At 46.7% G+C, this 576716-nt stretch overlaps 1 non-coding gene across 1 annotated transcript; it reads right to left on the reverse strand.

Annotated features, from left to right (window-relative positions):
• Positions 1 to 527034: 527034 nt before the first annotated feature.
• On the reverse strand, positions 527035 to 527195 carry LOC138498958 (U1 spliceosomal RNA). Its single transcript, XR_011279046.1, has one exon. It is a non-coding gene; the product is annotated as a U1 spliceosomal RNA (small nuclear RNA).
• Positions 527196 to 576716: the final 49521 nt, after the last annotated feature.

Genomic DNA, 576716 nt, shown 5'->3' on the forward strand with positions numbered 1-576716 from the left:
CATTTGCCACGCACCCACCGCGCCTGACTTACTGCATTGACTGTGTATGACCCATCACAGGGGTGATGTTATATATGGGTACGAAGCATCGAGCACTGATTGTCTGTTTGTAGAGTAGTTTGTTGCTATGGGGCATGTTTTGTGTTATGTTTTCGTGTAATTGGCACATATAGGTTGTTGACTGTGTCTCTCTTTGCAGCATTGCAGTGCTCCTGTAACCGGCCCTGAGAGTGCGCAGGCAGGAGGCCAGCACTCAAAACCAGAGCTAAGTGTCTTGTTGTTTTCCTTACAAACTGCCCTGCATAGGCTTGCTGGGGAGTGTACTGATGCATGGATGTATGTGTGGTCCTATTTGGTATGTTTTTTTCCCTAATCACCCGTGATCCTATGCAATTATGAAACCTGTACCCTCTACCCGGTGTTCCTGCTTCCCGTGCCTATCCAAGCAACGTTCCCTGACCCTCTTTCCCCACTGGGGTTGCGGATGCCTGTGTAAGCCCCGAACTTGCAGGCGCCAAAACCCTAGAGGGGGTGGTTGGTTCGTACCACTCCTGAGCCTGGACTACAGAAGGCCATGACAATGATGTCCAAGTTTGTTTGGATTGTGTATGTGTTCATGCAGGTTGTACATTTTCGTGCATTCCCTAGTTTCATGTGTCATTCCTCCTCCCCTCACCTGCCACTCATTCCAGTCATCCAGTGTGTCTACACCTGTCCCGACTGCATATCCCTGAACCTCATTCCCCACCATGATCTCAGGGGCCTGTGTGAGTTTGACCTTGCAGGCACCCGGGACATGGTGTGGGTGGTTGTTTCATGAGACTCCCACGCCTGTACAGGGGACCTGTGACAGTACACATCCATTCATGGTGCATCATCCTATGTCATGTAGCACACATGTCTCACATCCTGTCGTGACATTGTTCTGCTGTGCTACCTTGGTTGTTGCATCATTGTGGTAGTACTTGGCGTTTGTGAGGTACTGCTACGTCAAGTCATCTACTGGAGGGTGTTTGGGTTCGTTTTCATGCCTTGGATTTTGTGATTTTGGAAATGAGTGTGGATTCTGAGGGTTCAGGCATCTTTTTACACACAAGGTGGGAGATGGACACGAAGGGTAAAGGTGATCCTGTGGCCAGGTGGAAATGAGGGTTGGAGGCTCCATGACCCAGGTGCAGTTGTTCAGTGGGTCATGGTCATTTGCGCGGGAGGGGGGGGTTGTTGTTGATAGTTGCATTGCCCTGCAGTGTGATGGGAACTCTGACATTGTAATGTTGTTGTCCTATGTACATGTTGTGTTCTGCTGATCAATGCCTGTTCATGTGTTGTTTTTTCCTTTCAGGTGCGAGGGGATAGTTGTGGTTTGACATGCTGGGGTGTACACATGGTGGATGTTCACATGTGATGTGTAGGGAACACTGATGGTCACTTGAGTGCATATGCATATGTGGAGTGCATGTCCCTGCAGAACCACACACTTGCACTCCATGTACTCCCACCCTTGCATATCCACGTGTACACTGTTTGCCTTCTGGTGCCCACTGTGTCCTGGCAGCACATGTTCTGTGACCGATTATGGTTCCAGTACATGCCTAATTTGATGTTTGATGTAGTCTGTCACTTAGATGTGATGCTCAGGGTGTGCATCACACGCAATGGCTGTTCACTGTGCTGTGCGCTGAGCAGTGTGATGCAGGAGTGGGACACTGCACACATGAGCTGCAGTGTTGATTTTGCAATGCATAATGTGCATATAGACAGGCATTCATTGTGATGTTACGTCTACGACTGTTGCAATGCATTTGGAAACGACTTATTTTGTGTGGGACATTTTGTTGGTCTGTCATTTCATCTGATTCCTGGTCAGGCATCATTGTCCGATGCCACTGTACATTTAGGACATGGCAATGTGTACCTTATTGTTACTGCGTCAGTGTATGGGTATTGCTTGCCATGTCATGTTGATGTTTGGGAGGGTTTGACTGACATGACAGTGATGGCCATGGCCTGTTTTGCAGGTGTGAGTGATGCACACCTTGCATGTCCAGGTCATCCGCTTCTCAGAGCAACTAGCTGGGGGTAGGTTTCTCTCCGCAGCAGGGCCCTCCCCCTGGAACAGACTTCCTGCCTGACTTGAACTTGAGGGGAACCATCTCCAGTTCTGGAAGCACCTCAAGACCTTCCTCTTTGCTTCTGCTTACTCTCTGCCTCTCCCTTGCAGAATTCTTCACTGGAACTGCACAGGAGCTGCTACTGGGACACTCTCACCAACCTCGGTCCCTGGCCCAGCCACTGTCCACTTGCACTGCCACCCTGGCAACCCCTGCACTGCAGTACTGTCTCTCTATCCCTACAGCCCTCCCTTCCCAGCACTTGTCTGCACTTACCTTTGCAGTTGCCACCAGGCGACCTATGTATTATTTTTTTGGCCTACTTCCCCTGTACTGGACTCCCCCCCACCCTTCCCCTTGCACTTTTCCCTTCCCCCTACCCCTGCACTTGCACAATCTCAATGACACCTGGCCTAGTAGTACCGTTCTCTGTGTTCCCTTGCTCCCCTCCCTGCCTCATTGCGCCTTGGAATACTTGTGTATGGCCCATGTCATGTCACATGTCATATGTGTGCATTTTGGTTGCACAGGATTGCTTGTGTTTAAGTAGCTAGGGATGCAGACGATGTGGCACTTCCATGGCAACTATCTCAGGGTGGTAGGGTTGTGACAGTTGACTGTCACTTTGTCATCATCGATTGTCACCTGGTATGTGCCAGGCCTGTGTGCACTCTGCAGGGGTGGGAGTTTAGGTGAAAAATGTGGCCACAAGCTGGGTCCGGGCTTCCTCGCCACGTGCCCTGTCCCCTCCCATGGGCAGCGCCTGTGCCTGTGGTTGGGGATGTGAGGGCACCACCATGTCCACCGGGACGCCCTGCCGTGTTGCAACATTGTGCAGGACACATGCTGCCACAATGATCCTGCACACTACTGGTGGTGCATAGAGTAGTTGCCCACCAGAGTGGTCAAGGGAGCGGAAACGTGACTTGAGCACTCCGAATGTGCGCTCCACTATGCCCCTGGTTGCAATATGGCCGGCGTTGTATCTTACCTGGGGTGGTGTGGTGGGGTTCCGGATTGGCATCATCATGTGGTTGCTCAGAGGGTAGGCACTGTCCCCTGGGGAGGTGATAATAATTGAGATTATTAGGGTTGGGATATTTGTCTGTGTGTGACTTGCATGCATGTGCAAGGGCATTTGTACTGACCTAGGAGCCATGTGTCGCCATGCTGCCCAGCTTCCAGGGCCCGGCTCAGGGCGGACATTCTGTATATGAAACTGTCATGGGTGGAGCCAGGGTAGTTTGCATAGACAGAGGTGATGATTCCCTTTGCATCGCATACCACCTGTACATTGATGGAATGCCAGTGCTTGCGGTTTCGGTAGATGTGCTCAGTGGCCCTAGGTGGACGTAGGGCCACATGGGTGCAATCTATGGCACCGAGCACTTTGGGGAAGTGTGCCACCCTGAAAAAATCCAGGACAACGGCCTGCCTTTCTGCGGGTGTTCTGGGCATGTATATGTGCCTGCGGACTGAGGGGCGCGCTGTCATGATTGCCAGTACCTGGTGTAGGCAGCGTGACTGCGTGGCCTGTGAGACCCCCCCCACTATGGCAGTGGTCCGCTGAAACGACCCAGTGGCCAAAAAATGCAAGACATTGAGCAGCTTCTCCAAGGGGCTCAATGCTTGGGAGCAAAGGGTGGGGGATGTGAGGTCATCTTCCCACTCCCTGACCAGGTCTAGGATGATATGGGGTGGAAACCTATACCTGCCGTAGACCTGGTCGTCAGGCATCCCAAAAAGGCTTGTCCGTGGTGCAAAAATGCGTGCCCTGGCTATTCTCATCCTCCTGCGGTGTCCCACGATCAGTGCAGCAACAAATGGGGCATTCATCGTCGCTGTATATACGCGTTTGTTGTTTGCACGCACTTTTATGCTGTCCACGGGACGCCTCCGTGTGGGCGGACTCGTTGACGCATGTGCACGTCTTTTGCCGTGCACGTGTTTCCCGTATTCGGGTGTCATCGCGTGTGATCGGAGGGGAGCGAGCGTAAACGCGATTGGCCTGGGTACGTGTGTTTCCGGGTGCGCGGGTAGTTCAACACGCGATTAGCCTGGGTACGTGTGTTTCCGGGTGCGCGGGTAGTTCCACACGCGATTAGCCTGGGTACGTGTGTTTCCGGGTGCGCGGGTAGTTCCACACGCGATTAGCCTGGGTACGTGTTTTTCGTGGTGTGCGGGTAGTTCCACACGCGATTAGCCTGGGTACGTGTGTTTCCGGGTGCGCAGGTAGTTCCACACGCGATTAGCCTGGGTACGTGTGTTCCGGGGTGCCGTGAACTTTCACACGCGATTGGTTGAAATCCACGTGTGTTCTGTCATCACGTGCAATGAGGGATACACCCTCGCACGACACGTCACAGACGCGCTCACGCGCTGAGGGCCTTTGGTCCAATGAAAATGCGTATGCGTGCAGACGCGCTTACGCGCTACGGGCCTTTCCTCGAATTACACGCTGACGTGCAGATTTTTCACGTGCCAAATCACTCCGTATCAAGCTGGCCACGCGAATACACACGGAAGACCACGCTCCTGCCCAGAAGGCCGAATCACTGCCCCCCAGTGCCCCGAGCAGCCTCCCACGTGCCATCTGCTGCTGCCTGCCTGCCTGCCTGCTGCCACCGTGCCCTGCCATTTGGTGCCTGCACATCAGCCATCTGCAGGGGTCCAGTTGCTGTGTCCACCCCTGCTGGAACAGTAGACTCCTGACTGGGATACCATCGCTCCACAGCCCAGCCCCAGGACCCAGTTGCCCACCCACGCCTGCCTCGGGGGTCGCCATGTCGGGGCAAGCACCATCTGAGACCAGTGGCGACCCCCAGCCAGAGAGGCAGAGGGCCACCAGCTTCAGTGAGAAGGAAGTTGGTGTCCTGGTGGAGCATGTCCTGGGGCATTATGATGCCCTCTTCGGAAGACCACGCGCCAACAAGGAAGGACGGGAGAGGATCTGGGACGATGTAGTGGTTGCCATCAACGCGGAGGGGGTGGCAACCCGCGACATCAAGCACATCAAGAAGCGCTGGGAGGACTTGAGGTCCAGGACCCTCAATAAGGCCCGGCGCCTCGCGGAGGGGGGCCGGGCACGCCTGTGTGACATCCAGATGAGGGTCCTGGAACGCGTAGACCCAGCGCTCCACGCCCAGATCCTTCGGAGGCAGACCCATCTGGAGTTGGCCGGTAAGTGGCCAAGCATTACTGTGTGAGACAGGGCATGTTGCAGTGTGCTGGTTGTCTGATACCTGCCTGTATGTGTGACATAGGCCATGTACGTATGTGTGTGTGCAGGGACATCATGGTCAGGCATGTGAGTACAGTGATGTGTGAACCACATGGTTGGTGCATGTGTTCTATTGCAACATGGGGGGCTCTGTGCGGAATGGACACATGGAAGCATGGCAGTCTCTGTTCCTGGACATGGGTGGGGGTGAGGGATGGGTGCTGGTCCCATGTACACGTATGGTGTCCATGTGTGTGTGTCTGACCTGCGTGTCTGTGACTTGTAACTGCCATGGATGCATGACACATGTCTGTGACAATGTTCAGATTCACTGATGCCGCCTAGTCATCCTTGTATCCACTGCGTCTGTGGTGTACGAGGCCAGATGGATGGAACTACGGTGAGGTGTGTGCATGTGATGGCAAGACCCATGATGCATGTGAGTTTAAAACCAACATTGTATGAATCATGAGTCCCTTGGTCATGTATGCCAATGTCCATGGCATGCGCCATGCCTGTTACTGTATGTGTTTTGCCTGCACTGACCCATGTGTTGTGGAGGGACATGATGGAAGTGATGTATGACAGTGCCACTCATCTGCTGTTGCTTCCTGTCTAGGGGACCATTGTACAGTACCCTGATGCTTGTGTTCTATGTCTCCCTCTACACAGTGGCAAGTGAAGAAGAGGGCGGAGAAGGCGCTGTGGAGCAGAGCGGCGGGGATGCCACCACGGCTGCAGCGGAAGGGGTGGGTGAGCCCCCACAGGGGCTTGGACCGGCGGAAGACGGCGTGGAGACATCCAGGTTGGTGGTTTCCACAGAGGGGGAGGAGGCCGCTACTGAGCCACACATGGGGCCTGGTGGGGGCATCCCCGCTGGTGCAAGTGGTGCAGTCCAGGGCCAGGGGCAGGAGGCAGCACAGGTCGCCGTGGAGGTGCCTGTGCATGTCACTGTCCCTGACACTGTGACTGCACCACCATGCACCAGCAGGGATGCCCCATCCCAGGCCCGTCCGCAGGTAGGGGAGATGTCCATGTCATCTGACACTCCTCTACCTGCGGACGAGGGGACCCCTGGCCGTGTGGAGAGGGTCCTGATTGGTGTCGCATTGCGCACGGCTGGCATTCGTGATGAGGTGCATGCTTCCCGGGAGGAGCATGCACATCATCACGAAGAGCACCGTGCGTACGTGAACCATTTGGGAGCCGCCATGGTCGGGGGTTTCCTACATGTGTGTGGCCTTCTGGCGACCCTCTCCTCCTCTGTGGAGGCTATGCGCCAGTCGTGCTCCATGCCGTCTTCCGGCCCAGATGCCACCAGGGCCCCCTGTGGACCTGCCCCGACCAACGCAGCCAGCTCGGTGGGGACCCCATCCCTGCCACAGTCGGGAGTCGAAGGTCCAGCAGGGGTGGACACACCAGCAACTGTCCCCCTGCAGATGGAGGATGTGCCGGCATCATCTGGCAGGGCATGTGCACGCCGGCATCGGTGGATTCCATCAGCCTGGATGCCGTCGTGCTGGCAGAGGCAGTGGCGTCGGAGGCAGCAGCAGGCTCGACGTGGGAGGCATCATGGCTCGAGGCCATCAAGATCAAAGGGGCAGGCATCGGCCGGAGGGCAGGAGAACCCTGGGATGGCAGTGTCTTCCGTGTGGGAGCAGTTGGTCCAGCGGATAGGTGCGGAGCGGCAGCGGGCGGAAGAGGAGCGGCTCACCATGGTCAGGGCGGAGTTCTCCATGCGTCGGGCGTTGAGGCGGGCTGAGTGCCTCGAGGAAGCTCGCAGGGAGTTTGAGGTGGACACGGGGTTGTCCCTGCGAGACCTCGGGGCCAGGACAGAGTCCCGCCTCCGGGACATCGACATGGAGTTCGATGATGCCCTGGCCGGCAACATCACAGAGTGAGCCGCAGGACTTGCCCGCTGCCATTGTATATAGTTCTTTAGTTAGTTAGTGTTAGGTTTCCTTTATTTTTTAAGTTTTTTTTGGACCGCTCGGACAATGGCCACTTTTCTGTATATATTTTTATTATTAGTTAGTAGTAGTAGGTTTAATTTATGGTGTTGGGCTCATGGACCCTGGGATATTCTTGTACATAGTTTGATGTTTGGAAAACATTTGTTGGATTTATATTTGTGTTCACCATGAGGCAATGGTTTTTCCTTATTTTTTCCCCCATTATTTTGCTTTGGACTACATTAGTTTTTGGATTCCTTTGTTTTTTGATTTTTTCTATTAGTTCTCGGACATGGACCATTTGTTTTGTCATCCCCATTGTTGTGTGTTTTATTTCTTTACTTCATTTTCATCTTTAATACATATATTTATTACTTACATTTGTGGTATTTTCTCATTGGTTTCATGCATGTCATGATATGGGTTTTGACATTCACTTGCACCCATTGTGTATGTGTGTGTGACGGACATGTGTTCATTTACATACTTGCCATTGGGGTTGTATCATGTAATTGCATCTACTATGTGGGTGGATGCAATCCTTGGCTGGGTGTTTGTGCTGGGTATGCTGCCCATTACTGCCATGATTGCGTTTCGTCAGGACCTGGAGGCAGGGGGACATGGGTGGGGGCCTGCAGGGGAGTGGGGGTGCAAGGGGACATGAGTGGGGGCCTGCTGGGGGGTGGGGGTGCAAGGGGACATGAGTGGGACATGGTTGGGGGCCTGCTGGCAGGTGCCCCACAGTGCTGGGGGGTGGGGGTGCAGGGGGACATGAGTGGGGGCCTGCTGGGGGGTGGGGGTGCAAGGGGACATGGTTGGGGGCCTGCTGGCAGGTGCCCCACAGTGCTGGGGGGTGGGGGTGCAGGGGGACATGAGTGGGGGCCTGCTGGGGGGTGGGGGTGCAAGGGGACATGGTTGGGGGCCTGCTGGCAGGTGCCCCACAGTGCTGGGGGTGGGGGTGCAAGGGGCCATGAGTGGGGGCCTGCTGGGGGGTGGGGGTGCAAGGGGACATGAGTGGGACATGGTTGGGGGCCTGCTGGCAGGTGCCCCACAGTGCTGGGGGGTGGGGGTGCAGGGGGAAATGAGTGGGGGCCTGCTGGGGGGTGGGGGTGCAAGGGGACATCAGTGGGGGCCTGCTGGGGGGTGGGGGTGCAAGGGGACATGGTTGGGGGCCTGCTGGCAGGTGCCCCACAGTGCTGGGGGGTGGGGGTGCAAGGGGACATGAGTGGGGGCCTGGTGGGGGTGCAAGGGGACATGAGTGGGACATGGGTGGGGGCCTGCTGGCAGGTGCCTCACAGTGCTGGGGGGTGGGGGTGCAGGGGGACATGAGTGGGGGCCTGCTGGGGGGTGGGGGCTCAAGGGGACATGGTTGGGGGCCTGCTGGCAGGTGCCCCACAGTGCTGGGGGGTGGGGGTGCAAGGGGACATGAGTGGGACATGGTTGGGGGCCTGCTGGCAGGTGCCCCACAGTGCTGGGGGGTGGGGGTGGTGGGAGACATGGGTGGGGGCCTTGTGGAGGCTGCCCCTGGTGACTGGGGGGTGGGGGTGGTGGGAGACATGGGTGGGGGCCTTGTGGAGGCTGCCCCTGGTGACTGGGGGGTGGGGGTGGTGGGAGACATGGTTGGGGGCCTGGTGGAGGCTGCCCCTGGTGACTGGAGGGGTGGGGGTGGTGGGAGACATGGGTGGGGGCCTTGTGGAGGCTGCCCCTGGTGACTGGGGGGTGGGGGTGGTGGGAGACATGGGTGGGGGCCTTGTGGAGGCTACCCCTGGTGACTGGGGAGTGGAGGTGGTGGGAGACATGGGTGGGGGCCTTGTGGAGGCTGCCCCTGGTGACTGGGGGAGTGGGGGTGGTGGGAGACATGGGTGGGGGCCTTGTGGAGGCTGCCCCTGGTGACTGGAGGAGTGGGGGTGGTGGGAGACATGGGTGGGGGCCTGGTGGAGGCTGCCCCTGGTGACTGGAGGGGTGGGGGTGCTGGGAGACATGGTTGGGGGCCTTGTGGAGGCTGCCCCTGGTGACTGGGGGGTGGGGGTGGTGGGAGACATGGGTGGGGGCCTTGTGGAGGCTGCCCCTGGTGACTGGGGGGTGGGGGTGGTGGGAGACATGGGTGGGGGCCTTGTGGAGGCTGCCCCTGGTGACTGGGGGGTGGGGGTGGTGGGAGACATGGGTGGGGGCCTTGTGGAGGCTGCCCCTGGTGACTGGGGGGTGGGGGTGGTGGGAGACATGGTTGGGGGCCTGGTGGAGGCTTCCCCTGGTGACTGGAGGGGTGGGGGTGGTGGGAGACATGGGTGGGGGCCTTGTGGAGGCTGCCCCTGGTGACTGGGGGGTGGGGGTGGTGGGAGACATGGGTGGGGGCCTTGTGGAGGCTGCCCCTGGTGACTGGGGGGTGGGGGTGGTGGGAGACATGGGTGGGGGCCTTGTGGAGGCTGCCCCTGGTGACTGGGGGGTGGGGGTGGTGGGAGACATGGGTGGGGGCCTTGTGGAGGCTGCCCCTGGTGACTGGAGGGGTGGGGGTGGTGGGAGACATGGGTGGGGGCCTGGTGGAGGCTGCCCCTGGTGACTGGGGGCTGGGGGTGGTGTGAGACATTGGTGGGGGCCTGGTGGAGGCTGCCCCTGGTGACTGGGGGGTGGGGGTGGTGGGAGACATGGGTGGGGGCCTTGTGGAGGCTGCCCCTGGTGACTGGGGGGTGGGGGTGGTGGGAGACATGGGTGGGGGCCTTGTGGAGGCTGCCCCTGGTGACTGGGGGGTGGGGGTGGTGGGAGACATGGGTGGGGGCCTTGTGGAGGCTGCCCCTGGTGACTGGAGGAGTGGGGGTGGTGGGAGACATGGGTGGGGGCCTGGTGGAGGCTGCCCCTGGTGACTGGGGGTGGGGGTGCTGGGAGACATGGTTGGGGGCCTGCTGGCAGGTGCCCCACAGTGCTGGGGGGTGGGGGTGGTGGGAGTCATGGGTGGGGGCCTTGTGGAGGCTGCCCCTGGTGACTGGAGGGGTGGGGGTGGTGGGAGACATGGGTGGGGGCCTGGTGGAGGCTGCCCCTGGTGACTGGAGGGGTGGGGGTGCAAGGGGACATGAGTGGGACATGGTTGGGGGCCTGCTGGCAGGTGCCCCACAGTGCTGGGGGGTGGGGGTGCAAGGGGACATGAGTGGGGGCCTGCTGGGGGGTGGGGGTGCAAGGGGACATGAGTGGGACATGGTTGGGGGCCTGCTGGCAGGTGCCCCACGGTGCTGGGGGGTGGGGGTGCAAGGGGACATGTGGCTTGGCTGGGGGGCATGCCCATGGTGGATGGGCTGCCTGCGGGACATGACCAGGGGAGCAGGGGACCTGCAGAGGTCGTGGAGGGGGTAGAGGGGAGACCTGGGAGGACCCACACTGGCAATTCACCTCTTCAACTTCCCGCACACCTACGTAATACACTGCCCCACTCGCACAGGCCCAATCGCGTGTAGGATTTCTCGCGCACCCCTGTAATACACGTACCCAGGCCAATCGCGTGTAGATTTTCTCGCGCACCCCTGAAATCCACGTACCCAGGCCAATCGCGTGTAGAATTTCTCGCGCACCCCTGAAATCCACGTACCCAGCCCAATCGGGTGTAGATTTTCTGCGCAGCCCTGAAATCCACGTACCCAGGCCAATCGCTTGTAGAATTTCTCTCGCACCCCTGAAATCCACGTACCCAGGCCAATCGCGTGTAGAATTTCTCGCGCACCCCTGAAATCCACGTACCCAGCCCAATCGCGTGTAGATTTTCTCGCGCATCCCTGAAATCCACGTACCCAGGCCAATCGCGTGTAGAATTTCTCGCGCACCCCTGAAATCCACGTACCCAGCCCAATCGCGTGTAGATTTTCTCGCGCACCCCTGTAATACACGTACCCAGGCCAATCGCGTGTAGAATTTCTCGCGCACCCCTGAAATCCACGTACCCAGGCCAATCGCGTGTCTCGCGCACCCCTGTAATACACGTACCCAGGCCAATCGCGTGTAGAATTTCTCGCGCACCCCTGTAATCCACGTACCCAGGCCAATCGCGTGTAGAATTTCTCGCGCACCCCTGAAATCCACGTACCCAGGCCAATCGCGTGTAGATTTTCTCGCGCACCCCTGTAATACACGTACCCAGGCCTATCGCGTGTGGGGACACCCGCACACCCCTGAAATACACGCTCCCCGCTCTGCGTTTGCTGCTGCCCTTTGCGCTGGATTGGGGATTTTGATGGCTTTTCCCTGCGCAAGGGGCGTTCTTGGGGGCGTAACTGACGCTGCTGCAGGGTCGCTGCGCCACTCTGCGCCACGGCTGGTTGTGGATGTTGGAATCCATGAATACGCTGTGCGCCTGAATGTGTTTCGGCGCACGCGGCTGGCGCAGACTACCGGACGCGCACACTGTGCGCCAGCCGCGTGCGCCACTTGTGCGCCGAATTCTATGAATTGGCCCCTAAGTGTCTAAAAAAGTATAAAAGCAAGATGTGAATATTGAGATTAGCGCAGGGTTCCAAAAAGTAGAAGAACCGTCTATTGCGGAAGCAGAGAATAACTCCTGCTATGTTAGATGTTCTCAGTTGGCATCTGATTTGAAAAACAAGATTTACTATCTCATATATTAACAATCCCCCTATTTGTTTTGTAGGAGGTGGAGGTGGTATTAAGAGTAAAAAGACTGCACCAAGAGGTTTTTGGTCCTCTAAGGTGGTCTATATGTTTAGTGGCTTTTCTGTGGGTCTCCCTTAGTTATGAGACCCACATGTCCTACAGTCAGCACTGAATATACATTCTAATAAAATCAGTACACGTAAATAAAATACAACATGACCCAACAAGGCCTAATCCGATTTAACCTGGTATAGCATAGCTAAGCCTAAGCACAACATCTCATAAAACACAAATCTACATAACAGATTATCAACTAGCATAAAATAGCAAACTATAACCTTGATTGGAATCATGTAGCCGAAAACACCATAGCATAGCACAGAATAGCAAAATGTAATGTATCATTACATAACCTAAAGTAACATAACATTTACACTGCATGGAAATGATGGTTATACAAATTTGGCTAACAGGATGCAAACCTCTGCAAAAAATATGTTTACAAAGGTTTGCATCCGTTTGAAATGTGTGTGTGTAAACCTTTGGATTACATTGTGTTTACAAATAGTTGACATTTGTAGTTCTGCAAGTCCATGTGGACTTTATGTTCCAGACATTTGTAAACCCTACGTTTTCCATGGTTTACAAAACAGGAATACTTTGCTAAGCGATTGTTCACTTAATGTATCATGCACACTTGAACATCTCATTTACAAACAGAACTGTTATTTGTAAACTTTTTAAAACCTAGTGTACACCTCAGATATGTCAATGTTAGTAAATAATTGGTTTCAGGCATAAACTATTATTTGTAAACTTTTGCAAACCTAGTGTGCACCTCAAATTTATCAATATTAGTAAACATTTGGTTTACAGCATTTACAATGTGTGTAAACATTTGCAAATTGTAACCAGTTCAGTCTTTTCAGTTCAATTTTACTTTATTATATCCAGAAAGTATCCAACATGATTTCATATCATACGATTGGAGTAGGGAAATCTGACTAAAATGCAAGCAACTTACAAGGCACATGCGTTCAAAACAGAGCAATGGCAATTACAATGTGTGCAACTGTGATCCAGTAGTTGTACACAGTGAGCCTTCCAAGTATTGGTGCATGTTGAATATGGTCCATAGAAATATAGAAACATACCTCTCGGCAGCTAGACGCATTTCCGTACTGCATCCGTAAATGCAGCTACCTGAGCATCTGACAAATTTACCTGATTAAAGAAGTTTTTCCTTCCTTAAAAGTAGATCACAGGCATAATGTGGAGTCCGAATAATGATACTGTAGCAGACAACGAACGAGCCCAGCGACATATGAGGAATCACCTGACATGCAACTATGTTTCATTTTTTTCCAAAAACTCATCCTCATTCTAGCAGTTGTCTAGGTCTCTTACCGAGCAGCTATAATCGCATAGAAGTAACTCTTGGAACATAGACTGGTAATCTTCTACCTGTTAGTACAAGCAATGAGTTTATGAGATTGTGAGTGGGGAGATGTTCCAACTAATTAAAATAAAGATTTGATGAGCAGGAGCATCTACGAGCAGCTACAAGTTATCTGGCATTACCTAGTATACAGGAACAGTATCTGGAGAACAACCAGCTGGTGTATGGCATGTCACAAATGTAACTTTCATTTGATATCCAAAGTATTGTCCATTATATATGCCTCATTCTAATTTTCTTTTTATAATGGTGTGATTGTTTTGTGGAAAGTTTATTTTAAGCTACACACAATGTTTTATTATTAACCTGCAAAAACTACCCATATTCTAAACGTGTTCTGTGGACAGACATGACAACACTCTCATCAATTGTTGAAAATCAGTGAACCTGTAGGTCGCTGCTCCAATTAGCTTATCACTTTACCTCGCACTCTGAAGTTTACTGCACTGAGAATGGGTGTGTGTGGCTGGTTGATATACCCCGGAGCATGCGTTGGGGGCATACGAGAGATGGTGTGCAGCTGCACGCTAGGATCTACTGTGCTCTCCCCCACCTGTTGCCTCACCCTGGCATGGTGCAGTTCATTCCAGTGCAGCTGTCCCAGAAACTGAGCATTCTGCCGGTTGAGGACCGGTCCTTCTATGACTAAATCAATGTTTTGCCGATTTTAGGCAGCGGTCTCATGTGTGAAGGTGCTGAAATCCAGGGAAAGAGGTGGGGTGTCCAAATGCCATGTAGCCAGTAATGTCCGAAGGGTCCTAACAGGTAACCATGCAAAATGTGGTGCAGATTGGTTAAACGGTGTGATATTGTATAAGGGACAACGCTTTGTCAAGCCACAGACCCACAAACTAATTTGGACGGTGCTGAAATCTGGGCAACGGGTTGGAGGTGTCCAAATGTCATGTAGCCAGTTTCCGGAGGGTCCTAACAGGTAAATATGCAACATTTGGTGCTGATTGGCAAAATAGTGTGTAATTGTATAAGGAACAATGCTTTGCCACAAAAACATTTTGACTTTTGCTGAAATCCGGGGGAAAGGGGTGGTGTGTCCAAACGTGATGTAGTCAGTAATGTCCCGAGGGCCCCAACAGGCAACTATGCGAAATGTGGCGCAGGTTGGTGAAACAGTGTCGAATTGTATAAGGAACTACGCTTAGCTACAAATCCTGCCACATTTCTTTGACTTTTATTTATATAGATATGCTACATTATCCTTTTAAATGTCTTATATGTGTCACAATGCTCTTTTATACAAGTTCCCAAAGCAGGTTAATTTCACATAGGTATATTTATATGGAGCCAGTTTGGCAAGGGAGTCAAATGTAGCTTCTGGTAGTCCTTGGTTTCAAGCTAACTGGGCTCTTTGAATTTACAAGCACAAGATAAATAGCTCCCTGTAATTGTACTTCCTGAATTCCATTTCGGGGGACCAAAGAGAACAAAATAATAGGTCTTGCACATGGTGCCAGCATTTTTCATACGGCCCAAAAAAAGCTTTTACACAATGCAAAATACAAATTCTGCTGCTAACACTGGATTATCTGGTGCACATTCCATCCTCTACTGGTATCGGAGACTATTATCCCCACCAATAATATCGCCATATATATGGTCGTGGGTTAAGGCCATAGGCGATATTATTAGTGGGGATAATTTATGGGGTTATTGTCCCCTGCTTCGCAAGTTCCATGGCTTAATATCGGCGTAAAAATCTGGTGATATGTTTGTATGGTGATATTGTTGCGGGGATATTAACACATGGAACCCCCCTACTCTTGTTACATTACATACAACTCGTGCGCATATTCAAATCTTCGCCAGTTGGCAAGATAAACTCTGTGCAACGCTCAAGCCACACATTTTGCAATTGTACTCACACTGCTTTGTTCCTGGTGCCACACCAAACTGCAGCTTCATTGGCACAGACTGATACAAATACCAAGCAAGCAACATTATTTCCAATAATGGCAGGCAAAAATAATCATTTGAATGCGGTAATAGAGAAGTATACACATAGCCTGATCTCTAAAAATACAGATAATACATACGTGCATGCATGACCAAATAATGGCATACTCATGAACAAATAACGTACACACATCACACATGTACATTCAGACACAAAAACAGCCCCATGGAACCAATCTACTTCTCCTGCCCCAGCGTGAGTGAATGTGCGGAGGAGTGTCTGTGTTTATCAGTGCACAGAACAGTGGTAGAATGACATAGAGTTGTATGGCTGGAAGACAGATTCACGCATGTTTATGAACAGGTCAGTCTGTGATAAGGGATGCTAAGTTTAGTACCTAAATCCAAGTTTAATTGCAATGCCCACGGTATTGGCACAGGGGAAAGATACATTATTTTAAACATACCAAATATGTGAGGGTCAACAAGCGTGTCCTTTGTTGGGTGGTCTTCTGTTTAACCTAAAGGAAACACATATAAAGAAAAGCTTTTCACTGTTTGGCTGCATGAGACATTCAGAAGTAGTAATTTAAGTGAGGAAAAGTGTTCCAAGGAAATGTTACTTATCTGACAGGAGCTTGAATTTGCACCACTGCCATCTCTTTGATAGTGAATAAATGCATGGGATATGGAACCCGTGGAGGCAAAAATAATAGATTATTTTGTATATTATAATATAATTAAAATACGTACATCTTCTAACAGTAGATCAAAAGACAATGGAACTGCCATCCTGTATTGGCTTGGCTGTGGGGTTCATCATGGCAGTCGACAGAGGTTGGTGTCTACAGTTACAGTTTGTGGGCCATAGGGACTACTGAAGAGGAGCTAATAGGATGCAGGAGGTGTCACTGTACCAGAACATCTATGGAGGCTCAGACCTCCATTGCCATGCGCTGAAGGTTCAAACTGAGCACTGCCAAGGGAGGCGCATGTACCAACTGCATAAGTAGTGGGATGACACAAGCAGTGTCGTCGGTTTGGACAACCAGGAATGGGGGTCTCATTGTTCACAGCACCATATAGCATACACTCAGGTGCAGAGCGAGAAGTCCAAAGGAGTGCACAATGGGAGAAGGGGGGCTGATTACAAGGGTGAGGGGCTATCAAGGACTTGTGGTATAGGACAGGGGTAGACAGTAGAAGGGGTGCTTTAGCAATATGTGAACACGACAGAAGCCATATTTAGTGTAGGCCCAAGGTAAGTAAAGCTTTCTAGCAGAAAGCTCAGAGGTGCAGGTCCAATACCTAGTGACATGAATTTCTTGAACTTTGAGTAGAAAACAGTGTGCTGACTTGTTGCAAAGCTGGCGGTTTCCAGGTGAACGCAGCTTTTTTCAAACTACTTTTGCTAACTGGGTATGAGAAGAGGGCTGAAGGCAATAGAGTGCACAATGGGAAATCAATCAACGGAGAGGCCTTGGTGTCCCTAAGATGCAACAGTGTTCAGTGTCCTTGCTGATGTCCGTGAGGCATGCGACTGGTCGGATGCGGTGTGAATGTCTTGCCTCTTGCCAACTCAAGTTATTTTGTGTAGTACCAACCAATGACAGAAGAGCAAATGTTTCAACTGGTCAGCACAATCACATGATGTACAATCACGTAATTGCAGGGTGGTGTGTGATGTCACAATGGGTGGTAATGTAATGGGGTCCGAACATATCTTATCCAAGAAGGACAATGCAACATATGTTCGGATACAGTGGATTGATGGGCCTGCACCAATCCACTCTTGGGATCTGCCTACACAATGTAACTAACTTGCATTATGTTCATGTTCATTCTATGGTATAATAGGTTTGCCCGCAGTGGGCATTGTTTACTGTGCATTTCATTCACTTCAGTTCCACGGGACTGTCTGAACTGTTTCCCAGCTGTATGTTGGGCCTAATAAATTGAGTTACTTCTTGCCGGGTGCATGCTCCTTTTTGGATTACTTTTTGATCCTGTCATTACTTTTCACGGAGTGCCCTTTATACAGCCATTAGACATGTGTGCTGTACTTTAGCTCCCACCCCTGTATGCAGTGGTCTCTGCTGCCACACGGCTCTAGACAACCTCTAAAATATCTCCTGCTATCTTAACCAAATATTGAGGCTCGATCTCAAGCTGGCATAACAGCAAAGCAGGCATACATATTGCAATCAGCACTGTGCTGGGAGACAATTACACCATTCGGTGTCATTCGTACTTGACTCGGCTGTGCAATTACTATTTTGCTACTCACATCTCTGTATCACTCGTCCACCTTGCACTTTCCCCACTTTTTCTGTGCCTCGCCCTCTCCCTAATATCCTGTACAATTCACATATCTTTCTATGACATCCCATCCCTCTGGTTACTTTACACTGCATCCTTCCCTCTACATTTTCCTAAACTCTGTTCTCAGTCCCCAGTGTACACTCAGGCTCTTCCCTACATTGGAGTCCCTCTGTAATCTTTTTTCCCACTTTTTCCAAGTTCTGCCGTGCCTACGTGAATAAAGAGGAAGTGTGGGGGATAAGGGGTGTCATATCCGCAACCATCGCCAGTCAAGAATCAATAGAAGCAAACAAATCCACATGTATACACCCGACAATGTGTTTTTTCACAGCATCACCAACCCCATTTTTTAACGAGACTGTTTTAAGCCAATGTTCACTCATAATTGGTAAATCCGGTCAACAACATGACCCTCAGGGCCACCACCTAAATTCAGATCGCATAGCTTGCAAAGCTGTTTTATTCAAGGGCCATCATAGATAAAAACAGGATGTTACGGGACAAAGGCAGGGTTTCATATCTTGCGGGATAGCGAGGATGTGGGACATTTTTCTTGGCTGCACCTAAGGAGCTGTAAATGTCTCCCATAATAAGAAACGTAACCAGGAGGAGGTAAAGTAGATTGTACTGAATTATCGCCAATTGAATTCATAATTGCAAAAAACTGCACATATGAAAAGTGTTCAGTGATTCATAGATCAAATAAACAGTTAACAACAGGACCATTTCAACCCAAATGAGGATGTTCTCTATTCATCACAGTGCACTTTAAAGTGCAATCATGAATCTGTCTAGAATTACACTGGTGCACATTCAATATCCATTGGACTCCTTACACAAACTCTAAATGACAATCAGGATGTTGTGAATAATATACAGGGCCTGGCTATTACGTGCTTACACTGTTATAACACCTGCATGGGAATAAACAATGCTTGCTGTGTATGGTGAGGTAACGTGTATTGGTGCTTTCATGCTTCACTTAAATAGGCTGCACTTTGAGTCTTCACGAAGGACAAAGGGCAGGTCTCCCCTGTTCATAGGGAGTGGACTGGCCCTATATGTGAAGAGCAGAGGGAGCACTGGAAAAAGCATTAATGCATTCGAAAAAATAAAAACTAATGAAATGAAACAAAGAGAGAAGCTGATGGATATGGTTTCCTGGGAAGCCGTGGCATAGAGTAGCCTCACATGGCATGGCAGCGGTGTGAACAAAGCGTGAGAGACAAGCCCAGTGTACTGGACACATGGGCCAGATCAGCAGTGCGGTTTGATAAAGGTTCTGAGATGGCCCAGTAGAACAAGCGTGCCAGAAATAGGCAGGGATAACGGTCAGAAATCCGGAGTGGCTTGCATGAAGGAGGTCTTCACCCACCCGGATGAGCCAGAGAGCGAGCAGGAGCTGGAAGGAGCATTAACAGGTCAGTTCATGTCAGCACTACCACAGGGAGAGAAGACTTAAAGATGATAGTCCGGTAGGGCGTCAGTCCTCAGAAGCCCAGGCCATGGGAGCATCCTGGGGAAGAGAGGTGACTCTCAGTGGAGGAGCACGATATGGCATGCAATTCTAGCATCAGAACTAAAGAAGCATGGTCTTGCCCACCCAGGCACTGTGTCAATGGACACATGGGCACCACCCACTGAAGTAAAGCCATGACACCACTGTGAGGCTGGTAAGCACATCCTCAGTGGTGCGAGACATTGTGTGAGCAGTCCATGAATGGGTGCTACTCCGGTACACCTTCTAGGGAATCACCCATATGTCTTCCTGAAGGAAGGGCTAGGCAGAGCAGGACTTGCAGGTGTGATTAGAGCAAGATAGCCCTTAGCTACATGCAGAATATATGCCCACATGCACAGTTCTAACAATCCAGTACTATACGTCATCAATTCTTGTTTTGCACTGCTTTAGCCATCGTTTTAGTAAATTATATGACACCTGTGACATTGCAGCAGAGAGCAGAATTATTCTGCGACAATTTGCACTCTGGCTGCTACCAACACTTACCACTACATCCTCTGCCATCAATTCTTACTGCCATCAACATTACCAACATACACTTGTTTTCTCTTATCCAACCGCCTACTTACACCATCAACAATAAAATAACAGTTGGCTCTGTCACCATGCCCCATTCCGTCAAGAGCCATTGCCAGCATCTGCCACCTGTAACTCAGATCATAAAATGTCCTTGTTTCAGCCAATGTTCCCTTCATCTCCTGCCATATCACACCTTTCTATACCAAGCAAATGGAGGAACCTGACTCATGCCACTGTGCTCCGCTCCACCACCAGTCAGTACACACTCCGATCACACCCACACAATTAGGTCTATCTGCATTACACCATCAGGAACACCAGTCAATAGCTACAGCCACACCACTGCACCATACCCCACTAAATGGCTTACACCAGTCCTGGTCTTCTGCCACTGAGCCCCAACAGCACCTTCTCCTGACCCCCACCAAGCCCATGCCCCACAACTACCTCAACACAAATATATGTGCCTCTTTCTCATCACCGCCACTCACTTCCTACTCACTGCAGTACCTCTGTTTCGCTTCCCCACCAAAAGACATCAGCACCTAGCCTCAGCTGTCATCCATCCTCCCAAACTCCTGAAAACCCCATCCCTTTGCTCAAGCACACAACAGAAAACCTACCAGCCCTTGTCTTTCACCAGAAGGGGAGTATCTCATTTCAGCATCCTTGCACCACACACGAGAAACAAGACTCCTCTGTACACCACACACTGAAAGGTAGTTTCAGTGCAATTGCACCATATAACACCATCTACCCCCACCCCAAAGGTGGAGACCAGCCATTTGAAATAAAGCCAGTTTGCACAGACATGACCCCTACACACACCCTGTCTATCCTTGGCAATCTTACTTGGGTTGTTCCGATTCGTTCTCAGCGTACATTTAAGTGGTTCAGTTCTATAGATCATTGGGGGTCATTACGAGTTGGGCGGTAAGGGTTAACGGTTACCGGTAAGGAGACCGGTGCCGTTAAACCCCTAAAGTCCTATTCCGAGGTCCCTTAGCGGGTCCCACCAGGTTACGGCTGGTCTAACCAGCCGTTGTTTACGGGACCCGTTAAGGAACCTTGGAGCTAATAATGGGCCCGCAATTTGCAGGCCCGTTATTAGCGCCTTTCCCCATTCCCATTGACCCTTGCATAGACATTTGTCAGGCACTGGCATAACATGGCGAGCTACTAACAGCCTTTGCTAGTCATTGCCATCTTAAAACCCTGCAGTACCATTATGGTAGTCCCTGGAAAATACAGATCTGAGGTCTACACACCATCTAAATGTTTGATTTGTCAACACTTGTTTGACTAGGTCATGCATTTGCAGTTCTAACGTCCAAAATCCATTATGAATCATTATTTTAGAGTTTTTGACCAATATAGAAATGTGTGCATAGTCTTACATTTCCTTTAGCCAGGGATTTGTACTATGGGCTTCATTATGATTATGGTGGTGTGCAAAAAATGGTGTTAATGTAGTGCTAATGAAGTTACCACTGCATTACTGCCGCATTACCGCACCGCCAAACTATGGGTTTGGAGGTAAGTGGAGGAAAAACCTCCAACAAAAAGCTGGAGGTAATTCTATCACCTTACTGCCAAAATACGGTAATTCTGTGATAATTCTGCCAAAATCCCCCTGGAGTACTAGGGACTCCATTAATGGGGACTGACACCGCCACTTGTAATCCTGTCGGAGCAGGTGGTGGTGACAGCAACAGTACATTATTTTGGTGGTATCTCTGTGGATTTTCCCCTGCAATGAGGTGCTATGTGTATGTCATCTGACTAATTGTATGTGAGGGTATGCTTGCTGATACACTTTAGTAGAGGAGGCATTTGGATGTGGAAACAAGTGGAGATGGGCGTGATCGATGTGATACTTCTCAAGTAATGTGTGGGGTTAACCCAAGAGGGGGATGTGGGAAGTTGAGTGGTTTTAGTTCCCTGTTTGTTCCCGGCCATTTCTGCTTTAGCTTAGGGAGGAGTGAAGCATGTGCTATATGTTGTCCTACATGTAAGCCTGATTCTGAGGTGAGTGCACTGAAGTCCATCGGCCTCTCCTTTCGTAGCAAATCACCCACCGTCATCGCCTCCAATGGTTCCCAATACGTCCTCAAATTTAGTATGATGTGTGGCTCCTCTCCCTTTAATGTCATTAAGGGGATCTGAGGAGAGTAGGGTGATTCCTTATCTAAAAAGAGACATGCCCTGTTCCACATTGTCCTGCCCAGAGTGAGACTCAGCAGGGGTTTCCAGTCTTGAGGCGCAACTATCCATATCACCTCTTTCAAACAGAATTGGGCACATGCCGCCTGTAGCAACCAGGTGTCCTAGATCTGTTCATTTGACAGCCAGTTTGTGACAAATCGGAGTTGGCTCACGACAAAATATGCTTTAGAATCAGGCACTTTTATAACCCCCTGGTCGTACGGACTCTGCAATTTCATTACTGCCACTGTGCACCTAGAATTATACCATATAAAGCTACAACATACAATATTGAGTTTCTTAAAAAAGTCTTTAGGTATGGCATGCGGGACATAGATGAAAAAATGAAGGAGCCTCGGGAGCACCACCAGCAACGCTGCTCTGCCCATCAGTGAGAACAGTAATCTAGCACAAAAGGTCATGGATGTCTCTATTTTATCCACCACTTTTTGTGTAATCTGTATGTGTTTTGACTCAGCACTGGCAATGTGTTCAGTGGTTTTCCTCTATATTCTGCTACGGGAAACAAGCATGATTTTCGCGCGCTGACCGTGATACCAGATAAGTATGCCTAGCTTTCAAACACATTCAGGACATATTGTAAGTTCATCTCTGGGTATTGTAGGCATAAAAAAATGTCAGCCGCATATAGGGATATCAAGTTCCTGTTGCCTTGTATAACTACAGCCGCATCTTGATATTCCTTCCGGACATACACAGCCAAGGGTTCTAAGGCCAATGTAAATAACATAGGGGACCAAGTGCAACCCTGCTTTGTGCCTTTACCTAGCAGCCACTGGTCCGAGATGTGTGTGTGCATGTCTTGACTCTTGCTAGTGGACTGGTATATAGCAGCCATTCCCATTTAATGTATGTGGTCCCCATGCTAAAACTCTGCGGCACTGCGAGCAACCATGGCCATATAACTGAGTCAAATGCCTTGACTACATCTAGCGAGGCAACCGCATAGGTATGCGTACTATCGTGTCTATAATCAATGATGTGGTGCAACCTCCTCAGGTTACATGTGACATTCCTATTGGGGACATAATCCGACTTGTCCGGGTGTATGAGCTTAGATATTACTGGCTTGAGCCTGTTGTCCAATAAGGCTGTGAGTATTTTCCCATCCTAATTAAGCAATGATAAGGGCCCATAAGATCCGCAGTCAGTATGAAGCTTGTTGGGCTTCCATAGTGGGACGATAATTGACTCTCTCAGTGACATTGGTAAGGTGCCTGTGTGTAACACTTCGTTCAGCATTGCTACAGCGGAGGCTTAACATCTGCCATGAATTTCTTATAGAATTCGCTGAGCAATCCATCTGCACCTGGGGCTTTACCAGTAGGCAACCCTCTTATGGTGACTTCTAGTTCTAATGGGAGCCTCCAGCCTGTCCACTGCCTGTGCATCGAGTTTCGGCAGATCTATCTGCGCTAGGGTCTCCTCTATCACTGATGTCTCTGCATAGAACTCCTTGTAATAATCATGAAAGCGTTCGTTAATGCCTTCTTGCGTCAAGCAAGCCTCCCCATTTTCCTTTGCAATCGCCCGTATCTTATCCCATTTAGATTCGCTTTTGTATAACCAGGCCAGCAAATGTCCCGGCTTGAGCCTAATCTATCCTTAGGCAGCCGTTACGGTCGATAAAGGTATTTCCTGGTGGTTGGTCACTGGAAAACCAGCCGTTACAACATCTCAGCCCCACATTATACATTCTCCTAACGGTCTCCAAAGAGGCTTGATGAAGTCTTACAGGCATATCTGCAATTATTTCTGGGACACCCCAGGCCTCATCCTGATCGTCCCAGCTGCCTTACAGCAGTTTAGGCGGTTCCAGTTGAGTGTTAAAGTTCCCCAATACAATAACACAGTTCTTCCCACCATCAGCAGGCACTTGCTGCTCTAAAATGTCACTAAGTGCCAACACTGCATTGGTCTTGATCTTGATGTTGGATCTATTATAGACATTAAATAAAAACAAACGACAACAACCGCAGATTGTAACTTCCAAGCTTCCAAGGAGAGCAGATCCAAAAACCATGTGGTTATCTGCTTTACTACCCAGTAACACACTGTCTTTACACCTCCGAGAAGCCCCACCCCAACGTCCCCACTGAGGCCCTTTTTAGATTTGATCTCAAAAAGGATATCGTAAGGATCCTGTGACCCCACCCATTCGCTCTCATCAGATGTTTGGAGAGACCTACTATGTTCCAGGACAACATCTTTAATAATAATAATAATGATAATGATAATAATAATAATAATAATAATAATAATAATAATAATAATAATAATAATAATAATAAAAAGAGGGATGAGCAAAATGTGTATCTTCCTGTACACACTTACAGCCTCGCCTACATATCGTAAGAGAGTAATTGATATCATGGAGCAATTTTGTAGAAGAACAGAATCTCTTATTCTTCATAGAGTGTGCATTACACATTTTAAAAAAACAATACATTGGAAAATGAGTAAATGTGTAAATGTGAGAAGTCTACAGAACCACCATTTTCTAAAAATCATTATGGTTGATTTTATACCAGAGTGAACCCCCCTATATATTTCAATGATTTTTTTCAGTAAAAAATACTCTTAAAAAAACCTATCGAAATTACGTACTTTCATCCACGGTCGTAATTTCGATAGGTTTTTTTAAGAGTATTTTTTACTGAAAAAAATCATTGAAATATATAGGGGGGTTGGAAAGTGTATATAAGGGCTGGGGGGTTGCGAATAGTTAAAAACAATAGGGGAAGCAGGAGTTTGGGGGGAACCACCAAAAATAAAACAAACAATTTTGATGAGATGTTTTGGTAAAAAATACTTCTTAAAAAAAAACATTGAAATTACGAGCACCAATGAAATGACATAGAACCGTATATAAAACACATCAATTTTCCGAAATGTGTTCTTCTCTGCTCAGAGGTCCATGATCACACAACAAATGCACATTCTATCTTTTCATGAAGCTTCTGAACCCCATAATGGTGTCAACCTACTATTCTAATCATATTCCTTGCTCCGAGGTACAGAACTGTACGTTAATGCATAGAATGTGTTTGCATGGTAGTCCCCAGACTGTAAATATCCTCACGTTAATATTTGCTGCCTTCCCCCTTTTGCATGGACCCACTTTCCTTTGAACACCTGGTTGACACCCATCACCCAGGTGCACGCTGCAAAGGCACGTTTTTTAGCCCATTGCCCATTTCCCCAACACCATTGCAGCATTGGATTGCACACATGTGGCATTGATGCCCCCCAGGCATACCAGAAACAGTACCATTCAATGACATGTGAAACGGACCTCACTATCAGGCACTTCTGTGCCAGATACCCTGGGACCATACACAATGCCATGAAACTTACCAACAGCGCCCTACCAGCATACATGGACACACAAAGAGGACCATGTACCCGGCTTGTGGGTAAGTAGTAGTCAATCCTAAATAGACATATCACTGTGATGCACATGGGGAATGCAATGAGGAGTAATGCAAGCACAACTACAATTCCCATGATGCATCGACAAAAAACACAAACAGGTGACAAACCATGACTGACCCACCCCAATACACCCCACCTCAATACACAGAAGGTACTTATGTAACTATACAGGACATCCTGGCATGCAAGGCAGCTGAACCTAATCAGGACACCCATCAAACCCATCCCCTGACAAACCATGGTCATTGACCGTACATGGCCTACAGCCACTTCAATAGTTACAACTGCATTGTTGATGACATTGCATAGACAAATGTATGATGAATGACGTATATTACACTGTGAATAACTGCAAGTGTACCATGTAGTCCTATTACCATCCACTGCAATGTATCCAAGGTGCACCATCCTCATGCACATTGGTGGGCACATTGGTTAACATCACATTTGGACTATATACACATTTCACGGCCCACACTCTGCCATGTCTCACACAGTCCATTCATGTTTTGCAGGTGACGCAGGCTACCGGCAGCTACCATGCCTGATGACACATGTGAGGGACCCTGGTACACCGCAGGAGACAGCCTGTGATGAAGCCCAGAGGAGGACGAGGTCATGCATTGAGCGAGCTTTCAGATTGGTTAACGCCTGATTCAGGTGCCTCCACCACACCGGTGATGCCCTCATGTACAGACCTGAGAAAGTTGCCAAAATAGTCATCATATGTGCAAAGTTGCACAACTTGTGCATATGAAGCAACTATGAAATGCCTCCAGAAGAGAACCATTCCTCCCACAGATTCCGATGAGGAAGACATTTCGGGTGAATACAGCGCACCTCAGGACATACGTGGGGAAGCGATGGAAGGACGAAAGCTCCTCCAGAACCTCATGGACAATTTCTTCTGACTTGGCACACATGCACCCTATACGTCACTGTACACATACTGAAAGCCATGTATCAACACCATGGAATAAATACTGTACACGTATACATGATTCAACTGTGTTTAATTATCAGATCAACTGACACTCAGCCCAAAATCCATCACCCACCACACATCCTCAACACCATCCCCCACCCCACACCCTGAGCCGCAAAACAATTTCCCACCTCACACCCTCAGCCCCAACACCATCACCCACCCCACGCCCTCAGCCACAACACTGTTGGCAACCCCATACTATGAGAATGTCCCATGAGCAGTACACTACCACTTCCTTTTGTCCCCTTTGTCCACAGGCAGGGTAGTACGGGACATGGGTCACTGTGAGCGCCTGGGTGGAGTGCTGGCCAACACACCATCGTAGGGGTAGCAGACAATGAACTGCCTTGTGCACTGTCCCGGAGATGTTCCATAGTAGGATTTATGCCCCTGGCCATGGTCTCATGTTAGGCCGATATCTGCTTGCCAGTTCCCTCACCCTCTGGCTGATGAGGATGTTGCTGGTGTTTCTGTGAACAGTGCTCCTGCACAGATGATTGATTAATCGTGACACCTGCCTTGCTGCCCCCTGGATTGCATTTCATATAACCTGGGAATGTCTCAATTGCTCCTGGGATATCGTGCGCTTTTTGGCCTGTCATTGTTCCATCTTATCAAGAGGTTGCCAGATCGGCTGCAACGTGGGGCCCGGCACTGGCTGTGGGGTTTGTCGACGTCCAAGACCCATTTTTGTGGGATGCATGTCGAAGTGGCTCGGCTTTGTCATCATTAGAGGATGAGTCATGCGGATATTGCAGTGCACAGCGGGATGACAGGTGTGAGGTTGAGGAATGCAATGGTGAGAGGCTTCTCAGGGTGAGGATTCAGGCGAGTATTGCCTCACGCATGAGAGACATTGACTGGAGGTGGGTGTAGATGACATGACAGGCTGTCGTCCCCCTCTGGCCAGTGAGTGTCTATGCAGTTTCCCCACCATTGGCGGTGGGTGCCCTTGTAGCTGGTGGTGTGCTGCTGGCTAAATAATGTCTGGTGTAGGCCTTGTGGTTGTGTCCTTGGAGCCAGTGGGCATGGCAGTTGATGACACTGTTGCCTAAGGCATTTTCTTGGGTAGCGCGCTCCTGCTGCTAGACCTGTCTTGGCCTGTGGCCTTTGTGATGCATGGTGGTCCTGGTGCTGTGGAGGTTATCGGCACCATCAATGGTTCCTGGGTGTCTTGTGTGCCTGTTGGGAGACATGATTATGTTTGTTAAGGTATTGCTAGTCATGTGCTGGTGAGTCAACATGCTGTGTCACATTGTGTTGGGCTTCGAGGGGAACACGCCTCATGTGACTGGCAGAATCAAAGCTGTCTGCATTGATTCAGGGTGACCATATGGTCAGTGTGGGGAACCTGGTTTGCTTGGGGTGTCCAGTCCTGTGCATCAATGTCCTACAGCGTCACCTGTGCACATCTACATCAGGACGGTTTTTACTTGGTTTTCATGTGGTGCCGTTGGTGGATGGGTGACCAGCTAGTTGTGTAAGAGTCATTTTGACATGATGCTGGACATCATTGTGTCTATGTGGGACTTTTGGCTACTTTTAATTTGCTGTGGTTATTGGTTGGACACATACGTCCACTGATGTTCTTTGTTGGACATGTGTTATGTGTTTCATTCAATGCTTGCTGTGTTGACGGTACATGGGTAAGCGGTGTGCAGACAAGAGTTGGTTGTGATGTGCGCCCCAGATGTCCATTGGTCCTTCTAACTTTCAGTACAGTGTTGTGACTTGGCTAAGTCATGACCTCCCCATCCTGCCTGGTTGTCATGCAAGGGGTATCATGGCTTCAATGACTCATGTTGTTATGGCCTGCAGTCTCACGTGGATGGATCCTGCATTATTGGGGTTGATGTTGCATGCATGCATAGCAGAATGTCCAATCTCAGCCGAGCCCACACCCTCTATGCTCACTATGTGGAGGATGCCATTAACCATTTCCTCCCATGGAGTCAGCTGGAGTAGTTTGACAGTTCCTCACCAATGGCAGCCATCTCCCTGTGATGGTTAGCAATCATGCTACGGACTCTGGACTTCAAATAATTCATGTTTTTTCATATCCTTTGCATTGTGTTGGACATGTCCTATGGCCACCACCTTGCCCCAGATTTCTGTCCAGTTTGCATTTTTACGCTGCTGGCTTGTTTTTCTGTGTTGGGTCCCATATAATTTTTCTGAGTGGGCCACCACTTGATCAGTCAGTACGGTGAGCTCCTGCTCTGTACATTTTGGCTTTCTCATCCTCACATCTGGCGCCCTGATTTTTCCTTCCCTGCTGACATGTTTGCAGTTGGCTGTGGGTCCGGATGGCACTCCTGCGGCCTGACTTTTAACAGATTCCATTTTTCAAAATGGCCACCACAGTGCTTCTTTCCACGCTGTGATGAGTTTCTGCTGTCAGATTTTGACTGATGGAAATTCCTCTGATCTACCCAGCTGTAACAGTAATTTTGCTGATCATTGGCGGAATTATCAAAGTTAGCTCCTTTTTTGCCGGACATTCCGCTGGGCACATTTACCGTTATTGCCAATGGTGGGTGCGCACGCCTGCCATGTTGTGATACTGCGTTAATTCTTCTACACTCAACGGCGGTAACAGTAATTCTGTATTGGTGGCCCAGACTCGTAATGAGGCCTAAAGTCATAGACTACCCACTGCCATGCCTGTACAGGAGAGTCTGGGTTCCAGATACACAATAAGGTAATTCTTCTACACTCCACGGTGGTAACGGTAATTCTGTACTGCTGGCCCAGACTCGTAATGAGGGCCGAAGTCATAGACTATCCACTGCCAGGCTCGTACAGGAAAGTCTTGGGGTTCCAGATACAAGATACTCCAAAAAAGTGTTATTTATGGCTGATCATGCAAATGTAGTGTTTTTTTCCCAAAAGAAATGTCACATTTTCTGTGTCAATAATAGATACTCCCTTCATTTATTGCCTACATGTTTGTGTTGCTTAACACAGAAATCTTCATCACTCAAGTCATTCATTGCGGAAATTATTTTGCAGTGATTGTTTACCATGTCCTTCTTAAAAGGCCATGGTCCTAGTTTATAGAAAAAGCACTAACAGCACACAAAAGTGATAAAGTGAATGCAAACATTGTGCAAAGCAAATGTATAGCACTGTGAGCCGATTCACAGAATGAAATACATGCAGAAACCTGCAGCGCAAAGAGAAAATACTAGTGTCCAGCACACCCATGACATGTCCCATTTCCTAAAGAACAGAGTGCCAAAGAAGTACTTTGCACCACAATATAACCAGTGACATTGGCCAGGCAAATGTGAAAGAAGTATTCTAGGATTACTTATCAGCAATCACCATTACTCCCCATTACTCCCACTGCTACACATCTGAACCCCGATTTCTAGATTTAGCCAACACCTACACCTCGCCCCAGTACCCTGACTAATCCGCGCCCCCATTTCTATATTGAACCTGCACACACACCTCGGCCCACTACCCCAACCGATCGCCACCTCTGCACCTCCTATTTCTACATTGAGTCTGTTCCCACAACTTGTCCCAGTACCCTGGCCAGTCTGCACCCCACAATTCTACATTGAGCCTGCACCCACAACTCGTCCTAGTACCCTGTTCGATCTCGATCTGCGCCCCCAGTTCTACATTGAGCCTGCATCCACAACTCGCCCCAGTACGCCAACTGCTCTGCATCCCGCAATCCTAAATTGAGCCTGCACCCACTCTCATCACACCATGCCCACTGTACTTCCTCACAGTATTTGCCCTAACAAGGTGGCAGCACACATACATGCAACCCAAATACACATTACCCTAACATCCAAACATATGCAGCACAGCACTGTCACCAGCTGTTTGATGAAACGTGTAATGTCAGAGTGAAACCCTTTGTAATTCGCCTGCTGCAGAGATCAATGATGAAGCTCCACCCACCTTAATAAGCCATCTCCACTCCCATGTCATTTTGCTGCAACCCTCTCTGGACAATGAGCTACTGTATGCTCCTTACTTAACCCTTGCACTTAGGACCACAACACGTGGACTCCCACTGCTGTACCAAACTTCTTGGCTGGAGAACACACAGAACTGCATGCTGACCCATACTCAGGATCACTTGTGAAAAGAGTACAGTCGCATGCCAAACAGTAATATATCCCTACACCCACTCACAGACCCTAGAAAGTGCACAACAGCTTGGAGGTCTTGCTCAGCAAGATGGAGGCCTAAGCCTCACAATGTATGTAAGCGCAAGGACACTTGCCAGCTATGCACCTTCTTCATCGATGGCCCAGTTCAGTGTTGAGCACTTACCTTCCTCAACTCTTCTGGCCTGCGTCTTCCATGAACGACATCTTGCAGATTTCATCATCCATTATCATCATGTGGAAGCACTTCTGGTGTTTCTAGGACAATCAGCTCTTCCATGCCATGCCCTTGAATCACACTCTGCTGCACAACAACTGCCATCCACACGGTTTGTGCTGCTAAACTGTGGCCATTTACCCTTCAGGTGATAAAGTCCTAATGTGAGTTGGAGAAGCCAATGAATCAAAGGGATCCAACATCTATTTTCATCATCTGCAAAGGGCCTCATCACGACTTTGGCAGTAACGCTGGCGCTATTAGCGCTGGCGGTATCTGCACTACCGCCGAACCCCCCAGCGCTAATAGCGCTGGATCACAATTTTGGCAGTAATGGTATTCCCCATTCCCCATTGAGCCCATTCGGGAATGGAATGCCCCATTCCCCATTGGGCTCAATGGGGAAATTTCACGCTCATACCGCCGGCGGATTTCCCGCCGGCGGTATGAGTGTGAATTTTTGGCGGATTTCCCCCCAGCTCAGAGCTGTATAGATTACCATTGGCATGTTTAGAGTCATTGGCAGAGATTATTAAAAATGTGGAGTTGCGGGGAATCATCAGGCCCATTCATAGCACACCCAAACACATATTTTAGGTGTGTTAAAGCCAAATGGTCAATGGCGGCTATGTGCAGATTTGAGGGAGTTAAATAAAAGAGTGCTAGTATCCAGATGGCCACTGCCGTTCATTGATCAGGGCCTAGCTCAGGTACATGGTTCAAATGTGTTTACCACGTTAGATCTCCCCTCTGGATATTGGTGCGTGCCATTGGCAGAGGAGATTCAGAATTTATTTTCATTTTCATTTGATAAGACGCAATACGCGTGGGTTAGAGTTCCATTTGGGTATGTCAATAGTGGGAGTGAATTTGGAATATTTTTGAGAAAGGCCATGCCTGATGCAGCGGAAAGAGGTACCATAGTTTATGTGGATGATGTACTGATAAAAAGTGAAAGCTTGAAAAACCATTTTGATGAAATAAGACATGTTCTTGGCCGTTTGCAGAAAGCAGGCGCCAAAGTATCTTTACAAAAGGCACAATGGTGCAAGAAAAAGGTGACTTTTCTAGGCCATGAAGTGACTGAACATGGATTAAACCCACAAAAGAAGAAAGTGGAGGCTATACAAAAACTAAAAGACCCTAAAAATGTGAAATGGGTAAAATGTTTATTAGGAATGACGGGCTATAACAGGAAGTTCATTTAAAATGATGCTGAAATCACTCAACCATTAACTAAGCTGTTAAAGCTGAATACACCCTGGAAATGGGAAAAAGAGCAGTCTGAGGCAGTGGTTAAATTAAAGGAATGTCTTGTAAAGGCACCATGTTTGGCATACCCCATAAAGGATAGGGATTTCTTTATAGAAATAGGTTTCTCTGAACAGTGAATGTCAGCAGTGCTATAACAAAAACATGATTTGAATCACAAAACCATTGCCTATGCAAGTAAGGCGTTTTCCCAAGTTGAAATTAAATTCAGTGATTGTGAAAAGGCCCCTTTGACCACTGTGTGAGCGCTTCAGCATTTCCGCCCCATTTTTCAGGGAGAAAAGGTAATTATTGAGACCAATCATCAACCATTGCAGTGTTTAGAGAGTAAAAGAATCAGGTCAGGTAACCTAGCACAGTCCAGAATCACTTCATGGAAGCTAGCATTACAAGGTTTTCCTGTAGAAGTGAGATATGGGCAAAATAAAAAAAGTCCAGTTGCTCAAGGTTTAGCAGATCTACATGACTGTGCAGCTGAACATGTATCAAACGAAGTAGAAGTGGAATCTAATTTACAGGATTTTGGGCAATCACCACACAAAGCTTTTGATGAAAAGACATGCGAGGATTTGCCAACTGTATATGTTGATGGTTGTGCTTTTCAGATTGAAAATGACAGTAATAAACAATTAGTGTCAGGAATAGGAAATGTCTGGTTGAAATGTGAAGGCGTCCCCAGTATAGGGATGAGAATTAGAGCTAGGAGCAGTCAAGTAGCGGAATTGGCAGCCATTTATAAAGCAATTGCAACTTCAGTTGATAATAAATTTAGTGAAATTGTCCTGGTGACTGATTCTGACTATGCACGAAATAGTTTTGTGGAATATTTACTTGGCTGGAAAGCGAGAGGCATGATTACATACCACAAAAAGCCACTTAAACATGGAAAGATGATACAAGCCGTAGACAAATTGGTGTCAGGGAATGATTTAACAATATACTGGAGGAAAATTTGTGGGCATTTAAAAACTCCAGGAGAGGATAAGGAGGGAAATGATAAGGCAGATCAGCTGGCTAAAATTGGGGCTGTGATGGGAGCATTGCTACCTATTGACCATCTACTTGGTGAAATACAAATTGATGCAGTCACACGTTCTAAAGCACCAAAGGAGATAGATCAGCCAGTGGTACAATGGAGTTATGATACACCAGATCAAGATCTAATTGAGGCACAAAAGGATGATCGAATTCTGGGAATCTATTATAATAATTTGATAGATCCTGAACAAAACCCTTTAACAGAAAAAGATTGTATGGGAAAAGAAGAGTTGAGGGTGCTATTAAAGAATAAAAAACGAATTAGACTACAGGATGGACTCATGATTAGAGAGTCCATAACAGGACAGATACAGTGGGTGGTACCCCTTTCATTCAGAGGGTTAATGCTACACCATGCACATGATGCAATAACTGCAGGCCACAGAGGTTCACAAAAACATTGCAAATACTAAAAGATTATGCTTACTGGCCACATATGTCCCAAGATGTAGAATTATATACTAGATGATGTCTAGTATGTGCCCAATTTAAACCTGCTTCACCAATGCATAGAGCACCATTAATGAAAAGAGGCTTAACTCTTCCATGGAGAGATTTGCAAATAGACTATGTAGGGCCCGTAAAGAGATCGAGCAGGGGGGACCGTCATATTTTGCGTGTGGTGTGTTTGATGTTGAAATGGATTGAGTGTATTCCTGCACCAGATTGTAGTGCACAAACAGCAGCTACATTACTGGTGAATCATGGGTTTTCAAGGTTTGGATTACCACAAATAATAGAATCAGACAGAGGAAGTCATTTCACAACTGCTCTAATGAGTAAGGTATGGCAAATAATGGGTGTGAAAAGGAAACTACATATTGCATATCGAGCTGCTTCTTCTGGGGGAGTTGAACGCTGTAATAGGTCTGTTGTGGACATATTAAAGAAATTTGTAGCAGAAGCAGGTCACAGCTGGGATTTACATTTACCTTTGGTTCTAATGGCAATCAGATCAACTCCTGCCAAAGCAACAGGTGTTAGCCCACATGAGGTTTTGACAGGCAGGAAAATGGTATTACCACAACACCTGCTATACAGAACACATGAGCAGACACTTGTGAGCGCATCAACAGTTCATGAATACATTGATGAACTGAGGAAGCATTTACAACATACATTTGCTTTTATACAGCGAGATCTAGAAAGAGCTGCTGACAGTGCAAAGTCATATTATGATAAAAAGACATCAGTGAAAGAGTATTATGTGGGCAATCAGGTGTATAAATGTCATTTGGAAAAGGTAAACAGAAAAATTCCAAATTTCCAGCTGCCTGGCAGGGGCCATTTCGAATTATAGATAAGGTCTCTCCTGTGGTTTATCAAATTTTGAAAACTGAAGGTGAAACAGCAACGGAACAGTTTGTTCATGCAAATCAAATTAAACCCTGGCACCCCAGACACGAAATTAAAAGGCTTGAACGTGTAGAAACAGATAAAGTCCCTTGAATACATAAAAGAATTTAAGGTAAATGGGTTTAGTCAAAGGGCAACAGCAGAGGAATAAAATAGAGGATTGATTATTGCATATGTATATATGTAAAAAAAAAAAAATGGAAGCTGAAATTAATGGAGTTGGTTGCCAAAATGAAAATGTATTAAATGTTGAATGATATTTTATGTATGTTTGTTTTATCTTTAACACGTGCTTAATTTCAGAAAGCGAGAGGAAGAGGGCAAAGTGATTTATGGAGTGTATGGATATATATAATTTTATTTTTGGCAAAAGGGTGAAGTTAGTATTGTGCTATGTACTTAATTTGTTTCTTTTCTATTTAATTTAGACTATTGATTAACACATTTTGGCTTGGAGGTCACGGGATCGGAGAACACGGGAGACGATGGAGTCCTGGAGTCCACGCGGATGGATTCCGGAGAAGCCCCGGAAGGGGGTGAAGACCAAGGCTACAAAGCAATCAGCATTGATGATAACGCCAACAATATGGATAATTATGATGACATTCGGAGGGAACTTCAAAACTTCAGAAGCACAGGTTGTCATTGAGCCTGGACCAGCATCTGGTATTGCGGTAGAAGAGGCACCAGGATTCATCATGAGTGATAGAAGGATGGTTTTCCAGAACATTTACATACATACCATTGAATCCTGATCCTCTGATGGAAAATCATTTTAATAAAACTGGAATTAAAGCTGAGCAGACTAAAGAGTGGCTGGAACTAAGGAAAGAAGACGCTAAGCAGTCAATAAGAGATATGTTAATGCAATTGAAGAAAACATTTGTGAATTCAGCAGAAATTAAGAAGAGGAGAGGAAAAAGAGGAGCAGTAATGCTTGCAGTCTCATTGGTAATGTCTATAATTGGAGCCATAATAGGTACCACAATGTCAACAGCCAATGCCATTTCAGTAGGGACGATGAGTATTAAAGCACATCAATTGAGTGTTGACCTAGAAATGATACAAAAAACTTTAGATGGAATTAGAGGGGGTTTAGATGAACAAGTAAGGTTCATAAATGAAACTGCGATCATATTGAATGAACAAGCGGATGTAATTCAACGAGCAACTAAATTGATTATTAAGCATGACAGAACATTGAGTGAGATTTTGAATATAATGAGTCCTGTTGATAGACTGTTAACGAATTATATGAGAGAAGTTCAAACTGCAGTTTTACGATTGATTCAGGGACATATACCATTGTACTTCGTTTCACAGGATATTATTCATCAAATGATAGAAAGGTTGACCAGGAGGGAGATTGATGTGGTATGTAGGGTATTTTGTGGAGATTTGGGGCCTGACGGTATTTTATTACCGCCGAAAAATAACTTAGCAATAATCACTCTTTGTATTCAGATTTGGCCATGTGCAACAATAATACAATGGACATGCATTATTTCAGCACCCAGACCTGCTTATTTGGTATACGTGGTTGGTGGTATTTTGGTGAGCATAATTCCCTTGTTTTATTTGTGGCCCCAATGTCCAGAATCCCTTATCTTCGCTTAGATTTTTCGTGTGATCACTAGAGAGACCTCAGACCTGCATTCTAGAGATACCACATTTTCCAGTGATAGTGTTGGTGCGCCACCATGGGCAAACTCACTGACTTATTTACGACAGAGAGCTATATGTGGTAGTCTTGTGGTAATTTCCACTACCTTATATACGGTAGGGAGCTATGTTCAGAGAGTCTCTCTTCCTGTTGGCTCATGTACCTCCAACAAGTTATACTACAGTCACTCACAATTATTCATACTGATTCTGACATACACACATCTGTCTTAAAATGACCATTGCACTGTTTAAAAATCTCCCCACATCATTGGCATTGTAATGGTAAATAGAAAATAAACCACCCGTCTGTTTTCAAATATTTTCTGTATTATAAAAGTTGCACTTAGACATGATCTCATTCTTTACAGCAATAAAATGGAACAATCAAAGCATTTTCTATGACACACTGCAATTATAGTGGCGGAGAACAGAACTTAAATTGCAACATTAGCACTTGATTAAGACACGCACGGGACTTTAATTTTTCCACACTGACTGCATATTTCCGTGCACACACACAGCTCCCCCAGTTAGGTAATTACCTTATCTGTTCAGAGGCTTCTCTCTGTGAATGTGGCTCTCTTGGATTAACTCCAGCAAAAAGGAACGCTTGCCTTCTCAAGCCGGGGTCATTGCCTGGAATTCTCAGCTTTTTCAGATAGGAATGCCTCAGCCAGTGGAAAGGTTTTTCTTTCAGCTTTCCCCAGTCTCGACTGCAGCAGGACACCGGAATTTGCATTCAGTCAGGACCCCACAGCCAGGTCTTCTCCCCAGTAGTGCAGAAAGATGTCTGCCTGTCTTTTTCCCTGCTACTGCCCACTAAAACTTTCCTCTCAGCCCTCTTTATGACGTGTCCCAATGAAATCCATCATCTCTCATCCTCCTACTCTTCAACAATAGCTTCGCTTATACATTTGCAATTGTTGCAAATCTGACTTCCTCCTTCCTGCAGTTACTGTGCACAACAACACGGATAATCAGGCAGAGAAGAGAAGAGAAAAATCTGCACACTCATTTAAATGGTTTTCAGAGTATGCCTAATTCTGCAGTAGAGAACACATTTTATTAGTGGGTTATATTAAAATAAGGTTTCATTAGTCAGGTTAATGGTTAATAGGTTAGCTGTTAATTTTCAAATGTGTCTCTAGCAATATAGGCATTTCAGGTGAAAAATAGTGTGCATTTTTAACTGAACACGTGTGCTTTTAACTGTAAAAATAGCTTTGCATCTTATATGTTAAAATCGTTTTTGACTGAATAGCCTGTCTTTCCTTGTTAATCTGCTAACCCATATAGCAATGCACCGCACCCTTGTGGTGGTGGTGCTGCAAAAAAATTGTGCTACTTGTGCAGTATTGCTGTACTGTGTACTGTAACACGCCAAATATCCTTACATATACCCTCCTTTTGTTTTTAGAACTTGGCTATAATCCAAGCCAATTCCTAAAAACAACTTGTTCTATTTTTTTCACAATATAGCAATCCAACAAAATGAATATTCATGTGCATCAATGAAAATTTGCAATCAACATTTCATCTGAGTCCATCAGTTCATAAAATGTTCCACATTTGCCTTCTCAGTGGAAGTGGCATTACTTTAAGTTTAAATGTTCCAAGTCAATTAAAAAACAATGAAATAAAACAACTAACTAAAACAAATAAGTAATATAACAAGTTAAAATAAATAATTAAAATAATAAATACGTGGAACTTCATATGCCGGAACTTTTGCTTTGTCTCTTTTGGTATGTCCCGACCAGCGACGTTATTCGGTTCATTCGAGTACTCTTTCATCTTGGCAATCTTGAATCCACAGTAGTCATCTCTTTTGGCATTCCGGTTATTTTGTCTTCACCTCCACCTGGAGGCAGGCATCTTTTGGTCTTCATCCAGGGGACTCCAGGACTCCATCGTCTCCCGTGGCCTCTGATCCTGGAACCTCCGACCAAATAATGTTAATTGTCTAAATCAAAATAGAAAATAAACAGATTAAGTACATAGCACAATACTAATTTCCACCTTTTGCCAAAAATAAAACATGCTCGGTAAAAATACTTCGTTTTTTTTTTCTTTTTTCTGAAATTAAACACAAGTTAAAAGAAAACAAACACATATAAAACAGCATTCAATATTTAATACACTTTCTCTCTGCACACCAACCACGAGCTTCCGTTATATGTGCATTTATTTATTTATTTATTTATTTATTTATTTATTTATTTTTTTATATTATATATTTTCACATATATTACAGTGTTTATGTGCCATCATAACAATCAACTTTTTTTAACTTCTTTGTCACTGCCTCCTGATCACACCCATTTATTTTCTCAAGGGACTCTATCCGTTTCCACATGCTCAAGCTGCCTGATCTCATGTCTGGGATGGCATGGTTTGATTTGATTTACATGGACAAACTGCTCTATTGCTGTTTCACCTTCATTTTTCAAAATTTTATACACTACAGGAGAGACTTTATCTATAATTCGAAATGGCCCCTGCCAGGCTGCCAGAAATTTAGAATTTTTCTGTTTACTTTTTCCAAAATGAAACTTGTACACCTGATCCCCTACATTGTATTCCTTTACTGATGTCTTTTTGTCATAATATGACTTAGCACTGTCAGCAGCTCTTTCCAGATTTCTCTGCACAAAAGCAAATGCATGTTGCAAATGCCTCCTCAGTTCATCAATATATTCATGAACTGTGGATGCACTCACTAGAGTTTGCTCATGTGTTCTGTATAGTAGGTGTTGTGGTAACACCATTTTCCTACCTGTTAAGACCTCATGGGGGCTAACACCTGTTGCTTTGGCAGGAGTCGACCTGATTGCCATCAAAACCAATGGTAAACGCAAATCCCAGCTGGAACCTGCTTCTGCCACAAATTTCTTTAAAATGTCCACAACAGACCTATTGCTTCTTTCAACTGTACCTGAAGACGCCGCCCGATATGCGATATGTAGTTTCCTTTTCACACCTAGTATTTGCCATACCTTACTCATTAGAGTACTTGTGAAATGACTTCCTCTGTCTGACTCAATTCTTTGTGGCAACCCAAACCTTGAGAACACATGGTTCACCAGCAATGTGGCTGCTGTTTGCGCACTACAATCTGGTGCGGGAATGCACTCAATCCACTTTGACATCAAACATACCACACTCAAAATATAGCGGTGTCCCCTGCTCGACCTTTTTAAAGGACCTACATAGTCTATTTGCAAATCTGACCATGGGAGAGTTAGGCCTCTTTTCATCAATGGTGCTCTATGCATTGGTGAAGCAGGTTTAAATTGGGCGCATACTAGACATCCTCTAGTATATAATTCCACATCTTGGGACATATGTGGCCAGTAAGCATAATCTTTTAGTATTTCTAATGTCTTTTGTGAACCTCTATGGCCTGCAGTTATGGCATCATGTGCATGGTGTAGCATTAGTCCTCTGAATGAAAGGGGTACTACCCACTGTATTTGCCCTGTTATGGACTCTCTAATCATGAGCCCATCCTGTAATCTAATTTGTGTTTTGTTCTTTAATAACACCCTCAACTCTTCTTTTCCCATACAATCATTTTCTGTTAAAGGATTTTGTTCAGGATCTATCAAATGATTATAATAGATTCCCAAAATTTGATCATTCTTTTGTGCCTCAATCAAATCTTGGTCTGGCGTGTCATGACTCCACTGCACCACCGGTTGATCTATCTCCTTTGGTGCTTTAGAACGTGTGACTGCATCAATTTGTATTTCACCCATTAAATAATCAATAGGTAGCAATTCTCCCATCACAGCCCCAATCTTAGCCAGATGGTCTGCCTTATCATTTCCCTCCTTATCCTCTCCTGGTGTTTTTAAATGCCCACGAATTTTTCTCCAGTATATTGTTAAATTATTTTCTGACACCAATTTGTCTATGGCTTGTATCATTTTTCCATGTTTAAGTGGCTTTTTGTTGTATGTAACCATGCCTCTTGCTTTCCAACCAGGCAAATACTCCACAAAGCTATTCCGTGCATAGTCAGAATCAGTCACCAGGACAATTTCACTGAACTTTTTATCAACTGCAGTAGCAATTGCTTTATAGATGGCTGCCAATTCCGCCACCTGACTGCTCCTATCTCCAATCCTCATCCCTATACTAGGAACGCCTTCACATTTCAACCAGACATTTCCTATTCCTGCCACTAATTGTTTATTACTGTCATTTTCAATGTGAAAAGCACAACCATCCACATATACAGTTGGCAAATCCTTGCATGTTTTTTCATCAAAAGCTTTGTGTGGTGATTGTTCAAATTCCTGTAAACTAGCTTCCACATCCATTTCATTTGTTATTTGTTCAGCTGCACAGTCATGTAAGTCAGCTAACCCTTGAGCAATTGGGCTCTTTTTATTTTGTCCATATCTTACTTCTACGGGAAAACCTTGTAATGCCAGCGTCCATGAAGTGATTCTGGATTGCGCTAGATTGCCTGATCTAATTCTTTTACTCTCTAAAAATTGCAAAGGTTGATGATTTGTTTCAATAATCACCTTTTCTCCCTGAACAATGGGGCGGAAATGTTGTAGCGCCCACACAGTGGTTAATAGGGCCTTTTCGCATTCATTAAATTTCATTTCAACTTGGGAAAATGCCTTACTTGCATATGCAATGGTTTTGTGATTCAAATCGTGTTTTTGTGATAACACTGCTGACATACAATGTTCAGAAAAGCCTATTTCTATAAAGAAATCCCTGTCCTTTATGGGGTATGCTAAACATGGTGCCTTTACAAGACATTCCTTCAATCTAGCCACTGCATCAGACTGCTCTCTTTCCCATCTCCAGGGAGTATTTAGTTTAAGCAGTTTAGTCAATGGTTGAGTGATTTCTGCATAATTCTCAATGAACTTTCTGTTATAGCCTGTCATCCCTAATAAACTTTTTACTCCTTTCACATTTTTAGGGTCTTTTAATCTTTGTATGGCCTCTATTTTCTTCCTTTGTGGATTTAGCCCATGTTCAGTCACTTCATGCCCTAGAAAGTTCACGTTTTTCTTGCACCATTGTGCTTTTTGCAAAGATACTTTGGCGCCTGCTTTCTGCAATTGGCCAAGCACATGTCTTATTTCATCAAAATGGCTTTTAAGGTTTTCATTTCTTATCAAGACATCATCCACATAAACTATTGTTCCTCTTTCCGCTGCATCTGGCATGGCCTTTCTCAAAAATATGCCAAATTCACTCCCACTATTGATGTACCCGAACGGAGCTCTAAGCCAGGCATATTGAGTCCTGTCAAATGTAAAGGAAAATAGGTGTTGTATCTCCTCTGCCAATGGCACACACCAATATCCAGATGTGAGATCTAACGTGGTAAATACATTTGAACCATGTATCTGAGCTAGGCCCTGATCAATGAATGGTAGTGGCCATCTAGATACTGGTACTCTTTTATTTAACTCTCTTAAGTCTGCACACAGCCGCCATTGACCATTTGGCTTTAACACACCTAAAATAGGCGTATTGGATGTGCTATGAATGGGCCTGATTATTCCCCGTGATTCCAAATTTTTAATAATCTCTGCCAATGATTCTAAACATGCCAGCGGTAGTCTATACTGGCGTACAAACACTGGATTTCTGCTACAACCTTCTGGTAGTGTGGCCACATGTAAATCAGTTAAACCACAATCATAAGCATCTTTTGCAAATACATCCTTAAACTCCATAAATATTTCCCTCAGATTGCGTCGATCCTCATCGCTGTCACATGCATCCGCTAAGGAGATCTGCTCTTCTACCATTCTGGAAAATTCTGGAAACTCTTCTGGTAAAGGAATCTCAGCGCTTTCCTCTAACTGTGTGGCTGTGTCTTTTTGTAGAGCTGCCACTTTCAAATATTTTGGCAGATCAGCTTCCACTTCAATGGGCTGATTTCCTGTTTCATTTTCATTTAAATTAAATATTATGCAATCCTCTTGATGGCAGCACACTGTCTCATTTGAATCATAAGGATACACAGAATGAATTTTAAATATTCCTTTGGGCTGAGAGTCCAGGTGTTCTGGCAACTCGCCCTTGGCATCTACATATTTTTCAGGAATATTCCCAATCACCATGTTATTTAAATCTGCCGTATAATGTGATCTTTGTATGGCCATTCCTAATGGGGAGTTTTCCTCTAAATGAATGTCCTGACAACCTTTATTATTTACCATGATTTTTACTGTTCCTTCACCAATGTCTACCAATGGAATGCATTCATAATCCAGGCCTTGCTGTTTTATGGATTCATTCAGGCATACAAATGCATCAGAGCCTTTCATCTGCTGTCCATTTTTGCATTTCAGTGTTATTGCAAACTGTTTTGTAAATGCAGGAACAATAGTATTTTTCCTCATCTGTAATTCGACTGCATAAGGAACTAGTTGTGCACAATGATAAGCCCTTCTTTTGTCTTCAAATTCAGGCGCCGGCCCACCTAGGCGTGACCATATTTTTTGATTAAGGAAATCTAACACCATACACATTCTGTGCATGATGTCATTGCCCATGTAAAATTCATTTTGTGCTCCACTCACTATCCATACATTATGGTAAATTGTTTTCTGCCCACTGCTAATTTTAAGCATGCATCTGCCTGTAATTCGGTTTTCAAAGTCTGGACTGTCCAACCCAGAAACATATTGGTTTTTAATCCTAAATTTCGGGATTTCTTCCCTCTCCATAATTTTTTGCAACAATTTCTCATTAATGAAACTCCTTTCATGTTCAAGCGCTAAAGTGGCTTTTATTGTTTTAAGATAATCATTTATACCAACGTGAACCCATGGTTGCTCATCTTCTATGTGTATCTCTGCCAGAGTGGTAATGTGTTTCTCTGAATCTGTTTTAGGAACAATATTCTGTTTGCATGTATTCTCTTTTAAGTAAAAACGTAATGTGTGCTCATCTATAGCAGTCTGCCAATCTTTCCTTGGGTCCAAGTAGATTTGTACAGGTAGTTTTTCATTGTCGCTCTGATCTTTGTCTTGACACATTAATATAACAGTGACACTAGGTATGCAGCTATTCTGGAGATATACCTCCACAGCATCATTTGTATTGGCAACGGTGTGACATTCTTTTATATTGCTGTTTTGTGATTTTAGTTTCTTAGGCCTCAATGGTTTTTTGGTTAAGGACCACAGCACTCCATTCACCCCATCTATGAGAGGAGACAATCTTTTCAGGCAATCTGTCCCCATCAGAAATGGAATTTCACAAATAGATGTGACCAATACCTCTTGTTTCATTCTGTGCTTTCCTATTTTTATGTCAACCTCAGTTACACCTATGATGGGCACCTCCTCCCCATTAAAGTTATGCACTGGGCCTTGATTTGCCTTCACTGTGATCTGACTCTGTGGAGGCCTCCCTTCATTGATACTCTTTACCAGCTCCTTGGACATAATTGTGGCCTGTGCGCCAGTGTCAATCATAGCAAAGGTGTGGCATTTTTCTTCTACAGTGATGGGTGCATAATATCTGTCCTCAACTTCCTCTAATACACATAAGAAATGTGAATTCTTACTGATTTCAGGGCTCACCTTTCTCAGGTCTTTTTCACTTTTGGTTAAGCACATTGGTAAATGAAAAGACATTTTTCCCTCCTTTTTACCCATTTCTGTGCGAGATATTTTATTCATTTCTCCATGTTCAGAGGTTTTTTGGAGTGTGGCCACTGTTCGCCCATCCATCTGGGTAACATCAGAGACCACATTACAACCTCCCAACTGAACATGTGTAACAACATCATTCAGCAATTTGTCATTTTTTAATTCTGTGCATTTGTGATCATTTAGTGTAATACCAGCCCTTTCAGCCTCTTCAAAAATATGTGGCTCAAAGAATTTTTCAGGTGATTGACTTGTACCCTCCTTGTGAGTATTTCCTTTTTCTGTCTGTGTTTGGTCATTGTTTTGCTTGCCCAGGGAAGGAGCTATGGCATCCCCACTTACTCCCTGTTCACTGGTATTCCCCATGCATGAGTCATTTTTCTTAAATCTGTCCCTTTGTTCTTTTGGAATTCCTAATGTTTCTTTTTCATTTGTGCAAATCTTTACTGTTTTATTTAGCTCTAAGTTAAACCGTACCTCTTTTTTAGAAGTATTTACACTTTCCATCACAATTTCATTTACTGGTACTTTCATTTTTAATCCATTAGTCATCTCAGAGTCGTTATGCAAAGTTATATCAGAGCAATCTGTCATTTTGGCACTGCAGTTATCATGAGTACTTAGTCACTTTTCGGAAGCCCCCCGGTCATTGCTATGGCCATCAGCCCCCTCTTTGGAAGGTTGTTTTTGCGCTGTATAGAGCTTTCCTATTTGCTCAGCTAACATTTTCACTTGGGCCTCAAGGCATTGGAACCTTTCCACCTCTCTAGGATCCTCTTTCTGTGGCCTAGGTCGATATTGGTTGTTTTCCCCCTGATTGGATCTATTCTGATACCTCTCAGGTGATTGATACCGGTTGGGATGGTTTCTGAACTCTTGATTCATTTGTGGAGGGGAGCGGGTTGCACCCATCCTTTGATTATAGTCCCCTGGTGGGGAATCATTGTACTGGCGTGGACTGTAGTTCACGTTTTGCCTCATGTCCTGTCTCTCAGATTGTGGGTACTGGCCCCTATATTGATTTCCATTATCAGTAAATCGATCCACATATCGGGGCCTATCCTGATTACCATATATCATGGTGCTGGGATCAAATCTGCTCTGTGTCCCCAATGACTGGTAGGGACCATCATTTCTTTGATCTTGATTTTGTCTCTGGTTATTGTTCATACCTGCCATATCAGACCGGTATCTTACCCGGGGTCTATCTCCTAAATATCTAGGGCTGATGTAGCTCTCTCTATTTATTACTAGGATCATGTGATTGGAACATTGGTACAGGAAATGGCGATCTTTGTTGATTACCCCTTTGTTCAGGTGTCACATTATTTTTACCTTGGCTTTGAGCAGACTCAAGGGACATTTTGGCTGACCTGATTTCCATTACTGTGGCTGAGGGTTCTTTAGATTTAGGCCTAGTATCTTTCATTTTATCACTTTCTCTACCCTGACAATAGAGTACCTCATATAGCTTGGTGCTTTGATGTACAATCCATTCAAGGGACTTGTCACGGTCAAATTCACGGACCAATTGGGATATGATGTCTTTCTGTAGCCCATAGAAGTATGCGGTTTTAAACTCATTGGAATTTGAGTCAAAAGATACATCAAAGCGAGAGAATGCTCTTTTTAAGTCTTGTAAAAATTGGCGAGGTGATGTATTAGGTCCAGCAGTAATAGTGTACGCGACTTTCTTTGCCTCCTGCAATGACTGAAAAGGAGAAAAATGACCCCTAATTTCTTTTTCAAACTCCAGCCATGTCATATTCTGCTGTTCATTTAATCCCCTTATGATGCTGGCCGTCGGGGCATCTAAAGTTAAATGAAAATATTGTCTGTACTGTTCCTTAGGTATCTGGAGTGCTTTAAAAATGTCATGCACCGCTTCTAAGTGATCCTCAATGCAGCATTCACCTCCCTTTTTAAATGGTTTGATCAGGGCTTTAATGGATTTCATTATTTTTATGGGGCTACTTGTTGCAATGCATGGAATTGCACTATTTTGTGAGTCAATCCTGTTTTCAGGTGTATGAGATTGGTGACTGCCCCCAATGGGAGTATCAAATCCCCCAAGGGCGCTGCAACCAAGTTCAGTCACCGGCCCTGTCACTGGGGCACTAGCTCTTTGGGCAGAGCTAGAATTCACCTCCACTCCATTGAATGTGGTACCCTGCCGCCTCTCCTGGGACCTGGGAATGCACATTTGCTGTTCTAAGTCCTTACACTTTTTAAGGAGTCTGGTTGCTTCATTCTGTAAATAATTATTTTCATCGCTCATTTTATTAATCGCCTCCTGCATGTCACACATTTGCATTTGGCATTCATTGAACTCTTTATTTCTTTTGTCTCTTTCTTGAATCATTTTAATCATTTCTTGTTCTACACCCTGGAGATCACCTTCTTTTTCGCAATGTTCTTTTTGTAAAATCTGCATTTCTGAAACAATCTCATCTTTATCCTGCCTAATGTGATCCACTAAGGCTTTTAAGTGTGTCAATTCTTGCTCACTATCTTCAAATTGTTTCTTGCTTTTGGATAACTGAGTATCAAAGTCTCTGCATTTTAATTGCATGTCTTTTTGGCATACATCCAATTCTGCTCTCAACATTTCCTGATTTTTACTTGCCCCATCTAATTCAGTCTTTAACCTGTTAATTAGCTGAGTATCATTCTCTTGCATTCGCAGTGACTTGTTTAAAATAAACCATATTTTGCCGCATAGCCGTATTAAACAGTCTTTCTCTGCACTTTTATCGGCTGCATTCAATAATCTTGTAAGGCAGACCTGAATTATGCTGCCTTCTGCAAAAATATTGTCTAGTTTTTCTTTCTGCACCTCACCCTGAATGCGGTTACTCCATTCTAAGGTACTGTTCGAAGACCAATTCCCATGTGCAAATAACTTTGCCTCTAAATATTGCACTAGATCTGAGATTGTGGTTTCCCTTTGTGACATTCTGAAATTCGTTTTTAGTGGCACACTGCTATTATAAAATGGGTTCCCTTTAATGTGCAAATGGCAGTGTGAGACACGCTTGCCACGCCCAGTAGGTATTCTGTGATCACTTTCCCGGCCTGCAACGCACCATAAATATGTAGGGTATTTTGTGGAGATTTGGGGCCTGACGGTATTTTATTACCGCCGAAAAATAACTTAGCAATAATCACTCTTTGTATTCAGATTTGGCCATGTGCAACAATAATACAATGGACATGCATTATTTCAGCACCCAGACCTGCTTATTTGGTATACGTGGTTGGTGGTATTTTGGTGAGCATAATTCCCTTGTTTTATTTGTGGCCCCAATGTCCAGAATCCCTTATCTTCGCTTAGATTTTTCGTGTGATCACTAGAGAGACCTCAGACCTGCATTCTAGAGATACCACATTTTCCAGTGATAGTGTTGGTGCGCCACCATGGGCAAACTCACTGACTTATTTACGACAGAGAGCTATATGTGGTAGTCTTGTGGTAATTTCCACTACCTTATATACGGTAGGGAGCTATGTTCAGAGAGTCTCTCTTCCTGTTGGCTCATGTACCTCCAACAAGTTATACTACAGTCACTCACAATTATTCATACTGATTCTGACATACACACATCTGTCTTAAAATGACCATTGCACTGTTTAAAAATCTCCCCACATCATTGGCATTGTAATGGTAAATAGAAAATAAACCACCCGTCTGTTTTCAAATATTTTCTGTATTATAAAAGTTGCACTTAGACATGATCTCATTCTTTACAGCAATAAAATGGAACAATCAAAGCATTTTCTATGACACACTGCAATTATAGTGGCGGAGAACAGAACTTAAATTGCAACATTAGCACTTGATTAAGACACGCACGGGACTTTCATTTTTCTACACTGACTGCATATTTCCGTGCACACACACAGCTCCCCCAGTTAGGTAATTACCTTATCTGTTCAGAGGCTTCTCTCTGTGAATGTGGCTCTCTTGGATTAACTCCAGCAAAAAGGAACGCTTGCCTTCTCAAGCCGGGGTCATTGCCTGGAATTCTCAGCTTTTTCAGATAGGAATGCCTCAGCCAGTGGAAAGGTTTTTCTTTCAGCTTTCCCCAGTCTCGACTGCAGCAGGACACCGGAATTTGCATTCAGTCAGGACCCCACAGCCAGGTCTTCTCCCCAGTAGTGCAGAAAGATGTCTGCCTGTCTTTTTCCCTGCTACTGCCCACTAAAACTTTCCTCTCAGCCCTCTTTATGACGTGTCCCAATGAAATCCATCATCTCTCATCCTCCTACTCTTCAACAATAGCTTCGCTTATACATTTGCAATTGTTGCAAATCTGACTTCCTCCTTCCTGCAGTTACTGTGCACAACAACACGGATAATCAGGCAGAGAAGAGAAGAGAAAAATCTGCACACTCATTTAAATGGTTTTCAGAGTATGCCTAATTCTGCAGTAGAGAACACATTTTATTAGTGGGTTATATTAAAATAAGGTTTTATTAGTCAGGTTAATGGTTAATAGGTTAGCTGTTAATTTTCAAATGTGTCTCTAGCAATATAGGCATTTCAGGTGAAAAATAGTGTGCATTTTTAACTGAACACGTGTGCTTTTAACTGTAAAAATAGCTTTGCATCTTATATGTTAAAATCGTTTTTGACTGAATAGCCTGTCTTTCCTTGTTAATCTGCTAACCCATATAGCAATGCACCGCACCCTTGTGGTGGTGGTGCTGCAAAAAAATTGTGCTACTTGTGCAGTATTGCTGTACTGTGTACTGTAACACGCCAAATATCCTTACAGGTACATGTAAAAATTGCATTTGAAATGGGTAATGCAATGCCCTTATATGTGGACTTGGAAAGGTTGGAAATAGGGTTTTTACTATGCATCCCATATATAGCCCCTGAACTCATTTATCAAACTAAGTGGGTACACAATGTGGGATTTTGGCAAGAAAACAAATGTATTAAGATTAAGACTCCAGAAGTGGTGGCATTTCAGTCATGAGAGCCCGAGGTTTACTTGATACCAAATTTGGAAACTTGTGTGAAATTTAAGGAACAAAATTATATGTGCCCAGGTAAACCATTTATTCCTGATGCTACAGACGCTATTTGTGGTTTGAAATCTGACCCAAGTATATCAGAAGGATGTGAAGTAATTATTAGCAATATGGGAGGTGAAGAATTGGCACAGGCTAAGATGGTCAAAGGTAAATGGTTGGTCAGCACCTGTATGAAGAATTTTACAGTAGTACACTTGAATCATGGAACATTTGTGGTCAAACAAGTGAAATATAATGAATTTTACTTACAGGTTCCGAAGGACACAATTGTTTTGATTGGGGGTTTAACATTATTTCATGTTACGAATGACATTTGGGAAAGCCAAGTAGAAAATATTGAATTTTTTCAAAGGGATGCATTTCCAATAGACCCGGATGTGGAGTTCTTATTGAATCATGTGGTGAAAATTAATCTAAGAAAGAGCAATATTACAGTTAGTAACTTGGGTATAATAGAAGTGGAAAGGTTTAATTTGGGGAACCTGGGGGGAACGCTCTATAGTGGGCTTAGCTGTCCTGGTGCTAATAATGGGAGGATGGTTGATTGTTTTGTCAGTGAAGATGAAGATGTTGCTCATGTTAGTAGATACAACGGGGAGAGAAAGATATCCCAATACGCATACATTTTAAAAGAAGAAAGAGAGCAAGTTGGGTTTCTTCCAATTGTGGCTTGGACCATGGCCAAATTCTCAGAAAAAGGAGGGGATATTTAGTATAATTTAGCGTGTTTTGGAGTGCAGCGCCACTGCATGAGATCACATTATTACTGTGCTGTGGTACAGCAAGCCATGTGTTGCCAGGGTAACATATGGACATGTATATGAAGACAGGATATCTATTTTAAAATCACTATATGAAGACAGGCTATTTATTTTTAAAAGCACACCATTTTTTTTCTCATTTTTTCTCAATGCCTATTTCAAAACACACCATTTTTTTTCTTCACTTGAAATGCCTCACTTGCAGGAGACACATAAGATACTTGATTAATTAACTTAACTAACAAATACTAACACGATTCTAACTATTTAACATTATAATGTGTTTTCCATGTGCAAAATGAGGCAGGCTGAGATTCATTTTTAAACGGGAAATTTTCCTTTGCCCTTTTCACTGTCTTTGCAGGAAGCAAAATTCGAATGCCAGAAAATCAGTTAGATACAGTTGCTTTCTGTAAAAGTGAGCTATTGTTGAGGAAGGAGGAGGCAATAATCTACGTAGACTTAGGGGAGGTAACAGAGGTTTTTTGGAGTGTCTCGGACAGAATTACAGGGAGAAGACATTTTGCAGAGTTGCAGTGAGGTCGCCTTCGTTCTGCTGCTGTGAGGAGCTGGACCACTGACCTTCAGAGACTGGGGTTTCCTAGTCACTAGGCACCGGCTTGAGAACTGCAAATTGCAGATTGAACTGCATGTTCTCGCTGGGTGCTTTAAAGAAAGAAAAAAAAAGAGAGCCCTGGGTCACTGCTCAAAACCGACAAGCCAGGAGATTTTGCATGCTGAAAAGCTACAAATAGCTGGTAAATATACAAATGGAGTGAGATTGCTGTGACTGCCGGACGAATGATCTACTATTAGACAGGCAGTGTATCGATAGGGAATTCTCCTGTGTTTAACTGCCACGTTATAATGTTGCAAGACACATGATATAATCTCTCTTTTGCTTGTTGCAAACATGAAATGAAATTTGTGGTATTATTACATTTGTTTCTCTTATGTTTATTTCAGAAAGAATTGTCTCACCAGAATGGTAATGTATCATTTTGAAATGAAATTGTGATAACACAGTCTGCCTGAGAGTATTCTTGCCTCTGGTCTTCATTTGGTGCCTATAAAAAGAAAAAGAAAACACTCTGTAGGGGAGTTAATGATGTTTAATGTGCCAAGTTTCTTATAGAGATGAAGCAATGTCATGAGCCTTTATAAATAGTCGTGCGCGTGATTCCACTCAGGGTTTGTGTGTATGGCTTCTGAGTGGAATATAATGCAATAGTCTGCAGAGCGTATATGAATCAGCAGAGAGAGGCCTATGGAAACATAGTCTCACTAATGTAAATAAATTAGTGATAATACCACATGTTATTGTGAATACTCCATGGAAACATAGTCTCACTAATGTAAATAAATTAGTGATAACAGCCATAGGTGGCATTCCATATGAAAATGTAGAAGTCTGAGGCCTCTAGAGATCACAAGAACAGTCTAAACAAAAGAAAGGGGTTTTGTATGTTGGGGCCACAAATAAAACAAAGACATTATGCTCACCAAAATACCACCAACAAAATGTATTCCACTATAAAGCCAAACCCAATCTGAATGTAAGGAATAGTCACTGTCAAATTACCATTGTTTTTGGCGGTAAGAAAATACTGCCAAGCCCCAAGTTTATACAAAATACCCTACAAATAGAAGCTGAAGAATTTAATGGGCAGAGGTGACTGAGCAGTCTCCAGAATCCCCATATAACCCAGGGCTGGAGAGCATATCGCCAAAACACCGAAACAGGTGTGTACCCATCCCCAAAATGAAACAGACAACATATCCATGAAAATATCCCCTTTTGCAAAATGTCTACTCACATGGCGCCCCAGCAATGTTCCCTGTAAGGTGCATGGATGTGCTCCCGCACAAATGCATTTCTGAGGCCACAAATGAAGTTTCTATCAATGAACACAGTATGTGCTGTCCCAGCATATCTTCACCAATGTTATATATTTGTAGAAAATCAGGAGCTGTACAAATCATGTTTTCAAACTGATTGACTGTAGCAGAAGTGCTTGACTGCAATGCAACAGCCAATGAAATACAACTCCATGTGTGCTGGGCTTGTGACCATCTCTGCTGCTTTTCCCCCTCTACCGGTGCCTGGCTGTAACTTTCAGGCCCGGAATCTTCCAGTTTACAAGCACTGCAAGAGACTATTTCTTAGAATGGGAAATTGGATGTTCCGACGAAAGGGACAGTCTCGTTATCTTGTGTTCAGTAAGTAGGCATATCTTGAAGTGAACTAAGGGCAATGGATTGTCGCATGTTTCCAAACATCAATGCAAATGCAGGGCAGGCTGCTTCGGAATGACACATTTCATTGTATGACACTTGGCCTCTGTGTGTTTAAATCACTGTTTCATTGTATTAATTATTTTACTTTTCAACACCTTATATTCCCCTTTTAGACACCCGGTTAATACCCGGGCCGTGGCGCGTGACTGGGCGCTACTCATTTACGATCATGCTACATCATAGCATTTTTATTTCATTATTTTCATTTACTGTTAATTATTTCATGTTAGTTTTATTCATTTGGTTTCCGTTCCTTGTATGCCAGGTAGTTCTGGCTTAGGGTGCCTGCCCGCCGAGTCAACTGAGGCCCGTGATAGGTCAATGCCAGTGTTTTCTTTTATTTTCTGACATGCATTCATTTGCTGTCGGAAGTCTGTTGTCACTGCCTATCGACTGTGAGACCGGATTGGCTTACGATACTATAGTGGGTATATTTAACTTAACTACAATAGACCGCGCAGTGGTCATGTGCAGTGGGAGTGTGCCGGTCGCACCAAAGTTGTGCCAAATGTAAGCCTGTCTGGGCCCGTCCAGGTCATGGACCAGTCAGGATGGCCTGAATACACAGTCAGACAGAGCTTCATGCTGAAAGCCATATTGGATCTTTCTCCGCCAGGTACAGTGTTAACTTTAAACTTCATCACTGCTCAGTGATTTTTGTGTACCTGATGGGAAATGCATACTTGGAATGCAATGTAATGAAATTGTTTATTTTTTACAGTGATTATACACAAGTAAAGTGCTTCAAAGCACTTGAAGCTGGGAAGGGTGCAAGGGAAAAAACAGTGGTCATTCTTAGGCCTTGAAATTTCCGAATGATCTAACAAAAGTAACTAGCTACTAGGCCTGACAGCATTTCACCTAGTGCAAGTGCATGATGTGCAACAGGCACAGCCAGATTAGTGGGAAGAGACAAAAGAGGGACAAGACAGAACTTACTCAGCCTAATACATTCATGTCATGCAAGTTTACAGACGGAGGTGCAAGAGTGGGGAGGGGGAAACAAGCGTGCCCAGTCCAGCAGGGCCCTGGGTTAAGTTCAGAGATGTTACCTCTCTCATGGAACACATGGTGAAGTGCAGTAGGGGTTACCCCTCTAATAGAACGAAAGCTGAAACTGCAGTAGTGCTGGGCATAGTGCAGAGGCCCAGAGGGAACTGCAATAACTGGCGGGGGAGCCTGGGACCTGTGAGGCTCTGGAGGTGAGCCAGGCGGCCAGTCAGCAAAAGCTCAACAGAGTTAGGGGAGAGATGGAGGAGTGAGGCTGGAGTGAAAGAGAGGGGACATTTGCAAGGGAGAGGGAGAGAGAAAGAGGAAGAGAAAAGGAAGGTCTTAAGGAGTTTCCAGAATTTTAGGAGTTCTGGCTCAAAGCGGAGAGAGGCAGGAAGGCTGTTCTAGAGTGAGGCATCTACCCCCAAATCTCTGCTTGGGAAAACATCTTGCACGCTTAGAGTTGGAGGAGAATGAGTGGAGGTCTCTAGAAGGAGAGTATTTAGGAAGAGTGCATTGTAGATAGTGTGGGCCCCGGCCCCAGAAAGCATTGTGGAGTATGCAGAGGTTCTTGAACTTGATTTTAGCAGCCACGGGGAGCCAGTGGAGGGACTTCAGTGCTGGAGAGATGCGGTCCCGGTGCTTGAGGCCTAAAATAAGTCTTGTGGTTCTGTTCTGGTTGAGTTGTAGCAGGCGGAGAGTAGAAGTAGGCAGATTGAGAAAGAGGATGTTGCAGTAGTCCAGCCTAGAGTACCAGGGCTCTGGAGATGGTGAGCCTTTGGGGGAAGGTGAGGAAAGGTAGAGTACCTCTGAGGAGGTGCAGCTGACAGTGGAACTTTTTAGAGATGTCCGAGATGTGAGATGTGAGAAGAGAAGGAGAGAGTGGAGTCAAAAATGACCCCAAAGATATTTGCCTCACTAGTAAGTGAGGGCGCAGGGCCAAGGGAGGCAGGCCATTGGGAAATTGGGAAAGCGGGGGCAGGGGTCCCAATGAGCACAATCTCTGTTTTACTGGCATGGAGGCAGAGATTGTTAGCACCACACCAAGACTGAATTGGGGACAGAGAGTCAGGAATGAGTGAGGAGGAGGAAGAGGCTGAGGGTAGCCTGAACAAGAGCTGTATGTCATCTGCATAACACTAAAAGTCAGAGGTGAAGGTAGAGATCAAGTGCGCCAGAGGGGCCATGTAGACATTGAAGAACCACAGGGATAGGTTAGATCTCTGGGGGATACCACAAGTGGAGAGAGTGATAGAGGAGAGAAAGGACCCAAGATCCACCTACGAAGGACGGTCAGTGAGAAGGGAGGTAAGGCACCCCAGGGTCCGTTTTTTTTTTTTAGCAGAGGGTGCACAAGAGAGTGCTTGAGAGAAGTGGGGAAAACCCCAGTGGCGAACGAGAGGTTGCAGAGGTCGACCAAGGCTGGAGCAGGAGAATCAATGTTGTCCTTGATGATTTTAGGAGGGCAAGGGTCAACCTGTTTGGAGGAGGCTTTCATGGACCAGACTTGTCTAGAGGGCGCAGACGTGACATGGGAGCGGGAGGAGAGAAGAGGGGGGTGGCGGCTGAGGGGGTCCCAGGAGAAGTGGGTGCAGGTGAAGGTTATGTGGGGGAGAGAGAGGACAGGTTTCTTTTTTAATTAATGCTTTTTTAATTAATGCCCACTCATTTGTGGCTCATGCTGCATTTATCTTTTAGTTTCTGGCTGAACATTTCACCTGGTGTTGTCTGTATGACAGAGACATGGCTTACAGATGCTTCTGCACCCACTCTGTCACAGGCACTCCTGATGACTACAGCATTATCCACCCAGATCGGGTATCTCTCCACCCTGTTGGGGGAGTAGATATCATTTTTAAAACTGCTCACCAATTTTCTATGATTCCTATACCTCATAACTTAAAGATGAAAGCTCTTTTAGTCCTGTATACAGTATCTGCGTCAATTTCTTGGCATTTCTTAAGTCTACATTTCCCTCTTTGCGCGTTTTATATGTTCCTAAACCCGTTCCTCGACTTTGTGGCATCCTTCTGAATAATGTTCACCAGCCTGGTGGTGCTGGGGAACTTTAACATAAGGTATAACTCCCCACAGGCTCCTGTGTTTTTTTATTTTTTGCTGGATCGTGGTCTCTATTAGTCTGTACGTGAGTCAACTCATGTGCATGGTTGTATTTTGGAGCTTATCTATTAATTTGCTTCAACTATCAGTGTTTCCCCAGTAAGGCAGGTTTTGTGGTCGGACCACTATCTCCACTTCCACAACATGCTGCTTGGAGTTCATTTGACATGTTTTTGGTGAGGGGTGATGCAGTAACTTATTTTTTGTGTGGAATTACATTTACACTCCTGTCATGACAGCTTTTTTTGTCATCTCCTGACTTATGTCATGCCAAGTAGCCACTCCATTATGCATGAGCATGCAACACACCTAACTCTAACAATGCATGTAAAAGGATGATCCACATGACAAGTATGGTTGTACATGATGAGTGAAGTATGCTCGGCATGGTGGGTCCCGGGGGGCATGTTGTGCATTTTGTCACCCAGGGATGTATGGCCACTGCTCTGGGGTTAGGGACTGCAGGAAGGGGCGTGGTCGAGCAGCCCAGGAACATGTCAGCTGGGAGGACAAGGATTTAGGAACAGTTGAGCCTGGCTGCATAACCTGTTGATCATAGCTTTGCCAGCACACGCTTGACATAATGCCATGTGGCTGGGCATATGGAACTGCAGTACTCAGCTTTGCTGAGAGGAGCTTGAGAAACCTGCTACAGTGCAGGAACAGCCATGACAAGAGGGGCAGCCAAAGGAGGCAAGCATTGCCCGTTCTGTGAGTTAGCGGGTGGAGGGGGTCGCAGGCCTCCATGTTTCCCTTTTCCAGGGAGCAAGGCAAAGGTTCACACCATTAATCTGTGTTTGGCAGGGAGAGCAGGGTGTTTACTGGAGGTAGGGGGGGGACAAGGGCAAGTGTCATATAATGGTAAACATCTTAGGGTGAAAAGGTTGTGTTTGTTCCTGAGATTTAGCAATGGGGCCTTTGCCTCCACGGACAGGGACTGGGCCAGTGGCCATGGGTGTATAGCAATGGAAGGGGGGCATTGGCTCTGTTGCGGGCATTGCTAGGGTGCTAGGCTGCTTGTAGTGGGTGTGGGCCCTGTCATTATGAAGAATGGGAACATGTGGGCAGGAGGACAAACAGGGAGCAGTAGGGGTTGAGGTTGCCATACGTGCTGCAGGGTTGGGGATTTATGAGTGACATGGAAAGGGGTTGTAGGCATATGGACCACAAGTGTTTATGTAAAGGAGAAAAGGGTGTGCTCTGGGGAGCAGGAGGATGTAACGCTCACCTGACTCCCACGGAGGCGCTGGCCTGGTTCGCGCTGCTGTGACCTCTTCAAAGGAGATGCGCAGGGTTCGGAAGACAGACTGGACCGGGCCCCCAAATCTGGCTTGTCTGGCTCGCAGAAGTATCCTTCTTAGGGTAAAATAGAGGATTAACTGTTTGCGGGGTAATGCAATCGGCCTCCCACTTTCCCCTCTCACCCTCCTCGAAACCCTTCTGTGATTCCCCGTAGCGTCTCACCTTAGGGTCTGGAAGGACAAGCTCTCCATCCTGCTTCTGATGCAGGGGCGCGTTGGTATCCAGTTACTTCACTGGATTTTCGGATTGGTGAGAACCAAACTTGCTTGGCTTCCAGGTAAGTTTTTTGATAAGAGGTTCCCCTTGTGTCCATGCATTAATGTACTAATGCTAGTGTCTTTTTCCCCATAGGGGCCGGGGTACGGAATGCCGGGGAACAGGCACCGACCCGAGATGAGAGGTGAAATCCTTGTAGAAATCAGGTAAGTCTTTAATGAGTGTTTTTTGGTAATGTCTTTTCATTCGCTCATTAATGCTGATGTCTTTTTTTCCCCTTAGGGGCCGGGGTCCAGAAATGCCAGGATGCGGCGCGGACCCGAAATGAAGAGGGAATGAATCAACAGGTAAGTCTTAACATGGAGATTTAACTTTCCTTATTCCCTTCTCTCTCTCACCTTTTGTTCTTGCCTTTTTCACCCTAGGCGCTGGGGCGTGACTGCGAATCCGGATGATTGCTGCTGAACATGGAGGCGCCCTGTAAAGGTGAGTGGAATGCGGCGCTGCAGCGATCGACGCGATGAGCTTTTAAATAAAAGTCTTCCTTTTCAGGATTGTCGGCGAGATGTCTCCGGGATGCGGATTTAGCAGGTAAGGACTTTTCCTTCTTCTGTCCTCTTCTTCTCTTCCTTTGCAGGTGATCCAGGATGCTGGAAGGTGTGGCAGAAGTCATGTAAAACCCCCTCTGGGGGTTTTGGTTTGTCTGGGAAGAGTCGTTGGAATTTCCTGACTAATCGAGGTGCATGCACATGGCCGCTGGGTTCCCACGACCTCTCCTGAGGTCCGTACCCCTTCCAATCAATTAAGTAGAACAGTTTTGACCTAAACATTTTTGAGTCTAAAATGTTCTTCACTTCGAATTCGGGCTCCCCATCTATTAGAATAGGTTCTGGAGGTTTGAGTAGTCGGGTTCCGGGTACCACTGGTTTCAGAAGTGACACATGAAAAACAGGGTGAATTCGCATACTAGCTGGTAAATCAAGTTTAACAGCCACTGGGTTAATTATTGCCGTAATAGAATAAGGTCCCAGATATTTTGGGTTAAAAGTTCGAGGCCCTTTGAGTGGTAAATGTCTGGTAGCTAACCACACTTGATCCCCAATCTGATACTGAGGTGCTTCACTCCGATGTAGATCAGCATTCTCCTTGTATTTTCTCTTGGCTTGTTGTAAATGCGTAGTTGCCTCTTTGAAGGCTTGGGTAATTGTAGAATGCAGATGTTCTACTGCAGGCGTTCCGAGGTTCTGAGGTGAGTCAAGGTTTGAGGTTCGAGGGTGATGCCCAAACAAAGTATTAAAAGGACTGTGGCCAGTTCCAGAGTGTACCGAATTATTATATGCGTATTCGGCTATCCAAAGAATGTCTTTCCAGTTGCTTTCAGATTGCTGTAACATACACCGTAAGTACTGCTCAAGGGTCTGATTTGTCCTCTCGGTCTGACCATCGGTCTGAGGGTGGTGACCGGTCGATAATCTTACGTCGATCTGCGCCATTTGACAACATTTGCGCCAGAAGTGGGAAATGAATTGGCTTCCCCGGTCATAGATTAGTATAGATGGGAATCCATATAGCCGAACAATATTTTCGAGGAATTCTTTGGCTAGGACAGAAGCTGAAGGTAAACCTTTCAAAGGAATAAAGTGGGCCATTTTGGAAAACAAATCCACAATTACCTGAATAGTATTGTACCCCGAACAAGGAGGCGGGTCCGTAATAAAATCCATTGATAGGGTGTGCCAGGGTGCTGGCGGTATGTCTAGAGGTTGAAGGAGACCGGCTGGTCTTTTCTTTTGACTTTTATTTTGGGCGCAAACACCACAGGACATCACAAAAGATTTAACATCTTTTCGCCAAGAGGGCCACCAAAATCATCGTTTCCTTTTCCTATGTCTTGGCAATACCGGGGTGTCCCTCTATTAATGTATCATGATAACCAGAAATAACTAGTTCGTGTAATTCCTTATGTGGCAGGAATAAGCGTCCTCGGAAATAAGGTAAACCATTATCTATGGTAAAGTCTGATCCCTTTTGTATCAAATCCTGTAAGGTTGTAGGGTCCAGTAGTTGTTTCACTCAGGCTTGAATGTCTTCTAGCGTCTGTAACAAAGTCATGCCTAGAATCCTTTGTTCGGGAATTATTGGTACTGGTTCTGAGTTTGTATCAGATTCTCCCATTCCAATTCGAGATAAGGCGTCTGCTTTGCCATTCTTGCAGCCAGGTCGATAGGTAATCACAAAATCAAATTCAGCGAAAAACAAAGCCCATCGGAGCTGCCGTGATGACTGAGCCTTGGCGGTTTTCAAATACTGTAAATTCCAGTGATCAGTGATCACTGTGAAGGTATGTCAAGCCCCAAGCAGATAATGCCGCCAGGCTTTAAAAGCGGACTTAATGGCTAACAGTTCTTTGTCAGTGATTGCATAATTAACCTCGGGTGCCGAGAATTTTCTGGACCAAAATGCTACGGGATGCAGTTGGTTGGTTTCGGGATCTCTTTGGGACAGGACAACTCCCATGGCTAGGCTGGATGCGTCAGTCTCGACGACATAAGGGAGATCTGGACGCGGGTGTTTCAATATAGGTGCGAAGGTAAACTTAGCTTTTAAATCCTGAAAGGCCTGCTCGGCTTCTTCAGACCATTCAAAACGTTTATTTTTCCTCAAGAGTGCAGTAATTGGTTGTACCACGCGTGAAAATTCCGGGATAAACCTGCGATAGAAATTGGCAAAGCCGAGCATACTTTGAACCCCTTTTACAGAGCTAGGTGATGGCCATTTGAGGATGGCATCCACTTTTCTTGAGTCCATTCGGACTCCTTTGGGTGTCAGGATGAAACTTAGAAACTCGACTTCTGTGGTATGGAAAACACATTTCTCCAATTTAGCAAATAGTTTGTGTTGGCGCAGTTTTTCAAGTACTGCCCTGACGTGTTTTCTGTGATCAGATTCTGAAGAGGAGTACACCAGAATGTCATCGATATATATGACAACACAAACATCGATGAGCTCCCGAAGGACATCATTCATGAAGTATTGGAAGGCAGCAGGCGAGATACACAATCCGAAAGGCATCACCTGGTACTCGAATAATCCGTATTTAGTACGGAAGGCAGTTTTCCATTCGTCGCCTTCTTTAACTCGTACCAGATGATAAGCCCCCCGGAGATCTAACTTGGTGTATATGCAAGCGTCCTTCACCTGGTCAAGGAGTTCAGGGATCAGAGGCAGAGGATAACGGTTTTTAACCGTTATCTGGTTCAATGAGCGGTAATCGATACAAGTTCTAAGGTCGCCTTCTTTTTTGGGCACGAAGAACAAAGCCAAGGATGCCGGGGACTTTGACGGGCGAATAAAACCATTAGCTAGGTATTGATCAAAATATTGTCTCAAATGCAGGTTCTCAGGTTCGGTAAGGGCATAAATCCTGCTACAAGGGGGTTGTGCACCGGGCACCAGATCGATTTGGCAATCGTACGATCTGTGAGGAGGTAACGTGTTGGCCTGTTCCTTTTGGAAGACGTTCTGAAAGTCTCGGTATTCCGGAGGTAGTTGCATGGAGGCAGAGGTTACAGATGCTAGATTAATCTTCAGGTTTTCTGGGTAGCAGGTTTGTGTACAATCCGGGAAGGTTATTCTCTTAGCTCGCCAATCAATTTGAGGATTATGTGTCTCTAACCAAGGGATTCCAAGAATAACCTGAAACTGTGGAGCCTTGATTACATCAAACACAACACCCTCCCGATGGCCGTCAGGACCAATAAGAGTCACCTCAGTAGTGGAATGTGTTACCGGTCCTGAGGCAATTTCAGTTCCATCGACTGTGGTGATGACATCTTTGCTGGTTTTAGGACGGAGAGGGAGGTTAATCCTAGAGACCAATTCACGATCCACATAGTTTCCAATAGCCCCACTATCGATGTATGCCTTTATTGCATGCAACCGCTTAGGCTGTTCTGGATCTACGAGAACCATTGGCACAATGAAATGCGAGGTCTGAGAGTTAGTTTTCAAGCTCGGCAAGCGGACCCCTACGCTCGTCGAGCGGAGTCGTTTCCCGAAACAGAGTCTTCATGGTTTTTATCAGCGGCTCCTACCGCCTTTCGGGCGGTTTTGCCAGGCAATCTCGTAGAAAGTGTCCAGAATTCCCACAATAAAGACATCATTTTAACTGCCGCCTCCTTTCATGTTCCTTTTGAGTTAAGGGTCCTTTAACCCCTCCAATTTGCATAGGCTCAGAGACATCAACTCCCTTGGTGTTAGCATGGGTCTTGACCAACACCCGGGTCTCAAACCTGGACCGATCTGCTTTTCTGTTTTGAAGTCTGTGATCCAATTGGACCACTATGTCTATATACTCTGTGCATTCTTGGGGCGGATTTACAACTTGGGCCAAGACATCTTTAAGTTCTCCGCGTAGGCCTCGATAAAACAACGTGACTCTTTTATCCTCTGGCCATCCCGTTTCCACAATTAGTCTATTAAAGGTTGCAATATAGGATAGGAGGTCCTGATTGCCCTGTCGCAGGGATAGAAGTTTGTCATCCAGAGCCTGCCCCTCAGAGTGTCGAGCAAATAACCTTTCCATGCTTGCTTGAAACCCTTGAAAATCACGGAGAATCGGGTCATCTTGAGTAACCAGTGGAACTGACCAATCGGCAGCGCAGCCGCTGAGATATGACAATACAAAGGCTACCTTGGTCTGATCATTAGGGAAGGCCCCAGGTCTGCATAGGAAGTGCAAATGACACTGATTCATGAATACGGCGAATCGTTTGGGGTCCCCAGTAAAGCGTTCGGGTGGGGCCAGCGGCATGTTTCCAGGTAGATTAATCTGCACAGGGTTACTGGAAACCACAGGAGCGGGGTTCCCTCCGGAACCGGGTAGAGGCGTTTGCCCAGCTTGACCTTGCAAAAGCTGTCTGGCCAGGTCATCAGTTCTTTCCTTTGATATTATTAATTCCCTCCTGAGGGCATTAGTCTCTTGACGAGCGGCATGTACTTCGGCCCGTAATTCCCCCAGTAATTGGGCCAACTGATCAGTCTCAGAACTTTCCATAGCGCCTGGGTGGGAATTTGTAGGAAGGCTTTGCGTTCTGTAACGCTCACCTGACTCCCACGGAGGCGCTGGCCTGGTTCGCGCTGCTGTGACCTCTTCTAAGGAGATGCGCAGGGTTCGGAAGACGGACTGGACCGGGCCCCCAAATATGGCTTGTCTGGCTCGCAGAAGTATCCTTCTTAGGCGAAAATAGGGGATTAACTGTCTGCGGGGTAATGCAATCGGCCTCCCACTTTCCCCTCTCACCCTCCTCGAAACCCTTCTGTGATTCCCCGTAGCGTCTCACCTTAGGGTCTGGAAGGACGAGCTCTCCATCCTGCTTCTGATGCAGGGGCACGTTGGTATCCAGTTACTTCACTGGATTTTCGGATTGGTGAGAACCAAACTTGCTTGGCTTCCAGGTAAGTTTTTTGATAAGAGGTTCCCCTTGTGTCCATGCATTAATGTACTAATGCTAGTGTCTTTTTCCCCATAGGGGCCGGGGTACGGAATGCAGGGGAACAGGCACCAACCCGAGATGAGAGGTGAAATCCTTGTAGAAATCAGGTAAGTCTTTAATGAGCGATTTTTGGTAATGTCTTTTCATTCGCTCATTAACGCTGATGTCTTTTTTCCCCTTAGGGGCCGGGGTCCGGAAATGCCAGGATGCGGCGCGGACCCGAAATGAAGAGGGAATGAATCAACAGGTAAGTCTTAACATGGAGATTTTGCTTTCCTTATTCCCTTCTCTCTCTCACCTTTTGTTCTTGCCTTTTTCTCCCTAGGCGCTGGGGCGTGACTGCGAATCGGATGATCGCTGCTGAATATGGAGGCGCCCTGTAAAGGTGAGTGGAATGCGGCGCTGCAGCGATCGACGCAATGAGCTTTTAAATAAAAGTCTTCCTTTTCAGGATTGTCGGCGAGATGTCTCCGGGATGCGGTTTTAGCAGGTAAGGACTTTTCCTTCTTCTGTCCTTTTCTTCTCTTCCTTTGCAGGTGATCCAGGATGCTGGCAGGCATGGCAGAAGTCAGTATGCAGGAGCAGACACGGTGAGCGTCCAGCTGCTAGATGCAGAACAACACGAAGCACGTGTGGATGTTCGGGTGGGGTTTAAATAGCCTTGGAAGAAGTTCCAGGTATGTATCCTTCCTCCAATCAGATATGTATCCTTCCCTGACCACGCCCGGATGGTAAATTAGTCCCACAGGTAAAGTAGTTCCTTTCAGGTCTCAAGGAGGATGGGATCCTGCAGCATGGTCTGCATCAGGTAAGTGCACCCAAGCACTCCCATAATGAGCCTGGCGCCTATGGCGCCAGGTCTGATGTCTTTTATGAGCCTGGCGCCATAGGCGCCAGGACACTGTCCAAAGGGCCCCTATATGGGGTTGCTGGGTCTTTCCTTGGGGACTGGATGTCCGCTTTCGGGGACGCAGGGCTTGAACCGGCTCCCCGGGAGCGGGCATCATGACAGAGGAAGAGTGAGTGTATGGGCAGGGTTCCATCAACAAACATGGCAACAGATGACTGGGAAACCGGTCCCGCCCTGCCTGGGATCGCGGCAGGGCAACAGAGGAGGGGTGAGGCTTCACCGTGGTTGGGGACAGAGGTGGGGGATACAGGTGATATGCCCACACACGTCTTGAGCAGTAGGGTAGGGGGTAGGCCAGTCCCCACCCAGGTCAGAGCAGAGATGTGTAGGGGTTCCCTGGTAAGATGTGGAGGATGCAGTCGCTTGGGGTATGGGGTGTCAAGTGGTACAGGGTGCTATAGGAGCCACAAGGGGGCATTGAGGCTTTTTGAGGAAGGGCATGATGATGACTGAGGGGAGGTAGAGAGCACTGAAGAGGGTTACATAGTAGAGATGTTTTAAGTAGATATAAATGGCAAAGGCCCCCCTTGCTAAATCTCAGGAACAAACACAACCTTTTCATCATAAGGTGTTAACCATTCTATGACACTTGCAGGAGCACCCACATGGTGGAGGTGTAGGGAGGTGAGCAGGACCAGCAGCAATGGTGCTGAGAGACCCAGCATCAAGGTGGCACTCAGGTGAGCATGAAAGTGAGTTGTTAATGGCATGGCAGATGGGGTGGAGTTGGGTGCAACAAGGATGTGTGAAGGAAGTTATTGCAAAAGGGGCGTGAGTGGGCACCACTAACAGTAATTAATGCTGTTCAAGCCTGAAATAGATGATGGGAAAATGTGAGTGTGGTTCAAATCCTCAAGAAGTGCCTCCGCAGAAAACACCAAAGTAACAAGCAAAAAGGTGGTGAGGGCTGCACACTCTGATGTCAATTAATCAGTATAACAATTTAACGATAAAGAGGATGTGATCATTTTAATAAATTATAGTGTTAAGCAGATGCCAAAGATGCCAATGCATTTCAGACCACATGCAGTCCTTCATCAGGGAGAACATTGATAGCAATCAACAGTTCATAGAGCAAAACATAGATAGATGGATGTCACAGACCAAGAGTTATATAGGGGATGAAAACCAAGTGGCACAACAGATCATTGATCACAAATACCATAAGACGATTAATTGAAAACTAGGTGAATCCAAACATGACATGTAAAAACATAAATGAAAAAACAAAAGAAAAAAACATGTTAATTGACCAAAGCATGAGTATCAACATGACATAAAACATTCCAAGTTGCTGGCTTTTAAGAACAGGAACTGACCTGGCAGATAGATTGTTAATCATAGAACAGGTGACCCCCCAAAGTGGAACTACAGTGGCGGATAGATTGTCAAAGCAGGACAGAGTATATACAGAAATGTATTGACAACAGCAAATAAAGAAATAATCTGCCACTGTAACAGAGTGAAATACACGGCACATTGAACGATGGAGGCTAGTCCTAAGTGATATAAAAGTGTGCTAGAAAACATCTACGATGTAGAAAAACAATGTTAAAGTTCCCCTGTTAACAATCAAGAGTGAAAAATAAGTTCCTCAATTGTAAGAGGAACATAACCCCCCCTAATGTATGTATGTGATGCCTGCCTCTGTCCCTCGCCTCTACCAGAAATGTCATCAGGACTAGTACGAAAGTTGGTTGTCTGTCTCATCTCCTACTCCCTCCCTCCTTATTTTTGTCATAGCTCTGACTGTATCTGAATTGTGATCTGACCTAGTATGATAGTAGCTTGTTTAATTTCCTCCCCATCCCTCCTTGTTTGTTTCTTCTCCCTCCCCTTCCAGCACTACCTGAAATGTCGACAGGCCTAGTACGATAGTCGCTTGTTTTGTTCTTCACCTCTTCCCTCTCCTCCCCGCACCTCTTGTCAACTCTCCTGCTCTATCAAAAATGTCATCAAGCCTAGTACGATAGTTGCTTGTCTGTCTCATCTCATACCCCACCACCCCTCCTTATCTTTGTCATAGCTCTTACACTATCTGAAATGTCGCCAGGCCAGTACGATAGTAATTTTCACATTCTGAAAGTCTCAAGGCCTTGTAAGAATGTCATTGTTAGGGATAATTCTCAGAAATGTGCTGCTTCCCTTCTACCTTACAGACCCCAGCTCTTTTTTCTGGACTTTAGGACTTTTCATTTCTAACATGGAGAGCATGAGACCTTTTTCCCTCTCTCTCGTGGATTTTTCAGTGATTTGGTCTGTGTTTCTTTTGACTTTGGAGTCTTACAAACTCCATAGGTATCATATTTACATTGTGACACACAGCACATTCAGTGCATTGGCACAGGGAAGTCTCTTAGATTTCCCAAAGGTTTAAATACCTTCTCTTGGTGAAACTACTGTTTCCAAGAGCAGTGAAGTGAAATTGACTTTACTTACAATTTGTAACTTTCTAGACCCAGCACACACTATTTTACCCTAGGGTGCTGGAGGGGTTACTTAGTATCCCCTTTGTCTAGTTTCTCATGTAACATTTTTATGTTACCCTTTATACAATTAATGGCTGGTGGCAGTGGTTTAACTTTTCCTACCATTGTGTGTTTTCACTGCGGGCTGCAAATGCAGCTGCAGTAAGACACCCATTGGTGCCCATTTTGTCAAAATGGCATAGCCTTCTGTTTTTGCCATTTCATGTTGGAAAAGTCCGTCTTGAGATCTGGTCCCTTTGTTCATTTTGACTTTGGCAGGATTTTTGCAGTAAGACACCCATTGGTGCCCATTTTGTCAAAATTGCCCGGCCTTCTTTTTTTGCCATTTCTTGTTGGAAAGGTCCGTCTTGAGATTTGGTCCCTTTGTTCATTTTGACTTTGGCAGGATTTTTGAGTGAAGCCCGTCTTTGGCTCCAGCATGTCTAGCAGGGCAGGAAGTGGGGAAGGTGCCCAAAACTCCCTGTGCTTAGTTTCCTTGGTTACAGGAATGCACCCAAGAGTGATTGGCTTGAGGGCTGTCCTCGGAGGACAGCCACCCTGCTGTGTGAGTGACAGCTAGGCTGCACATGAATGCGAGAAGCCTGCATAAAAGGCAAGACTTTTTGCTTGGAAGGCAGAGTCGACCACTGGATGAAGGAATCCGAAGAAGAACTTGGACGCCTGTTGCAACTCCTGGACCGTTGGTTTGCCCGGTGAAGCCCTGCTGCAGTGCTGAAGCTCCGAATTCGCCTTGACTAGAGAAGACCTGCAAAGGACGACTTCTCCCCTTCGGTTGGTGGGACCAATCAACCTCAAGACGAGTTCATCTGGAAATCCTCTCGGAGCTGGCTGTACTTCCATTGCTGCTGCAGGAACCGAAGTGCCAGGGAGAGGAATACCAGAATCGAGTGATTATCTTTAAGTCGGACCCGAGCTCCAGGAAGATCCTCCAGACTCCCAGGAAGCAGGACTGACCATGCCTGAGCAACCTCAACAGAGTGCTGGACCCTAGATGCGAGGAAAGTCCAAAGTGGTATCCCAGAACCACGATGTTGCTATTTGCTGGCCCTCTAGGGAACTTTGTGGAAGACCTCTCCAACCTCCTCACTAACAATATCAAAGACTCCACCCAGCTCCTACTACTAGGTGACTTTAACCTGGGATTCCATGATGTTGAGGACAAACAGGCCCAATCCATCCAATCAAGCCTAGTCGAACATGGCCTCACACAAAAAGTCCTAGATCCCACACACATAAAAGGACGTACTCTAGATTGGATAGTCAACCTGAATTGTACTACTACTATTGATAACATCATACCTCAAACCTGGACAGACCACCATCTTATCTGCTTTTCATCTATCATAGAAACTGTTCAAACAGTTACTTGTGAAATTGCACCACCTCTGCCTACCAGAAGCAAAAAAGATATTACTGTTGAAAAACTACTCCCTCTCCTCCTACCAGCCCTTACTGCTAGCGCCAATAACCCTGACCATTAGTTGATACATTTAACATCTCTATGGCCAAAGCTTTGGACACCATTGCCCCTATCAAACTACGTAAAAGCAAACAAGAATCACACCTCAATTCCTGATTCACCCCCCTTCTCAAAGAACTACGAATCCAGAAACGCAAATTCCAAGCAATCTGGAGACACTCACCTTCAGCTGAGAATAAAACCCTACTTGCCAACCGTGCAAATAAGTACAAGAAAGAAATAATCCAAACCAAAAAAAAAATACATTCAATGAGAGAATCAGCAAAGCTAACTCCAACTCTAAAGAACTCTTCTCCATCCTCATGGAAATGGAAAACCCTATCGCTCCCACAGACAATGTCCCTAAGGACAAACAATGGTGCACGAGCATCCAAAACGCATTAGCAAATAAGATAATAACGCTACAGTCCAAAATTGCAAAGAAGAAAGCCTCCTTGAGTTCCACAGGAACTCATACCACCCGCCTGACGGATACAGATGGACTAGTTAGTTGTAAACCATTTAGGTTCACTAACATCTCCATACTGGAAACTGAAAAGGTTATCTCATCCTTGCAACCATCGAATTGCCAGGGTGACAGTTGCCCTGCACAAGTAATTAAGGATGCTGTGAGAGACTGAGCACCCTTCATTTCGAAGTTAATCAATGCCTCCTTTAGATCCAGTACTGTGCCCACTAGCCTTAAAGAATTTTGGGTACTGCCTCTCCTCAAAAAACAGACCCTTGACCCAGCTATCCCTACCATTTACCGGCCCATCACCACGGTCCCGTTCCTCCTTAAAATCATTGACAGAGTAGCCTACCTCCAGATCCAAAAATACCTGGAGACGAACCAACTACTAGGATCACGCCAATCTGGATTCAGACCACAACACGGCACTGAAACAGCCTTAATTGATCTTAAGACACAAATCGACGAGGTGAAGGATAAAGGTAAAACAGCTATGCTCCTCCTCCTTGACTTATCGGCGGCCTTCGACCTGGTTGACCATGCAGTGTTATGCAAGCATCTAGCGTCTGCCGCCCATTTCTCAAGTGAAGCTATAGCCTGGGTACAATCCTTCCTAGCCAACCGTACAATGAGAGTCTTCTCCTCCTTAGCCTCAGCGGATCCAATACAAATCACCTGTTGTGTCCCACAAGGTTCATGTGTCTCTCCTACAATGTACAATATATTCACTAAGCCACTCTTCGACAAACTTGACAGACTGGGGTTAACCTATACTAATTACCCGGACGACACGCAGATCCTCATAACACTCTCTGCTAACTTTGTCGCAGATACAGCCTTAGTAAACAAGATTTACCTCATCATTCAGGCATGGATGGCCTCTCACGGCCTCTGTCTGAATGACGACAAAACTGAGATACTGATCTTGGTTTCTGACGCTAACCTCAAAAAAATTGCCCCCAGCTACGCAGCCTTTAATATAGATGGTAATATAATCAAGGTGGTAACCTAGGTAAAAACACTAGGCTTCTACCTTGATTCTACACTATCTCTCAAAAAACAAGTCAACTCCCTGGCCTCATCTACAGCCTACACCTGCAAATTAATCAGGGCCTGCAGACCCTACCTCTCCAAAATTAACTGCATCACATTAGCCAATGCCTTAATAATGTCTAAATTAGACTACTGTAACGCCCTATATGCAGGTGCCAATAAAACTATCATAAACAAAATGCAAATACTGCAGAACAACGTTCTTAGAGCAGCCTTGGACATACCCCGCAGAGAGCATATCACCAAAATCAGGAAAGACCACCACTGGTTAAAAATTAGTAATAGAATTCTCCTCAAGACGCTATCTATCACTTACAAAGGTCTCAATAATACAGCGCCACCTTATATATCGGCAAGACTGACCAGTCACCACACCAGAGCCTCTAACCATCTTCTGTTAGAAACCCCTAGATTCAGGCTCACAAAATCGGGCGGCGCAAGCTTCCCCATCAGAGCTACCCAGGCCTGGAACGCACTTCCGTCTGCACTAAGAGATGATCAACCATACTCTAGATTCAGATGTAAAGTGAAAAATTGGCTCCAGGCTAATGACACCCACTAAACCGGTCCCCGGCTCTCGACTTTGGATTCTTGCATGTAAATACTCTAAAACCCGTATTTTGCTGAAATCTGTATCTTAGACTTTCCCCTCCCCCCTGTGTAACATGATGTATATTTGCACTGTAACTATTGTTATAACATGTATGCATTTACTGTATGTAGCCAAGCTTAAGCATTCTTTTACTGCGGCGCCCGGCTACCCCTGGGTTTGGTGCGCATTATCAAATAATAAACTAAACTAAACTAAACGTGAGGAGCTGAAACCGCAAAGCGCTGATGACTTCTTTTGAAATTTACCCATTGCTGCCGCTGGCCTTCAATTTGTAGTGCAGAAGTCCACAGACGTCCTCCCTCTTTTCCCCATGACTGAGGCCCAGGAACATCAGGATCTGCAGACCTACATAGGAACAGAAGCCAGCTGGAACCAATTTCTTCTAACATTCTTCTAACAAAAGGTACTGTAGAACTAACGGGACTTACCTCTTGTTGTGTAGCCTTGCTTGTTCTCAGTTGAGACTTGTCTTGGTTGTTTTTGCAGAGTTGCTTGCAGCTTGGCCCCTCACAAGCCTCTCAGCTTGTGGCCATACAGTGATTCTATTTGTTCTACAAAGACTTCTGAAAACATTGTGCAAGCCTTTTACTTACATGCAAGAAGTGCTTCAGCTCACCTAGACTTTTGCTCAAATTAACATTGGCTGACCTGGCTCCCTGAAAAACTCTTCTTACCTCTGACTTTGTGCTTTAACTCCAGGAAAGGGTTAATTTACTTTGCATTGGGGGGTTAAAAAATTACTTTCCTGCTTCAGAATATTTGTTTAATCTTTGTTTTTTTCCCAAACCCTTTTCTTTGACACCAACTCAGTATTGCTCTAAATGTACCCGTGATATATTAATGTCTACAATGTCCTAGTTATTTAAGTCATTTTAGGGTGTAGGAGCCATCTGTGTGCCATCCCAAAATGGGTACTTGCTGATTTAGAGAAACTCACAGTGTGTATTTTGAAGTGTAGTTTTGTGTTACTTATATACTGTTCCTTTCTGAAGAAGGCTTATTGAACTGACTGTTAAATAAATTATTAATTGTTTAATCAAGAATCCTTGAGTGTAAGCGTTTATTTGAATACTTGTCACTGTGAATCTCTGTGTAAAAACCCTACTGCTCACATTGACCCCTCTTGAGATAAGCCTGGCTGCTCGGCCACACTACCAACCTGTGTAGTACAGACTTAAACCAAAGGTTGGGTTCCTATTGCCAGGAGGTCAAGGTTGCTGTAGTCTCCCATAGGGTACTGCACACAATCTTGCCTAAGGGCCTCATTACGACTCAGGCGGTGAGGGGTTTACGGCGGCGTAAACAGCGCCGACCCTTACCGCCTGATTCCGAGGTCCCTTAGCGCCATGGAGGTTTTAACACCTGCTTTTAGCAGGTGTTAAAATCCATGGCGCTAAGGGACCTTGATGTTTATTACGCCACCGTAATTTACGGTGGCGTAATTAACGCCTTCCCCACTCCCATTATGCCCTATGGGGCAAAAATGGGAATGGGGAAGGGTAAATGGGGATTGGGGATTTACCGCCCCGCCAACCTCGGAATGGGGCGGTAAGTCCGCCAACCACCATGGCTTAAACGTAGTTTACGCCATGGTGGTAAAGGTACGACCCAGGCGGTAACTTACCGCCTGGGTCGTAATGAGGCCCTAACAGTCATTGTAATTGCCCTTGCTTCATCCCTTGCCTTGAAGCGCTTTGAAACACATTGTGTATAGGCGCTATACAAATAAACTATCAATCAATCAACAGAAATGATAAAAACCAACGCTGGCCTGCTGTGATTCCAAATTATCTCTTGTTTTGAAACCTATCCTTGACTTCATGAAACTTCTCTGCTGTTCGGACATTGGACTCTTGAAAGATATCCATTTGCACAGTGATTAATTAAACAGAAACTTAATTCACTGTCTTGCTTTTGTGGGACCCTGAAGAAGGCAGAGTTGAATGTTGTTGGCTTGAGTCTCTATTTATCCATCTTCAATCTGATAGCATAGTGTGCTATTATGGGGGTGCAAAGTCCTAAACGTAAGAGGAAGTATAATCTAAGAGAATGTTATTAATCTCAGTTTTATGCCAATTATTATTGAATTAGGCCTTGTTTCTGCATCACTCTAGGGAGTCATGGACTGCCAAATATGTGGCAGATTGGACTGCAGCACAAACATTAACCACTGCATTAAGAGGTAGGCCTCTGACTGTTCAGCCATTTTGTTTTAGTGTCACTTCCGTGTTGAAAGCAGGTTTAGGTTCTTCCGCATGCAAGAGAGCCAGGCTGCCGTGTTCATGACTGGGTGATCAGGGAGCACAAATATTAGCTAGTACTCTAAGAGTTAGGCCTCTGTTTCATGAAATAATTCCCAAGGGAGTCAAACACACTTTGAAATAATGATTTTTGACCTTTGCATAGCCAGACAAGTATGCGCTAGTAATGAAGACAGGCTTTCACGAGGGAGAGCTGCAGGTGCTGGGAGTACCACGGGATGCCAATTTATCTAGTCTCACGTAAGAGAATGGCCTTGTACTTAGTTTATTGCTGGGGAGGGCAGATTTCGCTCTTCTCACCGACTGCACATAATTAGGTCATCTGTGGGGGGTGCACATCCAAGTGTGACCTGTCATTATACTAACCAATGAGAATAGGGAAACGTACTAACCAATTACAATAGGGCAATTTCTGTTGACTTAGGCTTTATATAGGCAGGAGCCAATATGATGCTTATAATGTAGTTACAAGTCATGTTTATATTATATGCAATTTTATTCTAATTTTGTGGTTTTTGTCCTTAAATATTACTATCTGGTGTGGGCAAAGTGAGTTCTCAGCTTTTCGGTCTTGTGAGACTGACTGGCTCTCCTTGCCATTACCATTCTGTATTAAACCTGTGTTTGTTTTGCAACTTGATGTGTCTCATCTTTATTTACTGGAAATCATTAAGGGTCTTCCCTTTCAAGTGTCGTGGGTTCCTCCTTCAGAAAGTACCACCTCGGGACCTAGTTGTAAAGGTAAGAGCTTTATTCCATTGTCCATGTAAGTCCTCTAGAACAGTACTTATATAGCCCTCTTAGGAAATAGGCACACATGAACAGGAGAAACCACTGGACTTCCAGCTCCCCAGCCATCTAACTTCCAACTTTCATTCAGCAGAACACTCACTCAGGGCTTCTCACACATTCCACACCAACATTCCATGCATGCATTCCATCCATGCTCCCACAGATTCTCATAAGCAGAAAACAAAGCATAAACCTATCCCTCTTGATGAAATGCCTTTTTATGAAGCCAGACCTATTGGCTTTGCCAATGTGTGTCTATGTAGCTAACTTTAAAAAAGTAGTCATTGGGGCCCCTCTGCGAGAACGAACACGGCTACATTACCTGTTTATTCTGAAGGTACGCACTTGAGAGTCCGCAGCAACTCTTTAGCTCGCGGTACCTTACACAGAAGTAACATTTCCATTTGCATATCAGTCTTTGTCCCACCCACATGGGCAGTCCAGCACCAAAATTCTATGGACATTTTCTTCTGAACAAGAGTGCCAACAGCAACCACAGACCAATATTTCAGCCTTGTTAGGCCTCATCAGTGAGGCAGAGCTGTGCCTCTCTGAGCACAGTGAGCAAGGGGTCCACCTCTAGATGACCCTGGGAAATTTAGGATGACAATTCTTAAGTCCCTTAAACAATCAAAAATGTGTCATGGGCGCCCCTCTGTGAGAATGAACATGGCAAAATGGCCTGTCCTGTGCGATGGTCCCCACTTTAGAGTCCGCAACCACATTTTAGCTCACTGTACTTTTCCCAGATGGGAAATATCCATTTGCATACCAGCCTTTGTCCTGCTCACATGGGCAGTCCAGCACCGAAATTCTATGGCAATTCCCTTCTGAACAAGAGTACCAACAGAAACCCCATTCACATATTTCAGCCTTGTTGGGCCTCATCAGTGAGGCAGAGCTGTGCCTCTCTGAGCACAGTAAGCAAGGGGTCCATATCTGGATGACCCTAGGAATCTTAGAGTGTCTAAACCGAAGTTCCTTAAACAATCAAAAAATATTCATAGGCACCCCTCTGTGAGGACGCACATAGCTAAATTACCTGTTCTTTGGGAAGGTACCCACTCGAGAGTCCGCAGCCACACTACTTTCACTCACTGTACCTTTCACAGAAAGAAAATACCCATTTGCATATCAATCTTTGTCCGACCCACATGGGCAGTCCGGCACTGAAATGCTAGTCAATTCTCTTCTGAACAAGAGTACCAACCGCAAGCCCAGACACTTGTTTCAGCCTTATTGGGCCTCATCAGTGAGGTGGAGCTGTGCCTCTCTGTGCACACTGAGCAAGGTGTCTAGGTTTTGCCAGTACCCGCCTTTTCATTTCCACATGCATGCTTTCATGCTGGGGCATTACCAGAAATATTCAAGTCACACACATCATGCATAGAAGTAAAGCCATCTCCACATACCTATACAGAGAATTAATTGAATGCAGTGTGTTAGAGAGCGACTCTGGCAATGTTTGCAGACTTCTGCAATATTGTGTCCTTCCATATTTCAGCAGCTGATGTTCTGGTTTCCATAGACATTTTGGCCTTTGGTTATTTTCTTAATTTGTCCGAAAATGTTATTATATAGGCCCATGCATGTCACTATCGGCCTAAGTAGATGAATTATGCTCATAATTATTCATTTCGGCCTCTATAGTTGGGCCTTGAAGTAAGAGGAACACACTGGATGCAAAGAACAAAATCTAGAGAAATGAACTTTAAAATGGTGTTATTGCTGAATAACTTCCTATTTTCATACATAAAGTAGGGATTTAACTAAGATGTCAGCTGCATAACAAATAAATAAATACATTCAAAATATATCAATTATTCAAAAGAATGGAATGAAAGAACATAAATATTTAAAGTGCCCATGCTTATATTTAGGCACAAACCAAAGTTGTTTTAAGAGGCCTGCATTATTCCAACTAACAAAAAATAAATTCAAATGAACGCCAAAAATATTTGAAAGAAATAAACTGAACAAACAATGCTAGAGTAATGGAGCATCCTAGGAAACAAAGGATATTTATTATTATTATTATTATTATTATTATTATTATTATTATTATTATTATTATTATTATTATTATTATTATTATTATTATTATTATTTTTATTTCTAGAATCAAATGAAATTGAAATACAGTATATTGAAATATACTATTTCAAAAGCAACCAAACTAACAGTGCGATGGTTTGAAAAGAAAGTATAATCTCAGCTATTTTACTGATAAAAATGTCCCTCTTACTGAGCTACACTCTCCCATCAAGAGTTACAATGGACGAATCATGCACTGTTTTCTGATTCGTAGTAATATTGTATAAATAAAAGTCAAGTGTGTGAGACAGTAGCTGCCTGCCAGTAAAGGCAACTTTCGCAGGAAGAGGCACTGATTTCGGTTTTCAATCTTCCTAAATCATATTGAGCCAAAATGAAACTAGTTACTGCAGTCAAAACGATCCACTCCACATATAAAGTTCACTTTTGTGACTGGGTGTTAAGAGGAAATAATGAGCGGCTGGGGATGAAAACCTCCAGGTGTAGAAGTCTCCCCCTGCCCTCTGTGGAATGCAAGTGATCAGGGCTGGGAATGAGGGTCCTGTTTCCTTAAAGAGCCATGGTTCTAGGATTTAGAAATATCACAGAGATTTTCTAATCGATTCGAGCCAACATGGAGTCAGGGCGAGCCATGTTACATTAGTATCTATTCCAGCTCTTCAAACCCGGGCTTGTATCTTTTGAGACATTTTATGCTTTAAATCTAAATGGTTCAAATTATGTTTCAAACGCCACTGTTTGGAAGACGCGTGGCCAAGCAGTGATAGGATGGTTGCATGAATTAGTGGGGCTGTCTGACAGAGAGATACTTTTTACAATTATGGACCATTAATAGCACTAGTTCTTTCACTTTCGCAGCAAGCATCGTCTGATACATTTCTCAATCTTCTATTTGTGTCCTCAGGCGAACGCCTTCGTCGAGAGTCCTCTTTTCTGTCCTGCTGTTGCCGGGTTCTGTGTTAGGATTCTCTCCTTTGGCTTGTTGACCATTGACTTCTGCTGGTGGGAGATCTTGTCTGTCTAGAGTGGAAACTGTCTCGCTTCCTATTTTGTTCGCTGCCGTTTTTTGCAGACCTTAGGACGTATTTGATGTTCGTGCATACCGACTGAAAATGATTCCCCCCCCCCCCCCCCCCCGACTCCTGGGCAGGGCCACATGAGGGAAATTATAGCCACCCCATTAGCACTTCTTTTGGTCTTTGATATGTTCCCCCTCGCACGCTCAGACCTGGCATAAAGGCACGGTAGATGATGTCTGCGTAATTTTGATGTTTCCCAGGAATTCAGTCTGCATTGAGAGGGCCATGTCTGCCCTGGCTAGTTGTAATATTTCTTCTAAGGATCTAGCATTTCCCCTTTCTCTTACGTGGACGTATGAAAGAAGTGCCGTTCATAATCTACATTTTGTAGTGGCGCAAAATAGTTATTCAGAGAGTCGATGATGCCCTGAAAAGTGGTGGTGTTATTTTCTGGCATTTAAAAGACAATGTCACGCACTATCAGACCTAGCGAGGGCATTAGGATTCCTCTGAGGCGGAGTACCTGCCTCACTCCAGTTGCGTCAATATATATGTGAACTTCTTCAAGCCATCTATTCCATTGTGGCGCTAAGCTGCTGGTGTCCATGATGTCGAAAGGCGGGACCGCATGTAGTTGCAGGGATTCATGGCTCCTTTCTGACCCGTCATGTAGTGCAGGGACGGGGGGGCGATGCTTGAGTGGACAAGCTACTGACAGCCTCATCCTCAGACATGGTGATGGCTCACCGAATGAAATATAGGTTCACGATGAGGCACCTGCCCTCCTGCTGCGCCATCTGGGTAGTGGCAGAGTGTAGTCATCTGATGCAGTGCACGTTGTAGATATAGCGTGGCACGCGCAGCAAAGAATGGGTTCCCAAACGTAGCAGGCCACAGCGCTGATTGCAACTGCGCGGTCGGGTATTACTTGATGTGGTGTGCTTCACAGTTTGTGGGTGCAGGAAAAGTGCTGCCGATGAAAACACTGGAGCACACGTGTTCTCCACAGGACGTCAGTCATGGGCCACTCGCCCCTCGCACCACAAGCAGGCTGTTGGCTATGCAGGAGTGCCGGTGGGCACTCTGTAGCGGGGGCATCAGAAGGATCACGGGAAGCAGGGCGATGGATTCTACTGCCTCGTCGCCATTGTTATGATCTTGCTAGTATGGAAAGTGGTGCAGCATAATAATAACACAGAGGCGGGCAGCGTAGGTCTTTCCCTCTTTAATCAAGCAGGTTAACTGAAACTTTCAGCGGTAACCCCGCCTACCAACGTGAGCTTCAGCGCTCGGCATAAACAGAGGACAGGTTCATTCCGTGTAACCAATAAACATAAACATGGGACACTACATTGCCCGTTTTTGTTTGTGCTAATCACCGTTTATTTTCCTGGCTGTTGGGGGCTCAGCGGTGCCACTCGCGGGTGACAGGGGTCCGAGCTTGAACGATGCAGCACAGGGTCTATGGATTTTGGGCCTGCCTGCTTACAAAATGTTTGGTGAGACAGCTGTAGTTCCTTTGACCAACTGGCAGCTGGGGTCCTTCTTTGCCGGGGGTATATCTGCCTTCTTCCTCGGCTACGGAGCACATCACCCTCCTCTTCTCCTAGCCAGCTTCAATTTCCTGTCAGGCACCGGAGTCCTCGCAGAGCAGAAGCGGGTTCTGCCTCAATGGGCTCTTGCTGACTCATTTTATCCGTTGCTGGTAAGGTCTTTGCCATATGCTTCAACGGAGAAATGCAGCACACTCCCCTTCTCCTCACCATCATTTAACCTCCTGTTATACGCTACAGGCTTCCCTGTACTGTAAAAAACACTTGTCACCTTAGGCATCGCGTTTCACCTCACTTGCGCCTTTCATCATGACTGTTTTGTGGCCAGATAGGCTAGGTGCCCACAGTTGTTGGCCCCCTTTCACGCATAGAGTGATTTTCTCTCCCCTTTGCTGCCGATATCTGCAAATGACAGTTGGGTGACAGCTCAGGCTACTCTGTGGCTTCCTTAGTCTCCAGTTAGGCCTGCTCACTATTGACATCAAGTGTCCATAAGCAATATTGCAGTATACATCCTAATTTCTACCTCCCATTTAATTTCTTCATTTATCAATATACGTATTAGTTATATAATGGGCACCAATGTGGACCAACCAAATCTTTAAGATGAGTAGCAATTACCCTAGAGATGGATAGGGATGCAGATAGTATTCATACATCAATAATCGAAACGACTCAGGTAGTTAGCAAAAGGAAGACTGTTTTAATATCAATTTTCTAAAATAGGGAGCATAACAAACATCAACGAACTTGCTCGATCTTCTTACTCAATTAATTTTAGCAAAAACTAAGGCTTTATACAAAATATACGTCATCATTGACGTTTAACCTACATGCTACCAACGTCATCCTACGTGGCAAACTACAAAAACCCATACGAGTGGATGATTGGCTCTAAATGAATATCTAAATGTACGATCCATATTAGTCTACAGAAGTGTGAATATGTGATTGGTTACTTTACATCAGGTGAGGCAATTAAGCCCTCCCCTAAAAATGACCACTACGAACATCACTAAATATACAACGTCCCATTGGTTACACAACTATAGGATCCCTAATTACGTGGTCCTCTACAATTGGTTGGCACTCTAACCTCCGTCAATACTTTTCCACCTACATTAGCAGCAAGCAGGCTGAACATCCAGGTGCGGTGAGGTCGCCTTAACTTTAGCTTCCCACCAATTAGTATATCAATCCATCATCACCTCAGTGGTCTATTGGCAATTAGGCTTTGAAGCTCGGCCTTGAGAGTGTTCTTAGCTCTGGGAAATTTAGGGAGTGAGAAGCACATTCTGCTTTCATGCGAAGGTGTGACCATTTCGTTTGTCCAACTTCATCCTTCCATGTGACTGGAGACCATGAAATCAAGCTTTTCTAATAGACCTCCGATGCCGTCCTTGTTTTGCTCATGTCCTCTGAACAGGAGTTTTGTTCTTTCACACGTTTTGTATCCAATACCAGCCTATCCAGTCTGAGAAGACCTTGGCTTCTTTGGCTCGTCCAGCCTCGTTGGCTGAGATTCAATTATATCCATATATTGGCGCTTGTCGCAATCTATTAACTATAAAGCTTAAGGCTAGCTTCACAATTACCTTGTTTATTTATTTATTTATTTATTGCATTTGTTACTCGCCCAAACCCTTAGGTACCACGGCGATGTTACAGACAGCTTAGTTAAAACATTTCTTGGAAATTGCCAGTCGGGCGCAGTGCATATGAATACAAAATAATCATACATGAAAACTTTAAATGCAGGGCTTAAATACAGTGATATTTCCTGAAGCATGGAAGAGGCTTTTAGTCTTGGTTAAATAGCCACGTTTTCAGAGATTTCTTGAAGCCTGCGAACGTTTGCTCATTTTTGATGGGGAGGGGAAGAGTGTTCCAATATGTGGGTGCGAGATATTGGAAACTACTGCCTCCTGCCTTGGTAGTCTTGTATCGGGGGATGGCTAGGAGTAGTTGACTGTTAGATCTGAGGGTTCTCTTTGATACTTTTTTGGTGATGGCGTGGTTGAGGTAGATGGGGACACATGAGTGGATGCATTTGTATGTGACGCACAGGGCTTTGAATGTGACCCTGGCTTTGATGGGGAGCCAGTGATGGTTTCTTCTAATATTTGAGATATGATCTGACTTCCTTATTCCAAGGGCCGCCCGAAGGGCTTTATTCTGAATAAGCTGTAGTTTGTTTAGATTGGCTTTTGAGGTGCCCAGGTAGAGTACGTTGCAGTAGTCGAGTCTGGATAAGATTAAAGCTCTTGCCAGCGTGATACAGTTAGTGGGTGTCAAGAATTGGCGACTGAGAGCAATAAGTTTAGCGGTGTAGGAAGTAGAGGAGGAAAGGGCGTTAATGTGCTTGGTCATGGTGAGGTTGGCATCAAGGTAGACACCTAGTGTTTTGACTTGTTTGAGTACTGATATGTTTGTGCCATCAATGTTGATGGATGAGTAATCAGGGTGTAAGGCTTCTATTTTGGATTGGGAGCCCACAATGAGAACCTCAGTCTTCTCATCATTGAGGCAGAGGCTGTTTAGTGCCATCCAATTTTGGATTATGGCATATATTTTATTGATAGTGTCGGTGTCTTCAGTGTAATCTCCCGATAAAGGGATGAGGATCTGGGTGTCATCTGCAAAGTTGGTGTAGATGACACCATGCTTACTTGCTTACTTGAATTACCTTTGCATCTGTACACATGTAAAATAACTTGATATCTTCATCAATTCCGTGGCATAAGCTTCTTCTCCTTGATCCCATTATGTCACTTATCCTTGATATTTTCTCAATGCCTTATAGAATATCTGCATTCTCTGGACTGAGATGCAGAGCCCAGTCATTTCAGCTCTGTGTGACGTATACTGGCGAAGGGTGGTGACTTTACCATTAATCTTTGCCACTTATTGGCTCTGCATCTTCTGGTATTTCATTGAAGCAACCATCATATTGTTTAGTATGCAGGTATGGTTTTCTCAAAGGGAACCTTGCCTCCAGGAGTCTCTTTGCTGTCGGTACTTTCACTGGGACTGCACAGAGTCCATACTCTGCCCTTTGTCGATTCAACTGCTCCGTGTGTGTGACGTACTCTGGCTATCAATCTATAGGTAATATGGGCGGGAAGGTTGAGGTGGGGGTACTTGGCTCCTCCTCTACACTCCCCCCTCTGGGCGATTCATCCACCCCTCTCACATCATCCATCACATCCAGACATTCTGGTCTGAATATAGACTTCTTTGTAATCCACATCTTTGTAACTCCCTTCAGTCATCCTGCTGTTTTCACATGCTCATCTTTATTCCATGTCATAAACTGGCACTGTCCACTTGGACTACAATAGATCCATCTTCCTGCATATTTCTTATGATTCTTTGGATACAGGAACTTCGTCCCTTTGGGTGCATGCATACTGTCTTTCACAAAGTCTCTGATTTCTTCATCTGTCAAGTCTTTGGGCTTCCATCCTGATTCAACATCGATCATGATATTCATTCCTATGGTTTTCTTTTCTGTCTTTTTGCATTGTGAAATTATTCTCTTGATTACACAAAATCCAAGCAATATCATTACTATCAGGGCTCTAAGTGTCAATAATGCAGTGCACGTTTCCAATTCTGTTGGTACATCATCAGGAAATAAGGTCTCTCATTCCCAGAATACTCGCTTACACACAAAATGTTTCTCCATTCCTGATAAACCCAGACGGCTCACATCACATTTTAAACACCAAGTTATACGGTTCCCAAGGACAGCTGTAAGTAAATATTGCATCTCCTTTAAGAAATGTTGGCAGTTGCCTTGGAGACTAGGAAGCTCCCATTAATGTAGTTACGTAGACACACACTGCCCATCTTGTGAATGGCATCTTAAGCCCCTCCTTACTAAATATCGGTGCTTCTGATTTGTGAAGTATGCGCTCTCCTTGTTATTTCCTGTTTTCTGGTTTTCTGAATATCTTGCTACGTTTCCTGGATTGCTTATTTCTTGTGTCCTTGTCTGCTGTGTTGCCCACGATCCCTTGGCTTACCTGAACTGTAACGACCGCAGATTGCTTCACGGATTCCTCACGCCGCCTCCCTGGATACTTTTATGCCTAAACTGTTTTTCGACCTTGGATTGCTTCATGGATTCCTCACGCCACCTCCCTGGATACTCATGTGCAAGAACTGTTGCCGACTCGGACTCCAACCTTACATGCCCTCGCCTGCTCCTTCTGGTTTACGGAAACACCTGCATTGGAAACAAAACCCGGAACTTGGATGATCTGCACGACCGTATCGATTTCAACTGGAGAGATCCACACATTAGCCTCAAGGTACTCCTCCACCTCCAATACCGGTCCGGACTAGAGACTGCCTTGGTGCTCGGCTGGGGAGTGCGGAGCATCCTTGTTTCGTTGGGTTTTTGACAAGTTTGGACTTCCTGGCCATAGATGTTCGCGTTTTGTCAGGAATAGTCCTTTTCCATAAAACCCTTTTGTCTGATTGTGTAATTGATTTCGATCCATTCATCAATGAGAAAAGAGCTGAACTTTTTGCATGGTAAGATCCTCTCTATACTACATTTCTGTCTTTATCAGTATATGTATTTCTGCCTTCTAAACTGAACAGATTCTATTCTATTACTCGTTAGGTTCACATGTTCTGTGCTTCATTCTAAAAACCCCATCAGGTTAGTGTTAAGGATATCATTGTTTGTACTCCAGTCTTATTCTTGTTATTGTCCCTTAATCTGGACCTTTCCTTTTTAGGTAGTAGAAAGGGCACATTCCAGTCCAGTCTATATTGGGCCCTGCAGTCCTGTCCGGTTTCCTGTCTTCCTGCAGTCCGGTCCGGGTCCATTCTCCCAAAGAATAAACTCCTTTGAATTTGGTTATATCAATACACAGGGGTATATTGCTAGGCAGAATTCTTCGCCTACACTACGTGGTCAACAATATCAAGAAGGATTCTGACACCAAGGAACTTGAAAATGTCTGCCATCCATTGTGGGATCCAAGAAAAAAGTGATCCAAACCAACTGTCATCAGCAATGTCTTAAACTTCGTCTATCATCTGACCATGGAGCTTCGTCAGCATATCTATGGCCTCTGTCAATGTTCCATTCTCGTCATCATGCGAAGGTATAAATGTGCAACATGATTCTCCAATTTTTGCACAATCACCTCCATCCATAGCTGTGATCATTTCCAAGACATATATTTATTCTGGAGAGTCATCAGTCTTATGGCTCTCATCTCTTCTCTGATTGCATTGAATCCTTTTATAGTTGTGTTGATCATTTGTAATAATTCCCATCTGGATATTCTGTAGCCACTTGGTGTTTGCTCCAACCTGGATACTCGGATACTCGGCATAAAGATCAACGTGAACACAGAAGAAGTCTGGCTGAACAGTCTATGCTCATATGGAATAGCATTAAAAGCTTCTATAGATTTTGCTGAGAAATAGTTCTCTCTCTTCAATCTTCTTATCAACTCCACAAATCTCCTCTTCCTTAGGTCAGCATCTGCTTTTGGAAAACTGTCAAGGTGTAAATCACTTTTTGGAATCACCAATGCTGGAACATGAACATTTACTATGGAGCAAATGTCTCCCCAGTCTGCAGGCAATCTGATATAAACTCTGGCTCCACATGCCCAATAATAATAAATGATCACTGCAGTACCAATGTTCATCGTTGGTGCATTAAAGATTCTGTCACAATTGTGATTCTCTCTGACTTTTCTAGTGTCATTATTTCTGAAGCACAACTTTGCTTTTTCTAACTGAATTATTTGCAAGGGTCCTCCTCTGTCTTCAACCCATGTCAGTAATTGGGCAATGCTCTTCCATCTACAAATTTCTTCTGCAGATTTTCCTGGACTCTCCAGTTTCTTGTTTACTTCCCATCTGATGGAGGAAGGTAAGTAAGTGGGTACCACTTGTTTAAATTCACTTTCAAACAGATCAAAAAAGGTTGAGGTTATAAATCATCTTTCAAAAAATTCACAGGAGCTGGCTACAATGAGTCTGGAGACACCCTGACTCGTGGAACACAAAAATATACAGAAGACCAGGTAACAAACCTGGCCACACAGCTGCTCTCTGTATAAGCCCTACCAAGGGCAGTGCAATTTGCAAAATTAGAGTCAACTAGTAAATGTTCACTGTATTTACAGAATGTAACTCATCCAAATAAATCTCTTAGTCGGATCCAAAAGTAATATGCGTTTATCAAAAAGAAAATTCCAAGTTGGTCACTAATAAAATCTTAGTGAGGCCGCGGCTAACTCATCCCATAATTGTTATAGACATAAAGTGCCAATGCATTTCGGAGCATACAGCTCCTTCATCAGGGCAGGTCTAATTTACACAAACTGTGGAACAATTATACCAAAAGCATCAAGTTTTGAAAAACATAAACAAAATCGTGATTGTGTTACAAAATATAACCATGCGTGAAAACAATATAAAAATAACATACCAATTTTCGATGAGTTGCAAGGTAAATGGAAAAGGTGAATTAAGCCACACAGTAGGGAAAAGAAAAGATGCCAAAATAAATAATGTGTAAATGAAATAACACAGTTAATTTGAACATGATCAGAAAACCAAGGAAAGTTACCTCAAGGGATCGAGGTAGCCCGTGGAAAAAATGTGCGGGGAGTTGACAACAACTTCACGCAAGATCAAAGGTCTGGAAACCAGAGCAAATCAATTCTTCAATCTGTAGGTGCAACAACATGTGTTTTAGTGGGTTGTCTCAGAATTTGTCATAGACACTAGTTGTAGAGGTCTGCAGGCTTACCTGTACTCGTAAAGCTACGAGTGTACTGAGGCTGGGATTGCGGTCAAGCAGGGGACGCCATTCCGCATTGCCAGGGAACAGCGTTCCCAAGGTTACTCATACTAATATAAAATTTTCCTTACAGTCAATTGTTGAGAGTTAAAAAGATCGTGAGCGATCCTGAAGACTACTTAGCACAGCAATTGAACATGAGAGAGAAATTTGAAGCACGTGGATACAGAAAGGATGAATTGGATTTGGCAGTCCAGAGGGTTAATTCCCTTGATCGTGACAGCCTATTTATTATGGCATCTTTTCTTTTCCCTACTGTGTGGCTTAATTCACCTTTTCCATTTACCTTGCAACTCATCGAAAATTGGTATGTTATTTTTATATTGTTTTCACGCATGGTTATATTTTGTAACACAATCACGATTTTGTTTATGTTTTTCAAAACTTGATGCTTTTGGTATAAATGTTCCACAGTTTGTGTAAATTAGACCTGCCCTGATGAAGGAGCTGTATGCTCCGAAATGCATTGGCACTTTATGTCTATAACAATTATGGGATGAGTTAGCCGCGGCCTCACTAAGATTTTATTAGTGACCAACTTGGAATTTTCTTTTTGATAAACGCATATTACTTTTGGATCCGACTAAGAGATTTATTTGGATGAGTTACATTCTGTAAATACAGTGAACATTTACTAGTTGACTCTAATTTTGCAAATTGCACTGCCCTTGGTAGGGCTTATACAGAGAGCGGCTGTGTGGCCAGGTTTGCTACCTGGTCTTCTGTATATTTTTGTACTTCCCATCTGATTCCAGCTCCTTTCACGCCAGGCTACTCATATCCGATCACCTGATTCTTGGTGTGTTCTTTATCTCTTGTCTTTGTATCTTGCACATAGTCATCTTCATCTGGATCTGTTAATTCAGTTGCCCATTCTAGGTAAGCATCTCATCCCATGAACTGGCCTCTTGTCTTGCAAAGTGCTATGTGCGAAAGACAATGTGCTGTCTGGATATCTATTTCAATAGCTATGAAGATCTTGGATTTTCCCATACTGTAAGGCAGGAGTGCACACTCAAAGCATTCCTCTGTCTAAGTTCGTCTTCCTACTTCCTTGATATGTTGATACCAAATGTTATTTCCCAAGTGAGCCGTACTGTCCAAGTAATCATTTAGCTCAGAATCATCCTCACTGGCATTTCTTTTAGGTCTCATTCTTCTCATATGACTTTCTATAATCATTTCATGAAGTGTGTTAGCATAACTTCTTCTAGCTGAATCAATTATAGGCACATCTATCAGTGTTCCTTGAGTTAGAGAAAGTTCAGAATGCCTTATCTGCACAGCAGACTATTTAGGCATGAAAATGTCTTGCAAAATCTCTATGTGTGTCTTTCTTTTAGGAATCATCTTTGGGTTACTTGCATGTAACGTGTGCACAAATTCATTTTTTATCACCTCTTTCTCCTGTTTATCTTGCAAAGCCTGTGTCATATGTCCAGAAAGTCTTAATGACACTCCTTGCATGTGACTGATTGCTAAGAATGTGTATATCTGATTTAGGCAAGGTATCATCTTTCTTTGGAACAGGAATAACTAAATAGGGTCTGGGCTGCCTAGTAGTTGCCACGATTGTACCTTCCTTCTACTCAGGAAGATTCACTGGAGTCTTAGCCCCATGTACATCTATGAAGTATGATGTGTGTACTGTGAGTTAAAGTAACACTATGATGAACAGAATGCAAGCATATATCATACACAAGTAGGATATCTTGCAGCATTGATTCTGTGGACAACGTGGGCGTCTCTTTGCATCTGGAATTATAATATTGCTGTTTATTCCACCCATTTTATTTCTTAAGGAAGGGAAAAGTAAATTCTAATACATCGCTATTATATATTGTTTCTGGAAGCTTGTTGATTGGGCTCAGCAATTCCGTCCTAGCTGATTGAAGACAAAAGTTCTCAGAGATCTCCTTAGATCAGCTTTTATCAGGTAAAATGCAGGTAGCTGATCACTTCCTTCTGACTGTGCCTCTGTCCCCTTGTGCCCCCTGCCGTTTCTGCTCCATCCAGCTCCTAGCTCCCCTGCACTGGAACTCCCTACCTCTCTCTATTCGTTCTATTCCTACTTTCTCCTCATTTCATACCTCCCTTAAATCTCTCCTTCTCCACCTCCCGCCTTGAAACTCCCTCCCCTTCTTGCTCCCCCTCCTTTCTTTCTCCTTCACTTGATTCCCTCCCTCCACTACCTACTAGCCCACTCTCACCCTTTCCCCTCTCTCCTCATTATCCTCCCCCCCTCTCCTCTCCCTCACATTCCCACTGCTTTTCTCTCCCTGTTTCCCTCCAGTTTAATTTCTCTTCTTACTGGTTTGTTGATTGATTTATTCATAATGTAATTTGCTTCTACCATTATATTGTTTATGTTTTGTGTACCAAGTTGTTCAATTGTGCAGCGCTTTGGCGTAAAGCGCTATATAAACAAATAAATACAAATACAAATACTTCTCCAGCAATGAAGAAAAGCAATTTCAGTAGATCTAGATAAGTTCAATGATGTATACTATCTCCCAGTCAATGCCTCAAATCTGCTTTTAACCAGACGACATGATCAATTCTTTCATTATGAGACAAATGTTCTGTCTTACCAGCAACCTCTCGATCTGTCCATCGAGGGAAAGTTTCACACTGACCTATGGGTTAGCTCGTAACATATGTTCACTTGGATTATAATGCCTTCCAAAATTACATTAAAATGTGCAGTATTTCTAGGATCCCTTAGAAATGTGAGCACATCTGTGTGTCTTCCAACAAGATGCGGGTACTCTTCAATTAGACGAAAGAAAACTCTACTGACAAGTCTGTGTGTAGCATCAGTTGATAGGGGCATTTGTGCTCTCCCCACTGTGCGAGTAGTCTCCTTACAATGGGACCATTCTTAGGATCTTGCAGGAACATAAATATACAAGTAGTTCTCCCAATGATATTCGGATAAGAGCGCAAAACAAAGAGAAAAACTTCAAATACGATCCTCGAGACGTTGTCATTGGACAATAGCATATGTGCTCCCAAACAGGAACTCAGTGTGGAACAAATCGGGGTACTGCACCCTGTTCCAGTTGTCAAAAATGAACTCTGAGTTTGGCAAATCTTTCTTCTTATCAAGGCTTAAAGCATGCCTCAGTCCAAAGTAAATGACTCTTGTGGCTTTAGAACAAAAGATCTTCTTTTCACCCTGAAGTGACTGCACAGAGTATTTCGAATCAGCTTCCCTTTCACTCCTTTACAAATGACTAAAAGAGTGTCCCAAACCAAGCCACAATTCACCAAAATCTTTGTCTTTATTTTTCAGCTTCTGTGTCCTTCTTCCTCGTCATAGATCTGGTCTGCACGTCTCCAGCATAGATTTTGACGTCTTCTAGGAAAGTCCAAGCATGCCTGCCCTGCACGTTGACTGCAGATGGCGTGACGTCCTCCACAATAAAAGGATTGTTAAAGCGGGGTTTGTCCCACTCCTTCCTTGTGTGATTCAGGATTAGAACCACATCCCCGGGGAACAGTTGGGGAATACGTAGTTCTTGAGATTCATCTGTTGAAGCATCTCCTTCTGTGTTCCATACTGCCCCACATCCTTATCGCTGCAGCTGGCCTGAAATGACAGAAATACTTTGAGTCATACAAGTAAGATACGCACCTAGCTCCATTCCTAACATTTCAGAGGTAGGCTGAGCATCACTTCTAATGCTAGATGGAGGCGTGAGGGGTGTCCTCATGCGTCTCCCTGTCACAATATCGTGGGGGGGGAGATGGTGGTCCGAACCTGGTTGGTTCCTCAATGCATATAATGCCAATGGTAGGTAATGCAGCCACCCTTTCTTCAAGGTAAGCTTCAACTTGGCAATCCTTTCTTTAAGCAAGCCATTGAGCCATTCGCATATCCCATTTCCTTGGGGATGATAGGCCGAAGAAAACTTGTGTTTTTTTACCAAGCAACAAGCTGATCTGCTCAAATGTGTGATTCACAAAATGGGGGCCATTGTCTGACCTCATTACTTCACATACTCCCCATCTAGGAAAGACTTCTTACACCAATTGTTTTTCTGCACAGGTAGAGTCTGGTTGCGTACATAGACCAGCCTCAATCCTTCTTGAAAATGGACAAACTACAATAATCATGTACCTGTATCCATTACATACTTGCAGCATGTCGACATAGTCGATTTGAAAATGCTGAAAGGGGCCAGTGGGCACTCGGGATAACTCCCCTAGCTGTGCACAGTGTATGCCCAGCCATATGTTTTTGGCACTCACTGCAATGTATTACATAAAATGCAACATGCTCTAACAAATTTGGAACAAACCAATCCTCTGTAATAGTTGCAGCAAGGTTCTCTCTAGCTGTGTGTGCAGGTTAGTGTAGCTGTTCCAGTGCCACCCTTAATAAGGCTACAGGCATCACCGGTTTACCAGTGCTGTCTTGTCACCACAATATTTCAGAGGGGTTTAAAGAACACCCTCTTCACATCCACAAACCCTTCTCATCTATAGGTGCCTCCCCCTGGATCTCTATTATCTGTGTCTTAGGCAGATCACTATATTTCTCAGACACATTAATCATCACCACTATTTTTTCTTTTACATCAGTTGTATCAAAGGTCATCAAATTTTCTGAACATGCAGCGAGTTTGCCCTCATCGTCTGCTGCTTGGTTTCCACGTGAGATAAAGTCTGCCCTTTTAGTGTGAGCTGTGCACTTAATGTCTGCGATGGCCACTGGGAGTTGTAGTGCCTTAATAAGCCTGTCCAATAAGACTGCATGCTGCACTGGCGTGCCATCCACTCTGAGGTAGCCCCTCCTTTTCTGACGTGCTAATCCTGCGTGAATCGTTGATGTCACATAGATTGAGTCACTGTACACTGTTACTTCCTGGTCTGCATGATTCTCAATTGCAACTATTCTGCAGCCTGTGCTGCATAGTGAGACAGTAATCATTCACTCACCAAGGTCTGAAACTCTCCATGTGCCGTGTGCTTTATCACAGCGACTCCTGTATATCTCTGTCCATTGTCTTGATCGATCCATGAAAAACCATCAATAAAAACAATTTCTCCACTTGTCAAAGCATTTTCTTTCACTCTCGGGATTTCATCATAGAACTCTTCACAGTTCGAACAGTCGTGCGCATGCTCATCCTCTGCCAGTGGTTCAGCTACAAACATGGCAGGATTCACTACTCTGCATCGAATTATTTTGATCGCTGGATTCAATATAACTACTTCATAAGCATAAGCCCTATGAGAAGTCAGTGTTCCTTTTGTTTTTTTTAAAATGGCAAATAATGCATGCTCTCCAAATAACGTCAAGGAGCATCCCATCACTATACTTGCAGCTTTCTTTATGGCGACCGCAGCGGGAGCCAAAGACTGTTTGCACGGAAAATGACCTCTCATTACTGGATCTTAAGTCACACTGTAATATACAAAGGGCTTGTACCCCAATGTGGTTCTCTGTGTTAGGACTGCTGTCATAACAGTGCCATCTGTGTGCGAAAACAACAAGAATTCCTCAGCATAATAGGAATCCTTAAAACTGGAGCTGTGCAAATTGCTTTTTTCAACTCCTCAAACCCTGTTTCCATTTCCTCAGTCCACACAATTTTTTCTAGCGTTGCCTGTGTTTTCTTTAAAGCCTGCAATAAAGGCCTTATATACGAACTGTAGCGCCACGATGCCCTCAGGCTGATGTGCGCTTTAAAAATATGAATAAATAAATAAAAATATATAGTCAAAGACCCAAGCTCTGACATAATTACACAGACCCAAAAATCTCTGCAAGTGCTTTATCGTATGTGGTTTTGCTGTTTTTAAAATGGCCTCAGCCCTCTCAGGAGTAACCTTCTTTTCTTCATGTGAAATCAATTGGCCAATGAACAACACCTCCTGTTGACAATATTCTCTTTGTCAACCTTATATCCTTTGTCAGCAAGTATAATCATTAGATGAACAGAATTGTGTCTGCACTCTTCCTCTGAAGTGCGGCAGACAAAAATATCATCCACATATTGCAGGACAACGCTTTTCAAATCAATATTGCTCAAATCCATCTGGAGGACTATTGAAAATCGATGGACACTCACAATACTTTTGTGGCAAACAAGTACTTTTTAGCTTGGTTTGTCTGAACGTAAATGATGTCGGATCCTGCGAGTCTTGTGCAATGGGAAATATTTGAGAAAAATGCATTTTTCAAATCAATCAGAGTGAAATATCGTGCTCCAACAGGTATATTAAATAAGATTATAGCCGGATTAGAAACTAGAGGAAACTCAGCCTCTACAATCTGGTTTATCAGGCGTAAATCTTGAATTAGTCTTAAGACCACCCCCCCTTAGATTTTTTGATAGGATACACAGCAGTATTGCATGGTGACTCTGACGTTACTAAGATGCCCTGATCCATCATGGCGGAAATTGTCTTGAAAATATCTTCATCTGCCTCTTGAGACATAGGATACTGTCATGCTCGAGGTAAAATTGCTTCTGGTTTTAGTTTAATCTTTACTTCTCCAACTCCCTTCAACAGGCCTACATCGTAGGGGCCTGTGGTCCATAATGAAGCTGGCACTTTAGCCATGTCTTCATCAAAATACTCAGGACGTTTTTGTGCAAACATCATTTTCTGTGGCACTTCTCATTTGATTGCTTTCACCCAATAAGTAATACTAATCTCAAATATGACTTTGTCATCAGATGGATGATCTCCAAATATATCCTCATCAGTGACATCAGTTAACCTGTAACCTTGCCCGATGGCAATTGCTGCACACCATCGTCTGCCTTTGACATCATTCCCATCAAGCAGGGCCATTTCTCCTCGCACAATGGCTGCTTGTAGTTCTAAGGGAAAAACTTGTCCCTCTTCTTCAAGCATAGGTTTCTTTGGTCTAAATAATAGCTGAGAGGCCCCTCCTCTACAAATGTCAAAAATGCATTTTCACCTGATGTCTCCTCACTTAATTCAGGCATGCAAACAGTTCTGGATGAACTTGCTAGTATTCGCCCCTTAATGTCTTTGTTCGATACACGCTCTTCAAGCATTCAGCAAGATTTAAAATTCTTTAAAAAATCAATGAAATTAGTAACAGGAAGATTGGGTGAGGCTGAAGATAGAATTCCTGTCCTACAAGACTGGGTGGAAGGCCTAGAGAGCATGCAGCAAAGACGTTTACATTTGGAAGCAGACATCACTGATCTAGAAGTCATTCCGGAAAAAATAGAAACTGATGACCATATAAACTTCCTTATAAATTGGATCCCCAAAGTTCTGTAAATCACTTTCTCTCCACCATTTGAATTACAACGAGCACACAGAATAGAGCTTTGTTTTTCCTCTAATAATTCTACTCTCAGACCCCTTATAGCTTGCTTCCTAAGGCATCAACAAGTATGGCAAATATTACTTGCAGCTAAAAAGCAATCTGCCTTTATGTGTTTCTCCGGACTTCTATACAAATACTCAGCCAAAGAGGAAAAAATTTGCTTGACATGCAACCCTCATTTGAAAAGGATGGGAATCAGATACGGACTATTAGAACCCGCCAGAATGCTCATAACGATTCCGGATGGTCCTAACAAGGAATTTAATGACCCCAATTACCTCTTTAAATTCATTGAATCTCTCCAAGCAACACCCATAGAAACCACTTCTTCACTATATTCCTCCTCTCCTTCCATTCAAACACAGTCTCTTCTGCAACAACCCATCTTTAAAAGAAGTAAGAATTAACAAGGAAAATATAACGTCACTGCAATACATCTGAATAAGCAACCCCTGCAGATCCCCTTAACAGCCCTGATAGGTCGAGTGACAAGTCTAGGTCTCCTACTGAAGTTGCTGAGCCGGATCTTTGTGATTGGTTTGCAACGCAATTGCCCGCAAGTGAACTGCCCACAGCATTATTGCTCGGGCCCTTTTTTTGTTTATTTATTTATTTTGTCGTCTCCCCCACCCCTGGCAATGCTATGGAGGCGGGGGACACCCCCACTCCTCTGAAACCCCCAATTAACCGAACCTGGGGAGCAGGGGACACCCCAGCAACCCCCGCTGCTCATGTTTGGTTAATTGGTAACACTCAATTCGATCAAAACGTCCATACGGAAAATTTATGTTGATCAAATTGGGTGTTATGATATGATATGATATGGCATTTATAGCACGCATATACACAATTGTTTAAAGGCGCGATGAGGCAAGGGAGGGGGAACAGAGGGAAGACAAAGACAACAATCTTACTAGGCCAGGTGACATTCAGATCGCGCAAGTGCTGGAGTATTACCGCAAAGCCTTCGCTTGCCTCTTTGCAATGCTAAATTGTTCAATTTTGTAGCAGTATCACTTCTTTGCTAATCTGTAATGTATTATTTTCCTTATTACCTTCATATTCCAATATTACTACCATGCTTCACTTTCCTCTATGAATGGATGGGTGGAGGTTGGCAGAGGTATACCTGAAGGAAGCACTTGCAGCTGAATAGATGGATGAAGGAATGATGGATGGTTCAAAGTTGAAAGATGGATGAAGGTACAAAAAGACTCATTAGATGAAGGAGAAATGAATGATGGGTAAACAAAGAATGGATGGAGTATGGATGGATGAACAATGAAGCAATGTTGGATGGATGGACAATTAAAGGATGAAGGCTGGTGGATAGATGAAGAATACATGGATCGGTGGATGGATGAGAGATGATGAGTGGGTGGAGTGGATAATAGATGGATGATGGAAGGATGAATAGGTGAGGAATACAGCGAGGGTGAGGGATTAAGGAGGGTTGGCGTAAGGCAGCTGAGATAAAGGCGAGAAGAAGCAAGGAATGGGAGGACGGTTTAAGCACAGAAGGAAACGAGGCAGGGAGGAGGTGCAAGGGAAATGTGGTGTGGTGGTTGTGTTGTGGGTTGCGGTGTGCCATTTCACTTTGTTAATGCCTATTTAAGTTTTGCAAAGAGAGCAGGGGTTGGTAAGAGGTACTGAACTGCTTGGGCCTATTCCCAGGCAGCCCGGCACACTCTGGGGTGCCATTCCTGGATGCTGGGATCCTAAGCTCTTGATTGGGCTCAGTGCCACTTGGATGTGCGCTGTGCTCCTTCTGGTGGACTGCCAGGGCAATTACATGTTTCTGGGACCTTTCAAATGGCTGATGACCTTTTTATAGAAGTGACTGAAATTGGACGTTTCTCCATAGGCCGGCCTTATGGCAGGGACACCCGGGCGACCGCCTGATGCGCCATTAGTACCCCAATACGCCAGCTCGGGGTGGGGGGGCGTCTTTCAAGGACTTCCCCCGAGCTGGTGTGGTGGGTGAAGGCATGGCAGGCACCCTATTGAAATTAAATGCGCCCCACTCGGGGCGCAAATAATAACAATAGAGCGCTGATGCTTGAAAAATGTTCCACCCCCTGCATGACCTGAGGCGCATGGAGGAGGGAGGTGTGCCACATTTTTATTTTTCTGCCAGGTTCTGCCACCTCTAAGGCCGGCCCTGTTTCTCCAAACACATGGGTATACTTCGCAACACCGTATTCTCTGAGGGCACCCCACCACCCCGCGCTCCCTTAAGCCTCCGCTTGTTGATTGAAAATGGCCTTGAAACCTCCCCTTCAACACACAGCACTGCATGGGTAGGGGCCGGTGTTTGCAAAATGTTAATAGGGGCTGAGGAGGCCTTGTAAGACCGAACTTTTACAACTGAGGGGTAAACACTGAAACTCATTAGTGTCCCGGGCCGCTAGTGTGATAAAAGTGAGGTTTTTTTAAACAGCCTTTGTGCATCAAAGCTTTGCAAAATTAATAGTGTTTTGGGCGAAATTGCGACACTACCGTAAAGAAAAGAACATGTTTTCACTTCTTAAACTCCTGCCCAGTATGGTCTTCGAGGTGAAAAGCAAACACGGTGCAAATAAATGCACCCCAGGGCAGGCGGCCAGCGTTGCTCGACAGGTCCGCTTCAGCGCTCAGCATGGGGACATCTCAGCTCGCTCTGCTGCTGGCTGCCGCCCTCTTTACAAGCTTGGGTAAGGGGTCCCAAAGACCGCCAGGGTAATGCAACGTGCATTTTCTAGCTGAGCCTTTCTTCCATGTCCTGGTTATCTTCTATATCAGTAATCTGTTGTAAGCGAAGTCCAGGTGTGTTTTTTATAAAGCGGGTGGTAAAAAGCTTAATAGACCCAGTGTGTATGAACAGTCATGTGTGCAGGGCTACTCCACGACTTCCAATACTTTTCTCACAGAGCCATATATAAAGGCATATGTGCATTTAGGAAGTATCGTGTATCACTTATTACATTTCTCACTGAAATCGAGCATAATCAGCAGGCGCACCTGGGTCCTTTTGAAAACACTTTGGACTATGGCCATTTTCTTCGGGAGGATAGCTCAGGGGCAACGCGCTCACCTTGGAAGCAACGGAGGTTCGATCCAGGGGTCCGTGCTTAGAAACCTCTGGGTATTAAGTGCGATATAAATAAACAATCACAGGAAAGGAAACTCGGTGGAACAACGCATGCATATGTGGCCCACGTGTTTGGCATTATTTTACCACATGTATGTTTTTTCTATTGCCCTCAATATCATCATGGACCAGGATTGCCCCACTGTATGTGAGTGTTTCCTTAGGCAGATAGGAGCAGTGCATGTGTGTGGTGCCTAATCTCAGTGCTGCATGCATGTGTGTGTGTGGTGCATGATGCCAATGTTGCATGAGCACACGTGCACATGGCCACGATCACTTTGGGTGCAATGAGGCCCCCTGAGGCAAGCCGCAAGCTCCTGATTCTCCGTGATACGTTGATAAGGGCACCCGTTTACATGCAGGAGGTGATGGGGTTCCTGCATCCATGCATCGTGTCGCGCAGTGGCACGCATGCAACACGCCATACCCACCCAGGCCCCCATCACTTACCCGTGCTATCACGATACAGCACCTACGCTTATGCTTCTTGCATAGTGTACTCTCATGCCATAGAACAGGTCATGTGCGGACCTAAAATGTGGGCACTGCTCGGTATATGTGTCTACTGGACACATTCTGTGCATTAAATCACTGCATGCCCTTTGAGGAGACTACCTGTACACCAGACCAGGGGAGCCGACTTATGATTTTCCCGGAGGGGGCCCAAATACAGGAAGTGACATCACTGGTAGTTATAGAACCGCAAATTTGCATGTAGTCGCCAACTTGGTTCGACGGCGCGTGGGGGGTGGAGGCGCGTGCAGCGCAGAACAGTGCAAACATCGGCTAGCATGTACTGCATATACTAAAGTCAAGTAAGAATGATATAGTGTTGCAGTCCTGCAGAGAAATTACAATTCTGAGCATGTGAGCAGTAGGCTGGATCAGTGCTGCCCCATAAAAGGTGTAGAAGCCTCTGTGAGAAGTGGCAGTACTGTCCCAACGGTAAGAAGTGTAGGATTTTCACATTAACTATGCCTTAGTACTTTGGGTTTTTGAATAGTGCTGCTACATTCTGAGTAATTCCATCCCTTTAAATATATGAGCTCTTGTATAACCACTGCAGTGTTGAGTTATTCTGATGATGACATACTTGCTCAATAGTTCTGGTTCTGTTTCATTAAATGTACTTCAGATCTTTAGAGTATCGGAAGGATAGCTCAGGGGCAACGTGCTCGCCTTGGAAGCAAGACGACACAGAGCAACACAGGTTCAATCCCTCGGTCCGCGCATCACAGGTTCACTCCCTCGGACCGCGCTTAGAAACCTCTGGGTAGTACACGCATTATAAATAACCAATTAAAATAAAAAGAAATACATCTGTTGAGAAGTGCTGGGGGCTTGTCAATAAGAGTGTAGCAGCTCAACTGAGAGGTGCTGATGTTGTCCCATCAAAAGTATAGCAGCCCCACTAAGATGAACTAGCATTGCCTCAACAAAAGCATAGTATTATCGCTGAGAAGATTCATCAATTATAGAAGCCCTGTTACAGCAGTACTATCCCATCAAGAGTATAGTGAGCTAACTGAGGAGTAACAGCATTGCCCCATTTCAAATATGGCAGCTCTACTAGAAAGCGCTGGCTCATACGCCTCCGCTCCCCGCCCATAGCATTCACCCTCACCATGTGCACACTCAGAGACATGCAAACAGTCTCATTTGCCCTCTACCTGCCCCTGCTCCCTGCCCCCTCCCTCGCTTTGCATCTGTACCTCCATTTCTAAAAATCCTTCTGGGTTGGGTGTACGTCTACATCTGTTCACCCCTCTTGCCAAGAGGGGTTCACAGATGTACAAATACATCCAACCAAAAACGATTTTTACAAATTGAGGGACAGACTTGCTTTGCATCTGTGCCTCCATTTCTAAAAATCGTTTTGGGTTGGGAGTACCTCTACATCTGTGCACGCCGGTGCACAGATGTCGAAGTATGCCCAACCCAAAACGATTTTTAAAAATTGAGGGTCAGATGCAAAGCAGGAGCCTCTTGCTTTGCATCTGTCCCACAATTTCTAAGCATCGTTTTTCCCTGGCTTTTACCCTGGCCGCCAGAGAGAGAAGACACAGTATGGATGGAGCAAAGGGCCATCCATACTGCGTCTCTTCTCTCCGGCGGGGGGGGGGGGGGCTCAGCCCTGACTTCATTCTGCGGGGGGGGGCAGGCACCGCAGTCCCCCCGTACTCGGCGCCCCTGCACCAGACTAAGGAAAATATCCTGGTTGCCAGGCAGGTTGGCACAGATAAACATAGTGCACACGCGTTCGACCATTTGCATAAACATTCTGCCCATTCCGAAGTGCCCAAGGAACAACCCATTCCCTAACAAGCCCTGGCAAGTGCTACATTTCAGCCCAGCACCTCTGATTCATAATATGTTATGACGCTAGACCCCTCCCCCACCTTCTATCCCAAACCAGATTTGCTCCATTGAAAATAACCCAGGTTCTGGTCTTTGTTCTTTATTCATTCTTATTAATTGAGCACTTGTGAACTATAGTGATCTTTCACTGCTTAGATCTTTCAGTGCCTGTTTTTTTTTAAAATGTATTTTGTATTGATCCGCTCATATCCACTACATAAATAAATAAAACATGAATTAAAAAAAGAATGCTTGACCTATGGGGCTTTTGCATAGGTAGCAAGTGGGCTCTTCACACACCTGCAGCCTAACATATAACATTCAACTGGTGTGTCTGATTTTGTTAAGTTCACACCCTAATATGAAAGCATTTATGTTTAGTTTTCATATTATAATTTATACCAAAGTGGTATATCCTGTTGGACTGCCTTATTTTGCTCTACTTTCCATTGTTGTAATACGAACATTCCAATGCATGTGAATAGTGTATAGATCAGGGTAAGGTTTCGTATCCAGACCACGGGACCCTTTTGATGATGCCCAGGGTCTGCATGTGTGTGGGGGGTGAGTGCGGCAAAAGTTCAAAGGCGGGTTCCAGACATTACCGGAATAGCCATTAGGCCAAGTAGGCACCGGCCTATGGACCCCACTCCTCTTAAGGACCCCGTGACAACGGATCAAAATAAAGCAGTGCAAAAAATGTAAACTGTATTAGGAGATCGTTTGCGTGGGAGTCGGCAGGCGACCTTTCGACTGCCTAGTGGCCTCCACAGGGGGCCTCCACGGGGTTTAATCCGGCATTGGCGGGTTTGGTCGATTCTATGAAGACACCAGTGCCATAATTGCATATCCATCAAGGTACAGATGAAGAAGTTACACTACCGGTGTCCCTCACATGCTTTTAGGCACAACTCACGATTACTCATTAGTAGCGCCTTTTGACGGGAACATTTTTGACATAGGTTACCTATAATGTATGCCATATACAGTTCATCGACTGGACATATATCAAATATACATTTCTGCCACACACAAGAAATATGTGAACTCTGACTGACCAGGGTTTGTGTGACAGAAAAGCAGGGCTTTTGAAAGTGAAGTCTGGCATGAAAATACAGAACAGTGTCGTTTTCATACTGACTAGCGCCCCTCGCGGTTAGTCCGATACACAGCAATCTCTCAGTGTGACAGGCGTATGGAAACCTGCAAACCCCCAAACAACTAATTAAAATATAACTGATGGTTTGCACCACCCAACCATAGGTCTGCGGCGCCCTGGAGGCTGGCGCCTTATAGACAAACTAAAATAAATGGCCCGCGTCAATTGAGCTTATCTGCACCCACCCCACAGGGCGCTGTGCCTGGTGTGGCTCGCTTTTACTCTTCAAGGGCACTCTCCTCGCTCCAGTCCTCGGCTCTGTTGGCCTGGCAGGCCAGGGTACTGTGTGCCCTGTGAGCCGCGTTGCGTGCAGGTCCTGCCCTGGTTCTGTGCTGCACGCTTAACCGCCACCCCCGCCTGCTGTGTTTGGCCGGTGGCTGTCTGCCCATGAGCTACACTGGTGAGACGTGCGGTGTGCTGTGTTATCCCGGGAACTCTGGGGAGTGGGTGCGAGATGCTGCTCTGTGCATATGGGCTATAGCTTGCCATAGACATCCACAAACCTTTATAAATGGATAGGATAGGATAGGAGCAGATTGGATAGCATGGGACAGGATGGGCAGTTAATGTGGCGCAGCACTTGGGTGATACAAATCAGGGCTTGCAAAAGCTGTGGTGGTGCAGTGGATTGTTTAATGGTGCAGGCAGCCTGCACTTTTCACCCTGCTGAGGTTGCTACCACGAAGATTATTCAGTTGGCTAATAATTTAACCTACGGCTTAGTATTGTATTCAGTTATTTATATAGCGCTCTTTCCCCATTTGTATGGCCTCAAGGCGCCTAGTGTGCACTGTATGAATATTCGGTATGAATACGAGTCAGCAGCATGTCTGGGCTTGGTTTATTTTGCAGTGCTCCCAAATCAGCATAAAGCCACATAGCCAAAAAAATTACATAGAAGGACAACTAGCAGGGAGATGACATGTGAGGCGGGACGAAGAGTGTGTGGCTATTGTTCCGTTATTTACTGACCCATTTTCTCTCTATGGCTATGCTAATCCCTGGAGTATTCCCCCATGCCCTCACTACTAGCACCTCCTGCCCAAACACGGCTTCCCAGGATCTCTTGGAGCTAGCTATATCAAGCAGTAAAATCAAGCTATGTCTTGCCAGTGTTATTCCTAAACTGTCTGCTGTGAGTTGATGGCTTCATTTCCGGTGTAAATGTGCTAGCTGTATAATTAAAATGCCTTAAACATGAGTGTTTCGAGACAGTTTATTTACATCTCTTCCTTGCGCGTAAACCCTGTTAAATAAAACAAGCATTGACAAAGGAAACAATTTTGGCTGGAGTACAGATTTTAGCTAGGGATATGCCAGGCACTCTTAAAATATCCCCAGATAATCACACTATGTCCCAGCTGCTGCCCTCATATGGCTAGGTTGCACCATTATGGCAGTTACTGCTAAATGCCTAAGCCATGCCTACATGAAAGCCAAAACATTTGATGTTGCCAACGATTGTCAGATGCTTTTTGGAAGGCACCTCCAATACAATACAGCCTAGTTTCTTTTGATTTCACCGATTATTCACGCTATGCTATAAAATAAAGTACTTCAAACTGTTTTATGCACTGAAGTAAAAACTGTGATTTTTTGATTTCCTCATTTATTTATGTTAAGACCATTTGGAATTGGTTAATGTAAACTGTCCACAAATGTGTTCTTTTGTCTATGTTTGAATGTTTTCTATTTCAATACAAACCATGTTTATTTACAACCTTTATTGTATGTGATTTTTCTTTATCAATTCTCTTTTTCTTTCTGGACAAATTTATGGGTCAGTAATTTAGCGACTTTACCCATTAGTACCAATAATACCAGGATTCCCAATCCTTAAGGTAGAGTTGCTTCATTCATTGACAATTAGTGGGAATAGACCTGGTCAGTAGCAGTACCAACTCTCCTGGTTTTTATAGCCGAAGCTTGTCAGGTCAAGCGAGAGGGTTTGCTTGTTGCCAGACTATTACAGTTACGTGTTTGGAGGAAGACTAGCAACTTGATCAAGCTTTACCTGCAAAAGTTCAGTTTCAAAATCTTTAAAAATAATCAGATCACCACGGTAAGACGGAATGCCCACTGGCTGCCCGTGCACGATCGAATCCTATTCAAAACCCTCTCTCTGACTCACACATGCCTATCCAACTCAGTTCTGAAGTGTTTTTCAAACAAATTCTCCAAAAACCAATCCAATATACCTACACGCTCAGCCAACACGCATCTACTTACCATACCCAGATACGATCTACAGAAAGCTGGTGGTAGTAGCTTCCCAGTGGTAGCTGCCAAACACTGGAACACTCTACCTCCGTCACTAAGATCTGAATCCTCCTTCTGGACCTTCTGTAAAAGCCTGAAAACGTGGCTTTTCACACAAGAGCGGTGAAATTAACTCTCTCGCACAATCCCACACAAATTCTACCAGCACTGTCTAACTGTATGCTTTAGTCGGTACAGAACTGTTAACCTATACCTTTCACGCCTGTTACTTTTCTACTCTACATCTTTAAAAAAAAAACAGTGCCTAGATGCCTTAGGGCTAGGTGTGCTTTACAAATGTCAAAAAATAAATAAAATAAAATAAAATAAACAGAGGCCATTGTGTAAGAGCCAACAGATCTCCTTCTGCATTGAAGATCTTTGTTAAGTTGCTGCTTGGTAATTGTAATTGTAATAGTAGTCATCATTTGTATTGCGCCTTTTACCATCACAATAGTCTCAACGCGTTTGTGGAGGGAACGAGCTTTGGGACCGCAGTCCAGAGTATGGGAAATTCTCATAAAGGTTTAGAATGCGTATGTGCAATTTGGACAAGGTAAGGAATCAGGTGGGCTGGCAAGCAAACCCAGGGATCAGGTAAGTGGGCAGGTGCTGAGGGAGGTCAGGAGAATGTGTGAGTGCAAGAGACTCTTCATGTGTCCAGCTGGACCGAATGTTGTTGTAGGTTGTTACTGTATTTTAATGGCAGAAGTGTTGAGGCTTTGTGTGGTGTAAGTCATTAAATTTATCATTGGTCGTTGCTGCATTCTGGTACAGGAGTGTGGGTGGCCATGCCTGTGGCCGATGTTCACCAAAGTGGTGCATTTATACGTACCTTCAGGCTCGGATGGAGCTTTTGTGTTGGTGCTGTGGTCTGTGAGGAGGAGTCCTCTAGGCCCACTAGCCACATTGCCCTAATAAGTCTTCCAAGCATCATGGACGATCAATCCTATTGCATCTTCTAGGCAGGATTGATTGATTATCCTATTATCTACTAGATGCGATATCGATGCTCCCTGCTTCTCTTTATTTGTCAATTTCTGGCAGTGGTCATACCTAGAGGTGCATTATATGGGCTAAATTCAAGGTCTTGTAGGTGTTTTGAGAGAGATGAGTCCGTAGGATAAGGTATCCTAATACTGGCATTGAGTAATGGGAGGAACACTTAAGACGGGGTTTGTGTGGTAGTTTATAGAATGAACTAATGATATGCGCTGCGTATTTAGAGGTTTGCTGGTGTCGCTGTAAGAGAGGAGTGCAGAAATTACAGCCGGCCTAGGCCCAGAGGAGCATGGCCATGTTCCTCATTGGGCATTGAATTAGCAACATTAGCAACAGCCTTGCATGTCCGTAGTCAGTGGAAGACTTGAGTTGTGTGGAAAGTGGTCTGTGGTAGCCAGTTTGCGAGGCCGGCCGCGATAATGGGCGGTGCCACCTGGGGTATCAGATCATGTCCCTGGGTTGAGTTTTGCACTGTTGTTGCTAGCTGGATGGAGATGGCCTGGCTGATCCGTGTTATGCTACACCTTGCAGAGTGACTGGTTTGGATAGGAACGCGGCTGTGGCTGGAAGAGTGATGGTGTTGTGATGGGGATGGGGTAGGTAATCCATTCCACTACACTTTTCAGGACGATACTGGAAATAGCCACAATTTTAGGTCCTTTCTGAAGGAGATTTAATGTCCATTGCAGCGGACGTGTGGTTGAAGGGAGTTCCAGATGGAGGTAGCTCGGATAGGGAAGGCAGATCCTCCCATTCGGGTGGAGTTGTGGGGGGAATTACGAGACGGAGTGCCAAGCCTAAGCGAAGAGGTCTGGTTGGATGGTATCGAGTGATCTTAATGAGACATTAATGCATTTCCAAAAGTACACTTTGCACCATGCTAAAAATTCCATGAATCAGGCCCTATGCAGTTTCTCACTCCCGTTTCTGGCACTACCCTTCCACTTCTCCATCTCCATCACTCTCTGTCTCTCCCTCCATCTCCCCCATCGCCTCCCCTTTTGCCATCTCTAATGCACCATTTCTTCCACGCTTCCCAACACTTTCTTCCTCTCACTTTATTAACCCCTCTATTCCTTCTCCTCCACTCTCTCTTTTTTCTCTGACTTTCACTCTCTCTTGTCCCCCCTCCCGCATTTCTCCATTTGCTCCTCTCTCAGTTTTTGCTTTCCGATTTTGTGTATCTAGCGTTTATTCGCTTCCACATTTCCCGCCTTTGATTTTCTTTCATCTTTTTGTTCATCCTGTTCCTATCCCTCTCACTCTTTTAGCCTTTCCCTCTCAATGTCCATCCCCCCTCTATTTTTCTCTCACACCTCTACCTTTCACTTGCTCTAGCCCTTTCTCCCTCGCTCTCTCTTTTTCTCTCACGTTCTCTTTGTCGCTTGTCTGTTATCCTCTCTCTCACCCTCTCTAATTTTCTCCACAGTGGTCCTCCCCGGCACTCCCCTCTCTCTTTTGCCATCTCTGTCTTTCTTTCTCTCTTGCTCATTTTCTCTCTCTCTCTCACAGTCTTTTTTACCTTTTAGACTCCCTTTCTCTCTCCACTCTTCTCGTTCTCTCACTTTTCTCCATCTGTCACTATCATCGTCCTTATAGTTTATTCGAAATGTAATCTCCATCGAACTACAAATACATATATCATCAATACAAACGTTAAAACAATAAAATCCTTATGAAAAATACTGCACTGTAGAATTAACATGAGTCTTCCAAGCCATTCATAAACTCACAATAGAAGTGAATTGTCCATTATCCCTTCTTGCGGATAGCGGCATCAGATAAAGATGTCTGGCAGTGTATACAATCATCCAGTCTTGTAACAGTGTATCGTTTATTGTCAATCAATGGATTGCAATAGCATATCAACGAGCTAGCTCCACAAAGTTGCTGCTTAGTCTCCATGCCCAAATAAGAGGTCGTCACTCGCTAGGATAGCATCACACTGGCTATATATAGACCATGCATTGACGTTTCTCAAAAGAGGTGTCAGCCAGTACCTTGTTGCTCTTTGGTATAGTCAAAAAACAACAAAAAGGGTGGTTTCCTTTTTACGTCGGGTATTATAACGTCTGCCTTTCTAACGAGTACATAATAACGAAAAGAGTCATCGAATTTTTTTTCAGGGGATGGGAAAGGGCAGATAAGGGGTTGGGGGTCGGGAATAGTAAAAAATAGGTGGGTGAGGGGGGGTTGAGGGTAAACCCCCCAAAAAAAGAACAAAATTAGATGACCCTTTTCGTTATTATGTACTTGTTAGGAAGGCTGACGTTATAACACCCGGCGATGAAAGAACGTAGAACCCTTTTTTACAGCCCAGGCAATACGGAAAGCATTCTCTGTGCCTCTTATCCCGGGCACCGTAAAATCTGCAGTTTGTAAAGTGCACCACCTGCATAGAATCACAGAAAAACCTAGCGAATGGGGGCTCAATGGGGTCCTACATATGTTTGTATGAATGGGGTCCTACATATGTTTCAGAATCAGCTGTCTCTTTAACCTCCAAAAACCCAGTTAAATGTCCACCAGGTCTACATTTCGTGAGCAGATCCATCATAAACACTGCTTTAAAACAGGTACTGACTGGCTCCCTATTGGCCCTGGACGACCATTCCTCTAAATCTAGCACTCCCAAAGGTTCCATAACACATATAACCCATGAGAGAGAGAGCTCGCACCACTGGGGCCAGATTGTCAAAGCTTTGCACTGGTACAAAAAAGTGAAGCAAATGAATTTAGCACGGATTTCTCTGCTTAGATCATTGGAATTGCAGCAAACAGATTTAGCCCCAGTTTGTATTATCGAAACATGCTTTCACAAGGGCAAAAAGGAAACAGACTGTTTTATATACTTTGTTTCATGAGTACCATGAAAAGAAATGTAGAACACTGATTTCTTTTTATTTTATGAGGCAAACATAGTACAAAAAAAGTATGATTTATTTTTGCCCCGTTGAAAATGATTTCAGATAATACGGATCGGACAAAACCTGTCTGCTCCATTCTATATTATCAAAGCATTTGCTCACTTTTTGGAACGCATACAAATGTTTGGTAATCTGGCCAATTGCCCTTAGCATATCTTGAAGGGCTCTCCTGCAAGCATATATATATTGAGAGAACTCCACAGTCTTATCAAATAGAGCAGGCTATATAGCTTAGTATAATGGAATGCCCTACATATCCCAATTCCAGAAAGACAGGGTGATATTAGGGAAGAAAAAGATTCTCTTAAAGAACTTGCACTTCTGTCTTTTCATCTTGCTGGAATCTACAATACCCCAGATCTCTGATGCTTAAAGGGCTGACTGCAGCGCCTGGGCCCTAAAGATCTCTTGAGCTGGGCCTATTCTTTTGCCCCCGAATCATTTAGCGAAAGAGGCAATTGCTTCATCCTTCCTCGCTAGAACCCAAGTGATTTTGGTCAGTTGTTCATCACAGTTCTTATTGCGTCGATCACCCAGATTGTTGTAGTTGTTACAACAATGGATCTTCTCCCCAGACAGGAACAGGTTAAGCGTCAATGACCCTCCAACATGACAATGCAACATTTTTGCTTCTGTAAATTGATCACCAGACCTTTAGGTCAACAGATACCATGAAAAAAACCTTTGGTCTCATTACGGTCTGGCGGTAAACCTGCCAGTGATACCGGCGGCTTGCCTCTAGACATGACAATACCCCGGTGTTACTGGTTTAGAGGTGCAGCCAAGTACCCCTACTCCAAATGCCCCGCCTACATTACATGAATCATATGAACCAAAGTTTGTGATGTATGCTGAACAGGTAAACCAACAAAGAGAAGAGTGCAGACTTTGTGCAGTACCCATAAGAATACCTATTCCTAAGAGAATATGGGAGGTAAAGTACCCATTGATGAAACCATACCTGCATACAAGACAATATGATGGCCATTTAAATGAGATTCCTGAAGAAGCAGAGAATTTAAATGGCAAAGATGAATGGTGACGTCATACAACGCGAATCGACACCCATATAGAAAGATAAACCAGACCAAAGAGGCAGCCGATTTATGAAAACAAAGAAGCACCAAGGATAAGTGACATCTTGGGATCAAGATGAAGAGACTTGTGCCACAAACCAGATGAAGATACTTAGGTAGTTTAAACGCGTACAGACACAATGAAACACAAGCAGCAAACCAATCATGAAGCTAGCCACATGCCTTTGAATAGTTAGAGTGTGGCAAGTGCCAAAATATATACACACATATATACCTCATAGATACATATGGACTAAGAAAGGATGGATGTTTCCACTACGTATATAAGCAGAACTGAATAAAGCAAGAAGGCCTCATTTCAGTGTTGCAGTCAAGAAAAGCAATTGAATTAAACAGAATAAAAGCTCAGCTAAGGAGTTGACTGAGCCAAGAAAGCCAAGGTCCTATCACACTGGAATTGGCTAACATTGGATACAGTTAACGTGAAAGAAGAGAAGCTCCTGTTCAGAGAGGTCAAGAAAAAAAAATATGTCAGAGGACTATTGAAAATAAAATCAAATACACGAAGAGGCTCAATTTCATGGTGTCCAGTCACGTGATAGAAGGAAGTTGGACCACGAGATGGTCACACCTACGCACAGAAGAAGGCTAGTGCCCATACTCCTTAAAAATTCTCAGAGAACAATACAAACTCAAGGCCAATTTCAAAGCACTAATTGACACTGGATATTGAGGTGATGATGGATGATATTTTAATTGGTGGGAAGGTGGTGTTAAGACGAGCTCACCCGCACCTCGTTGTTCAGTCTGCGTGCTTCTAACGTAGGTTGAAAAGTACTGAGTTAGAAGCCAACCAATTGTAGGGGATCATGTAGTTCGGGGTCCTATAGTTTGTGTAGCCAATGGAACGTCATAGATTTAGTGACGTTCATAGTGGCCATTTTTAGGGAGGGCTTAGTTGCCTCACCTGATGTTAACTATCCAATTATTTCTCTCTGTTACTCTATGCAGATATGGAACCTATGCTTAGTTATTCACTTAGAACCAATCCCACCTCCCGTTAGGCTTGTGTAGTTTGCCCCATAGGATGACGTTGGAAACACGTAGGTTATACGTCAGTGATGACACATTTTATCTATAAAAATGTTGTTTTTTCTTAAACGAGTTAGAGTCAAAGTATTGAGTGATTGCTGATGTTCGTTGTACACCCTGTTTTAGATACATGACACTAAAACAGAAGAACCTTGCATTGATGTATGAATCAAACTGCATCCCCCTCCATCTCCAGGATATTGCCACTCATGTTAAGGGGCTGTTTGGGAACACCCAGCTCACTGGGAAGTCAGGCGCCCGTAATAATGTTAGTCCCCATTCCCATGGATACGACTCCATGGGAACGGGGACATGGGATTACCAGCGCCGGTGCTCCCTTGAGCACTCTGTATGTGGGTGCCATCCCATCCGGCAGGTCTGACCTTGGTGGGCGGGGCGGCACCCGACCGGAAAGGTTGTACTGTGCCGGCCCAGAAATAACGGTGCGGGTAGGCTTACCGGCACCTTTGTTTCCGGACTGGAACAGTTGTAATGAGGCACATTGATTTCATACTGCAACAGCATGGGTGATTCAGATATTAGCACTGTATCATCTGCAAAGAGGTGGATCCCAGCCCTTTCACCAGCCAAAATTGGTGCACAAACCTCTAAGTTAGAAAAACTAGCTGCAATTTCATTGATATACAAGGAAAATACTAAGGGTCTCAATACAGACCCTCTCCTGATCCGTTTGTTTTGGGCAGGGGGGTAGTTACTCTTCCAGAGTCCCAATGAACAACCGCACAGTTGTCTGTAGGAGGATAGATAATCCAAGCAATGTTTTCCACCTTTGGGGACCATGACATGTTGTCAAAGGCTGCCCTCACATCTAAATCGGTTAGGTACAGAGGCTGGTTTCCTAGAATAACCTATTTCTTAAAGTGCAGGATTATGCGATACACCTGGTTGACAGTAGACATCCTCCCCTTAGTGTACGAAGACCATGATTGATGTTTGACAACGCACCTAGAAGTGAAATGTGTCACTAGTTGGAAGGTTTGTTTGCATCCACCTGTAAAGTATTTTGTTTCAGCCGGCCAGCTGCTGGGGAAGGCAAGGGGGTCATTCATGCCTCTAAACATTGTTGCTAGAATTGGTGCCTTACGGGTGGATCTGGCTTAATGCGTTCTAATGCCATGTGGCCCATGCCCAGAACCTTAACGACTTTTTGGGCCTCAGGTGCCAACGACGCGCCTTGTGATGTGACCACCAGTTGTTCTGCATCCTGTGTCTGCTGAAAACATGTGTGTGTGATTCCACGAACGCAGTATAGATCGTCGAAAATCTGCCACATTGGAATATAGAGAACCGAGCCTGGTAGAGGACCTGTGCTCAGTGATGTGGAACATAGATTACCCTAAATCGGTAACATGTCCTTTTTGTGCCACTTGCCATATAACATTCCGGTTTTTAGGTACCACATCCCAATTTCTCTCTCATTTTTCCATCTGATTGTAGTTTTCCCTTGCTTGCTAATCTGCCAGGCTATTATGCAAGTCTATGCAAAAAGGACGAGCATACTCACCCTTGGCACTTAAGGGGTTAAGATTGTTACACACTACATTTGAGGAACTGTGTACAGGAAGTAACCTGTTTCGCACTTTCTTTTGATCCCTTGCCCTTTCCTTCTCTCTTCCTCTATCCCTTGTTCTCCCCCTCCCTTCCTCGAGTTGTTCCCTACAAGTCCTCTCTCTCTCTCTCTCTCTTCATCTTTCAATGTGACCATGTGACAAAATGACTACTGCTCTGCCGGAGTGCAAAGATGAGTAGTGGCTAAACCACCTACTCAGCCGTCGCACTACTATACACCAAGAATGATCCCAATCATAAAGGTGAAACAGGTGCAGTCAAGAGCTCCACCTCCTTTTCAGTTTTGGGTAAGGTGAGCTGCGGGCAGGCAATACCCTGAAGAGGTGTGTGAATGTGATCAAATGAATAATTAAAACAGCAATAGCACAAAGGCTCCAAAATCAAATAATGTGCATTGTAGATTCTATCAATATATACACATACTTTAAATAATCAAACTAATCTGCAATTAACTGTGTGAATAGACACTAACAGCCCCATTCCCTCTGTTAAAAGAAAGAAGAACATTTCTGTGAAAAGGGGAGACATTGCAACAATGTCACTTTTGCTGAAAGGAAATGCCTTTGAAGAATGTGAAAAAGGGTGGCTCATCACACTATAGCCCCGAAAATGGCCCATGGGATCTGGGCCTCTCAACAGCAGCTAATATATTATTGAGTGGTTCAACAGTGTTGAACTAGGCATCTCTGTCCCTTCATTGAAGGTCGAACTGGTGGGGCCAGTTGCGTTAGTCCAGTTAGTGGGTCAGTGTTGAATCAGGTTCAAAGCAGAGCTCTTTGTGGTGCTATTTATCGGCAGAACAGTGAGTGCAGTTGGAAGAGTCCACCAGGTTAGGTTTGACAGTTGAGCTGGATCAAGATGATGGGTACCACTGGGTAGAGTTGGCAAGTGAGACAATTGTTCTAGTGGTTCGAGTCAAGGTCCAGGTCGGATCAGTCTGAAAATTCTGGCAGTTCGCAGTGCTGTTCGAAGCCACAATGAACCGACGACTTCTGCAGCAATGTGCTGCTATTCAAGCCGAAACAGTGATGAGCATGGCTGGCGTAATGCGGCATCAAACTGTTTGACGGATGCAAACAGCAGTTCAAGATTGGTTGTGCGTGCAAAAGGCAGCACAGCATGTCCATTGTGGTTTGAGGGCTACGAACCCTGTCAGGTTTGATTTGAGGATAGTTAGAAGTATAGCATGCAGGTGTTTGGCATCTTTGGGCTTCTTGGGATGCCCTGAGTCCCATTCTAGGGGCTCTGAGACAAGGTGAGTCTGTTTTATCATCACCTACAGGCCAAGGAGCTTAGCTGGCCCTTGCAGAGGTCCATTGAGGAGCATTTATTTCAAGTACCGCTGGCATAGTGCATGTCTAGGACCAACATCAAGTTATCCCCAATGTGTTTTAGGGTTAGCTAGGGGACAGAGCTCGCCTCTGCCTCGCATTTACTCTATCATTACCTCCGCAGGACCTATGAATGACTTTTTTTATGTACATCTAAAATGTGCAAAGAAAGAGTAGGAGACCCCTTCTTTATAAAGGTATAAGGGCACAGGATATTGGATAACTGCAAACCTGCTGTAGGTGCCCAATCTCTATGTAACAAGGGACCTTGCATCAGACCCAGAGTATTTTAGTTCTACAGGAAGTGGAGTGACTGGGGAGGAAAGAGAACCCCTCAGAAAAAGAAGATGGAAAAACTCTCCTCAGATTCCCCCTGCCCATTCTGCTACCCTAACCAGCCCCCTTCCCAGGCATGCAGCTTCAATGGCCCTTTGGTAAGCAACACCCGGTGTGAAGCTGGCCTTTGTTATAGCAGTGTCTCTTTGAAGTATGGTTCCCAGGAGACCTCAAGTGGCTTCAGGCATGCGTTACCCATCTTCCCAGAGAGTCAAAGGAGAACAACATTGCGTATTTCTTTTTACTTGCTGGAGACAGGCAGGCTATCCATTGAATCCACATAGCCATTCCATAGCTTTTCTGAGCTCACAGGGTGATCATTGGTATGATACCAATTTGATGTGGCTTTGATAATTATGTGGACTATCAATCACTATAAATACAGGTATGGCTTATTCTTAGTGATTACCCTGCCACCAGATAAATAGGGCCATCTTTATTATGTTTCTGGATCAGAGGTGTAGGCATTTGATGCAGCCTCTGTCTGCAGTGTTTTTGGTGGCAAGAAGGCACATGTGACACCTTTGAACCTGCTCTGTGCTAGCGAAGAGCAGGTGCTGCAGATCAGAAGACTGGTGCAGTAGAACACATGTGTGAACTATGGTTTTGGCATGAAGCTTCATGAAAGGGTGTCTGATTAGCAGACCCCTTTTCTGTGCTGGATTACATTTATCAAAAGTCAAAAAAGCTTGGGCTATCTCACCCTCACCAGATAGCAATCTTTCACATCTCTCTCTGTCACTCTTTCTGGCCATATCTTCCCATGTTACTGTTTCTGTCACCTAAATTGCTCTCTCACAGTAATTTTCTCTCTCTCTCTCCCATTTTCCAACTCACCTGCATAGTTATCTTGCCTTTCTTTTTCTCTCTCTGACTTGTTTCCATTTTTGTACTTTATTGAGATTTTTATAGCGATTTTACCAAAGCAATGTACAATCAATGTACATAATTCGGTACATTAAAATCAGTAAACGGTTATAGTGAGAGAGGGGAAGAGAGAAGATGAGCTTTCAGCCCAGAGCGCAGGATGTGTAGAGAAGAGGAAGAGCGTATATCAAGGGGCAGGGAGTTCCACAGTTTGGCGGCAGGGAGAGCAAATGAACTGAAACGAGAGAGGGCACAAGGAGGAGAAAGGGAGGTTAGAAGATGAAGAAGTTGTTACCAAAGAGGACGGGCGAGATTGTAGGCCCCGGTAAGAGCAGAAAGGTAGGGAGGGTCTAGGCCATAATAGCACTTGACAACAATTGAAAGAAAATGGATACAAAGACAGTAGTCAAAAGGAAGGAGGGAGATGCTCACAAGAGATGAGGTAATAGACGAATGAGGGGGTAAAGAGAAAATAAGATTAATGGCTGCATTATAAACACAGTGGAGGGGGGTGGAATACAGAGAAGGAAGACCCATGTGAAGAGCAGAACAGTAGTCGAGACGGGGGAAAAGACTTAATCTGTAACAATAATAGTTTGTAGCATGGAAGGACAGAAAAGGATGAATACGCTGAATGTTATGTAAATGAAAGTGACAAGTACGAGCCGTGGAATAGATATGGGAGGAGATGGAAAGCAAAGGGTCAAACGTTACACCAACGTTTTGAGCTGAAGATTAAAATGAAAGGAGGGAAGAAGAACAGTATGGTCCTGGGGGAGGAGAAGAAGAGGAAGAGGAAGAAGGGAAGTACAGAACTTCCATTTTAGAAGAGTCAAGACATGAGAAGCGTGAGGAAATCCAGGATTTTGCAGCAAACAGGAAGAAGAGATAGTAGAGTGGAGTGATTCAGAGAAGAAAGAGAAGACAATCTGTGTGCCATCCACATAGAAATGTGCTGATAGATGGCAAGACTCGATGAGTGAAAAAAGTTGGATTTTGTAAATAGAGACAATCAAAGGGCCAAGCAGTGAACCTTAAGGAACACTATAAAGAAGAGAATAAGGGGGATACATTTGGCCAGCCTAAGAAACAGAGTGGGGATGTCAAAGGCAGCAGAACGATCAAGTAGAGTAAGTATGAATGAAGATGTATTGTGCTGAGTGGAGAGGAGGGTGTTTGTGACATTGTGACATGAAGAAAAGCAGTTTCCGTGGAGTGGTCTGGCGGGAAACCAGACTGGGTTAAAGGCAATTAAGAATGAAGATCCTGTGGCTCCAAGGATCAACTACAAGACCCTCTGAATCATCCAAAAGGCTTTCTGGGGCCTAGGACTGCTCTACCTTCAACTTTCTCTTCCTAAACACCTTCCTTCTGAAGCTCTCTGCTCATCCACTTCCAAATCTCTGAGGGTCAGACGCTTCTCCAAGCAGAGAGTTGGGGGCAGATCTTTCTCCTCGGCTGGGGCCTCCCTCTGCAACAGTCTCCCTGCCTCACTCAAACTTGAGCAGAACCACCTCTGGTTCCGGAAGCAACTCAAGACCTTCCTTTTCGCTTCTGCTTTCTCGCTTCCTCTTCACTGCTGATGCACCTGATGGCTCTGCGCACTGGTCACCTGGTCAGCCTCTGAACTCAGGCCCAGGCTCCTGCATGTCCAGTTGCTCTCGCACTGCCTCCGGGCTCCCCAGCACTTAAGAGTCTATATCTGCAAACCTACAGTCCCCTCTCTCTGCATTTATGAGCCACACGCTGGCTGCACTTGTGAGCTAACTGCACTTCCCCCTTCCCCTCCCCCATGGAACTTCTGCCCTCCCTCTCCCCCCCACCTGCATGATTTCAATGACACAAGGCATAGTAAGATCGGTATTTTGTCCTCCCTTTGTATCCTCCTCCTTGTCGTGTCACGCCTAGAAACACCTGTGTACAGGTGTGTTATGAATGCCACATCATATCATATCATATCAAGCAAGGAGGACATTTGGGAGTACACTGCTCTTTCTAGTTTAGAGTGAAAAGGAGGTAAAGAAATAGATTGTATTTTCAATGGTAGTGAGTGGTCGAGGGAGATTTATTTTGAGAATTGGGATGACTACAGCATGTTTAAATAAAGACAGAAAGGAGGCAGTAGACAGAGAGAGATTGACAAGTGTGGTCAAATAAAGATAAGAGCTCTCTTCATACTCCACTCACCCTTCGCCCTCTCTCTTGAAATCCACTACTCTCTTTAGCCACAAGGCTGGGGAGTGCAACATCTTTTGCCTTCGTGACGTCAAGTGAAAAGTTGAACCCCCTTGGTATTTGCTTTCACATGTAGACTAATATAAAAAAAGAAACACACTCAGCATATATGTTGAAGAAAATAAAGTTCATCAGATAGAAACCGCACCTTTAGACTTCTCTGCCCTATAACGTATTATTTACTGACAGCATTTGTATATTGCCACTGTGAAATTATCACAAAAACAAAAAAAAATCTTCATTTCTTATATTGTCCCAAAGTGGAAAACAGGTAAATATAATTTGCTTAAACATGACACAATACATGTTCCTTCTCTTAGGGGAGATTTCAGTTCAGTTTGTGGTTTGAGGATTGGACTCACACCTCTGCAGCCCCACAGTATGTCAACATTCCTCAATGTAAACAAAGTAGAGAGCTGAATTTCAGCAAATCCCCTGATTCAAGGGCATGCATTAGTAACCTTCACTTACCACTTGCGCTGTTCTCCTTCCCTCCAATTACAGTATTGATCTAGCCTGGGCAGGAAGGGAACCACATGTTTGCAATTGATTTAATACATGGTCTAAACATTAGCTCACAATGACCTGCCCTGGGGTTCACAAGAACCCTTCTTGTGAATATGCTCAGTTTGCAGCCACATGGTACAACCATTCAAAATCTGCACTAGAATGACTACACTGTGGTGTGACAACCAAATTAGTTCACTCCATTCCTTCAGTTACTTTTCAGCCATATGTGGCCTCCTACCTCTCCGGCTGTAACAGCTTATTGAGAGACTTGCCTTAACACAGGGAGTTCCTTCCCTCCCCACTCAAGGTGTCACACAACAAACTATTTAACAGATTATTTTCTTCAGCCCTACTTCAGACACATATCATGCCCCTTCGATCCCTCCCTGTGAGCTAACAATGAACCAAGAACCAGGCAGTGTACCGGAAATATATTTGTATTTTTTTATATAAAAGTAGTAGAAATTAGCACGAAAATGTCAAACACCACTTTATCCATGGCACAACACAATCAACTTCTCTCAGCATAAATAAATCACAAAAGTGAGCTAAGAGGAACACAATCAGAATTCTGCACTTTTCTGGAAATTTCACTTCAAGAAATAATTACACTGATCAATATCAAAAGCAATTATCATGCAGTGATGTGCAATTTTGATTTTCCTGCGGGCTTAAAAGGCTAGCAGTATGATTTCAAGATTGGTACAAATACATATGGCAATTATAATTGCACCCACCCTTTTGGTTTAAAATCAACACAGGGTGATTTAGCGGCTTGTTTTTCAGATCTCCCCTACTCTGTGTTGGGGAAGTTAGACAGAGAAATTGGAATGATTTGGTGAATTTTGGCTTTCAGACCGCCCTCCACTGATAGGCCTGTGTTGGGGAAGCTGGATAAAATGGTTTGACTGATTTAAGAACAAAGACACCCCACTTCCTTAAAGAAGTCAAGGTCAGCAGGACAACAGTGAATACCCAATTAATGTATAGGCTATAGTTTTAAGCAAACACAGGGATGTAAGCTTTGTTAATTTTGAATTTTAACAGAATTCACTGGGTAGTGTTCTGCCAAACAGGGAATGAGTTAAAGTAATATTTTTAGTTAAATAGGGTGAGGATCTACACAGCTTTGCCCCCCCTCCCACTATAAAGGGAAAAGATTCAAGGCAAGCAGACTCCCCGACCTTTTGGTTTCTCAGGGCTAATTTCTACTTACATAGAGAGCCTCTGTTTGAAGTTCAGGAAAGCCAGCTGCTTCTCAGGACACTCTGCAAAGATAGGGCAGGGGTCTGCTCACTCCACTCTCAAAGATGGCCTCCCGCTCTCCACCATAGGTCCCAGTCAGCTTTGAGGCCTTCCTCGAAAAAGACAGCTCGGACCACATGCACTCTCAGCAATCTCCTCTGGTGTTGCCTTACAGCTGTCATATGGTACCTTTCACCAGTCTCTGTTTCTCTGTCTCCTTCCGTCTGTCTCTGTCTGTCTGTCCCTCCTCCTAGTGCTGCCCTCTTCCTATAGCAGTGATCACACCACCAATTTACAATCTTGGGGAAGTATCATGCAATAATTCCTGCAACTAGGATTGGACTGTTACCCTTCTCTCTCCTCCCAAACCCAGCCTCCAAGTCAGGAGTGGTTTAGGGATCTGGAGCAACATAGGGCAATTCCCATGTGTAATCACCATTCGTTCTCCTTTCAAATTTTTGCAAAAACTAGTTATGTATCACAACTTCATATTTTATTAGCAATTGCCATAATATACATATTTTCTGATTCAGCTAATCATGGGTAAATAGATAAATCGACCACCAGGTCCATACCATGTAGCACAGCCATGTGGCACATTTCTGCTGTTTCCATAAAAAGCATAACAGTTATGAATATGTAATTTATTACCCATATTCCTAATTTTATTTTCCACCTGCTCACCAACTCTCACATTTGGAACATGTTCAGAACAGCCAGAAAAACATCTTAGATAGCCATTACATTTCCATGAGTCACAGGTGGATGAATTGTATATCTCCAAAATTGCCTGGAAATTACCTAACAAATGGTACATACATGAAATCAATCTGTCTTATGATTACTGTGAGAAAGGCCTAAATGATAATAGTCATTTTACATTCATTGTGAATCTTTGTATGGGACAAATGGCCCTCCTCCTGCCTTCCGGTCATTTGTTTTCATTGGGCCAGCCTGTACCCAATGTTTTTTTTGTATCAATCTCTTTGTGCTGGAAACTTGCTCTCCTGAAGTTGTTGCCCCCATTTTCACACATATTAGTCATCCTCTAGCCAAGGAAGGGGAGCTTCCTCTGCAGTCAATGCCTTCATAGCCATCAGGACTGGAGAACACTGAATTTTTACACCTTTAGTAGAACACTTTATTTCAGTGAGTAATTAGATAGGAGATGTGACCTCCAGACTGGGAGTGGGAGATTTCCTTGTGAAGTTTCCCAGAGCCAGCAAAAGGGTTAGTCTTGGGCTGACATTTTTTCATGAACATAAAGTGGCTTTTCAAATATCACTGGAGTTTTGTATGTGAACATAATATACATTGTTTTTTGTCAGCCCGCACATCATGTCTTTTCCCTGACATTTTTTTGTGAGTAGTGATACATCTTACATTTTAACTGCTTTTATTTACACACACACCTGTGCAAGCTTTTTTTGTCACTGTTTAAAAATCCTGCTTTCCATGGGAAAGTGATCTTTGATTTTTACTTTTTGCAAATTAAAATGCTGCTTTTACTTTGGTAATGACAGGTAGGCCCCCTTTGCACAGGGCTCTTGAATTTTACTTGAAAAAAAGGCCAAGCCGTTTTTTTGTTTCAGGGTTTAGAATCTTGCAGTTAGTGTGAAAGGGACTTCATTTTGGGACCGTTGAGTGCACCCCACACCGCAAAGAGTGATGGAGAGTAGTGTGGTACAGCACTGCCCACCTGACCTTATCCTAGAGCTCCACAAAGCTCAATACATCTTAACAGATAACACCCATTGCCCGGCTGATATGTGAAGAGAACTGGGGTGAGGAAAGGGAACTGTAGACGGCTGAGTATCAAGAGGAGTATGGGTGGATGCTGGACCACCAGCTCACCCATCTTCTTCATATTCACCTTGGTAGATAGAGACCTGACTGCGAACATGGGCTCTCAGGTATTGTTACATCACTTCAAGCCAAAATAAACATTTCTCTGTGGAATCTGTAAATGTCAGCAGGGTCACCTGCCAAGTCATTGAACAGGATGTTGTCTTACATGCAGGTATAGGAACATAAAGGCTGGGATGTGTTATGCATATGTGGCATGTGAGGGTGTTGTGGAAGCAGTAGCGAAGGATACTGTTCGGCTGGTGGTGGAGAAACCATAATGTAATATCCGTCACAATAGATCCTTTTTAAGAAGTTAGAAAGTAAGCCAGATGCATAGGGAGGAGAGGGAGTGGGAGTCTTAAAGAGCCAGCTCTGCCTGGCTCAAATAATGAGCACTGGATTGGAAGGACATGATAAAAGGGGACCTTGAGGAGCACAGTCTCTCAGTTGCAGTGATTTAGAATTGGGATTACATATGAAGGTTTGAGCTATGCTACCAAGGGGCCGAAGGTGGCCTCAAAGAGCATGGGGTAAACCAGCGGAGGGCTGAGACATGAAGTATTCCACTAGATTAGCAGGCAGGACAGTTAAAATAATGGTTCAAACTAGTTCAAACCAGCTGACCTCCTTTCAGGAGGGGATCCTGCTCCAAGCATTTGGATACCTGATTCACCTGAATTCAGATTTCAATCAGATTCTAAGCAGAAAAGTTCTAATATCAGGATAACATTAGTTGATATTAAATGAAATCAAAATTAAAACTAATTAAAATCAAAATAAATGAGAACAGATAAATATCAAAGACACCTGTGCCAGTCAAGCCAACAAGTACTCTTTTCGCCTAGATTAAATCATATTTGCAATCATGTGACTCATTTAGAATTTCGTCTTCAAATGGTTTGAATAATTCAAATTGGTTTCCACCCCTATTTTTCTAAAATAGGTCCATACTAGATTTGAACCGATCTGCCTCTTAAAAGAGGGGTCATGGTAGGGTTAACAAGAAAAAACATCCCAGCCAATCCCAAAGCAGTTGAAGCCTGGTAGTTGGTTTAAGGTGTGCAATTTCACTGTAAGTGTTTTCACATATTGAATGTATTTGCCCCAGAAAAGATGAACAGGATACAAATGGTAAACTCTTGGATACTATTTAGGGAGAGGAACATGAGGACATATTTGACTATCACGAAATATTTAGCGGCAACTAATGAAAAAATATGGTGCATTTTGAGACATGTTTTATGGAACAATAGAGACACATTGCTGGTATTCCAGGGCCAAACTGGGACATAATAAAATGTTTGGGGTAATATAAGGTTTTGTGAATGGTTTTTACGATTCGGTGCCTATGAAGGGAAGATAATTGGGAAGAGTTACAGGTAATGAGTTGTCTGGGGTTGGGTACGTTTGGGGATCTGAGAGGAGGATGAGGGGATATTTCCGTTGTTGGTTATTTAGTGGGCCTGGGAGTGGATGTTCTAACATTTGCACTGGTGGAAAAAATTGAGCAACTCCTTAGATAGCACAGAAGGGGGAAAACAGAACATATTCCCAAGCCTTAGTGTCAGAAAACATTGTCACCAGGACAAAAAATGAGGAAAACTGTTTGTTATACAATGTTTGCTCTGTAATATAAAAGTAACTGTTTTTTTTATGTTCTGCATCAAAAAAAGTAAAACATTACATTCTGCTTTATTTTTCATCAAGAAAAAACGTGTTTAGATAGTACAGATTGGGTTATAACCTCTTAGCTCCATTTCCAATTATACAAGCATCAAAATTGTTGCTAAATTCATGTCCTCCTTTGTTTTCCCAAGGGCAACGTTTTGTAAATCTTGCCCCCGGTCTCTTCTGTATCAAAACTGCTAATACAAATATTTAAATGTAAAAAAGCAATTACCCAGCTAAAGCTATGTGTACAAGCTAAAGCTATGTGTACAAGATGGCGGGTCTGGAGTTTTTTCACCTTTCATGAGTCTATGTTGGGTATATATGTCATAACATGGATTAAATATACGTAATTGTATGTGGATCATTCATCATTCTTTACATTACTTGAAACATCAACTTGTAAACCATGAATGGGAAGAGATCATTGAGGAGGTCTTTGTTTTGCCCGTTCCACAGGTCACTCTGTTGTGCGAGAGGAGAAGCAGGATGATTTTGCTACCACAAATACCTGGGAAACCATGGACACCTTACCGGCCGTGGAAGGACGCGAAGCAACCGCAACTGCGCAGACTTCAAGAACGACAAGCACCAAGGGGAATGCCAACTTTTGGAAAAAGAATATAAAAGGTTTTCTATTAGATGGCAGTGCTGAAGTTGACAAGCTCCAATCTTCATATACATAAGTTTTGCTAGTCTAAGTGATTTATGGAGCCCACTCTACAAATTAAAAATCCAGTAGGTTTATGGAGATGAGAACGTATCAGGATCTTACGCTTAGATGGATGTTGTAACGCAGTTGAGGAGCTTAAACTGAAACACTTCTGTTTCCCTAGCAACCTAGCCAGCATGAATTTGGTAGTTTGGAATTCATAATGGTCTCTTACGGCTTTGCAATGTAATTCCTATAGGAGACAAGCTCCCCCTTCTTATCCTGGTTGCAACCCCAATTTAGACGCATAGCATCAAAGCCCCTTTGGTTTGCAACAACCTGCTCTGAGGCTAGTGTCTTTGTTTTCGGGTGTCCCTTTTGATTCCTGTTTCCCCTGGGCAGCTCTTTTCAATCTCCTGTCTGCTCGCTGAACAATACACACAACCCTTCCACGGCTGACCCAGGCTCATAGTGCTGACATGGAAATGATACAAATCAGATGTGTCTCTTTAAAATGATACGCAGGGCCATCACGAGGGGGGGCAGGAAGGGAGGCCCTTGTGCTTGAGGGGGGCTACGCTCATCCCACCCCCTGGGTAGAAGGCAGCACAGTCCACCCGTGTCCTTGATTCACACAGGGGACTGTGCTGTCTGCTCTCTGTTCCTGCAATGATTTTTCTGTTTGTTGCAATAAATAATGGGAGAAAGCAGGGCTCTGAAGTGAGCTCTGCTACCTCCCGCTATTCAGCTAACAAAGTAGACACGCTGAATCACAGGAGGGGACTCCTCTCCTGTCAATCAGTGTGTTCACGGCGTGAAAATGCTGACAGGAGAGAAGTTCTCTCCTGTCAGGCAGCATGTCTTCATGTCAGAGAGAGAAGGGAGGGCCATCCGGTCCTCCAGTGGCTGCGCGGGTGATTTCTAAGGTTAAATGTTTTTTTTAATTTTAAATTAAATGTGTATGTATGTGTATTTAAATTAAATGTGTATTTATATGTGTATGAATATGTGCGTGTATGTTGGTGTTTATGTGTGCGTGCATGCAAGGAGTTGTGACTGGTGGATGAATACTTGGGTGATAGTGTTTTATGTCAGTGGGTGTGCCAGGGGCGCCGAGTACATGGGTGCTCTGGGGCTGGTGCACCCCCGGGAAAGGCCATTTGCGTAAAAGTCCCTATACTTTAAATGGGACTTTGTTTTTTTGCGTGCCACCACTCCCCCTGGAAAACCCGAAGTCTGTGCCCCTGGTGTGTGCCATCCCAAACTCCTAAATTTAATAACCCAGCGGGCCACTAAATGTAGGGGTGGGGGCATGGCTTCATGGGTGCAAAATAACACTTCAAACTTTGGGTGACTGTGGGGGAGGGGCTAACTTACTTATGTGGGGGTATGTAACTTTTTTCCGCATTCAAATGAGACTATTCTGGTGATGATTCAATGTTACAAGCAGTTAGCTCTCTCCTTCATTTCTGAAAAGTCACACTTAAGGACTGCTGGGAGAATGAGCTGTCTCATGTCCCCACTTCCCTTCTACCCACAACACTGGCATGCAAGTGCTAACCCCACATCACGATTTCAATTTTCTAAAAATGTATGCATATGAATGCAGGTGCTTTGTTAACAGCGAAGCCCAGGTACCGTTTAACGTCTGTGTCCTGTTCTGTCCAGCCACGGCTCTGTAGGTCAGACAGACTACGGTGGAGCCAGCCTCAACATTTTGGGGGGCTGGGTGACAGTTTTGAGAGAGGCTAGTGAGTTACCAATCTTGGGCCAAAAAACTCATTGTACTGTCAGTCTCCCCACAGAGGGATAGCGTCTGGACCTTTCCGATTTTACAGTTGAAAATGGCCCCCAAGCAGCTACCGCCATGTTGGCAGTCTTATGACAGAGAAACATAACGATATTCTGCAGATTTTAACCACCCTGCTGCATTCTTTTGACTTCATTATTTATTTAAGCACTCCACAGGTGCCTTGGTCTATTTTTATGTATTTATTTATTTACATTTATAAAGCGCACAGAGCTGCCCTGAGGCATCGTGGCGCTGTTACAGAAGGCTTGAGCTTAACATAGCAAAGCATTAACATAGCATAGGTAGGTTGCAACATTTGGTAGCAGTCGTGCAGTGACAGGTGTTAGGAGAAGGTTATGCGTTGCTGTGGTTACAGTGCAGGCATAACTGTGCATGTTGGTTTGAAAACATTAACGGAATAGAAAGGTTTTTAGGTTTTTGCGGAAGGTGGTGTAAGATTCTTGGTTCCTTAGTGTGGTTGGCAGGGCATTCCAGTTTTTGGGTGCGAGGTGTTGGAAACTAGACCCTCCAGCTCTGGTTCTTTTGAACGTGGGGACATAAATCTGGTTGGCGCGGTGTGCTCTGGTGGGTGGCTGAACTGTAAGTAAGGGGTGCCCCCCAAACATCAACACACAATGTGCCCCACCAGCCCCCACCAGCCCTGACACATCTTCAGCCAGCCCTGCTCCCACTTGCCTCCCAATTCCCTGAGCCCAGCTAGGAAGCTGAATAGATATTTCACGTTCCCTTTGGCATTAGTTGTACCACCCCAATTCAGAGTCTTTTTACTTTCATAATACTATGCTAATCACCGGAGTAGTGGGCAATCTAAAAGCTGAGTCCAATAGTTAAGACTTTGGCTTCTTCAAAGTGATTCTGTTGATATCACATGGGCAGGCTTTTCTCCTCTGCAAGTTTGATGCTGCTGCCGATCGTTAATGAGTGCTTAAACATAACTTGATGTCACTGTAGGAGCTATGGACTGGCGAAAAATCGAAAGATGCTTTCTGCATCAAAGTGGGAGTGCTTCAGCCTTCTTTAGCCAGGGGCTGGTGCTGCCCAGGCAGCCAGGTCGAGTCTACAAAGCCCAACATTTCGGGAGGGGGCTAGAGCCCAATCTGCTCAATGGTGTTGCACCACTGCATGCATTTTCTTTAGTCTTGGCAATTAGGTGGCACTAAAGCGGCACCAATAAACCAAAACTATTGCTTCAGAGAACAGACACTGGAGGATATTGACTTTTTTATACTGGAGCATCCCACCAAGCACTGGAAAAAGTGATGGCTATAGGGAGGGGAGGATTGGGAGGCAGTAGGGGAGGTATTTTATTGACCCCGATAAATATTTTCCTCTTCCCCTCAGAAGGTTTATCATTTCAGCAAAGTACACAATCTGCACCCCTTTTAAGCCTAACAAATTGGCATCAATAGTTCCAGGACAGTGCAACATTGACAATAGATTTCACAGGGCAGCTGCTCAGACCCTCAAGGGGTCCTGTCGGGAAGTGTCTCACTGCTGAACCTAGCAACCACGGTTCAATTCGCTCACCAACATAGTTTAAAGCACAAACGCCCCACAGCATTCTAAAATGAACGTATAGTGCACATAGATTTCCCAGGATTCAGGAGCTGGATCTAAGATCCAGGGAGACGTTTTTTTTTGCTGGGAAGATCCGTCCCAGTGACAGCACTGAGTACAGATAGGGAGAACTGGCATATGAGAAGGGACACAAAGCTTGTAGGTGTTGTTTGATTATTTGCCCACCCATTGACTGCCCATGGCCATGCTAATCTCTATGGTAATTTCCTCCCGATTCCTGTCCCTCAGCTCAAAACACATCCTCATTGGAACTCTTGAGCTAACTTTAATCAAGCCTTAGCATTAAACCTTACCCTAAGAGTTCCTGCCAGTGTTTTCTCAAACAAGTCTTTGGAATGTTAATGATTTAATTGGAGCAGTAAGTGCGCTGCTGGTGTAATATAAATGTCTTGACCAGGTCTGCCTTCAGACACTCGAATTCAAAGCATGATGCTGGATCTCATATTTGCTCCTGCTACTGAGTTAGCAGTATATTTCCTGCCCTCCCACTCACTTGCTCTGGCCATGTTATTATCCCATTTTCTTGGCATTCAATGCCTGGCAAAGCTTCATCCCTACCTCAGTCTGCTCCTAGCTGGGGCTGGCGCACAGTGTCTAAAGACAAGATCACTGTGCAGATCAAAGGCCGCCACACTGATTCTAATCCCTTGGATCGAGGTTCATATCTTCAACCTTAGTTTTGGTGTATGATTTGCTGGCTCCCCTTAAAAATTCGAAACCATGACCTTGTCCTTCTGAACCCTGGTACTTGGATGACTTACGTACCCTGTGGCCTTTTGCGCAGAGAAGCCGAGCACAAATGCTTTTTAGCACTTACCCGGTTGTCAAACTGGCTTTTCAGTGATCCGCTGCTGCTTCTCATGAAGCTATTTCTGCTGCTAAATAACCTTACTTTTGATCGCACACAGAGACTGATATTGATTGTTCGAAATTAACTCTTTAAGTTTGTGCGCACGCTGTCCTCTGCTCCCTCTGAATCCATTCCCTCTTCCCAGGAACTTTGTAACTCTCTGTCTCTCTACTTTGTGGAGAAGATTGGCAACATTTGTCCTGACATTTCCTCATCTGGATTTAGGACGTTACTTTCTTCTGTCACCGTTACAACGTTATCTCCCTCTATGTCATGAGCGGTTATTCCTGTTCTCACAGTGCAGGAAATCACTATGGCTGTTTCTAAATTGAAATCTGCTTCTCCCAGCGACCCTATCCCTCTTTGTATTCTTAATGACATACTACAGCATATTGCCCCTTTGTTCATGGTGGAAGTTCATGATTCTTTTCAATCTGAACAGATCCCTGCGCCTCCTCAACATGCCATAGTGATTGCTTTACTCAAGAAGCCATCTCTGGACCCTCTAATTCCTGCCATTTTTGGCCTATAGCTCTCTTGCCTCTCTTAATGAAGCTTCTTGAATCGTTGGTCTGTTTGCTTCTTAGTTCCTTTCTTTACGAATCTGTGTCCTTTCACCATTCACAATCTGGTTTACGCCCAGGCCGCGGGACCGAGAGTGTACTGGTCTCCATCATGAACAATATGGCCCAGATGCATGATCAAGGCGGTGGCAGCGTTTTGTTGTTCCTTGACCTTTCCGCCGCCTTTGACACCATTGATAATGCATTCCTGCTGAATCGTCTGACAGGGCCGGCCTCTCTGGCACCATATTTGCCTGGTTCTCTTCCTCTCTCTCAGATCACTATCAAACCCTTTCTCCTCCCCTTCTCTGCTTTCAGCCTACAACTCTCACATGTGGTGTTCTTCCAAGGTTCGCAATAGCACTAGTGTTTTTCAACATGTACATTCAACCCATGACCACACTTCCTTTCCTCCCAAGGCTTACTCCGCTATTTTTACATACATGACGCCCAGATCCAGATTCTCCTTGACCTTTCTCATCCTGAGACGACAGCCTGGTTCGGGTCTTGTATGGAAGCCGTGGTGGAATGGATGCGTAACAACTGGATCGGGTTGAACAGTAAGAAACCTGAAGTGTTGGTGGTGGACCCTCTTTCTGCTTCTTCACTTTGGACCTCTGCTTTCTAGCCATCTTCTTTAGGCCCTCTTCCTGTCCCCATCCCTGTGCTTAAGGACTTAGGAGTAAAAGTATTTGCCTCTCTAGCTATGGAGCCACAAGTAAGTGCAGTATGCCAGCAGGCCTACTTTCAATTAAAACCGCTGCGCTGGGTCCTCCCTTTCATCTAGACACAACTCTGAGCTCCTGTGGTGTCTTCCCTTGTTACATCCTCGTTCGATTATTGCAACTCTTTATTTCTGGCTCACCCTGTAAATCTACTGAGACGCCTCCAGATTCTTCAGAATTTGTCAGCTTGTTTGGCCCCTTCCACTCCACACTGTGCCCATATTTCACGTGTGTTACAGCACCTTCATTGGCTCCCTGTCGCCCAGCGCATTTAATTTGAAGTTTTATGTTTGGTGCACCGTGGCTTCTATGGTCACGGTGCCGAATACCTTCAGGTGAAATGCCGCCCATATCTACCTGATCGTGCATTGCGGTCTGCGTATGCCTGTCTTGTCCCCGTCCCTAGGTTTAAGTTTAGTCAGATCAGCGGCAGCTCCTTCTCTGTTACTGCCTTATCTTTATGGAGTTCTCAGCCCCGTGCTCTTCGGGGCACAGTGAACCACTTCTCCTTTTGCCAGGCATTGAAAACCTACCCTTTTTATTTATTTCCTGCTGTCCTGCTGAGTAGCAGCAAGAAGCCTCTGTGGCAAACATTGCGCTCTACATATAAATTTAACATACCATAGCATAACATAACATGTGTGTGTTGCACTGATGTCCTGTTAAAAACAAGCGCTGCAAAGACAAGTTTTTGGCTTGTGCATAAGTATTACGCTTTTGCTAGGCACTGCTATTAGATGATCAGGTAGTCCAACCATTTTCCACCTGCAACCATCAGCAACCAGTTAATACCAATACCGCTATGCCTTTCAAATGCCTACATGAACGCCCAAACTGTTAGCATTGCCAATGCTTGTTTTGCTTTACTCTTGATGCACCGGACCATGCATCAAGGGTTAAACAAACATATGTGTTGCCACGTGGCTAAGTAACAGAAGAGGGGTAGTGAGTATAGGGTAGTGCGCCATCCTTGTGTCTGAAAAAAGGTATGTTTTTTCAATACTGTTGCCTGGCTGCTGACCTAGCAATGAAAGAAAAGTGGGTTTGCATTGTACGGGTATGTTAGGTTTGTTCCTGTGCCTTCGGCTTCCGAAGGTCCAAGGGATTAATTAATTAGAGTTTTGAACATTTTTGATTATTTGGTTTAATACCAGTTTAGTTTCTTTTAATATATAAATGCCAACATTCTCTATTTGAAGGCATGTGCAATTGTTTGCCCTTACTCTGGCTTTCTCAAGGAACACAGCGACATTCAAGTTATCCAACTTTAAGCATAGTCGCTCTAATACATGTTGGATCAGGGGGTTCTATCATATACATTGATTGTGCATCACATTTCATTAGTGTTAATTCTAAATAATGCTTTTCCTGATATACTGGTCCTCTCAAGTCTGGACTACTGCAATAGCCTCTTTCTAAATCTGCCTGCCTCTACTCTCCGCCCTCTGCAACTCATCCAAAACAGGACTGAGAGACTTGTCCTTGGCCTCAAGCCCAGGGACCACATCTCTCCAGGAATGAAATCTGTGCACTGGCTCCCAGTGGTGGCGAGGATTAAGTTCAAAACCCTCTGCATTGTCCACAAGGCCTTCTGGGGCCTGGGACCCCAATACCTTCAATTCTCTCTCCCTAAATATCTTCCTTCTCAAGCACTTTGCTCATCCGCCTCCAACTCTCTTAGGGTTAGTCGCTTCTCCAAGCAGCGAGTTGGTGGTAGATCTCTTTCCTCTGCTGAGGCCTCCCTCTGGAACAGCCTCCCTGCCTCTTTGAAACTTGAGGAGAACCATCTCAGGTTCCGGAAGCACCTCAAGACCTTCCTCTTTGCTTCTGCTTTCTCTCCCCCTCTCCCTTGCTGATCTCCTGGCCGAATCTGATCTGCACTGGTTTACCAGGCTACCCTCTGATCTCGGGCCCAGCCCCCCCGCCAGTTGCACACCTGCACTGCCCCACTGGCAACTCTTGCACTCGGGGACTGTTTCTGTATCGCTACAGCCCCTACTAGCACTTGACACCTGATGTCTGCACTTACTCTTGCTCTTGCCACCAGCGGACTGCACTTCTTATCCTGTTTATCCTCATTAATTCACTGTTCATTCCATGCTCTGGTCTGTCCCCCCCCTTGCACTTGTCCCCTTCCCCCCCTCCACCGCACTTGCGCGATCTGAATGTCACCTGGCCAAGTAGGATCGCTGTCTCTGTCTTCACTCTGTTTCCCCTCCCTTGCCTCATCGCACCTTGAAACACCTGTATAAAGGTGCATTATAGATGCCATATCATATCATATCAGTCACATTCATCTCTGTTGCATCACAGTAAAGATTTACAGTCATATCATACAGACCTCTGTATTCTTTAAACTATTGTTATTGTATAACCAATACTCATTTCCAGTGTGATTTAATTTGTTTTCCAATAGTCTTCTCTCTAGTTAAAGTCCATGTTGTAGTTAAGTAAGTTAGGTCAGTTCCTGAATAATCATCTGTGCAGCTGTTTTCATACGGATGTCGTTATAGTTGAGGTGTCCCTCATTAAGCTGTAATTATTGTTTGATTAAATCAATTACTTCCACCTTGTTAGGTTGCTTGGCTGGATTCCTTTTTGTGCATTCGGCATAGTGGATTAGATCTTTAGCCCATAACACCGGACAGGGGAGAGGGGGTTGCGGGCGTGGCCCATTCCCCCCAGTTTTGTATTATGGGCTGCAGGGTTTGCAGGGTTCTCCCCTGCATACATTAGGCAGTGCAGGGGACAAACCGGTGAAATCCCAAGAGATCAAATTGCAAAATACAGGCAAGTGGGCTCCGTGATTCTGTAATTCGATCTTTTGGGAAACATTTTTTACATACATCCGTCAATAAATACCCACATTAATTCACATATAAATACATTTAAATATTCCCTTTGCCCCGCACCCTGGTTTCCCAAGGTTTTTGTTGAAATAAACATCCCGAATGACTAAATAGGTGAACCTAGTTGGTAAAAAATGTGTTGCCCCACGGGCAGCTTTTGTGCTCATCGAGTGCTCCGGAAGAGAAGCTGCCATTCTTCATAGCGCACCCCAATTTCGCAAAGGGATGCACAATGATGTGTGGCGTTAGCTCTTGGCACTGCCTATGTTAAGGGAAAGCACAGAGCCTACAAGGACCCTCTCAGTCCCATTGCTGCACTTCTAATCTCAGATGAGGCGTACAGATAAAAAAACCTAGTGTGGCGCCATTATGGCAGAGCCAGATGACAGAAACTTTGCACTGGCCCGAGTGCAAAGTTGCACGGTATTAGCACTAGGGCAAACTTTGACTTGGTGCAAAAATACATCGGAAATTTACCTTTTTTGCAGTAGGGCAATATTCCCACCAGTGCTTATAACATGTCAAACTGCACTTGTCATGGTACAAGGCTTTTCAAATACTTACTATCGTTTTCACAAATAGGGCAAACTATGCCCTAGTGCTAATACCATGCAACATTGCACGTCCACTGGTGCAGCAGTGGTGCAAAGTTTCTGTAATATCGCCCCTGTTAGGTATTCATGTCTACTACAGGAAACATATTCTGAAAAGCAAATGCACCCATCTTTAGCATTGAAATGTTGGGGTACGCTGGAGTGGCTTTATGAGCACACAATATTAAGGTGATCTTTTTTCTCTCTTTCGCAGCCACTACCCTGCGGTGCTACACGTGCGACCAAGAACCCAGCCATGACAAGTGCCAGACCATCAGCAACTGCTCCATTTCAAACACGTTCTGCCAAACCACATTGGCAACGTCCTCTGCTGGTAAGGGTTGGCATCAAACCAGTGGCACTCATGTGTGCCCACTGCATGATAGACAAGCCAAACATCTGTTTCATGCATATCAGGTCAGCATCTAATTAAGCGGCTAACACTGGCAGCATTTGGCTTTAGCCGGTAAAACAGCTCGACAGATTGAGAAATCTCATTTGCAATCTTTCTGCCCCATTATAAGTTTGGTGGCATCTCTGAAGTAAATTTGCTGGGGTACTACCAAACTGTATTAACATTACTGCCACTTGGTCTGCGACCCCCTTTTTCTTTGTTTTCTTTGGCATTCTTTTGCTGCACTATCCCCAGCTCCCACCCCTGCTCCCTTCCTTTTGTTCATTCCTCCCTCCTCCCGCAGCAGCCCGAGCCTCTGATTGGGCCAGAGCCCTCTTTGAACATCTTAGCGTGGATACATTCCTCGGTGCATACACTGCTTTAAGGCATTTTTCCATTATGCCTGAAGGTGGGGACTTGTTCCTGGGGCCTGCAACCCCCTTTTTCTTTGTTTTCTCTGGCATTCTTTTGCGACGCTCTCCCCTGCTCCCACCCCCACCCGCTTCCTTGTGTCCCTTCCTCCTGCACCGCTCCCCAAGCCTCCGATTGGGCCTTGAGCCCTATTTCCTTCCATCCTCCCAGGGCAGCCCCACTGCCCGTGCACCTCCATGTGGCTAAGGGCCATGAGGCAAAGGACAGCTCCTAAAGAAGTAGCTTCAGAGTGTGTTTGCCTGTGATCGCCTGTGGAGCATGCAGCAAAGCCATCAACCATCAGCGACTGACAAGGTAAGAAAGGTGCAGGCAGGTAGAACATCCATTACAGCTCCCTATTAAATTGTCCAACCTCTTGTATTGCATTTTAGAGTTTATGCTTTCAAGCTCCATGTTAAAGCCTAAGGTTTTTCCCCCTTTCCAGGAAGCTCCCATCTAGGTGTTTTGCTTTTTCTGCTGTATGTTGAAACCTAGGCTTTTCCCACTTCCCAGGAAACTCGCTTCTAGTTTTTTTCTTTTTTTTCTGCTTTATGTTTTCCCCCTTTCCAGGGAATGTGCAACTAGGTGTTTTGCTTTCTCTGATGTATGTTGAAACCTAGGTATTTCCCTTTATCCTCAACACTTGATTATAGATAGTTGCATTGCTGTTGTGTTGAAGTTGCCTCATGCTTCTCCATCACCCGCGCTCAGGCCTCCCTTGGCCCCCCCTCTTGGCTTCCCTCCTACACTTCTCTCTCCCACATCACCTGGTGAGGTCTCTGGATGGCCCACTCTGTGAGAGTCTCATCCAACAGTTGTTCCCCTTCTCCTCCTGAACTTCTAGGACAACATTGCCTCCATTATCCAGCCTTGGTAGTCTCTGCAATCACTCCTTGCCATTGTGCTCTTTCCCACTTCTCCTCAAGCACCCCCTTTTGCACCCTCTCCTCAAAGTGCAAGTGAACGTGTTCACTTGCACTTCATGTCCCCTTCTCCTCCCTGCCGCCTGAGAACTACCCTTCTTCCCCATCCTGCACTTCTCCTCCTCCCCCTCATTTCTGTTACCGCACTTGCATGCTCCGAATTGTCTCACGACCTAGTAGGAACGTTATTGGTTGTGTTGTTTTCTGTTCATCCCATCCTATTCTTGCCCTCATCCCCCCTCTCCCGTATGTTCTGTTACTGTACTTGCATGCTCCAAATTGTCTCCCGACCTAGACGGAACTTTATTGTTTGTCTTGTTTTCTGTTCACCCCATCCTATTAGTAACCTCATCCTCCATCTGCCCTATTTTATGTTACTGCACTTGCATGCTCCGAATTGTCTCATGACCTAATAGGAATGTTATTGTTAACTTTGTCCTTGTTCATCCCCAACCTACACTTCCCCTACTTCCCCTCTCCCATCTTTCTGTTGCCACACTTGCATGCTCGGAATTGTCTCACGACCGAGTAGGAAGATTATCGTTTGTCTTGTTTTCTGTTCATCCCATCCTATTGTTCCCCTCATCCCCCCTCTCCACCTCTTTTCTGTTACTGCACTTATACACTCCAAATTGTCTAACGACTTAGTAGGAACATTATTATTTGTCTTCTTCCCTGTTCACCCCCCACCTGCACTTTCCATCCTCACTCTCTCCCCTCTTTTTCTGTTATTCCACTTGCATGCTCTGAATTACCTCGTAGGGCCTCCTTATGAGTGTGGCGGAAAGGCAAAAACGACGCCGGTAGTGCTACCAGCGCCGTTGTTACCTCTCCACCACACTATGAGTTCTTCTCGCCGGTGTCGTACTGCAAGCCTGGTCTGACTAGGTGTGCATACCGGCACCCGCAAGCAGAACTCATGATTGCACCAGCACCGTTATAAACGGTGCTGGTGCAACCATGCTCCCGACCCCCATTCTGCCCTATTGGGCAGAATGGGGATTGGGAGGCCAGCCATAATGGCACCCGCGAATGGGCAATTACCGGGTCCGCCAAACTCGGCATGACCCGGTTACTGCCCATTCGCGGGTGCCGGAAAAAAAACAAATCCGGCGGCAGCCATGCCCTTAACAAGGTCACGGCTACTACCAGAGTTATAGTGAGGGCCATAACCTAGTAGGAACGTTATTGTTTGTCTTCTTTCCCTTCCCCCTCTTACCTTCACCTACCCTCCTCGCCTCCCATCCCCGGCATTCTTGTTATGGCACATGCACATTCCGAATTGTCTCATAACCTAGTAGGAACGTTATTGGTGTTTTCGTCCCTGTACATCCCTAACTACACTTTCCCTGCTCCCCCTTAATACCCCAAAACTGAATTACCGTTGCCTCAGTGGCAATGGCTATTCACTGTCTGGTTATGGGTTTTAGTTACTCCCCATTCTGAAATCCCATAGGATTTGATTGTGCAAATACCGCCTCCACCGTTCCCTCCATCGTGAGTAGAGGTATTATGTCCACTTATAAGGTGGCCCTTTTGGGCCAATGGGTTTCAAAATGCATAATCTGGAGGACGGGCAAAGCAGGCTGGATTTGGAAATACTGCTTACTTTACTTTTGCTTCCACACTAGTAAGGAGGTCCCAAAGGGTCCAATTAGGACAGATTTTGTGGCTGGCACAGGAAAGTGAATATGTTCTTGTAGCGAGAAAGGTTTTTACCACGCCACAGATGGATGCTTACTATTCTATCCTTGTAATGCACATGGCCTAATGCAGTCAGTTATGTAACACCATTGGGCTAATTGGGGTTAAAACCCCACATCCTCCAAAGTTCTGCGCTGGCGCTCAAGCACTGGCATCATCTACAGAGATATCTCACGGGCTAGGGTGACGTTTTATAAAGAGTGCGTGGTGGGGCACCTGGCCCCGAGCATCTTCACACAGGTAAGGCAAATCAGTCTTTAGCATTTCTCTTTGTTATCAGCATCATATTTTGTTAGCAGCACTTTTATAATGAGAAGCGCTTTATTTATAGTAGATGGAAGCAGGCCAAAAGGTGGGTGGGCATTTGATCATTGGAGCGGACCAACGCTGCCTATGAGGGCGCCTAGCGCTTGTGTCTCTAGAGGACTGGAAGTATGATGGGCACTTTGCCATCTCAAAAGCACACAGGTAACTTCAGGTGTTTACCAAGTCTATGGGCCTCATTACCAGTTTGGAGGTAGCCATGCCCTTAACAAGGGCATGGCTACCCCCAAAACCGGGTCCGGGTCCTGTTTCCCTGAATGGGGAAATACCGGGCCATTACGACCTTGGAGGGCCCGGTATTTCCCCATTCAGGGATCCCGGACCCGGTCCATCCCCATTCCCATTTCAGCCCTCATTGGGCTCAATGCGAATGGAGAGCATGCTAACAATGGGCTCGTTAATGACGGGCCGGTTGTTAGCATCCTGGGCCGCTCGCGGGACCTGCTCAGGATGCCTGGTAAAACCAGGCGTCCTGAGCGAGTCGCTCGCGGACCTCGTAATGGGGTGGTAAGGGTTTAATGGCTCCAGCACCTTTACCGGCGCCATTAATCTTTTACCGCCCTCCTGGTAATGCCCTCTTCCAAGGCACTTAAAATGAGTCACAAAATGAAACTGTTTTTTAAACTAGGCAAGGTTTGTCATTGATGTCTGTTAGTTTGATACACCAAAGAAGGGTGTCCTTTTTTGTGGAAGTTCCAATGTTCTTACCTGCATGTGCTACAACATGCTCCAACTCTGCACCAAAGGATGGGCTTCATTGCAGGTGTTGTGCTCATTCCAAATGAATTGGATTGGAAGAGCAAGTGCCTGGCACCTCGCATAATAAGTGCATTGGGCGCGACCCCTAATAGCTCTGCTCCTGTGGCCATATGTGTGTACTGTATTATGCAGGCAACACCCAGTCTCTGGCCATGACTCACTATTATCCAGAGTTGGGTGCAGGCTCTGCTCTCAGGCTAGCAGCGCCATCTATTGGAGCAGATTGGTCGGGTCTATGAATTAGAGTCTGACTTGGAGGAGGGTGTCTACTCCTTCCAGAAAACCACCTGCCATTCAAAGGACTAGGTTCTCAATGGTGCTTTTGGTCAGTGCTGGACTAATCTAAGGGAGCCCTAGAGATTTCCTGGTGGGCCTCTGCTCCATGGGCCTTTTTGTGAGGGTACTCTTGTTTTCTGCTCCTCTTGGAGGGGTTGGACTTGTTCCCCTGCTTCAATATCTTTCCACTTGAAAAACATTTCCAGGGCCACTTTTGGTTCCCAGTCCAACCCCGATGTTAATGCCTGCATCAGGCAACTGCTGCAGCAGGTAAGAATGTCCTTAAAGAGTGATTAACTATTTTCTGCATCTACCCACTGCATCCCTGCTCAGCCTCTTCACCATTTCCTGATGTTTTTTTCAGTCTGTAAACCATTTTAGAACCTCAACATTAACAGCACTCACTGCCCCCTTCTCTTTCGTTGTATGTTCATTGGACTCTTAAGTGATAAGCCATATGTATTCTGCCTCCATAACCTTCTGAGCATTTGACTCTGCATAGCAAGCCTTGGACCAGCCTAGCTGATCAAAAGGTGGTCCCTTAAAGGAGCAACGTGCAACATGTTTTTCATGCTTTTTGACAGTTAATTGAGTTGAAATACATTTCAGTTTAGCTGTAACTGATATCCGTGGTAAAGTGGAGAAGTGTGCTTCAACTTCAGAAAGAACAGTTCCGGAATGGTGAAAATGGTTACAATAATGAGTGGAGCTGTTAACAATAAAAACTAAAAATAGTGGAACACCACTCCTGACCGTTCCCGCTCACTTCGACCACTGCTCTTTCCCTTAAACACGTTTGTCTTGCTGTCTATCTTACAAAAGGGCACATTCTTTTTAAAGGCAAAAGCGACTGACCTTAGGAATGTTTACTGGTAACACTGCCTAACTCTGCCCCATACAGCTTGTTTTGTCAGGAGGACAGATGTTCTCCTAGAAAGTTAGGGTCCCAGATGTTCTAGTGCAGCATACTGACTCCTGTGGCATAATCCTTCATCTCCTCCTCGTCTGCCACATTTGCATGGAAAGGTAGAGCCCAATCCCAGTCGAGTTTAGCACAACAAGATTGTGTGCTTTCATTCTGCACTCCATCTCATTGTAGTGCCTTTCCAAGGTATGGGAGGGCAGCAAAGCAGAGTGTGCCTGTCCTCTCTGATTTCCTTCTCTGTCTTGAAGGAGCACCCAGTTTACACCTGCACGGACATTTTCATGCATGTTTAAAAACAAAGGATTCTCATGGAATACACATCGCCTTTACACTAAACAGCAGGCCTATTCTACAGGAATCAGTGGTCAATGTGGGTGGGAGCGGTTCTCCTCTGCTTTTTTTAATTACCTTTTTCTGTTCCTATACTATTATTTTAAAACGAAACCGTTCTGGAATGGTTTCTTTTCAAAATGAAAGTGTAGGAAGAAGTTGAAACTTGCACTTTCGGTGCACTGCGCTGAACATTCCCTTAAACAGCAGAAGCATGTGTTTGGAGGTCTGTCTTGTGTGTGAAGGGGGCGTGGCGATGGGGTTTGTGGTGAGCGGGGGCATGCCAGTAGGGAACATAGTTCCACTACTTCTTTCCATATACTTCGACCACGGACAGGAATTCATTTTAAAACATTGTTTGCTAAACACGTTTCTCCCAAAGTGAAGAGTGAAGGCAATTTCGCCTTCATTTAGTTTTCACAATTACGCTCTGCTTTGTGAGTGTTGAAAAGTGAGTGCAGGGGACCAGCAACACCTTAGTGCACACGCTGGTTTTCCCATGCATGCCATTAGCATTTATCGCAAAAGGACTGTGACAAATCAACTTCCGGGGGGCACCAGTGGTCCTTGGATGAATATCGGTTTCTAAACCATCAATCAACCCCACACCTCTAGTACACGAGAAGGTATCCGAACAGATTGGAATACAAGTAAATAATGAGAATTCCTTGTCCAATTTTGGTAATGTGGACGGAACAGCAGGCTTAAATCTGCAAGGTCGTGGATCACTGTTTAGTTGCAACACAGCGAAAATACAATTATTACCCAATGATAAAAGGTTGTATAAAAATCTCTGCTTTGTTATTACTACACCAGACAGTTCTAGCACACTACAATTACAACCCACACTGTAGAGGAACACAGAGACGGACGGTTTCACAAAGGAAAGGGATGCACTCTGAATACTGACAGGAGGGTCGAGTCTCAAGAAAGAGTACTTACTGCTCAGCAGGGCCGAGTCCCAAGAAAGAGTACTTAATGCTCAGCAGGGCTGAGTCCCAAGAAAGATTACTTACTGCTCAGCAAGGCCAAGTCCCAAGAAAGAGTACTTGATGCTCAGCAAGACCGAGTCCCAAGAAAGAGTACTTACTGCTGAGCAGTACCGAGTCCCAAGAAACAGTACTTACTGCTGAGCAGTGCCAAGTCCCAAGAAAGAGTACTTAATGCTCAGCAGGACCGGGTCCCAAGAAAGAGTACTTACTGCTCAGCAGGGCCGAGTCCCAAGAAAGAGTACTTACTGCTGAGCAGGGCCGAGTCCCAAGATAGAGTACTTACTGCTCAGCAGGGCCACGTCCCAAGAAAGAGTACTTACTGCTGAGCAGTACCGAGTCCCAAGAAACAGTACTTACTGCTGAGCAGTGCCAAGTCCCAAGAAAGAGTACTTAATGCTCAGCAGGACCTAGTCCCAAGAAAGAGTACTTACTGCTCAGCAGGGCCGAATCCCAAGAAAGAGTACTTACTGCTGAGCAGGGCCAAGTCCCAAGAAAGAGTACTTACTGCTCAGCAGGGCATAGTCCCAAGAAAGAGTACTTACTGCTCAGCAGGGTAGAGTCCCAAGAAAGAGTACTTACTGCTGAACAGTGCCGAGTCCCAAGAAACAGTACTTACTACTCAGCAGGGCCGAGTCCCAAGAAAGAGTACTTACTGCTCAGCAGGGCCGAGTCCCAAGATAGAGTACTTACTGCTCAGCAGGGCCGAGTCCCAAGATAGAGTACTTACTTCTCAGCAGGGCTGAGTCCCAAGAAAGAGTACTTACTGCTCAGCAGGGCCGAGTCCCAAGATAGAGTACTTACTGCTCAGCAGGGCCGCGTCCCAAGATAGAGTACTTACTGCTCAGCAGGGACACCTGCCAAGAAAACAACTTTGATCTAGCTGAGAATGTGGCTTGTACAACCAACACCCTTCCACGGCCTTCTCTTCTCCATGCTGACCTCTCATAACCCTCGTCACCGATGGTGCCCACAAGAAGTCTGTTTACATTGTGTACATACTAAATTATAATACATTCATTAATAAACTGTACTTACCAATAAAAAGCAAAACCACTGAAGATGGATGCACCACTTTCCTGCTGTGATTCACACATAGCACTTGCCAGAGCAATGGCAATCTCAGAGGAATTTCATATTCAAATAGGGCCATGTACTTACACAGTAAAGTTATTGGGGCTCATGAGCGGTTTGCTGGTTTACAGGCAGTAAATTCCGTAAGGGGACACGGCAAACTGAATTACCGATACTGGCACTCGGTCCGTCGGCAATACCACTGGATTACGAGTGCCATTATGCAGCATTAGTCCCCATTCGATGGCACTTTGCCAATATTATAGCCGCCGGTGTTACCAGTGACTGTAATATGGGCGATTTTTGTTGGTTAGGTGGTAATTCCTCCACCCCACTGGCAAATTCGTAATTGGCCGCTGCGGTAAAATGCCGGTATACTAATTGCCGGCATGTTATTAGGCAACCGCCAACTTGTAATTAAGCCCATTAACCTGATCATTGGTAAATGACAAGAGGTTACGTGGCAGGGAAGGGGAGGGGATGGTCAGCCAGAGGTGGCTAATAGACCGTGAGCATTTTGTGAGAAACATCCCTCAGCCCGGTGCTGGTAACTCTCACTTCCTTGATATACATTATAGCTTTCTATGCACTGGTTGAACTTGTGTAGACGAAAAAGGGAAAGAACATTTGTATGAGCTTTGTTTTCTTCTTTCTTTCTCCTGTTATTTAACTGTCAATATTGTAAAGGTTTACTTTTTAACCATGAGCAACAAAAAAGAAAAAAAATGATCGCTTTATAAACAAAAATGCGATTATAAAAGTAAGTCAAGTTTTTTGTTTTGTTTATTTTTTTGCGATGTTTAATATGTTTTTAACGTGTTGGCTGATCCTATATGTGAAACGTTCTTGGTGAACTAAAGCACATTCATAAAAAATAAAAAAAAATAATGACACTGATGTTCCAAGCTGTGGTACCGCTCCCCTGCTGCAGGCACATTTCAGAGTCGTGTGGTGTGCAAAGTGTCTCTACTCTCTGCAGAGAAGCCCACTTCATTAGAACGATCATCTGTCATTGACATGATTTCCTCATCCACCTATATTTGCTGAAATAATCACTGCGCGACACAGGTGTATTACACGGAAAGTGCATAGGCCTCTGACGGAGGTCAAACGGAGTTGGTGTCCTGATGAGATCAATTTGTGGGTCACACAGACAACAACTGGGGGTACAGCAGAACGTAACCATATGCCTTTCAGTATAGAGTAGCGTACCAAGTGTGATTCTAGATTATGATTGGCTGATATAATGAGGCGATATGCCCCGATGCAGCACCAAAGTTAAGGGCCCGAGCGTCAGCAACATTGAAAACGGACTTCGGGGACAGCCATGCAGCAAAGGTCCGTTTTTTTAAAAAGACATTTTTAAAAAGTACCATTGGCACCCATGTACGGAACTACACAGTTGAAAAAAGGTGAGAGGGGTGTGGGAAGGGAAGAGGGAGCTGGCTGCCCAGGCTGCTCAGAACGCAGGCTAGTACCATGCAATCCAGCCTGCGTTCCCAACATTCTGATTCGCTAGCGCCCCCTTCCACGGTTTTAAGGCTTGATATTTACCTCAAAGGTGCACAGGGTCTGTTGAGTTTACTCTGCATTCAATGAGAAGTATTTAAGGGTTCAAGCAAGGCTTATCTTCCTCCGATCAACATATAGTGGCCTGCTTTTGCAATATTTGCACACCTAGTGGGTGCTACTACTTCACACCCATGTGTCATGTAAAATGGTACAGAAAGCAATGCGAACAAGGACAGACTTTGAGTTACAAATGATAGGATTGGTTAATTATAACGCGCTTAATATCCTGAGGTTTCTAAGCGCAGACCCAGGGATCGAACCTGTTTTGCTCTATGGCGAGAACGTTGCCCCTGAGCTATCCTCACGAGACAGCTCATTGCCAATGCAAAAGGCTGGTGCCATGTGGGGCCTGAGTGCAAGAAAGGTTTATTAATGCCAATATCAGGAAAAAAAAGATGTAGTTCCCACTGTAAAGAAGACCATTATATTAAAGCACTGGAGACAAAACAACGAACAGATTTGAATTTTCTTTAGGCAGCCATTATCCACATGCCCATTTCTTTAGCATTACAACTGTTAAATATGACACATTTTTGTAATTGGTTATTTATTAATTTATTTTTCCCAACAATTCAGTCTCACAATATGTATAACATTCATCTGCCTTTTCTTTTGGAAATGAAATAATGTGTTACCACAAGTAGTTGCCTTTTCCAGCACAAAACAACACATATGAATGTAACCACCTTCTCTATACAGTTATACTAGATAACCTATCTTACAGGCAAAGTCCTACATTCTTGCAGTATGTGTTGCTATTTACAGTTCTATAAGTCAGAATCAGCAGCATAAGTTGCTGTCAGGTAATCTGAATTTTTAGAAAGAAATACAATATTTCTAATTGAATCAGTGTGCTCAAAATGTAATCTAAGCATAGCTAGGTCAGTGCATTAGAGCCTAATTGGAGGCATATGTATTGGAACACAATTTCTTGATGTATAAGCACCTTACAAATGCACAGTAAATAAATAAATAAATAGTTAACCCCTCAACTGCTGAGGATATGCATGTCACATTCTTTGCTTTAAGTAGGCAGTGGTAAGAAAGTGGCATACTCGATCTGTCTGCCTTAAATGTAAATTGTGTTGGACGATCTGCACACATGCTTCCAGCATTTGATGGGTTAATAGGCGTGGCAGAACCCATTCCAGTAACTCCTGGACCACAAGCGGAGTACTTTAATCTATGGATGTGTGCAGGAATGCTTTATTGCTTATACACCATTGAAGGAACGGTACACCTGGTCAAGAAATCTACAGGACACCTGGAACAGTTTCATAGCTGCAATTAAACCATTATTGTTCAGAAAGTTGCATTTGCAGGCAGAAACATCTGCTCAAGATCTTGAGAAGGATTTACATAACGGACAAGATGTGCACTGGTAATTCTCCTTTCAGATATATCCCTTCTCAAATTCCTGAAAAGTATTGCAAGGCAGACTAAACATGATGTGTGTCTCAAATGGGTGAGCAATGCTATGAGGGCTCAAGTGGAGGGTACACGCGGGGGGACGGAGTCCACCCACTTTATTCAGGGGGTGGACTCAGTCCCCCCCAGCTAATATGAGAAACCTTGAACGTCCTCCTTGAGTTTATGAATTTAAGCCGACCTCGTGGATCAAACCGCAGTCGTCAGGTTTGTAGGCCAGACACTTCACATATACCTGATGAAAAATAACTAAAGGTGAAATATTTAATTTCAGTACAGTAAGGTGTGTGTTGATTTTATGCAAGGCACATGCCATTCGTCCTGTTCAATTTGGGTGGTTATGCAAAGCCAATTTAATGACATGTGCATAATTCACCTTGATATGCTAATTTCTGGCGACTTCACCTCCTAGTGCATTTGTTGATGAGCCCCCCCACTTTAATTTTTAGGAATTGACCCCTGAATAAGATATTTTGTTAAGTAGGTGTTTTCCTATAACGGATTAGGACAGTGTGGATTGCTACAACAACTACCTTACCTGGTGCTCCCTCTACCTCTACCAGCTAGCTACCGCTGCACTCTTGCGTGTAACCCCCTTGCGCTCTGTTGCTTCTTTGCTCGGTTCCCACTTTAGGATTCCCATTCAGATATTACTATGCACCAGCAGCTGTCACTTCAAGTCACATGAATGTAAATGTATGTAGCCATGGTATGCTCAACAGGGCACACTATATGTTTCAAATGTCGGATATCTGTTGCATGTTGTGAAGGAAAGCACTGCATTAGAACTATGACAATGTCTGTGAGGAATTCATGTCTTTGAACATTCTCTCTTTCCTTAGGCTCCACCATCAGCAAAAACTGTGCTCCGATATGTGTGCCCAGCAATAATGAGATCAACGGAATAGCTATTTCCATTTCCTGTTGCAACACTGATTTGTGTAACACCAACCGAGCCAGTCCCATGAAGGACCGCAGTTTCCTAAGCCTATGGATTGCAGCATGTTTCGTCATAGCCTCCTTCATCAGTGCTCTGTAATGCATGAGGCAAAGGAAGGATATGATTCCAGATCCATCTCCCCCATACAATATTCCAACTCTGACATATATTCACATGGTAAATTACTGAGACCAGGCCATTATCAAAGGGATATGAGCTAGAGAGGCCGAGGGGAGGTTAGGGTCCCCTCCTGCACTGACATATCTCTGTTGAGGTCTTTCCCACTTTTATGTCACTTTGCGGCCCACGGCAAACTCTCATCAAGGAAAGAATGGAATGCAAGACATGCAGCTGGACCATACTATTCAAGGGGTTGATATCATTCAACAGGCCAGAGGTCCTGAGGCTCAGCTCATCTCTCCATCAGATGTCAAGGCTTTAAACCATACCTCATCGTATAGTTCTGTCCTCACACTACACGGATCCAGAAAATCTGATTCTTATGGACAACATGCATACAAGTCTTCACTGTTGTCGCTCTGGGGGGCATAGGGGGGCCTTTGAGGTCAGTTTGGGACCTGGCCTTTACTGTTAAAATACACTAAAGAATATCAAATGATGGTTGTTGATATGTAGCCTTGTTTGTCTGGTGAACCTGTCTCTATGAGGTTACTGTTATCGGGGAACAAATGAGTCTGTGGTTAATTCATGCCATGTTTAACTATTTGAGTATATAGGTCTATATATACGGCGTGACACGGAATTTAACTAGTTGTGTTATTCATTATGGCTCTAAACAATCCATCCATCCATCCATCCATCCATCCATCCATCCATCCATCCATCCATCCATCCATCCATCCATCCATCCATCCATCCATCCATCCATCCATCCATCCATCCATCCATCCAGTTCAGAGAGCCTCTAACATTAAGGTGTTCAATGTTCCATCAGCATACCTCTGCATTGTCAGCACTTTGGCCGTGTGCCAAGTGGGATAACAATACCAGATCAGGCTGGCTAATGCTGTGCAGTTGTTTACTAAGCAGATGTGGATTTTGTTTAGGCGTTTACAGGCACTGACATTTTATACTTTCATACTCACAGCATTTGCCATGTATTCTCTTGAAAAGCTCAGGTTCTCATATCATGTTGTATATCACATGGAAATGAGTGCTATCATACAACATACATTGCAATGCTATGCCCAGGTACTGGCATGATTGACAGGTGCTGCTATTGAAATGGCACACGGATCGTTCAGGTGTATACTAATGTGTGTTTGGCGCTCTAGAACGCCAATGTAACCCTTGTATTCATGGTTGCTCCTAAATGCCTCATTGAGACGTTCCTGCCACTGCCAGAAAAGTTACATCTGCAGAAGAGTCCAAACGAAGGGTTCGCCAGGTTAGAATAGGAGACGGGGATTTCTTGATTGCAGCAGTAGTAGCAATCTCGCAAACCTGCTCCCATAAATGAGGATCTACTCTTATCATATAGGCTCTGTCCCTGAAAACCGACCAGGGAGCTGAGAACTAACTTGATCTAATAAACCGCCTATGCACGTAGCTTATCTATGGAATTGAGGACCGGTATTCTCGAGGTTGCGAAATGTGCCCGTGGCTGGAAAACACATCATTCTGAAACTTGCCTGGTGTGTGATTCAGGTTCAGAGACAACTATGCACGTCTGGATGTTCTGTGAGAGATATAAGGATCTGAGAAGACTGAACTTGCTACCACTGTGCAAGAGGGCCGGTGCCACTTGTGCTGTGGAAGCTTTAATATTATGTCAATCGACCGAAACTGACAATGATATGTATTTATATATCGCGCCTGGTCTGGTAGGAACTGTCTGATTGGGCAACTGAACAAAGTCTGACCTATGGATTCAAATTCCTCTGATTTACTATCAAATCTATTTCATGGTCTATGAATATTTTTTTAGATTTGAATGTATAAAATAGGTATCCTTGATGTAAAATATATGAATTGAACGATGATGTATTTGAATTATGTATGCTAAAGGCAAATTTGTCGAATAAAGCACACAAACGACTTATATTAAACGGATCCATGTGTTAAAATCGGAGCAAAAATTCCCGTTTACACAAATATCGTGGCAAAAGGCTATGGTTTTGCCGCCACAATCCATGTAATGGATGCAGGGGATACCTCCGCAAATCCTGGACCCATTATACTACTTAACCGGAATGGGGGTCACCCCCGCAAACCCAGCTCCAATTAAATGGTATAATGGGTACACCTTTACTGGTTTTTGCCACGATTATTTTTACAGATGACTTCTTGCCACAATTTTATTGCCGCCCACCTAATAGACACCATACGATGTGGACTTTCCAACAGAAAACAGCTGCCTGAATACTTTAATGAGACGACTACATATCATATGCCCAGGCGCCCTTCAAAGTTGATTTTTAGAATCAACACAATCTCTTGTAACCCCTGCTTCCCCCACCATAAGCATTGAGGAAAGTGCCAAGAGAACACCACATTCAGGGACTTCCAGCACTGTATAAACATAAAAATGGTCATGAAGCAAGGACCCTTTTATTATGTTTTTTTTAATACACAGCTCAGGACCCTCTGCAGGGGAGAGCACTATATCAGTGCACATGTCCGCATTGCAGATATACCTGTACCCCATAGCACAGGAAGTTAATCAGGGATGTGTGATTGCTCTGCTTCTTTTGAACTTGTACTTGGTTGGAGCAAGTGTCATCTAGTCATGACGTAACCTAAAGCAGCTGGGAGATGTATATTCTGTCTAGCATAAGCCCATGGCATTGTCGTAATGGGACGTGCTCCTTGCTCGGGTAGACACAGTGTATGGATTATACATTCAATTCCATCTTCGGATCTGATCTAGCGCTATTTAAAAGAAATACTCTAGGCACCTGTTCCATTTACAGAAATTACTCATGGCAAGAATGTCGTTGTAGGTAACTTTTCAAACACATGTATGAGGAGCGTTCTGGAGGGAGGGAAATGGAAGGAATGGGGTTGTGTAGTGGATTGGAAGGGCAGCATGGGGGAATATGAAGTAACCTACAATGATGTAACTTACCACTAAGTGATTATTGCCAAACAGCCCTATAGGCAGGGGAGTATCAGCCACCAAGAAACCATCATCTCGTTATCTGTGAAGTTGTATTTGGCCCCAGGTTGTCTATGGTTTAATATATGGCAAAATGAGAGGGCTATTTTTAAATCCTTAGATCCTAAAAAATGTCCTCACAATGGTGAAAGCTAGGTCCTTTAAGTGGATTACTGCAAAAAATGTGTCTCAAACATTGTCGCACAAATGTATTTAACAAATGTCCTGTGATTTTGTCAAAATGATTCTATGATTCTATGAGAATCTTCATTCCATATTGTCACTTAAAGGCAGAAGTATCTGTTACTTGCATCATAGCCCTTTGCAAGAAGGAACATCACTTTGGTGTGTTTTAATCAATTACCCTTAGCATCAAACACTGTATGTTGGTTTGCAAATGATGGCAAGAGTTGTCATTGTAGCACCAGGATCAAGGGTGATACAGTACATTGGGTATGCAGTGATAAAATCACGGCAAAAAATGTCGCCTGTACAAAGAATCACAGCAAAAATGCTGTGGTTTGACCCGTTTAAGGTGTTTCCCACTACAAAATTTTAAGGGGAGCGGGGTTTGCGGGGGTGTCCCCCGCAATCCTTACATCATGGATTGCGGCAGCAAAACCACTGCCTTTTTGCAGTAATATTTTGGGGTCGATTCATGGAACAAACGTGCGCCGAAAATCCCAGCCAAGCAGGCGCAAGGAGGCGCAAGCGTGAGAAATCAAGCGCACGCGCATGCGTGCGATACAAGGAAGGCACTGCGCTAGTTTCCCGCTGGTCGTGCGCCAAATCCATGCATGTCGCACACGGGCACACACGTCATCAAACGGCGTGCGCTACACGCACAGCAAAAGCGCACATTGCGCGGCGCACACAACAAAAGTGGGCGGAACAGTGGGCGTAACACACGGAATGGGGAACAACGCGTGAAAAAGAAGGCGTAACTGGGGAAGTACTGCAGGGAACTACACAGAACGCCCATTCGCACGCGAACAACCCGTATTCATGGATTTGAATACGGGAAACCCGCGCACGGCAAAAGACGCGCACATGCGTCAACGCGTCCGCCACACGAAGGCAGGCGGAAGCGTCCCCGTGCACAGTATAAAAGTGTGCGCAAACAACAAACACGTATATACAGCTACGATGAATGCCCCATTTGTAACAGCACTGATCGTGGGATACCGCAGGAGGAGGAGAATAGCCAGGGCACGCATTTTCTTACCACAGACAAGCCTTTTTGGGATGCCTGACGACCAGTTCTACGGCAGGTATAGGTTTCCACCCCACATCATCCTAGACCTGATCAGGGAGTGGGAAGATGACCTTACATCCCCTACCCTTTGCTCCCAAGCATTGAGCCCCTTGGAGAAGGTGCTCAATGTCCTGCATTTTTTGGCCACTGGGTCATTTCAGCGGACCACTGCCATAGTGGGGAGGGTCTCACAGGCCACGCAGTCATGCTGCCTACACCAGGTCTTGGCAATCATGACAGCGCGCCCCTCAGTCCGCAGGCACATATACATGCACAGAACACCCGCAGAAAGGCAGGCCGTGGTCCTGGATTTTTACAGGGTGGCACACTTCCCCAAAGTGCTCGGTGCCATAGATTGCACCCATGTGGCCCTACGTACACCTAGGGCCACTGAGCACATCTACCGAAACCGCAAGCACTGGCATTCCATCAACGTACAGGTGGTATGCGATGCAAAGGGAATCATCACCTCTGTCTATGTAAACTACCCTGGCTCCACCCATGACAGTTTCATATACAGAATGTTCATCCTGAGCCGGGCCCTGGAAGCTGGGCAGCATGGTGACACATGGCTCCTAGGTGAGTACAAATGCCTGTGCACATGCATGCAAGTCACACACAGACAAATACCCAAACCCTCATAATCTCAATTATTATCACCTCTGCCAGGGGACAGTGCCTACCCTCTGAGCAACCACATGATGACGCCAATCCGGAACCCCACCACACCACCCCAGGTAAGATACAACGCGGCCCATATTGCAACCAGGGCCATAGTGGAGCGCACATTCGGAGTGCTCAAGTCACGCTTCCGCTCCCTTGACCGCTCTGGCGGGCAGCTACTCTATGCACCCCCAGTAGTGTGCAGGATCATTGTGGCAGCATGTGTCCTGCACAATGTTGCAACACGGCAGGGCGTACCGGTGGACATGGTGGAGCCCCCACATCTCCAACCACAGGCACAGGTGCTGCCCATGGGAGGGGATAGGGCACGTGGCGAGGAAGCCCGGACCCAGCTTGTGGCCACATATTTTCACCTAAACTCCCACCCCTGCGGAGTGCACACAGGCCTGGCACATACCAGGTGACAATCGATGATGACAAAGAGACAGTCAACTGTCACAACCTTACCACCCTGAGATTGTTGCCATGGAAGTGCCACATTGTGTGCATCCCTAGCCACTTAAACACAAGCTATCATGTGTCACCAAAAGGCACACATGATATATGATATGATATGATATGGCATTTGTAACGCGCCTATACACAAGTGTTGCAAGGCGCAACGAGGCAGGGAGGGGGGAACAAGGGAAGACAGACAACGATCCTACTAGGCCAGGTGTCATTTAGATCGCGTAAGTGCAGGAGTAGGTGGAAGGGAAAAGTGCAAGGGGAAGGGGAGGGGGGGGGAGTGCAGTACAGGGTAAGTAGAATAAAAAATAAATAAATAGGCCAGCTGGTGGCAAGTGCAAAGATAAGTGCAGACAAGTGCTGGGAAGGGGGGGCTGTAGGGATACAGAGACAGTCCCGCAGTGCAGGGGTTGCCAGGGAGGCAGTGCAAGTGGAGAGTGGCTGGGCCAGGGACCGAGGTCGGTGAGAGTGGTCCAGTTGCAGATTCAGTGCAGTTTCAGTGAAGAAATTAGCAAGGGAGAGGGAGAGAGAAAGCAGAAGCAAAGAGGAAGGTGTTGAGGTGCTTCCTGAAGTGGAGATGGTTCTCCTCAAGTTACAGGGAGGCAGGAAAGCCGTTCCAGAGGGAGGCCCCTGCCGCGGAGAGAGATCTACCCCCAGCTTGTTGCTTCGAGAAGCGGCTGATCCTGACATGCAAGGTGTGAATCACACACACCTGCAAAACAGGCCATGACCATCACTGTTATGCCACTCAAACCCTCCAAAACCACAACATGACATGGCAAGCAATAGCCATACACCAACACAGTACCAATAAGGTACGCATTGCCATGTGAAAAATGTAAATTGGCATGAGACAATGATGCCTGACATGGAATCAGATGAAATGACTGACCAACAACCTCCCACCCAAAATAAGTCATTCCCAAATGCATCACAAAAGTAGTAGCTGCAACATAACAAAGAATGCCTGTCTACATGCACATTGTGCATTGCAAAATCAACGCTGCAGCTTCTGTGTGCTGTGTCCAACTCCTGCAACACACTGCTCAGCGCACAGCACAGTGAACAGCCATTGTGTGTGATGCACACCCTGAGCATCACATCTAAGCGACAAAACACATCAAAAAGCAAAATAGGCATGTACAGGATCCATAATTGGTCACAGAACATGTGCTGCAGGGACACAGTGGGCAGCAGAAGGCAAACAGAGTGTACATGTGGATATCGAAGGGTGGTTGTACATGTAGTGCATCATAGTGCGAGTGTGCGGGTCAGCAAGGACATGCACTCAACATATGCATGTGCAATCAATTGACCATCAGTGTCCTCTGCACATCACATGTGAACATTCACCATGTGTACACCCCAGCATGTCAAACCACAACTATCCCCTCACACCTGAAAGGTAAATACAACACATGAACATGCATTGATCAGCAGAACACATCATGTACATAGGATACCACAATTACAATGTCAGGGTTCCCATCACACTGCAGGGCAAGGCAACTATCAACAACAAAACACCCCCCCTCCCTCACAAATGACCATGACCCACTGAACAACTGCACCTGGGTCATGGAGCCTTCAACCCTCAATTTCACCTGGCCACAGGATCACCATTCCCCTTCGTCACCATCTCCCACTTGTGTGTCAAAAGTTGCCTGCACCCTCAGAGTCCACCTTCATTTGCAAAGACACAAAAACCAAGGCAGAAAAACGAACCAGAACAGCCTCCAGTAGATGACTCGAAGTAGCAGTACCTCACAAAGTCCAAGTACTACCACAATGATGTAACAACCAAGGTAGCACAGTAAAACAATGTCACAACAGGATGTGAACCATGTGTGGTACATAACATAGAATGATGCACCATGAACGGATGTGTACTGTCACAGCTCCCGTGTACAGGCGCAGGAGTGGCACGAAACAACCAACCCCACTGTGGCCTTGGTGCCTGCAAGGTCAAACTCACACAGACCTCTGAGACCCTGGTGGGGAAGGAGGGTCAGGGATATGCAGTTGGGACAGTCGTTGGCATACTGGATAACTGGAATGAGGGGCAGGAGAGGGGAGTATGAATGACACGTGAAAGTAGGGAATGCACTAAAATGGAGTACTTGCATTAACACATACACAATCATAACAAACTTGTACATCATTGTCAGGGCCTTCTGGAGTCCAGGCGCAGGAGTGGCACGAACCAACCACCCCCTCTAGGGTTTTGGCGCCTGCAAGCTTGGGGCTTACACAGGCATCCGCAACCCCAGCGGGGAAAGAGGGTTAGGGAACGTTGGTTGGATAGGTACGGGAAGCAGGAACACCGGGTAGAGGGTACAGGGTTTAGAATTGGATAGGACGCGGGTGATTATGAAAAAAAAAAACATACCAAATTGAATTACACATTCATCCGTGCAACAGTGCACCCCCCAGCAAGCCTATGTAGAGCAGTTTCAAAGAAAAGCAACAAGACACTCAGCTCTGGTTTTGAGTGCTGGCCTCCTGCCTGCGCACTCTCAGGTCCGGTTACAGGAGCACTTCAATGCTGCAAAGAGAGCCACAGTTAATAATCTGTGTGTGCCCATAACACACAAACACACCACCAAATATGCCCCATAGCAACAAACTACTCTACAAACAGGCAATCTGGTGTGGATGCTTCGTACCCATACGTAACATTCCCCCTGTGATGGTTCATACACAGTCAATGCAGTAAGTCAGGCGCCGGTGGGTGCGTGGCAAATGGAACACCAATGTGTCACGATTCACACAACATGCAAGGTTCCCTGGGTAAGCAGACAGATGCATATAGCAAGGTATGATTTCAGAAAAAGTCGTGTCCCACCATGACCGTAAAAAAATAGGCAGTGCATGTTTCAAAATGTACATGGAAATGAAATGCACTGCACCCGAGTCTGTCCCTTGCTGTATGTCCCTGTGAGCTGCTCCTTTCCATGTCTTGGAAGGCAGCATGGGTGATCCAAGTGCCTCAATGGCCCATGGTGGACCGGAGGGTCTGTGCCACTGCCCCTGAAGGTGCCCCAGACAAGCTCACCCTCAGTGCTGCTACTAAGCCTGCATTTGCAACTGGCCTGGTGGAAGCTTTGCTGTGTTGTGGCCCCCCTGTGCTGCTCACCTTGCCTGGAGTGCCTTGGAAAACGTCAGCAGTTCTAGGATGTATGTCTGCAATCCCTGTGCCTTTGCTTGCGCACACATGTGCATGTGGGCACCAACAAACGTGTCCAGAATCCAGACGTCCAATGGGCCATGTTGGCTGGCAAAGGTGGTCTGGAGGCTCATCCCCCTGCAGAAAGGGCATGAAACACATGATTAATGCTTTAGAGTCATCTGTGTGTGTCTCTTCAGGCATCTCATTACTGGACCATGTCAGAGATGTACATCAGAAATCACACCATCAGTCCGTCTTTCACATCCAAAGTGTGGAACACACTATCTATGGCATGAATTGCAACAAGCAGGTGTACAGTAAAGATAAGAAACATACTACACAATGCATAGCAATGAATGTACACATTAATCATGAAACACCCCATCTAGCAAAAGCAGAACAGTGGTCAATAACACCGCAATCATCCCCACTAGGGGTGTTAACACAAGTTACACAGCACCAGGCATGCCACAGATATGACAGTCCAAAGCCCTTGTGTAATAGGCTGTTACACCGAACCATCCTTGCGAGCCCATGGATAAGGGAGGCAGGAGTGGCATATGTAAGTCAAGGACCCCAAGCAGCAAGCACATACACAAGACAAGCCTGAAGGGCCCAGCTGTAACAGACAGTGGATGCTTTCAAAAGCCACAAAGCACTGCACGTCACATGAAAGCACAATAGACAAGCATTTTTAAACTATATTAACTAATTACACTAACTATGAAAAACCTACATTACCTAATTAAACTAACTATCAAACAGAAACTTAACTAACTAAACTAAAAGAAAAATCAAAAATGGCCACATACGACCCGGGGGGGGGGGGAGGCACCCAGGAGGGGGGAGGTACAGGGTGCTGCTCAACACCCACATGCGATGATGCTGAGCCAAAAAAAAAACCTCCATGGGCTCAACGCCTGCACAGCCCGACCTATTTGGGAGATAGATGGTCGTCCGAGTCTGGCTCATCCTGGAAAGGAGGACGTGGCACAGTAGCCTGGCACGCCTAGCCGCAGCTTGCCCCTTGACGGCAGCAAGTCTGCCAGACGGGTGAGCCTGGTTCTGTGTGACGATGTGACGTGGGTCTGCATGCAGCACCTCACGTGATACACGTGCTTCCTCTTGCAAGGTAGCACGTTTAACACAGAGTTCCTCCTGCAAGGCCTGGCTGGACAACCGCTGCACCTCCCGGCAAGCCTGTAGCTCAGCCGAGATGGTACGCTCAAGCTGTGCAAACCTCTCCTCTACCCGCTGCCTCTGGCACATCATAAGGACACCCAGAGTGGATTTGAGGGAAGCATACTCCTCCCTCAGGGCATCCATGTGCGCCTCTGCGTGAGCAGCAATTGCTTGACGCAGAGACAACATTTCAGCCTGGCTTGCCCTGTCTGAGGACCGTGCCGCCTGCTGCTGGAGAAGCACCTGCCTAGCAGGGGGGAGCACAGATCGGGCCACACGCTCCATGCTCTCAGAGATGTTCTCCATTGCTGCCCCCTGCCATTCTAAATTGGCAGTCATGTCTTGCTCCCACTCAGTATACTGCGGTTGCGCGCGGCGACCGCGTTGCTGGGCTTGACCCCTGCGGGACCCAAGGACCGGGTGTCCTCGCTGTGTTGGCACCGCCCGCGGCTGCACGACTACATGCCCCCGTCGACGTGATGTCCCAGGCACATCAGTGACTGGTGTGGAGGGTGACCCTGCGTCCCGATCCACCACGGGCGGAGGAACCATGACTGTCTGACCCCTCAGTGCAGGTGTCACGGACAGAGGAGTGTCCACATCAGAATTACTCACCCCTGACACATGGACTTGATGCTCATCCAACTCGACATGGACGTCAGAGTCGTCATCAGGGCTGGACTCATAGGCAGCCAGAGACAAGATGGACTGTAGCACGTGGGGGTTTTCGTGGCCTACCACCCCACGACCCCCACTTGTGCCGGGTTGATGTAGTGGTAACAACCCCGTGTCTGGCATGACAACACCATCCTCCGCCTCCATTGCGTCATCACCTGAAAAATAGAGAGAAAAAATGTCACTACACATGTCAGAAGCACACAACACACACACACACCGACAACTAACACATCAGGCAGACATGTGACACACAAAATAGAACCTGGCATGCATGCTGGGTCAACTTTGAATTGCTTCTGTGATCAGACCTGTTGAGATGTTGCAGTTTGCATAGAAGTGGGTCTATGCAGTGCAGCAAATGTGTATGTCACTCACTACCTACATGTACAAGGACTCCATGGTGTGTGTCAGGAAATGTGAAGGCAGTGCAAGGTCAAATTCAGGCATCACATGCACTGTGCATTCAATTGGTAGCATCTACAAGCAAAGCACACCTCCACCCAAGTACAAAAGCAGGGATGCCTAGCATGGTATCAAAAAGCTGACCATAGACCTGTGTATTGACAGGCAGTGTTGACTGGCATCAACAGCTTAATGTGATTCAAGTGACAACACTGCAAATGATGATGGGACAGTAAGCAGGACACATGATGAAAACTCTGGAGGCCGCCCACGTGTGAAGAAGACACTACAACAGTCGGACAGAATCATTGGCCATTAAACAGGCTGAGGCCTGTGACCCACACAGATTGTCAGACCCTAAACATGTGTGAAACGCAGTACTGAGCCACAGTTGACATGGGAAGGCTGATGAGATGCCATGCAATGTATGTCACCCAGGACTTGTATTACAGTGATCATCCAGTCAAGGACACATAGGGGCATGCGTGCAATGCACATGGAGCATGAATGGGCACTCATGTCCCTGCAGGGCATCTGACCTATGCACAGTACAAGTGAGATACCCTGCATCAAGTACTAAGGCTGTACCACACAGCATATGTCTGGCAGATTGTACGCTGGAAGTTAGCATGTACACAGGACGCATGAACAGGAAAGTACACAATGGCAAGATTGAAGCAGACCAGTGCAAAGGTGGAACTGGGGTGCAGAGTGGCGGAGGAGGGGCAAGGGAGCATGCCTATATGGAGTACCCGCATGCAGGCAGAGGACACATGTACGTCAGTCATGCTATGACATTGTGCCTGGGCTGAGAGGAAGGTCACCCCACACCACATGCAGAAGGGCCAGTGAGCTGGAACATGGACCAGAGGGGTATACTGGTAACCAGCATGTGAGTAAGGTGCAATAATGGTGATGCGGACAGTCCCCGTCTGCTCCACATGTCCACCATCCAGCAGAGCAGACATGCATCACGGAAGCATTGCATTACTTGCTCATCAGAACAATGTACACGTCACATGTAGTGGCAATCATGCACAACACATCCCACAAGTAAAACGCACACGTCCTCAACAAACACGCATCAACACTCACTGGACTGGGCATCAAAGTCCAGCATCTCTCCCACTCCTTCGACCGATTCAGGTGGTATGAACTCTGCAACGAGTGACTCATGCGGAGTGAGCTCTTCCTCCTCTGGTGCAGGCCCACCGCCAGTCACCAGAGTCAAGTTGTAATTTGAGGCACGCTTAGCCTTAGCGCTGCGTTTGAGGTCATTCCAAAGCTTTTTGCACTCTTGCGCCGTGCGCACCTCATGGCCGAATGAACTGACATGTTCCGCAACATGCTTCCAGTGGGTGTCACGGTGGGCAGCCGTAGTCTGACTATTGGCACCCACTACCATGTCACGGCTGTGGCCCCGTACGTAGTCCACGAGGAAGTCCAGTTCCTGCTTGTAGAAAGGCTTCTTCCTCGATGTGCAAGAGGCCGTGGCTGTGTGTGGGGTCCCAGCCTGTGCTGCAGGTGCAACCTTCCTCCTCTTGGACTGTGGCGCAGACCCTGGCTGGCTAATGCCGCCCTGACCAGTATGGCCAGTGGGTTCGGTGGATTGAGCCAAGGGAGTGGCAGGTGGAGGGACGACCAAAGGCCTGACTTGTGTCAGTAGCAGCTGGGTGCCCTCTAATGGACCCTGCTCAGCAACATCTGCTGTGGCAGGGTCATTGACCGCAACGGTCCTGGTTGGCAGACTCACAACCGGGGTGTTGTTGGGTGCATCTGCCCCTGCACTTGCCAACACCCGGCTGTTCAGGGCAGCAGATGACATAACTGCCCCAGGGACACGTGTCTTGGTCAGAGCAGCCCTGCATGCCCCTACGGTTTCCCTCCTGGCCTGTTGTAAATCTTCCAAGGGCTCCACAAGTGCCAACGCAGCCTGCGCTGGCAGACCCTGAGCCTGGGTGGCGGTGTCCACAGCTGCACCTGCAGCTACCACTACCCTTGGGCCCCTGGCAGTCGATGGAACGGACTGCTGTGTCACACGGGTGCCAGTGCCAGATGCAGAAGCTGCATCTCCCGGAACCACAGGGGGTGGTGGCATGACTGCACTGACACATGGCACACACATTGTGCTCAAGTGGCGTACCCCTGCCTCTTCCCCCTCTGTGGCCGCCCTGGACACCCTGGAGTCCCCCTACTCCCTGGTCACCACGGCCATGTGTCCGACCACGAGGAGTACGCCCAGCTGAGGCGCCCCTCACCTTTGCTGGCCTCCCAACCATGGCACAGATGGAGTAGTGCCGGCACAGATGGAGTAGTGCCAATGGGAGGTGTACAGCACAATTGACCTGGGCAATTGGGGTGAAGGGGGTGGGAAGCAAGATGTTAACAGCCCCCCTGCACCTGCAAGGCTGTATGTGACCCCGGTGATGTAGTGACGGGATACGCAACGCTCAGGCACCCCAAAACTGCAGTAAAACCGTGCACACAACCCTGCAGCCTACATGCGTGGAATCAACCTCCCGCAGTACGCGGTGGCACCCAGTAACACGAATAACGCGCATGCGTGGGACACGCAGGCTACTATGACCTCGAAAATGGGTGCGATACACAGGGGCACCCGCAGTGGGAAAAATAGCGTGTGTGACTCACCGTCTGACTAGCGCGATGCAGAAAAACACGCGTAGCCAATACCCCTGCCAAAAGAAGAGATACGTCCTTGATAGCTGTGAAGTTGTGATGGCGCGCGAAACAACAGGAAGCAGCAACACACGTCGGTCTCCACAAAAGGCACGTACAGCAAACTGCTGCCCCCGCTCACCTTTAACCCGTGCTGAGGGAAACGCCCGCGCGCGTCGCGTCACTTACGCTCATGGGCCCTTTCCTCGGATTACACGCATTCACACGCAGATGTGCAGTTTTTTCAAGCGTGCTGAACCACTATGCTAACGTCATGAGGGAAAAGCCCACGCACGCCCGCGCGCTTCACGTCACAGAGGCGCTTACGCTTGAAGGGCCTTTGGTCCAATGAAAGCGCGTACGAGTGCTGACGCGCTTACGCGCTAGGGGCCTTTCCTCGAATCACACGCTGACGTGCACATTTTTCACGTGCCAAATCACTCCGTATCAAGCTGGCCACGCGTTCACACACAGAAGACAACGCTCCTGCCCAAAAGGCCGAATCACTGCCCCCAGAGCCCCGAGCACGCTCCCACCTGCCATCTGCTGCTGCCTGACTGCCTGCTGCCCACGTGCCCTGCTATTTGCTGCCTGCACATCAGCCAGGGGTGCAGTTGCTGTGACCACCCCTGCTAGAACAGAAGACTCCCGACTGGGATACCATCGCTCCACAGCCCAGCCCCAGGACCCAGTTGCCCACCCACTCCTGCCTCTGGGGTTGCCATGTCAGGCACTACACCATCTGGCACCACTGGCAACCCCCAGCCAGAGAGGCAGAGGGCCACCAGCTTCACTGCCACCGAAGTTGGTGTCCTGGTGGAGCAAGTCCTGGGGCAGTATGATGCCCTGTTCGGAAGTTTGCGCGCCGACAAGGACGGACGGACTTGGATCTGGACGGACATCGTGACTGCCATCAACGCGGAGGGGTTGGAAGTCCGCGACTTCCAACATGTCAAGAAGCGCTGGGAGGACTTCAGGTCCAGGACCCTCAACAAGGCCCGGTGCCTCTTGAAGGCAGCGGATGCTATGGGGCGCCGGGGCCACCTGTCGGAAAATCAGATGAAGGTCCTGGAACGCAGATGCCCAGCGCTCCACGTCCAGGTCCTTGAGAGGCAGAACCGTCTGGAGTCGAGCGGTAAGTGTACATGCATACTGATTGGAAGCTGTGCGTGTGGTGGTGTGCCAGTAGTGTGCAGGTTGTACATGTGCTTTTCTAGGGCCATGTATGTATGAGTATGTACAGGGCTGTGAGGCAGACACATGCAAGTCCTTTCATGTGTGAGACACATGGATGGTGTATGTGTGGGTAAGCATGCAAGCCAAATGCAGATGTGTGAGCACACATGTTTGGATTACTGTGTATGTCAGTTGGCATGGTTGTGGTGTCACTCACAGATGTTGGTGCCAGCTGCATGTATGTGCACCGTGCATGTGTGTCTATTTGACAAGGGTGCAACAGTGATGCAACATGGATGCATGTGACACTGATATGTGGAAAACTGATTTGCAGATGTGACATGGATGCCGATCTCAACACTGCGACAGTTGGCAGAGGTGTACACATGCATGTAAGTGTGGTGGCGTGTGTGCATGTGTAGTGCACTCCCTGTGTTTCATGTGATGTCTGGCTCACCTTTGGCTGCTCATGCTGTTGTATGTGTATGGATGGTGATGGCTGTTGTAATATGGCTGTGGAATAGCTCATGTGTGTGAGTCAAAATGACATGTGTGTTCGGGATTGTGATGCCATGTCTGAAGTTTGACAATGCCACTCATGTACAACTGTCATGTGTGTATGAGTCCATTGTACAGTGCTCTGATGCCTGTGTTTTATTTCTCCCTGTCTGCAGCGTCAACTGATGAAGAGGGCGGAGAAGGTGCTGTGGAGCACAGCGGCAGGGATCGCACCGCCAGCCGGAGACGCAAGGCCCGGCTCCCCTCCCAGGTTGTCATCTCGTTGGGGAGTGAGGAGTCCAGTGCCGCGTCCCAGGCCTCAGCTGCCGAGGGGAGGTCCAAGAGGCGGAGGTCGGAGTTGGACTCCTTGGCAGCAGAAGGGGCAGCTGAGACCCCACAGGGCCCAACGGAGGAAGATGGCATGGAGTCATCCAGGTTGGTGGGGGGTTTGGTGGAGGAGGAGGCCGTGCAAGGGACAGAGACGGGGTCTGGAGGTGGGGATTCCACTGGTGCTAGTGGTGCAGTGCAGGACCAGGGACAGGAGGCAGCACAGGCCGCCGCAGAAGTGCCTGTGTGCAATCCTGTCCCTGATCCTGTCACTGCATCATCTTGCACCAGCAGGGATGCCTACGTCCAGACCTGTTCTCAGGGAGGGGATTGGCTTACACCAACTGGCCTTCCTCTCCCTGCGGATGTGGCTATCCGGCACCAGGTTGAGCCTGTCCTGGGTGGGGTGGCGTTGTGTCAACGTGCCATGCGAGGTGACCTGCAATCTTTTCATGAGGAGACTGCACGTCTTCTCGCATGGCTCGTTGACCGCGGTGACCCACTGGGACAGCTCACCAGGGCCGGATTCCTCCGTTTCCTGGACCTTGTTCCGACCACCTCCTCAACTGAACCCCCTATGCCCCAGTCGTCCTCCATGCCATCTTCCCACCCATGTATCACCTGGGTGCCCTGTGGAGCTGCCTCTGACCCTGCGGCCAGGCTGGTGGACAACAGATCCCTGCCACAGTTGGGAGTTGGACGTCCAGCAGGGGTGGCCACCTCCACAACTGCATCCCAGCTGGAGGAGGATGTGCAGGCAGCAGGAGCCAGGGCACAGGCAGCAGCACAGCAGCAGCAGCAACAAGGTGGGAGCCATGATGGCTCGGGGCCTTCATCATCGGAGAGGCAGGCATCGGCCAGAGGGCAGGAGACCCTGGACGGGAAGTGTCTTCCGTGTGGCAGCAGTTGGGCCATGCGATAGATGCGCAGCGGCAGCGGGCGGAAGAGGCACGGCTCACGATGGTCAGGGCGGAGAACTCCATGTGTAGGGCCCGGAGGTGGGCCGAGTGCCTCGAGGCCATTCGCAGGGACCTGGAGTTCCAGATGTTATCGTCCCTGCGAACCCTCAGGGCCATGGAAGAGGACCGCCTCCGGGACATCGAGCTCGATGATTCCCTGGCCCGGGACATCAACATGTGAGCCGTTGGACTTGCCCGCTGCCCTTGTAAATAGTTGGATAGTATTAGGTTTCCTTTGGTTTTTTCTTAATTTGGGACCTTTAGGACAATGGACCACATTTTTGTATATAGTTTTTTTTATTAGGTAGGAGTTTTTGATAGGTTTCATTTCTTCAGTTGGGATCATGGACCCTGGATTGTTCATCTGCATATAGTTCACTGTTGGATTCTACTTTTTCCTTTGGATTTCCCGTTGGAGCAATGGTTTTCGCTTTTGTTTTGCCCTTGGATTTCATTTTTGGAACTGTGACTTTGGACACCTTTCCTTTTGGATTATGATTTGTTGTTTTTCATTATTTTACAGACATGCAGCTTTTCTTTTTTAATTTCCATTGTCGTTTGTTTGATTTTAATTCCATTCATGTTGCTTTTAATACATTTTTTTCTTCCAACTTCGATGTGTGGTATCATCTCATTGTTTTCATGCATGTCATGATATGGGTTTTGACATTCACTTGCACCCATTGTGTGTGTGTGAGGGACATGTCTTCATTTACATACTTGGCATTGGGGTTGTATCATGTAATTGGCATTTCTATGTGGGTGGATGCAATACTTGGGTGGGTGTTTGGCATGTGGAGGCTGCCCATAAGGGCCAGGGATCGAGATTGTGATGACGTGTTGCCTGGGGGACATGTGTCGGGGCCTGTTGGCAGGTGCCCCGCACTGCTGGGGGGTGGAGGTGCAAGGGGACATTAGTGGGACATGAGTGGGTGCCTGCTGGCAGGTGCCCCGCACTGCTGGGGGGTGGGTGTGCAAGGGGACATGAGTGGGGGCCTGCTGGCAGGTGCCCCTCTGTGCTGGGGGGTGGGGGTGCAAGGGGACATGAGTGGGGGCCTGCTGGCATGTGCCCCTCAGTGCTGGGTGTGCAAGGGGACATGAGTGGGGGCCTGCTGGCAGGTGCCCCTCAGTGCTGGGGGGTGGGGGTGCAAGGGAACATGAGTGGGGGCCTGCTGGCAGGTGCCCCTCAGTGCGGGGGGTGCAAAGGGACATGAGTGGGGGCCTGTTGGCAGGTGCCCCACACTGCTGGGGGTGGGTGTGCAAGGGGACATGAGTGGGGGCCTGCTGGCAGGTGCCCTGCACTGCTGGGGGATGGGGGTGCAGGGAGACAAGAGTGGGGGCCTGCTGGCAGGTGCCCCGCACTGCTGGGGGGTGGGTGTGCAAGGGGACATGAGTGGGGGCCTCTGGCAGGTGCCCTGCACTGCTGGGGGGTGGAGGTGCAGGGGGACATGCGTGGGACATGAGTGGGGGCCTGCTGGCAGGTGCCCCACACTGCTGGGGGTGGGGGTGCAAGGGGAGATGAGTGGGGGCCTGCAGGCAGGTGCCCCTGACTGCTGGGGGGTGGGGGTGCTGGGGGACATGAGTGGGGGCCTGCAGGCAGGTGCCCCGCACTGCTGGGGTGTGGGGGTGCAAGGGGGTAATGCGTTGGTGATCACTAGTGCAAGGTGACATGTGGCTTGGCTGGGGGGGCATGCCCATGGTTGTTGGGCTGCCTGCGGGACATGCCCAGGGGTGCAGGGTAGTCCCCTGTGGTGTGGTCTGCCTGCAGGGGCCGTGGAGGGTGTAGAGGAAACACCTGGGAGGACCCACACTGCAATTTCACATGTAGGAATCCCCTGCACCCCCGAAATACATGTACCCCACTTGCACAGGGCCTATCGCGTGTGGAACTTCCCGCGCACCCCAGAAATACACCTACCCTGCTGAAATCGCGTGGTAAACTTGCCCCACCCCAGAAATACACGTTACCCTGATGCAATCGCGTGTGGAACTTCCCACGCACCCCAGAAATACATGTACCCTGCTGAAATCGCATGTTAAACTTCCCGCGCACCACAGAAATACACTACCCTGCTGCAATTGCGTGTGGAACTTCCCGCGCACCCCAGAAATACACGTACCCTGCTGAAATCGTGTGTTAAACATGCCCGCACCCCAGAAATACACGTACCCTGCTGAAATCGCGTGTTAAACTTGCCCGCACCCCAGAAATACACGTACCCTGCTGCAATCGCGTGTGGAACTTCCCACGCACCCCAGAAATACACGTACCCTGCTGAAATCGCGTGTTAGACTTCCCCGCACCCCAGGTATACACGTACCCTGCTGAAATCGCGGGTGAAACTTCCCGCGAACCCCAGGAATACTCGTTCCCCACTTGCTGTGTGCTGTGTGGCGGCCCTGTATACTGGTCCAGGGTTAGCGCAGCCCTTTGCGCTGGACTGGGAATTTTGATGGCTTTTCCTTGCGCGAGGGGTGTTCTTGGGGGCGTTACTGGCGCTGCTGCAGGGTCGCTGCGCCACTCTGCACCGCGGCTGCTTTTGGTGGCTGAAATCCATGAATACGCTGTGCGCCGAAATGGATTTTGGCGCATGCGGCTGGCGCAGACTATCGCACGCGCACACTGTGCCCCAACCGCGTGCGCCACTTGTGCGCTTAATTCTATGAATTACTCCCTTTTTTGTGTCCACGGCCATTTTTTCAGCGATTTTAACACATCGAACCGTACATTGTATATTTTTGTTTTTGCGTCTATGTGGCGCCAAGAAAGAGGCACCTTGCTCTGCTTAATGATGGACTCATCATTTTGTTCAGTGTGGAGTCACCTCGTTTTTGTTATCCCAAGGAAAGGATTAGGTCATATATTGGTCTCTGTAGTAGTACCTGGTGGTGGCTAGGAGCATTACAAGGCAGCTTTTACTTTAATGATCATGTTGATATTTGTTTACATTTTGTATTGCTTTTTTTAATTTTATGATTGCATATACATATTTGATTGATTGATTATGGTTTACTCCCACACTGATATGTGTATGCCTATGTTACTGATATCTTGATTCCTTGTGTTATATATGTGTTTTTGTATGCCTGATATTATTCAAATAAAGCATAATTGACTGACTGCCCAATGGTATATTTGCATATGAAATGAAATGATATTTTATTTATATAGCGCTCATACACAAGTGTTTCAGAGCGCAACACACTATATTTGGGACATCGTGTTTTCATCAGAAGCACTTACATAGGTGCATACAGTAGACCAGGCAGTGCTTGGACCCGATGCCTTATATAGCATTAATGAACAGTGGGCATTAACTACAGGACCAGATGATAGTAGGATGACCTACTGTGTAGTGGGGTGGAAGCATGACATGGAGGGTGGGGGGATTATTTACAGGGAAATATCAACAAATATACAGCAGAAGGGATTACAGTTTTAAGTGGAAGTACTCTTAGGAGAGTGGGAAGATGCATGTTCGAGGTAGAGGAGATTTGACTTCAGAGTGGCTTTGAGTGGGTTGATGCTGTCAATGTCACGGGGTATGGAGTTTCAGTGGTGGGGTTAGGAAGGAGAGAAGTAGAAATAAGTAGGAGCACAGGACCGGCTATGGACAGACAGATTGAGGAATGTGCTCAAAAGAATTTGCATAAGGGAGAATAGTGAGAGGTATCCAAATGTCAGCAGAGTTTGGCCTAAAAAGGTGATGCACGATCCAGCGTAATACAGTTGCAGATCTTCAAACAAAGGTCAGAGGTAAAAGAAAGGAAGGAGAAGAATATTTGAGTGTAATAGGCAAATATTTGATAACAGAACCAAAAGAGGTGATGAGTTTGCAGAGTGTGGAAGTGGCAAGTGTGCAGAGTTAGGGGCCCATTGCAGTTCCTAGGCCAGCGCCTTGTCGCAGTTTATTAGGTGGCCACACCCAACTCAGGGAATTCCTTTCCCACCCAATCAAGGTGGCGCGCTCCCAAAGCACTATTTCAGTTGCTCTTTTGTGAGGCCTCCAACCCGTCTCGCACCCACCCCAATAAATACCCTGTGTCACCAATGGACTAGGAACCAGGCCGGTGAATAGTAAGAATATTAAGTTATTTAAGGTTTGACAAAGAAGTCTAGCAGCCAATATCAGACAACAATGCCGTGGCGACACCTAATATAACAACTCCAAATTACTTTCTGCTAATAAAACAACACAGGTAACATTTTGAAACATGCAGTCACGACTTTCAATTTAACCAATAAAAAACTTTCACAATACAATGTAAAAATCGTTTTGCAGCATGCATTCAAAGGACAGACAGTGCTTTGGGATTCTGGTTTTGGAGGCAATGGAATCAATGGGAAATCTCATTTTTAGGCTTTCATTTGAAAAGCCCGGTTGGGAAAAGGAACTCAAAGGGAAATTATGTTCAACACACATTCAAAGGAGAAGCAGCGCTTGGTAATTTTGTTTTGGGATACATGGAGGGAAATTCTGTTTTGCAACACACATTCAAATGAGATGTAAGGCTTTGTAATTCTGACTTTAGAATCACTGGGAATAAATGGGAAGTTTTGTTATGTACCCACTACATTCACTGGAAAGTTAGCGTTCAGGATTACTCATTTTGTGATTATGGACACCCCTTTTCGGGACAGGAGTCAGGGATTTCAGAACGACAATCACCCAAGTCTTAATACCGGCTCTAAAACATTTGGCATGAACTTTGTTACTTTTGCATTCTAACAACACTCATCCCGTGATTTGCTATATGGGAATTAATTGATTTAACTTCAATTCAATGCGCTAAGGATCTACACTGCTTCCCTCTTCCCCACAATTTAATGGAAAGGATTAAGGCGGGTTGTTCCCAACACAATGCAATTTAAATGGATAGGGTGATTTATTATAGTGGAATTAATTTGATTTGGATTCAATACAATGTGCCAAGGGCCTTCCCAGTACCACCCCTCTACCTGCTATGCGAGATGGAGATTAAGGCTCTCCGTTTTACCCCTGGCACTGTTGATGGCATTTAGGATATCTCTACTTACATGGGAGGATTTGGCCAGGGAAAAACAGCAGGGCTCCTCTGAGGACTGCACAGATCTGATCAAGGATTTTCAGTCCAGGATTTTCTCCTGCACCCAGACTCCTTCTGATTGGGTCGTCCCAGTTAGCTTCTAGATTTCCCTGCATCTGTCTCTAATGCAAGGATTGTGGCCCCTCTGCTAGTTTGTTCCTCGAAAGCATCCATCAGCAGGCTAACTCCCAGGAATAAAGTGAAAAGCCCTTTTTCGATGCATACATGCCCTCTCATAGGGCTGATGACACTCCAACCTTGTCATAATTCCCCCGTTAATAATTGGCAAGCACTCTCTCTTCACGTCCCACCAAGACGCCCACTGGCTGCTGATAGAACCAGAAGTTGGCAGATATGTATTATGTAGTCTGAGGGAGGAGAAATATTTGTCATCCCAAAATGACACCTAGGTTTAACCTTTTTGTGTTCTGAAAATCTCACAACATGGCAACTACACTAATTGTTCAGACAACTACATAAATCTATATATTTTTGGATTCTACACTTTATGGCCAGTCGGAAAATACTAATTTTCTTTCAGCACACACTTTCTGGGCAGAGTCACCATTTTACGTGGTTTGCTACTGCGCTGAAATAGTTACAACTCTGACGCTACATACTTCCAACATAAATTTCACCTTCTATGAGTCTATCAATATTTCTAATTCCCCAGATTTATGAAAATGCCAGAATCATAATTTTGATCATAACTTAAATTATGTACATAACAAAAATGTGTTTTAAATGGTCCGAACTGGCTTTTAATCCCCTTTAAAATTAACCCAGGGTGAGCTCGATGTGACACACAATGCACTTTTTAATCGAGAAAATGTATTCAATGCTTAATCAATGGCACTGCATGCTATTAGAGGTAGTATCATTTCTCTTCCAAGTTTCCATTTCTCCTTAAGCATGTGAGCAGCCACCTGCTCAGGCCAATGTTTATGCTACCCTCTTCTGCTGAGCTTCAATGGGTCTTTGCTCAGAGCTAATAAACATTGTATGTGAAACCTGACTTTAAATGTAATTTCTGTTGGTCATGTTATCTGTAAATCCCATAATTTCAATCTACCTCTTTGTATATCTTAGCATTTAAATTGACAACCAGAACTGTTTCCTTGATGGGCCCTGTTCCAAAGGTCTTGCGGTCAAAGTTTCAGCTCAGAGAGAAAAACAAGTTACAGTTCACAATTCTGAAAGGCTAGCATATTGCATTTACCCACCGTGTACATGTAACTTTCAATATTGCACCGGGGCCGGTTGTTCACAATATAGATATATATATATATAGTATAAATAGAAATAAGTTCACTGTTGGTATTCTATGCAAATATACCACAGTTACATAAGAAAACAGTGTTCATTTATGCAACACAAAAAACAGTCCTTTCCTTACAAATGTTGCAATTTGTTTTTGCTGACATTGAGGGGGTAATTCATGGATTATTTGCGCCAAAAAAAAATGGGATTTGTGCGCCATTCTGCCCGCAAATCCCTGTTTAACAAATGGGATTTGAGGGCAGATTGGTGCACAAATCCCGTTTTTTTTGGCGCAAATAATCCATGAATTACCCCTTGTGTCTCTTTATTCCTGAAAACGTAGTCTGTCATTTGACTTTATTTTCTCAATGTACGGCATCATTCCTCCTTTTTAGCTTCCAGACGCACCGTATTTCAAATGTATTTATTCTTTCCATGTGCACTGTTACAGCTTTGAATCTGTCAAAGAGGGCATTTAAACGAAGTCAGCATCTGCAATGCCACATGCACTTGGAAAACATTGCAGCAGTTAACAATATTCCAAGTCTCACTCTTTTCTGGCTCAATGACTGTACATTGTAACAAAATGGAGCGAGGCCCATTTTTGCTCATTCACTGGGCATCATATTGAAATCACTGTTTTGTACTGGCTTTTATATTTCAATTGGACTCCACAATGAGCCAGCTTCACTCTCACAATGGGGCCTTGCCTGGTGACTCATTTCTGTCTCTATTGGGCTGTCGTTTTACCCTACATCCTACTGGAAGAGGGGTGGCATTGAGTAATACATTGTTACAGTATATGGAGAAGAATTTACTGGTGAGGTCGAAAGCCACAAATGTTAGGGCATTATTTTATTTTATTTGAATTTTAATTTAGTGCTAGCCCTACCCAGAGGTTCTTGGAGTGCCTTACATGGTTCTAATATTGAAAAGGTGGGAGCTGAAAAAAGAAGTTACAAAATGTTTTCAGGAAAGGGATGTGAAGGTTAGGATAGAAAAGTGGTCGCAGTGGAGGAGGGCAGGGTTATGTGTGGGAAACAGGTATGTTTTAAGGCTCTTTCTGAAAGTGGTGTTGGAGGATGCAATGTGAAGAAGAAGCGTGTTCATTTCCCTGTAATTGTCTTGAATTCCAACGTTGCAGAGGATTGATAGGAGAAAAGAGTGGTCAAAAGCGATGACTGAAACCAAGAGACTCAGAACAATAAGGATGGAGTAGAGTTTAGTAAAGGATCCAACGGTTACAAAGTTCAAAATGGGGCAGTGACATTTCAGTGAAATGATGGCTAATGAACCCAGATTTGAGAAGGACCGAAGGCTAAAAGGGAAGAGTTATGGATGATCCTGGAGGAAGTGGAAGGTGGTTAGGGATTCTAGTTGAGAAGTAAAGTGCTAAATCTTAGCAGAGAGTAAAAATGTAGTTTTAAGGAGAGCCAGCATTGTTTGGAGAGTAGAGGAGGATGTGGGGGGCTATGGGTTCCCTGGGTGCCTTCATTTTTTTAAAGTGCCTCAGCATCTCAGCTCTCTTCTCCCTACACTGGCCCTCTTGCCCCCCGGCCAACCCATCATCGACAAATCCCTGATCCACCACTTACCTTCTGGCCTGTGGGTCTCGGATCCAGCTCCCATTCACTGTCCACATCGGGCTGCCATTGAAATAGAAAAGGGACTTTTTATATTAGCTAATGCAGCAGCCATTGTTTAGAGATTGGGCTCGCGCAACCCACGCCAAGCCCATGTCCCAGCCCAAATAAATTAAAACTATTCACTACCGGGATGGGGACCCGGGGCGTGAATAGCTACCACCCCCTTTTTGGGGAGTGTACAGGGACAGTAATGGTGCAGTACTCCCCCAACAGCCCAAGCCGACAGGCCATGGATGCGCCTGGAAGCAGGGGTGATAGTGTAAATTATCAACTTGCTTATCATAATTGACAATTGTTAGAAAGTCCATTATTAATAGAGTGCATATATAAAACATACTGTAATATACTAAAATAAATGTGAATACATTCAGATGCACAAAAACGTTTTTTGTTTAGAAACGTCTAGCACAATGCTACTCCTACTTGTACAGTATAATATTTTCCACTGCCATTTCCACCCTAGCATTCCCTGTTTGTCGACCGTCCTTTCACTTTCACCCTAAAATTATCATTTATCACATTGAACTTAGGTTGAAAGCCCGACCTCACATAAAATGGCATTGCCCAGCAATTGTTAGCATTATGAGCAAATATCGCCTTAATGAGCCTTGAGGGTTCCCCTACCGGTAGAGTGGTTGCAGAGGATGTTTTGGAGTTCCGGTACATGGAAAAAGAGCAACTAGAGAAGTAAAAGGCAATCCAGAAATGGCAAGTGCCCTGGAAGACGAGATGAAACAGTAAAGCGGAAAGATGAAAGATTGACGGAGTTGAGGGCTGCAAATTGATCAAGGAGGATTTGGGTAGGTTGGCGCGGTGGGCAATAGAGAGGATGGTTGAGCCACGTGTAAGAGGTGTTTCTGTGGAGTAGAATAGTGAATAAGAAGAGAGACATGTCTGTATTTAGCAGGGCGTTTGTGCTAACCATACATTCTTTAAGAAGGGATAAGAGGGTGGCCATCTTGTAACAGGTTTGGATGACCCCTGACGCCCAGGAGAGTTTGAGGCGAGTGGTAGTTAAAGGTAAGGGATCAGAGTTCTTAAATTGTCTGGGTTACAAAGAGGTTAAAAGGAGTTGCAGATTATTAGCAGACCTGAGAATGTGTGCTCACTTAGCCAGATTGGTGTGACAAGAACAGAGAAGGGAGGGAGGGAGAGTTGGAGATGGTGAAGAGAAACAGGGTGAGAAAGAATTTGGAGATGGTGAAGTGGGTGAGGAAGGCATGAGGTAGGGTACTGATGGTGACACAGATTTAAGAGATTCTTTATAGAGAAGTAGCGGGCCAAGTCATCAGCAAAGAAAGAGGAAGGAATGAAGATCGATCAAGAGGGACATGTGAGGAATTTCATCTGGCAAGGATGCAACACCCTTGCTTTTTAAAAATGTTTTATTAAAAAATAAAATGATGAGGGTAATTCCATCTAACAAATGGATAATCTGCCAACTAGATTCCCCCTTTTTGTCAACTCCATGGAAAATGCATACTGCACTCATGCCATGCCGCATCAGTAGTCTGATCCGTGGCACCTGCTCTACTCTTGGCACAGAGCCGGTTCAAAGGTCACAAGATGCCCACATGACAGCCGCAGGAACAGATTTTAAAATATGCCCCTGTGTACCCAAAACTATAATTATCATAAGTCACCCATGCCGGTGGCAGAATTAACTCTAAATAAAAGATATGACTATGCCTTGGCATAGTGAATTGTGTTACTTATGATCACAACTGCCACATTACAATTGATATCTCACATGTGTCAGCTCCTGTGAGTCAGATCCACTGAAGGGGATGTGTATTCTAGTCAGCTGGATGTAGCCTGCCAAATGGAAGGATGAGAACCTGGAGGGCTGGGACTCCTCTTTGATCTGTTTATGAGGGCAGGTAATACCCTCCAGCTGAGACAGCTACATAGCAGACTGGTGTCCTGGGGATCAAGAGAGCACACCCATTAAAAAGGTTTAGCCTCAAACCAGAGTACTCCATCTCTAAAGGCCTTTGTTCGGAGTAATAAAGGAAGGGGCGGCATTATGATAGGCAGGAGGGCTCTGGTCAATGGGAGAAGGTGTCCACCATCTTGATTCTCCCTTTCCCTCTCTCTCTTCCCTGTCCCCTCCACTTCCTCTGGAGCAAAGCACTTTAGATGTGACATCACCAGGTGTAAAATTCACTCCATTCCGGAGCACGGATTGGACCACTAAGGCAGGTTTTCCTTTAGTCCAATCACCGGAGGACCTTTGTCCTTAAAAGAAGGGGTATTCCACCCCTCCAGGAGATTTGCAAAGTTCCTCTTTGATTATTTAAGGCTGCATATTTGCTCTGAAGTACTCAGTGGACTTCCTTTGGGAGAGTTGTACTCTCCAAAGCCCCCAACCTAAAGTGAACAAGGAATCATCCAATACAGAAGCAAGATCTGTCCCCTACCGCTGCCAGGACACATTGGGAGTAACCTCTGCTGTGAATCAGGACCTACCACTCTGCACTACGCTGCACCAGAATCTACTGACCTAGAAGAGTAGACCCTGAATCGAACCATCCCATTGTAAAGCCCCCCTGAGTGGGCCTCACAGTGAACAGAGGACCAGCCGAAGCTCCCTGTTCACCACACTGAACCAGTCGCTCTTTGTTCACCACACATGGAACAAGAGGGAAGTCGCTAGAACTGGTTGCTGCTCTCCTCTACCACATCAAACATTGCTGGCACCTTCAACCAGTTCGACACTGCATTGCATCCCAGACAAAGCTTGACACCTGGTAGGCCCGTAGTGACTGCTCAATACCAAAACCTGAATAGAATCATTGGAGAATCACACATCGACTCTAACAAGTGGTTACAACCGCATCTCGGCCCAGCTAGCCCTTGAACTGCTGCCTCATTAATCGCACATCGACGCACCCATGTTCACCACTTCGAGAACCAGCGTGCATTGATTTCAACCGCTGAAGTGTCACTCATCGAGTTCTCCCAACAGCTAAAGCTCTTGCGGGCTTGGTCAACTGCAAAGTGTTCCTGGCACTGCTCCAACCTGCATCACTGAAGAGCTGCCATTCTACTGCACAGGGCACCCGCATTGACCTCTACTCAATGCCTGCTTGCTGTCGGGGCTTCCATAATCCTATGTGCCCGAACTTAGCCTGATCAACTTGCATCTATGTTCGACCCCAGCCCAGCAACTATGGAATCCAGGCACTGTTGACTCTGAGCTGCTCCCTCCGTCCACCAGGATCCTAGAGATTTGTTAAGTCATGATCACACCTATTCTGTACCAAGATATCCCTTTTTGTGATTAGTTATTTACCTACCACCCCTCGAACTACGCCAATAGTTCTTCCTTCTCCAGTCTTTTACATCGTCTCTATTCTTCATTCATGTGGATTTTTGTTTAGTTTTTATTTTCTATTTGTTCTATGTGCAGAAGGTGTGTTTATATCTTTCTAGAACCTTGATTGGGCATCCCCTTTTATTTTGGGGCTCTGATACTTTGTTGTTTGGGTCCCTAGGGGTTCACCTTCCCACCCTCTCGAGATTATAGCCTTCCCTTGGCCAACATTACTACAAAAGGCAAAGGAGGTATATTGCTTAACTGTCCCTGTTTTACCTTTATGATTGCCTTGTGTTTTGGTTTGTAAAGGTGTGAGGGCTGAGTGGGCCGTTTTTATCCCTACTCATTGTTGTACTCCTGTGCAGCAGAATCCAATTCGTCACACTGGTGGGATATGAAACAGACTGTGACTATAGCTCAGCCAGCCAAAATAAAGGTTTGCAGTTAATGTTAGTTTTCACTGCCAAGATATTTTTAAAACCATGGACCTCGACATGAGCATGGTGCTGACCTTGACGACAGCAAGCGTGTAACATGATCTCTGTTGAGAGAGGGGTCTCCCTCATGGTAGTAAGGATAAGAAAGCCAAACTGCTGAAAAGCCTCCAAACTTTCAAGGAAGCTAGGGGGAAGGAGGGTTATCCAAGGACCGACAGCGAGCTGGATCCCTTAGCCCTACTGCCCAAACCAGAAGAGACTGACAGCGATAGCGCTTCTCAGCTTCCCATCCTGGCGGGCACTGTGGTCTCCCTAAGGTGAAAGCTTCCCCAAAGTCGCAGGAATCCTGTGGTTCCCATGCTTCAGCCAAGCACGTAGGGCATCTCGCTATGCTCGACCCTGACAGGCTTTAACTCCAGGAAGAAAGGAGAGTAGCCTTGGAGGAATAGAAGCAGAGGGACCTTGTGATGCTGTGCAAGATGGACCTTGAGGCTCAGAAGGAGGCCACCAAGGGTGGGAAGAAGTATCTCCAGTGGTGGTTCCCAAGGAAAGCCTAGGCGCCCACCCCCCAAGGAATTAGTCCAGCCATAGGAGATGAGGGAATGGTTCAAAAAGCTGGAGTTAGCTTTCCGTCACCAAGAGGTGGAAGAGGAGCTGTGGCATGCTGCCATTACAAGCCGCCTACTGACAGAAGGAACTGATGCAATTATTCAGTGGACTCCTGCAGGGTTCCATGTGTTAAAATTGCAGCAAAAATTGCTGTGGACGCATAATAATTCGACAAAAAGGCTGTGGTTTTGCCACTGCAATACATGTAAAGGATGCGGTAGACACCCCTGCAACACCCGGACCCATTATACCATGTAAGGGAAGCAGGGGACACCACTGCAACGCCCGCTCCCCTTAAATGGTATAATGGGGTACACCTTTACTCGGTCAAACCACAGCATTTTTGCAGCGATTTTTTGCACAGGTGACATTTTTGCTGCGATTTTATCACTGCATCTCCTCCTGAAGAGAGGCTGATCTATTTCAAGATGAAGGATGCTATCCTCAGAAAGTTCAGCAAGACCACAGAACAATACCTCAAGAACTTTAGTGAACTAACCAAAAAGGGGAGTCAATTCTTTGAGGTATTTACACATCAGTCCTTGAAATATCTTAATGGTTGGGTCACAGGTAACACAGTTGACACATTTACGGGCATGTTTCATCTGATTCCATGTAAGAGCATTCATAAACAACGTGGGATGGAGTTACACAAGCATCTATCGGACAAGAGTGTCACAGAGCCTTGTGAGCTTGCCAATGCAGCTGACTGGTTTGTGCCTACTCACGTCTAGCAAAAGACAGTGGCCATTGCATCCAAACCAGATTAACGAGGGGGTTGAGAAAATTAAATTCAAAGAGGGAATGGGCAAATATCCACACCCTCTTGCTGTGAAAGGGCCCCAAAAAGCAGAGGAGAAATTCCAGTCACCTGCATCATTCGGTCTGTCAGAAAGAAGTGAGGGCACCCCTAGCACAGGGGCACCCACATTCAAAGTCTCTCAAGGCTACCTTGTCTGTGGAGATAAGAGGCATAGAAAGGGAGACTCAAGCAGGCTGTAGATAACGCTGTGCTTATTTAGCAGAAGGAAAAAGGAGACATAGTCAATGTAGGTATTTTAGAGGATGAATTGCCACTCAACCTGGAGTTGGCCAAACCCACCCTCACGTCCTTGAGCAGGAAACGTACTGGGTCTCCCACCGAGTCCCCGGTTCCCATTAATAGAGAGATCTATTCGGACTACATGTTCATTAACAGGAGCAGAGCCCCAGAAATGTGTGATGCTGCTGTGAATATCACCACTGTCAGAGGAAGTGGATGTGAGAGGATCAGATCATCTCTGGTCCTCCCAGACTAGTCAGCGGATTTGATGGTGTCACCCAATGCCCATTGGCTATTGTGGAGTACAGTTGCAGGGGGAAACCTCTCAGCTGTGCGTTGCTGGTCAAGATGCCATTCCAGTGGAATGCCTGCTGGGAAACAATAAACCTGATGCTGAAATCATTGCCAAGGTCATACAACCTAGGGCAAAGGAGGCAATATAGGAAGTTGCCATAGCAGCCGGGGCCTCTTCTGGCTGATGATGGCAAGAGATGGACTCTGCCGGTACTAACCAGTCCGGATCCAGAGTCCACTTATCCTTATCCTGCCCGAGACTTTCTAGCAGCCACTGAAGTGACTGCTGCAGTGGCACGCATCTGAGTGACCTCGGAGTGTCCTACAGGCATAGAACCCGAACTTAAGCTGGAGGACACAGTAGCTTTAGACCTCAAGAGTCTCCCTGAGCTAAGTGAGTCAGGCTGAATTTTGTCAGGCACAGCGTGACTGGCCAACTTTGGCAGACCTGCATGAACAGGCATTGAAGCATGCTCAGGGGGAAGACCTAGGGATGTTTATGTATGTGTTTATTGTTTGCTCACTATGTGCTTATACAGGAAGTAAATACTATTTCAAAGCAACTGGGAGGGGACAAGGAGATGTAAAAATGATAAAAATACATAAATATATATATAGAGTGGGAAGGGGCGATTAACCTACTATGCCTTGTGAGTGCAGAAGGGAGGGGAATGGAAATGGTGCTGTGGTGCTCAAGGGTGAGCAACAAATGGAAAGGATCAGCGTGTACTGGGACAATAGTCTCCTGTACAGTAAGCCCAAGGCTTCTGAGGCAGGGCCCTGGCAGCATTTGGTGGTTCCCTAGTGCCACAGAAGGCTTCTTTTGGTCTTGGCTCATGACATTCCGTTGGCAGTTCATCTTCAAATAACAAAGACGTTCAACAGACTGTCTGCCCACTTCTGTTGGCCCCAGGTGGGGTCAAAGATAAAATAATTTGTCCAGTCCTGCATCACTTGCCAAGCAGCCGGAAAGGCTGGAACCGCCACCAAGGTCCCCATAATGCCAATACCTGTGGTTGGGCAGCCTTTCGAGAGGATGTGGTTTCTTTAGATCCAGTAACCTACTCAGAAAACCAGTATTTTTTGGTAGTAGTTGATCATGCCAACTGGTACCTCGATGCTGTCCCTCTGAAAAGCATAAAAGCCCCTGTGGTCACAAAATCCTTTATCAGGATATTCTCCCATGCGGGATTCCCTAAAGGAGCCATTTCTGACAGTGGATCTAACTTCAAATCTGCATATATGAAGGCAATGTGGGATGGATGTGGAGTGACCTACAAATTCTCCACAGCCTTTCACACACAAACCAACAGGCGTATTGAGCGGTTCAACAAGACCCTCAAGGGCTTGATAGGAATCTTGCAAGAGAAGTTGGGATATTTTCATGCCATGCCTCCTATGTCTGGTGCAGGAAGGATGAGAGGGCAATCCCCAAACCCCTTCCCAAAACATAGTGGACAATGTGCTTGCAATCCAAGATGGCTAAGTACACGGAACACAGCACCCAGAACCTGCAGGCAAGCCAGGCGCACATGAAGCACTTGCATGACAAGAAGGCCACCATGACGGAGTAAACTCCATGCCAAATGGTCGGGACATGGACCCCATCAAGCCCAGTGCCTTATATGACCAGTGGACTGGCACCTATCTAGTGCTAGAAAAAGTAAGTGAAATTGATACCTCATTGACATTAATACAATGAGGCAGATGCATTGGGACTTTTAATGTCAACTGCTGAAACCTCATTTCAGCTTGTATGACTTAGTGATGGCCCTGCCCCAGATGACAAGAACAAGGAGGAGAATGATTCCCTGCCCAACTTTTTACTCTCAGAGCCCTCGTTCTCAAGTCTCTTGAGGGAGCTCAAATCTCTCCAGACCTCACCAAACAGCAGCTGCTGGATCAGTTCGCCGGACTGTTCTCGTGACTCCCGGGAAAATTGATTTGCCCATTCGTGATATTGACACTGGAGACAGTAAAGAGGTGAAAAGTAGGATTCACCGAATTTCCAACAAGGTCAAAGATACCCTCAAGGAAGACGTCTCCAAGATGTTGACCGTGGGGGTGATCAAGCCGCCCTGCAGCCCCTGGGCCAGCCCTGTGATACTGGTCCCTAAAGAGTCCAATATGGGGAAAGCTGAGCTCCACTTTTGTTCTAAATATTGTGGGCTCAGCTCTGTCACAAAGACAAATGCACACCCCATCCCTCAGGAAGATGTACTCATTGACCAGTTGGGCACTGCCATGTTCATGAGCACCTTTGACCTCATGGTGGGGTACTTGCAGATCGGCTTGACCAATCATGCAAAAGTGAGGTCCACATTCTCCGCCCCAGACAAGCTCTACCAGTTCATCGTTATGCCGTTTGGGTTAAAGAATGGCCCTATTCATTCTGTGTGCAGATGGTGTATTTAATTAAAGTGTTTATATTTTTATAGAACCTTGATTGTACATCCCCTTTATTTGGGACTGTGAAACTGTGTTGCTTGGGTTAGTACTGGTTCACCTCCACACTCCACTGGAGAGCATATGCTTCCGTCGGCCCACGCTACCAGATTAGGCAAAGGAGGTATATCACTTAAGTGTCCCCGATTTATCTTTATGGTTGCATTGTGTTTTAGTTTGTCAAGGTGTGAGGGGTGAGTGGCTCATTTTTAAACCTACTCATCCTGCAGAGAAGAATCCAATTTGTCACAGGATCAAGCTTAGATTGAACAGTCCTGAATAAATTACTTAGTTGAGAGCAGAGAGAGTAAATAATGTTGGTGTAATAGTAAAACTTTGCAGAGTCAGTGACTGAGTAGAGTGAGTGGGGAGATTGCTTGAACACAGCAACAAATGACAAGAACCCGGATGTACGCCAGTGGCAAAGATGGAGGTGTTTATTTTAAGCTGTCATATGGCCAGGGAGATGCATGGTTGAGGATACAAATTAGAAGGAGTGGAAGGAGCAAGCAAGTATTAGTTCTCAAAGGGTGCTATTGAGTCAGATCAGAATCTGTCCGTTGTCATCATAGAAGAGAGAACAGTACAGAGTGGAGGAAGTCAGATACAGTGAAGTGCAGGAAGGAAAGGTATGGTTGGGAAGGGTCAATAGTCATAGGTGTGGACTGGATAGTGGATTAGAAAATCCAGGACGTTTGGCATGTCTTCCATCCTGGCTGCTAAGCTATGGGACATGCTAGGTGTCCGATCAAAGGTTCGACACCAAAAGGACCGAAAACCAAAGGGTCGAATTTATTTTAAAATATATTATTTTTTTGGGTTTTCATATAGTAAAAAGAAAAGTGTTTTTTGCACGAAAAACAGGGGTTTAGAGGGGGGCCCAAAAAAAATAAAAAAAATTCAAAAATACGACCCTTTGGTTTTCGGTCCTTTTGATTCGACCCTTTGGTCATTCGATCCTTTGTATTCGAACATTTGACCTAGAACCGACATGCTACCAGAGAAGGCCCATAGCATTGAAGATCTGTACTACCACATTTTAGTTACCTTCTCAGTTCACCCATGGCCCCTCATTCCTTTTCTTTAATCTTGTTGGGTCAATCACTTAGTTGCCTTCTGTTTGAAGCCGTCCCCCATGAAAATACACCAAATACCAAACATAATGTGTTCCAATGAGTTGCCACAAATGTGGGTTGACTGGCTGCGGCAGGTAGATAGGTAGTGCCCACGAATAATGGTGGTATTTAGCTATGTTTGTAAAGGTTCAAGAATCCAATGAGGATAACAGGGACTTCACTAAGCATAGATTCAAATGAGAAGTCTTTAAAAGCCTTGGAAAAATGTCCCAACCCATAGAAATGATGGCGTGAGGATCTGGAGTAAGGGGTTGAACAACAAAGTATTTAAAAGAAGAGGGGTGTGGAGAAGGATGGATAAAGTACCTATGCTTATCAGGTGACCCGGACTGTCACCTTTCTTGTAAAAAATGAAAAAGAGAAAAGGGAGTGAGTGTATCTGTGTTTTAGGGCAGAGGTGATCCATGTTTCTCTGATGGCCACAGATGTGAGATGGGGAAGTGAGGGCCAGAGTGGTCAGTTAAGATGGAGGTTTTATTACAATGGGACTGGGCATTCCAGTGTCCAAAGGTGAGCTTGATAGGCAGGTCAGATGTTAGTTCAAAAGGTTGAAGTGCCCACAGCAGTTATAAGGGAGGGATGATGAGAATAGAGTAGGTGTTTGAAGACTGACTTGGGTGTGGTGTGGAAGTGGGGGAGCAATCATAATTGTGAGGGGTTAGAAAGGAGAGGGATGTTATATTTATGGACAAGAGTTCCTGAAGTCCACAGATAGGGGCGGGGGCAGGGCTGGAGTGAGGAAGAGGAGTTGTTCTGTGCGATTCCATCGATCATAGTAAGTTTACCCCGAAGTTAGTTAGTTAGTTGGTTAGTTATCTTCTTGTTCGACTATTGAATCTCTACTTTCCCATCATAACTCCCAGCCTCTAACTTACCCAACCCATGCTATTCCTACAAACACACACAAACACGCACACGCAGACTCATATATAATACACATTTGAAAAAAGTTGACTAGAAGACGTCAACTTCATCAATGGATTCACTGTGAACGAGGAGGAAGATATGCAGGAGGATACAAGTGGTGGGTAGTGTCAGATCTCAGGAGAGAAGGCCAGGGTCAGAGTGGAACTGCAGCAAACAAAATGCAGGTCTGAGTTCAAAAGCTCACGCTGCTCAAGAGTCCTGCTCATGACAGGCAACCCTATGGACTAGAGTGGTATATGGGAGGAGCTGGCCCAGTTGCCCATCTGCTACAGAGGCCATTCCCAAGTAAGGATGACCATGGCACACTGGATCTCAAAGTATTTGCAATGGAGTGGTGGCATTCTTGCTCTGGAGTGCCAAGCCTCCAGGGCACCAGCTTCACATTAGTTGCTGCATGGAAGGGGTACACCGCTCCACCATTGTCCATTTAGCTTGGGCAGCTGAGTATCACATTCTCTTCCAGGAAGGATTGGGCCCACTGCCAGGTGGAGTAATGGCCCATTCTCATGGCAACTCTTCCAGTGCCATGCGAATACAGAGCCTACGTGGAATTTCTGAAAACAAAATGTAAGCAGGAATGTTAATTTGCTCCCAGATTGTAAGGATTTTGCGATTAGGGGAAGGATCCACACACTAGGTGGCAATTTTGAGTCAAAAACATTCTCTGTGAGCCTATCACGAATGAAAAAACTGCATTAAGTTTCTCGTGGCACTGTGCGAAACTAACATGGTTCTGTAAAAATCTGCACAACGTTTCTCATGGATAAAAAAAAGACCTGTGCAAAGTTTCTCGTTGTGCTACACAAAGCTAACATGGGAACGAAACACCGCGCACTGTGCAAAACCGTACAAAACCATGTGAAATTTCAGTGGCGGCAGTACTGTAATGTTGATTTTGTGTAATAGGCAGAAGTGGAATCTATTGTGGATTCTGCACTTTTCGATTCATGGCTGAATATTTTGCTCACTCCTACTCCGGGATGAAGAACCACAATGGTGCATTCTAAACACTGTAGTCTTCCATCGCCAAAACACACGTCAAAGTTAATTGTTGTATCTGGCTTATCTATGTCTGTCTGGGTATGTGAATGATGGGAATGATGTCAGTTGAGTGATGTCACATGCAGAATGTTTATCTCTATAAATACCGGAATTCCCCCCTAGTGTTCTACTGATTGTCAGTTGGAGCTATGTAGCTTAGGTGCTGGTCATCAGTGGGTCTTTCCCTTAACATCTTAAGGACCTATTGGATAAACGTAATACTCAATTTATGAAGACTTACCTGAATTTCTGTAGAGCATTCTTCATAACAAATGGTGACGAGGATGGGAGTTCTTCATAAAACTAATCATGTTGACTGAGTACAGATGTGTGCAATCTGGGAGCTGTTTTTATTAACAAGGTGTGCTTGATTCTCTCTCTACTAGCACTAACCAAGCCCCCACCATTTTCTTTGCTGCTTCCTATTCCAGTGCCATGCGAATGCAGAGCCTATGTGGAATTTCTAAAAACAAAAAGTAAGCAGTAATGTTAATTTCCTCCCAAATTGTTAGGATTTTTGGATTAGGGAAAGGATCCACACATAAGGTAGGCATTTTGGGTCCAAATAAATTCTCACCTTTCACTTCAAGTACCCTGCTTGGATGGGTGTAGCTCAAACTGCACACACTCCTATTGGGTGATATCAGGCCCTGTGCAAACGCTGGCTGTCATCAGAATGTAGTCTGTATACTACTCAAGGCCATGATAGATGGCATTTCAATCTTGTTATGCTCTGGGATTTTGCAGGTATCGTGGCCCTAATCTACTGTACACATCTCCTGGATAGGGCTGGCACAATTGTTAAATTCCAGTCAGCCAGCCACAGAAGGCAGAGTAAATCCCCATTTTATTCAGAGTCCAATGGACTCTATGGGGCTTGTTTGGCAGAATTACAGCCGTCGGAATGACCGTTGCGCCTTTGCTGATTTTTTGGTGGACAGTGGGAGGTGAAGGATTTTTTATATCTCTTGTTACCTTCACCACCTGCAAAAGCATGCATCCACAACATGGGGGATTAGCTTGCTGTGATGTACTTTTTATTAAGGTCTTCTTGGCTACAATCCCAGATTTAGTGCAGTGCTGAACACACAAACCTTTATATTGCGAAAGAAACTCACACATTGGTAGGCCACACGTTTTGTTGAATAGTGCTCTTTGGCTTTTATCTGGATTGGTTCAAAATAGGACACAATCCAAATGCAGTTTACCAAAAGGTAATAGGAAACAGAACGGCATAAAACACTCATGTGCATGGAAATAGACATTGTTAAAATGCAAACGTGGGTGTCTCTGTTCTACCGAGAAGAACATGGCACATTTCACATTTATGCATTTTTAGACAGCTCAGCAAATGTGACCACTCTCTGAATCCCTTTCTTTATCTTCCAAACCTTCTGCAAGAGAACTTGGCAGGCGATGCAGAGCTATATGTGCATCTTTGGAATGTTCTATGGTGATTTCGCAATCCTGCAAGTGACTAAACGTGCACAAGGAACAAGCCTCTATATTCCATTGCATGAGATCACTCATTTTAGTTATATTCCAATGCCGTAACTTATGCTTACCAAGAGCTTTAAAAGTGCTCTGTCTGTGACACTGACAATGTAACTCCTTCTCCAAAGCACACAAGCTCTGTACCCCCGTCAGCCATGGCAGTCCAGTGAAGGCCAGCCGATACCCTCCTTTCTCTAATGCAGACTCTCAGCACACACGGCAGCCTGGCTCGATCTCAGCTCATTACACATGCCTCCTGCAGCAACCACCAAAACTCCCAAATTGTCCTTCTTTCTCAAATCTCCTCTTGATCCCCCTTTCTCTCGGCAAAGGCCCCTCCTTCTCAATCTCTCTCCCTTTTAAAACATTTTCCCTGACGTCCCACTATTCCTATAACTTCATAGAGTAAGTATATTATATCACCACCCCTTGCAGTGAGGTCATCCATTAATCATGCCTCTAGTATGTCCAGCCTTTCAGTAAGTTTCCAGAAGTCTTTTAGATTTTTACTGTTCACCTTTGTACAAAGTTGATCCTCCAGTCCCGGACGAACATGCAACATTTGCATCCTGTGCTTCCTGCTCAAACAATGAGTTGTCTTTGCAAACTTAATTCTTCCAATTCATTGCGCTGTGAGCCTCACGTCCACCACTGTGGATCGGATTGCAATCAATGCATTTTATTTTCTAAGCCACCATCCACAGTCTGCACCTACAGTTTGCACCTAGAGTACAGTTTGCACCATTGGTTTTGGCCTAGGCTAATAACACTCTAAACACTAATTAGATCAATTTGCTTAAAGCTAGTGAAGTAGGTATGTTAGGTAGGTTAATAACATTAATGGTTAGTCCCTGACATACTACACTAAACTGTCATGCTATGCTATGCTAGGCTATGATATGCTATTTTATTCAATCAATTCATGCTAGAATATGCTCATACCTTTCTTTGGTTTGTATGATTCTCATCAGTGTCTCACATTAGTGCTAAGCCACACACACCGGCTGCAACACCATCCTCATTTGTACACTTGCATTCACTTTCTATAGGAATCTGAGGTCCCGCTAAAATTCCTGCCTGGCTAAAATTCAAACTACTTGTTCCTACACGTATTCTCCCTTTGTTTCTGTAAAGTCCTAAAAACAAATGAGGACATCTACAGAAACATGAAACCTGGCTGTACCTCCACCATCCCATGTGATCCTCGGCACATCAGATGATAAGTGTGTGAAAAATACAAACCTTTTCCTTTTTACAATTAGTAACAATTGTCTAAATAATCAACCATCCATTCATTATCATGGCATTAGACCTGTGACTATGCATTCTGTTTATCCCATTTGCAAGTAAGGATTACAAGTGGTGGTGGCGTAGTAAATCCCCATTGGACTCTACGGGGCTTGTTTGCAGGAATTGCCGCCGGGGTAATTACTGTTGCGCCATTGCTGATTTTCTGATGGACAGTGGGAGATTTACCTCAGCATGTTGCTGGGGGAAAATCGCCCACTCCAGGGCCATACTCGTAGTATGCCGGTGCTGGAAACGTGGCTGTAATTCCGTTACCACCAATGTGTTTACCGCACCACCATGCTTGGAATAAATGAATCCAAGTAAAGTAATATAGTTAGGCCTCTATTTAGTCTAGATAGCTATATGTAGGTCTGATTGTTTTGTCTGTAACATCTTTGTCGAACTTCAGTTGCAGGTTCTGGCATGCCTCCAGGCCTTTTTGGCTGTGCTGGAATAAATTAATTAAAGTAAAGTAAAGTAATGAGCCCCATGATCTTTTTGGAATCCTTCTATTTTAATATTAGTCCTAGGGAGAGTGTCTTAGTGCATCCGTCTAACACGTTTCAATCCGAAATGGTGCTTGAGGAACTTCTTCCAGTAGCCCTAAGGCAATAACAGGGAGGTTGAAAGCCCTTATCTCATTGGTCTACAATAGTAGACTTCCTCTACCTGTGCTAGCGATGCACACCCATCTTGTGTACAGCACATTTTTTTGATCAGGTCACATCTCTCTTTGTGAGCACATCTGTATCTCTGAAGAGGAAGCACAACAAGTAGCTAGAAGCTTGTCTTACTCTGTAGAGTACTCCTCCATATTTACAAACATTGGTTTTACTTGTGTGTTTCCTCTAGAAATCCACCATCATAACTTAATTGTGATAGATTAAGGGACAGCTAAGAACTCCAGAGGATTCTCATTTAACCTCTACAACTGAAAGAGAGTCATTCACTGTCTAAGAGTGAAGCTAACACAATGGGAAGTACTATGCACACTTGGCAAGGTAGCAGCAGGAAAAAGACTAGATCATCTGCACAGGATGGATCTGCACTATATTCCTAGCTGGATTTTGAGATCAGGCAGTGCAAACTGAGATATGCAATCCAGTTCAATGATGATGAGATATTGGGGTTAACCAATGAAACCATTGGCCCCTATATCAGAATTGTTGTGAAATCACAACTAAAGAACCTACTCAGCATCTCATTCTTCAAAAGAGCCTTAAGATGCTCCTGATCAAGGAATGTTTATGATGGTATCTGCTGTACCACCCAGAGCCTGCAAGAAGGCAAATTTCTCGTCCATCACCCGTGCACAAGAACCTACCTAACCAGGTCACCAAAGCTTGACTATGTAGATCTCGGAGACGACTTTCAGGCTCCCGATTGGGGGTTACCTTAAAGTTGTGCTCCAAACTGTCTTTTAGATAGTTTGTTGGGACACTACAATATGCAAATGAACAAGGGGGGTCCTGGGAGTCCCTCTGCCAGACATTAGTCCTGGTTACAAGAGACTTACCCAGAGTCTTTAGCTCACTATCTTTCACAGAGAAGAAATATCCCAAACATATCAGTCTTTGTCCTGCCCTGGGACAGTCCAGCACCGAAATGCTAGGCAATTCTCCTCTGAACAAGAATACCAACAGAAACCCCAGACACGTGTTTCGGTTTGGTTGGACCTCATCAGTAGGGTGGATCTGTGCCTCTCTAAGAATAGTGAGCAAGGGGTCCACGTCTGGATTCCCCTAGTAATTTAGGGTGAGACCCAAAGTTACTTAAATATGCAAATGAACAAGGGGGGTCCTGGGAGTCCCTCTGCCAGACATTAGTCCTGGTTACAAGAGACTTACCCAGAGTCTTTAGCTCACTATCTTTCACAGAGAAGAAATATCCCAAACATATCAGTCTTTGTCCTGCCCTGGGACAGTCCAGCACCGAAATGCGAGGCAATTCTCCTCTGAACAAGAGTACCAACAGAAATCCCAGACACGTGTTTCGGTCTGGTTGGACCTCATCAGTAGGGTGGATCTGTGCCTCTCTAAGAATAGTGAGCAAGGGGTCCACTTCTGGATTCCCCTAGTAACTTAGGGTGAGACCCAAAGTTACTTAATATGCAAATGAACAAGGGGGGTCCTGGGAGTCCCTCTGCCAGACATTAGTCCTGGTTACAAGAGACTTACCCAGAGTCTTCAGCTCACTATCTTTCACAGAGAAGAAATATCCCAAACATATCAGTCTTTGTCTTGCCCTGGGGCAGTCCAGCACCGAAATGCTAGGCAATTCTCCTCTGAACAAGAGTACCAACAGAAACCCCAGACACGTGTTTCGGTCTGGTTGGACCTCATCAGTAGGGTGGACTTAGAGACTCCCAGGACCCCCCTTGTCAATTTGCATATTTAAGTAACTTTGGGTCTCACCCTAAGTTACTAGGGGAATCCAGACGTGGACCCTTGCTCACTATTCTTAGAGAGGCACAGCTTCTCCCTACTGATGTGGTCCAACCAGACCGAAACACGTGTCTGGGGATGCTGTTGGTATTCTTGTTCAGAGGAGAATTGCCTAGCATTTCAGTGCTGGACTGCCCCAGGGCAGGACAAAGACTGATATGTTTGGGATATTTCTTCTCTGTGAACGAAAGTGAGCTAAAGACCCTGGGTAAGTCTCTCGTAACCAGGACTAATGTCTGGCAGAGAGACTCCCCGGACCCCCCTTGTCAAGGGACACTACAATAGACATTAGAGTGTCCATTATATTTCAGCATCCCAGCTGTGCTAGCAGGAAGAAACTCACTCAACGCAAATTTCCCCTTAAGACTCTTGGAACGATGTTACCAGATTCAGCAACGAGAGGAACTATTCAATACAAGAAAGGACTTGCATGGTCGCCTAAGTTCATTGTGCACACTATTTTTTTATTGCCATCTTTAAAGCGCTCACACAGCCCGGGGGCATCGAGGCGCTGTTACAGAATTTTGTTGTTGTTGTTGTCTTCGTTGCATATTTATAATGCACTTAAATACCCAGAGATTCTAATCACGGAATCGGGGATCAAACCTGTGTTGCTTCGTGTCGTCTTGCTTCCAAGGCGAGCACGTTGCCACTGAGCTATCCTCCCGGGACTATATCTCAGTCGCTCAAAGATAGAGCCAAACTATGTGATACATAAACCAAGGCAGTATAACGCTTTGACAGCTGTTTCAAAATACACACATAAGAAGGTCAAATGAATGTTAATTTGAGTAAGGCAGACATATTAGTCGTGGTACCAATATGTGTTCAAGCAGCTCCATAGAAATGAAAGCTATGTACACTACAGAAACAGTGTTCATAAACATCATAATTAAACCAGTCCCAGAATAGGCCACTATCATTTCCCTTTTATTGTGAACTGATCATACAGAAGGCACTACACCACCATCGGACATACCCCCTGCACAGAATAGATATTCAGACATTTGCATCCTTGGTCCCTACCTGTTACATTGCTGAAACATCAGGCTACCCAATGGGACCACCAGGAGGATTCTCCAGTCCATGGATATGCAACTGTTGGCTACCAGGTGTCTTGGACTACAGTTCCCATCACTGATAGACAGCATGGTTAATTTCTAGCCCATAATATCAGGAGATCCACAGATTGCAGGCCCCTTCCCTAGTTTCAGGAATGTGTGGACAATGTTTCCCCATGGATGTGGTGAGGAAAAGCAGCACAACAGGCATTGTAAGATTTCCCGTCAATCTCAATAACAAAAAAGCATTGTTGCTTTGTTATCTGTGCATTATCTGCATACAGAGCCGGATAGTTGCTTTTTTATGAATAAAGTTATGTAGACAAGAAAACACTTTTCAAATTAAAAATATATATATATTAAAAATACACTTTAAAATGTGTATATCCATTCTTCATTGCACTTCTAATCTTTGTTCTCTATGGAAGATGTTTGAATAAACCCTGAAAGGAATGCATTATCAGAAAATAGACTGTTCAATAAAAGCACAGTTTCTATTTTTGTGCTTTCATAAGTGTTGCTTGTTAGGCAGGGCCCAAGGAACTAAGACTAGCCCAAAAGGATTGTATGCATGTATGCAATCACTCAGAGGGCAGACTGAGATGTGTCTACTTGTCCTTTCAAAGTTCCTTTTGGACCTGCCATCTTTAGCCTTCTGGCTCCAGCAAGACACTGGAACACAAAAGGAGTGATTACATCAGCTGACCGCTGAAGTGCTACTGAATGCAAACTTTTGGAATGCTGAAGTCATGCTTTCTGCCTGCTCCACTGAGTTGGGATGAGGCATGGGAAAATTGTCTCCTCATTAATGGTATTTTTCTTTGTTTTTCGAGTGGGTATGTTTTCAGTGTTGTGGGGCATGGTAAAAGACTCCAGAAAAATATATATAGGGAATGCTGAGTCTTCCATTGTACACTGATTAGCCTGTAGGGAAGGGGCAGTGCTGATTTTCAGATCTTTCATTGGCATGTGCATGTTTATTTTACTTATTTGTTTCACTTGCACATCCATTTGGTCCAATACTTCTACACTGTCAACTTGTATTTCCCTTGTATTTCATTCTCTTATGTTGGGATGATAATTTCTGCTGCCACAGACTGATGCATTTTGGTTACAAAAAAGAAATCCATGTTCTATAGTAACATCTGGCACTTTTACTCAATTCAATGGCACTCATTTTAACAACACGAGAAAGTTGGAGGGACCTATGTTTCGATATTATAGGCACATCTCTGCCACAGGCACGCTTCCCATTGAGCCATATTACTTGATTTATAACCTTAACCTGCTGGCAGAATACAGTTCATTGCTGTAGACACCCTACCCACTAAGCTATTTTACTCAGAGTTTGTAACTTACTAGGTTCTCTGCAACAACTACATTAACGCACTTAATTGTATTGTTTGAATGGGAACCTGTGACGGTCAAATTGCCCACACAGGTTATCAGTAAATCAATAGGTGCCTACAGAAAATACCATTTTCAATAGCGACTTTGTGAACTACTGTTCCAGCTCAATGGTTTTCAACTGCAAAACCCAAGGGAGATCAGTGATACATTCAAAATATTGAGAGTTTTGCTTCAGCTCGCCCCTCCCTAGCAAACCACCAGATGAAAGTCGTTCTGGCTATGATAAAAAAGGCCAACAACCTTGTTTGCACTTTCACACCTGTACTCAATCAAAAAAAGTGACAACAGTATTTAATGATCTTTTAAAGGATAAACATGACATGCCTGAATGATTTCAGGCATGCAGTAAAAGTAGTTGTTGATGTATTGTGTAGGGGAAAACTATTCAGCTTTGAGGGATAATTAATGACGTATTCAGCCAAATATCTAATTTTCAGGGAATTTAGCCACTTACTCTAAGCCACATTTTGGTGCACCCCTACTCCCTAGTCACCAATGTTTTAATTCTGTTCTTTAGCCAAGTGATGGTTATTGGAAAGCAACGAAGGACATGTTTTTCTGGGTACTTTAATCTGTGCATTACATTAGATGTGTCTGCAATGAAATGGAGACCAAAGCAGTACAACATTTGATTTTACTTACTCTGTGACAAGATGATGTGTCTATTTGATGGTAGTTAGGCATTAATGAAACACACGCTAGGGTTTAACTTCATAAAACATCCACCAAAGAAATCCCTAATGCAAAATATTGAGTATATTGAAGATTTAGATGCGGTGGACTATTGGGTGGGACAAGAATCAATAAAATGATTGCAATGACTAAATCTGTAGCTTTATTCGTATCTGTCTGCCTTACTATTTTCTTTGCCGAGTGGGCACCTTCCCAGAGAACAGGTTATTTGGCTTTGTTCGTTCTCTTTAGATGGGCTCCCAGAATTTTGCATTTTCAGGAACTTGGGGTTTAACCATAAGTTATCCAGGGTAATCAAGACGTGGACCCCTTGCTCACTGTGCCTTAGAGAGGTTCAGCTTCACTTCACTGATGAGGCCCGACTAGGCTGAAACATGTGTCTGGGGTTGCTGTTGGTACTCTTGTTCAGAATAGAATTGACTAGCATTTCGGTGCTGGACTGCCCAATGGGTGGGACCAGACTGACATGCAAATGGATATTTCTCCTCTTTGTATGCTACAGTGACCTAAAACATGGTTGTAGACCATCCCGAGTGGGCACCTTCCACAGAACAGGTTATTTGGCCGAATTTGTTCCCGGTAGAGGGGCTACTAGAACATTTTTTGGTTTCTCAGTCCATACCGAGAGAAGCAGCTTCCCCGCTCCAGCAGGACGAAGTAATTGTAATTCATTATAATAGATTTAATAAAGTTATGTTTATACTGTGAGTTTAGAGAAAAGAGAATGTTTCCTTTCTTCAGACTTCAACATTGATCCAATTACAGTTGTTGTTTTTTGTGTCCAATCTTTTATTGCTTTTCAGCCAGTTTTTTCTTTAATCAGCTTCATCGCTGCAGTGTTCTCCATGTACGTAGAGTCCCAGTTGGAATTTGTCTTTATGACTGCTTGTCTTAGCTCTCTTTTCCGATTCCTGATTAAAACATTGGAGGAATGAGTGTGGGATATCACAAACGGACGCTGATGACAGTCTTTCTTTGAGCCTTTTAAAGACTTTATGGTTTCCATAAAGTGCTCGGCAGAAGTTACTGAGCAACTGATTTAGATCACCTATCGACAAGGAACACCATTTCAATCTGAGTTGTTAACAATCAGGTTTTTGCATGTCAAATTGTACATCCTAGACTTTTTAAAACTAAAAGTGAATTTCAGCACCAACTTTGAATGATCACTTTTAAATGATGTGTCCCCTCTAAAAAACACAGATTTGTCAAATCAATACGTTGAAAAGAAAATGATCAATCATCGTGTGGGAAGAATATCTAAACCACGCCAGTTGGGTGGGCCAATCTCCTTCAACACGCCCATTGGCTTTCAATACATTTTACTTTTCCATAAACTCTGACCTACGGAGGCCTCTCGATTTCCCTGTCTTTTTTTAAAACAGAGATGTAGGTTCAAATAAGTGCCCTCTCTGACTCTAGATAATTCTTGGCAGTGGCATTTAAAATCACCCGCACATGTAACAGAGGGCGTGCCACATTTTGATACCTAGTCTAACAACATATTATCCATTTCAGCTCTATGACAATCTTCACACTCGGTTTTTGGATTACAACACAAATTAATTAATACAATATTTTGAGCACTATCATTTGGGTTATTAACTAAAAACAATTAACTCTTTCCTCTTTTGCCCCCAAAGTCGGTTCCTCCAGCAGTTAGTAGCCCCCCCCAAAGGACGACATCTCGAAACCCTTTGTTGTTTTCGTAAAAGTTACATTTAAACTATATATGGCCTGGGGTTTGACTAACCATGTTTCCAGCCGAAAAATAATGTCAAACCTAGAAACAAAATCCTTCTCTTGATCATTTAAAAAGATTCTAAAAGTTTTTGTATTCCAACTAAGCAGAGATAGTATTTTTCCAATTAGTACCCTGTGAAGGGGTGTGGAACGTGGTCTTTATCGCACATGGAAAGACCCCATTTTGAGCCTCCTCAGAGTGGGAGGCCACCATCTTCTCTCATCAGGAATTAGGTAAGTGCAATCTCCACTCCCCTTTTGCCCTCTTTCCCGCACCCCCACCCCACTTTTCCTCATATTTTAGCCCCCCAACCACTCTCCACTTACCTTGGACTGTGTTGTCCCTCCCTGGCACAGGGAACAGTATTGTTCCTTGCACATCTCCCCCTCTTGAATGGCCACCAACGAAAGGGAGAAGGGAATACATGCATTCCCTTCTCCCCATTCCCCGGTGGCCATTTTCTTTGTTTACTTTTTTTAAACACTCTTTAATGGCTGCCATGGAAAGGGATCAGGGGCTAGATCTAGTCCCTTCACCCCGATCTACAGTGGCCATTTTATTTGCGTTTCTTTTCTCGAGTTGAGAAACGGTTTACATGCCTTTTCTCAACTGGAGAATAATACTATCAGTAACCGGGTACAATGTGCCAGGGTACTAATAGCAATAGAACCCTCATTGGGGAGTACTGATAGCATTAGAAACCTTGTGCCGAGGGAATTATCGGTCTGGTAATGCCCTAGGGCTTACATTAAAGCATTCACTTCACTCAGGCTTGTAACTGACGTCCCGGGGCATTAAAAGACCAGTAATGCCCCTCCCTCCTCAGGTTTTATTGCTTAATTAGCAACCAGTGTAGACGCTGGGTTTGGCAGCCAGGAGTTCAGAGAGCCAGGCTCAGTCTCCTTGATTGTCTGGCCCCTCTGAATCTTTACTAATCAGCCTGCGACCAGATTGATCAATTTTGTATTTCATGATCATGTCTTTAAACTCAAACAGTTTCTTCTCTTGAAATCTGTCTTGTAAAGTTCCTTTGGGATTCCAGTCCATTTCAACAACAGGGACGAAAGAATCAAATCCTCATTGCAGGAGTTCTTCCTGTGCCTCTCTTACCAAATTAAAGGCTAAAAAGGAGTAAAAGTGCACATGCATTTGTTAATCTCTGAATCGTCATGGAATTCAATTAATTTTAATCGAACAGATGTGAGGGCCGACAAAGATGGTATCCCTTTAAAAATTGACAAGAGTCTTGACCAAATCATCGGGGTTAAATATTTGTCCTCTACCATAGCTTCAAACCTCAAGTTAAGATTGTGGCCTGTCTTTTCCATTTTCAGGCTACCAGGTTCAGTTTTAGAGCTGACATCAATCCTTCTCTGAATCCCCAAAGAAACTACCAAGGCCCCCCTATTGCTGAGACCAAAGGGTTGATTTTCTTTACCAAGAATGAGCCTCTATGTCAGAGACAAAAATGGGTTAAAGTATGGAGGGGAATTGTTGCAGCCTCTTGGGCTGTCGTCAACCTCCTCTAATCTCTGGACCCCTGCATTTGTAGCAAAATATCCCGTAATGTCTTTCATCACTTTTGTTTTTTAGACTTCAAGTAACTTTTTAAATTATTTCAAGTTCTTTTTTTCTTCAGTTTACTGACAAACAGGGTAATTTCTAGATCCCCAGTGCCCTTGGCCACACAGGTTGTAAAAGGCGTTCAGGCCTCACTGGGGTCTTACATACTTGGAAGCTATTTGTGTCCATCCTTGTTTTAACATTTGCCTTTTTTCTGGAGGTAAAATGGCATTATCAACATTAACCAAGACTGTGTTGTAAGGGCTTTAGAAGCTCTCAGAATCTTTCTTAAAAAGGTCCACGATCCAGTTTGCATGGACCATTTATTAAATTTCTTCTTTTTTTTGCGATTTGCTAGAGAGTTTTGCGTGACCCTGCAAAAGGATCTTGAAGTAACCTAAGTAGGGTCCTTCCACCACACAGAACACAGGAACCAGGTAATTTACTTGTGGTTTATTGTGCCAGTTGTACAGGGAAGTTCCTCAGTACAATAGAAGTAAAGACACTGGCCCATCCACCCAGCTCACTCTCCAACTCCAAATGACACCCTTGGAACCTGACTCCATACCACACCAACATCCTACCCACAGGAGATTCCATAGCGCCAGGACCTTCTACAGCGCCAGCACATTACGACACATCTTCCCCTATTAGTTAACACTAACACAGGGCAGAACACTGGGCAGAAACAGTGCACCAAACAACACACCTATAAAAAGCACAACCAGAACACAGAACTCTAAATGACCAAGCTGCACACCGGCAGAAAGCAAATAACCAAGCTGCATACCAGCAGAATGTAGACCCAACAGACGCACCACCACAAATAAACCACACCTCCATGAAAACTTCCCAAAACAAAGTGAACACCAATTGACCTCATGCACCCCCTGCCTGACAACTTGCCAAAACAACTTGAACACACCAACTGACCTCATGCACCTCCTGCATGCACCTCAATACCATGCCCCTCACACGGCCCCTACCAAACCGCAACTGCAACCAACAGTTGAGCAATACCAACAGTACCCTGCACCTCCCGTACTTCAGATGACTCTGGATGTAACCATCAGCCCTAACCTGCTGCAACTAACAGCAATCGACCGACTATAACCCAACAATCATGCACCACATATGAATCCAGACTGCAACCAACAACCTCTAACCTGCCGCAACCAACAGCCACCACTGAGCCACTACAACACTGCACACACAACCTACACTCCCCAGAATCCCGCTCACACACCTAATATATATATAATGCCAACAATCGCGACTACAACTGACCAAACCCCAAAAATACCACGGACCTCACATCCCCTAACCTGCTGTAACCAACAGTGCCCCGACCATAACCCACAGTTAACCAGTACCATGCACCTCACACAGCCCTACACCAAATGTCATGCACATCACACGGCCCTATACCAAATGCCATGCACCTCACACCATGCACCTCACACGGCCCTAAACCAAATGCACCGACCATCATACACCTCACACAGCCCTAAACCAAATCCCTAACTGCACCCAACAGTCAACCAGTAGTACCGTGCACCTCACACGGCCCTATACCAAATGTTATGCACCTCACACCATACACTCACACGGCCCTATACCAAATGCCATGCACCTCACACGGCCCTATACCAACCATACCAACACCACCACGCACATCCATGCGCCTGACTGCAACCAAACAGCCCCCACTGAACCAACAACCCAAACACACACAACATACACTACCCCAAACCAACACCGCCATGCACCTGTCTGTGACCAACACTGGACCAACTACACAACACACACATGACATTCACTCACCAGAATCCCGCTCACACACCTAATGTATGCACACTACCAACACAATTGTGATCACAACTGACCAAACCCCAAGAACACCATGCACCTCTCAGCCTCTAACATGCTGTAAGCAACAGCAACCAACCGACTCTACCCAATGGTCATGACCACACATCAATCCAAGCCGCAACCAACAGCCCCTAACCTGCCGCACTCAACTGTCAACCGGCACCATGCACCTCACACGGCCCTAAACTCATGTCATGCACCTCACACGGCCCTTTACCCAAATGCCATGCACCTCACATGACCCTATACCACATGCACCTCAACCTCACACCATGCATCTCACATGGCCCTAAACCAAATGCACTGACCATCATATCCTGGCTGCACCCAACGCCCCCAACCTGCTGTACAGCAACCGACCGACTGTACCAAACAGTCATGCACTTAAACAGTTGTGCACCCCACTTGACTCCAGGCCGCCAACAGCACCTAACTTGCTGCAACAACAGCAATCCCCACCCACTGTAACGGACAGTCATGTCCTGGCTGTTCCCAACAGCCCCTAACCTGCTGTAACCAACAGCAACCAAACGACTGTACCTGACAGTCACCACCCAGGCTGTAACCAACAGCCCCACTGAAGCAACTACATAACCTACACAAGACATACACACACACCTGAACCACCGGCTGCACAGCATGCATGCACCGAAACAATACCATGCATCCAGCATACCCTAACAGTCACACACACACTACACCGCCCTCCATCAGGAGACACACTCACAAACCACACAAACAAACACATACAAATATACATGCAGAAAAACCCTGGGTCATTTGCCATATCCCAACCGCCCCACCCGCATGTCCAAACCTGCCACCTGTAAAAGAAACACTGTTAACATGAAAAGAGAAAACAGCCTTTCTGTCCCCCTGGATACAATACACTTGCCGCACCCACATGTCCAATTAGCACCTACAGGGTAAACCCTGTCACAGACTCAGGTAAACACACTGTGCATCTTGGAACAAACCCAAATGTCCCATCAATAACTCAACACCCTCATGCCCTGATCCCCCTGAAAAGGAATTACATGTTAAAATACACAAAACAATGCATAACATAAATACCCTAAAACCACATAATGAACGCTAATGGGGTACCCAGGCCACCACATGTACACTCACACACAGGTTACCGGCCCTCAAAAACATCAACCTATGTCCACCCCACTATATCTACCCCAATAGAAACACTAACCCCGAGACCACAACACCAAACACTACAACAAAATTACCGGCCTCCACAACACCTACCACTATCAGACTTCAGACAACGCAAGGACCTCTATCCGCATGTAAAAATCACCACAGATCGGGGTCAAGCTCCCTCAAGTTCTCCATAACGCTGCAACACTTGCCACAAAAATCCTCTTGGACCCGCACCCCCATGTGGCAGATGAAACAGACATTATGCTCCATGAGAACTCCAGAGATACAACCTATTATTTTAGCATCCACAGGGCCATAATCCACACCACTACCTTTCGTAGAAACTGCGCACCGTCTCTTAGCTCCCAGTTCTTTAATGCACTTCAGTGAAACAATGCCAAGACCAGTCGTTCCTGCCCTCGGCTCTACCACAGACAACGTGGCCAATGAGCCAGCCATGCTGCCTCTGAAAATGTCCCTTGTGACCCCGCTGCCTCAGAAAATGTCCCTCGTGATGTAGCCACGCCAGACCCAGCCGTTCCTGCCACCGGCCCAGCTGCCATGGCTCCATTGCTGTGCTGCGTAGAACGTACATTACGCTCCCAGGATGGACACACGCTGCGCTCCAAAACACCCTTGCGTTCCAGCTTCTTCTGCTGGAACGCCCTCATCTGTGCCGCCGACGTCATCACTCCTGCCACCGGCTTCCAAGGAGGAACACCACTGCTTGCCTTCCCCCTCCGACCTGTTGTTACTGTGCCACCCAGCCACAGCACGGAGACAACAATGACTGTGATCTCAATGGCACTTCACCTGCGCCGCTCTGACAAAGGCAAATAATCCCACTTGAAAACCGCAGCTACTTAACTCTCCTCAGCGCTGCCACGACCCTGCTCTACTGTCTCCTCATCAACGCCCCAGGCACCTCCCGGCCTGGCTATGTCCTCCACTGACCCCTTTGTCAGCACCCCCAGAACCAGCCCACAGGTTGATATGCCATACCCTCCTAGAAATGGGAATCCAAAACGAAATACTGCTCCGACTCCTGCCGTGCCCACGAACTCAGGACACCCAGCCTGCATCTCCCACGCGGCCGAGGTCTCCACTGAGGCTACCCCTGCTGACACTGACACCGGCAGAGGAACCGGTTGCTGTGCCACACGGCTTGCCGCTGCTCCACCAGGACTACCTGTGGAAACAGAGAAATAATATGAGGCCGGGAAGTCCAAAAAAAAACACACCAACACAGGTTACAAAGAAACATACAAGTGCTTTATTAAAAGCTACAACAGTTACCAAGTCAATTGACAAAAGGATAGCTATTCGGCTCTCAGAATAACATAACGAACTTCAACGAGGGTTCGATGTGTTAGTGAGAGAGACCGTACATTGGAATACCCGGGCTTTTTATACAATTTGTCCAGCCCTTGGTCATCCCTCTTGCGGGTTAACCATTCTACGAAACAGGTCTTTGGGTTCCTTGCCAGGTCAATCCTTTAATATATGCATTTCGATTAGTTTCACTGATATAGTTGTACATTTACATATAGGTCAACGGTAGGACAAGGTCTCTGTTCGCGACCCCGGCAAGTGGCCTGCAGGCATATTAATTATTCAATTGTATGGAGGTCACAACAGCCAGAATCTTACTCAGAATATCATTTGGCTTCCATTTTGATGTTCAGGGTGACTTCTACATAACAAGAGAACCTAAAATGGCGGCTCAATCCAAGATGGCGATTTACATTACTTTCTCTAAGGTCAAGACCTTGCCGTGGAGTTTGTTTGCACATGATGTTTAGACAACTTGGCCTAGGCCAATACACATAAAATTATTACAATAGGAGGCATAATATTGTTTCTATTCCGACATACCTGTGCCAGGACTCCGCGGCCCAGGACTCCTCCGAGGCTACCTCCACCTCCGTGGCCTAAGACTCCTCTGAGGCTACCTCCGCCTCCCTGCATGCTCCGAAGCTACCTCCGCCTCCCTGCTAGCTCCGGCACCACACAGCCACCCACCAGCACTCCACGAACCAGGACTCTACCAAGGCTACCACTGCCTCCCTGCCGACACTGACACCGGCAGAGGAAACGGTTGCTGCGCCACCCGGCCCGCAGCTGCTTCAGCTGTTCTTCGAGCTCAGGACTCACCCAGTGGGGCACACTCAGGACTCACCCTCCGGGCCTTGGGCCACACCACCAGCACTGTTTCAAGCACCGTTGTCACTCCAGCAAAGGACTGCCGTGCCCCTGCACCACCGACACCTTTCACTTGAGCTCTCCTCTGCCCAATTGTCCTCCTGAAAACACCTCCTCACAACGCCCGGCCTGTGAGGTACCCTGAGAAGGGTAGCTGGTGGATGGGAACCTTTGGGGGCAGTGCCTGTCTTCCGGCTGCTGCTCCCCCACAGAAGCTCCGGTTTTGACAAAAGGATGCTCGTCGCCAGTGAAGTAACCTAAGTAGGGTCCTTCCACCACACAGCACACAGGAACCAGGTAAGTTTCTTGTGGTTTATTGTGCCAGTTGTACAGGTATGTTCCTCAGAGCAATAGAAGTATAGACACTTGCCCATCCACTCAGCTCACTCTCCAACTCCAACTGACACCCTTGGAACCTCCTCACACAAGACTCCACACCACACCAACATTCTACCCACAGGAGATTCCACAGCGCCAGGACCTTCTACAGCGCCAGCACATTACGACAGATCTCTTAAATTCTGTGGATCTTTCAATTTAAATGATTCTTCTTGCATCAGGATAGTTAGATTACATGAGCGATCTAGGGTCAAAGAATCCAAGTCCTCCCTCGCAGGTAGTGTGTTAGCTGCTTTTTGAAGATAGAGAATATTTTACTGATTTCAAAGATCTCGATATCTCAACCAGGAAGGCAGAGTGTGGCATTACTTCACCACTGATATTGTCGTAAAGTTGCACTAATGATTACAGAACTAAATCCAGCGCTGATATGAATGGTGCCCCCATAGCAGATGATTCAGGACAATCAGGGAAAGTAGAGCTGTTAAATTCCCCAGAAGGACCATCAGAAATACTTCTGGTAGACTGAGTTGTGGCTACTTCACCTCCTCCGTCGTCTGAAGACTTGACTGAAGGAATAAAAAGGCATGGTGAGGTGCTTAGAGTTGAACCAGGAACATCCAATGCAGAGAACTTGTCTTCTAAGCTTTTATCATTCGGGAGGTCCCTTGAAGAGACTCGTGATAGTCATCTTGATGGACTCCAAGTAAATCATTAGTGTTCCCGTTTGCCGGGACCTCTGTGTTTGTGCCAGCTCCCATCACAACTTGACTATATAATTGAGGGTCCTTGTGTGGGAAGAAATAAGTTATTTTTAACTGGGAGACATCTGCACCAGTTCTTGCCTTTGGTGCCACATCCAGCTGCGACAGTATTACTTCGTGTAAGCGAGTAGCCTTATCCTACCTAAATTGTGGAATCCTTTGTACCCTCTTATACTTAGTTATTTGAGTGAAAATTATTTAGTAATGTACCAAATGGAACAAGAGAAAATAGTTCTGCTTTCTTTTTTTAGTTCTCACGTCGATTGCCCAATAAGCATCACCTGTGTTGGAAAATGGTAGCAGATAGCTGGGGACTTTGCAGGTTTGGCAGCTTAGGGAGACTAACATGGACAATCTACTCATAGTTTGATGTGAAATCTAGTTTCTTTATAATTCCCTGGTTATCTTAAAACGTCCAGAGTCATTGACCAAATACAAAGAATCAACACTTATGGATGCAAGACTTCTCAACACCAACCATGCCTAACTGCAGGCAACTGCATCCTTCATGCACTCATGCCTAACTGCGGGCAACTGCATCCTTCATGCACTCATGCCTAACTGCAGGCAACTGCATCCGTCATGCACTCATGCCTAACTGCAGGCAAATGCATCCGTCATGCACTCATGCCTAACTGCGGGCAACTGCATCCGTCATGCACTCATGCCTAACTGCAGGCAACTGCATCCGTCATGCACTCATGCCTAACTGCGGGCAACTGCATCCGTCATGCACTCATGCCTAACTGCAGGCAACTGCATCCTTCATGCACTCCATGAGCAGTCTGCTCTCTGAAACCTTTTATGAATGACTGCTGCTGTGCCCCATTAAAAGCAGCCCAATGAGAAAATAGGTAAAGTACAAACAGGTTCCAACAGGTACTGCCATCAACTGCAATTGTTGTGCACTCCAAGAGCGCTCTCAAACATCTTATGAATAACGGCTGCTTAGCCCTGTCGAAAGCAGCTGTTGAAAAAACAAGTAAACTACCAACAGCTTCCAAAAGGTAATGCTGTCAATTGCACTCTTCGTGCACTCCGGGAGTGTTCTGCGCTCTGAATCCTGTTATGCATTCAGACTGCTATACACTGTCAAAAGCTGCCTGTTGCACCCCTTGGTGGCCCGGCCCAGCTGTTGGTTTAGAGGTTGGGTGAGACCATCTAGTACTACCCCCTTTAAAATCAATGCCCATCAGTAGGGGTAGGAAATACCTATGTGACTGCCACCTGCCTTAATGCTGAGATGCAGAAGGGGTGGTCAGGGAATACCTCATTTACCATCTTTGGGAGCAGCATCCACTAGCTTCAGTCAGCTTCCAGCCCCATGACCACTCTACTGTCAATCACCAAGGTTACGCAGGGCACTTTGTCACACAACTAAAAGCTGACATGTATTTTCAGGTATGGTATTTATAGCCTGGGTAACTGGTTCAGTGCATAGATTGTCGTTGGAGTGAAAACCAGAGAGGAGGTTGGCAGGACTTGTCACAAGGAAGTCGGGCATTTTTGGAAGATGGAGGTTGGATGGAATTGTAAGGAGGGAGGTGGAGATAACATCCGAGAAGAGGTTGGCATGAGTTATGAGGAGGAATCTGGAAGGAGTTGTGAGGAGGACGTTTGAAGGAATTGCGAAGAGAGAGATTATGATAAAATAAAAAAAGAGGTTGCCAGGAGTTGTGAGGAGGATGTTGGAAGAGTCATCAGATACGCAATCAGAGGCAGAACCAAAAGAGTGCAGGAGGAGAGACAGGCAAGTGGAGAGCAGGTGAGAGGAGAACAGGTGAGAGGAGAGCAGGTGAGTGGAGCAGAAGATGTTGTCCCCAAAGTAGTGTGATCATTGTGAATCACTGGGGAGGAACATCAGGTCTGTGCTTCAGGAAATAGAGCTACAACCCTGGGAGAGGGAGTCATGAAGCAAGGGACAGTGAAGAAAGATAGATCATTAATAGTTCAGTTAAAGCTCTTCACTTTTTCCAATCCTTACCAAGTCCCAGCTTCAGCTCTTTATGAGGCCTAGCATGGAGGTTCACATGGGCCAGGAGATCCCCAAAAGGGGCCCCAGTCACCTGCTTCTGATTCTTGGTACAGCTCGACCTCCCACTGTACCAAAAATGTACTGGATCCAAAGGAACGAGGATACAAGTAAGACATGTCAGAAGCTCTTAAAAACCCCAGGACGGTGAACCAATCCCCCTCTTACAGAAAGGAGCGAGGATTGACCTTTGCAAAACCAAGGACTGCGACCCCAAGGAGAAGTCTGGATGTAGATGTTGAACATTGTTTTAAGTTGTTTATCCTCATTTATTATGACCCAATCCTCTAAATATCTTTAATAAATCCTCCTTGACACATATCTCTGTATCTGCTGATGTTGCCATTCTAGGCTTCATGACAGTATTTTGGTAATGTAATCTCTCCTTTGGAAAATGCATGAATATGGACATTGTTTTACGTTCTTTTTACATGACTGTCCTCCCACATTAGCACCGAGTACAGCCATCAGGGTGGCGTCTACATACAAGCAGAGCAGTATTCGTGCTTGCTTCCTCCATCAATAGGGAGAACAGATTTCTGCATGGCCTACAAACCATGAAACCCACACTGATGCCCTTGGGACATGAAGGCTCCCAGTCTTTTCAAACAACCCACTGCATTACAGGAACAAGATAAAGAAGTTCTTATAGATGGAACAGTGCAATCAATGTGAGGGCCCCACCTGCGCCCATCATCACTTTCAACGACACCCTAGTATGACAAGAGTGAGCCGAACCAACCCGAAGCAAGAGTTCTTTAACCTCACCCACCGCCTGACGCCACATTGAACTGCTGTAACTCTTTGATTTTATAATCTTATGCAAAAAGGTCCTTTAGCTTGATATAACCAACAGTATTTTAATCACTTGTATATAGAAGCTCTCTTCAGTGGCTATTAAAGTACTAAGAGGGTTAAACAGCTCTTAAAAAGCACCAATAGGGTGCAGGGTGCAGCAGAGTGTGCGGAGTGCCTAATGGTCCGTACACTAATCATTTCATTAAACAAGCTAAGAGCACAGACATCAGACTTCGGGACTTGAATGACCATGCAAACTTGGTGGATGGTTTCTGCATACAGATTTACCTTCAGCAAATGTAGTTTGGTAAAATCCAATTCACCCGAATTTCCATAGAATTGGCAGTAACAAACTTTCTCAAACTTCCTTCTTAGATCAGGCAGTCTGGATGGGCCAGGAAGTTTATAGTAGGCATGTGTGGCTGGGCTGTTTACTCAGCCTTACAATCAGAGGCAGAGGCAGGATGTTGTCAGAGTTGTTGAGGGAGCAGTAGAAATTGGAAATAGGATTTAGTTGAGAGAGAGAGACACCTGAAATAGGATAGGTTGGTTATATGTTTGAAAATCCCACATTTGGTTACCATTTAGTGGCTGTAACTGAGTGTGCCCTCTGTTAGTGACTATTGATAAGAACATGAGAATCCAGCTGAAAAACGCATACTTGAAATTTCTTTTAAGTGAGTTAGTGACTCGGGAGGAGAAAATCCTAAAGATTAACATTTAATAGCTGAAACTCAAGTGATATCAATCGGGTGGTATTTCTGAACAGCACAAATTTAGATAAAATCTTTTTGCATGTTCCTTCGACCTTGATCAAGAACATCATTTTAGAGAACGCAGGTTTATTACATCCTATGGTTTTTGATATTTATGAGGTCGAAAAAGCCTCTTACGTAGTTTAGAAACGCAAATTGAAGAAAGCCCCTCATTTGAGTAACAAAATATGCCCACCTTTAAGAGTAATTTGTTCCTCTGGAGTTCTTGATATCCAGAAGGTTTTGTCACATAAAAACCTGATTGGAAGCGATGCATGGACCAGTCTTTGTCCTGGTTGCCATGTGCCTTGGCTAACAGAGGCTCTGGTAATGAACTAAATACAGACGGAGTTGATCGATCTTTTAAATGTGGATCCTAGAATATCCGAGCGCATAACCATTTGTACCAATCAAAAAATAAGACTCTTGCACGATGCGATTTAATAGCCTTGCAGGAGACTTGACTCTTAGAAGCCCCGGTTTCCGATGGTTTCAATATTTTAACAATTCCAGCTGTGGAGAGGGTCAATGGCAGACCAATGGCAGGCCTACTCTTAGCAGCTGAATGTGGCTGTGGTGTTTCATTAAAAAGCTGGAACTCTCCTAATATCTTTACTCAGGCTGTTAAAAGGGCCTGAGTAATAACATTTTTCCGGGTCTAGATTTGTTCATCATACTTAATCTATATTGGAACCCGGCCGCAATGGCACTCAAGGCCTTAATAGATGGGGTAGCCAAGCTCCTGGATGAGAGCTCGACTGACCCCTTAGTAACAGCCATTATCATTTGTGGAGGTTTGAATGTAATTAGTGAAGAACTAGATTTACAGTTAATTGTCCAAAGGGATGTACATGGTAAAGCCGGGTCTCAGGATAGATTATGGACCAATTTAAACCACTCAAGAGGTTTAACAATGTTAAATGGAGCCATTAAAGGAGACATTTCCGGCTAATTCCTACATAGACCAGGTTAAATCAGACATCCATATTGTACTTTGTACTAAAAAGCCTCTGACTCTTTTACTTCGAGTAGAGCAAAATTCAAAATAGTATCTGATCAAAGAAGTGATTGCGATATTCTCTTGGTTAGTTTCAGTGCGTTGAGTGTAAAGTAGTCATCTCTGAGGCCTAATCTGATTTTAGAAGTTACCTGGGGGAGAAATAAAATTAGGTGGACAGAAGACCTTGTAGAAAAATGGAATCGAAAAATATTGGAGAAATTAAATGACCCTGATGTCACTGGTGTTGACTCGTTGGAATTATATGTACAGATGATACTTTTATAAATACCTTTGTAAATAAGAAGGGTTACCAACCAAGGCTGACTTCTATCCATAAACATCAGTTTGATACAATTTTTCAATAAAATAAAGTGACCTAAGGGTTACAGTGCGTACATTTTGTTTTTAAACCTATAGAAAAGGCAGGGAAAGGAAATGACCACTCTTAGGCTGAGGTTTAGAAATTAGATGAGGTCTCATAGAGCGTCTCAATTTCAAAAGGACTCGGAAAGTATGCTGAAAACCTAAGGATCCGCATGATTGTGGAAACTGTTGAAAGATCACAAAATGACTCAGCCTGCCCTGCAAACAAATCCAATAGCAGAAGAATCCGGGGTGGTTTATTTTACGGCCATATGCAAGTACATTACAATACAAGACGTGTGTGATGGGTGTGAACTTCAAACAGAGGAGGTACAATGGTATTTGTAGATAGACAAAGAGGACATTTGAGTCCTTATTTTGAAATGCAGTGAGTCCAGAGTTTCAGGCCTAGATGGGCTATCGAATGACATTCTAAAAAAATACCCAGACACCTGGGCCAATATATTAACATCTATATTTAAAACAATGTTAAAGCAAGAATGATTCCCTCAAAAAGGGCCTCATTACACGGAAGGCGGTGAGCCATGGCCCTATTAGCGCCATGGCTCATGCCGGTAAAATACCGGCACCGCCTTGGCGGAAAGGGGATTTACCGCTCCATTCCAAGGTTGGTGGGGCGGTAAATCCCACTTCCGCCATTGCCCTTCCCCATTCCCATTTCTGCCCCATAGGGCTCTATGGGAATGGGGAAGGCGCTAATTACGGCACCGCAATTTTGCGGTGCCGTAATTAGCTCCGAGGTCCCTTAGCAGGTTGGTTTTTAACGCCTGCAAAAAGCAGGCGTTAAATCACCAACCCGCTAAGGGACCTCGTAGTAAGGCGGTACTGGTTAACGGTCACCGTTACCATTAACGGTGGCCGTTAACCATTACCGCCTTCCGTGTAATGAGGCGTGTTGGTCTGCTATAATTATCCCAGTTTAGAAAAAAGTGAAAAAACACTCCCTTCAATTTACCGTCCTATAGCGCTTTGGCCGCCTCAGGCAAGCTTTTTGCATCCCTCTTACTGAAGGAGCTGAACGTTTGCATAGGTTCGGTCAGGCAGTTTGATAGGAACCAGGCGGGTTTCGTCAAGGGTGTGGGTAAGTCTTTGAATGGGTTCCTACTAAACTTACTAAACCATCTGAAACTATCTCAAAAGGGGGGGGCCTTGACTGAGATGCTCCGAATATATCTTGCTTTCATAGACTTTGCTATCGTCTTTGACAGCATTAATAGGTCACGTCTGTGGGTGAAAATGCAATAATGGGGTGCCCGGAGTGATCACTATAGATGATAATAGACTTATATGCAAACACTTCTCTATATGTAAGGTTCAACGGGCAGGGTAAGCTTTTAAAACAAATCTTAGCACACAGACCATTAACGCAGGGCTGCATTTTGTCCCCTGCTTTATTTAGCCTGTATCTGTCCAATTTTGGGGAGTCTATGGATGTAGTAAGAGCTAAGACCCCCACGAATTGGGGGCCACTGAATACACTGGCTGTTCTATGCTGATGACTAAGTTCTGCTAGATAGAACACCGGGTGGGATTGCACAGATCTTTGAACGCCCTTCAAGTATGCTCTGATGTAAATAACCTGCAGACTAATGCTAGCAAGTCTGATATAATGGTTTTACCTTCTAAACATTACAAACAAAACAGAGGTTTAACGTGTCTCGGAAGGCTTGCTGTCTGAGGTTGATATGCATAAGTATCTAGGTTTCAATTTTAATACTGATCCTAAACACAATAGACATGTTGACCTTCTCAGGGTAAGGGTGGGGTCCCTAGCTTGTCTGGGTTTGCTTATCTTTTGGAAATACAGGAAATTCAAGAACATTAGTTCTAAAATTCTCCATTCTCCCAGTTCTAAAATCCTATAAGGCGAAAGTTGTGCCAGTTACAACCTACAGAGCTGAGGTTTGCATGGCTGACATGAATTGGAATCTTTTGTAAGGCCTATAATGGGAAAAAGTGTTAGGCTTCCCAAGAGTACCCCAATACCATAAATATGCTATGAGTTGGGGTTACTCTCTTTGAAAGTCATGATTAAAGGGAAAAAGTTCCCTTTTTAACAGAAAATGCCTGAAAGCTGAGGACTCCTCCTTTTTAGTGATTTTGGGGCCGGTTTTGTCCACAGATCTTGGTTGGTTTATATTACGGTGGAGAACTGATTGCCTACGGATACTTAAAGATCGATGCTCTGATTGGAAAAGCAGAAGATCTGAAAAAAGCTCTGGAGGAGTGATTGGATAGCCACCCTAGAAAAATGCAAAACATATAGAGCCTTTGTCAATTTTAATGGAGAACATAAAACCTACAATCATTTGGCCCCATATCTGTTAAAGTTTCGTGACCATCCTTTGATGAAAATTATTTTAAAAATAAGTTTTAAACTACTACCTTTTCTAGGTCGCAGAGGGAAGTGGGTCTTGGATCAGAGAGGCTGCCGATTTTGCAAAAATAGCTTGAAACCTGAAATTTTAAAACATACTTTGCTTGATTGTGAATTCTTAGCTGAAAGAAGAGCCTTGCTCTTTGGCAGGTGTTTAAATCAGCATACTACACTTACTCAGGGAGCTTGGTGGGTGCTATTAATTAGTGGGCAATATTGTTATCTCTCCATAGCTCTGGGGATATTTTTACAAAACATTTTTTTTTATCTAAGATAAAGTTGAAGTGATTATATTGATAGACGTTTTCTTTCTTTTTTTGTTTTTTTTTAAAAGGATGCAAAGTTTTGTATCTAAACTGAAATATCTTGTTTTTAAAGTTGACTGTAATTTTATTGACTTCAAATGTTTTTCTTTTGATAATGATACACAGCTAAAAGTTTGCTTTGCTGACTGAAGAGCTAAATAAATAAAAATAAAAATGGCTGAAACTGACTTTTCCATCATTGTATGGCTGCTTAGGAGAGCATACAATCGAAGAGAAAATCAAAGAGTTCGTTAGAAGCAGTTCCTGTAGCTCAGCAAGCCACGCATGTGCCACGTGCATCTTCTTGTGGTTAGAGGCAACAGCGGAGGGAATCCTAGTGGCCACATTGTGGGTCATACATGTTTGACATTTCTTGTCAATAACTAGGAACGAGGCAATGCCAGAGAGTGCCATTCAGCTCCACCGGGAACTAAGCGCTGCATATTTTTAATACTGATTAGTAGATAATACTAGGGATGAGAACATCTCAAAGGTGGTCGAGGCACAAGATTTAATTTAGTGGCAGTAACCTAAATATCTTCCTTCTCAAGCTCTTCGCTCATCCACCTCCAACTCCCTCAGGGTCAGTCGCTTCTCCAAGCAATGAGTTGGTGGTAGATCTCTTTCTTCGGCTGGGGCCTCCCTCTGGAGCAGCCTCCCTGTCTCTTTGAAAATTGAGGAGAACCATCTCCGGTTCCGGAAGCACCTCAAGACCTTCCTCTTTACTTCTGCTTTCTCTCCTCCACTCCCCTTCTGAACTCATGGCTAAAACTACACTGGCCACCTGGCTACCCTCTGTTCTGGGGCCCAGGTCCCCTCCCCGCCAGTTGCACACCTGCACTGCCCCCCGGGCAACCCTTGCACCCTGTGGTTGTTTCTGTATCCCTACAGCACCCCTACCAGCACTTGACACCTGTTGACGGCACTTACCTTGCAGCTGCCCCCAGCTGGCCGCACTTCTTATTCATTGGTCCTATTTTATCACTTCTATTTATTTAGCATTATCCTACGTTCTGCACGTCCCCATCCCCTTCCCTCTCGCACTTTCCCCTTCCCCAGCTCCCCTGCACTTGCGCGATCTCAAAGTCACCTGGCCTAGTAGGATCATTGTCTCTGTCTTCCCTCTGTTACCCTCCCTTGCCCCGTCGCGCCTAGAAACACTTGTGTACATGCGTATTATAAATGCCATATCATATCATATCATATAACCGAGTGGGCAGCACACATGCCATATTCTTTTGGATAGTACTATGGAGGAGGGAATCCAGTGCACACTTGGCATTGCAGATGTGCACATGGCATAAGTTGCAGGCTATTATGCAAGTCTACGCAAAAAGGATAAGCATACTCGTCCTTGGCACTTATGGGGTTAATGTGAGTGAAAGAGGAATAGGCTGTCCCAGGGTTTAATGGAGGCAAGCGCATGATTGCCATTCATCGTCTGCAGCTGAGTGTGTCATCAGTCTATGACTATTACTAATAGGAGAGATCCTCGGGGACCGCATTTCATCACATGCCCATAGGTGAGATTTCTCGTCAGTGAGTGAGTGACTATGGAAGGGACACCCCAGAGACTGACATTTAGTGGCTGTAACTGAGTGTGCTCTCTTTTTGTGACTGCTTAGGAGTGAATCCTAGAGGGAGTGTAAATTAACCAAAATAGTGAGCTGGAGGCAGGACATTGTATCCAGTGGCCATAATTGAGTGTCCAACACACGTGCCATGTCCTTGCTAAATTAAGGTGAAGAAACGATCCTTGAGAGTGCTAAAATATCTGGAGCACCTTCTAGTGCTGGGAGGAAGGAATGCAGCTAGAGCTTGATTGATTGCCCCTTCAGAGCTTCTATGTTGAAAATGCATGATGCAGGGGGCCACTAAGCCTGTTCGTTAGCAGACTGCATCACACAGTGACGCACTTGCTAAAACAGCGTCTTTCCAACATGATCAAGGTTCCTGTTTGAGTGTGTTAGGTGAATGCAACATGGCAAGTTCGGGTCGTATCCTGGACCTTGCAAGAGGATCGACATAAGACCACAATTAGGTTTTTCTTTAAGGCAATCAAGCCATAGCAGCCATTTAACTAGAGTGTGAACAATGTTGTTTCACTGCCTTGGTTTGTTTTTTCTGACATTACACTGACAGTACTCACTGGGGCAGGAGCGGTCGCCTTGGAAACCACAGGCCACTCTTCATGTTTCAGGTCTGCTATTGTGCAAAGTGAACATTGGGCCAAAGACCATGTTAAGCTGACACATGTAATGGGGCGTGGGGCACATTGGGTACCTTGGGGGAACCTGGGGCTTTGCTGAAGGCCATGCCTGGAGCTAGGCTCCCACTGGGAATTGCCACTGACCTGCCCAGTGAGTGCTGCGGACATTATAGTATATGTCATTAAATAAACCCAAGATTCAATTACACACGTAGATTATGATTACGTGAGCCTTTAACAATACGTTTCAGTATGCCCCTTTGAAACATGTTTGTATTAAGGGCCCCAGCGCCCAGATGCCTCAGGGTTAGGTGCACTTTTGGATGGATGGATGGATGGATGGATGGATGGATGGATGGATGGATGGATGGATGGATGGATGGATGGATGGATGGATGGATGGATGGATGGATGGATGGATGGATGGATGGATGGATGGATGGATGGATGGATGGATGGATGGATGGATGGATGGATGGATGGATGGATGGATGGATGGATGGATGGATGGATGGATGGATGGATGGATGGATGGATGGATGGATGGATGGATGGATGGATAGGGTCCACCAGCATGAATAGTTGGCGATTGAAAAATGTTGCCAATCTGATTGGCCCTTGCTAGGTTCACCCACCCTGGGCAGGAGTCCCTTTGGAGAGGGCCCATGATTTTGCAGTCAACTGGCCAATGTGTGGCCAGAAAGTGAAATTTGGGTTTGTGGACTATAAAGGGTGAGCTCAGATGTAAGGTCCTCCCAAAGCCTGGGCACAAATGCATACAGGTCTGGGGGCTGCAGGCGAGAGAACCAATGATTCAATGAAGAATGAACGAAAAAGCATACATCATGGCCGACCCCACAATAACGTTGCCAAAGTTGCACGTAGCCTCCAAAAAGAGTTCAGTCAGAGCAATTTTCTTTTTGAAAAGGTTTATGAAGCGTTGTTGAGTGGCGCCAAAGGCAAACCCCACCCAAAATGTTATCTTCCTATGAGGAGTACAACTCAAGCACAACTAGAGTGTCACTATGGCTGATTGTGTACCGCACACGCTTTCAAAATCCATTGCCCTCAAATTTCAGATTGCTCCGTTTGTTTTCACATTAGTTGCATCGAAAATCCATCCAAGACGTTTCAAACCAAATCTTTCTCAAATTCAGCCACTAGATGGCAATACAGCATAAGTTTATACTTTGAAAGGTTTTTTGGACTATCTTTTCGATAATGTCCGATTTCTTTTAAAAACATTGTGGGGCCTCACCCTGGCAATTGTAAAACAGACTACAGTACATTATGAAAGCTGGTCTATACGAACATCAACTCTCTGTGTGCTTCTACTTGAACATGAGATAAGCCGAAGAATACTTTGCGTCTGTTTTGTGTGTTGGTCAATATTGTCCATTAGCACCCTGGAAGGGGGCGCTGGCCAATCAGAATGCTCGGAATGTGGGATGCATTGTATGCTACAGTTATTGGGTAGCCAACGCCCTATCCCCCCCCCCCCCCACCCTCACCTCTTAGCACCCCTGTAATTTCCAACAAGGTTGTAAAGTGTTTGTATTTTTTCTTTTGAAAAGAAACATACACTTGCTGCGCGGCCCGGTGCCACACAAGTGCTGTCCCTCAAGTCCGTTTTCAATGTTTATGGCGTCAGTATAGATCTCTCATTTATTTATGCCCCGTATGTGTTCACAAATCCTTATTATCAACTTGCATATGGTACTACCCACGCATACTACACCTTGCAGGCACCCTAATATGAGAATCCTGAAATAATTACTAAAGTTATGGCTTTGGCCCTTTCTGTGAAATACGGTGTTGCGGGTTCTGCGCCCATCTATACGTACATTCTGGCCATCTTTGAATACATTAGCTAGAATTTTAGCAGTGGACAATACATTGTAATGCTTGCCCTTACGCGCCTCAGTCTCCAGCGCTTACCACGCTCATCATGTAGTGTATTTTGCTAAATAGCGCATGACGTAAATACTCTATGAGAAGTCGGTGGCACTCCCCCACCCCGAATAAAATGCTCCAGAAAAGCCGTAAGGCACCCACCGTGTGCCAATGGTGTCTATCTCATTGCAGCTGGTGCCATCTGGTTTGCTTTCTCTTATTGGGAATGGCATGGCGCGCTGTGAGGTTCTTTTCTCTGTAATTATCCCTTGCCCTGTGCGCGAGGTGGGCAGAATATTTTCTTATGCTGGCCATTAAAGTGTGCTTTGAAATCAGCAGCAGGTTATACGTGTGATGGTATGTTATGCTAGGGTCAGTTGGCGAGCGCTCGAACACCACTGAGGTGGTTTCTTGGCACTAAGCATCCGAGAGGGGGATTTAGTGAGCTGGGAGAAGTCTGGTTTTGAGATGATCGCGGAAAGAGGGCTGGCAGGAGAGAGAGCAGAGGGGGAGAGCGGGAACTGGGACCAAGCAGAGGCAGTAAGAAACGAGAAAGAGTGTCTGTTTGCCGATTACTTTTTTCCATGTACATTTTTGCAAAAAATGACATCGAAAAAAACACATCAAATGTTTTTATTAGCCATTTGCCCCCACTCTCCCTTTCAAATCCCTCTTCCATTTATTTTAAACCCTTCCCCAAACCCAAACCCTACCGGTAAAAATTCCATTGAAAAAACTAATTTCGGCCAAACAACGGTATATGGGTTAGAAGTCTAAGGGCCTCATTACACGGTAGGCGGTGAGCCATGGCGCTATTAGCGCCATGGCTCATGCCGGTAAAATACCGGCACCGCCTTGGTGGAAAGGGGATTTACCGCCCCATTCCAAGGTTGGAGGGGGGTAAATCCCCCTTCCACCATTGCCCTTCCCCATTCCCATTTCTGCCCCATAGGGCTCTATGGGAATGGGGAAGGCGCGAATTACGGCACCGCTATTTTGACATATATTTTTCTGTCAGCATCTTGAAAGAACTATACAGATGCAATACCCGCATACTGTGTCTGCAAAGACATCTGCGCAATTTGCAATTTTGAAAGGCTGGAATATAGTATGTGGCCAATTGTGGGTATGGCATTACATGCTGCAAGTGTAGAAAGAGGTGCATTGGGAGAGCTCTGAGGGTAGTCTTGGTACTATATCTGTATACAAATACATGTTGTAAGTGTGGATAGACAGATACTGTAATAACTCAAAGGGTGCCTTAATTGCCTATAGGCGTAACATTATGTAAAATAGTAAGGCATGGAAAAAGTCTTGCAAATGCACAGAATCACTGAAAATGGCATCTATGTGATGAAACAAGAAGCCTCCCGAGATCACAATGCTCGCTGAGGGAAAAGTACAGTTTACAATGTGCACCTCAGTATTGCATGATCGACTGTAAATCACAATTCGGGCAGCAACGGGTTACATCATTTGGCTGCCAGCACCAAAAAAGGTTTGCTTCCTCATCTGGTGTATCTGAACATTGGCACTGTAAGCAGACCAGCCATTGCTGAACAGAAATCTCTCCCTGGAACATATTGCAATAAACAGATGCTAAGAAATGCAGGGGCTTGAGAGTGAAATCATTTGTGTACTAAACAGAAGGTTCTAAAATGGATACAGCTTTCTATGATGTCTAAGCTCCAATCATAGGTGAATCCTGGCGGCTGAATTCGGAATAATCTGTAATTTATGGAAGGTATCCTTCCGCAGATAGAGTTAGGCAACATTACCCAAGTCCAGCCTGATAGGGATAAAAGCATTGATCAACGGAACCTTGAGGGATGGACAAATAGTCCAGAAATCCTTTCAAAGTGCAGAGCAGGAAGAACCAAGCCTGGAAGAGACTGCCTTGATCTGGTTATCCATGAATAAGTGCGGGTCCAGCAAAACTCATAGGTTTTTACCTTTCACTTTGCGAGCAGGGCAAGGGCACCGACTAGAGGGCCAGTGAAGTGCAAGCAAGCCTAAGATCTGCAGCTGAGAAATGAGTGGGAGTGTTGAAAAACAGCACTGCTTGGTGTCTAGCTGACAGGTTAGCACAACCAGTTAGCAAGCGCCCACTGGTTATTTTGTTCTAAGCAGTCTTTAAAGCAGGCTGCCTTATTTGTATCCGTATGACTAACACAGAGCATCAGCTAGGAATCATCTGCATAGATGTAAAAGGATGCAGAATAGGGCTGAATCGAGCCAGCCAGCGGTCGCATATACACATTAAACAGCAGCGGGCTACGAGATGGACCCATGAGGGACCCCACACGTTCAAGGTCTCATTGAAGATTCAGGAGGAGGCAGAACTACTGTTTGCAATCTGTCTGAGAGGAATGGGGTGATTTTCTCCGATGGCCAGTTGCTTGAGATGAAATATACGTGTACACATACTTGCTTTAAGTCTAGCAGAGATTCCTTGAGGTGGTCTCAGGTCCACTATAATATGCTGTAATTGTGAGTAGTGATGCACTGTAAGAGACCTGAGGGTGCACAAGTACTTTGTTTGCATTGTCCTTCTGCCCCTGGATGCTACATCATAACGCACGTAGCCTAGGTGCTGTTAGGCTATTTTGGTGGTGACTGGTGCAGTAAGAAAATAAAATATGTGTATATGTGTGTGAACATATGTATGTATCCATATGTGTTTGCGTGTGTATTTATGTATGTATGTGTATACATTGGGCAAGTGGGGAGGTCTTAATCAATTAGAGTTAAATAATATAAAATCAATTTGTCACCAAATGGTGACTTTTCCTAGATGGAAAATAGGTAAAGGAAAACTCTTATACCAATGGTCCCTAAAATTGCTATGGATACATGATCCCCTGCTTGTCATAGGGAGAATTACAGAAAGGATTTTCATGCTATGTTGAGTGCCATTAAATGCTGAGGGACTTGATTGCAGACGATTAAATCACTGATTCATACAAAGATACAAATGTAACCATATAATAGATGACCTGAATGCACCTTAGTCGCTTTCACCACTCAAGTATCACAGAGCGTGTGTCCGCCAGTTTAAGTGAACTTTATAGGTTGTGCCCCGATTTACAAGCGCCGATGTACAGTCACATACTGCCTTAAAGGAACAATAATGCTGACCAGGATTGGGAATCATGGAACTCCTTTAATTCTGCATTATTAAAGGTATTGTCCTTATTGCAATTGTGTATGGAATAATACAACTGCCAACTTTAATTGTTTACAAGTAATATGTTGTGTAATATTGTTTTAGAACACTATAGCCATTATATATCTTAATCTATAGAATACCATGGAGGCACACAGATTAAATGGGAAATAAACGGAATGATTGCTTGTTTACAAAAGGTTTGCATCTCAGAGTAGCTCATTTCTAAGCACTATGATTGTATTATGAATGCTCTGGAATAAACTTCATTTTTGCTACAACCATTACCCACTAGGAGGTAGCCCGATTATGTTAGGAATTCTGAAAGTGTCTGGATATCTCTAATGCATTACAAATCTAATATCTCTAAAATGACTATTACAAACTAACCAGAAAAACAAAATGGCTGATCCTAGCCACACAGATGCCATTTTACTCTGTGTCTAGGAAGGACTTTGAGGTAGGGGACAAGGTGTACCTGTACAATCTTCAGCCGAATCAGACCAAGCAACAGAAATATCTTCCATCTTGGTGTGGTAGCATTGAAATTATAGACAAAATCTCACCTGGTGCCTACAAGATCCGTACCCAAAAAGAACAGGCGCTAGAGAAATGAGTTCATATCAATCAGTTGAAAAGCTGTAATCGCAGACAAGCTTTATGACTGATTGAGGAGCCTAAGAAAGTTAGAGCCGAAGAACCATCTGAGGAATGAAAGGTAAGAATGAAAACTCTGGATGGAAACTAAACTATATGTAACAGATGAGAAATGTAATTAATATTCATCGAAAATGTTAAAAGAAATATGGTCTTGCAATTGCCAAATTGAAAATATGCTAAATGTCTCTTATATGCAATGTTGTCCCATAATTCTATGTAATGCTGTCTCTCAGATTCTATGTAAAGTTTTCCTGGGAAATAAGTTCTGTTCAAAATACCTGACCTCTCTTTTTACTCCTCTTTGTAGAACAATTAATCACCTTCTCTTCCACCCTGGGGAATGGAACAATTGGAGTCCAGGGAGGACCCCAGGGACCCTAGAAGTGAACCAAGGAAAAAGAAAAAGAGGTAGGGGTTCTGTGACCATACAAAAGAATTTGAATTCTGAGGACAACCCCACTCTCCCATGCTATATCCCAGGAGTAATCAAAATAAAGAGACAGAGGGAATATGTGGGGTTTAATGGCATCCCCAGGATCAAATAAACAGAAAGGGCCTAATATCCTGAAATACATTCTTCTCATGGAAATGCACATTGGCAGATTGACTAGTATCCGAACCTTAACATCACCAAGGTTCCCAGTGGTTGCCAGGTTACCAGTGGTTGCCAAGGTTCCCAGTGGTTGCCAGGTACCCAGTGAATCCAAACTGTGTGCATTTCTGCAGTTGAAACAAGGAATATGTGAAAAATAAAACCACAGAGAGAAACTGGAATGGCATATTGTGAATGCTAGAATTAACTGCATCTGCCACATTAAAAAGGTCATTTGCAAATAAAGAGAAGTACACTTATTCAAAAGGGCTTTGAATATCATTGTCTGAACTCGTTAGACCTATTTTCCAACACAGGCAACCTTGCTAACAACAGAAAGATGCCTTGGAAATAAGGGCATTTTACAGTTTGGACGGAAACAAATGATTTTACAGTGAAATTCTCTGGCTGAACCATTAAAATAAAGATCATCAAGTGAAGGGGACATTGATGTCATGATGAGAGATATTAACATTAATGCAACAGATTGAAAATGCAGTATTTTTATTTCTGATGCCACATTAAAAAGGCCTCAAGTGCCCAAGGAAATGTAACTTTCACCCATATAATTATCAATTGCTAGAGGCATGGCTGTTCGTTTCTATTTCTCAGATAAGCAATAAAATGACCATTAGCCTTCGGAGAAGAAAGGCTCATAGTTTCACTCCACACTTATTCAACAAGAAAGCCACAGTGCATGGAGCATACATTTCCAGAGAAGTGAAACCTCAAACAAGGAATGAAACTCAGAATCTTATGTCTGTAAATATGCGGCCATAGGTTTATATCAGGAATGACAATTTTGCCATTAATCTTTGAACCGTGATACTTACAGGATTGGGACAAGTATAATTTTAAAGCTTATTACGAGTTTGTGATGTTCATTTCTGGTGCTGGTGGCTTAAGAGAGGAGATGTCGGCATCGAAGGTTTTGGGTTGGTAACTGTTATAATAGTTGTGTAAAGTGCAAAAAAATTGCCATTTGAACCTGCAACCTCCTGCTGAGACAGGAGTCATCTTAATAAGACTGGCAAGAGTAGAGGAACACTAACATGTATATACATATATATATTGTTAGGTTTCTTGGAAAAACAAACATGTTTCTCATGTAGGACTTTATCAGTGCAAAACTACATGTGTTAAAAAGAAGTCAAATCAAAACTCTGGTGGGTGGGTTCATCCTTCCCATCAGTTCAACTTCATAATTCTGAGGGGCCTTTCCTTAGAGAGGTGCTGGGCCTTGGAGGACGAGAAGGCGATGAGTCTCCAATGAAAATGTGTTGCTAATAAGTTAACTCTTCCTTATTTCAATATTGCAGAGGTGTGGTTTAGAGGGTAAAAAGGCCTCACACTATGGGGTCTGGGAGAGCTGGCTACAAATCTTTAAGGAGGACTTGCCTAAAATCCATCTGAGTGAATCCTGGGACAACTGCCTGAAATTATCTGGGAAACCTGCCCAATACTACCTCTGTTGGAAAGGACTAACGATTGCTTCCGGATTATTTTTACCAGTTTTTTTTTTTTTACCTGGGAGAGAGCAATTGGGAAAATCTATATCTGACTGGGCCCTCTGACCAAAGAGAGCCAAATAAAGGCATCAATGCCAGTGGCTTTCTTTGACTGAAATGCCTGACCAGATCCCTGTGCTTCCACAAGAGAGAGTTCTGAAACACTGATGCCTTTCCTGTGAGCCAAACCCAGAGTTCTCCAATGTAAGTAGCTTGTCCAACAAAACCAAGTGTGGTGGGATTGGTTTGATTTAATACCTTCCCCTTTTTTAATGGGTGGCAGTATGGAAGTAGATCCTCATTATATTTGGGAATAATAATGGAATTATTCCCCTATAGCCAAATACCACGGGGTGATTAGTTTAACCTTCAAAATAAATTAACACATTTCTTTCCAAGTGTACTTTAGAAATTGGAGTCTATAATGTAATTGGGTACAACTATTTTTCTTGTCACCCCCAGACTTCCCCAAAGGAAAGTGGTGTCCTTGCCCAAAAATGCATTTCTTAACTGCCACCATTACTTAGATCTGGCCTTTAAGCAGAGGGGTGCTGAATGTCACAGAAGTTCGGGGTTGGGTGCTGGATAAGCAAAGCGCTTTTGCTAAGTGCAACCAAGTGTAATTTCTAATTGAAATAAGCACACTCTCTCCTGAGAGTGAGTATGTGACTTTGATAAGGGAGAGATGTTGTATTGCTTCAGGGTGAAAAAGGAAGAAGGGTTCTATCAATCCAAAGTTTTATAAGAAGTCTGTTGTGATTTCAAAACTGCTAGCATTTTCCAGTGTGCAGGGAAATTATCAATACAAAGCGCTGCATGTGTGAATTTGTTTTTGAACACAGAAAAATGTTGCAGTTGTATTACATCTAAACCTCATCAAGGAATGCTAATACTCAAGATCTGGTAAAGTTCCAACGTTATTGGTAAATTTTAACATCAAGGGGTTCATGGGACAAGAGTTTGGAACTGTTTATTTGGCCTGTGTTCCCTGTATATGAGACAACAGCAAACTTCAAAGAACAGTCCATTTTTTATGGTTTGTTTAGTGCAACACAGAAGGTGGCATGTGTAATCATTTAGTGCAAATATTCAAGGAACCTCTTATTTAATGAATATATTTTTTAAATAAATAAATAAATCATTTAATTAATTAATTAATATTCTTTCTGTTCCCCGGCCTGATTCTTCACTTATTGTGGAACAGGGGGAGGGATCTATGTGGCTCTATATGAGTCATAGACATGGCTAGCTGGAACAAAATAAAAATAATAGATCTGTTGTGTGGCACCTTATTCGGGAGGCGGGGGGAAGGAACTCCCCATGTTAAGGGTGGTCTCCCAATATATCACTACAATCCTCACATCCAAAATATCAGTCTGAATCCCTGTTTACATAATGCACACTGGACTTGGTGACTCATTTAAGTTTTCACTACACTCTAACATAATGCCTCCATACCGGGTTCATCCAATGAGGACTTACCGGGCAATTAACGGTAAGTCCTCATTGGAAAAACCCATACCCATTCCCATTTGAGACCCCATAGGGCTCAATGGGAATGGGGAGGGAGCTAATAATGGGCCCGTTAATGACAGGCCCATTATAAGCTCCCTGGTCCCCGCTAAGGATGCCGGCGTCCTTACCGGGTCCCGCAAGGGAACCTCGTAATAGGCGTCCGGTAATGAAGGGTGCCGGTCCCGTACATTCACCCTTCATTACGGGAGCGCCATGGCAGTAATGAGGCCCTCAGTGTCACTATCCCACATGTGCCCGGGTTAAAAGAACACCTTCTACACCACACGTCTTCAACCACCGGGAGCTCTTCATAACACCACTCACCGCATCATACAACTATTCATCATACCACAGGACATAAGTCAACATTGGCTTTACTAACACTTCTACATGTCATACAATTTCAATAACTTTGCCAACAAAGAGTACTATTCTTAAACTTCTGAGTTCTCTACTTTGAATAAAAGTCCCACCTGCAAAAGCAAAATCATTAGTGTGGAAAATGTCACAAATTGCGCTTCTGAACTCCATTTATAGTAAAACGTACTAGTCCACACTACCTATTAATCTTCAAAGTCCATCTGTGGGAAAAAAATAAACTTGTTAAACACAACTGTTCCACACTAATTATCACTGTACTAAAATCATCTGCTAAAATGACTACTATGTATTTTCTAACAGAGGCCACAACATCATATTTTCCCATTCAATGCACCAAAATCAGTCTTACATTTTAAATGTTGCATTACATCACAGCTCTACTATAATAACTAATAACCCTAACCAGAACAAATAACAATTTTTTCTTCATTGCTGCTCCTCGTATCAGCACCAACTTAAAACAATAGTACCTCTGGGGACACAGCCCCTCTTCCCACTGATCTCTTGACCAGCTCATCTTCATTAACTCTGTCAGTACTAATGTGGGAATGTCCAGAGTACTGCAGCTGTTCGCCGGCGTCCGCCTCATCTTCATTATTTTACACTCTGCCCAACAACGCCTAGCTCTGCCGCTGACCTCCTTGCCACCGGCCTCCTTCACTCGCAACCCCGTTGGGCAGCGCACCACCCATAGGGACGCGGCACCTCTCATAGTTAGTTCAATAAAAGAAGGCGCAAACACTTCTCACCGAGCCTTCATCACAAATCTGCACCGCAAGTCATTTCCAAGAAAAGGACATCTGATCCCCTGGCTGTAACGCTGTGACGTTGGAACACGTCGTAAGGTTCTTTTATTTGACAGCTCAGCTTCTTCTAAGTTCCAAACCAACGGACCTTTACTGGTGATGTCCTCAGCTCAGGAGCACAATCGCCCTGACCCTGGGTGGAAGGCAGACCTCCTTTAACCAACGGTCGCAGCTTACCACAACGCCCTCCTTCCCTCCAGTTTCACTGTAGAAGGTGCCTGTGCCTCCAATTATGCAGCGCTTCACCAGCCACATGCCGCAGCACCCAAAATCTGCTCACAGCCGCTCCACCAACCTTTTCCTCATTCAGAGCTGCACTATGCCACCTGGCCTCCAGTCTCTTTTTGTGCCTCCTCGCTACAGATACAGCTGCATCCGCCAGCAGGTAAGGCTTATAGCTGCCTTCATCAATGTCTCTCTCTAAGTAAAATCACAAATTAGCTTTTTAGGCGACCCCTTCAAAACACTGTGATGAGCTCCAGTGAAACTTCTTCAAAACTCTGTAGTGGCTCCAAGCCCCTCCAACAGCTGCAATTGTCTCCAAGCCCCTCCAATTTCTGCAGTGGGCTCCAAGCCTTTCAATGCACAGCCATGGGCTCCAAGCCCCTTCAATAGTCTCCATTTGTGGGGATAAAAACTGCATGGGTTGGCGCCCCATCCTCATCGCCAATGTAAAGATGGGTTTTGGCCAACGATGACTCTGACATCTTGGGATGTACTAGTGACTTCTTTAATCAGTTCCATGTACATTACATCAGGTACATAAGGTCAGGTACACATAAGTTAAGGGCAACATGCACCGGCATCCTCTCTCAGGGGTCTACATCTCCAACTGACTCTCACAGAACACATTCATACATCAACATTCTCTCAAGCTGCATTCTCTGTGGCTCACTCCAACTTTCCATGCATTCTACTCAGGGTCCAGGGGAAGCTTGGTCACTACAGCCTAATGAAGAAAATGACCGGCCAGCGCTAAAAAACCTAAGCGAGTACTACAGGGCTCCTTGATCGGAGGTGGGAAGGAACTCACCAGGTTAAGGGTGTTCTTAAGATAACACAACAAAATGGGGGCTCGTGCGCCGGGATCTGGTCTTTTATTGTTGACTTGTGACAAGTGAATAGGTGACAGGCTATTCATTGCGGTGTAACTGCGTTGAGGTAGATATAAGGTTGCCGTGCATTTTTAAAACACCACTGTAACTCTTGACCCCTAAGTTCCAGGGGCATTTATAGGTGTAGAAAAATAAGACTGTGTAGAGTGCTAAGGCAAAAAGGAGATTGAGTAAGAATTGATTTTTGATTTGGCATTGTGTGTAGAAATCAAGCAGGAACAGGGTGATTTTCAGGATACAAAGAGACCACCTGCCTGCATTCCTTGAAAGCCATAGATTCCACCCAGGATGCGCATATTAAAAACCTCCATCCATCCAGGGGCATAGGGGGGATTTCCCCAGTTACCTGAACTGAGGAAAGAAGAGACTGAGTGTAATCCTGGGCCTAAAAGTAACTACTGGGAAAGTGAGCCCGACAGCTCACTGTGGTCCAGGTGAGAGGAGTCCAGATCCTATCCCTCTGGGAGATATTCCCGATCTCAAAGAGATAGGGAGTGAGAACACAAAGTAGCTCTGAGTCAGAAAATTAATGGACTCCGGTGCAGAGAAAGAAAAAGACAGGGAAACAGAACAAGGGTTTTGTGAAAGACCTGACAAGACAAATCAAGGCCATAAAGAGCTTCCTGACCCCATAGAAATTTGACGGGAATGATATTTCCATCAAAGGGACTGCAGATCTGGAAACAGAAAATGTTGCAACATCGACTGAAACATCGGGTGATAGTTGTGACGCCAGAGGGCACACATTGTTTACTGGGGGACAATCTCCTGAGGAGGTTATCACCTCTGATCGACTGTGCAAACAAGGACCTCTGGACCCAGACTAACCGGTTTATAAAATAAAAAATTAGTACCAATTATGTAAGCATGAATGGTACCTGTCATTTAATTTATTCGATGTTCTGAGAAAGTAGAATTCCATTTCAGGAATAACCAAGTCCCAGACATCACTGTCATCGCTGTAGCTGAACAAACTGATGATGGGAACTCTTCTCCATTCTTGAAAATTACCCTTCCTCCCAGTTTTAAGTGGCAATCCACACTGGAAGGGAATTCCCTAAAATGTTATACCAGTCCAAAATCAGAAGAAACATTGAGTCCTATGAAACCAGACAAGGAAGAACCCGCTCAAAGTCTGATGAACATTCAGAAAAAGGGTGAATAGTTGTTTTTCCCCCTTCAGTTAATTGAGGGGTAGGAGCGGTGTTCGCCAGAGTATGCCTGAATAATGGAAGGAGCTTCATCAGTGAAGAATTATTCAAGAAACTCACAAAAGATCAGACCATTCCCACCTTTAAATTAATTGACAAATGGGAAGTAGGTCTGGAAACTCCCAACTACAAACATTGTCTGCCTAGCAGTTCTCTGGTAAAAATGCCCATTGGCAACACAAGCATAGATCATATTTTTTGGGTTGTGAGAGATGTCCCTTCCACCTTGTTCTGGGAAGTCACATTTTCAACTGATTTTCAATCAATTTGTTATAATTAATAACAAAGCCTGGTCCCGACTTGGGGGGTAACCCCATGGGCTTTGACAACACTAATAAAGCATTCTGGTCAGCTCAATTGCTGCCTTATGCGATTTGAAGTTCAAGTGTGAGACGAGATTACCATCCAGGACAGGTGCAACCATTCACTATTCCCATCAAAATTAAGCTAGGACACAACCTCAAACATAAGGACACCTGTATACATTAAATTCTCATCTCCAACAACAAGGTTTGTATTTAGATCTGTCACCTCCAGTAGACCTAGAACATGACTCCATTAGAATATTGATGAATAACAGCAACCCTCAAAGTATCACTTTGGAAGCTGACACATTTATTGGCATGGTGGTTGATGCCCAACATTATTCTATTGATCTAGGTAATGAAATCATGGGACCAATCTGAAACGACTGCTTCGATATCAGCGATGGTATTCCTCCAAAAAAAAAGATTTTTACTAGGCATGGGGGGAATTTCCTGGTGTACTCTTCCTGCCCCTAAGGGGTAGAAGAGGTGATCTGTGATATCAGAAGGCAAGGGGTAGTGTTCAGAGTCAATGGTCACTACTTTGAATACCTAGAACCTAATGTCCAGGTCAACACTATCAAAAGTGATCTCTCCACCCAACTTTAGGATACCGCTGAAATTGCCAAGCCCGAGATCTTTCCAGGTTTCAAGCAGATGGTCGAAGAAAAGATCAATTTTGGGGATGCCTGCGAGACCGAGGAGCAAAGACAAAAGCTGAAACAGGTCTTCCTGGAATTCCAAGATATCTTTTCAGTGGACTCATATGACGGTGGACGCACATCCATTCATTCAACCACCATACCCACGGACCCCGAGATGCTTCTTGTATTTGTGAAACAATAACGTTATTGTACATAGTTCTAGAAAGAACCTTTACAATCAACATTACCAACACAATTAAAAAAAAAGCACATACATTTAGTAATACAAATATACACATCAATCATATTACAAATCAATCAGTCAATCAATCACTCAAACAGTCGGGATCTTCATACAAACTATCCTAGAAACCAAACAAAATTCATTACAATGCCTAAAATTGCACAAATGTTTGTGAAACAATACCGGTTACCTCTCGCATCCATGGAGTCACTCATGGAGATTATTAAGAAATTTTAATCCCATGGGAAAATGTGTCTGATCTACAGAACCTTTAACAATCTGGTACTGGGGATACTCAAACCAAACAGCCAATCAATACTGTGGGCCTCATTACGAGTTTGGAAGTAGCCATGCCCTTAATGAGAGCATGGCTACCCCCAAACCCGGGTCTGGGTCCTGCGAAAAGGGGACTTACCGGGCCATTCGACCTTGGACGGCCCGGTAAATCCCTTTCATGGGACCCGGACCCGGTATGTCCCCATTCCCATTTGAGCCCCCATAGGGCTCAATGGGAATGAGGAGGATGGTAACAACAGCCCCGTTGATAACAGGGCCGTTGCTGCCATCCGGTACTGCTTGTGGGTGCCGCTCTGCACATCTGGTCTGACCAGGCATTCCAGAGCGGCACCCGCGAGCAGACTCAGAATGTTGCGGCGAGGTAACAACGGCGCCAGTAGCACTACCAGCACCGTTGTTGCCTTACCACAACACTCCAAATGAGGCCCTATGTGGCAACCTGAGGAAGTTGAAAAAATGGGTCCATATGTCAAGGTGGCAACCTCCCTACATCGATCAAGGGCTGGCCCAGATCCAAGGATCAAAGTTGTACACAGCAATTGACCTGATCAATGGCTTCTGGAAAGTACCCATGAGCAGGGAAGACCAGTACAAGCTTGCCTTTACCTTCGGGGGACAGCAGTACTCATGGACCCGAACCCCCTTTTGATACATAAACTCTGGCAATTTGAGTTCAACATCTTTCTACATAAGGCAATGCCCGACTTGGGTGAAAGGGGAAACCTTGCCTATGTAGATGATGTTCTGATCAAGATATCATACAGAAATCTGGTATGTTCTAACCCACCTGCCGAAAACCAGAGCAAAGTTATCCTTTCAGAATGCACAGTGTTCTAAGACCCGAGTGAACTTCTTAGGGCAGGAGATCCCCTTTGGACAGGGAAAAAGGTGGAAGCCTTATTGAAATTTAAATACCCTACCACTCTGAGAATTAAGAAGCCTTCTTGGACTCACTAATTAAAGTTTGAAGTTCATTAAAGACTACGCAGAGGTCACTCAACACTTGGTCCATTTATTAAAGGCCAGAGTCAATTTGGAGAGCGGCCCGGCACAAGCCGAGACAGTTAAACAACTGAAAACAAGAGTTGCCCAGGCTCCTTGTTTGGCTTACCCCATAAAGAACAAAGAGTTCTGCTTGGAGATGGGGTTCTCAGATACTTGCCTACCAACAGTGTTGTATCAAAAACATGACAAGGTCAACAAAGTCAACTCGTACGTGAGCAAGACTTTGCCCTCTGTGGAGGTTCGCCTGGCAACAGTCTGGGCATTGCAAAAATAAAAGCCCATTCATCCAGGAGGAGCACATCATTGTCGAGACTCCTCATCAACCATTGCAATATCTCCAAAGTGACAGAATCCGGGAGGGGAATGTTAGTAATTCCAGAATTACTTCCAGGATTCTGTCCAGGAAAGACTTTTCTGTGGAGGTCAGATATGGTGCAAAACAAGAAGAGTCCCCTAGCACAAGGCCTGGCGAGCTTGCATGATTGTGCTCACGAAAACTGTCGCGAGGATGAAAGTCTAATGATCAATACAACATAGAGGCATACTTAACTTCCCCACACAAGGTCCATGAAGAAGACATGTGTCAGGGGAATACCCACAGTTTATGTGGATGGGGGCTCCACCCATGTTGATAACAAAGGGGAAAAATAAATAGTGGCTGGAATTGGGAATGTGTGGGTGAATGATACCCCAGAACCCTGTTGGTTACGAAATAGGACCCCAAAGTAGTCAGGTTTGCAGAGTTGCTGGCCGTTCATCAAGCCAGCCTCACTGCAGTGCATCACCAACTCAATGAACTGGTCATAATCACTGAATCTGATTATGTTAGGAATGGGTTCATGGAGCAGCTGATTAACTGGATGAATCAAGGCATATTTTGTGCCAACGATAAACCCTTAAAGCATGGCAAACTGATCCAGACAATTGATGATCTGGTGACCTCCAATGAGATGACCATCTATTGGAAGAAGCTAAGTGGTCATTCCAAAATAGAGGGGCCAGATAAGTCTGGGAGTGACCTGGCTAACCCACTGGCTAAAACAAGTGCCCTGCAGGGGTATTTCATAGAAACGGAATCCCTGCTGGGGGAAATCCAAGTATCCACTGTCACCAGGTCACAAACTCATGTGAATAGATAACTCTCGACTGCCCAATGGAGTAAAGATACCCACAATGCAGATTTGATTACTGCACAGAAAGAGGACCTGATCATTGGAAAATTCAATCAACACATTGAAGACCTGTGAGTTTTCCTCTAACATAGTTGGATTATACCGGTAAATAGAATGTCAGGGTGTAGATGCAGTTTTCCAAGATGTTCCGGATCCAAGATGGTTTGTTGGTGAGGAGATCTCCATCTGGTTTGTTGGTTCTGAGCAGTGGATGGCACCTACCTCATTCCGAAGTCTGATGTTGACCCACATCTATGACACTGCCTCTCACGAGGGGGTTTCACACAACATTAGAAATCTTGTGCAAGTTTGTATAATGGCCAAACATGGGCCAGGACAGCGACACTTTCCTAAAGGGGTATCTTGTGTGTGCATAATTTCAACCCTGTTAACTCACACACAGAGGTCCCCAACAAAAAGGGGAATGGCACTGCCTTGGTCAGATTTGAAAGTCGATTTCATTGGGCCAGTGATTCGCTCCTCTAGTGGAAAGAAGTACAAGTTGACTGTGACATGCTTGTTCACAAAGTGGGTAGAATATCTTCCAGCCCCAAATTGTAAGGCAGAGACAGCTGATGCGATAATGGTCAACCACATCTTCTCTCGTTTCAGCCTCCCGCAAAGGATTGAGTCGGATCAACGAAGTAATTTTAAAGTGATGGCAAAGATGTGGGAGATTCTAGCAGTAAAAAGACTACTCAATGTTGCCTATTGCCTGGGCTTTCGGGGAAAGGGGGGGGCATTAGAGAGATACAACAAGACAACTGTAAGTATCTTAAAGAAGTTTGTAGCAGACACCGGACCCAGTTGAGACATGTGATTACTGCATGTTCAGATAGCTATTAGGTCTACACCATCTTCTGCAACAAAGTTGCCTCCATTTGAGCTCATGAATGGATGAAAAATTGTGTCACCTCAGCATCTGCTCTACAGATCTCAGGAGCAGACACTGATACATGTGTCCACTAGCAATTAGTAAATTGAAAATGTAAGGAAGCACATCCAGCACACTTTATCTCAGGCTGAGCGCAATTTAGAAAAGTCGGTTGAAGGAACAAAAACCTATTACGATCTAACGTCCACCAAGAAAGAATATTAAGTAGGGGACAAGGTTTACCTGTACAATTTTTAAAGGAATCAGACCAAGGAGCTGAGGTTTCGCCCATTTAGCCGTGGTGCCTTAGAAATTGTAGATAAAATATAAATTGTTGCCTAGAAGATCTGCATCCCAAAGCAGAAAAGACAGAAGAAAAATGGGTTCACATCAATCAGTTGAAAAGCTGTCATCCCAGACCAGCTTTACTACCGATTGAGGAGCCAAATGAACCATCTGAAGAATTAAATGGAAGGATGAAAAATCGGATGGAAAAGAAGATATGTATATATATATATATATCTATATTCAGTGAAAAAAACTTTGTTAAAGGGACGTTATGGTTAAGTTGCACTACTAAAAACCTATGAAATTCAGTGAAAAAACTTTGTTAAAGGGACGTTATGGTTCCAAGTAAACCGAAAAACCCTTGAAATTCACCAGTTATGGTAAGCTAAGCAATCATAACTCGCGCCACCACCGTGCACTGCTAAGACTAACACCCACGACATCAAAGATGACATCACAAATGTCCTTGATGACATCACTGATGACATCACATGTGTATGTACTTTTCATGAAATATGTGTAAAAGGGATTCTTATTATAGTGTTGCGAAAAAAGTGTCAAGGATCATTGCAATAAATATCATACCCTAATAAGTGCATTGAACGATGCATTGATATAAATAGCATTCTATTATGGGGTTCTATCTAGTATACTAAGCTACTCATGCAGAAACATAGCATTGTGTGCAGCGTACAAGATGAAGGTATAATATTCGTAATGTCAATATGTTGAATAATGAAATGATAATTGTTTTCTTAATAGATTTTTGTGTACTGTGAAATATGTAATAAGTAGCCAATAAAACCCATGTATTACATAATTGCATTACTATAGACAAAACTGTAACGCTCACCTGATTCCCACGGAGGCGCAGGTCTGGCTTCGAGTGCTGATGCTTCTTCAATGGTGAAGCGCAGGACTCTGAAGATGGACAGGAAGGGCCCTCTTCTCTTGCTTCTCCGGCTCGCAGGAATATTCCCCTGTGCGTGAAAAGGGAGTATTACCTACTGACTGAGTTATGATCAAGCCTCCCACTCTCTTCCAACCCTCCACGATACCCTGCCACGATTCCCCGTGAAGTCTCACCTTAGGGTCAGGAAGGATGAGCTCTCCATCCTGCTTCTGATGCAGGGGCGCGTTGAAACCCAGTTACTTCACTGGATTGAGGATTGATGGGAGTTCAGGTAAGCTTGACTATTCAGGTAAAGCTCTGTAAAAGTTCTGTTGCAAGTTCAAAAGTCCAAGCTTTCCTTCCGTCATTTGAGGAGTGGGATCAAGAAATGCATAGCCTGTCTAGTACAGAAAAAATGATCTACAGATTGAAATGTAAGTTGTCCACATATGAAAAGATTTGGAACATGTTCAATGATTTTATTTGATCCGTTTTTTCTATATTCCTTGTTGTTCCTCTGTACTTTGGTATTATTTTTGTATATACTTGTAAATAAATAAATAAAAAAAAAATTAAAAAAAAAAACAAAAACAAAAGTCCAAGCTTAATAATAATGTTCATTGTCTTTTTGCAGCAAGCGCTAATGTTTATGTCTTTTTTCCCCTTAGGGGCCAGGGTTCGCAATGCCGGAGATATGGCACCGACCCGAAGTGAAATGTGCAGTTGCAGTTCCAGTAAATGGCAGGTTAGTTCTGGATGAGCACTCGGGAACTGACTTTGCATACGCTCATTCAATGTCTTTGTCTTTTTTCCCCATAGGGGCCGGGGTCCGGAAAATGCCTGGAAGCGGCAAGACCCGAAATGAAATGAGGTAAGTCTTATTCCCTTCCTTCTCTCATCTCTTATTCTTGTCTTTTTCTCTAGGCTCTGGGAAGTGGCTGTGTATCCGGATGATCGCTGCTGAAGATGGAGGAACCCAGGAAAGGTGAGTGAAATGCAGCGCTGCAGTGATCGTAACAAAATGCTTTAAAAAATAATGTCTTCCCTTTCAGGATCGTCGGTGATGTCTCCGTTGTGCAGATTTAGCTGTTAAGGTCTCTTGTCTCCCTTTGCAGGTGACCCAGGATGCTGACAGGCGTGGCTGAAGTCCAGAAGCAGGAGCTGACACGGTGAGCGTCCAGCTGCGAGGAGCAGAACAACGCGAAGCGTGAGTTGCTGATCGGGTGTGGTTTAAATAGCTTTGGAAGAAGTCCCAAGTGTGTATCCTTCCTCCGATCAGGTATGTATCCTTCCCCGACCACACCCGGGTGGAAAGTAGTCCCACAGGTAAAGTAGGGCCTGGATGTGGCAGCATGGTCTGCATCAGGTAAGTGCACATGAAAACACTTGCACACATGTCTAGCTTTATGAGCCTGGCGCCTAAGGCGCCAGGACAGAGGTCCAACATGAGCCTGGCGCCTAAGGCGCCAGGACTGCATCCAAAGGGCCCCAGCTTGGGCCCGCTGGCACTCCCCTGGGGGAAATGATGCCTGCCTCTGGGGTCGCTGGGTCGGACCTGGCTCCTTGGAGGTAGGCATCATGACAGTACCCCCCCTCAAGGCCCCTCCCAAGGTTCTTCCCTCCGGGGGTTTGGGCTTGTTCGGAAATCTCCGGTGAAACCTTTGTACTAATCGAGGTGCGTGGACATGGTTACTAGGCTCCCACGATCTCTCTTGAGGTCCATATCCCTTCCAGTCAACAAGATAGAAGAGTTTTGACTTTACCACCCTGGAGTCTAAAATGTCTTTAACTTCGAATTCTAATTCCCCTTCAATTTGAACTGGATCTGGAGGCTTGGACAATCGGGTTCCTGGTTGTACTGGCTTCAAAAGTGATGCATGAAAAACTGGATGAATACGCATGTTGGACGGTAGATCCAGTTTAAAGGCCACTGGGTTGATTATAGCTTTGATGGGATAAGGTCTTATGAATCTGGGATTGAAGGTTCGCGGGCCCTTGAGGGGTAAATGTTTTGTTGCTAGCCATACCTGGTCTCCTACTTGGTAAGGAGGAGTTCTACTTCGGTGCAAATCAGCGTTTTCTTTATACTTTTTCTTGGCTTGCTGAAAATGAGTTGCAGCTTCTTTGAAGGCTCGGGTTATTGTGGAATGCAGATGATTTACTGCGGGCATTTCCAGGGTCAGAGGTGGATCTAGGTCAGAGGTCCGAGGATGGTGACCATACAAAGTATAAAAGGGGGTTTGTCCGGTTCCAGAATGCACTGAATTGTTGTATGCATATTCTGCGATCCAAAGGATGTCTTTCCAATTTAACTCGGATTGGTGTAACATGCACCGAAGATATTGCTCGAGAGTCTGATTGGTTCTCTCGGTTTGTCCGTCGGTCTAGGGGTGGTGGCTGGTGGATAACCGCACATCTATTTGTGCTAGTTGGCAACACTTCTTCCAAAAATTTGAGATAAATTGACTTCCACGATCCGAGACCAATATGGAAGGGAAACCATGTATGAGAACTATATTCTCCAGGAATTCCTTGGCCAAGGTGGAAGCTGAAGGCAAACCCTTTAAAGGGATAAAGTGGGCCATTTTGGAGAATAGGTCCACAATTACAAGGATTGTGTTGTAACCAGCACAAGGAGGCAGGTCTGTTATAAAGTCCATTGACAGGGTGTGCCATGGCGCCGGTGGAATATCCAAGCGCTGAAGTAGGCCGGCTGGCCTTTTCTTTTGAGCCTTGTTTTGGGCGCAAATTCCACAAGACAGTACAAAACACTTTATGTCTTTTCTCCAAGAAGGCCACCAGAAGTGGCGTTTGATTTTTTCCTCTGTTTTAGCGATACCAGGGTGTCCTTCCATTAAAGATTCATGATGATGGGCAATAACAAGTTCTTGCAATTCTTTACTTGGCAGAAACAACCGCTCCTGGAAGTAGGGTAAGTCATCCTTAACGGTGTAATGAGGACCCTTTTGACTCCATTCCAGTAAGGTTGAAGAGTCAAGAAGTTGTTTTACTTGCGTTTGGATAGCCTCAATAGTTTGCAATGAAGTCAAGCCTAAGATTCTTTGCTCAGGTATGATGGGCACAGGTTCTAAGTTTGAATTAGGTTCTTCCATGCCAATACGGGATAAGGCATCCGCTTTTCCATTCTTGCAGCCAGGGCGATAGGTAATTACAAAATCAAATTCCGCAAAGAATAGAGCCCATCGGAGTTGTCGTGAAGATTGAGCTTTGGCCGTTTTTAAATAGTGTAAGTTTCTGTGGTCCGTAATTACGGTGATGGTGTGTCTTGCCCCGAGAAGGTAGTGACGCCAAGCCTTGAAAGCAGATTTGATGGCCAGTAACTCTTTATCTGTAATTGCGTAGTTGATTTCAGGAGGAGAACATTTTCTGGACCAAAAGGCCACTGGGTGTAGTTGGTTAGTTTTTGGGTCTCTTTGTGACAGGACAGCTCCCATGGCCGAACTGGATGATCGGTTTCCACTATGTACGGGAGATCTGGGTGCGGGTGCTTCAATACAGGTGCAGAGGTGAATTTGGTTTTCAGGTCCTGGAAGGCTTGTTCGGCCTCAAGAGTCCATTTTAAGCGTTTGTTTTTCTTTAGGAGAGCGGTGATGGGTTGGACTGTTCGGGAAAATTCCGGGATGAATCTTCGATAGAAATTGGCAAAGCCGAGCATGCTCTGAACTCCCTTCACAGAGCTTGGAGATGGCCATTTGAGGATGGCGTACACCTTTCGCGAGTCCATTCGGACTCCTTGAGGTGTCAGGATGAATCCCAGAAACTCAACTTCTGTGGTATGAAAAACGCATTTTTCGAGTTTTGCAAATAATCTGTGCTGGCGCAGTTTCTCAAGAACTACCCTAACATGTTTTCTGTGATCAGATTCTGAAGAAGAGTACACCAAGATGTCGTCAATGTAAACAATGACACAGACATCGATAAGTTCCCGAAGAACATCATTCATAAAGTACTGAAAGGCGGCAGGTGCATTGCACAAACCGAAGGGCATCACCTGATATTCGAAGAGCCCAAACTTGGTGCGGAATGCAGTCTTCCATTCGTCGCCTTCTTTTATGCGCACCAGGTGATAAGCTCCTCGGAGATCTAACTTGGTGTACACACAAGCGTCTTTCACCTGGTCGATAAGCTCAGGGATCAAGGGCAGAGGATAACGATTCTTAATCGTTATTTGATTTAGGGCGTGATAGTCAATACACGTTCTAAGGTCGCCTTCTTTTTTCGGCACGACGAACAGAGCTGAAGAGACAGGAGACTTGGACGGGCGAATAAAACCATTGGCTAGGTACTGATCTAAATACTGACGCAAATGCAGGTTCTCAGGTTCCGTAAGAGCATAAATCCTACTACAAGGTAGTTGAGCATTGGGTACTAGATCGATTTGGCAATCATAAGACCGATGGGGAGGTAACGTGTTAGCCTGTTCTTTCTGAAAAACGTCTTGGAATTCTTGGTATTCTGACGGTAGCTGTACAGGGGTGGAAGTTGCTGAGGCTAGACCCATAGCTGGATTTCTTGGATAACAAGTTGGTTCACAATCAGGAAAACTTATCTTCTTTGCTCGCCAGTCAATTCTGGGATTATGTGTTTCTAACCAAGGAATTCCAAGAATTACTTGAAATTGTGGGGCCTTGATAACATCAAACACGATTGCTTCCTGATGTCCATCCTGACCCACCAGTGTCACTTCAACAGTGGAATGCGTTATAGGCCCTGAGGCTATTTCGGTTCCATCTACTGTAGTAATGACATCTTGGGTTACTTTCGGGCGGAGAGGAAGCTTAATCCTGGAAGCCGATTCACGGTCTATGTAATTTCCAATAGCTCCACTGTCGATGTATGCTTTTATAGCATGCAACTGCTGAGGCTGTTTTGGGTCCACGAGCACCATTGGTATGACAAAATGCGAGGTCAAAGAGTTAGTTTTCAAGCTCGGCAAGCGGACCCCTACGCTTGCCGGGCTAGGTCGTTTCCCGAATCAGGTGTCACTAATTCGTTATCAGTAGCTCCAACCACCTTCTTAAGTGGTTTAACTGAACAATTTCGAAGAAAGTGACCGGAAGTCCCGCAATACAGACAAAGTTGCATTTGCCGCCTTCTCTCTCGTTCTTTCTGCGTTAATGATCCTTTAACACCACCGATTTGCATAGGTTCAGATACGTCGATACTCTTGGAGTTAGCGTGGGTTTTGATCGGTGCTCGGTTTTCATACTTGAACCGATCTGCTTTTCTATTTTGAAGTCTGTAATCAAGTTGAACCACCAAGTCAATGTAGTCTGCGCAGACCTGGGTTGGGTTTACTATCTGAGCTAGAACATCCTTAAGCTCTCCACGCAGGCCTCGATGAAACAATGTGATCCTTTTGCTTTCTGGCCATCCAGTTTCCACAACCAGTCTGTTAAAGGTGGCTATGTAGGACAGAAGATCCTGATTAGCTTGTCGTAAAGATAGCAGTCCGTTATCAAGGGCCTGTCCTTGAGAGTGTCGAGCGAACAATCTTTCCATGCTGGCCGGGAAGCCCTGAAAATTCTGGAGAATGGGATCATCCTGATTTACCAATGGAATAGACCAATCAGCAGCACTGCCACTGAGGTAAGATAGTATAAAGGCTACCTTGGTCTGGTCGTTAGGGAAGGCTCTGGGTCTGCATAGAAAGTGTAAACGACATTGGTTCATAAAGACGGCATATTTCTTGGGATCCCCCGCAAAACGTTCAGGCGGGGCCAAAGGCATGTGTCCAGGTAGATTAATTTGTACCGGGTTACTCAAACCCATTGATGTGGAAATGTCTCCGGAATTAGGTAAAGGAGTGTGCCCTGCCTGGGCCTGTAATAACCTTTTGGCTAGGTCATCTGTTCTTTCCTTGGATAAGATCAGTTCTCTTTTGAGAGCGTTAGTCTCCTGGCGGGCTGAGTGCACCTCTGCCCGTAATTCCCCCAAAAGCTGGGCCAGCTGGTCAGTCTCGGAAGTCTCCATAGCGCCCGGGTGGGAAATTGTGGGTAGGCTTCGCGTTCTGTAACGCTCACCTGATTCCCACGGAGGCGCAGGTCTGGCTTCGAGTGCTGATGCTTCTTCAATGGTGAAGCGCAGGACTCTGAAGATGGACAGGAAGGGCCCTCTACTCTTGCTTCTCCGGCTCGCAGGAATATTCCCCTGTGCGTGAAAAGGGAGTATTACCTACTGACTGAGTTATGATCAAGCCTCCCACTCTCTTCCAACCCTCCACAATACCCTGCCCGATTCCCCGTGAAGTCTCACCTTAGGGTCAGGAAAGATGAGCTCTCCATCCTGCTTCTGATGCAGGGGCGCGTTGAAACCCAGTTACTTCACTGGATTGAGGATTGATGGGAGTTCAGGTAAGCTTGACTATTCAGGTAAAGCTCTGTAAAAGTTCTGTTGCAAGTTCAAAAGTCCAAGCTTAATAATAATGTTCATTGGGCCTCATTCCGAGTACGGCGCTAACCAATGGCGCTATTAACGCCTTGGTTGACGCCGTACCCGGACCGGCAGCGCCTTGGTGGATGGCGGAATTACCGCCCCATTCCAGGGTTGGCGGGGCGGTAATTCCCCAATCCCCATTTACCCTTCCCCATTCCCATTCTTGCCCCATAGGGCATAATGGGAGTGGGGAAGGCATTAATTACGCCACCGTAAATTACGGTGGCGTAATTAACATCAAGGTCCCTTAGCGCCATGGTTTTTAACACCTGCTAAAAGCAGGTGTTAAAACCTCCATGGCGCAAAGGGAACTCGGAGTATGGCGGTAAGGGATTACCGCCACCGCTCTCGTTAGCGGTGGCCGCTATCCCTTACCGCCATACTCGGAATGAGGCCCATTGTCTTTTTGCAACAAGCGCTAATGTTTATGTCTTTTTTCCCCTTAGGGGCCAGGGTTCGGAATGCCGGAGATATGGCACCGACCCGAAGTGAAACGTGCAGTTCCAGTTCCAGTAAATGGCAGGTTAGTTCTGGATGAGCACTCGGGAACTGTCTTTGCATACGCTCATTCAATGTCTTTGTCTTTTTTCCCCATAGGGGCCGGGGTCCGGAAAATGCCTGGAAGTGGCAAGACCCGAAATGAAATGAGGTAAGTCTTATTCCCTTCCTTCTCTCACCTCTTATTCTTGTCTTTTTCTCTAGGCTCTGGGAAGTGGCTGTGTATCCGGATGATCGCTGCTGAAGATGGAGGAACCCAGGAAAGGCGAGTGAAATGCAGCGCTGCACTGATCGTAACGAAATGCTTTTAAAAATAATGTCTTCCCTTTCAGGATCGTCGGTGATGTCTCCGTGGTGCAGATTTAGCTGGTAAGGTCTCTTGTCTCCCTTTGCAGGTGACCCAGGATGCTGACAGGCGTGGCTGAAGTCCAGAAGCAGGAGCTGACACGGTGAGCGTCCAGCTGCGAGGAGCAGAACAACGCGAAGCGTGAGTTGCTGATCGGGTGTGGTTTAAATAGCTTTGGAAGAAGTCCCAAGTGTGTATCCTTCCTCTGATCAGGTATGTATCCTTCCCCGACCACACCCGGGTGGAAAGTAGTCCCACAGGTAAAGTAGTTCCATTCAGGCCTCAAGAGGGCCTGGATGTGGCAGCATGGTCTGCATCAGGTAAGTGCACATGAAAACACTTGCACACATGTCTAGCTTTATGAGCCTGGCGCCTAAGGCGCCAGGACAGAGGTCCAACATGAGCCTGGCGCCTAAGGCGCCAGGACTGCGTCCAAAGGGCCCCAGCTTGGGCCCGCTGGCACTCCCCTGGGGGAAATGATGCCTGCCTCTGGGGTCGCTGGGTCGGACCTGGCTCCTTGGAGGTAGGCATCATGACAAAAACACAAAGAGACAAGAACACATACCAATATGGGTATATACAGGGAAAGCGAAGTTAGCAAAAAAGCACAAGTAGTAGCAGAAACAATTCATAACCTAACTGATTATTTTCATGCAAATAAATGATTGCTGTTTCAAAGCTGCTATTTACCCTATGTATATGTATCACTTGATGTGATTGGACCCTAAGGAAAGTAGTGTGAGTACAATGTATACAAATATGACCATATACAGGGAAAGTACAGCCATAAAAAAACAGCAGAACTATCAGAAAGTGCTGATAAGTCTATTGATTTTCTTTATGCACAAAAAGTATTGCTGTCTTTCAAGCTAAGCTTGTATCTTCCCCTATGTATATGTTTCATATGATGTGACTGGACTCTAAGGGAATTACTGTAAGAACCTACTTGAAGGATACGTCTACAAATAAAATAAATGTTTTAGTTTCTGACTGTTACTGAAGAAAACCATGTGGCCTAGATATGCCAGCAAAAGAAAAAAGAGTGAGTCAGACATGTGATGTCATCAGTGATGTCATCAATGACATTTGTGATGTCATTGTTGATGTTGTGGGTGTTAGTCTTAGCAGTGCACGGTGGTGGCACGAGGTTGCTTAGCTGCCCATAACTGGCGAATTTCAAGGGTTTTTCGGTTTTACTTGGAACCATAACGTCCCTTTAACAACGTTTTTTCACTGAATTTCATAGGTTTTTAGTAGTGCAACTTAACCATAACGTCCCTTTAACAACGTTTTTTCACTGAATTTCATAGGTTTTTAGTAGCGCAACTTAACCATAACGTCCCTTTAACAAAGTTTTTTCACTGAATTTCATAGGTTTTTAGTAGCACAACTTAACCATAACGTCCCTTTAACAAAGTGTTTTCATTGAATTTCATAGGTTTTTATTAGTGCAACTTAACCATAACGTCCCTGTGACACAATTTCTTTTTACTGCATTTCATAGGTTGTTATTAGTGCAACGTCACCATAACATCCTTTTCAATAGATGAAGACCACTAGCATCTTAGGTTCTCAAAGTGGGAACCCCAGGTGGTAAAAAAAAAAGATTTTTCTTCCCAAACCGGGACGCCTGCGGCATCCCGGTGCAGGAAGGAGAATCTTTTACCAAGATGGCCACCATGGAAAGGGAAGGCGGGGTGTATAAAGAGAACACAACAGGGCATGAGCGGGGGGTGGGGGGCAACAGCAGGGAGACACGGGGCATGACCAGGGGTGGGGGGCAATAGGAGAGAGACACAGGGCATGAGAGGGGGCGTGGGGGGTAAAAGGAGAGAGACACGGGGCATGAGCGGGGGGTGGGGGGCAACACCAGGGAGACACAGGGCATGACCGGAGGGTAGGGGGTAACAGGGGAAAGACACAGGGCATGATCGGGGGTGGGGGGCAACAGGAGAGAGACACGGGGCATGAGAGGGGGTGGGGGTAACAGGAGAGAGACACGGGGCATGAGCGGGGGGTGGGGGGCAACAGGAGAGAGACACGGGGCAAGAGAGGGGGCTGGTGGGGTAACAGGAGAGAGACACAGGGCATTAGAGGGGGGTGGGGATAACAGGAGAGAGACACGGGCATGAGAGGGGGTCGGGGGTAACAGGAGACAGACACGGGGCATGAGCGGGGGCAACAGCAGGGATACACGGGGCATGAGCGGGGGGTGGGGGGCAACAGCAGTCAGACACTGGGCATCAGCGGAGCGTGGGGGGCAACAGGAGAGACACACAGGGCATGAGCGGGGGGTGGGGGAAACAGGAGAGAGACACGGGGCATGAGCGGGGGGTGGGGGGTATCAGCAGGGAGACACGGGGCATGACCAGGGGGTGGGGGGTAACAGGAGAGAGACACGGGGCATGAGTGGGGGGTGGGGGGCAACAGCAGGGAGACACAGGGCATGACTGGGGGGTGGGGGCAACAGGAGAGAGACACGGGGCATGAGAGGGGGGTGGGGGGTAACAGGAGAGAGACACGGGGCATGAGCGGGGTGTGGGGGGCATCAGCAGGGAGACACGGGGCATGAGCGGGGGGTGGGGGGGTAACAGGAGAGAGATACAGGGCATGAGCGGGGGGTGGGGGGAACACGGGGGAGACACGGGGCATGAGCGGGGGTGGAGGTAACAGGAGAGAGACACGGGGCATGAGAGGGGCGTGGGGGTAACAAGAGAGAGACACGGGGCATGAGCGAGGAGTGGGGGGAAACAGCAGGGAGACACGGAGCATGATCGGGGATGGGGGGCTACAGGAGAGAGACACGGGGCATGAGAGGGGGTGGGGGGTAACAGGAGAGAGACACGGGGCATGAGAGTCGGGTGGGGGTAACAGGAGAGAGAGACGTGGGGCATGAGCAGGGGGTGGGGGTCAACAGCAGGGAGACACGGGGCATGAGCGGGGGGGTGGGGGGCAACAGCAGGGAGACACGGGGCATGACCGGGGTTGGGGGGCAACAGGAGAGAGACACGGGGCATGAGATGGGGTGGGGGTAACAGGAGAGAGACACGGGGCATGAGCGGGGGGTGTGGGGCAACACCAGGGAGACACAGGGCATGACCGGAGGGTGGGGGGTAACAGGGGAGAGACACGGGGCATGAGCGGGGGGTGGGGGGCAACAGGAGAGAGACACGGGGCATGAGAGGAGGGTGGGGGGTAACAGGAGAGAGACACAGGGCATTAGAGGGGGGTGGGGGTAACAGGAGAGAGACACGGGGCATGAGAGGGGGTCGGGGGTAACAGGAGACAGACACGGGGCATGAGCGGGGGCAACAGCAGGGATACACGGGGCATGAGCGAAGGGTGGGGGCAACAGCAGTCAGACACTGGGCATGAGCAGGGGGTGGGGGCAACAGGAGAGACACACAGGGCATGAGCGGGGGGTGGGGGAAACAGTAGAGAGACACGGGGCATGAGCGGGGGGTGGGGGTAACAGGAGAGAGACACGGGGCATGAGACGGGGGTGGGGGGTAACAGGAGAGAGACACGGGGCATGAGCGGGGGGTGGGGGCAACAGCAAGGAGACACGGGGCATGAGCAGGGGGTGGGGGGTAACAGGAGAGAGACACAGGGCATGAGCGGAGGGTGGGGGGCAACAGCAGGGAGACACGGGGCATGACCGGGGGGTGAGGGGAACAGGAGAGAGACACAGGGCATGAGAGGGGGGTGGGGGTAACAGGAGAGAGACACGGGGCATGAGAGGGGGTGGGGGGTAACAGGAGAGAGACACGGGGCATGAGCGGGGGGTGGGGGCAACAGGAGAGAGACACGGGGCATGAGAGGGGGGTGGGGGGCAACAGCAGGGAGACACGGGGCATGAGCGGGGGGTGGGGGGAACAGACGAGACACGAGGCATGAGTGTGGGGTGGGGGAACAGGGAAAACACGGGGCATGAGCGGGGGGTGGGGGAGAAAAGAAGGGAGACACGGCATGAGCGGGGGGTGGGGTAGAACAGGGGAGACACGGGGCATGAGCGGGGGGCAACAGGAGAGACACACAGGGCATGAGCGGGGGGTGGGGGAAACAGGAGAGAGACACGGGGCATGAGCGGGGGTGGGGGGTAACAGCAGGGAGACACGGGGCATGACCAGGGGGTGGGGGGTAACAGGAGAGAGACACGGGGCATGAGTGAGGGGTGGGGGCCAACAGCAGGGAGACACAGGGCTTGACCGGGGGTTGGGGGGCAACAGGTGAGAGACACGGGGCATGAGAGGGGGGTGGGGGTAACAGGAGAGAGACACGGGGCATGAGCGGGGGGTGGGGGGCAACAGCAGGGAGACACGGGGCATGAGCAGGGGGTGGGGGCTAACAGGAGAGAGACACAGGGCATGAGCAAGGGGTGGGGGGCAACAGCAGGGAGACACAGGGCATGACCGGGGGATGGGGGAACAGGAGAGAGACACAGGGCATGAGAGGGGGGTCGGGGGTAACAGGAGAGAGACACGAGGCATGAGAGGGGGGTGGGGGGCAACAGCAGGGAGACACAGGCATGAACAGGGGGTGGGGGGAACAGGGGAGACACGGGGCATGAGCGTGGGGTGGGGGAACAGGGAAAACACGGGGCTTAAGTGGGGGGTGGGGGAGAAAAGGAGGGAGACACGGCATGAGCGGGGGATGGGGTAGAACAGGGGATACACGAGGCATGAGCGGGGGGTGGGGGCAACAGCAGGGAGACATGGGGCATGAGCAGGGGGTGGGGGGCAACAGCAGGGAGACACGGGGCATGAGAGGGGGGTGGGGGGTAACAGGTGAGAGACACGGGGCATGAGAGGGGGTGGGAGGGCAACAGGAGAGAGACACGGGGCATGAGCGGGGGGTGGGGGGTAACAGGAGACAGACACGGGGAATGAGCGGGGGGTGGGGGGCAACAGCAGGGAGACACGGGGCATGAGCGGGGGGCGGGGGGAAAACAAGGGAGACACGGGGCATGAGAGGGGGGTGGGGGATAACAGAAGAGAGACACAGGGCATGAGCGGGGGGTGGGGGGCAACAGGAGGGAGACACGGGGCATGGCCGGGGAGTGGGGGGCAACAGGAGAGAGACACAGGGCATGAGCAGGGGGTGGGGGGTAACATGAGAGAGACACGGGGCATGAGCGGGGGGCAACAGCAGGGAGACACGGGCATGAGCAGGGGGTGGGGGGAACACAAGGGCATGAGAGGGGGGGTAACAGGAAAGAGAAACGGAGCATGACGTGGGAGGCAACAGCAGAGAGACACGGGGCATGACCGGGGGGTGGGGGGCAACAGGAGGGAGACACGGGGCATGAGAGTGGGTGGGGGGTAACAGGAGAGAGACACAGGGCATGAGAGGGGGTGGGGGTAACAGGAGAGAGGCACGGGGCATGAGAGGGGGTGGGGGAAACAGCAGGGAGACACGGGGCATGATAGGGGGGTGGGGGGAAACAGCAGGAAGACACGGGACATGATCGGGGGTGGGGGGCAACAGGAGAGACACACGGGGCATGAGCGGGGGGTGGGCGGGAGGGATAGAGACACACGGGGCATGAGCGGGGGGTGGGTGGGAGAGATGGAGACACACGGGGCATGAGCAGGGGGTGGGGGGAGGGATAGAGACACACGGGGCATGAGCAGGGGGTGGGGGGAGGGATAGAGACGCACAGGGCATGAGCGGGGGGAGGGGAGAGACACACGGGGCATGAGCGGGGGTGGGTGGGAGTGATACAGACACACGGGGCATGAGTGGGGGGTGGGTGGTAGGGATACAGACACACGGGGCATGAGGGGGGGTGGGCGGGAGGGATAGAGACACACGGGACATGAGCGGGTGGGGGGAGGGGAGAGACACATGGGGCATGAGCAGGGGGTGGGTGGGAGGGGAGAGCCACACGAGGCATGAGCAGGGGGTGGGTGGGAGGGGAGAGACACACGGAGCATGAGTGGGGGATGGGCGGGAGGGGATAGACACACGGGGCATGAGCGCGGGGTGGGCGGGAGCGGATATAGACACGGGCGGGGCTTGAGCGGGGGGGATAGACACAGATAGACACACAGGGCATGAGCGGGGGGTGGGCGGGAGGGGATAGACACATGGGGCATGAGCGGGGGGTGGGCGGGAGGGGATAGACACACGGGGCATGAGCGGGGGGTTGGGAGGGATAGAGACACACGGGGCATGAGCGGAGGGTTGGTGGGAGGGATAGAGACACACGGGGCATGAACGGGGGATGGGGGGTCGGGGAGAGACACACGGGGCATGAGCGGGGGGTGGGGGAGTGGGGAGAGACACACGGGGCATGAGCGGGGGGTGGGGGGAGGGATACTGACACACGGGACATGAGCGGGGGGTGGGGGGAGGGATACAGACACACGGGGCATGAGAGGGGGGTGGGTGGGAGGGATACAGACACACGGGGCAGGAGCGAGGGGGGGGCGGGGAGGGATAGAGACACACGGGGCATGAGCAGGGGGTGGGGGAGGGATAGAGACACACGGGGCATGAGCGAGGGGGGGTGGGGAGAGACACACAGGGCATGAGCGGGGGGTGGGGGGGAAGGATACTGACACACAGGACATGAGCGGGGGGTGGGGGGGATACAGACACACGGGGCATGAGAGGGGGGTGGGTGGGCCATATACTTTTTTTTGCAAAGTTTGATGAGGATTCGTCCAGGGGGAGCGAAGTTATAAGCTGCCCAAAACGTGCTCTTCCTATGGAAACAGCAACTTAACCATAGCTTCACTATCGTGGCAGTGTAATATATATATATATATATATATATATATATATATATATATATATATATATATATATATATATATATATATTATATATATATACGAGTGATTGGCTTAGTGCAGTGCTCATTGTAAAGAGAAAGAAAATAAATACAGTTTTCTGAAATGGTGAAAATGTCTTGGGTAATGATTGTATGCTGTTGTTCTGTGAAAAATCTTCTGGTGGAATATGTTGCATATAAAGTACTGCATCTCTCCTTTTGATATTTGCTAGCTAATTCATTTCCTTCACTTCCAGCCTGGAGAAAAGAAGGCAGTCCAGGGAGCACCCCATGGACGCAGGAAAGAAGGATGAAATTGGATGCCGTGCTACATCCCTCAACCCGAAGACAGAAGGGGAGACAGGAGCGCCCACTCCATAAAGAAGGAAATTGAGCCGGCCGGGCTCCAACAGAAAGAAAAATATAAAAGAAAACAAAAATAAAATTTCTTTGGATGAAAACCCCACTCTGCCCTGCTCTCCCCATGAAAGAATCTTGGAAGAATGGGGGGGTTCATGTGGGGTGTAATCAAAGGCCCCAAACCAAGGGAACTAAAGGGCCCACTGAAAATAATGACCTACCAGTGCTTAAAAACATAAGCAAATATTACAGGGCTCCTTGATTGGGGTGGGAAGGAACTCTTCAGGTTAATAGTGGTCTCAATATATTGAAAAAAAAGAGAATTGTGGTCTGCACCATTGACCGGCTCTTGGTGGAATGGACCCTGCTCATCGGCCCTGCATTCCTTCTCTGATTTCTTTTATCGATCTCATAATGTACATTTACCGATTTTAAAGGGTTTATATTGAATGATTCCAATTACATTGACTCGCTGTTTTTTCCCTTAAGCCCAACATGTTATGTACTCACCATTGGTTTGCAGGAGACACTAGAGATCTCACGAAATAATGTAATGTATGATATGATATGATATGGCATTTGTAACGCGCCTATACACAGGTGTTTCAAGGCGCGACGAGGCAGGGAGGGGAGGAACAAGGGGAGACAGACAACGATCCTACTAGGCCAGGTGTCATTCAGATCGCGCAAGTGCAGGGGTGGGGGAGGGGGAAAAGTGCAAGGGGAAGGGGAGGGGGGGAAGTGCAGTACAAGGTAAGTGGCGTAAAGTAATAAATAAATAGGGCCAGCTGGTGGCAAGTGCAAGGTAAGTGCAGAACAAGTGCTGGAAAAGGGGGGGGCTGTAGGGATACAGAGACAGTCCCGCAGTGCAGAGGGGTTCCAGGGCATCAGTGCAAGTGGAGAGTGGCTGGGCCCAGGACCGAGGCCGTTAAGAGTGGTCCAGTTGCAGAATCAGTGCAGTTTCAGTGAAGAATATTAGCTGTTCAGCAGGGGAGAGGGAGAGAGAAAGCAGAAGCAAAGAGGAAGGTTTTGAGGTGCTTCCGGAACCGGAGAGGCAGGAAGGCTGTTCCAGAGGGAGGCCCCTGCCGCGGAGAGAGATCTACCCCCAGCTCGTTGCTTCGAGAAGCGGCTGACCCTGAGGGAGTTGGAGGCGGATGAGCGAAGGGCTCGGGAAGGAAGATATTTGGGAAGAGAGAGTTGAAGGTATTTAGGACCAAGGCCCCAGAAGACCTTGTGGACAATGCAGAGGGTTTTGAACTTTATCCTTGCAGCCACTGGGAGCCAGTGTAGAGATTTCAGTCCTGGAGAGATACGGTCCCTGGGCTTGAGGCCAAGGACAAGTCTCGCAGTTCTGTTCTGGATGAGTTGCAGAGGGCGGAAAGTGGAGGCAGGCAGATTAAGATAGAGGCTGTTACAGTAATCCAGCTTCGAGAGAACCAGGGCTCGGGAGACAGTGAGCTTCTGGGGGAAGGAGAGGAAGGGAAGAATACCACTGAGGAGGTGCAGCTGGTAGTGTGACTTCTTAGCGACATCAGAAATATGAGGAGAGAAGGAGAGTGTGGAGTCGAAGATGACCCCAAGGTTTTTTGCATTGCAGGTAGGAGCAGGGAGGGGGCCAAGGGAGGCAGGCCAGAGAGCCGCAGGGAAGGAGGGAGTGGGTGTACCGATGAGTAGAATCTCAGTCTTACTGGCATTAAGGCAGAGGTCATTGGCGGCACACCATTCCTGGATAGCAGACAGACAGTCAGAGATGAGGGAAGGAGAGGGGGAGGCTGAGGGTAGCCTGAAAATGAGCTGGGTATCGTCCGCATAGCACTGGAAATTAGGGCAGAGAGCGGCGATGCGGTGGGCAAGGAGTGCCAGATACTGGTTGAACAGCCAGGGAGAGAGATTAGATCCCTGGGGGACACCACAGGTGGAGAAAAAGATGTCGGAGAGGAAGGACCCCAGTTGGACCTGGGAGGGTCGATTTGAAAGGAAAGAGGTCAGCCACGCCAGAGCCTGACCAGTGATACCCAGGTTTTCACGGAGACGGTTGAGCAGGATGGCATGGTTGACAGTGTCAAAGGCAGAGGAGAGATCGAGCAGAATGAGAACACACGGAGTGTTGGAATCGAGGTTCAAGAGCAGGTCTTCACGGATGTTCAGGAGAGCAGTTTCCGTGCTTCTGGCAGCTCTGAAAGCAGATTGATGGTCATGAAGACTACCAACAGATTCAGCATGGAGGTTAAGCTGGGAGATGGCCAGTTTCTCCAGGAGCTTGCCCAGGAAGGGAGTGATGGAGATAGGGCGATAGTTAGCCGGGCAGGAGGGGTCGGAAGAGGGTTTCTTGAGAAGAGGGTGCACAAGGGAGTGCCTGAGGGGGGAAGGGAAGACTCCAGAGGCGAAGGAGTGGTTGCAAAAGTCAGCCAGGGCAGGAGCCAGGGAGTCGATGTGGTCCTTGATAGTTTTGGAGGAACAGGCATGAACCTGTTTAGACGAGACTTTCATAGATCAGACTTGTCTGGAAACCTCGTCAGCAGAGAAAAGTGGAAAGGCAGAGAAAGAGGGAGGAGGGGTGACTGCAGAAGGGCCAGAGGAAGAGCCGGGAAGGGAGGGAGGGAGGTGAAAGGAGGAGAGCGAGGACAGGATGTCCTGAGTTTTAGAGATGAAGTGAGAGGCCAATGCAGTGCAGAGGGCCTGGGAGGGGACAGGAGAGGTAGAGACTGCAACAGCGTTGGCCAGCTCCTTGCAGATTTTAAAGAGTTCGGCGGAGTTGTTAGATGCCGCAGAGATGCGGGCTTGGATAAGTGCTCTCTTCTTGGTGAGAACGGAGAGCCGATACTGCCTTTGGAGCAGGCGGCAGGCCAGTTTGTCAGAGGATGAACATGAAGCACGCCATTTCCTCTCTGCAACCCTGCACTTGCGTTTTAGGGTGGCGAGATCCGAGTCATACCAGGAGTTACATTTGGCTTTGGGCTTCAGGCGGATTCTCATGACGGGGGCAAGGATATCAAGAGTAACAGATATAGCAGAGTGGAGCATGGAGAGGGCTGTGTCAGGGTGGGAGTCAGCCGAAGGGGCAGGGGGGGCGAGAAGGTAGCAGCGAAAGCCTCAACTGACACGCGCTTCATGGGTCGGATGACCGAGAAGGTGGGTGGCAGAGAAGAGGGTGGCTTTGCCTGTGGGGTAGGGAGGGTGAGGTGGGAGGATAGGAGAAAGTGATCACTCCAGGAGAGAGGAGTGGAGAGAGGGACGGAGAGGGGAAGGTCAGAAGAGATCAGAGCATCAAGAGTGTGCCCAGCAGAGTGAGTAGGCCCAGACGGGAGAATAGAGAGTGAGAGAGAGTCGCAGAGGTCACGAAAGAGAGCAGTGGGGGGACTGGAGGCATCAAGGTGGATGTTGAAGTCGCCAAGAAAGAGGAGTTGAGTGGTTGAGGACAGGAGTGAGGAGGAGAGGTCAGCCCACTCGGAGAGGAAGGAGGAAATTTGACCAGGTGGCCGATAGATAGTAGCCACGGTAAGGGAATGGCTAGGAGAGAGAGAGAGTCGGCAGACAAGACATTCAAAAGAGGAGTAGGTCTGCGTAGGAGTGACAGTGGCAGGAATCCACTCAGGGAAGATAAGGGCAACACCATCCCCTGCACGGTTAGGCCTGGGCATGGAGAGGATCTTGTAACCGTCAGGTAGGAGTGTGTCAAAGCTGATGGCAGAGCTGGCTGTGAACCATGTCTCAGTGAGACAGAGGACGTCGAGGTCCAGTTCCCCAAGAAGGTGACAGATATCAGAGGAGTGCTTGATGGCAGAGCGAGAATTTAGAGTGGCAATGTGGAGAAGGTTGCCCTCCTTGAAGAACTTACGGGGAGGGGTACAGATCAGAGGTACGCCCTGCGGAGGTGTAGAAGAAGGAGGTGAAGAAGGAGCACGAGAGGGGGCTGGGAGGGAGGGTAGAGGCAAGGTAGCCAAGGATAGAGGAGGGGGGACAGCAGGAGAGGAGAGGAAGTTGATGAGGTGTGGGAAGCGTCTATCAAAGAGGAGAAGGTTGGCCTGAGGGCCTTGGACCAAGATGGTCCCATTAGCGTAGACATTAATGATGGCCTTGGAGGAGCGGAAGGGGGCCAAGAGGACATCCCAACGGGTGCCACCATTAATGGGAGAGGAGGAGAAAGGAGAGAGCACAGAGACCATATGAAGGGTCCATAGGTCAGGCGAAGGCACGAAAAAGAGGATGTCAGTGAGAGTTTCCTTAGAGCAGGCACTAGTGTAGGTGTCAGCGATAGGGAGGCCTGGGTTGGAGACCAGGATGTCCTTTTTAAACCTTTTCCTACCAGATTTAGTGAGGAGAGCAGGATAGTCAATGGAGAAGCAGTTAGAGAAGATAGGCGAGACAGAGAGCACCATGGAGTAGGAGGGAGGGGGGGGGAGACAGACAAAACGAGAGTACGCAGACAGGAAGTGGGCAGCAAGCACAAGTTACCACAATTAGAGCAAACAAACAGTAAAGCGTATTAGGTACCGGGCCACCTAAGTTTGAGAATCCTGCGAGGGGAGAAAAAGAACACCCTAGTTTACCACAGTTCAGAGCAAACAGTAATGCGTATTAGGTACCGGGCCACCTAAGTTTGAGAATCCTGTGAGGGGAGAAAGGAATGTTATTCAGTAATCCAATTTAATTTACCATCAGCCATATTAAAGAGACGAACCGCACAATGAGGGGGGTCTGGGTCAGGTGTCCATTCTGGGAGAGTTTGTCTTCTTCTTCTTCTTCTTCTTCTTAATTATCGGATGTGTGGGCGGACCCACGCAGGGTCTTCCCCATCCTAAAGGATGATGTGCACCAAACCCACCAATCATTACTTAGCACACATAAACTCACAACTCCTCCCACCGCCCCGTCTGCCTCACAAAATCCAACAGCACACTGCTCCTCCTCCTGCCTCTCACCCCGTCACCTCCCAGCAAAGCCTTCCCACTCAGCTCAGCCACACCCAGCGCAGACAACCGAACCCTCATCAATTCTCTCTCCTCAACATGTCTCTCACACCTAAGCAGAAAATGTCCCACAGTCTCCTTCCTCCCATTGCATGATGCTGAAAGGCGTGGCCATGCTGCCTCGAACCCGCAGGCCCAGCTCCAGCAGGGGGGCCATGGGTGCCAGGCCCCCCCAGATCCAGCCCCTGGCCCCCCCTAGAAAGGAGGCCATGTCAGTGGTGTGATACACCACTAGTAACCAAGGGAGTGGGGGGATGGACGGCACTCTAAACATTAATCAGCAACCTCAAAGACATTCTGAGAGGCTGAACTGCAGGATTTGTTTTATTGCCCTAGACAATGATTTATGCCTCACAGCCATGAAAGTACAACTAACCAGAGAGATGGAGAGCCACACACACCTCTAAGTGAGGTAGCACACATATTCAAGCAGGTTGCCTACAACTATTTTCTCAAACCTACAATCACACTGTTGGTTTCTGTATTTTAAATTGTGTTTATTTATTGTGAAAATATAATGGTTTTTCACATCATGCTTAATAAAATGGTTAACTGTATCAAGTTATATAAATGACAGGTAAGATGCTTGAACACAGATTTCTGCGCAAGGTGCATCACCTGACTTGGGGTCCTTACAAATTACATTCAAAGTATATACTCTGCTGCATTAACTACTTGAGTATAAGTGAAAAGATAAGGTTGGTTGTAACAAAAATGTAATTCTGGAGGGGAGAGTGTAGTAAAATCAAAAAGTGATACATGCAGGGCTTTGAATTAAACATTACCACTACCGGTGCTCTGCGCAACATTCCATGACATAATTTTGCAGCATGTCTGTACCATTAGAGAAGGGGACAAGCCATTAGCAAATGACCTTTGGTGCTGCCACCAAAAGGTGCAGGTCATTCTCAATTTCCATTTTCACTGGAACACAAGTAACCACATGGATTTTTAGGCCCTGTGGTCTAGAAGTTTGGGACGGGCTTCTGATATTAGTGACAGGGCCAAGGCTGATATGCAAACAATAGTATGCAAGGCTGGCCAGAGCAATGACGGTGGTTTTAATTGATTCATACACTTTTTACCTATCAGGTACAACCAGAAAGCATGTAGTGAAACACAGTTAGGATGGCGATAAAATGTGGGAAAAACACACATCCTATGGGTGTGTCTGTTCATTTACCCACCTAATTACTAGCCATGGCTGGGTTAATACCTCACCAGAAAAACCTAACATTTCTAGAACTCTATGAGAAAGCTCTATAACAAAGTAACACCAAACATGTTGCTGTATAGGGCTTGTCAGTGTTATATCTAAGCATTCCTTTGAGTGTTTAATTAATTACCTGTGTAAATAAGCTCCTGGTGTAATACAATTCTCTTAATGTGTGTCTTTAGCCAGTTGATTTTATAAGCAATATATTTGTCAATGCCTCTGTGATTGCACTGAAGTCATGTCTTAAACAAGCAATCACATTCCATCCATTTTGGCTAGTTTATAGGTATTAGACATTTGCCAGGCAATGCCATCATATGCCCAGTTACTGCCACCATTTTCCAGCTGTTCCCATCTTATGACCAGGTGGTACCCTTATGTGGTGCCCTTATGGAAGTGTCTGGCAAATGCCTATCCATGCCTAATCAAAAGCCCAAGCCGTTGGCTTTGCCGATGCATGTTGGCTTCTGTTTGTCTCCCTAAGTTAATGTGTATATGCCCAGATGTGGGTGTCTTGCTGGCTACGCCTTGGGAATCAAGCAGCACTGAGCTGGTCCAACAAGGCCATACCTGAAAATTATAAGGCTAGGTTGGCAAGTTTTGACAAGTTTTAGATCTTCTCATGCATACTTACCAGTGGGGATCTGACCTAAATAGAATGTATCTTTGTTTGGAAGCCTAGTCTACTCTGACAGAATGTTTCATGATTCAAACTGATAAGTACTGACTTCATAACCTTAATCTGTTGAGTAACTTTACAGAGTTTGCAAAGTATGATGTAAATCCTGGGTGCTGGGTGTTTAGGCAGTGCCAGAAATTAAACATGAACACCCACAAAATAAACAAAAAAGAGGAGCGTTTTCTATAATGTTCCAGGGCAAAGTATATAAGGTGTACATCTTATATAAATAATAATCAGTATTTCAATATTTACTAAAAAGTACAATCAGAGGTGGATTTAACATTTAGACAAGGGACACATGCCAATGCCCCTCCCATGCTCTACCATCACCCCTCACATGCAAACATCAGGGCTGAACAGGCCCTACCATTGAGGTTGTATCTTTTAACAAGTCCCAGAGGCAGATTATTTACAATAGGATGTGCTATGCCAAATATGCTGTTGATACTCAGTGTCTTTTCACTTTATCAGGTGACCACTCCAAAGTCACTGAGGTCATTAATGCCACATACAACCAAATCGAGCTCTGGATGCTGTATAATGGCCTAGCCCTGAATAACTTAAAAACTGAGATTACTATCCTGGGCACCAGCCCCAAGTGGCGCCAGCTTGATCAGTCCTATTCATTCTTTCAAATCGCAGACTGTCTGCTCCCCACTTTGAAAAAACAATAAAAACCTTGGGAGTCACGATTGAGGTCCCATATCAGCAGCCTAGTGTCAAACTCAACATTATATTACATTATACTTTTGGCACAACTCAGACCATTCCTTGAGGCCTGCAGTTGTGCCACCCTAGCCAGGGCGATCATTGGGAGCCGCCCGGACTTCTGTGGCAGCAGTCTACTTGGGGTAGGCAAAGGAGAGCTCAATCGTCTGCAAGCTGTCCAGACCAATGCAGTTAGGGTCGTTATGGGGATGCGCAAAACAGATCATGTCTCAACAGCAAACCGAGCATTACATTGACTCCCTATTACAAAGAGAATCACGTTTCGTACCCTTTGCATTTCAGGGGCTTGCATGTATGGAATAAGCCCTTTTTATATGACAGCACAGTTGAAGTGGCTATCTAACAGCCATAATCTAAGATCCAATAACACAGGGTTGCTTTTCACTCCAAAGGCCAAACTGGTACAGGTGCAAAATGGATGCTTCCCAGCCACAATTCCTCACTTTTGGAATACTCTCCTGCCTGATTTGAGGCTGTGTGCCAGTCTTCCCAGGTTCAAACGTGTCCTGAAAACCTTGCCTTTTGAGTAAATGGATCCTTGACCTCGACTAGTTTCTCTCAGGTTTCTCCTTAGGCTTCGCTGAGCTTTATGTTTTTTATTGTATGTCATGTCAGCGCTCTTATGCCCCCGGGCCACTGTCATTGTGCTTTAGAAATAAATTCAATAAATAAATAAATTAGAAATGAGAAAAGGTAAAAAAGGCAGTGATCATTGCTGTGGCACTTAAAACATATATAGGGTTTTAAGAAGCTGTTTAAGTGTGATTGTTAGGTGATTAGTAACTAAGGGGATACAGAACAAGCTGTGTGAAACAATAACCTTGACATGCATTTCATTTCACTTTGTGTCTGTAAGAGATTTTTTGTAAATTCTCATTCATTGCTATGCTGGAGCTTGTAGGCTTCCATTCAGGATGGGGAAAATAAAGCTACATAAGGGATTCTTTTCCAGGTCAAGCAGAGTGGAAGAAGTGGTGCTAAATGCATTTAGCTCCACTTTGTATGAGCTACAGGATTTTGTATGATTTGCCAAGCGAAGTTGGAGAGCAGATCAGACTTAACAAGGCCCCCCTGCCAAATCCTATTGGCATTCCAGCAGCATGTATTTTTAAGTTGGCTGAAATCCAATGGATTCCTATGACATCTACTGACTTTTACACGTGGTAAAAGCGGACAGAGTCAAAAGGAATCCATTGCGGATGACTCCCACAATCATTAATTGTGGAGGTGATTTAAAATTTTCCAGACACGTAGTGGTAAAGTAAAGATCAAAAGCGATTTTCACCTGTTTTAATCTTTACTTTTCCAGTATTTGGTGGAAACAATTAAAATTAATGAATGGCCCCTTTTGCAAAAAAAGCGCAAACAGGAGAATTCTGCTCTATGCAGTTCAGGATTCAAAACAAAATGCCCCACTTTAATCTTTTCATCAACATTTTTCTACAATGATGAATACATTGTCAAGTTGGTTTATCAAGTGACTGGTGCATTTTTTAAGTAAACTGTATACAATTTAGGATTTTTTTAGTTATTGAAAGCCAAACTTCAACACATATTTGTACCAACTTGAGCTCTGCAGATGTTTGGTCAAATATCTATATTTCAGGCTACGCTGAAATTATGGCTTTACCACTCAACCAAAGTGTGTGATCCTCAGCATATTTTTTTAATTTCACTATGCCTTGCCTGTTAAAAGTAGGTGCCCCTAGAAGGGATTCAGTTTGCATTACAAGCTATTACAAAAAACCTCACTCATGATTTAATAGATGGCCAGCACAGGCATTAGGACACACACACACACATCTAACTTTGAAAATATCCAGGCCACATTTATTGAACAAAATTGTGTCATTCATTACCAGTGAAAACATCAAACAAAGAGTCATCTCGGACAATTGCATTTAATAACCGGTATGTAAACAGTATGTACCAGACAATGATGTATAGGGGCGTGACAGAGGAGCAAGACCCGCTCCTTCATGCCAAACTCCACCAGGAGCGATACCAGGAAGCTGGAATACCCTCAACCAGCACCGTCTGCCTCCTGATGCAGCCCTTACAACCCTAGAACAGCCTTGCACTCTCAAATCAATTAAAATGTGCTGCGAAAATTCAACAAAATATAACATTTTGTGTTTCAAATTTAATATTGGACATGAACCATTGATGGGAGACATTCAGAATGGGACTAATGTAGGGGTTCAGTTGGAAAGGAGGGGGCATTTGTGGAATGGGTGGGTGAAGGGAGAATTGTATACATGTGTATGTTATTGGAGGATATGTTGTTGTGCTCTAAATATTGTTAAGATCAGCAAGACTACCTGTATTGATTGTATTGATTGGGCATGGTATATTCTGTTCATGAAATAAAAAAAAGTTAGAAAAAAATGTAATTTTGTAGGAAACAAAATCTCCTATTCCTTGCTTCAGTATTGTGGGGGGGGGTCTATCTTTCACAACAGGATGGAGGGAGCACAAGCATCCCCTTCGGGGCCCGCTGGGAGTAGCCACAGCGCTCAGGAAGGTATTTGTTGGGCAGACACCATCCATCTGCTCAGCCCTCTCAGAGGAAGAGGAGGAGGCATTGCCCTAAATTCTCTTAAGCCAGGCCAGGAAATGCATGATGGGTGCTGGTGTGAACAGGTGAAAGGGTAGGTAAATGGGTACAGTGATTAGGGCAGCTGAAGGAACGTGTCTGGATAGTGAAAGGTGTAGGAGGATCAGATATAACAGAAAGGGGAGAGCAGATGGGAAGGGAAGACAGGTAGATTGATGCTGCAACATGATTTTCCTTGCTTCTCTTTTGCTATGTACTTTTTTTTATAGAGGTGTGCACATTTATTTTTGGAGATCTGCAAAATCTGGATCAACGCCAGCACTTTGAATAGGGTTCTCCTAGACCCACACCCAATGGAATGTGGGCCCCCCTGGTCACAACCCTGGCCCACCCAGATGAAAATTCCTGGAGCCGGGCCTGCAAACCCGTCTATAGAAATACAGCTTTGTGTTGGTCTACGCTTTTTTGGTGCTACTTAAATAATCAGACAAACATTAATCGAACATAAATCAACACAAAGCTGTTGTATTTGTCCTGTTTGCTCTTCTTATTTTTCTAATAGTCTTGAAAGGAAGTAGTTTTGCCAACAAACCCTAGAAAGAGTGAGGCGTGGCCCCTATGTCACTGACTCATAACCACGCACCCTGGTCACCAGCCAACAACCTCCAAACGACACAATTAAGGACAATGGGTGAGGCGGGCAGATTCACTTCAAAGCACTAAAAAGACAGTGCTGGCAACATCGTATTGTTCTCTATCACATTCCCCATACGACGTACTAGTGTTTTAAGATAATGTTTTCTGATACATTTGCACTTAATGCATGCGGAAGGTCTCATGTTTCCAATCGGTTAGAAGGTATCTTTATTCACATTAAACCAGCAAAGCGAGTGGTCGGAGAGTGGTTAGATCTTTCTCTACTCACCTCTAAACTGGAAAGAGAGTGGTCAGAATGCTCTTGATGGTGGGCTATAGATGTTGGCTATAAATAATAATCCTGATTAACATGCCACTGCCTTTGCACCTGCTGTGAGTGGTTGCAGCACTTTTGCCCGTGCCCTTGCACGTAAATTGTATGAACAATGCTATTCACAAAGGCCCTGATTTGCGTGAAAAACAGGGATGTGCGTGTTATTTAGCAAAATGGCAAGCAAATCCCGGTTTTACACGCAAATAATTCAATGAATAAAGGGCCAAAGAAGTCCATGATATTAGTGCGCAATTTGCAGCTACTGGAAATTGCATGTGTAAATTCCCCCTTATTCATAAAAAAGGAGCGAATGACAGGAGCAAGTCTCCCGATTCACAGTTCCACCTCCCATAGCCCTCCCCCCTCTTCAACTGCCCCCTCCTCTCACATGGCTCCATTGTTTACAATAGTGTCCTCTTTCTAAAATACGTCACTTACCCTTTTCTTATTGGGCAATAATAATGTACAGGCAGTGTTAAAATGGATTTTCAGAATCCACTTTGAGACCAGATTCTGAGAACAGGGAAATACACTAATGTCTAGCCGACCTCCGTCAAGGTAGAGTGACTGAGCAGTACGCCTTAGACCTAGGAGAGAAGGACAGTGGTAGAGGGGTCCAGTTAAGCACACACAGAGCACTCTTAATAATTCAAGTGAGGCAGAATGTATAAAAGTACAATTATGTTTATTTAGGATTATGACAAACTCTTACATGCCGGTTAGATAGCATGGCAGGTTGAACGCTCACCCATGATATCTGTGCGCTGCCTCCTGTGGCAGGTTCAAATCTTGGCAAATTCAACTCAGCCTATCATCCTTCCGCGGTCAATACATTGAGTACCATTCTGTGGGATGATAATGTCATCTGTTATTTCAGTGCTCTGAGACTCATGGGTGTGTAGCTCAACATAAGAAAAAGATATTGTTATCAATCAAAAAATCACAGATGAGTACATAGCTAAACAGACACTATCATGTTGACGTGCTCTGGCTAGAGACCACCACCAGTTTACTTCCAAACTAAGTAAGTTCAGAACTAGTACTCTGCAGTGTAAAGTAAATGAAAAAAAAGTAAGTACATTTTTTCACGGCAATGGTCCCCCACTGAAGATTGGTGGTGGAGTTGCGGTCATGTATAGTTCCCTCTACACTGGTTTCCGTCTTACTATTAACCACCAGATCAAAATGGAGGCTATGTTGGTGCCACTTTCCCTCACGTCGAATTTTTTGCATTCACCTACAGATTGCTTATCGACCCCCTGGAAATGATTCCCTTTTTGCTGCTGCCTTACTGGATTTTGCTGCTGATACCCAACTTAGGCAGGTCCATCTTGTTTTGGGAGATTTCAACTATAGGGCCAATGATGATAGCGATCTTAAAGTACTAAACTTCCTGTTCACAACAATGAAGGTAGTCACACTCCACGCATTGGCTAGGCAATACTCTCAAATTCATCTTTACACCTGATGCTGAGGCCATGGTGTTCCATGCCTTCCCCTGTGCCATGGACCGACCACCTTATCGTCACATTTCTTTGGGACATTAGGGCCCCGAAGTGGCACTTCGCCCTCCTGCCATTCTGCATTGGGGCTAGTGCTCTGTGGAACTTCTCAACATTGCTGCACACATCTGCACCCATTACTCTGACACTTCCCATTTCAACATTGACCTACTATCAGTCACCGTTCTGGTATTAGTGGATCAACTTGCTCTGCTTAAGAGGTTGAGGCTGTCAGCTCGGCCCTCACAACCGTGGGTTACTAATGATCTCTGGGCTCTGCATCTGCAGAGCAAACAGCTTGAACGCAAATGGAGACTGTAATATACTCCCACGTCGAAACATGCACTGTCCCAGGCGGTTACCAGACATTTCGTCGAAAACAAATGGTCGACAGGACATTTGGTCGAAACCATTTGGTCAAAAACCAAATGGTCTAATTTTTTTTTATTATTTTCACTTTTTTTTTTTTTTTTTGGGGTCCCCCCCCCAACTCCCTTTTTTCCCTAAACTAAAACCTAAAAAATATATATAAATAAAAAAAAATTCGACCATTTGGTTTTCGACCAAATTCCGTAGACTAAGGGGCCGATTCATGGAACAAACGTGCGCCGAAAATCTACGCGCAAGCAGGCGCAAGCAGGCGCAAGCGGAAAAAAAGAGCGCGTGCGATTCATGGAAGTCCCTGCGCGTGTCTTCCTCGGGATGTGCGCCAAACCCGTGCATGGCGCACACGTCACTGCAACATCCCGAAAGACGTGCGCGACGCGCACAGTGAAAGCGCACAACCTCTGCGCATACACTAGAAAGTGGGCGGAACACGGGGCGTAACGCGCGGAATGGGGAACAACTTGCGAAAACAAGGGCGTAACTGGGGATGTACTGCAGGGAAGCAGAGGGAACGCCCACACGCACCCGAACCACACGTATTCATGGAACCGAATAGGGCAAAGCCACGCACAGCGAAAGACACGCACAAGCCGATACACGTCCGCCACACGAAGGCAGGCGGTAGCGTCCCTGCGCATTACAAAAGTGGCAACATACAGCAATAGTGCTTGTGCGAGCGGGGCACGTGTATTTCGGGGTTGCGCGGGAAGTTACACACGCGATTGAGCGGGGTACGTGTATTTCAGGGGTTCGCGTTCTTACGTGATCGGGCCTGGGGGAGCGGGCTACGTGTATTTCAGGGGTTTGCGTGAAGTTTCTCACACGATCGGGCCTGGGGGAGCGGGCTACGTGTATTTCAGGGGTTCGCGTGAAGTTTCTCACGCGATCGGGCCTGGGGGAGCGGGCTACGTGTATTTCAGGGGTTCGCGTGAAGTTTTACACGCGAATAGCCTGGGCGCGTGTATTTCAGGGGTGCGCGGGAAGTTTTACATGCGAATAGCCTGGGCGCGTGTATTTCAGGGGTACGCGTGAAGTTTTACACGCGAATAGCCTGGGCGCGTGTATTTCAGGGGTGCGCGGGAAGTTTTACACGCGAATAGCCTGGGCGCGTGTATTTCAGGGGTGCGCGGGAAGTTTTACACGCGAATAGCCTGGGCGCGTGTATTTCAGGGGTGCGCGGGAAGTTTCTCACGCGATCGGGCCTGGGGGAGCGGGGTACCACTCACCGTCTGCCTTGCGTGTAGTAGAACGCGTAGCCAACACCCGCTGTGAAGTAATAGCGTGTGAACCCCAACGGATGGAAAACACACGCACCGCACGAAAAGCACGTACAGAACATAAAGGCACGCAGGATCTCCAAGCCCTGCCAGGGCAACGCCCGTGCGCAAAACGTCACAGACGCGCTTACGCTGTAAGGGCCTTTGGTCCAATGAAATCGCGTACGTGTGCTGACGCGCTTACGCGCTAAGGGCCTTTCCTCGAATTACACGCTGACGTGCAGATTTTTCACGTGCCAAATCACTCCGTATCAAGCTGGCCACGCGAAAACACACGGAAGACCACGCTCCTGCCCAGAAGGCCGAATCACTGCCCCCCAGTGCCCCGAGCAGCCTCCCACGTGCCATCTGCTGCTGCCTGCCTGCCTGCCTGCTGCCACCGTGCCCTGCCATTTGGTGCCTGCACATCAGCCATCTGCAGGGGTCCAGTTGCTGTGTCCACCCCTGCTGGTACAGAAGACTCCCGACTCGAATAACATCGATCCACAGCCCAGCCCCAGGACCCAGTTGCCCACCCACTCCTGCCCCTGGGGTTGCCATGTCGGGTACATCCACATTTGACCCCAGTGGCAACCCCCGGCCAGAGGGGCAGAGGGGCACCAGCTTCACTGCCACCGAAGTTGGTGTCCTGGTGGAGCAAGTCCTGGGGCAGTATGATGCCCTCTTCGGATCGTCCCGCGCCAACAGGGAAGGACGGGATAGGATCTGGGCCGACTGTGTGGTTGCCATCAACACGGAGGGGGTGGCAACCCGCACCATCCTGAAGGTCAAGAAGCGCTGGGAGGACTTGAGGTCCAGGACCCTCATGAAGGCCCGGCGCCTCGTGGAGGGGGGCCGGGGCCGCATGAGTTCCATCCAGTTGAGGGTCCTGGAACGCGCACACCCAGCGCTCCACGCCCAGGTCCTTGAGAGGGAGACCCGTCTGGAGTTGAGCGGTAAGTGGCCAAGCATTGCTGTGTGAGACAGGGCATGTTGCAGTGTGCTGGTTGTCTGATACTTGCCTGCATGTGTGACATAGGCCATGTACGCATGTATGTGTGCAGGGACATCATGGGAATGCATGTGCGACCTGTAATGTGTAAACCGCACGGTTGTTGCATGTGTTTGAATGCGACATGGGGAGCCCTGTGCAGATTGCACACATGAGAGCATGGCAGTCTCTGTTCCTGGACATGGGTGGGGGCGAGGGATGGGTGCTGATGCCAGATACATATGTGGTATCCATGTCTGTGTGCCTGACCTGCGTGTCTGTGACTTGTGAGTGCCATGGATGCATGACACATGTCTGTGACAATGTACAGATTCACTGATGCAGCCTAGTCATCCTTGTATGCACTGTGATTGGGGTGTACGGGGCCAGATGGATGTGACTGAGGTGAAGTGTGTGCATGTGATAGGCATGACCCATGATGCATGTGAGTCCCATTACATTGTATGATTCGAGAGTCCATTGGACATGCATTGAAATGTCCATGGCACGCACCATGACTGTCACTGTGTGTGTTTTGCCTGGACTGACACATGTGTTGTGGTGTGACATGATGGAAGTGTACTTTGACAGTGGCACTCATCTGCTATTGCTTCCTGTCTAGGGGACCATTGTACAGTACCCTGATGCTTGTGTTCTATGTCTCCCTCTACGCAGCGGCTAGTGAAGGAGAGGGCGGAGACGGCGCTGTGGAGCAAGGCGGCGGGGATGCCCCCAGGGCTGCAGCGGAAGGGGTGGGTGAGCCCCCACAGGGGCCTGCTACGGCGGTAGACGACGAGGAGCCATCCAGGTTGGTGGTTTCCACAGAGGAGGAGGAGGCCGCCACTGAGGCGCACATGGGGCCTGGTGGGGGCATCCCTGCTGGTGCAAGTGGTGCAGTCCAGGGGCAGGGGCAGGAGACAGCACAGGTCACCGTGGAGGGGCCTGTGCATGTCGCTGTCCCTGAACCTGTGGGTGCATCACCTTGCACCAGCAGGGATGCCCCGTCCCAGGCCCGTCCGCAGGTAGAGGGGATGTCCATGTCATCTGACTCCCCTCCACCTGCGGACGAGGGGACCCCTGGCCGTGTGGAGAAGGTCCTGATTGGGGTCGCGATGCGCACGGCTGTGATTCGTGATGCCGTGCGTGCTTTCCAGGAGGAGCACGCACGTCATCACGAAGAGCACCGTGCCGACGTGGCCCAATTGGGATCGGCCCTGTTCGGGGGTTTCCTGCATGTGTCGGCCAATCTGGCGGCCCTCTCCTCCTCTGTGGAGACTATACGCCAGTCGTTCTCCTTGCCGTCTTCCGGCCCAGATGCCAGCAGGGCCCCCTGTGGACCTGCCCTGACCAATGCAGCCAGCTCGGTGGGGATCCCATCCCTGCCACAGTCGGGAGTCAGAGGTCCAGCAGGGGTGGACAACACAGCAACTGGACCCCAGCAGATGGAGGATGTGACGGCATCATCGGGCAGGGCACGTGCACGACGGCGTCGGTGGTTTCCATCATCCTGGATGCCGTCGTGCTGGCAGAGGCAGTGGCGTCGGAGGCAGCAGCAGGCTCGACGTGGGAGGCATCATGGCTCGGGGCCATCAAGATCAGAGGGGCAGGCATCGGCCGGAGGGCAGGAGAACCCTGGGATGGTAGTGTCTTCCGTGTGGGAGCAGTTGGTCCAGCGGATAGGTGCGGAGCGGCAGCGGGCGGAAGAGGAGCGGCTCACCATGGTCAGGGCGGAGTTCTCCATGCGTCGGGCGTTGAGGCGGGCTGAGTGCCTCGTGGAAGCTCGCAGGGAGTTTGAGCTGGACATGGGGTTATCCCTGCGAGACCTCGGGGCCAGGACAGAGTCCCGCCTCCAGGACATCGACATGGAGTTCGATGATGCCCTGGCCGGCAACATCACAGAGTGAGCCGCAGGACTTGCCCGCTGCCATTGTATATAGTTATATAGTTAGTGGTAGGTTTCCTTTGAATTATTATTTTTTTTTATTTGGTTGCGATTGGACAATGCGCCACTTTTTTGTATATAGTTCAGTTTTTAGTTAGTTGACATAGTTAGGTTTCATTTGGTTGGGCTCATGGACCCGGGATTGTCTTGTATATAGTTCTTCAATGGATTTTTGGATTTATTGGATTTTTTTCATGGACATTCAACTTCTTTTTGTTGTTTTGCTTTGTGGTTTTTCTTATTTCATTTCCATTCTTGTTGATTTTCAATACATTTTTATTTTCATCCTTCAATGTGTCGTATCATCTCATTACTTTCATGCATGTCATGTTGGGTGTTTTAACATTCACTTGCAGCCATTGTGTGTGACAGACATGTGTTCATTTGCATTATTTACATTGGGTGTGTAACATGTTATTGCCTTTGATATGTGGGTGGATGTGATAGGGGGTTGGGCCTTTTGGCAGGGGAGGATGGCCATTACGGACATGATTGGGGATTGTTGGGACCCAGGTGCAGGGGGGCATGGATGGGACATGGGTGGGGGCCTGCTGGCAGGTGCCCCACAGTGCTGGGGGGTGGGGGTGGTGGGGGACATGGGTGCGGGCCTGGTAGAGGCTGCCCCTGGTGACTGGGGGGGTGGGGGTGCTGGGAGACATGGGTGGGGGCCTGGTGGAGGCTGCCCCTGGTGACTGGGGAGGTGGGGGTGCTGGGAGACAAGGGTGGGGGCCTGCTGGCAGGTGCCCCGCAATGCTGGGGGTGGGGGTGCAAGGGGACATGAGTTGGTGATCATTGGTGCAAGGAGACATGTGCCTTTGCTGGGGGGCATGCCCATGTTGGGTGGGCTGCCCGCGGGACATGACCAGGGATGCAGGGTAGTCCCCTGTGGTGTGGGCTGCCTGCAGGGGCCGTGGAGGGTGTACAGGGAAACCTGGGAGGACCCACACTGGCAAATCACATGTAGGACTCCCCGGCACCCCTGAAATACACGTACCCTGCTGGAATCGCGTGTAAAACTTTGTGCGCACCCCTGAAATACACACGCCCAGGCCAATCGCGTGTGGAACTTCCCGCGCACCCCTGAAATACACGCGCCCAGGACAATCGCGTGTGGAACTTCCCGCGCACCCCTGAAATACACGCGCCCAGGACAATCGCGTGTGGAACTTCCCTCGTACCCCTGAAATACACGCGCCCAGGACAATCGCGTGTGGAACTTCCCGCGCACCCCTGAAATACACGCGCCCAGGACAATCGCGTGTGGAACTTCCCGCGCACCCCTGAAATACACGCGCCCAGGCCAATCGCGTGTGGAACTTCCCGCGCACCCCTGAAAAACACGCGCCCAGGCCAATTGCGTGTGGAACGTCCCGCGCACCCCTGAAATACACGTGCCCAGGACAATCGCGTGTGAAACTTCCCGCGCACCCCTGAAATACACGCGCCCAGGACAATCGCGTGTGGAACTTCCCGCGCACCCCTGAAATACACGCGCCCAGGACAATCGCGTGTGGAACTTCCCGCGCACCCCTGAAATACACGCGCCCAGGCCAATCGCGTGTGGAACTTCCCGCGCACCCCTGAAATACACGCGCCCAGGCCAATCGCGTGTGGAACTTCCCGCGCACCCCTGAAATACACGCGGCCAGGCCAATCGCGTGTGGAACTTCTCACGCACCCCTGAAATACACATAGCCCGCTCCCCCAGGCCCGATCGCGTGAGAAAGTTCACGCGAACCCCTGAAATACACGTAGCACGCTCCCCCAGCCCCGATCGCGTGAGAAAGTTCACGCGAACCCCTGAAATACACGTATCACACTCCCCCAGGCCCGATCGCGTGAGAAAGTTCACGCGAACCCCTGAAATACACGTAGCCCGCTTGCCGTGCTGGTACAGGGTTAGCGCAGCCCTTTGCGCTGGATTGGGGATTTTGATGGCTTTTCCCTGCGCGGAAGGCGTTCTTGGGGGCGTAACTGGCGCTGCTGCAAGGTCGCTGCGCCACTGTGTGCCACGGCTGGTTTTGGTGGCTGGAATCCATGAATACGCTGTGCGCGGAAATGGGTTTTGGCGCACGCGGCTGGTGCAGGAATTCGCACGCGCACACTGTGCGCCAGCCGCGTGCGCCACTTGTGCGCTTAATTCTATGAATTACCCCCTAAATGTCTTTCGACGAAATGTCCGGACACCGTCCCAGGCCACATAGCAGTACTACCGTGCCATTACCAATTCTAAACAGTCTCATTATGCCTCACTGACTAGGGGCGGCATCAGCGCATAACTGCTGCTTGATTTATCTACCGCCTTTGACACCATCGACCATGGCGACCTGCTGGAGCGCCCGCGGGGACCGGCATCTCGGGCACAAACCTTAGCCTGGGTCATTTTGCTTCTCATTCTCTCTCTCCCTCTCTCCCTCTATCCCCCTCTCCCTCTCTCCCTCCCTCCTTTTCTTCTTCTCTGGCGACGGACCACACCTGTTTGTCCCTCAAGGGTCTGCTATAACACGCAAATTCAAGGAGTATTCAGTGCAGGCTGAACAAGTGTTGGAAAGCCAACAGACAGTTTGTAAGGGCCTGAAAAGCAGAGAAAAAAGTAAGCAAAGTTCTTGGGCAATCTTTTCTCAATCCTGCCACCTTAGGGGAAGTCGAGGGGGCATCCTTTACCAGGATGTCACCGGTCAAATTCTGGCAATGTAGATGTAGAATTAGGACTTTGTGGCTATATAACCTTGTGGTAGAAGTGTACCGAACAAAGTAGCCTAACTAGAGCCTCAGTGAGGGATGGGGTAGCGGGAGCATAGTGCAACACATGAAAGGTATTGCAGCCGGGGCAGGTTGAAAACCATGTGGGTGGAAAGGGTGATAGAAGGTGGAGCCCCTGTATTGTTTTGCTTTTCTTTTCTCAGTCAGTCAGTGGGATCATTTATATATTGCCTAGAATTGCTGATTGTAACTCAACTAGATTTCATTCCTTACATCTACCTGAACAGATGCTGCTTCAATGGGTGACATGAACTAGAAAATATGTGTGTTCCCATGAACAGAATTGAGAAATGTACTCCAAATTCTGAGTCCCAAAAATGAAAGTCTTATGTGCTCTAGCCTGGCAGAGAGTCTTAGGCAGGAATAGTCTATGATCCTCAATAGACCAAGGGTTTCATCCTGGGTTATACCGAGTTTTAGGCAGGAATAGTCTATGATCCTCCATAGACAAAGGGTTCCATCCTGGGTTATACCATGTGACGGTACACTGAAGGCAGGCAGGAGAAGCTCCATGGATGCATTTGAAAAAAGTATGCAAAGGTTGTAAGCTGAATTCTCTACTCTACTGGGAACCACAACAAGTTCATGCAAACAGTTTGGTCATGATTACTTTGTCTACATCCAGCAACAAAGCAGTTTTGAGCCACCTGCAAGTCTGATAACAGGCTTCATTGTAGTAACCCCAGGAGTGCATTGCAATAGTCCAAGCAACTAGTCACTATGGCTCCTACTACAATTTTGCAGCCACCTGATATGTAAAAAAGCATCCCTTGCGAATGGCATGGACCCTTATCTAATTTTACCTGAGATAACAACTTGACAATTTTTCCAAAAACGAGAAGTAGATGGAGTGTGTCAAGAGTTTCGTTCTTGGTGTTAGCAGGGCCTCCTCTATCTTACCTTGGCTAGAATGAAGCCAGCTAGATTCCAGCCAAGCAAAGTCATTTGGGCTTCATAAATGTACAGTTTAGACTTCAATTTAACTGCAACTGCCATAAGATGGTAAGATGTCTTGGTCTCCTAAAATCACTGGGCCCACTTACTTTGTACATTGGTTGAATTGTGGGAGTCCCAGGGGTCATTGGTGCTGAGGTCACTTTCGACTTCAGGATTTGAAGCTGGGTAGTCAGAGGATACGCCCTCTGGCGAGATATTTCCTCCACTGGACAGATGGATGATTTTCTACGATGAAGAAAGGACCACCACATTGTCAAAGACCTTGTAGAACCCAGAGGGCATGATGCAGTTGAGCGACAGCGATGTCAACCAAGATCAAATGGCAAAAGACAACCCTTATGGCGGAAAAGCTGGTCCTGCAAAGCCTCTCTTCATGCTCGAGAGCTGCAACTGCATTGGGGCACTTGTTCCCTCATGCTGGCGAGCTGCAACTGCAGGGGGGCACTTGTTGCATATGTTGAGGGTCTACAGAGTTCCAAGTGTGAACTCGGGACAGTGACCGATGAAGCAAGGAAGCGCAGGAGGAGAGCTGATCAGCTCACAATATGCTTCCAGGACATTGTTGAAGGCTTCCAAGAGCAGGATCCTCAAGCAGGGGTTGAGATCTGGATGTTACTACCAGTCCAGGTGAAGAAGCACCAATGAAGGCTTTATATAGATCAGCATTGGAGAAGGGTTTTTCCGCGATGGTTGACAAAACCAATGTAGATTGGCTACAAGGAGTTCTCGGTTTTCAGCCGGAAGTTCCTCTTTGAAGGGATCATGGCTCCAATGACGATCTGCTGAATGGCTGCAGGAGTTCCGTTTTTTATCCCAGATTCTAGCTGGAGTCAAACCTGAGCCCACCAAAGGTAAATATCTGCACCATTCAAATGGGCAGGCACTATACAATCATGAGGCGCAGCCATTATAGAGTTTATTGTACAGTACACTGCAAATGTGCCTGTGAGAATGAAAAAATACACAGTAGAAAATATCCACTGCCACCAGTCCATCCTGGACACATCATGCAAATAACCGTCAAGTTACCTCACATAAAGTGAAAGGGATACAAAGTGCCTCTAACAAATTTCACTGTAGGGTGTGCAGTGTAAAACAAACAGTGAATTTAGTAATGGGGGACAGAGTCCATGTGCCATGAGAGCCAAATCAATTGATCAGGTCCTCCAAAACAGATGAGCTGAGGAAGGTAATTAAAGCAAAAAGCAAAAAGCCCTGTGCGACAAAGGATGCGCCAACATCTTTGCTCATGACTTTCACAGGCTCTGTGTCAAATACCTGGCATTTTTCTAAACAATGACTGCAACAGTACTTTTATCATTGGGTGAGGAAGCTGCGACCAAGGCTCCAACTAGATCCAACCATCTGCCACCAATGTGACAAATCAAATTCCAGGGCACCAGTGATCCAGGGGAGAATACCGGTTTCTAAACCATCAATCAGCCCCATACCTCTAATACACCAGCATGGATCTGAACAGATTGGCCTAAACAAGCATACAATTAAAATGATAAAACTCTTTGTCCAATTTTGGTAACATGGACAGAACGGCAGGCTTATTTCATCTGAAGGTTGCAACGCTGCGAATATACAATCATTGCCCAATGATAAAAGGAGTGTCCAGTCAAGGTTGTATTAATATTTCCACTTTATTTTTATCACAACAGACAATCTAATAACACTTCTAAATTCAACCCACCCTGTAAAAGAATGCAGAGAAAAGACAGTTTCTAAGAAGGAAAAGGGATGCTTTCTGGATACTGACAGGAGGGTAGTTGGTATGGTTAATAACCACAGTCGTTTTTTTAAAGGCTTCTTGGCTCCAGCAAAAATGGAGAAATTGTCTTACAATGTCTCACAGGGCCTTCTTGGAAGGACAGGGTGAGACAGAACCACAATGTAGCTCTTGCTGTAGTTGTTCTTGGTGCTATACAACGTCGAGTCAGCTTCAGGGCACTTTTCAGACTTTTGCGACTGAGTTCGAGATGGGAGTCAGCAGAAGATATCAGGCGGCAAGATAGTTAGCAAACAGCTGCAGGCTGGCCTTCACGACGGCTCAAGTTTAGGAGTCATCTCAATGTTGATTGGCAATCTGAAGCACTAGTCAGATGTTTCGGGTTCCTCCAGTGACAGCGGCTTTACAGCGGTAGCTCAAGGCTTGACGGAAATCAGCGTAGCAGGCAGTTGTGGATCGAGGAAGTCCACTGGCTCGAGAATGTCCTTTAAGGTGGACAGCGGCAGATGCTTGTCGTTGCACTTATTCCCACCTATTCAATGGGATTGCATTGCCCTTTAAAGCAGAAGGCCCAGAGCTAGGAAGTGTGTTGCAGGCAGCTGCCTTGTCTTTGGTTTTAGGTTCAGATACCTTCTGGCACTCCCTATCCAGGGAGCTTGGTGCTCAGCCTAGCAGAGCATGCTGTGTGCTGGCTATGTACCGGTTCTGAAGTAGAAGGAGAGTTTTCTGAGTTCCTTTCTCCCTCTGTTCAATGGGATATGTTCAGTGGAGGGATCTTGCTTCCCTCTTTGGAAGTTCCTGGCCTGCCTTCACTGGTTGAAGCAGTAAGGCCCACTGTACCTTCAGCCAGGGTCCAAGGATGTGTTAGTCTTTGTGCTTCAAGTGAAGTCTTCCAATAATATTCCTGAATGAGGATCTTCAGCCTTCTCTTAAAGCCATGTGGGCTACAGTGACTGGTCTAGGCTGAGCCTACCTTTGTATACCAATCCTGGGGTCCCTAATAACAGTTTCTGTATATGTGAGGTCATAAGCTGAGTACTTTACAACAGGAAAAGATAAGGGGGTCTTACAAGCGGAAGGGGTGTTCCAGAACCAACATGGCTGAATCCTTCCCTGAACAGAAAGATGTTTGGGATCACTTCCCTGTGATACTAGGTCCCACCCACCTTCTTGACTGCTGTTATCAAAGAATCTCTCTGGTTAATGGTTCACCATGGGAAATCATTTGAAGATGCTGAAAGACCAGACTATTTGGTTTCTGCAAGCCTCATTCTTGTATCTTATGAATGGGGTCCCCTAGAAGGGGCTGTCTGCTTCAAAAAGACTCAGACATGTCAGTTCACTGTCATTGATACTGAGGGCAGGAGCTAACTCAGGTTGAAAAGTTACATATGAAAGGTTTGTTGGGTTTCCTGTCTACTTTGTTATCCTCTACAGCCAGGCCCCACGGGGGCCTGTTTGAAGAATACTCTATGTGTATGTTAGTCACTGCCACCAGCTGCATGGCTAACAAAAGAGAAGGGCAGTCTCATTGAGCCCCTGTCAGTTAATCAGGCTATCCATGACAAGGGGAAGCTCCCCTACTTGGCATGACATTGTGCTGTTCTCTCTTGTCATATTCCAACTAAACGTGACCATGGCGAACTGTACCTGTAGGCTGTGTCCAGGCCAGAGTATACAGGTCTACGCATTTGTTGTGATGTGACAATAGGAGAATGTGTGTGGATTAGCCCCACACATTTTCCTGAGGCAGGTCTACCATCATACATTTACTTAAAAATGTCAAAAAAGCCCAGGTGAGCCCACGCCCACCATGCCGATAGTCGAATTCCTCACAAGCATTTACACTACTTTTAACAACTAACTTTTAATGATGGTACATGTGTACATACTCTATTTTGTTAATGACACTGAAGACACAGTTCTCCAGAGTTTAGAGTTGTAGTGCCAGTGAAGGCGTCAGGGCATTTCAACTTTTTTCAAACTAAAGGGGCCTCGAGCCTCATGGGGGCGAGGAGGGCAGCAGCAGCCCGCATATTGCCATAGTGCAGTATAACAACAGAGCAATATATTCCTTTATATATTACTTTTTTTTCGGACTCTTATAGGGTGCACATTGCTGCATTTGCTGGAGCCCATCCGGCTGTCACTTACATTGGGGAAAACAGAAGTGTTATCACCTCTTAGCCTTTCAACACTAGTTCCCCCACGTCAGCCACTTGCTTACCAAGAAGGATTCAATGCTATTCAGCTGACACTCAGTGCTCCATTCACCTCCCCATCACACCCCCTGGCGTAAAAAATAGCCCATGAATGTCAGAAATAAAAGACAACGCCAGGCCATTGTTTAAGAGTTAAGCTGGCTGGTGATACCCACTGGAAAAAGGAGACCAGTCCCAAAACATTTCTATTTCTGATTTAAGGCCTAGGACATGAACAGAAATGGGCCTCTTTCAACTTTACCGAAATGAACAGGCTCTCAAGTGAAGGAAAATATGCCTGAAAACTTAAAATTGCTAGATGTGCCCAATGCATGGCAAAAGACATATGTGGCTAAAAATGCTGTTTTCATAATATATGAAAAGCTACAAATTTAGTTAAAGTGATAGATAGCAGCATGTTACATCGACTTCAATGCAGCACAATGCTATAATCCAGAAATCTAAAGTAAAGCCACACACTTTGCATTTGTCACACATAAAAACACTTACTTGTCACCATTTAAATTACTTATTTTAAAAGGAGAGGCCAACTTGGAGCATTGTGATACTCATTTTATTTCAACTGTTATATGAAAGAAAGACATTACACATGGACAGATTAAAAACTGAAGCTATGCTTTGAAAAGCATGGATGCAGAGGGGCATTTCAACTGAAACAAAACTTTGACCCATGACCTGTTGGTTTGGGCTCTCTAGGAGAAAGATGTCTGGTCTTCAATTTAAAGAGGAAAAAAATACAAAGATATGATGGAGAGATTTCAACTACGAAGAATTGTTGATAACACAGCCAACAGAGACAACCTTTAAGGTCAGGTGCCCCACAAAAAGTGAAATTAGTTCTGAACAAAGACCCTTTGAAATCTAAACTCCAGGCTTTTTGGAGCTGGGCCTACCAAGAAGAATGTCTGGTTGTCAATTAGTTGCTGATAACATATCCTGCAGAAGTAATCTTGAGGTCAAGCTTCCCATAAAACTGCATATTAAGCAATGAGCAAGGCCATTGAACCCCAGCAGAAGGACATGTTAAGACAAACACCTGTAAACCAGATGGCTGGTCACAAGTTTTCAGGGAAATGGAACCCTACTCATTAGGGCCATGTTGTGCACTGCCATTGATTGAACATTGAATACAGTTTTCCCAGAATAAAAGGATTATTGTGTGACCGGGTGAGCCCACCCTGGGTTCCCATTAAAAAGAAGAAAAAGCCCATTGGGACCCTGCGAAAATGAAATGTATGTGATGTACATATTTTAAGTTATGAGGAAACGTATAATTGTTGGCATTTACATACAACTGAGTAATGGGAGAGTTGTCATGGTGGTAGATCAGCAAATAAGGTCTAAATGGGTAACTGTCCAAATTTTAGCTATTTCAGCACAGTAGAAAACGCAAAAAATTAGTATGGTCTGATTCGCTGTAAAATATAGAACTTATATATATATATAAATATATATATTTATGGGGTTATTTGAAAGACCTAGGAAGTTATTACCGTATGAGATTTTTGAGACCAAAAGATGCACTAATCCTTATCAATTTGAAATAATGGGCCTCATTACGACCCTGGCGGTATAGTGATAACGGCGCCAGTAGTGCTGCCGGCGCCGTTATCACTCTACTGCCACATTACGAGTTCTGCAAGTGGGGCCGCACTGTACGCCTGGTCAGACCAGACGTGCAGAGCGGCACCCGCTAGCAGAACAGAATGCTAACAACAGTCCCATCATTAACGGGACCGTTGTTAGCATCCTCCCCATTCCCATTGAGCCCTATGGGGCTCAAATGGGAATGGGAATGTACTGGGTCTGGGTCCCGCGAATGGGAATTACCAGGCCCGCAAATGTCAGAATGTCCCGGTAATTCCCATTTTTCGAGACCCGGAGCCGAGTTTGGGCGTAGCCATGCCGGTAAAAATGGCATGGCTACCTCCAAACTCGTAATGAGGCCCAAAGTCTCAGTTATCCTCCCTCAGCCTACATCATACATATATCTCAACTCCTGGTCCTATCAGCAGGCAGGGGGTGTGGTGGGGGAGGTGAATGGAGGTAACTAGACAATTCTGACCACGGGAATCATGACAAGGTTGCAGTGTCACTAACACTAGAAAAGGGCAGGTTTGCATCAGAACTGGACTTTTTGTGAATTATTCTGGGAGAGAGCTGCTGCAGGACTCTTGCGAGGAACAACTAGCAGAGTGGCATTAATCCTTGCATTGGAGACAGTGGCTGGGTCATAGAGAAGCTACCTGGGACCCAAACCAGAGGACCTGAAGGAGTATGGGTTCAGGAGAAAATCCCTGACTGAAAGCCCTTAACCGGACCTGTGCTTTCCTCAGAGGAACCCTGCTGTTTTCTCTGACCAAAGCCTCCTATGTAAGTATATATCCCAAGTCCATCCATTGTGTGGGGATCCACCTGCCTTTATCCCTTTCCATTAGTGGGTAGAGGGAGTGAAACTGGGTAGGCACTTCGCACAATTTATTAAATCTTATTCAAACGTATTTCCCCATTCGAAAACCACACCTCTGTTAAAAATTGCATTGTGTTGGGAGAAGCCAGCCTTAATCCTGTCCATTAAAGTGTGGAGAGGGGGAAGCTGTGTAAATCCTTAGCACATTTGATTAAAGTAAATCAATTAATTCCCACATATAAAATCACGGGATGAAGGGTGTTAGAATTCAAAACTAACAATAGCTCATGCCCAGTGTGTTAGAGCTGGTATAATCCATAAAGACCCGGTTGACTGTGTCTGAAATCCTTGATTTCCACATAGAAAGGGAGGGGAGGGGGGTGTGTCCATCATCCCAAAAAGGAAGTAATCCACAAAACACCACCTTTCAAGTCAGTGTGGAGGGTGCGAAAACGAAATTCTTTATTCATTTTAAATCAGAATGATAAAGTATTGTGTGCATCTGTATGTGTGTTGAAAAACTAAATTCCCCATTCCTTTTGAATCAGAATGACAAAGTATTGCATTGTATCTGTCTGTGGGTACAAAATCGAAATTGATCAAGTCCTGTCTTTTATTTTCAAGTGTGTTGAAAAACGAGTTTCATTTGAGTTCCTTTTTCCCAACCTTGCCTTTTAAATAACAAGCCCAAAGTGATTTTTCACATTGAATTCCTTTCCCAAACAGCGCCTTTTTCAATCAGCAGCAAAACAATTTTCCATTGTGCTCACACCCCATGCACCTTGCCTTTCAATCAAAGAGGTCATATTTAATTGAGGCTTGGGGGGGGGGGGTTGCTGGGAGAAAATTATTGTTTCAAATTAAGTCAGTTCTGTGGATTTTGTATTGTATTGCAAATATTTTTCATTGGTTAAATTCAATCTGGTGTACATTGTTATTGCACGTTTCCAAATTTCACATGTGTGGTTTTATATTGCTGAGTCATAGTTGTGATTTTGGCTGTTGCCACAGCATTGGTGGCTGATGTTAGCCTGTTTGTCAAATATTGATTCAACATTTAATAAATATATATTCTTACTAAACACCGGCCTGGTTCCGAGTCCATTGGTGGCACAGTGTAGTTGTAGGGGTTGGGTGCGAGACGGGTTGTAGGCCTCACCAAAGTGTTCTTGAATAAACAGTGCTTTATTGTGTGCCACCTTGCTTGGGGGGCAAAGGAACTCCCTGAGTTGAGTGCGACCGCATAATAAACCACGACATGGCTCCCTGCTGGCTCGCCATCTCGTAATAATTGGCAGCTATTAAACTTATCTTTATTTTCATTATAATGTATTCCCCCAATTGGTGCCTCAACCACCATGTTGAAATGGGACTCCACACATTGTCAGCTGCTCCTTCCTGCATTTCCCATGACTACCTCCTTAGAGCCATCATCCTAACTCTGATCCAGCACTTCAGGTAATTTCACGCTTACTCAACTCATCAGTTGGTCATATGGTGTTGGCTATAGGTACTCACTTACACTAGAAGAGGTGGTAATTTGTCTGTCCGAAGGGTCGTCCGTTGAACAGGTCCTGCTCCATTGTGGATAACCGCTCCCACCTTGCAGAACCTACTCTTTCTCTTTTCTTAGGCCATGGTGACAATGTTTTCCACTTGAACCCGCCACGACCGAAAAGCACCAGGGACATTTAGAAAGAGGCTGTATAACGGCTTACAAGTTGCAACATGGTGCACATTGATCAGCTCAGTCACCAGGGCTAGTTTTTTTTAAAATAAAAAACTGTTTAAATACTATTTCTGAAAAGTGCATGTTGTTGCTTTAATCTTCAAAGGAAAGAAGCCAACTCTAACACAGTGACATTTCACCTGCAAGGCTCCCTACAATCTTGCATTCAGTTTTCTCAGACGTTTTATCATTTTGGAGATGACTCATGACATTATGGCGAGTCAGGTGAGGAAGAACAACCTCACCCCTCCCTTAATCAAATCCAGGATCATTGGCAATAAAAAGCAGACAGTGGCAAAGTTAACAGTTTTGACTTTTGCATAGTCATGGGAAAGGCATTTAACAGAGGCAACACTGCTAGATTTGCCAATGTTTGTCTTTACCAGGAATTCAATGCAAGGAATAGATGTGAGGGCACACATATTGCTTACAACTATAGTGGCTGAGGTACACTTGGTTAAGACATTTTATTATTCAAAGTGCTCATTTACAACTGCAATATGAGCATTCCCTTCCAGGAGACGGCTTATGAATAACAATGGAAGTCCATAAAAGCCCATGTTTTAAGGTATTGCATTATATTACAAACTCAAAGTGATCTGGGTGAGAATAGGGATTGCCTTGTGTGGTCAGTAGGTGGGGCAAAATCCAAATGAGACCGACGAGCTGGGTGTCCCTCCTCAGATCCCAAATCCCTCCTAGCTGTACTCCAATGCCTATATTTTGGTCTTTAGCGCCACCTAGCAGTGAAAAGTTAAAATCTGCTTCCTTCGGACAATGAGAGTTGAAAAAAAGAGAATTGTGGACTGCACCATTGGCCGGCCCTTGATGGAATGGACCCTGCTCATCGGCCCTGCATTCTTCCTCTGCCTTTCTTTATCGATCTAACCATACAATGGGTACAGCTGATAATGTACCTTTACTCATTCCAAAGGCTAAATATCGACTGATTAGAATAACATAAACTCACTGTTTTTCCCCTTAAAGCCCACATGCTATGCTCTCACCATTGGTTTGCAGCAGATACTAGACATCTCACACAATAATGTAATGCAAATAGTGATTGGATGAATGGAATGTTATTCAGTAATCCAATTTCATGTACCACCAGCCAATAATAAAGAGATGAACCGCAAAATGAGGCGCGGCAGTAGTTGTCTGGTTCATGTGTCCATTCTGGGAGTTTCTCCTTCCTCCCATTACATAATACTAAAAGGCGTGGCCATGCTGCCTCAAACTCGTCTATAGAAATACAGCTTTGTGTTGGTGGATGACTTTTTGGGTGCTTTAAATAACCAGAAGAACATACATCAACACAAAACGGTTGTATTGGTCGTGTTTGCTCTGTTTATTCTTCAAATAGTCCTGAAAGGGTGTCGGTTTGCCAACACACCCTGGAAAGAGTGAGGCGTGGTGCCTTACCGCTGAATCACCAGCCAACAACCGTCAAACCACACAAGCAAGAGAAACAAACCCCTGGGCGAGGAGGGCAGATTCCCTTCAAAGCACCAAAAAGGGCCGTGCAGGCAGTGGTGCTGGAACACTTTTCAGAGTGGCGGTGCTGGCCAGTGACATCATATGTCACTCCTAGAAACCATGTCGCGCCTAGAAAGACTTGCGTGCAGGCGCGTTATAAATGACTTATCATATCATATTGCAAAGACTATTGGGGACTAAACCATCCTGGTGCTACTGAACCACTGTGTTAGCAAATAAAACACCTTTCTGAGGAACTCGCGTGTGGGTGGGGTATTGACCTCCATGTATTTTTGAAACTATAACTAGCAGTTGTGCATTTGAAGCACATTTCTAAACCAATATATAGGGCCTCATTACAACTCAGGCGGTAAGGGGTTTACGGCAGCGTTAACAGCGCCGACCCTTACCGCCTGATTACGAGGTCCCCTAGCGCCATGGTGCTTTTAACACCTGCTTTTAGCAGGTGTTAAAATCCATGGCGCTAAGGGACCTTGTTGTTAATTACGCCACCGTAATTTACGGTGGCGTAATTAACGCCTTCCCCACTCCCATTATGCCCTATGGGGCGAAAATGGGAATGGGGAAGGGTAAATGGGGATTGGGGACTTACCGCCCCGCCTAGGTCGGAATGGGGCGGTAAGTCCGCCAACCACCATGGCGTAAACGTAGTTTACGCCATGGTGGTAAAGTCACGGCCCAGGCGGTAACTTACCGCCTGGGTCGTAATGAGGCCCATAGACACTATATGGCGTGCTAAGGGCTAGTTCTTTTATTTTTAGACCTGTTCACCACTGAATTTCCTCTTAAGAGCTCCTTTTAGTGGTGCCGGAATGGCTCTTGGAAAGGCCCGCTGCCATAGCAACTGGCCATTCTGAGCCATCTTCAGGCATGCGGGAGAAAGACTTCTGCTTCAACCCCGACAGATGCTCAACATGCCCTAACCATTCGTCCAGTTCTGAAAAACACTAAAAAAGTCGCTCTTTGAACAACACATGACGAACAAATGGAAATCCAGCCCTCCCTCCACCAACAGTCTTGCGCTACTTTATAAACTCCCAAGGCCAGTCCTGGCTCACACCTGTTTCGAGGCGACACTACATGTGAGAATGAGAGTTCCCGAAATAAGATGAAGCACCATAAGTTTGAGTTGTACTTACAAGATGTGTGGATCAATTGTTATCAACATTTTTATAATATTCTAGACTTGGTTTTATGACACAATGATTATTATCAAACTGTGATTTATTTTACATGTTCACATATAAAATCTCCTGTTGAACATTTTCCTGTCCTTTTTCTTATATTTGTAACCCTGCTATGTTAGGACCAGTGGTGGGTACTCATAGACCCTCGATTGTGGATCCCTAACTGTAGAGACCCAATTGATCAATTTATACCCCAAACAGATGGGTCTATTTAGTCACTTGTATGTTTTTCCTTTTGAGAAGAAAACAGTGGTACACTTTCATGTTGATTCACTCCTGTTGTAAAGCACTCTGCTTCTCTCGAGCTAGATTTCCGCTATAAGTAATGCAATAAATAAATAAATAAATAAATAAATACATATATAGTTTCTATGCTAAGTAGTGCATGTGCTATCCATGAAAACTATGACAGTCATATTGAAAAGTGATGTTTCTGTCCCTTTTAGAGAACAACATCCACACTGAAAAGTGGGGTATATTACGATGAAAAACCTCTTGCTGAAAAATGGTGCACTGCCTATAGAGATGGGTGGAACACCACAATTCAGTGCAACATGATATTCTGGTGACTCTTGATGAATTTAACTTGTGGTGGAATCCCACCAACCAAAAATGCACATAACAGCCCATGTTCATTGATTGAAACATTCTACAAATGGCTGATAAATCACTTGGCTGTAGCAGACTTTGCCAGGTGGAAACAACATCAAAAATGTATGCATGTGTATCTGATGTGAGGAAGAGAGAGAGGAAAGTGATATGCAGTAGCATAGGCGGTATGACCCCACTGTCAAATTAAAAGCACAACAGCATTGCTGTAAACTGTCAGTACAGTGTACACGTGACCGCTCGGTATTGTGCAATGACACTGGTATCAGCCCACCAACATGTTTGTAAGAGTGCGAGGGATCCGAACACGTGCCAGGAGGAGCCTATTTGGAAGAGGTTCCACACGATGAATGGTGTTCAATTTGTGTCAATGAATTGAAATTATGCAAATAGATTGTAGCACACACACACACATCGCTACAGAGAGGAGACATTTTTTGTGTATAACTAAGCATGCTCTTCTGATGAAGGGGAATTTCTATGAAAGAGGTACATTTTTTGTACACTATGAAGAGGCCAAAACACGCAGGCCCCATTTCATGGAAAAGTGCACAGAAATCCTGCAAAGTCCGCGCGCCGAGAATGCATCTGAGTGAGCCTGCACGCATAGGTTTTTCTGTGCGCTCCACATATCCATGGAATTGTTTGCGCAAAGTAACCATATACGTAAGTTGCAGCCGGAATGTACCCGACAGGCCTGAATCTCGGGGAAACTGTGCGGGGTCCCCCATAACTGTTACCGGCACCCTGACAACATGAGTACAATTAATGCTAACCCCCATAAACTGTCCTGCACCCCACTATACTGCATACGAGGACCCCTGAGTACGATCGGAACACTGGCTGCATTCACACCCCCTTAACCTGACACACAATCTTAAAACTGTGCGGTTAATCCTATGAACAAGTGTCTGTATGCCTGCCTTTGGGTAGCGGATAGTCTGAGGGCTTTGAGTGGCCATTTCCCTGCCGAGAGGTCGCATGGTCAAATCCATGGATATGTATTGCTCTGCGCAATGGTGGGCGTGCGTTGGGCTCCCTGCAGGCCGTCCCTTGTAACGCCCACATGTTCCCTTATTTTTCCTCATTCTATGAGTTCCGCCCCCTTCCCTGCCCTCTGTCCAAGCCATGCCCAGGCTCTGCGAGATGTCTCGCGCATGGCACTCGGACACTCGCAGAGAAGTGCCGGCCCGCTGTGAACCCCACACAAGTCCCAGCAAAGTCCAGCGCGGTCGTTTGAATGAATCGTAGAACAGGATTTTGTACACAGAATGGCACGAAAAGTCTTGATTTTCCACGCAATGAATTCCATGAATCGGGCCCTCAGTGTCAACTATTCTTGCATAAGACTGATCACATAAGGTCCTCAAGAAGAGAGTTGAACTCCCATTGTAGAGCAAATATCTATGTGATCTTAATAAAGACAAACAAAAGCGTTGTTAAGAGATTGCACTTTGTTTACAATCGGTCTTTCATTCTTTCTAATACTTAGACGGACCACCATTCTTTGAAAGTTATAATGAAATGTTGATGAATAGTATTGTATTATGTTCACTTATTAACCCTCTAAGCACTTTGTGATTCAACACTTTTAATTGTAATGTAATATACTTTATTAGATCTTGCTTGATCTCTCTTCTGCCTTTGACACTGTCAACCATGCCGTCCTGCTCAACCGTCTCCGTGATAACCTGGGTATCACTGGTCAGGCTCTGGCGTGGCTGACTTCTTTCCTCTCTGACCGACCCTCCCAGGTCCAACTTGGGTCCTTCCTCCCTGACATATTTTTCTCTACCTGTGGTGTCCCCCAGGGATCTAACGTCTCTCCCTGGCTGTTCAACCAATACCTGGCACCTCTTGCTCACTGCATTGCCGCTGTCTGTCCCAACGTTCAGTGCGATGCGGATGATACCCAGCTCATTTTCAGGCTACCCTTCGCCTCCTCCTCTCGTTCCCTCATCTCTGACTGTCTGTCTGCCATCCAGGAATGATGTGCTGCCAATGACCTCTGCCTTAATGCCAGTAAGACTGAAATTCTCCTCATCAGCACACCCACTGCCTCCTTCCCTGCAGCTCTCTGGCCGGCCTCTCTTGGCCCTCTTCTTACACCCACCTGCAAGGCTAAAAACCTTGGGGTCATCTTCGACTCTGCACTCTCCTTCTCCCCTCACATCTCTGACATCCCTAAGAAGTCACACTACCAGCTGCACATCCTTAGAGGTATTCTTCCTTTCCTCTCCTTCCCCCATAAGCTCACTTTCTCCAAAGCCCTGGTTCTCTCTAAGCTGGACTATTGTAACAGCCTCTGTCTAAATCTGCCTGCCTCTACTCTCCGCCCTCTGCAACCTATCCAGAACAGGACTGCGAGACTTGTCCTTGGCCTCAAGCCCAGGGATCGTATCTCTCCAGGACTGAAATCTCTGCACTGGCTCCCAGTGGCTGCGAGGATTAAGTTCAAAACCCTATGCATTGTACACAAGGCCTTCTGGGGCCAAAATACCTTCAACTCTCTTTTCCTAAATATCTTCCTTCTCAAGCTCTTCGCTCATCTGCCTCCAACTCCCTCAGGGTCAGTTGCTTCTCCAAGCAACAAGTTGGTGGCAGATCACTCTCTTCGGCAGGGGCCTCTCTCTGGAACAGTCTTCCCGCCTCCCTGAAACTCGAGTAGAACCATCTCCGGTTCCGGAAGCACCCCAAAACCTTCCTCTTTGATCGTGCTTTCTCTCCCCCTCTCCCCTGCTGAATTCCTGACTGAAATTGCACTGGCTACCTGGCCACCCTTTCTGATCTCTGGCCCAGGCCCCGTCAATTGCCCACCTGCACTGCCTCCCTAGAAACCGGGGGAGCGTTTTTCTGTATCCCTTCAGTCCCCTACCAGCACTTATGTCTGCACTTCCTTGCACTTGCCACCAGCTGGCCGTTTTATTTATCTTATTTATTCCACTTTTTCATGTACTGCACTTTTCCCTCTCCCTTCCCCCACGCACTTTTACTTTGTCTGTCCTGCCTTTGTTCCTCCCTTGCCTCGTCACGCCTTGAAACACTTGTGTATAGGCGCGTTATAAATCCCATATCATATCATACTACCTATTTTGTCATTAAAAGCATTGTTTTGATACATTTATGTTGTATGTTGTTTTGGATATTGAAGGATTTGTGTTGCCATATTATAACACAACTCATGAATACCTCTATGTTGTGTAGTTAAACGTTTAGACATACTGAGGAGAAATACCTAACAATCTCTTTAGTGATATAGAAGTTCTGCTAAAAAGTTCCATACTGTTACATTAAAAGTACAGCAGGGCAGCTGAGAATGTGTGCTCTTTTGCATTAGAGGTATAGAAGTTATGTTGAAAAATATAAGGTGTGGGCAACTGAGCTGGGATTCACGCCTTAGAACAGCAGGCACGTTAACCATCCAAGCTATCTCGCCAAGATTGACACCTGAAGGTTAATCCTAGATCTTTGCATCAGGTTCATTAACTGACAGAACAATATTTCTCAGATGGCCTGTCCCCCTGGAAGGCCTGTAATACGTGAAACAAAGATATACACCAGTGCACACCACATGTTACTGTGATTTCACAAGTTAAGTGATTATAGGGGGGTGCATGGGAGTAGTTGACAGCCCTGGCACTAGGTTATAGTTAAACAAAACAGAAGGCAAACGGTGTCCACGCTCTGTGGAACACTCGCATCCCATGCACACTCTTGATTTTGTAATGATACAAACAGTTGTTATTAAGATGTTAGTACAAGTTTGATAGAGGAGTGATGTAGGTGAAAAACACACCGGTAGTATATTGATCCCAACAATTTCTTAAACACAAATGCATCTATGTTTTTCTTCAACAAAGAAGATTTTTTAATCAAAAAAGAGTTTTTAATATTTGGATATGATTGTGTGTCATAAGTATCATTTCTCAATATTTCATTCATAATGTACAGTAATTTCCATACACAGTGTATAGTACATAAAAATCTCAGTAGTGAAAAAATCTCAGTAGTGAAAAAATATATAAGTTCATAAGCTCAACGTGTTTCAGGATATCTTATCCCTTCTTCAAGAGCAAAGTTTCACACAAGTCCACTAATTCTTTTTCATAATTCGCACATTCTGCGAGGAGGGAAGAGACAATGAACAACATGTTAATTAGCTGTTATCCATTAATTGAAACATTTTCCAAAACAGTTCAAAACCAACTATCTTAACCATATTGTCATCATAGGTCTCATGGGTGCCAGCCGGAGGTTGTTATGTAAATCACTAGTGCAAGGGCTTCTGGAGTAGCGCCACCCCAATGGAGCTGTATCCTAAAAAATGGGCAAACATTTTCAGAAATAGTGCTTAGGTCTATACAGTGGATCGTAAATCTTATCCTGTCACCAGTTAACAAGGCTATTAGGAGTCCTACCTGCTGCTGGGTAGGAGTGTGGAGAATAGTTCGGATGGAGCCCCCATGTACGTGTTCCCAATACATATAGTAAGGTCACTGGAATGCTATAGATTCCATAATCTGTTGACAGAGGTAACAACCTTATGAGTCAGTTGTATTAAAAATACTCCTCCACTACACAGAAGTAGTGTACACACATCCGTCCTACCTGTGATCGGTAGAAAGAATGGGTTCACGTTCCTGGATAAGTGTCACCTTGCGGATCGAGTTTGTCTCATTTGTGTGTCATTCTTACTGTAATAAGAAATAAAGTGAGCGAGTAAGTAGGCCGGTCGTGTAGGTCACCAGAGCGATGCTATGTGTCTGTCTGTCATAATCCACTTACCCCGAATCATTTCCAGTGTAGATTCGTTCTGCGGTCCTTCCGTCTAGACGCCATTGGTCACTGTCCCAGAGTAAAGGAGAACGGACCGGACCACAAGGAGCCGGCATTTAAGGTTTCCCAGGTAACCGTGTCGAATGGAGCACAAGCCGGCATGGGGGCGCCATATGCAAACACATGGCGTCACCACGCGGCAATGCCCACGTTACAATCATTGTATTAGTGCCTGTCTCTCACTCTATGTAATCAAAAGCCATAGATATAAGGCAGGAAATGTCTTGAGCCAGTGCTTATAGAGTGAAGAAAGTTAAAATCGAATAGATATATTATACCAGCTGGAGCAGATATTCTCTGTACATTATGTCCTAAGATTCCAGTCTGTCATGAGGTTCCAGTGTACCTGAATTACAGTCAGTATTCAGTGCTTTAAGTGGGCCAGGGCCTGCCGGAGCTGAGCCCCGACAGTCTCCAGAAAGTGGGGCTGAGCCGGGGCCCTGCTGGGGCCCCCCGGTCCCACACAACATTGGCGGGACGCACTATGACGCTGTGGCCGCAGCCGCAACGAGAGATGCACCCGCCATTATGTCAGGCAAGCTGACAGAAGTGCCAGCCAGCCACAGGATGCTGAGGCTGGCGGCACTTCTGTCAGTCAGTGTAACTTTTATAAACGTAGAAATATTTCTATGTTTATAAAAGACGGCTTGAAACGTACACAATTCAAGGCATCTTTTATAAAGCTTTGTCGGTGGACAAAGCCACCTTAGGTTTTGTCTGTCATCAACACTTTATAAAAGATGCCTTGAATTGTTTACGTGTCAAGCCATCTTTTAGAAACATAGAAACATGTTACAAATGTCTATGTTTATAAAAGGTGGCTTGAAAAGTACACAAACCATAGTAGTACACATACAAATGCTCACATACATTTATATATTTGTTTGCGTAACTTACTGTGATTTGTGCACTTTTAGGCCACGCCCACAATGAAAGCAACGCCCCCAAACGAGGGCCCCCCCTCAATGTCTTACTCCACTTAAAGTACTGTCAGTATTTATGCATAACAACCTCCAGCTGGCACCCATGAGACGTATGATGACATTACGGTTAAGAAAGTTGGTTTTTAAGTGTTTTGGACAATATTACCATTAATGGACAACAGCTAATGAACATTTTGTACGTTGTCTATTGCCCACTCACAGAATGTACGAATTATGAAAAAGAATTAATTGGACTTATGAGAAACTTTTCTCCTGAAGAAGGGATGAGATATCCTGAAACGCGTTGAGCTTATACATTTACATAATTTGTCACTACTGAGATTTCTATGTACTACACAGTATGTATGGAAATTACTGCACAATGTGAATGACATATTGTGAACATGTTATTTATGACACACAATCATATACAAATATTACAAACTCTTTTTGAGTAAAAAAACCTTCTTTTTGAAGAAAAACGTAGAAGCATTTGTGTATAAGAAAATGTTGGGATCAATAAACTACAGGTGTATTTTTCACCTACATCACTCCTCTATCAAACGTGTACTAACATTTTAATAACAAGTGTTTGTATTATTACAAAATCAAGAGTGAGCAGGCCTGTAATGCTTGACAAGTGTTAGTAACATGTAACACTTACCTCGCTTGTGACTGCCCCAGAACTATTGGCAAATGAAGATATGCCTTCAAAGCAAAACCGGAAATGTAAAAAGAGGCTGATACCTTTCTAAAGCTGCTTGGTTTGTGAAAGTGTCACTCACTTTTCAGTTAGATGGGTTGAAGACGCTATAAAAAAGGTATTGGATTAAGACCACTAAGTCAGGATGTCACCTAAAGAAATACAAGATTCTTACACTGTCCGGGAGTGTCCACAATTCGTACAGATGAAGAGGGAGCTCTGAATTCAAACAATTGTACCATTCAGTCCTTTGCTGAAACGGGCAACACCTGTCATCACGGTGCCACTACAAGCATAGCAAAATCTCTGTGACGTATAGACACTATCTCAATAGAGAAAAAGTATGTCACTCATACTAAGAAATTGTGGCACTTTGTCATTTAGCCTGGCATTCTTTGTAGAACTGTTGCTGACTCCTTTAGCAACCCTGCTAACAGGTAATAGGTCCAATTTGTTAGAATATTAGCCCCAATAGTACGTATGGGTACTCTGCCATTAATAGTATATCTATTTTACGAGCACTAATAGATCCTTATAGTGCCTACCAAAAATCAATATACTGCATGCCCAGCCAACGCGTGCCCTCTCTGTTGGACATATCAGACTGGTTTTCCCACAGAGGCCTTTTCACTATTAAGGGCCGGATTCATGGGAATGCGATCAAAGGTCACACAAAGCCTGCATGCAGATAACGACTCTGCATGAGCCTGCATGCAAGAGTTTTCCTGTGCGCTCTGCGTTTTCATGGAAATGTTTGCGCAAAGTAACGAATTTCGCGGCCGGAACACCCCTGACATGCACCCATGCAAAGAAAAAAAGAAGCTTGAAACAGTGTTTGGGGTCCCCCGCAACCAGGTCTCCACCCTGGGGACACGGCGTGGGGTCCCCCGTAACTGTTACCGGCACCCAGTCAACAAGCTTTCCAAATTTCTGTAACTCTGGTGAAATTCAGAAAAATATGTGTGTGAACTCCTGAAAACTGTCCCTGCACCCCACTCCACTGCGTACGCTCAACCCTAAATCAGATCAGAATCCCGGCTACGTACACTGCAAAGGTGTCTGTATGCCTGCCTTCGGGTGGCGAAATGAATGAGGGATTTGCGTATCCATTTACCCGACGAGAGGTTGCACGGTCAGATCCATGAATACGTCTCGTTACGGGCATTTTCGGGTGTGTGATGGACTGCCTGTGGGTTGTCCCTCGTAACACCCACATGTTCCTTGTTCTTCCTCATTTTCCGAGTTCCGCCCCCTAACCTGCCCTCTGCACAAGCCACACCCATGTTCTGCATGGTGTCTCGTGCAAGGCACTCGGCCTCTCGCAGAGACCTGGCGAGCCTGCACAAAGTCGCCACAAAGTATGAAAAAGTACCACTCAGTCGATTCCATGAATATACACATGGGATATTGTATGCGGTTTGGCACGCAAAGTCACTATTTTCCATGCAGATAATTCCATGAACCAGGCTCTAAATCCAGAGCAGGCCCACATCAATCTTCCTTACACCCAAAACTCAAAGTCATTAAATGCTGCTCCGAAATTAGGTGAACGTAGAGTATGAGGAGATTCCCATACAAATTAATTTCTCTACGTGGTTCTCTAACCATTCAAACATGTGATTGGCACATATATGAATATATGAATATAGTAATGCTCAAAGAATAGCAAAGTAAGGTTAGTGTTTTCCACTTTTGCGATCCATTGTGGGACACGTTGATGGCTTAGTTCATTATGCAGCTAGTAATTTGTAACAATGTATTTGGCCCAACGTGCTTTAAAAGGAACCATTTGCCACAACAATTCCCATATTTGCAAAAGTAAGGGCCATGTTATTTTGGTGCACAGGCCTTTTGTGTTCCAATCAAACCTGAATTCCCCAAAATACTGGTTGACTTCTTATATTACTGGACAGAGAAACAAAATAATAGCGAAGCAAAGTCTCAGACATTAGACCAAATTAGAACAGAAATGATTTTAAATATTCTAAGCGTTTCAAAATATGTTAGCAACATTATGCTGCAACAGGTGCTTTGATGGAAATTAAGCGAAATCTAGCAATTAGCAAGAGAATCAGGACAGCTGATAAAAATGTCCAAGTCCAGCACTGAATCTATTAACCTTTCAAATGAGCCAGCATCAGACAAGGAATACCTACTAGTTATCTGGAATGACCTCCTCTACCGGTGCGGCAGGGGTTAAGAAACGAGAGACTCTGGAACTGATCTGCCAGCTCCTTCTGTTAAGAAATCTGAGCAGCTGCCTCTTTTACACATTTACATAAATTGCAGACCCTGGATCACTTTCAGAACGTGCTGTCAAGAGTTAACTTGTTTGAACATTTATGGGGGTGCTACAGCACCTCCAGCACCCGTACTTCCTTCGCCACCGAGTGCAGGCAACATTTTATTAACGTTAGGGCTCTCTGTCACATTTCCCATACGATGTACCATTGTTTTAAGATAGTGTTTCCTGATACATTTCCATTAGATGTATGGGGAATATTTCATGTTTCCAATCTGTCGGAAAGCTTCCTTTACTCACCTCCAACCCGTAAAGAGAGTGGTCGGAGAATGGTCTACTCACCTCTAAACCATAAAGAGAGTGGTCAGAGAATGCTCTACTCACCTCTAGACCGTAAAGCGAGTGTACAGAGAATGTTCTACTCACCTTAAAGGCGGAAAGAGAGTGGTCGGAGAATGGTCTACCTACCTCTAAACTGTAAAGAGAGTGGTCAGAGAATGGTCTACTCACCACTAAACCGTAAAGAGAGTGGTTGGAGAATGGTCTACTCACCTTAAAAGCATAAAGAGAATGGTCGGAGAATGGTCTACTCACCTCTAAACCATAAAGAGAGTGGTCGGAGAATGCTCTACTCACCTTAAAAGCGTAAAGAGAGTGGTCAGAGAATGGTTTACTCACCTTAAAGGCGTAAAGAGAGTGGTCATGGAATGGTCTGCTCACCTTAATACCATAAAGAGAGTGGTTGGAGAATGGTCTTGAAGGTGGGCTATAGATGTTGGGTATAAATAATAATCCCGATTAACATGACACTGCCTTTGCACCTGCCGTATGTGATTGCAGCTATTTTGCCCGTGTCCTTGCACGTAAATTGTGTGAACCTTGGATTATTCACAACAAAGTCCATGATATTAGTGCGCAATTTGCAGCCAAGCTCCTGGAAATTGCATGTGCAAATTCGCCCTGATTCATAAAAAAGGAGCGAATGACAGGAGCAAGTCTCCTGCTTCAGAGTTCCACCTCCCATAGCCCTCCCCCCTCTTCAACTGCCCCCTCCTCTCACATGGCTCCATTGTTTACACTAGTGTCCTCTTTCTAAGATCCGTCACTTACCTTTTCCTGCTGGTAATAATAATGCATGGGCAGTGTTAAGGTGGATTTTCCGAGTCCGCCTTGTGGCTAGATTCTGAGAGGCCACCATGTTCTGGGAACAGGGAAACACACTAATGTCTAGCCAACCTCTATCAAGGTAGTGTGACTGTGCAGTACGCCTTAGACCTAAGAGAGCAGGACAGTGGTAAAGGGTGCAGTAAAGCACACACAGAGCACTCTTATTAATTCAAGTGTGGCAGAACGTATAAAAGTACAATTATATTTATTTAGGCATATCACAAACTCTTACATGCCGGTCAAATAGCACAGTGGGCCTCATTACGAGGTATGCCGGTAGCCATGCCGCTATTGGCGGCATGGCTGCCGGCAAAACCGCATCCGTGTCCGTGTCCTCGGAATGAGGACTTACCGGACCATTCCGAGTTCGGATGGCCCGGTAATTCCTCACTCGAGGACACGGACACGGTTCATCCCCATTCCCATTTCAGCCCCCATAGGGCTGAATGGTAATGGGAGAGGGAGTAAACAACGGGCCATTACAAGATGGCCCGTTGTTTGCTCCCTCTTCCCCTCGCGCGACCCGGTATGCATGCCGGGTTTTCCCAGGCGTGCTTAACGTGTCCCGCGAGGGGACCTCGTAATGTGGCGGAACGGGTTGAACGGCGCCGCAGCCTTTTACAGCGCCGTTTAACCCATTCCGCCAGGGTCGTAATGAGGCCCAGTGAGTTGAAAGCTTGCACCTCATATCTGTGCGCAGCCTGGTGTGGCAGTTCGAATCCGCCAAGGTCAACTCAGCCTTTCATCCCTCTGAGGTCGATAAATTGAGTACGACTCTGTGGGATGATAATGCCATCTGTTTTTTCAGGGCTCTGAGTCCCATGAGTGTGTAGCGCTATATAAGAAATAGATATTATTATTTTCAATGAAAAAATCGCAGATAAGTAAATAACTAAACAGACACTTTCATTTTAATGTTCTCTGGCTACAGACAACCACCACTTTACTTCCAGGCACAGTAAGAGCAGAAATAGGACACTGCAGTGTAAAAGTAAATGCAGAAAAAGACAAAGTAAGATCAAGCTAATATGAAAACTAATAGATAGAAATAAAGGAGTTAAAACGCAATACACAGCCTTATTAGAGCAAGGCTCTACACTTGTAAAGTTCTTCCCTTGCTAGAAGAGATGGGTTCTAGTGCCCTTAATGTCACAAGTCACAATAAAACACTTTTCAGGATGCAAGGATATTTGGTGCAGGCTGAACAAGTGTTGGAAAGCCAACAGGTAGTTTGTAAGGGCCAGTAAAGATGAGAACAAAGGAAGCACATTTCTTGGAAGATCAGTTCTCAATCCGTCCACCTTAAGGGAAGCCCAGGGGGCATTTTTGACTAGAACCCCACCGATCAAAGTCAGGCAATGGAGAGATAGGGTTAGGACTTTGCGCCTGTGAAACCATGTGGTAGAAGTGTACCAAAGAAAAGTAACAGAACTGTGATCTCGGTGAGGGACGGGGTAGCAGGGAGCATAGTGCTACACATGACAGGTGTTGTGGCCAGTGCAGGTTGAAACCCATGTGGGTGGAAAGGGCGAAAGAAAGTGGTAGCCCAGTATTGTTTTGGTTTTCATTTATTAGTTAGTGGTATCATTTATATATTACCTAGACTTGCTGATCGTAACTCCACTAGAATTCAAACCTAACATCCACATGAAGAAATGCTGCTTCAACAGGATCCAGGAACTAGACAAAACGTGCTTTATCATGAACGGAATTGGGCAATTTCCTCCAATATCTGAGTCCCAAGAATGCACCTCTCATGTCCTCTAGCCTGACAGAGCGTCTTAGGCAGGAATAGTCTATGATCCTCCTTACATCATGTGTTCCATCCCGGGTTATACCATGTGATGGTACCTGGAAGGCAGACAGGAGCTGCTCCATGGATGCATTTGAAAAAGCATGCAAAGGTTTTTAAGCTGAATTCTCGACTCTACTGGGAGCCACGCCCAGTTCCTGTGAACAGCTTGGACATGCTTACTTTTTCCACATCCAGCAACCAATCAGTTTTGAGCCACCTGGAGTCTGATAACAGGTTTCATTGAAGTACTCCCAGGGGTGCACTGCAATAGTCCAAGCAACTAGTCACTATGGCTTCTACTACCATTTTACACTTGTCTCTGGGAATGAATGGACAAATCCTATACACCCCCCTGATATTTAAAAAAGTATCCCTTGCGAATGGCATGGACTCTTATCTCATTTTACCTGAGATAACAACTTGACAGGTTTTCAAAAAACGATGGGGAGATGGAGTGAGTCAAGAGTTTCTTTCTTAGTGTCATCAGGGCCTCCTCTATCTTCCCTTGGCTAGGAGGATGCCAGCAAGATTAGAGCTCATAGATGTACAGTCAGATTTCAATAAAGCTGCAACTGCCATAAGATGGTAAAGTGAAGAGGTGGGCTTTAACTTTAAAAGTACAGCTCTTAATGGTGAATATGGTTGTAAAAAGTATTGTAACCACACTCCCAATCTTGATTATCTTCAAGCTCTGTTTAAATCCTAGGGAGGCCAGGGTAGAAATAGGTATGTTAAAGGCATGGTCTAGTAAAACATTTTATTCAAAAAATAGATAGGCAACATAAAAAAAAGACTAGCATTCTCTTTTTTAAAACTTCATATGTAAAATTTTGAGCTATTCAAGCTCAAAATTCGCAAAAGCAAGCACATGGGCGCATCCATTTTGTGAAATGGATGCCCTCCTGTGCTGGCTTTTGCTTTTGCGGCACTAATGAAGGAAAAGCCAGCCAGCTGTAGTAAACAAAAGCTACCGCTGGGTGGCTTTCCCTTCATTAGTGCTGTACGCGGAGGACGGGGCCCGGAGACCAGAGCAGGAAAGCTGCAGCTGAATCTCGGTAAGTGCTATTTATTTAAAAAAAAAAAAAATAAGCACTAGCTGCATTTTTTTTTCTAAGTTTTCCGGGCTGGAGGAGCCCGGAAAACATAGAAATAAAACCGCAGCTTTAAAAACGTTGTATTTATGTTTGCGGTCGCTTTTGAAGCGACCGCAAACATAAATACAACGTTATTGTGTTGAAAAACGCTGCGGTTTTTCTTTCCAAGTTTCTCAGGCTCCTCCGGGTCGGAGGAGCCTGAGAAACTCCGAAAGAAAAACCGCAGAGTTTTCCAACACAACCGCGTTGTGTTTCTGCCTGCTGTGGCTATCACTTTGGGTCTCCGGTGCACCGGACCCAAAGTGATAGCCACAGCAGGCAGAAACACAACGCCGTTGTGTTTACATGCCGCGTAGTGTTTCTGCCTACAGCTGATTTCCCATTTGGGGCTCTCGGAGAGCTCCCGTGGGGAGCCAGAGAGCCCCAAATGGGAAAGCAGATTCAGGCAGAAACAACGCGGTTGTTTTCCGCAATGCTGCGTTGTTTCTGCCTGAATCTGCTTTCCCATTTGGGGCTCGCGGGCTCCCCGTGGGGATCCGAGAACCCCAAATGGGAAAGCAGATTCAGGAAGAAACACAACGCGGTTGTGTTGGAAAACGCTGCGGTTTTTCTTTCCGAGTTTCTCAGGCTCCTCCGAGCCGGAGGAGCCTGAGAAACTTGTAAAGAAAAACCGCAGCGTTTTCCAACACAATAACGTTGTATTTATGTTTGCGGTCGCTTCAAAAGCGACCGCAAACATAAATACAACGTTTTTAGCCAGGGTCCAGTGATGAGTTCTTCTTCATGCTTCAAGTGAAGTCTTCAGATGATATTCCTGAGAGAGGGGCTCCAGCCTTCTCTTAAAGCCAACTGGGCTGCAGTGATTGGTGTAGGCTCAGCACACCTTAGTGAAGCAATCCTGGGGTCCCCACCAACACTTTTCTTCGCAACAGGAAAATATAAGGGGGTCCTACAGGAACAAGGGGTGTCCCAGAACCAATATGACTGAACCCTTCCCTCACCAGAAAGAGTTCTGGGATCACTCCCCTGTGATAATAGATCCCACCCACCTTCTTGTCTGCTGTGATCAAAGAGTCTCTCTGGTTAATGGATCTCCCTGGGTGGTTCCTTTTTAAAGTGGCAGAAATCACTTGACGATGCTGAGAGACCAGACTCATTGGTTTCTGCAAACCACATTCTTGTATCATGAATGGAGTCCCCCTAGAAGGGGTTGTCTACTACAAAAAGACTCAGGCATGTCAGTTCACTGTCATTGATACTGAAGGGCAGGAGCTGGCTTCAGGTTGAAACAGTTACATATGAAAGGTTTGTTGGTTTTACTGTCTACTTTGCTATCCTCTACAGCCAAGCCCCTTGGGGCCTGTTTGAAGTACCCTCTATTGGTATGTTAGTCACTGTCACCAGCTGCAGGGCTAACAAAAGAGCAGGGCAGTCCCATGGAGTCCCTGTCAGTTAATCAGGCTCTCCATGGCAGGGGAAGCCCCCCCACTTCGGATGACATTGTGCTGTTCTCTCTTGTCATATTCCAACAAAATATGACAGTGTCGGACTGTACCTGTAGGTTGTGTCCTGGCCGGACTACACAGGTCTATGAGTTTTTTGTGATTTGAGCAAAGGAAAATGTGTGTGGATTAGCCCCAAACATTTTTCTGAGGCAGGTCTACTATCATCCATTTACTTAAACATGTAAAAAAAGCCCAGGCGAGCCCACGGCCACCATGCGGATAGTCAAATTCCTCACAAGCATTTACACTACTTTTAGCACCTCACTTCTAGGGAGGGTGCATGTGTCCATACTCTATTTTGTTAATGACACCCAAGACACAGTTCTCCAGAGTTTATAGTTGTAGTTCCAGGGAAGGTAGCAGGGCATTTAAATCTTTTTTCAAACTAAAGGGGCCTCAAGCCTCATGAGGGGGGGCAGCAAATGCCCTCATATTGCCAGTCAGCAGTCTAATAACACAGCAATATATTCCTTTATATATTACTTACGTTCGGAGGCTTATAGTGTGCGCATTGCAGCGCTCGCCTTATAAATTGCATTTGCTGGAGCCCGTCCGGCCGTCACTCACATTGGGGAAAACAGAAGTGTTATCACCTCGTTGCCTTTCAACACAAGTTCCCCCACGTCAGCCACTTGATTCCAAAAAAGGATTCATGGCTATTCAGCTGGCATTCAGTGCTCCAGCTGGCTCACTGTCTCATGATAATTGGCAGCTATTGAACTGATTTATATCTCCATTATAATGTATTCCCCCCATAGGTGTCTCAGACTGCTTTCCACTCTAAGCAGGGGGGTCCCTCAACCACCATGTTGAAATGGGCCTCCACACATTGCCAGCTGCTCCTGTTTATTCCCCAGGAAGAACTCCTTAGCGCCACCATCTTAACTCTGATGCAGCGTTTCAGGTCATTTCACGCTTACTCAACTCATCAGCTGTTCATCTGGTGTTGGTTACAGGTACTCACATTCGCTAGAGGTTGTCTGTCTGAAGGCTCATCCCTTGAACAGGTCCTGCTCCATTGTGGATAACAGCTCCCACCTTGCAGAACCTACCCCTACTCTTTCCTTAGGCCAGGCTGACAATGTTTTCCACTTGTGCCCAGCACAACCTCCAATGACCGAAAAGCACCAGGGATGTTTAGAAAGACACAGTGTAAGGTTATTTTATTTTTTAAAACATTTTTTATTCGAGGTCATTTGGTTTACACTTTGAAAACCTTTAACCCTTCAGTTCAATTTCCACAGTTTCATCCAAAAAAGAAAAGAAAAAAAGACTAAAAACAAAGAAAACTGGCAATCCAATGCACTAGTGCCTCTTCCTCAGACCTTCTTCCTCCTGGGCATCTAGTTTCTTGAGCATTGTAATTGCCAGTTTTACAAGGGCTATATTGATTTCAGTGTTCCCTCCTTCAATCAGTGTTCTCCACCAATCGTCCATGCTTCTGGTTGGATAGGTTCTAAATGTCTCCCCTAGGCAGTTCTCACGTTCCTGGCTAAGGCCCCGACAGCAAAGAATTAGATGTTTTAGGGTTTCGTTCTCACCCGAGAGTTCACACAGTCGGCATCCTATGTGCTTGCTCAAGATGTTTCTTCTTTGCAATATCTTTCCTGACGGCAATACGTTAAGTCTGTACCTCATTAGAATTGACCTGAAGTGCCAGTTAGAAAACAGTGACAATTTTCTTGGCTGAGCCCAGAATTCTTCATAGTCCTTGTATTTCTTGTTGTGCTCTTGAGTTTCTATCCAGTCCATCGTGTATAGTTTTTTTTTTGTTTTGTCTGGATTGTTTGACAGATCCTCCTCTGATTCATTAAGAGTTGTAAGCTTTTCTTGGCAGAATTCTTGCCATTCTGTTAACACTCGGTCCGTTTGTTCTCTCAAGGATTTTTTCAGCACATTGAAGCCTCCGGGTGCATTCTCCTCCAGGCATTTGCGATAAAACGACATATGCTTCCAGTCAACTATCGCTTTCAGCAATGTCAAGGCCAGCTTTCTCCTTATTACTTGTATCGGCACTGAATTAGGGAGTTAGAGCACTTTCCGCCAGACCAAGCCCTCCAGAGTCGCCCACGTTTGTATTGGCAAAGATGTTGATGTTTCTGCTCCGTAAGTCATTATGGGTACTATTTTAATACTGTAGAATTTGATCAGCGGTATCATGGTGAACCTACAATATCTTTTCAGAATGATTTTCCCCTGTGAAGCTAAATTGATGGCTTTCCTTCTTAGCACTTCAATTCTGGGTGCTTCACTTTTGGAATTATTGATGCAGACTCCCAAGTAAGTGAACAAGTTTACCTACAAGATTTTTTCCCTTTTAGTGTCCAATTCATTTTCCGGATCTGACCATTGTTACCTCCCTTCGGAAACTTCATTATTCTTGATTTCTCCGGGTTGATGGTCAAATCGTTTGCGTCTACATATGACTGTAAGGCAGTCAACTGTCTTTGCAGGCCTATCGGGGTCTGGTCTACTAACACGATGTCATCTGTGTAAAGTAGTTTCCCTATTGGAGCCCCCGCAACTTTAGGAGGATAGCTGCGGGTAAGATCGAATTCTTCTCCCATATCTGATGTAAACAAGTCGTAGAGCTCCGGCGCTAGTGGACAACCTTGTTTCAGCCCCGTTTTGATGGGTATTTGGTCCGACAGCGACCCTGTCTTGTCTAGCCTTATTCTAATGTTTGTGTCCAAATAAAGGTCTTTGATGTTCTCCACAATGATTTGGGGATGTTCCCACTTCTCCAGTTTGTCCCAAAGTTTCTTTCTTGTGATTGTGTCAAAGGCCTTCGACAGGTCAATAAAGGGGATGTAAATGTTCTGTTCTTTGGTTCTGGCAGTTCTGGCTTTTAGCAGGTTAATCAGGAAGATATTTAGTGCAGTGCCCATTCCTTTCACGGACCCAGATTGTCAAGGGTCTCTGTTACGTCCTTCAGTAATGTGGACGCAAACACTTTCCCCGCCACGTCCAGGAGGGCGTTTGGTCTATAATTATCGGGAGATGTTCTCAGCCCTTTTTTATAAATTGGAACGACCACCGCCGCCATCCAGGACCCTGGGATTTTTTTCGGTCCGTATCACGTATTTGAACACTTGATGCAGTAACCGGGTCCACTCTGGTATGTTACTTTTAAGTATGATGTTTGTCAACCAGATTTTGACAGGTCCCGGGGCTCTGGAGTTATTTAGGTTCTTTAATATGGTTTCAATTGATTCTGTACAAATGTCTGGTTGTCTTTCTTTGTGTTTGCCACTGATCCTTGTTGTAAAGGGCTCCCATTATCCTCTTGCTGCTGAGTAAAGAACTCACACCACACTGTTGCACTAATTGGGTTTGATAAAGACACATCTTGCCTATTGTCTGTCTCGTTAATAATTGCCCATATTTCTGCTGTGTTTATTGATCTGATTTGTTTTAACATTCTTTCTGCGTCTTGGTTGAGCATGGTTTTCTTGTGAAGATATAGCCAGTTCCGAAAGCTCTGTTTCAGCTTGTTGATTTCCATGCTACTGTTCGGGCTTCGGGTCTTATTCAAGCGGGTGGTGTTTATCCTCAGGTCCTTTTTATTTTTTCGTACCAGACTATCATATGCGTGGGCATGGGTCTTTGACAGTTGGTTCGTGTTTGTTTTCCCATCCACTCTATAGCCTTCAATGAGCGGTGTATAATCGATTCTTTTTTTTGTTTTTGGGTTATGTTCCAAGTCCGAGATCGAGTCTTTTAGTTTAAGGTTTAGTTCTTCGATTTTTTCCGGACGTATCTTAAGTTTGACTCCTCTTCTTGAGAGCTGTATGTCTTGCTTCTACATGCAGATCTTATTATTGCTGATGTTCCTGCAGGTAAGTTTCATCAAGTTGTGGTCGCTTGCGATGGTTGGAATCAACTCTCATTTTAGAATATTTGCCGACAGGTTACTTGATGTGCATATGTAATCTAGGGTTTCTTTTGTTTGGGCACCCTGCCATGTTGTTCGGGCCGGGATGTCCCCTTGGACTATTCCATTTAGTATCACACAGTCTCTAGATTGTATCATGTATCTCCACCTTATTCCTCTTTTTTGCTTTCTTGTGACCTCCGACAGATCATGTACCAAGGCCTGATTGCCTTTGTCCAGGCATGTACAGTTTAAGTCTCCCACCAATATGCAAATCGGATGCCTCCACTTCTCTCGCTGCTCGTCTAATAGGCATTCTATTTGTTCTGGAAAGTTCTCGTTGTTTTCGTTTGTGGGATTCCAGTACAGGTTTAACAGAATCAGGACTCTTGGTTTGTCTGTTTCTGCTTTGTCTAGTTTCATGGCCAGCATTTGAATGAAAGGGGAGGGGTTGTTTGTCTCCATCGCCCTCCAATTTAGTTCATTTTTGATTGCCACCAGAAGCCCTGACATGGGGCAACCTCTTTTTCCTTTGGTTGCTGGGTTTAGTATCACCAAATAACCATCCAGCATAAGTGGCTGTAGAAACCACATTTCTTGCAAGCACAGTACTTTCAAGTTTTCCTTTTGTAATTCTCCCGGAGTAAAAAGATGGTTGAAGCCTCTGGTGTTCCAGCTTCCGAGGGACCAAGACTCCTCCTTCTGATTCTCTGGTTGTTATTGGGAATCCGTTTTGTCTGCTATTAAGTTTTTTAGCCATTTCCATCTAGCTGCTTCCTTGTCTTCGCACACTCTTACTTTTTCCATTTTTTGGTTCCTTCTGCCGTTGTTATGGCTTTCTCTTGGTGTTAACCTATGGCTCTTCTGCTATTTAGGCTCTTTGTTTTGCGTATTGTTCGGCCTAGGTGAATGTTTTTTCAGATCTTTCATTGTCTCGTTACTTTCTTGAAGGTCAAAGCCCATTGGTCTTAGATGGTGGGCTTCCTCCAAGAGCAATTGCCTGACCAAGTTCGAGACTGTATGTAGGATGACTTTATATGTACAAATTTAATTAACGAATTCCACTATAGCAAGGTTGTTGGTTGTGATTAGCCTTAATGGTGGGATGTGGTGAAGTAGGCGAATCATATTTGCCCTATTTAGGATCAATCCATCTTCAAAGTGTAGTATTTGCTTCAGAATAAGTCCTGGTTGTCTGGATGTTCGGTTGTTATCATGGTTGATTTGCTGTCACTGCTGGCTTATGGTTTCTCTCAGATCATCGTCCGTTCTTCTCTCCTTCTCTTGAATCAGCACTTTATTGGGGGTCGTTATGGAGCGGTCCGACTTCTTTTTTGGGATTCTGACCTTGGCTGGGTGGTTTGTCCATCCCTTTCCCCGCTGCTCTGACTCGATGGACTTGTTTCGGGGGAGAATTCTCATTTTTCTGCTGGGAACTTTTGGGGCTATTCGGGCCATAGACATGGAACTACTACAGGTTCGACCTGCCTCACTCGCTTCTTCTTCTTTTCCGCCCTCACCCCTTTCTTCGTCACTTTCGACCTCCCTCCTTTCTTGGATATGATTCGGAGTGTCTTTGTTCGATGAAAGCCCTTCGCTCTTGATATGTTCCCTGAGATCTCCGTCGTTTCCCCATCCTCAATAATTGTAGACTCGTCCTTTTGGTCATTCTCCCACTGCCTCTCTTCGTCGTCTGATATTGAGTATGTCGAGAGGTCCATTAGGTCTGGTTCCGAGTATTCATCATCCCCAAATTCTGGGGTAGCGTTTTCGTTGATGGGCTGTTCCATCCTGACTTTTTTCTTTGGGTTCATTAACTGTTCCAGTATAGTCGGTTGATTTTTTGGTACTGACAGTTTTTTTATTAAATGCCCGACTTGCATTGGAGTTTGTTTTTTTTGGTAATTTTTGATTTTTCTGTTTTTTTGCTGGGACACTAATGTGTCCCTCGTCTTTTTGTTTGTTCTCTGTTCCACCCACTTTTTTCTGTGTTGGGACGTCTTCTCGTATGTTGTTCGCCATGTTTAGGTTTTTCCCTTTAAGAGCTCACATCCACCCAAGTTACTGGTTTCTTTCGAAGCACTGATGTTAATTTTCTTGTTTTTGTCACCACGCTATTGGAGTACTTAAGGGGTTGCTCCTTCTTTTGGTTAGCCACTTGCAATTTTTTGCTGGGTGGATGTATGCGAGCAGACAAGTTTAAGGGGCCGTCCTCCCCGGTTACCGTTGTTGTGGTTTCCGGGTCCATTGGGACGATTAAGTCCTCATATTGAATTTTTTTTTAAAGTTAGGGCCTTTTTCGCCATCCCCCCAGCCTTGTTTATTTTCTCCATGATTGCAGGTTTTTGTGAGTCAGGCTGTTGTCTTGTACTGGGGTTTAATTGTGGGGTTGGTTCTTGGGCTCTAGACTCTTCGTCCCTGGTACTTTCCGAGATTGTTGCTTTAGAGCTCTCCAAATCTACTCTAGGTGTCGCAAGTACCGCTGTGTTCCCCCAAGTGTTTACAGTACTTGATACGTCTCTTCCTGTTCGCCTTTTCCTTCTTGCTTCTTTATCTTTCATTATAGGTTCGATTATGACGTGCAAGAACTGCAAAACGCTTGCAGTACTGTTGTCCAGATTGCTTTTTTATAGCTGTTATGAACCATTCCATAAATATTGTTCTTGAATGGACCATTGCTAGTAAAGTTTATTGGTCTTTCAGGGTTCCGGCAATCTCCTTGTAAAGTTTCATAACAGGGGCCAAAATGGAAGTCATTGTCGTAACTACAAAGAAGTTTTCTTCCTCCGACCTCCCGGCTTTCTTGCACGGTTCCTTCTCTGGTGCCCCCAGTGTTGCGGCCTTTTGTTGGTCCGTGCAAAGATGTTCGCCGCTAGTCTGTGTTGCCTGTTCTCTGTTCGATGCTAATGATTCCTGCTGTTGGTTCTTTTCTCTATCGCAGTTCTGCTATTTTCTATGGCCGATTTCTCCACATTTAATGATGTTTCGAGCAGAATGTCATCTGATATCTCATCCTCATTGCCTTCTAGGCTTGCGAGTGAGGATGTCACGTCATCCTCTTCAATTGCTCCGAGCTGAAGTGGAATCTAGTTATTGATTGTTTGTTCATCAATGTTAAGGGTTTCCAAGGGTTAGAGGTTTTGGTGTTGAAAGCTCCCTGATGGCTTACGTGTTTTGCTGCCCACCCCACCTTGTAAGGTCTCCATGTATTGTTATAGCCATATGGGCCATCTTTCTGCATTACATATTTTGTTCTCTTTACCGTGTATCTTGAAGAGGGGCTCACTATTACTTTCTCTGTCACTTTAGGTGAATTGATTGTAGGTGTCTCATCTAATTCAAGGTCCGTTAAGTTTTACAGAGGAAGGAGGAAAGGCTCCCACAGGTTCTGGAAGGACTGCAATACAATGCAATGTGATGTGATGTGAAGCATGCTGCTTCACTGTGACTTGTTTCCCTTGCCGTCCTCGCAGTTTTCTGCAATGTCAATGTTAAAGTAGGCGCTAGCTTGCAGCTGCCCCCTCAAACAGCTCCACGGGCTATGCACACATGGGCTAGGCACACACGGGCTAGCCGCTCACGGTTACCGGTGCTCTCAGCGTTACTCGCAGCTCCTTCTCTTCCTCTCAGCCGCCACTGGCTAGAGGAAAGCACCTCTCAACGCAAAAGCAGCGTCTCTCGTCTCTCGTCTCTCTCGTCACTCTCGTCACTCTCATCACTCTCGTCAGTGCTAGTTTATTATTGTTTTTGTTTTTCATAAGTACAGTTTACTCAAAAGTGCATGTTGTTGCTATAATCTTCAAATGAAAGAAGCCAACTCTAACACGGTGACATTTCACCGGAAAGGCGCCCAACAATCCTGCTGTTTCCTCATGCCTTTTATCACAATTTGCATGTTGGTGATGACTCATGACTTTATGGCAAGTCAGGTGAGGAAGAACAACCTCACCCCTCCCTTAATTAAATCCAGGATCGTTGGCAATAAAAAACAGGCAGTGGCAAAGTTAACATTTTTGACTTTTGCATAGTCATGGGAATGGCATTTGACATAGATTTCTATAATGGTAACACCTGGGATGATTACCCAGGCATATGATAGCAGTGCCTTGAAAATACCTATCTAATGCCTATAGAAGCTTGTCTTTATCAGGAATTCAATGCAAGGAATAGATGTGAGGACACACATATTGCTTACAACTCTAGTGGCTGAAGATACACTTGGTAAAGGCATTTTTATTATTCAAAGAGCTCATTTACAACTTATATGTGCGCATTCCCTTCCAGGAGACGGCTTAGGAATAACAATGGCAGTCCATAAAAGGCCATGCTTTAAGGTATTGCATTATATAACAATCTCAAAGTGATCCCAGGGGGTGTGTTTTTGGATGGAGAGGTGCTGGTTTTGGGTGAGAATAGGGATTGCCTTGGGTGTTCAGTAGGTGACCGACGAGCTGGGTGCCCCTCCTCAGATCCCATCGCCCTCCTAGCTGTACTCCAATGCCTATAATTTGGTCTTTAGCGCCACAAAGCAGTGAAAAGTACAAATCTGCTTCCTTCGGACAATGAGAGTTGAAAAAAGAGAATTGTGGTCTGCACTATTGGCCGGCCCTTAATGAAATGGACACTGCTCATTGGCCCTGCATTCTTCCTCTGCCTTCCTTTATCTATCTAACCATACAATGTGTACAGCTGATAATGTACCTTAACCCATTCTATAGGAGGTGCACTCGTAGTATGCCCCTGGCTTCTGAACAACAACGTATACACAGTACTTTTAGACAGATGAGATCCCAGGCAATTTTTTTAAGTAAACAGGCTGCATTTTATTAATTATCTCAGCACGTATGACAGGGACCCAATAGTTCCTTTACATTTTGTATTCATTAGTTCCATGACCTTGACCTCTAGCGGCTCAGACGACGCGCCAGATGCCTGTTTGGCCTACTGGCTGTCTAGGCTGGCCCCGGGTTACTTTTAGGAAGTGCAATGTCCAACCGGATAGTCCAAAGGCCCAAGCCTGGGCTAAGAAATCCACTCTATGAGCAACCCGAGTGGCCACTGTTAGGGTTGGTCTCCTTGATGTATGTATGAGGTGTGCTTGTTTGCTGTAAGGAAAGGAGGTGTTAAGGTTGGTCTTCCTTGCTGTATGTATGAGGTGCTTGGACTGATGTCATCTTTGGAATGTAGGCTGTGAGTGTTGAATGTGAGGTTGGAATGTTTGTAGATGAATAGGTTCTAGCAAAGGCAGTTGGAAGATGTAAGCCTGGGTGGTGGGAGCCAGTGGGCTCTTGTCCTGATTCCTCATGACCTCTCCATGGTACTAATGACATCTGATCTGTAACTAAAGAAGATATTAAAGTAGCCTTGAAGAGCACCTATACTGTGTATCCAGAGTGTCCTTGATGTGTGAATCCAATGACTGAGAAGCAGTCATAACAAGTGGCGACGAGGAATGGTCTCAAGGAGGGCCCTTGGAGTGAACAACAAGAAGCAGGTACCTGTGTGATGTTGTTTGAGAGAGGAGAGGAGAGAAGAGACACTGCTGCGGGGGTGCAGCTAAAAGGAACTAGAGTGACTGTTGGAAGAGAGGGAGAACCCACTGCCCCCATGGACTGTGTAGTGCCCACCACCCAGGGCTGAGTGAGGCAGCCTGTCCAAGGGGTACGCTGGGACATGAGTGGCCTGCCGGTGCCCAGGCAGGATCAGAAAAGGCTGCTTGGAGTAGACTGCTGGGACATGAGAGGAGTAGTGTCCTGATTGTGTCCAGGCAGGATTTAAAGAGGCTGTCTGGGAGTCGACAAAGGATTGGTGAACCCGGGGCTATTGTAAAGCCTTCAAGTAATGTGCCAAAGTTTGGAGGCTGCCCGAGGGCAGAAGACGGTAGGGGAGCACCAGAGTCAGAAGGGGTGCCAGTTCCAGTAGGTGCTAAGTGCACCCGTGAGCAAATAGAAACTGTTGGTATCTGCGGGTGTGATTGGAGGTGCAGTGCCTCCCAGCATAATACCTGAGCGGGCATGCAGTGGAGATGGTCTCAGCCAGGCATGAGTGGCGAAGGAAACTGTGCAGATATGTCACTTGGGCCGTTGGGGCTGGAGAGATCTGTGATGTGCAGAGGCCAGAGGGTGATTTATGACATCACGACTGCTGCAGGCAGTGATGGCAATCAGTTGAAATCCTGATCTTACCTGCATTCGCGCCTGGAATTGTGATGTGGTTTGCTGTGCTGGTGTTGGTAATACGCGGCATGAAGAGACTGTTGGAGTGAATTTCGAGTAAAGAACCTGAGTAAACGTGACAATGTGGCAAGGAAGTTAGCCCAGTGTTGTCGAATAAGCTGTGTGTTTGGCGTTCTCTGACGGAGCGGTCTACGTGGGACGAAATTCGCTTTCGGGTGTATTAGAGGGGTCGATGGGGCAGCGCGGCCAAGGAGAGTCAAACAATGGGCAAGGAGAGTCGGTCTGCCCATAAAGTAAGTGTGGCGCATGGGTCAACGAAGATGATACCTCCGATGTTTTTCGGATGCAATGCTGATCGATGGCAGTGGTACCATCTACTTCGTACAGTCCCGTGCGGGATCACATGAATGATTTTACAGCTGTTACCAAGAGCCTGAGCATTACTGTGGGGGTTCTAGGAAACTCATTTGTGAGTGTTTTCATGGTTTTAGAGTTTGTCTAGTGTGGTAATTAGTTTAGGCTATTAGGAAGTGCAATACCATGCATTATTGTTGTAGCTGGTTGAGTGAGTTTGCGTGGATTTGGTGTGTGGGACTCAGAATCTGGAGTATGTGAAATGTATTTTCATGATGCACATGATGTTTAGTTTTAACAACCTTTTAGGCATTACAGGTGGTTAAGCTGCTTTCTGTAAGGGCAACATGGACATGTGGAAACCCTGATTGGTATTTGAGATTTGGCAACGATTTACATAGTTTGACATGTTAGTATAACAAGTTTGAGGCATTTCAGCATTTAGAGTTGCATTTGTAAGGGCAACATGGACTAATACGAACTTTCACTGTTATTCCGAATGTTTTTTGTATCGATCGATGCACTATTATTGCGAATGTATTTCGTATCGATCGATGTTTATGTTGTTGGGTGTCCTGAGCCACCTTTGAGCTATCATGCTGCAACATTTGGTGCTGTGGGCTTAGAAAATCCAAGATGGCCAAAAAGCCCACATGTGCGCCAGAATCCAGGAGAACCACACAGTTTGTGCGTACACCAAAATGGCTGCCTAACTTGCCACCCACAAGTGCGAGCATGATGGGCCAGGGTGCCATGAGTGGAATGGGTGCCAAAGGTAAAACAGCAGCGCCTGTTAGCTCAAAAACGCTTTAAAATTACCTTTGGTTTCTCTGAATGCCAGCTCAAAATGCCTATTTTCAAACATTGCAACACATCCAAAAATCTCAATGAACACCAGCGGACATCTGGCAGAATGAAGTATGTGTGCATACAAAATCTGGGAAGATGAAGAGCCCAAAACAATGTTCATAACAAAACTGGCTGAGCTATGCATGTCAGCAGCCTAACTGAAACTGGATTAAAACCACCAAAATCGAAATGTTTAAATTAACTGAGTGACCTACTTTTGAGTGTCACATAGTTTGTAACTGTTAAAATGTCGTAGTTTTGAACTTAGAATCAGCATTCTAGCTGCATATGTAAAAATTATATTGACTTAAACTGGGGAACAAAAATTGACATTTAGCGGAAACTTGGCTTAAGGAAACTGGATATCTGCCGGACAGCTACCACCGACAGGAGTGGGGGCTTGCCCAACAAATGCATTCCCAGGCCTGGCTGCATTCTGTTGCCCCTGCCAAGAGGAGGTCACACACTCTCTGATTGAGTTACCAGGGGACTGCAAGAAACTAAACAAAGGGCCCAGGCAGATGGTTTATTGGGGGGATCGTAAATGGCTTCCTTTTGAACAAAGCCCTTCCTTGACTCAGGCAGATGTTATATTGGGGGCGCTGTAAAAGTGGCTTCCTCTTGGCAGAAACGGGGAGGGGCAGCCCCCTCTGAGAACAGGCTGAGCTTAAAGAAAGTGGGCAAACTGGTTTCTCAACCATGTGACCTGGGAAGACACACCCCTGTTGGCCAGAATATGATTTTAAGAAAGATGTATAACTCATGATGCGGACTTGTCAAAATTATCTAAATGATACCATAATTCTTGTGATTTTTCTGCCCACATTTTAAGAGGTTTTAGGACCCGGTGGTATGATCTGGGGGTTTACGAGCGGAAAAGAGGTTGTTACTCTAAATGTATGCAGGTTAAAAATCTGACATTTCATTATCTAAATGCCCACATGCCTTGCACACAATTGTATAAATTTGGAGAAAAATCTGATATGGGGAAAGCTACTAAAAAGCGCAAAAAGTTGCCATTTCTTTACCTAAGCTCCTGGAAACGCCAGGGTCGGAACAGTGCCTCCCATCAGTAATGCATGATGTGTGTATGCAATGACAAACAACTGTGTATCTGTGGAATATGTATTTGGGTCAAATATAGATTTGGGTGCAATTTGACAGGGGAGTGTCCTTTCTGTAGGCCATAAAACAGCATCACCATGACTCACATTTCCTTTCCCCTATCAAGGAAGAGAGAAAAGCTTGACCAATGATCAGTTGAGAGAGGGGTTGGCTTAGTGATGCTGCGCACACACCCACTTTCAAAAGACATAAAAAGAGCCACTGGAAGCTAGAGAGGACAGTCAAATCCAGTTGCTGTGGAGCGTTTTGCCGGACCACACAACATCCAGAAGATACCAGTTCCAGACTGACTCCAGCTACATACTCCAGAACCTAGAACTTATACTTTAGAACCTAAATCAGAGGCCTAAAACCACAAGCTGAGTTCTCTGCAGCAGGCCTCAAATCATTGCAAGCTACTCACAGCCGGGCGAGCTGCTTGAATCCCTTGCCAAGAACTTTTGCCAGGACCAGTGCAGAGATCCAGGAGCCGTGCAGAGACCGCTGTATCCGGACAGACCAGACCAGTGCCAGACCAGACCGCGCAGAACCGCAGACCCAGAGACCAGATCGCTGTGAAGTGCCACTAGCCTGATTGATCAGATCCGTGACGAGACCCAGTCCTTCCAAATATATTGTGAGTACAGCTAGGACGGGGCAAAACCAAATCTCTTAGTTTAAAGTAATATAATTCAATCTATTTAACCTAAGTAGAACTGCCTCCTAACTGTCACCTGTCATTTGTAAAGCTGCACCACTGTCATTTGTCAATTCTGCAGCTGCAAAGCTGTCACCTGTCATTTTGAGTTTACTTTAAATCCGAAAAACGACCTTTACAAAATCGTTCATATCTCTGGAACCGTTTGGGCTACGAACTTGGTTTAACTTTCCCCTGAAAGCTTAGAATCTTTCCAACAAGCCTAGAACCGACTTCCTACTCCTTATACTTTTTACGCAATCACGATTCACGCACTCGCACATTTTACCGCGATTTGCGATTTGGTTAAAAATCCAGCCACGTGTAACCATCAGCAGTCATTTCTTTCCTTGCTAAAAATTCGTTTGCCTCTTAATCACCATCTCTGAATCATTGCTAAAGTGAGCCTGAACTCATCCCAAGTATCTCTCACTCACCCTGAACCTCCTAAAGGGAATTAAAAGCATTTCAGCATATTTCTCACTTCATTGCCACCACATTCAAAGCACTTGGGCCTGTGTTTTAAAACTCATACCGGTTTTCTCTAAGCTTGCTGGGGGGGAACTGAATTTTGTATTGTATTTGATTGCATTCCTGAGAACTGTGTGCTCCTCTTTCCATCTACTTCCATGTCTTACATTGCATAGGGGAGGAGGGTGAATTGCTAGAGAAAAAGTGATTATATTATCTTTTGCTAAAATCATCTCAAGTATTTCTGTACTGACTTTTATTCCTCATTGCTTTTCCCTTGAAATCATAAAAGTATTTTTGCTACTTGATCCATCCTATACTAACTCCTCATTGATTATAAAGAAGTGTGCTAGTGTCAGATTACCCATTGTTGATTAACATTATATTTATAAGGGTGATATCGATTATTAATTTATTATAAAAGCGTAGTATCTATATTTTGTCTTATTTCTCAAATAAACCTTTTAAACTTGCAAAACAGAACTACCTCTTGGCTCAGTGGGGTCAGGGGGATTCTAAGAGAGGGGTGTTATATAGGGGTAGTCATCCAGAAGTCATGAACTGGACATAAAGATATATCAATAAGGGTTTCCATTCAGTATCCCAGACTAGGCATTGACTTAGCTGTAGTGTTGAGTTGAATCTTCTTACAAAGTGGAGGCTCGAGCCGGGATATTCTGGGTTAGATTTACCATTTGTGCAGATTAATACAGTGTGCCAGCTGACCAGATACACATATCCGGTCGGATCACCACGCTGTGTTACGCTGTAAAGCACTCCTCAAAGGAACGCTCTAAGGAAACGGTCTGTTTTGCAAAAATAAAATACAAACTTCTGTAAGTCAGGAAGGAAGTCAAATTCCAGAATGACGACACTGGTAGACATCAAAATAGCCAGAGAGCACTTCTTACATAAGCTATTTGTGAGCGGTGAGTGGACACATCAGGACCAAACGGTCTGGTTGCAGGCAATCGCGCAACAGGTCACTGAAACAGGGTCAGATATATGAGGAGATCAGGGTCCCCTAAATGTGGCCCTGAGTGAACTATATATGGCCCCTAAAGCCAAAGATGAACATAATAAAATTGCCAGGATAGCAGCATATTTGTATCTATATATGGGAGCCATGCAGGACAAATGTGCTGAAGGCCAAGATCTGGCAAATAGGCAACAGCTGGCGTTAGAAAAGGCCCAATCTGACCTGGTCTCTTCTGGCTCCTCTGCAGAGGGTGCAGAGGAGCCAGGAGTCAGAAAATGATAGTAGGCAGTATATCATTAAAATAAAAGAGGACATGGATAGACTGCAACAGGAGAAGGCTGACCAGGATACCAGATTTCTGGCCTTGCAGAAGGAGTGGGCTCCCTTCTGCAGAGCCAGAAAAAGCTGGAGCAACAACTGGACTTCAACAGGGCATGCACAGAACAGGTAGCCACCCTGCAAATTCGATTAGACAGAGAGAAAGAGGAAAGCAATAAATTGATTCTGAAAGACCTGGATACCCAGGCAGAGTTTGATCAGGAGCACCAGAAAGCTGGTGCCTTCCAAAGGCAAAGGGACGACCTGGCGGCACTGATGCAGGCTTTTAGTCAGGAAAGGGACACCTTAGGCCAGGAAGTCTGCCACTTAAAAAGGAAAATGGAAGAAAATCACCTGGCCCTCCAGGGACTGGGTGACCTCCAAAAAGAACACCAGAACTTGTTAGAGCACACCAGGAGGGTGGAGGATGCTCTGGCAAGAAAGGAGCAGGCCAATAGGGACACAGCTCAGGAGGTAACCCTCCTGCTGCAGAGACTGGCCCAGTACTCCAGGACCAATCAGGAGGCACAGAGAGAAAATGAGGCTCTCAGTCAGCACAATGATAGGCTCCAGCAACAGGTAGCGATGCAGGAGAGACTGATAGAGTCGAGTAAGGCCTTAACTGAGGAACTGAAAGCGCAGGCTCTTGCATTGCAACAGGAAGCAGGGGCGGATAGAGATGAGGTTCGCTGGGAAAGAGAAACTCCTGAGCATAACCTCAGGAGCCCTAGTACCAGAGGCCTTCATCTCTCCCAGTCCCTGGACTCTGCCACCACCATGTCCCCTCGCGCACATGAGCCCAGGGCCACGGGGATGGCAGATTACTATCCAGCTAGAAGTATGGGGCTCATAGACCAGTACCTCCCAGGAATGGATGGGCGGGCATCCGGGTATGGGCACCCAAGCACAGTGCAATTTAGTGGGGAACCCCAGGAGAGTAAGGGCATCCTGAAAACTTCTGCCCAGTTAGGTCAGTGGGGGGGGTACCTATCAAATCCTGGCAGCAAGGAGGAATCTGAAGACTCCTCTGAACGGCGCAGGACACAGGAGACCAGGTCCCCACATTCTGCCAGCCATTCCCAGGCTTGCAGAATCCGGGAAAACCTGGAAGATCAGACAGGAACCTCTGGGAGCAGTGCCTCTGAGTCAGAGGATGAATGGACCAGGGTTACCCGAACCAAAAAGGCCAATAAGGCAAAAAGGGCCTTGCTTAAGGACCCATTGAAGCAAATAAAGGCAATAAGGAGTGTCATCACGCCTTATCATAAGAACGCCAAATATTCAGTTTGGGAACACTTGGAGCTCTATGAGCAAATGATGGAGACTTTCCATTTGAAGGACAGCAGTAGCTGCACCCAGTACGTCAAATGGACATTCTCCCCAGAATACTCGAGTTTCTTTGCGGGGCTGGAGGACCAAAATCATTTAAGATGGTCCACCTATAAGGCGGCCATCTTGAAAAAAATTCTGTTCACAGAAAACCTCAAGAGGCGCGCAAGGCAGCCTACAATTTGCAATGTGTGGAGGATCAGGCCCCACAAGAGTTTGTGCAAGAATTAAAACGTGCTTTTGCGCAGGCCACCAGAAGGGTGCGCACGGATAGCAGAGAATTTATCAATACGTTTTTCCATGCCTTACCCAAATACATAATGACCCAGCTCGTGGGAGATTTTCATGAGAAAAGATCTTTAGACTGGGTCACTGAACAGGCTACCTGGATCTATCAGGTGCAGAAGCCTATCGAAAATAAAAATAACGCGCCGAAAAACCCCAAAACCAACAGCACCCCGGCTGCTGCCAAGGTGGCAGAGGTAAAGGTTGCCCCCATTTTAGATTTGGAGATGGGGGGCCTAAAAACCTGCCTGCACCAAATAATTCACAGCCCAGAAGGCCCTCGGGCAAATCACAGACAGGGAGTCGAGGAGGTAGTCCCACAAATGGGGTCCCCCGCCCCCCTGACTATGTAAGTCCCCGCTACAAGGGAAACCGACCAATCCTGGGTTATGTGTGGACTCCTCCAGCCCAACGGGGGGATCCAGCCAAGCACCTAAACCAGGGAACTTCCCTCCCAACTTCCCACAGGAGGGCAAAAATTCTCCAAATCCTGGGCAGAACTTTTTCCCCAGGTATCCACCCAATTTCCAGCCTCAAAATCATCCATCCTTCTTTCCCCAATTCCCTGAGCCCAGACAACCTAATCCGGGAGAGGGGAGGCCAAGGGTGGAGGGGTACCAAAATCTTCCCAACCAAGGGTACTACCAGAGAAGGGATAGCTACCCTTCCCGGGATCAGCCCAGGGGAGAAAATAGAGCCCCCTATCAGCCTGAGCAGGTTTCACAACTTGAGCGCCAGGTCCAAAATATGGCACGAGATCTGGGTCACATAATGAGGGCTCAACAGAACCCTCAGATGAGCATGCCACCGCAGAATGCCCCAAACTCTGGACCTGGTGCTCCAGAACAATGACGGGGGCAGCACCCCGATAACACACCGGTTCCCAGGGAGGAGGCACAAGGGGAAGGGGGGTGTAAAGCCTTGGAGGAAGCTTCCTTCCCAACTTGTAAACAGCCCCTGGAAAACCAGGAACCGGAAACAAAATCTCCTACCCCTGAAAGCCTGCCTCCCAAGGAGCAGAGGGGGGGTAGGAGAAACAAAGGACCCAAACAGACCCACTTTGTGGAGGAGGTACGGGTCTTCCAATTTGAGGGAGAGGGATCCTCAGAAGATCCTGGGAAAAGGATCTTCGCCTTTAGAGATGGGGGGACTCCTCCCAAGGAAAAATGGGTCCCAAGGGATGCCAATTCAGACTGGAGAGATATGGAGACTGAGCTACCGCCGCCCATCATCTCATCCCAGAACCCACAATACCGAAATCCCCTGGTTCAAACCCATCCTGATGACTGCCTCCAAAAAGTGCGGGGTGGCCCAGAACCGGAACCAGGGGAACCCACAATGGCTCTGATCTCCAGTTGCCAACTTTTTCTTTCAGATTCCCAAGGCTCTCCACAGAATTCTGCCCAAATCTCTTCGCTAGCAATGTCCAAAACCAGAAAATTGGCCCACCAGTTGTCCAAAAATGTGCATTATCTGTGCCCCCTTGAGGAGAAGGAGGGAAGATACTATGCCCCGGTACAAGTACAGGGGCAGGGTACAATTTTGGCACTGGTGGACACTGGATCCCAAGCTACCCTTCTGTCCAAAAGGGCCTTTGAGAAACTAAATGCAGGAAGGGGGGAGAATTACCGTATTCCTCTCACCTCTCTTCCTGGACAACTGCAGAACTTTGACGGGAAGGAGATTCCCGTTCAGGGGACTGCAGACTTGGACATTAAAATTGGGCGACACAAGGTGAAACACCAGGTCATAGTAGTGACTCCAGAGGGCACCCCTTGTTTACTAGGGAATGACCTCCTGAGAAGGTTGCCACCCCTAATAGATTGCGCAAACAAGGTCCTCTGGACCCAGACTAGCCGACCAATAAAATTAAAACAGAGTGTCAACCATGTTAGTTTAAACGGCACCTGCCACATGGTTGAACAAAAATCTGACCAAGTAGAATTTCACTTCCAGAACAACCAAATTCCAGACGTGACAGTAATAGCAGTAGGACAACAGACTGGTGATGGGGGGTCCTCTCTATTTCTGAAAATCAACCTTCCTTCCAGTTTAGGGTGGTATTCCACACTGGAAGGAAACACCCTGAAATTCTTTACTAATCCACAATCAGAAACTCCCACTCCTATAGTCCAGAGAGATGTGAAATCAGCTCAGAGCCTGGCTGATATTCAGCAAATTGGAGAGCAGTTGTTCATCCCTGTTCAGTTAAATGATGGGAGGGACTCTGTTCTCGCTCGAGTGTGTGTGAACAATGGTAAGAGCTTCATCAGCGAAGCCATGTTCCGCCAACTCCCAAAAGATCCAGCCATTCCCACATTCAAACTGATAGACAAATGGGAAATGGACCTGGAAGCACCTAATTCCAAACATCTCCTGCCAAGCAGGTGTATGCTCAAAATCTCCATTGGCAACAAGAGCATAGTCCATAATTGTTGGGTCGTGCGAGACGTCACTGCCGCCTTTTACTTAGGCAGTGACATTCTCAATCGCTTTGCCATTAGTTTGGACCTAATAAACTTCAAAGCTTGGTACCGATTAGCGGATAATCCCATGGGCTTTGATGATCCAGAAAAAGCATTTAGGTCAGCTCAATTGCTACCTTATGCAGTTGAAATTCAGATCAAAGAGGAAGTCACCATCCCAGAAAGGACCCGACAATTCTCCCTGGAAGTGAAAGTTAAAAGAGGACAACATTTGAAAAACCCTGATGCTTACATACATCTAAACGCTTCTCTCCAACATCAAGGGTTGGGGGTAAACCCAACTCCATTAGTCAACATAGAACATGACACCATTCTAATAGAGGTGGATAACAGTGACTTAAAGAGTATTACTCTAGCTGCAGGCACCATTATTGGAATGGCGGTTGATGACCGACATTTTTCCATTGATTTAGGAAATGAACTGTTAGGACCAATCCCCAAGGACTGCTTTGACAGTGACAGTGATGACAATACAACACCAGACAGGATTTTTACCCGGCATGTGGGGAACTTCCTGGTGTACACTTCCTGCCCCTATGGTAAGGAAGATGTGACTTGTGACTTCAGAGGGATGAGGTGATTTTCCAGGTCAATGAGGGTTGCCTTTCCCACCTGAGGCCTCCAGTCCAAATCAGCACTCTGACCAGGGACTTCTCCACCCAGCTGGAGGAGGCCGCTGAGATAGCCAAACCAGAAGTCTTTCCAGGCTTCAGGCAGATGGTGGAATAGAGAGTCAACCTAGCTGATGCCTGTGTGACTCTGGAACAAAAGCAAAAGTTGAAACAAGTTTTCTTGGATTTCCAAGATCTCTTTGCGGTAGACTCATATGACTGTGGCCGCACCGACATTCACACAACAACAATCCCCATGGACCCTGGAATAACTCCAGTGTTTGTGAAGCAATATCGCTTGCCTCATGCATCCATTGAGTCCCTTCCTGAAATAATTAAGAACCTTGAGTCCCAGGGAATAATCTGTCCAGTTCACAGCACCTTCAATAACCCGGTGCTGGGAATATTGAAGCCAAACGGCCAGTGGAGACTCTGCGCCGACCTCAGGGAGCTCAACAAACGGGTCCATACTTCCCGATGGCCTCTGCCCTACATTGACCAAGGGCTGGCCCAGATTCAGGGGTCACAGGTATTCACAGCAATAGACCTGACCAATGGATACTGGACCGTGCCTGTCAGTAGGGAGGACCAATACAAACTGGCTTTTATCTTTGGGGGCCAGCAGTACACATGGACCCGGACTCCCTTCGGATACCTCAACTCCGGCAATGAATTCAACATTTTCCTACATAAGGCCATGCCCGACCTGGGTGCGAGGGGTAACCTTGCTTATGTAGATGATGTCCTCATCAAAAGTTCAACTGTGGAGGAACACATAGCGGAGATCCGTTATGTTCTGACACAGTTGAGGGCCGCCAAAGCAAAACTTTCCTTTCAGAAAGCACAGTGGTGTAGAACCCGTGTTAATTTCTTGGGGCATGAGATTACTCCTCAGGGTCTCTGTCCCCAAGAAAAGAAAGTGGAAGCACTCCAGAAACTGAAAGACCCCACAATTCTGCGGGAACTAAGGAGCCTCCTTGGACTGACTAATTACAGCAGAAAGTTCATTGAGGGCTACGCAGAGATCACTAGACCCCTGATTTATCTCCTGAAAGGGGGGGTCAAGTGGGAATGGAGTCCAGAACAATCCGAGGCAGTAAGACAACTCAAAAGAAGCCTCTCACAAGCGCCTTGCCTAGCTTACCCTGTCAGAAACAAGGAGTTCTTCCAGGAGACGGGGTTCTCTAATACGTGCTTGACGGCAGTATTATACCAAAAGCATGACAAAGTCAATAAAGTAATCTCCTATGCGAGCAAAACTTTATCCTCTGTGGAGGAAAAATTCAACGATTGTGAGAAGGCACTCCTGGCAACGGTGTGGGCATTGAAGAATTACCGCCCGTTTATCGAGGGGGAACACATCATAGTGGAGACTCCACACCAGCCTCTGCAATATCTCCAAAGTGACAGAATCCGGGCCGGAAATGTGAGTAATTCCCGAATTACTTCCTGGATTCTGTCAATGCAAGGCTTTCCTGTGGAGGTCAGATATGGCCAAAACAAGAAGAATCCCCTCGTGCAAGGTCTGGCTGACTTGCATGATTGTGCCAGAGAAAACTGTCTCGAGGACGAAAGTCTAAAAATCAAGGACAACATGGAAGCATACCTTAATTCCCCACACAAGGGGCCTCATTACGACCCAGGCGGTAAGTTACCGCCTGGGCCGTCACTTTACCACCATGGCGTAAACTACGTTTACGCCATGGTGGTTGGCGGACTTACCGCCCCATTCCGACCTTGGCGGGGCGGTAAGTCCCCAATCCCCATTTACCCTTCCCCATTCCCATTTTTGCCCCATTGGGCATAATGGGAGTGGGGAAGGCGTTAATTACGCCACCGTAAATTACGGTGGCGTAATTAACTCCATGGTCCCTTAGCGCCATGGATTTTAACACCCGCTAAAAGCGGGTGTTAAAAGCTCCATGGCGCTAAGGGACCTCGTAATTGGCGGTAAGGGGTCGGCGCAGCTAACGCTGGCGTAAACCCCTTACCGCCAGGGTCGTAATGAGGCCCAAAGTCTTTGAAGAAGACAAGTGTGAGGGAATGCCCACTGTCTATGTGGATGGATGCTCTTACCATGTTGACAACGACGGGGAGAAAGAACTGGTGGCTGGCATAGGGAATGCATGGGTGAAGGAGTTCCCAGAACCCTCCGCTGGATACAAAATTGGTCCCCGAAGTAGTCACGTGGCAGAATTGATGGCTGTGCATCAGGCCATCCTCACTGCTGTCCAGCATCAACTCCACGAACTGGTCATAATCACAGATTCGGATTATGTACGGAACGGGTTCGTGGAGCACCTGGTTAATTGGAAAACCAGAGGCATGTTATGTGCTAATAACAAACCCTTGAAACATGGGAACTTAATCCAAAACATTGATGATCTGGTCACATCGAATGGGATGACCATCTACTGGAAAAAGATCAAGGGTCATTCCAAAGTAGAGGGACCAGACAAAACTGGAAATGACTTAGCTGATCAGCTGGCCAAAACCGGGGCCATCCAAGGGGATCTAATCGAAATAGAGTCCCTGTTGGGGGAAATCCAGGTCACTGCTATCACTAGGTCCCAGACAAATGCTCACAATGATCTTTCAACTGCCCAATGGAGCAAGGAGACCCCTGATGCTGATTTGATTACAGCTCAGAAGGGGGATCCAATTATTGGTAAGTTTTACCAACACCTTGAGGACCCTGAGAACTTTCCCCTGACGGATACCGATTACATTGGGGAAGAGGACCTAAGAGTGTTGATGAAATGTCCAAAAATGTTCCGAATCCAAGACGGTTTGTTGGTAAGGAAATCCCAAGCTGGCCATGATCAGTGGGTGGTTCCTACCTCATTCCGAAGCCTGATGTTAAGTCACGCCCATGATGCGGCCACCGCCGGTCATAGGGGGTTTCACACAACACTGGAAATCTTAAGAGAGGTTACATACTGGCCACACATGGGGCAGGACCTCGACCAATACTTGAAGGGGTTTCTTGTGTGTGCACAATTTCAGCCATCATCCCTCACGCACCGTGCGCCTCTCCAAAAGAGGGGGATGACACTGCCATGGTCAGATTTGCAAATCGACTTTGTAGGCCCTGTGATTCGCTTGTCTAGAGGAAACAAGTACATGTTGACTGTTAGATGCTTGTTTACCAAGTGGGTGGAATGTCTCCCAGCCCCAAATTGCAAGGCAGAAACTGCAGCTGCCCTGATGATTAACCACATCTTTTCCCGTTTTGGTCTACCTCAAAGGATTGAGTCAGACAGAGGTAGCCACTTCACCAATGAAGTAATGACAAAGATGTGGGAGATACTGGGGGTTAAAAGGAAGCTACACATTACTTACAGGCCAGCTTCTTCTGGAGCAGTGGAAAGATACAACCGAACCATTGTGAGCATATTAAAGAAGTTTGTTGCAAATTCTGGGCCAAGTTGGGATATCTGATTACCTCTGGTCCTAATGGCCATCAGATCTACCCCTTCATCTGCAACCAAAATGTCACCATGTGAGTTGATGACTGGACGCAAGATGGTGCTTCCCCAGCATTTGCTCTACAGAACCCAAGAGCAAACGTTGGTAAATGCCTCCACAACTCATGAGTATGTGGAGAATTTAAGGAAACACCTTCAACATGCTTTTGCCTATGCTCAGCGGAATCTAGAAAGATCAGCCGAGAGTATGAAGACCCACTATGACCTGAAAACTTCCAGGAAGGAATATCAGGTGGGGGACCGGGTCTATTTATACAACTTCCAAAGAAACCAGGCAAGACAGCGCAAATTTTTGCCTACATGGAAGGGACCCTTTGAGATTATAGACAAGATCTCCCCTGTGGCCTACAAGATCCGCATCCCCAAAGGCGGTTTGGCAGAGGGGGAAGACAAGTGGGTCCACATAAACCAGTTGAAGTGTTGCCAACCCAGGCACACTTTGCAGCAACTGGAGGAGTCCTCTGTAATCCCAGAGGGTACCGCTCCAGAGTAATTCAATTCCAACCCTAAAATATCCTACATATAGCCTATCAAATTCTGTGTTTCTCAAGTTTATGTGTTCCTGTCGCTTAATTTAAAAAAATGTGCATGTTCATATCTGTTGAGTTCTAAAATAGATATGCCACACCACTATATCAATGGTGGGGGAGAAATGTCCATGAATAGGTATTGCCGCTTTTCCTTTGTCGTCCTAGGAGAAAGAAAACCTGGAGACTGGCCAAGGAGGACGATCCGGAGACCGGGAGCAGAGACCCCTGGGGCCCAGGGTACCGCCCAATCCTCCCATCAGGACCAGCAAGGAGAACTGATTGATCGACTGGAGGGAGGAAAAGATGCTGAACTGTGCCATTAGCAGAATTGGAAGAAGATTATCCAGACATACCAGTGCGTGGGTCAAAACCTTCTGTGCACTCGACTCCCCATCGACTCAAATTCAAAGTGCAGTCGTGTGGGGGGGCCTTGTTGGGTGTCCTGAACCACGTTTGAGCTATCATGCTGCAACATTTGGTGCTGTGGGCTTAGAAAATCCAAGATGGCCAAAAAGCCCACATGTGCGCCAGAATCCAGGAGAACCACGCAGTTTGTGCATACACCAAAATGGCTGCCTAACTTGCCACCCACCAATGCGAGCATGATGGGCCAGGGTGCCATGAGTGGAATGGGTGCCAAAGGTAAAACAGCAGCGCCTGTTAGCTCAAAAACGCTTTAAAATTACCTTTGGTTTCTCTGAATGCCAGCTTAAAATGCCTATTTTCAAACATTGCAACACATCCAAAAATCTCACTGAACACCAGCGGATATCTGGCAGAATGAAGTATGTGTGCATACAAAATCTGGGAAGATGAAGAGCCCAAAACAATGTTCATAACAAAACTGGCTGAGCTATGCATGTCAGCAGCCTAACTGAAACTGGATTAAAACCACCAAAATCGAAATGTTTAAATTAACTGAGTGACCTACTTTTGAGTGTCACATAGTTCAAAACTACGACATTTTAACAGTTACAAACTATGTGACACTCAAAAGTAGGTCACTCAGTTAATTTAAACATTTCGATTTTGGTGGTTTTAATCCAAACTGGCTGAGATATGCATGTCAGCAGCCTAACTGAAACTGGATTAAAACCACCAAAATCGAAATGTTTAAATTAACTGAGTGACCTACTTTTGAGTGTCACATAGTTTGTAACTGTTAAAATGTCGTAGTTTTGAACTTAGAATCAGCATTCTAGCTGCATATGTAAAAATTATATTGACTTAAACTGGGGAACAAAAAGTGACATTTAGCGGAAACCTGGCTTAAGGAAACTGGAATTCTGCCAGACAGCTACCCCCGACAGGAGTGGGGGCTTGCCCAACAAATGCATTCCCAGGCCTGGCTGCATTCTGTTGCCCCTGCCAAAAGGAGGTCACACACTCTCTGATTGAATTACCAGGGGACTGCAAGAAACTAAACAAAGGGCCCAGGCAGATGGTTTATTGGGGGGATCGTAAATGGCTTCCTTTTGAACAAAGCCCTTCCTTGACTCAGGCAGATGTTATATTGGGGGCGTCGTAAAAGTGGCTTCCTCTTGGCAGAAACGTGGAGGGGCAGTCCCCTCTGAGAACAGGCTGAGCTTAAAGAAAGTGGGCAAACTGGTTTCTCAACCATGTGACCTGGGAAGACACACCCCTGTTGGCCAGAATATGATTTTAAGAAAGATGTATAACTCATGGTGCGGACTTGTCAAAATTATCTAAATGATACCATAATTCTTGTGATTTTTGCTGCCCACATTTTAAGAGGTTTTAGGACCCGGTGGTATGATCTTGGGGTTTACGAGCAGAAAAGAGGTTGTTACTCTAAATGTATGCAGGTTAAAAATCTGACACTTCCTTCTAAATGCCCACATGCCTTGCACACAATTGTATAAATTTGGAGAAAAATCTGATATGGGGAAAGCTACTAAAAAGCGCAAAAAGTTGCCATTTCTTTACCCAAGCTCCTAGAAACACCAGGGTCGGAACAGTGCCTCCCATCAGTAATGCATGATGTGTGTATGCAATGACAAACAACTGTGTATCTGTGGAATATGTATTTGGGTCAAATATAGATTTGGGTGCAATTTGACAGGGGAGTGTCCTTTCTGTAGGCCATAAAATAGCATCATCATGACTCACATTTCCTTTCCCCTATCAAGGAAGAGAGAAAAGCTTGACCAATGATCAGTTGAGAGAGGGGTTGGCTTAGTGATGCTGCGCACACACCCACTTTCAAAAGACATAAAAAGAGCCACTGGAAGCTAGAGAGGACAGTCAAATCCAGTTGCTGCGGAGCGTTTTGCCGGACCACACAACATCCACAACATCCAGAAGATACCAGTTCCAGACTGACTCCAGCTACCTAAATCAGAGGCCTAAAACCACAAGCTGAGTTCCCTGCAGCAGGCCTCAAATCATTGCAAGCTACTCACAGCCGGGTGAGCTGCTTGAATCCCTTGCCAAGAACTTTTGCCAGGACCAGTGCAGAGATCCAGGAGCTGTGCAGAGACCGCTGTATCCGGACAGACCAGACCAGTGCCACACCCGACCAGACCATGCAGAACCGCAGACCCAGAGACCAGATCGCTGTGAAGTGCCGCTAGCCTGATTGATCAGATCGGTGACGAGACCCAGTCCTTCCAAATATATTGTGTGTACAGCTAGGACGGGGCAAAACCAAATATCTTAGTTTAAAGTAATATAATTCAATCTATTTAACCTAAGTAGAACTGCCTCCTAACTGTCACCTGTCATTTGTAAAGCTGCACCACTGTCATTTGTCAATTCTGCAGCTGCAAAGCTGTCACCTGTCATTTTGAGTTTACTTTAAATCCGAAAAACTACCTTTACAAAATCGTTCAAATCTCTAGAACCGTTGGTTTAACTTTCTTCTGAAAGCTTGGAATCTAAGCTTTCCAACAAGCCTAGTACCGACTTCCTACACCTTATACTTTCTCCACAATCACGATTCACGCACTCGCGAATTTTACCGCGATTTGCGATTTGGTTAAAAATCCAGCCACGTGTAACCATCAGCAGTCATTTCTTTCCTTGCTAAAAATTTGTTTGCCTCTTAATCACCATCTCTGAATCATTGCTAGAGTGAGCCTGAACTCATCCCAAGTATCTCTCACTCACCCTGAACCTCCTAAAGGGAATTAAAAGCATTTCGGCATATTTCTCACTTCATTTCCACCACATTCAAAGCACTTGGGCCTGTGTTTTAAAACTCATACCGGTTTTCTCTAAGCTTGCTGGGGGGGAACTGAATTTCGTATTGTATTTGATTGCATTCCTGAGAACTGTGTGCTCCTCTTTCCATCTACTTCCATGTCTTACATTGCATAGGGGAGGGGGGTGAATTGCCAGAGAAAAAGTGATTATATTATCTTTTGCTAAAATCATCTCAAGTATTTCTGTACTGACTTTTATTCCTCATTGCTTTTCCCTTGAAATCATAAAAGTATTTTTGCTACTTGATCCATCCTATACTAACTCCTCATTGATTATAAAGAAGTGTGCTAGTGTCAGATTACCCATTGTTGATTAACATTATATTTATAAGGGCGATATTGATTATTAATTTATTATAAAAGCGTGGTATCTATATTTTGTCTTATTTCTCAAATAAACCTTTTAAACTTGCAAAACAGAACTACTTCTTGGCTCAGTGGGGTCAGGGGGATTCTAAGAGAGGGGTGTTATATAGGGGTAGTCATCCAGAACTCATGAACTGGACATAAAGATATATCAATAAGGGTTTCCATTCAGTATCCCAGACTAGGCATTGACTTAGCTGTAGTGTTGAATTGAATCTTCTTACAAAGTGGGGGCTCGAGCCGGGATATTCTGGGTTAGATTTACCATTTGTGCAGATTAATACAGTGTGCCAGCTGACCAGATACACATATCCGGTCGGATCACCATGCTGTGTTACGCTGTAAAGCACTCCTCAAAGGAACGCTCTAAGGAAACGGTCTGTTTTGCAAAAATAAAATACAAACTTCTGTAAGTCAGGAAGGAACTCAAATTCCAGAATGACGACACTGGTAGACATCAAAATAGCCAGAGAGCACTTCTTACATAAGCTATTTGTGAGAGGTGAGTGGACTCATCAGGACCAAACGGTCTGGTTGCAGGCAATCGCGCAACAGGTCACTGAAACAGGGTCAGATATATGGGGAGATCAGGGTCCCCTACATGTGGCCGTGAGTGAAGTATATATGGCCCCTAAAGCCAAAGATGAACATAATAAGATTGCCAGGATAGCAGCATATTTGTATCTATATATGGGAGCCATGCAGGACAAATGTGCTGAAGGCCAAGATCTGGCAAATAGGCAACAGCTGGCGTTAGAAAAGGCCCAATCTGACCTGGTCTCTTCTGAGCAGGGGCTGCAGAGGAGCCAGGAGTCAGAAAATGATAGTAGGCAGTATATCATTAAAATAAAAGAGGACATGGATAGACTGCAACAGGAGAAGGCGGACCAGGCTACCAGATTTCTGGCCTTGCAGAAGGAGTACCAAGAAGGTTTGGACTCCCTTCTGCAGAGCCAGAAAAAGCTGGAGCAACAACTGGACTTCAACAGGGCATGCACTGAACAGGTAGCCACCCTGCAAATTTGATTAGACAGAGAGAAAGAGGAAAGCAATACATTGATTCTGAAAGACCTGGATACCCAGGCATAGTTTGATCAGGAGCACCAGAAAGCTGGTGCCTTCCAAAGGCAAAGGGACGACCTGGCGGCACAGATGCAGGCTCTTAGTCATGAAAGGGACACCTTAGGCCATGAAGTCTGCTACTTAAAAAGGAAAATGGAAGAAAATCACCTGGCCCTCCAGGGACTGGGTGACCTCCAAAAAGAACACCAGAACTTGTTAGAGCACACCAGGAGGGTGGAGGATGCTCTGGCAAGAAAGGAGCAGGCCAATAGGGACACAGCTCAGGAGGTTACCCATTGTTGATTAACATTATATTTATAAGGGCGATATCGATTATTAATTTATTATAAAAGCGTGGTATCTATATTTTGTCTTATTTCTCAAATAAACCTTTTAAACTTGCAAAACAGAACTACTTCTTGGCTCAGTGGGGCCAGGAGGATTCTAAGAGAGGGGTGTTATATAGGGGTAGTCATCCAGAACTCATGAACTGGACATAAAGATATATCAATAAGGGTTTCCATTCAGTATCCCAGACTAGGCATTGACTTAGCTGTAGTGTTGAATTGAATCTTCTTACAATGTGTATCTACAGTCTGAGGATTTCACGCTTCAATGTATGATGTTGTATGTGATTGTGGGCACACCTAGTTTCTGACTTCAGTGACTGCAGCTCTGATAGCGGTTTGTTGTCCTTTCTAGGTTGTGTGTGTGTGTTGTGTCATGGTGATAATTCTGAGAATTATTTGGTGCATGACCAGGAGACTTGCGGGAGTTATGTGGTGTGAATTGATCAGTGCGTCTGGTGGTCATGAAACGCTGCAGAGTTTTGAGGTGTTTTGGGTTACGGCTTTGTGGAGTAAAGTTCTGGAGCAACTGGAAGGAGACTACTTGTTTGAAACTCTGCAGAGTTTTGAGGTGTTTTGTGTTATGGCTTGCAGAATCAGGCTTCAAGCGACTAGTGTGAGGCTGGTTGCTTGAAAATTTGCAGAGCTTTGATGTGTGTTGTTTTGCGGTTCTGCGGAGTCGGGTATAAGTAACTGGTGGTAGGCTAGTTAGGTGGTGGCTCTGCGGAGTAGTGTATGTTCAGGGATTTCTGCAGAGACCCTGAGGATGCAGGTGCGCTTGCATCTTGTTTTTTTCTGTGAACATTTGTGTGGTTTCTGGAATCATCCCAGAGTTCCTCCTTGGATGATTCTAGGAGCATGGCAACATATCATCTGTGTGGCTGTATCCACTTTGTGGTGATGGGTGTAATAATGATGGAGCTCGAGTGTCTGGCCAACACTTGCAGCTTTGTGCTGGTGGTTTGTGGGACTGGAGTGACAGCTGGTTGCCGTCTATTAATGGTGTGTTTTTTCTGAGTGATTGGTTGGTTTAACTGGGTATGGTTGAGCTCCTGTTGGAATGAAGTGTTAGTGTGTTTATTGGGTGTGTGCTTTCTTTCGTTGTTCTGGTCAGATCTGCCTGAGTAGATTGTTGGGTAGTCAGTTAGTTCTTCGTTCAGTTGCGGCAGGCTCTGTGCCAGTCCCGATGTGAGGAGTTTGTGCTTGGGGGTGGCATCCCCATGATCCGCCAGTGGCAGAGGTGGATAAAAGGAGGTCATAATGTTTGGAAGGTTATGGTTGAGTTTGCTTGTTTGCCCAAGGTGGGGCTGGAGGTGCTCGAAGGTGGCAGCTTCGAGGTTCCCTGGTGGCAGGGGGAAGCAGAAGGAGGCATGTTTTCTATGTTGGTTAGGAGTGTAGTTGAGGTGGTTGGGTCCTGGCATGAGTATGTTAGTTATGCTTGATGGTACAATTTTCTGGGTGTTTGGAACTTGGTAGAGTGGGAGGAGTGTGCTGATTGGTGTGTCGGTTTGGTGCTGTGGTAAGTGAGGATGGATTTTTTTTGTGGTTGTGTGTGGGTATGTCCTTGGAGTAAGAGAAGGAGGTGTTAGTGTTGGTCCCCTTGATGTATGTATGAGCTGTGCTTGTTTGCTATAAGGAAAAGAGGTGTTAAGGTTGGTCTTCCATGCTGTATGTATGAGGTGCTTGGACTGATGTCATCTTTGGAATATAGGCTGTGAGTGTGGAATGTGAGGTTGGAATGTTTGTGGATGAATAGGTTCTAGCCCAGGCAGTTGAAAGATGTAAACCTGGGTGGTGGGAGCCAGTGGGTTCTTGTCCTGATTCCTCTTGACCTCTCTATGGTACTGATGACATCAGATCTGTAACTAAAGAAGCTATAAAATAACCTTGAACAGTACCTACTGTGTATCCAGAGTGTCCTTGATGTGTGAGCCCAATGACTGAGAAGCAGTCATAACAGCCACCACCGCCGTCCTTGCCTGCTTGGCCTATTGGATGTGAGTGGACCTCTCAACTAACAACCCGGACAGCAAATTCATGGTTCTTGTTAATGCAACATTTTGATCATGGTCCGAACATTTACACACTCCATTGTGTAGGTCTCCATCCATAGCACCACAGGGCTGATTGGGCTACTGTCCAATACCCCCCCCCCCCCATGTTCCGCCACAGGCACCACTGAATACCCCTCAATATATTGTGAATAAAACACAACAAATGAACCCCATCTACATGACAAAATCCATGGGAGGAAAGACTTAATAAACCATGCCAAAAAAACTGTGCAGCCGGGGCATACGCGTTCATTTGCCAATACCATGTTTAACTTCCTTACTGATAAGTTCATGGCTGCGGGGCTAACCCCATTCCCCCAAACCCGCATTCAGAATCATTTCTAACCACACTATGACCATTCCCTTGAAATAGTGCGCTAGGAAAGCCAGCTCATTAACCGTAAACTCCCTCACTCGCCGCCTGCCGCACCTGACCAGGTCATTCCTTCCTACATGAAATACCAACACCTCAGGGTGTGGAACATTTCCCTGCTCCAATATTTCTACCAATATTTCCTAAGATGCCTGAGGCGCAAACCCCCGCTCCCAACCATCCCTGTGGAAGACTCTGGGGAGGAAAGTCTTAATGACACATGTCCAAATCTGCAGGGGTGCGAGTCAACCCTGCCACTTCATGTTCATCTCCTCACTGCCGTGTTCATAGCTGCAGGGGGCACACACTTCCTCCAGCCCGGGAGACCCTCCAGCTGGACAATCCAAGAGCCCAAGCCTGGGCTACAAATTCTACCCAATAGGCAACCCGAGGAGCCATTGTCCCTGCCAGCTTGGTCTATTGGACGAATGGCGACTTCTGAGCCCACAAACCGGGTAGAAAAGTTATCACAGACCACAAACCATTTGCACCAGCCCTTAGAAATTCAGAATGTGCAGTCACAAGCCACATAACATGCTCTTGATTAGGTAGGCAACAACAACTGCAGAACAGAAAATGCCAGCATGCTGGCTTGCCCGAGCCCACAGGAGATCTACATCGGTGGAGCTTGAATGGGCAGAACATAGAAAAATTGCCATTGACTTGGCATGCCACCCCAACCCAATACTGCAGCGTGCTGAGGCCCATTGCTTCGCAGAACATGCTAGAGGAATTGTGTTGCACCTTAAGAGAGAAGAGGAGACTCAAAGACATATAAATGCCAGAAAGAAGGAAATGCCCCAACATTCCCTAGTACCTTATATTGCCATTTCATTCTCACATGCCCGAGAGGCGACTTGAACCAAGCACTTTGCTGCTGGTAGATCCATGCTCTGCCCTCCGAGTGACTGGGCTCCCCTTAAAGCTCCCCTAAAATTAAATTGAGCTTTTACATCACACTTCCTACTGGAGACCATCTTCTGGGCACGGTACCGAGATACAACCCTATGTCACTCTGCTTTGCCTTCCTTCCAAGCAAACTCCTCATTCCCAAGCTATCCTTGTGGCCATACAACTATGATGCATTGCCCCATGATGAGAAAATATCAACCTAATTTACGGGTTGTAAACCTATGTGCAATTTCTGCACCCTCCCACATTGAATTCAGTTTACACCCATTATATATTCCTGGGCTGGCTCAGCCCCAATCATCTTATTTTCAACACCAACAGGGAAATATCTAAGGCCGTGCATGTCCTAGACATAACTAAGTCTCCCTAGAGAAACCAGCGAAATGGGAAGCATACAAAGATTCTAGAAAAGCCGTCCCCTGTATAGGTAGGGATCAATGCTGAGGCATGAAATATATGGCCCTTGTGCAGTTATCTGCAGCCTAGCTTGCTCCACCCCCAAGGAGATGGGAACATTGGTATAAAGACAGTCCCCACCACACTGAAGGTGTGTTGCCTTGGACAGAGCAGTCCTAGTTGCCCATTCCCGGGCTACAACAACCACAATTAAGGCATGTGTTGGCATGACTTTTCATTTAGCCCCATAGGTTAACGCACAAAACCCAAGTTTTTCAAAAAAGGAAGCAGGCGGCCCTCTCCAGAAAGTACATGACATGATAACCTGTTCTGAGGTTTTTTCCTACTTTGAAAGTCAGCAGCCATCGCTTTTTGCTCACTGTACCTTTCACAGATTGGGAAATGTTCATTTGCATATCAGTCTTTGTCCCGCCCACATGAACAGTCCAGCACCGAAATGCTATGGCAATTCCCTTCCAAACAAGAGTACTAACAGCAACCCCATACATGTGTTTCAGCCTTGTTGGGCCTCATCAGTGAGGTGGAGCTGTGCCTCTCTGAGCACAGTGAGCAGGGGCTCCACGTCTGGGTTCCCCCAGGTACCTCAGGGTGACCAACATCAAGTTCCTTGCAAACATTTTTCAAAAAAGGTAGCAGGCACCCCTCTCCAGAAAGAACAAGGCATGATAACCTGTTCTGTGTTTTTTTCCAACATTGAGAGTCCGCAGCCATCACATTTTGCTCACTTTACCTTTCAGAGATGGGAAATATCCATTTCCATATCAGTGTTTGTCCCAGGTAACTCAGGGTGACCAACCCCAAGTTCCTTGTAAACAAAACTCATGATTATCCTCTCCCCACTAGCCCCGTTGTACACTTATGGGCACCCTTGTGTCCGGAATGCACACGACTCAATCGACATCATGGTACAGCAAGTTAATTCAATCTTAAGTAATTAAACTTTAGCAAACATAAGACAGAAACAACAAACAATAAGTATATTTACAAATATACTCCATCCAAAGACCATGAAGAGACTACTCAGCCCCCAAAAGAGCTCTACTGATAGAAAATGCATCGCCTTCCGAAAAGGATCTCCCAAAATGAGTCCACGATCCACCCCTGCTCCACAGGAAGAACAGGGTTAAACATTGGGGAGGGTCTAGGAGTCAGTGAGCTCCTAGCTGAGGCAGGCCAGTCTAGCTTGGAAGCAACCGACATCTGGAGCTACTTTTCAGCTCACTGGATGTGGTGCTCGAAAACCTAGCCATGTTGTGATCATTTTAAATGTTAAGTATGTGCTTCAAGGAAAAATTAAAGGACACATCCGAGGGAGAGTTATTGCATATTGCATAATATGCAGCAGATAAACAAAATGTGTGACTTCAGCACACGCTATGTTTGCTTGTTTGCCATCAACTGCCTCCTTGTTCCCCCGAGTAGTTCTCCCTCGTAAGCAGTGTTCGACACCTGGGAGATTCTTTTGTTCCTGGTCGACAGATCCTAAGTGCGATCCTTGCATGAAAGTGCTACCTTCAAAAGACCTAGAAGCCGAGATGTTTTACTTGGCCCCAGCCAATTCGCTAAAATGGGTCTTGCAATCCCCTTTGAAGGCTTCGGACATATCACCCTTCCCACAACTACAGATCCACGAGCTAGGTAACTTATTAAACCAGGCACTGCCACCTATAACAGCCGGCCATAATAAATGAACTTACTAATTATCTTCTTCTTGGGCCATCGCTAAACTCAGTACTGTCAAGATTCATGTACTGGAATCTGCAAAGAGTCCTGTACTGGTATCTCATATCTATCGCTCCATCTACTGCAGTCACAATACCCCTTCTGGATTTATTTATTTTGCCCTTTCCAACTATTTACCGACACAGACAACGTGCTCCATCCTGAATCGTCATCAAATGGGATGAAGGGCACACCGGTGGCAGTAGCCTTACTCAGGGGCACTGTTAGGCTGCACCACTCCCCTTGGCCTCTGATATATTCACCTCTACAAGACTAAACCTAAAACTAAACCTACACCAAGGCTGCACATTTCTGAGAGCATTGGGTAGGGTGTTCCAGAGCTTAGCCGCAAGGACTGCGAAGCTCGAGCCTCTGGCTGTCTGTAGCTTGAAACTGGGAATGGTCAATGTGTGAGCCTGAGCAGATCTCAGGGGTCTCGTTGCTGTATGTTGAGTAAAGCGTGTGGATAAGTAGGCAGGGGCTGCATTGTTCTGAGCCTTGTAAGTTAGAGCGAGTGCTTTGAGAGATATGCGATGAGTGATGGGTAGCCAATGCAAGTTACGTCTAGTGTTGGAGATGTGAGAATGCCTGGGTACGTTGAGAACTGCCCTTATGGCATTGTTCTGAGTGACCTGGAGTTTATTAAGGTTTCTTTGACTGGTCCCTAAGTAGAGGGTGTTGCAATAGTCGATTTTGGACATGATGAGAGTTCTGGCGAGGATTAGGCAGTTGCCTGTTGTCAAAAAGGGGCGGCACGCTGTGATCAGTTTACAGGTATAAGTTGACGCTGAGACTACTGCATTGGTTTTTCTATTGAGGGACAGAGTAGAGTCTAGGTATATTCCAGTGTTTTAGTGACGTTGAAGACTTTGATATCGTTCCCGTCAATAATAAAGGATTTGTATTTGGGGTCAAGTTTAGTGAGTTTGGAGTGATGAGTAACTCAGTTTGTTCATCATTAAGGCAGAGCCCATGATGTGCCATCTAGGCCTGGAAGAGAGTGTAGACTGCATTGAGTGCTTCGGCATCGGTTACATAGTCGCCAGTGATAGGGATGAGTATCTGGGTGTGTCCGCATAATTAGTGTAGGAGGCACCCAGATAGTCAAGTATGTCAAAGAGCGGTTTAGTAAACACATTGTAAAGTGTGGGAGATACACAAGATCCTTGAGGGACTCCGCACGGGACGAGTGCTGGATCGGCTGCGGCTAAGGAAGAGAAGACCCTCATGGTTCTGTTTGCCAGCGAAGAGCAGATCCAGAATGTGGCTGCGTCCGAGAAGTGAGCAGCAATCTTGAGGTGGTGGCAGAGGATTTGATGATCGACCAAATCAAAGGCTGCTGAGAGATCAAGGAGGAGCAGGAGCGCCTGTTTGTCCTTGTCTTTCAGGTCCCTGATTTGGGTTTTCAAATCAATTAAGGCTGTCTCCGTGCCATGTCTGGGACAGAAACCAGATTGTCTAAGCCCTAATAGATTGTTGGTTTTGAGGTAGTCCTGGATTTGGAGATAGGCCGCTCGATCCAGAATTTTAAGTAGGTATGGCACTGTGGTGATGGGCCTGTAGTTGAAGGGGTTACTGGGATCGAGATTAGGATTTTTGATTAAAGGGATGACCCACGCATCCTTGAGGTTGTCAGGTACAGTGCCTGATTTGAAAGAGGCATTAATGAATGAGGTATTGAATGGGGCGAGATCATGTGCGGCTTCCTTTATGACCGGTGCAGGGCAAACGTGACCTTGGCAATTGGAAGGCTTGAGCTTCATGATAATATTTTCGACTTCCTTAATGGTAAGGGGTGTGAAGCTAAAAGGTTTGAAGGAGTGTTTAGGTGAGGGGAGTTTGTAAAATGGGGGTTGCCCGTTGAGTCAGAAAGGTAGCTTTTTTTAGTGTTAATTTTGGCTTGGAGCAAGGCAATTTTGTCTAACAGTGCCTTTTGAATGTTGGAGCACCACTCAGTGTCAGGGGTGCACTTATCAAGCGGGGCAACTGGCGACTCTAGTTCCTTGAAGATCTTGAAGAGTTCCTTTGTATTGGATTGGGCTTGTACGATCCTTTTGTTGTACACTTCCTTTTTTGCAGCTAGGATAGCTTCTTTGTAGGTCAGGGAGGCTGTGGTAAGGTTATTTTTGTTAACTAGAGAAGGTGAGCTTTTCCAATGAGCCTCAGCTTTTCTTTTTTCTTTACGCAGGTTGCGTGAGGGGTGAACCAGGAATTAAGGTGGAGGCGAGGTTTTTGTTTGGGCAATTTGAGGGGGGCAATGTTGTTGAGAGCTTTTAACATGGCAGGGGTTGTAGGTATCTACTAGAACTGTGGGGTCCGAGCAAGTGGAAGACGCCGTGTTCAGTAGAGGGAGGATAAGTGGGAGTAATTTCTCAGCCGTAATATCCTTCTTGTTGCGTGTGTAAGTGGGAGGAGCAAGGGTGGGTTTTTATCTGTAGGTGGACTAGAGTTAATGGAGAATAATATTTTGTGATGATCAGACCAAGCGCATGGAGACACAGAGGTTACTTTAAGCGCACAGTTCATGTCTGCGACCCCGTCAAGAGTGTGACCCTTGATATGGGTAGGCTCACTAATATGCTAGGTAAGGCCGAAGTCGGCCCTAACACTTGCTAAGTCAATGGCTTTGGCATCATTTGTTTCCTGATAGCCTAAATTGAGGTTCACCTCTAGATGGGTGTTAGCCTACAATCGATGCCGCGATAGGGGTTATTACTTGTTTACGGTGTCGACCCAGTGGTAAACTGTCAATGCTTCAAATCATTGCACCTTATTACTGCTAATTACGCTATCCAAGTGCCCTTAGTATTGCAGAGACATGGGAAAGTACATGGGAACAATGTCCCATGATAACCATGCCATCTCTAATTTTGTGAATGCAATCTGAGATGCTATCACCACTACTAACCACAAGGGACATTGTTGCCCCATAAAGTAACATTGTTTAACGCGCGCTTAGCAAAGCCCCAATTATTCACAGCAAATACAACTCCATTCCCTTTGCTGAACAGTTGGGGGAATAAAGGCAAACCCCTTTCAGACAATGGACCTCATTACGAGGTGCCGGTAATCCCTTACTGCTCTACTACGAGTTCCCTTTGCGTGTCCTTCCTTAACGCCTGTTTTTTTCAGCCGTTAAGGATGGTACCCGCATAGGGACTCTAGAGCTAAATAATTTGCGGTGCCGTTATTAGCGCCTTCCCCAAATGGGGAATGGCCCTGGTGAATGGGGAATTACCGGTCCCGCCAACCTTGGAATGGACCGGTAATTGCTCCATTCACAAGGCAGAGTCGGAACGAGTTTGGAGGCAGCCATGGCTACCTCCACCCTCGTAATGAGGCCCAATAAGTAGCAGCCCTATTGGTGGGATGGCTCCACTAGAACTATGAGCAAAAGCATAATGAAATTAAAACAGATTATCAACTTGTAGGTCAAGGTCTTACAACCAAGGTTTCCGGCCTACCCAGGAATGACAAGTGGAAGAACATTAACTTACATAAATAAATAATCAATCTGAAATCACACCCTGTTTTAATGGCCAAATCATTGCTCTGCTTCTGCTTCTGTTAGCTCTGGCAAAGTGGTGGGTTTGTTACCATCCCAATGGTCAACCCGTTTATATAATTGCCAATATCGATGGGTAATTAGTACCTTCAATGTCAGCCCGTGACCCACGAGCCTGTATGAACTCCCCCACATTTTGCAGCCTTTTCACTGCCATTACTCACCCACTACCCATTCCTGTTGAACAGCTGCATTACTGATAATTGCCAACTGCAGTGTGACCGAAAACGCCCAACTCCACGCACTAGCATTGGGAGCCACGCTCTAACTGCCGCGTGCCACAAGGGCTACAGTCCCCCACATGGATCATAATGGCTCAATATATGTTTAACTCCTCACCCGAGCATACTGCCTTTAACATTTTAAATGCCTTTAATTTCCTTTTCACTCAATTCACCTGCAAGCTGGGATGAGATTAGCCTTTAAAGTGCATAAATGCCATTACATTTCCGACCATTTGAACACACCATAAAACAAAATAACCGGCTCGCATTGACCACGAGTCAACGGCAGGATTAGAGCCTGGAGCACCTGCCTTCTAACTCTCTGGATTTACCGCTTATGCCATTCGTAAAGTTCATAACTACTAGCTAAACAACGCCCTGGAGGCAGACAACCAATTCATCACCCCCCACCCACTGCCCTCATATGTAAACGAACAACAAAGGCAAAGGCTTGCTTCCGGTATCTCGCAACCATGATTAGCGACTGTCCCTTACTTTCACTTTCCTGGGACAATCCCGCACGCGCACTTCACTTGCACCGGACGCCTTCGCACGACAAAAAGGGGGAAACGGCCAGCTACCCCTCCTGCACACAGGCAGCAACACTGCTCCAAGGGCCCAGCAGGCAAAAATGCGTGAAACTTCAAAACTTCTTCCAACAATCCAAGAGCCCGTGGGGGAGCAGTGGCGGGAAAGCAAGAGAGGGATTCCTGGCCGGCCCGCATTATATGGATGGGCCTCCCCACCCCCGGATGCAGGTACGTTTCTCGGGCTGCTTGCCCATGCACCTCATAATAACCTCATAATAATAATAATAATAATAATAATAAATAATAATAATAATAATAATAATAATAATAATAATAATAATAATAATAATAATACTAATAATAACAACAACAACAATAATAATAATTTATCATTTATATAGTGCTACAAACCCTTAGGTATATGAGCGCTGCTTATTATCACCCACGGTGTGTGGCGCTCATTAATCAACCTAGGAAGGACGAAAGGTTGAGTTTGACCACCGGGATTCAAACCTGCATCAGCAGGTTCTGCACAGATGTCAAAGTGAGCGCTCTACTTGCTGTGATATCTGACCGGCTAGACAATGAGGCCAGCACCATGGCCCACGAGGCAGCCCTGAATGGCGGCGCTCCTGCAGGGCCATGGCAGCACCTCCAAAGGTTACACATCGACTGATTCGAATAACACAAACGGAGTGGACGACGAGTGGCAGTCCTGCTCCAGTGGAAAGCTCTGTTGGAAGTGTGGTCCAGAGTCTTTCCTTGCTTTCAACACTGTGGGTGGATCGACTGTTTTGTTTAAAGACTGTTTTCAGCCGCAGAGCGGAGTCATGGCTGTCAGGACCGGCGGATCTCGTCCCCGCTTCAAAAGAAGATGACGTTGGGCGGTGCCTTAGGAGTTAAAAAAACGGGTCATCATTGACGGCACACCGAGTGAGGACTGCAGACTAACACTGCGCACTAACTCATGAGCTGGTATGGAAAACGAAATGGTACCAAACACCCTTCCATCTAAAACCTTACCCCAGTTATCTGAAAACCCCAAGCTCAGTGACTCTAGTGCGAATGCCAGTTTATGGGGTGAAGCGTCCGGAAGCGAAGCTAACTTGGACGCTCAAGCCAGCGAGGGATGCCCAAATCCCTCACCGCGGGCCTCACCGACCCAGCGAGAGTCGCTTGCGGCCCAAGACTCCTCCCCAGCTTGCCCCTGCTTGACCCACTCGGAGGTGGACCCGAGAGGGAGCCTACCGTACGAGCAGGATGCGGAATGCAGTGGGAAGGTTGTCTCGGGTGCGACAGGCAGCAGGAATGGGACACAGCATGACAGAAGACAAGATCGCTGAGACGCCGTGCTCTCCCATGAATTCCAGCGTGGGAGGCGACGCCGGCTGACCATCGATAGAAGAAGTCTGTTTGGAGTCCACCCCATACACGTCGTGCAAGTCAATCCACCCAACGCACCTCAGAAGGCTCCGCACATAAAAAACGTGACTTTTCCTCACCAGACACCCTTGATGGTTATTGTTCAGGTTCACACAGATCCACCATCATGCAGCGAGAAAAGCAGAAAATTGCTCCCGTCAGCTAGCAAGTCTTCCAATTTGGTCCCTCTGAGAGTATCAGAATTACTTGCGCAGTCAGCCAATACGAAAAAAAGTCCCTGCTCGAACCAAAAGGGCCTCGCAAGAAACTCTTATCCAAAAGCCAGTGCCCAATTATTTCTACAACAACTAAACAAGGGCGTAAACATCAAGCACTATCAAACATCAAAAAAATGAACACGGCAAGTGAAATCCGTAACCTCCTGACTGACTTCTTTCATACTCGATCCACCACTAGAGCAGAAAGCAGGATGGACCCTTTAGAACTTTCCGATGCAGAAATATTAGAGGCAGTGAAAGAATGCCTTCCCTTTGCAAAACACTGCAAGATAGAGAGTGTCCAAGCGAGTTCCGATAACCAAATGTTGCCTCCAAGGGACAAACAAAGGCCACTTGGAGGTGATCTCATAGTCCCAGATGAAGCGGACGTTGTCACTGCTCCCTACACGCCCTTGAAAGAAAAGAACAGCACTCCAGAGACTGTGGGAGTACTTCAAGAGCCTTCACCAAACATATCCCCAATCAGAAAGATCCCAGCTCAATCGGACAGCATTGAATCCGATCACTATATTGCAAATCTGGATGAGAAAGATGCTGCTTCAGAAACCGGCGATGATCAAATCCAGCCAGGGCAGGTGGAGGCCTTGGGTGAGGGACAAGCGCCTTTAACCAATCAAGAAATAACAACTGATGAACCTGCAGTCCCCAGCCCCAGCGATCCAAAGTTACTGATTCCGACGAATCATGGTGAGGAACTCAGCCGGGCTAGGAAATGGATCAACCAACATGGACCCTCTGATGAAAGTTATCACTTTGGTCGTCCGCATCTTCATGCAGCCTGAAGAAACTCCTTAGACTCATATAGACCATCTAAATCCCATCGGTTGGCCGCCACAGATTTTCCTCCCGATACTCCGACTAAAAGAGCCTCGACAAATCAACCTATGCCTAGCAAAATTGACACTCCGACAAAGAAGTCTGACATTTTTTCAATAATGTCTGCAGTGACTATTGCGCTCACACCCTTCACCAAGTTATATGAAGCGGTTGCTGACATTTTAAAGGACCACACAACGTTACAAGCAATGATTCACACCAAAGTAATCTTTTTGGAAGCATATATCATGGCTTTAGAATACAAAGCCATGCCTCCAACGGTACCTCAAGATCATCCGACAGCACCACCTCGGGTGCCCCATAATCAAAGCTTACCGGCGGGGAAACGTGTAGAGATGGGAACACATACAGCCATACTGATCGACTTGACAGACAATAATCAGAGTGTCTGTCATCCAATTTCAAACCTGAAGTCTGCCTGTCTTCCGTCTTGTCACTTTCCAACAACGCGTCACGTCGTAAGGGCCCAAATAGAGCCTTAATGAGCGGGGACCACTTATTCAACCCTGTCAAGCACACCTACAGAACTCTGCGAAGGAGCTTGCTGTGGCTAGGATCGACACCACAAAGAAAACTTTGACTGTAGGCCTGAGTAAGTCAGGAAAGCAAACGATAGAACCAATATTTCAATTCCAGTCGACCCTACATAAACAAAAATCAGATGTAAAAGCAGACCTAGACAAAATGTCTCAAAGACCTGAAATACAATCGGCGACTCCAACAAAGGTCCAGAAGTTCACACAGCCCTCATCGCCAATAACAATTGATGACTTTCTTGAAAATTAAAGATTAATTAACATAAGTCAACATCTGACAGACCAACTGTCCCCAGAATTGACAATCCCAACAGATACAAATCTGCGTCAAAAAAAGATCAACTTTAAGTTGAACGAAAAGTCCAACAAAAGTGACGAGAATACAGAAAGCCCATACTATACCCTAGAAACTACGTGTAATAAACTAACTAAAAAGGACAACTGGTCTTCACAAATCACACCAACGCCTGAGCAACTTCCACGAGACCTGTACCCGCACTCTATTTGTGACAACCTTGACCGTCACATGACCAAAAAGCACTTAAAGAGTAATCCGTTAAGATCAAACGTTCAACGGAAAGAAAGGCAAAAGACAGATGATCGAAAACCGTCACCTACAAGTCATATCGCCAAAGAAAAACCCAGCACAGGTGTCAATTACAGTTCTAGAACCCAAATATACAACGAGAAGTCAAGAAAATGTGACCAAGTGAAATGGATACTGAAACTAGAACAAATCAAAGAAAACCATGATGAAGTCATCTTAAACCGGAGATCAGTATTATCGCTCTTCAATTACATTCCGAATCTTCGTCAGATTAAATCAGACGAACTTTTAATAGTTGAGCCCAGCCACAAGTACCAGAAAGCAAGAGCGCATTTACATGTAGTTTCTTCTAGAGTGAAGAAGAAATTAAGAGCTGAAGCTCCTGATCTCCTCAAATTGGGATATGAACTAGTGATTCCTCTAGAACCTGTTCATCCAGCAGTTCCACAACACAAGAAGGACGAGCCCAAAATGACTCATTTCTTCCAACGTAAGTCGTGACATACGCTTTTGAGAGACGTGCCGCACAAAACATATAAAGCTTCAGAGACTAAGTCTAGAGGTCATGCACCAGAGAGGAGTAACAGTTACTCCCTAATAAACAGCAAAAGCAATAATCAGGTAGTCAACTAATCAATAGCTGTAAGAGCTCATCGCAATGCACAATCCAACGAACTAGTCAATGCCATCCTTCTGCAATCTAAGAATAGATCCCTGAAAGCAAACGTCATACCCATTGTAAGATCTATTTCACAAAAAGTTCCTGTCAATCAAACAACGACAAAACCAGCAGACATGGGAGCTTCATTGCAAGGCCTGTGGCCATAGCTCCCAAAAGTTCTAACAGCACAGAGGAATAAATAGCAATCCATTGCCCCAGAACACATTCAACAGAAAGACCATCAACTACATGCTCCTAAAAAAACAATAAGACTGTGTTCATGGAATACCCGAGGGCATGATCACTTGACCACGCCACGCGACACAAACCTCGGAGCATATGATCTAATCTGCTTACAAGAGACTTGGCTAACTCAGCAACCAACTCTTGAAGGATATGAAACAATCCTGGTACCAGCAAAAAAGGGTCCTTTAAGACGGCCCTCATCAGTCCTTTTGATAGCCTGTAGGCACGGATGCGGAATCTCAGTGGAAAAAACACTCTTCTTTAATCAAGCACTCTTAATGGTGAAGGCGAAATGGTCAAATATAGACCATAGTAAGAACAGCTTCCTCCAAACGACGATTATTATTACAAATACATACTGGAATACGGATTCCATGGACTCTTCAACTTATATTGAAATGATAGAAGGGGCAGTCAACGAGGCTATGGCAGTGCACTTGGCATCGCACCTTTTGATATGCAGATACCTGCATGCTTTATGTTTATCACACTCATCTGGTTCCAGTTCCCAACTCAATTCATCGCCCGCCGTCCATCGCGGCTCCTTATGGATGCAGTTAATGAAGTCAAGAGATTTACATAATTTAGATGAGGTGTTCCCTGACCTGCAAAGACCTCCGTCGTGAGAGTGAGACACCTCAAAAGCCCCTATCAATAACATATTTGTCTCAAGATCTCTCCTCCAAGTGACGACCGCCTTCGAGGTCACCAGAGTCAAAGCTAGTGACTACAATCTGCTGTCTATGACATTTAATGATGAGCACGCACCTAGAAATTAACTCACAAGGGACTAGGTTAAAATTGAAGGCCTGCTCAATAAGAGACTTGGAGACCAGATATAATGGGATGTCTTACACTGACCAACTACAACAAATTGATTACATCCCACTTCTGACGGTGTACAAAAAAGCCCCCACTTGCAAACACCGACCAAGCGTGCAAACTATCCACACCTATGATATCGAGGCCGCTTCAGCAACAAAATGCTATAAAAACTGGCTGAGAAGCTACCGGCTCTCCCTTTACCAACAAGATGCTGGAAACATCTTAAAGGCAATAAGTGGCCTTAAGCCTCGAGAATTCTGGACTCATTTAAAAACTACATTGCCAGCAGTAGAAAATTCGATGCTAACCTGTATAAGCGAGCAAACTTGGACAGCATACTTCAGGAACCTGTTTCAGTGTCCATCCGCCTGTAATACATCAACTCTAAGCAGAGTGACCCAGCATTGGGTAATGCTAGACGACCAAAAAGAGATTGAAGATCGGATTAAAATTTTAAAGAACTCTAGAACATCAAGTCCAGACGGGGTCACAAATGTGGACTTGAAATCCTGTCTGAAAGAATGGTCAAGACTTCTCAGCAAAATCTTTGAGAGATGTGCAGATCTAAAATCCATCTCCCCCTCATGGAAATCCGCAATAGTTGTACCGATTTTCAAGAAAGGAAACAAGAGTGACCTGGCGAACTACCGGCCAATTGCATTGTTAGATTCGATAGGGAAGGTTTTCGGCACACTGTTACTGGAAAAATTCAAAGCCTGGGCCAAACAAGCACCATGCGATGACTATCTTAAGTTAAGAAGAACATGAGAACAGCAGCTAACATCCTCTTGTTAAATGTCTTAAAGAATAGGTAGTTAGAGGGAGGGCCTCGAGTTTTCATCGCCTTCATAGACCTAACACAGGCATTTGACAGAGTAGATAGAGCTCGCCTCTGGAATAAACTTGAAACTTGGGATTGCCCACCTGCTCTTTTAGCCCCCACCAAGGCCCTTTACACTGATACCACAATGCAAGTGCGATTAGATCAACAAGGCGCCCTATCATCGCTGATCCCAACGGCAAGAGGCGTGAAGCAAGGGTGCCCATTGGCCGCAGCTCTCTTCTTGGCATACCTAGGAGACCTTAAGGAGTCAGAAGCAGCGGTCCCGGCGTTTCCACCAAAACTGCACAAAACAGCTATCTCCTGTTTACTGCCAACGATCTTATTCTCCTCGATCATACTCCAATTGGCCTACAACGTCAGCTTAACAACCTACATCAATACATTGTCAAACAACCTAGAAATAAACGAACAAAAGACCAAGTTTATGACTCTAGAAATTCGAAACAGAAAACACGAAAAGACTCGGCTTAGACTGGATGGCAATTGTATTGAAAAAGTGCAAGAATTTAAATACCTGGAGGTTATGCTTCACAACACTCAGCAAGAAACTGCCATGCTAGAGACTTTAAGATCTAAAACAATCAAATTGGCAGCACAAGGAAAAGCCATAGACAAAAAATGTGGCTGCTTCTCTATGGTTCCAGAGGTTTATAAAAAAGAAGGTGGTCCCATCACTGACTTTTGGGACAGAAGACGTGATGCCAAATATACCAAAAGAAATTTGGCCAAAACTTGAAGCTCTATTCTGGAGAAAAGTTCTCGGCCTGCCCAATTCCACCCCGGAGGCTTCCTTACGCCGTTAATTAAGTTTGATCTCCCTCCAAGGAACTGTTAAATCTAGCACGTTGATGCTTTATCGAAAGTGTCGGATGGCCTCTGCTCCTTCATTTACAACCTGATCAACCAAGAACTAGAGGCCTCGCGATGTAAAAAACTCCTCTTCTGGCGAAATTCAAATGTCGCCGCACTCGAGTCTATTGGGTGCGACAAAGACACTCTGCTCAATAAACCAGGTAGAATCCAAAAAAACTAAAGGAGCAAGATTGGATATCTACCATTGAAGCAGCAGCCAAAAACAAATTGACTGCTCATCTCCACCCAACACAAAAAAAACTGAAGGAGCTCCAGGGCTTTATAAAGACATTTCTGAGCAAACAGGGATGAGATCTCCTCCTGTGAGCTAGGCTCTACTTGCTTCCTACGAACGAAATCTTGGCCATCAAAGGCCTTGCAGCAACTAATTTTTGTCGCTTTTGCAATACAAGTACTGAAAAAGAAACCGATTGACACTTGCTCCTTCAGTGCCCAACCAACCAACAGATCAGATCACGCTATTTGAAAAACACCCTCTCAGACTTTGTGTTGATGGATGAGCTGACATGTTGGTCCAGATTGATCAGTGGCGACTCAACAAAGTGGCTACTTGCGACCTACAAAATTATACAGCATATAAAATTCCCTATGAGTCAAGCCACCTTGACCTGACTCTTCCTGTGATCAGAGTCAGTGCCAATTGCAACTTGCTTGATTCAATAGTCTTGATACAAGCAACTTTAAAATTAACTTTAGTTTTGTTAGCATGATGATGAAATGAAAAACTTGCAAATTCCCTTTACCCTAACACAAAGATCTAGTGACTGATTGATTGTTTCTTCTACTTTTGTAAAAATCTAGCTTTTTGATTAAATACAAATAAAAAATAAAATTAAAAAAAGAACATAAACTCACTGTTTTCCCCCTTAAACCCCACATGCAATGTACTCACCATTGGTTTGCAGCAGACACTAGACACCTCACACAATAATGTAATGTAAATAGTGATTGGATGAATGGAATGCTATTCAGTAATCCAATTTCATTTACCAGCAGCCCATATTAAAGAGATGAACCGCACAATGAGGGGGCAGTAGTTTTCTGGGTCATGTATCCATACTGGGAGAGTTTCTCCTTCCTCCCATTACATAATGCTAAAAGGCGTGGCCATGCTGCCTCAAACTCGTCTATAGAAATACAGCTTTGTGTTGGTGGATGCCTTTGTGGTTGCGTTAAATAACCAGAAGAACATTCATCAACACAAAACGGTTGCATTGGTTGTGTTTGCTCTGCTCATTTTTCAAATTATGAAAGGGTATCGTTTTTCCAACACACCCTGGACAGAGGCGTGGCCCCTTGCTGCTGATGCCTAGCCATGATCACTAGACAACAACCTCCAAACAACACAAGCAAGGGAAACAAACCCATGGGTGGGGAGCTCAGATTCCCTTCCAAGCACTAACACGGGCAGTGCAGGCAACATAACGTGAGGGCTCTCTGTCACATTTCCCCTAGGACGTACTAGTGTGTTAAGATAGTGCTTTCTGATACATTTCCATTAAATGTATGTGAAATATTTCATGTTTCCCATCTATCGGAAAGCTTCCTTTACTCTCCTATAACCGTAAAGAGAGTGGTCAAAGAATGGTCTACTCACCTCTAAACCGTAAAGAGAGTGTACGGAGAATGGTCTACTCACCTTAAAGGCGGAAAGAGAGTGGTCGGAGAATGATCTACTCACCCCTTAACCGTAAAGAGAGTGGCCAGAGAATGGTCTACTCACCTCTAAACCATAAAGAGAGTGGTCGGAGAATGGTCCACTCATCTTAAAGGCGTAAAGAGAATGGTTGGAGAATGGTCTACTCACCTCTAAACCGTAAAGAGAGTGGTCGGAGAATGGTCTACTCATCTCTAAACCGTAAAGAGAGTGGTCAGAATGTTCTTGAAGGTGGGCTATAGATGTTGGGTATAAGTAATAATCTCGATTAACATGGCACTGCCTTTGCACCTGCCGTGTGTGGTTGCAGCACTTGTACCCGTGTCCTTGCACGTAAATTGTACCTTGATATTAGTGCGCAATTTGCAGCTCCTGGAAATTGAATGTGCAAATTCGCCCTGAAATTCGCCCTGATTCATAAAAAAGGAGCGAATGACAGAAGCAAGTCTCCTGCTTCAGAGTTCCACCTCCCATAGCCCTCTCCCCTCTTCAACTGCCCCCTCCTCTCACATGGCTCCATTGTTTACACTAGTGTCCTCTTTCTAAGATCCGTCACTTACCTTTTCCTGCTGGTAATAATAATGCATGGGCAGTGTTAAGGTGGATTTTCCGAGTCCGCCTTGTGGCCAGATTCTGAGAGGCCACCATGTTCTGAGAACAGGGAAATATACTAATGTCTAGCCTACCTCCATCAAGGTAGAGTGACTGAGCAGTACGCCTTAGACCTAAGAGAGCAGGACAGTGGTAAAGGGTGCAGTAAAGCACACACAGAGCACTCTTAATAATTCAAGTGTGGCAGAACGTACAAAAGTACAATTATATTTATTTAGGCATATGACAAACTCGTACATGCGGGTCAGATAGCACTGCGGGTTGTACGCACACCCATGATATCTGTGCGCAGCCTCCTGTGGCAGGTTAAAATCTTGACAAAGTCAACTCAGCCTTTCATCCTTCCGCGGTCGATACATTGAGTACCACTCTGTGGGATGATAATGGCCCTCATTACGACCCTGGCGGATTTTTTCCGCCATCGACGGACTTTCCGGCCATGGCGTAAAGTCCGTTTACGCCATGGCGGATGGTGGACTTACCGCCCCATTCCGAGGTCGGCGGGGCGGTAAGTCCCCATTGACCCATTTACCCTTCCCCATTCCCATTTCGGCCCCATAGGGTATAATGGGAGTGGGGAAGGAGTTAATTACGCCACCGTAAATTACGGTGGCGTAATTAACACCAAGGTCCCATAGCGCCATGGATTTCTACGCCCGCAAAAAGCGGGCGGAAAAATGACCATGGCGCTATGGGAACTCGTAGTTGGCGGTAAGGGGTCGGCGCAGCTAACGCTGGCGCATACCCCTTACCGCCAGGGTCCTAATGAGGGCCATTTGTCATCTGTTATTTCAGTGCTCTGAGACCCATGGGTGTGTAGCTCAACATAAGAAATAGATATTGTTATCAATCAAAAAATCACAGATAAGCACATAGCTAAGCAGACACTTTCATTTTGACGTGCTCTGGCTACAGACCACCACCAGTTTACTTCCAAACTAAGTAAGGTCAGAAATAGGACACTGCAGTGTAAAGTAAATGAAGAAAAAGGCAAAGTAAGCACATTTTGCACAGCAATGGTCCCCCGGTGAAGATTGGTGGTGGAATTGCTGTCATTTTTAGTTCCCTCTACACTGGTTCCCTTCTTACTATTAACCACCAGATCAAAATGGAGGCTATGTTGGTGCCTCTCTCCCTCACATCAAATGTTTGCATTCACTTACGGATTGTTTATCGACCCCCTGGTAATGATCCCCTTTTTGCTGCCGCTTGCCTGGATTTTGGTGCGTATATCACTAAATATAACTAAGGCATGTCCATCTTATTTTTGGAGATTTTAACTACAGGGCCAATGATGATAGCAATCTTAAAGTACTAAACTTCCTGTTCTCAATGAAGGAAGTCTCCCTCAACCAACTTGTTCCTGGCTTCACGCCTGGGCTAGGCCCTGATACTGAGGCCACAGTGGTCTCACCTTTCCTGTGGCATGGAAGACCTCCCCCAACCATTCTAAAGAATTATTTAAGGTAATCCGCAGTCTCTCTTCCTCAGCTCCTGCCTCACAGTATCTCTGCAACTCTTTATCATCCTTCTATGTGGATACAATTAACACTATTAGAGTTGATATTAGCTATAGGCTCCCTTGTGGGTCTACTGCCTTTTCATCCCCTATATCTCCTACATCTCCTCTCACCGTGGCTTCTTGTTCTGTTTTCCCTACCTTTTCTTCCACTGATGTCGTGGCTATGGTTTCTAAATTAAAGTCCTCCTCTCCCCGGGACCCAATCCCACTCAGTATGATCAAGACTGTTGCTCCTCATCTTATGCACCTTTTGACTAAAGCAGTGAATTTCTCCTTCTCTACAGTTATCCCATTACTAAAAAAAACCTTGCTGGATCCTTTGATCCCAGCTAGTTTCCATCCCATCTCTCTTCTTCCTTTTGCTATGAAGCTCTTGTAATCTTTAGTTTGACCTTTGCTCACTACCTTTCTTGAAGATTCCTCCTTTTTCCACATTTCTCAGTCTAGTTTCCAGCTGGGACGTGGCACGGAGAGTGTCCTGGTTTCTGTCGTGGACAATCCAGCACAGGCCCTTGGCAAGGGCGGCATCAGCGCATTACTATTGCTTGATTTATCTGCCGCCTTTGACACCATCAACCATGGCGTCCTGATGCAGCTGCTTGCGGGGGGCGGCCGGCGTCTCGGGCACCATCTTGGCCTGGTTCACTTTGTTTCTCACAGACCGTTGCCAAACTCTCTCTCTGAATCCTTTTTTTCCTCTGGCGACAGACGTGTGGTGTCCCTCAAGGGTCTGCTATCTCCCCGGTCTTATTTAATGTCTACATACAACCGCTGACACCAAACTGATCTTCTCTCACGGCTGCCTCTGCTGTTCTTATGCAAATGACACGCAGATCCTGGTCTTTCTATTCCCAAGTTGGTGGCCAGGTTTCACGCCTGTCTTGAGGCCATGGGGGAATGGATGCAGAACAGCTGGCTCAAGCTGAACGTAGGAAAGTCTGAGGTGCTGGTGGTGGGCCCCCCTCATGGCTTCCTCTTTTTGGACCACTGACTTCTGGCCTCCACTCTTGGGCATTTTATGATACCTGGCTCCACTGTTAAAGATCTAGGGGTAAAGCTCTTTGCCTCACTATCTTTGGAGCCCAAGGTCAGTGTTGTTTGTCAGCGGGCCCACTTTCAGCTTAAGTTACTTCACCGGGTTCTCCATTTCATTCTGGTTCACCTTCATCCTTCGGTGGACTCTGCACTTGTTTCCTCTTCTATTGACTATTGTTTCTCCCACTTCCTCGCCCAACTGGCCTACGTAGTACAGCGTCTTCATGTTCTTCACAACTCTGCTGCATGGTTGGCCACTTCCACCCGCTGCTGTTCGCACCTCTCTTCTATTCTGCTCAAACTGCACTGGCTCCCGGTGATTAAGTGCATTCACTTTAAATCTCTGTGCCTGATCCACCGTGCTTTCTATGGACTAGGTGCAGGGTATTTGCAAGTGAACTTTTGGCCCAGCATCCCTTGTCATGCTCTGCATTCTGCCGACACCTGCCTACTGTTTATTCCTGTGGTGAAATACAGCTGTATTGGAGGTTGCTCATGTTCCGTGGTAGCGGCCGGCCTTTGGAATACCCTACCTCACTCTCTCAGGTCTACAGTTAACCATCTTGCCTTTCTTAAGGTTTTGAAGACCCTTCTCTTTAAAAAAATAATTTCTACTAGGAGCACCAAGATACCTTTGGGTGAATGCTGCGCTTATTAAATGTAATTCAAATAAAATTAAATCAAAGTAAGATCAAACCAATATGAGAACTAATATATAGAAATAAAGGAGTTAAAACACAATACACATCCTTAATAGAGCAAGGCTCTACACTTTTAAAGTTATTCCCTTGCTAGAAGAGATGGGTTCTAGTCCCCTTAATGTCACAAGTCACAATACAACCCTTTTCAGGATGCAAAGAGTATTTAGTGCAGGCTGAACAAGTGTTGGAAAGCCAACAAGTAGTTTGTAAGGGCCTGAAAAGCTGAGAAAAAAAGTAAGCAAAGTTCTTGGGAGATCTTTTCTCAATCCTGCCACCTTAGGGGAATCCCAGTGGGCATCCTTTGCCAGGACGTCACTTGTCAGGCAATGCTATATTTCCTTGCAGTAGAAGTGTACCAAACAAAGTAGCCTAACTCGGACCTCAGTGAGGGATGGGGTAGCGGGAGCATAGTGCAACACATCAAAGGTGTTGCAGCCGGGGCAGGTTGAAAACCATGTGGGTGGAAAGGGGCGAAAGAAAGTGGTGCCCCTGTATTGTTTTACTTTTCTTTGCTCAGTCATTCAGTGGGATCATTTATTTATTTCCTGCACTTGCTGATCGTAACTTCACTAGAATTAATTCCTTACATCTACCTGAACAGATGCTTCTTCAACAGGCGCCTTGAACTAGGAAAAACAAGTGTTGTCATGAGCAGAATTGGGAAATTTACTCCAAATTCGGAGTCCCAAGAATGAAATTCGTATCTCCTCTAGACTGACATAGAGTCTTAGGCAGGTATAGTCTATGATCCCCCATAGACCAAAGGTTCCAACCCCGGGTTATACCATGTGGCGGTGCCCTGAAGGGTGACAGGAGCAGCTCCATGGATGCATTTGAAAATGCATGCAAAGATTTTTAAGCTGAATTCTCTACTCTACTGGGAGCCACGCCCAGTTCCTGCAAACAGCTTGAACATGATTTATTTTCTACTTCCAGAAACCAATCAGTTTTCAGCCACTTGGAATCTGCTAATAGGTTTAATTAAAGTACCCCAATGAGTGCATTACAATAGTCCAAGCAACTAGTCACTATGGCTTCTACTACCATTAATGGAAAAATCCTATACATCCCCCTGATATTTAAAAAAGCAACACTTGCCACTGGCATGGACCCTTAAAGACTATACTGTCTTATCATTTTACCTCGGATAAAAACTTGACAGGTTTTCCAAAAACGAGGGGGAGATGGAGTGAGTCAAGAGTTTCTTTCTGAGTGTTAGCAGGGCCTCCTCTATCTTCCCTTGGCTAGGATGAAGCCAGCTAGATTCCAGCCAAGCAAAGTCATTTAGGGTTCATACATGTACAGTCAGAATTCAATTTAGCTGAAACTGCCATAAGATGGTAAAGTGGAGTGGTATGCTTTTACTTTAAAAGTACAGTTCCAGATCGGTGATTATGGTTGTAAAAAGTAGTGAAACTCCGCTCCCGATCTTTCCCGCTGACTTTGTTCTGTGTTTAAATTCTATGTAGTCCAGGGGTAGAAAAAGGTATGTTAAGTAATCCCCTGTACACCGATTTTCTCAGGGACCACGCCTGGGTCTCCTAAAATCATTGGGCCCAATTACTTTGTACTTTGGTTCAATTGTCAGAGTCCCAGAGGTCACTTTCATCTTCAGGATTTAGCTCTGGGTAGTCAGAGGTTACGCCCTATGGTGAGACAGTTCTTGACACTGGACCACTGGAAGGCCTTTGTACAATGAAGAGAGGGCCACCACATTGTCAACGACCTTGTAGGATCCACAGAACATGACGCAGTTGGGCGACAGCGATGGCAACCTAGATCAAACGGCAAAAGACAACCCTTATGGCAGAAACATTGAAGCTGGTCCTGCAAGGCCTTTCTTCATGCTGGAGAGCTGCAACTGCAAAGGGGGCACTGGTTGCACAAGTTGAGGGTCTACAAAGCCCCAAGTCTGAACTCGGGATGGTGGCCAATAAAGCGAGGGAGCACAGGAGGAGAGCTGACCATCCCACAATATGCTTCCAGGACACTGTTGAAGGCTTTTAAGGGCAGGATCCATGAGCAGCGTTTGAGATCAGGATGTTCATACTGGTCCAGGGGAAGAAGGGCTTCTCCGCAATGGTTGACAAAACCAATGTAGGTTGGCTACACCAAGGAGTTCTGGGTTTTCAGCCGGAATTCCCTCTTTGAAGGGATCTTGGCTCCAATGATGATCTGCTGAATAGCTGCAGCAGTCCTCCTTTTATCCCAGATTCTAGCTGGAGTCAAACATGAGCCCCCTGAGCCCACCAATGGTAAATATCTGCACCATTCAAATGGACAGGAACTATACAATCATGTGGCACAGCCATTTTAGAGTATATTGTACAGTAAAATGCAAATGTGCCTGTGAGAATGAAAATATCACAGTAGAAAAATATCCACTGCCACAAGCCCATCCTGGACACATCATCAAGTTACCTAAAATAAAGAGAAAAGGATACAAAGTGCCCGTGTCAGATTTTACTGTAAGGTATGCAGATTGAAACAAACAGTGAATTTAGTAATGGGGCACAGAGTCCATCTGCCCTAATAGCCAAAGCGATTGATCAGTGCCTCCAAAACAGATGAGCTAAGGAAGGTAATTATAGCAAAAAGGCATTGATTATCTACAAATGTCAGGCCTGGTTCAGAACAGACAAACATGTGGGCGGGAGGCTCCTTAGATGTCAACGAAAGGAAAGCAGCAAAGAGAAACTCTTTCATAACAGCCAGTATGGAAATTCATCATAACAAGGTTATCAAAGCGGGATTTAAAAGTTTTGGTTTCGTTTTTGTGTCTTCACACCCATCATTCTACATTTATTCGAGGACATCCACCAAAGTGTCCTGAACTTGTTAACAGCCTACCTGCACAATCACCACCTTCTCATCTATCATACCAGAACTCTAACTAGCAGCATGTGGAGTCCCCCAAGCACCCTTTCTATCACTAATCAACTTCAGTCTGTACATGGAGCCACTTAGAGAACTCTTTGACAATCAAGATATCAAATTCGATCAATAACTGATGAAATGAGTTTGGGCACTGCCTCGTCATCCTCCATTCCAACCACTATTATTCTACATCGGTATTAGGTCAAAAGACCTTTTTTTCAAAAACAAACCAAAAAAAGATTGATTTAGAAAGATTGCTGTGTGTCTTTCCAAATCAAACAGCCATTCCCCTGCTTCACATGAGCACGTGCAGGGGCTGACAGGCTCTCTGAGCCCCAGTGAAGTCGTTGAGGGAGTGAGAGGTGAGTGTTCATATGTATGTGTGTGTGCATCTGGGCGTGTGTGTGTCTGTGTGCGTATGTGTGGGGAGGATGTGTGTTGAGGTGAGAAGGGGGTGGTGGGTGGTGAAATGGGGTGTTCAGGGGGATTAACGAGAGAATAAACATGAGAGGGTGGGGTAGGGAAAGAGGGGGGCAGTATGTCATAGTTCCACATTTTAAAGCCAATACAAAACAGCCAAAAGAAATCGGTCTTTTTTGTTCGGGATTGAAGAATCGGAAATATGGCATAGAACCTTCTCCATCTACTGTGGCAACTTCATCTATACTCACATCAATGTGAAGAGGAAAACAGCATAATACTTACTCTACCTTCTCTGGAAAATCAAGCCCTACATTTCTGAAGTGGGCTTCAGGACAGTCTTCCAAGAATTATTCATCTCTCACCTGGATGGTGGAAATACCAGTCCAGCTGGTGGCCCCGAAGAAACTATGGCCCAATACAAGAACATCATATTCTCAGATGTCCATCTTAAAACCTTGTGAAAGCGCGGTCGTATCGCTGTGCTCTTTAGGGAGCTAAACTGCCTCAGAGGTCTGTATCATCTTCAAGACATCCTTCATCATCTAAATGGCACTAACCACCATCTCTGGATTCCAATAGAAAACCAGAAGCCTGAACATAACCAGACTGGAAGACTTGAACTGCAAAAAGGAAAAAATCCAGTGCAAGTCTTTTCCTGCAACGCCTTAAGATAATGTTAAAGCCTGCCAGATACTCCCTCTCTCCTCTGATTCTGAAGAGAACTGGTGATGCAAAACCTTCTGCAGCCATACAGTTTCCACCTTTCCCTCCATTACCTACATCCCCTGCCTGTACCCTCTGTATCTCCTCTCTTCCTATCTTTCTAACAGTGCTCTTAAAAGTCTATCCCCCTGACTGTATCAATATTGCTGTATACTATTGTTGTTGCCCCTTGTTAGAAAGTGCTCCACAGCTTTCCAGCTCAGTTTCTGCTATACAAAACACACACAAACATGTATGCTTATACAAACATTCGAACATATACGGGCGCCCCTCTCTCGACAGAACAAGGCCTGATAACCTGTTCAGTGGTTATTAACCACTTGAGAGTTCGCAGCCACCGCTTTTACTCACTGTGCCTTTCACAGATGGGAAATATCCATTTGCATATCAGTCTTTGTCCTGCCCAGGGGCAGTCCAGCACCGAAATACAATGGCAATTCCAATCTGAACGAGAGTACCACCAGCAACCCCATACACGTGTTTCACCCTTGTTGGGGATCATCAGTGAGGTGAAGCTGATGCCTCTCTAAGCACAGTGAGAGGGAGACCACGTCTGGTTGCCCCCAGGAGACCCAGGGTTACCAATCCCAGGTTCCATAAACATTTTTACAAAGGTAGCAGGCGCCCCTCTCTCGCAAGAACAGACATGATAACCTGTTCAGTGGTTATTAACCACTTGAGAGTTCGCAGCCACTGCTTTTACTCACTGTGCCTTTCACAGATGGGTAATATCCATCTGCATATCAGTCTTTGTCCTGCCCAGGGGCAGTCCAGCACCGAAATACAATGGCAATTCCAATCTGAACGAGAGTACCACCAGCAACCCCATACACGTGTTTCACCCTTGTTGGGGATCATCAGTGAGGTGAAGCTGATGCCTCTCTAAGCACAGTGAGAGGGAGACCACATCTGGTTGCCCCCAGGAGACCCAGGGTTACCAATCCCAGGTTCCTTAAACATTTTTACAAAGGTAGCAGGCGCCCCTCTCTCGCAAGAACAGACATGATAACCTGTTCAGTGGTTATTAACCACTTGAGAGTTCGCAGCCACTGCTTTTACTCACTGTGCCTTTCACAGATGGGTAATATCCATTTGCATATCAGTCTTTGTCCTGCCCAGGGGCAGTCCAGCACCGAAATACAATGGCAATTCCAATCTGAACGAGAGTACCACCAGCAACCCCATACACGTGTTTCACCCTTGTTGGGGATCATCAGTGAGGTGAAGCTGATGCCTCTCTAAGCACAGTGAGAGGGAGACCACGTCTGGTTGCCCCCAGGAGACCCAGGGTTACCAATCCCAGGTTCCTTAAACATTTTTACAAAGGTAGCAGGCGCCCCTCTCTCGCAAGAACAGACATGATAACCTGTTCAGTGGTTATTAACCACTTGAGAGTTCGCAGCCACTGCTTTTACTCACTGTGCCTTTCACAGATGGGTAATATCCATTTGCATATCAGTCTTTGTCCTGCCCAGGGGCAGTCCAGCACCGAAATACAATGGCAATTCCAATCTGAACGAGAGTACCACCAGCAACCCCATACACGTGTTTCACCCTTGTTGGGGATCATCAGTGAGGTGAAGCTGATGCCTCTCTAAGCACAGTGAGAGGGAGACCACGTCTGGTTGCCCCCAGGAGACCCAGGGTTACCAATCCCAGGTTCCTTAAACATTTTTACAAAGGTAGCAGGCGCCCCTCTCTCGCAAGAACAGACATGATAACCTGTTCAGTGGTTATTAACCACTTGAGAGTTCGCAGCCACTGCTTTTACTCACTGTGCCTTTCACAGATGGGTAATATCCATTTGCATATCAGTCTTTGTCCTGCCCAGGGGCAGTCCAGCACCGAAATACAATGGCAATTCCAATCTGAACGAGAGTACCACCAGCAACCCCATACACGTGTTTCACCCTTGTTGGGGATCATCAGTGAGGTGAAGCTGATGCCTCTCTAAGCACAGTGAGAGGGAGACCACGTTTGGTTGCCCCCAGGAGACCTAGGGTTACCAATCCCAGGTTCCTTGAAATTTAGTTTGCAAAGGTAGCGGGCGCCCCTTTCTCGACAGAACAAGGCCTGATAACCTGTTCAGTGGTTATTAACCACTTGAGAGTTCGCAGCCACCGCTTTTACTCACTGTGCCTTTCACAGATGGGAAATATCCATTTGCATATCAGTCTTTGTCCTGCCCAGGGGCAGTCCAGCACCGAAATGCAATGGCAATTCCAACCTGAAGTTCAGTGGTTAATACCCACTGAACAGGTTATCAGGCCTTGTTCTGTCGAGAGAGGGGCGCCCGCTACCTTTGCAAACTACATAATAATTATACTAATAATATTTTTGCTTTTATATAGCGCTATGAACCCTCGGGCATCTGAGTGCTGCTTATTATTTTTATTTTTTTTTTTTATTTTTTTTTTTAATATTTGTATTAATCAAAATAAAAAGATTGATTTTTACAAAGAGCTTGTCACTGTCCATGTCTGTTAAATGTCTTTTTGTTGATTTTGTTTACATGAGAAGCAAAGTTGCGAGGGTTTTCAGCCTTCTACGGCCTCTTCAAACTGGTATTAGTGAGTGGAAGATATGATTAATCATGATCTCTATTCAATCGCAGCTGCTACCTCTAGGTTTTGCGAAGTTGAGAGGGCAAACGTTGCGTCCTGACTTTCTGCTGTCATTTCTGGAGAGGTCAAAGTGTCCAGTTTTGCCATGATTTGGTGAACTATTTGCGTGGTAGCCGTTAGCCAGGTCGGTCTATCTCCACTAGTCATTCTTGACCACCAACAAAGTTCACTGTCTAAAGAAGGGTCCAATGAGAAGTGTTGCATGTAGGCGGTCCTAATTGGTTTGGTTTCTGGGCAACCCAGTAGGAGATGTCGAACTGTCTCTTTTTCGTTTGTATTGTGACATAATCTGCAGTGTGATAGAGTTGACATACCCCTAATGGCTCTAATTTCATTTGTAGGTAACAAATTCAATCTCACTCTTAGAATACAGTTTTGCTTCTCTGTTGGGAAATTGTTTGATGTATCCCTGTAATTCATTCAGTTTCTTTGTATTCGGTGGCAAGTGTTGAGTTAGCTTGTTTTCTGAAGCTTTTGCCAACATCTTAATCCAGTCTAGCTCTTTAGTTTTTTTCAGAATTTTTCCCGGATTTGTGATCAAGTCATTCTCGTCACATTCAATTTCTTTTAGCAGTCTTTCAGTCTGTATAGCAGTGGACTTTCAGGAAGTAAGATTTTTCTGTAAAGCCTTAGTGAATTACAGTTCAACGTCCCTTGCAGGGACAGAAGACTCAGTTCCCTTCGAATTGATGCTACTGGCGTAGACGTAGGAAGGCCGAGAACAGTTCGCCAGTAATAGGCTTCAAGTTTTGGCCAAACTTCACGCGCAAGCAATATCATTGCTTCAGTACCGTAGGTTAGAGCAGGAACCACCTTCATTTTGTAAAAATCAATTGCCGGGATCGTAGAAAAGTGACCCAGTTTATGATCGATAGCTTTTCCTTGTGAGGCAAGTTTCCTGGTTTTTGTTCTCAGATGATCTTGCATGGCTGTTTCTTTTTTGGTGTTGTCCAGCACAATACCCAGGTACTTGAAGTTTTGAACTTTTTTGATCTCCTCTGATTGAAAAAACCACTTTAGTTTTTCAGTTTTCTTCGTTGATTTTCCCAAGGTAAGTATTTTTGTTTTGGTTTTGTTTACTTCCAGGTTATTTGCTGTAGTATACTCGTACAGGTTGTCCAGTTGACGCTGTAGACCTATGGGTGTTTGATCGATCAGTATAAGGTCATCGGCGTAGAAAATTCTGCTAATGGTGTGTTGACCCACCCGGGGTGGGAAGGCTCTCAAAGAGGCATCTGAAATTTGAAAATCACCGAGGTAGGCCAAAAAGAGGGAGGGAGCCAAGGGGCATCCCTGTTTGACACCTCTTTGGGTTGCTATTGGTTTTGATAGCAGGCCTTGGTAGTTCAGTTTAACACGGACTGTCGTGTTCATATATAGTGCTTTAATGGGGTTCAGTATGGACTCAGGGCAAGACCAGGTTTTCAGTTTCCTCCAAAGCGCAGACCTGTCGACTCTGTCAAATGCTTGGGAAAAGTCTATGAAGGCCAGATGTAACCTAGGCCCTCCTTCGAGCATTTTGATTTTCAGTATACTTATCAGTAGAATATTGGCTGTAGTTCCCAAGTTCTTTTTAAATCCAGATTGAAATGGATCATTACATGCGGCATTCAAGGCCCATTGTTGGAATCTTTTTCAGTAGCAAAGCGCCGAATAGCTTTCCTATTGGATCAAGGAGCGCTATGGGGTGATAGTTCACTGGATCATTGATGTCTCCATTCTTGTATATGGGTACAATTGTGGCTGTGGTCCAAGAAGCAGGAATTGATTTTGATTCCGCACATCTTGAGAAGACTTGACAGATAAAAGAGGACCAAGCTTCTGGGTTGGATTTCAGGTCTATATTTGTAATACCTTCGGGGCCAGGAGCCCTTGAATTTTTCAGGTTGACGATTAGGTCGAAAATTTCTTCTTGATCGCTGATTTTTACCCAGGGTAGTTCTTGACTCTCTAGTGTAGCGGGTTTCTGGCCCCAAGGTAGACCAAAAGTTTTCTTTATGTATTTGTCCCAAGTTGCTTCTCCAATAGCGTTTTCAATGCTTGCACTACTGGTAGATGATTTGGAGTTTATTAATGTCCAGAAATCGTTCGCATTTTTTGTGCAGATGGCTCTCAAAATAGCTTCGGAGTCTTGTTGATATAGAGTTCTGCGGTGAGATTTTAGCCAGGAGCGGTAAGTGGACTTCACTTTCCTTTTCTCCCTCTTTGCTTGTTTAACTTCAAGTTTTCCGGCAATTCTAATTGCTTTGCGGTATTCTCTTCATTTTTCCACTAGCCGTATGTCATACGAATGCTTTGATTCTAGGAGGAGAGATCTCGTAGTACCAGGCTTCCTATATGTTGTTAGCAAGGGGCCATAATCGGTCTCAAACTCCAGGTTACTTGTTTTGGCCTTACTGTACTTATTGGATAGTTCTATAATATCTTTCGCTGTAAGGCGTAATCTGTTTCCCTGAGAATTTAGTTCCACCTGGTAGTTCAACGATTCAACTGCTTTGTTGGAGCTTTGCCACGTTGTAATTAGAGGGTTGTGATCACTTGCCGTTGTTTGTATCACCTTGAAGTCTAAGATCAAGTTCAAGAAAGGGCGTGATACGAATATGTGGTCAATTGATGATTCGGAAACCCCATTTGACCAGGTCGGTGGACGTGACTTGTCTGGAAAGACCGTGTCTAAATTCTGAAACTGTCTAGACTTCATAAGGTCGAGCCACTGACTTCCTCTTAAAACGGCTGGGTTTATGGCTTTTTTTGGTTTTTGTTGGGGACATACTGCATTTAGATCACCGCAAATTAGTATATGCGTCACTTGGTGGACTGTCAGAATCTCGTCTCAGAATCTCGTAGTCACTTCTGTTTTTGCTGGATTCCAGTATATATTTAAAATAGCTAAAGATGTGTTTTGGTCTTTCTTGTCGTGATTGCTTTGTTGGGACCACTTTAGAAGAACTACTAGAAGGTGTTGGTTGGCTCTTAAGACTTTTTCCAGTTGTAAGCCGTGCCCCATGCGGATGGCTGTCAAAAGGCCAGAAGATGGCCGGCCTTTCGTGCTTTTTAAAGCTGGCGCCAAGACAAGTTCGTAGCCATTTAAAGTCGGCAGTTTTGTTAGCCACGTTTCTTGTAGACATAGTATATCATAATCCCCTAGATGGATTTCGCCAAGGTTGGTCAAATGGTAGAAACCCCTCGTGTTCCAAGAACATAGACGGATTTCATGTCTACCCACGTCTGTTGTCTGGTGGTCTATATGGCTGTTTTCCGAGTACTTGAGTTGCTACTGAATTTTCTTTGATGTTAGTGCTTTTGGAAGCCAAGCCCATAGGCTCGTTGCTGTAGACTTGGTTAAAGTTCCAGTTTTGTCCAACGTTGAAGGTTGTTCCGGTTGGCTGAAGGTCTTGCGTAAGTTTTCTGTAGATGGAGTGTTTGTAGAGGACATTCGAATATTCAGGTTTGTTTTTGGTCCTGTTGCATCGTACTTCGAGATAGATTTGACTCGCCCCTTTGGACTGGGTAAAGCGTGGGTTTTAGTGTCGCTGTTCTCACTCTGCTCTATTCTGGCCGTCGACCGTTCCCCATTTCTTTGGCACGTTTGGGTAATTGAATTAGTTTTTGAATAGTCGCCTTGGGATTTTCCGTTTCCCCTCGGGGTGAGGGGTTTAGTGCGCGAGTGATCTCTGCTGTTTGTTGTTTCTGTGAGGTCGTATCCCATCTTTAGTAGATTTTTTGCTTCTCTTCTTAGCAGGTCTTTGATTGTTGTTGAAGAAATGTGCAGATATGTTTGCGCCTTACCTTTCCTGTGGCTTGGATCAACTATCCTTAGGTCATTCGTATTAATTATCCTCAGCTTGGGCACATGATTGAATAGTATTAGTACTGAGCTTCTATTCAAAATCACGTCGTCATGGTTTCCTGGAATTTGTTCCAATTTGAGGACCCACAGTCGTTCTTGAGGGCTTTGGAAAACTTTTTGTATTTTTCTGTTTTGGATCTGTAATGCAGAACCTCGATTTTTTGTTTTCGGTTACTTTGTTCAGGTCTTTCTTCGCTAGACTTTTTTCCTTGTGATTGCACCTCTTTTGAGGCTTCATGGCTCCGAGCGTGATATCTTTGTGAGTCAAACCTTGAACTAGTGTCCCTCACCTTGTAGGAGCTCGTTGTTAGTTTTTGTTGGGTTGTTGGCTGAAGTTCCGTTGCTTTCGGTTCCAGCTTCTTTAAATTTTGAATTGTTTTGTTACGACGTTCTTCTAATGTGAGGAAGGGTACAAGTTGGTTTAGGCGCACTTCTTCTAAGGTGGCATCTAAGCTGGAATGATGGCCAACTAGGATTTCTGTTTTTCCTTGCGATTTAGCTATTTCCTCGATGGTGTCTGATGGATAGCCTTCCTCTAAGTGCAGGCTAATATTCATCAACGATTCCTGGATCATGAAGTCTTCAGTCGTTTTGGGAGAATAAGTGGCTGTGTTCTGGGGGTGGGAGTGCTCTGGGTTGCCGAGGGAATAGTCTCCTCTCTAGCACATTCTGGGTCGACTCTGTTCGGTTTAGTTCTGAGTTTAATTGAGGGTTCCTGTTGTTTCTTGGGGTTGGAAGGTTGGACATCGCTCCTTTTGCTTTGGTCCTTATCTGTTTTTTTTTTGGTAAAGATCTTGTAGGCTTGTTCAGTGCTTTGGCTCTGGAAGGGGTATCCAGTGTCTGTGGTGAAGGTGTCGTCTACTACCAGCACAACTTCCTTTTTCTCATCTTGGCCTCCAGGTTTTGTTATAGAATTCGTTTGGCTTGTCTCGGTTTGGGTTTGACAGTTTTTGTGGTAGTTTTCACTGTCAAATCTATGAACGTGGAGGTTTGTTCTCCCACCTCTCTCGTGGTTTTATTATGCAGTGAATCGTCAAGTGTTGGATTTTCCTTTCTCGCTTTCTGTTGTGATGGAGTAAAATAAAGGTTTTGATCTTTTGCTTGTTTCAGACGCTCTTCGTGGGCCATCACATAGCCCTCCAGGAAAATGAGTTTAGTGTACATCATCGCTTGAATTGAAGTGTGGTCTTTGAGAGTCTCATTTAAGGATTCATTAAGTTTGGTGAATGGGGTGAGGCCTATTGAAATTGCAGACATGATGGAAAAAATGTCTGTTTTTTTCGCTGATGGAGTTTTTGAAGGCGATTTTGCTTGGTTGCTAGGATTTCTTTGAGGCGAAAAAACAGTAGAGGCCGTCTTGTAAGATTTATGATAATGTCTTGTGGAGGGATGGTCGAGACAGTGTCTTCTGTGAGAAGGCCTGGCTGGTACTGTAGAAATTGATTTTGGGCTTTCCGTCTCACGACCAGTACTTCTAAAATGTTCTTTGTCCACTGTAATGGGCGCTATTTGGCGTTAGAGGTTGGGCCAAATCCACCGTCGGAATAGAATCATGCTTTTCCTGGTCTGGAGGAGGTCCAGAGTCTGACCAAGAGGTTTGGGGATCGGGTTGAAGATCTTCCGATCTGGGAATTGTTAAAACTTGCTCTTTTGTGGTCACCGGTGTTGAGTTCTTGACTGGTTCATTTGTATTGATTGGTAGGCCAACGTCGTGCTCCTTGTCATTGCTTTTGTTGGAAATTTCCCCGGTTGGTGCTTTTGGTTGTACTGGGTGGTTTGTTTGGAGCTCTCTCCCCTTCTCCGTCTGGGGCTGAGGTTTCTGTTTTAACGGTGGTGGCGTAGCCTCTGAGGTGTCGGAAAGTTGCTTCTCCTTTTGGTGTAAAATAGCAGTAGCTAAAGTCGCCAATGTTTGTGGGTGGTGAGTGAGTTGCACAGTCTTCCTGTATTTTGACGGTGGGGGGTTTTCTGCTAGTGCTTCCAAAATGTCAGTGTCCGTAAGCTCTAGAGTGCGATGAGAGTATTGAGAATATTGAGAAGTTTTTGGATTGAAAAATCTGGTGAGCAGGTTTTGTGAGGCAGTGTTTTGCATTGCCTTACCTGACCTTTTTGAGTAGGCTGTTAGGCCATTGTTATTAGTTATCTTTGTGACTAAGCCCTTATTTAAAAGCAGCCTTCTTTTTGTTGTTGTCTTGTTTACCGCCTTTAAGGTGTTTCTTTTCTGTTGTTTTATGAGCTGCCGGTGAGTGTCTAGGGTGTTTACTTTGTTTTGACCTGGCCGGCGTTGAAGTAGTGCACAACTTATCTGGATTTTCCTGGTCATTGCAAACGAGTTCCTCATCCTGTTGGAGAGACTCGGGGGGGAGTCCTCAGTGCCGAGGCAGATGACGGTGGGTCGCGCCCCCGCGGGGCGGTGTCTTCTTCTTCAGCGGCCGCGTCGCTGTGTATGAAGGCTACAACTGTGACGCGGTTGCAGGGTTCGACCACTCCGGACTCGGCAATTACTGGGCCTTCTTCGTGCGGCTGACTTTGATTTTTGCCGGTCCTCGAGGCTGCATCGGAGGCTGAGGCCTTGGACGACGTCAACGTACATCCTTGTGGGCCTGGATCCTCTCCCCTGGACGGCACGGACCTAATATCTCCTCCGGGACCAATAGGTGAGGGCACCAGAGGGACAGTGATCGCAGGGTCCACGAGGTACCCGGTGAGTCGGGGGCCTCAAGATGTAAGTCCTCTATGATTGATGTTGCAGAAACTCCTGGCTCTGGTTCCGGCATCGTTTCTCGTTGTTTTTCTTCCGTCGAGAGCGCCGAGGGGGCCGTAAGAACGGCTGCTTTCCTCCGTTGCTGTTTATAGTTGAGCAGTGTTGTTGCCGGCTTATCAGTTTTTCCTGTTTTTCCATATGAGCTACAAGCTGTGGAAAAACAGTAGACTTGATTTTGGTTTAGTGTTTGTCAGTTCTTCTAAAATAGAGGGAGGACGCGAACTGCGCATCCAGCATTTTGCTTCCAAGTCAGTAAATGGTGAGGTTGGGGAGGTGGCAGTCCTCGCAGCCTCGCCTGCCATGACTGCAGGACTGCCACTCGCCGCCACTCCGCGTCCGCCCCACGGACTGTAGAGGTAGTTATAGAGTAGTTGAGAATTGGCTCCACCTCCTATGAAGACAGGGAAAGCAGACTCTTCAGGCAAGGGATACTGCAGGACTGCCACTCGCCGCCACTCCGCGTCCGCTCCGCGGACTGTATAGGTAGTTATAGAGTAGTTGAGAATTGGCTCCACCTCCTATGAAGACAGGGAAAGCAGACTCTTCAGGCAAGGGATACTGCAGGACTGCCACTCGCCGCCACTCCGCCAGATAATTGGAGACCTTGCCTCTGCAGGACTGCCACTCGCCGCCACTCCGCCAGATAATTGGAGACCTTGCCTCTGGCGCTGCTCCGGGCACCCGCCGCTTCTCTGCTCTCTGCTGTTCCTACGGCCGCTTCCTAGTGCTGCTTATTATTAACCACAGTGTGTGGTGCTTATATATCGACCTCAGAAGGATGAAAGGCTGAGTTTGGCGCCCTATTCAGTATTCATCTTTCTGTTTTGAGGTCTTGTTTCTGTTTATTTCGTCTGTCCTTTTCTCTGTGCTGTATTTACCTGAGGCATGTTGCAATGATGCTCCCTGTGGCTCTTAAATACTGACCATGGCCACTCATTTTGGAGCATCTATCATTGATGGTATTTCGCATTTTAGTATCAGATGCTCCATGTCATTTATTTTCTGCTGGAAAACCTAAACATATGTCCAACCCTGGTTTATTCTCAAACTGCAAAACAGTCTTACCCTTTCTCACCCCTCAGGCAAGACAGAAAGCCTGATGCAACCTTTCTTGGCCTGTTAAAATGAGAAACGTCATGGATTGTTAAGGCCCTAGTCTAAGCCAATGAAAGATTGTCAGCTGTTGTCCACATGCCTACAGATAAGGGGTGTATGGACCACTTTTTCTCCCTAAAAATAGGCAAATACTCCCCCAAAATAAAAATTATGCTGTAAAAATACTCCCAAAAAATGTAAAACTGCCACATAGGAGCATGTCCTGGCTTTTACCCACGCACCACCATATAAATATGTTTGGACCAGTCGTGCATGCAGAGCCAAAGGAATAAACTCTACAATCTACAATCTGATCTGAAGAGGTAGAAATTGATATTGTAAAGTGCAAGAATAAAAAGCTTTATCAAAAACCATTTCTGTTTACAGTTCAACAGAATCTGTACTCGCTTAATAAATATTCCAAGTAGGAATAAGATTCACTTTTGTACACCCTAAAAAAATCATTTTACTCCCAAATAATGAGTAAAATACTCCCACTTCAAATTCCTATCTGGAGCACTGTTTGTCCCACAGTTATTGTTTTTCATTGGTGTTTTTCCCTATAATTCCCTTGCCAGGTTGATCCACAGGGAACTGGTCTTTGTGGTTCTGGTGTTTCTGGCTCAAATGGGTGGCAGGGATCACTCTTCTGTGGGGGAGGTTGTAGGTGGGCTGGGAAATGAGAGTGAGTCCCTGGCTGTTTTAAGTGTTGCGGGTGCTGTGGACTGGATGGGGAGGTTTCGTCCTGACAATTAGGAACATGACTGAAAGAGTAAATACCCTGAGTTAGGTAATATGTTGCCATAGGAGACAAGCATACTGAGCCCAATGACCCTATCTGCATACATCAGACCCTAGGCAGAAGATGCTTAGACAGCCTATCTGCAATGTTGGAATTCCTAAAGGGACACAGAACAGTCGGTCTTTCCTCAACGTGTTGTTATTTATTGAAGAAAGACATTCCTACTTGTTTATGTATTCTGTAGTAGCAAAACGTGAATCTTAAAGTGAGATAAGTTACAAAGACATAAGACAATTAAATGAAATGGACTTTGCAACTAAATTAGTTAATTTTTGGGTGTAGCGTGCCATTAAAGACTAATAATAACAAATACTGGCAAAGCCAATATTTTTGGTGTTTGCTGTTGTTTTTGTTGATTGAAGAACTATCAGCCTTTTGAACAGTGCTGGCGCCCATATTTTCTTGTTGCATTTTACCAATATGCTTAAGAATGCTTAAGAATGCAATAAATACCTAGGATCTACTTAGTAATTGCATACATGTCTTCAAATGAGTTATTGCAGACAAATACACTGAATAAAAGACATAGTAGGCAGACTTATCTTGACTGCAGTATACTCTAGGGAAGTCGAACTCATAAAACAAGATGCAGAGCAAGGCGGCAATTTAAAAACAACACATAAGCTGCAGCATGGAAACCACACTTGCACACGACATGTGCAATGTTTTACAGCCACCTGATAAAACTATAACCGACAAGGACTCAGATGAACATATCGATTACCATAAAATAACCTGAAACTTTGTTAAAATGGGGAACGGCTTAATCCGAGGAGAAAGAGAACAGCAGTTTCAAGAAAGAAAATAAAAATTGAATTTTATGCAGCTGTGTTTAGGGGAAAACGTAAAACCAAGGGGAAGAGGAAAATGTACATTTTAAAAGCTGAAAGTGTTAATGTGACAACATTAAAGGATGCCATAACTGAACTCTGAGAATATCCTCAAATTCCAGAAATGCCTCAAGACATTCCTCTTCACCTCCTTCTTCCCCTCCCCCTCCGGTGCTAAGCCTCTCAGTCACTGCGATTGGTGGCCTTGGCCCTTACGTGTCCTTCTGGGGCCTGGCCTTCCTCCTCCCAATCACCTTCAGCCCATCCAGCTTCCACCCCTTGCCCTTGGGCACCCACTGGCCTGTGTTCCCTCACAGGACCCATTATTGCATCGGCAGATGACCACTCATTACTTTGTGACCTCTGCTAAGCACTTACCGATTCCTGGCAACTTACTGCCTGCTGCTTCCCACTCTGGGGAATATCCTAGCACTTACTCCCCCTTCCCCTGTCTCTTCTCTCTCTCTGCACTTGCACAATCTGAATGCTCACAAGGCCTAGCAGGAGCAACTCTATAGTGTTCATTATTGTATCCTATTGCCTTTATCCCATGTTCCCTCCCCAGCTTGTGGGCGCTTAGAAGCACATGTCCCTTCTGTATAAGTGCCTTACGAATGCACAGTAAAATAAATAAATAATGCAATATTTGGTATTGTAAAAAAGATTATTTTTACAGTAGGATTCACTATTTCGCCAATAATTCTTGAACAGGAAGTTGTAGAAAGTTCTTATTTCTTTTGCATTGTTCAGTTAGAAATGCTCTATTAGGTGGCAGAAAGATGTGTGTGAGGTCATTTTCAGCATGCAAATTAGGCGAATGTTCATTTAGTCACAAAGACATGTTGCATGGTAGTGTATCATGTCATAGCGTACGCAGAGAAGGGCCTGTACCCATGAGGTAGAGGCCTACCAGGAATTAAGGCCCCAGGCCTTCTTCAGGGTCACAAATAGCAGACAGGCTGTGGAAGAATGATGATCTCTTCTTGCTGACTGAGGCCCACGTGTTCCCAGAGGAGGAGAATTGAACCAGTCCTTAAGACGGTGACCACCTATCAGTGATACAGCCAAAAAAGAATTCATATGTGAGTATGAACTAAAGTGGAAACCATCCAGAGGTTAGTGATGCTATAAAGGGAATTAGATTAACTCCAGGCCCTGTTATGTACTGAGGGGCGGGGCTATATAAACTGGCTATACATCTGTGGAAATAAGTAAATATTTAATAAGCGTATGTCTTTCTGGAATTATAGATCAATTAAATAGTTCCTTTGATCTGTATATAGTGAGATCCCCTGACTCCTTCTCTGTGCATTGCACAAGTACAGAAGAGCAAAGGACAACTCACAGTGTGCATACCTAGAAAAATAAAGCAAAGTCACTTTCTGGATATGCCATCAAGCACAATACTGTTGTTAAAGCTAAGTATTTGAAATAAAAGGGAGAGGGTGATTATTTTCTACCCATTCTTTCGCTGTTTTAAAATTCCCATTGAAAGTGAGAAAGGTACACTTTTACACAATAATTCGATAGAAACAACGCTAAAGGAATCTAGCCAACATACACACATTTTCCTTTTTACATGCAATTTACATACAAGGGAAGTAGCGTGAATTGGATAGGCAGGGATATTTTAAACTAATTTGTTGTTGTTCACAAATGAAAGATTCCCCCTGGACTCTCATGCATTCAATCCATGGTGCCTTTGTGCTCAGGGTGAATTAAATGCATAGATACCTATGGTGATGTGTGTGTTACAAAAGTCTCCATTTCACTAACTGTAGCATTGAAAACTGAAGTGACTAGTGTGTTGAATATTTCTTATCACTGGCTTTTTTATGAAGAAACATAATCTTTAATATGATTCCATTATTTCTATTTTGTTAATAGTTAGACCTTCTGTGAAACCCTGTGTGCTTGTTGTTTCGAAAGGGGAGGGAAGTTGTAAGGAATCAATGTTATTAAATTTGGGGTCCCAGATTCATAAAAAGAGCTTGATTAAATAAAGGAAAAGAGTGCATGCCGGGTTAGGGGTGGGTGGGAAAGATCCCCTGAATTAGATGTCGCCCGATTAAAACATCCTACAGTGCAGCAGTCTTTCTACTATTTGTATCACTATTGGTACATGTCAGAAAAAACTAATGTGCAGAAATGATTGGAAATGTTAAGGTACATATGGTGATGTTATGGGTGAACTAGGGTGGCGGATATATGAGTGAGGTAAGGTGGAAGGCATAAGGGGTGAGCTAAGGGGGCAAGTGGTAGGCAGGGGTGTGGATGGTAGGCATATACGAGATAGGATTAGTGAGGGCATGCTTAGGTGAGCTTGGGTGGGTGGTATTTTGAGATAGACTGGTGAGGTGAGGTAAAGTGGGCAGTTGGGTGCCCATGGATGTGCTATAAAAGGTAAAGGTAGAGTGGGGTGATAGAGCATGACATTGTGGGGTTGGCATGGAGAGAGGCATTCTACAGAGAAGTGAATTAGAGTGGATGGGTAAACAGCTGATTCTAATTCTACCTAGCTAATAACCACCAGTTCCTCCAGATCACCAACTTTATCCATCACCGGTGGAGTTCCACAAGGATCCATCCTCTCCCCCCTGATCTTAAATCTTTACAAGGAACTACTCGGATCCTATCTCGCTCAACACAAAATCCATATCCACCAATATTCAGATGACATGCATCTCTAATTCTAGATACCCTCCATTGAAGACATACACACTGCCTCACATTAATCCAGTGGTGGATTTCTAGTGCTTACTGGACACTCAAACGCTCCAAGAATTAATTCCTACTGCTTACCAACAACACTGAATACCCTGACATTCAGACCTGGCTCTCTGCAAAAAACTTCAAGGTCTTCTTACCCCAGCTGCACACCTGTTCCAAGTTCCTTGGGTTCAACATCGACGGGCACCTCTCCTTCGAACAGCACATAGCAAGAAAGACAAAAAGGCTTACTACCAACTTTCTCTCCTGCAGAACATCAGCCCCTTCATCCTAGAAAACAACTTCATATCTGCTATCCAATCCTGATGGTGGCAATGCCCTTATGCCCTTTTGGAAGTACTTCTGGCAACTAGCAGGGGACCCCTGAGATGCATGCTGCAGCACGAGTCATCCAACGAGTCAACCACATCATCCCAACCCGTATCGAACGGCAAAGGCTCTCATTGCAAGCCTGTATCATTTTCAAATCCTGCTGCGTCATCTCCAAGGCTGTAACCCTGAGGTTCCCATGCAACCTCACTGAGAAACTAATTATCTCTGTAGATGTACAATCCACCAGAAGTAAGGACATGTGCAGACTTGAACGTGGCAGGATGTAATGAACCAGAAGATAGGCCTTTTCTATCTATGACCCAAGACTCTGAAACTTCCTCCCGTCAACATCAGACTCGTCCTCTCACTCATGAAAGAGCTCAAGACCCTCCTCTTCATGGAATGGCTCCTCTCTAACAGCTTGGATCCCACACCCTCAACGCCCCACCCTGCATGAGACTGGTTGATCTTCTCACCACTGTTTTCTCTCGTGGTTGCTTGTAGATCCCTTGCTGCCAATTTGCTTGCCCCACCCGTTCCTAGCTCCCAGCTTCAATTTTCTCTGTTTCCTTTACTGTGTTCTTCCCCCTATGATTGTAAAGTGCTCCATTGCCTCCCACAGCGAGATTTGCACTCAATAAATACCCTAATAATAATAATGCTAATAATAATAATAGTAATAATAATAATAATCATAGAGGCGAGGTATTGTGGAAGGTTTAAAGTGGTGGAGGCAGAGTGCAGTGGAAGTAGAGAGGGGTGGGGACAGGTAGACGGGGGCAGAAATGGGTGAGGAAGATTGGGTGGGGGTAGTAAGGACGTCAGTAAGGGTGGGAGGAAAAGAAGGGTGAGGAAGGGTCAGTGAGAGTAAAGAGGAATGGGTAGAGAAGGGTGAGGAAACACCGGGGGTGAGGGTAGAGTGGGGAGAAAGGGTTCATGGGGTAGAGAGAAGTGAGTATGCGTGGGTGGGGGCAGTGGGTGGTGAGTGCAGTTGGTGGGCTTAGAGAGGGATGAGCAAAGGTGGGTCTGCAGGGGTAGAAGGTGGTGAGGAGCAGTGGGCAGGTGGGAAAATGGGGATAGAAGGGCTGAAAAAGAATGAGTGGGTGAAAGTAGATTGGGTGAGGTTGGGTGGATGGGTTGGGGTGGAGAAGTGTGCGGAAGGTGGGAAAGTAGGGGATGAGGAAGGGTGGGTGAGTGGAGTTAGAAGGGGCATATGGGTTTGTGGGTGGGGCAGAGGGAGGTGAGCAAGTGTGGGTTGTGGGTGTAGAGGGTCTTGAGGAAGGGTAGGTGTGGGTAGAAGGGGTTGAGGATGTGAGGTGGAGGGGATGAGGAAGGGTGGATGGATGTAAAGGAGGGTGAGGAAGGGTAATGGGTGAGGGTAGAAGGAGAGGGGAACAGTGGGTGGTCGGTAGAGGGGTAATAATCAGTGCGTGTATGGGAGTAAAGGGTGTGTGAAAGGGTTAGTTTGCTTCAGTGAAGGGGGTGAGAAACGGCAGGGGTAGAGAGGAGTGTGGGTGGCTGTGGTTGGAAGTTTGATAAAGGGTGTAAGGGTGGGTGCAGAGGGGTTAGGACTAATGAGTGGTTAGTGTTGAGTCAGGTGAGGAAGGGTGTACAGGAGGGTCAGGATGGGAGGTGTGTGGCTGTAAATGGAGAGAGGAGAGTGGGTTTGGTGAAAACGACTAGAGAGGGGTGAGGCTGGGAGTGGTGAGAGAACTCATAAAGTAGACATCGATTGGATGGCATCAGTAGAGAGGGTGAGAAAGGGTGGGTTGGCGAGAGGGGTAGGGGTAGATAGGTGGGTAGGGGTAGATGGGTGAGAAAGTATAGGTGGATTGGCAGAGATGGATCCAGAAGGGTTGGGTGGGGGTAGAGTAGGAGGCATAGTGGGGATGAGGGGTAGGAAGGGTGATTGGGTTGGGACAGAGGGGCTTGAGGGCAAGTGGTAGAGTTAGAAGGGGCTGTGGACTGGTGAGTGGGGTTGAGGGGGTGAGGAAGGAGAGGTTGGTGGGGCTAGAGGATGAGATGAAGTGTGGGTTGATGGGGCACATGAGGAAGATGAGCTGTTGGTGGGTGGTTGTAAGAGGTTGAGAAAGGGTGAGTGACTAAGAATGATGAGGGTAGAAAGGGTGAGGAAGGGTGGGTGGCTAAGAGGGGTGTGGGTAGAGAAGGGTGAGGAATGGTGCGTGGGTGAGAGGGGTAGGTGTAGAGAGGGATGAGGATGAATTGGTGGGAATAGAGGGGTGCTGAAGAAAAGGTGGTTTGGTGGGTGTAGGTGGTGAAGAAGGTAGGTGGGAATAGAGGGGTGAGGGAGTGTGGGTGGGAGTTGAGGGGAGAAGAAGGGGGATGGAGTAGAGAGTGAGGGTAGAAAGTGCAGAAAGGGTGGGTAGGCACGGGCATATGGTTAGAATAAGTATGTTCTGGCAGCATGGACATGGGTACGGCTAGAGTAAAAAGTGGGTGTACAGTGGTGGGAGATGGAGGTAGAGTGGGGTGGGGGTCGAGTGGGTCAGGAGGTCACGTTGTGGTACATAGGTGTAGTAGGGGCAGGAGGTTAGAGTGGGTGTTCTGTAGAGTGGTGTAGTGGAGTGGAGTGGCGGGGTGCAGTGGGGTAAGGTGGGGTGGTGTGGTGCAGTGAGGTGGGAAAATGGTGGCATGTAGTGATAGCATTGCATGGGAATGGAGACAACCAAGAAAATAGCCAACCATGTGTCTCTCCATGCACATGCCTAGAGTGAAGGGCGAGACTTGACGTCTTATTGGGTCTCTTGATGATAAGTAGCTGAAATTAAATTCCCATTTCTGCCCTAGATTCTTCCATGCCCAATAAGTCAAAGGTGGAGTCGAAGGCCTAGATACTCTATAAACGTATGTAACAACAGAAATGCATATTAAAATCAAGGGTATTCAATAGTCATGCTTGAGACGGGTAGAGATGAGTTCCAAATATCTTGAGCGCTATGTCGTGCCACAATCCTGGATGGAAGAGTTGAACATGCAGTTTTGAACAAAACCATTTCTTTGGCTGTGTCTTCGAAACATTGAAAGACCACTTTTGCTTCAATTCATATAATAAATCAACAACTCTCTCTATGAATTCTTTGTATGGTAACTGCGCACCTTTCATTGCTTATCAAGTTTGTGTTTGCGTTTAGTGACAGTCAGGTTGTGGGTGGGTTTTGGAGGCTGGAGGCCATGATGGGTTGGGGATGACTGTGAGACCTTTCCATGTCCTGCCTGTGAGGTTGGCGCATCATATGCGGTATCACATGGGGATTAAGAGACATCAAGGATCGTGTTAAAGGAATGGGGGAGCCATGGATCTCTGTGGAGGGGTGGGTGAGCCATGGATTCTGTGGAAGAGTGGGTGAGCCACAGATCTGTTTGGAGGAGTGTGTCAGCCATGTTTCTGTGATGAAGTGTCTACCAAGACTGTGTATGGTTTTAAGGTCTTTGATTGCATCTGCATGTATACCATGGTGCATTCCTTGATGACTATGAGGTGATATGTGCTTGTGGGTAATGGTCGAGGTAGGTTGTGAAGAGTGACATATTACACAAATGCTTTATGCACTGGTGACACAAGGGCCCTCTCCCTTTCTCGGGATTTACACAAACAGGGGAAGTTACAGATGTCAGCCTTGTCTTCTTCTGCCCCGTGAATAGGTCACGTGATCAGGTCTCAAGATGAGGATGAAAAAGCATGAAGCATGAGGGCAAAGCTTCAGGTGGTCACTGGGAAATCAAACTGAAGTCTGTTTCCTCCTGGCATGAGAGAAAAAGACAAGACATATGTTTCAGAAAGATGAAGAAATGGATGCAGGAATCAGAATAGACTGTAATGCCTGGACTGCTCCTTGGTGGTTGGTTCTCAATATTGCATATGATAGTTGCAGGTAGGCCAAAATAATTGGGCTCTTGAATTTCCCTCATAAATTACATGGATAGAAGTGTAATTTGCCCTTCACCCTCACCCAACCTTTTACACAGATCAATAGTTTATTACTAACTACATGCAGCCTCAGGACCCCTCCTTTCCCTAGCCATCCCAGAAGAGTACACCATCTACAGAAAAGATAGAACTACCTCAAGAGGAGGAGGAGTAGCCCTAGTAGCCAAACATGGCTTGAACATAAGAATCTCTCCTAAACCACTGTTCCCCACTGGCAAAGTTATCTCCCTAAAAATGTCCCTTACACCTAACTGCATACTCACACTTCACATCGTCTACAGGCCCCCAGGCGCTATCTCCACCTTTGAAGACGATATCAGTACACTTTTGGCAACTAATATGAAACCACACTCCAAAGTGATCATTATGGGTGTTTTCAATCTAGGCTTGAAAAACCCACTAGACACACATGCAGGTCTCTTTGCCAACACTATGGAGGCCCGAGGATTCACAAAGAGGATTTTTGCCCCTACTCACGAAAAAGGACGTACCTTAGACTGGTTAGCTGATACCAATTGTATCACTAACATCCAATCTAATACCCCATTCCCCTGGTCTCATCATAACACTTTCATATTCACCACTACCATCATCATTAAAAATTTGAAACAACACCCACTAACATTTATGGCTCCCTCTAAAAACTCTAAAAATATCAACCGAGACAACATGTTACCACTCCTCACTCCCATCCTTGACTTGACACACCTGGGCAGTGACCCCTCAATTCTGGTCAGCCAATATAATGTAATCATGTCTGAAGCCATTGAAAAAGTTGCCCCACTAAAAAGTAAAAAAGCCAATCCCTCGGCACATATCAACCCATTGTGCACCCCGGAACTCAAAGCCTTGTATGCTTCAAAAAGATCTGCTGAAAATAAATGGCTAAAATCGCCAACTCAAGCAAATAAAAGCTTGTTCCAGACCTCAGCTAACAACTACAAGAGATTATTAAATCTAAAAGTGAAGTCTATAACCAGGGAATCTCGAATGCCCAATCCAATACCAGAGAGCTATTCTCCATTCTCCGCAAACTGGAACCACCAGCACCCACCCCAGATCACACTGTCAAAGATTAACTATGGTGTTCCAATATTCAAAATGCCGTAGCTGATAAAATTTCACTACAACAAAAAATAGAACTAAATAAATCTAAACTTAGCCTTAACCAAACCTTGCCAATTACACCCTCCTCATTGGACACCCTTAAGGTTACCAAATTCATATTCACTCCAATCACTACCTCAGATACCATTAACATCATCAAAAGTCTAAAACCTTCTAGATGCAAAGGTGACATTTGCCCTGCAACCTTAGTAAAAGAATGCGCGGCCGAACTTGCTCCTTTTATTACCAGCCTCATCAATAACTCATTTGCCACTAACTCAGTCCAGAAAGATCTAAAAACAGCTTGGGTTCTACCCGTGCTCAAAAAACCTACTATAGACCCCAATATCCCTACTAATTTCCGCCCCATTACCACTGTACCTTTTTTACCTAAAATACTTGATCGCACAGCCTATCTGCAGATCCAAAAATACTTAGAAGACAATCATCCCCTGGGCCTAGGACAATCTGGCTACAGACCAGGGCATGGCACTGAAACAGCCCTACTCGACCTGAAAACACAAATGGACCAATAAAAAGATAAAGGAGAACTGTGCATCCTCGTTCTGCTAGATCTCTCAGCAGCTTTTGATCTGGTCAATCATGACATCTTGTGCCAACACTTTTAGACCGCTGCCCAATTCTCCCAAGATTCCATCAAGTGGATTAAATCATTTCTATCTAATCGGACCATGAGGCTCTTCTCGGACACCTCAGCAGCCCCCTCTGACCCTGTGACCTGTGGCGTACCGCAAGGCTCATGTGTATCACCCACACTATACAATGCATTTACAGAACTCCTGTTTGACAATAGGCATCAAGTATACAATTTATGCAGATGATACTCAAATACTCATACCTATCACAGGATGTTATGACACTGACTCCAAAAAACTAAACATAATCTACCTTGCAATTCAGGCCTGGATGGCCCTCAATGAATTGTGCCTCAATGACGATAAGACCGGGTTGATCGTCATTGGAAACAAAACTAAACTAAGCAACCTCGCCTATCTCTACAAATCATTTATCATTGATGGCAATACCATCCCGGTACCCAACGAAATAAAAACCTTGGGAGTCTATATCGACTCATCACTCATTTTAAACAGACAGGTCAATGCTGTTGTTTCATCAGCAGGTTACATGACTAAACTGATTAGAGCCAGTAGACCCTTGCTCTATATAGAAATCTCTATCACCTTGGCCAGGGCCTTGATACACTCCAGGACCGATTACTGTAATTCGCTCTTTGCAGGAACAAGTTCCAGAAATATTAAAAAACTACAAACTGTACAAAATAACGCTATAAGAGCTGCCTTAAATATTCCAAACTACAAACATATTTAATCTATTAGAAGGAATATCCACTGGCTCCCTGTCCATGACAGGATCACATTTTAAATCTTGACGATAACTCACAAATGTATTGCGAACAAGGCACCAAAATACCTTAGTAACCTCATCCGCAATGCCCACTCCAATAGAGCAACCTGCTCTGCTTACACAAAACTACTCATCACCCCTATGTATAGAAGAATGAAGGCAGGAGGCTCAAGCTTCCCAGCAATAGGCCCCAAATTGTGCAATGCCCTCCCTGCCCGACTGAGAAATTATACCTCTTTTTGGTCATTTAGAAAAAAATCTAAAAACTCTACTCTTGAGGTCTGACCCTGCTCAAAAGGCACATAGTCGCATAAATAAATAGCCAAATGTCCATATGTCCAATTATATGAGGTAATGAGGAAACGTAATATTGTGCGAATGTGAAAAAATGTGTAAATATGCAACGAAATTGGTGTTTTATGCGATAATGAGGAAATGTAATAATGTGTTTATCTGTGTAAATATGTAACGAAGTCGTTGCCATCTAAGACTTGTAAACCTTTAACCATTTCCTTAAGTAATTTACAGCGCCTAGTTGCCTTTGGGCTTTGTGCATGTTACAAACAAACAAACAAACAAACAAACAAACAAACAAACAAACAAATAAATAATATTATGAGTTGGCCTTTGTAATAAGCAGACCACACAGGAATTAAAATATTGACACATTTGAACCATTGTTATTTTTTTTTCTTTTAAGTTTCAATTTTAATTTTTATTTATGCATCACAGCAATTATTCTACAAGATCAGCAGAGACGTGTCACATAAGGTCTTTATTAAGGCTGTTTACACAGGCATCTTTGCATATATGTTGCATTGTATCATTGCAGAGTTGGGAGCATAGTGGCTCGCCATAATGGTCCACACTTACTATCTAAAGATTAAACACTAACTGCTGACCATACGCTGAGCCACTACACTCCCAATTTTGGCTAGGATAAAGCCCTATTGAAAGACACTCTAAAAGATTGTGGCATTAACTCCAGGACTGTTATATGCGATAACAATCCTCAGATCTATGCTTACACTGTGATGTTATACATTTTGAAGACATATGGAATGTATTTTGTTGATTACAAACAATTGGATGTACTCAGTAAACAAAGATAATGGGACTAGGAAATGGGTACATTGCCTATATAACCAGGCTTGACAAATCACTCATGCAATAACTTGGCAGCCTGCACCAGAAAGGAAAGACTATCACCTTTTCCCTTTAGATAGTCAACGCCTCCAGCCATTGGGGACACAATGGTGTTTGGTAATTAAATATGGCGGATAACAAATGCGTTAGTGATTTGATTTATTGTATTTATAATGCACACATTCTCGCGGATCCAGGCAGAATGAACTGCATCCAGGCACAGATGGACCAAACAAGCAAAACGAGATCCGTTGGAGAAGGTCACATTTATTTGAAAAGGAAAGAGTTCACTAGTTTCCTGAATACAGAAAAGGATTCTGCAGAGCGAATTTCCAAGGGCTGCTGATTCCAGATTATACGCCCTGACACAGAAAAACGCCGGTCACTTTTTGTGGTGCAACGAGTAAGAGGAATAGTAGGTAAATATTTGTTCTCCAATGGCAGACTCCTAACTGACTTACACTGTGATCTTAGTGCAAAGTTAAGTTGGAGCCAGCCCGCAAGTGCACTCATCTAAGAGACATGATCTTGAAGACGACACACTGATGGACTGGGAGCCAGTGGAGATCTAGGCGACAGACGGAAATAGAACAACTTTTGGGAAGTCTAAACATAAATCGAACATCAGCGTTCAGAACAACATGCAGCTTATGTAAAAGCTTATCAGAAATGCTGATATACAAAGCATTAGAGTTATCCAATTGTGAGTTTATGAGCGCACCCACTACAAACACCTAATCCCCTTTAGGAATAAAGCAGATGGTCCCCCTAAGTTGACGAAGACAGAAGAATGCAGGGTGTGAGAGTGGCGGATCAGATTATCAGATCACCCTCACTCCTCACCCTGCTGGAGAAAGATGTGGATAATCCGACTATGGTGGGGAGAAGAGGAGAGCGTTAGCGATGGTTAAGGAGGTGTTTGGGAACCAAGTGACATACGGCCATCTCAGGTTGAGCTGGAGACCATTGCAAATCATCCATTGGTTCACCTCAGCAAGGTGGGAAAAGACCACTGTAGAACCAGACACTAGAGCAGGTATCTGGGTATCCTGGGTATCATTGGCAAATGAGTGATACTGCAGCTGGAAATTCATTAAATGTTGAAGATAGATATCAAAAAGCATTGGGGACAAAGGAGAACCCTGAGGGACTCCACAGGCTACCTTGATAGGATTAGATACAAAAGAGGCAACTATGATCCTGTTTCGATGGATCTTCAAGAAAACTCCTAAACTATTCTGAGGTATGAGTGGACATCCCCATCAAGATTTCTAAGCATGATGAGGGAAGAACATGTTCTACAGTGTCAAATGCTAAGGAAAGCTCATACATGGTGAATAAGTAGAGATACACCACATCAGCATAGGCTAGAATATCAACCCATACGGCGACCAAGGCAGATTCCTGGCCATCTATTAGATGGAAACTGGACTGGCACAGTTCCAGAATACTGTTATGGTGTAGCTTTAATAAATTTTATTTATATTGGTTAGGGTGTAGCTTTAAGGGTATAGAAATATACATAAATGTATTTATGTATTCAATAGCACTGGAATGCAAACATAGAATGCAGCCTTGTCATGTAAGGGAATTGCTGGAGTGTATGCATGTCTTCTTATGAGGTAACATTCCAATTAGTTGTGATGTAGTTTACTTTCAGTTGTGTTCCATTTTAATCAGTTGCTGTGTTTTTGAGTGTGCCTAGATGTAACGTTATGCAGCTGGAGGTCTTTTCCATGAAATAACTTAAATAAATGTTGCCCAAAGAATACGTGTGTGCGGACGTTCATATCTAACATTGGCGACGAGGATTCCTTAAGGAGAAGCAAGCCAAGACCTCCGCTGCGCGCCTGCCTCCCAGCTGTGATGGTCTGAAGTGCCCCGAATGGCTGCTACGCTGTGTCCGCTCCGTTCTGGTGAACGTTGCAGCGGCCCAGAAGTAAGTGCTTTGGCCCCTCCCACCTCTTCCCCGATATCATCGTGTACAGCCATAAAGTCATATAAGCCCCCTCCTCACCCGACGCGGCTCTCCATTCCCTCGCGCTCCAACGCAAAGAGCTGAATTTGAAGCTTCCTCTCTGCTGCTCCTCCCTCGCCGCTTAATACCGTATCACACGGTAGAGCCGCGCACCGGAAAATAAGTAATTTTACATTGCGCGAAGGAAGGAGGTTAGGATAAGTAATGAGATGAGGAGGGGTGAAAAGTGGTGAAAAGTGAAGATTGTTACTAAGTAAACGTTTGGGAAGAAATAGCACAGATGACAAGAGGACATTAAACAGCACACCAGTAACTAGGGACAAAGAGCCACATACCAAATAAGGACAAAGGTGCAAAGAAGTTGCAATGTAAAGCACCAGTAGCTTAAGGGCAAACGTGCTGAGTGGAGTGCACCCAGTGGATGAACTGCACCTCATGCAGGAGCTGACAATAAGCAGCAGTCACGGGTTGAAGTCATTCAAAAACAAACTAGCAACAGTACGATAGCATCACGTATATAAAGTGGAACAGAAAACGTCAGGAAGCAGCAACATTAAGTAGCTATCAAGAACTGAAGCATCAACAAACCGCAGTACTATGACTGTACTCACATTAGGGGAAGTGTTCAGAAGCAGCATCACATAAGAAAACTGAGGGGTGAAAAGTGTACGCAGCATAATCTTGGTTGCATCTCACCGCAAGCTAAAACTACTGAAGCAGTATCATAGCCATGTCAAATGTCAGTGGCCCACCTATGTTTATGGCAACTCCAGGACCAGTAAAGATCAAATGGGCACAATGGCAGAAAGGATGTATGCATTATTTAAAAGCAGCTGGTGGGAACTCCTTTTCAAATGACAGAAAGTTGGCTCTATTAATGCATCATTGGAGCTACGAAGGACAGAGAATCTTTGAGACTTTGCCACACATTGCAAGTGATGGTGAGGGAGATACAATGTCTGAACTTGAAGGTGCGTTCGTGAAAATGGATCTACATTTTAACCCAAAAACAAGCACGATACTGGAAAGTTATCATTTTCGCATGAGAGTGCAAGAACCAGGAGAATCAGTAGAAGAGTATATTGCTGCACTCCGCCAATTGGCATCTTCGGGTACATTTCAAGGAGCCTATGGTGAACATATACGTAACCAATTCATGACTCATTGCGGCTCTGATCGGATACGTGAGGAATTATGGCTCAAGGATGAGCCTACATTGTATGAAGTATTAGCCGTTGCCAGAAGGGTTGAACATTCATTAGCTTGCATTGCTAAATTGGAAAAGAGAGACACTAATGAGATGAAGGCAGAGGTTTTGAATGTGAATGATCAAAAGAGCAAGAAGAAGAATAGAGATAAAGATAGACAGTCATACCGAGACGGAAAGGAGTCAAAAAACTACAAGCAAAAAGGAGAGACAGGAGAAAAAGAAGAGCGTTTGTGTTATCGTTGTGCCAGTAACACACATTTCAACACCTCAGTAGTATGTCCAGGAAGAAGAGCAGTGTGTTCGAAATGCAAGAGGAGGGGACATTTTGTAAATTGTAGTAAAAACTACCAAAACACTCAGAAGGAGGTTTTATATGTTACTGAGGAGGAAGGACGGAAATCATCAGATGATGAAAATGAATTTCCTGTGGAAAATGTTATTGTTAACACAATTAATGTTGTGGGCGATGTGAATGATGATGATGAATGTGAGCATCCCTATGCCAGTATTAGAGTGGATGGGAAGGAAGTATGGATGATGGCAGATTCAGGATCAAAAAAAACCTCATGTCGAGAGAGGTATTTGAAAGGATTGTGAAGGGTGGTGTACAAAAACTTCTCAAGGCCAACATTAGACCTGGGGGTTACAATCAGGACCCAATTGGGGTTACAGCATGAATCGATTCCAATTCAAGGATCGGGAATGTGAAGGAAAAATGTATGTAACCAAAAGAGGTCTAACTTTGCTGGGGTGGAGGGAGCAGAAAAAGCTGAAAATCAAATTAGACCCCAATGGTGCTGAGCAGGTGTTGCAAGTAGGCGAATCAGTCATGAGTAAATATCCCATGGTATTTAAGAAAGTCATTGGCAAGATAAAAGGTACACAACATCAAATTATCTTAAGGAAGGGAAGTGTGTGTTAGGCAGAATCCTGGGCCGTGCCCTTAGGGACTACTACACAAGATTAAAACTACAGGTGGTTGTACAATTTCACCTTTGGTACAAGCCTGTACTACACAGTTCGAGTGGTAGCAGTAGCGGAGCAGCCAGACTTATCTCAAGAGCAAATGAGCAGAGGTAGGGATTACACAAAGGGCTACAATTACTGTGACTCAAGCAAACACTGACTCAAGGTTTCTGGTTAAAAAATATAAGTACATTTATTTTTAGACCATCTGTTCACAAAGCACTTCACTTCTATTACATTAAAACCACACTTCAAATACACTACACACAACCAATTCCCCTTCTGCAGAACAATTCAAGGTAAGTACCTTTGGATTTGACAGACCGTTGTTGTGAAACAAAGACGTGACCGGGGGTTATCACGTGATCACTTTTTGACAGTAATGACAGTTCGATCTTACGAAAGAGAAGCGTACCCGCGAGCAGAAATGTTACCGTAGTCAAACACACTTAGCACATGAATTAACACAAGAGAGTTGGGGATAAAAATCATAGGCAATACTTTTGTCAAGGCAGATAGAACCAAGAGACACTTTCTAAAATGTAGATAAAAGTCAATAGGCCTGCACCAGTGTCAATGGGACAGGGGTCCTGTTGTCGAGGATCACAAGGTTAGAACAGTTCATGATTCGAGATTGCCAGGAGTACTTAGATATTGTCAAAAGGGGAAGAAAAAGTTATAAGAGGCATGGAAGATAAGGACAAGCCTTTGGTGAGGAGAAAGGGGTTCACCCTAGTTCCTCGAAGTCGGACACAGTACCTAATTCGTATGCAGAAAAGCTGGTGCCATGGCAGTTGTTCCTGGTAGATCCTGCAGACCCACGGTTCCTGAAGCTTCAGTCGTGGGGACAAGAAGGAGGACGTCTGGAGCAATCTGCACTTCCCAGGGATGAAGCCAGCAGCAGCAAAAGCAACGGTGAATAAAAGTTACGCTCCTTTAAAAACAGGAGAGGCTCTTCAGATGGCTATCCGGACCACTACAGCTGTGTGCAGCGATTTCAACCGAGAAGAGGATCCTCTGCCTGTGGAAGGTGAGCTGGTTGATCCCACCAGGCTCAAGGGAAGAAGACTCCGGACTGGATCTTCTCTTGTCGTTGAAGGGTAGATAGCTCAGAAATGCAGCAGGGCTTCACCGGGACTCGGGAGTTGCAGCAGCCGTCTTCTTCTCCGCTTCTCTTCGGTTGTTTGCAGTTCCAGTAGTGACTCTGACTTCCGGCCCAAGAGTCCTGCCTTTTATGCCAAAATCCCCCATTCACATAGCCTGGCTGTCAATCACTCAGCAGGGGCGTTGTCCGGCCCGGACAACCACCTCAGCCAATCAAGACAAAGTGTGACTTGGGTTTCCAAGGAGACCCACTGCAGAGGGTGACTACACCCCTCCCTCACATTCAGCCCACCTAGACACCCAGGCGCCAGGAGGAGGGCTTCTCTGTAGAAGCCCGCCAAATAACGGTGAACAAAGAAGGCAAACCTGGTTTGCCACGCAAAGTAAAACACAAGAAGGACTTTAACAAAAAGAAATGGCGATAAAACCCAACCAGAGCCGAAATAAAAAGTATTTGGTCGAGCGGGTTTAAGTTTGAGGCTCATATAATAGCCTAATACAGTACCATGTTTATATAGTATAATCGCGGTCTTAAAGTTAGGGTAGATACCAGCAAAATAAAGCTCAGAGAGGCACAGACAAAAAGGAATAGGAACTAACCCTTTACAATACTCCTTGTAAGATGGGGTGTACTGGGTCTGTAGTTTTTAAATGACAAGTAAATGGCAACTTTACCTGTTTCTGGGGGACAGTAGTCAGCCCCAGAAAAATGGAGTCAGAGGGAAGTCTCAAAGACAACCCTGTGTCACTGCACAGAAGGTGCTATGTAACACACGCAAAAGTGGGGCTTGTGGAGTGGTGTAGCTCCAGAGTCCAAGATCATACCAACAGTAGAAATACACATGGCAAAGCACATTTAAGAGTGGGAAAAAAAGGCTCACACTCTTACCAGGTGGAGGAAAAAAAAACAGAAATCCAGCAAAGCTGCTGAGGGACTCACTGGGTGAGGGAAATTGGCCATAAATGAGAATTCTCGCTAACAGTGTGCCTGTGGTAGCGAAATTGAGGCAGGTGCCATTAGCATTGAGAGAAGGGGTCAAGGAGGAGCTTACGAAACTGTTGAAGTTGGATGTTATTGAAAGAGCGGGAGGAGTAGACTGGACTTCTCCTTTGGTAGTTGTTAAGAAAAGCTCAGGCGAACTCCGTTTGTGTGTGGATTTATGCCAGCTCAATAAGTGTGTGATGGTGGATTGCCACCCTCTTCCAAATTTGTCAGAGATGCTTTCAAGGATTGGGCAAGGGAGGGCATTTTCCAAATTGGACATGGCGTCTGCTTATCATCAGGTGGAGTTGGAGGAGCGGTGCCGAAAATTGACGGCATTTGTCACCCATGAATGAGTATTCCAGTTTAAAGGCATGCCGTTTGGGCTCGTGCTTATCATCAGGTGGAGTTGGAGGAGCGGTGCCGAAAATTGACGGCATTTGTCACCCATGAATGAGTATTCCAGTTTAAAGGCATGCCGTTTGGGCTCGTGTCTGCTTCGGCAGTTTTTCAAAAAGTCATGTACAGATTGGTTGGTAGAATTAGAGGTGTATATTGTTTTCAGGATGATGTGCTAGTTTGTGGGAAGAATGAGGAGGAACATAACAACATCCTTGATAGTGTTCTAGAAATATTTGAAAAGAACGGCATGGTACTAAGGGAACTAAAATGTAAATTTGGTGTTTCTAAAGTTGAATATTTAGGCCATGAAATATCGATCAATGGAATAAGACCAAAAGAGAGTTTGGTAAGTGCCATAAAAGATATCAAAAGCCCAGAAGACAAAGCACAATTGAGATCATGCTTAGGGATGAGTTTTATCAAAAGTCTGTGTACAACTATGCCAGTAAGGTAATTGAACTAAGAAAATTGCTGAAGAAAGGGAGTGAGTTTGTGTGGTCGGCTAAGTGTGAAGATAAATTTGTTAGATTAAAGAAGGAGATTGATTTGGCACAACCATTAGGCCAGTTTGATATGCGTCGTCAGAGTAAGGTCACAGTAGATACATCCGAAAGGGGGATTGGAGCGGTATTATCTCAAGTGGATGAAAATGGCAAGGAAGAGATCATAGCGCATGCATCGCGAGGATTAAGGGGTGCTGAATTTCGCTATTCTGTGCTGAAAAAGAGGCTTTGGCTTGTTACTGGGCCATGGAGAAATTTAGGAATTTTATTTGGGGGACATGTTTTGTGTTATGTACTGATCATAAACCCTTGAAAGAAATTTTAGAAAATAAAGGGTTAGATAAAGTGTCCAGAAGGGTTGCCGGATGGATTACCCGCATGCAGTGTCATAGTTTTTCGGTTAAAGTAATTCCAGGCAAGGAGAATGTACTAGCGGACAGTTTGTCAAGATTGAGGAGAAATGAAGATAATAATGATAAATGTGTGGAGAGTATGGAAATGGAAATGGTTTTTATTAATATCGATGGCATAGTATCAAAGGAAGAATGGTTGGAGGAGATGGACAAAGATGAATGTTTAAAATTGGTCAATGCGTATGTAGAATCGGGCGTATGGCCCAGGAAAACCGAATTGGAACAGGTTACAGTACCATTTTGGGAGGTCAGAAATGAATTAAGTGTGGTTGATGGTATTTTATTTAGATGGGAGTGTGCTGTGGTACCCAAAACGTTAAAAAATAGAGTTGTTGATTTAGCTCATACAGGACATATTGGCATTAGCAGGACAAAAAGTGTTTTACGAAACGACTATTGGTGGCCTGGTTTTGATAGAGATATACAGAGAAGGCTACTTGAGTGTGTTATGTGTAAGAAAATTAGAAAGGGAGAAGTTGCAAGACAACAACCCCTGGTAGAGGTGGATGTACTGGGTGGGGTTTGGAGAGATGTGGTAGTGGATATTCTATATCCAGTTGATGTTGGGTACGGAAGGGGAACATTTGTACTCGTGCTGGTTGATTTATTTTCGCGATGGTGTGAGTTCAGTATTGTAAGAGAGATTACTGGAGAGGTCGTAGTAAAGGAACTGCAACAAATATTTGCTAGGGAAGGTATCCCAGAGATATATGTCAAAGAATGTGATATCAAACACAAGAGGACTTTGTTATATCATCTGGAAACAAATGGATGTGTAGAAAGGATGAATAGATGTATAATGGAGAGTATTTGTATTGCGACTGAAACAGGATGTGACAGGAAGGTCGCTATTCAGGACAGAATTTTTGGTTTGAGCATGTCACCCCATTCAATCACGGGTATAATACCTTTCGAGTTGATGAGAGGCCGTAATCCCAATACTACAATGAGCCCACCGTGGTTGGGTAGAAGTAGGGAGAGCGTCTATGTGGTGGATGGTGTGAAGAGAGACTTAAAATGAAAAAAAGGGGAATGGGTGGCACGTGAGAATGCAAGGAGAGGCAAGAAGACATTGAGGATTGAATGTGGAGACATGGTGAGGATAAAGAAGGGAGTGTTAAAGAGAAAAGGAGAAACACTATACTGTGATCCCGTGAGGGTGATTGCTGTGCTGCGTGGAGCGATTCGTGTTGTGGGAGGATAAGCGTTGAACATGAATCATGTTGCTTTGGTGAGGAGAGGTGGATTATGTGTGTTTGATGAATAAAGGAGGGAGATGTGTTATTGTGTAGCTTTAATACATTGTATACATATTGGTTAGGGTGTAGCTTTAAAAGTATAGAAATATACATAAATGTATTTATGTATTCAATAGCACTGGAATGCAAACATGTCATGGATAGAATGCAGCCTTGTCATCTAAGGGGATGGCTGGAGGGCATGTATGTCATTTTATGAGGTAACATTCCAATTAGTTGTGATGTAGTTGTTTACTTTCAGCTGTATTCCATTGTAATCGGTTGCTGTGTTTTTGAATGTGCCTAGATGTAACGTTATGCAGCTGGAGGTCTTTTCCATAAAATATAACTTAAATAAATGTTGACCAAAGAATATGTGTGTCCGGACGTTCATATTAACAAATACCATTCTCAGAATGGTTGCAGTTGTAAAGTGAACACTTTTTCCAAATTCTTGGCCATGCAAGGAGATTTAGCAATAAGACTTAAGTTTCTCATTTGTGTGGGATCAAGGTTATGGTTTGTCAGAAAAATAAACATAGATGTAAGTTGAGCTCTCATGACTCCTTGACAGAGGGAGAGAATTGTTAACTGTTTAACCATTTTGGTTAACCCCATAGTGAACAGACGAACCTGGGAGGACGTCTAATTTAAACTGAGTACGGTCAAGAGCCTGCTACAAAGGCCAAACTACCTTGTCAGTCACTTCTTGAAATTCTTGAGAGCAGCAGGAGTTCAGTCTATCATATCCTGAAGTCTAGGTATAGGGATAAGTTCTTGTGTTACAGTTTATCCTGAAAAGATGCAATTTTAGATATGAAATACTCAATAAAGTCAATGGCCAATTGAAAGGAAGCAATAGGGAAACGCACAGTGCAGCTTGTGAAGGCTCATATTTCTATAATGGAGAAAAGTACTTTGGACTGCATCTGCTTGTGAAGAGAGTGAGTCTTGGCCATTACACTTGCACGTTCTCAATGTCTCTGGGCCTAGTAAGATCGTTGTTTTTGTTCTCCCTTGTTTCCCTCCCTTTCCTTGTCGCGCTCTGAAACACTTGAGTATGAGCGCGATACAAATAAAATATCAACATCAATATCAATACACTATGCTTTTCTATAGGCTCTGTAGTTTGAAGTTATGTGAGTTTTTAGCCTGATGCCATTTGTTATCTGCTCTTCTGGCCTGTATTTTAAGGGTGTGAAGATCTACAGGATACCATAGGACTCACTGAGATTTTGCTGGTATCCTGCCAGTAGTTCTGCCAGGATACCGGCAAATGGTAATACTGTTTCCGGCAATCGGTCTGGCAGTATTACCACCAGATCAAGTGTGCCGGGTTGATGGAATAAATCCCCATTCATGGAGGACTCCATCAAGGAATTGGAAGGATTAGTGAAACCAAGAGGAAAATGTCCATCAAAGTGGTCACTCCATGACACAGGCCATGTAGAAATACTGGAAACATCAACCTGCCTCAAGATAATAGGGTCCAGACGGTGACCACCGGTATGGGAAACAGTGTTTGTGGATGAAATAAGGAAATGGGAATAGAGCAACTCAATACGTTTAAAGGAGGCAAGTAAAGAAGAGCATTTGTGCCAAATATTAAAATCTATTAAAACACGTGTAAAATCAAATGCAATAGAAGATAAATAATCAACTCAAATCATTAGGAGTTGGCTGGAAGGGCCAGGTGGGTGGAAATAAAACAGGGTTTTAAATTAAAATGTGGGAGCTAACGTCACAGTAAAAGAGCAAATGTGTGAAAAGTCCTCCCATGACTGTGACATAAAATTTGCAACGAGCCAATGGGATCTAATAATAATGGCAATGCCGCCACCGATATGGGCCTGTCTCTTGACCCTTTTGTGCTCTAGCACCTTGAAGCGACTCATGTGCTAGATGGAATTACCAATAAAGATCTCAGACCCAAATAACCGGACAGACTCAAAGAATATATCAAATACTACTTTATTAAAAGCTTGCATAAAGTAGGGCAATATGGCAATCATCAGGCTGAAGTCGCTCACTCACAAGGACACTTGATTATAGATGGGGCTTATACCCCGATGTACACCACCTATGATGTCATCCTCCATTGCAAACCAACAACATATCCAGGGGAGGGACTGGTTAGGGGAACGTGTGCTACTTATAGGATACATAATGTTAATATCATCATTGGCTGCCGCTTATCTGTTAGGAACGCCTCGAACCAGCTCTAAATATTCATGATACTGATTATAACAGAAAAATAGCAGTGGGCTGGCCCGTGTAACGCTGTATAGCATGCTGCTTCATAGACCCTCTGATTGGTTGGCATTCTACCCCAACCTTAGAGTTTTGGCTCGGCTAACAGTATTTAAGTGAAACAAAAACCTGGTGCCTGAATCACACCAGATTACTCCCTGCATTCCCAATTTAATACATCATCTCTCATCAGTCAGGCCCCAAGCCAAAGCTTCTCATTTGTAGTTAACCTTGTAGACTGTTCTCTGTCCTTGGACATTCAAAGGAGTGTAGGCACATCACTATCTTCATTCGAGCCTTAATGAATAGAGCTTGTTTTTGACTTCTGGATCACGTGTGAAGAGACCGCAAATTTGTCCATTTCAACCTTCGATTTACTGCTATTTGATTGAATTATACTGAGTGTCTTTGCTTCTCTTGGCCTCTAGAGACTTGCTCACTCGATCTTGCATCGACTTTATGGACTTTTAATTGTCCAATTCTTGGCTCTTGCAAAAGTTTCTTCTTTCTTTAATCTAAGATAGGGGTCTCCAACCTTTACGTTAGCTAGAGCTACTTGTAGTGGAGGTCAACAGTGGAGAGCTACTAGCGGGCGATATCGCGGTGGGGATATTTATAAAGCTCAGAATCTTTACCAATTTTTTTGGGCCCAATTATTTCCTCTCTATAAACAGATGGAATAACATATGCCTTCACGATTATATTAAGAACTTCAAAAACCTCTTTGTTGCATTATTATTTATTAGTAGCTGTCTCAAAAAGACAGATATTTGTTGGACTACCACTCAAATATCCTGTAATTTTTGTGCCCTTCGTTTGCGTTTTGTTCCATCTTTCTACATGCTAGGCACACTATTGTTTTCCAACTGTGCATTTCACACTTCCATAAAAATAAAGTAATTTCCAAATTGAAAAATGCTTCTTGCGTTCATTAGTTTTCATTAAAATGTTTGTTTTTGTCACACACCACACATAGGGCCTCATCACGAGTTTGGCGGTAACCCTTATTTGCGGCGGTAGCGCTATTACCACCGCATTTAAGGGTCCGCCAATTCACGGGTTTGGAAGATTTCCCCCCAGCTCTGAGCTGGGGGAGAAATCCGCTGAAATTTCGTGCTCATACCGCCGGCGGGAAATCCGCTGTGGTAATAGCGCGAATTTTCCCCATTGGGCCCAATGGGGAATGAGGAATTCCTGAATGGGCCCAATGGGGAATGGGCAATAACCCTTCCACCAAACCTGTGATCCGGCGCTAATAGCGCTGGGGGTTTTGGCGGTAGGGCTATTAGCGCCGGTGCTAATAGCGCCAGCGTTACCGCCCAACTCGTGATGAGGCCCATACTCTGTTATTTGTGTGCCCCTCTGTGTTTTAGCAAAGGTTATATTTATAAAGATGTTATATGCTTGTCAAACTGGTTAATCACAAATAAATGCTTTCTGTTGTGCTGACAGCAGTTTTTAGGAAATTAAACCGTGGGTTCATGGGTACCAACTTTTAATTTTCACTGCAGGGGCAGAAATATCCCCACCTCTGTCCTGAATATAAGCAAGAAACCAGCCCAACCCATACCCTGGCCAAACACATTTTATAGCACTTTTTTTATGCTTCCAGTGCTATGCGGATGACACTCAGTTCATTTTCAGGCTACCATCAACCACCTCTTGTCCCTCCCTCATCTCTGACTGCCTGTCCAACATCCAGGAGTGGTGTGCCGCCAATGATCTCTGCCTTAATGCCGAGATTCTCCTCATTGGAACACCTGTTCCCTCCTTTCCTGTCACTCTCTGGCCGGCCTCCCTTGGCCCTCCTCCTGCTCCCACCTGTGAGGCTAAAAACCTCGGGGTCATCTTCGACGCCACACTCTCCTTCTCTCCTCACATCTCTTACATCTCTAAGAAGTCACACTACCAGCTGCACCTCCTCAGAGACATTCTTCTTTTCCTCTCCTTCCCCCAGCAGCTCACTGACTCCAGAGCTCTGGTTCTCTCTAGGCTGGACTATTGCAACAGCCTCTTTCTAAATCTGCCTGCTTCTACTCTCCGCCCTCTGCAACCCATCCAGAACAGGACTGCGAGACTTGTCCTAGGCCTCAAGCCCAGGGATCGTATCGCTCCAGGACTGAAATCTCTGCACTGGCTCCCAGTGGCTGCGAGGATTAATTTTTTATTTTTATTTTATTTTATTTGTAACAATTAGTTTGCATTTCAAACTTCAATTACAATCAAGAAAACCAAGATAGTTCACATGAATCATAAATACTCAGTATTGTTGTTTCCAGTATAATTATTTTCAACGCAACACAGCATCCAGTGTATTGGTTATCATACAACACTGGTGTTTGGTGAAATGAGGAAATCATCGTTCAGGTTGTGCTCTAGAAAGTCACATACTGCACATGTAAGTGGTACATTATTACTTGATAGTATCCTGTACCACCAGCCTTCAGTGTCACCATCAACAGGCGTGTAGCTCCCGAGATAACTAGTTCACGAATGCGTAAATTGTGGGCATTTCGTGATCAGATGTTTCAATGATTCTGTCGAAAGTTCACAAAACCTACACAAATTATTGGAGACGTGTGTGTCGTGTCTAAACCATAAAATCTCCTTAGTTCTAAGTGCATTCAATCGAACTCTCAAGAATTGATTTCGATGTTTCCTTGATGGAAATTTTCGCAGATATTTTGGTAATCCATCTAAGCTGTTGACTGCTAGTCCTAGGTCAATTGAGGTTTTCAGAACATTTCTTCGTTCCAAATTTTGGATCCAGTTCCATTCTCTCAGTTTTTTTTTGGCAATTTGCAGTGTTGCTAGTAGTCTTTCCCATTTTATGTCTGCGTATTCAAGTATCCGTTTTAATCTGGTTATCCATTCTAACAGAATGCCATGATATGAATTAGAGGGGTCTAAGGATAAGATTTGATAGGCGGGAACCGGATCTTCTAGTGACATCTTCCGTAGCATAGCCAAAGATTTCCATACGACAATATTGTGCATGGAATCAATTCCCAGCTCGTGTCTTATGGAGATCATGGATACACTCGTTGGCAGTTTGAAAATACGTCTCCAAAACGTTCCCTCCAGGGAAGACCACATTTTGTAACTTAAATTCCAGGCAGCCTCAGCTCCAAATGTGATCGATGGAATCACTTTTTGGGAGTAAATGGTTAATACAGGGTTCAGTGTGAATTTCCCGTATTCGGCGTGTAACTTTGCCCCTTGCAGTGAAAAAGTTATCATGCGTTGTTTTAAGTCTTCCATCCATTCGACTTCTCTAATTGAGGTGTTAAATTGGATGCCTAGATAGCGGACCAGTGAAACGTGTTTTATCTGCACGTCTGCGAGTTTCCATCTAAATTTTCTGATTAGTCTTTTGGATGAGTCACCAATCGCCACGATCTTAGACTTCTCTACATTAATTTCTAGATCGTTGTCTATTAGGTAGCTATTGAGAGCTACTAACAGTCTTTGAAGGCCAATGGGGGTTGAATCTATTAGAACAATGTCATCAGCATAGATGGTCCAACTGATAGTCTGATTGTTTATTTTTGGTGTAAAACATTGCACCGATGGAAAGGCTTCAGAGACATCAGATATGAATAGTTTAAAGAGGAGGGCCGCCAAGGGGCACCCCTGCTTGACTCCCTTATTAGTTATTATCTCCTCAGAAAGGTCCCCTACCTTATTTATACGTACTCTGATAGAAGTGTCTTTATGGAGAGCCATTATTGGTTGCAATAATTCTGGTGGACAGGACCATTTCTTTAGTTTTGTCCATAATTTATGTCGATTTAATGAGTCGAACGCTTGTTTCATATCTATAAATGCAATAAACAGGTTTTTACCATTTTTCAGGGCTTCTAGTTTGAGCACGTTTAGTATTGTCAGATTTAATTCTATGCCAACACCCTTGGTGAAACCAGTTTGACGTATATCAAAGTGACCAGAGGCTGAGGCCCATTTTGAAAGCTTCTGCTGTAGGAAGGTTGCAAAAATCTTGCCCACAATGTCCAAGAGGGCAATGGGACGATAGTTTACCCAGTCTTCCCGATTTCCCTTTTTGAATATGGGAGCTATGATGGCAGAGTTCCACGAGTGAGGCAAGGTCTTCGTCGTGGCTATCACTCGAAACAAATGTACGATGAATGTTGCCCAAAGCTCGTTGTTTGCTTTTAGCATCACATTTGTGAGGCCATCTGGCCCAGCAGCTCTTGAATTTTTTAGGTGTTTAATAGCTGTTATGATGTCTTCTTTTGATTCGTTTGTGTCCCAAAATTGATCAGCTGATGGAATATCATCGACCTTGGTATTTTCCTTGATTGTAAAAACCTTTTCAAAGTGTTGTTGCCAGATTACTTTTGATATACTGTGATGCATTTTAGCATTCTGAAATACATCTTTGTTGTTTATGATGCTCCATAATTCCTTAGTTTTGTGACAGTTAATCATCATTAGAATTTTCTCACCTCGCTCTTGATCTCTCATAATTGCGAAGCATTTCAACCAATTACGTTATTTCATTTTGCGTTGTTTCATTAGCGCAAGCTTGTTGAAATCTGGTCTTTTTTTCAATTTTCGAAGATCTTGGTGTAATTGTCTCTTCTTTTGAGCTACTAAAGCACTAAATTCATATTTCTTTATATAGTTGCAATTGGTTCCATGATTGTACTTGGTTTGGAACTGTGCCAGCAGTGCCGTATAATTTAATTTGTCCTTCGCAACAACAGTTTTTGAAGACATGTTTTCAGTTAGACTCTCAATTTGTCGACTATTTATTTTGAGTCTGTTGCCTCTTTGATTTACTTCCATCGACTGAGTAAATTTACTCATCGCTGTTTTTGGTAGCGCTTTCGAAGTTAATTGTAGCGGATTATGGTCACTGAGTGTCGAATCCAAAATCTTCAGATGTTTGATATCATGACACATCGTTTTAGAGGCCAGATATAATCAATTATTTTTTTGCACCCGTCCCGGTGCCACGTGTGATTTGGAGGAATGTCTCCTCTTGTTTGACCATTCAACATCATACAGTTTCTGGTGATCATTGCTTGTTGAAATTGGTAGCCTCTACCAGTTACATTGGTTTGGTGTTTATGCTTTGTGAGGATCTTGCCATCTTCAAACCAGGAGAAATTTAAATCTCCACATAGGATCACATTTAAATCGATGTAGCTTTCCATGCTATCATCAATGATTTTTGTTATTGACTGTATGAATCGACGAGAAGAGATCATCGTTGTATTCCAATATGTATTGAGTAGGAGCAGGTGATTTGATTTTGCACCAGCGCCCAGTTTGTTTTGCAGTATTGTTCCTTGAACAAATAAATTTGGAGAGAAAAACTGCAAAATCTCCCAACCATTTGCATTATTTATCATGGTCAGCAGACCTGAGAAAGGGCGACCGAGTTGATTTTTCCCTGCGGGATTAAGCAACATAGAGTATCCATCTCTTAATGGTACCTCCCGCAGCCACGTCTCCTGTAAACAGACAGCAAAATTGTTTTCCAGGGAGATCTCAAAGTTCTGAAACAAATGTCGGAAGCCTCTGGTATTCCATGATATTAATACATTTGTGTCGTCTCTAATGGTTTCCAATAGCTAGGTTCTTTGGGTTTTGTTTTGTGAAATGTAATTTGAGGAAGCTTTTTGTGTAGAAGGTTGTGAGTGTCTTTCATTTTCTGCTCTTTCATTTATGTTGAATCGTTTCCTGAGAGCTTCTCGTCTTTGTTCATGTGTAGACTCGCGATCTTCAGTAGGTCTTTTTTCAGGACAGTTTTTAGTTTTTTTGGTCTCTAAAGTTAGATCAAAGCCATACAACATCAGTTCATCTTTGGCGGAGATTAGTGTATTTTCTACAGCTTGAGAGTTGATGTGTAAATAGACTTTGTCTAATGAGTCTTCATCGATGTATTCGACGATTGCAATGTCATTTGAGTTTATCGTTCTTAGTGTGGGGAAATTATGTAGACGACACATCACATTTTTGCGATTTAAATTTACCTCATTGTCATCAGAAAAGATGTTCTCAAGCCTGACCTTCCAATGATTATGATGTTTGGTCTGCGGTGCATTCGATGGTTCTTTTAATTTAATTAGATTTTGTTTTCGCCACTGTGCAGCCATCATCTTTGGATTTAGCTTTGTCGTGCTTGTCTTTGTTTTTCGGTCAGATACCCTTTTATTCTTCTCGTTTTGACTTGAGTCGGGACCAGAAGAGCGACTTTGAGTAGAGCGCATCGCTTTTACATTTGGAAATTGATCTTTTTTTGTTTTATCTTGCTGTGATTTTTTCGTAGCTGGACAAAGGCTCATCACGATAGGGTGTGAGTTGTCTAGATCTTGTGTAGGCGACGTTGTTTCATCGGATTCAACTGAATATGTTGAGAGGTCACATAGGTCGGTAACACTTAAGTCATTTCTATCTGCCCCCGATCCGGACTCCAGACGTCTTCTTTTGTTTGGATTCGGTTTTTCCACCACCGTTGGATTAGCAATTGCGCTAGAAACAGCGAGAAAAAAGACTAAGCTTTTGAGGGGTGGAAAGATTTCTTACGAACTGTTTAGTTTTAGATCGGTTTTTGCTCACATTAAATTTTCTCTTTCTTAGATTCTGTTTGGAAAGCGATACTTTTGTTACCTTTTCACAAGGTTTTGACTGTTGTGAAAATTCAAGCGTCTTTGCAGACCCCATAAAAATTCCAAAAGTGTTGAGCTTCCCTATTATGGGAACTACACCATCGGTGTTTTGCTGTTCGACCAGCGGGACTGCACTGGGTAGGTTATTAATTGGTGCTGAGTTGCAATTAGGTGCTTGATTTGCAGACGCAGTTTCGCCTTCATCATGGTCTTGAACAGTGACAGCGGCCGTTAGGTCGAGTATTGTGGAGGGCACTCTATCTATCTCACTAGTTTGGGAGGGGCCGTCGTTGTTATTTTGGACGATACTTTTCCTAGTTTTAGTCTTTCCACAGGGTGCCAAAGTGTTTTGTGTTAGGTTTTTTATTGGATTTTCACTTCCACATCTTGCTTTCTGTGGGTGTCTTCTGTCTTGATCACTTCCGACGGCCACGGATCTCGCTGCATCGGCATGTCGGACCCATTTCAGTGTTTCTAAGATCGCTTCCATTAGATCAGTTTTGTCAGTATGGTCTCTCATGGCAAGGTCGCCTAGCCGGTTTTGCCATTGGAAGGAAATCTCGGCTTCGCGATCGACTCTTGCCATAAGATAATCATTGGTTTCTTGGAGAGTCGCGACTTTGGTTACCAGATTTTGCAGCAATAAGTTTTGATCTTTTGATGTTTCACTTAGGGTTTCATATAGCTTAGTAAATGGTATCAAAGCTAATGATGTAGCTGCTAGTACGTTGTTGTGGATCTGTATACCGGCTGCCACTGATAGATTCTCTTTATTAACTGTGTCTGAATTTATGTCTTGACTGGACGGCTCTTCTAGTTGGCTTGCTCTACTTTCGTTTGTAGCATGCTGGTAAGTTGCTGTTTTATTTCGTTGATGATGAAGAGAACTAGAATGATCCCTTACTGATTTTGAGTTGATATTTGCTATCATGTCTGACTGAAGATGGACTTCTTTTTGGAAGGGTGTACTAGTTAGAGCTTTAAAAGGTGTCGTTCCTTGACTGCTGCAGTCTATTAGCAAGGTTAGAAGGTATTTTTTCTTTTGCAGTCATACTAGATGAGGCGTTTGTAAAGCTGTTGATCAGTTTCTCTTTCACCATTTGATAGTCTGCTGTGAGACGTTCTGTGAGCCGTGCTTCTCGCCCTGCCAGGTCAACTCGAAGGCTATTGTTCTGAGCTTGAGTTGACAAAAAGTGATGGGATACTGGGTTGTGAGAGAGGCAGCTCGACTCTGCCGTGGTGGCATTAGGAACAGCCTTAGAGACAGCCACCGCACTTCTAGTTGCGGCTACCGCTGTAATTGCTTCATCATTTGCAGGTAGAGCCATTTCATTGCAATTGGCGTTTCGGGCAGCTTCATTTTGTGGCATGCGAGAAGTTTCCGGTCGCCTCCTCCCATTTCTATTACTGGCATCTGTATTTCCATAGATGGATTTAAGTTAGGGCAATCAATGGACAGCCTGGAAATTGTATTGTCAGTAGTTAGTGGCGGAACAAATGTAAAGTTTGTGTGGTCGCCTATTCCATTTGGTAATTTTAATGCCAGAAGTTTGATGTCAGTGACATCAAAGGGGGATTGGAAAGAGGCAGTGTCAATTTCCACCATTGCACTTACTTCCAGCGTCTGAGTTGATTTGTTTTCATTGACCGTGTGCACGTCGATTGGTAGAGGCAACAGATTTTGTGCTGCCTCTTTTCGAAGATCGTTCACAGCATTTATAGAGGCCTCTGCTCTCCCATTTAGTGCTAGCAAGCGTTCATTATCCAGCGCAGTTGCAGTTTGGAGTCGGGTCCATCGTGTTTGATTAGAGCCGTACATATTGGCTCTTTGCACGCTGCCTTTATCAAGGCTGGATTTGCTGTGTTAGGCAAGCACTTTTCGGTCGGGTGGTTAGCTGTCGCAACAGCTGGTAAGGCATTGGGAGCTGTGTTGTCTTCGCCGTCTGTATCGGCTGTCCTCATTTTTAACGAGCTGTCGGCTTTTTGAGCTGGAGCAAGGGCAGGAAAAGGAGAAGGAAAGGACGGGAGGGAAAGGGAACAGTGGGTAGGAGTTATAGAAGAAGGGGGGGAAGAGGAGGGAGAGAGGGAGGACGGCGGAGAGGAGGGAAGGGAAGGCAGCAGCTCGATTTGTGCCTTTGTTACTGGCGCCGGCGTGGGTTCAATGTTTACAGACAATTCCCCATGGCTACGAGCGCTCAACGTTCTTAAACGAGTTTGTGGTCTCGTGTCAATTATCATTACCATGTTGGTTCTTACTAGAGGACGGCAACTAGACACGTTTTTCTTCTGCTTCTTCAACTTCTGCAGCGGTGCGCGGCGGTGTACGGTGGACTGGAGGCAGACTGGACTCTGCACCGGACTCCGCGCCGCGCTCCGCGCTCTGGGGAGATTTTTGAAGTGGAAGTCAGTCGCAATAGAAACAGGACTGACCACGTAGTGCAGCTCCTCACACCACAGGTAACAACAGAGGACTGGAGGCAGACTGGGCTCTGCACCGGACTCCGCGCCGCGCTCCGCGCTCTGGGGAGATTTTTGAAGTGGAAGTCAGTCGCAATAGAAACAGGACTGACCACGTAGTGCAGCTCCTCACACCACAGGTAACAACAGAGGACTGGAGGCAGACTGGACTCTGCACCGGACTCCGCCCCGCGCTCCGCGCTCTGGGGAGATTTTTGAAGTGGAAGTCAGTCGCAATAGAAACAGGACTGACCACGTAGTGCAGCTCCTCACACCACAGGTAACAACAGAGGACTGGAGGCAGACTGGACTCTGCACCGGACTCTGCTGCGAGGATTAAGTTCAAAACCCTCTGTATTGTCCACAAGCCTTCTGGGGCCTGGGGCCTCAATACGTTCAGCTCTCTCTTCCAAAATATCTTCCTTCTCGAGCTCTTTCCTCATCCGCCTCCAACTCCATCAGTGTCAGTCGCTTCTCCAAGCAACGAGTTGGTGGTAGATCTCTTTCCTCGGCTGGAGCTTCTCCCTGGAACAGCCTCCCTGCCTCCCTGAAACTTGAGGAGAATCATCTCCGGTTCCGGAAGCACCTCAAAACCTTTCTCTTTGCTTCTGCCTTTTCTCCTTCTCTCCCCTTCTGACTTACTGGCCGATACTGAAACTGCACTGGTCACCTGCACTGGTCACCTGGCAACCCCCCCTGCTCCCAAGCCCAGCCCCCTTACCCCCAGTTGCACACCTACACTGCCTTCCTGGCAACCCCCCGCACTTAGGTACTGTTCTGTACCCCTACAGTTCCACCACTAGCACTTGACACCTGATGTCTGCACTACCCTTGCACTTTCCACCAGCCGGCCGGATGCTACTTATTGTTACTTAGTTATTATCCCATGTACTGCACTGTCCCCTTCCCCTCGCCCTCGCACTTTCCTCCTTCCCCCTTCCCATGCACTTGTGTGATCTGAATGACACCTGGCCTAGTAGGATCATTGTCTGTCTTCTCTCTGTTCCCCCTCCCTTGCCTCGTCGCACCTTGAAACACATATGATATGATACAGCATTTAGTTTTGAATATATAACATCTCAGCATTGGTCTGTCAACCTGCTAAGCTACCCTGGTAGGCTTCTACTGTACAGCTTGTTATGGATCGCTTAATGTACTAAGAGTGGGTGTACCTGTGTCATGGAAGTGATTTAAAGTGGAAATGTACAGTGCAGTGTTTGGAAAGAAGCCACATGAAAGAAATTGCACCATTTTTTAAATAATATTTTGAACATTTCCAGGCGAGCGGCAGTGCTACTGTGATATTTTCATTGCGTGGTCACAATGATCCTGACCCTGCCCCAGCCCCTCTGACATCTCTGGCAAACAAGAGCAGCTTGCTTAAGCAAGACAGTGTCGGGGGCACACAAGGCCAACTCTGGTACTACAGGTGGCCTGCAGAAGCAGAAGGTGATACTGACATCTGTCAGGGAGTTTACAAGCAGCTCCACGAGGCACAGCAGCCAAACTCCCTGCCCGCAATTGGGACGGCCAGGGTTCGGATCCTAATCAAGGAAAATAGCCACAAAACACAGCATTGAATTATTTAACTTAAAAAAGTGTTTAGTTTTCAGTATTTCCAGCCCGGGCGACTGAAGAGGCTCAGGCGAGCTACTAGTCACCCGCGATCGCCCATTTGGCGACCTTCGATCTAAGAGAAATAGTTTGTACGGGAATAGCTTATCCTGACTACCTTTGTGCTTTGCAATTATTTCTTGAAATCACATCCTTGATCCTAAGCCATTAGACTGCTCTTCGTTTTGCACAAGCTGTTCGTCCAGTGTCTTCTAACTATGCAGCCCTGGTCTGTCTCTCAGGTAGCTGAATTGAATGTTGACACGAGACGGCTTCCATTTTCCAATGATGGCCGTCCTGGCCACGTAATATATTCCTCTAGATCAAGCTTCTATATGTCTTCTCTACCTTGCATTAGTGTGTATGTAAACTTATTGATCAACAAGTTACTTTATCTTCGTCGCATATATGAATTTTCCATCTTTAAGAACATTTTTCTCTTACAACTTCAGTTACATATTTATTCTCACGAAGTTCTCACATCGTTTCAGTGCTTCTTCATAGCTATTCTTCTTGACTTCACTCTGCTCTCGTCAGACTTAACTCAGCACTCCATGATGTTCATAGGCACGTGCTGACATCCTTCCACATGTCATCCTTCCACACTTTCAGTGCAAGGGTACATTTGGTATGGCTGTCTGAGTGCATAGCGTCTCTCATACACTCGAGGCGGTCTAGGAACAATACATGAGGTGCCATACTGAGCTCTTCTACTACTGTTCCAGTATGATGGCAGTGAGTGTGGGTGGGAGTTAGGGCTAACATGTCCATAATCCTCTGGAACTAAGATCTAGACTGGCTTGTGAAACATCAGCCATCCATGTGTCTGCGATGAATAAAAAATCCAAGTCATACTCCGCTATCACATCACAAAACCTGCTAGTTTTCTTGTGCACAGATCTAGAATTGATCGATGCCAATACTCTACCAGTCTGGCTGTGTGTAAGAGCAGAGAGAACACTACCTTGATCAATATTATTATTTTTACATAAAGCCGAGGTAATATCATACACTCCGATTTTGCTAAGAGTGCTAATCGAAATAGAGCCCACGTTGCTTAGCACCATGCGTTCTTCCCTAGAGTAGTGGGGGAGGTAACAATTGTTGGTAATCTCCCCAGAAACTGGTGATCGAGCACAGTGACCCAAACAACGTCCTAAAACCTTTACTCACCGGGACTGGCAGTATGGTACTCCAACTGCTAAACCGGCCTGACCAGCTCTAAACAGGCTTAGCGTCAGTCTATTAAGCCTTACGGTGGCCAAAAGATGACAAAACACATTGGTGACACAATAAGGATTCTGGGGCATGCAGTTACCCAACAATTGAAGATGACAAAGGGTCAGAACAATCGAAAAAAAGGGTAACGAAAACGTAGTGAATATACAAAGCTACACCCCAATTTTAAAATCGCACCAATAAGAATGAGATTCACAATGTGCGTATACCGGGTGGCACCAGGGAGGTTAAACAAAGCAACAAGGCAGGGTAGCAATGCTACCAGGCCTACTTGCCCTGTTTACGGGTAGTTTGTTGTGTGGAATCTCGGTTATCAGGCCTGAAAATCTGGTTATCCAGCATTTAAAAAAACAAAAATGGTACTGTTACCGGCAAAGGCTGGTGCTGGTTAATAGAGCTGTGTGGGCTAATGGAGGCTGGTTAACAGAGCTTCTAATACATTACACATGCAGTGACAGATAGACATGTCTTTGTCATGGGAGCCAGGAACACCTTGCAGCTTGAAATGGTGAGTTCATTAATGTCTTCAGGGATGGCACACTACTAGATGGCAAAGGCTGTTTCTCCGCAAGGGCCCAGATCAGCTATTACTCGAGATAAGACTCTCTCTTGGAGCTAGGATGAGCTCAGCAAGAAACAGGTCTGTGTGCCGGAATAGCGGCCTGGCTGTGAAAAGAAGAGCTGTCGTGTGAAGGGAGCTGTTTTCCAAATATTTGATGTTAGAGGTCATGTCTCATGGTGGATGCCGTGGTAACTAAAAAACTGGTGAACACAGTCAAGAGCTGCTTCGTACTCAGATGCAGCTGTTCAGGGTCCTTGAAGAGTTGTCCGCAAACTAGGTTGTCTCAGTTAAGACTGTTGCCACCCAACCCAGGCTGTCAAGGCTCCTGCTTTGTATCAGAAACCATATGTGTATTGGGTTAAGTTTGGATATATGTGGGATTCGATATACCATATTCGATATAAACACTGTATACCCGGGTTGGCTTGCTTCATGAATACTAGATGACAACTTGTTCCGCATGTCAGAATCCACTGATCATCATTTCTGTGACAATGCCTAGGGGGTTCATAACACATGGTTATCTTCCCATGCTATAACAAACACATAAAGGATAACACCACTATGAGGTGCAGTGGGTTTAAATCCTTGAAAGGGGCTTCTTGCTTCACAGGCATAATAGTAGCACAATCACAAAGCACCCAACTATGATGCCTTTTGAGGTACCCTTATTTTTACTCTTGGCACTGAAGCTATAGACCTGTAGCTTATGTCAACATCAAGGCATTCCTGAAATTGAACTAGATCAGACTGAGTATATATATCAGGGCTGGGTGTCAAGGACAACGCCCAATGCAGGTTATGGGGAGACCAAAGGGCCAGGGGCAAGCAATACCAAAACCGCAGTGCAGTTGGTTGGTTCGTGCCACTCCTGCGCCTTGGAGCTGTGGACCCTTTCAATATATACCAGTGATATATACATTACATATTTTGGCATTCTTGGTTTCTTTACTCCCAACCAGAAATCTCCCGTTCCAGCACTTTCAAGAGATAATCAGTACGATACTAAGCATAAACCGCTAGTCCAAACAATAATCAAAAGCATAAATCATGGCTCAGAACCCACATTTCAGGCGTGGCGAGGTTTGAGCCCTTTTACCACCACTGGGGACCCTTCAACTTCCATTTCTTGGGATTTCCCCAGGCCCTATCACTGGGCAGAAATAGAAATTAAGCTAGAAAAGTTGCAACTGGAGGGAAATGAGTGGGCCCTAAATGCATATGATGAGGTTAGTCTGTCAAGATCATGTTGGCTTCCATCAACACCTTTGACATTAGTAGGCTTTATGGAGAAATGTTATATTTTTGTTACTGGTTTGAGGACCTGCGGCTATAGTTTTGTTGCTTAAGATGGTTGCCAATAACCCTTTTTTATGTATTATTATATATTTCATTAAGAGTACTTGATATAGTGTGAACGTTGATCGTGGGCACCCAGAGTTCTGTACGATCAAAATACCAAAAATAACATTGGCATACAACATTTTAAAAAAATAAAGCAAAGCAATTAGGAAACAAAACTAGTTTGAAAATAAAACGAGCACAACATTCAGTAAAGGACTTATAGGTAACATATAACTTTACAAGCAAAGTGTTATCTACTGAAAGGTCCTAAGCAAACATTTAAGAAGAGAGTTCTCAAAACATGAAACAGTAACATCCTAAGATTCAAAATGACTTCAAAGAATTAATTTAAGATTGAGGATGGCTGGGTCCAAAGCTGCGCGTCCCCTTAGAGCTTCTTTCAGATTTAATTCACCCGATGTGATAATTAAACCACTGATTTGTGAGTCCCAGTCCGAGGTGAAGATTGTGCATATTCAGGATCCAATCTAGACTTTCCATGACCAAGCAAGGCTCTCAGGGGCCAGACTAAGTAACCTTTGGCATATTAGTTAGGATCAAACTCTTCCTCTCCTCAACCATCGCCTGCAGGTTCTTCTCCTTCACAACCAGAATTATTTTCCCTACATCTCCACATATGAACCTGGGGGCTTTTGGTCCAGATAAGGGTCCCCTGACCATCGGAATCCTTTTTTGACCCCCATCATTATTTCGTGATAACACTGGAGGCAATCCGGCATGTGGTAGAACTGCATTTGTTGCTGAGGAACAACACAGAGGGCTGGTTTATTTATTTATTAATTAGCATTTTTAAAGCGCTCACACAGCCTGCAGGCATCGAGGCGCTGTAACAGGAATATGTCTTAGTTGCGTACGCGCGCAGACGCAGGGATCGAACCTGAGTTGCTTTGTGACGTCTTGTTTCCAAAGCAAGCACATTGCCGCTGAGCTATCTTCCCAGGTTTGATTTTGGCCGTCTGGCATTGATTGGTAGACTTGCCACTGAGGGATGTTGAGCCTCTATTATACTTACTTTTACTGTAGACGTTACTTCGGGCAGATTCTGTTTTGTTTTAGCAATTGTTCTTTTATAATGTGCTTAATACAGGGACGAGTTTCTAAGCATGAACCCTGATTTGAACTTGTGTTGCTATGGGTTCTCTTGCTCCCAAGACAAACGTGTTGCCCCCGAGTTGTCCTACCGGCCTAGACTAGATAGCATGGCACCATGGAGAATTGCAAAATGGGACAAACAGAAGGATATGACTCGCCAAACAACGCCAAGCAACAAATGACCAGGAGTACCCTCATTCAGTGGAGGCCTTGTACTACACTTGGACCTAAAGCGCAACAACACAATACCACTAGGTCGCTTTTCAGAAGAACAATGCACGCATTGTAGAGAGGCAAACTAAAGGCGCATTTGCTCCTCTGAACAGATGCCTTTGAACTCTGACAGGGAAGGGAAGTGCAAGGGCCGTTTCTCGTGAGTACAAAGAGAAGTGGAGAATGAATAATGTGACTTTCTAGGAAGGGCTTGTTTGAATTATGAAAGGCTCAGTAGACTGCTCCCAGCCTTGAAAAAAACAGGAGAGCAAAGCAAAATGCTTCATTATCAATTTGCAGACTGACCGGATTATTCACAAAATCAGGCAGACATGACTGATTGCATTGCAGGTTTGTATACAGTGAAAGGGCGTGTCTAGGGTGTATGGGGGGGTATATGGTGGAAGCTGGGACAGGGGCTAGATTCTCCAAAACGAGCACAAATATCAAATCCATTGAGGATGCACTTTGTTTTATTTGTACTTATTTGAGAATGTGCAGGGCACCTTTCACACAGCGGTGTCTTGCACGTTTCATGGGGGTAAAATATTCACTAACAGTCCCTCTGGCATCCATCAGTGCTGGGTGTGGGCTCCTGAAGCTAGTGTAGGACAGGCTCCAAGCACCAATGTGGGTGTGGGCCCGTCACTGAGATACGCATGTTCCGGACCGGCCCTAGGGTTAGCGGGGCCCTGGGTGGCAAAAGATGTGTGGGGCTCCTTTATTTGAATAGCAGAAAATGATGTCACAAAATTAGTCATTAACATCCGTGGGGATCAAATAAACTGATGTTCAATATTGGAAGTTTAACTGTCAATATTACGGTTGTAGCAATATCAGGAGTGAGGCCTATTTTTGAGTTGGCTACCGAGTGACCTGAATCATTTGTAGAGATGGGTAACTCAAAAGAAAGTACTGTGAAGAGGCGGAGCAGGACACAGAGTAATGAAGATCACTGGTAAGTAATCCAAACATACATAATGTGACTGCACGTTCCAAGGATGTAAGGGCAAAGATTGGCCCTGGGCCAGACAGGGCAAAGTGCTTTTGCTGCAGGATTGTGAATACACACAGAAACTGAACGTATCCTAAAGTGAAATACACACATTTAAAGTGAAATATGACAGTTAATTCAACTGGCCTTTCCTAATAGAAGAAATTAAAAAATAGAAATGGGCATTGTCTTTCACGAAATGAACCATCAACACCTGAGAAAAAAAACTGCTAGGAGACTTTCCTATAACACTGCTGGCAAAGGTGTGCTCCTTTTAACCCCAACGTCTACATTGAAATATTCTATGGAAAGCAAAATACAAATACAAGACGTGTGCTTTGAAAACACTTTCAAGTGGTTTTATGGGTTAATGAGTTCACATTCTCATGGGCGAAAACTGTAGCAAACAAGTTTGTTTTTAAAACAGGCCTTAAAAAACCCAAGAGGGGTGGAGACGGCACTGTGAAAATAGTGGGTGGACGCTGTCAACCCACATGTAATCTCACCTTGTACCCTGAAAATCAGCACAAGGTAATACGCCAGGTAAAACATCTTCAGTCCAGCAACCTCTCTTCCCACATCCATGGACCTGGCAAATCATCACAACAATTGTGCCCTCTGATCCTTTCCCCTCCTCACCAGAATGTTTGGCTTTAAACAAGACTCTGTTTCATAAATCAGACTTGAAAAGTGCGCACATAATAATTAAAGCACTCAAGCAATGTAGGAATCCTTATAGAAATATGTTAAGCAAAAAGAGAACAGATGTTGCGTTATTTTCACCCCATCTTGAAGACTACAAATACCAGAATGCAGTTCCACAAAATTATAAAAAATAGCTTGTAGGCTTTCTTTCAAGACTTAATCATAAAAGAATTATGTGAATGGTAACCTTTTGCATCGTTTGACAAAGGCATGCTTTATATGCTGCAAGTGACATGTGACCCTCACCCCCATTTGTTTTGTTTAACATACCAAGTTCAGACATATGAATAATATGGAGATACTGCACAATTCTATTATTGTCAGTTTTTCTCTATGTGATTTCAGAATAAAATGCCTCTGTTCAACCCCTTGTCCACAACAAAGATTCTTAAATGGACCATTACTTTAAACAAAGCGTGTGATAAGCCTTAACTGTGAGGCCCCACGGATCTGATGGGCTGCTGGGGAGGTGGACGGGAGCTATTTGTCTCTGCGAGCATGTCACAGGGGGTTGGGAGCTGACAGAACGCCTCGCTAAAACGGGCACAAAGAACAGCCCTGTGGATTGAAGCAGCCCAGCCTGCGTTACTTCTTATATTAATGGCAACAAATAGCTGCAGGGCCCCCAAGAACGCAGTGCTCGGGGCGACAGCACAGACTGCCCATGCAGTTCATGTTTCAGGACATGAACCGCTATTGTGCCATTAACAAAAAACAAGTGAGCCTGTTTTGCAATGCACATTAGCCAGTGCTTGTTCATAACAGGCGCATGGGAATGTCTTTGGCCTATGCGATTTTAAAGTACATTCTTTTCATGAATACAGGTTATATTTCAAAATGCACAGGAATGCTCTCTGATTCATGCAAATGTGCAAAGGGGGGGAAAAGGGAATTTGAAAGTGCACGTGCAAATGACTTTTACGCGTTTGGTGCATTTATTGTGCACAAGTGATGAGATGCACTTGAGCGAAAAAAGGTTTTGAGAATCTGGCCCTGGAAGTGTTAATTTTTTATTTATTTATTTGCATTTTTAGAGCGCTCAGCTGCCCACGGGCATAAAGAGGTGGCTGGGAAGGCACCAATTTCCTATAAAGCTGAATGTTTTTGAAAAGAAAAGCTATAATGCAGAGAAACAAAGAGTTAGCATTCTACATCTGAAAGCACAAAACAAGCAAATAGAAAGATAAATCTGACCCCAATGTGTGCTTCAATGTGCATATCTGCACCCCAGTATAAAATGCCAGAGGCAATGATTGACAACGGAGAAGTGTACAAGTGTGGTGAACCTGGCAGTGCTGTGCACCCAGACGCGACGTGTCTGCTGGTGCAAACAACCCTACACATAGGGGGTGTATCGGATACTTACCTCCCTAAATATTGCCAAATAAAAAACTGAAATAGGGATTAAAAATACTCCAAACAAAAAATATTAAACCGACATATGGGAGCTTTCACCCACACAGCTCCCTTGATATGTTCGGACCAGTAGCACACATGACGCCACAAGAAGAATCGATTATTATAACTGACTGGTCCAAATAGGTAAATATGTATCTTTTAATGTGCATGAATAACTAGGGGCCTCATCACAAGTTCGGCGGTAACCCTTAAAAGTGGCGGTAATGGAATTAGCGCTGCCAATACCGCTGTGTCGGATCATGAGCAGGTGCAAATACTGCTGACTGTAAAATCAGCTGATGCTATTACAGCTGGCACTGTTGCACCCGGCGCTATTGCAGCCTATTGCAGCCGGCCACACAAGGCGAAAACACAGACGCATCACAAGTCCATGTACAGCGGTATTGGCGCCAGAAACCGGCACTAATACTGCCGAAAAAACGGCACAGTTACCTCCAGGTTGCAGCTGGAGGTAAATGAACACAGGTGCCTAAAATGACGCCAAAGGTGAACCCAATCCACTCCAGAGGGCTACCCCTACCCCAAACACTGTTTCCAACACCATGCTGCCACTGTGAGCTGGGACAGGCAGCTGCTCATGCTGCACCTGGAAGTAGAGAGGCAGGCCAACCAGGGCACAGGGAGTACGGGGTGGAGGGGGCTGAGGAGGAGGAGAGCCCAAACAAGGCGTACAACGATCCCCAGGGTTAGGCCCTCACTCTAGACCCTCACCGGCAGCCAGTGGTCACCCTGTACCGCCTGAACAGGGAGACCATAACAGACTTGCTCACCACAATACATCATGACATCGGGAGCAGGATCAACATCCGGACAGTTGTGAACCCCCCCCACCCCCCCGCGGAAGTTAGTGTCTTTCCTGCAATTCCTTGGAACTGACACCTTCCAGCACTCTGTGGCCATGATACACGGTGTGGCAGAGCCCACATTCTGTGCAGTGTTGGGCCAGATGCTTCAAGCATTCCTGCAGCAAGGGAAACCCAACATCTCACTGCCTAACACCCTCACCCAGGTCCATGCCATGAAGACACAGTACTATGCCGTCGCCCAAATGTCTAATGTGTTTGATGCCCCGGACTGCACACATGTTGAGTTGGTGGCTCCCCAGGCCCACAAAGCAGTGTACTGTAATCACAAGCACTACCACTCCCTGAATTTGCAGGTGGCCTGCAACCCCAACCTGTACATCGCCCACTGCTGTGCCCACTACCCTGTTCCCACCCACAATTCCATGGTCCTATGGAACAGCACACTGTCAGGATACAAGACGACACAGAGGATTACGAACCTGGTAGTGGGTGAAGAAAGTTGCCTGCACACATGCATTGCGAAATACATGTCCAAATGGGGACGGGGAGGATAACTATACAAAGCATGGCATGAAAAGCAAGCAAATTCAAAATCTGTACCTGGCCGCCTCCCACACCAACATCACAATGCAGCCCAGGGAGCATGCACATGTCAGACTCACCTGAATGCAGAAGCTGATGTACACATACTGTAGCAACTATTAACACAAACATGACAACAGGTACCACAATGCAAGATGCTCAAACCAAAGCAATGCTGACAAATGGCCACATCGCAACACACAACAACAACCCTGCCAGATCTACAGCCATGCACCCATGTGCGCTCAGCCTACAACAGCGTCACGGTGGGCCCAAATACTCAGGGAGGGCCCATGGGAAACCCAGCATGGCACATGCACACTGGAAATACACTGCCACATGACAGCCACCTTGTTAGCTGCACATGTCACCAACAGACACCTCACATAACATATTCTGCAAGGGAACAGGGTGCATGAGAAGCAGAAACAATGCATAACACGGGTGAGACAGCATGCAGAGCCGTTGAGTAGACATATGCCACGGAATGAAGGCCCATATGCATGCACACAATGTCCATTGCCCTGATATTGTGAAAGGACATCCCACACCTTGCACAGTGATTAATGACTGTACCTACCCCCCTGCCGGATACCCACAGCTGTGCATGATCCACTAACTAATGACCCCTGTGCATGATCCACTAACACCACAGGATATTGCCTACAGCAATGCACACAGCAGAACCCGTGTGTGCATAAAGCATACATTTGGCTTCCTAAAGGCACGTTTCCATTGTGGCAACCATACCGGTGGAGCCGTGATGTACACTCCAGAGAAAGTGGGTAAAATTGTGCCTGTGTGTGCCATGCTGCACAATATCTGCCTGATGGGAAGTGTTCCGATACACTCTGATGTGGACATGACACCCCCAGAGGATGCATGTATGTGGCAGAGGCAAATGCACACATTCCCAGAGATGACATGAGGGATATGATATGATATTAAAATGATATGATATGTAATTTATGGCACACCTGTGGTGTTTCTCCGGATGGGGAACCTGCCTGCCAAGGGCTGATAGACAATTTCTTCTGACACAATCAAATGGCACAAGCCATGCACAACTGTGTGACACTCACCTTTATCAATAAACATGACAATGACAAAAACAGGAATCGCCTCGCATTGGTGAAGATTAACTATTTTAAAGAAATGATGTGCCCCAACTATGCCCCCCCCGCCCACCACCAACTCCCCAGCAAACTATCTGCCAAGTGTATCAATGTCAATTATAACTCCATGCCAGCCCCCACTGAACTTGGACGCAAATGGCACTGGGACCAGCGCCTCTGTGTGCTCTACTGAGACTCATCTGTGGGAGTCGCCGAACTTGAAGGAACGGAGCCTGGCTCCCAGATATGTTATAGTGTGACCTCCATGCTCTGGCGGGTGGCCTCTGTGATTGCTGAGACCCCTTCAGTCATCTCCCTGACCCTCTGGGCATACAGTGTGAGGGCGGCCGTACTGGCAGCTGCTTCGGCCCGTGCCTCATGATGGCCTGCACAGTCCTGCAAGTGGCTCCTTGTAGGCTGTCACGTATGGCCTGCAGGTGTTCTGAGTGTGGGTGCCCTATCGCCTCCATCTCCCTCGGTCTCTGTTCCATCTCCTCCAGCCTCTGCAGTACGGTGCTGCTTGGTGGTGTCTGCGGTATGGGGAGGGGGGCTATGCAGTGGCTCTGGGCTGTTGTTAGGGGAGCCAATGGAAGGTGTGTCAATGTCCAGCTCAGGTGTCTAGGGTACGCTGGCTGCAGCGAGGGTGCTCAGGGGTTTGTGGACAAGGGCAGTGCTGAAGGCTCTGTGGGGTTCATGGACGCTGGCTGCAGCGAAGGTGCTCAGGAGTTTGTGGCCCTTCTGTATGAAGTGACCCCAGGCTGGTGTCCCCCTCTGTTTCCACAGTTGCCGAACCTGAAGGTTTGGCCTCGGTGTCAAACTCTCCAGCTGCAGCAGTGGGTCCAGTGGGCCTTGCAGTGGTTCTGTTGGTCTGTGGAGTCGAAGTTGGCTTGGCTATGCTAGGTTTCAGTGTAGCACAGAGGGACATCTGCCTTAGCTTATCCTATCTGCGCCTTTGTGGGGTGGTGGTGACAGACCTTGAGGGCCTGAATGTGCCACTCACAGATGGGCCTGACCCCTCGTCCTCCTCCGATGCCTCTGGCGATGTGTGAGAGCCTGTAGGGGACATGGGAAATGTTGTCAGGTATGGTTACCCCACATGTGTTGGCATGAAATACACATTTGCTATGGTACAGAGTGGGACCCACACATTTGGGCAGATGCACATAGTTAGTCAGATTGCATGTGGGCCCAGCATTATGGGGATGCTTGCAGCAATTAGTGTGTGACACATAGGCAGTTGGTATTTGGCCTGTGTGTGGGGAAGGCAGTGTGCCCATTCTGGGACAGCTGATGTCTGGCATGCATGCTTGTGGTCCTTCATGCCTCCACATGCCCCCCCCCGGGTGGCACGCACATTGTGGGGTTGGGTGTGGTGGCTTACCCTATGGAACTGGTGTGGTTCTATAGGGCACTACTGTGCAGCCAGCAGGGTTGCTCTGTGGTGTACAGTGTTGGACCAGCTGAGCCTATGTCGGTGTAGGGGGACGTGCACTTCCCTGTGGCTTGTCTGCCATGCCAACATGAGGCAAGGCATCTTGGCCCACAACATGCTGTGTGACTGCTGCACGGTTTTGTGGTTGGTCACGCACAACAATCCTACTGGCACATGATGCACCAGCAGGGGTGTGGTGTGCATGTCACTTGGATAGTTAACTTGTCACCCCTTCATGTTACTGTTACGCACAGGGTTGCCCATGGTGCCCTTGTCCATGACTGCAGTGGAGTGTGGCTGATGTGCCACCCCCTCACGCCTCCCTGTTGGCATTCCCAGCCACTGGGTCTGCTGGCATGTGTCCCTATCCACTAGGGCACCTTGTGCTATGCCGTCATATGCGCAAGCACTTGTGCTGGGGTGATTGACTCACCTCCTGCCTCCTGGCTGCTGGCACCAGCCTCTGCACCTCCAACTCTAACTATTCCCACCATATCTAGCACTGTGCTGCACTTTTCCTCCTGGGCGGTGAACACCAGTGGTTCCACAGTGCCTCCTCCAGTTGCCAGGGATTCCTGGTGGTGTTGTGACAGCAGTCCACGCTCCCTGGCCCTCATTCCACCGCTTGCAGCAGTCCCCTCTTTCATTGGGTACACTCGCCTCTGCAGTCACCTTCTGGCTGATGGCATGGGAGATGGTGGTCCTGAGCAGTGCTGTGGTCTTACACTGCCGGCTGCCATACAGTTCATTACAGAGGGCAAAGACCTCATCTGTGAGGACCACCAGTTCACCCTAACTAACCCTGGGTTTTTGCAGATGATTTTCAGGCACCTTGCCTCTGGTCCTCTCCTGAGACATTCTGACCTGTTTCCAGGTCCAGATGGCTACAGTAAATGGAGATATTTGATGGATTGTGTTCTTCAAAAGGGCCGCCGCAATGCTTCCCATTCAGGCAATGACGCAATTTCCACTGTTACGCAGAATCCTGTGCAGTGCCCTTAGCTAACACTACACACAATTAAGCCTGCAGGTGGCAATACAAGTTTTACCTTTGGTACAAGTCTGTACTACTATGTCAGAGTGGTAGCAGTGGCAGAGCAGCCAGGCTTATCTCAAGAGTATATGAGCAGTAGCAGAGATTACACAAAGGGACCACAATTACTGTGACTCAAGCAAACACTGACTCAAGGTTTCAGGTAAAAAATATAAGTACATTTATTTTTAAACCAGTTGTTATAAAAACAACACTTCTATTAAACTTAAACAAAAACCACACGTTAAATATACTACAACTAACCAATTCACTTTGTACAGTATGTCTCAAGGTAAGTACCTTGTGTTTGAATGAACCGGTGTTAGGCACAAAACACGTTACCGCGAACACAATTGCGATCACTTTTTGACAGTTCGGTCTACTAAATAAACGCGTATCCGTGACATGAAATGCTACCGGGGCAAAAACACACTTAGCAACTGAAATACCCAGAGGGATTTGGAGGGAAAAATCACAGGCAATATTTTGGTTAGGCAGACAGAATCAAGAAACACTCAGAGACAGGAGTTCAAAAGTCAAAGGGCCGGAGCCAGGGTCAAGTGACACCGGGGCCTGTTGCCGAAGATCACACAGTCAGACAGTTCACAATTCAACGTAGCCAAAAGTACTTCGATATTGTCAATGTTCGGAAGCAAGAGTTATAGGAAGAAGGGAAGACAAGGGCAAGCCTTGGAGATGAAGAAAAGGGGTTCACCCAGTTTCCTCCAGTAGAACACAGTACCTTATTCCAATGGTGCAGCTGGTGCCCTGGCAGTTGTTCCTGATGGTTTCCCGCAGACCCACGATTCCTGGAGCTTCGTTGTGACTGAGGATGTCTGAAGGGGGTCTGCACCACACAGGGATGAGGCCGGCAGCAGCGACAAAGAATAAAAGGTGTGCTCCTTGAAAACAGGAGTGGCTCTTCAGTTGGCTATCCAGATCACTACAGCAGAGTGCATCTATTTCGACCACAAAGGCGACCTCTGGCTGAAGAAGATGAGCTAGTTATCCCGGGGGACTTACTGGGTTAGAGAAATTAGCCATAAATGAGAATTCTCCCTAACACTCGCCCCCCCCCCCAGACGAAGGGACTGGAGGATTTAATCCACTCCTGGATGGACCTCATACCTCTAGTCGGTTACAAACATCCTTGACTTCCTGCCCTGTGCTCAATGGAAAAATCAAATCCTTGCAGGCAGTTTGACCATCTGAGTAACTTTGGGGTTTCCCCTTTCATTTGCATCAGCCATCTCAAGGATTGGTGGTCAGTCTGAATAGTGAAGGTAGATCCATGCAAGTATGGTCTAAACCTCTTCAGTGCCCACACAATAGTAAAGCATTTTCTTTCTATTGTTGCCACCTTGTTTCAGGATCCTTTAACTTCCTGCTGATGAAACAAATGGGGTGTTCCCTACCTTTCTCATCCAGTTGACTAATGACTGCACCTATACCTACATTAGAAGCATCAGTTTGTACAATGAAGGGTTGGTGATAGTCAGGAGCTCTTAGGACTGCAGCTTGACAAAGGGCTTTCTTTAGACCGTCAAAGGCTTGATTGCACTCCTCATTCCACCTGACCTTTTTAGGAAATTTGGGAGAGGAGATGACATTCAAGGGAGAAGCTATGGTCCCATAGTTCTCTACGATGTTCCTATAATACCCAGTGAGACCTAGGAAGGCTCTCACTTGGGTTTGAGTAGTAGGGGCCCAGTTTTGTACAGCTTGTACTTTGCTAGGCAATGGCCTTATTTCACCTCCTCCAACCTCATGCCCAAGGTAGACCACTGAACTCTGACCAATTTGACATTTGCTTGCCTTTATGGTCAGATGGGCCTGTTCAAGAGTCTGCAGTACATAACCTAGGTGTTCAACATGTTCTTTCCATCTAGGGCTGAACACTGCAATGTCATCCAAGTATGCCATGCAGAAGTCCTCCATCCCATTCAGAACTTGATTGACCATCCTCTGAAATGTATCAGGTGCATTCTTTAATCCAAAAGGCATTACCTTGAATTGGTAGAGGCCAGCTGGGGTGCAGAATGCAGTTTTCTCTTTGGCATGGTCCGTCAGGGCTATTTGCCAATAGCCTGACGTTAGGTCAAATGTGCTGAGGTACTTGGCTGCACCAAGTTTGTCCACCAGCTCATCTGTCCTAGGCAAAGGATGGGCATCATTCGTGGTGACTGCATTTAGAGATCTATAGTCCATGCAGAATCTCAACTACTTGCATCCTGCCTTTGGTACAAGCACAACTGGACTAGACCATGGGCTAGTAATGCACTCTATAACCCAGAGTTCAAGCATCTTGTTGACCTCATTCCTTATGTGGGATATGACATTGTCTGACATTCTGTATCCCCTACTTTTGACAGGCAAACAGTCACCAGTGTGTATGTCATGCTGGCCCCAAAGGGTCAACCCTGGTGAAAGTGAGAACAGGGAGGCAAACTGATTTAACAGTAACTTGCACTCATCCTGCCGGTCAGATGTGAGACTGGAAGAGAGACTAACTCCTTCCAACTTGCACATCTAAAGGTAAGCCTTGAGGAGGTCAGACAGAGGTTCACTCTCCTCCTCCTCCTGAGCTGAAGCTAGAAGCAGAGCGCCTATGTTAGGTCTAGAGACATAAGCCTTTAAACGGTTGGTGTGAAAGACTCTGGGAGCCTCCTTAGGATTGCCTAAGTCTACCAGATAGTTCACCTCTCCAAGTTTACCCACAACCTTGAGGGGTCCTATCCATTTGTCCTGCAAGACCATCTGCGTTGTTGGGACCATAACAAGAACAAGCTGGTCTTGAATAAACTCAACCATGTTAGCCTTCTGGCCATGCAAATGTTTGACCAGAGCTTGACCAGCTCTCAAGTTATCACTTGCCTCTGCCATCATGTGTAACATTCTCCTCTGGAGACCTATCACATAGTCAGTCACTCTGACTGGCTTGGGGGAAGGAGCACTCTATAACCCCTCCTTAATCAGGGTCAATGGACCTCTGACTGGATGGCCATAGAGAAGTTCAAAGGGACTGAATCCTACTCCCTCCTGAGAGACTCTCTATAAGCAAAGAGAAGGCATGGCAGTAGAAGGTCCCATTTTTTTCTAAGAGGTTCTTCTAAAGCACCTATCATGATCTTCATAGTTCTGTTAAGCCTCTCTACCAGTCCATTGGTTTGGGGGTGGTAGGCAGTTGAGAACTTGTAGGTGACTCCACAGGTTTTCCACATGTTTTGCATGAAGTGGGACATAAAATGTGATCCCCTGTCAGATATCACCTCCTTCGGAAAAGCTACCCTGGTAAAAATACCAAGTAGGGCCTTAGCCACAGCCAGAGCCGTAACAGTCCTCATAGGCATGGCTTCAGGAAATCTAGTGGCATGGTCCATTACAACCAGGATTAACCTGTTGCCTGAAGATGTGGGAGGGTCAAGAGGACCAACAATGTAAATCCCAACCCTCTCAAAAGGAATTTCCACCAGTGGGAGAGGCACTAAAGGTGCCACATTCTTTGATCCACTCTTGCCAGAGGTTTGGCAAGTGTGGCAGTTTCTGCAGAATTTGTCTACTTCTGTACCCATCTTAGGCCAGTAGAAGTGCAGAGATAGCCTTTCCTTGGTCTTCTTAAAATCTAAGTGACCAGCCAAAGGTACCTCATGGGCTAACTGCAGAAACTGGAGTCATTCACTAGAGGTACTACAAGTCGTTTGTACTCTCCAGGGGTTGACTCAGTTGGTTCACTGTAGAAGAGGCCATCCTCCCAGTGCAACCTATACTTCCCAGGCTCAGTCCCATTGAGCTGAGAAGCTGCCTGTTGGTGACGACCTTCCAAGGTAGGACACTCTCTTTGTCCCTTACTGAAATCTTCTCTGTTGGTTCCACCTTCTGCCAGTAAAGACTGCAGCTCAGGATGGTCAACAGGGTCAAGATCTCCTACCAAGGTAAAATCATCTTCTAGATCTGATTCCTCAGTATCTAGTTTGACCATACAGGGTTGAACCTCACACTCAGCCTCAGCTGGTATGGGAGTCACAGGTGTGACTTTGGACAGTCTCTGAGATGTCCTTCTGGGCCCAGGAGTGCTTGCTGGTTTCTTGCTGGCAGACTTAGGTTTCCCCTGTGTCTTTTCTTGTCCTGCAATGGCAGTAAGTAAGTCCTGTGGACCTGGGGTGATAGTTTCCTCTATCATGTCCCCAGGAGAGCCTCTTATGGTTCTCTCCCTTGCAGACCTTGTGAGCTCCTGCTTCCTTCTGCTGGGGGGCCTGGGGCTACTAGACACATCTCCAAGAGCTTTAAGGAAATTACCCTCAGGACCTTCCCAGGTACGTTATTTTGCACACTTACAGGTATCCTGCCAGTCATGTCATTACACTGGATGAGAGCTGGTAACTGGGGAAGTATTTGCACAGGGCCTTCAGCTGACTTGGTTAGGTGTTTGGGTGCCTTAGCAACATCCTCCACCTTGAAAAAAGCAATCATCAACCACAGTTATGCTGGCCCCAGTGTCTCTAATGGCAGAGGTCTCCTGACCATTCACAAGAACACTATCTTTGTAATACTCTTTAGTATTATCTGGGATTGAGTTATCGACATCTAAGTTCTGTTGTTCCCAAAGACCCAAGGACACTAAAGAAACACTAGCTGAGCCTCTCATGGGCTCATCAGCTAGTAACTGAAAGTGTCCACTGGTCATAGGTACCTCATCCACCTGGGAGAAGGCTAAGGAGACAGTGTTGATCCCTGAAGGTTTACCTTTACACTTGGGATCTCCTTTCACGTGGCCAGGCAACCCACAAACAAAGTATTACCCAAATGCTCTTTGGAATGTGCGTTTGCTCTGAACCCCATCTGGTGTGGAACCAGGTGGCACAATAGCCTGATTCGGTTTACCTTGTGGCTTACCCCGGTTATGTTTGGGGCCCTCTTTTGGATTGGAATTATTGGAATTCTCTTTGTTGTCTTTGTTTGGCTGCTTCCCCTCATCCATCTTCTGAGTAGCCCCAGAATCCTTGTGAGTAGCCCTGTTGCCAACCCACAAGTCAGCAGCCTTAGCTAGCTTCTTAGGATCTATCTCCTTTGAATGAGCCAAGTGCTGTCTAAGCTCAGGAGAGCAGACATCAAAAATAGACTCCAACATTACAAGATTCCTCAAACCTTCATAAGTGTTCACTTTGTAACCCTTAACCCAACCATCTAAGCTTTTCAAACATTCACACACCCAGGTAGCCCAAGGGGTACCATCATGCTTTTTGAGGGTTCTAAACCTCTTAAGATACTTGGAAGGGGTCTTATCAAATCTAGCTAATAATGCTAGTTTCACACACTCATAATCCTTTTTAGCCTCCTCCACCAACTCCATTACAGCATCACTTGCAACAGGGGGGAGCCTAGAGAACAGCCAAGGAATCAACTGATTCCCTGAGATACCTTGAATCCCATGATTGTACTCAAACATTGCTAACCAATCAAAAATATCAAGTTTAGTCTCATACATACCAATCATTTCCTTTGGTATACAGGGTCTCTTAGGGATGGAAGACCTAGAAGACTCTGGGAGAGAAGCATTTTCTAGAGACAGTTTCTTCATTTCTAGTTCATGGTTCAGCTCCATTTCTTTGAGCCTTAACTCTTGATGTTTCATGGCAGTTTGTGCATCAATACGTTTCTCTTCCAATTCAAGTCTCATTTTCTCAAGTGCAATAAACTCAGGAGTAAGTGTAGGACCTGTGGGGGTCCCTGTGGACAGAGGTTGTGCATTCTGAGCAGGCAAAGGAGTTGTAGGGTTTCCTAACAAGGACTCATCTACTTCTTCACAATTAACACACTCAGAATCAGAAACATCAAAATCCACATTTGCTGGAGTGGTAGGCCCTTTTGACCCACTCTCCAGACTTTTTCCCATTAACTTTGCAACCAGTTCAGATTTCTTTCCTTTACCAGAGATATTCTTATTCCTATACATGGTTCTCAGAACCTCAGCACTATAGAGTAAAAGACTCTCTTCAGTGTAGCTTTCCATATTTGACGTGATTTCTTAGTTAAATAAAATTAGTGCTGTTAACCTCGTGGTTAGTTGAACCCAAGCAACAGCAGCACTCTAAGTGTAATCATTCTACTTCCAAATCCTCACCGCTGTACACCAGTGTTAGGCAGAATCCTGTGCAGTGCCCTTAGGGACCACTACACACAATTAAGACTACAGGTGGCAATACAAGTTTTACCTTTGGTACAAGCCTGTACTACTATGTCAGAGTGGTAGCAGTGGCAGAGTGGCGGAGCAGACAGGCTTATCTCAAGAGTATATGAGCAGAAGCAGAGATTACACAAATGGAGCACAAGGTTTCAGGTAAAAAATATAAGTACATTTATTTTTAAGCCATTCATTATAAACACAACCCTTCTATTAAACTTAACAAAAACCACATGTTAAATATACTACAACTAACTAATTCCCTTTGTACAGTATGTCTCAAGGTAAGTACCCTGTGTTTGAATGAACCGGTGTTAGGCACAAAACACGTTACCGCGAACACGATTGCGATCACTTTTTGACAGTTCGGTCTACTAAATAAACGCGTATCCATGACATGAAAAGCTACCGGGGCAAAAACACACATAGCACCTGAGATAACCAGAGGGAGTTGGAGGCAAAAATCACAGGCAATATTTTGGTTAGGAAAATAATTGTAAATGTGGGATCAGTCCCTGTTGGTGCGCTAGTGACCACTTTCGATTGGTTCCAGAACCAGCCTTTAAAATTAGTTCTGATTATCCTGGCAGCAAAACAAATACTAACCCCTCAAACTTTCCACAAAGTTTGTATATAATATTGAAGATTGAGAGTTAAGCTTCGGGGGAGTGTCTTGCGCTCACGGTCAGTCCTTTCAATGCAAAGATTATTTCAAACAAACGTAGTATATGTCCAGATCAGGAGAGGCTCTTCAGGTGGCTATCCGGACCACTACAGCAGAGTGCAGCGATTTTGACCACAAAGGCGACCTCTGGCTGAAGAAGACGAGCTGGTTATCCCCACCAGGCTCAAGGGAAGAAGACTCCGGACTGGATCTTCTCTTAGTTGTTGAAGGGTAGATAGCTCAGGACTGCAGCAGGGCTTCACCAGGACGGGGTAGTTGCAGCAGCCATCGTTCTCTCTGCTTCTCTTTGGTTCCTTGTAGTACCAGTGGCGACTCTCTGACTCCTAGCCCAAAAGACCTGCCTTTTATGCGCAAAACCCCCATTCACACAGCCTGGCTGTCAATCACCCAGCAGGGGGGTTTTCCAGCCTGGACAACCACCTCAGCCAATCATGGCAAAGTGTGACTTGGGTTTCCTAGGATACCCTGTGCAGGGGGTGACTACACCCCTCCCTCACATTCAGCCCACATAGACACCCAGGCACCTGGTGGAGGGCTTCTGAGCAGAAACCCGCCAAAAGACGGTGAACAAAGAAGGCAAACCTAGTTTGTCGCACAAAGTAAAACACAAGAAGGACTTTAACAAAAAGAAATGCGAATTAACCCAACCGGAGCCAAAAGAAAGACAATTTGGTCAAGCTGGTTTATGTTCGAGGCTAATATAATAGCCAAGAACAATGCCACGTTTATCTAATATAATCGCGGTAGAAAAGTTAGGGTAGATTTCACTGCCACCAGCCAAGTCTAAATGTTAAAAGAGCGAAACAATGCTCTAGGAGGTAAAGATAAAAAGGGATACGAATTAACCCTTTTCAGTACTCCATGGAAGATGGGGTGTACTGGATCTTTGATGGATTGACTAAGTAAAGTTAATAGTAACTTTACCCTTTTCTGGGGGATGGTAGTTGCCTCAGAAATGGAGTCGGGGGAGTCTAAACAACAACCCTTTGCCACTGCACAGACGGTTCTGGGTTGCACACACAAGGAAGGAGGCTACTGAAGTGGTGTACTCCAAAGCCCACAATCACAAAGGAACAGGTAGAAACACATAGCAAAACACAGGCAAGAGTTGGGGTAAAAGCTCACACTCTTACCAAGTGGAAAAAAATAAACTCCAGAAGTCCAACAAAGCTGCTGGGGGACTCACTAGGTGAGGGAAATTAGCCATAAATGAGAATTCTCCCTAACATCCACTGATGCTAATATCGGCAGAACCATTCGTGCCAGGATCGCCGGCGGTAGCTCTATTTGTGCCGATGCTTTGGCGGTAAACCTTATTACATCACTATTTCTGCGAGGCAGTAATAGCATTACCGCCGGAGTGGGGTGCCCGTTCACACCAGGTTGTGATGCAGCACTAATACTGCTGCATGACCCGGCATTAACACTATTTCCGCATGGCGGAATTGCACCGGATTACAGCCAGACTTGTGATCAGGCCTTAGATGCTACGAAATATGTGTTACAAAACAAACGTAAACGTTTCATAGTTAAACCTTATTTTTTATCATTTGTAAAATACTCCTAAGGGAAATGGGACTTAATTTTCTACTCCCACAAAAACTATTTTACTTCCTACTTTAAGAAATAGCGAGATAAATACTCCCACTTGAAAATCCTACCTGGAGCACTGGGTACAAAGGCTGTGAACACTGGCATCCTGGCTTCAACAGTCCCCCTTCGAGGATCTTTGAATCTCAGAAGCATGTATAGAAGGGTTGGGCGAGCGGTGCACCTATTTTTGAATCAAGGTTGCATCGCCTTATCTTTGGCTATTCTTAAAATAAAAGCATTAACAGAAACTTCAGAAAACTTGATTGAACACATTGAATGGTCGTGTGCTCAAGTTCACCATGGCATTTGAAACTGTTCATTTGGGGCACACCATGTTTTAATTGACCGTAGAATGGTGACCATAGACGATATATTACAACTCAGACCAAGCAACACTGAAGTTTCTTAAACTGCGTCTCATGGATGGGGCCCAATGAGGCTAAACCATGCCTGGGGTTGCTTATGGTCTCATGAGGTAGGGGTATGACTTAGCAGTTTGGGCTGTACTGCACATTTTGGGGGTTGGAACCAAGCTTGAGTTGCATATGTTCTTTCCCCTACTGTAGTTGCAGAAAAGCTGGAAATGGGTCATTGGAGGGTTTTCCATTGCAATGCCAGTGGTTATGATTAATTGAACACATTTCAGCTAACAGGCTTTAGCGAGGAGTGACCACGCTTTAGAGAAATGAGGGCTTCGTGATGAATATTTGCACAATGCAGAATGAAGGCTCTCAACATACTTGCTTGTGGAAACGGCCACAATGATAGTATTGGGAAGAAAAGGGGGAAGCACACTCACCCGCAGGGTAATTCTTTTTCATGAAAACCCACCAATATTCCTAGAGTTGGTAACTTTCCATTTGTCTGGGTTAAATTCCCATTCAGAAAAAACATTCCTTTAAAGCAAAGCGTAATATAACAATCTGAAGATTGAAAGCAAGTGTCCCCAAACAGCACGATCCTCCCCGCAATGAGAGACAATAAAGAACTCTCCCAAAATGGGAATAAGGCCAAGACAGAGTGCGGGTGAGCGTAAATGGGAGTTTATCAATCAGAATTGGGCATGCAAAGAACTCTGCAACCTCCGAGAGCGCTCTGTCTGACAATAGCAAAGACAGGCGTATATATTTACAAAAAACGTCATCAAAACCTACATACTATAGGGGGCACAAGTTCATTGGGATTGGGTGGCGATGACTAACTATAGGTGCTGCTGCGGCGTGGTTGGTCTTGGCTGGAGGACGTCACTGGTCACCCTCGTGGGTGGGGCTGGGCCTGGCAGGTCGGCTTGAGTTCATCCGGGCGGTGTTGGTGTGCCAAGGCGGCTTGTGGCAGAGACGAATGCCTTTCCTGACTTACTTGCCCTCGGCCATGCACACCGCAGTCATCCAGTCATTTACAGTGTTATTCTCTTTAGTAAATCTTTCAATAGTTTATGCTATAGGTTAATGCAACACAGGAGGAATGCACCTTGTGAGAGGTCTGGAGGTAATACATCGAGGCCTGGTTACCCTTGTCCTGTCGACCGGGGCCATAGGTCGAGGGGCTAAGCTTCGGGGCCTGGGACGAGTGGTACAGGTCTTTCTGTCTTGTTAGAAGTTGTTATGGATGTTCCACTGTGTGTTGTCAAAGTGTTGGGTGTCCTGATAGCCCAGGGTTATAAGTCTAAGACGGTCCGGTGGGTTGTGGGGTTTACGAGGGGGCGCGTGAGTTTAAACAAAGGTTTACTGCTGTGCTGTAAATAATGCAGGTGGCTGGTCGCGGCCTTGGGTGCTGCAGTGGGGCTACAAATCTTTGAAGCGGCTCCAGTCCGGTCGGGGGAGGTGGGATAGCGCATAGCGGGCCTCTGTTCTCATGTCTTGGCAGCCTTCGCAGGGTGGGAGGGGGAATGGCCTTGTACGCATTCACAAAGGTATCTCCCTCGTGTGTTGCCGAATGTAGGTAAAGACATCACGAATATTTGAACACTTTCTATAATACTTATTCAAAATCGCTTCAAGACATGCATTTAAATTTTGCTGGATGTATCTCGATTCTATCCAGTCCGCGCACCATATTTGTACATTATATTCTAGCAGCTACAATATTTTAGTTACATGCATATACATTTGCAGTAAATGAGGTAGTAGTTGGGTCGGTGGAGTACATAGAAAACGACCCGCCACTGTACGTGACGGTGGTGGCACATAAGGGGCTTAGACATACCTACATGATAAGTACATTCTCGCGCATCCTTTACGTGAGTTCATAGTATAAATGCATTCGCTTTCTCGTGTACTCTAGCAGCATTAGCTTAGTTATGACGCAAAACCATGGGAGGTAGGTTGCCCAGTGATACATGCAACAAACAGATCCCTTGAGCGTTCCTTTATTATTAGTATCCACCTGTAATGGTGTGAGCCCGCCATTGCTTATATCATGGGAGCATGCTCTCTCATTTTAATACGTTCTACAGACGTTTGTAATATAAGAGATTCTGTGGAAGAAAGTATACTTTGCAAGGGGTCTTGACATTACTATATACACATATACTAAGACTGTCTGCCATCAGATGACCATTTTACCGTTCTTCTCATTGTTCAGGCCTGCTGGCCGGGTCATGCTGATAGCGCTAGTACACTGCGGGAGGTGAATTGTTACAATGTTAGCGTATTGCGCTACCTCATGTCCGTCTTGCTCGTGGGAACGTGCTCGCAGCGGATCTGCCAGGGTGCTGCGGCAACAGGGATGAAAACTCTCCAAGGGTGGGGGCCGCGCTACAGTGCGCTGAGCTCACACCATCTTTACCAGATAGAATAATGGTTTCTGGGCCTAGCTAAATTTGTATGGGCAATTGATACGTGTGGGCAATGTCTCCAGTGGGTGAGCCCTCCACCACCTGGGCCCGGGTGGCATGAGGGAACGCCCAATGAGCCATAGCCCTCACCTGGGGAGGGAACGCAGGCGAGAGGGGTCTTTTGGACCAGTCCTCCCCTACATTTCCCCCCTTTCGTTACTTAAGTAACAAATTCTTTAGCTCTTCTATTCTCCTACATTCTGCTTCGTCCATAACCGCCTCATCCCATGCAGGAGTTCCTTTGATAGGCATCCATGCTCTGCACACTCCCCTTAAGCTCTCACCTCTCCTGGCGTATTCATCTGGAGTACACGTGAGATATATACACCCACCATCTCCCTCCAAATCCACCCAAACTTCCTCGTACCATTCTAGTATGCGGGGCTCTTTGATGGTGGTGTGCCACAGCTTATCTACAATATCCTTGTCGTGATACATGGGCACCAATTGGTACCTGGGTGTGTTATCTATCCCTGTTTGTATTTGTGCTTCTTGCATTGTTTTTATTGTACCGTGTGAGTTGCCCATTGTCACCATCATCATTGCACCATTTGGTACTGCGCTAGCACAGACTCGAAGACCCACCTGGCACAGGCAGAAAATCAAAAGGAGGAACACCACAGCTGGCATCAAAAATTTCACAGTTGTTCCAAGCCATGAGGGGACCCAGGAGAAGATGTTATCGAACCATGTACTATCTTCTGCTCCGCCTTCCATCTTCATTTTTTCTCCTAGGTTGTGGACTGCTTCGATCACATGGGACAGGGAGCCGTTCTCTGCGTCTTCAGAAGGTACAAAAGTGCAGCAGGCACTTCCTATTTTTCGGCAAACACCGCCGTCCATCGCCGTCAACAGGTCCAGGACATACCTGTTTTGCATGGTCATCAGTCGCAGAGCTCTTAATTCGACCTTTATTATGTTAAATCCTTCTTCAGTGTCGTTTGCCAGCTGAATCAATTCCCAATGGGTTATCTGAAGCCATTTTGCGTTTGCCCTTGCTTGGACACTTGATACGAGTGAGGCAAAAAATGTTTCTGCTGAGCTGAATAATCGATATTTGTCTGGGATCTGAGCCAATAGTTCTGATGATGCTTGTGAGATGTAATTTGATGCTCGTCTGTGACGGGTTAGCACCTCTCCTTTGTTTCCAGAAGACAGGAAATACATTTGTGATTCTGCAGTTGGTTGGGCCACACTCTGTTGTGTGCGTTCCTGTGTCCTTTTGCTTCCACCAATGTGGCTTTCTGGTATCACCATTAGCGCTGAGTGCAGAGTGGCCATTGAGCAGCTGCCACTCCATGACGGGGGGAGGTGTAGGTATGCCTGGTTGCCACATACCCAGTACGTGTCCATGAGGGCCGCAGTCCCTTTTCTTAGATCTGGGATGGTGAGGGTTTTGTTGCACTTCTTGTTCGTCCCCATGGATGTTTTCCCCTCTCCTTCGAAACATAGTTCATAGTCTATTTCACTCTGCAGCTTGAAAGGCTTTTCGATGGGCGTAACCCAGGTTAGTTTTGAAATGTGTTCCTTCCACACGGGTGTGCATGTTTCCTCTATCCATTGCAACTTCACCGGCGCCACACCCCTCAGTGCTTCAGCTTTGCACATTACTTCCTCGTCCTTCCACTTGTTGTCAGAAAAAAGTGTCCCTCCAATTACAAAAAATGGTTCCTTCAGACATACCACCCCTGCCAGTTTTGGGTAGCACGTTTTCTCGTTCTGTAGCATCCGAAAAGTCACTTCATGTGCCTGGAAGGTGTTCTTAATTCTGCATAACGTAAGATGAAGGAGACATTGGGCATCTATAACTGGCAACTCTTTGGGTAACAGTACTTTGGGTGTACCTGATGCGTGAGGAATAAGGGAGCAGACATAACAGCTCTCGTTTGTTGTTTGCTTAGCTGTGGCACTCATATCTGCATACCACTTATTTGTTTGGTGGGGGTGTCGTGGGTCTTCCATTTTATCTAGACCTAGCCCATAGTACTCATCATACTTCCTCCTCCCTGTTTCCCTCTTCCGTCTGCTATTCTTGTTCCTTTGGCGCTTCCCAACCTCCTGAACGAAGGGCAAGACAAACCCCCCTTTCTCGTTCCCACCCCCCTTCACCCAGTCATCATATAATGTTTCATGTGTTGCTTTCATTCTTTGATTGTCTATGGCCATGGGGGCCGGTTGGCTGGTGGGGGTATTATACAACCAGGATATGGCAGAGGGATTTCGGTCGTTTAAGCTGTGAGCATTGTAATTAGATATCTCAGGTGGGGACAGTGTGTTATTTTGCCTTTTACCCTTTGGCCCTCCATCTTGTGAGATGACAACATTGGATGACGTAGTATAGTAGCCCCACACAAGTTTAGTTCCGTCCCATATCAAAAAATCACCTTCCCTTGTAATGGCATTGACACTTGCAGTTGTATTGGTCTCAGTAGTTGTGTTACTCCCTCCCCCTCGTTCATCTCGATAGAGATGAACGCTATGAACCAGTATGCAACCAGACCAAACAGCAATGTGAAAAACAATACGATGCACGCAGATAGTCCACATTCATACGAATATATGCATTTCTCAGTTAACCACTCTCTAATTCTAGTAAATCTATCCGTTGCAGGCTGCCCGTTAGATGCCATGGAAGCTCCTGTTTAAGATATAAAAGTGCATTGAGTGCATACATGTAAACATTTTGCTAGCACCATTAGTGCCAATATACATGTGACGGGGAATGGAGGTGGGTGGGGATACGGGGAGGGGTATTCACAGACAAGGGTGTATACAAACTTATAATTTTGCATTCCATTATATATATATATATATACTCAACAAGATAAAAGTTAAAAACTGTTCCTCTCTTTTTTTTTTTTTATCCATTGTGCATTTATTCAAGTTTGGTACCATCACATACACACAAGTTCATATTCAGTCATTCTACTCAGTTGCAGCGTTTGCTGTTGTCTGTGCCTCCTCATCTACCTCCTCTTGTACGTTGCTATATGCCTTTCGTACATCGGTCAAGTGCACCCAGTACCTCAACCCTTTGACCTTTACTGCCGTGGGCGTGCAAAATATTACTTCGTATGGGCCATGGAATCGTGGTGCATTCCACCGACGCACAAAGCTTCTGACGTAAATCCAGTCGCCTGGCATTAGCTGTAGCTGTTGCCCTGGCTCCGTGACAGCGCCTGTTACATTTCCCTCTTCCCTAGTGAAGGGGGGGGACAGTTGCTTTGATATCACGCGCGCTGCCCTTGTCAATTTCTTTAAATAGTCTGTGAACTCTTCTCCCAATATCGCGGCGCTTCTGTGAGCGTCTGAGTGTTCGCGCAGTGGTGAATGTGCTGTGTTCATCCGTCTCCCATTCACGATCTCGTGCGGGGACAAATGGTGGTCTTTGCTTGGCTGGTTTCGTAATTCAAATAGCGCAAGGGGTAGGCAGTAAATCCAATTTTTCTTTAATGAGAAGCATAATTTTGATAACCTGCCCTTCAACAGTCCGTTCATCTTTTCCACTACGCCATTACTTTGAGGATGATAAATTGAGCATAATTTATGTTTTATTCCCAACAATGTAGTCACTTCCTTAAAAAGCTCATTCACAAAATGAGTGCCATTGTCTGAGCGGATCACATCACAAATTCCCCAGCGCGGGAATACTTCCCTTACTAGGAACTTGGCGGCGCTCTTGGCATCGGGTCGCGCGCAGGGTCCTGCTTCCACCCACCTTGAAAATGGACACACAACCACAATCATGTACCGTGCACCATTACATCTTTCCCCCATGTCTGCGTAATCTATATGTAGTTCCTTGAATGGGCCAATGGGTTTAGGAATTGTTCCCGGGAGAGTGCGTAATGTCATTCCTGAATTGTATATTTGGAATGTTGTACATTCCATTGCCAATCGAGACACATGCTCCTGGAGACAGGGCACGAACCATTCTTCCTGTATTTCTGCTGCGATGTGCTGTTTGGTGTTATGTGCAGGGAAGTGTAGCTGTTGAAATGCAATCTCTAGTAGCTGGATTGGCATTACCACCTTCCCCGAGTTATTTTGCCTCCACAGCAGGTCTGTTCCTGACTTGCTGCACCCTCATTTTGTCCACATTAATTTTTCCTCTGCACTGGCTCCTTCTTGTAATTCTATTATTTGTGGTATGGGCATCATATTATATCCTTCTGGGGGCTCTTCGTTTCTCTTGTTTTTAAGCATGTACTCACCTGTGTCATTTTTCTGAAAATAGGAAGCCTCCTTGGCGGCAGCGTCCGCTGCCGCGTTCCCTAAAGACACAACATCTGTGTTGGATGTATGTGCTTGGCACTTTACTATTGCTACTGCAGTGGGGTTTTGCAGGGCCTCAATTAACTCTTTCAACAATTCTGCATGCTGTACAGGTGTTCCGTCTGCCCGCCTAAAGCCCCTACGCCCCCATCTTGCTAGGCCTCCATGTACTGTCGTTGTCATGTAAGCTGAGTCTGTGTATATTGTCACTGCACAACCCTTTGCCACATGTAGTGCTTCTATGAGCGCAATCAGTTCTGCTGCCTGTGCGGAGTAATGTGATGGGAGGCGGTACTGTACCAGTGTTTCATACTCACCGTCTTCTAACCTCACTACTGCCATGCCAACGTGTTTTTCTCCTGTGTCCACGTCAATTGATGCAGACCCATCCACAAAGTACACTTCTCCCTCGCTTAGAGCGTTCTCACACACCACTGTGCCCTCCCCTCTTTCCCCTGTGTAGGTTGCACAATCGTGGTTCTGCATGTCCTCTAGTGTACACGCTTCTGTAATGAATGTGGCGGGGTTCACTGTCTTGCATCTCACTATATGGATGTTGGCGCTGGACAATATAATCTCGTAGGCTGTCGCCCGCTGTGTGGTCAGTGTGCTTTTTGATATTTCTAATATTGCAAATAGTGAGTGTTCCACAAACAATGTCACCGGGCAACCCATTACTATGGTGGCACTTTTCTCAATCGCGAACGCGGCTGCAGCGAGTGATTGCTCACACGCGAAGTGGCCCTGCATCACGGCATCTAAAGTACCACTATAGTAAGCCAATGGCTTGTGTCCTAAGGACGTTTTTTGTGTCAGGACTGCTGTCATCAGTGTTTCTTTGCAGTGTGTGAATAAGTAAAACTCGCGTCCATAATCGGGGTTTGCGAGTACTGGAGCGCTTGAAATCAAATCTTTTAATGTTCGGAAAGAGGCGCTCATCTCTTCCGTCCATTCCATCTTCCTGTTCTCTTGTTGGGCCACCTTTAATGCTTGTAATAGGGGCCTGGTGTATGCTGCATAATCTAATATCCATGCTCGGCAGTAATTGCACATTCCCAAAAATTTCTGCATATCTTTTACTGTTGTGGGTTCACCTACCGATCTTATGGCTTCTACTCTGTCTGGTATTATTCTTTTCCCATCTTTTGAAATCAACTGTCCTAGGTACAGGACCTCTGTCAGGCAGTATTGTAGCTTTCCCTTGTCCACTTTGTACCCCTTGTTGGCCAGCAAAGTCAGTAATGTTATGGAATCTGTTCGGCATTTCTCTTCGTTTTGTGCCCAGACTAGTAAATCGTCTACGTACTGAATAATGGTGCTCTCAACTGATAGGTTTCCTAGGTCTTCATGTAATACGCGATTGAAGATGCTCGGACTCTCACAGTAACCCTGTGGTAATCTGCAATGTTCATATCTTTTGCCCCCCAGTGTGAAGGCGGTAAGGTATCTACTCTCTTCAGCCAGGGGTATGGAGAAAAATGCGTTTTTCAAATCTACCACTGTGAAATGTGATGCCTCTTTCGGGATGCTGCATAGTATTGATGCCGGGTTAGGGACTAGAGGGAACTCCTTCTGAATTACATCATTGAGGGGGCGTAAGTCCTGTATCATCCTCCAAGACCCCCCTTTTGCTTTTTTGATTGGATAAATACAAGTGTTACATGGGGAGTTTGAAGGCACTATTATCCCTTGTGCTAGTAGGGCATTTATTGTCTCTTTTATCCCTTCTTCAGCTTCACGAGACAAAGGATACTGTTTAACTCGCGGTAAAATTGCTCCTGGCTTTACTTTTATTACCACAGGTTGTACTCCGTGCAACAGTCCCACATCATGGGGGCCTGTTGTCCATAAGTTGTCTGGTACGAGCCTCATGTCGTCATCAAAAAATGACGGTGGTGCTCCTACCACTGTCATCAATTGGACGGGGGTCTCCCTTGCTTGTATTAAAATATCACAGGGCATCGCTATTTCCATCACTATCTCACCATCCCCTTCTGATTCTGAAAAGAGATCCTCATCTGTTACCTCTCGTAGGGCGATGTTGGCGTTTGTGCACAGCACTGTGCGCCACTCGCACCCTTCCTCGTCTACTCCAATCACAGCGATCCTTTTTGCTGACACTTGTACAGCGTGCAAGTCTAATGATACCACGGATCCTGGTGCTGTGTTGGGACACACTATGGGGCGGAAGAGGAATTCCGCCGGAATTCTCCAGTCTATGCTTCTTAGCTCGGGAATTATGAGGGCCAGAGTCTTCAGCCCTTTGATAAACATTTCCTCATTTTGTGGCAGCCCTCGTATTTCCTTCGTGGTTGTGTAGGCTTGCACTACCAACATCGCACGCAAGGGGCATATCCCGGGTGTGGAACACACTATCCCTCTCTCGGTGAATGATATGGTCATGTTGAGTTTACTCAGGAGATCCCTCCCTAGCAAGTTAATTGGGGAATGTTCGTAATACAATAAGGGTGCCTTCACAGTCTTACCCCCCACTGTTACATCCAAAGCTTCTGTGTAAGGAACTTCAACTACAGCCCCAGAGAACCCCTGCGTCTCTAACTTCCTGTTAGATAACGGGAATCGGTCCTCTCTGATACATGATTTCTCCGCTCCCGAATCAACCATGAATATAAACTGCTTGTCTCCTATCTGCGCCCCTACCAATGGTCCCTCTGCTGCATTGTAGGTGGTGGATAGAACTGGACACGCAAGTGTTCTCTGTGGGCTGTCCTATGCGGGGTATCTCGTTGCCCCTCCCTCACTAAAGACATTCCCTGACACCACTGACATGCCGCTGTAAGGTGCTGGCGCGGGGGCCCCGTTTGCTGTTGTCGCGAAAGGGTTACCTGGCGTGTATTGCATACTGTCATTGTTTTGGGGGTGGTTCTGTGTCCTATACTGGTGTCCCTGTTGCTGGCCCGTGGTACCCTGGCCGGGGTTTCTTAGTTGCTGCTGTCCCATTGGGAGACCATATGGGCTTCCCGGGTGTGGATGACCATAAGTCTCCTCCTCGTGGAACCCATTATGTTGTCTACTTCTGCACTCCCTGGAATAATGTCCCCATCGTCCACAGTTCCAGCAACTCCCCTGGGGGCCCCTGGGACCCTGCCATCCATTTCCTCCCATTCCCCCATACCCCTGTCCGCCTCCTCTCCTGCCCCTGTACCCACCTCGTCCCCCTCGAGGGGTCCAATCTTGCCACTGCGGACTTCCACCTTGCTCCTGCTCTGTCCACTGCCGTTGTGCTGTTCCCGCCCAATTAGTTGCCACCCTTCCTTGGAGTGCTACTAGCCCCTCCTCCTCATCATCTCCCTCTCTACTGTGTGGGAGCGCGGCTACTGCTGCTGCAACCTTCACTAACTTTGACTGTACTAACTTTGCCTCGTCTGCCAATCTTTTCTGCGCCACCTCCTTCTCCCTTTCTTTGATTCGTTTACAATGGTGTACTATTATGCTCTGAATTTCTGGCCATCCCTTTGCTTCAATACCTGCTATCTTGTCAAGCGCCTTCTGCACTTCCTTTGGGAGCCCTTTCTTTATGATAAAATAAAATAAAGATGTCGATTGATACCAGGGCGTGCCCGTTTCTGCTCTCCACATCTCTTGGACCCGAAAAATGTAATCTATAGCCTCTTCCCCGTCATTCATTGTACACTGCATCACTGACTGTAAGTCCGGTGTATCTGGGAATGTGTCGCGTAAGGCATCCCACACCCTAGCACGCACTGTGTTGAAGGAGGCCCCATCATGGCGGTCACAGTCTAACGTTACTCCCGGGAAACCGGCCTTAACCCATACCCTTTCAGCCTGATCGCCCACTGCTGATAAGAGTAGACTTTTTACATCTCCTATGGCTAGGGGCACCCCAGCAGTATGTTTCTCAAAGGCATATATCCACTTACTTGCCCCACCTGACAACGGGGGCAATAGCTTTAATAAATTGGCTTTATCCATCTGCGCCCATGGGATATAGTTAGGCCTCCCTCCTCCCCTGTGTATCAACGGGAGCTGTAGCCTTCCTTTTGTCGTTCCGTCCGGACCCGTTTTGGCTGCTGATGTTCCCAGTGATACCATTTTTCCCACTCTGTTCCTTAGTCGCCCCGTCCACTCATCATCCAGGGTTCTCAGTGAACACGTACCTTCCTCCCCCTCGCTTCCCCCTCCCATCGCCATACTCAACCTGTCGCTTTCTTCTACTTCGTCCCTTATATCACACAGCAATTCCTCTCTAATTCCCCCAAGCCTTTCTTCGCTTGCAACATCTCCCTCTCTAGGCCCTACTTCTATTATTCGCGTTGGTTCTTCCTCAATTCTGAACAAAATCTCGCCCTTTTTCCACCCCTCCTCGGGCTTTCTATTTTCACCTGGCGCTCTGGACGTACGCCCTGATCTAGTTGCATCTAGTGCTGTTCGTTCGCATATGTCTTTTATCCTCGAGAGCTCATCCTTTGCTATCGTCAGTCTTGATTCCAAATCATCTGTGAGCTTCTCTATATCTACCCTTTGTGTGCCTGCCTGGGCTCGCTCCCTCGTGCTTTCATATGGCGGAGGTGCCGTGGGCCGGTGGGGTGTAGTATCTTTCGGGGGAGGTATGTAAGTGGAGTCACTGTACCCCTCTGCGGGCACAGGCTTCTTTATTATCGGGTATAAACTTATTACCTCTACTGGTGGCGCTACACTTAAGCCTTCTTTGACATCTCTTTGTATTAGTAGTGGATTGTCTGTGGTGGACGGGAGATCAGGATTTGGTGCTGGTGTCTTAGGCGGTGGTATCTCTACAAATAACCTCCAAAGATCTAATATTTCCCTCCTATTTTGCAGCTGCTTTCCTTTGTATTTTAGAAAAATACATGTGGCCACCGTATCCAGAACTCTTTTATCAAATGACCCTCCCTCGGGCCAAATCTGCGGTAACCCCTCCCCCTTTAGCTCAGTCACCCATTGGTCGTGATATTTTTTAATCCGCTCCACGTATCCCGGGAGATTCTTACAAATATGTGATAAGGGTGTTTCAGCCCCCATCTCTGTGCCCTCCTAGTGCTGGTGTGTCTCAGTGTGTTTGCACTACAATGTAAATGTAGTATCAATATGAATTGTATATTTTACTTCGCATTCAATGTCGGGTCCCTTTGGGCTCTTCCCCTCCCTGACTGCACAATACTAAACTGGCCGTACACAATGTCTATTCTGTTCTCCTTGAGGGGCACATACAAGAGCAACCCCTCCTTTATTTTGACAATGTCAGCCTGGAAATCAAAGAGGTACTCACTCACTTCACTATATTGACGTTATCTGAAGAGGGAAAAAGGTTTTATCCGACCACACTTATCATGACCATTTAACTATTACGCATTTATAACCGCTCACACATTCACAACATCAAAATCTCTTCTAGCACATACGAGGTGCACACACCTCTTGGCACCCTTCACCATTCAAGCTGCCCTCCCTTTCCTCCCTAGCCGGCTGTCCCTATTCGTCTTATTTGAATATCTAGATGCGTATATATATAGATATTAACCTGTTTCCCCCCCCCTCTAATAGGACTATTTTTCTCTTACTGTCTCCCTAAGTTTGTGCTGATCACAGTTCTATGTTCTCCCCCCCTACCCTTAAGAAAAGAAAGGAAAAGTGTAATAGCGATCACCAGTGTCCCCTTTTGCTGCACACTTTTATTTTATACTCCACTTCTTCATATATTCCCAGTACTAGTCAAGATAGCACTATGCGGCGCCGGCTTCCACCCCCTTTCGGAGCTAGGTTCCCGTCACTTTTTATCTCTTATTCACCTCTTAGTCCTAATGGCCATATGCAAAGAAAAAGCAAGGAAAATTTAAGATGATCCTTAGTAGATCTACGTACCCCCTCTTCGTTTCCTGTCCTACACTTCACTCCCCGCTCCCTTTAAGATCGCTCGCACTCAGTACTCACGTGCCCGTCTTGAACCGATAGTCTCCGAAACTGGGTCCGTCCAGGCAGTGTCGCCGTCAGCTCAACAGTCAGCCCCGGCTCCGGCGAGCGGTACTCAAAGGGGATTTTTCAACCGGGATCCCGTACCCCCTCTCTATTGAGTGCGCACTTCTTAGTGTACCGGTCGCCGTTGGCGGGCAGCCTCCCGGAGCCGGCTCACCGTGCGTATCCCTTTTCGACCGGAGATTCTCGTGCCAGAAGGGGACGGTTATAAGGAGTTAGGAAGGAATAAAAATCACGCTATCGGGGTCACCACTGAAAGCAAGCGTCCCCAAACAGCACGATCCTCCCCGCAATGAGAGACAATAAAGAACTCTCCCAAAATGGGAATAAGGCCAAGACAGAGTGCGGGTGAGCGTAAATGGGAGTTTATCAATCAGAATTGGGCATGCAAAGAACTCTGCAACCTCCGAGAGCGCTCTGTCTGACAATAGCAAAGACAGGCGTATATATTTACAAAAAACGTCATCAAAACCTACATACTATAGGGGGCACAAGTTCATTGGGATTGGGTGGCGATGACTAACTATAGGTGCTGCTGCGGCGTGGTTGGTCTTGGCTGGAGGACGTCACTGGTCACCCTCGTGGGTGGGGCTGGGCCTGGCAGGTCGGCTTGAGTTCATCCGGGCGGTGTTGGTGTGCCAAGGCGGCTTGTGGCAGAGACGAATGCCTTTCCTGACTTACTTTCCCTCGGCCATGCACACCGCAGTCATCCAGTCATTTACAGTGTTATTCTCTTTAGTAAATCTTTCAATAGTTTATGCTATAGGTTAATGCAACACAGGAGGAATGCACCTTGTGAGAGGTCTGGAGGTAATACATAGAGGCCTGGTTACCCTTGTCCTGTCGACCGGGGCCATAGGTTTAGGGGCTAAGCTTCGGGGCCTGGGACGGGTGGTACAGGTCTTTCTGTCTTGTTAGAAGTTGTTATGGATGTTCCACTGTGTGTTGTCAAAGTGTTGGGTGTCCTGATAGCCCAGGGTTATAAGTCTAAGACGGTCCGGTGGGTTGTGGGGTTTACGAGGGGGCGCGTGAGTTTAAACAAAGGTTTACTGCTGTGCTGTAAATAATGCAGGTGGCTGGTCGCGGCCTTGGGTGCTGCAGAGGGGCTACAAATCTTTGAAGCGGCTCCAGTCCGGTCGGGGGAGGTGGGATAGCGCAGAGCGGGCCTCTGTTCTCATGTCTTGGCAGCCTTCGCAGGGTGGGAGGGGGAATGGCCTTGTACGCATTCACAAAGGTATCTCCCTCGTGTGTTGCCGAATGTAGGTAAGGACATCACGAATATTTGAACACTTTCTATAATACTTATTCAAAATCGCTTCAAGACATGCATTTAAATTTTGCTGGATGTATCTCGATTCTATCCAGTCCGCGCACCATATTTGTACATTATATTCTAGCAGCTACAATATTTTAGTTACATGCATATACATTTGCAGTAAATGAGGTAGTAGTTGGGTCGGTGGAGTACATAGAAAACGACCCGCCACTGTACGTGACGGTGGTGGCACATAAGGGGCTTAGACATACCTACATGATAAGTACATTCTCGCGCATCCTTTACGTGAGTTCATAGTATAAATGCATTCGCTTTCTCGTGTACTCTAGCAGCATTAGCTTAGTTATGACGCAAAACCATGGGAGGTAGGTTGCCCAGTGATACATGCAACAAACAGATCCCTTGAGCGTTCCTTTATTATTAGTATCCATCTGTAATGGTGTGAGCCCGCCATTGCTTATATAATGGGAGCATGCTCTCTCATTTTAATACGTTCTACAGACGTTTGTAATATAAGAGATTCTGTGGAAGAAAGTATACTTTGCAAGGGGTCTTGACATTACTATATACACATATACTAAGACTGTCTGCCATCAGATGACCATTTTACCGTTCTTCTCATTGTTCAGGCCTGCTGGCCGGGTCATGCTGATAGCGCTAGTACACTGCGGGAGGTGAATTGTTACAATGTTAGCGTATTGCGCTACCTCATGTCCGCCTTGCTCGTGGGAACGTGCTCGCAGCGGATCTGCCAGGGTGCTGCGGCAACAGGGATGAAAACTCTCCAAGGGTGGGGGCCGCGCTACAGTGCGCTGAGCTCACACCATCTTTACCAGATAGAATAATGGTTTCTGGGCCTAGCTAAATTTGTATGGGCAATTGATACGTGTGGGCAATGTCTCCAGTGGGTGAGCCCTCCACCACCTGGGCCCGGGTGGCATGAGGGAACGCCCAATGAGCCATAGCCCTCACCTGGGGAGGGAACGCAGGCGAGAGGGGTCTTTTGGACCAGTCCTCCCCTACAAGATCAACAGGGGAACTAAAGTTACACAGTATAAGACATCTTTCCTCTGTTCTTCTTTCGTAGACTACCTGTTCAAACATTATGCTGCACCACTACACAGCTGCTGTGAAGGGATAGCAAACAGTGGAAAAGGGGGGAGAAACAGGAGGTCATGTAAGTGGAAGCTTCAAAAGAAAAGGAAAAAACCTAGAAGTCTAGTTTTTTCTTTTTTTTTAATGAGTTACTGGGTATGATTGGATAAATTAATTAATGGATGAGTGGGTGAATATGGGTGTATTGGTGGTTGGAAAAGTTGATAAATATGGTTGCATTGATGGATGGTTCAGTGAATTAGTGTGTTAATATGGTTTGATGGGTGGGTAGTAAAACCCTTTTTTGGAGTTACTAGCAGACGTCAAGCTCTTAATTATACTATCAGTCTCTAGTTCTAAACAAACCAGACACTCAAAACATGAGACAATGCCTTTTGTAGTGAGGAGATGGAGGAAGTTGATTATATATCTCTCAGCAGAAACTTGAACCCACTGAGTTATCTTAAAAGGATTCAAGATTGGACCCTTCATGTCACCAAGATCTCCACGACAGGTGAATTTACAGGCTGGGAAATCTTGCTGGAGAATGTGCTGACTGTGTGGATAGGGGGTGAGTGGCTAATAATGACAGTTTATATAGCACACAACACAAATTAAATTGCGTCTTAGAGCATTATTTATTATTACTATAATTATTATTATTATTATTATTATTATTATTATTATTATTATTATTATTATATTTATTGAGTGCGGACCTAGCTTGGAGATACAACAGAGCATCAATCCAGATACTGTCCTCGCTGCCTACAACTCCACCCTCCTCAACACTCTAGACCTGCATGCTCCCTTCAAAACTACGAAGAAAACAACCACAACTGGTATACAGAGGACCTAACCACCCTCCGTAAACAGAAATGTGCCCAGGCACACTTATGTAGAATAAACCCATCCACATCCCATAAGGAGGCCTTTCTCACTACTGCCAAGTCTACAAATCGCAATTGTTACTAACAAACACCATGATCAACAAAGCCAGCTCCAATACTAAAGAACATTTTAAAATGTTCAAAGATCTCAAATCCACAAAGCCAACTATAGAGAGATTTCTGAAAGACAAAGCCGCGTGTTCCCTGGTCCAATTTGCTCTTTCCAACAAGATTCATAACCTCAGAGAGAAGACTATCCTAAAAAAATCCATGATCTGATCTAACGCTGCGTCCGTTACTGGCCCTATCACTCACCCCGAGCCGACCATGCCTCCCTTCCACTTCTCCCCTATGTCTCCAGCTGAAGTGATCACTACCATCAATTGACTAAAAACCTCCAACTGCAAAGTAGACTTTTGCCAATCCCACATTATCAAGATGTGTGCAGAACCCCATTGCTCCTATCATTGCAAAATGTATCAATGCCTCTTTCAATTCCAATCCGATGCCAAAATCCATTAAAGAAGTGTGGGTCACTCCCCTCCTCACAAAAACATCACTCAACCCCATGCTCCCCTCTAACTACCGGAACATCATGACAGTACCCTACCTACTCAAAATTCTGGACTGCACAGCATGCATACAACTCCAATTCTACCTAAAAGCACTTAACCTTCTGGGCACACGCCAATCTGGTTTTAGACCAAGACACAGCACAGAGTCTGCTCATCTTTACCTTAAGATTCAGCTTGTTGCCATTTGTGATGCAGTGACCTCGCCATCGTCCTCCTACTCAAACTCTCTGCACCCTTTGATCTCGTTGACCATGATATGTTGTGTCACCATCTCTCCTCCACCTTCAACCTCTCTAATGAAGCAACCAACTGGATCAACTCTTTTTTGAGTGAGTGATGCTCTAGGATCTTCACAGGATCGGAAATGTCTGACCCTAACCCTGTCTCCTATGGGGATCCTCAAGGATCATGCCTATCTCCCACTTTGTATAATACGTATACTAAGCCACTCTTTGATCACTTGAACAGCCTTGAAATCCCCTACACCAATGTCGCAGGCATAATGCAAATTCTCCTTAAACTCACCGGCAATCACTGCCTTGACTCCTCCAATATCAACCGAATTTACAGCATCATTCAGGCCTGGATGGCCACCCACCACTTATGCCTAAATGATGACAAGACAGAGCTCCTCATCATAGGCTCCCCATACCGTCTCAAACACATAGAACCTGTCTTCACCTCTTTCTCCATTGATGAAACCCTCACACATGTATCAAGCTCTGTCAAAACCCTGGGAGTCCATCTGGACTCGGAACTCACCACGTACAAACATGTAAAAGCTGTTACACTGGCGAGGCCCATTTTTGGCAGCAAACTGAATTATTTCAAGGCCATCCTCACAGGAACCTCCATCAAAAGTCTAACTAAATTACAATGGATCCAAAATAATGCCCTTTGGGATGTTTGGGGCTTAAAAAGATCTGACCATATCGCTCTAGTGAGACGCGAAGCTCACTGGGTGCCCATCAAGGCACGCATTGAGTTTAAAATCCACTGAGTCACCCACTGCTGCATCCACAACGCCGCAACCAACCCACCTCACTGCGCACATCTCCAAAAAAAACAATCCCTGCAGCCTGAGATCATCCATGTCGGCCGCTCTTGCGACCGACGGACATGGACGATCCCAGATTCATCAGACAAAGAGCTGGAGGAGCCAGCTTCACATTTACTGCTCCCACTCTTTGGAATGCTCTCCTGACATGTATCCAAGGAGAGCCAGCTTATGTGATGTTCCATAAAACACTCAAAACCATACTTTTCAACAAATTTGCTTAACTGTTGTCCTACCACCATTATTGCTTTAACTATACTACTACGTACTGCTAACTACATCTACTGCCCGACAACTCATATTGTATCACATGTTCTACAAACTAATGTAGTCTAGCAACTGTTTTATCTGCATGCTAAATGTTTCCTTACTAATGTAAGCTAGCGCTATGATACTCCTAGGTTTTGGTGTTATCAACAAATAAAATAAATAAATAAAATAAGAGTGCATTACAGAGGTATACAACAATACAGATACATAACACAGTGCATTACAGAGGTGTACGACACTACAGATACATAACTGAGCACTTTTCAGAGGTAACAACACACAAGATATACAGCAGGGGGCAGGATACAGAGTGGCACAAAGGAAGGGTACAGCTGTACCGGGTGGTGGAGAGCAGGCGTAGTGAGTTAGGTGGTGTGAGACATGACGTGATGGCCTAGGTGTTGAGGAGAGGCTCCGTGAATATGCATGAATAATTAGTATTTGGTGGAAATACATACCGACAACCCAAAAACCCATGTCTATTTTAATTCGAGTTGGTATTACATATTTTTACAGATGTGTCTTGGGGTAGGGGAGAAGGGGAGAAATTGGTGAGGTGTGCGCAAGAAAGTGTACATGTGCTCTTCTGGAAAGGAAATAACCTGGCAGAGAGATGTAGCAATATGGTCTGACTATTGTTGATCTTAGGAGAGCAGAGATGTGATTATATTGGCAGAAAGGTTGATATACCAATAATAAACACATGAAATATAGTAGAACCGTCTTGTATTTTAAATTCTTTACTCTTCCTCACAGATCTTCTATGTTCCTCTTGGATCAGTGACCAGTGAGTACTATTCATGAAACCCACTCTATACATACAAGGAGTTTGGCATACTAGAGTCTTACCCTACCAGAACACCCTAACCATCTCATATCACCAGCATAGCAGACAATGCATCATATTGTACCTAATAAACCTTTCCAGGGAAAGGTAGAGAGAACCTTTCATTTCACCAATCCCATGCATCCCAGGTCACAGGATAGCACAGAGTACCTATCAATCACCACATTATGCTTGATCCACACTTGGATACCAGCACAGCATGCCTAGAGTACCTTTGCCTTTCCCTACCTGAACCACCCAAGGTTAATAATATGGCATCAGCCGATGGCACATAGATTTCACTCTGCCTAAACTATTGCAGGAGAGAAAAGTGCAGTACTTGTCATCGACACATTGTTGGTGACCCATTGCAGGCCAGGAGAACAGTATAGAGCAACGTTAATGTTGTGCTCCCTATTGTAGGGTGTCCTGACCCACGTTTAAGCTACCCTGCTACAACATTTGGTGCTGTGGGCTTAGGAAATTCAAGATGGCGGAAAACCCACATGTGCGCCGAAATCCAGGAAAGCTGCGCAGTTGTGCGCACACCAAAACGGTAGAGATAGTCCTTGCGGTTCCTTTGTAATAGCGCTCGGCGCATCCGCGAATTTTGCCGCGATTTGCAATTTCTTCACATGTAAAAAAACTGCTGCTGCCTGATTTCATTTGCCAGAAATTCGTTTAACCTGCTAACTATCCCTGCATCATTGCTAGTGTGAGCCTGGACTAATATTAACTAGATACCACTCATCCTGAACCTCTAAAAGGGAATTAAGAGCGTTTCCAGCATATTTCTCATTCATTGCTAGCACCTATCAAAGCATTTGCCTGTGTTTTCAAACTTCTGTTTAAGCTTGCTGGATTGAACTGAATTACAGTTGATTGCATTTCTGAGAACTGTGTGTTTTCCTTCCATTTCCTTGCCTTGCATCAAGGGGGGGAGGGGAGTAGCCAGAGAAAAGTGATTACATTGTTTGGTTGAAATCATATTGCGTATTTTCTGTACTGCATTCATTGAATATTGCCTCCACCTGAGCTTACATAAAGCATCCTCTACCACATTATACTTTTGTTCCTATTTACCAGTGTGCTACCTTATCCATTTCATGTCAACTCATTAGTGATTAAAGAAGTGTGCTAGTGCCAGATTCTCCGTTGTTAATATTTACCATATCAGATTAAGTGTGATATTCAATTATTAATTTATTAAAAAGTGTGATATATATTTTAATTTATCAAATAAACCTTTTAAACTTGCAAAACAGAATTACTTCTTGGCTCAGTGGGGCCAGGGGGATTCCAAGAGAGGGGTGTTATACAAGGGTAGTCATCCAGAACGCATGAACTGGACCTAAAGATATATCAATAAGGGTTTTCATTCAGTATTCTAGACTAGGCGTTAACTTGGCTGTAGTGCTGAATTGAATCCTCTTACAAAGTGGGGGCTCGAGCCGAGACGTTGGGTTAGATTTACCAGTTGTGCAGCTTAATACAGTGTGCTAACTGACGGGATACATACACCCGGTCGGATCACCACGCTGCATTACGCTGTGAAGCATTCCTCAAAAGGGACACTCCAAGAAAAGTTCTGTTCTGCAAAAATAAAATACTAACTTCTGTAAGTCAGGACAGAGACCAATCTCTAGAATGACGACCTTAGTAGACATGAAAATAGCCAGAGAGCACCTCTTGCATAAGCTATTTGTGAGAGGTGAATGGACCGAACAGGGCCAGGATGTGTGGTTGCAGGCCATCACACAACAGGTCACTGAAACAGGGTCAGATATATATAGAGATCAGGGTCCCTTACATGTGGCCCTGAGTGAACTATATATGGCTCCTAAAGCCAAAGAGGAACACAATAAGATCGCCAGGATAGCAGCATACCTGTACCTATATATGGGAGACATGCAGGATAGATGTGCTGAAAGCCAAAATCTGGCAAACAGGCAACAGATGGCATTACAGAAGGTCCAATCTGATCTGGACTCTTCTGAGCAGAGGCTGCAGAGGAGCCAGGAGTCAGAAAATGACAGCAGACTGTACATTACTAAAATAAAGGAGGATATGGATGTGCTGCAAAAGGAAAAGTCAGAACAGGATACTAGATTTCTGGCCCTGCAGAAGGAGCACCAAGACAGTTTGGACTCCTTACTGCAGAGCCAGAAAAAGCTGGAGCAACAGATCAATTTCAACAGGGCATGCACAGAGCAGGTAGCCACCCTGCAAATCCAACTAGACAGAGAGAAAGAGGAGAGCAATAAACTGATCCTGAAAGACCTGGATACCCAGGCAGAGTTTGATCAGGAGCGCCAGAAAGCTGGTGCCTTCCAAAGGCAAAGGGACGACCTGGCGGCACAAATGCAGGCTCTTAGTCAGGAAAGAGACGCCTTAGGCCAGGAAGTCTGCCATTTAAAAAGGAAAATGGAAGAAAATCACCTGGCCCACCAGGGACTGGGTGACCTCCAAAAAGAAAACCAGAACTTGCTAGAGCACACCAGGAGGGTGGAGGATGCTCTAGTAAGAAAGGAGCAGGCCAATAGGGACACAGCTCAGGAGGTAACCCTCCTGCAGCAAAGACTGGCCCAGTTCTCCAGGACCAACCAGGAAGCACAGAGGGAAAATGAGGCCCTCTGTCAACACAATGATAGGCTCCAACAGCAGGTAGCGATGCAGGAGAGACTGATAGAGTCGAGTAAGGCCTTAACTGAGAAACTGAAGGCACAAATGCAGGCTCTTGCATTGCAACAGGGAGCAGGGGCGGATAGAGATGAGGTTCGCTGGGAAATGGAAACTCCGGAGCATAACCTCAGGAGCCCTAGTACCAGAGGCCCTCATACCTCTCAGTCCCTGGACTCTGCCACCCCCATGTCCCCTGGCGCACATGAGCACAGGGCCACAGGGATGGCAGATTACTATCCAGCCAGAAGCATGGGGCTCATAGGCCAGTACCATCCAGGAATGGAGGGGTGGGCATCCGGGTATGGGCACCCAAGTACAATACAGTTCAGTGGGGAACCCCAGGAGAGTAGGCCCATTAAGGGCATCCTGAAAACCTCTGCCCAGTTAGGTCAGTGGAGGGGGTACCCATCAAATCCTGACAGCAAGGAGGAATCTGAAGACTCCTCTGAACTGCGCAGGACACAGGAGACCAGGTCCCCACATTCTGCCAGCCATTCCCAGGCTCGCAGAATCCGGGAAAACCTGGAAGAACAGACGGGAACCTCTGGGAGCAGTGCCTCTGAGTCCGACGAAGAATGGACAAGGGTTACCCGAACCAAAAAGGCCAATAAGGCAAAAAGGGCCTTGCTCAAGGACCCCGTAAAGCAGATTAAGGCGATCAGGAGCGTCATCACGCCTTACCATAAGAACGCTAAGTATTCTGTTTGGGAGCACTTAGAGTTGTTTGAACAAATGATGGAGACTTTCCATTTGAAGGACAGCCAAAGCTGCATTCAATATGTAAAGTGGACCTTCTCCCCGGAATACTCCAGTTTCTTTGCGGGGCTGGAGGACCAAAATCATTTAAGATGGTCCACCTATAAGGCGGCCATCCTGAAACATTTTTCTGTTCACAGAAATCCTCAAGAGGCTCGCAAGGCAGCCTACAATTTGCAATGTGGGGAGGATCAGGCCCCACAAGAATTTGTGCAGGAGTTAAAGCGGGCTTTTGCACAGACCACAAGAAGGGTGCGCACGGATAGCCGTGAATTTATAAACACGTTTTTCCATGCCTTGCCCAAATATATCATGACCCAGCTCGTGAGGGATTTTCACGAGAAAAGATCTTTAGACTGGGTCATTGAACAGGCTACCCGCATCTATGAGGTGCAGAAGCCCATAGAAAATAAAAGCAATGCCCAGAAAAACCCCAAAGCCAACGGCACCCCTGCTGCTGCCAAGGTGGCAGAGGTAAAGGTCACCCCCGTTTTGGATTTGGAGATGGGGGGGCCTAAAAACCTACCTGCACCTAATAATGCTAGGCCCAGAAGGTCCTCGGGCCAGTCGCAGACAGGGAGCCAGGGAGGCAGCCCCACAAATGGGGTCCCTCGCTCTCCTGACTATGTAAGTCCTCGCTACAAAGGTAACAGACCCATCCTGGGTTATGTGTGGACTCCTCCAGCCCAAGGGGGGGGATCCAGCCAAGCACCTAACCCAGGGAACTTCCCTCCAAACTTCCCACAGGAGGGCAGAAATTTACCAAACCCTGGGCAGAACTTTTTCCCCAGATATCCACCCGACTTCCAACCCCAAAATCATCCATCCTTCTTTCCTCAATTCCCTGAGCCCAGACCACTGAATCCGGGAGAGGGGAGGCCAAGGGTGGAGGGGTACCAAAATCTTCCCAACCAGGGGTACTACCAGAGGAGGGACAGCTACCCTTCCCGGGATCAACCCAGGGGAGAAAACAGGGCCCCGTATCAGCCTGAGCGGGTTTCCCAGTTAGAGCGCCAGGTTCAAAACATGGCGCGGGATATGGGTCATATACTGAGGGCACAGCAGAACCCTCAGATCAGCATGCCGGCGCAGAACGCACCCAACTCTGGACCTGGTGCTCCAGAACAATGACGGGGGCAGCACCCCGATAACTCACCGGTTCCCAGGGAGGAGGCACAAAGGGAAGGGGGGTGTAAAGCCTTGGAGGAAGCTTCCTTCCTCACTTGTAAACAGCCCCTGGAAACCCCGGAACCGGAAACAAAATCTCTTGCCCCTGAAAGTCTGCCTCCTAAGGAGCAGAGGGGGGGTAGGAGAAACAAAAGACCCAAACAGACTCAGTTTGAGGAGGAGGTACAGATCTTCCAATTTGAGGGAGAGGGATCCTCAGAGGATCCTGGGAAAAGGATCTTCTCCTTCAGAGAGGGGGGAACTCCTCCCAAAGAAAAATGGGTCCCTAGGGATGCAAATCCAGACTGGGGAGATGGGGAGACTGAGCTACCGCCGCCCACCATCTCATCCCAGAACCAACAGCAAGAAAATCCCCTGGTTCAAACCCATCCTGGCGACTGCCTCCAAAAAGGGGGGGGCGGCCCAGAAACGGAGCCAGGGGAACCCACAATGGCTCTGATCTCCAGTTGCAAATTTTTTCTTTCAGATTCCCAAGACTCTCCACAGAATTCTGCCCAAATCTCCTCGCTAGCGATGTCCAAAACCAGAAAATTAGCCCACCAGTTGTCCAAAAATGTACATTATCTGTGCCCCCTTGAGGAGAAGGAGGGAAGATATTATGCCCCGGTACAAGTACAGGGGCAGGGTACAATCTCAGCACTGGTGGACACTGGATCTCAAGCTACCCTTCTGTCCAGAAGGGCCTTTGACGAACTGAATGCAGGAAGGGGAGAGAATTACCAAATTCCTCTCACCTCTCTTCCTGGACAACTGCAGAACTTTGACGGGAAGGAAATTCCCGTCGAGGGGACGGCAGACTTGGACATTAAGATCGGGCGACATAAGTTGAAACACCCGGTCATAGTTGTGACCCCAGAGGGCACCCCTTGTTTACTAGGGAATGACCTCCTGAGAAGGTTGTCACCCCTAATAGATTGCGTAAACAAGGTCCTCTGGACTCAGACTAGCCGACCCATAAAATTAAAACAGAGTGTCAACCATGTTAGTTTAAACGGCACATGCCACATGGTTGAACAAAAATCTGACCAAGTAGAATTTCACTTCCAGAACAACCAGATTCCAGACGTGACAGTAATAGCAGTAGGACAACAGACTAGTGATGAGGGGTCCTCTCTATTTCTGAAAATCAACCTTCCTTCCAGTTTAAGGTGGTATTCCACGCTGGAAGGAAACACTCTGAAATTCTATACCAATCCACAATCTGAAACTCCCACTCCTATAGTCCAGAAAGATGTGAAATCAGCTCAAAGCCTGGCTGATATTCAGCAAATTGGAGAGCAGTTGTTCATCCCTGTTCAGTTAAATGATGGGAAGGACTCTGTTCTCGCTCGAGTGTGTGTGAACAACGGTAAGAGCTTCATCAGCGAAGCCATGTTTCGCCAACTCCCAAAAGATCCAGCCATTCCCACCTTCAAACTGATAGACAAATGGGAAATGGACCTGGAAGCACCTAATTCCAAACATCTCCTGCCGAGCAGGTGTATGCTCAAAATCTCCATTGGCAACAAGAGCATTGTCCATAATTGTTGGGTCGTGCGAGACGTCCCTGCCGCCTTTTACTTAGGCAGTGACATTCTCAATCGCTTTGCCATTAGTTTGGACCTAATAAACTTCAAAGCTTGGTCCCGATTAGCGGATAATCCCATGGGCTTTGATGATCCAGAAAAAGCATTTAGGTCAGCTCAATTGCTACCTTATGCAGTTGAAATCCAGATTAAAGAGGAGGTCACCATCCCAGAAAGGACCCGACAATTCTCCCTGGAAGTGAAAGTTAAAAGGGGACAAGAGTTGAAAAACCCTGATGCTTACATACATCTAAATGCTTCTCTCCAACAGCAAGGGTTGGGGGTAAACCCAACACCATTAGTCAACATAGAACATGACACCATTCCAATAGAGGTGGATAACAGCGACTTAAAGAGTATTACTCTAGCCGCAGGCACCATTATTGGAATGGCGGTTGATGACCAACATTTCTCCATTGATCTTGTAAATGAACTGTTAGGACCAATCCCCAAGGACTGTTTTGACAGTGACAGTGAGGACAATACAACACCAGACAGGATTTTTACCCGGCATGGGGGGAACTTCCTGGTGTACACTTCCTGCCCTTATGGTAAGGAAGATGTGACTTGTGAATTCAGGAGGGATGAGGTGATTTTCCAGGTTCATGAAGGCTGCCTTTCCCACCTGAAGCCTCCGGTTCAAATCAGCACTCTGACCAGGGACTTCTCCACCCAGCTGGAGGAGGCCGCGGAGATAGCCAAACCAGAAGTCTTTCCAGGCTTCAGGCAGATGGTGGAAGAGAGAGTCAACCTAGCTGATGCCTGTGTGACTCTGGAACAAAAGCAAAAGTTGAAACAAGTTTTCTTGGATTTCCAAGATCTCTTTGCGGTAGACTCATATGACTGTGGTCGCACCGACATCCACACCACAACAATCCCCACGGACCCTGGCATGACTCCAGTGTTTGTGAAGCAATATCGCTTGCCTCTCGCATCAATGGAGTCCCTTACTGAAATAATTAAGAACCTTGAGTCCCGGGGAATAATCCGTCCAGTCCACAGCACCTTCAATAATCCGGTGCTGGGAATATTGAAGCCAAACGGCCAGTGGAGACTCTGCGCTGACCTCAGGGAGCTCAACAAACGGGTCCACACTTCCCGATGGCCTCTTCCCTACATTGACCAAGGGCTGGCCCAGATTCAGGGGTCACAGGTATTCACTGCAATAGACCTGACCAATGGATACTGGACCGTGCCTGTCAGTAGGGAGGACCAATACAAGCTGGCTTTTACCTTTGGGGGCCAGCAGTACACATGGACCCGGACTCCCTTCGGATACCTTAACTCCGGTAATGAGTTCAATATTTTCCTACATAAGGCCATGCCCGACCTGGGTACGAGGGGTAACCTGGCTTATGTAGATGATGTCCTCATCAAAAGTTCATCTGTGGAGGAACACATAGCAGAGATCCGTTATGTTCTGACACAGTTGAGGGCCGCCGGAGCAAAACTTTCCTTTCAGAAAGCACAGTGGTGTAGAACCCGTGTTAATTTCTTGGGGCATGAGATTACTCCTCAGGGTCTCTGTCCCCAGGAAAAGAAAGTGGAAGCACTTCAGAAACTGAAAGACCCCACAACTCTGCGGGAACTAAGGAGCCTCCTTGGACTGACTAATTACAGCAGAAAGTTCATTGAGGGCTACGCAGAGATCACCAGACCCCTGATTCATCTCCTGAAGGGGGGGGTCAAGTGGGAATGGGGTCCAGAACAAGCCGAGGCAGTAAAACAACTCAAAAGAAGCCTCTCACAAGCGCCTTGCCTAGCTTACCCTGTCAGAAACAAGGAGTTCTTCCTGGAGACGGGGTTCTCTAATACGTGCTTGACGGCAGTATTATATCAAAAGCATGACAAGGTCAATAAAGTAATCTCCTATGCGAGCAAAACTTTATCCTCTGTGGAGGAAAAATTCAACGATTGTGAGAAGGCACTCCTGGCAACGGTGTGGGCATTGAAGAATTACCGCCCGTTTATCCAGGGGGAACACATCATAGTGGAGACTCCACACCAGCCTCTGCAATATCTCCAAAGTGACAGAATCCGGGCCGGAAATGTGAGTAATTCCCGAATTACTTCCTGGATTCTGTCAATGCAAGGCTTTCCTGTGGAGGTCAGATATGGCCAAAACAAGAAGAGTCCCCTCGCGCAAGGTCTGGCTGACTTGCATGATTGTGCCAGAGAAAACTGTCTCGAGGACGAAAGTCTAAAAATAAAGGACAACATGGAGGCATACCTTCATTCCCCCCACAAAGTCTTTGAAGAAGACAAGTGTGAGGGAATGCCCACTGTGTATGTGGATGGATGCTCTTACCATGTCGACAACAACGGGGAGAAAGAACTGGTGGCCGGCGTAGGGAATGCATGGGTGAATGAGTCCCCAGAACCCTCCGCTGGATACAAAATTGGTCCCCGAAGTAGTCAGGTGGCAGAATTGATGGCTGTGCATCAGGCCATCCTCACTGCTGTCCAGCATCAACTCCACGAACTGGTCATAATCACAGATTCGGATTATGTACGGAACGGGTTCGTGGAGCACCTGGTTAATTGGAAGACCAGAGGCATGGTATGTGCTAACAACAAACCCTTGAAACATGGGAAGTTGATCCAAAACATTGATGATCTGGTCACCTCGAATGGGATGACCATCTATTGGAAGAAGATCAAGGGTCATTCCAAAGTAGAGGGACCAGACAAAACTGGAAATGACTTAGCTGATCAGCTGGCCAAAACCGGGGCCATCCAAGGGGATCTAATTGAGATTGAGTCCCTGTTGGGGGAAATCCAGGTCACTGCCATCACTAGGTCCCAGACAAATGCTCACAACGACCTCTCAATGGCACAATGGAGTAAGGAGACCCCTGATGCTGATTTGATTATTGCTCAGAAGGGGGATCCAATAATTGGTAAATTTTACCAGCACCTTGAGGACCCTGAGAACTTTCCCCTGACGGATACCGATTACATTGGGAAAGAGGACCTAAGAGTGTTGATGAAATGTCCCAAAATGTTCCGGATCCAAGACGGTTTGTTGGTAAGGAAATCCAAAGCTGGCCACGATCAGTGGGTGGTTCCTACCTCATTCCGAAGCCTGATGTTAAGTCACGCCCATGATGCGGCCACTGCCGGTCATAGGGGGTTTCACACAACATTGGAAATCTTAAGAGAGGTTGCATACTGGCCACACATGGGGCAGGACCTCGACCAGTACCTGAAGGGTTGCCTTGTGTGTGCACAATTTCAGCCATCATCCCTCACACACCGGGCGCCTTTACAAAAGAGGGGAATGACACTGCCATGGTCAGATTTACAAATCGACTTTGTAGGCCCTGTGATTCGCTCGGCTAGGGGGAATAAGTACATGTTGACCGTGACATGCTTGTTTACCAAGTGGGTGGAATGTCTCCCAGCCCCAAATTGCAAGGCAGAAACTGCAGCGGCCTTGATGATTAACCACATCTTTTCCCGTTTTGGTCTACCTCAAAGGATTGAGTCAGACAGAGGTAGCCACTTCACCAGTGAAGTAATGACAAAGATGTGGGAGATACTGGGGGTCAAGAGAAAGCTGCATATTGCTTATAGACCAGCTTCTTCTGGGGCAGTAGAGAGATATAACCGGACAATTGTGAGCATATTAAAGAAGTTTGTGGCAGATTCTGGGCCAAGTTGGGATATCCGATTACCTCTGGTCCTAATGGCCATCAGATCTACCCCTTCATCTGCAACCAAAATGTCACCATTTGAGTTGATGACTGGGCGCAAGATGGTGCTTCCGCAGCATTTGCTCTACAGGACCCAAGAGCAGACACTGATAAATGCCTCCACTACTCATGAGTATGTAGAGAATTTAAGGAAACACCTCCAACATGCTTTTGCTTATGCTCAGCGGAATCTAGAAAGATCGACTGATAGCATGAAGACCCATTATGACCTGAAAACTTCCAGGAAGGAATATCAGGTGGGAGACCGGGTCTATCTATACAACTTCCAAAGGAACCAGGCCAAGCAGCGCAAATTTTTGCCTACATGGAAGGGACCCTTTGAGATCGTCGATAAGATCTCCCCTGTGGCCTACAAGATCCGCATCCCCAAAGGTGGTTCGGCGGAGGGGGAAGACAAGTGGGTCCACATAAACCAGTTGAAATGTTGCCATCCCAGGCACACTCTGCAACAACTGGAGGAATCCTCTGGAATCCTAGCGGGTACTGTATCAGACTAATTCAGTTCCAATCATAAAACCTACCACATCTAGTCTCTAAAATATTGTGATTTACATGAAACTGTCTCTAGTGATGCTGTTTTTTTTTTTTTTCAAAATAAGAATGTAATATTTCGTTACGATGAAATGCATATGCTGCCCCACTATCTCAACAGTGGTGGAAAAAAAAATTGTCTATGAGTAGATATTGCCGCTCTTCCTTTATCATCCTAGGAGAGATGAAACCATGAAGGATGACCAAGAAGGACGATCCGGAGACCGGGAGCAAAGACACAACGGGCCCGGGGTACCGCCCAATCTTCCCATCAGGACCGGCGAGGAGAACTGATCGATCTGACCGGATGGAGAAGAAGATGCTGAACTGTGCCATCTACAGAAGAGGAAGAAGATTATGCGGACAGACCGGTGCGTGGGTCAAAACCCTTGGGCACGCGACTCCCCATCGACCCAAACTCAAAGTGCAGTCACGTGGGGGGGCTTGTAGGGTGTCCTGACCCACGTTTAAGCTACCCTGCTACAACATTTGGTGCTGTGGGCTTAGGAAATTCAAGATGGCGGAAAACCCACATGTGCGCCGAAATCCAGGAAAGCTGCGCAGTTGTGCGCACACCAAAATGGTTACCTAACTTGCCACCCACCAGGGTAAAGAAAGGTCTTTGTTAACAAAATCCACTTTTACTGATGTCAAAAAGTTGCTGAAATCGTGACTCATTGGACCACTTTAAAGATTCAACCCTTTTTGTGGGGTTCCACATAACCATCTTACTGTAAGGAGCCCCATCAAAACAATGTTAAGCAAGGATTTACTACCATGTAAGAACCATTCCTGTTTAGAATGCATTAATCCAAGAAAATCCCAAAAATGGGTGCAGTACCAGTACTCACCACTATCCAAAAGCCGGCGTTTTAAAACCCACTGTGTGTTTTTCTGAAGGCAAGCAAAATGCCTATTTCAAACCTTGCAACATGTGCAAAATATTCACTGAACACCAGCAGACATTTGGCAGAATGGAGTTTTGTGTGCCTACAAAATCTGGGAAATGAAGAGCCCAAAAACAATGCTTATAACAAAAATGCTATGGAGTCAGCAGCTTAAGCCTAACTGCAACTGGATTTAAAACCACCAAAATCGAAAATGTTAAATTAAATGAGTGACCTATGTTTGGTGTCACATGCCTTTGTAACTGTTGAAATGTCATAGTTTTGCACTTAGAATCAGCATTCTAGCTGCATGTGTAAAATTACAAGTTATTTTAAAAGCAACAAAAAGTTAGCTGAAGGTCTGGCTTAAGGAACTTGATTTTGCCTAGCAACGGATCCCATCAGGAGTGAAACTTGAGTCACAACTATGTTCCCAGGCCAATGTTCCTTTTGCTGCCCACACAAAGGATATGCCATCTATCTGATAATTGAATTTCCTGTGCTCTGCCAGAGAGTGAACAAAGCCCTCTCCACTCAGGCAAAGGTTTTTATTACAGACGTCGTAAAAAGTGGCTTCCTCCTGGAGAAGCTGGGAGGGGCACTGCCTGTGAGAAGCAAGCTGGCTTGGCAGAAACTGGAAAGACTGGTTTCTGTACCATGTGACCTGAAAAGACACACCCCTGCAGCAAGGATATGGTTTTATAAAAAGGGGGATAATTCATAGTGCGGACATGTGAAAATTTTATAAATGATACCATAATTCTTGTGATTTTTCTGCCCACAGTTTAAGACGTGGTAGGAACCGGTGGTATGTTCAGGGGGGTTTTAGCGGAAAAGTGGATATTACTCTAAATGTGTGCATGTTAAAAATCTGAAACTTCATCAGTTAATGTCCCTACCCCCTGCACACATGTATGTAAAGTTGGGTCCATGTCGGAAATTGAAAAAGCAGTTAAAAAGTCAATTATGTACACTCTTTGAATGCAAGCTCCGAGAATGAGCAGATTTGGACATAGACATGGCTAAATTCAGCCACACCATGTATATGTAATTTCAAACAACTGTGTAACTCTGAAGTATGGATTTTGATCATATATATATTTGGGTGCACAGATGATAAGGGAGGTTGTTTCAAGAGATCATAAAATGACATCAATCTGACTCACAGTTCAGTTTGCCAATCAAGCGGAGGAATGGAAGCCTGACCAATGACGAATGAGAGGGGCAAGTCTAGTGATGCAACACACACACCCATTCTCAAGAAACAGATAAAAGCAGAGAGTCAGGACACATAGAGACATTCAATTTAATCTGCCGCTGGAAGCCCTGCCGGAAAAATCCATACTTACCTCCATCAAACTCCAGAAAGCCAAACTAGAGACTTCAATCTATCCAGAGCAGAGACCAGACCAGAGAGAAAGCAGTGCTGTGCCTAGCAGAGACCAGACCAGAGAGAAAGCAGTGCTGTGCCTAGCAGAGACCAGACCAGAGAGAAAGCAGTGCTGTGCCTAGCCGAGACCAGACCAGGCGCTGTGAGCAGAATCCGGAAAGACCTGACCAGACTGAAGATCGTGACCAAGTCGCTTTCCTGTTCAAAATCTCTTGTGAGTACTTAGCAAAACTCAGAACACATCTCTTAGTTTAAATTCATCTAATTCAATCTATTTAACCTAAGTAGAACTGCCTCCTATCTGTCACCTGTCATTTCTAGTAAAATTTGTCATTTTGAAAAAGTGTGCGTTTAAAATTTACAAAACCAAAAATGACCTTTACTAAATTACTCATATCTCCGCAACCGTTTGGGCTAGAGACTTGCAATAACTTTCATTTGGAAGCTGAGATCCCAGGCTTTCCTAGGACCCCAAAACGGTAGAGATAGTCCTTGCGGTTCCTTTGTAATAGCGCTCGGCGCATCCGCGAATTTTGCCGCGATTTGCAATTTCTTCACATGTAAAAAAACTGCTGCTGCCTGATTTCATTTGCCAGAAATTCGTTTAACCTGCTAACTATCCCTGCATCATTGCTAGTGTGAGCCTGGACTAATATTAACTAGATACCACTCATCCTGAACCTCTAAAAGGGAATTAAGAGCGTTTCCAGCATATTTCTCATTCATTGCTAGCACCTATCAAAGCATTTGCCTGTGTTTTCAAACTTCTGTTTAAGCTTGCTGGATTGAACTGAATTACAGTTGATTGCATTTCTGAGAACTGTGTGTTTTCCTTCCATTTCCTTGCCTTGCATCAAGGGGGGGAGGGGAGTAGCCAGAGAAAAGTGATTACATTGTTTGGTTGAAATCATATTGCGTATTTTCTGTACTGCATTCATTGAATATTGCCTCCACCTGAGCTTACATAAAGCATCCTCTACCACATTATACTTTTGTTCCTATTTACCAGTGTGCTACCTTATCCATTTCATGTCAACTCATTAGTGATTAAAGAAGTGTGCTAGTGCCAGATTCTCCGTTGTTAATATTTACCATATCAGATTAAGTGTGATATTCAATTATTAATTTATTAAAAAGTGTGATATATATTTTAATTTATCAAATAAACCTTTTAAACTTGCAAAACAGAATTACTTCTTGGCTCAGTGGGGTCAGGGGGATTCCAAGAGAGGGGTGTTATACAAGGGTAGTCATCCAGAACGCATGAACTGGACCTAAAGATATATCAATAAGGGTTTTCATTCAGTATTCTAGACTAGGCGTTAACTTGGCTGTAGTGCTGAATTGAATCCTCTTACACTATGCCTCATGACACCAGCATAACACACCTCCCATTCCATAAAAGCATGCCTGATCAAAAGCATTCAAAATAAATATTTAGTGAGCAGGAGCTACACAACGCTCCCAGATTTCGGGTATTACCCATCAAGCATGAGCTAACTCTGGAGAGTTCTGCTGTTGCATATAATGCTGCACACAGAACTACCACATGTGATGCAAACTATACCTACCTCTCTTCTATATATGATATGTTATTCTTTAAATGCATTCTATATGTGTCTAGGTGTTTGTTTATACACTTTCTCAAACACACATAATTAATGTCACGTAGATATGTTTGTACGGTGCCTGTTGGCATGGGGAGCCAAACGCAGCTCCTGGCAGCTGTCAGTGTCAAGCTAACCAGACTCTTCTGAGCAACAAGCAGGAGCTAAACATGTCCCTGCCACTTCAATCCCTGCAATGCACTAACACATTAATTCACAGCTCAGCCTTCACCGCCTAGACTATGGACACGTGCTAACACTTCCTAAGGCAAAACAACCTGCTTGGAGTGAGACAATCTGGTTGCTGCCCAAAACGTAGCACTGAAACAGTCCTTCTTGACTTAACAATCCAAATGGATCATATCCGTGACTCAGGTAACCTAGCCATCCTCCTCCCATTAGAAATCTCTGCAGCATTCGACATTGTAGACCATGGTGTCTAGTCAAATGGTCGACAGACAAATGGTCGACACAATTTGGTCGACAGGACAAATGAGCACATTTTTTTTTTTAGTTACGTATATTTTTTTAGGTTTTTGTTTAGGAAAAAAAAGTGTTTTTTAGCAAAAAAAAAGGGGTTGAGGGACCCCCCCAAAAAAAAATGTGGAAAACAAAAACAAAAAAATTAGATCATTTGACCTGTCGACCTTTTGGTGTCGACCATTTGTCCTGTCGACCATTTAGATTCGACCATTTCAACTACAACCATCGACCACGACACCCTCTCTCATCACCTCAGTCATCACTTCCATTTTTCACCTGAGGCCACAACATGGATCAAATCTTTCCAAAGTGATTGCGCCACTAGAGAATTCATTGGAGATGCAACTGCTGACCCCATCCTAACTCCACTAGGTGTCCCACAAGGCTCTTGCCTATCGGCCACACTTTACAGCACATACACCAGGCCTCGTTTTGACCTCCTTGATGACCTTGGGATCATCTAAACTAACTTTGCAGATAACATCCAAATTCTCATTCTTATCTTACTCCTGTGACAGTGCCAAAATAAGTAAAGCGTGCAGCACTATACAGAAGTGGATGGCCACCCACAACCTCTGCCTAAATGACAAGAACATGGAGCTTCTCTTTGTTGGCTCCACCCACCGGCTCAAAAACCTTGACTCTTCCTTTGCCACCATCTGCATTGATGGGAATACCATGCCGGTCCTGGTGCAGGTTAAAACCCTGGCTGTCAATCTCAAAGCAGAGCTAGCCGTGGCCAAGCATATACATGCTTTAGCATCTGCCACTGCATACACGTCTAGGCTCATTTCCCTGATCAGGCAATTCCTCTCTCCGAGCAACTGCCTCACACTCGCAAGAGTACTTATCCTACCTAAATTGGACTACTGCAACATTCTACTTACAGGCACCTCAGCATCGAACCAGGAAAATGTATAACTTCTGCGGAACAAAGCTTTGCACACGGCCCTAGGCCTACAATGATCTGACCACATCTCGGATACCAGATGAGAGGCCCACTGGCTACCGTTCAAGCTCGTAACGACTTTAAAACTCTGACTATTGCCCACAGGTGCATTTACAATGAGGCTCCCCTCAACCTCAACACAAGCCTTATTCAAAAACACCCAGTGCGTGTGCTAAGATCCAGTTGCAGCATTTCACTGCTCACCCCTCGCTTCAAAAATAAAAAAGCAGGAGACATTAGCTTTTGTGTCACTGCACCTACCCTCTCCCACTCACAAACGGCCGCCATCAGAAATGAATGCTCATACTGTACCTTCAAAAAGTTTGTAAAAACGTAGCTTTTTGACAAATATCACTAATGCTTGTATAAAATGTACCTCCTAACTCTGATAATTGTACTAAGCGCAATAATGCCCAAGGGTCTGGGCATTACTTAAATGTTCTAAATAAATAAATTCACTTTTCTGACCTATCTCTGGCCAAATTATAGCACCATTCAGCACAGCCTGAATAAAGCATTCCTCCAACATTAACAGTGCTTTGCAATCAAACCTGTCTGGGCCAGCAGGGGACTTCATGGCACTATAAGAGTGACTTGTATCCCACTCTGTCCAAGCTTCATGTTATTGCAATGAAGCACTTTGGGACCTTAGCGTATGTTTCATCTCATCCTGAGTGTCTGTATCACTGTACATCATAAGAAAGAGAGCTGCCCGGCAGAGCAATAGCTAGTCATTTTTTATACCCAGATGTCCACGTCTGCACTAGGGAATTGATGAAATGTAGAATATTTTGGGAGACTAGACACAGCTGCCTGATGTGATGAATCAGCCATGCGGGCTGGGACCCTTCTCATGTGGCCAGGGCAAGGCAGACACTTTCTGATCCCAACCCTGTGGGTGGTGTTCTGCAGGAGGATCACATGAGGGGGGAAACAGGTCAGGAGGAAAGGGCTAAAGAGGAACAATGCTGCAGGAGTGGTCAGATTGTTAGTAGAAATGACCCACACCTGAGGGAAACTGGGATGCTTAAAAGGTCCCACAGGTGCAGTGCAGCAGAACGAGCAGGAAGAGCAGTGTAGTCCGTCTATGCAGCCGACGTGAAAACTGGAGCAGCGAGAAGACGCCGGGACCACTGTTAATCAGAAGACAGTAGCAGGTCCTGATAGGGTCTGTGCCTCCAGAGGTCTTAATTGCAGAGTTTGTGAAGCAGGAAGCGTGCAAGAGGGAAGCTTTCCCTCTGAGGTTCTGGTTTGCAGAGGGTACGCAGTGGGAAGCGAAATCATGAGATGCTTTCCTTTGCAAGAGGAGCTCTTAGGTAGCTGTCGTGCACCGGAGAGCCTACGAAGCAGAAGAAGCTTTGGTTACAAGTGGCATAGGCAACGGCGGGCCAAAAGTAACTGTTTGCCAGTTTACGAGGAGCCACTCGAACAGAAGACCTGTGCACAGTGATGGGGTCGGACACGCAAGCCTTACCCAGTGAGTTTACTAGTAGAGATTGAATCTGGGTTGCTCCGTGACCACTCGCGTGCTCTCGGCAGGCGTTTTCACTTGAGTAGGTTATTGCAAAACTATTATAAGTTGATTCTACCCACAGAAGCACTTGCTGTTTGTAAAAAGCTGTTTGGGCAGGGGAGATTACCTGAATGGTAACCCTTTGAAGTAGTAGGAGCTGGCATGTGAGTAAACCAGGTCGGAGTGGATGAAGTGCTATAAAGTGGTGCTGACAAAGAAAATGTGCGTTGCTTGTGGTGCTGAATAAAGACTTGTACACAATTGTTGGAGGTACATTTCTTCAGAAATATTCAGTTGTGGAAAAACATCCTGATAAAGGCAATTATTGCTTCTATTGACAAACTAAGAAAATATCCTTTATATGAAGAGGATAATTCTGAATCTAACTCTTGCTCAAGGAAGAGAAAGAACCTTCTATGTTCTTAGTTGAATCGCTGGAGTGTTGGAATTTTCTGTTGTCAAGTTGGAGTCACAAAGAACTGTGTTGGAACTTTGTTAAACACCAGGATTTCCTTATATCTTTTGAAATGTGGAGGAGAGTCCTGCTTGAATCTGGGTAAGGGGAACTCATCCAGATTATAAGGAGAGACTGTTGTTACCTTACGAAGTAAAATGTTATATTATTGTTGTCTTTGAACTGCCATATATTAGGTTATTGTATGTATAAGTGAGAGGGATCGATATCCTTTGTTAGTGTGTTTTCTTTAGTTTATTTTAGGCAGGGAAATCCTCGTCAGGGTAGGGATAGTGATGCGTTCATCCAACCTTTTCATTTAATAAAATTGACTCTTTTGAAAAATCTTCACAAAGTTGGCCGCCTCACATTTCTGACCCCTCACACTGACATATCATTAAGGGGTAATCTTGTCTTTCCCTAGAAAAAATGGTATATATTTAGCATGTGATAAATTACATTAATTGAAAGTTGGAACATTTATTTAATTCTAAAGTTAAGTACAGAAAGTCGTAATGCAGTGAGATATTAACAGGCCGATTCATGTAATTCCTCTCAAAAGTGTCGCACGTGGCTGGCGCACAGCGTGCCCGTGCGAATGTCTGCGCCAGCCGCGTGCGATAAAATCAATTTCCGCGCACAGCGTATTCATGGATTCTCGCCTCCAAAAGCAGACGTGGCGCAGAGTGGCGCAGCGACCCTGCAGCAGCGCCAGTTACGCCCCAAGAACGCCCTCGCGCAAGGAAAAGCCATCAAGATCGCAAAACCATCGCAAAGGGCTGTGCCACCCTGTACCAGTTTACCGGACTGGCAAACAGCGAACGCAAAGCGGGGAACGCGTATTACGGGTTTCGGGAACATGCGTGCGCGAGAAGTTTCACACGCGATCTGGCCTGGGGGAGCGTGTGCGTGTATTTGAGGGGTGCGCGAGAAGTTACACACGCGATTGGGCTGCGTGCGGGTATTACAGGGGTGCGCGCAAAGTTTTACACGCGATCTGGCCTGGGGGAGTGTGTGCATGTATTTCAGGGGTGCGCGTGAAGTTCCACACGCGATTGGCCTGGGCGTGTGTATTTCAGGGGTGCGCGAGAAGTTCCACGCGTGATTGCCCTGGTCGCGTGTTTCAGGGGTGCGCGAGAAGTTCCACACGCGATTGGCCTGGGCGCGTGTATTTCAGAGGTGCGCGAGAAGTTCCACACGCGATTGCCCTGTGCGCGTGTATTTCAGGGGTGCGCGATAAGTTCCACACGCGATTGCCCTGTGCGTGTGTATTTCAGAGGTGCGCGAGAAGTTCCACACGTGACTGGCCTCGGCGCGTGTATTTCAGGGGTGCGCGAGAAGTTCCACACGCGATTGCCCTGGGCGCGTGTATTTCAGGGGTGCGCGAGAAGTTCCACACGCGACTGGCCTGGGCGCGTGTATTTCAGGGGTGCGCGAGAAGTTCCACACGCGACTGGCCTGGGCGCGTGTATTTCAGGGGTGCGCGAGAAGTTCCACACGCGATTGGCCTGGGCGCGTGTATTTCAGAGGTGCGCGAAAAGTTCCACACGCGATTGCCCTGGGCGTGTGTATTTCAGGGGTGCGCGAGAAGTTCCACACGCGATTGGCCTGGGCGCGTGTATTTCAGGGGTGCGCGAGAAGTTCCACACGCGATTGGGCTGGGCGCGTGTATTTCAGAGGTGCGCGAGAAGTTCCACACGCGATTGCCCTGTGCACGTGTATTTCAGGGGTGCGCGAGAAGTTCCACACACGATTGGCCTGGGCGTGTGTATTTCAGAGGTGCGCGAGAAGTTCCACACGCGATTGGCCTGGGCGCGTGTATTTCAGAGGTGCGCGAGAAGTTCCACATGCGATTGCCCTGTGCGCGTATATTTCAGGGGTGCGCGTGAAGTTCCACATGCGATTGGCCTGGGCGCGTGTATTTCCGAGGTGCGCGAGAAGTTCCACACGCGATTGGCCTGGGGGAGCGTGTGCGTGTATTTCAGAGGTGCGCGAGAAGTTCCACACGCGATCTGGCCTAGGGGAGCGTGGTCGTGTATATCAGAGGTGCGCGGGAAGTTTCACACGCGATTGGGCTGCGTGCGGGTATTTCAGGGGTGTGTGGGAAGTTTCACAGGCGATTGGGCTGCGTGCGTGTATTTCAGGGGTGCGCGCGAAGTTTCACACGCGATTGGGCTGCGTGCGGGTATTTCAGGGGTGCGCGTGAAGTTCCACACGCGATTGGGCTGCGTGCGGGTATTTCAGGGGTGCGCGAGAAGTTCCACACGCGACTGGCCTGGGCGTGTGTATTTCAGGGGTGCGCGAGAAGTTCCACACGCGATTGGCCTGGGCGCGTGTATTTCAGGGGTGCGCGAGAAGTTCCACACGCGATTGGCCTGGGCGCGTGTATTTCAGAGGTGCGCGAGAAGTTCCACACGCGATTGCCCTGTGCGCGTGTATTTCAGGGGTGCGCGAGAAGTTCCACACGCGATTGCCCTGTGCGCGTTTATTTCAGGGGTGCGCGTGAAGTTCCACACGCGATTGGCCTGGAGGAGCGTGTGCGTGTATACCAGGGGTGCGCGGAAAGTTTTACATGCAATTTCAGCAGGGTACGTGTATTTCAGGGGTGCCGGGGAGTCCTACATGTGATTTGCCAGTGTGGGTCCTCCCAGGTGTTCCCTGTACACCCTCCACGGCCCCTCCAGGCAGCCCACACCACAGGGGACTACCCTGCATCCCTGGTCATGTCCCGCAGGCAGCTCACCCAACATGGGCATGCCCCCCAGCAAAGGCACATGTCTCCTTGCACTAATGATCACTAACTCATGTCCCCTTGCACCCCCACCCCCAGAATTGCGGGGCATCTGCCAGCAGGCCCCCACTCATGTCCCACTCATGTCCCACTCATGTCCCCTTGCACCCCCACCCCCCAGCAGTGCAGGGGCACCCTCCACCAGGACCCCACCCATGTCTCCCACCACCCCCACCCCCAGCATTGCGGGGCACCTGCCAGCAGGCCCCCACCCATGTCCAACTCATGTTCCCCACCACCCCCACCACCCAGCACTGTGGGGCACCTGCCAGCAGGCCCCCAGCCATGTCCAACTCATGTTCCCCACCACCCCACCCCCCAGCAGTGCAGGGACACCTTCCACCAGGCCCCCACCCATGTCTCCCACCACCCCCATCCCCAGCATTGCGGGGCACCTGCCAGCAGGCCTCCACTCATGTCCCACTCATGTCCCCTTGCACCCCCACTCCCAGCATTGCGGGGCACCTGCCAGAAGGCCCCACACATGTCCCCCAGCCAACATGTCATCACAATCTAGATCCCTGGCCCTTATGGTCAGCCTCCAAATGCAAAACACCCACTCGAGTATTGCATCCACCCATTTAGAAATGGCAATGACATGATAGAACCCCAATAGCAAGTCTGGAAATGAACACATGGCCCTCACATACACCCAATGGGTGTCAGTGAATCTCAAAACCCATATCATGATATGCATGATACCAATGAGATGATACTACACATTGAAGTTTGATGAAAAAAATGTATTAAAAACAGCATAAATGGAATTAAAAATAAACAAATGACAATGGGAATCAAAAACCAAAAGCAGCATGTCCGTAAAATAATGAAAAACGACAAATCATAATCCAAAGGAAAGGTGTCCAAAGTCACAGTTCAAGAAAGTAAATCCAAGGTAAAAACAAAACCGAAAACCATTGCTCCATGGGTAAATCCAAAAAAAAATAAAAAAATCCAACAGTCAACTATATACAGATAAACAAACCAGGGTCCATGATCCCAACTGAAGAAATGAAACCTACATAAAAATACTACCTAATAAAATAAAACTATATACAAAAATGTGGCCCATTGTCCAAAAGGTCCAAAATAAATAAAAAAGCAAAGGAAACCTACACTAACTACATAACTATTTACAAGGGCAGCGGGCTAGTCCGACGGCTCACTGGTTGTTGTCATGGGCCAGGGCATCATCGAACTCCTGTTCAATGGCTTGGAGGCGGGCATGTTCTCGGGCCCGAGGTCCCGCAGGGATAATGCAGTGTCCAGCTCCAACTCCCTGCGAAGACCCTCGAGGTCACTCAGCCCGCCTCAGCGCCCTCCACATGGAGTTCTCCGCCCTGACCATTGTGAGCCGTTCCTCCTCTGCCCGCTGCCGCTCCGCACCTATCTGCTGGCCCAACCGCTCCCACACGGAAGCCACTCCCATTCCAGGGTTCTCCTGCCCTCCGGCCGATGCCTGCACCCCTGATGTTGATGGCCCCGAGCCATGATGCCTCCCACGTCGAGCCTGCCGCTGCCGCCGACGCAACTGCATGTGCCAGCACGACGGCATCCAGGCTGATGGAAAGGTGTCCAAAGTCACAGTTCAAGAAAGTAAATCCAAGGTAAAAACAAAACCGAAAACCATTGCTCCATGGGTAAATCCAAAAAAAAATAAAAAAATCCAACAGTCAACTATATACAGATAAACAAACCAGGGTCCATGATCCCAACTGAAGAAATGAAACCTACATAAAAATACTACCTAATAAAATAAAACTATATACAAAAATGTGGCCCATTGTCCAAAAGGTCCAAAATAAATAAAAAAGCAAAGGAAACCTACACTAACTCCATAACTATTTACAAGGGCAGCGGGCTAGTCCGACGGCTCACTGGTTGTTGTCATGGGCCAGGGCATCATCGAACTCCTGTTCAATGGCTTGGAGGCGGGCATGTTCTCGGGCCCAAGGTCCCGCAGGGATAATGCAGTGTCCAGCTCCAACTCCCTGCGAAGACCCACGAGGGCACTCAGCCCGCCTCAGCGCCCTCCACATGGAGTTCTCCGCCCTGACCATTGTGAGCCGTTCCTCCTCTGCCCGCTGCCGCTCCGCACCTATCTGCTGGCCCAACCGCTCCCACACGGAAGCCACTCCCATTCCAGGGTTCTCCTGCCCTCCGGCCGATGCCTGCACCCCTGATGTTGATGGCCCCGAGCCATGATGCCTCCCACGTCGAGCCTGCCGCTGCCGCCGACGCAACTGCATGTGCCAGCACGACGGCATCCAGGCTGATGGAAACCACCGACGCCGTCGTGCACGTGCCCTGCCCGATGATGCCGTCACATCCTCCATCTGCTGGGGTCCAGTTGCTGGTGTGTCCACCCCTGCTGGACCTCCGACTCCCGACTGTGGCAGGGATGGGATCCCCACCGAGGTGGCTGCATTGGTCGGGGCAGGTACACAGGGGGCCCTGGTGGCATCTGGGCCGGAAGACGGCATGGAGTACGACTGGCGCATAGCCTCCACAGAGGAGGAGAGGGTCGCCAGAGTGCCCGACACATGTACGAGACCCCCGACCATGACCGCTCCCAACTGGGCCACGTTGGCACGGTGCTCTTCGTGATGACGTGCGTGCTCCCCCCGGGAAGCACGCACCTCATCACGAATGACAGCCGTGCGCAACGCGACACCAATCAGGACCTTCTCCATACGGCCAGGGGTCCCCTCGTCCGCAGGTGGAGGGGAGTCAGATGACATGGACATCCCCCCTACCTGCGGAGGGGCCTGGGATGGGGCATCCCTGCTGGTGCATGGTGGTGCAGTCACAGTGTCAGGGACAGTGACATGCACAGGCACCTCCACGGCGACCTGTGCTGCCTCCTGCCCCTGCCCCTGGACTGCACCACTTGCACCAGCAGGGATGCCCCCACCAGGCCCCATGTGCGGCTCAGTAGCGGCCTCCTCCTCCTCTGTGGAAACCACCAACCTGGATGGCTCCACACCATCTTCTGCCATTGCAAGCCCCTGTGGGGGCTCACCCACGCCTTCCGCTGCAGCCGTGGGGGCATCCCCGCCGCTTAGCTCCACAGCGCCGTCTCCGCTCTCTTCTTCACTTTGCGCTGTGTAGAGGGAGACATAGAACACAAGCATCAGGGTACTGTACAATGGTCCCCTAGACAGGAAGCAACAGAAGATGAGTGGCACTGTCAAAGATCACTTCCATCATGTCCCTCCACAACACATGGGTCAGTGCAGGCAAAACACATGCAGTAACAGGCATGGCGCATGCTATGGACATAAGCAAACATGTCCAAGGGACTCTTGAAGCATACAATGTTGTTTTTGGACTCACATGCATCATGGGTCATGCCTATCACATGCACACACTTCAACGTACTTTCATCCATCTGGACTCGTACACCCCACACACAGTGGATGCAAGGATAACTAGGCTGCATCAGTGAATCTGAACATTGTCACAGACATGTGTCATGCATCCATGGCATCCACAAGTCGCAGACACGTAGGTCAGAAACACAGACATGGACAGCATACATGTACATGGCATCAGCACCCATCCCTCACCCACACCCATGTCCAGGAACAGAGACTGGCATGCTCTCATGTGTCCATTCCGCATAGGGCTCCCCATGTTGCATTTAAACACATACACCAACCGTGTGCTTCACACATTACTGGTCTCACATGCATGACCATGATGTCCCTGCACACACACACGCGTACATGGCCTATGTCACACATACAGGCAAGTATCAGACAACCAGCACGCTGCAACATGCCCTGTCTCACACAGCAATGCTTGGCCACTTACCGCTCGACTCCAGATGGGTCTGCCTCTCAAGGATCTGGGCATGGAGCGCTGGGCATACGCGTTCCAGGACCCTCAGCTGGATGGTACTCATGCTGCCCCAGCCCCCCTCCACGAGGCGCCGGGCCTTTATGAGGGTCCTGGACCTGAAGTCCTCCCAGCGCTTCGTGACTTGCTTGATGTTGTGGGTTGCCACCCCCTCTGCGTTGATGGCAACAACAAAGTCGTCCCAGATCCTGTCCCGTCCTTCCTTGTTGGCGCGTGGTGATCCGAAGAGGGCATCATAATGCCCCAGGACAAGCTCCACCAGGACACCAACTTCCTTCTGACTGAAGCTGGTGGCCCTCTGCCCCTCTGGCTGGGGGTCGCCAGTGGTCTCGGATGGTGTTTGCCCCGACATGGCGACCCCCGAGGCAGGCGTGGGTGGGCAACTGGGTCCTGGGGCTGGGCTGTGGAGCGATGGTATCCCAGTCAGGAGTGTTCTGTTCCAGCAGGGGTGGACACAGCAACTGGACCCCTGCAGATGGCTGATGTGCAGGCACCAAATGGCAGGGCACGGTGGCAGCAGGCAGGCAGGCAGCAGCAGATGGCTCGTGGGACGCTGCTCGGGGCTCTGGGGGGCAGTAATTCGGCCTTTTGGGCAGGAGCATGGTCTTCCGTGTGCTTACGCGTGGCCAGCTTGATAGGGAGTGATTTGGCACGTGAAAAATCTGCACGTCAGCGTGTGAATCGAGGAAAGGCCCTTAGCGCGTAAGCGCGTCGCACGCATACGCGATTCCATTGGACCAAAGGCCCTTAGCGCGTATGCGTGTCTGTGACGTATCGCGCACGGGCATTGCTTTTCGTGGGGTGCGGTGCGTGTGTCTTGCAGGCGTTGGGGTTCACACGCTATTACTTCACAGCGGGTGGGTGTTGGCTACGCGTTCTTCTGCACGCAAGGCAGACGGTGAGTGGTACCCTGCTCCCCCAGGCCCTATCGCGTGTAAAAACACCCGCGAGCCCCTGAAATACATGTACCCCGCTCCCCCAGGCCCAATCACGTGTGAAACTTCCCGCGCACCCCTGAAATACCCGCACGCAGCCCCATCGCATGCGAAACTTTCCGCGCACCCCTGAAATACCCGCACGCAGCCCAATCGCGTGTGAAACTTCCCGCGCACCCCTGAAATACTCGCACACAGCCCAATCGCGTGTGGAACTTCCCGCGCACCTCTGATATACACGCACACGCTCCCCCAGGCCAGACCGCGTGTGAAACTTCCCGCGCACCTCTGATATACACGCACACGCTCCGCCAGGCCCGATCGCGTGTGGAACTTCACGTGCACCCCTGAAATACACGCGCACAGGCCAATCGCGTGTGAAACTTCTCGCGCACCTCTGGAATACACGCGCCCAGGCCATTCGTGTGTGGAACTTCTCGCGCACCTCTGTAATACACGCACACGCTCCCCCAGGCCAGATCGCGTGTGGGCCTTCTCGCGCATGTAGGACTTTGGCGCACATTTTTTTCCTGCGCAGGGACGCTACCGCCTGCTTTCGTGTGGCAGACATGTATGGGCCTGTGCGCGTCTTTGGCCGTGCGCTGTTTTTCCCTATTCGATTCCATGAATACGTGTTGTAGGCGAGCGTGTGGGCGTTCTGCGCACTTGCCTCCTGTACTTCCCCCATGACGCCCACATTTTCACGAGTTGTTCCCCATTCTGCGTGTGACGCCCCGTGTTACGCCTACTTTTGTTATGTGCGCCACGCTATGTGCGAATTCGCTGTGGCCTTATCGCACGACGTTCATTGACCTGTGCGCCAGCGTGCGCCAGCGTGCGCCGTGCACTTTTTCAGCGCACATTCCACATTTTGCACGTGCACGGACTTCCATGAATTGATGTGCGATGTTTTCTGTGCGATAATCCCACTTGCACTGCGATTTTCGCTATTTCACTGCGATTCGCACGTTTTCGCACGCGTGCGCTGTTTTTTCGGCGCACGTTGATTCCATGAATCGGCCTGCTAATATAGATTAATCAAAGTTAAGAAAAAATACATTGGTGTATTAAATGTAATTATGCATGATCCATTATTCTAATACTTTCAAAGTTTAACCCAATTCTGCTATTCTAAACTGGTAGGCTGACATATGAATGTAAGTGCAGATGGGTGTTTTTTGCCCTTTTTGTGTCCAGAGGCATAGCCAGAATCGTCTACCAAGTGGGGCCTGAAGCTAATGTGATGGGGCACATAGCAGTGACATTAACATGTGCATATGCCCTCACAGAGCTGCAGAGTGGGCATTTACAGATTTTGTACGGGTATTGCCTGCTGAGGCCCTATCCTGTCTACACCTCTGTTCGTGTCCCTTCAAAGCACATGTGCTTTAAACACGTTTTAAACATCAGGAAACAGAATATTAGCGTCACCCTCAAGGAGCTATTTCAAGGCATAATATGAAAATGTATGGCAGGCGCATAAGCCTGCTGTTGTTTAGCTTGGCTCGTGCCTGATTTGCCTAAATGGAATATGTGCTTGCGGCAACGATTTTGATTTGGCTAATCTTATGTTAAGTTCTAAAAATGGATTGACAGTATCTTTTTTCAATGGCGCTGCAAACAGCCATGTTTAATTTGGGAGGCTTCATGGCAGATAGCTTGGAAAGCAGTACCTTCCTTTTACCACGCCAAACAGCAGAAACCGATAGCAGAACAGGATTAATCTTAGAATGATTTGGTATGTAAGATGTATCATGCGTCATGTGGGTATGCACGTCCAGTTCCCATACCCACCCAAATGATTTAGGTTGAGGAAAATATACTAGTGTACGAGAAAATGAACTTGTGGGGCTAGAGGGAGTGAAACATGCAAAATAGGTGTAACACATGCAGCATTCTATAGCAGTTGTGGGAGTGTAGGTAGGCCCAGGTATGGGAGGTGTGTGATGTTAGAGTATAATAGTTGAAACATGATGAATAACAATGTAAACATCAGCCCTGGTCACCGCTGCAGGAAATACTGAAGCGCCATCATATTTAGGGTGAGGCCTACCCTGCTGCAGGCCATGGAGAAAGTAGCAGAACAACACAAGAATGAGTTCTGAATCACTTTCCGATCCCAAGCCCCAGCAGGGAAACCGTACATGACAATTAGATAAAATACAGTTGTATCGTGTTGCAGGACTGCAAAACCAGAAAGTAATTTAGATGGCCGAGCGCAGGTAGGGCTGTGCCCATCCCGAAGGACAAACCCATAGGATCCAGGGCAAAGGTCTTCAGCTGGCAAAGGCCTGGTCTAGATTTAGGGCAGTAGCACCCCCAGAATGATGGCCAAACCAGTTGAACTGGCAGATGACCCGCAAGCAGAACACCTAAATCCATCATAATTTTGCTGATAAATGTGCTCGAGAGACCCAGAAGAAACTCCTAGGAGGTGCAACCGATAAGGGGGGAGCAAAGAGTGAAACCTCCCATGATTTGCACTATGAGGAGCAAGAGATGAAGCAAACAATTGTAGTCCTGCGACGGACAGGTATGGTGGGGGCGCCCATATGTTTGGGATCAAGAGAAGTGCCCCTTTAGTCTGAAGGGCCAATTTTACTTTGAAAGTATCCACTAAGCTCATGTTAACGACCAGGTGCACACCATGTGACTAGTCCAATTGGGAGGGTAACATAGCACGCAACCCGCCAATCAGGTAGTGGGGAAGCAAGGTGGCGGAGTAGAAGGCCACATGTTAGATGGCAAGGGCAGATCACGATGTGGCCACTCAGTCATGGCACTATAAGGCACTGGCAGTATGTATATCGGTGGGAGCCAATGAGGGTGGGGGAAACACACTGTATACTGTGTGCATCACGAGTGATGATGATTTACTTTAGAAGGGCATGTTCGCTTTGAACTGACCCAGTGAGCACCATGGCAGTTGGTTTCTATGGCATCCTCTGACACCTGTTTCCTTTTTGTATACAAAATACATTTGCTTTTCTTGCAAAGAGGTGCACCAAGCCTTTTTCCTTAGAGGATTGTTTTTTTCTTTGTCTGGTGGTCTGGAGGTCTGTATTACAGTCATTAGATTTCTACATAAAACAGGGCATTTTTTCATAACCTTAATAAAAATCCATTCACTGCCAATAAGTTCAAAATCTCAGTGTGTAATGCCCCCCTGTACTTTAACATTTTTCAAAATGAACTGATCGCATTGGCACAACCATTTGATCAAGTGTTAAGTATATCACCACTGTATATCATGTCTTGATTCTGTCATCTGTGCCATAACATATGCAATCAACACTGCAACTGTATTTCACACACATGATACTACACCCACTAAAATGTATGCCGGCATTGACACTGTACATTACAGCCCTGAAGTTGTGACCATAATATATGTCATCATTGACATTGTAATTAATCACTATCATGAAGTTACACTTACAGTACATGCCAATGCCACTAACAATGGCCATGTATATCACGTTTATGATGCTGCATAGCATGTTCATGATGCTGGCAGCTGTGCACTGGCTACAAGAACTGGTACTGTGTATCACCTTTCATGATACTGCACCCATCACAATATATACCATCATCAATTCACAATAATGTTACTGTATACAGAACTGTGTTTTATGAACACAGATGGGGAATGGGCAAAAAAATATTTGTGCCATCTAAAATTCTGTCAGCCGGGTATTCCATCATGCCTAGGTACAACTAGTTTTCTAAGGAGCATAGAGTTGATTTGGATTCAGGACTTGTTTCCATATTAAGAATATTTTGTCATCAGATTTCGTCCCCTGAATAAACACAGTCCCTACACTTTTCTGATCCTAAATTGACTGACTGTGGACATTTTGTGCTCGACAGGCATGGCAAAGTCTAAAAAGCATGGTAAAACCTCTATGGGCATCTGAAATTAAGAGTAGGATCACATTTACATAGTCATGCACAGATTTCCACTGTCAATACATTTTATCATTCTGCCCCTTCTGCCCCACCAAACACATTGTACTTGCATGCATCCCCTCAACACAGACACATATGTAATCTCACACTGACAGAAACATACACATACTTACATGCACGGCTGCGCAAACTCAGACTCACTCGGACACAGCATTATATTGACACACATAGAAACAAACATTTGTCTGTTTTCAATACAGAAGATCTTTATCTACTACATGAGTGTCCTGGACAGGGCAGCAGTAAGAGGAATGAACATATAGTAGAATGTCGTCGGTGTGCCCATCCGGCCCGTAAGCCCTCCTCCCCAGCACGCAGAATACACCTGACACAGTGTTCACTGTCTGGGCTCCTCGGTCACACTGGTGATCCCAGGACCACCGTTTTTATTACCCATACGGGGAGGAGTTGTGTCACTCTTCCGCGTGTGTGCCCTTAAAGGAACAGACACCACACTCCTCCTTTTTCATAGCAAACAAATACAATAGGAGGCAAACAAATATAGTTCAAAACATTTCACTGCAAACTTAACACTCCCTTTATTTACTTCAGTCCCAGGCCCATAGGTTTATGCTCAGCCCATGGACCGGGCACACCAGTTCAGGGGTCCAACACATAGTTACTGAGATGGGCGGGCTTCCCCTCCGTACCCTCTGGGGATACCTCCTGCCCGCCGCCCAGATCGGGCCCTCCTCACCTGTGTCCCCTCCAACCAGGGGACTGGGCGGATGGGTCAAGCCACTGGCCTTCTCTGGTATGTCATCACTGTCTCATCGTAGGGCTGCCTCCGGCCTGGTCCCCCACACCTTCTTAAAGAAACTCACATTGCGTGTGACAGTGGCAGTTCCATATGATGCAGTCACCATAGAGCCACGCACAGCTACCACGTCCATGGGACTAGGGTTATACGTCAGTGACAACTTGCCTTGCAAATGACGGTACCTCACCAACACTTCATCACCGGGGATCAGCTGATGTGTCGGAGTCCTCTTCTGACGTTCCCCTCTTCCATCCTCAACCTCTTTTCTATCTCCTCCTGAGCGTCATCGGTCCCTGTGGGTTCTCGCTCCCCTGCTTCAGAGATGAATCTCCTTGTACATCATTGAAACATTGCTTCCGCTGTTGCGACTCCAGAAACTGGTAGAGCGCCCGCTGTAGGAATAGGCCCCGTCCATGAGTGATCAGGAATACTTTGTTGAGGGTCCTCATGAATCACTCAGCCTCGCCATTGGCATGGGGCCAGACTGATGTGATCTTCCTGTGGTGTATGCCATACTCCTCCATCAACTGAGCGAAACTGTCCCCTGGGAACGGCAGTCCATTATCGGAGCACAGGGTCTGAGGCAGCCCATGCGTGGCAAAGATCTTCTCCAGGACGACTGCTACCGTGTCAAATGACTCAATGAACTCGAGTGGTACCATGACCATTCGTCCACCATCACTAAGAAGTGAGTGTCTCTGCCGGTGGATCCAAAGTCTGAGTGCACACTTTCCCAAGGTCTTGTTCCTCGGGGCATGACTTCAATGAAGGGTTCTCTCTGCACCTGGGCATCTGCCTGATACCACACGCAGGCCGACACAAACTCCTCCACATCTTTCTTGAGGTCGGGGAAGCACACCTTCTGGCCTAACCTCGCTTTCGTCTTCGCCATCCCTTGATGGCCTTGGTGCGCCAGTTTGATGACTTGCGGAATTTTGCACATTGACAGTCTCCCCAGAGCAAAAGCCCTGACTCCACAAACGTCAGCTCATCCTTCACCTTCCATAACTGATTCAGAGCCACCCGTGCCTCTTATGTTCTTTGTGCCAGGGTGTCCACCAACGACTTCCACAACCCCTGCTGAAGGACCGCCTTCAGGATAAAGAAGCACTCATCCGCCACCCTTTCTGCCTTTTCGAGCTCCTGTAGCAGCATTGAGTTTGGGGTTGCCGATTCAATTAGCAGCTGCACATGCTCGTCGGCCTCCTCCCCACTGATGTCTTCAATTTCTTCCACACCAAACATTGCATGCTTCGACAAATAATATGCTGCATTGTTATTGCCCAGGCAATACACCTGTGAGACCCCATACCCCAGGAGCACTAGCATCCACCTTTCAATGCGGGCTGAGAGCTTTGATGACGAACCGTCAGTCACCACCATAACCGGCCGGCCGAGCACATAGAGTCGAAAGTGCTGACAGCCCCACAGAAACGCAAGGGCCTCCCGCTCAATCTGTGAATAGTGCTTCTCCTTTTCAGACAGTGCCATGCTTGCATAGGCAATCAGTCTGCTCTCGCCTTGTGCGTCCGTCGGGGTAAGGACCACACTCAGACCAAACAGGCTGCCGTCCACCACCACCTCCTATGAAAATGATGTATCGAAAAACACAATTGTGTCTTCCCCTGTTAGTGCCCCTTTTACATCCTCAAACGCTGCTTGTTCTAGCGGGCCCCACAGCCATGTCGAGTCCTTCCTAGTGAGGCTTCTCAGGGGCTCTGACCTCAGGCCAGATTCCAGATGAAACGGTCACAGTATGTGACAATTCCCAGAAAGCTTTGAACTTTGGTTACATTCTCTGGGGTCCTTGCCTCCATGTTGTCCTTGACCTTTGGGGGTCAGGGGACACACCCCCCTTCCTTGAAGATGAACTTTCTCTTCAGGAATTTGCACTTCTCTTTGTGCAAAGTCATCCCCACCACCTGCAGCCATTCCAGTTATTCACCAGCCTTTCATATGTTCCGTCTCCGTCTGTCACGACCCCGAACCCTGGTGGTGGGTCTTGGGCACCATGGCCTCCACCTCAGTACTGTTCCAAGGCCATAAAGGCCCACACTAGCCTTGGACGCAATCCTGGCGCCGTTGGCACCAGGCGCACATGGCAAGTATGGTTTCCAATGGACAAAGGGGGAACATGGCTGCCCTCACGACTACTATCGGGGAACTGCAATGAGCAGGCTAGCGTCAGGGCAGGTCCGCCCCCAAGGCACCTGGGATACCTGCCGGGTATTTAAACCGCGCCCAACCCGAAGCACGTGCTTCGCGTTATTCTGCTTTTGCAGCGTGACGTTCACCGGGTCCTGCTCTGTATCCTGGCCCGCTCGGGTGAATAACCTGAAAGAACATCGCTTTTTTTACATGCTCATTTCCAGCTCTTCATCCAGTAGGGGCCTTCGAGGATTTCTCCATCGGTCCTCGGCTACATATTCAGGACTATAGGGGCAAGAATTAGAAGCTACTTACCATCTCTCCTGGAAGGCCTCCGCCACTACGAACTTCATCTTGGGCGTACAGTCCTCCAATCCACCGTTGCTTCCAGGAATTCTCTGCGACCTGAGAAGTAACAAAGCACAGGTCAGGTCACTTGCAAGGACGCTTTCAGTGCCGCATTTTGCGCATCCTTACCTTCTCGAACTCTGTAGCCGGCCTCAGCCTTCTCCATCAGTCTCTGCAAGACAAAAGAAGAAGGTTACTGGGACATTTATCAACAAAGACTGGAACCCGGATTCCATGTGTGCATATCTATGTGCTCACAGAACCAGAAAACCAACACCTGAAAACCTATCTAAAGCAATACCTGGCCAACGATTTCATCCGCCCGTCTAAGTCATCGGCCGCGGCCCCGTTATTCTTAGTACCGAAAAAAGAAGGGGATTTGAGAATGTGCCTTGATTACCGTGCCGTGAACCAGATTACCATCAAAAATCGTTATCCTCTGCCGCTGATCCCGGAGCTGCTAGACTAGGTCAAAGAAGGCCATCTCTACTAAACTGGATCTCAGAGGGACCTACCACGTAGTGCGCATTAAAGAAGGGGACGAGTGGAAGACGGCATTCCGCACCAAGTACGGCTTATACGAATATCCAGTAAAGCCGTTCGGTCTGTGCAATGCCCCAGCCGCGTTCCAATACTTCATGAATGACATGCTTAGGGAACTCATGGATGTCTGCGCTCTAGTGTACATTGATGACATCCTGGTGTACTCGCCATCGGAGCAAGAACATGTGGGGGATGTACGGGCCGTCCTGTCCAAGCTTCGACAACACCACTGGAGAAATGCTCGTTCCATGTCACAGAGGTGGAGTTTCTGGGGTTTGTCCTTTCACCCAGGTGAATAGGCATGGGCGCTCATAAAGTTGATGCGGTACTCAACTGGGCAGCACCAAGTTCCATCAAGGAGGTCCAGAGTATGCTGGGTTTCACAAACTTCTACCGCCGCTTAATTCCTGGGCTCTCCCAAATTGTGCACCCAATTACTTCGCTCTTACGGAAGTGTAACAAGACCTTTCACTGGACAGGAGGCGGCGGAGTAGGCGTTCCAGGAACTCAAAGCGGAGTTTACCACAGCCCCGATCTTGCATCACCCACGCCCAGACCTTCCCTATATTGTGGAAACAGACGCGTCCAGCATGGTGATGGGAGCGGTGCTGTCGCAGAAGGACCCGCTCACAGGTCAACTGCATCCAGTGCTTTTGGTCACGGAAGTTCACGTTGCCGGAGCTCATCTATGCCATCACCGATAAGGAGATGCTGGCCATTAAGGCAGCATTCAAGGCTTGGCGACATTACCTATTGGGGGCCAGGCATACCATCACAGTGATAACAGATCACCGAAATCTCCAATATTTTAAGGATGTGAAAGCTCAGTCCTCCCAGCAGCTACGTTGGGCTCTTTTTTTTGCAGAATACGATTTTGTAATCACGTATCGACCTGGGGTTAAGAATGGCAAAGCAGATGCCCTTTCGCGCATGGGCACCGAGGAAATGGCACTGGTGCCCCCCAATCCTGTGGCCATTATCCCTAATGACAGAATCCTCGGTATCACCTCCACCATGACCCAGGACGAGCTCTTATATGAAGTTCGACAAGTGCTAACTCAAGAACTACAAGAATGGGGCTCCAGAGGAGAGCACTTTTGTGTTAAGGACCAACTGCCATACTACAGGAACTGGTTGTTCGTGCCGGTGAAGGAACTGCAAGAACAAGTTATATCTGAGTACCATGAATCTCTTATAGAGGGACACCCGGGAATTGCGAAGACCTTGGCCAAGGTGAAGAGGAATTACTGGTGGCCAACGTGGGGTAAAGACGTAATCGAATTCGTCATGTCTTGTGGAATCTGTGGCCAGAACAAATCCTCCAAACAGAGACCCGCAAGACTCCTTCAACCTTGACATTCCGCCAGCTCCGTGGCACACATTGTCTCTAGACTTTATCACGGACCTCCCTTCTTGTCACGGCTACGACACAATCCTGGAAGTCGTGGACCTATTCTCCAAAATGGCTCATTGTTTTCCATTCAAGGGTTTGCCCAATGCCTCCGGCCTCGCTCGGATCTTCCTCGAGCAGGTAGTGCGCTTGCATGGGTTCCCTTCGGCCTTAATATCTGATTGCGGAACTCAGTTTGTGTCCAACTTCTGGAGGAAATGCTGCTCTCTTGCCCAGATAGACATCCGACTGTCCACTAGTCACCACCCCCAAACAGACGGTCAAACTGAGAGAACGAATCAGACCCTTGAGCAGTACCTACGCTGCATGCTCCACCAAACTGAAGGAGACTGGAAGGACCTCTTATGGATTGCCGAATATGCCTACAATAACTCATTACACAGCAGTACTGGACAAACACTGTTTTTTTACGGTTTATGGGAGACACCCTCGCACATCCAAGCTAGAAATTCCAACAACTCTGGAGATGCCAGCCGTCACCACCCTCCACACGAGCATCACACAGGCCTTCAAAAGAGCTCAGGAACATCTGCAACTAGCCAAAGCATGCCAGAAAAAATATGCAGATCAACATCGCATCAAGGCTCCGGACTACCAAGTAGGGGATCAGGTGTGGCTAGCCTCAAGACACATACCTATTAAGGGGAAGCAGACATTTCAACCATGGTTTCTAGGACTGTACCCAGTGGAATCTGTAACTAACTCAGCTGCTGTAAAATTATCATTACCTGCCCACATGAAGATACACCCAGTGTTCCACGTGTCACTTCTAAAGCCAGTAAAGGTGGGAACCCAGCTTACTATCCCACCAGGGCCCGTAATCATCCAGGGAGAACCGGAGTACGGAGTAAAGAGGATCCTGGACTCTAAATATGTGATGACAAAACTCTACTATCTGGTGGACTGTAAAGGTTACGGTCCGCAGGACAGAACGTGGGAACCCAGTGAGTACATCCATGCTCCGCGCCTGCTTCAACGTTTCCATCAAAAGCACCCAGACAAGCCAGGCCCGGACAGGAGAGCCACCGTGAGAGGGGCCTTGGGGGGGAGTGCTATCACGACCCCGAACCCTGGTGGTGGGTCTTGGGCACCATGGCCTCCACCTCAGTACTGTTCCAAGGCCAGAAAGGCCCACATTAGCCCGCTGTGGGTGCCTTGGACGCAATCCTGGCGCCGTTGGCACCAGGCGCACTTGGCAAGTATGGTTTCCAATGTATAATGGGGGAACATGGCTGCCCCCACGACGACTATCGGGGAACTGCAATGAGCAGGCTAGCGTCAGGGCGGGTCCGCCCCTAAGGCACCTGGGATACCAGCTGGGTATTTAAACCGTGCCCGATCCAAGCCACGTGCTTTGCGTTATTCTGCTTTTGCAGCGTGACGTTCACCGGGTCCTGCTCTGTATCCTGGCCCGCTCGGGCGAATAACCTGAAAAAACATCGCTTTTCTTACCTGCTCATTTCCAGCTCTTCATCCAGTAGGAGCCTTCGAGGATTTCTCCATCGGTCCTTGGCTACATATTCAGGATTATAGGGGCAAGAATTAGAAGCTACTTACCATCTCACCTGGAAGGCCTCCGCCACTCCGAACTTCATCTTGGGAGTACAGTCCTCCAATCCACCGTTGCTTCCAGGAATTCTCCACGACCTGAAAAGAAACAAAGCACAGGTCAGCTCACTTGCAAGGACGCTTTCAGCGCCGCATTTAGCACATCCTTACCTTCTCGAACTCTGTAGCCGGCCTCAGCCTTCTCCATCAGTCTCTGCAAGACAAAAGAAGAAGGTTACTGGGACATTTATCAACAAAGACTTTATTCAAAAGAAACAGTAAAGACTTACCTGAAAGGAGGACTCGCAGCTGGTCTGCACTCCAGGCGACCGCCAGTGAAGCAACTCGGTGGACCAAGCCTAAAACAACGCGCCCCTTCCTAGCACGGCAGGACAGAGAGTGCGGCATTACGAAAATCAAGGTGAGCGGAGTCCCAAGGGGAAATCACAAGGGAAGACTGGGAGGTGGGCCGCGGGAGACAAGGAGAAGTCGCTAAAACCCCTCTCCCATTTTCTAGAACTGATTCTAGGCAGAATGAAGCACGGGGGAGTTGCAGTGAGCCCAGAGGTGTACCGGACCAGTCCAGAGGCGTCCCTGTGGATACAAGGTGAGCGTTACACCGTCTTGGTTAACAGCAGGATGTCATCACTGTTATTGAGAATGCCATCCAGATCTGTAAGGGTCACTCAGATGATGTTCTGGAAGACTTCCGCAGTGGACGAAACACCAAAGCTTAGGTTTTTTTAACAGTACAGGCCCCGGTGTGTGGTAAAAGTGGTGATATATCTCGTGACATATCTTGGGTCCGGGTGTAACACAACTTGATAGCCAGCCCGCAGGTCGAGTTTTGAAAATAACCAAGCCCCTTGCAGTTCCACAATGATGTCTTTGATCGTGGGTGTGAGGTGTCTCTCTCGCTTTATTACCTTGTTCAGGAACCTCATGCCTACACAAATACTCACTGTATTGGGCTGTTTTGGCTTACACGCAATGCCTATAGGTGACACCAATGGTGTAGGTCCATTCACCTTCTCTATAATGTCCAGTGACACCAGATTTTCCAATTCCTTACCCACCAGGTACCGCAGATTAAATGGGATTATGCAGTGCTTGAGGGCTATTGGCTGTATAGACTTGTCGATATGAAGCCTGACAGGTTTGCCAGCCATGCAACCTATCCCCTCAAACAGCCAAATGTATTTCATTAGAAGTCCGTGCACGTCCTCCACAGACCGCATATGCGAAGCTTACGATGCCCAATGCTTCGGCCGCTGCACAGCTCAGGAGAGTGTTGCTGCTTACACTCATCACATAGAAACAGGCTCTGATGGATGTTCTGTGAAAGGTACAGTGAACAAAAAGCTTGTGCTGCAAACTCTCATCTCAGAACAGGTTATCAGGCCATGTCCCTTCTGGGGAGGAGCGCCTGCTACCTTTTTTTGAAATATTTGTAAGGACCTTGGGGTTGGTCACCCTGAGTTACCTGGGGGCAACCAGACGTGGACTCCCTGCTCACTGTGCTAAGAGAGGCGCAGCTTCACCTCACTGATGAGGCCCAACAAGGCTGAAACACGTGTATGAGGTTGCTGTTGGTACTCTTGTTCAGAGAGGAATTGCCATAGCATTTTGGTGCTGGACTGCCCATGTGGGCGGGACAAAGACTGATATGCAAATGGATATTTCCCATCTGTGAAAGGTACCGTGAGCAAAAAGCGTGTGCTGCAAACTCTCATCTCAGAACAGGTTATCATGCCATGTTCCTTCTGGAGAGGAGCGCCTGCTCCCTTTTTTTGAAATATTTGTAAGGACCTTGCTTGGGGTTGGTCACCCTGAGTTACCTGGGGCCAACCAGACGTGGACTCCCTGCTCACTGTGCTCAGAGAGGCGCAGCTTCACCTCACTGATGAGGCCCAACAAGGCTGAAACACGTGTATGGGTTTGCTGTTGGTACTCTTGTTCAGAGAGGAATGGCCATAGCTGGACTGCCCATGTGGGCGGGACAAAGACTGATATGCAAATGGATATTTCCCATCTGTGAAAGGTACAGTGAGCAAAAAGCGTGTGCTGCAGACTCTCATCTCAGAACAGGTTATCATGCCATGTTCCTTCTGGAGAGGAGCGCCTGCTACCTTTTTTTGAAATATCTGATGGATGTTCATCCATGCTCGACCTTCGCCACAAACGCTCTGGCCAATGGAATGGGCTGCTCACCACCAAACTTGAAGATCCGTGCTCTCGGCTTCTGCAGTGTGGGTGGTACCAAAATGCAATCATAATGCACTCCTGCCATTATGTTATCTGAAGCCCCCATGTCCACCAGCACAGGTAGCGTTGACTCATTGACCTGTACCAAACACTATTGTTGCCTTCTGGTGGTGGTGCGAAGCGCACTGACGCTGGAGATGAAGAAGATATTTTCTTCCTCGTCCTCTTCCTCCACTTCCTGAGTCAGTCCTTCTTCCCCTTGGTCCACCGGAGAGACAATGGATAGGCGCGGCTGCCGAAAGAAACCTGCCCATACTGGTCCTCTCTGCACCATCACTGGCACCAGTGCTCTGCACATGCGGGCATAGGGATCAAGTTTACCACAGTGTCCACGCACCTTCCCTTGCCCGGGGCATTCTGCACGGTGTGGGAGATCATATCTGCACGTGAGGCACAACTCCATAGTCCTGCCCCCTCTGTCATGCTGGCCACCACTCAGTCATTGAGCACCTCTCCTTCCTTGACCTCGGCCCATGGCACACACCTCCTCCGTCTTCCCCGACCGAATTGCTGCGTCCATTTTCAACGCCCTCACTTCAGACACCTCATGGGACCGGCCCAGCTTCAGTATGCGGGGCAACGTGAGGCCAGGCTCTTGTAGTACCTGCCTTCTCAGTTTGCCAGAAGAACAGCCCTGAATGAGCTTGGTTCTGATCATAGCCTGAGCGTTGTCCCAGGCACCCGATAATGACATCCACCGGAGATGGTCATAGAACGTGTCCAGAGACTCACTTTTGTTTGGCGCTACACATCATAAAACACTCATAGTCCGCGTTGGCAAGTGGCATAAAGTGTTCGTGCAATGCGTTCTTGGCTTCTGCGTATGATGCATCGACTGGTTGCAGAGATTGAAAGAAGTTGTGCACCGCAGGGCCTGGCGAGTACAGAAGCCTGGCTACCTAACTATCATCAGTCTCACCCGTAGCCCAGAAATACATTTCCGGACGGTCTATCCAGAGTCTCCACCCCGGTCCAAGTCTTGACAGGGCCCCAGAAACATCAAATTCAGGCATCGGTAAGCACCCCTTGCTGTCTTGACACACGTGCACTCACTGGGGCCCATGCCCTGCTTTTGCCTATGCTCCTGCAACCATCATCCTGGTCACCCATGGTGGTGAGCGCACAAGCACCCCACGCAAAGTCCCGGGCCGCAACTCACAAAGGCCCTTCTCCAGGCAGACTGCACAAAAGAATTGAGCGTGCTAAGGTAGCCACACTCTACCTAGTGTTCTAAATAGGCAGGAAGCACTTCCTCCCCCAAGCCCACAACAGTCTCGCTCCACCCTCGGGCATGTTGTAAAAGTTGACCCCTCCACCAGTGTCCAACCAGCCAGGAAGTGCGTCTCAGCACACAAGGCAAGTCTCCAAAAATTTAGATGGATGGGACAAAGGAAAAAACTTCCATAGGCCTCACCCCTCTCCTCACCTCAATAATGAAGAGAGAAGAGTCCAGAAAACTCCTCAAATCCAGTTTTCAGCAACAGAATATCAATCCCTGCGTGAGGGGGTTCCAAGAATTGACATGGGAGGTGCACAAGCACTCCCAAAGGAAGCTGCAACCTTCTCCACCACGTGTAGACAAGATGGCGGCCGCCTGCTTTGCGATTGCTGACTTCGCGGTATGGATTCCAAGAGAAAAGACTTAGACAAACCTCACTGCCTCAGCGCTGCAGTTAGCGCCTCAGATCGACCTCATTGCCAATGTGGAATTTTGCCAGTGTGCCCATCAAGCCCCTTTAGCCCACCCCCCAGCACACAGAACACACCCGACACAGTGTTCCCTGTCTGGGCTCTACGGTCACACTGGCGATGTCAGGACCGGCCTGTTTATTACGCACATTTTGTCCCTGGACTAGGGAGTCATTTTAGCAATCTCTAAAACTGCCAATATTCATAATCCGGTCTTGCGATGGAGCCACAATGCACCGTGTAATAGAATAGTTGGAAAAGGTTTTTCCTATTTAACCCATCCCATAATTTGGATAAAATGGGTGATAATCCAATTAGAAGCTGAACAAGGTTGAGCAGCATATAGATATTGTGTAACTTGAGGAAAGGCTAATGCCCACTTAGTACCCGCCAAGCAATCCGGGGAAGGATGCTGGCTCATATGCATTGAAGTATTATTGGCTGCATTGCCCATATGTTTCCACAGGGAAACCTAATGGAGGTATAAAGAACATTTTACAGGTGATCATTCCTTCTATCCCTGAGATCTCATATTTTCTTTTATTGAGCTAAAACACACAACAAAATGAAAACAATTGCAATTATACTGATATAGCACATGATATCACCTATTCATGTTCACACCTAAATATTTAAAATTGAATTGTGGTAGTGATCCAGTTAAAGGGAAAGATCTACAGTACAGGAGGACTATTGGCCAGAAATACAGCTGTTGTGTGAGTTGGCAGCAGGACATGAGACAGAGAGGCTGCTGGTGAAAACTCTCCTGTGCTCTACTAATTTTGAGACTGTGGTATCTGAAAGCTGCTCCTTTAAGAAAAATTACCAACATATATAAGTAGTAAGGAGGTGCGTGTGAATTGGCAGCAAGAGTTGAGATGGAGTTCAGACGAGCTTCCAAAGAGGTGACGTCCTGCTGCTCATCTTCAACTTTGAGCATTATGGTGAATAGTGGCCCCCGCACGTGGTTGCAGCTGAGGCTCTTGGAAGACACAACGTCGAGCCTGGTGCATATAACCGAGGTGAGTGCTCCCAACCCTTCAGAAGCGACTATGAACAATGGAAATGGAAAGTAACATGTCATTTATTGACTTAAAGTTGATCCCACCGTATACATCTGATCAAACGGAGGTGGAGGTGGGCAGGAAGTGTAAACCCGTCATTGAAATTACGAGGATTGGGGCTGGCCATAGGCGACGCCATCTGCGTCGGAACTAATACCGGCACTGATACTCCCTAGAGAGCGGCGGCCCTGCAGTAGCTGACTCCATTGACGTCCCCGGAGGGAGCAAATAACGGACAGCTTTTAATCCCTGGTAAGGGCCCCAACGGGACTCCTGTAAACTCTGCTGACATGCAAGTCCATATGAAGGGAGGACGGTACAAACATGAAGATTCACTTCTGGAGGATGAGTGTGCCTCGTTGGGGTTCTTAGTGACTGTTTCGACAGTCAAAGTTTCGAATTCCAAAAGATCCAACACAAAAGTGTTGCAAAAAAAAAGTTTCGATTTTTTTTATGGCCCCCCCCCAAATCCCTGTTTTTTTTAAAACACTTATTTTACAATACGAAATTAAAATAAACCCTTTAATATAAAAAAAATACATTCAAAACTTTTTTTTCAACACTTTTGTGTCAGAACTTTTGGCATTCAAAACTAGTGTTTCCAAACTTTTACTGAACAGCCCTAGTTGGAGCGTTATTTCACCGCACGGAGCTCCCCAGTTTTTATGTTAGCCCTTAATTGCACATTAACTACAAAACGAGTGCTGAGTGAATCGTCATCAATGGTAGGGGAAGTGGAGGGGCAACACTCAAGGAGGCCGATTCATGGAATAATTAGCGCGGCGCAAGTGGCCAAAAACGTGCGAATCGCAGTGGAATAGCGAAAATCGCAGTGCAAGTGCGAAAATCGCACGAAAAGCAGCGCACATCGATTCATGGAAGTCCGTGCGCGAGAAAACCAGCGGATGTGCGATAAAAAATAGCGCGGCGCACGTTGGCGCACAGGCCATCTAACAGCGTGCGCCAGGTCACAGCGAAAATCGCACAAGCCACAGCGAAATTCGCACATAGCGCGGCGCACGCAACAAAAGTAGGCGGAACACGGGCGTAACACTCGGAATGGGGAACAACTTGCCAAAATGTGGGCGTCACGGGGGGAAGTACAGGGCACAAGTGCGCGGAACGCCCACACGCTCACCTACAACACGTATTCATGGAATAGAATAGGCCAATAAAGCGCACGCTCAAACCAGCGCACAGGTACAAACACGACCGCCACAAGAAAGCAGGCGGTAGCGTCTCTGCGGCTGTAAGAAATGTGCGCCAAAAGGTGCGCCAACAAATAGCACCTATATACTGCCATGATGAATGTCCTATACTGTGGCCCTCCAGGACAAATGACGTGCAAAGGGGTACCCACAAACACGGACACCCGCTGACAAAAAATACGTGTGCGTGTATACCGGGGTGCGCGGGAATTTCCACACGCGATTTCAGCAGGGTACGTGTATTTCAGGGGTGCGCGGGAAGTTCCACACGCGATTTCAGCAGGGTACGTGTATTTCAGGGGTGCGCGGGAAGTTACACACGCGATTGGCCCAGTGCGAGCAGGGTACGTGTATTTCAGGGGTGCGCGGGAAGTTACACACACGATTTCAGCAGGGTACGTGTATTTCAGGGGTGCGCGGGAAGTAACACACGCGAATGGGCCAGTGCGAGCAGGGTACGTGTATTTCAGGGGTGCGCGGGAAGTTACACACGCGATTGGCCCAGTGCGAGCAGGGTACCTGTATTTCAGGGGTGCGCGGGAAGTTACACACGCGATTGGCCCAGTGCGAGCAGGGTACGTGTATTTCAGGGGTGCGCGGGAAGTTACACACGCGATTGGCCCAGTGCGAGCAGGGTACGTGTATTACAGGGGTGCACAGGAAGTTCCACACGCGAGAGTCCCAGTGCGAGCAGGGTACGTGTATTTCAGGGGTGCGCGGGAAGTCCCACGATCCATTTCAGCACGGTACGTGTATTTCAGGGGTTCTGGGGAGTACCACACGTGAATTGGCCGTGTGGGCCCTCCCAGGTGTACGCTCCACAACCTCCACGGACCCTGCAGGCAGCCCACACCACGGGGGACTACCCTGCACCCATGCTCATGTCCCGCAGGCAGCCCATCCACCATGGGCATGCCCCCCAGCCAACCCACATGTCACCTTGCACTACTGATAAACAATGCATGTCACCCACCACCCCCACCCCCCTGCCACCATGGGCAGCCTACACCAGGCCCCCACTCATGTCACCCACCACCCCCACCCCCCTGCCACCATGGGCATCCTCCACCAGGCCCCCACTCATGTCTCCCACCACCCCCACCCCCCAGCCACCAGGGTCACCCTCCACCAGGCCCCCACTCATGTCACCCACCACCCCCACCCCCCTGCCACCATGGGCAGACTACACCAGGCCCCCACTCATGTCTCCCACCACCCCCACCCCCCAGCCACCAGGGTCACCCTCCACCAGTCCCCCACTCATGTCTCCCACCACCCCCACCCCCCAGCCACCAGGGTCACCCTCCACCAGGCCCCCACTCATGTCACCCACCACCCCCACCCCCCTGCCACCATGGGCATCCTCCACCAGGCCCCCACTCATGTCTCACACCACCCCCACCCCCCAGCAGTGCAGGGGCAGCCTCCACCAGGCCCCCACCCATGTCTCCCATGACCCCCACCCCCCAGCCACCAGGGTCACCCTCCACCAGGCCCCCACTCATGTCTCCCACCACCCCCACCCCCCAGCCACCAGGGTCACCCTCCACCAGGCCCCCACTCATGTCACCCACCACCCCCACCCCCCTGCCACCATGGGCAGACTCCACCAGGCCCCCACTCATGTCTGCCACCACCCCCACCCCCCAGCCACCAGGGTCACCCTCCACCAGGCCCCCACTCATGTCTCCCACCACTCCCACCCCCCAGCCACCAGGGTCACCCTCCACCAGGCCCCCACCCATGTCTCCCACCACCCCCACCCCCCAGCAGTGCAGGGGCAGCCTCCAGCAGGCCCCCACTCATGTCCCCCTGCACCACGTTGACCCCCCTGCCACCATGGGCATCCTCCACCAGGCCCCCACTCATGTCACCCACCACCCCCACCCCCCTGGCACCATGGGCAGACTACACCAGGCCCCCACTCATGTCTCCCACCACCCCCACCCCCCAGCCACCAGGGTCACCCTCCACCAGGCCCTCACTCATGTCACCCACCACCCCCACCCCCCTGCCACCAGGGTCACCCTCCACCAGGCCCCCACTCATGTCACCCACCACCCCCACCATGGGCAGACTCCACCAGGCCCCCACTCATGTCTGCCACCACCCCCACCCCCCAGCCACCAGGGTCACCCTCCACCAGGCCCCCACTCATGTCTCCCACCACCCCCACCCCCCAGCCACCAGGGTCACCCTCCAACAGGCCCCCACCCATGTCTCCCACCACCCCCACCCCCCAGCAGTGCAGGGGCAGCCTCCAGCAGGCCCCCACTCATGTCCCCCTGCACCCCCACCCCCCTGCCACCATGGGCACCCTCCACCAGGCCCCCACTCATGTCTCCCACCACCCCCACCCCCCAGCCACCAGGGTCACCCTCCACCAGGCCCCCACTCATGTCACCCACCACCCCCACCCCCCTGCCACCATGGGCATCCTCCACCAGGCCCCCACTCATGTCTCACACCACCCCACCCCCCAGCAGTGCAGGGGCAGCCTCCACCAGGCCCCCACCCATGTCTCCCACCACCCCCACCCCCCAGCCACCAGGGTCACCCTCCACCAGGCCCCCACTCATGTCACCCACCACCCCCACCCCCCTGGCACCATGGGCAGACTACACCAGGCCCCCACTCATGTCTCCCACAACCCCCACCCCCCAGCCACCAGGGTCACCCTCCACCAGGCCCCCACTCATGTCACCCACCACCCCCACCCCCCTGCCACCAGGGTCACCCTCCACCAGGCCCCCACTCATGTCACCCACCACCCCCACCCCCCTGCCACCATGGGCAGACTCCACCAGGCCCCCACTCATGTCTGCCACCACCCCCACCCCCCTACCACCAGGGTCACTCTCCACCAGGCCCCCACTCATGTCTCCCACCACCCCCACCCCCCAGCCACCAGGGTCACCCTCCACCAGGCCCCCACCCATGTCTCCCACCACCCCCACCCCCCAGCAGTGCAGGGGCAGCCTCCAGCAGGCCCCCACTCATGTCCCCCTGCACCCCCACCCCCCTGCCACCATGGGCATCCTCCACCAGGCCCCCACTCATGTCACCCACCACCCCCACCCCCCTGGCACCATGGGCAGACTACACCAGGCCCCCACTCATGTCTCCCACCACCCCCACCCCCCAGCCACCAGGGTCACCCTCCACCAGGCCCCCACTCATGTCACCCACCACCCCCACCCCCCAGCAGTGCAGGGGCAGCCTCCACCAGGCCCCCACTCATGTCTCCCACCACCCCCACTCCCCTGCCACCATGGGCATCCTCCACCAGGCCCCCACTCATGTCTCCCACCACCCCCACCCCCCTGCCACCATGGGCAGACTACACCAGGCCCCCACTCATGTCACCCACCACCCCCACCCCCCTGCCACCATGGGCATCCTCCACCAGGCCCCCACTCATGTCTCCCACCACCCCCACCCCCCTGCCACCATGGGCAGACTACACCAGGCCCCCACTCATGTCACCCACCACCCCCACCCCCCTGCCACCATGGGCATCCTCCACCAGGCCCCCACTCATGTCTCCCACCACCCCCACCCCCCAGCCACCAGGGTCACCCTCCACCAGGCCCCCACTCATGTCACCCACCACCCCCACCCCCCTGCCACCATGGGCAGACTACACCAGGCCCCCACTCATGTCTCCCACCACCCCCACCCCCCAGCCAACAGGGTCACCCTCCACCAGGCCCCCACTCATGTCTCCCACCACCCCCACCCCCCAGCCACCAGGGTCACCCTCCACCAGGCCCCCACTCATGTCACCCACCACCCCCACCCCCCAGCAGTGCAGGGGCAGCCTCCACCAGGCCCCCACTCATGTCTCCCACCACCCCCACCCCCCTGCCACCATGGGCATCCTCCACCAGGCCCCCACTCATGTCACCCACCACCCCCACACCCCAGCCACCATGGGCAGACTACACCAGGCCCCCACTCATGTCTCCCACCACCCCCACCCCCCTGCCACCATGGGCAGCCCCCACCAGGTCCTCACAAACCCCAATCATGTGCGTAATGGTCAGCCTCCACAGCCAAAAAGCCCTACCAAGTAACCCATTCACCCACATGGAAATGGAAATCACATGTTACACCCCCAATGTTCATCAAGCTAATGAACCCATGTCCGTCACACACAATGGTTGCAATAGAATGGGAAAACACACAACATGACATGCATGAAACCAATGAGATGATACCACACAGTGAAGTATGCAAACAAAATTGTATTTGAAAAAATTAAAGAATGCTAAAGAAAGAAAAATAACTACAATGTGAATGTAAAAAAAATAGCTGCATGTCCGTATAAAAACACAAAACTGCAAATCAGAATAAAAAAATTATTATGTCCAAAGTCAAATGTAAAAAAATCTCCATGCAAAAAATAAATATGTACAAAACTAACAAGGGTCCATGAGCCCAACTGAACAAAGGAAACCTACTAAAAAACCTACCTAAAAATCAACTATATACAAAAAGTGGAGCAGTGTCCGTCGACTCCAAATCATAATAAGAAAGAAAGGAAACCTAAAACTAAAGAACTATATACAAAGGCGGCGGGCAAGTCCAGCGGCTCACTCCGTGGTGTCCCGGGCCAGGGCATCATCGAACTCCTGTTCGATGTCCCGGAGGCGGTCCAGTTCCATGGCCCCGAGGGTCCGCAGGGACGACGCCGTGTCCTCCTCCAACCCCCTGCGGATTGCCTCGAGGCACTCGGCCCGCCTCAGGGCCCTCCGCATGGAGTTCTCCGCCCTGACCATTGTGAGCCGCGCCTCTTCCGCCCGCCGCCGCTCCGCACCTATTGCGTGGCCCAACCGCTGCCACACGGAAGACACTCTCTGTCCTGGGTCCCCCTGCCCTCCGGCCGATGCCTGCCCCTCCGATGTCGAAAGCCCAGAGCCTTCATGTCTCCCACCATGTTGCTGCTGCTGCTACTCTGCCTCTGCCCGTGCACTGCCTCCTGCTGCCTGCACATCCTCCGCCGGCTGGGGTGCACTCGTTGATGTGGCCACCCCTGCTGGACCTCCGACTCCCGACTGTGGCAGGGATGCCTCCTCCACCAGCCTGGCCGCACCGTCAGAGGCAGCTCCACAGGGCACCCAGGTGACTGATGGGTGGGAAGATGGCACAGAGGACGACTGGAGGGGGTCGGAGCAAGCCCCATCAGACGGAGGAATCCGGCCTGGGTGACCTGTCCCAGCAGGCTGACGTGGTCAACGAGCCATTCGAGATGACGTGCAGTCTCTCCATGAAAAGACTGCAGGTCACCTCGCATGGCCCGTTGACGCAACGCCACACCAGCCAGGACAGGCTCAACCCGGACCTGGATGGCCACGTCCGCAGGCAGAGGAAGGCCAGTTGACGTCAGCTCATCCCCTGCCTGAAAACGGGTCTGGACGTAGGCATCCCTGCTGGTGCAAGATGATGCAGGGACAGGATCGGGGACAGGATTGCACACAGGCACCTCCACGGCCGCCTGTGCTGCCTCCTGTCCTCCTGTCCCTGGTCCTGCACTGCACCACTAGCACCAGTGGGATCCCCACCTCCAGACCCCGTCTCTGGTGCTTGCACGGCCCCCTCCTCCACCAAACCCCCCACCAACCTGGATGACTCCGTGCCATCTTCCCCTGTTGGGCCCTGTGGGGTCCCAGCTGCCCCTTCTGCTGCCGAGGAGTCCAACTGCAACCTCCGCCTCTTGGACCTCCTCCCGGCAGCTGCGGCCTGGGACGCGGCACCGGACTCCTCACTCCCCGACGAGATGACAACACGGGAGGGGAGCCGGGCCTTGCGTCTCCGGCTGGCGGTCGGATCCCCGCCGCTGTGCTCCACAGCACCTTCTCCGCCCTCTTCATCAGTTGACGCTGCAGACAGGGAGAAACAAAACACAGGCATCAGGGCACTGTACAATGGACACATACACGCATGACAGTTGCACATGAGTGGCATTGGCAAACCTCAGACATGTCATCACAATCCCCAACACACATGTCATTGCAACTCGCACACATGAGCCATACCACAGCCATATCGCAACTGCCACCACCATCCATACACATACAACAGCATCAGCAGCCAAAGGGGAGCCAGACATCACATGCAACACAGGAAGTGCACCACACATGTACACACACCACCACACTTGCATGCATGTCTACACCTCTGCCAAGTGTCGCACTGTTCAGACGGGCATCCATGTCACATCTGCCAATCAGGCTTCCACATACCGCTGTCACATGCATCCATGTAGCATCACTGTTGCACCCTTGACAAATACACACACATGCACATGTACACAGTGCTCATACATGCAGGCCAAAACAACATACATGCCTGACATCACGGACATGTCTACTTACATGCACATTCATCCAAACATGTGTGCACGCACAAATGCATTTGCCATGCAAGCCCACACACACAAGCACCATCCATGTCTCACACATTACAGCCCTCGCATGTGTCAGACCCACGGCCCTGCACACCCCCACCCATACTCGACCCCATACAAACAGATGTGCAACCGGCACAATGCCGGATAATCACCACACGCACTGCTCACAATCAGGATGCATGTACACTCACCGCTCGACTCCAGACGGGTCTGCTTCTCTAGGACCTGGACGTGGAGCGCTGGGGATATGCGTTCCAGGACCCCCATCTGTTCTTCCGACAAGTGGCCCCGGCGCCCCTTGGCATCCGCTGCCTTTAAGAGGCGCCGGGCCTTGTTCAGGGTCCTGGACCTGAAGTCCTCCCAGCGCTTCCTGACATGTTGTAAGTCCCGGACTGCCACCCCCTCCGCGTTGATGGCAGTCACGATGTCAGTCCAGATCCGAGTCCGTCCTTCCTTGTCGGCGCGGGAACTTCCGAAGAGGGCATCATACTGCCCCAGGACTTGCTCTACCAGGACACCAACTTCGGTGGCACTGAAGCTGGTGCCCCTCTGCCTCTCTGGCCGGGGGTTGCCAGTGGTCACAGATGGTGTTTGCCCCGACATGACAACCCCAGAGGCAGGAGTGGGTGGGCAACTGGGTCCTGGGGCTGGGCTGTGGAGCGATGGAATTCCAGTCGGGAGTCTTCGGTTCCAGCAGGGGTGGTCACAGCAACAGCACCCCTGGCTGATGTGCAGGCAGCAAATGGCAGTGCACGTGGGCAGCAGGCAGTCAGGCAGCAGCAGATGGCCGGTGGGAGCGTGCTCGGGCCTCGGGGGGGCAGTAGTTCGGCCTTCTGGGCAGGAGCGTGGTCTTCCGTGTGCTTACGCGTGGCCAGCTTGGTACGGAGTGATTTGGCACGTGAAAATCCTGCACGTCAGCGTGAAAACCGAGGAAAGGCCCTTAGCGCGTAAGCGCGTCAGCACGCATACGCGATTCTATTGGACCAAAGGCCCTCAGCGCGTAAGCGCGTCTGTGACGTGACCCGCACGGGTGTTTCCCACACAGCACGTGATGACAGAGCACACGTGGAAAGACTGCACGTCAGAGTGTCATCGCGCGTAATTGGACAGCACGTCTGAGTCTCATCGCGTGTAATTGGACAGCACGGCAGAGTCTCATCGCGTGTAATTGGACTAAAGTGCGCCTACACGCGATTGGCCTATGTACGTGTATATCAGGTGTGCGCGGACACTTACACACGCAAGTACGTCAGCGCACCTGTATCCCGGTGTGCGCGGGAATTTCCACACGCTATTGGACTGGGTACTGGATTTCAGGGTTGCGCGGGTCACACGCTCGCCTACAACACGCGCAACGCATAAATTAGCGCGCTAAAACAATAACAAGCTCACACCCAGGATGAACATACCGTTCCTAGCAGCAGTGGCCGTGGCCTACCAAAGGAGGAGGAGGAGGATAGTCAGGGCCAGAATATTCACACCCAGAACCAGCCTTTTCGGGATGCCTGATGACCAGGTGCATGGGAGGTACAGGTTTCCACCACACATCATACTGGACCTGGTGAGTGAGTGGGAGGATGACCTCACATCACCCACCCTGTGCTCCCAAGCACTCAGCCCCCTGGAGAAGGTCCTCAATGTACTGCACTTCTTAGCCACTGGATCATTTCAGCGGACAAGTGCCATTGTGGGTGGGGTATCACAGGCCACCCAGTCACGCTGCCTACACCAGGTCTTGAACATCATCACTGCACGCCCATCAGTCCGCAGGCACATATACCTGCCCAGAACACCTGCAGAAAGGCATGCTGCCGCCCTGGATTTCTACGCTGTGGCACGATTCCCCAAAGTGCTAGGTGCCATCGACTGCACCCATGTGGCTCTACGTCCCCCCAGGGCATCTGAGCACATCTATAGGAACCGCAAGCACTGGCATTCCATCAACGTGCAGGTAGTATGTAATGCCAAGGGAATCATCACCTCAGTATATGCCAACTATCCCGGGTCAACCCACGACAGCTTCATTTACCGAATGTCCACCCTAAGCCGGGACCTAGAAGCTGGGCGGCATGGCGATACATGGCTGCTTGGTGAGTATGAATGCCACTGCACATGCATGCATGTCAGATACTGAGCAAGGTCACAACCCCACCAATGATACCAATCACCACCTCCACAGGGGACAGTGCCTACCCTCTCAGCCCCCACATGATGACGCCAATTCGGAACCCCACCACGCCACCCCAGGTAAGATACAACGCAGCCCACATTACAACCCGGGGCATAGTGGAGCGCACATTCGGAGTGCTGAAGTCACGCTTTTGCTCCCTTGACCGTTCTGGCGGGCAGCTGTTGTACGCTCCCCCAGTAGTGTGCAGGATCATAGTGGCAGCATGTGTCCTGCACAACGTTGCAACACGCCGGGGGCCTGGCCGTGGACATGGTGGTGCCCCCCCATCCCCAACCACATGCACAGCCTCTGCGCATGGGAGGGGAAAGGGCACGGGGGGAGGCAGCCCGTACACAGCTAGTGGCTAATTACTTCACATAGAAATCACACCCCTGTGGAGTGCACACTGCCCTGGCACATTCCATCTGACAATCAATGATGACTCAACCTGACACTGATCCTGAATGTCTGGAGAAAGAACCGTGAAAACCATATCAGCCTGAGATTGTTCACCTGGAAGTGTCACAATGTGTGCATCCCTACCCACACAGACACCACCAATGCAGTTTTGTGAAGTTACACATTCAAGCAGCTAAAATGAACACCCACTTGCAAAATGCAACAAGAGGACAGTGCCATGTCAGCCAACCCAACCCCAGCACCGCCACACCACACACCGTGCCATGTCATGCTTTTTGCAGGTAAACAAAGTAATCCACACAACATGACACTAGGGTCACAATGTACAGTGTCCCTATTAGAAACTTGCAACACCTGAAATGCTCACAGTAATGCCGGACCAACAACAAAGTTGAGCACGTACTACCATTAACATGACATCACTAATGTTAAATATTAGTAGTCTCACCACCTGGAAATGCCTGCACTCCCACCACTACCAGCTGTGCAGTGTTGGCGCCATGTAGAGTTGTAGGTGCACTGCTGCCAACAGGGACCACTTCTCCAGACTAGAGGTCCCTGTGTCGACATGAGGAAGGGACCTGCAAATTGGGAGGTAGACACAGAAGATGAGTTACACATCAATGCAACATGCAGTGTACAACACAACAGCAATATGCACTAGGAATGTATACACAGTATTGACTACAGACTGCCCACACAGCTCATGGGAGTCCAACGTCACTGTGTAATTCACTGTCACTTGGGCACACCCTTTGCAAGCCCATGGAAACGGGAAGCAGGAGGGGTGTGTGTGACTCAAACCCAAGCATCGGAACCAAATACATTACAAGCCTGCATGTGCCCAGCCACAATGCAGCGTATGCCCACAGGAACCACGGAAGCCAACAAATCGTCCCAAAAAAATTAGGAATAAAATTATAAAAATAAAAATAAAAATAAAAATAAAAATAAAATCAAAAATGGCCATTGAAGGGCCCGGGGGGGGTTGGGGAGGCCACCCAGGAGGTCCGAGGACAGGATGCACACCAGAACCCACCTGCGTGGATCCTGGGAAAATAAAACACCTCCATGGGCTCATGGCCCACACGGCTACCCTATTGTGGGAGTATCACTGCTGTCGCTATTATCACCCTGTGCAGCTGCATCCGGAGGTGGTTGCACTATGGGAGGCAGCCCACGCAAGGCCCTAGTCTGCTCCTCCATGGCTGCAAGCATGCGGGTGTGGTAGGTCTGGTTCTGGAGGATGAGTGTGCGGAGGTCCCCATGCAACAACTCACGGGATGCCCGGACCTCCGCCCTCGTTGCCTGCATCTCAGCTGAGAGCGTACGGGTGAGACGCTCCAGCTGCTGTTCTGTCCTTTGGTGGGTTGAAGCCTCAAGCTCAACAAGAGTCGTCCTGAGGTGAAGGAGCTCCTGCCTCAGGGCTTCCCTGTGGCCCTGGGACTCAATGGAGATGGCCTCCTGCAGAGTCGCCAGTGCCGCCCGCCTGTCCCTGTTGGACCCCAACATGTCCTCCCTGTGTGACTGCAGATGGAGTCGGTTGCCTGCTCTAGTCGCTCCATCAGCCTTTCAGGGGGGACAATGGAAGTGGCCACCCTATCCATGGCCTGAGCCATCATCTCGGATGATGCTGCCTGTTGGGTTGCCATACCGTAAATGGATTGCTCCCATGCGGTATTGCCAGGTGGCGTACGGCCACCACGTCGGCGGGCACCACACCTGTCTGGGGCAAGGCGAACTGCGCCTTGCTGTGCCGGCACTGCCTGAGGCTGCAGGACTGCATTCCCCCTCTGATCTGCTGGCCCAGGAACAGGATCAGATGTCGCGGAGTGTGACCCTGCATCCGTAACCACCAAAGGCGTAGCTGCCAACACTGACATCCCCATTGAGGGTTCTGACCCTGGTGCAGGTGGGTGAGACAGAACAGAATCCCTCCCTGGAACACTCACCTGCGACGGCACGTAGGTCTCATCCGAATCAACACCTGAGTACAGCTCGGGGGAGGTGCAGCCAGAGACACCCCTTGAGAGCACGACCTGCAGCACTTGTGGGTTCTCACCCACCACCACACCACGTCCCTCACTGGTGGTTGGTCGGCCCTCGGACCCCTCCTGGGTCTGCACCATCTCCACAACCCCAGCAGTATCAGGTGCGTCTTCCCCTGCAAAGACATGAAAACAAAGAAATGGAAACAGGCATTAGCACCATGGCACACAATGAGGGCTGAGAAGCAAGAGAAACAGTACTTGTTTGACACATGTCCCACATGACTAAAACCCTCCCATGCATGCACCCTCACTGCGTATGAAGGGCAGGCAAATGGCACACACTGATGACACCAAGATGGAAGATGAACACATTTTCTGCATGCTGCCTGGCAGTGGCATCACACATTGCCCCGTGATCGGCAGGTGAAACACACATGCCATCACACAGATGGCATGTACCATTGCTATTGAGTGAAGATGGAGAGGAGGGCAGCACCTATTCATTCAGTCCAGTTCCCGCATGTAATAGCTTTACTAATTCAAACAGGTCAGATTCTTCACCTGGAGCTGCCAGTCCAAAATGGTGCAATTGCACAGGGACATGTCTGAACAATTGATATCCAGGTAACAAAGTCACTACACTTTACCATAGCCATGTCAGACATGTGACTAGAGGACTGCGACATGCCTAGTAAAAGTGGTGGAATGCAAACAATCTGACTAAATGAACAGTGAAAAATCAGGCAACAATGTTGTGGCAGGGTGACACTTCAAGGGCAACTGGCGTGCAGTTGGGCTACATGTCTACTGTTGGCAGAAGGGATACTGCTATGGCCAAATGCAGCTGCGCAGGACGTATTGCATGAAGCACATGGCTGACCCATACGACTCAGGTGCACACACTCTCACCTGTCACACAAACAGAAGCCCTCACACACACCATGCACATGGATGACACACACATGCATGTGCACTCACCGGACAATGCCTCGTAATCAGCCAAATCTCCCACGCCTTGGATCTGTTCCTCCGTGACGTAGGTCCCAGCGACTGACTCATGTGGAGTGAGTTCCATGTCTACTACTGGAGACCCACCTCCAGTCACTAGAGTTGCGGCATGACTTGAGGCCAGCTTACTCTTTGCCCTGCGCTTTAGGTCATTCCAGCGCTTATAGCAATCATTGGCTGTGCGCCTCATGATTCCAAGGGCACTTACGATGTCCGCAACGGTCTGCCAGTGTGCCTGGCGTTGTGCAGGTGTGGTCTTGGATCCTGCAACAATGACCATCTCGTTGTCATGTGCGGACACATACTTGACAAGTGCAAACAGTTCGTCATCCGTGAAGCTGGGCTTCCTGGATGGGCCGGACTGTGTAGCCGTGTCTGGGGCATCAGCCTGTGCCGGACGAGCACTCTTCCTCTTCCGCTTGGAAGGTGGTGGTGATCCTGAGTGTCCTGCGCCGCTCTGGACACTAGGGGCAGGAGCCCTGGTGGACTCTGTATCAGGAGTGTGGGATTGCACACTCAGCATGGGAGTTGGTGCAGGCATTGGCTCTAGTGTAATGGTGTCAGGGGGAATGTCAGCAGCATGGACTAGGACCGACACTGTCCGGGCTGGGTGTGTGAGGGCTGGGGTGGATGGAGCCGCAGCTGCCCCTGCAGCCTCTCCGCCCTGCCTACTTGGTGCAGCAGATGACCTAGCTGCCACAGATGCACGTGGCATGGTGACATCAACGTGCACCAGCGCACGTGTCATAGGCCTGCTGACCTGGAAGTCAGCCATGGAGTCAGCCAGGTCTGGTGCCACAATGGGCTGGTCCAACAAGGGCTGAGCATGGATGGTGTCAGCCACATCAGCCTCAACGGGAGGGGGGGGATTATGGGTGCCCTTGACTGGTCCTCCACACATGGGGGGACAGGCTCACCCTGCAAGTAACGACCACGTCCCCTACCGGATCCACCACGGCCACCACTTGTGGCTCTTCCACCTTTGCCACCCTTACGGAATCCTCGCCTCCCAGCCATGGCACTGATGTTAATGTGCGTATGGGAGTGGGTGTAAAATATTGTCCTGGGCAATTGGGGGTCAAAGGGGTTGGGTACCAGATGGTAATTGTACCCTAGTGCTCTTGCAAGGCTGATTGTAACCCCTGGGGAAAGATGACGGGTCACGCTACGCACAGGAGCCCCAAAAAAGGGAGATGACGTGCACGCAACCCCTCCTAGACCACGTGTGCAGAAAGAAAAACCTGCACTACGCTGTGGCACCCAGTAACACAAGAACGAACGTATGCGTGTCACACGCAGCCTAGAATGACCTCTGAAGGGGTAGGCTACACACGGGGCAAGCACAGATGTTAGATACGTGCGTGACTCACCGGCTGCCAGATTAAAGAGCGTGAAAAAGGAGCGCGTTTGGTTGGCAACACCCCCGCCAAAAGAAGATTTGTACGCTGTCTGAGGAGACAGGACAACAGTAGTAGGGAACACTGTTTGAGGGAACAGGCCCAGGTAAACCAGTTAAAGTGAAAAAAGAGAAAAAGCTGTCAGAGGTAACAGGGAATACGAACTTGAAACGCCGTGAAGTAAATCGCGTGTGAAACGACAAGAAGTGTAGAATTCACCCACTCGCTCTCCACGAAAAGCACGTACAAGGAAATGGTGTTCTACGCGTACCTTTTATACAGGCCCACACGTCCAGCGTCACTTACGCGGCGTGTACGCGCTAGGCCCATTTCCACCAATTACACGCTTTGTCACTTCTGCGTGTAGGGCCATTTCCACCAATCACACGCGATGACACACTGACGTGCAGTCCAATTACACGCGATGAGACTCTGCCATGCTGTCCAATTACACGCGATGAGACTCAGACGTGCTGTCCAATTACACGCGATGACACTCTGACGTGCAGTCTTTCCACGTGTGCTCTGTCATCACGTGCTGTGTGGGAAACACCCGTGCGGGTCATGTCACAGATGCGCTTACGCGCTGAGGGCCTTTAGTCCAATAGAATCGCGTATGCGTGCTGACGCGCTTACGCGCTAAGGGCCTTTCCTCGGTTTTCACGCTGACGTGCAGGATTTTCACATGCCAAATCACTCCGTACCAAGCTGGCCACGCGTAAGCACACGGAAGACCACGCTCCTGCCCAGAAGGCCGAACTACTGCCCCCCAGAGCCCCGAGCACGCTCCCACCTGCCATCTGCTGCTGCCTGACTGCCTGCTGCCCACGTGCACTGCCATTTGCTGCCTGCACATCAGCCAGGGGTGCTGTTGCTGTGACCACCCCTGCTGGAACCGAAGACTCGCGACTGGAATTCCATCGCTCCACAGCCCAGCCCCAGGACCCAGTTGCCCACACACTCCTGCCTCTGGGGTTGTCATGTCGGGGCAAACACCATCTGTGACCACTGGCAACCCCCGGCCAGAGAGGCAGAGGGGCACCAGCTTCAGTGCCACCGAAGTTGGTGTCCTGGTGGAGCAAGTCCTGGGGCAGTATGATGCCCTCTTCGGAAGTTCCCGCGCCGACAAGGAAGGACGGACTCGGATCTGGACTGACATCGTGACTGCCATCAACGCGGAGGGGGTGGCAGTCCGGGACTTACAACATGTCAGGAAGCGCTGGGAGGACTTCAGGTCCAGGACCCTGAACAAGGCCCGGCGCCTCTTGAAGGCAGCGGATGCCAAGGGGCGCCGGGGCCACTTGTCGGAAGAACAGATGGGGGTCCTGGAACGCATATCCCCAGCGCTCCACGTCCAGGTCCTAGAGAAGCAGACCCGTCTGGAGTCGAGCGGTGAGTGTACATGCATTCTGATTGTGAGCAGTGCGTGTGGTGATCATCCGGCATTGTGCTGGTTGCACATCTGTTTGTATGGGGTCGAGTATGGGTGGGGGTGTACAGGGCCGTGGGTCTGACACATGCGAGGGCTGTAATGTGTGAGACATGGATGGTGCTTGTGTGTGTGGGCTTGCATGGCAAATGCATTTGTGCGTGCACACATGTTTGGATGAATGTGCATGTAAGTAGACATGTCCGTGATGTCAGGCATGTATGTTGTTTTGGCCTGCATGTATGAGCACTGTGTACATGTGCATGTGTGTGTATTTGTCAAGGGTACAACAGTGATGCTACATGGATGCATGTGACAGCGGTATGTGGAAGCCTGATTGGCAGATGTGACATGGATGCCCGTCTGAACAGTGCGACACTTGGCAGAGGTGTAGACATGCATGCAAGTGTGGTGGTGTGTGTACATGTGTGGTGCACTTCCTGTGTTGCATGTGATGTCTGGCTCCCCTTTGGCTGCTGATGCTGTTGTATGTGTATGGATGGTGGTGGCAGTTGCGATATGGCTGTGGTATGGCTCATGTGTGCGAGTTGCAATGACATGTGTGTTGGGGATTGTGATGACATGTCTGAGGTTTGCCAATGCCACTCATGTGCAACTGTCATGCGTGTATGTGTCCATTGTACAGTGCCCTGATGCCTGTGTTTTGTTTCTCCCTGTCTGCAGCGTCAACTGATGAAGAGGGCGGAGAAGGTGCTGTGGAGCACAGCGGCGGGGATCCGACCGCCAGCCGGAGACGCAAGGCCCGGCTCCCCTCCCGTGTTGTCATCTCGTCGGGGAGTGAGGAGTCCGGTGCCGCGTCCCAGGCCGCAGCTGCCGGGAGGAGGTCCAAGAGGCGGAGGTTGCAGTTGGACTCCTCGGCAGCAGAAGGGGCAGCTGGGACCCCACAGGGCCCAACAGGGGAAGATGGCACGGAGTCATCCAGGTTGGTGGGGGGTTTGGTGGAGGAGGGGGCCGTGCAAGCACCAGAGACGGGGTCTGGAGGTGGGGATCCCACTGGTGCTAGTGGTGCAGTGCAGGACCAGGGACAGGAGGCAGCACAGGCGGCCGCGGAGGTGCCTGTGTGCAATCCTGTCCCCGATCCTGTCCCTGCATCATCTTGCACCAGCAGGGATGCCTACGTCCAGACCCGTTTTCAGGCAGGGGATGAGCTGACGTCAACTGGCCTTCCTCTGCCTGCGGACGTGGCCATCCAGGTCCGGGTTGAGCCTGTCCTGGCTGGTGTGGCGTTGCGTCAACGGGCCATGCGAGGTGACCTGCAGTCTTTTCATGGAGAGACTGCACGTCATCTCGAATGGCTCGTTGACCACGTCAGCCTGCTGGGACAGGTCACCCAGGCCGGATTCCTCCGTCTGATGGGGCTTGCTCCGACCCCCTCCTCAACTGGACCCCCTACGCGCCAGTCGTCCTCTGTGCCATCTTCCCACCCATCAGTCACCTGGGTGCCCTGTGGAGCTGCCTCTGACGGTGCGGCCAGGCTGGTGGAGGAGGCATCCCTGCCACAGTCGGGAGTCGGAGGTCCAGCAGGGGTGGCCACATCAACGAGTGCACCCCAGCCGGCGGAGGATGTGCAGGCAGCAGGAGGCAGTGCACGGGCAGAGGCAGAGCAGCAGCAGCAGCAACATGGTGGGAGACATGAAGGCTCGGGGCTTTCGACATCGGAGGGGCAGGCATCGGCCGGAGGGCAGGGGGACCCAGGACAGAGAGTGTCTTCCGTGTGGCAGCGGTTGGGCCACGCCATAGGTGTGGAGCGGCGGCGGGCGGAAGAGGCGCGGCTCACAATGGTCAGGGCGGAGAACTCCATGCGGAGGGCCCTGAGGCGGGCCGAGTGCCTCGAGGCAATCCGCAGGGGGTTGGAGGAGGACACGGCGTCGTCCCTGCGGACCCTCGGGGCCATGGAACTGGACCGCCTCCGGGACATCGAACAGGAGTTCGATGATGCCCTGGCCCGGGACACCACGGAGTGAGCCGCTGGACTTGCCTGCCGCCTTTGTATATAGTTCTTTAGTTTTAGGTTTCCTTTCTTTCTTATTATGATTTGGAGTTGACGGACACTGCTCCACTTTTTGTATATAGTTGATTTTTAGGTAGGTTTTTTAGTAGGTTTCCTTTGTTCAGTTGGGCTCATGGACCCTTGTTAGTTTTGTACATATTTATTTTTTGCATGGAGATTTTTTTACATTTGACTTTGGACATAATAATTTTTTTATTCTGATTTGCAGTTTTGTGTTTTTATACGGACATGCAGCTATTTTTTTTTACATTCACATTGTAGTTATTTTTCTTTCTTTAGCATTCTTTAATTTTTTCGAATACAATTTTGTTTGCATACTTCACTGTGTGGTATCATCTCATTGGTTTCATGCATGTCATGTTGTGTGTTTTCCCATTCTATTGCAACCATTGTGTGTGACGGACATGGGTTCATTAGCTTGATGAACATTGGGGGTGTAACATGTGATTTCCATTTCCATGTGGGTGAATGGGTTACTTGGTAGGGCTTTTTGGCTGTGGAGGTGATTGGGGATTGTGAGGACCTGGTGGGGGCTGCCCATGGTGGCAGGGGGGTGGGGGTGGTGGCAGACATGAGTGGGGGCCTGGTGTAGTCTGCCCATGGTGGCTGGGGTGTGGGGGTGGTGGGTGACATGAGTGGGGGCCTGGTGGAGGATGCCCATGGTGGCAGGGGGGTGGGGGTGGTGGGAGACATGAGTGGGGGCCTGGTGGAGGCTGCCCCTGCACTGCTGGGGGTGGGGGGGGGTGGGTGACATGAGTGGGGGCCTGGTGGAGGGTGACCCTGGTGGCTGGGGGGTGGGGGTGGTGGGAGACATGAGTGGGGGCCTGGTGGAGGGTGACCCTGGTGGCTGGGGGGTGGGGGTGGTGGGAGACATGAGTGGGGGCCTGGTGTAGTCTGCCCATGGTGGCAGGGGGGTGGGGGTGGTGGGTGACATGAGTGGGAGCCTGGTGGAGGGTGACCCTGGTGGCTGGGGGGTGGGGGTGGTGGGAGACATGAGTGGGGGCCTGGTGGAGGATGCCCATGGTGGCAGGGGGGTGGGGGTGGTGGGTGACATGAGTGGGGGTCTGGTGTAGTCTGCCCATGGTGGCAGGGGGGTGGGGGTGGTGGGAGACATGAGTGGGGGCCTGGTGGAGGATGCCCATGGTGGCAGGGGGGTGGGGGTGGTGGGAGACATAAGTGGGGGCCTGGTGGAGGATGCCCATGGTGGCTGGGGGGTGGAGTTGGTGGGAGACATGAGTGGGGGCCTGGTGGAGGATGCCCATGGTGGCAGGGGGGTGGGGGTGGTGGGTGACATGAGTGGGGGCCTGGTGTAGTCTGCCCATGGTGGCAGGGGAGTGGGGGTGGTGGGAGACATGAGTGGGGGCCTGGTGGAGGATGCCCATGGTGGCAGGGGGGTGGGGATGTTGGGAGACATGAGTGGGGGACTGGTGGAGGATGCCCATGGTGGGAGGGGGGTGGAGCTGGTGGGAGACATGAGTGGGGGCCTGATGGAGGGTGACCCTGGTGGCTGGGGGGTGGGGGTGGTGGGAGACATGAGTGGGGGCCTGGTGTAGTCTGCCCATGGTGGCAGGGGGGTGGGGGTGGTGGGAGACATGAGTGGGGGCCTGGTGTAGTCTGCCTATGGTGGCAGGGGGGTGGGGGTGGTGGGAGACATGAGTGGGGGCCTGGTGGAGGATGCCCATGGTGGCAGGGGGGTGGGGGTGGTGGGAGACATGAGTGGGGGCCTGGTGGAGGGTGACCCTGGTGGCTGGGGGGTGGGGGTGGTGGGAGACATGAGTGGGGGCCTGGTGTAGTCTGCCCATGGTGGCAGGGGGGTGGGGGTGGTGGGAGACATGAGTGGGGGCCTGGTGTAGTCTGCCCATGGTGGCAGGTGGGTGGGGGTGGTGGGAGACATGAGTGGGGGCCTGGTGGAGGATGCCCATGGTGGCAGGGGGGTGGGGGTGGTGGGAGACATGAGTGGGGGCCTGGTGGAGGGTGACCCTGGGGGGTGGGGGTGGTGGGAGACATGAGTGGGGGCCTGGTGTAGTCTGCCCATGGTGGCAGGGGGTGGGGGTGGTGGGTGACATGAGTGGGGGCCTGGTGGAGGGTGACCCTGGTGGCTGGGGGGTGGGGGTGGTGGGAGACTTGAGTGGGGGCCTGGTGTAGTCTGCCCATGGTGGCTGGGGGGTGCGGGTGGTGGGAGACATTAGTGGGGGCCTGGTGGAGTCTGCCCATGGTGGCAGGGGGGTGGGGGTGGTGGGAGACATGAGTGGGGGCCTGGTGGAGGCTGCCCCTGCACTGCTGGGGGGTGGGGGTGGTGGGAGACATGGGTGGGGGCCTGGTGAAGGCTGCCCCTGCACTGCTGGGGTGTGGGGGTGGTGGGAGACATGAGTGGGGGCCTGGTGTAGTCTGCCCATGGTGGCAGGGGGGTGGGGGTGGTGGGAGACATGAGTGGGGGCCTGGTGGAGGATGCCCATGGTGGCAGGGGGGTGGGGGGTGGTGGTCGACATGAGTGGGGGCCTGGTGGAGAGTGACCCTGGGGGGTGGGGGTGGTGGGAGACATGAGTGGGGACCTGGTGTAGTCTGCAATGGTGGCAGGGGGGTGGGGGTGGTGGTAGACATGCATTGTTGATCAGTAGTGCAAGGTGACATGTGGGTTGGCTGAGGGGCATGCCCATGGTGGATGGGCTGCCTGCGGGACATGAGCATGGGTGCAGGGTAGTCCCCCGTGGTGTGGGCTGCCTGCAGGGTCCGTGGAGGTTGTGGAGCGTACACCTGGGAGGGCCCACACGGCCAATTCACGTGTGGTACTCCCCAGAACCCCTGAAATACACGTACCCTGCTGAAATGGCGTGTGAGACTTCCCGCGCACCCCTGAAATACACGTACCCTGCTCGCACTGGGACTCTCGCGTGTGGAACTTCCCGCGCACCCCTGTAATACACATGCCTTGCTCGCACTGGCCCAATCGCGTGTGTAACTTCCCGCGCACCCCTAAAATACACGTACCCTGCTCGCACTGGGCCAATCGTGTGTGGAACTTCCCGCGCACCCCTGAAATACACGTACCCTGCTGAAATCGCGTGTGGAACTTCACGCGCACCCCTGTAATACACATGCCTTGCTCGCACTGGCCCAATCGCGTGTGTTACTTCCCGCGCACCCCTGAAATACACGTACCCTGCTCGCACTGGGCCAATCGCGTGTGGAACTTCCCGCGCACCCCTGAAATACACGTACCCTGCTGAAATCGCATGTGGAACTTCCCGCGCACCCCTGTAATACACATGCCTTGCTCGCACTGGCCCAATCGCGTGTGTAACTTCCCGCGCACCCCTGAAATACACGTACCCTGCTCGCACTGGGCCAATCGCGTGTGGAACTTCCCGCGCACCCCTGAAATACACGTACCCTGCTGAAATCGCGTGTGTAACTTCCCGCGCACCCCTGTAATACACATGCCTTGCTCGCACTGGCCCAATCGCGTGTGTTACTTCCCGCGCACCCCTGAAATACACGTACCCTGCTCGCACTGGGCCAATCGCGTGTGGAACTTCCCGCACACCCCTGAAATACACGTACCCTGCTGAAATCGCGTGTGGAACTTCCCGCGCACCCCTGTAATACACATGCCTTGCTCGCACTGGCCCAATCGCGTGTGTTGCTTCCCGCGCACCCCTGAAATACACGTACCCTGCTCGCACTGGGCCAATCGCGTGTGGAACTTCCCGCGCACCCCTGAAATACATGTACCCTGCTGAAATCGCGTGTGGAACTTCCCGCGCACCCCTGTAATACACATGCCTTGCTCGCACTGGCCCAATCGCGTGTGTTACTTCCCGCGCACCCCTGAAATACACGTACCCTGCTCGCACTGGGCCAATCGCGTGTGGAACTTCCCGCACACCCCTGAAATACACGTACCCTGCTGAAATCGCGTGTGGAACTTCCCGCGCACCCCTGTAATACACATGATTGCTCGCACTGGCCCAATCGCGTGTGTTGCTTCCCGCGCACCCCTGAAATACACGTACCCTGCTCGCACTGGGCCAATCGCGTGTGGAACTTCCCGCGCACCCCTGAAATACACGTACCCTGCTGAAATCGCGTGTGGAACTTCCCGCGCACCCCTGTAATACACATGCCTTGCTCGCACTGGCCCAATCGCGTGTGTTACTTCCCGCGCACCCCTGAAATACACGTACCCTGCTCGCACTGGCCCAATCGCGTGTGTAACTTCCCGCGCACCCCTGAAATACACGTACCCTGCTGAAATCGCGTGTGTAACTTCCCGCGCACCCCTGAAATACACGTACCCTGCTCGCACTGGGCCAATCGCGTGTGGAACTTCCCGCGCACCCCTGTAATACACGTACCCTGCTGAAATCGCGTGTGGAACTTCCCGCGCACCCCTGTAATACACATGCCTTGCTCGCACTGGCCCAATCGCGTGTGTTACTTCCCGCGCACCCCTGAAATACACGTACCCTGCTCGCACTGGGCCAATCGCGTGTGTAACTTCCCGCGCACCCCTGAAATACACGTACCCTGCTCGCACTGGGACTATCGCTTGTGGAACTTCCCGCGCACCCCTGCAATATGCGTTCCCCGCTTGGCGTTTGCTGTTTGCCAGCCCGGTGAACTGGTCCAGGGTTAGCGCAGCCCTTTGCGATGATTTAGCGATTTGGATGGCTTTGCCTTGCGCGAGGGCGTTCTTGGGGGCGTTACTGGCGCTGCTGCAGGTTCGCTGCGATTCTCTGCGCCACGGCTGGTTTGGGAGCCTAAAATCCATGAATACGCTGTGCGCGGAAATCGGTTTTAGCGCACGTGCCTGGCGCAGACAATCGCACGCGGACACTCTGCGCCAGCCGCTTGCGACACTTTTCTGCGAAATTCTATGAATTACCCTGTATATTGGCGGCTGGACTCTCTCTCGACATTGCCAAAATTAAAACAAAAATGACGTGCCAAAAGAGAGCGAATGATTCCAGAATAAATGACTCCACAAAAATCAAGTCTAAACCTCTCAGAACATGACTAATCGGTAGTAAATGAAGAAGACCCTGCCAGCCGATAACAAATCAATTCTAAAAACGCTAAGGAGATAAGGCAGCAGGGAGAAAATGACCTAGAATATCAATTTTTCAGGCCCAACTTTATCAGCAAAAAAGCATTCCGTCGAGCTGGGAAGAAGCATGCGAGACTCACAAATATCTTCATCCATGTCGTGAGAAGCTTCGAAAGATGACTCCCTCTTTCGGTCCAATAAGAACATATATGAATCTTGCCCATCATCTGCTGCGGTGACACAACTTCAGCGTAACATAATGGCGGCATTGACTATCTCTTTGGCCCCATTTTCAAAGTTATATGACATTTTTAATGATACTCTTAAAGATCAGGCAACACTACTAGCGATGATACACTCAAAGATGATATTCTAATAAACGTTTGCTTCAACCATTCAAACTAGATTGAACAGAGAAGCAAAATCATCTGTTCAATGGCAAAACAGACTTTGTGATCTGGCAAGAGGAGAGGAAATAGACAAAAACATTATGATGGCTGTTCTTTTGGAAGATTGTAAATGGATGAGGTCCCAGAATAAAAATGGTAATTTGGTTACCAGAGGTTCACAGGCGAAAGTGGGTGCAGCTGTGCAAACTCTGGTGCTACCTTCCAAAGCCTAAAAGCCACCAAGCTCCGTAGCACCAAAGCACCATGATACTCAAACCACATTCAAACCACAGTAGATTCAGTAATTACAGTATCCCTTATGCCTGGGAACTCTGACAGTGGCCACAAGAAGGGGATTGTGTGAAACAAGAAGGGGATTCACAACAGAAAAGAAGGGCGGTGCAAAGTTTGGTGAAGTCCCCAACCCCCTCAATAGGGAGAGCTATATTGTCAAGACAGAAATAACAGAAGACAGAAGACCCACTTGTCAAATCATTTGCAATATTTGAAAAACAGAAAAAGACCCAATCAACTTACCTCAAAGTCCAATGAACTTCAACAAAAAAACACTAAAGATATTCAACTAGTGCATAGACCCATTTCTAAAGGGTCGAGGGCATTTCTCTGGAATCTAAAGATGCCTCAGGTGAGGACAACTGATCACCACACACAGAGTGGAGAACGAAGAGGCACGAATACCCCAAAGAAAAACATAGTGCCTAAAAGTGACTTTGTTTCTATCTTAGTGGATGAAGACATCCACACTCCGGTGGAGAATATTTCTGAAGAACTAGGATTAAGTGCACTACTGGATGCAATCATTGAACTTGAGGGGGATGACAATGTAGAAGAAACGTTGATTTGAATTGGACATAGTGAGAACTCATGTCATGGTAATGTTCCACAACCAGCCCCCTCTGTTAGTCCTTCTAGTCAGATGGGGCGTTGATGAGAGAATGGGGAGTAGAGAAAGAGTTTTCAGACTGAAAAATGAAAGGCTGCAGTTTTGAAATATAACCCATTAGGCCCGGAAAGAACTAAAGATTGGCTCACAAAAGCAGAATATGCCAGCTAACAATTTTCCAGCCAGGCATCAAATTGGACAGCCCTATGAGAACATAATTATATTAGAGAGATTACTACCCACGTATGATAATTTATCCTTAACTGTAGAAATGGTTTGAAATGGTTACACTACATTCCTAAATTAAGATACATACATTTGGATAATATACAGGTGATACAATGTGTGAATGAGCGACAATTAGATTGGGTAATTCTCCATTTGAACTCTGCTCTGTTGAAGTCTCATCTAATGGAAGCAGTGATAGATCTCCTACGCCTAGGATTTGAGCTAAGTGAAAAAAAAACTATTGGGAGGGTATCCAAAAATTCTGATACATTTCTATCTAATTTGGAGGCTATATTTGAAATGGGACGGCGTTGTATAATTCACAAGTACCCAGCAAGTTGAAGGAGATCTGATGAGGCAAAAGACCACATGCCATTAAGAGTGATGATTGATTGTATAAAAGGCCAAGTACGACAAGTAGTTCAGGTTTATGACTCGAGAGTAGGGCAGTCTGCTAAGCAGGACTGATCATGGCTTGCTGGCACGCTAGCAGCGTCTCAAGATAATTAATGCCAGGTAAAAGAAGAACAAAGCTCATTATGAATAGGATCTTAGAACACACAAGGCTTTGTTCATCTTTTAAACAACAAAGATTTAGGTCTGGGGGCTATGACATCTTATACCTATAAGAGATGTGGTTAAGGTCCAAGTCACTCTGTGATGGGTTTGCAACTTACCTGAATCAAACAGAAAATGGTTTGTCTAGAAGACCATATTCTAGCCTACTGACATTTGTAAAAATAGGCCAGGAGCTATCAGTGACAGGAATGATTAACCCCAACATTTTTATACAAATTCTGATTCTGGATAGAGAGAAGACTCCGACAAAATGAAATCAATTGTAGTATTTAATCTTTACTTGAATTCGGCAATGTTTGGGGAGGAAGCCTATATTAAATCTGTGTTGGGATTTGTTGATCAGTTTCAGCGATTTATGTGAATTGATAAATAATAACACTAAGTTACAACTGGCATTATTATCTAGCCCGGTTTCTGAAGAGTCCTGGTTAAACCACTTTACAGCCGTGTTGCTCTGGTTGACTTTAAAGGAAAGGAAGAAGGATTTGGATCTGTTCAAAAATGGTCTTTACAATTTGATAAAGATGACAGAGAGGGCCTAATTAGAAAACTGAATTCTTCTCGATATCTTGGCCCGGATGGTCTGACCAACTCGATATTCAAGGAAGCCGCAGACCCATGTGTCTACTTTATTATTTTATTATTCAATCAGATCACGGCTGCCAGAATCCTGAGTTTGTGGAAAACGGCATTGATTATCCCAATTTTCAAAAAGTGCGACAGAGAAGATCCGATGAATTATTGGCCTATCACCCTCTTGGACATATTGGGAAAGATCTTTGCATCTGTGTTCCTACGTAATTTAAATACTTGGGCAATTAAAGCTGGTTGAATAGATCCCAGAAAAACAGAATTTGTCAAGTGGGTAGGCACTAGCCTACACCTCTTTCCCCTGAACCTATTAAAACTAAGAGCAATTAAGAACATGTCAAGAATTTACTTGCCATTTATTGATTTGGAACAAGTGTTTGACAGTGTCAGCAGGGAGAGGCTATGGGAGAAACTATAAAGTTGTCATTGCCCGCAAAATCCTGTAGAGGCTAACCCTAACCCAACAAACCCCTTGTAGAGGCAATGAAAGCATTGTATTTGTCGACCACAATACAGGTTAGATTGACAATGAATGGTGTTTTTTCAACAACAACAAAAACACATACAGAGGCTTAAAACAAGGATGTCCTATGGCACCTGCTTTGTTTAATCTACACATGTCAGACTTGGAGAAATCCCAGTGCTCCATAAAGAAGCTTTCTCTGAAATTACATGATTGCTCTATCCCCTGGATCCTATATGCAGACGACTTGGCCATTACTGACCAAACACCAATAAATCTGCAGCAGAGGTTAAATCAATTTCTGACCTATATTACTGAGAATGAATTGAGAGTCTAGGCTAAAAAAATCTAAAATAATGATCTTTGGTGCTGCACAGACAAAGAATAAAGGTGGATTTCAGTGGTACGTAGGGTTGGGAAGATTGATGCAAGTAGATATAATCATGTATTGGGGGTTATGATAAATCATAGCATAACCAAGAAGAGTTGGTGCTTGAGATCTAAAGTGAGGAGGTTGGTGGCCGAGAGGAACGGCACTACAGAAGCGATACGTTAAATTTACCACTGTCCTGGCACTGTCCTTTTACAAACAAAAGGTTGTACCGATCCTAACCTACGGAGCAGAAGCAACCCTAAATTTACTTTTGCATATGTGTGGGATCTTGGAGGGACTCTTTTGGAGAATGGTACTTGGTCTCCCTAGAGTGCTGCTAGTGGTATCCATTAGATTCTAACTGGGGTTACAGTCAATGATTTCAATTGTGCTCTGGAAATCTTCATCTATGTTTTGGAAATGTGTTATGTCAGATTCTCTTTCTCCTTTTGAGATTTTAAGAAACATGAATAATGCTAAAATGGATTGGTTTCTTGAAAAATGGCAATCGATATATATGGGTTGGCTAAAATCTATAGACATCTCGATTGAGAAGTTAAAAACAAATCCGGGGATGGTGAAGAAAAAATGCTTTTGCAGGATTGGACAGAGACGTAGGAAAAATAAATAAATACAGGCTATCACTAAAATCTGATCATGAAAGGAGAGCCATTCATTACTTTTCTGTGCATCTGTCGGTGGAGGAGTGGTGGAATATGTTCCCAATTGGAGACAATCAGAGTATGATTTTTGTAGTCATGAACTTCTTGGAAAAAGTTTTAATGTTGGAATAGATGGAATTTTCTTTTTCTTTTTAGTATTGGTTTATTTTCCAAACAACTGTATTGGAAATTGTGTAAGTGGAATTATAATGAAGTTTATGATGATGTATTTATTGTGGAAATATGAAAGGTTTGTAATAAACTGAACACAATAAAAAAAATTGAATATATAAAGGATTTTACTTTATTAATTTATTTTATCTCGAGAAATTAGCCCTAATGCAGGTTTTAAATTGAGGTCTAAAGTTAAATGTAATCATTAGTTCAAAATAGCCAAATACCTTTGAATCAAAAGTGTTATGTGGCTCATGTAGCAACAAGGCACAAAGAAAGGCAAACCAATTGGCCACATCTACCACATCAATCACTCTGCGGATATTATCATGTTTTTCTAAATCAGCCCAGTAAGATAGGGAAGGATCCATTTGGGTAAATAATTAGGAAGCCAGTTAGCCTAGAACAAGCTGTAAATTGAAGACAGTGATTGGTTGATCGGACTCACAGATCAAAGGGTCTTTTCCTGGCTCTAACAATACAGATGTGACCATCTTTGCCAGTGAATACGAAATCCTTTTTGACCTGACAATATTATTAAACGATTCAACTAAAAGTGGGATTAGAATGTCTCCAAATGTTTGGCGGTAGGGCTATTAGCGCCGGCGCTAATAGCGCCCGCGTTACCGCCCAACTCGTGATGAGGCAGTATTTAAACTGTTTGGGCCTGAGATCATCAAGGCATTTGAATCTGATGCTGCCAGTGGAGGGCTTCCTGTGTCCCAAAGAAGAAGGAGGGGAAACACTGGCTTGATATCTTGCATTCTATAATGGGATTCCAGTGACAGAGTCACATAAAGGGGGTTGCCACTGGGCTTCGGATTTTGACTGCCATGCCCTGTGGGTGCACAAGAGGGTTGTGAGAGCAGTGGTCCAGGGAAGCTTTTTTTTAAAAAAACAAAGTATTTCAATTTCCTGGATTTCTGTAGACTTGTGGCAGGGTTCTACTAAGCCACATTGGACACCGTTAATGTCATGTCCCAGTATGTCTGTTATCCAACAGTTCATTGAGGACAGATCATTTACAACCACAAGAAGAGACTACAGGAATTCAAGAACATTTTCTTGCAGGAGTCCCACTGGTGCATATGCTTTGGCAGGGCTTGATGGGGTTCATGAATAAAATGTTGTAGATTGTACAATGAACTAAACACAACCATACAACACCACAAACCACATGCACTTCACAACACCCCGACAATGAAACCATGAGGCGTGGCCATGCCAGTTTTGCTCTTAAATGATTTACCTGACCACCTGCATACTGCATTTAGCCCTTGTGCCATGAGGTGTGGCTGTGCCAGCTCTGCTCTTCACCATACAATTGTACTTTGTAACTTGCTTTGATTATTCTCGCATTCTAAGATTGTTCACCTTGCATTTGCTGTAACTAGCACCATGATGCCTCAATTTCACACAACATCAGGTGACACCTACCAACCGAAAAACGCACCCACGCTCAGTGACCGGTTTCTCCGAACTGAAGCTCTTTTCCCGCACAATCCTACAAGCAAACCGCACCACCCTGCTTCCATTACAGATCGGCCAGAGTGCCAAGAGACCACACAGGTGGCAACAGTGCACGGTACAAGAACATTTAACATAAAATAACACGTAACAACGACCAGTGCCTAAATGGAGTCCTGATGCTTCCCGCAGCTGCTAGGGGTATTACATGTGGTGTCATATGCTCATGATGCATTAGGCGTCCTGGCCATGCCGGTCCCTCACACAGGCCCTCTGGAAGCACTCTAGGGCCTAAGGCTCTGAGAGTCTTCAATCTGGTGGCCTTATTAGCCTTTGATCTGGTAGCCATCGTGGAAATTTCAGGTCAGGAAGATCATTACCCAACAGACATGGGACAGGGAAGGAGTCTTTCACCGCTCACGGCACTGGGTAATTTCACCTCACCAGCTGAACTCTTCTACCGCCAAGGGGCACTTACTCTTTCTGTCAAACCCACTAATGCTGCGATCATGCCCATCAATATACTGGCCTTACTGTACCCACTGCTGGGGGACAGCAGTGAGGCTAGCCATGTGTCTCGGACCACACGAGTTGTGTGTCCATAGTTATGCACATGTTCTAGATAGAGCTGAGTATTATAGGGAACCTGGATCTCTTCTGGGGACCCGGTGCCATTCCCACTCAGTGTAACCAATTAAACACTAGGAGTCTCCTCCATGACTCACCTCCATGAGTCCAACATTCACTATGGCTTGCTTTGGTAAGCCCTTGCAAGCAGGATCCCCTTTCTTATGGCACAGTTCCTTACAAAAAAACAACCTTTGGGTGGTGGGAACATAGGTGCCCCAGTGTTAGGGGTGCCTGCACACTTCTTTTCGGGGTGCATGGCTGAACTAAAGTTTTGGGATTTCCCTTTGTTCTTTTGAGTACTTGACTTTCAAAGAGGAGTGGGTTGGACCTTTGTTCATCCCATCCTTGTTAACTTTTTTGTCAGAAGCGTTCTCTTCTGGTTTAGGTGTGCTTGTTGAGCCTTTTCATGGATTTGAGAACTTAAAAACCTGTCGGCAGCCTTTAATAGTCTTGTCCACAATATGCTGGTGTAGGTCAACAACACAATTCTTCAATACATGCTCACACGCAATTAAATTGTACATACCTTTAAATTTATCAGCTTAGTTCCCAGACATCCACTCACTCAGATGTGATATGTGATATGTCATTCATAACGTGCCAATACACAAGTGTTTCAAGGCGCGACAAGACAAGGGAGGGAGGACATAAGGAGTACAAGACAAACAATCTTGCTAGGCCTTGTGTCATTCAGATCATGGAAGTGTGACACCATGAAGTGCAGAGGAAGGGAGAGGGAGAACTGCCGTGGAGAGGAAGGGAGGAAGTGCAGTCAGGGCAGCATTGATAATGATATTGATATTTTATTTCTATCGTGCTCATACACAAGTGTTTCAGAGTGCATCAAGGCAAAGGAGGGGAACAGGGGAGAACAAAACAGCGATCTTACTAGGCCCAGTGACATTGAGAATGCGCAATTGCATGGGAGAGAGTTAGGGGAAAAGTGCATGGAAGGGGGAGAATTGGAAAGTGCGAAGCAGAGGAGAAACAGATAAATAATGATAAATAAATTAATAATAAAGGCAACAAAAAGTGGTAGCGCAGCCAGCAATTTGCAAGTGCTAGGTTTAAGGCAGCAGACAGGGTAAGTCTGATAAGTGCAGGAAGAAAAAGGGGGGGGCTGTATGGGTACAGATACAGAACCCAGTGCAAGGGGTGGCCTGGAGGCAGTGCAGGAGGGTGGCAAGGTGAGCAGGTAGCTGGGCCCGGAGGACAGAGGGTGTCCAAGTGCATGGTGCCAAGAGAGAACAGATCAGCAAGGGAGAGGGGGAGCAAAGGCAGAAGAAAAGAGGAAGGTCTTGAGGTGCTTCCGGAACCATAGATGGTTCTCCTCAAGTTTTAGAGTGGCTGGAAGGCTGTGCCAGAGGGAGGCCCCAGCCGAAGGCAGAGATCTACCCCCAGCTTGTTTCTTTGAAAAACGACTGACCCTGTGGGAGTTAAAGGTAGAGGAGCAAAGAGCTCGAGAGGGGAGGTATTTGCAGAGGGATAGCTGAAGGTATTTTGGACCCAGGCCCCATTGCTCTGAGTTAGTGCAGCCAGGGCAAAGCGGCTCTGGGTAAGTGCAAAGGAGGCAGGGGACTGTAGAGGTGTAGGTTGCAGCCCCTAAGTGCATGGTATTCCAGGCGGCAGCGCAGGTGAGACTGATTAGGGGGAACCTGGAACCAAGTGAGACTCTGAGGGTGGAAAGCAACCAGTAGGCACAACAAATAGGTAGGTAGCACGGGAGGCAGAGAGAGAAAGCAGAGGAGAAAAGGAAGGTCTAGAGCTGCTTCCAGAACTTCAGGTGGTCCGGCTCAACTTTAAGAGTGGCAGGGAGGTCATTCCAGAGGGAGGGACCTGCAGAGGAGAGAGATTTACCCCCCCACACTCTCTACCTAGAGAAGTGTCTGACCCTCAAAGAGTTGGGGGTAGCTGAGCAAAGAGCTCTGGAAGGAAGGTATTTAGGAAGAGAGTGTTGAATGTAATGTGGGCTCCTTCCCCAAAAGCCTTGCGTATGATGCATAGGGTCTTGTACTTGATCCTTGTAGCCACCGGAAGCCAGTGTAGAGAGCTCAGGGCTGGAGAGATGTGGTCTCTGGGCTTGAGGCCAAGGATAAGTCTTGCAATCCTGTTCTGGATTATTTCCAGAGGAGGAGAGAAGAGGAAGGCAGATTGAGAAAGATGCGGTTGCAGTAGTCCAGCCTAGAGAGAACTAGAGCTCTTGAGACAGTGAGCTTCTGGGGGAAAGTGAAAAAAGGGAAGAATACATCTGAGGAGGTGCAGCTGGTAGTGGGACTTCTTGGTGAGGTCCGTGACGTGAGGAGAGAAGGAAAGAGTGGAGTTGAAGATGACAATAAGATTTTTTGCCTCACACGAAGGTGAAGGCGAAGGGCCCAAGGAGGGCGGCCAGAGTGAGAGAGGGAAAGCTGGAGCAGAGGTCTCAATGAGAAGGATCTCAGTCTTACTGGCATTAAGGAAGATATCATTGGAGGCGCACCACTCCTGAATCACGGACAGACAATCAGGAATGATCAAGAACAGAGAGGAGGCTGAGGGGAGTATGAGGGGAGCCTGAAAGAGAGCTGAGTGTCATCTGCATATCAAAGCCAAAGGGGCCAAGTAGACATTGAAGTGCCAGGATGTGAGTGTAGAGTGGAACACCACATGTGGAGAGAGAGGTGCTGGAGAGAAAGGACCCAAGTTGGACCTGGGAGGGTCGGTCCAGAAGGAAGCAGATCAACCACTCCAGGGCCTGATCCATGATGCCCAGGTTCTCACTGAGTCAATTGGTCAGGGTGGCGTGATTGAGCATGCCAAAAGCAGAGGAAAGGTCAAGGAGGATGAGGACAGATGCTGGACTCAAGTTTTGAGAGTAGATCAACACGGGTGTTCAGGAGAGCAGTTTTCATGCCTCTGGCTGCTCTGAAGCCAGACTGATGGTCATGGAGACAACCAACAGATTCGGTGTGGAGAGTAAGCTGGGAGATGGCCAGATTTTCCAGGAGTTTCACCCAGGAAAGGAGTGATAGAGATCGGGCAATAGTTTGCCGGGCAGGTAGGATCTGCAGACGTCTTTTTAAGGAGGGGGTACAAAAGAGCGTGCTTGAGGAGAGAGGGGAAAGATCCAGTGGCAAAACAGTGATTGCATAAATCGGCCAAGGCTGGAGCCAGGGTGTCAATGTGGTCCTTTATGGTTCTGGAGGAACAGGGGAGCACCTGTTTGGACGACACTTTCATAGATCAGACTTGTCTAAAATTGTTGTCTAGACTGGTCGGAGAGAAAGAGGAGAAAGTAGGGGGAGAGTGAAGGGTGACCAAAGGGGAGTCAAGTGAGGTGGAAGGAGAGTAGTAGCAGAGCGAGGACAGAATGCCCTGAATTTTAATGTTGAAGTGAGAAGCCAGGGCCTTACAGAGGGCCTGGGAGGGAACAGGAGAGGCAGAGACTGCAGAAGGATTGGCTGGCTCCTTGCAGATTTGAAAGAGTGCGGCCCTGTTGTTAGAGGCTACAGAGACGTGGGCTTGCACGTGGACTCTCTTCTTGGGCAGGACAGAGAGTCTGCATTGCCTTTGGAGCAGGCGGCAGGCCAGTTTGTCAGAGGATGCTCCCAAAGCCCTCCACTTCCTCTCAGCCACCCTGCACTTGCGTTTCAGGGCGTCAAGGTCAGAGTCATACCAAGAGTTGCACTTTTTTATTTTTTTATTTATTGGTTTCTTATAACGTCCTTAATACCAATACGAGTTTGGTTTCTAAGCGTGGATCTGGGATTCAAAACTCTGTTGCACTGCATGGTCTTGTTTCCAAGACCAGCACGTTGCCCCTGTGCTATCCTCTGTTCACACTTGGAGGTAGGCATCAGACGGATTATCATGACAGGGTCAAGGATGTCCAGAGTGTTGGAGATAGAAAGATGCAGGTTAGAGAAGGCTGTGTCAGAGTGTGAGTCAGACACAGGAGTAAGAGGAGCAGAGAAAGTAGAGGCAAAGGCAACCACAGACACACGCTTCATGGGCCGAATGATCGCGAAGGTAGGTGGCAGTGCTGGTGTGGGTTTAGCCTGGAGGACAGAGGGTTTGAGGTGAGAAGAAAGCAGAAAGTGGTCAGTCCAAGAGAGAGAGGAGTGGTGAGAGGGTTAGAGAGACGGATGTCTGAGGAGATAAGAACATCCAAGGTGTGTCTGTCACAATGTGTCAGACCAGAGGGTAAAATGGAGAGCAAGAGAGTTTTGCAGAGGTTGTGGAAGAGCCCAGAGAAGGGATTAGAAGCATCCAGGTGGATGTTGAGGTCTCTGAGGAGAAGTTAAGAGGTAGAGGCAAGGAGACAAGAGGAGAGGTGAGCCCACTCAGAGAGAAAGAAGGCAACCTGGCCTGTAGGTGGTGGCCACCGTCAGAGAGAGTTCGGCAGAGATAGAGAGGCTGCAGACCAGGTATTCAAAGGAGGAGAAGGCCTGCGTAGGAATGATAGGAGCAGGAACCCACTCCGAAATCATCAGGAGAACTCTGCCTCTTGGTTGGTTGGTTCTGTGCTCTGAGAGGATCTTGTAGCCTTTAGGAAGGAGAGTGTCAAAACATGTGACACAGCTGGCTGTGAACCATGTCTCATTGAGAGTAAGTACATCCAGACCCAGTTCTTCGAGGTGGTTGCAGATGTCAGAGGAGTGTTTGACAGCAGACCGAGAGTTGAGAGGAGCGATGTGGAGTAGGTTGCCACATTTGAAAGACTTCCGGTGTGGGGTACTGGCTTGAGGTACACCCAGCAGAAGTGGTAAAGGGGCCCGAGAGTGGGAAGAGGTGGTAGAAGGAGGTGGCCTAGTAGCCAGAGAGGAGGAAGAAGGTGGAGGGAGGAGGAGACAGAGGAGCCGGTGAGGAGATGGTGCCATTCAGATAGACATTAAGGATGGTCTTGGAGGAGTGGAAGGAGGCCAAGGGGACCTCCTACCGAGTGCCACCATTAATGGGAGAAAAAGTAAAAGGAGTGAAAACAGAGACCATATAGGGGGTCCATAGGTCTGGGGAGGGAACGACAAAGAAGATGTCAGATAGAGTCTGTCTGAGAAAGCCCTGATGTAGGTATCAGCGATACAGAGGCCTGGGTTGGAGCCCGGAATGGCCCTCTTGAACTTCTTCCATCCTGACCTAGTGAGGGGAATAGGATAGGAGATAGAGTAGCAGTTAGAGAAGATGGGGGATACGGAAAGCACCATAGAGGGTGCAAGGAGGAAGTAGGAGGAGGAGGGAGTGAAAGAGGGTGTAGGGACGCACAGCCCAATGCGCACCACACATGATGCGCAGAGGGGTCGGGGGGTCGCACAGTAGGGAACACACAGAAGGAGCAGACAGGTACACTCAACAGTACAAGGTACTCCCTGCGGTGAGTGGACCTCGAGAGTGGGAGAGAGCCTAATGAGGCACAGTTAAAAGTACCACAGTTAGCACAATGCACAACACCCATATTCAACTTTCCTCACCCAGATTCAACTTTCCTAAAAGAGCGAAAAAGGCCTAGTTTTCAAACACATCAGCAATGCAAAACACCCAGATATTTCAGCGACAAGTGTGTGAATGCATCACATGTCTGCCCACTTTTCTTTCCAAGCTCTCTGAAGCTCCTGAGATACTGCTCAGGGGTTTTGCAGAACTTCCCGAGGAGGGCCACCTTGATGCTCTCATAAACGGGCCTTTCCTCAAGAGTTAACTGAAGAATTGCATCAGGACCTGGTGTCGGTAAGTGACTCATCAGGGCTGCACCCCACAGTACCTTGTCGACCTCATGTAGCTGAAAAGCAAGCTCCAGAACTTCAATCCAGTTAAAAATATCCTTCCCCCCTTCATAAGCCACCACTAAGCCTTTGGGGATATAGTGCCGGCTCTTATCTCGGGCACCCTGGTGTGAGCTGCTACCACTGCTTTTGTTCGAGTTGGATCTGTTGGCCTGCTTCTTCCCGCAGAGTGGCAGTCTTGGCAGCTCTATGGCAGCCCTGTTCCACTCTATGGGGAGCTTGCCCAGCTGTTTTTGTTCCTCCAGCACTTGTCTCCTCTCCTCCAACAGGACCTTTCTAGCCACTACACCGTTAACACCCGGAACAATTACTGGGCCACTTAGAGACTGTGCCAAAGCTTGGGACCTGAGGGATGCTGTATTAGCCCCTGTTATCCCTAACACTCTAGAGCAGGCTTGTCCATCCTTTTTGAATGTGGGGCCGAAGAATTAACCTTTTGTCACCCAGTGGGATGGCGAGCCAAAAGTCAACAACCTCACCGAAAGCAGTATATTAAAAAGCGATATTGTGTGACCTTTGACACAATAGCATCACAGGCAGTGCTATAGCCATGCAGTCCCAAAGATAGCTTTTGGTGTCATGGGCAGTGATCAAAGGTTAGTTGCTTGTGATTTCTTTCAGTGTCTATGTGTTAATATTTTTCTGAAATGGTGGGGGACGACCGAGCGTAGCGAGGGAGCTATGTGGGATGTTTTTATCCACGCATCCAAGCCCTACCTCAAAACTGTGCAGTACTGACATGGAAAACATCATGATGGCCAGAGCTTCCCAGAAAATGCACAGGGAAATGCATGAAGAATAGGCTGCCACTCATTTTTGCCGATGTTATGGGCACAGAAGGACACTGCCTAAAACCACCAGTGGACTACCCACACAGTAGTCTGAAACCATTGGGAATGGCAATGCTGATTGCCAAAAGCAAACCCATGACTGTTGGGAATTCATTTTCTTAAATCCCAAAAAGGGGTGCAGTACCAGTACTCACCACTATCAAAAAGCCGGCGTTTTAAAACAACACCAGATTTTACTTTTTTGTGTAAAACTGAATAAATGAACCCAAGGCAAGCCAAAGAAAGACTTACTGAGAGGTGGATACAATGTAAAGTTATTTCTGAAGTGACTTGAAGGTTTATAACAAGACTGGCTGAGCTGTGGATTTCAGCAGTTTTAGTAAATTTGGACTGAAAGACACTAAAAATCTAAATGTTTAAAAGAAATGAGTGACCTACTTTTGAGTGTCACATAGGTTGCAATTGTTTAAATGTCATAGTTTTAAACTTAGAATCAGCACTCTAGCTGCATATGTAAAAAATGTTTAGTTATTTGAATGCAGAAAAATGGGGAACAGAAATGACATGTAGCTAAAAACTGGCTTAAAGAGATTCCAATTTTGCCTGCCAACTACCCCCCATCAGGAGTGAAACTTGAGTCACAGCTGTGTTCCCAGGCCTATCTGCCTTTTGCTGGCCACACTAAGGATATGCCATCTCTCTGATAATTGAATTAAGGGGAGCCCCCACAGAATACAGGAGCTCTGAACAATGCAACCCCCTTCACCCAGGCAGATGGTTTATTGCAGATGTCGTAAAACAGCTTCCTCCTGGAAGGACAGGGGAGGGGCACTGCCTGTGAGAGCAAGCTGGCTTGGCAGAACTGGAAAAACCAGAAATTCAACCTTGTGCTGGGGGGAAACCACACCCCTTTGGGGCCAGAACATAACTCTAAAAAGATAAATAACTCATAGTACGGACTTGTGAAAATTATTTAAATGACACCATAATTCTTGTGATTTTTCTGCCCACATTTTAAGACGTGTTAGGACCCGGTGGTATGTTCAGGGGGGTTTTAGCGGAAAAGAGGATATTACTCAAAATGTGTGCATGTGAAAAATCTGACACTTCATCAACTAATGTCCATACTCCTTGCGCACATGTGTGTAAATTTGGGTTAATGTCCGAAATTGCAAACCAGTTAAAAAGTGCAAAATATTGCCATTTCTGAATGCAAGCTCTCAGGAAGAGCAGATTTGGACAGGGTATACCTCCTGTGATATGTGAAGGGTGCATGTAATTTTAAACAAATGTTTACCTGTGCAAATATGTTTTTTGAGCAAATATAGATTGTGTGTAAAGTTGACAGGGGTGGGTTCTCTGTATCATAAACAGACCTCATCATGATGACACTTCATTTCATTCCCCCAATTAGGGGAGAAATGAAAGCTTGGCCAATGGCAAGTGGAGAGGGGTAGAGCCTAGTGGTGCTGCACACACACCCATTTTCAAAACACATAAAAGCAGACAGTCAGGACAGATAGGGACCTTCAATTCCATTTGCTGCAACGCGCTCTGCCGGACCATACCACATCCAGAGATCCAGACTTCAAATCCATCAATCTCCAGAATCCAGAGAGGCTAGACCAGAGAGAGCAGAGCTGACCCAGACCACTGTTAGCAGAACCAGAGAGCTGACCCAGATCACTGTGAAGTGCAGAGACCAGATCCGTGGCGAGGCCCATTTAATTCAAGAATATAGTGTGAGTACCTAGTCAACTGTGCAGAACCAATCTCTTAGTTAAAATAATATAATTCAATCTATTTTAATCTAAGTAGAACTGCCTCCTGTCACCTGTCATTTGTAAAGCTGTCACCTGTCATTTTCTAGTTGCAAGCTGCACTTGTCTTTTTGAACTTTAAAATTTCAAATCTGAAAAACGACCTTTATTTAATCGCTCATATCTCCGTGACCGTTTGTCCTAGAGACTTGCAGTAACTTTCCTCTGAAAGCTGGGAATCGTGGCTTTTTTACGAACCTGGAACCGCATTCCTACCCCCTATAGTTTTGCCGCAATCGCGAAAAACACACTCGCGAATTTTGCCGCGATTTGCAAATTTCTCCACGTGTGAAAACAGAAGCTTCTTGCTTTCAGTTGCCAAAAATTCATTTAACCTGCTAGTTACACCCTAGATCCTTGCTAAAGTGAGCCTGAACTCATCCCAAGTATATTTCACCCACCTAGAACCTCTAGAGGGAATTAAAAGCATTTTAGCATATTTTTCACTTCATTGCCAGCACATATAAAAGCATTTTGGGCCTGTGTTTCCAACTTCTGTAGTCTAAGCTTGCTGGGGTGAACTGAATTACATTTGATTGCATTTCTGAGAACTGTGTGCTTTCCTTCCATTTCCTTGCATTGCATAAAGGGGGAAGGGGATTGCCAGAGAAAAGTATTTACATTGTTTTGTTGAAATCATATTGAGTATTTTCTGTATTGCATTTTCATTCAACATTACATCCATCTGAACTTATATAAAGCATTCTCTACCACCTTCTTCTTCTGTTCCTATTCACAAGTGTGCTAGTGCCAGATTCTCCGTTGTTAATCTTTATCATATCAGATTAAGTGTGATATCCAATTATTAATTTATTATCAAAGTGTGATATATCTATACATTGTTTAATTTTTTTCAAATAAATCTTTTAAATTTGCAAAACAAACCTACTTCTTGGCTCAGTGGGGTCAGGGGGATTCTAAGAGAGGGGTGTTATATAGGGGTAGTCATCCAGAACGCATGAACTGGACATAAAGATATATTAATAAGGGTTTCCATTCAGTATCCCAGACTAGGCATTGACTTAGCTGTAGTGTTGAATTGAATCCTCTTACAAATTGGGGGCTCGTCCGGGATGTTTGGATTAGATCTATCACTTGTGCAGATTAATACAGCGTGCCAGCTGACCAGATACACATATCCGGTCGGATCACACGCTGTGTTACGCTGTAAAGCACTCCTCAAAGGAACGCTCTAAGAAAAAGGTCTGTTTTGCAAAAATAAAATACAAACTTCTGTAAGTCAGGACAGAGACCAATTTCTAGAATGACGACCTTAGTAGACATGAAAATAGCCAGAGAGCACTTCTTACATAAGTTATTTGTGAGAGGTGAGTGGACTCACCAGGACCGCATGGTCTGGTTGCAGGCCATCACGCAACAGGTCACTGAAACAGGGTCAGATATATGGGGAGATCAGGGTCCCCTACATGTGGCCCTGAGTGAACTATACATGGCTCCTAAAGCTAAGGATGAACAAGACAAGATGGTTAGGATAGCGGCATACCTGTACCTATATATGGGAGACATGCAGGATAAATGTACTGAAAGCCAAGATCTGGCGAATAAGCGACATATGGCGTTAGAGAAGGTCCAATCTGACCTGGTCTCTTCTGAGCAGAGGCTGCAGGGGAGCTAGGAGTCAGAAAATGAGAGTAGACAGCACATCATTAAAATAAAGAGGGATATGGACATCCTGCGACAGGAAAAGGCTGATCAGGATACCAGATTTCTGGCCTTGCAGAAGGAGTACCAAGAAGGTTTGGACTCCCTACTGCAGAGCCAGAAAAAGCTGGAGCAACAGTTAGACTTCAATAGGGCATGTGCTGAGCAGGTAGTCACCCTGCAAAGCCACCTAGATAGGGAGAAGGCAGAGAGCAATAAACTGATTTTGAAAGACCTGGATACCCAGGCAGAGTTTGATGAAGAACGCCAGAAAGCTGGTGCCTTTCAAAGGCAGAGGGACGACCTGGCGGCACAAATGCAGGCTCTTAGCCAGGAAAGAGACGCCTTAGGCCAGGAAGTCTGCCATTTAAAAAGAAAAACAGAAGAAAATCACCTGGCCCACCAGGGACTGGGTGACCTCCAAAAAGAACACCAGGACTTGCTAGAGCACACCAGGAGGGTGGAGGAGGCTCTGGCAAGACAGGAGCAGGCCAATAGGGACACAGCTCAGGAGGTAACCCTCCTGCAGCAAAGACTGGCCCAGTGCGCCAGGACCAATCAGGAAACACAGAGAGAGAATGAGGCTCTCTGCCAGCACAATGATAGGCTCCAACAACAGGTAGCGATGCAGGAGAGACTGATAGAGTCTAGTAAGGCCTTGACTGAGGAACTGAAGGCGCAGGCTCTTGCATTGCAACAGGGAGCAGGGGCGGATAGAGACCAAGTTCGCTGGGAAAGGGAAACTCCTGAGCATAACCTCAGGAGCCCTAGTACCAGAGGCCTTTATTTCTCTCAGTCCCTGGACTCTGCCACCCCCATGTCCCCTGGCGCACATGAGCACAGGGCCACAGGGATGGCAGATTACTATCCAGCCAGAAGCATGGGGCTCATAGGCCAGTACCACCCAGGAATGGAGGGGCGGGCATCCGGGTATGGGCACCCAAGCACAGTGCAATTTGATGGGGAACCCCAGGAGAGTAGGCCCATTAAGGGCATCCTGAAAACCTCTGCCCAGTTAGGTCAGTGGGGGGGGTACCCATCAAATCCTGGCAGCAAGGAGGGATCTGAAGACTCCTCTGAGCGGTACAGGACACAGGAGACCAGGTCCCCACATTCTGCCAGCCATTCCCAGGCTCGCAGAATCCGGGAAAACCTGGAAGAACAGACGGGAACCTCTGGGAGCAGTGCCTCTGAGTCAGAAGATGAATGGACCAGGGTTACCCGAACCAAAAAGGCCAATAAGGAAAAAAGGGCCTTGATTAAGGACCCCTTAAAGCAGATTAAGGCAATCAGGAGCTTCATCACGCCGTATCATAAGAATGCCAAGTATTCTGTTTGGGAGCACTTAGAGTTGTTTGAGCAAATGATGGAGACTTTCCATTTGAAGGACAGCCAAAGCTGTATCCAATATGTAAAGGGGACATTCTCCCCAGAGTACTCCAGTTTCTTTGCAGGGCTGGAGGACCAAAATCATTCCAGGTGGTCCACCTATAGGGCGGCCATAAAACATTTTTCTGTTCACAGAAATCCCCAAGAGGCTCGCAAGGCAGCCTACAACTTGCAGTGTGGGGAGGATCAGGCCCCACAAGAGTTTGTGCAAGAACTGAAACGTGCCTTTGCGCAGACCACCAGAAGGGTGCGCACAGACAGCAGAGAATTCGTCAATACATTTTTCCATGCCTTGCCCAAATATATAATGACCCAGCTCGTGAGAGATTTTCATGAGAAAAGATCTTTAGACTGGGTCATTGAACAGGCTACCCGGATCTATGAGGTGCAGAAGCCCATAGAAAATAAAAGCAATACCCAGAAAAATCCCAAAACCAACAGCACCCCTGCTGCTGCCAAGGTGGCAGAGGTAAAGGTCACCCCCGTTTTGGATTTGGAGATGGGGGGGCCTAAAAACCTACCTGCACCTAATAATGCTAGGCCCAGAAGATCCTCGGGCCAGTCACAGACAGGGAGCCAAGGAGGCAGCCCCACAAATGGGGTCCCTCGCTCTCCTGATTATGTAAGCCCCCGTTACAAGGGAAACAGACCCATCCTGGGTTATGTGTGGACTCCTCCAGCCCAAGGGGGGGGGATCCGGCCAAGCACCTAACCCAGGGAACTTCCCTCCTAACTTCCCACAGGAGGGCAGAAATTCTCCAAATCCTGGGCAGAACTTTGTTCCCAGGTATCCACCCAATTTCCAGCCCCAAAATCCTCCACCCTTCTTTCCCCAATTCCCTGAGCCCAGACAACCGAATCCGGGAGAGGGGAGGCCAAGGGTGGAGGGGTATCCAAATCTTCCCAACCAGGGGTACTACCAAAGAAGGGATAGCTACCCTTCCCGGGATCAGCCCAGGGGAGAACACAGGGCCCCGTATCAGCCTGAGCGGGTTTCCCAGTTAGAGCGCCAGGTTCAAAACATGGCGCGGGATCTGGGTCACATACTGAGGGCTCAACAGAACCCTCAGATCGGCATGCCAGCGCAGAACGCACCCAACTCTGGACCTGGTGCTCCAGAACAATGACGGGGGCAGCACCCCGATAACTCACCGGTTCCCAGGGAGGAGGCACAAAGGGAAGGGGGGTGTAAAGCCTTGGAGGAAGCTTCCTTCCTCACTTGTAAACAGCCCCTGGAAACCCAGGAACCGGAAACAAAATCTCTTGCCCCTGAAAGTCTGCCTCCTAAGGAGCAGAGGGGGGGTAGGAGAAACAAAAGACCCAAACAGACTCAGTTTGAGGAGGAGGTACAGATCTTCCAATTTGAGGGAGAGGGATCCTCAGAAGATCCTGGGAAAAGGATCTTCTCCTTCAGAGAGGGGGGAACTCCTCCCAAAGAAAAATGGGTCCCTAGGGATGCAAATCCAGACTGGGGAGATGTGGAGACTGAGCTACCCCCGCCCACCATCTCATCCCAGAACCAACAGCAAGAAAATCCCCTGGTTCAAACCCAGCCTGGTGACTGCCTCCAAAAAGGGGGGGGCTGCCCGGAACCAGAGCCAGGGGAATCCACAATGGCTCTGATCTCCAGTTGCCAACATTTTCTTTCAGATTCCCAAGGCTCTCCACAGAATTCTGCCCAAATCTCTTCGCTAGAAATGTCCAAAACCAGAAAGTTAGCCCACCAGTTGTCCAAAAATGTGCATTATCTGTGCCCCCTTGAGGAGAAGGAGGGAAGATATTATGCCCCGGTACAAGTACAGGGGCAGGGTACGATTTCAGCGCTGGTGGACACGGGATCTCAAGCTACCCTTCTGTCCAGAAGGGCCTTTGATGAACTGAATGCAGGAAGGGGAGAGAATTACCAAATTCCTCTCACCTCTCTTCCTGGACAACTGCAGAACTTTGACGGGAAGGAAATTCCCGTTGAGGGGACTGCAGACTTGGACATTAAGATCGGGCGACACAAGGTGAAACACCCGGTCATAGTAGTGACTCCAGAGGGCACCCCTTGTTTACTGGGGAATGACCTCCTGAGAAGGTTGTCACCCCTAATAGATTGTGTAAACAAGGTCCTCTGGACCCAGACTAGCCGACCAATAAAATTAAAACAGAGTGTCAACCATGTTAGTTTAAACGGCACCTGCCACATGGTTGAACAAAAACCTGACCAAGTAGAATTTCACTTCCAGAATAGCCAAATTCCAGACGTGACAGTAATAGCAGTAGGACAACAGACTGGTGATGGGGGGTCCTCTCTATTTCTGAAAATCAACCTTCCTTCCAGTCTAAAGTGGTACTCCACGCTGGAAGGAAACACTCTGAGATTCTATACTAATCCACAATCAGAAACTCCCACTCCTACAGTCCAGAAAGATGTGAAATCAGCTCAGAGCCTGGCTGATATTCAGCAAATTGGAGAGCAGTTGTTCATCCCTGTCCAATTAAATGATGGGAAGGACTCTGTTCTCGCTCGAGTGTGTGTGAACAACGGTAAGAGCTTCATCGGCGAAGCCATGTTCCGCCAACTCCCAAAAGATCCAGCCATTCCCACATTCAAACTGATAGACAAATGGGAAATGGACCTGGAAGCACCTAATTCCAAACATCTCCTGCCAAGCAGGTGTATGCTCAAAATCTCCATTGGCAACAAGAGCATAGTCCACAATTGTTGGGTCGTGCGAGACGTCCCTGCCGCCTTTTACTTAGGCAGTGACATTCTCAATCGCTTTGCCATTAGTTTGGACCTAATAAACTTCAAAGCTTGGTTCCGGTTAGCGGATAATCCCATGGGCTTTGATGATCCAGAAAAAGCATTTAGGTCAGCTCAATTGCTACCTTATGCAGTTGAAATTCAGATCAAAGAGGAAGTCACCATCCCAGAAAGGACCCGACAATTCTCCCTGGAAGTGAAAGTTAAAAGAGGACAACATTTGAAAAACCCTGATGCTTACATACATCTAAACGCTTCTCTCCAACAGCAAGGGTTAGGGGTAAACCCAACACCATTAGTCAACATAGAACATGACACCATTCTAATAGAGGTGGATAACAGCGACTTAAAGAGTATTACTCTAGCCGCAGGCACCATTATTGGAATGGCGGTTGATGACCGACATTTTTCCATAGATTTAGGTAATGAACTGTTAGGGCCAATCCCCAAGGACTGCTTTGACAGTGACAGTGATGACAATACGACACCAGACAGGATTTTTACCCGGCATGGGGGGAACATCCTGGTGTACACTTCCTGCCCCTATGGTAAGGAAGATGTGACTTGTGACTTCAGGAGGGATGAGGTGATTTTCCAGGTCCATGAGGGCTGCCTTTCCCACCTGAAGCCTCCAGTCCAAATCAGCACTCTGACCAGGGACTTCTCCACCCAGCTGGAGGAGGCCGCTGAGATAGCCAAACCAGAAGTCTTTCCAGGCTTCAGGCAGATGGTGGAAGAGAGAGTCAACCTAGCTGATGCCTGTGTGACTCCGGAACAAAAGCAAAAGTTGAAACAAGTTTTCTTGGATTTCCAAGATCTCTTTGCGGTAGACTCATATGACTGTGGTCGCACTGACATCCACACGACAACAATCCCCACGGACCCTCGCATGACTCCAGTGTTTGTGAAGCAATATCGTTTGCCCCTCGCATCCATGGAGTCCCTTACTGAAATAATTAAGAACCTTGAGTCCAGGGGAATAATCCGTCCCGTCCACAGCACCTTCAATAATCCGGTGCTGGGAATATTGAAGCCAAACGGCCAGTGGAGACTCTGCGCCGACCTCAGGGAGCTCAACAAACGGGTCCATACTTCCCGATGGCCTCTTCCCTACATTGACCAAGGGCTGGCCCAGATTCAGGGGTCACAGGTATTCACTGCAATAGACCTGACCAATGGATACTGGACCGTGCCTGTCAGTAGGGAGGACCAATATAAGCTGGCTTTTACCTTTGGGGGCCAGCAGTACACATGGACCCGGACTCCCTTCGGATACCTCAACTCCGGCTATGAATTCAACATTTTTCTACACAAGGCCATGCCCGACCTGGGTGCAAGGGGTAACCTGGCTTATGTAGATGATGTCCTCATCAAAAGTTCATCTGTGGAGGAACACATAGCGGAGATCCGTTATGTTCTGACCCAGTTGAGGGTCGCCGGAGCAAAACTTTCCTTTCAGAAAGCACAGTGGTGTAGAACCCGTGTTAATTTCTTGGGGCATGAGATTACTCCTCAGGGTCTCTGTCCCCAGGAAAAGAAAGTGGAAGCACTTCAGAAACTGAAAGTGGAAGCACTTCAGAAACTGAAAGACCCCACAACTCTGCGGGAACTAAGGAGCCTCCTTGGACTGACTAATTACAGCAGAAAGTTCATTGAGGGCTACGCAGAGATCACCAGACCCCTGATTCATCTCCTGAAGGGGGGGGGTCAAGTGGGAATGGGGTCCAGAACAATCCGAGGCGGTAAAACAACTCAAAAGAAGCCTCTCACAAGCGCCTTGCCTAGCTTACACTGTCAGAAACAAGGAGTTCTTCCTGGAGACGGGGTTCTCTAATACGTGCTTGACGGCGGTATTATACCAAAAGCATGACAAGGTCAATAAAGTAATCTCCTATGCGAGCAAAACTTTATCCTCTGTGGAGGAAAAATTCAATGATTGTGAGAAGGCACTCCTGGCAACGGTGTGGGCATTGAAGAATTACCGCCCGTTTATCCAGGGGGAACACATCATAGTGGAGACTCCACACCAGCCTCTGCAATATCTCCAAAGTGATAGAATCCGTGCCGGAAATGTGAGTAATTCCCGAATTACTTCCTGGATTCTGTCAATGCAAGGCTTTCCTGTGGAGGTCAGATATGGCCAAAACAAGAAGAGTCCCCTCGCGCAAGGTCTGGCTGACTTGCATGATTGTGCCAAAGAAAACTGTCTCGAGGACGAAAGTCTAAAAATCAAGGACAACACGGAGGCATACCTTAATTCCCCACACAAAGTCTTTGAAGAGGACAAGTGTGAGGGAATGCCCACTGTCTATGTGGATGGATGCTCTTACCATGTTGACAACAACGGGGAGAAAGAACTGGTGGCCGGCGTAGGGAATGCATGGGTGAATGAGTCCCCAGAACCCTCCGCTGGATACAAAATTGGTCCCCGAAGTAGCCAGGTGGCAGAATTGATGGCTGTGCATCAGGCCATCCTCACTGCTGTCCAGCATCAACTCCACGAACTGGTCATAATCACAGACTCGGATTATGTACGGAACGGGTTCGTGGAGCACCTGGTTAATTGGAAAACCAGAGGCATGTTATGTGCTAACAACAAACCCTTGAAACATGGGAAGTTGATCCAAAACATTGATGATCTGGTCACCTCGAATGAGATGACCATCTATTGGAAAAAGATCAAGGGTCATTCCAAAGTAGAGGGACCAGACAAAACTGGAAATGACTTAGCTGATCAGCTGGCCAAAACCGGGGCCATCCAAGGGGATCTAATTGAGATTGAGTCCCTGTTGGGGGAAATCCAGGTCACTGCTATCACTAGGTCCCAGACAAATGCTCACAACGACCTTTCAATTGCACAATGAAGTAAGGAGACCCCTGATGCTGATTTGATTACAGCTCAGAAGGGGGATCCAATTATTGGTAAGTTTTACAAACACCTTGAGGACCCTGAGAACTTTCCCCTGACGGATACCGATTACACTGGGAAAGAGGACCTAAGAGTGTTGATGAAATGTCCAAAAATGTTCCGAATCCAAGACGGTTTGCTGGTAAGGAAATCCAAAGCTGGCCACGATCAGTGGGTGGTTCCTACCTCATTCCGAAGCCTGATGTTAAGTCACGCCCATGATGCGGCCACCGCCGGTCATAGGGGGTTTCACACAACATTGGAAATCTTAAGAGAGGTTGCATACTGGCCACACATGGGGCAGGACCTTGACCAATACTTGAAGGGGTGTCTTGTGTGTGCACAATTTCAGCCATCATCCCTCACGCACCGTGCGCCTCTCCAAAAGAGGGGGATGACACTGCCATGGTCAGATTTACAAATCGACTTTGTAGGCCCCGTGATTCGCTCGGCTAGGGGGAATAAGTACATGTTGACTGTGACATGCTTGTTTACCAAGTGGGTGGAATGTCTCCCAGCCCCAAATTGCAAGGCAGAAACGGCAGCTGCCTTGATGATTAACCACATCTTTTCCCGTTTTGGTCTACCTCAAAGGATTGAGTCAGACAGGGGTAGCCACTTCACCAGTGAAGTAATGACAAAGATGTGGGAGATACTGGGGGTCAAAAGGAAGTTGCATATTGCTTACCGACCAGCTTCTTCTGGAGCAGTGGAACGCTACAACCGGCTACAACCGGACAATTGTGAGCATCTTAAAAAAGTTTGTGGCAGATTCTGGGCCAAGTTGGGATATCCGATTACCTCTGGTCCTAATGGCCATCAGATCTACCCCTTCATCTGCAACCAAAATATCACCATTTGAGTTGATGACTGGGCGCAAGATGGTGCTTCCTCAGCATTTGCTCTACAGGACCCAAGAGCAGACACTGATAAATGCCTCCACTACTCATGAGTATGTGGAGAATTTAAGGAAACACCTCCAACATGCTTTTGCTTACGCTCAGCGGAATCTAGAAAGATCAGCTGATAGCATGACGACCCACTATGACCTGAAGACTTCCAGGAAGGAATATCCGGTGGGGGACCGGGTCTATCTATACAATTTCCAAAGGAACCAGGCAAAACAGCGGAAATTCTTGCCTACATGGAAGGGACCCTTTGAGATCATCGACAAGATCTCCCCTGTGGCCTACAAGATCCGCATCCCCAAAGGCGGTTTGGCAGAGGGGGAAGACAAGTGGGTCCACATAAACCAGTTGAAATGTTGCCATCCCAGGCACACTCTGCAACAACTGGAGGAATCCTCTGGAATCCTAGCGGGTACTGTCTCAGACTAATTCAGCTTCAACCATAAAACATACCACATCTAGTCTCTAAAATATTGTGATTTGCATGAAACTGTCTCTTAGTTATACTGTTTTTTTTTCAAAATAAGAATGTAATGTTTCGTTATGATGAAATTTATATGCCACCCCACTATATCAATGGTGGGGAAGAAATGTCCATGAATAGGTATTGCCGCTCTTCCTTTGTCGTCCTAGGAGAAAGAAAACCTGGAGACGGGCCAAGGAGGACGATCCGGAGACCGGGAGCAGAGACGCAACGGGCCCGGGGTACCGCCCAATCTTCCCATCAGGACCGGCGAGGAGAACCGATCGATCCGACCGGATGGAGGAAAAGATGCTGAACTGTGCCATCTATTGGAAGAAGATGAGGAAACATCCCAGGTCTTGCGAGTCCCATCAGTGAAACAGAATGGCCATCGCAAGAGGGGGGCTTGTAGGATGTTTTTATCCACACATCCAAGCCCTACCTCAAAACTGTGCAGTACTGACATGGAAAACATCATGATGGCCAGAGCTTCCCAGAAAATGCACAGGGAAATGCATGAAGAATAGGCTGCCACTCATTTTTGCCGATGTTATGGGCACAGAAGGACACTGCCTAAAACCACCAGTGGACTACCCACACAGTAGTCTGAAACCATTGGGAATGGCAATGCTGATTGCCAAAAGCAAACCCATAACTGTTGGGAATTCATTTTCTTAAATCCCAAAAAGGGGTGCAGTACCAGTACTCACCACTATCAAAAAGCCGGCGTTTTAAAACAACACCAGATTTTACTTTTTTGTGTAAAACTGAATAAATGAACCCAAGGCAAGCCAAAGAAAGACTTACTGAGAGGTGGATACAATGTAAAGTTATTTCTGAAGTGACTTGAAGGTTTATAACAAGACTGGCTGAGCTGTGGATTTCAGCAGTTTAAGTAAATTTGGACTGAAAGACACTAAAAATCTAAATGTTTAAAAGAAATGAGTGACCTACTTTTGAGTGTCACATAGGTTGCAATTGTTTAAATGTCATAGTTTTAAACTTAGAATCAGCATTCTAGCTGCATATGTAAAACATGTTTAGTTATTTGAATGCAGAAAACTGGGGAACAGAAATGACATGTAGCTAAAAACTGGCTTAAAGAGATTCCAATTTTGCCTGCCAACTACCCCCCATCAGGAGTGAAACTTGAGTCACAGCTGTGTTCCCAGGCCTATCTGCCTTTTGCTGGCCACACTAAGGATATGCCATCTCTCTGATAATTGAATTAAGGGGAGCCCCCACAGAATACAGGAGCTCTGAACAATGCAACCCCCTTCACCCAGGCAGATGGTTTATTGCAGATGTCGTAAAACAGCTTCCTCCTGGAAGGACAGGGGAGGGGCACTGCCTGTGAGAGCAAGCTGGCTTGGCAGAACTGGAAAAACCAGAAATTCAACCTTGTGCTGGGGGGAAACCACACCCCTTTGGGGCCAGAACATAACTCTAAAAAGATGAATAACTCATAGTACGGACTTGTGAAAATTATTTAAATGACACCATAATTCTTGTGATTTTTCTGCCCACATTTTAAGACGTGTTAGGACCCGGTGGTATGTTCAGGGGGGTTTTAGCGGAAAAGAGGATATTACTCAAAATGTGTGCATGTGAAAAATCTGACACTTCATCAACTAATGTCCATACTCCTTGCGCACATGTGTGTAAATTTGGGTTAATGTCCGAAATTGCAAACCAGTTAAAAAGTGCAAAATATTGCCATTTCTGAATGCAAGCTCTCAGGAAGAGCAGATTTGGACAGGGTATACCTCCTGTGATATGTGAAGGGTGCATGTAATTTTAAACAAATGTGTACCTGTGCAAATATGTTTTTTGAGCAAATATAGATTGTGTGTAAAGTTGACAGGGGTGGGTTCTCTGTATCATAAACAGACCTCATCATGATGACACTTCATTTCATTCCCCCAATCAGGGGAGAAATGAAAGCTTGGCCAATGGCAAGTGGAGAGGGGTAGAGCCTAGTGATGCTGCACACACACCCATTTTCAAAACACATAAAAGCAGACAGTCAGGACAGATAGGGACCTTCAATTCCATTTGCTGCAACGCGCTCTGCCGGACCATACCACATCCAGAGATCCAGACTTCAAATCCATCAATCTCCAGAATCCAGAGAGGCTAGACCAGAGAGAGCAGAGCTGACCCAGACCACTGTTAGCAGAACCAGAGAGCTGACCCAGATCACTGTGAAGTGCAGAGACCAGATCCGTGGCGAGGCCCATTTAATTCAAGAATATAGTGTGAGTACCTAGCCAACTGTGCAGAACCAATCTCTTAGTTAAAATAATATAATTCAATCTATTTTAATCTAAGTAGAACTGCCTCCTAACTGTCACCTGTCATTTGTAAAGCTGTCACCTGTCATTTTCTAGTTGCAAGCTGCACTTGTCTTTTTGAACTTTAAAATTTCAAATCTGAAAAACGACCTTTATTTAATCGCTCATATCTCCGTGACCATTTGTCCTAGAGACTTGCAGTAACTTTCCTCTGAAAGCTGGTAATCGTGGCTTTTCTACGAACCTGGAACCGCATTCCTACCCCCTATAGATTTGCCGCAATCGTGAAAAACGCACTCGCAAATTTTGCCACCATTTGCAAATTTCTCCACGTGTGAAAACAGAAGCTTCTTGCTTTCAGTTGCCAAAAATTCGTTTAACCTGCTAGTTACACCCTAGATCCTTGCTAAAGTGAGCCTGAACTCATCCCAAGTATATTTCACCCACCTAGAACCTCTAGAGGGAATTAAAAGCATTTTAGCATATTTTTCACTTCATTGCCAGCACATATAAAAGCATTTTGGGCCTGTGTTTCCAACTTCTGTAGTCTAAGCTTGCTGGGGTGAACTGAATTACATTTGATTGCATTTCTGAGAACTGTGTGCTTTCCTTCCATTTCCTTGCATTGCATAAAGGGGGGACGGGATTGCCAGAGAAAAGTGATTACATTGTTTTGTTGAAATCATATTGAGTATTTTCTGTATTGCATTTTCATTCAACATTACATCCATCTGAACTTATATAAAGCATTCTCTACCACCTTCTTCTTCTGTTCCTATTCACAAGTGTGCTAGTGCCAGATTCTCCGTTGTTAATCTTTATCATATCAGATTAAGTGTGATATCCAATTATTAATTTATTATCAAAGTGTGATATATCTATACATTGTTTAATTTTTTTCAAATAAATCTTTTAAATTTGCAAAACAAACCTACTTCTTGGCTCAGTGGGGTCAGGGGGATTCTAAGAGAGGGGTGTTATATAGGGGTAGTCATCCAGAACGCATGAACTGGACATAAAGATATATTAATAAGGGTTTCCATTCAGTATCCCAGACTAGGCATTGACTTAGCTGTAGTGTTGAATTGAATCCTCTTACAAATTGGGGGCTCGTCCGGGATGTTTGGATTAGATCTATCACTTGTGCAGATTAATACAGCGTGCCAGCTGACCAGATACACATATCCGGTCGGATCACACGCTGTGTTACGCTGTAAAGCACTCCTCAAAGGAACGCTCTAAGAAAAAGGTCTGTTTTGCAAAAATAAAATACAAACTTCTGTAAGTCAGGACAGAGACCAATTTCTAGAATGACGACCTTAGTAGACATGAAAATAGCCAGAGAGCACTTCTTACATAAGTTATTTGTGAGAGGTGAGTGGACTCACCAGGACCGCATGGTCTGGTTGCAGGCCATCACGCAACAGGTCACTGAAACAGGGTCAGATATATGGGGAGATCAGGGTCCCCTACATGTGGCCCTGAGTGAACTATACATGGCTCCTAAAGCTAAGGATGAACAAGACAAGATGGTTAGGATAGCGGCATACCTGTACCTATATATGGGAGACATGCAGGATAAATGTACTGAAAGCCAAGATCTGGCGAATAAGCGACATATGGCGTTAGAGAAGGTCCAATCTGACCTGGTCTCTTCTGAGCAGAGGCTGCAGGGGAGCCAGGAGTCAGAAAATGAGAGTAGACAGCAAATCATTAAAATAAAGAGGGATATGGACATCCTGCAACAGGAAAAGGCTGATCAGGATACCAGATTTCAGGCATTGCAGAAGGAGTACCAAGAAGGTTTGGACTCCCTACTGCAGAGCCAGAAAAAGCTGGAGCAACAGTTAGACTTCAATAGGGCATGTGCTGAGCAGGTAGCCAACCTGCAAAGCCACCTAGATAGGGAGAAGTCAGAGAGCAATAAACTGATTTTGAAAGACCTGGATACCCAGGCAGAGTTTGATGAAGAACGCCAGAAAGCTGGTGCCTTTCAAAGGCAGAGGGACGACCTGGCGGCACAAATGCAGGCTCTTAGCCAGGAAAGAGACGCCTTAGGCCAGGAAGTCTGCCATTTAAAAAGAAAAACAGAAGAAAATCACCTGGCCCACCAGGGACTGGGTGACCTCCAAAAAGAACACCAGGACTTGCTAGAGCACACCAGGAGGGTGGAGGAGGCTCTGGCAAGACAGGAGCAGGCCAATAGGGACACAGCTCAGGAGGTAACCCTCCTGCAGCAAAGACTGGCCCAGTGCGCCAGGACCAATCAGGAAACACAGAGAGAGAATGAGGCTCTCTGCCAGCACAATGATAGGCTCCAACAACAGGTAGCGATGCAGGAGAGACTGATAGAGTCTAGTAAGGCCTTGACTGAGGAACTGAAGGCGCAGGCTCTTGCATTGCAACAGGGAGCAGGGGCGGATAGAGACCAAGTTCGCTGGGAAAGGGAAACTCCTGAGCATAACCTCAGGAGCCCTAGTACCAGAGGCCTTTATTTCTCTCAGTCCCTGGACTCTGCCACCCACATGTCCCCTGGCGCACATGAGCACAGGGCCACAGGGATGGCAGATTACTATCCAGCCAGAAGCATGGGGCTCATAGGCCAGTACCACCCAGGAATGGAGGGGCGGGCATCCGGGTATGGGCACCCAAGCACAGTGCAATTTGATGGGGAACCCCAGGAGAGTAGGCCCATTAAGGGCATCCTGAAAACCTCTGCCCAGTTAGGTCAGTGGGGGGGGTACCCATCAAATCCTGGCAGCAAGGAGGGATCTGAAGACTCCTCTGAGCGGTACAGGACACAGGAGACCAGGTCCCCACATTCTGCCAGCCATTCCCAGGCTCGCAGAATCCGGGAAAACCTGGAAGAACAGACGGGAACCTCTGGGAGCAGTGCCTCTGAGTCAGAAGATGAATGGACCAGGGTTACCCGAACCAAAAAGGCCAATAAGGCAAAAAGGGCCTTGATTAAGGACCCCTTAAAGCAGATTAAGGCAACCAGGAGCTTCATCACGCCGTATCATAAGAATGCCAAGTATTCTGTTTGGGAGCACTTAGAGTTGTTTGAGCAAATGATGGAGACTTTCCATTTGAAGGACAGCCAAAGCTGTATCCAATATGTAAAGGGGACATTCTCCCGAGAGTACTCCAGTTTCTTTGCAGGGCTGGAGGACCAAAATCATTCCAGGTGGTCCACCTATAGGGCGGCCATATTAAAACATTTTTCTGTTCACAGAAATCCCCAAGAGGCTCGCAAGGCAGCCTACAACTTGCAGTGTGGGGAGGATCAGGCCCCACAAGAGTTTGTGCAAGAACTGAAACGTGCCTTTGCGCAGACCACCAGAAGGGTGCGCACAGACAGCAGAGAATTCGTCAATACATTTTTCCATGCCTTGCCCAAATATATAATGACCCAGCTCGTGAGAGATTTTCATGAGAAAAGATCTTTAGACTGGGTCATTGAACAGGCTACCCGGATCTATGAGGTGCAGAAGCCCATAGAAAATAAAAGCAATACCCAGAAAAATCCCAAAACCAACAGCATCCCTGCTGCTGCCAAGGTGGCAGAGGTAAAGGTCACCCCCGTTTTGGATTTGGAGATGGGGGGGCCTAAAAACCTACCTGCACCTAATAATGCTAGGCCCAGAAGATCCTCGGGCCAGTCACAGACAGGGAGCCAAGGAGGCAGCCCCACAAATGGGGTCCCTCGCTCTCCTGATTATGTAAGCCCCCGTTACAAGGGAAACAGACCCATCCTGGGTTATGTGTGGACTCCTCCAGCCCAAGGGGGGGGATCCGGCCAAGCACCTAACCCAGGAAACTTCCCTCCTAACTTCCCACAGGAGGGCAGAAATTCTCCAAATCCTGGGCAGAACTTTGTTCCCAGGTATCCACCCAATTTCCAGCCCCAAAATCCTCCACCCTTCTTTCCCCAATTCCCGGAGCCCAGACAACCGAATCCGGGAGAGGGGAGGCCAAGGGTGGAGGGGTATCCAAATCTTCCCAACCAGGGGTACTACCAAAGAAGGGATAGCTACCCTTCCCGGGATCAGCCCAGGGGAGAACACAGGGCCCCGTATCAGCCTGAGCGGGTTTCCCAGTTAGAGCGCCAGGTTCAAAACATGGCGCGGGATCTGGGTCACATACTGAGGGCTCAACAGAACCCTCAGATCGGCATGCCAGCGCAGAACGCACCCAACTCTGGACCTGGTGCTCCAGAACAATTTTATTTTTTTATTTATTTTTTGACGGGGGCAGCACCCCGATAACTCACCGGTTCCCAGGGAGGAGGCACAAAGGGAAGGGGGGTGTAAAGCCTTGGAGGAAGCTTCCTTCCTCACTTGTAAACAGCCCCTGGAAACCCAGGAACCGGAAACAAAATCTCTTGCCCCTGAAAGTCTGCCTCCTAAGGAGCAGAGGGGGGTAGGAGAAACAAAAGACCCAAACAGACTCAGTTTGAGGAGGAGGTACAGATCTTCTAATTTGAGGGAGAGGGATCCTCAGAAGATCCTGGGAAAAGGATCTTCTCCTTCAGAGAGGGGGGAACTCCTCCCAAAGAAAAATGGGTCCCTAGGGATGCAAATCCAGACTGGGGAGATGTGGAGACTGAGCTACCGCCGCCCACCATCTCATCCCAGAACCAACAGCAAGAAAATCCCCTGGTTCAAACCCAGCCTGGTGACTGCCTCCAAAAAGGGGGGGGCTGCCCGGAACCGGAGCCAGGGGAATCCACAATGGCTCTGATCTCCAGTTGCCAACTTTTTCTTTCAGATTCCCAAGGCTCTCCACAGAATTCTGCCCAAATCTCTTCGCTAGAAATGTCCAAAACCAGAAAGTTAGCCCACCAGTTGTCCAAAAATGTGCATTATCTGTGCCCCCTTGAGGAGAAGGAGGGAAGATATTATGCCCCGGTACAAGTACAAGGGCAGGGTACGATTTCAGCGCTGGTGGACACGGGATCTCAAGCTACCCTTCTGTCCAGAAGGGCCTTTGATGAACTGAATGCAGGAAGGGGAGAGAATTACCAAATTCCTCTCACCTCTCTTCCTGGACAACTGCAGAACTTTGACGGGAAGGAAATTCCCGTTGAGGGGACTGCAGACTTGGACATTAAGATCGGGCGACACAAGGTGAAACACCCGGTCATAGTAGTGACTCCAGAGGGCACCCCTTGTTTACTGGGGAATGACCTCCTGAGAAGGTTGTCACCCCTAATAGATTGTGTAAACAAGGTCCTCTGGACCCAGACTAGCCGACCAATAAAATTAAAACAGAGTGTCAACCATGTTAGTTTAAACGGCACCTGCCACATGGTTGAACAAAAACTTGACCAAGTAGAATTTCACTTCCAGAATAGCCAAATTCCAGACGTGACAGTAATAGCAGTAGGACAACAGACTGGTGATGGGGGGTCCTCTCTATTTCTGAAAATCAACCTTCCTTCCAGTCTAAAGTGGTACTCCACGCTGGAAGGAAACACTCTGAGATTCTATACTAATCCACAATCAGAAACTCCCACTCCTACAGTCCAGAAAGATGTGAAATCAGCTCAGAGCCTGGCTGATATTCAGCAAATTGGAGAGCAGTTGTTCATCCCTGTCCAATTAAATGATGGGAAGGACTCTGTTCTCGCTCGAGTGTGTGTGAACAACGGTAAGAGCTTCATCGGCGAAGCCATGTTCCGCCAACTCCCAAAAGATCCAGCCATTCCCACATTCAAACTGATAGACAAATGGGAAATGGACCTGGAAGCACCTAATTCCAAACATCTCCTGCCAAGCAGGTGTATGCTCAAAATCTCCATTGGCAACAAGAGCATAGTCCACAATTGTTGGGTCGTGCGAGACGTCCCTGCCGCCTTTTACTTAGGCAGTGACATTCTCAATCGCTTTGCCATTAGTTTGGACCTAATAAACTTCAAAGCTTGGTCCCGGTTAGCGGATAATCCCATGGGCTTTGATGATCCAGAAAAAGCATTTAGGTCAGCTCAATTGCTACCTTATGCAGTTGAAATTCAGATCAAAGAGGAAGTCACCATCCCAGAAAGGACCCGACAATTCTCCCTGGAAGTGAAAGTTAAAAGAGGACAACATTTGAAAAACCCTGATGCTTACATACATCTAAACGCTTCTCTCCAACAGCAAGGGTTAGGGGTAAACCCAACACCATTAGTCAACATAGAACATGACACCATTCTAATAGAGGTGGATAACAGCGACTTAAAGAGTATTACTCTAGCCGCAGGCACCATTATTGGAATGGCGGTTGATGACCGACATTTTTCCATAGATTTAGGTAATGAACTGTTAGGGCCAATCCCCAAGGACTGCTTTGACAGTGACAGTGATGACAATACGACACCAGACAGGATTTTTACCCGGCATGGGGGGAACATCCTGGTGTACACTTCCTGCCCCTCTGGTAAGGAAGATGTGACTTGTGACTTCAGGAGGGATGAGGTGATTTTCCAGGTCCATGAGGGCTGCCTTTCCCACCTGAAGCCTCCAGTCCAAATCAGCACTCTGACCAGGGACTTCTCCACCCAGCTGGAGGAGGCCGCTGAGATAGCCAAACCAGAAGTCTTTCCAGGCTTCAGGCAGATGGTGGAAGAGAGAGTCAACCTAGCTGATGCCTGTGTGACTCCGGAACAAAAGCAAAAGTTGAAACAAGTTTTCTTGGATTTCAAAGATCTCTTTGCGGTAGACTCATATGACTGTGGTCGCACTGACATCCACACGACAACAATCCCCACGGACCCTCGCATGACTCCAGTGTTTGTGAAGCAATATCGTTTGCCCCTCGCATCCATGGAGTCCCTTACTGAAATAATTAAGAACCTTGAGTCCAGGGGAATAATCCGTCCCGTCCACAGCACCTTCAATAATCCGGTGCTGGGAATATTGAAGCCAAACGGCCAGTGGAGACTCTGCGCCGACCTCAGGGAGCTCAACAAACGGGTCCATACTTCCCGATGGCCTCTTCCCTACATTGACCAAGGGCTGGCCCAGATTCAGGGGTCACAGGTATTCACTGCAATAGACCTGACCAATGGATACTGGACCGTGCCTGTCAGTAGGGAGGACCAATATAAGCTGGCTTTTACCTTTGGGGGCCAGCAGTACACATGGACCCGGACTCCCTTCGGATACCTCAACTCCGGCAATGAATTCAACATTTTTCTACACAAGGCCATGCCCGACCTGGGTGCAAGGGGTAACCTGGCTTATGTAGATGATGTCCTCATCAAAAGTTCATCTGTGGAGGAACACATAGCGGAGATCCGTTATGTTCCGACCCAGTTGAGGGTCGCCGGAGCAAAACTTTCCTTTCAGAAAGCACAGTGGTGTAGAACCCGTGTTAATTTCTTGGGGCATGAGATTACTCCTCAGGGTCTCTGTCCCCAGGAAAAGAAAGTGGAAGCACTTCAGAAACTGAAAGTGGAAGCACTTCAGAAACTGAAAGACCCCACAACTCTGCGGGAACTAAGGAGCCTCCTTGGACTGACTAATTACAGCAGAAAGTTCATTGAGGGCTACGCAGAGATCACCAGACCCCTGATTCATCTCCTGAAGGGGGGGGTCAAGTGGGAATGGGGTCCAGAACAATCTGAGGCGGTAAAACAACTCAAAAGAAGCCTCTCACAAGTGCCTTGCCTAGCTTACCCTGTCAGAAACAAGGAGTTCTTCCTGGAGACGGGGTTCTCTAATACGTGCTTGACGGCGGTATTATACCAAAAGCATGACAAGGTCAATAAAGTAATCTCCTATGCGAGCAAAACTTTATCCTCTGTGGAGGAAAAATTCAATGATTGTGAGAAGGCACTCCTGGCAATGGTGTGGGCATTGAAGAATTACCGCCCGTTTATCCAGGGGGAACACATCATAGTGGAGACTCCACACCAGCCTCTGCAATATCTCCAAAGTGATAGAATCCGTGCCGGAAATGTGAGTAATTCCCGAATTACTTCCTGGATTCTGTCAATGCAAGGCTTTCCTGTGGAGGTCAGATATGGCCAAAACAAGAAGAGTCCCCTCGCGCAAGGTCTGGCTGACTTACATGATTGTGCCAAAGAAAACTGTCTCGAGGACGAAAGTCTAAAAATCAAGGACAACACAGCGGCATACCTTAATTCCCCACACAAAGTCTTTGAAGAGGACAAGTGTGAGGGAATGCCCACTGTCTATGTGGATGGATGCTCTTACCATGTTGACAACAACGGGGAGAAAGAACTGGTGGCCGGCGTAGGGAATGCATGGGTGAATGAGTCTCCAGAACCCTCCGCTGGATACAAAATTGGTCCCCGAAGTAGTCAGGTGGCAGAATTGATGGCTGTGCATCAGGCCATCCTCACTGCTGTCCAGCATCAACTCCACGAACTGGTCATAATCATAGACTCGGATTATGTACGGAACGGGTTCGTGGAGCACCTGGTTAATTGGAAAACCAGAGGCATGTTATGTGCTAACAACAAACCCTTGAAACATGGGAAGTTGATCCAAAACATTGATGATCTGGTCACCTCGAATGAGATGACCATCTATTGGAAAAAGATCAAGGGTCATTCCAAAGTAGAGGGACCAGACAAAACTGGAAATGACTTAGCTGATCAGCTGGCCAAAACCGGGGCCATCCAAGGGGATCTAATTGAGATTGAGTCCCTGTTGGGGGAAATCCAGGTCACTGCTATCACTAGGTCCCAGACAAATGCTCACAACGACCTTTCAATTGCACAATGGAGTAAAGAGACCCCTGATGCTGATTTGATTACAGCTCAGAAGGGGGATCCAATTATTGGTAAGTTTTACCAACTCCTTGAGGACCCTGAGAACTTTCCCCTGACGGATACCGATTACACTGGGAAAGAGGACCTAAGAGTGTTGATGAAATGTCCAAAAATGTTCCGAATCCAAGACGGTTTGCTGGTAAGGAAATCCAAAGCTGGCCACGATCAGTGGGTGGTTCCTACCTCATTCCGAAGCCTGATGTTAAGTCACGCCCATGATGCGGCCACCGCCGGTCATAGGGGGTTTCACACAACATTGGAAATCTTAAGAGAGGTTGCATACTGGCCACACATGGGGCAGGACCTTGACCAATACTTGAAGGGGTGTCTTGTGTGTGCACAATTTCAGCCATCATCCCTCACGCACCGTGCGCCTCTCCAAAAGAGGGGGATGACACTGCCATGGTCAGATTTACAAATCGACTTTGTAGGCCCCGTGATTCGCTCGGCTAGGGGGAATAAGTACATGTTGACTGTGACATGCTTGTTTACCAAGTGGGTGGAATGTCTCCCAGCCCCAAATTGCAAGGCAGAAACGGCAGCTGCCTTGATGATTAACCACATCTTTTCCCGTTTTGGTCTACCTCAAAGGATTGAGTCAGACAGGGGTATCCACTTCACCAGTGAAGTAATGACAAAGATGTGGGAGATACTGGGGGTCAAAAGGAAGTTGCATATTGCTTACCGGCCAGCTTCTTCTGGAGCAGTGGAACGCTACAACCGGCTACAACCGGACAATTGTGAGCATCTTAAAAAAGTTTGTGGCAGATTCTGGGCCAAGTTGGGATATCCGATTACCTCTGGTCCTAATGGCCATCAGATCTACCCCTTCATCTGCAACCAAAATATCACCATTTGAGTTGATGACTGGGCGCAAGTTGGTGCTTCCTCAGCATTTGCTCTACAGGACCCAAGAGCAGACACTGATAAATGCCTCCACTACTCATGAGTATGTGGAGAATTTAAGGAAACACCTCCAACATGCTTTTGCTTACGCTCAGCGGAATCTAGAAAGATCAGCTGATAGCATGAAGACCCACTATGACCTGAAGACTTCCAGGAAGGAATATCCGGTGGGGGACCGGGTCTATCTATACAATTTCCAAAGGAACCAGGCAAAACAGCGGAAATTCTTGCCTACATGGAAGGGACCCTTTGAGATCATCGACAAGATCTCCCCTGTGGTCTACAAGATCCGCATCCCCAAAGGCGGTTTGGCAGAGGGGGAAGACAAGTGGGTCCACATAAACCAGTTGAAATGTTGCCATCCCAGGCACACTCTGCAACAACTGGAGGAATCCTCTGGAATCCTAGCGGGTACTGTCTCAGACTAATTCAGTTTCAACCATAAAACATACCACATCTAGTCTCTAAAATATTGTGATTTGCATGAAACTGTCTCTTAGTTATACTGTTTTTTTTTCAAAATAAGAATGTAATGTTTCGTTATGATGAAATTTATATGCCACCCCACTATATCAATGGTGGGGAAGAAATGTCCATGAATAGGTATTGCCGCTCTTCCTTTGTCGTCCTAGGAGAAAGAAAACCTGGAGACGGGCCAAGGAGGACGATCCGGAGACCGGGAGCAGAGACGCAACGGGCCCGGGGTACCGCCCAATCTTCCCATCAGGACCGGCGAGGAGAACCGATCGATCCGACCGGATGGAGGAAAAGATGCTGAACTGTGCCATCTATTGGAAGAAGATGAGGAAACATCCCAGGTCTTGCGAGTCCCATCAGTGAAACAGAATGGCCATCGCAAGAGGGGGGCTTGTGGGATGTTTTTATCCACGCATCCAAGCCCTACCTCAAAACTGTGCAGTACTGACATGGAAAACATCATGATGGCCAGAGCTTCCCAGAAAATGCACAGGGAAATGCATGAAGAATAGGCTGCCACTCATTTTTGCCGATGTTATGGGCACAGAAGGACACTGCCTAAAACCACCAGTGGACTACCCACACAGTAGTCTGAAACCATTGGGAATGGCAATGCTGATTGCCAAAAGCAAACCCATAACTGTTGGGAATTCATTTTCTTAAATCCCAAAAAGGGGTGCAGTACCAGTACTCACCACTATCAAAAAGCCGGCGTTTTAAAACAACACCAGATTTTACTTTTTTGTGTAAAACTGAATAAATGAACCCAAGGCAAGCCAAAGAAAGACTTACTGAGAGGTGGATACAATGTAAAGTTATTTCTGAAGTGACTTGAAGGTTTATAACAAGACTGGCTGAGCTGTGGATTTCAGCAGTTTAAGTAAATTTGGACTGAAAGACACTAAAAATCTAAATGTTTAAAAGAAATGAGTGACCTACTTTTGAGTGTCACATAGGTTGCAATTGTTTAAATGTCATAGTTTTAAACTTAGAATCAGCATTCTAGCTGCATATGTAAAACATGTTTAGTTATTTGAATGCAGAAAACTGGGGAACAGAAATGACATGTAGCTAAAAACTGGCTTAAAGAGATTCCAATTTTGCCTGCCAACTACCCCCCATCAGGAGTGAAACTTGAGTCACAGCTGTGTTCCCAGGCCTATCTGCCTTTTGCTGGCCACACTAAGGATATGCCATCTCTCTGATAATTGAATTAAGGGGAGCCCCCACAGAATACAGGAGCTCTGAACAATGCAACCCCCTTCACCCAGGCAGATGGTTTATTGCAGATGTCGTAAAACAGCTTCCTCCTGGAAGGACAGGGGAGGGGCACTGCCTGTGAGAGCAAGCTGGCTTGGCAGAACTGGAAAAACCAGAAATTCAACCTTGTGCTGGGGGGAAACCACACCCCTTTGGGGCCAGAACATAACTCTAAAAAGATGAATAACTCATAGTACGGACTTGTGAAAATTATTTAAATGACACCATAATTCTTGTGATTTTTCTGCCCACATTTTAAGACGTGTTAGGACACGGTGGTATGTTCAGGGGGGTTTTAGCGGAAAAGAGGATATTACTCAAAATGTGTGCATGTGAAAAATCTGACACTTCATCAACTAATGTCCATACTCCTTGCGCACATGTGTGTAAATTTGGGTTAATGTCCGGAATTGCAAACCAGTTAAAAAGTGCAAAATATTGCCATTTCTGAATGCAAGCTCTCAGGAAGAGCAGATTTGGACAGGGTATACCTCCTGTGATATGTGAAGGGTGCATGTAATTTTAAACAAATGTGTACCTGTGCAAATATGTTTTTTGAGCAAATATAGATTGTGTGTAAAGTTGACAGGGGTGGGTTCTCTGTATCATAAACAGACCTCATCATGATGACACTTCATTTCATTCCCCCAATCAGGGGAGAAATGAAAGCTTGGCCAATGGCAAGTGGAGAGGGGTAGAGCCTAGTGATGCTGCACACACACCCATTTTCAAAACACATAAAAGCAGACAGTCAGGACAGATAGGGACCTTCAATTCCATTTGCTGCAACGCGCTCTGCCGGACCATACCACATCCAGAGATCCAGACTTCAAATCCATCAATCTCCAGAATCCAGAGAGGCTAGACCAGAGAGAGCAGAGCTGACCCAGACCACTGTTAGCAGAACCAGAGAGCTGACCCAGATCACTGTGAAGTGCAGAGACCAGATCCGTGGCGAGGCCCATTTAATTCAAGAATATAGTGTGAGTACCTAGCCAACTGTGCAGAACCAATCTCTTAGTTAAAATAATATAATTCAATCTATTTTAATCTAAGTAGAACTGCCTCCTAACTGTCACCTGTCATTTGTAAAGCTGTCACCTGTCATTTTCTAGTTGCAAGCTGCACTTGTCTTTTTGAACTTTAAAATTTCAAATCTGAAAAACGACCTTTATTTAATCGCTCATATCTCCGTGACCGTTTGTCCTGTCCTAGAGACTTGCAGTAACTTTCCTCTGAAAGCTGGGAATCGTGGCTTTTCTACGAACCTGGAACCGCATTCCTACCCCCTATAGTTTTGCCACAATCGCGAAAAACGCACTCGCGAATTTTGCCGCGATTTGCAAATTTCTCTACGTGTGAAAACAGAAGCTTCTTGCTTTCAGTTGCCAAAAATTCGTTTAACCTGCTAGTTACACCCTAGATCCTTGCTAAAGTGAGCCTGAACTCATCCCAAGTATATTTCACCCACCTAGAACCTCTAGAGGGAATTAAAAGCATTTTAGCATATTTTTCACTTCATTGCCAGCACATATAAAAGCATTTTGGGCCTGTGTTTCCAACTTCTGTAGTCTAAGCTTGCTGGGGTGAACTGAATTACATTTGATTGCATTTCTGAGAACTGTGTGCTTTCCTTCCATTTCCTTGCATTGCATAAAGGGGGGAGGGGATTGCCAGAGAAAAGTGATTACATTGTTTTGTTGAAATCATATTGAGTATTTTCTGTATTGCATTTTCATTCAACATTACATCCATCTGAACTTATATAAAGCATTCTCTACCACCTTCTTCTTCTGTTCCTATTCACAAGTGTGCTAGTGCCAGATTCTCCGTTGTTAATCTTTATCATATCAGATTAAGTGTGATATCCAATTATTAATTTATTATCAAAGTGTGATATATCTATACATTGTTTAATTTTTTTCAAATAAATCTTTTAAATTTGCAAAACAAACCTACTTCTTGGCTCAGTGGGGTCAGGGGGATTCTAAGAGAGGGGTGTTATATAGGGGTAGTCATCCAGAACGCATGAACTGGACATAAAGATATATTAATAAGGGTTTCCATTCAGTATCCCAGACTAGGCATTGACTTAGCTGTAGTGTTGAATTGAATCCTCTTACAGCTACAAGGATCTAGAGAGGGTTTGGGGGGGTTTCCCCCCAAGAATACTTTTTCAAATATGGGGTTGAAATGGTGCATTTTACAGCAGAAAAGGTGACCAAAAAGCCATAAGTTTACAATCAGTTCTAAAGGGGAACATGACAATTCCATGTCACCAACAGCAGAAAAGAACATTTTACAACACAACACATTTTAATGATCAATGTGTCCGCAGTGTAAGACAGCACTGTCACTGATGTAACACATTGTCATGCTGGTTGTACCCAAAATATGCCTCTGTAGCAACTTGTCTATGCTGGCTGTTCCCAATTTAGGCCAGCATTGTCCTGTACAAAGCATGATTGATGCTGCCTGAGCATGTGCAGTGTGCCCAATACATATGGCAGCTTATCTCTGTAATACACATTACGTCTGTGGTGATGAAAGAAGCATCATTCAATTCAACAGATGAAATGTGGAAAAGCGATCAACCAAAGGTGAACCTAATTGAAGAAACGCAATGTGAGCACAATCTTAAAGTATGCAACCTAGCAGGCCTAGTGCACACTTTACCTTTTCTTTCTTTCACCAATAAATCGGGGGAGAGCGCAAACACAGTCCCCCACTACCAGAAATAATGCAGTCGCGTATCCCGCATTGGGGACATAGCAGGGGTCAGCAAATCCGATGTGCAATGGGTAAGCCTCACCCTGGGAGATCTGCCCTTGAGATCAGATTCTCCCCTGCCAGCTAGGTATGAGTTGCATGCAAGAGGGCAGGGGTTGGGCCAGTTCTGGAAGCCCCGCTAAGCGAGGGTGAGAAGGCAGGCCCTGACCCAGCCCAAGCCCCCCCACCCCGGAAGCTCTGAGCGTCTGCAGTCTGCCCACTGGCCTGTCGGCCCCACATGGTCCCATGGCCCTCCTTAGCGGAGCTGCTCAGCGCTGGCCCCATTGACACCATCATAATCATCCTGGACCTCGACGCTCCACCACCCCTGAATCTCAGAGTTCTGCTCAATGACAATGCTGAAGCTTTGACATCTTTGCCGTAACCATATGCCGTGTTGTGTCAGCCGAGCCTGCACAGCGCCAAAAGCAAGTATGCCCTTGTCCGGGCCCAGAGGTCACTGAGTCTTCCAGTGCCATCCACTTGGCACGGCCTACTGTTCCCAGCGTTTTCTACCCGCAAATCAGCAACACTGCCAAACAGAACTGCATCATTGGGGCCCATTCATTGGGGCCCATGGCTGCTGCTCTCCGACTTGACCCCAACCCAGCGCAAAGGCACCCATGCTCCTGGTCTGATGCTGAAAAGCCTGGCTCTGCTGAGATCCGAAAGACAAGAACTAAGGTATTTTGGGAACATAGTACTATTGTTTTTTGTGTTGCAACTGTATCAGCTCACACCTCCTGAAGGGTATAGGCTGCCCTCAGACTGCGCTACAAAAGAGTGAAAATAAGTTATACCTGTTGGGCTTGCCTGTTTCACTTTTATGATTGGGATCACTGCTGCATGGGTATTAAGCACGTTATAAATAACCTATCATATCATACATCACAGCAAGGTGTAGGACTGAATTGGCAAAGGGACTGGGCTCCCATCTGCGATATGTCAAGCTCCCACCCCACCCCCCATGTGGATCTGAATAAAATATGTGTAACCTTCATAAGCAACTTACAGAAACATTGGCAGGTAGTCCACTGAGGCCCATTTGCAGGTTGCAGTGTGTTATTGGGGCACTACTAGGGGAACATATTGTGCGTTAGCCCTTGGTGTTCCTTTTCCCCGTCGCTTGTGCTTTGAGTCGGGGCAGCATTCTTCCTCCGCGTTTTGTTCAAAAAATGTGTTGGTCACATTGTTATTCTTATTCAGATCTCCGTTATGAACTGTGCACCAAACAGCGCCCAATGTATTCAGCTCTGTGTCTTCCTGCTTCCAATTGTGCCTGAGCTAATACAGAAAATGCGTTTGTTCCGCATATGTGTGTTTATTTCTATACTTTTTTCCCCCATCTGCCATAGTTAAGTGTAGTTTGCTGCTCAACCATAATATGTCCAAAAGGGTAGGGTCTTTCAGTCACCCTTGTGCTGGCTCAGGCGCCAGAGAACTCTCTGGGGTATGTCCGCCGTGCAACTGGTGTTCCAGTGAGGTTTCAGCTTGCTGTGTACACACGGTATTCACCTTTCTTCTTTTCAGATGGCTATGCGCTTTAAAATGTGGATGTCGTATAATTTACGACCTGCCGTGTCGAGGGGTCACGCCTGCTTTCCCTCTGCTGTTCCAACACACAATGCTCCTGGCGGCATCAATTCTTTGCAGTTTCTGCCTACGGCCGCTTATCTCCTAATGTGTTGTGGCCCCGTGTGTTCCTGCTTCCAAATGAAGCCCACGTTGATTTTAGGAAGGCTCTGGGGCGTTTCAGCAGTGGTACGCAGAGGTGTCGGAGGGGTTGGGTAAAGTCAGTCATCTGCGCGGGCCCTCCAGGCTGCCGTGGTTTCCCCACCCCCTCTGGCCTTATGAGATTCCATTTCCCTTTTCTGCAGGCACCAGTACTCTGGTGCTCCTTTTGCAGTCTCCCTGGTCGCAGCTGGCAGAAGCGCCCAGCTTTTTGATGTGCCAGCGGGGATGACAAATGTATTTATTTCTGCAATGTTTGGCGGACAAACATTGTATAAATAAACAAATGAACATGTCGTGGCTGAGGACTGTAACTACCTCTGTTGACCCCATGGGATCACCAGAGGAAGTTACAGTTTTACGCACAGGCACATTTTAATTTTTTTAAAAAATTTTTTTTTTACTCAAGAGTTGTTCAACATACGGCCTCGCGGGCCACATAAACATTGTGGCCTGCGGGCCGTATGTTGGACTACCCTCCTCTAGAGTGTTGAGAAATCACGTTTGCCCCTTGCAATCCTGGGCTGGGTACGTGTATTCCGGGGGGTGCGCGTGGAGTTTTACACACGATTGGCCTACTGCGAGCGGGGTACGTGTATTTCGGGTGTGCGGGGAGTTATTCACGCGATTGGCCTAGCGCGAGCGGGGTACGTGTATTCTGAGGGGTGCGCGGGGTGTTTTACACGCGATTGGCCTAGCGCGAGCGGGGTATGTGTATTCTGAGGGGTGCGCAGGGAGTTTTACACGCGATTGGCCTAGCGCGAGCGGGGTACGTGGATTCCGAGGGGTGCGTGGGGAGTTTTACACGCGATTGGCCTAGCGCGAGCGGGGTATGTGTATTTCGGGGGTGTGCAGGAAGTTCAACACACGTTTTCGCTTCCACGGGAGGGGAACGTGTATTCCTGGGGTGCCCCAATGCGAATTGCCAGTGTGTGTCCTCCCAGGTGTGCCCTCTCCCCCCCAGGCCCTGCAGGCAGCCCACAACACAGGGGACTACCCTGCACCTTTGGCCATGCCCCGCAGGCACCCCATCCACCCTCCCCATAGCCCAAAGGCAGCCCTTCACCCTTGGGCATGCCCCGCAGGCAGCTCATCCACCCTCCCCACACCCTGCAGGCAGCCCATCCACCCTCCCCACACCCTGCAGGCAGCCCATCCACCATCCCCATACCCCGCAGGCAGCCCATCCACCCTGGGTATGCTCCCCAGGCAGCCCTTCACCCCTGGGCATGCCCCCCAGCCAGCCCACATGTCACCATGCACAAGTGAGCACTGACACATGTCCCCCTGCACCCCCAGCCACCCAGCAGTGACAGGCACCTGCCAGCAGGCCCCGACTCATGTCCCCCTGCACCCCCACCCACCCTGCATTGACGGGCACCTGCCAGCAGGCCCCGACTCATGTCCTCCTACACCCCCACCCACCCTGCATTGACGGGCACCTGCCAGCAGGCCCAACTCATGTCCCCCTGCACCCCAACCCACCCCGCATTGACGGGCACCTGCCAGCAGGCCCCGACACATGTCCCCACCCAACATGTCATAAAGATGCACATTCATGGGCCTCATGTCCACCAAAATCCCACTGCACGTCACCCCAGTCCTGAGACACAATCAAGTTCCCCATCCACCCCACACTGAAAGGCCTATGTCTTGTCACAAATCAAAAGTCAACTATGCACATCAACACATGTCTGTCACACAGACTGTGTGCCAGTAATTGTGCAAACCCACATTGTTACATGCAGTAAACCAATGAGCGAAAACCACACATGGAAGTAAGAAATCAAAATGTATTGTGCATAAAATTAAGCAAATGGAATCAAAGCATGAAAATAATATTAATGAAAAAAGAAGAATGCATGTCCAAAAAATAAACTGAAAATAATGAAGTCACAATCCAAAGTCATCCAAATAATAAAAATAAAGTCAGTGAAAACTCTTTGTCCACCAAAGCAAATCCAAAGGAAACAGAAATTTCAAAATCCATTGATCCATGGCGAAGAAAAATAAAATGTTTGCAGAAATCCACAGTCCAACTATGTACAGAGATTGAAACCAGGGACCATGAGCCCAACTGATGAAATGAAACCTATTAAAAAAAACTACCTAACTAAGAACTATATACAAAAAACGTGGGGCATTGTCCAAGCGTCCCAAAAGAAAAAAAGAAGAGAAAGGAAACCTAACACTAACTACCTATATACAATGGCGGCGGGCAAGTCCTACGGCTCACTCTGTGATGTTGTGGGCCAGAGCATCATCGAACTCCATGTCTATCTCCTGGAGGCGGGCCACTGCCCTGGCCCCAAGGTCTCGCAGGGATGCATCCATGACCTGTTCCAACTCTCTGCGAGTTGGCTCGAGGCATTCAGCCCGCCTCAACGCCCAACGCATGGAGAACTCCGCCCTGACCATGGTGAGCCGCGCCTCTTCCGCCCGCCACCGCTCTGCATCTTTACGCTGGCCCAACCGCAGCCACACGGAAGACACACCCATTCCAGGCTCCTCCTGCCCTCTGGCCAATGCCTGCCCCTCTGAGGTTGATAGCCCCGAGCCATCATTGCTCCCACCTAGAGCCTGCTGCTGCTGTCCATGTGCCCTGCCCGATGATGCCTGCACATCCTCCATCTGCTGGTCTCCAGTTGATGGGGTTTCCACCCCTGCTGGACCGCCGACTCCCGACTGTGGCAGGGATGGGATCTCCACCAAGCTGGCTGTGTTGGTCAGACCAGGTCCACAGGGGGCCCTGGTGGAATCTGGGCCGGAGGATGGCAGGGAGAATGACTGGCGCATAGTCTCCACAGAGGAGGAGAGGTCCGCCCGAGTGCGCGACACATGTAGGAACCCACCGACCATGGCCCCTCCCAACGGTGCCACGTTGCCACGCAGCTCTTCATGATGGCATGCATGCTCACCCCAGGAAGCACGCACGTCATCACGAATGACACGTGTGCGCAACGCGACACCAATCAGGACGGAGCCCATACGGTTATGGGACTCCTTGTACGCAGGTAGTGGAAAGCCAGATGACGTGGGCCTCCCCCCTACCGGCAGATGGGCCTGGGATGAGGCATCCCTGCTAGTGCATGGTGGTGCAGTCACAGGGTCAGGGACAGCGGCATGCACAGGTCCCTGCACGGTGACCTGTGCTGCCTCCTGACCCTGGCCCTGGACTGCACCACTTGCACCAGTGGTACTACCCCCACCAGGCCCAATGTGCAGCTCAGTAGCAGGCTCCTCCTCCTCTGTGGAGACCACCAACCTGGATGTCTCTGCACCATCTTCCGCCATTGCAAGCCCCTGTGGGGGCTCACCCGGCCCTTCTGCTACTGCCGTAGTGGCCAACGCGGCACCAGACCCTCGCTCCCGGATGATGGCAATTCCTGGGAGGGTGTCTTGGCCTTGTGTCGCCGCCCGGTGGAGGCATCCCCGCCGCTGCTCCCCATGATGCATTGGAACACATGCACCATCCATGTTTTTCACGCATGACTGGTCTCACATGCATTACCATGATGTCCCTGCACACACACATCTATACATGGCCTACGTCACACATACAGCCAAGTAGCTGACTACCAGCACACTGCAAAATGCCCTGTTTCACACAGCAATGCATGGCCACTTACCGCTCAACTCCAGACGGGTCTTCCTCCGAAGGATCTGGGCATGGACCGCTGGGCTTCTGCGTTCCAGGACCCTCATCTGGATGTTGGTCAGGCTGACCCGGCACCCCTCTGCATCCTCTGCCATCGTGAGGCGCCGGGCCTTGTTGAGGGTTCTGAACCGGAAGTCCTCTCAGCGCTTCCGGATGTGCTTGATGTCGCAGGTTGCCACCCCCTCCGTGTTGATGGCAACCACTACGTCCTCCCAGATCCTCTCCCGTCCTTCCTTGTTGGCGCGCAATGGTGTGAAGAGGGCATCATAATGCCCCCGAACTTGCTCCACCAGGACACCAACTTCCTTCTCACTGAAGCTGGTGCCCCTCTGCCTCTCTGCCTCTCTTGCTGGGGGTCGCCAGTGGTGTTTTCCCCGACATGGTGACCCCCGAGGCAGGTGGGGGTGGGCAACTGAGTCCTGGGGCTGGGCTGTGGAGTGATGGTATCCCAGTCGGGAGTCTTCTGTTCCAGCAGGGGTGGTCACAGCAACTGGACCCCTGCTGACGTGCAGGCACCAAAGAGCAGGGCAGGTGTTTTGCAGGCAGGCAGCAGCAGATGGCAGGTGGGAGCGTGCTCGGGGCTCTGGGGGGCAAGAAAATGGCCTTCTGGGCAGGAGCATAGTCTTCCGTGTGTTGTCACGTGGCCAGCTTGATACGGAGTGATTTGGCACGTGAAAAAACTGCACGTCAGCGTGTAATTCGAGGAAAGGCCCTTAGCGCGTAAGCGCGTCTGTGACGTGACATGCACGGGCGTTGCCCTGGCATGGGTTGAAGGTCCCATGTGGGTTTCCATCGCTATGTACATGCTTTTCGTGGGAAGCAGTGCGTGTGTTTTCCAGGTGTTGGGGTTCACACGCGATTACTTCACAGCGGGTGGGTGTTGGCTACGTTATTCTTCTACACTCAAGGCAGACGGTGAGTTGCACACACTATTTTTCCCACTGCGGGTGTCCATGTTTGTCGCGTACCCCTTTTGTTCTGGGCATACTAGCCTGCGTGTTGATCGCTTATGTATTTTTGGGGCTCCTGGCTGCCACATTGTACTGCGTGTGTTTTTTTTCACGCACGTGGGCAACAGGGGTCGCTTATCTCTTTTTCTTGCTTTTCCGGGATGCCTGTGCATTGCGTGTCACGTCATTTCTCCTAGAGGGCCACAGAATGGGACATTCATCGTAGCTGTATATATGTTTTTTTGCGCACACTTTTGTAATGCGCAGGGACGCTGCCGCCTGCCTTCGTGTGGCAGATGTGTTTTGGCCTGTGCGTGTCTTTGGCCGTGCGCGGGTTTGCCCTATTCGATTCCATGAATACGTGTGGTTTGCCTGCGTGTGGGCGCTCCGTGTACTTCCCAGCAGTACATCCCCAGTTACGCCCTTATTTTCACATGTTGTTCCCCATTCCGTGCGTTACGCCCCATTTCTGCCTCCTTTTTGGTGTGTGTGCCAACGTTGTGCGCTTGCCCTGTGCGCGTCGCACATGGCGTTCGGGATGTTGCAATGACATGTGCGTCCGTGTGCGCCACGCACGAGTTTGGCGCACATCCCGAGGAAAACACGCGCAGGGAATTCCATGAATCGCACGCGTGCGTGTGCACCTGTTTTTTCACGCTTGCGCCAGCTGGCACATGCTTGCGCCAAGATTTTCGGTGCACATTTATTCCATTAATCGGCCCCTAAATCCCACTAAGCAAGGGAATGACCAATCACAAGTTTCCCCTTCTGATTGCGAACGGTACCGGATCTTTTGAGGGTACCCCAGTTCCTGCCAATGCTTAGATATTTTTGGACCGTAATTCCATAAACAGAGAATGGTCTCCCACTTTGCGTGATACTGGTGCAGGTATCACAGCTGTCAGTCAACAATGGGTGCATGCAGAGCAGTATATTCCAGGATCAAACCAGCCTCAAGGCTAACCAGACCGCTCGCCATGGTGAGAATACTTCAAACAGCTGCATCTTGACCAAGTACCTCAAGTCACCCGCATCTTCATCTCTGACCTATGATCCAACATTACACTGACCCTGGTGGCCCCCATGAACCTGCTTCATTAAAACACCATGTCGAATGCATGGAGCCTCTCTTCGAACCTGCTCAACACCTCCTCCCCATCTGAATAACTGTGACTTGCTGCATCTGAACATGATTCATAATGCTCAGACAACAATAAGAAGCCTGATTCAATGCCCTTGAACTGCCAAGAAATGATTAAGGTACTGTTAGATGGCCCCAAAGCCCATGGTCCATTTGTTGGGATCCTAGAGACTGGGTAAATCTCTTTATGAACCTTTTTTTATCAAGAAGCATATCCTTTCGAACATGGTGGTGATTGTTTGCCTTTTTCCTCCCTGCAAGTTACCCCGAGTGCTAGTAGCTCTACATTCTGGATTTCTGTCTTCCTCTACAGGGGTGTTTTTTTTTTAATGCTTTCTTTTTTGCATAAAAGTGTGTTTAATAGAAGCATTTACATTGTGTATAACACCATGATTGGAAATTCCTTTATTTTGGACTGTTGTACCTTTTCTGTGTGTTGCTACTAGATAACATTCACACCCCTCTTAAGAGTTTAGCCTTCCCTCGTTACCACAAAAACCCAAGGAGGTGTATCTCGTATCTGAGCCTGACTCACTTTTATGGTTGGGATTCCTCCTGTTTTGTTTAGCCACTACTTCTCCTTGTACTCCTGCATGGAAAACATCATTATGTCACAAGGACTCCACAAATGGTGCTTCTATATTGGCTAGAGGCTGTTGCTCTCTCCCTGCCATGGGGTATGCAACTGTGACTATTGTAGTCACTTACACTCGCATAGAAATAATACAAAACTTTGAAAGTCCATAACAAAGCCCTTTGCAGAGGAACGGTTGTTGAGGCTAACAATGCTGTAAGATTGTGAGAAGGTTATGCGTGAAAACACACCTCCTATGTGGGAGTACTCGAAAAACTATACGGCAAGCTGCCTTTTTCATACATCCATAGCTTCTCATCCAGCACCTACAGAGAGAAGCAACTGCTGCGCGACCGATCAAGGCTACGTGTCCTCGCGGACGAAGAGAGGAAAATCATATTTGCTGCGTTAAAAGGAGATGAGTCCCGTGTGGTGAGCCGCTCCAAGACGCCGGCACTATGAGTGAAGCCCAGAGGAAGACAAAGATAGACCAAGAGTGAGGATTGTGCACCATGTATCCTTAAACAGCACCCCGTTTTTCATGTGCAAAAAAATGAAAAAGAAGAGTATGGCTTTAAGAAAAAATTAAAGTTAAACTAAAAGGGATATGTTCCAGTAGTGGCGCCATTGAAAGGCCCCACGTTGTTTGCTGGGAAAAAGGGGTGTTGTTTTTAAGCAAGAAACACATATTTCAACAAACAGACGAGGGGTTGAATTGATCTTGGGGAGTCCTGATGAAGGGCCGGCGACAATGAGTGTGGGTCTTGTGCAGTATGCAAGAGAGACTGTGTCGATAAGTGGGCCGAAACACAGATGTGTCAACAAGTTTGAAATGCAATATTCAAAATGAAGTTGGATAAACTTATTCAGCTAGGTCTGGCGCTCTCTATGAAGCTCACATAGAGCTTTTTGGTGGCTTTGTTAAAGTTTGTGTAGTCTTAACGAAAAGATTCTTCAAGAGGATCTCAATATTTCAAGTTATTATTTATCAAAAAATTCAAGCACAGTGGCTTAAGAATTCGCGATTTGCAGACTGCTAGGCACACAGATAAGAAGCGGACTAATTTGATTGCTTGTGTAGTTAGTTTAATGCCGATGCATTTCGGAGTGAAACTCCTTCGTCAGGGCGTTAACCACACTAACATATTTGAAATATATACAGATGAAAAATACCAGGAATTGCATAAATCACATGTTGAAAAACGTACCAAAAATAATATATAATAAACGGGCATAAAATGCGTATCAGTTTTAACATTTCACAGATACACATACATAAATCCAATTGTTGTTCATTGTGGTGTAAATAAAGGGAACGGTGTAAAACCCGGAACAGGCCGGAACGGTACCCTAACATATAAAATGGCAGCAAAAAGCACCTGAAAATGATGCAAACACACATGAAGAACATTTTGAAATGGCAAAGGATGAACAATGTGCTGTCATTAACCCATTACTGCCCAAAATCTACATTTTCACACGAAAAAGTACACGGAACGGGCCGGAACGGTACCCTAACATATAAAAAGGCAGGAAAAATCACCTGAAAATTATGCAAACACACATGAAGAACATTTTGAAATGAGAAAGGTGCACCAATATGTTGTCATTAACCCATTACTGCCCAAAATCTACATTTTATCACGAAAAAGTACCCGGAACGGGCCCCTAACATATAAAAAGGCAGCCAAAATCACCTCAAAATGATGCAATGACACATGAAGAACATTTTGAAATGAGAAAGGTGCACCAATATGTTGTCATTAACCCATTACTGCCCAAAATCTACATTTTATCACGAAAAAGTACCTGGAACGGGCCGGAACGCTACACTAATATATAAAACGGCAGCGAAACTCACCTGAAAATGATGAAAACACACATGAAGAACATTTTGAAATGAGAAAGGTGCACCAATATGCTGTCATTAACCCATTACTGCCCAAAATCTACATTTTCACATGAAAAAGTACCCGGAACGGGCCGGAACGGTACCCTAACATATAAAAAGGCAGCAAAAATCACCTGAAAATTATGCAAACACACATGAAGAACATTTTGAAATGAGAGAGGTGCACCAATATGTTGTCATTAACCCATTACTGCCCAAAATCTACATTTTATCACGAAAAAGTACCAGGAATGGGCTGGAACGGTACCCTAACATAGGAAAAGGCAGCCAAAATCACCTGAAAATGATGCAAACAAACATGAAGAACATTTTGAAATGAGAAAGGTGCACCAATATGCTGTCATTAACCCATTACTGCCCAAAATCTACATTGTCACACAAAAAAGTACCCAGAACGGGCCGGAACGGTACCCTAACATATAAAAAGGCAGCAAAAATCACCTGAAAATGATGAAAACACACATGAAGAACATTTTGAAATAAGAAAGGTGCACCAATATGCTGTCATTAACCCATTACTGCCCAAAATCTACATTTTCACACGAAAAAGTACCCGGAACGGGCCGGAACGGTACCCTAACATATAAAAAGGCAGCAAAAATCACCTGAAAATTATGCAAACACACATGAAGAATATTTTGAAATGAGAAAGGTGCACCAATATGTTGTCATTAACCCATTACTGCCCAAAATCTACATTTTATGACGAAAAAGTACCCGGAACGGGCCGGAACGGTACCCTAACATAGAAAAAGGCAGCCAAAATCACCTGAAAATGATGCAAACACACATGAAGAACATTTTGAAATGAGAAAGGTGCACCAATATGCTGTCATTAACCCAATACTGCCCAAAATCTACATTTTCACACAAAAAAGTACCCAGAACGGGCCGGAACGGTACCCTAACATATAAAAAGGCAGCAAAAATCACCTGAAAATAATGCAAACACACATGAAGAACATTTTGAAATGAGAAAGGTGCACCAATATTAACCCATTACTGCCCAAAATCTACATTTTCACATGAAAAAGTACCCGGAACGGGCTGGAACGGTACCCTAATATATAAAATGGCAGCAAAACTCACGTGAAAATGATGCAAACACACATGAAGAACATTTTGGAAATGGGATAGGTTGAACAATGTGCTGTCATTAACCCATTACTGCCCAAAATCTATATTTTCACACGAAAAAAAACCCGGAACGGGCCGGAACGGTACCTTAACATATAAAAAGGCAGCAAAAATCACCTGAAAATTATGCAAACACACATGAAGAACATTTTTAAATGAGAAAGGTGCACCAATATGTTGTCATTAACCCATTACTGCCCAAAATCTACATTTTATCATGAAAAAGTACCCGGAACGGGCCGGAACGGTACCCTAACATATAAAAAGGCAGCCAAAATCACCTCAAAATGATGCAATGACACATGAAGAACATTTTGAAATGAGAAAGGTGCACCAATATGTTGTCATTAACCCATTACTGGCCAAAATCTACATTTTATCACGAAAAAGTACCTGGAACTGGCCGGAACGCTACCCTAATATATAAAACGGCAGCGAAACTCACCTGAAAATGATGAAAACACACATGAAGAACATTTTGAAATGAGAAAGGTGCACCAATATGTTGTCATTAACCCATTACTGCCCAAAATCTACATTTTATCACGAAAAAGTACCCGGAACGGGCCGGAACGGTACCCTAACATAGAAAAAGGCAGCCAAAATCACCTGAAAATGATGCAAACACACATGAAGAACATTTTGAAATGAGAAAGGTGCACCAATATGCTGTCATTAACCCATTACTGCCCAAAATCTACATTTTCACACAAAAAAGTACCCAGAACGGGCCGGAACGGTACCCTAACATATAAATAGGCAGCAAAAATCACCTGAAAATAATGCAAACACACATGAAGAACATTTTGAAATGAGAAAGGTGCACCAATATTAACCCATTACTGCCCAAAATCTACATTTTCACATGAAAAAGGGCCCGGAACGGGCCGGAACGGTACCCTAATATATAAAATGGCAGCAAAATTCACCTGAAAATGATGCAAACACACATGAAGAACATTTTGGAAATGGGATAGGTTGAACAATGTGCTGTCATTAACCCATTACTGCCCAAAATCTATATTTTCACACGAAAAAAAACCCGGAACGGGCCGGAACGGTACCCTAACATATAAAATGGCAGCACAAAGCACCTGAAAATAATGCAAACACACATGAAGAACATTTTGAAATGGCAAAGGATGAACAATGTGCTGTCATTAACCCATTACTGCCCAAAATCTACATTTTCACACGAAAAAGTACCAGGAACGGGCCAGAACGGAACCCTAACATATAAAAAGGCAGCAAAAATCACCTGAAAATTATGCAAACACACATGAAGAACATTTTGAAATGAGAAAGGTGCACCAATATGTTGTCATTAACCCATTACTGCCCAAAATCTACATTTTATCACGAAAAAGTACCCGGAACGGGCCGGAACGGTACCCTAACATAGAAAAAGGCAGCCAAAATCACCTGAAAATGATGCAAACACACATGAAGAACATTTTGAAATGAGAAAGGTGCACCAATATGCTGTCATTAACCCATTACTGCCCAAAATCTACATTTTCACACAAAAAAGTACCCAGAACGGGCCGGAACGGTACCCTAACATATAAAAAGGCAGCAAAAATCACCTGAAAATAATGCAAACACACATGAAGAACATTTTGAAATGAGAATGGTGCACCAATATTAACCCATTACTGCCCAAAATCTACATTTTCACATGAAAAAGTACCCGGAACGGGCCGGAACGGTACCCTAATATATAAAATGGCAGCAAAACTCACCTGAAAATGATGCAAACACACATGAAGAACATTTTGGAAATGGGATAGGTTGAACAATGTGCTGTCATTAACCCATTACTGCCCAAAATCTATATTTTCACATGAAAAAAAACCCGGAACGGGCCGGAACGGTACCCTAGCCTAGCATATAAAACGGCAGCAAAAAGCACCTGAAAATGATGCAAACACACATGAAGAACATTTTGAAATGGCAAAGGATGAACAATGTGCTGTCATTAACCCATTACTGCCCAAAATCTACATTTTCACACGAAAAAGTACCCGGAACGGGCCGGAACGGTACCCTAACATATAAAAAGGCAGCAAAAATCACCTGAAAATTATGCAAACACTCATGAAGAACATTTTGAAATGGCAAAGGATGAACAATGTGCTGTCATTAACCCATTACTGCCCAAAATCTACATTTTCACACAAAAAAGTACCCAGAACGGGCCGGAACGGTACCCTAACATATAAAAAGGCAGCAAAAATCACCTGAAAATAATGCAAACACACATGAAGAACATTTTGAAATGAGAAAGGTGCACCAATATTAACCCATTACTGCCCAAAATCTACATTTTCACATGAAAAAGTACCCGGAACGGGCCGGAACGGTAACCTAATATATAAAATGGCAGCAAAACTCACCTGAAAATGATGCAAACACACATGAAGAACATTTTGGAAATGGGATAGGTTGAACAATGTGCTGTCATTAACCCATTACTGCACAAAATCTATATTTTCACACGAAAAAAAACCCGGAACGGGCCGGAACGGTACCCTAACATATAAAACGGCAGCAAAAAGCACCTGAAAATGAGGCAAACACACATGAAGAACATTTTGAAATGGCAAAGGATGAAGAATGTGCTGTCATTAACCCCTTACTGCCCAAAATCTACATTTTCACACGAAAAAGTACCCGGAACGGGCCGGAACGGTACCCTAACATATAAAATGGCAGCGAAACTCACCTGAAAATGATGCAAACACACATGAAGAACATTTTGAAATGAGAAAGGTGCACCAATATGCTGTCATTAACCCATTACTGCCCAAAATCTACATTTTATCACGAAAAAGTACCCGGAACGGGCCGGAACGCTACCCTAATATATAAAACGGCAGCGAAACTCACCTGAAAAGGATGCAAGCACACATGAAGAACATTTTGAAATGAGAAAGGTGCTCCAATATGCTGTCATTAACCCAATACTGCCCAAAATCTACATTTTATCACGAAAAAGTACCCGGAACGGGCCGGAACGCTGCCCTAAAATATAAAATGGCAGCGAAACTCACCTGAAAATGATACAAACACACATGAAGAACATTTTGAAATGAGAAAGGTGGACGAATATTCTGTCATTAACCCATTACTGCCCAAAATCTACATTTTATCACGAAAAAGTACCCGGAACGGGCCGGAACGCTACCCTAAAATATAAAATGGCAGCGAAACTCACCTGAAAATGATGCAAACACACATGAAGAACATTTTGAAATGAGGAAGGTGCACCAATATGCTGTCATTAACCCATTACTGCCCAAAATCTACATTTTATCACGAAAAAGTACCCGCAACGGGCCGGAACGCTACCCTAATATATAAAATGGCAGCGAAACTCACCTGAAAATGATGCAAACACACATGGAGAACATTTTGAAATGAGAAAGGTGCACCAATATGCTGTCATTAACCCATTACTCACAAACATGGTCTATAGTGATTTGTCTGCCAGTACCTGGATATATGGAGTAGAACTTGTCAGTTAAAGGTATGAGGGTATGCTGTATGGTAGAAGAGCACAGTCTTATCACAGAAGCATTAGCCGATGGCTGTTCAGGCAAGGCTGCCCTGGAGTTCTTCAGGATGAGGGACACGTGATTCGCTCATGGCCCAATCCAGGAGTTGCAGGCGGACCAGGGTGTGCAGGGGTGAAGGTCAGGGAGGGACTGGGAAAGGACCAAACAAGCAAAAAAACACTAAGACGAAATGAAAGTGGAGGGATGGGGGACAGTAAGAGGAAACACAAGAGCAGGGGCACTCACCAGCAGTGTCTGGTAGGGCTGCGCAAGTGGAATCAAGTGGGTGAGGGGAGCACATGCAAAGGAGAAGACTCTCCGCTCTTCGCTACCTGTTGGGACAAGTGACTCGCTCAGTATAACTTGGCTAGTGCTGTGGATATGCTTATGTTTATATACATTCCACTGCACAAGTGGAAGGCACAGGCAGAGGAGTGCAACTTTGTGTGACAAGTTTGTAAGATGGGGCATTGGGTATGACTGCAATGAATACCCAAATTCAGCAATGGCACTAAGTACAATTCACCAGTGTCACTTACCACCCTCAGTGTAATAAATCAGCAAAGGCGAGAGACATTAGTACTTGTATGTTAGCATAGATTTTATAACATTTAACCAAATGTAAATACATGAAATAACATTGTAAATGAGATACTATAACATGGTTTCAAGCTACCAATAAGACATGTATGGATGAGCTCTCTTTCACAATATATGCCATCCCTTTTTTCAAACTCTTGACCAAGCCACCTGAGAGCCTTGGGAGATCATCTCACTTGTAGGATGTCAGTAAAACCTGTCTTCTATTCCTGTTAATCTAGCACACGAGACAAGCAGATTGTGTTGCCTGAAACAGCTGCATCTGGCAAATGTTGTGCTAACAAGTCACATAAAACTTAACATAAAATGTCTTTCAAAGGTTGTCCATAAACTTTGATGCAGTGTGAGTGTCATATTTTATTGGTCTTTTGGTAGACATCTGTGTGTATTTGAAGAGATTTATTCTGTTTTTTCAAATACATAGTGCTTCCCTAAATGCACTTCGGACATTTGTACAGACCACTAGGGAAATGAGCTAGGTCAAGGCAAGACAAATGATACCAGTCCTGGCATAGTCCCTGGCAGAGTATCATTTTTGATTTTGTTGGTTTTTTACAGAGTTTACCCATGAAACAGAGGAACCAAGTTGCTGTGTAATAGTCATCTAATGCTGTAGATAAGAATTCAACAGTGGATGTTGCCTCTTTTGGAGGATTCCTTGAAAAAGGTGTATTAAAATCTTTCTTAATATTCTGCTTAATCTCTTTTTTTGCTCTGCAATATTTTTGTTTCTTCAACTGTGAATTTGGGAGAAAGGATTTTCCACTAATTAATTCCATAGCTATCCACTGCCGCACAGCAGTCATGTCTGCAGGGAATGGTACAAGTGACCCACTACACAATGTATGTGCAAATAAGCAGAGAAATAGTCCACAACTGGATGAATCATGCTGAGCTGGTACATCATGAGGAGCATGGATTGTCCACTTAGACCAGTCAATTGTGGATGCCACCTGCATGTCCATGAATGTTTGTAGTATGTTTATGTACTTTGTGTAGAGGGTTTTATTGGAGTCTAAATATAGAATAATCTTCCACTTCATGAACACCAGCATAAGTACCCAGTGAGTATTTTGCACATTTGTGGGGATGATCCAGATGTCCTTTGCCATAATATCTGATTTGATGCCAAACTCGTGAACACTTGAAGAGTATCCACGTAAGTCAATGGAATGAATTATGAATGGACTGAAAACACTCACACGTACATCACATTCACTGACATGTTTTAGAGAAGCTCTAGTAAGCAAGAAGCCTTCAATGACTGTGTCAACCAGCCAGTTATCACCTAAGAGAGATTTCATGTCTTCAACATTGATGTAAATATTTTGAACTAGGACACTCTGCATGCGTGGATAATCTGGTATTAAGTCCCATGGAAGGGGCACCGTTTTATTTGTTTGTTTAGGTGAGCTTGACCGCTGCGGTACACCCAGATCATACTCGTCTATCAGAAAAGAGGTAAAATGTTCTTTCTTGGGAACATTCTCATATGGGTTCAATTGTTTAGTATGTTTATTTTTTGCTTTAATGTCTTCCTGAGTGTCATCAAATTTAGTTTCACTCATCAGAATAGAATCCATTGCGGCTACAGTCTGCAGCTCATCTTTCTGTCTAATTCTTTTCCTTCCAGATTTGCCTTTTCTGACATTCATCCTGAGCTTTTTCAGAGAATACACTTTTCTTTTCTTACTTGAACTCTTACCAATTGACTTCTGTGCAGCCAGAATGTGGTAGCATGTTCGTGAACTGTTGCAAGAGCATGTTTCAACTGGGAATAACTTTACCACATACTTTTTGTCTCGTAATCCGGTAACTATGAAACATCCAGACTGTGCCTGAAGAAATACTCGGTTTTGCTTAACTATCAAGTCTGCTAGGCCTTCCATTGCATTTGATTTGCGCTCATCACCTTTTGATATTGTTACAGGTTCTTCACCATAGTGACCCTTCTTTATAAAGTCCACTATCTTTTCCACAGGTATGTAATCAAATGGGAATTCAATATCACCAGAATTAAGTTTTTTGCCAGCATGCCTGTTTGACAGGTGATAATTCCCCATACCACACTGTCCTCTCAACACTTCCTTTAGATAAAATGTTTGCAAAAAGTAGATTGCCAATACCATTTCATCCATGTGAACCTCTTTGTGCTTAGTCAGTCTTTTCATCACTGCATTCATGCTTTCTGACACATTAGTCGTAACTCCACTGGTTTTCCTATAAATGCCAACTTTTTCCAAGACCCATCTGCCTGCCTTTGTCAAGATGTCTTTGCTCAGTTTTTCCTCAAAATATTTCACAAAAGAAGCACTCCATGTGGCCCTTAGTTTTTCCAACAATGTTAGAAAGTCTTCTTCAGTTTTGCAATCTAAGAGCTGTAGAATATTATTGGTGTACACTTTTCTGTCTGCTTTTCCTCCTTCGTGACCTGAAACCCAGAATTCCACGTCTTTCAGTATGTGGTTCCAACAAACCACATGCTTGCATCTTGGAATAATATTCTCTACAGATTTCACAATAGCAGCTTCCCTGTCTGTTACTATAGTAATGGAACTCTGGTTAATTTGAGGCATACGCTTTGCTACAAAAGAAAAAAATGTTTCATGGACAATCGTTGTGCGTTTATCATGAATCAGTACAAAGGCAAGGATTGCAGGATTTTCCTCAAACAATGAACATTGAAATATTAGTGGAGAGAGGTAAAAATCACCTAATTTAAATGTTGTGTGATATGAATTAGGGTTCTTGAATTCAACTTCATCACTTCCTCAAAAATATTGATAATGTCTGGAAGAGCCAAAGTTACAATAAGTTCGGGAACCAGAGAGTAATGGCATACAAACCCTTCCAGTGCATAGTGAAGCTCGAAGATGTTATATAAATCATCATGACTGATACTACATTTCTGTTTCCCATACTTAAGTTTATTTTTTATTTGCTCTGTATTTTTCGGCACTGTAACTCTCATGTGGGTAGGGGAAGCATCGCATTCTGCAATTATTTTCTGGTAAATTGAAGTTGGACCTAAATCTTTATTTTCAGCAATTTCTATCAGCACAGATGGCATTGTGCGAACATGAGCTCTTAAGGGGTATTTTCTCATATTTCCATGAGGCATGCATGGCTCAGGTGTTTTGTCTTCACCTAGATAATGGACAATCACTTTTTCAACACTTCCATCAAGAACTTCATAGCCATATCTGTAAAATGTAACTTCCTCTCTACCAATTAATCTTTGGAAGTAGGTCTTCCACACCAGAGGACTGGCCCTCGGCAGAGCATGCCTTCCTTTCTGAATCCATTTATACTGATCACATCTCGAATCATCTTTTCTATGCTTTTGTCCTTCATAACTGTATAGGAACACCTGACCATTTTCTGGATTAGTTGCCGGAAGTGTGGAAATTTTGCCTTTTAGGTGATGCCTTAAAATGTTGAATACTTCTTGTGGTGAAAGCGGCGTTTGTTTGTTCATATAAACTATGCTGCACATTCTGGAGGATAAAGTAAAAATATGAATTAAATTAAAAATGAACACTGTTTCCCTCACACCCTAAAATCATTACAAATACGCAGGCAGTGGGTTTGTTACTCAAGAAGGGACACAGTGATAAGGGATGATGTTGGGACATAGTGATAAAGGAAGCATGTCTGGACTTAGTGGCCTATTCTGATGGAGGTGTAATTATGCTAGAGGTGTAATTCATGGGTGAATTCCCCATTCGGAATGTACACCTGTTTTTTACACCTGTTTCCTATCTTTATAATGGGCCTATTCTGCTAGAGGTGTAATATCCCCATGGGGTTGTTCCACCTCTAGCAGAATAGGTCCCATTATAAAGATAGAAAACTGGTGTAAAAAGCAAATGTACATTCCGAATCAGGAATTCACTCATGAATTACAACCCAGGCACAATATGGCCCTAAGGGCCATGGATGTGTTACACCTCTAGCAGAATTGGGCCCTAAATTCCACACTATATCATAAAATGGGTCTCTATGTGCTGATAACCAGTAACCTGTGTGTATCAATGGGGTAAACACCATGGGCCTCATTACGACCTAGGCGGAGGACCATGGTGCTATTAGCACCATGGTCCATGCCGGTGTCCGCCATGGCGGAATGGGGAATTACCACCCCATTCCGAGGTTGGTGGGGCGGTAATTCCCCATGCTGCCATGGCCCTTCCCCATTCCCATTTTTGACCCATAGGGCTCAATGGGAATGGGGAAGGCGCTAATTACAGTACCGCAAATTGCGGCACCGTAATTAGCACCAAGGTCCCTTTGCGGGTGCCTACTTTAACGGCTGGAAAAACCAGCCGTTAAGGTCGGGTCCCGCAAAGGGACCTCGTAATTAGGCGCTAAGTGTTTAACGGCGCCGCAGCCTTTTACGGCGCCGTTAAACACTTAGCGCCAGGGTCGTAATGAGGCCCCATATCTTCATCAGCCTCACTAGAAGCCCTTCACACTGATTCCTCCAACTTTCCCTACTCTTACTGATTATCCTAAAAGGATGGCAGAATGGGTAGCAGGATGGCAGGATGGGAGGTCTTATGATCAGTAAAGACACGCCATCCACCTCTCTCCCCAATTACTTAATCTCATTTTCTTTTGAGTATGTTTGTATTCAGCTCCTTGCTCCACCTCCTCTTGCATAATTCTCATCTATTGACCTCTTTGAGTCTTCAATCTCTCTTTTCCAATGACTTAGACCTCTTAATCAAATCTCTGACACTGAACACCTGTCAATTCAACCTGCCGTAAACATGACTACAGCCACTGTCTTCACCTTGACTCCTCATACTCTGACCATTTTCTGGTCACCCTCCACAATCAGTCGGCCCAATTTTTCTGAAACTCACTGGACTAAATAACTCCTCATCTGAATAAAGTCAGGCCCTTCCTTTAGGTGCTCTTTCCATCTGTTACCAACTCCAGTGAGAAGGCCTTCCCAGATTTTACCCTAGCACTAGTGCTCTCGTTGAGTACCATTATCCCTCTTGCCTGTGCATTGAACCTTGGATTTCCCCAACCATCCAGCATCTCAGAACCTATTGTGAGGGGTAAGAAATGTGAGGCCGACAACTTTGTAAAGAGTTTTCAACTTTAGCATTTTATTAAATAAAAAGGTAGGATAAACGCCACTCTATCCCTACCCTGACAAGGATCTTCCTGCCTAGAATAAACTAAAGAAAATACTCTTACAAAAGGATATCTGTCCCTCACACTTGTATACTCAATAAATCAATAAGGAAATGTATGGCAGTTTAATCCAACAATTATACATAACATAAAACCACATCACAATGTGGCCACTGCCTCTTCTCATAACCTGGGTTAATTCCCCTTCCCCAGGTTTGAGCAAGGATTTGCTCCACAGTTCAAAAGAAATCAGGAAATTCTGTTTTGCCACAAAGTTCCAACACAGTTCTTTCGGATTCAAAACTTGATAATAAAAAGTTCAGTTGTATCAACAATGTACGAAAAGAAGTGATAGGTTCCAACTTCTCCTGGAGTAAGAACAGGATTTAAATTCATCTCCTTCAAGTAAACAAACACTGTCTTTGTCAGGATGATATGCCATTGTGTCGGGAGGCTAGCTCTGGGGCAACGTGCTCGCCTTGGTAGCAAGACGACGCAGAGCAACACAGGTTCGATGCCCGGGTCTGCGCTTAGAAATCTCTGGGTATTAAGCATGTTATAAATAAACAATTACAATTGTGGGTGACTTTAATCTTAAGGTCAATGAGGTGGAGAACTTTAAGATTCAAAGCTTTCTGTCCTCTATGAAAGAACTCTCCCTCCCCCAGCAGGTTCATGAACAGACCCATTCCTTAGGTAACACCTTGGACCTGATTTTCTCAGCAGATGCTGAGATCACTCTTTTTGTGGCCTTTCAAATCCTGTGGTCTGATCATTTCTTTGTTCCCTTCCCCTGGGGCATTAAGGGCCCGCCATCTGCTCCACCAGCCAAATTAGTCCAGCGGCGTGGATGGCGCTCAGTATCTAAATCTGATATGACCTCTTTGATACTTGCCCGACTTTCAGGGCTGTCCCCTGTGGACATGAATTCTTTAACTAGTACTCTGACCGCAGTTGCAGGCAGCCTTGTTCAGCTCAAGACATCTAGGCTATCTTCACGCCCCTCTCAGCAGTGGTTCATGGACAAGCTGCGTGCCCTTCGCCTACAATGCAGGCAGATGGAGCAAAAGTGGAGGCACTCTTATACCCCCAGGAAAAAGTTTGCCTTGTCTCTAGTCACCTCCCAGTATCACCTAGCCATTTCATGTGCCAAACGTGTCTACGTTAAATCTATTATTGAAACTTCTGTGAATCACCCCAGGGAGTTGTTCAAAGTGGTTCGTAATCTCTCTACTAGCTTACCGGTTCCTCTTCCCTCCTCTCAGGCCCTCTGTAATTCCTTGTCCACATGTTTTATGGATGAAATCATTTCTATTCAATTGAATATTGCTGTTACTCACCTTCCTTCTGAGGCTGATATTTACATGATATGATATTTTATTTGTATTGCGCCAATACACAATTGTTTCAGAGCGCAACGAGGCAAGGGAGGGGGAACAAGGGAGGACAGAACAACGATCTTACTAGGCCCAGTGACATTAAGAACGTGCGAGTGCAGGGGAGAGGGAAGGGGGAAGTGCGAGGGGCAGGGGAAGAGTGGAAAGTGCTGAACACGTGATAGAACAACAGGTAGTGTGCCCAGTAGGTGGTAAGTGCGAAAATAAGGTGTAAACAACGGGTGTATTATAAGTGCTCGAAGGGGACTGTAGGGTAGCAGATACAGACCCAAGTGCAAGGGTTGTCAGGAGGCAATGCGGGTGTGTGGCTGGGAGGGCAGGGATCTGGGCCCGATATCAGAGGGTAACCAGGTGCCCGGTGCCAAAGCAGACAGTTTAGCAGGGGAGAGGAAGAGCGAAGGCAGAAGCAAAGAGGAAGGTCTTGAGGTGCTTCCGGAACCGGAGATGGTTCTCCTCAAGTTTCAGAGAGGCAGGGAGGCTGTTCCAGATGTATGCCCCAGCAGAGGAAAGGGATCTACCCCCAACTTGTTGCTTGGAGAAGTGACTGATCCTGAGGGAGTTGGAGGTGAAGGAGCGAAGAGCTCAAGTAGGAAGGTATTTACAGAGGGAGAGTTCAAGGTATTGCGGAACCAGGCACCAGAAAGCCTTGTGGACAATGCAAAGGGTCTTGAATTTAATCCTTGCAGACGCTGGGAGCCAATGAAGGGATTTCAGGGCTGGAGAGATACGATCGCAGGGCTTGAGGCCAAGGACAAGTCTCACAGTCCTGTTCTGGATGAGTGGGCGAGCGGTGCCAGGTATTGGTTGAAAAGCCAAGGAGAGGGATTAGACCCCTGGGGAACACTACAGGTAGGAAGTGAGATAGAGGAAAGGAAGGACCCAAGTTGGACCAAGAAGGGTCGGTTGGAGAGAAAGGGGGTCAGCCAGGCCAGGGCCTGATCAGTGATACCAAACTTATCACAGAGGCGATTGAGCAGGATGACATGGTTAACCGTGTGAAAGGCAGAAGAAAGTAGAATGAGGACAGATGGGATATTAGAATGAAGGTTGGAGAGCAGGTCTACACGGATGTTCAGGTGAACACTTTCCATGCTTCTGGCAGCTCTGAAGCCAGACTGATGGTCATGGAGACAACCAACAGAATCGGAGTGAAGATTAAGCTGGGAGATGGCCAGCTTTTCCAGGAGTTTGCCCAGGAAAGGAGTGATAAAGATCGGGTGATAGTTAGCCGGGTAATAGGGGTCGGCTATGGGTTTCTTGAGAAGAGGGTGCACAAGAGAGTGCTTTAGAGGGGAGGGGAAGGCTACAGAGGCGAAGGAGTGGTTGCAGAAGTCGGCCAGAGCAGGAGCAAGGGTGTCGATGTGGTCCTTGATGGTTTTGGATGAACAGGAAATAACCTGTTTTGACGATACTTTCATAGATTGGACTTTCTGGAAATCTCTTCAAGGGAGAACAGAGGAAAAAATGAGAAAGAAGGAGGAGAGGCGGCTGCAGGGGGGCCAAAGGTAGCAGAGAGAGAAGCGGGAGGAGGAGGAGAGGACGAGAGGGTGGACAGGATGTCCTGGGTTTTGAGATGAAATGAAAGGCAAAGGCCATGCAGATGGCCTCGGAGGCGACAGGAGAGGTAAAGACTGCAGCAGGGTTGGCCAGCTCCTTGCAGATTTTAAAGAGTACGGCCAAGTTGTTAGATGCCACAAAGATGCAGGCTTGGATGTGGGCTCCCTTCTTAGTGCGGACAAGGAGCTGGTATTGCCTTTGTAGCAGGCGCAGGCCAGTTTGTCAGAGGATGCACAAGAAGCCCGCCATTTCCTCTCAGCCACCCTACACTTGCAATTAAGGGTAACTAGGTCAGAGTCATACCAAGAGTTGCACTTGGTTTTGGGCTTCAAGCGGATGTTCATGACAGGGGCAAGAACATCAAGAGTATCAGAGATAGAAGAGTAGAGCATGGAAAGGGCTGTGTCAGGATGTGAGTCAGCCAGAGGAGGAGGGGGAGGGGGAGAGAAAGTGGAAGTGGAAGCCTCAACTGACACGCTTCATGAGTCGGATGACCGAGAAGGTACATGGCAGTGTTGGAGTTGGCTTGGCCTGATGGGTAGAGAGGGAGAGATGGGAGGAAATGAGAGAGTGATCACTCCAGGAGAGAGGAGTGGTCAGAGGGATAGAGGGGGGGAGGTCTGAAGAGATCAGAGCATCCAGAGTGGGCCCAGCAGAGTGAGTTGGGCCAGAGGGGAGAATAGAAAGAGAGAGAGAGTCACAGAGGTCGCGAAAGCATCCAGATGGATGTTGAAGTCTCCAAGAACGAGGAGTTGAGTAGTTGAGGCCAGGAGGGAGGAAGTGAGGTCCGCCCACTCAGAGAGGAAGGAGGTGATTTGACCAGGTGGCTGATAGATAGTAGCCATGGTAAGTGAGTGGCAAGGAGAGAGAGAAAGCCTCAGACAAGGCATTTGAAAGAGGAGTAGGCCTGCATAGGAATGACAGAGGCAGGAATCCACTCTGGGAAGATCAAGGCTACACCCCCTCCAGAACGGTTGGATCTGGGCACGGAGAGGATCTTACAGTCATCGGGAGGAGAGTGTCAAAGCTTGTGACAATTGACAATGTGACAATTGTGACAAACCTGTGGTGCTCCATGTCTTCTTGCTTGTAAGGCGAGCACGTTGCCCCTGAGCTATCCTCCCGAAATCTTGAGCAATGGTTGTTATATTGGTATTGCCGGGTTTTTAAATACTCTTTTGCTTGGTATTGTTTGTATGCTTTTGTTTGGACTAAAGCTTCACCACAGGGATTTTGGCCCTTCCACCAACTCACATGCTTGCTTGCACAGTCACTTTGGTTTAATAAGTAAAACATTTGTTGGTTTTGTACGGTTCAGTATTCAGAATTGTAATCACTGCTTCTCTCACTCACACGCGAGTGAAACTGCCTGCCGTGGATAGTGTCAGAGCGATCCGGAGTCACTTGCAAGCTGTGAACTCACAAGGTAAGTCGCTCAATCTAGCTCCGCTTGGTGTTCGCAGGTCTTCTGTCATTGTGGCTCCTCGCGGTCAGGCAAACAGCCTCGTCTGGTCCACCTCCGCTCACGCCACTCGAAATTGGAGCTTCCTCCACTCGGCAGAGGCTCAGGTGCAACCCAGCCACCTAAAGCCTTTAACGAGGGTACACTTCCCTTGCTACTTCCTCTTCCTGCTGCGCAACCTCTGCACAACAAGCCTTCAATGGGCAAGCGTCCCGTTCTTACGCTTCCCACTGCGCAACCTCTGCAACAGGAATAGCTTGAGGCAAAGACCCTCACAGGACTTGACACCGCTCTTGGCTGCACAATGGTCCCGGCGTCTTCTCTCGTGCCAGCTTCACTTTCCTCTGCAGCCTGCACTGCTTTCTCCTCTCCTGCTGCTCCTGCTGTTCATGTTCTCCTTCTTCCTGCACCTGAGGGGGCTTTTTATGCCTCTCAGTCTCCCTCAGGTGTAGGTCGTTTACACTAATTAGCTGATTGCTCCCACAGCAATATTCCTCTGCATCCCTTTTCCTCGTCCCAGTACTGAAGAATTATGGGACTTGAAGTCCCTGCCAACCAAGTTAGTTTTCCTAACTTCTTCTACCTTACAATAAGCCATTCCAAGATTGGGGGTTCAGAGAAAATTAAACAAGGGAGTTTCTCCTTCCTCCTGGCCTGTTCCCACCCCATGTGATCCTCCCGCAAAACACCACCCCCAGGGTTGGGATCAGGAAGCATCTGCCTTCCCCTGGCCACACGAGAAGGGTCCCAGGTCAAGATTCTGGGGGGAATCACTACTGATTCATCATACTATATGGACATCCATCGCTGCTGTAAAATCCTTTCCCAGGTTCTTTTTGTCGCCTACAAGGAATCACTCCCCATACTCTGTTACATCCTGCACTCTGTCACATCACACTGCTACACCAACCTCATCTCTTCTCTCCATTTTTACCGTCACAAACTATCCAGGACCATCAGTTTTTACCCTTCTTCCCCCGACCTCTCTTCATTCTTTCGTCTCTCACTGCAAAAGGCTTAAAAATCTGTGATCTCACTAGCCTCCTTTCCCTCCCACCCCTCAGTACCTTCTCTCCACTATCCCCCATTCACTCAGATTTTTTCTACACTTCCCATCCTCTGCTCTGCCAACCCTTCCTGTGCGCCCACAGACCCCTTCATACCCCAGACCTGGAGCCCCAATCAATGCCTGCGGGCCTTCGCCACCATATTTAAATAAATAAATAAACTTTAAATACATAAAATCCCCTCAACCGTCCTACCAATGAAATGCTAGAAAAACATCACAACTGAAAACACGTCACCATCCACAGCGTTGACCAAACAGCAGGAATTCACACAAGGGACCGGCCTCAAACCCCACGGAACGACTGCTGACTACCCATCTCAACCAAACAAAACCACTTTATCACCTAACCAAACCAACACTGAGGCTGCTCGACAGACAAGCAACACTACACCACCGCGAATAGATGGCGCATGAAAATGCACCACCAGTGCCCCAACAAGGAGCACCCCAACCACAAGAACAACACATAGGTTGAGACCACCACATTCAAGGTGTGGGAGCGACACCCCCACAAAGGGTACTGGGGTCCCCCCAACACACAATGGCAAAGCACACTTGACCAAATGGCAAAAAAACATGTGATTGCGGGGTCCACCTCCACAGAAACAAACTAATGAGGTAAACTACACTCAACAACATTTCTCCAGCCACAACCATGAACGCAAATGGCACGGGCACATAATACCTCCCCAAAGTGCTGTGGTGTGCCATGTGCTGGCAGCTAGCAGCCCAGGTGGCTGGCACTACCCTGCCACACAAAACACAAACAAAACTGTCCAACCCCACAAGGTGGTTTGCCAGGCCACCCAGTGAGCACAACACACACCACATACACAAGTAACCCCCAGTAAGTCCATGCCCTATTCTCACGTCCATATTCTGACAGACCTGTGGAGGCAAAAGTTAAATCAACATGCAAGAACAAACCAAATTTCAACTTCCTTCAACTAACAGAGGACATGTCTTTACCAAAATACACCAGACACGTCCCAGATCCACCACAATCCACAACGTACCAATGGACAACTTACACCCAAACAGGCTTCACTTCATATAACACTGTTGATCAATATTCACGGTTCAGCATGGACAGCTCCCTGAAAAATGACAAAGCCCTGATCTAGCTTGTGGAAATCTGCCATATATTGACTTCTTGAATCACCCAGGTCAGCCCCACAACCAAGGCAAAAACCCCAGAGCTCTTCCCAGCGAACAGTCAATTCCTGCTTCCCAGAGACGCAGTCAGGATACAGCATAGTTCCATCCACACCATACCCGGAGCAGCTGTCAAGCTGGTACCTGTGACCCCGACCCCAACACATGTTGGGCCCAACCTCCATCACTGCCAACTTGACTGTTTCAGGTACCAGCTGTTCACTGAGCTGACTGTGCCCACATGGGTCTCCAAACACAGCACCCAGCTGTTCACTATGCTGACAGCACACACACGGCTCTCCTGAAACAACTCCCAGCTCCGGCTCGGATAGCATTCCATGCTGGGCGCCGCACTAGATGTTACCTGCTGCTTTTTCTTTTCAGCAGCATTACCATCAGGACACATCTCCTCCTCTGAGACTCAGTTCAAACCCTTAGAGGCGTGCAGCGGCAAACCGTTGTACAGTGTGTGATGCTGTCCATCCCCTTCAATGGCACATCATTCGACATCCTCAGCCATTAGCCACGTCACAACATCCTCTCTGATTGGCCGCTGAAGCCTCAATGCCATCATTCAAGCCCCAGCCTCCAAACTGCAAGGAGCTCTCAAACACTCTCTCAACATTCCAGAGGCAGGCATTCTACAAGCATTCCACAGCACCCAGGCTCACAACACAGTAACAGGGGAGAAAGCAAGACATAACACATTACACAGAGAAAACAATGAAACAGCTTTCTTCATGATGCACATCTAGGTTTCTCCTAGGAAGAGATGATGTGTCTGATTTTTAAGGGCCTCTTCTTAGGGATTCAAGCTTCCTTGTTTGCATGAAATGTGTTTATAAGCTGCTGAGCCACCTTGAAGACCTTTTATGATCCTTGCTGTGTCACATACGAGGCTGGGCCCTGTCCACTTGAAGACCTCTTTCCAACCAAGTAGTGAAAAGGCAGGGTGGTCCTACATTTGCCAAAGTTGCTGCAGCAGAGCTTTTCTATAAAGGCTTGCAGAGAGAAAAAAAACATAAATCTGACCTGTATCTAAACTCAAGGTGATCAGCACAGACAAGATGAAGCTGCAACATTTAAGTGAAGAAGAAACATGTGAAATGTTACCACTTCCTGAAACAAGGATATGGAAGTGATAAAGGAAAACCTGACTATGAACACAACTAAACAGTTACTGCTCCCTCTAGTGTTCAGTAAGGTGTAGTCACCCTCCAGTAATATTTTGAAATATATAATTTCCCTTCATGTCAATCAAATCAAAAGTGTTACAATTCTACCTTTATGTGACTAGAGTATATTTAGGTAGATGAGGATTTTCTAGTACAATATAGATGTCATCACAAAGTCCCTCTTTGAGTTTACTTATTAGCTGCCTTTTTACTGAATTTTGGGCAGTAATGGGTTAATGAAAGCACATTGTTCAACCTTTCCCATTTCCAAAATGTTCTTCACGTGTGTTTGCATAATTTTCAGGTGAGTTTTGCTGCCGTTTTACATATTAGGGTACCGTTCCGGCCCGTTCCGGGTACTTTTTCATGTGAAAATGTAGATTTTGGGCTGTAATGGGTTAATGACAGCATATTGGTGCACCTTTCTCATTTCAAAATGTTCTTCATGTGTGTTTGCATAATTTTCAAGTGATTTTTGCTGCCTTTTTATATGTTAGGGTACCGTTCCGGCCCGTTCTGGGTACTTTTTCGTGTGAAAATGTAGATTTTGGGCAGTAATGGGTTAATGACAGCACATTGTTCATCCTTTGCCATTTCAAAATGTTCTTCATGTGTGTTTGCATCATTTTCAGGTGAGTTTTGCTGCCGTTTTATATATTAGGGTACCGTTCCGGCCCGTTCCGGGTACTTTTTCATGTGAAAATGTAGATTTTGGGCTGTAATGGGTTAATGACAGCATATTGGTGCACCTTTCTCATTTAAAAATGTTCTTCATGTGTGTTTGCATAATTTTCAGGTGATTTTTGCTGCCTTTTTATATGTTAGGGTACCGTTTCGGCCCGTTCCGGGTACTTTTTCGTGTGAAAATGTAGATTTTGGGCAGTAATGTGTTAATGACAGCATATTGGTGCACCTTTCTCATTTCAAAATGTACTTCATGTGTGTTTGCATAATTTTCAGGTGATTTTTGCAGCCATTTTATATGTTAGGGTACCGTTCCGGCCCGTTCCGGGTACTTTTTCGTGATAAAATGTAAATTTTGGGCAATAATGGGTTAATGACAGCATATTTGTGCACCTTTCTCATTTCAACATGTTCTTCATGTGTGTTTGCATCATTTTCAGGTGAGTTTTGCTGCCGTTTTATATATTAGGGTAGCGTTCCGGCCCGTTCCGGGTACTTTTTCGTGTTAAAATGTAGATTTTGGGCAGTAATGGGTTAATGACAGCACATTGTTCATCCTTTGCCATTTCAAAATGTTCTTCATGTGTGTTTGCATCATTTTCAGGTGCTTTTTGCTGCCATTTTATATGTTAGGGTACCGTTCCGGTCCGTTCCGGGTACTTTTTCGTGATAAAATGTAGATTTTGGGCAGTAATGGGTTAATGACAACATATTGGTGCACCTTTCTCATTTCAAAATGTTCTTCATGTGTGTTTGCATCATTTTGAGGTGATTTTGGCTGCCTTTTTATATGTTAGGGTACCGTTCCGGCCCGTTCCGGGTACTTTTTCGTGATAAAATGTAGATTTTGGGCAGTAATGGGTTAATGACAACATATTGGTGCACCTTTATCATTTAAAAATGTTCTTCATGTGTGTTTGCATCATTTTCATGTGAGTTTTGCTGCCGTTTTATATATTAGGGTACCGTTCCGGGCCGTTCCGGGTACTTTTTCGTTTGAAAATTTAGATTTTGGGCAGTAATGGGTTAATGACAGCACATTGTTCAACCTATCCCATTTCCAAAATGTTCTTCATGTGTGTTTGCATCATTATCAGGTGAGTTTTGCTGCCATTTTATATATTAGGGTACCGTTCCGGCCCGTTCCGGGTACTTTTTCATGTGAAAATGTAGATTTTGGGCAGTAATGGGTTAATATTGGTGCACCTTTCTCATTTCAAAATGTTCTTCATGTGTGTTTGCATAATTTTCAGGTGATTTTTGCTGCCTTTTTATATGTTAGGGTACCGTTCCGGCCCGTTCCGGGTACTTTTTCGTGTGAAAATGTAGATTGTGGGCAGTAATGGGTTAATGATAGCATATTGGTGCACCTTTCTCATTTCAAAATGTACTTCATGTGTGTTTGCATAATTTTCAGGTGATTTTTGCTGCCATTTTATATGTTAGGGTACCGTTCCAGCCCGTTCCGGGTACTTTTTCGTGATAAAATGTAAATTTTGGGCAATAATGGGTTAATGACAGCATATTGGTGCACCTTTCTCATTTCAACATGTTCTCCATGTGTGTTTGCATCATTTTCAGGTGAGTTTTGCTGCCGTTTTATATATTAGGGTAGCGTTCCGGCCCGTTCCGGGTACTTTTTCGTGTTAAAATGTAGATTTTGGGCAGTAATGGGTTAATGACAGCACATTGTTCATCCTTTGCCATTTCAAAATGTTCTTCATGTGTGTTTGCATAATTTTCAGGTGATTTTTGCTGCCTTTTTATATGTTAGGGTACCGTTCCGGCCCGTTCCGGGTACTTTTTCGTGTGAAAATGTAGATTTTGGGCAGTAATGGGTTAATGACAGCACATTGTTCATCCTTTGCCATTTCAAAATGTTCCTCATGTGTGTTTGCATCATTTTCAGGTGCTTTTTGCTGCCGTTTTATATGTTAGGGTACCGTTCCGGCCCGTTCCGGGTTTTTTTTCGTGTGAAAATATAGATTTTGGGCAGTAATGGGTTAATGACAGCACATTGTTCAACCTATCCCATTTCCAAAATGTTCTTCATGTGTGTTTGCATCATTTTCAGGTGAGTTTTGCTGCCATTTTATATATTAGGGTACCGTTCCGGCCCGTTCCGGGTAATTTTTCATGTGAAAATGTAGATTTTGGGCAGTAATGGGTTAATATTGGTGCACCTTTCTCATTTCAAAATGTTCTTCATTTGTGTTTGCATTATTTTCAGGTGACTTTTGCTGCCTTTTTATATGTTAGGGTACCGTTCCGGCCCGTTCTGGGTACTTTTTTCTGTGAAAATGTAGATTTTGGGCAGTAATGGGTTAATGACAGCATATTGGTGCACCTTTCTCATTTCAAAATGTTCTTCATGTGTGTTTGCATCATTTTCAGGTGATTTTGGCTGCCTTTTTCTATGTTAGGGTTCCGTTCCGGCCCGTTCCGGGTACTTTTTCGTGATAAAATGTAGATTTTGGGCAGTAATGGGTTAATGACAACATATTGGTGCACCTTTCTCATTTCAAAATGTTCTTCATGTGTGTTTGCATAATTTTCAGGTGATTTTTGCTGCCTTTTTATATGTTAGGGTACCGTTCCGGCCCGTTGCAGGTACTTTTTTGTGTGAAAATGTAGATTTTGGGCAGTAATGGGTTAATGACAGCATATTGGTGCACCTTTCTCATTTCAAAATGTTCTTCATGTGTGTTTTCATCATTTTCAGGTGAGTTTCGCTGCCTTTTTATATGTTAGGGTACCGTTCCGGCCCGTTCCGGGTACTTTTTCGTGATAAAATGTAGATTTTGGGCAGTAATGGGTTAATGACAACATATTGGTGCACCTTTCTCATTTAAAAATGTTCTTCATGTGTGTTTGCATCATTTTCAGGTGCTTTTTGCTGCCGTTCTATATGTTAGGGTACCGTTCCGGCCCGTTCCGGGTACTTTTTCGTGTGAAAATGTAGATTTTGGGCAGTAATGGGTTAATGACAGCACATTGTTCATCCTTTGCCATTTCAAAATGTTCTTCATGTGTGTTTGCATCATTTTCAGGTGCTTTTTGCTGCCGTTTTATATGTTAGGGTACCGTTCCGGCCCGTTCCGGGTTTTTTTTCGTGTGAAAATATAGATTTTGGGCAGTAATGGGTTAATGACAGCACATTGTTCAACCTATCCCATTTCCAAAATGTTCTTCATGTGTGTTTGCATCATTTTCAGGTGAGTTTTGCTGCCATTTTATATATTAGGGTACCGTTCCGGCCCGGTCCGTGTACTTTTTCATGTGAAAATGTAGATTTTGGGCAGTAATGGGTTAATATTGGTGCACCTTTCTCATTTCAAAATGTTCTTCATGTGTGTTTGCATTATTTTCAGGTGATTTTTGCTGCCTTTTTATATGTTAGTGTACCGTTCCAGCCTGTTCTGGTTACTTTTTTGTGTGAAAATGTAGATTTTGGGCAGTAATGGGTTAATGACAGCATATTGGTGCACCTTTCTCATTTCAAAATGTTCTTCATGTGTGTTTGCATCATTTTCAGGTGATTTTGGCTGCCTTTTTCTATGTTAGGGTACCGTTCCGGCCCGTTCCGGGTACTTTTTCGTGATAAAATGTAGATTTTGGGCAGTAATGGGTTAATGACAACATATTGGTGCACCTTTCTCATTTCAAAATGTTCTTCATGTGTGTTTGCATAATTTTCAGTTGATTTTTGCTGCCTTTTTATATGTTAGGGTACCGTTCCGGCCCGTTCCGGGTACTTTTTCGTGTGAAAATGTAGATTTTGGGCAGTAATGGGTTAATGACAGCATATTGGTGCACCTTTCTCATTTCAAAATGTTCTTCATGTGTGTTTTCATCATTTTCAGGTGAGTTTTGCTGCCGTTTTATATATTAGGGTAGCGTTCCGGCCCGTTCCAGGTACTTTTTCGTGATAAAATGTAGATTTTGGGCAGTAATGGGTTAATGACAGCACATTGTTCATCCTTTGCCATTTCAAAATGTTCTTCATGTGTGTTTGCATAATTTTCAGGTGATTTTGGCTGCCTTTTTATATGTTAGGGTACCGTTCCGGCCCGTTCCGGGTACTTTTTCGTGATAAAATGTAGATTTTGGGCAGTAATGGGTTAATGACAGCACATTGTTCATCCTTTGCCATTTCAAAATGTTCTTCATGTGTGTTTGCATAATTTTCAGGTGATTTTTGCTGCCTTTTTATATGTTAGGGTACCGTTCCGGCCCGTTCCGGGTACTTTTTCGTGTGAAAATGTAGGTTTTGGGCAGTAATGGGTTAATGACAGCACATTGTTCATCCTTTGCCATTTCAAAATGTTCTTTATGTGTGTTTGCATCATTTTCAGGTGCTTTTTGCTGCCGTTTTATATGTTAGGGTACCGTTCCGGCCCGTTCCGGGTTTTTTTTCGCGTGAAAATATAGATTTTGGGCAGTAATGGGTTAATGACAGCACATTGTTCAACCTATCCCATTTCCAAAATGTTCTTCATGTGTGTTTGCATCATTTTCAGGTGAGTTTTGCTGCCATTTTATATATTAGGGTACCGTTCCGGCCCGTTCCGGGTACTTTTTCGTGTGAAAATGTAGATTTTTGGCAGTAATGGGTTAATGACAGCATATTGGTGCACCTTTCTCATTTCAAAATGTTCTTCATGTGTGTTTTCATCATTTTCAGGTGAGTTTCGCTGCCGTTTCATATATTAGGGTACCGTTCCGGCCTGTTCCAGGTCCTTTTTCGTGATAAAATGTAGATTTTGGGCAGTAATGGGTTAATGACAACATATTGGTGCACCTTTCTCATTTCAAAATGTTCTTCATGTGTGTTTGCATCATTTTGAGGTGATTTTGACTGCCTTTTTATATGTTAGGGTACCGTTCCGGCCCGTTCCGGGTACTTTTTCGTGATAAAATGTAGATTTTGGGCAGTAATGGGTTAATGACAACATATTGGTGCACCTTTCTCATTTAAAAATGTTCTTCATGTGTGTTTGCATAATTATTAGGTGATTTTTGCTGCCTTTTTATATGTTAGGATACCGTTCCGGCCCGTTCCGGGTACTTTTTCGTGTGAAAATGTAGATTTTGGGCAGTAATGGGTTAATGACAGCACATTGTTCATCCTTTGCCATTTCAAAATGTTCTTCATGTGTGTTTGCATCATTTTCAGGTGCTTTTTGCTGCCGTTTTATATGTTAGGGTACCGTTCCGGCCCGTTCCGGGTTTTTTTTCGTGTGAAAATATAGATTTTGGGCAGGAATGGGTTAATGACAGCACATTGTTCAACCTATCCCATTTCCAAAATGTTCTTTATGTGTATTTGCATCATTCTCAGGTGAGTTTTGCTGCCATTTTATATATTAGGGTACCGTTCCGGCCCGGTCCGGGTACTTTTTCATGTGAAAATGTAGATTTTGGGCAGTAATGGGTTAATATTGGTGCACCTTTCTCATTTCAAAATGTTCTTCATGTGTGTTTGCATTATTTTCAGGTGATTTTTGCTGCCTTTTTATATGTTAGGGTACCGTTCCGGCCCGTTCTGGGTACTTTTTTGTGTGAAAATGTAGATTTTGGGCAGTAATGGGTTAATGACAGCATATTGGTGCACCTTTCTCATTTCAAAATGTTCTTCATGTGTGTTTGCATCATTTTCAGGTGATTTTGGCTGCCTTTTTCTATGTTAGGGTACCGTTCCGGCCCGTTCCGGGTACTTTTTCGTGATAAAATGTAGATTTTGGGCAGTAATGGGTTAATGACAACATATTGGTGCACCTTTCTCATTTCAAAATGTTCTTCATGTGTGTTTGCATAATTTTCAGGTGATTTTTTCTGCCTTTTTATATGTTAGGGTACCATTCCGGCCCGTTCCGGGTACTTTTTCGTGTGAAAATGTAGGTTTTGGGCAGTAATGGGTTAATGACAGCATATTGGTGCACCTTTCTCATTTCAAAATGTTCTTCATGTGTGTTTTCATCATTTTCAGGTGAGTTTCGCTGCCGTTTTATATATTAGGGTAGCGTTCCGGCCCGTTCCAGGTACTTTTTCGTGATAAAATGTAGATTTTGGGCAGTAATGGGTTAATGACAACATATTGGTGCACCTTTCTCATTTCAAAATGTTCTTCATGTGTCATTGCATCATTTTGAGGTGATTTTGGCTGCCTTTTTATATGTTAGGGTACCGTTCCGGCCCGTTCCGGGTACTTTTTCGTGATAAAATGTAGATTTTGGGCAGTAATGGGTTAATGACAGCACATTGTTCATCCTTTGCCATTTCAAAATGTTCTTCATGTGTGTTTGCATAATTTTCAGGTGATTTTTGCTGCCTTTTTATATGTTAGGGTACCGTTCCGGCCCGTTCCGGGTACTTTTTCGTGTGAAAATGTAGATTTTGGGCAGTAATGGGTTAATGACAGCACATTGTTCATCCTTTGCCATTTCAAAATGTTCTTTATGTGTGTTTGCATCATTTTCAGGTGCTTTTTGCTGCCGTTTTATATGGTAGGGTACCGTTCCGGCCCGTTCCGGGTTTTTTTTCGTGTGAAAATATAGATTTTGGGCAGTAATGGGTTAATGACAGCACATTGTTCAACCTATCCCATTTCCAAAATGTTCTTCATGTGTGTTTGCATCATTTTCAGGTGAGTTTTGCTGCCATTTTATATATTAGGGTACCGTTCCGGCCCGTTCCGGCCTGTTCCGGGTTTTACACCGTTCCTAAATAAAGATAATTGTAGAAAATGCAGTTGAACATATATGTACAAACCCATGAGTAGCGTGATTTTCAGAGGTGAATGCCAGAGAGGATAACAATGGGGGTAAAAAAACAAAACATGCTCGTAAAAAAATCATGATAGATATCATGCCTACAGCGCCGAGTGTACCAATTGTTTTGTGAGACTGTACAGATAGTTCAAGTGAATTACTTTGGGCAATTCTTCGTGGTGTCTAACACCGCTTGTATGCGGGAGACCCTGTGTCTCCAATGGTTGTGCTGCAAAAAATAATAAGTGGCGTACGCTTAGTGTTATCTAAGAATATGCGAAGTATTCCCAACTAATATGCCATTAAATAAGAGTTGGTGGCTTACTGGTATCAGTTCACTGTCGCTATTGCTGCTCAGCAGAAAAATTATTCGAATCTGGTCTTAGTATGATTAGAAAAAAGCTTTTACTGTATAGTATAATGCACGAGCGGGTGCAGGCTTATCATTACATTTCGTTGTGCGTGGCCGTAGGAGCAGATTAGTTTAGTGTGTTCGCTGCGTTAATGGAGTAGATTTTGTTGTACACAAGTATCCATGGCAACCCTGCTTGGCGTGCGCAAACGTGTGGGACGTGCCCAGCGTTACGACGCCTCACGTCCTGTGTCCCCATGGAGATGGAGAGACGGGACGGGTGGGGTGTCAACCAGGAACTTGAGACCCTTAGGTTTCATTAAACAAAGGTGTTCTCTTATTGAAACTTGCGTGTGATAGTGCTAAAGGTGAAAAAACATCTTCAGGTTAGTTATGTAGGTGATTGAAGGTTAATGTGGGCGTATGCATGTGAATACATACTAGTGTTATAAATTACACTCGCCCAGAGTCTAGCAATGTTTAGATCGCAACTATGGGAATGTGTGTATTGTGTGTATATGTATGTAACGGAAACTCAATTTGTCCCGCAATATTAAAAATGCAATCATGGAAATGTTCGCATTGTGTATGTATACGTACAATTAAGACTCTCTTAATCCTGTCATGGAACTCATTAACAAGTGCATTCTGGAAATTATGAATGTAAATACGCCAATGTATATGTGTCAGTAGAATACAGATTGGAATCAGTTCATCTTAGTGCTGATGTCTGCATTAAGAACCTAGTCCCATGTTGAGTCGTTTCACAATGAACGTTTGTGGAACAATTGTACCTTAGCACGTGTGCATGATATCTACTAGCTTACACTACTACTTAAGGTAAGTAATATGTATGTGCATGATGACCACAAATGTCTAGAAACAGTGGGTGTGTTCATAAGAAGCATGCCCAATTGATCTCTTCATTCAATCCGCGCGGAGTCAAACTCCCCAAATGTTCGATCCAGAAGCATTCCCTTCTGTCAAGTCTAGTTTGAATATTTTCGTGTGGCTCATTCTTCTGGACTACCTCTAGTATCAAGAAACGTATTTGTGCCAAATTGTGTGTCTCTTTGAGCCAATGTTTCGCAACTGCTGAGTTCAAGTTTTTGTTGCGTATGCAGGAACGGTGTTCGTTCCAACGAAGTTTCGCTTTTCTTTGTGACTGTCCAACATAATATTGTCCACAAAGACACTTAATCGTGTAGATGATATTAGGCGTATCGCAAGTAGCGAATGATTTCAACATGATCTTTTTACCAGTGTGAGGATGGTTTATGGTATTTCCTTTGTGAACATAGCTACAATTGCTGCACGGAAAATATGGAAAAGTTCTGATGCGTTTAGTGTCCAATTGTTTTCTGGGTTGCCTAGTTTGTACCAAACTGTCTCTGAAGTTTTTGCTGCATTGGTAAGCAAACGTCGGTGGTTCTTTAAAGAGCTCCTCAGTCTTTTGGTCACAGGACAGCACTTGCCAGTGTTTTTTGATGATTGATTTCATGTGACTGCTTTGTGTAGAACATTTTGTAACAAACACTAATGGTGATTCAGTTTTTGTTTTTCTTGCAGCTGTTAGTAGTTCATCTCTATTCTTTTGTTCTACTTTGTGTTTTGCTTCTGCAATCTCCTCCTGTTTGTATCCTCATTTTATGAATTTCTCACCCATCGTTTGGAGTTCCCTGTTATAGTCCATTGGATCCCTGATAATGAGTTTAACTCTGAGCATTTGGGTGCATGGCAGATTTTTAATTAGGCTAGGTTGATGAAAACTAAGTCTATGAAGCAAGTTGTTACGATCAGTTGTTTTTGTATAGATATTGGTCTTGTAATGTTGTTCCATGGACTGTATGTTCACATCAAGAAAGTGGATATTGCTCTGAGGATGTTCATGAGTGAACTGGATTCTTTGGTTGATAGTGTTTAAATACAAGAAAAATTCAATGAGTTTCGCATCTCTGTCTGTCCAAATTCTAAGGACATCATCTATGAATCGTATCCAGATGGCTAAATGGGGTTTCCATGTATGGTGACTCGATATGTTGTCTTTTTCGAATTTGTGCATGAAAGTATTTGCATATGAGGAGGCCATTGTAGCTCCCATTGCAGTTCCTGTGATTTACATATCAAATTGTTTTTTTTTATATTTGAAATATGAATTTGCTGATATAAAGCGAAGTAAAATGATAATACATTTTTTATTTGCTTCTATCTCACCCGTATTGAAAAGTAACCACTCAATTGCTGCAATCCCTAAATCGTGTGGGATTGATGTGTACAAGGTTTTTACATCAACGGTAAAAAGGATATGCGATGGTGAATGTGGTACTGTACCCAATAGTTGGAGAAAACGTGTTGTATCTTTAATATAAATGGATGTCTTCTGGATCAGAGGTTGTAAAAAGTAATCAATGTATTTTCCAATCTGCTGTAGTATGCTGTTGATTCCAGCCACAATTGGTCTACCGGGTGGGTTTATGAGATCCTTGTGTATTTTTGGCAACATATACAGGTTTGGAATGCGAGGGTTCTTATTCATTAGAAACTCTTGTGTGTGATGATTTATCCATGCATTTTCTTCAGCCTCATCCAATATGATCTCTAGATTTTGTCTGATCTTCATTGTGGGGTCAGTGCCCAATGGTTTGTACGTGTTGGTATCCGCAAGCTGTCATTTGCACTCTTTATCATAATCTTCTGTGTTTAGAATGACAAAGGCTCTACCCTTATCTGCAGGTCTAATCGTTATTGAATCGTCACTGTCTGAATCTTTCAGCAGTCTTATGGGGTTCCAGATTCTTACGTTTAGTGCTTTTGAAGTACATTTTTTCCAAGTCTTTCAAAACTTGCTTTTCAAAAATGTCCACAGCTGGTATGTTAATCGGCGGTATGAATCTGCTCTTTCCTTTGAATTTTTTATAAGGTAATTCGTCCTGTGTAGTCTGTGGTGCTTCTATTTCACTGAAAAATGCTTTTAGTTTCATTTTTCTAATTAATTTGTAAAGTTCCACTTTAGTGTCAAATAGTGAAGTGTCAAATGTGGGGACAAAGCTAAGACCCTTTTGGAGTGTCTTGAAATGGACATTTTATAACGGTGGGAATAAAGCAACCACTGTTTTGAAGGTGTGCGCATGAGCACCACACTAGGGTCTGTGGAGCTGAAGCGTGTATGCAGAAAGGGAAACCGTACACTCGATTTTGATGTCAGACAGCTTATAAATAGTTTTTCATTTACAACAACTGCATTGCGAGTAATGTCGATTTATTCAGTGGGTGAATTATAAGAGCACAGAGAAAGTGTGCAAACTGGGCGTGAGTGCAGCATTGCCTCAACTACTAACCCCCACTCAACTCATATATGTTTTTATGAATGTATTGTATTTATCTAGTGTCATTTGTTTTGTATTGAATCGAATTAAGTGGATGCACTTGCGTATGAAGGTTCTAATACAATTCCAAACACACTTTGTTGTGTAGAGCTGTGGATGAGAAGCCAGCGATGTATGAACAAGGCAGGAGTGTCATATAGTTTTTTTGAGTACTCCCACATAGGAATTGTGTTTTCACACTGTCAGTTTTCCCAGAGTTTGGGGAGTACAAGGCTGTGCCCCATTGATGATTGTGAGATGGTTATGTACAAGAAACTGGATGGTGTGGTTGTCTACTCAATAGACCTAGGCCTCGATCAATGTAATGCAGGCAAGTTGAGTGGTGTGGGCAGGTTTTCCCCTCTCTCCCTACTTCTTTCTAACCTTGACACTTGCCTTTCCCCCATTATGTGGTGTGTTTTGTGTAAATGTGGGTGTGCACGCCTTTTACAAACCCGTGCTTCCTGCCTGTGAAACTCACAAGCATGGTTGAATTTTCGGGTCTCAGACCCACATTCTGAGCCTGGACACTTGTTTGCCCAACACCTATGCATGCCCTTTATTTTCTGGGGGGGTCAAGGAAAAGTGACATGCATTCTTTTGTTTAGAATTTACTGCTGGAAGTGGGCAGGTTTCAATGGCGGTCTCAGCCGAGTTGCTATGCATTGGATTGCCTCTGATTTTTTTGCTTTTGTATTTCATAGTGTTTGTGAAATTATTAAAACTAAAACTAAAAATAAACAATTTCTAAAAATAATATAGATTAGCCATCTGGACCTATTGCTATTTTAATGGGCTATGATATGGTTACTGAAAGTTCTTCCTCAGGTCATCAGGGGCGTGGTGCTCATTTGGTTTTGGCGATTAGGTGCCGAGAAAGACACATCTATAGACATAGGATAGAAGATATAGGGGCGATGGCATGTGAGGAGGGACACAGCCTGCAGATGATGTTTAGTCATTTCTTTTCCCCGTCAACGTCCCTAGTCATGCTAAATCCTATGCAACTTCCCTCCAAATTCCTACCCCTCTCCGCCCAAACCACGTGACCATTTTGTTGTCCATCAGCTGCATGTCTTAGGCTCATCAGCAAGGCTGTGATGTGCAGCTGTTTGACATTAGAGGAAACTGAAAATTTGCGCCTTGAAACACTTGTATCGTGCCTTGAAACACTTATGTATCGGCGCGTTATGAATGCCATATCATATCGTATCATACCTCAAAAGGGGTGAGCATTGACTCTCCTCTGTGAGGTCCATGCACATATCCACCCATCCCTGAAAGTTTGCACTGCCAGGCAAAGCCCTCTCAATTTGTGAATTTTTTTCATTTTTTGTAACCTATTTGCCTCATTTTGTAGTGCTGGAATAATTAAGATTTTTCTAAATTGATAGAGATTCTTTAATCACAGGGGGATAGTGTGTTCAAGGAGAAATAGGGAGCTGTGAGTTCATTGGATTTCTATCACATAGAGTTATCTCTCTCTTTCTCTCTCTCTCTCTCTCTCTCTCTTTCTCTCTCAAACACACACACATACAGACACACGCACACTGCCCCCCAAACAGCCACTGCCTCACTGACACTGCCCCCTTACACACTGATGTTACCCACACTGACTGCACCAGCACACTGCTCACACACACACACTTCTCCCACAAACACTGACACATCCTGCCACCATTCACAATGCTGCCACATGCATTATACTGTGAATACTAATGCTGCTTTCTGAATATATTTATTTATTTATTTATACAATTCTAAAACGACAGCAGCCCACAGGCATCGGGCGCCCATAAACGCAGGAACAACAATCCAAACATTTGGAAGAGAAACTACGCAGCAGGTAATGTCAGGTAGGAAGGGATTGATTTATTTGAAAAGTGTTGTTTTCAACATTTTCCTGAAACGTAAAAGGTTAGTTTCCTGCCACAGGTTCTCAGGGAGAGAATTCCACAACTGGGCGGCACGGACTGGAAAAGATCTGCCCATCCCCTTGTGCGTTTGAAAGCGGGGCAGGAGGCCAGGGCCTTGTCCGCTGAGCGCAATCGTCTACCGCGAGCATAGCGAGTCATCGCTGTTTTGAGATAGAAGGGGGCGTTGCCATACAGGCATCAGTGAACGATGGTGCATGTTTTGAAATTGAAACGGTCCTGTAAAGACAGCCAGTGCAGGTCTTTCCTGTGGTTGAAGATATGCTCCTTCCACGGGATCCTTTTAACATTTTGAACTGTGTGGTGTCTACCAAAAAAACAAAAAAATAAAAATATAATAAAAATACATTTTGAACTGTGTCATTCTGTATCCGCTAACACCTCTTTACACAGGTAATGCTAGCTCCAAGGAGCAGCGTATTACAGTAATCCAGCCTTGGGAACATTACTCAGCAAGCGATAGTGGCCAAGTTCACCTCTGTTAGGAAAGGTCCAATGTTCTTAATGTGGCAAAATTAGTGGTTACAATACAATTTTTGCTGATCATTTTGACATGTTCATCCGAGTTTAAGGAGGCTTCCTTCGTCTGAACTGGTACCAGGGATTTGTTTATGATAAAAGCCTTGTAATGCGTGCTAAGCTTGCTCCTGGCCTGTTAAGAGCCAAAGATGAGGAATTCTGTTCTCCCACCATTGATACACATCCAATTCTCCACCATCCATGATTCGACCAGATTATTAATCGAGAGAAGGGTGGATGAGTCTTCTGGGTGGTTCCCACTAAGTCCCATGACCAGATGAGTATCATCCGCGGAGTAGGTGAAATAGATACCCAGGCTATCACCTAATGAATACATCACTGCATGAATAATGTCATCTTATAATGTCTGTCAACTTGATGCATTCAATGAGCCAACAATTAATAAACTCTCATATGTAATAACTGTAATTGTGATGATAACATTGTATCTCTTATGCCAATATTGCTGTATCTCTTATGCCAATATCACTGTATCTCTTATGCCTACAGATGTTTCAAGCACGCACTTGGCTCTTCCTCAGGGCATACCATTTGAGATGTTAGTAAAGGTGAGTTACAATAAAGAAATATTCAACATGCATACCTCTGTACTGAGTTCTGAATCATACAACCTACCTGCACATTATTAATTGGCTCTGTTACAGATTGCTAATGTGCGTCGATTTGAAAGGTATTTCTAGTCCTTACAACAAAATGTCTCATCTTGAAATGACATTTGCTTATTATCACGTGCTTAGTACATTTTTAACTTCTCTACTTTTCTCAAATTACTGCTATCAAGCTCTTGCCAACTTAACTTTGTAATTGGTTCCCAATTTGAAGCCTTCACTTGCAATTCCAACACTTGATAACTGATAAAGAGCTATGGACAACCGCATGTTCAGCATGACCCCCACACACATGCACCCCACACATGTACTGCCCTATCACATACACCCACAGGCCTGGGTGACAGCCAATTCCATGGCTCTTAACACTGACAAGACTGATCTTCTAATTGTTGCCTCTGACTTTAAGCTTAAAAAACTTGCCCGACTATAAATGTTTTACCATGGCAAGGAGTACTATCTTGGTGGCAAAGCATTTTAAATCTTGGGTGTCACCCTGGATGCTGAGCTAACAATACAGCAATATGTCGCTCAGATCCGGGCATCATGTGGCTTTATTAACAAACTGCTCCATCATATTCATCCATTTCTATCTCTCAAGAACATCTCCCTTTTAGCCTCTGCCCTTGTCAATTCTTGTTTGCATTACTGCAACAGCCGGCTGATTGGTACCTCCCAATCTAATATTGCAGCATTGCAAGTCTTCCAAAATGGGGCTGTGCGAGCCACCATTGGCCTTTCCAGACACACTCACATTACCAATGCAAGGAGGGAGCTGCATTGGCTGCCCATAAAACATCGGATCACCCATAAAATTCTGACCGTGACTCACAAGTGCCTTTCCCAGGTAGCCCCAAAATACCTTGCTGACCGTCTGAAGGCTTATCTGCTCACCCATTCCCTCAGGTCCCATCAAGCCAGACTGTCACAGCCTATATTCAGGCTGGTTACATTCGAAGGAGTGGGCTTTGACATGCAAGCCACTGCTATCTGGAATGCTCTTCCTCCGGACTTGAGGAAAATAAAAACCGAAAGTGAATTCAAAGGTAGACTCAAGACCTTCCTCTAACTCCCCTCTAGGCTGAGCCCCTCTCGCCTGACTCGCCTGGTCCATCTTCCTTTGCCTCTGATGTATCACCTTCTTCTGTCCGTTTTGTCTTGTTTTTTGTGCGCTATGAGGCCTCTGGCCGTGTTATAAGAATTAAAATAAATAAATAAATATGTTTGGCAGACGAACCAGGATAATGATTACAGAAGAGCTAGTTATAGGGGAGGGGAGTCAGAATTCTAATATGTTTAACCATGATGAGGCGTTCAGTTGTTTACAAACACACAGGGTAATTCATAGAATTTCGCAGAAAAGTGTCGCAAGCGGCTGGCGCAGAGTGTCCGCGTGCGATTGTCTGCGCCAGGCACGTGCGCTAAAACCGATTTCCGCGCACAGCGTATTCATGGATTTCAGGCTCCCAAACCAGCCGTGGCGCAGAGTATCGCAGCGACCCTGCAGCAGCGCCAGTAACGCCCCCAAGAACGCCCTCGCGCAAGGAAAAGCCATCAAAATCGCTAAATCATCGCAAAGGGCTGCGCTAACCCTGGACCAGTCTACAGGGCTGCCAAACAAGGAACGCAAAGCGGGTAACGTGCATATCAGGGGTACGCGTGAAGTCATACACGCGATTAGCCAGGGTACGTGTACTACAGGGGTACGCGGGAAGTACTACACGCGGTTGGCCAGGGTACGTGTATTACAGGGGTGTGCGGGAAGTTCTACACGCGATTCGGCTGGGTACGTGTATTACAGGGGTGCGCGGTAATTCTCACATGCGATTTGGCCAGGTACGTGTATTACAGGGGTGCGCGGGAATTATCACACGCGATTTGGCCTGGTACGTGTATTACAGGGGTGCGTGGGAAGTTCTACACGCGATTGGCCAGGGTACGTGTATTACAGGGGTGCGCGGGAATTCTCACATGCGATTTGGCCAGGTACGTGTATTACAGGGGTGTGCGGGAAGTTCTACACGCGATTCGGCTGGGTACGTGTATTACAGGGGTGCGCGGGAATAATCACACGCGATTTGGCCTGGTACGTGTATTACAGGGGTGCGTGGGAAGTTCTACACGCGATTGGCCAGGGTACGTGAATTACAGGGGTGCGCGGGAATTATCACACGTGATTTGGCTTGCTACGTGTATTACAGGGGTGCGTGGGAAGTTCTACACGCGATTGGCCAGGATACGTGTATTACAGGGGTGTGCGGGAAGTTCTACACGCGATTCGGCTGGGTACGTGAATTACAGGGGTGCGCGGGAATTCTCACATGCGATTTGGCCAGGTACGTGTATTACAGGGGTGCGCGGGAATTATCACATGCGATTTGGCCAGGTACGTGTATTACAGGGGTGTGCGGGAATTATCACACGCAATTAGGCTGGCCTCACAGGTGTTCCCTGTACACCCTCCACGGCCCCTGCAGGCAGCCCACAAAACAGGGGACTACCCTGCACACCTGCTCATGTCCCCCTGCACCCCCACCCCCCAGCAGTGCAGGGGCACCCTCCACCAGGCCCCCACCCATGTCCCCTATCACCCCCACCCCCCAGCAGTGCAGGGGCACCCTCCACCAGGCCCCCACTCATGTCTCCCACCACCCCACCCCCCAGCCACCAGGGGCACCCTCCACCAGGCCCCCACTCATGTCCCCTATCACCCCCACTCCCCCGCCACCAGGGGCACCCTCCACCAGGCCCCCACCCATGTCCCCTATCACCCCCACCCCCCAGCAGTGCAGGGGCACCCTCCACCAGGCCCCCACCCATGTCCCCTATCACCCCCACCCCCCAGCCACCAGGGGCACCCTCCACCAGGCCCCCACCCATGTCTCCCAACACCCCCACCCCCCAGCATCCAGGGGCACCCTCCACCAGGCCCCCACCCATGTCCCCTATCACCCCCACCCCCCCGCCACCAGGGGCACCCTCCACCAGGCCCCCACCCATGTCCCCTATCACACCCACCCCCCCGCCACCAGGGGCACCCTCCACCAGGCCCCCACCCATGTCTCCCAACACCCCCACCCCCCAGCATCCAGGGGCACCCTCCACCAGGCCCCCACCCATGTCTCCCAACACCCCCACCCCCCAGCATCCAGGGGCACCCTCCACCAGGCCCCCACCCATGTCCCCTATCACACCCACCCCCCCGCCACCAGGGGCACCGTCCACCAGGCCCCCACCCATGTCTCCCAACACCCCCACCCCCCAGCATCCAGGGGCACCCTCCACCAGGCCCCCACCCATGTCCCCTATCACCCCCACCCCCCAGCAGTGCAGGGGCAGCCTCCACCAGGCCCCCACTCATGTCTCCCACCACCCCCACCCCCCCGCCACCAGGGGCACCCTCCACCAGGCCCCCACCCATGTCCCCTATCACCCCCACCCCCCAGCCACCAGGGGCACCCTCCACCAGGCCCCCACCCATGTCCCCTATCACCCCCACCCCCCAGCAGTGCAGGGGCACCCTCCACCAGGCCCCCACTCATGTCTCCCAACACCCCCACCCCCCAGCATCCAGGGGCACCCTCCACCAGGCCCCCACCCATGTCCCCTATCACCCCCACCCCCCAGCATCCAGGGGCACCCTCCACCAGGCCCCCACCCATGTCCCCTATCACCCCCACCCCCCAGCAGTGCAGGGGCACCCTCCACCAGGCCCCCACTCATGTCTCCCACCACCCCCACCCCCCAGCCACCAGGGGCACCCTCCACCAGGCCCCCACACATGTCCCCTATCACCCCCACCCCCCCGCCACCAGGGGCACCCTCCACCAGGCCCCCACCCATGTCCCCTATCACCCCCACCCCCCAGCAGTGCAGGGGCACCCTCCACCAGGCCCCCACTCATGTCTCCCACCACCCCCACCCCCCAGCCACCAGGGGCACCCTCCACCAGGCCCCCACTCATGTCCCCTATCACCCCCACCCCCCCGCCACCAGGGGCACCCTCCACCAGGCCCTCACCCATGTCCCCTATCACCCCCACCCCCCAGCAGTGCAGGGGCACCCTCCACCAGGCCCCCACCCATGTCCCCTATCACCCCCACCCCCCAGCCACCAGGGGCACCCTCCAACAGGCCCCCACCCATGTCTCCCAACACCCCCACCCCCCAGCATCCAGGGGCACCCTCCACCAGGCCCCAACCCATGTCCCCTATCACCCTCACCCCCCCGCCAGCAGGGGCACCCTCCACCAGGCCCCCACCCATGTCCCCTATCACACCCACCCCCCGCCACCAGGGGCACCCTCCACCAGGCCCCCACCCATGTCTCCCAACACCCCCACCCCCCAGCATCCAGGGGGACCCTCCACCAGGCCCCCACCCATGTCTCCCAACACCCCCACCCCCCAGCATCCAGGGGCACCCTCCACCAGGCCCCCACCCATGTCCCCTATCACACCCACCCCCCCGCCACCAGGGGCACCCTCCACCAGGCCCCCACCCATGTCTCCCAACACCCCCACCCCCCAGCATCCAGGGGCACCCTCCACCAGGCCCCCACCCATGTCCCCTATCACCCCCACCCTCCAGCAGTGCAGGGGCAGCCTCCACCAGGCCCCCACTCATGTCTCCCACCACCCCCACCACCCCGCCACCAGGGGCACCCTCCACCAGGCCCCCACCCATGTCCCCTATCACCCCCACCCCCCAGCCACCAGGGGCACCCTTCACCAGGCCCCCACCCATGTCTCCCAACACCCCCACCCCCCAGCATCCAGGGGCACCCTCCACCAGGCCCCCACCCATGTCCCCTATCACCCCCACCCCCCAGCAGTGCAGGGGCACCCTCCACCAGGCCCCCACTCATGTCTCCCAACACCCCCACCCCCCAGCATCCAGGGGCACCCTCCACCAGGCCCCCACCCATGTCCCCTATCACCCCCTCCCCCCAGCAGTGCAGGGGCACCCTCCACCAGGCCCCCACTCATGTCTCCCACCACCCCCACCCCCCAGCCACCAGGGGCACCCTCCACCAGGCCCCCACTTATGTCCCCTATCACCCCCACCCCCCTGCCACCAGGGGCACCCTCCACCAGGCCCCCACCCATGTCCCCTATCACCCCCACCCCCCAGCAGTGCAGGGGCACCCTCCACCAGGCCCCCACTCATGTCTCCCACCACCCCCACCCCCCAGCCACCAGGGGCACCCTCCACCAGGCCCCCACTCATGTCCCCTATCACCCCCACCCCCCCGCCACCAGGGGCACCCTCCACCAGGCCCCCACCCATGTCCCCTATCACCCCCACCCCCCAGCAGTGCAGGGGCACCCTCCACCAGGCCCCCACCCATGTCCCCTATCACCCCCACCCCCCATCCACCAGGGGCACCCTCCACCAGGCCCCCACCCATGTCTCCCAACACCCCCACCCCCCAGCATCCAGGGGCACCCACCACCAGGCCCCCACCCATGTCCCCTATCACCCCCACCCCCCCGCCACCAGGGGCACCCTCCACCAGGCCCCCACCCATGTCCCCTATCACACCCACCCCCCCGCCACCAGGGGCACCCTCCACCAGGCCCCCACCCATGTCTCCCAACACCCCCACCCCCCAGCATCCAGGGGGACCCTCCACCAGGCCCCCACCCATGTCTCCCAACACCCCCAGCATCCAGGGGCACCCTCCACCAGGCCCCCACCCATGTCCCCTATCACACCCACCCCCCCGCCACCAGGGGCACCCTCCACCAGGCCCCCACCCATGTCTCCCAACACCCCCACCCCCCAGCATCCAGGGGCACCCTCCACCAGGCCCCCACCCATGTCCCCTATCACCCCCACCCCCCAGCAGTGCAGGGGCAGCCTCCACCAGGCCCCCACTCATGTCTCCCACCACCCCCACCCCCGCGCCACCAGGGGCACCCTCCACCAGGCCCCCACCCATTTCCCCTATCACCCCCACACCCCAGCCAGCAGGGGCACCCTCCACCAGGCCCCCACCCATGTCTCCCAACACCCCCACCTCCCAGCATCCAGGGGCACCCTCCACCAGGCCCCCACCCATGTCCCCTATCACCCCCACCCCCCAGCAGTGCAGGGGCACCCTCCACCAGGCCCCCACTCATGTCTCCCAACACCCCCACCCCCCAGCACCCAGGGGCACCCTCCACCAGGCCCCCACCCATGTCCCCTATCACCCCCACCCCCCAGCAGTGCAGGGGCACCCTCCACCAGGCCCCCACTCATGTCTCCCACCACCCCCACCCCCCAGCCACCAGGGGCACCCTCCACCAGGCCCCCACTCATGTCCCCTATCACCCCCACCCCCCCGCCACCAGGGGCACCCTCCACCAGGCCCCCACCCATGTCCCCTATCACCCCCACCCCCCAGCAGTGCAGGGGCACCCTCCACCAGGCCCCCACTCATGTCTCCCACCACCCCCAGCCACCAGGGGCACCCTCCACCAGGCCCCCACTCATGTCCCCTATCACCCCCACCCCCCGCCACCAGGGGCACCCTCCACCAGGCCCCCACCCATGTCCCCTATCACCCCCACCCCCCAGCAATGCAGGGGCACCCTCCACCAGGCCCCCACCCATGTCCCCTATCACCCCCACCCCCCATCCACCAGGGGCACCCTCCACCAGGCCCCCACCCATGTCTCCCAACACCCCCACCCCCCAGCATCCAGGGGCACCCTCCACCAGGCCCCCACCCATGTCCCCTATCACCCCCACCCCCCCGCCACCAGGGGCACCCTCCACCAGGCCCCCACCCATGTCCCCTATCACACCCACCCCCCCGCCACCAGGGGCACCCTCCACCAGGCCCCCACCCATGTCTCCCAACACCCCCACCCCCCAGCATCCAGGGGGACCCTCCACCAGGCCCCCACCCATGTCTCCCAACACCCCCAGCATCCAGGGGCACCCTCCACCAGGCCCCCACCCATGTCCCCTATCACACCCACCCCCCCGCCACCAGGGGCACCCTCCACCAGGCCCCCACCCATGTCTCCCAACACCCCCACCCCCCAGCATCCAGGGGCACCCTCCAACAGGCCCCCACCCATGTCCCCTATCACCCCCACCCCCCAGCAGTGCAGGGGCAGCCTCCACCAGGCCCCCACTCATGTCT

The sequence above is a fragment of the Ambystoma mexicanum genome, chromosome 5q (assembly GCF_040938575.1).
Source record: "Ambystoma mexicanum isolate Mex_15411 chromosome 5q, UKY_AmexF1_1, whole genome shotgun sequence".
NCBI classification, from domain to species: Eukaryota; Metazoa; Chordata; class Amphibia; order Caudata; family Ambystomatidae; genus Ambystoma; species Ambystoma mexicanum.